The sequence below is a fragment of the Epinephelus fuscoguttatus genome, linkage group LG6 (assembly GCF_011397635.1).
Source record: "Epinephelus fuscoguttatus linkage group LG6, E.fuscoguttatus.final_Chr_v1".
Lineage (NCBI taxonomy): Eukaryota > Metazoa > Chordata > Actinopteri > Perciformes > Serranidae > Epinephelus > Epinephelus fuscoguttatus.
This window is the reverse complement of record NC_064757.1, coordinates 27603733-28180448: the sequence shown is the minus strand read 5'-3', so window position 1 is coordinate 28180448 and position 576716 is coordinate 27603733. Positions and strand designations below refer to the sequence as shown.

Genomic DNA, 576716 nt, shown 5'->3' with positions numbered 1-576716 from the left:
TGCTCTAGGTGTCCCACCTAGAACCTGGTTTCCAGGTCTCTGTTTCACGGCAGGACTGAGTGAAGCTCAGCAGAACCGACGTCAAATCTTCGTGGCGTATAATCAAAAACATCACTTGTTTATTTGAAAATGTGCTCCATGTGAAAACCCGTTTCTGCTGCTAACATTGTTTGAAGGGGAGCTGCTTGAAAATGTGGAACAAGCGCCATGTTTGGATTTGTGATGGATACCAGGCCGATGGCTCAGTTGTGTGAACATCAGTTTTTCCACAACAGTATTTCATGTAACAACATACAAGGGACTGATTCATCTCTCGGTGAGAAGCAGAGGACGGGAGAGAGAATGGCAGCGTTCAGTTTTAGTGCCTGTGTTGTTGCTGTAGCTACACTTGATGGATGTGTTTGTCAGGGAGGACGGCCCTGTTCACTTATGATGGCAATGCCTTCCCATAAACCATCTCCCGCAGTCGAGTGTGTGTGTGTGTTTGTGTGTGCGTGATTTTTCAGGATGGATGAAGTGTGTGTGTGGCTTTGACAGCTAATCAATCTACCTCAGTGCAGCTCACCTGTTAGGAGGCAGAATACTCACAGATACAATCACACACACACATGCACTTTTGAACTTTTAAAAATAATGAAAAGCACACTACAATCAGCCGACCACCTTAACATTAAGAAATTATTTCAGAATTTTTTACCACGGATGCCATGGAAACCAGAACATTTCGTCCCAGCGTGTTGAAGGGGTTCCCGGCAATCGCCATGGCAACAGACTGATTGATGGGTGGGACACTTTCAAGGTCATCGTCAAATCCGCCCGTCTTGTTTTTCCCGCCGCGCGTGTCAGAAACTATGGAGACAAAGCAGGGTCAAACATGTTGAACTGAAGAAGCATAGAAAATTTAATTATAGCCTTTAGCGTGCAAAACTTCAGACACTACTCAGTATCATCAGAGTTAACAAAGACTCCAATCATGCAATACATGCTTGACGAACACACCACACAATGAATAAAGTAATATAGTTAGTTGGGGCGTGAGTGGTTTAGTGGAGAGGGCAGGCGCCCCATGTACAAGGCTGTTGCCGCAGCGGCCCGGGTTCAACTCCAGCCTGTGGCCCTTTGCTGCATGTCATTTCCCCTCTCTCTCTGCCCCCTTCACACTTAACTGTCCTATCTATAAAGGCAAAAATGCCCCAAAACATATATTTAAAAAAAAAAAAAAAAAAAAGTAATATAGTGGATTAAAAACAACAAACAAAAATTTGATCAAAATATAGTCACATAACAGTGGGTATGATAAATTGATAAACTGAGCTCTACAGTAACCTAGCAAACACTGGTCTGCCAGCAACGACGTATCCCAGGCCAAAAATGGTCTTGGTGGGACACCTAACACTCCAATGTGATTATTAGATAAGTCCAACAATGATCCAATTATCATATTGTTGCTATGACAAAAGCAAATGCATAGCAACAGGTATAGCAGCATTTCAGTGGTGGTGGGAGGGGGCTTGATTACCATGCTTCTGATTATAATTTGTACAAAGTACAAAGTGCGACAAACTACAAAGGGAGGGAAGTAATTGTGAATTAATGTAAGTAGAAGATTTTCACTCAGGAGACTCGGGAGACTGCAGTTCATGTCCCATGTGAGTCAACACTGGCTTATTATTTGTTCGTTTTAACTTCATGTAACTTTGTTCGGACGCCGAGGTAACATCCTGCATGCCAGCATTACTTTCATTATAGAACTATTTCTGAACAATAACAGGACGTCTTGACTGGATGTTCAAATAATGGTCATTCAGCATCTCAGTATTTGCTCGGAAGTGTGAAGGATCATTGCGTCTGTTGTGCACAACTGTGTACAGAATATTGTGGTTGTGGTTATTCCCTCTGTCTCCTCTGATCGCAGCTGTCTCATGGCGCGCTCCTGTTCATTGTGCACTCTATATAACATGCCCAGATGCATGGGGCGCACAAAATAAGCCAGGTATGAGGAGGAAACGTCAGAGGGCTCGGTTTAGTGTTATTCTATCATGCCCAATCCTCAAAAAATATTGACTGACCCGATGAGTGTTTGCCCATGTGAGTCCACTTTTACTGTCTTGTTTGGGGCTCTGTGTGCCACGTCACCATTTCTCAATCTCATTCATTTGTTTGTGACATGATTTGTTGCTATTCCTGTTGCTAAGTGTAGAAAACATTAACAGTCACAGACATTGATCTCCTTTGTTCTTTGTTCAGTGAATTAATATTTATAAATGTTAATCGTAGCAGTTGTCGCCTATTAATGCATTTTTAGCACCTTGTTCCCAGCCTGTAAATACTGTATTGCGACCATTGTTTAATGTCAATGTTCATCTGTACCATAACGGCTACATTTATGGTGAACACCTTTTGCTTTCATCCTCTTTTTTTTCTGTTGTTTTCTATTTTGTCAGTTATCAATCATCAAGACCTGTTACATCTGGTACCTGTGGACACCGACAACATTCATGCCTGTGTTGTAACCCTTTGCCTACATTCATTTTCAATACAATTTCTGAACTGTAAAATCTGCCGTGTTTGTATGAGTGAAGCCAGTGAGTGGGATTCAAGCTACCCAGCCAATGGAAGTTGTTTTCAGTGGTCTTCTAGTCTCAAAATGCATTTTGTTGTGTGTTAATCTATTATAAATAACTGGCGTCTATATGTACTCTATATGTCCATGTGAGAACTGACAATATAACATGAAGTTCATGGATCAACAAGTATTTCAAGTGCATGTAATATTAATACCTATGCCATCAATGTCTGAGAGCTTTTGTGTATTTGTGTGTGTATATATATACCAGTGAAGTCCAGATAGTTGGTGGAGTCGATGATAATCCCCACCAGGGAGAGGTAGAGAGCAGCCACCTTGGCTCTGACCTCAGGTTTAATACAGCGATGGTCGAGATCGTGGGAGCACAGCAGGCTGTAGATGGCATTGATGGCCTTTCTCTGGACCTTTCCCCTGTGAACACAAGAAGACGTTTTGTATGCTTTATTGAATCCACCAGTGACTTTAAAAGTATATATCATTTAAAGGTTATATATATTCTTAGGCCTTGGGATGTTGTTTTATTTATTAGACTGTGTCCATGTCAAAGCAATTATTTATGTGTGAGCGGACATGCCGTGATTTTCTTTAATTCGTGCCTTGAAAGAAAATGAAAAGAACTTTGGATGGAACAGCTTTGTCATAACAAGATAATAGGGAGATAACTCGAAGGTGTCTGTGTTTCCATACCCCTCGGACTCCATGTCTAGGGCGGCACTGAGCTCCGTGAGCAGCAGACCGGTGAGGTAGTGCTGCTGCTTGAATTCCTGAGAAAGCTCAAACAGCCCCAAGATCCTCTGCTGCTCCTGGAAACTACACGAGCTGGAACTCTGAATGGAGACGTGAAATGAAGGAGTGACAGACACGATGAGAGGCATGGGGGAACAGACTTTTCCTTAATGCAAAGTAAAGCACTTTTTAAACTGCTCTTTTTAAACTGAATCCCATCTAATCTCATCTACTCGATGTAATGACTCCCCATAGCCCCCTTTTCAACTCTCCTTAGCACTACTTGTATTTGTATTTTCCTGGATGTTTTCTCTTAAATGGCAAATGTAAAAGCATGAAGGCCCAGACATTAACAGTGCTCACTTATTGCAGCTGTGATAATACTCCTCATCCAAACCAAGGGGCTATAGAGGGTGTCATATGCTGTACAGATTATGAAACCTTCTGTAACAAACCATGTTTTAGAGCTGTATAAATAAACTTAAATAAATAAAGATGACGCAAACACCTGAATTACAAATATACATAAGTGGAAACGTTGACAGATAAGTGTGCAGACCTGTGAGGAAATAGATGGACATGGTGAGGCAGGAGCGGACGCAGGGCTGCTGAAGTAGAGGCTCAGGTTGAGGTAGTGCTCGTGACTGCACAGGATCCGAAGGAAATCCAGGCGCATGCTGATCAGTGTGGGCATTGACACACACTTAGCTGACATCTAGGGAAGACAGAGAGCAAAAACATTAATATATTCATACATGTAAAAAACATAAACAGAGGGTCATTAAAATGTCTTGAAAACACTTTAAAAAAAAAGACTCATGGAAGCCTCTTCTTTCAGAATCTATGGACACCTTCCTCATTTGGTCTGAACTTTTGGACTTTCCAGTTTGATCTGAATCAAAATTACAGGAACTCTCCTGCAGACCACAGTCTGAAACACCGGCCTGACGAAAAGAGATGGTCTTGGTCTGGATCAAGCTGAACAAGCTAGTGTGAAAACTTTTTTTGGACGGTTTGAACTTTCAGATGAGTTACAGAAAGTTTTGGCAGGCTATCATCAGATAAGAATAGGGTAGCACCTCAGTGCGCAGTGTGTATGTGCGGTTTAGCGACAGGGAGAGTGACGGTGGCTGCGCTCAGGGCAGACAGGTGTCGGCAATCGGGGCAGAGCAGGATTCAGCAATATAGTTGTCAAGTGGTGGTAAATGTACAGTGTAGGTTTGTCCATGAACAACGCAACATAACATAATGAGCCACAGTATCACATGTGGAGAGGAGGAGACGACTTTATGAAGAGTCAGTTGGAAAAACACAAAAACTTAGACACTTTCCGAGAGGATGAGAGAGCCGATCTACAAACCAATCAATGTCAAGTACAGGGAGATGCAACATGCAGGTGATGATGACAAGACATAAGTATGACATATATAATTCAGTGTGCTTACATAAATGCAATGTGAAACCAAATGTAACCAAATAAGGCCCTAACATTAAGTAGTTCCCCACAGCAGAATTTACAGAACTCATATTTTTAAAGACACATTTTAAATAGTTCTGGTTTGTTATCGGTGTTATTCTACCTGGTTGCAGTAGTTTTTCACCAGCTGAAAGACAAATCCTCGGTCCATGAGAGACAGCAGATCGTAGAGGAAGAAGGCCAGGCTGATGTTGACTTTCTCTGCTTGCTCTACCTCCTAAAAACAACAACAATCAACACACAGGAATGAGTAAGCTGCACTGAGTGGATCTTGCCGAGCATCTAGCTGCAAAAGCTGAGCTTCTGATACCACAGAGACAAATATAATTAGCACTTCTAACTCCCTGTTGTTTGGAGGACACAGACAACATGTATACAGAGGCTGAAACAGCTTCTACCCGACGCAGGAGAACAGAAAGCACACAGATGCAGAGGGGAGTTTTGGAGTGGACTCAGTTACAATGACTGAAATGTTGATGAGCAAAATGTATCAACATCATCATCATATTCCTCACCTTTTGCTGTTTGACAAGGATGGTCCCGATCTCAGCTGTGACTACCGAGACAATGGTGGTGATGTCATCTTTGAATCGGTCGGAGAAGCGGTTTCTCCGAGGGACACTGTGCTTGTCGAGATGAGACACATGCTGAGCCATGCTTTTCACCTGTTTGAGCAATCACACACACACGCACACACAAATGTAAACCATCTGATAAAAAACAAAAAGGGAAAACAGTGGAAATGCACGTTAATTGAAAGCAAGAGTGATGAATATGCATGTAAGCCAATAATTTGTCGAGTAACCTGACAGAAGCGGATGTGATGAAAAAACGGTGACCTGATAATAAAAGAGGGACGTTTCATTATTTATCGTCACCTTCTATCTTCATTTTTCATCCAAATTAAAAAAGATGCCTTTTAATTAATTAGAGGAAGCATCCTCTAGTGAAGTTGTTGAAGGAAGAAACATAAATAAGTGAGATGAACCGAAGGGATGAGAGTGAATGTGAGTGATGATACACTTCCAAAACCCCAAACAGAGTGATAAATTGTCAGGCAGCTTGATTAATAGCAGACTACAGTGATTTCAAAATGCCCTTTTGTTCACCGCACAATAAAGCCATCATTTATCTTTTAAGGAGTGTGGCCACGAGGTCATGTATTGTTTGACGTGACTCATTTTTATTACTTAATTCATTTATCATTAACAGCCTCAGCGCTCCTCACTTTTTCTCTTAGAGCTGAGTGTCAATCAAAAAACAACCCTCTGTAAATAAATAAAAAAAAACACACTGACCAGCAGCTCAAAGAAGAACCAGGCGTATTTGTAAGCGTTCTCTCTGCAGACCCCGGTGCTGACAACCATCTGCAGGGCCAGCTCCTCATGAAACTGCTGCAAGAGAGAAAACACACAAACTGTGGTGAGAAACAGCCTCCCTTAATAGAATGGAGCATATTTTACAAGACAGAACATCTGCAAGTATTGTACTGAATATCAATATGAATTAATTTTGAAATATTGGCTGGGCTTTGAACAGAAAAAAAACATTGACCAAAACCCAAACAACCACAGCAGCGGTGTTCTCAGTATCACACTCCCACCCTGTGGTGAGCAGAAGGAACTGACGGTGAAAAGCTCTTCACTGAACACATGCATAATCCGAACAGTAAGAAGTAGATTTCAAGTGCCAAGGGGAGACTCGAGAAAATCTAATAAAAACTATCAATGAGGTTTGCTTGAACAGAACAGCATTACAGGGTCATTCATTCAATACCTCCACAAAATCTGTCTGTAAGGGCTTACATATTTGACCCACTTGGTCGATTTAATGGAATTTAATGAACAACGTTTTTTTTAAAAAACAAAGTAATGTTTTCCGTAACATGAATATAATTTATTGAAAAGGTTTTTTGGGGGTTTTTTTGGAAATACTGAATATAATATATTGTTTAATGAAATTATTTCTTGGTCAATTTTGTGTCTGCACATTGTAAATGAATGGTATGTATTACAGGCTCAATCCATCCTAAAATATGATGTATTACCAAGGCAGATTACCTACAACAACCACAAAATACTTCATTAGAGGACAGACTTGTGTCAGTTTTAATCATCAGGACATCTTAAACATCAATACTTGGGGTACCCTATAGCTCAGTGGGCAGAGCTGGCACCCCATGTACAAAGGCAATGTCCTTCCCACAGCAGCCAGGGGTTTGATTCCAGCCCATGGCCTTTTGCTGCATGTCATCCCCTCTCTCCCCCACTTTGATGCTAAATCTGTCCTGTCCAATAAAGGCATAAAAACAAAAACAAATCTAAATCTTTGCTATAACTTGGTTTTAAGTACAGTACAGAGGCTTGGTGCTTTATTAATAGTTCAATTAAATGATAAACCCACTAAAAGTGATGCTTCATGGCATTCTTTGCGTCTTTTTCCTCCATCTCCTCTCTTATTTTCTAATATTTGAATGCCTTACTGTGGATTTTTTTTTTTACATCAATATTTATTTGTATAGGGACAAGTATGTAGCATAAAATGATGCCACACATCACAGTATTAATAGCCTACGCCAACTTGTAATGTCAGTCCCTAGATGGGCCTTTAAACTACATAAAGCTCAACAACAAATACACAAGAGACAGTACAAAACACAAACCCAACAATAAACATGTACATTAAGACCACAAAACAAGGAAATACAGACAGAACAATACAAGACACCAACTACTATACAACAAAGCCCCATAAACAAGAAGCTCATGACTACATTCTTCAATGTCTTCTTCAAAAACTGTTAGTGTGAGTTTAAAATGATCCCACTCAGGATCCAGTTTGAGATCAACAGAAAAGGCTGTTTGTACAAATGATGATTTACATAAGGGCACCTTACAGTTCCCGCTGGATGCTCCACATTTACTGCGCCTGAAAGTCTGAGTGGAGCAACAAGGTCACTGAGCAACTGAGGAGCCTGCTTATGTGGCCATTTATAGATGAGTTTAAGATCAGCAATTTTAATAAAATGATCCAAACTTAACATATTTTATATCTTAAGTTCATGGCAATGATGTAATCTTATCAGTTTACCGTCCAAATTTTAATTGCTGGATTGTATATCATCGTAAGAGCTTTAATGTGCAAATTTAAATATGTCTCAGTTGAAATACATCAATTACTATTTAATTATTCCTAATTAATATGCAAATGTGTGCAAAAAGGTGCTTCAAACTTTAACCTGGAACCTGTGGTGTAATATCTCACACACCATGATGATGGTGGGGGGAAAAAAAGTTAAAGAAAGGAAGAAGATTTTTACCTTCCTGTTGGAGGGCCTGGTGCTTCCTGTGGCGTTCTGGTGGTTGTTCAAGTCCACGATGGTGGACATGCGGCTGCCTGGGTTGTTGTGGCCCTGGAGAAAGAAACACACAGGTTCCATCACATTGAACGTGATGGATGCATTCATTAGAGTGGGTGTCTGGTGGCCTATTAGAATACCTAATGTACTGTGGGGACGAATTGCAAATTACTGTTTTGTGTGTATGTGCAGGCATGCTGGGATATTTACATACTGCACTCTGTGTGTGTGTGTGTGTGTGTGTGTGTGTGTGTGTGTGTGTGTGTGTGTGTGTGGTTTGTCAAATATATAAACCATTATTATACACCGGCCTGGTGAAATTAGGGAAGTTTTTTTTAGAAGTTTATATCACATACTTCTTAAATTAATGCTGATTACCCTCTAAGAGTACATCAGTATTGTTTAGTAGTTTGTAGAAAAGCTAAAAAACAGAGCTTACTCTATGTGAAACCTCTCCTTTCAAACCTGTCTTTTCAATTCCCTTGAAATAAATAAAGGTTTTGTGAGGTCTTGCAAAGATATTTCGGGAGATTTGGTTTGGGAAAACCCTCTGTACCTTGGCAGTGAGGATGTTTTTAACCTCAGCATCCTCAGCAGAAGTATTTGGACCGTGGAAATCAGGGTTGCTGCTGCTGCGGACTCTGGACTGGAGGAGCATGGAGCCGACGGTGGCTGCCGTGGCCCGACCCATGGTGCTGTAACGGCTCTCTGCCAATGGTAAACCTCCTGAATCTGAACATGGGTTCATGGACACAACCAATTTTTAATTCTTAAAATAAGCACAGCAAAAATAATCAAAAGAAAAATGTAAACAGATTCATACTTATAGAATACTGTGTCAGTACCTGAATTCTGCATGTCTCGAGGAAGATCAGGCAGACGAAACACCCAGTAGAGGTAGGTCGCCAAGAGGCTGTTTCTACCCTGCTGGTCCCTGATCAGCTCCTGACTGTTATGAAGACTGTTGACGATAGACACCACTGATTCGAAGGCTATCTGGGCCAGATTGGCTGTAGGATACAGACATGAACATACACACAAAAATGTTAGACCTAAAATCATGCAAAAAAAAAAAGGAACAACATCCTAAATATCATCATGGCAATAAATGCTATCGTTCCTTGGTCTTATAAATTAAGTTTAATTACACTGTGCATTACAAACAAATAACAAAATGGCAAATAATAAGAAGAATGACAATAACTGTTAGTTGCAGCCCTGTAATCAATGCTTGTACCAATTAAAATCTCCATGCCTTGCCCAAAATATCAAATTGATTCTCAAGTACAGTACACGCTCAGAAGTATCAGGATTTTTGTCAGTATTACTCAGCTTTAAAAAATGTCCACAAAATGTCTAAGGTGCCATTTCTCTGCAGCAGCTGTGAGTGGAGCTAACTTCTCACCGGTCTGGCCGGCGATGACCATGGGCTGCATGATGAGGGTGAAGAGTTTATCCATCACCAGATGGAGGAAGAGGACCAGAGGCTCTAAGCTGGAGGAGGACAGGGAGATGATGCTGAGCTTCAGCTCGTGCTCCAGCTTGTTCTCTGGAATCTTCTCCTCCCTGACCCGCAGCGGGAATGTGGCTCCACCCTCCAGGGCGTGGCAGAGGGTGAAGAAGCGCTCCAGGTGGTTGTCCTGGTGCAGAAAAAGGACGATTTGTTACAGTGTGGTACTTGGAGAGGAAGCAGAGTGATGAGAAATGACAGAGAGACAAGTGTAACAAGACAGGGTGCATGTAATGCTCCAGGGTGGATGTCTGACTACATTAGAGTGGACATTTGCTGTATTATGTATGTGCACACTGATGTTTGGACTGCGTGTGTGCATGAGAAATAGCAAGGGGAAGCAAAAAGACAGCGTTGTTCTGTTTGCGTCTGTGTGTGCAACGACTCCTCACCTGTGTGTGTACAGATGACACGGCCTGAACCTCCAGATTGAAAAGTCCTTTGTGACTCTCCATCCACTTGACCGGAGGGTTCTGAGCAGGAAGTTTCTACACAACAAAGACACAGAAATTACAAGTGTGACTTCCATGTCTGTATTCAGTCTTTTAGTGGTCTAAGAACACTTTTGTGGTCCTTCAACGGAAGACACTACTGGTCAAAACATTGTTTTTTTGCACTGGTCAATTTTGAGATTCTGGGCTATTTTGCCCCCATGACATGTCTTCTTTCAGACAAGTGTAAAGAAAACATCCAAAGTACACATTTAGGTCTTTATTTTAGCTCAGATTTCTGTTCTGTGATTTTATGCAAAAGGTAATATAATAATAAGACAATGCTTCATTTGGATTTAGGAACATACGATTTCACAAAAGATGTAATACAAAATATTAATGGTCTTAATGTAAGTAATCTACCAGGGAAGTTTCACGGTGGAATTTATTAGTTAAAATTTTTACCCTCTTCACCTGCAGTGTCTTAATTTTAACTAAAAAAGTATGACATTTTACAATACATATCTTTAAAGACCATTTTCTCAAATGGAGATTTTTCTTCACATCAGAAACACTTACATACACCAGACTTTTATTACAACCTATAGTGTTTTACAGGGTTTTGTTAATATATGATTTATAGCCTGATTTTTATAACATTTTATTCCAAAAACATGGTGAAAATCTTTATTTCCCTACGGCATTTGACAGTATTTTCTGATTTATGGACTGATGAAAAGAGATATAAAAAAATTCCCTCCATAAAAAAACATTTGACTTTAATACGTCAACAAAATGAAACAAGACTTTTGAACCTGGCTTTATCCAATCTTCAGATTTCTGTTCTGGAAATGTATGTAAATAAGTGCACATTTAATAGGACAATACTCACTTGCCAATTTAAAAATAAAATTTTAGAGAACTTGTAATACAAAACATAATGTCCTAATGTAAATCAGTGGTTCCCAGCTGGTGGGTCGCAGTCCAAACGTGGGTCATGGGTCTTTTCTCAAGTACAGTGATTTTCCTACACAGAGCTTTTATTTTGAAGTAGGGCTGCCACGATTAGTCGACTAATCGATGACTAATCAACAATTAAAATAATCAGTGACTATTTTAGCAGTCGACTAATCGGTTTGAGTCATTTTTCATAGACAAGTACTATAAAAGTACCCCAAAATACTCTTACTGCAGCTTCTTACGTTCAGATATTGGCAGCTTTACACACTCTCCCGTGACAGTGAACTAAAACCCTTTGGCGTGAGTACGAAACAAGACATTAGATGATGTAATTTTGGGGTTTGGGCGAGACAGGCCGACATTTTTCAACATTTTAACACATTTTTCGATGAAATGATTAGTCAACTAATCGAAGAAATAATTGACAGATTAGTCGACAATGAAAATAATCGTTAGTGGCAGCCCTATTTTGAAGTGCCATTTCCTACTGTAGAGTAAGTGAGTAACGGATAACTACTTTAGAGAGACAGCAAAGGAGCTCAACGACATGGCCAAACGCAAGTATGACTCTGATTTTATTAAACTGTGTGGACCTTGAACTAATGAATACAGAAAAATCTGAACCATGTGGCTGGACCAGTTGGGACCCACTGATGTAAATAATCAACTTGGGTAGTTTCATATCTATTGCTTAAACGTTTTACCCTACTGACCTGTTGCCCTGTAGTGTCTCCCCTTAAATATAGTAGCACAATATGGACATGCAGAATTAATTTTTGTACATAACAGATGTGTATACCTCAGGTGTGTGCAGTGAATAGTTGGCAGGTAGTCGCTCCAAGACAATGGGCAGACAGAACTGGCCAGTCTGCAGTCGGTCATTATGCACCATAGGCAGCCACTAGAAGAAAAGTGAACAATAAGTAAGTAAGCCGCGTGTACTTTAACGTCAGAAAAGCTTCTATATGGTCAGCATCTTCTTTAATTTGTGGGCTCTCTTACAAAAAAAACTTATGTTACATTTAGAAATATGGTTGAGTAGTAAAGGACAAAATCTCACAGAGTATCCAATGAGCGTCTCACAGCTGCCGCTATGGTTCTGCTTCTGCTGGCAGCTGATGTGGTAGAAGGTGAACAGCAGGTGATGCCTCTCCGTCAGATGGGCTGGAAGAGCCAGCTTCACTTCCTCGTAGAAGTCTGGGGACCTGAAGTACGAGGAAACAGAGTGATGAAGGAAGTCACACAGAAGAAAAGAGGGATGTGTGAGGACAAGGATGTAGAGATGAGAAAACATGGGGAACACAAAAAGACAGAGTTAAACAGGCTGTTTATCTGACTAAAAGAAGCTATAACAAAGAGTATGATGTAACTCCATAATGTGTACTTGCTTGTTATGGTAGGTAACAGGCGTGTAGACTTCATGTAAAAACTCAGGGCCACTTGATTTCCCAAAAATGACCTGAGAATGGGCAGGTGGAAAAAACACAAATCAAATAGTAATCAATCAGTAACATATCAGAGTAGAATGGGGTTGACAGGGCTATTCCTCTGTACCAGTGACTCTGTTGTTACTGTAACAAGATCTTGGCTTTCAAAACGTGCCAACATATTACCTCCTTAAAGGATTGTCTGTCTTAAAACAATAGTCAGGTGTCCATGCGGACGTTGAAACAGGTTTTTCTTGCTATAATTATTCCTCATGGTCACACTGGCCACCTAAGGATTCCCTAACAATGCACTTTCAATGTAAAGAATGGATGAACAAAATCCCCAGTCCTCATTCTGTGCATAATCGTATTCAAAAGTGTATCCAAAGCTAATTTAAAGGGATAGTTTGGATGTTTTGAAGTGTGGTTTTATGAGGTACTTTTCTGTAGTCAGTGTATTAACTACAGTAGATGACTGTTGGCACATCCCCAGTTTGGAGTACTGCCACAAAAGCTAACATATTTTAGCTGCCCTAAACAAAGTCCCACCATAAAAAAATGAATAACAGTTTAAGTGTATGCTTAATTTAGAATATTTTCACTGCTTTACCTTGCCATCAGACAGCTATTTCTGAAGCTGATATATTGCTTTCTTTAAAGCCAGACTCCACTGAGACAAACAGTCATTTAACATTGCTTACAAGGGAGCTGCTGGTCTACCACTGACTCAATAAGTTAGTTTGTGTTATTGTGTGACTTTGGCATTTAAAGGATTACTTCAGATTAGGGTTGCAGTTATATACCGGTATTAAGGTGTACCGTGATGTAAAAGTTGATGGTTATCATACCTTGTACATTTTATTATCGACAATATTGAAAAAAAAAATAAAACAGGATGGAGAATCTCCCATTTATTTCAGTTATTTTCAAGGGGGAGACTTTTTAAACAAACTTCTATTAACAAAACGGTTTCAAGTTTCAATAATAGTGACAAAATATCTGTTCAGCCACAAATAACCCATCCATTTTGATTCCTTTAAGGGTCTTCTGACTGATAATAATATACATATAAATTCCGTATACCATGAAACCGCAATATCTTCTGAGACGGTTACTGTACTGTGAAAATCTCATAGCGTTGCAATCCTATCTCACAATAACACATACAAACTGATCGAGGCAGTGGTAGACCAGCAACTACCGTTTTCAGCAAGCAAAATGACAGTTTTTGTCAATCGCGTCGGTCGGTTTGACGAAAGCATAGATGGGGAACTGAAGCCGTTATCATCTGTGTCAAGGTAAAGCAGTCAAAATATTCTCAATGTAGCATACACTTAGGTCTGCTATTGATTTATTAGGTGGCTAAAATATGTTTTGCTGCTGCCCATGTCCACAGCAGTACACTACTTAGCTGCTGTGGCGCTAATCCTGCCTGCTTCTCCAACATGGGACCATGCCGACCGACATCTACTGCAGGTAAAACTACAGTTTGGTACCTCCTTCATTTCAAAAGGTCCAGATTTTCCCTTTAAGCCTTTACCTGTCCAAATAAGTCATATCAAGTGGATATCTTAAAGCATTTTTAACACAAAATTCGCTCTTTTTGTTAATGTAGTTCCACTGCAGCTCAACAGGCAAACACAAAGAGGCTATCTGTGAACATAGCCTTCATTTTCAGTTTATGTATTTATTGCAAATCCAGTGGAGTTTTTAGGATGACTTAATTTCACTATTGTAACGGGATAACAGATTTAAAACAACAGCACTCACAGGCAGGGAGCAGGCTGGGTCCTCTCCGCTCATAAACTGTATTTTGATGGTGATGTTTCTTGCTGATGTGAGCCTGTTGACAAAGTTTAGCCTCTGGGGGTAGACATAGAGCAGGTTCCTACATTGACATAGGGAGAGAAAGAGTGCCAGGGAGACTTCCTGTTTAAATAATACCTGAAAAAAATCATGCAAAACACTTCTCTTCTGTAGATATATAATGACGCAGTTCCAATATACATCACTAGATGGCACAATCTGTGCAGCAAAATTTAATCATGTCGTGGTAAGGTGACAGTCATGTCACAGAAAAGTCCAAACAACCAGTAATTTACTGTGACCTGTGGTTTTAATACAACGCTGTAATCTATAGTGAAACCTACAGGGAAATACCGCAGCTTCCACTGAACAAATGCTCAGGGAACGTCAGCATGTAATTACCATGCAGGGGACTTGTTCACACATGACGTTACTAATGTTTCGTTACAAGCAAAACCATTTTAGAGCCGGGTGTTGATATAAACCTCTGCTCACACAGGCTGCTACCTTATACGAGGCAGTCTCACAGGTAGGCTGGATGGAAAGGCCTAAAAATAGGCACAAAACTAAAAAGAGCAAAGCCGCAAAGCGATGTCAGCTCTTGAGCGATGAGTACAGCATGACTGTTCTTGTTGCCTCTGGCCCTTTCAGAGACATAAACTGTCTGTGAGAGGAAACGAACCTGTTTACACCTCAAGCTATGAATCATTTGTTTCTCACAACCTTGTTTGTATTACATTCTGTTGAGGGGAACGCTTTATGTAAGCAGGTATCCTTCACCCTGGCAATCTACCTGATAGACCAACAAAAATATATCAAACATAAAAACAACAGTTCAATTAGAGGTCTTCCTTCCAGAGTGTTGAGTGGCTTTGGATAAAGACATGTATTTACAAGTATAAAAGTGTAACACATTCAGTTATATATTACGCCCTCTAACCCACCTGTAAATGTTGTGAGGGACATAAACCTCACTGGATGGGAACTCAAGCACCTCTTTGATTGGCCGAATGTTCTTCTCAGCCATGGGTATCAGAGGGATGAGCTCAGTGGACAAACACGCAAGTGGCGTATCGTGGACTGGAGACATGTCCAGTTTTATGGAACCTGGAAGACACAAAATAGGTCAAATTTACAAATTAGGGACCTGCATATACAGCATAACGCACATATCATATGATATTACATCATGTCTTTTGAATTCTTTGCATAATCAATACACAAACAAGACACACACTGATAAAGACAAGTCAAACTTTAAAGGAACAGATCTATATTTTGGGAAAATATACATAGAAAAAGGCAGACATATTGATTTTTTGATTTGTTGGGGACCACCTTTGATAACAGCAAAACTATATTAAAACCAACAACAGGGAGAAACAGCTGGCCTGGCTCTGTCCAAAGATAGAAAATCCACTCCCCATTACCTCCACTTGATATCTCATTTGTTTGTGTGAAAACAAAACGTTATGTGCTGGACTAATTTTTGGTCAGGTGCAATGACTTTCTGGAGTCTCTGCTTGTTGCCTGACAACATCATGGTGACGACAAGAAGTTACTGCACCCAGATAAGAAACTGTCTGGCACACTGCCTACAGTAAAACCACAACATATTGTTTTTACAATACAATATTGCATTTTGGGGGTTTTTTTTGTACAGATTAAATAAGGTCTTTAGGTGTTTTCAGACCAGAGGAACTTTTTCATACTTCTAAACCCCCCTTTTTCATTGTGTCAGTACTGTAAGAACCAGGAACGAGAGCAGTTCTTAGTTTTGAGGGACTTTTTTAGCTCCTATAGTAGGTACTCTCCTCGCACAAGAGGAACCTTGAGTGATCTAAGTGTAAAGGGATTAGTCGAACACATGAGCCAGTGCAGCACAGGCACCTGCCATTTTTAAAAAGCAGTTAGCCGTCCAGGCTTTACTGAGCATGTATGTGACGAGGGAAATACAACATGATTTTGATTTATCAAAGCAAAATATAAGAATCTTTGATATACAGCTTACGTCACTTCAGTGTTCCTGCAGGTGGTGCGAATGCAGAGGAGCTCCCCAGTGGGCAGTTCCTGTCAGGGGAGTCTCCAAAATGGTTTGGTCTGAAAACACCTTCTGTCCAGTCTTGGTTCTAGCCTAAGCTAACTGGCTGCTGGCTGTATATTAATTGTACAATAAACCTAATTCCCGTAATGTATTCTCCCAATTGATAAAATAAAACACAATCTCAGAGTGAGTGTTAGGATGTGATGAGAGAGATGACCTGATATTGTCTTGATTCTCCTCTGTGGAGTGGAGGTTTTCTTGATGTCAGACAAGAACTTGAGCAGATCCTCATCACTTAAACGATCTCCCTCCTGAAACACACACAAAAACAAAACACACACACACACACACACACACACACACACAGAGTTAACAACTGAAGGAGTTTTTGCCCCAATTTTACCAAAAAGCCAGAGTGACAAGAAGAAATATAAAGCCTCTGGATATAACGGTTTTTTTTGTTGTTGTTGTTTTTTTTTTGTTTTTTTTTTACAGTGAACTAGACTCGAACCTGATGGAATGGCATGTTTGATAAAAGAATGAGACAAGGCCAGGCTGTAACCTTAAGCTCGTCTGTCTGTTTAGCTGTATCTCGTATCTCAAGGAAATAACAGTCTCTTTGTGTGTGTGTGGTGGTCCGACCTGTTTGAAAATGGTGCTGATAGTGATGGTGGCAGGTTTGAAGGCAGAAACATTGCAAAATTGATCATCAATGGTGTTGAAACGTTCAGAATTCCTCCTGGGAAGCTGTGCCCTCCGGTCAATGCTGCTGGATTTACCTGGAAAAACAAAGCGTAAAGATTATGGGTCAAATAATGTGCACAGAGCTATACACAATGTATGGAAATGCACACAAATGCAAGTCATCACAAGGTGTTACTGTAAAACAAAGACACACATAAGCACACACCTCCTTTTAGGCTGTCAGAGTCTGTGACGTCGCGGTCTATTGTCGCGGTGGAGATGACTTCCATGACGTTAACAGTTGCCCAGGCGAAGGGCATGCGATAGCGACCCAGCCTCTGGCAGAACATCTCTGCATGACCTCGCAGCTTCTCAAGCTTGTCCTTGTTCTGAAAGACCATCAGCAGAATTATTTTTAAACATGAATGCATGAAAAAAATGCCTTCAACTTTAAGAGTATAGCAAACAAAGAGTAAATATTTAAAGGGACAGTTCACCTCTAAATCTAAAATTCATATTTTTCCTCCCACCTGGAGTGCTTATATATTTGAGCACCACAAGCCGAGTGCCATCTGCTTCCATTATATTGGAGAGAAGGCAGACATATCTACAGCCAATATTTCAAACACTTGGCAACTCACACCAAAACAATCTAGACTGATGATGAGTCAAACTATGTGTTTAGATTTTGGTTGAACTATCCCTTTAACTAAGGATGGCAAAAGGCCAAATAATAATTGCTTTGTCACATCACCTTTGAAGAGTCACATTCCCGCAATGTCATGTAGGGGTCGGCACAGTCGCTGATTTCTCCCTGCTGGAGAACCTTCTCAATCTAAAAAACAAAATATCCATGGTTTATGTAAAAGGTGTGGTAACAGGCATATTTTCAGCACAAGCAAAAGATACAAAGACAGCACCGCACTGAATTATAGGGTATATAAAACCGATTTAGAAGTAGGACTAAGTTATTTAAAGCCAGGAGAAAATAGCCGAATCCTGTTACTTGTTACTTGAATCCATGTTTTAGCATTTTGTATAGTTGCTATGGATTTTATCATTACCTTGATGACCAGGTAGATATCTGGGGAAGGGTAGGTGATAGAGAAGATGGCAGATCTAGCCAGGGTCGACTGATCCACATGTGGAGTGTGAGGTTTCAAGAAGTTTTTGAACTGTTCTGGGTTCAGATCACAGTAGAAGTTCTCTGATATCTGGAGGGAGACAGAGATGAAAAGTTAAACTTTTGCCTCATACATGGTTACTTTGTTGACAGAATCTTGTATCTGGCATCAAATTCAGGGTGGAATAAAGCGCAAGACATCGACCTAAATGTTTTACAAATAAAGACTGAGGGCTGTTTAAATGTAAACCAAAGACTGATCCCGGAATATCACCCATTCAGTCCACCCACTGTTTCTCTACTCGCGTTCCTGATGACCTCAGGCCAGGAACACAGCCATATGTCCTGGTCTGGCCTGGCCTGGTGTGTGTGTCATGTGATCCTTTTCACTGAAAAGCCATTAACCACTCTGTTTCATTCTGCTCGCCCCATAGGACCTCCGTTACACTGACCACACCAAAGCACAATAACTGTGATCAGATTACAACCTCAGAAAAGTTTTCCAGATTGATCACTTTTGGTTTGTTTATCAGTTTGATTCTGTTAACAGTGCACCAACGAGCCAGAAGGCCAAACTCCTGCGTAGATCTTGTGATGGAAATGACCCTGTTCACCTTAACATGAGGCACACTCACCGCAAGAGTGAGAGTTCTGAACAGGCTGCAGAGGAGGAGGACACCTCTTACAGACAAATGACTTCTTGGAATCACAGGAATCGCTTCACAATAATCAAAGCCAGCTGACTTAAATAGCATATGATGTGCATCATATTCTTATGAAACAGAACAAACATGTCAACCAAAGTATTCACCGAGCTAGCATTCATACTGAACACTAATAACATTCACTTGTGAAAGTCAACCCCTCAAAACACTAAATCTGGATTCAATGGGACTCGAGGAATGTAATAGCCCTTTTTAATATTACATGTTTCTCAGACCACAGACGCTATGTGTAAAACTGACAGACACACATTGTTTAAGACCAAATGCGTAATGTTTTCTAATGCAGCACACTTGCTGCTACCCTAGCCACACTTGTACACTAATATGTTTCATTTCATAGCAGCGTTTTAAGACAAGAAAGCAACATCTCAGGATTAATCTGCATCCATAGTAACACTCTTGAAAATGCATATCAAATGACCATTTACATACACTGGAAATGCGCATACTGGTGTAAACAGGAGGCACACTGTCTACTCTGCAGTTATAAAACACACTACAGAGATGGCGAAAACATTTTCTTTGCTTGAACCGAAGACGAGGTGAAACTGTTACTGAAAGTAACACAAGTATGGCAATCAAGGCAGCGAAAAACAGAATGGGAGTCATTACAAAGCGAGTATGGCAACATATCAGAGCAGTGCCAGCAGTGAGCATTGTCAACTGCTGGAGAAAGCCATGGCAAAGAGAAAGGAGTGCTTACACAAGAAGGATAAAATCACAAAAGGTATATAGACCTAGCTACAATGTTTTGACTTGGCGAGCTGTGACTGACAAGACCCAATCGAGAAGCAAACATGGGTGTCGCATCATCGTTTCCAAAGTCTCCGTTTTGGACCATCCAGGCGATCATGCAGCCCTGAAGTTTTAAAACTAAAACGGGGTCAGCAGTGTTTTCAAAGGTTTTAGGAGTTCAACAACGTCGGAGCAATGTGAACATTAGGCGTACATGTAGCAAGGAAAAAAATACTAGTGTGGATGTAGCCCCAGTGTCGCCAATTTAGCTGTGTAGCAAGATGTGGCATGATTTAAGACCCCTTCAACAACTATAATCCTTCTATAAAAACAGCAAAGTGAAATTCTTGCAAAGTTTTGGTAGACATCTTCTAATTTCCCACAAACACTCTCTAATATGTTTCCAAAAGTCTCCATTTTAGAGCATTTAGACTAACACAAAGCCCTTAAGTTTTAAAACTAAAAGGGGGTCAGCAGCGCTTCAAAGATCTCCATTTTAGGGGTTCGAAAACGCCTGAGCAGTGTGGACATTAGATGTAAACGTAGCAATAGTTATGTGTTTTAAATCAGAGAAACGTATTAGTGTGGATGTAGCCCCAGTGTCGCCAACTTAGCAACTGTGTAGCAAGATGTGGCATGTTTTAAGACCCCTTCAACAACTATAATCCTTCGATAGAAAACAGCAAAGTGCAAAATCTTGCAAAGTTTTGGGTAGACATTTTCTACTTTGCCATCAACTCCAATACAGCTCCCTGAACAACAGACAGACTGAAGCACGTAGCTGAGTATCCACTGCATATATTACAAAACACTGTTGCAATCCCTCATTGTGTCCTCCCAACAGGCTGCAAAGTACAGCAAAACTATGCCTGCCTGGTCTTGTTGAAAAATAACAACAACAACACGATTAAATGCCTGCAGTAATCATGGAGAGAAACCGCCAATTCTTAACTCGTTTTGCTGTAACAACATATTTGTCAGCATGCATGACTACTCTAAAAAATTTGTATCCATGAATCTGATATCATAAGTAGGCCACTTGTTGGGTCCAATCCTTTTGGTCTGCACCTCAGCTGATGGACCAGAGGCATGATTAATAACCAGAGTATTATATGGAATTATATGAACATCTGCTGCAGATTCCACAGATGTGAAACAACAAAAATGATGTGAACGAAACAAAAACAAACAGACATGGCAACAGAACTCCCATGAGATACACCGACAGTAAAGGATGCAGGGAAACAGAGAAAATATGGCAAGCAGAAATGCTGCAGAAAATAAAATATAACACTCTTGAGGAGACAGAGAGGAATAAAGAAGTGTACTGAAGAGAGCTGGAAAAAAGGCATAAAGTAAAAAAGAAAGTAAAGAGGGAAGGGTTCAGGGATAAATGGGTCAGGAGCGAATGCTTCACAGTTCCACTTCAATTAAATCTAACCGACAAAACAAGCTTTGCAGTTTCTCCCTCACTCACACAGAGACACATTTCATAGCTCTTTAACCGTCTCTGCTCAGTGTAATAGGCAGGGTCTTGTATTAATCTCCACAAGGACACACTTGGGTTCGACACATAATAAAATTAGTCATCTTAAGCGAAATGTGCTGTGACAATGTGACACTCCAGCTCTGCTCTTATGGACAGACATCAGTAGGAAGCAGAAGTGAACTGTTGATTTACAGCACACTCTCTGACATGCAGGCCAAATATTTCATATAGTGCACAACCTATAAAGTTAAGACCAGTTTATACACAGTCCATTTCCATTTGCACTGTGTTAGCCAGAGGATCATCTTAGAGCCATCAGTCCTGCAGACAAGCTAGAGAGCAGCTGGGCAGCGCTGAGAGGAGGGCAAGGCCGAAGGCTAAAACCCCGTCTCATCTGAGAGATCCATGAGCACTTAAGTACAAACCAAATCCTTCCAGCCCCTTCACCCAAAAAAACTATCCAGCTGTGTAAATCCACAGAAAACATGCAAACAGCCATGGCTCTGAATGGTCAACTGGGAAAATGCGGCACAGTATTAGTGGTTATAGGAACGAAAACATGAGGACCCCAAGAGGCATAAACATGTGAGGATGATGAGATATAAAACATTGTAGATTACACTGATCCTTCACTGGCACGCTGACTACCAAAAGAAACTACAAGACCTCCCTGCAACAACAGGAGGCACATGAGACACAATGGACACAATGAAACAAGGGCAGGAAAAGTAAGAGAAACACAGTGAATAAGATGTGCGGTAAAATCAATTTTTGATGCTTATATGACTCCGATTTTTGGTGAGATATTCAGGGGTTTTTGACTAAATTCTTGTCTTTTGTAATGCCATCAAAGTTACTAACTTTAAGGTTGAGTGAGACTACTGCAGCCGGCAGCGGTGAAACAGGCTGCAATGTAACCACCCGAGGCCTTTGTACACCATCAATTTACATCCATTTAAAGTGAAGTGCTTGTTCTTGCAGCTGACAGGCTCAACGTGCTTTTGTAAGTGTCTGACAACATTACGCAAAGGATCCCTAAAGAGAGATACTCCTTTGTGTTGAGGAGTAAGATGCATTTTGTTGAACCAGAAACTGCCCCAAAATCGCTACCACCAAACCCCATTTAAATACAGATTAATTTCATCATTGTGAAACATGCTTGATTTAAAGTCGACAGAAACAAAATAAAACTCAAAAAACAATCTTGCTTTGTCTTTCTACTGTTCCAAAAATCACCAAGTCTGGTTTGCTTGAAATAAACCCTCAATTCACCGAGTTAGATGCAACAATATGCTGGATCTATACATGCTAAAATTAATGGTTTTTTTAAATGGAGTCTGGTGGGTTTGGTGATGGTGATTCCAGGGCTCTATCTGGTTAATCAATAAAGATCGTACTGTGCAACAAAAAGGTCTATCTCTGTCAGGATCCTTTCCATAATGTTGTCAGACACTTTGAATAACAATCTGAGTCTATCAGTGGCAAAAGCAAGCACTTTAAGTGGACATAAACTGACCGTGCAAACCTGCCCCAAGTGGTTACACTGCAGCATGTTTCAAAAACAATTCCCATTAGTCACTTAGACACGAAAACATGGGAAAATGTGGTCCAGGTTAAAAAACACCGGACTTACCATTTAACTTCCCGTTAACAAACATTCAGTCCGTGTTTGTGAGGGTTTACGTGTGACCAGTGTTCCTCCCTGTTATTGATGTTTTTTCCTTATTCGACATGTGTCATCATGATTCTTAAGATGCTTCCTCTTGCTGCAATACCACAAATAAACTCTTCACCCACAGTGACTGACACTTCTCATGGTATTCTTTGGTAAATGCACTGCAGCATTTCTGTAAGTCTTTTATCCAAAGCTCTCTACAATTTGCCTCTCACACACCCATTCACACACACACACACACACACACACACACACACTCAGACACAACACATACAAATTACAGCCTTTGCTTTGAGCCTCTATTATGAAAATGGTAGCTGTCTCTTATTAAATCAAACATGTATTTCTTATTGATATCGACAGCACGGATCAATTAGAAAATGTTTTGACAATAAAATTTGACCGAAAGCATTTTATGTTTCTCAGTTTCAAAAACATAACTCTAACAGGACATGTGGTCACAAGTAGGCCAAACACCAGCTGACAGACACTCTGACCGTCTCCACAACAAACACACATAATGAGCGTCACCAAACTAGCACTTACTGCAGGGCTATTGTATTGTAAGTGGTTTGTAATTTTGTTCTGCGCTTGTACTGCACGTGGAAAGGTAAACATGTCATACAAGTTTCCAGGAGAGAAGGTAAAACATGCTTTAAGAAAACGTTAGAAACAACATTAGAAATTGTAAAGACTACTGTGCTTTCTTACCTTTTTCTTTTCCTTCAGGTCATACAAGGCCATGGTGGCAAATAAGGGCTCGATATCAATCTCAAACCTATGAAGACAAGAAGGAAATTAGTGACTCAATAACAGCCTTAATACTTCACTTATTTAGCATTTAATCAGTTGTTTCCTTTTCTATTCCATTTCTGTGGATTGTTGTTGTGAAATGTACTACAGTAAGTGATAACATGCTTTAACTGAGGGTTAAGAGATGACTGTGAAGTTGCCAAACCACTGCAAGCGGAGAAATGAGTTCTTTCAAAACATTTGGCAGTTTTATGGGTTTTCAAGAAGGACAAGTGAGATCGAGATCGAAAGTCAGAGAAACTCTGTGCGTCTGTGCGAAAGAAAAGAACAGAGAAAGAGACACAGAGAAAAAAAATCCCACAGAGAGAGGGAGGGACAGTGATTTTCTGGAGAACAACAGGCACTGCACAGAGCACTCCTCTACTCCTCCACACTGCGCTGTCCGTCCGTCATGTCTACTGCGAGCCTTTTTGAAACAACTACTCAAGAGTTTTAAGTCTTGTATTTCACATGTGACAGACAAGAATGCACTGTGTGTTGCCAAGCAAAAGGTCATTTTCATCAACGAGGGGGTGTTGGAATAATTTCTCTTTAGCGCAGCTAACTGTTAGTCCCTTGTCCAACTTAAGGCAGCTGTTTAAATCCCCCCTCCTACGGTATTATGAAAATGTATGACATACTTGATGGCCTGGCATCTGATCATGATGCGGTCTCCAGTGTGTTCTTTCGGGCAGTCAGGAATGGGCCGGATCTCCACTGCATCTTCCTGGAACACAACAGCAGAGAAAGTTTTTAAACCATGCAAAGAGCAATGGAGGAGTTGTTACATTTGGAGGAGATGTAGTATCTGAATATTCGCATGAGTTTAAGATTTGGGAGGAGCTGAAATTAAAACTACAGAATGGAAAGTTAACAAGGCACAGAAGTAAATCAGTTACAGGCAGGCAGGGTGATGCTTTTTATATCAAGTTCCCCAAAGAAAGGCTTCAGAAACTAGTTTCAAATGTGTAACTTTTCCTCTTTATGGGAAAAAGAAAGAGGGAGAAACATGTCTATTTCAATTTACCACATCCTTAGGGGATGTCTTCAAATTGCTTCTTTTGTCTGACCCAGTCCCAAATCAAAAAGCATTCAGTGTACTATCACATAAAACAAAGAAAGTGAACCCTTTGAATGATTTAAATTGTGCTTGAAAATAATTTTAAAAGAGGTCAATTGAATATCAACAACTAATTTCCGATTAAAAAATTAGGAAAAAAAAGGTCATTTTAAAAAGATGGTTACAATGCTGATGTTATGTCTTGTATTTATGGTAATTAATATTCTCATATAATTAAATATTGATTGACTGCATATCAAGACAACCTCAGGCACCACCCTAATGGCAAGATGAATGAAAACAGTTGGGAAATAAAGCATGGTATGTGTTGTGTAATATGACTTCTGGTTTATTGATTAAGTCTGCATCTAGGTGTGTATGCACTCTAGAAAATAAGAAAACTGGATAGAAAGAGACAGAGTGACAGAGACCAATCCTAACCCACACTGTCCCCATATTTGCCAGATATTTAATACTCTGTTGTTCTAAAACTGGGTCCAGTGAGTGACCCTGACCCGGGGAACCCACTGGTTATCTGGCTGTAGCTGTACTGTGTTACTGTAATTTGAAGCGTCCTCTGGCACAAGAAAAAGTTCTACTGAATTTAACTGAATTGAAATGAATTGCAGTGAAGCATGTGATAATCAGCTCTCTCTATATCTCACCTCATCTGCTGGTGGGTACAGAGCAAACAGCTCAGGATGTCTGTTCCCCTGCCGTGCCTCCTGGTTGAAGCGGTCCAGCTCCTCGTGACTGCTGAAGGCCAGCAGTCCCTCCACTCTCTGGTCCGGAGTCAACCCCCGCAAGTCGAAGTCAGAGGAGGTCAGTGTGCGGCCAGAGTCATCACTCAGCCCCGCTAATGTTGGAGACTTGACCTGGGGCAAAGACAGAGACAGAGAGGGGTGAGGGGATGAAATGTGAGTGGGAAGGATGGAGCAATAAGACAAAAATACAGGGGTATTAAGGCAGAATTTCCAGAGGGATGTTATTAAGAGAGACATCAAAAAAATGGGTGCAGGATACGGAAAACTATATTAATGGATATCTGGTCAAAGCCTGTTCTTCCTCCATTTAGACAATATTATCTGAATGAGGTTTGATACAAGCACCATACTTCCACAGCATGTTATGAATGTTCACCAACATACACTAAAGTGCAGCCTCTATGCTCATGTTGTCAGCAGACTCAACAAACAGCTAACAGGCATTTAGGCAGTCTAGACAGCTTGTGTTTTGGCCTGGAGACAATGACAGTCTCCTGTGGGCTTTCTTCTGATCAAGGCTGTCTCAATGTAAAGAACACACAACGCAGGCTTGTGTTTATGTACACTGTATGCTACAGAGAGTGTACTTACAATAGTCTACATGTCAGATGTTCAGCAGGCACTGTTTTCTTTCCTTCCTTCTTATAAAAATGTAGTTTCTTTGCTGCATTGTCATATTTACAGACATTAAAATGTCACCAGATTGCAGAGGATAGGGCCCCTGAATAGTGTCATACAATAGGGAGGTATGAGTTACTCGTCACTAGTGATATCAATGCATTGTACATTAGCTGATCGAGTTGTGTAATCAGAGATCTCCCAGCAGGCTGACGGCTTGCCAGACAAAAATCATAGCAGCAAAGAGAGCCAAGCGGACAAGTGCTGCATATTTCTGACATCCAGTTACCTGCAAGCAACAAACTGGACAAAAATGAGCACCATTTGTTTTATATTTTGTAATGATTTTGTATCATATTCAACCATCCATTTATCCATTTTCATCTGCTTATCTAGGGCTTGCTTGCACGGGACAGCAGGCTGAGCAAGGTACTCCAGACGTCCCCCTCCCCAGCACAGTTTTCCAGCTCCTCCTGGGAGATCTCGAGGCGTTCCCAGGCCAGATAAGATAATCCCCCCAGTTTTTCTGGTCTACCCCGGGACCTCCTACCAGTTGGACATGCCCGGAAAATCTCTCATGGGAGGGGCCCGGCATCCTCGTCAGCTCCTTCTTCACCACAACAGTCCAGTGTAACGCCTGCCTCACTGCTAACGCTGCATCACATGTGCAATGTCAATTTTTTACAAAGTAGTTTGAACTACTCTTTCTAAGCAGCTTTATTTAACCAAACTAGATTTCTCTCTAGGGCAGCTTTGCTGCAGTTCACCCTTTCCAGCGTAAAGTAATTGATTGCTTGCGAAGTTATGCTTTCAAAGTAGCTTCCCCAGTACTGCAGCGTGATACGCAAAGATACTTCTCAGACTGGAGTCAGGTCTGACAGGAGAATCAAGCATCAGATATGCACAAAAGAGGTCTTCTGTTGTACAACGAGATGTCAAACAATATTCAAAATGTTACACGATATTCATGTTGCATTGTGGCTTCTGTTAGCTCCATCTTGTTTTTGCTGTTTCCGTTGGAATATACAGGATTCTTATATTTACTAAGTGTTTATGTGTTGTTTGATTTCACCAGCCTCTACCACCATATACAAATAAATCCAAAGTCTGACATTAACATAAACACATCTTGACTTCGAAATTCTCCTGGGAGAGGGAAGCAAAGGCAACAAAATACTTTCATGAGCATCTTTATAACAGTCAGGTACAGAAGTAGGTGTTTTTTGACATATCTGGGGCTAGGAAGAATTTAATTTCTGTTAAAACTGCTGTTAAACTGTATTAACAGTGACTGATTGGAGCGTCCTCTGTCCATCAGGGCTCTCAGGCTGGCACTGGCACCATATGGAATTACTCAGACTCAGCTACAGGGCAGGGCATAACCTCACTGCTGCCATGTTACATCCTTCTTGTCTCTTTTATTCCCATCATCCTTCACTTTCACATCCCAGCTCTCAAACCACAGGCAAGGACTGACCGAGCGTCCACCCTTGTGGAGCTTCACCCTATCAAAGCTCCACCGGAGCATCACACCATGATCCCAGGGCTATTGCTAAAACAGACCGGACCATAGAAGAGAACCTACTAAGCGCTGAGGGACAATAGCGCTGTTCTTCCCATCTCTGTCACTCTCTCTCTGGCATGTAGCTCGTGGGAAGCCCGCAGCGGTAATAAGGGCCTTTTGGTTTGGGTGATTAACCAGAATTGGCAAGGATGGGGTGACAGGAGGGGGCTGGTGAGACTGGCTGGTGATGAGGGATGGCTGGGTAACTAGCCAGAGAGGCTGGGAGTGGCGCTGACTGGGACTTGGATTGGCTGGGACTGTCTGATGCTGGGAGACGGGGATTTGGCCACTATGGGACAAAAGAGCTAGAGAGAGGGAAGTGAGAGAGGATGGGAACTTGGCCTGAAATGTCGGTCGACTACTGAAGCAGGGATCCGTAAAGAAAGTAAAGGACTGAGGCATGCAGTCATAAGCTATTGATAAAAATATGTGGAAAAAATATTTAACCACAACATCTCTGACTGTCCTGTTAAACACACAGAGGTGATGACAGTAAGTGTATAATACTCAGGTTTAGTTCTGCATGAGCCACATTGAGTAAACTTGAAAGAGCCACTGCCACAGTGGAAAGAGTGACAGGAATAACAAAACACTGTTGTGTACACTATTAAAGCGCTTCCCCACCCCAGTCTCTCACTCCTCCCTCACATTTCACATTAAGCCTTGATTAGTATGGACTGCCACACTGCTCTAAGTTAATGGTCTTCCTCTCACAAAAGACATTTTAAGTGCAACATATTGACATTCAAGGACAAAGTTGTAAAGTAGCTTTTTTTTAGTTCTGTTTCAGTTTGAGAAATGTACTTATTTGCTTTCTTGATGGTACTTAGGTTTAAAAATCTGTACCAGTCTCATGTCTGTGCAGAAATTATGGAGCAGGGGGACAATTAGCTTAGCCTAGCTTAGCATAAAAAAACTAAGAGGAAAGGGAAACAGCTGGCCTGGCTTTCACCTGCCAGCACCTCTAGAACTCAATAATGTTGTATCTTGTTTTAATCTTCTTGTGTTTTAATCTTTTTTATTTTATTTTATTTTACTGAATTTTATTTTATTTTATTTAAATGTATTTATTTTTATTTATTATTTATTTATTTATTTATTTTAATTAAATTAAATTCAATTTAATTTAATTCATTTTATGTCATTTTATTTTACTTAATTTAATTCAATCTTATTTTATTTCATTTTATTATAATTCAATTTAAGTCATTTTACGTCATTTTATTTTACTTAATTTAATTTAATTTAATTCAATCTTATTTTATTTCATTTTATTTTACTTAATTTAATTTAATTTAATTTAACCTTATTTTATTTTATTTTATTTTATTTTATTGTAGTTTAGTTTATTGGCTACTGGTGTGCACCATACACTGAATTTTGTTTGTTCAATCTGTACACAAAGAAAATGCAGAATTTTAACAGAATATTAATTTGTGATCCTTATACAGGATAGAGGCAGGCTGTCAGTCTATTAAAGGGGATCTCTTATGATGTTACATATTTTGTGTCTTATATATAGTATTATAATGGAGGATGTTTATATCAAACATGGCCAAAGTTTCAAATAACAAGATAAGCACATGTAAGTAATTCCTGCAATTAAAAACCTCCCTAACGCAGGTATAAGGAATTGTTAAAGACAGGACTGACTGAAAAAGGAAAGTGAGGAACTGTTCAGTGTAGCAACGCTGCATGCCACACTTCACAAGACCAGCTCTAAAGAAGTCTTTCTGAAGAAGCCTTAAACTTCTCCTTTACTGGGTAACAAACAAACAGATAGTGACTGACTGTGTTTGTGTTTCTTACTGTCTTCTGCTGGTTGTCTGGCTCGATGTCGGACTCAAAGGTCTGTTTCCGAAGGAGTTTGTGTAGACCTGCTCGCTCTGAGTACGCACTCCAGCCATCGCCCTGGCACCTTCACACAAACCCACACACACAGATGCACCAGGTCAAAGACCCAGACAGCTAAACACACATAAAAAACAACATGCATTGTCACTACTGATACACCTCTGCACCTCTAATCAAACTAGATAACAACAAAAACAGAAGCCTTACACAACACAGTCTCAGCGTCTGTTTGTATTGTATGTGACTGTGTGGGAGAGAGAGATAGAGTGTGCACTACAATGTATCAGACAGGAGATCCCAGTGTTTAATGTTTATCAGGCTCTCTCAGGCCTTTTGTTTCCCGTCTCACAGACACGCGCAGCGTCTCAGACAGTTGGCACCTGTTGCAGTCTGCTGAGACACTGGTGAGGGCATTATGTCTGTGACTGGGGCTCTCTGGTGCAGCTTGGAGTACATCTAGTTTTCCATTCCTGAACTGTTAACTCTAAAAATAGATTCAGTTTTGTCGTTTTAAGGTATCTGTCATGGTGTGTATGTGAAACCAAAGGGCATGTACATCAGTTATACCACTCTCAAACTATAACTGTTGTGTTTATGTAGATGGTTTACCTTCTAGAGACCACAAGCCACGGCTGGATGTAACTCTTTACGCAGTCTCTTACATGTGGATCCAGCTCCACTCTACAAAGAGAGGGATAAGGAGGATAAGAAGACAAGTATTTTCATGCAGACATGCATGCAAACATTCACAGACAACTGAAAACTTTACATTACTCCTCAATCTTAATCTGTACCTCAGGGTCAAGGTGCAGGACAAGTGAATGCTCTGAATATGCAGAATAATTTTACACTGACAACACTGAATGTCCTGTGAAAAAATGTCTTAAGCCAAAAAACTTAAAGCTAAATTCAAGCTAACATAATTTAGAAAAGTTCTACAAAAATTGTAGACAACATGAAGCACATAAAATTAGCAGAAAAACTCAATAATAATTAGACAAAAAAAATCAATAAAAACAAAGAAATTCATGAAAAACAACACAGAGAAAAAAGCATACAGATCAAGCAGTACTGCATCACCGTACTACGTACTGGCCATTTTTAGTTTTGTTAAAAGGAAGGTGAATATGACCAACTTGTCTATTCTTTTAACTCCATACACCTGATGTATGTCTAATAACTAAATAATTTAAGCACCTTATATGACCGTCTTTTATCTATATCTATCATACGTATGAAGATGCTTGCCAAAACTGACATTTTAAATTTGCTAGATAAACAACATAAAGATTAACTTTCCTACATGGACTTCAGAACCATGTTAGATTGCAAGCAAGATGTTTTTGTGTGCAACTTCACACAAAAATAAATCTACCAAAAACTTCCACAGCAAGGATTCAGTAGCTGAATGCATAAAGACTGTTTGAAGGTGCATCTTCTTCAATTATGTATCACTATTATTCATAGTGCTAACATTTTAGGGAAGTTTTTTTGTTTAGACAGCGTGTGTGGATTCCTCTGCGGCCAGTGTCAGACATCCTGTGACTCACCCATCGTCAGGGACAGAGTGTCTTATAGTGCGACACTCCTTCTCCACCTGCTCCACCTTCAGGTCATCGTCAGGGAAGTCTCCCAGTTCCTGCATTAAGGCCACATCTCCACTTCTTAACTGTGACATCAGGAATTCCTCCAGGTCTAAGGGCTCCACTGCTTCATACGACTGGGGCTGCAGAATGAAAGGATGGTGGAGGAGGGGAAGAATTAGGACACATAGCACCAAAAATCATACTATAAGGAACATACAGGAAGTAATATTTGCTAAAGTGCGATTTAAGGATCCTAACAGAGTGCAGTGGATGGCCAGATTACTTCTTAAGGTTAAATATGAGTAATTTGCCAGAAAAGCATGAATGTAACTAAAACACTGCCTCAGAAAAGGGAATATGGAAGATACAACAAACATGACTAATGAGTTGTACAGTCCACATAGTGCAGAGAGGCACAGAGGAAAAAGGAAAGATAGGAAGGGAGGAGGGACCAGGCATGTTGAATCATGACTATTTTACCTCATACCTGTAGAGGAACAAGAGATTGAAGCACATACACAAATAGAAACTGGAACAAACTGGCCTGTAGAAAACAGAAAGGACAGTTTTTTGTCTGTGTGTCTATTTTTAGACAAAAACTCTATCAGCCTCCACTCCAGAGCTACAGCAGATCAAAGGCAAAGCTGTAATCACTTTTATGTACAGTGCAAACGGGCTGAAATTTTCATTTGGGTCTTGGAATCGGTACATATTGTTCAAATCAGCGCACACAATGAGAAAAATATCCCACTGGCATTTAGAGGAGAAGATTAAACACACTTTTCATCATTAGAAAGAGCTCACAGGAAGAAAAAAAAATGCAACTGATGAGATAACACACGGCCCTTTGTGGAGCCAGGCGGGGATCACGAAAGGGACCTGGGAACCTGCATGGAGCAGGTGTTTCTGTGAAGAGTGGCAGCAAACTGGGCAGACCTCCAATCTGATTACAGTCAGCAAGCTGTGGCCGATGAAGGCAGAAGTTTAGAAATAAACTTATACCACAATATCATGGTGAAAGATTTCCTAAATAATAACAGGAAAGTGTCTTCTCAAAGTCTCTTAACATATACAAGGATCAGCCACAACAGTAAAACCACTGACAGGTGAAGTTAATTACATCGGTTACCTCATTAAAATGCAATGTTGCTGGGTAACCTTTGATCCTGGCAGTCAGGTGGATGTCACTCGACACACACTAAAACACCGCTAAGACCAAGTACCCCCCCCTTACAGCAACGGCACCTCCCAATGGCAGTGGCACTCCCAGTAGAACACTGCGCCATGCCACACGGTAAAAACTGGTCAGGAATGACCCAAGGAATGTGATGAAGAGTTCAGGGCATCGACCTGACCTCCACATTCCCCAGATCCTAATCTAATCGAGCATCCTTGGGACATGCCGGGACCCCAGAGTTCCTGTGTCTATGCCAAGTCGGATCCATGGTGGGGCCTGTGACTTCTGACTTCTGACTGAACCCTAGAAGTTTCCTGTGCTGTCTGGCACCAGGGCATTGGCGACACCATCCGTTAAGTCCTGTGGATTGCGAGCTGGGGTACCAGAACGTCCCACGGATGCACAGTTGGATTGGGATCTGGGGAATTTGGAGGCCAGTACAATGCCTTGAATTCTGTCGCATTCCTCAGGCCATTCCTGAGCTGTTTTTGCAGTGCGGCATAGCACATTAACCATCTGGGGGGGCGGGACACTGCCATTGGGAGGTGCTGTTGCAATGAGAGGATATTCTTGGTCTGCAACAGTGTTTGGATAAGTAGTGCATGTCAAATGGCTTCCACATGATCATCAGGACCCAAGGTTTCCCAGCAGAACACTGCGTTGTATCAAGATAATCAATGTAATTCCTCACCTGCCAGTGGTTTTAATGTTAGCAGTATATAAAAAGAATATTTAAAGGCAACCCGCCTAAATTAGGAATTCCAATATGTTATTTTCATTATCAGGGAATGTTCCATCAATATTTATGAAACTGACCTACTCTCTCTCAAAGCCAGAAACTACAGAAATGAGTCTCAAACTCTCAAACTGGAACTGCTCCATAGACAATGAATGGGAGTCTGTTTTCGTGGCCCCACACAAAGTTTGTTTTCTTTTTCATACCCAAATGAACTTCAGCGTTCTCAGTTCTGAAACAGAGAATGTATCCATATACTCAACACATTCGCCTGGCTGCTGAGTGTCATCTATTAAATCTTTCCCAAATCATTGTCTATGGAGCAGCATCAGACTTTATACTTGATGACATCACACATTTAAGTTTTAGCGCTCTAGTTTTTCTAGTTCTAGTGTTTTAGATGATAGAAATAACATGTATGAGTTTTAAAAATGGGCATACTTCCTCTTTCAGCTTTTAATCCTGCACACTGTGCCACACAGGATGCATTTGCCTGACAAATATATGTAGTGTGTGAAAGAGTGGATGCGAGAGAAAGTGTGCAAGAGACAGGAAGAGAAAAAACAAAAATACAGAGTGAAGCCAGCCACTGGCATACACACCAACAGATAATATGCACACACGCAGCAGAGGTAGAGATAGCTGCACCAATGAGGTGAGTCACTGCTGTACACAACTTTTAAACACGTAGTGAATTCCATTTGCCCTCAGACATGTTTTTACACATCAATCCACCCTAAGGGATAATTTTCTCTGCTGAGCACTCCAGAGCAAATTGTACCACACGACTTGGTATTAGCATGCAACACAAGAAGGAACAACTGCACAGACAGCCAGATGGAACAACTGTATCATCATTACGTTAAATGACAGGTCTAAAGAGGAGATGCAACCTGCAACTCCTCCTTTCAATAGAAAAGGCATGACCTTCAACAGTGTCTCTACAGCGGCAGCCTTCTCCATATGTGGATCTCTCTGGCTCTCTGCCTCAAAGTTCAAACAATCATTGTAGCATGCCGCCTCGTTTTCTTGTGTAGTATGGAGGCTGACAAACACAAATGAATGCAAATATATGCATGCCTCTGATCAGCGCCTGCTGCTCTGGGGAGTCATGAGAGGAGCTCGCAAGAAACTACCTTTCCTTGCCAAGTGTCCAGCCAGACTTTCATTCAGCTTATTCATTGGTGATTTTAAAAGTGATGCCATTGCAACTATTTATAAGTATGGAGATTACTTTTACTTGTGGGAAACACTGCAATCTACAAGTGACAAAATTCTGTGCAGACACATGCAACAATAAATAAATAAAACAAGCTTTTTTGGATAAAGTCAATATATGTTAAATCAGTCACTATTGGAACCTTATTTAAGTAACATGCATCCATTTAAAAAAAAACAATATACATCAGCCAACATCACTGTTCTCACTGAGCATTGCAAAGTAGAGCAGAGACGGGAAACAGACATGTAAAGAAGTCATGAGAACACTGCTCCTGCAACATACAGCCACATTTCACCTGAATTACATTATATTTAAGACAATCAACTTTGCCATTAATCTCATTCAAAAGTCTCACTAAAGGACAGCTGTGCTTATATGGAGATTGGAGACTTACCCTGCTGAAAACTGATAACTGCACCATGAAAAGGAAGCGTACAAAATGGCGCACTCCGGATATGGGAACCTACAGTGTGCACCTACTGACGCTGAATGGTTTTTGTTGAAACTAAGCCGCAACGCAGCACACAGATCCTCTTTAAATTGATCCTCATATTCCTCGAAGCTAAGAACTAGCTAGAGTAGATTAAACAGGAAACAATCAGCATCACTAAAAAGTGGAAGGGGTGGTTTTTAGCTAATCACAATAAATGTTTAAGTTAAGCCTTGACTGTTTGAACCCGTGATATGTTTTGACAGCAGTTTTGAGCATTCAGGCAAAGTGTCTTGCCGTTTAGTGTCAAAGAGAGGAAACCGCAAGGCATTAGAGGAAGTGACATCAAGCAAGGCGTCCCTCCATCAACTGGTGTTTCAACAGACAGGAACAGAAACTACAGGCACACACACACACACACACACACACACACACGTGCATTATGCTTATACACACACACACAGGCTGCAAAAACACATGTGGCTTTTCCCCTTAATCTCTCAATTTGTAGATTAAAACCTACAACAGTGATCAGTCAACATCCTTCATATTAAGGGAACTAAAAATAGCAGGAGAGTAATTGAGAGGGAGAATTATGATGATCAACAGAGTGATCCGCGTCGTAACTGCAGCAACAAACATCCCTCCCTCCTCACAACAAACATCCCTCCCTCATCCATGCACTAGACGCGACTGCTGAATAATGGGAAACTATCATCCCGGAGATTATAGCATTAAAACCTCTCTCCCGCATCCCAAATCCGGCCATATTAAAGATTTGCCTGTGTAAGCTGCAAGGTAAGCAGGCCCCATCCAGGGCCTATCGGTAGCCAAGACACTGACCCATTTCCCAAGCAGGTTAGAGATTAACCGTGTTGCATGCTACAAGCTGGGGTGGGATGGACGGTCCAAGTACTCCTCCTCAAACCCTGTCAGCTGATGAGCTCAAGGATCATCAGCGGGTAAGTATCAAAGGGCCTCAGCTCAGTTAGTCAAGCACACAGATATGTCAGGAGACTTAGTGCCTAAGAGCTTTAGAAAACTTTAAATGAGAGAGATGTAGGGCGGCAAAGGAGGAAGAAATGTGAGGGAAAGACAGAAATAGAAAAAAAGCAGGAAGACTGACAGAGGACTAGATGAATCTGGGAGGCAGAGACAGAGGTTCAGAGGGGTACCACAGAGAGACTAAGAGCGTAGCGGGAACAAATCCCTGCAAAGGATTACTGTGCATCATTCTGTCTGCTTGTTTGAGGCAGCAGGAATCACTCCAACTGTCTGCCAGGCTTCAGCTAAAGAGGCAAGAAAACAACCCATCATAATGGTGTTCAATTGTCTGCAGAAACTAAAGGGTACTTGGTTTTCTAAACCCTGTTAAATCAAAGACCAGGCAGTGTCATCCCTGTTTCAACAAAAGCACGTTAAGCCATGACTAAGTTCCCATCTCATCTATTGTAAGAGGAAGAAAGATTCTTCCTAAAAAAAATCTCAGCTCTTTTGCAGAAATGCAGAGGGCTGTTTTTGCAAAAGCAGTACTTACGCTGTGGCAGAAATTTCTACGATTCCAATTATAATTGCTGAGACTACACACCGCACTGAGTCAGACGTTCTCAGCACTAATGACAGTAAAGAGGATGTGAAGGAGATATGCTTATAGCCATTTGGTGGTATAGGCATAAACGCTAAAGCTGTATGCGAGCAGCATTAGGGCAAACCACTGCGCTGACCTTTTAGTCACACAGTTTCTCCTCAACAAGAATTACATCACTATTAATAAGTGAAGTAACATTATGCAAACAGCATTTATTCTTAGTCGGCGTACCTTCTTAAACCCACTTTACATGTTAGACGGCTGTATTTACACAAAAAAGAATTTGCCATCTGCAAAGTTGCTGCATTTTTTCTTTATTTAAAAATATAATGTGTAATTTTTCCACAGTTTATTGTCTATGTCATATTTTGTTGAGTTGTGTACATACATTATAGGGATGCAACGATCCGATATCTGGATCGAATATCGCCCCGATATCACCAAAATAGATGGATCGGGTATCAGAAAATGCCACCTATACCTGAGGCGATCCTTTCCCTTGAAATCTATTACGATGCAAGCTAAGTCATACGTCATGGAGTGAAGGAGAGAATCTGCTGTGTGGAGGTATTTCACACTATTTCAACTGTTGTTGCACAACTGTTTATTTTTGTTAAAAATAAATAGATCATCATTGCATTAATCTGTTTCATCTTGTTTTGTTTTATCTTAGGAAAAAACTGTGTTGTCATCAATGGCTGATGCCTCTAGTCTTTTCTGTTCTACATGTAAAGGTATATAGCTTTTTAGGTCGGGTCCATGTCATTGGTTCGACAGCCCATTGGTTCGACATCCCATTATTCCGAATGTCCGCGGTGCTGAACGGCTTGCAGCGGGCGTATGGTGCACCGCGACCGGCTTGAGGCAGAGCAGGCTCACGGCTTATGTGTTTGTCACTTTCTTTTTCATTTTAACCCACACCATGATCTTTTCCTAACCCTAACCAAGTGGTTTTTGTGCCTAAACCTAACCAGACCTTAACCACAGGGCACCATGATGATTTCGGAACGGACTTAGGAACAATGAGTTTAATATGGTCGGAACAATGGGATGTCGAACCAATGGGCAGTTCCCTTTAGGTCAACCATGGTATCGGATTGGTATCGGGTATCGGCTGATACTCAAAGCCAAAGCATCGGGATCGGTATTGAAACTGAAAAAGCTGGATCGGTGCATCTCTAGTACATTATAATGCCAATAATGCTCAAACCCAGAGAAACCTGTCATTTCCATCAAGGACAAGGTTCTCATCAATTGGTTGCCATTGCCTGTCAGTGGCGTCCTATCTCCATGCATCAGGGTTGTGGTTGTTTGCAGGAAGCTTTCATGAAATGGCTTTTTATCCAGTTTTATGCCACATTTTCATGATACACTTTTTTGATATTGGTTGTTTTTACTGTATGTTTTAGCAGATGAAGGATTTTAGTAGTCTAGCATCTGGATCTTAAGTTAAAAGAGAAAAATGCTGTGTAAACATTAGCAGCAGCTCAGCTCCAGCCCCTGCCGTGCCAAACTGCATCTGAGAAACACTTATTTCTAACACAAAACTACTTAATTCATTGTTTTTATCCATTTAAATCACCGGGTCTGTCTGTTTTGGAAAGACAGAGACCTTTATGGATAATTGTGATCCCAGGAAAAACCACCTGAATGTCTGGATCTTAGGTTACCAGGGGAAAAAGGTGAGTACGCATTAGCAGGAGCTGGGCTAGCAGCCTCACCAGGCATCAGAGAGACACTGATTTTTAACGTAAAACTGCTATATTCAGTGCTTCAATGAGTTTAAGTCACCTGGTCCTTTTGTTTCAGAGATAATGAGACTTCTGCGGATAATTTGGTTCCTGGTTAAAACCTCCTGAACTATGAACACAGAAGAATTCTGGACTGGGAGAAACTGACTGCACTGATCTTTTGTTATTGTTTTGACTGAAAGACCCCTGCTGGCAGAAGATTACATTGCACATTTGAAGGCAAAATAGGTGATTCTGGATAAAAAATATTTAATGTTGTTTCCCATTTCTAGGTTGTTAAATACAATAAGGCGCTTTGGGGTGGGGGTTGGTTCAAATACCAACCCCAAAGTGTCAGTATTGGACAGCCTGAAAATCAGACTCAACAATCAACTATCTTTACCCCAAATCACCGACTCCACCTTTAAGTTAAAGACAAAGTCTCACATTGCTTACTTTCCTTTCTGAAACCTGCCTGCAGCAAGCAGCACATGATAGCATGCAAATAATTAACAACCCTTTTTTTTCTATGTGGCAGAGAACATATCCTGGATGATGTGACAAATACCTGCTGGGTTCCAAAAGCCAAGGTATCTTTTAACAGAAGGGAACTCACCACAGTCAGGCACACTGCTGAAGCCGAAGCGTTTGAGTTGGTTCGGCTGTGTTGAAAGCCATAGTTCCCACTGAAGTGACGTCTGATCTCTGCTGAAGAGTGCCTGGAACAAAACACAGAAACACATACAGATTTAGGTAGGCTTTTAGTTCAGGAGGCAAAGAATAACACACCCGCATGTCATAATTGTGGGCTATTTAAAGATTAATATTGATGTAGAAACAGGAAAAAACACCCACAGCCTCGTGTAAAACCTTTTGTACAATCCCACCAACATTCACACAGCGTATCTTAATGAGAGATGCAACAGCAATTCCATCATTGTTCCTACTCGCATTAGTTTGAATTGGTCAGCCATGGTGATTCCATTCAAACTATTGTTTGCCCATCTCTGCTGGCTGTGTAAAGGCTTTGTCAGGCTGGCAGCCATACAGGCAGCGGAATAAATATAGTGTCCTGATTTAAGGGTCAGACCGAGCAGGAAATCAACATGACATAGGAATGGAGTAGTATTCAAATATATTAGTTGGGGATGGTGTGTATGTGTCTGTGTTTGTGTGAGTTTGCCTGTAGCCTTCTCCGAAAAGAAGGGACAACAGAGGATGACAAGAACAAAGCCAGTGTCCCAATTTGTTGCCCACATTTCATTTCTATGCGACGCTGCGCAAATGCACTATGTCTTTGTAATTAATCTACCATATCATTTAAGCCCTACCAAGCTTTACACAATGACTGCCTTATTCTCTGCGGTTCAATGACGACAGGCCAGTTTTGTGTGTGTGAGCATGTGCGTTTACTATGTGTGTATGAATGCTTTTGTTTGTGTTGTGTTAAAGTTGTTCATATTTGTATGTGTTTCTGCATTTGCAAGTGTCACAAGCAGTTTACTGCAACACTGCCGCACGGGGGGAGAGTTAGAGGGCAAAGACTTAAAGTAAATGGGTCACATTCCCAACTGCTTCCCCTGTGGTCAATCTCATGGGTTCATTAAGTCCCCTTGGCCATTGTTACGACAACCCTGTTACTAATTACCACCACAAACCAATAAACGCCAGCGCAATGGAGGAATGCCCACACGACAAAACCACTGAGGCTTCAGAGCCATGAAGCATGTTGAGTCTGTGAAACAGCTTTGTGCAAACTTCTGAAAACTGAATCAAACCAAGAATGAAAAGCTGCTTAAAATTTCCTGTCCACACATGCTCTTCTGATAGTTTACATTTCAATCTAAAGGGGCATGATGACGAATACAACACTCTCTATTTGATTCTGGCATTCATGCACATTCAGTCTCCCCTCCCCCCTGTCAATCACATAACATGCTGAGTCAATACAATAACTGAACGCCAGGGAAGGTTAAGGCATGGGTGGGAGAGCGGTATACAAATTTACACAAAGAGCAAAGTCCAGAAGTGCAGCAGCATTTCATTTACACACATAGCTGCCCCAATGTCATTTTAAAATCAACATTACATGGCTGCAAAGGGCAAGAAAAAAATCTGATGAAGCACATTACAACACACACACACACACACACAGGCCGATTTCCCCAGCAGCCACAAACAGAGGTATGCTTGGCCACACTATCAACTTTTACTCTTATCACTGGCAACAACAGTTCTGTTATGTAACTCCAACTTGTGCAAAAGTCACTTTAAGGCTGCATAGTTCTCATATTTAACCCTTACATAACTCAGAGAGTAGACTGCAGCCTGATAAAGGAGTCGTGCAGGTACACAGCAGACAACACAAACACCTAAAGGCTACTCAGTCAACACAACCCTCCACTGCTGGTCACTCAGCAGGTTGTACAGCAGTATGTTTGTGCACGTGGAAATTGGTTGTTGACAGATTTCATACACGCACCACACCTTGCACCTGCACATCAACAACCTGAAGTCTCGTCACACGCCCACTTTTTACATTACTCCTAGTAATGCAATGTGTCAACTCACATAAACCCCTTGGAGCTTAAAGAAGTTGCAGGTAAGAAACTAAAGCTCCAGAGAGTTTCAGGTCAACTCAACAAATGACACTCCTCAAAGCTCCACCTTATCTGTATCTGTAGGAGTTATTGACAAGCCAGCGTCATGACTTCTGCCTCAGACACCTCACGTTTGGTCAGATTGGTTTTAGCATGTTTGAAATACGACTGGCTACTGCTTAGATTTATGTGATTCTGATGTTATATACTGCTGCAAACAAGAACGCCTTTTCTTGCTCGGGGGCAGATTGTCTGGTGGGTGTATTGAGCTTGTACCCAAGGCAATTTAAACCCTGTAAAATCCGTCTCATAACTTGACTTCAAAAGGAACATGCCCTACCCTGTGTGCAGACTGAGCCCACAACCACTTCACCACTAAAATGTGCCCTCCCTCTATATCTTTGATTGCCACTGGAGAGACAAAGCTCAAAGCTCATGTTTACCAACCCATACTATAACAGAACGTACACGTAAAGTAATATTTGCATATGCATGCACATGCTGTCTGCTTACTTGCACACACTGAGACACATTTAGGGCCTGCCTATAAAAAGACCAGGCAAGTAAAACAGTAATCAGCTCTTGCCAAGCAGAGCCCAGCAGACATTATTTTACCACTAGTAGACAAACAGATTGTCAAGGCGCACAGCATCTGTCATTCTCGTCAACGGGCCCCTGTCTTGGCATCCTTTGTTACATAAAGCTGCTCTGGTCAGGAAGAGAAGAAAACAGAGCTTTGGATTTTGGTGATTTTGGTGACATGATAGAAAAAGCAGCTTCTGTCATAAGCCTGGTATAAAGCAACGTCCTCATGACTTTTTTTGTGAAATAAGACTGAAGTTATGAAAAAGCAACAGCATCTTTTCCTTATACAGATCTGACACTGTCTGTGAAAACAGCTGTTATTGAAGTTGACTGCTTCAGTCTTGAGAGCAGCTTCTGAGGTTTTTGTGCTTCATCGGGGCACAGGGCTCCAGATCTGACATCTCTGACAATGACCACAGTGGCATTCCCCAAGAGGCATATTCTTCAACACCACTCTCTCAGTGTGATGATATTGTCCTAAAATAAAATATGAGCAGACCCATAGCAGCAAATCACTATAGGCTGTAACCTCTCTCTCTATTGAGCAATGCATATGGGAATTCCCAACATCTTAAATGTACGATTTAAATAAAAGGCTACATTAAATACCCGAGGAAAGTACAGCACAGTGATCAGAAATTGAATTCCGTCTCACTGTGAGAACATACTGTACCAAACATACTGTTATGGTTGTTTTCCAAAAAGAAGCAGAGTCCTTTACTGGCAGTGCAGCCACTACTAGCCCTTTTCCCTCCACATGTCCTGGCTTGGCTTGGCTTGATTTGATCTGACTCAGTGCAGGGATTTGTGTCTCCATACAACAGGGCTACCTGCTTGAAGGTGTGTTTTACTGATGACGCACTTGTGTTTGTGAACCAATGGGAAGATTTTCTGTCTGCCCAGCTGGTGTTATCAACAACCTGATTGTACTGTTATTGAGTTTTTTTTAATTTCTCCCAGCACTGCATGAATGTACACCCGACGCCCATCGCCTCAAGCTTGCTGTCAATGTCTCAGGCACACCGGAATGATGCTCTACCTCTTTTTTGCTAAAGATCCAATCATTACTGAAGGGTATGTCATGCAAGAGTGCCAATAAAAAACAAAAAACAAATTGGATCTATCTTCTGACAGTTTCTTTATTTACGTTATTTGCATTATTTCTTGAATAATGATGATGACACCCTTCTGATGTCCCCACAACCCTCTTAGAGGCAGTCAATGTGCCTCGACCAGACTACTGAGATAATTTATCTCTGCACAACTAATGGTAACTGAAGCGCAAATCAACATGGCATGGTCTGACTCAGTGCAGCCAAAAGTGCGCCGAAAAATACCTCCATAATCACAACATCACCATGGTCATGTTGGAGGTCAATCTTTGTTACAACATACTTTCACGTAGTGTATCATTAATCATCCATAGTTTGGCAATAAGGTCAGAGTAGGTGTGACTACCAACCTGCTGCATGTATACACAGTTTTACAGTATCCAGGCTACCTCAGTGCATGTGCAACGTGTTGTCAGATTTCCAACGCAACCTGATACCTCTGAGTAACCTGATTTTGTGTGTATGTAAACATACAACTATACACTTGAAATCAAGCTAAAGCCCACTGAATCAATTGCAAAACGTCAACAAATGCGCCCCCTTTGGTATCAGACTTTTGAACTGCTATTAAGACAGCATTCTCCCAGCTGAACACAAAAGCCCGATTCCAATAATTACCAGCTTTCTCTGTCTTTTTTTTCCATGAGATAAAATTAGAAAAGGTAATCAACACTGATGAGGACGGCACTCTTTAAACAGCTGCTACGCGGGAGCCGAGCCAGAATTAAGACTGAACTGACAGCGAATTCCGGCTATAATTCAGGGCTGATGACACATTAGGCGCACTGTGAAAACACATCAAGACTCAGCACATTTTGGCACCAACATCCTGTTTGTTTGTTTGTGTAAGAGCCGGAAATACTCCATCATATATCACATTATGAACATTAAGTACAGCAATGACAGCATTACTATGTCATGTCATAGCACTGATGAGTATAATAATGAGTTATTAGTTTATTAGTAGTATTTATTACTAGTTTCTATATTTTGAGACAACAAGGCCATTTTGTAGGTAGAACTGTAGATTGATTAACCAGACTTTGATAGTTACTAGCTGTAAAACATACAGCAGGCCCATATATAAATGAATACATGAATGGTTTCCTTCATGGGTTGGTAGTGATGGTTATGAGAGAAAATCAATTGTCTCTTATTCAAAGACAATGAGAAAGGCCACAAGGCCAAAAAATGTTTCATCATTAATCAGAATGTAATAACATTTGATAAGGCAGCTTCGTGTGTGACCCCATTATTTCGAGAATTTATGAGCTGTCAAACAAACCTCTACTCTATCAGTAATGCTGTGAGACTTCAAGCTAGGGAGAGTGATTTAATGTGAATACTGGATATCAACACAGTTTGGCAAACTGTCTTTGAGACCTTCCCTAAAATATCTGGATAAAAAGTGGAGCTGTCGCCATTCATTGTACTGTTTGGTGTGGCCCCAGTAGACGAGTCTCTCAGTAGTTGGGAAATCAGCATGTTAGCCTTCTGTTCTCTTTTAGCCAGGAGACTGATATAAACGTGAAACTCTATTAGGAGCTGCGTCTTGTCAAAATAAATCAAACCCTATATGACTGGACCATGTGGGAAACTTAATTTGAAAGGACAGACACAGGAAGTGGTCAGGCTCAGCAGTCAGACAGGAGTCAGGTTAATTTCCAGGGCTGGTACCTGCGGTTATTCCACAGGCTAGTTAATAACATTTCGGGCAGGAAATCCAAAGTGTGGGATCATTTTGAGAAGGTGAAGGACGAACCCAAGGTGATATGTAAACTCATCTTCATTGGTCGACTACAAACATGACGTATCATCTGAAACATGGAAGTAGCTACATGCTCATTAGCCACTTAGCACAATCATTACTGCTTTGCAGACCGCGTCATTAACAGGCGGCTCGCTCAGTGTGTGACGTGCACTTGTAGATAAAATATAGGCCTATATTAATGAAGGTTCATTAGTACGGTTTTGTATTTCTCTGTAATGTAGCACAGTGTTAACAATGTTACTGATACTATTCTTTCTCACACCTTCAACTCAAACCATTGTGTTGCCCCACCCAAAATATATAATTTAATAATGAAATCGATATCGTTAACATGTGGGCGACTAGTCGACTAATGGCCCTAAATGACGACTATTGGTCGACTAGGAAAATTCTTATTCTGGGGCAGCCCTAGAAAATATTTGACAAGGATTTAGAAATGGATCCAATGTCTTTGATTCTGGGTCTCCCAGGTAGAAATACATCTGCTGCAGCTAGCAAAAATGTCAATATTCTTACTTTGCTGCAAGAAAAAATAAGGGCCCTTCTGTTATGGGTTTGTGTAAAGTTACATTTGAGCCGATTCCTTTGGAATATCTTACAGATGTTGTACATACCAAAGCAGGTCAGTTCCACAAAGTCTGGCTGCCTCATTTGAATTATCTTAGACCTGATTCTTCTGCCATTATTTTACAAGGAACCTCTGACCTGCAACAGACTATTTCCTGTAACCTCCAGCACATATTTGTCAGTCTGAGCCGTTGTTGTTTGTTTGACTGGTTTATATGTGACTGGTGTATATTGTTCTTGTGGAAATATAGAAAATTCAATTTAGTAGTTGACAACTACTCAGTTTATTGAATAGCTGTTGCAGCTCTTGGTTGGTACGGGGTGTGGAGTTGGTTAAGTTTTTCTTCCTTTTTCTCTGTTGGACCTGTTCAGACCTGTGATATAATGTGAAGAAACACAATAAATAAGACTTTGATCAAGAGCTGGGCGATTTCTGAAAGGTCTCAAGACTCCCTCCCATTACAACAAGTCTCATTGTACGTTCCAGAGTGAAAACCTTTCATCATCCCCTCTCTATAGAAAGAGGTCGGCCCCTCTTTTTGTCACGTCATGCTGTCTATGGCAGGCCTGCACTTGCTGTGTGTGCATATGGTGTGTTCCTGTCAGCATTTCAGGAATCATTGGAAAGCATTCCTCAAATTGAATCCTGCTCTAAAACTGCAGTTTCAATGCCTCTCGTGACTACGTTTCTGATTAATAGCCCTCTCAGATAGCCAAATCTATAATTTTACTCATGATTATCTGTATTTACGCCTCATGACGTAACTCCCACCAGGCATGCTGCTCTTCCAGGCAGTCTACAATTATCCCTATTATCATCACTATTATCAAGTCAATCCACTGGAGGTGGGTGGCTCCTCTGGCTTCTGCTTTCTCCCATAAGTCCTTTCTTCCTCAGCTGAGCCCCAAAGAAACACAGGAAAACAGAGAGTTGCGTGGCGTACATGACAAGAGGAGAAAAGCAGACCAAAGGGATGCCCCCACTGCGTGTCTCATACTATCATATGTCTCCAGACTTAATGGGTCTCACTGCTATCAGCGCCATCACGCCTCAGCTTCCTGTCAGAGGGAGGCACACACAAACACAGCAGTCATTTGGCAAGACTCAGACCACAGATGGCTAAGAGCAAGAAAAAGTGACCGAAAGAAACTTTGAACACAACTTTTTTAGCTGCGTTTAAGTCCTTTAACCACAGGGCAAGTCTTTTATTAAAAGGTTTTTGGGGGGAGCCATGCGTCTTTTTGACACCCTACCCACTTCATCACTCAGTGGCCCACCAACAGCCATGCGGGTTAACAGATGTCATTAAACAGAGCCCGCAGGAAATCAGATGTAACTCAATCCGGCTCCCCCTGCCACTAAGGAGTATTGAACGACAGAGGCCCCACGTCCACAGCTGTCCGCACACCTGTTACCATATGCTAGTGAGCAACATCATGCTCAGCAGCAGAATATTAAGCGTTCAGCTACCTTTCAGTCCACTCACCAAAACTGAACACTGTGCTCGACCTCTATGTTTTGCATTTTTGACTGATATATTCTCACACCTCTTTCCCTTTTGCCTTTTTATTTGCTTATTATTAAGAAACAGACATTTCCTGATTTGAAACTGCCATACACAAGGAAAAAAAGCGAAGTGAAACAGGAGCAACATAGAGTCTGTAGTGTGCAGGATGTCCCTCACACTCCATCCTGATAGAGAGATCGAGAGAGGAACTGCTTGTGAGCACATATAGACTGTTTCGGGGTGGATGAAAGAACACTCCTTATTTAACCCTATAGTAACACCATTACAAATACGGGATGTACTAGTTGACATGGCAAATAACAGGTTGTCCAGCCTGCTACATATTATATACTTCAGTTTCAAATTGTGACCACTGGCTAGATTATTTTACAGTTTGTCTGACCAGTGCATGTTGTATCATAATTCTTTGAAATTACACATATCGGGGCAACCTCAGCAACAACAACATCAGCAGGTCTGGCCCAAGCAGCAACCACCAGGGCTGAAAAATGAAGCCAATGTAGAAGTACCACAAACTGCAGCTCCTCGAACAGTGACGTGGGAGGGAAGCCGCGGCTAGTCAGGCGGCGATTCTCTCGTAAATCGGCCTGTTCTTCACCCTTCCTGTCATCTGACAGTTAATGGCCTTCAATAGCCCCTCCTGTTGTGGAAGGCCACCGCGGTCTTTTTAAACTAAAAGGGTTCCGCCAATATGACCACCCTCCGAGGCGGAAAATTGGGCACCTCGGATCAACTACCCAATCCGGCTCTGTGTGTATTAACGCTCGCAGCTGGCCGGCAAAACGGCCCAACATCCGCGGAAAATCTGTCAGTGTGAAAGGGGCTATAGAAACAGACAACCATTCACACCTACAGCCAATTTAGAGTCACCAATTTACCTGCATGTCTTTGGATTGTGGGAGGAAGCCGGAGTACCCGCAGAAAACCCACGCTGACATCGGGAGACTACACAGAAAGGCTCCCCCACCCTAAGTTCAAATCCCCCACCCTGGGTTCGAACCACAAACCCTCTTGCTGTGAGGCGACAATGCTAACCACGGCACCACCATGCCGCTAGGTTTTGGTCTCTAAAGCTAATTTCCCCCTTCATGACAACTATATGGGGAGGGGTAAATTTTTATATTACTCACTTATTTACATTTACATCATTTAATTAAGGGTGGGGACGCCTGCATGACAGGCTGTCTGTGAGTCGTAACCACTGTCTGTAAGTCAGATTCACCCCTCGCTCGTTTACAGTTCTACCCTCTTGTCCAAATATGGTCACTTTTGGCTCCAAAAACCAAGATGATTACGTCTGAAATGACAAACTCAGGGCTTCAAAACAGATGATGATGGATGATGATCTGGACTTGGGACCTGGGTCTTTTCACCTTTCAACAGTTCATTGTCATAATAAAGGCAAAAATGTTTAAAATAATTGCATGTCAAAGCACTGACTGTCTGATCTCCTTTATAGCTTAGCTTACACAACCTGGCATTTGACATAAAACGACCCAACTCTAAGTCCATTTTCATCAGGTATTGACATTATTTTGTGCACCTAACATGTGTTGTACGTAAGATAATGTGTTATTTTTATATTACATAATATGTATTCAGTGTTGCTGGGTCAATATACAAATGATTTGATGTTAAAATTTCCCTCACAACAACTCACAGCAGTCTATGCTAAGATCATTTTGAGAAATCATTATCAACACACTGTATCTCTTTCTCTTGCGTCATCACTTACTGGCTGTGCTGGTTAACACTTTGCAACCACATATTCTACAAACCCAGTGCTTATACAGCGCAACATCTTCTAAGCAGCCCCTCTGCTGGCTCATCAACAGATTCTGACGGTGACCCAAGATCCCTCACATCCCTCAGCAGCTGAGCTCAGCTCTGCACAGCACAGCACAGCACAGCACAGCAACGATCCATGATTTCTCCAGGCTATTAGAGACAAGAGTACGGTGCAATCACTGAGGTGGATGGAGGATTTCACCAAGTAAATGCTTCGGAGTAGAGCTGAAACGATGATCAGACATTAATCTGCAACTACTGAGATAATCGATTTGCTGCTTTTCTCTGTTTTATATTATTGTAAATTGAATGTAGACTGCAGTTTGAAGACGTCATCTTGGGCACTGGGATGTTGTGGTTGGCATTTGTACTGTTATTTTTTTTTACATTTTACAGACAAAAAAAATCAAGAAAATAGTTATCAGATTAGGCAGTAATTTAAAAATCATGGCTTGCAGCCCTAGTTTAACCATTTTAGAAACATTTTGCATGACTGCATCACTGGTGATTCATTAAAATTCCTTATGTCAGACGGTCATTCATAAAGTTTTAGATGTGAGGGCGCGTAAAAGCTGCAGAAACAAGGGAACAGATTTGGGTTAAGAGTGTTTTTAAGAGAGGATCAAATGGGATTAAAACAGTGCTGACTGTTGTGAGGGTAAACAATATTTCTCCTCATCATGCAACATCATAACTCAGAACTAATCTCTCCACCTCCATCTTTAAACTGCTGGAACATCTTGCACATATTGTACAACACACTCAGCCTGACCAGCACATACTGTACCGGAGAGGCGTTATATGGCTGTGCCACTAATCATAGGAAGCATTAGTGTGTTTGTTTTAATGAGTCGCACTATGGAGGAGGCATGGTACACAATAGACTTCCATGTATATACTTCCTCCACACCTGGTCAGTGTCTCAGCAGGAACTATGACCACATCCCTCCTCATTCATGGCAGCTCTAAGGGCTTACACACCAGCACAGGAAATGATCATATTAGAAACACTAGATATAGAATCAGCATCCTCGTGAGGAGGAAACAGCACTGATAAAATACAGATTTGTCAACTTGGTGCAGCATTGTTTCTCTGCTTCAGAGGAAGTAATGAGAGAAACTAATGTATTCATGATTGATCACATGGCTGTCACTGTTACCAGAAGTTCACTATGTCCTGTGATAATCCTTCTGGGGAAGTTGAAGAGAAGTTGGCTGTTTATTGTCCTCCAGGCTGCCTTTTTTTCCGGGACAGGGTGGACCAACCTGCAGCATTAACATTCACAACATGTGGCTGCCTGCTCCGCTGTGGAATCCCCATCCAAATGTCAAGACAGAGCTCCCACCCATATCTCTGGGGAAGTTCACATTCAACTCCCTGAAACTAAAGCTTGACACCACAACAACATTTCTAACCTACAACACGTTTGTACCTGTTGATCTTCAGAGCGAAAGCCCGTCGCTCAGCGCTGTTGAGAGAAGCCATATGTGAGTGTGAGGTCCGGTTGAGCGGCTCCGCTGGCTCCGGTGTTTTCCTGCGGTCTCGCCGCCTCGCTGTCACCGACACGCCGCTACTTCTCCTCCTCGCTACAGCTAACTGTCATGTCAACACTCATCTTGGCTGTGGCGGCGGCGGCAGCAGCTTTCCTGGGTGTAAACTTCCGCATTTGATTTGAGCCATCCCGTGGAGAGAGAGAGAGAGAGAGAGAGAGAGAGCGCACTAGGGAGGGAGAGAGAAAGGCGCGAGGGGTGGGAGGGGATGATGGGACACGCTGGATGAGACACGCGCGCTCCCTCGCTGCCGAGATAAGCTTTGAGTTTACCGAGCAGGCAGTCACAGTTTTCTTCTGCTCAGTCACACACACACACACACAGAAAAAATAAAAAACAAAAAAACAAATCCAGTTTATTATGAGAGGAAATTAAATACCTACAATAGTACAATAGTAGGGGAGACTGGGGTCAAATGTAACAATCTTCCTCCACATACAATTATGTTTGAAAGGTGCAGTGTGCAGAATGTAGGGGATACACTGGCAGAAATGGAATATAAGCATGCTTTTTTAGTGTATAATCACCTGAAAGCAAGAATCAGTTTGGTTTTCTTAGAATTAGCCATCTAGATCTACATTTTTTTTTTTTTTTTTTTAAAGATTATGTTTTTGAGGCTTTTGCTTTTAATGGACAGGACACTGTGAGACATGCGAGAGAGAGAGAGAGAGAGAGAGAGAGAGAGAGAGAGAGAGAGTCGGACGACATGCAGCAAAGGGTTGCAAGCCAGAGTCGTACTCGCAACTGCTGCAGCAGGGTATCACCTCTATACATGGGGCGCTGGCACTATCCACTACTCTACCAACGCCCCTAGATCTACATTTTAAGGGTGGGGGGAAAAAACCAATGCAGTATCGTATAGTATTGTATAGTATGGTATTGTATTGTATAGTAGCTATAGTATAGTATCGTATAACAGTATTGCATGGTATCGTATGGTATTGTATCATAGCGTATAGTATCATATAGTATATTATCGTATAGTATAGTATCATATAGTATACTATATGATACAATACGGTACGATTGTATTGTATCATATAGTAAAGTATCATATAGTATCGTATCATATAATATAGTATAGTATCGTATAGTATCATATAGTAAAGTATAGTATAGTATAGTATCATATAGTATCGTATCGTATCGTATAGTATAGTATCATATAGTGTACTATATGATACAATACGGTACGATTGTATTGTATCATATAGTATCGTATAATATAGTATAGTATCGTATAGTATCATATAGTAAAGTATAGTATAGTATCATATCGTATAGTATAGTATCGTATAGTATTGTATAGTATCGTATCGTATTGTATAGTATCATATAGTATAGTATCATATAGTAAAGTATCGGATAATATAGTATAGTATAACATAGTATTGTATAGTACTACCATATAGTATCGTATAGTATAGTATATTTTCTTGTATTGATACATGGCATGTATTGATGGTTTTATTATGTATGCAAATGTGCAGTGGTTAGCATTGTCACTTCACAGCAAGAGGGTTCCGGGTTTGAACCCAGGGTGGGGGAGGTCTTCTGTGCGGAGTTTACGTGTTCTCCCCATGTCAGCCTGGATTTTCTCCGAGTACTCCAGCTTCCTCCCACAATCCATAGACATGCAGATTAATTGGTGACTCTAAATTGCCTGTAGGTGTGAATGTGAGTGTGAATGGTTGTCTGTCTCTATGTGTCAGCCCTGTGATAGTCTGCCAACCTGTCCAGGGTGCACCCTGCCTCTCGCCCATTGTCAGCTGGGATAGGCTCCAGCAGCTTATCCAATAAACTTTAACATACCAGTGTTTTTTGTTTTTTGTTTTTTGTTTTTTTTAAAAAAAAACAAAACAAAACATTAACTTGTAGAAAGTCAGAGGGAGCTCCTTTCTACTAATACTCATTTAGGCATTGCACAACAAACCTTTGTCACAGCAACCTTTTGCGTCATCATTGAAAGGTGTAGTGTGACAGGTCTCTAATTTTCACATCTATGAAATGCAGTGATTAATATTATTAGATATACGTGTGTTATACTTGCCACATGGGGCTAAACTCCTGCACTGAGAAAAGTCTATCGGGAAAGTATATCATTTTTTATTTAATAATCAAGTGTACCTTAATGTCTAAATGATCTAGGACAGTTGAAATAGTTTTGAGCAATTGCAATAGTTTTACATGCATCCACTGCTTATCTGTGCAGTAGGTTGCAGTGGGCCTCTTCTGGGGGACCCCAAGGTATTCCGCTGCAAGGATTAATATGTAGTCCCTTCGTTAAGCTCACAAAAAATGTATCACATAGCATATCCTGCACTTCAAGATGGCTTGTATAACCATAGGAGCTGTGCACGTCCCTGTATTTGTATAGAGAGGCTGTGAGTTTACACTTACCTTATTTCTCGCCATTCTTTAACATGAAACATCTTAAAATTACTCATGCACATTATTTCCCAAACTGATTTGTTGACTTGTGACAATAAATACTGAGTGTAGTTATCGTATTTATCTGTTGAATATGACTATTTACAGTGTTAAGTGTTGATTATTCAGGGCCACCATGTCATGCATGCCACAATCTGACGTACAATCCAGTAGACCTGCCATGTTTTGATATAATTGGTATGCTTTTTATTGCATTGTTATTGACAGAGTGGTAAGCTCTGTGGTAAGCCTATAAAATACTGAGTTTATAGTTGAAGTTGCACAGATAATTGTGAAGTGACAAAATGAGACATCTCTGCCATAATCTGGTTTCTGTTGCCATCTAGTGGTCAATACATGTCATGACACCAAAATGTATCTGCTCTTAGAAACTGTAGCTGGGGCGGAGAGAAACTAAATGTTTGTGAATTTATTTTCGAGCCAAAGTTGTAATTATTTATAGTTTATTCGCCGTTTAACTCTAATATTATTCATAATGCTCTTCCGGTCCGGCAGACTTTGTGTTCCGACTACTGTGAACGGAAGCGGAACCATTGCCGCGGCGTCAGGATCTGAACGGAGCCTCTTCAGTGTCGCACGCTGTCAAAACGCTTAGCAGCAGCAGTGAAGAGGAGAATATTTTTGCTGAAAACTTTGAATATCTGCATTTAAGAGAGGAACAGTCAGGTAATTTGTTTACAGTCTTCGTAAACGGAGGATAGTCGCTGTGTTTTGCTGTCGTGGTGCACTGAGCAGGTATTAGGAGGGGATAAAGTCCATGCTGGCTCAGCTCATTCAGTGGATACACACTTTAACTAACTGCTAATGCTGAGGAGACACAGTTGATGCTTCTTAACTTATTGAGTGTTGTTTAGACGTTTAAGGATTTTTAATTAGGGTAAAGCCACCACTTACTGAGCTGACTGGTCTTTTTATTTGCTTAATATTTACGAGCATGTAAATGACTTACACATTATTCCTAAATGTAGTTAAATATCACAGTCAGCTATGTGATAGATGTGAAGATGCTTTTAAAACAAATTTGATGTATTTGTTCATGATTATTTTCCTGTGCTTTGTGTGCAGTGATGGAAGAAGTACTCAAATCTTTTATTGAAGTAAAAGTAGCAATACTACAGTGTTAAAATACTGTGTTAAAGTAGAAATCCTGCATTCAAAATATTATTTAAATGAAAGCACAAAAGCGTTAGCATCGAAATGTACTTGAAGCACCAAATGCAAAAGTAGGCTACTCATTATGTAGAATGGCCCATTTCAGAATAATGCATGTTATATAATTGGACTACAATAATTGATGGTTTTATGTGTAAATCACTGTATTGTTGCTGTAAGTAGTAAAGGTGATGCTAATTTTAATTACTTTACATAATGCTGGGAAGTTTAGTCTGTAATAATATATCAAAATGTATTAGTTGATTCTATTTTGTGTTGGTAATCTGAATCTGCAAAGTACAAAAAGCTTTAAAATAAATGTAGTGGGGTTAAAAGTACAATATTTGCCTCTGAAATGTAGAGAAATAGAGGTATAAAGTAGCATAAAATGAAAATACCCAAGTAAAGCACCCCAAAATGGTGCTTAAGTGCAGTACTTTAGTGAATTTACTTTGTTACATTCCACAGTTTTTGTGTTAATCCTACTCATAAATTAATAATAGAGCACTTTTCATAGTACTCAAAGACATGTTACATTAGTTAGTTTTGATGTGTGCTTTGAACTAGGAGAGATCGATGCAGTCTTGAATGTGTTCGGGGAGAGAGTTACAAAGGGAGAGGACAGCTATGGAGAAAGCTCAGAGTCAGGAGGTTGGCAGTATTGCAGTGGAGCATTAAACCTGTTTCTGTCTGATTCATCAGATCCAGCTTGTGTCCCTGTTTGACTGACATTATCCCTGGTATGGATGGCATGGTGATGGAGGACGATGACGACTGCCCAGAGCTGGTGCCCATCGTCACCCCGCCTGGTCCTCTTACAGAGCAGATACCTGTCACCATCATCACAGGCTACCTCGGTGAGAGACTGTCTGCATTACTCAAAGCTTTAATGAGCTTATAAAGCAGATTATAGTCTCAGACATTTGTCAGTCCATACTCATCACAACCAAAAGCTGCTCTGGTGCTGGACCAGGGTATTGTTCACCTAGTAATCAGTTTGGGTCATATTTCCTCATAATTTCTCTGTATTGGTTTCTTTATAGGTGCTGGAAAGACAACACTCCTGAACTACATCTTAACAGAACAACACAACAAACGGATTGCTGTCATACTCAATGAATTTGGAGAAGGTAAACTAATAATAACCTTCAGAGAGAAATCACTATGAGTAGTAGTTTTAACTGTTTTTGCACCAAACAGAGTTGTTCTAAACTGTGCGTATCACAAACCTGATGCCAGTCTTATGATTATGTGTTGTTCCCTCAATTATCCAGAAGAGGGCAGCAGAGCAAAAACTTTACCCAGAACTGAAAGAGGCTCATGAATGTGTTTTTTAATGTGTATTCTTAGAGTTAGAGAAACTCTGTTACAGCAACAAGTGCCATATTTGCATTGATTCGAATGAATGAATATTTTTTTTATTTCAGTTACATACATGTTGAGAAACAAAGATTATTGCACACAAATTTTCAGTCAGGAACCGAAAAAGGAATAGGCTGAAGCTCCAGGCTTATTTTTGCCATTCTACATCAACCAAAGGATAACCCAGAATATTAACAATTCCAGAGGAAGTAAATAAATAAATTAATAATGAAATACATTTTACTCTAAATTGTAATCCTCATTTCTTTTACATTTTAATCATTTTACATTATAATCCATAATCATTTTACATTTTAAGGCCTTTTTAAAAGTCAAGAAAGAGCAAAACAGTTTCAGCTCAGCACTGAGTCCATTCAATAGTTTCACTTCCGAAACTGAGACACATCTGTATCGCACATTGGTTCTCACTTTACATGTTTAATAAATAAACAGCTCTCTTAAATTACCGTAAAACTTGGTGTATAAGTTGAACTTTTTTTCCCTTTTTTTCATCGAAAAAGTTGGGTGCGGGTTATAGACCGGTGCGACCTATAGACCAAGGTAAATGCTGACATAGATAATTTGACCCACACAAAAGAAGTTTAATGTTAATTTAAACTCATTTTTATGGCTCAGATGTTGTTATACCGTATTTTTATTTCCTGAAGGGGTTATTTGGAAAATTGCAATCTGAAAAGTAACCAAAGCTGCTTAAGAGGTTATTGTGTTTTGAATGTGTTTCAAATTAAAAATAAAGGGAAGCAGTGTAGGAATAACTTGTATAACGTTTTTATTAACAGATAGTAATATAAAACCTTGTTTTCCCTGTTTGAGACCTTAAAAAACAGACTGTGACTTATATGCCAGTGCGACTTACATTTCGAGTTTTATGGTATAATTTCCTTCCTTTAATTTAAAAAAAAAAATTGAACACAGACAGGAAGGCTTATGTTCTCAACACAAAAAAATATTTCCATGTTTTAAAAACACAATGTCTAGAAATTTTAAGGTATAGGATGCTATCAAGAGTTGATCAGTAGATTCACATTAGTGATACATCGTGATCCTTTCCACAGTACTTATTACTTTGGATTTATGTTGAATTTAGCTGGTTTGGCCATATTTTTTGTTTGTTTGTTTTGTTTTTTAACTTGTTTAAGTGGTCCTTTCAGAATATAGATATACAGCATCTCTGGTTGAGTGTTTAGTCTTTATCGGCTGATCTTATCCTGATTTCTCTTCCATCCTCATCCTCCGCCTGCAGGCAGCGCCCTTGAGAAGTCCCTTGCGGTGAGCCAGGCAGGAGAGCTCTATGAAGAGTGGCTGGAGCTGAGAAATGGCTGCCTCTGCTGCTCCGTCAAGTATGTAGAGTACCTGTACTCCATTAGGTGTCGGAATGTTAATTAAAACAAAATTTAAAGGTCAAACTTGTTGCTTTGCCTTTCTTTCAAATACGTCCCCTCAGTTTAAATTGTTGTGCCAATGCCTCACCTTTTTACATACGTGTAAACTGCTGTGCTAATGAGGGTATAAGCACACAGTAAAACTGTTTTATGGTCATTCTCTCTGAGATATAATGTATGTCAATACATTCATACTTCATAACTGCCATTTTAACTCAATCGTCGGCTGTAATTTTTCAGGGACAACGGTCTTAAAGCCATCGAGAACCTGATGGAGAAGAAAGGAAAGTTTGACTACATCCTGTTAGAAACCACAGGACTCGCTGATCCAGGTATATCACACATTTGCAAAGTTGTCATATAAATCTGTATTTGATTGTTAAGTAGACTGTTGTTTTTTCAAGTTCTGGCCCAGGGAGCATGTAGACAGTGATATGTATCCTGTTGAAACCTCATGGAGTCACCAGCTGTTACACTAGGAGGGGTGTTGTGTGTGGGCTGGAGACAGAGAGAGGACCTGGTTCTTCGAGCCCACACACATACACACACACACACACACACAGCACAGACATTTGAGAGTCAGCTGGCAAACAACAACATCTATTTTATGCAAGAAATGTGATGATTGTGTAACTTCTATAAGATACCAGCACCACTGCAGAGTAATAAAACAGGGCAGACCAGATTGAACATGTGATAAAGAGAGCTAAACTTCTCATGGCAGGCTGGATTCCACATAATAGGCTGCAATGTAACCCCTCAGGGCAAATGCACCCTCCTATGTCCATTAAATGTGTGTTTTTGCCACTGACAGGCTCAAATTGTTATCAGAAATTTCTGACAACATTATGGACAGAATCCCTACAGACTTCTTTGTTTAAGAGTAAAACCCTTGTTTTGCTAAACCAGAATCAGACCTGGAATCACCAGCACAAAACCCACCAGACTCCTTTTAAATAAACAGTCATTTTAGCATGTGTAAAGCCAGCATATTTCCACACCTAACTGGGTTGATTGAAGGGCTTATTGAAACCAATCCAGAACTGGTGATTGTTTGAACAGTGGGAAGCAAACCAAGATGATTTTTTTGAGTTTTGTCTTGTTTCTGTTGACCTTAAATTAAGTGTGTTTTAAAGGCCAGGTGTGAAGGATTTAGGGGGATATGTTGACCAAAATGGAATATAATACATTGATTCATTCATTCATTCATCATCCGTAACGGCTTATCCTGTTAGGGGCCGTGGGGGGGCTGGAGCCTACCCCAGCTGTCATTGGACGAGAGGCGGGGTACACTCTAGACAGGTCGCTAGATTATCACAGGGCTGACACATAGAAACAGACAAGTGTTCAATTCCTGCTCACATTAACACCTACAGGCAATTTAGAGTCACCTAAGTATATTTTCTTAGTGTAAAATTATCTTAAAATAAGACTTATTGTGTATTTGTTACCTTAAAGTAAGCCGTTTATGTCTGAATAGGTAGCAGTTCCTCATGTATGGAGATCACCACATTCACCTCCATGTTTCTACAGTAGCCTAGAACTCTGTGGTTTATTCAGCTCCCGGTAAAAACCTCTTGAACAAAGAACACTGAAAGACCTCTAACCAGGAGAAGTGTCAGCTGGTTGCAATCTGCATTCCCCACCACGTGACGCCACTAAATCACCCTAAATCTTACAAAAATTAACCTTTACTGATAAAATCGCTGTTCATTTAAATGGAGTCTGGTGGGTTTTTGCAGTAGAAATCTTGGGGCTGTTTGTGGTTCAACAAAAATGCTCTTACTCTTTATCAAAAAAGTCTATCTCTGTAGGGATCATTTTCATAATGATGACAGACACATTTGATCTGGGCCTCTCAGCGGCAAAAAACAAGCTCTTTTATTGGATGGGAAATGATAGTGCTTAAATGTCCATAGGGATCACATGGCAGCTTGTTTTGCTGCCACTGGCTGCAGAGATCTTGCTTAATAGTGGGCCAGCTACAAAAATTGTTGTTCCTATTAGTCACTTAGAGACAAAAGCCTGGGAAAATAGGTTCCAGGTTGCAAAATACGTAGGTTATCTTTTAATAAATGTTCCCAGGACTCACTAGATAGTAGTGTTGATACTAAACGATGATAAATCAGACTGAATTGAATTAGTCGGCACAATATGGACATATTATCTATGAGCAACCAGCAGCTATAAGCCATGTTTGAGTTAACTTGTTGAATGTCCACTATGATATTACCATTTTGCACTTTATTGTATATACGTACATTCATTTTGACTTAAGACTGCCTCTGCCTATAGTTTGTTGTGTCTTTTTTATGTTGCTCAGAACAAAACAGCTTCCTGGCACAATATTTAGGGATGACTTATGAATCAAGCAATGCCTCATCCTCTGTCTGAGTCTAAATATAGTCCGCCAGCGAATTTCCTTCTAAAACTCACATCAGAGGGGAAACATTTTGTAACTCTGAGGACCAGACTTGTGTTGCTGTGACAGAAGCATCCAACAAGCCTATTTCCATCAGGGCAGCAAAAAAAAAAAAAAAAAAAAACACAACCTAGCTGTCCGTTCAGCTCTCAGCTTTGAATCAGGAAATCAATATTAGGCCATTACAGGGCAAGCGCTGTGACAATTGGGGTGTGTCGCTAAGTGACAGGTGTCAGGAGGTAGCGGCGTGTGCAGACACACACCACTTGGCCTCACAGACAGAACCAACAGAGCACGCTCAGACCGGGGCTGTCCTCACTCCTCTGCCATGTCATTGGTTGAGACAGGCTCGTTATCGACTCGGACAGGTCTGTCATTGGCCCCGGCACTGCTGTCAATCATAAAGGCTCCCGGGGGGATTCTCCTCTTCCATTCAGGAAGAGGTTGGATGAGTTATGTGAAACATGCCACTCAAAAACAGTGTTTTCATTACGCAGCCATCAAATATTTACAATGCTTTCTTATTCTCGCTTGGCAGTTTGACAAAAGTGCATTATGTGAACAAGCTGTGGCTGGCATGGTAACATAGGGTCTTGTAATAACCGCGTCCGAAGGAAAATAGAAACAAACCAAATGTACCAGCAGGAGATAAACAATTGAAAGCTTCTGATATTGGTTTTATCTGCTCCACAGAGCTCGGACAGGAAAGACTGCACACAGGGTTTCTGAAAATATAACAATAATGACTTTAACCACAAAAAACTTAAGATGTGGCTGTCGTTGAATTAAGTCAGTTCATTTCATATTGAAATGATTGAATTATGGACATTAATCCTGTGTCACATATCAAGTGAAAATGCAGAAAATATGCTGATGCTCAAATGTGATTATATGCTGCTTTTCTCTGCTTAATATTATTCTACAATGAATATTCATACGTTTTAAGTGATTTGAAGATGTTACCTTGCACTTGGAAAATTGTGATAGGCAAGTTTCTGTATTTTCTGAAACTAAACACATCTCTGCAAATTAATAAATAGTGATAATAATAATTGCTTGCATCCTTAAGTGAATTTAAATGCTGTTTTAAACATATTAGCAGTATGACATGGTTAGGTACTGCACTTGAAACGCAAAAAAACAATGGGTAAGTTGGCTCTTTAAGCAGATCATCATCAGTCTTGTGAATTAAATCAATTGTCTCTGATGTCTGACAGTGTAGTTTCTATGTAACATGCCAGGGGACTGCATTTTTATGCTTGGCTTTCTTTATATTTTTGAAGGCAGTATGGAAAATATAGTTAAATGAGTGAATTACTGGGGGAAATGAAGAAAATGGCCTCTATTTACGTGTGAAGAACATTTCCTGCCTGACATTTTGAAACTTTGGATTTGTATTTATGTATGTAAAATCTAACATACTAGTTCATATCCTCTGGCAGGAGCGGTGGCGTCCATGTTCTGGGTCGATGCAGAGCTCGGCAGTGACATCTATTTGGATGGTAAGATATTCGTAATGACACAGTGTGTCTTTGTCTATTATGAAATGACACTGGTGGTGGTAATACTCTTAGTTAGTGCAGTTGTGTTAGATATAACTCCTCAGACATCGCTGCTCTCACTGGTTTAACTTCATTTTGGTGCTGCCATTTGAAAACACTAAACTGATAAATGGAAGTATTATATTTTTAAATTTTGAAAGACTTGTAATGCTTTATTTTAACACTCGGTCTAATAAATGTTATTAGTCAGACACAATTGGCCCAAATAGTTTTTACTAAGCCAGCAGGGATGGTGCTTTTTATTTGTGCTATAATTAAAGAGTCATAATTTTGAAGCTGTGACAGCTCCGACTATTGTCCAATTTTAGAGAGACATTTTCTCTGCTTTGTTTACAGGCTAAGATATATTTTCTTGTTTGTTTATCTGTTTTACTGGTTTGTGTGTGTGTGTGTGTGTGTGTGTGTGTGTGTGTGTGTGTGTTTGCATGAATGGTGTCTCGCTCCTCACACTAAATACTCAGCTGTCCACTCTGTTGTGACAGGCTAGCAGACCAAAAGTGTACTTCAAGTAATTTGGAGAAAGTGGTTCAGACAAATGGACATAATCCAAAAGGCAGCTTAGGAAAACATGCCCACAGGTTGTGGAACTACATTTGAGTCACTGAACACTTCATTTTTTAAATTAATTTTATACTTTGTTCATTGTAGGCATCGTCACAGTCATCGACGCCAAGTATGGACTGCAGGTATGTGCTAAGAAGATACTGTTTTGTTTTTTTTAGAAAATGTTATGTTAAATGCTGAGATGAATAAAAATTTGAGTCTGTCAGTGGCAAAAATAAACATTTTAGGTGGGCGTAAATTGAAAGCGTGAACATGTCTCTAGTAGTTATATTGCAGTGTGTTTCGCAGCTGCTGGCTGCAGCCCTCTCACTCAATACTAGACTGATTTCAGAAACGGTTGTTTCCCATTTAGACACAAAAACATGCAAAAATGTGGTCCAGATTGAAAAAAATACCCAAACTACTCTTTGAATCCAGAATAAGCTGCTAAACTTGTGAACTGTTCGTAAACTCCCAGCGCAGAGCAGCACACACACATCCTGCCCTCCCTGTGGTATATAAAAGGAACAGGACAAGTGACACCTAGATAATGGCCTCTAATTTGAAGGTGTCATACTCAGTGAGGTGACACATTTCATGGCCTATAGGTGCTGCTCTGTCTTCTCACTGAAGAGAGGCAAGATGAAGGGAATAATGACAGAAGGAAGGAGAGGATAACTGATAGTGACGGAGTAATTGATATCAGAGATGTGACCATTGTAATAGGACTGTCACATCCACTCACCTGCCTCTCTCTTCATCTGTCCCATAAAATATCCATCTGTCTGAGGTATTGCAAGTTAACTCGGGCCCTCGGACTCACACCCTCTGAAGGGCCTTTGTCTCCTGGTGCAGAGGTCGTTGAATGAAAAGAAGCAGTTGGCTCTTCTCTTGGGTTTTTTAATCACATTTTTTATCATTCATTCCCTCAGAAATGAAGCTGTAGTGGTGATGCACACAGTGACAGATCAGTTTGACACTCAGGGGTCATGATCCAGATTAACACCTCCTGCTCTGTCTGTTGTTACATATTAAACTGTTTTGGAAAAAGCTGCCTGCATCCCCAGTGTAAGCACAAGATGCACGCAGAAAATGAAAAGCGATCTCCTGTGGATTCACGTGTTGAGAAAGTCACTTAGTTCCCAAAGATGAAAGACAGGCCTTTCTTTTACCAATTTATCTGTCACATGTTGTTGTGGCTGTCGCAAACATGCACTCATACTTTTGGTTTTTCAAGAATGTGCTTAAAGTTGGAAATCTATGGTAGTCAGACTGAGCAGTTTTATCTATTTTAAAGGTCCAGTGTGTAGGAATTAGGGGGGTATATTGGCAGAAATGGAATCTAATATAAAAAGTATATTTTTTCTTTCATTTATAATCACCTAAAAAATAAGAACCGTCATGTTTTCGTTACCTTAGAATGAGGTATATCTACATACACGGAGTGGGTCCTCGTCCATGGATGCAGTGTTTCTAAAGTAGCCCAGAACGGACAAAACAAACACTGACTCTAGACAGGGGGCTACCTGTCTGTTAGCACCAGCCCACGGCGTAATTAACTGTGGTTCCCTGACTCTGGATCTAGATTCAACCTGGAGGGTACGGCGATCTGCCTGATCTCCAGACCCTGCGTTTGGGGGACATACAACGGACCTGATGTCTTAGTTAAGTGGGAGCCAAGGGCACTGGCATGCATTAGGGTGTGTCAAGCATGTGATAATGGTCTTGACGGTCCTTGGGTCTAGAAGGGAAACATACTGAGTAGGGTACTCATACCCATTACTCTGTTCTTCCCAATAAAGGTTGGTTAGGCAAGACCTGCAACCTGTGACAGGGTGGTAACCCCTCAGTGCCAAGGGTATTCACCTGAGAGGCGGGCCGCATGTGAGAAACTCCAGAGATGGAGTAAAGGGCACTAACGGAGTCATGTGTGAAGCCGCCTCATAGTGTGTGTGGGTAAGCATGAGATGGGAAGCCATGAGTAACTATGACTCTCTTAAAGTAGCCCAGAACAGACAAACCAAACGCTGGCTCTAGACAGGGCCTTTTTGCAGTGGCTAACACAGTTAGCAGCCCCTCTGTGACGAGTTCAGTGGCCTCATTAAAACACTGATTTGTAGCGTGAAATTGCTTTATTCAGTGTTTTTACTGGTTTGAATCACCGGGTCCATTTGTTTTGGAGAGCAAGAGACCTCTGTGGATAATTCAGCTCCTGGTCAAAACCTCCGGAACAATAAACTCTGAAGGAATCCAAACCAGGAGTTCCCGCTTTGTACATGGGAGAAGCTTCAGCTGGTTGCAATCTGCAATCCTTGCTGCTAGATGGCACTAAATCCTACACACTGCTCCTTTAAGCACTTGATTTTCTTTCATTTTCTGGTTGCATGTGTAACTTATGTCCACCATTTCTGCTTTCTGTAGCAACTAACAGAGGAAAAAGCAGAGGGACTCGTCAATGAAGCAGCCAGGTATGTTTGCAGATTTTTTCTTTTTCTTTTCTTATTTTTTGATAAATAGTTTGACAGTTTGGGAAATACACCTATTTCCTTTCTTACAGAGCGAAACCACACTGCTATTATTATGGATTACACAAACATGATATGACATGTTAAGTTATGATGTAAAGAGAAACATCTTCAAGAAACCCAAGCAAGTCCAGTTGCCTAAGATATAGCACTTAAGATTACCATGAAGCGGATGACTTAGAATCTCGAACATGATATGACATGCTTCCAAAATGGTAGTAGGTTTGTTTTGGACAGAGCCAGGTTAGCGGTTTCCCCCTTTTTACGGTTTTTATGCTAAGCTAAGGTAACCAGCTGGTGGTGGTACCTTTATATGTAGTGTACAGAGATTTCATTTTATTTAACCTGTATTAAGCAAGCATAGATTCCATTAAGATAACAAATCTCAGTTTCAAGGGAGTCCTGGCCAAGATAGGCAGCAGCACAAGATGAGGTGGTGTTTCATTGGCAAGAGAGCAAAAATTTACTATTCCTTTAAGACTGAACCAACTGCTCACCACATAAAGGCTCATAACATGCCGTTGAGCGCACTCTTGCCACCCGCCTGTCTGTCTCCCCGGGCGTCTCTCTGTTTGTCTCTTCCAGCAGCTGTGTGGTGTTGTTGTTGAACAAATACACTGATGAAGAAAGACCAGTTGCATGACCCTTTGCATTCTTGGGCTTTGTTTGTGTTTTCACCTCTAAACTAAACAGTGTTCAGCTCCCATTTGAGTTTGGCATGCACTGCCCGCTGCCACCCACGAAAACTCGTACATTTCAAACTTAACTCGTACACTCGTAAATTTGTGGGATTTCTGTCTCTGTTATTTATTTTGTGCAAACTGTGTCACTTGCCGTATGAACACATTGTATTTTATGTCTTTTCAGGCAGATTGCCCTCGCTGACCTGACTATAATCAACAAAACGGACCTGGTGAATGAGGAGGAGCTCGCTCAGACTCGAGATGCTGTCAGGTCAGCTTCATATACTTTTACCTGTTCTGCTTTTTTATCTATGTTATCTTATTTTTGAGCTCCTTATGTAACTTTGGGACAACAGTACATTTTGCTTCCCTTGTTAGGGCAGAAAGACCAAAGTTGTAGGGGGATAGCTTAGAAGGAACAAGGTCTAATTTGTCCATTATCTAAGTATTAACTTTTTTCCCCTGTCACTTCAGGTCCATAAATGGGCTTGTCAAGATTCTGGAATGTCAGAGGTCAAGGTGAGTTCTTCAGAATAAAAAATGAACTTTTTCCAGCCTTACACTGGCTTCCTGGCTTTGTTTAGTGTAACAGATGAACTCCACGTGCTGCTCCTGACCTGCTCAGATCTTTATATCAAAGATGGAGCAGTCCAGGCGTGACATTGCTCAGGAGAAACCCCCAACACACACACGTATACCTACACAAACTGCTGCACCCTGAATAAACACCAAACCTTCAATGGTGTCCAGTTACCCACAAGTCTTTGCTCTCTGACCCCAGGTCTTCAGGCCGACATGGTCACATATGTGTAAATGTGCGAGCGTGCAAAAATGTGTGTATATGTGCCCTCTGTCTTAGCATGTTGGGTGTTATTGGACCCAGGTAGCATCTGGCTAAAGCAAGCAGTGTGTATCAAAGGTTTGGGTGTGTTTCAGACCGGCTTGCCCCCCCCGCAGAGTTCAGAGCGAGGTGAACAGATGAAAGACAGCGTGCAGTGAGGGGTTAATCGGAAAAACATTCCCACAACTTTTTAGCTTGAGCTAGTTCACTCAGTTGCCCCTAATGTTAGTTTTAGCCAACTAATAATCAGTGACCTTCTTCCACAGGGTGGATCTCTCTGAAGTGCTGGATCTGCATTCCTTTGATATCAAGGATGGAGCAAAGTGAGTTGGTTTTGTCCCTTTCATGTACACAAAATATGTTTATTAAAAAAAAATGTATGTGACAGACAAGAAACTTACTTTTAAGAAAACAAAAATACTGACAACAAAAAATACGGTATTTTTAAACATATAAATTTTTTGAGGATCCCTGAAATTTGGTTGTGACAAAGATAAGTACTGAGTGCGACATTTTGAAGACAGATGATGAAATGGTGACACTGTTTGTTAATGAAATATTACAAATTACAACATTTACAACTGTAAAGTCCACCCTCCTCTCTGGAAAGAGGAAGGAAATGGTCAAAAAAGAACAACTCAAGTAGTTGTCACCTCAGATGTTTGCAACTAGAGCCACCACAATTAGTCCCTATAATGGATTAGTCGATCGACAGAAAATTAATTGGCAACTATTTTGATTATTGAATGAGTGTTTTAGTAATTTGTTAGGAACTAAAGTCAAATATTTGCTGTTTTCATGTTTCTTAAATGTAAGAATTTGATACTTTTCTTTGTCATACATGAAAAGAAACTGAAACGCTTTGGATTTTTGGACTATCGGTCTGATGTTGGATAAAGCATAAAGAACAGTCTGAGAAAAAAAAAAAAAGACCCTGTGTCCAAGGGAGTGGGTGCTTAATCAAAGAAGTATCTGGTCACGTAGAAACAAATAGATTCACACACCAAGGATTTGAATATGTATGTTTGGAGTTGCTGGCTTCTTCTAACGGGAGCTATTACATAGTTACATACGGTATGTTTCACTATTTTCTGAAAGCTACAAAAGGATTCATCCAGAAAACAATTGGCAGATTAATCAATATTGAAATTAATTGTTAGATGCAGCCCTATTTATCATGATATGTTTGAGGCGGAGACCAGTATCAATATTCTAGAGTTTCAAACGCTCTACACGTGTGTAGCACCTGGTATTCTTTTTTTAATGTATTTTTTTTAAATATACAGTGATAAACAATATTTCCTGATATATATGACATAAATGTTTGACAAGAAGAAATGTGAGAACAAATTAACTAAGCAAGACATTTCACAGCTGAAAAATGAACTTGTCAGTGATCTCTAGTGGGCAAAATATTAAATGGAAACACTTCTTAAATTCCCTTGAACTTTCAGTATTGTTGGCATTTTATCACTACAGTGTCTTGTTACTTCTAGGCTAATATTCTGTGTATGCTGATACCAATTAGGGCTGCAACTAATGATTATTTTCATGGTTAATTAATCTTCTGGATCTTCTTAATTTTCTGGATTTATGAGTGGTTGTTTGGTCTGTAAAATGTCAGAAAATGACTAAAATGTTGCCCGAAACCCAAAATGACATCTTCAAATGTCTTGTTTTGTCCACAACCCAAAGAATACTCAGTTTACTGTCACAGCGGAGTAAAGAAACAAAAACTATTCACATTGAAGAAGCTGGAATCAGAGAATTTTCAGCTCTAATACCAGTGTGTACTCTGATAACGTGTAGTACCCGTCATGTTTTATTTCAGAACTTGCAGTGAAAGATCAAGAACTTATTTTGACTGCGTCAGTGGCCTTTGTTATCAGTCTGAACTGCGTACCCAACAGTCTTTGATAGTATTGCTCATCATGTTCCTCTCTAATTAACACACTCTTTTTTTGAGGGTGCCCCTGTTACACCACAGGGTGGTCATCATATTGTATCCCCTGCAGAATGTCATTCTCATGAATAGAGTCAGTGTTCATCCTTTCATGTGAATGAACCGGGCCGCGGTGTTAAAGCTCTCTTACATGCCCTCGGTCAGTGTCTCTGAGACCAGCTGCAGAGGATTAGAGCTGTGTGTGTCCACCGGCTCCCGAGGAGTCCCCCTTGTCCCAACAGATAGCTCCTTTCCCCCTGCCTTTGAGAGTCCAGGCCCCTCCTCCCCTCCATCCCACGCTGGCTGTTTGAAGCGGCCCCCCGCCGCTCCGCCTGTGTGGTACTAACAGCACGCAGAGCTCAAGCTGCTGGACACAACATTTAGCCTCCTTGTGAGGTCAGGGGAGGAGGGGGGAGGATGAGGAGGTCTGATGGGGAGAACAAGGGCTGTAGTTTGTTTGGGGGTGGTGGTCGGTGTTTTGTAGGGTTTAATTGCCATTTCTAAAGTTTTCACAAGTCCATTCAGAGTTGTGTCATTAAGCACTGATACAGCATGAAGGGTATTAGAAGACCACAAAGACAAAAACTGTGTAGACCAGCAGAACAGAGAAAGAACGTGGAGAAGAAGTAAAGACACAGTACATGTGTTGCTTCAGATTGTTATTTTATATAATCTGTATTTAACAAGGACATGACATTAAATTAAATTACATTAAAAGTCAGTTTTTCACAATAGACAGCAATAAAAAATTAGTTTCAGGCAAAATAAAATCCCAATATGTCACAAAATCAGAATTAAACAGAAATACAGTCATGAAATCATGATTAAGACTTAATTCAGTACAGTTTTGTAAAATACTTTATCCTAGAAACAACTTTAACAGCAGCTTAAAACAGTAATTCCCTACTTTTTTGGCTTGTTTGCCCTAAAAATAAAACAATATCTACCTATGAATTCTCATCACTGGTTGCATACATCCTGCCTGTTCTGTGTTTTTGAACAATATAAAATATACAACATGACAAAGACAACAAATACTATACAATGCAGAAAGAAGCAAAAATCCCAGTGGGCTTATTTGAAGCCTCCACCTAAAAAATGTCACGATTGTAACAAACAGAAAATAACAAGGCAACATAAAAGTGATGGCAAGCTAATAACATATTTCTTTTTTTTTTCTATTTTTTAATTTCTATGTATTTATTTATTTATGTCCTCACATTGTGTCATGACTTAAGAGTCCTTAGTTATGGAGTAGAAATGGTCAACCATGACATAATGTGCAAAGGTAGCCATGCCTCTGTCATCCTAAAACAGCTTTGTTCCACATTTTTATTTTATTTTTTCATTTCTATTCTATATTAATGTTCTCGACAGTTGCAGTACTTTGCCTTTATTTTATTTCCTCTTAATTGCATATCGTACGCACCAAACACAAGGCAAATTCCATGCTTGGTGATAAATCTTACTCTGATTCTAGTGCAGCTGACAAATACGTCTGTGGAATCATTTTAAATATATGACATGACTGACTTTAGTCAAGGTAGTAAACGCAGCAAAGTTATCTTTTGAGTCTTTTAAAGTGGAAATTAGTGACTTAATGTTGGATGAAACTGGGAAAAAAATATTATGGTATTAAATCATTTCTCTCCTCTGACAGGTTGGCAGAGAAGCTCCAACTCGTGAAAGATACAAGACCTCATCTTGACAAGGTATTGTTCATATGCTCTGAACTCTGCCTGATTCATTCTTTTATCCATTAACTGCTGATACTCGCCTGTCTTTGCATCTCTGATAGTTTTCCTTGTTTTGTTTGCTAATTTATTTCAACACATCATTTCCTCGGGGATAAAGGGGATGCATTCTCCTGAGGCTAACGTTGTGCCTTGCATTGCCCCAGGCTGTGACACTGTAGTGAAAACTCCCTCCCTGCCTCAGTTTTTGTGTTGAGATCAACTTGAGGCTTTTGATGTTTTCTTGTCGCGCTGCAAATAGACCCACTCTCGGTCATACACAGCAGCACAGACATTCAGTAGACTGTTGGCCAGACTGGAGGCTTCATGTTACGGCTTAACAGTTGTTAGAACATAATCCAGATGTCATAAAATGTAGTATACAGACTGAGTTTCAAGGTTTAATTAGCAGTTATGTGTCATATGTCAGGGGGACTTTGTTTGTAAGAGAAGACATAGTGTATTCTCAATATCAAAACGTCAGTTAAGTTCTTGTTAATGAAGATGTAATCATGAAAATATTTATTCCAGGTTTAGTTCTGTACCATTTGACCACATGACTCCTCACAGCAATTAGGCCTCATCTTGTGCTTTATACCCATGACCTTTTATCACAGGATGAGCAGAGATGAGGGTTGTTTGTGTGGGTAAATAACGGCATTGTTGTCTGTTTTCTCCAAGTTCCCTTTCCCGCATGAAGCTCAACCGTCCCCTCAGACCCTCCTCCTCTCTCCCCCTCCCCTCCTCTCCTCTTCCCCGTGTTGCTCTTTTCATGTAAATGAGTGCTGTTTTTCTGTTGTTATACCAAATGACAAGGAAGTGTGTAACCTTAACACTCCAACACAAAACCCCCAAATATCTACAAAGTGCCTCTTTTAATGCTGTAAGGAAGTATGGAGAGGAGGGAGTGTGTGAGTGGGAGAGAAGAGGAGTGAGAACAGGGGGGGACGCAGGCAGATAAAGAGGGGGTTTCAGGTGCCAAGTGGAGTTGTGGTTTTTGGCACGGTCATTGACAAAGCCATCAGCCGGGGCGTAAAAACACTTCTTTTGTTTAACGTTCATAATGACTTCGCTGGTTTCAGTGAACTGAGAAGATGTGTTCAAATGTATTTTAAATAAATGAACTGTAAGGCTTCAAAACAGCCTGAAAATGTAAGTCTCAACATATAAAAGCTTTACTAATCTAAGTGCTGTGTTTAAGTACAATTTGAGATACTTGTAGCTTACTTAAGGGTTTTACATTTTATGCTACCATACACTTCAACGCTGTTACATTACAGAGGGAAATATTGAACTACATAAAACATCTGATTAGTTTGTTAAATAGGCATTGCGTTAAACTACCCAATATAAAGTGACTCTCTTTTGACAACATTAAAATGCTGCTTACACATAAATTGATCTGGAATTAATTTATTTTAGTTTATTTGTAAAGGGACCATGTACAATATTAAACATAAATGTTGCCATTTAATGTATTACACCAGATTTAGCTTAAGGCTAATTCACATCTGCAGTCCCTTGGCAGGTTAAATGACATAATAAAGTAATGATACACTTTGTTGATAATGCATATGTGCTTTTATTTGTGCTATTTTCACTTAAAAGGACAGTTCACCCCAAAATCAAAAATACATATTTTTTCTCTCACCTGTTTTAGGTGGTGTAGCTCTGGTCTGATCTACCGCTAGCTCACCTAGCACCCCTGAGCTAGCTTACATTACAGCTAGTCTCTATATACAGACTCTACATTCAGTGAATGTAGAGTCTGTAGGCAAACCCCGGAGATCTTGCCTCCGGAAGAAGAGCCCTGGTTTCTGGTTGTAGCCTGTTTGTAGTCCGCGTGATATTGACCAATCACGTTTGAGCTGGCTGCAGTTGTTGCCAGGTTAAACGGTCCGTGCGGTGAACTAACAAGGCGGAACATAAGTGGCGTCACTGCAAACTCTGAATCCATCGCGATGGTTCAGCATATTTACTTATATATAAACAGAAGTCGGAAACGGAAATTCGCCTCCTCCGCCCAAATCAAACTGGAATGCCATAAAATCGGGGGTCTGCCTCCAGAGGCTGTATCGCCATCTGCCGGAAGTCAGACGCCAAATACAACCAATGGGTTCCAAGAATGCATTACAGCTAAGCCGAGGAGGACGCTATTAATGTTTACATCTTGTGCTGTTAGGGGGAGCACGAGTCTCTAGTCCATGGGTAGATGTACGCATCCTTCTGCGCCTTGATACAGTCAGTGGTTATAGTGCGGTAGAAAGAAAATCGTCATCTATCAATCATCTAGTTCCATTAAACTGTAGAGAAGGCAGACATCTTTACAGCCGATATCTCCAACACTCGGCAACTCACACCAAAACAATCTAGAGACTGATAAATAGCACTATAGGTGACTTTTAGGGTGAAATGTCGCTTTATGTAAATGATCAGGGTCTCATTTATAAACATTGCGTACGCACAAAACGAGGCCTGAAAGAGGAGTACGCCACTTCCCATGCAAACATTTTGATCTGTAAAAACAGACTTGATGGGAAAAACTTTGTCCCATGCTTACGAACATTTTCGAGACAGGAAATTGGTGACGCAGATGTTGAGGTTGAAGCCTAATTGTTGAAATTGTTGAATATTTTTTGGCACAGGCCATTGTTGGCTTTTGTCCATACGTACATTTTTAGTGTGGATCCTATGCATTGTTTTTTAAATGAGACCCCAGATCACGTCTTTTACTGCTGCATAAAATCACTTCTTATTTATACATCCTCAGTTTAGCCAGGTAAAAGTCCCATTGATTAAAATCTCTTTTCCAAAAGTGAGCGGGTCAAGAGGGCAACACACACAAAGTTTAATATATCTATCTATCTATTTTAGTGAGTGAAAAATGTTGGATCTTACTGAAATTCTGAACCACAATTTCAAGATTTTATTTTTTATTTATTTCAAAACCACAAAATGTCTAATTTTTGGTGTATATTGATCACACTTACATATTGTATTTAATGTCATCCTCAGAGTATTTTAACTGTGACGTTTGAAGTGGCTGGAGATCTCTCTGAGGATGCCCTGAATATCTTCATCCAGGTACTCTACAGTCCGTGTGCCATTACTAATTAGCTCTAACACAATACACTCCTTTGTAAAGTAAACACCATTTTCCACTGTTTCAGGATCTCCTTTGGGAAAAGATGTTCAAAAACAAAGAAGGGCAACCCATGACTGTCATTCGGTTGAAGGTACAGTGAGACACAATAGTCACCCCGGTGGCGTCGGTGATCAATAACTGCCACTTTTTATCTGTATTAATCATTTCCAAACACTTCATTCAGCGTCAGTTAATGTGTCACTCGTGACTTGTGACTTGTGCTTTTGCAGGGCATAGTTTCATTTGCAGGTAAAAATCACCAAGTGATGCTGCAGGGGGTCCACGAGCTGTATGACCTGAATGAGACGCCACAGCTCTGGGAGGAGAACCCGCGGATCAACCGACTGGTCTTTATAGGTGAAGACACACACACACTTCTTCGCACAACTCTTACACACCACTGGGAAGGAAGCAGATCCATTGAACTGCATTAAATGGATCAAAATGGCCTGAAAATCTTAGTTTTTAAGTTTATGTGCTAATTTTCCTGTAATGGAGGAAGTACAAAAACATTTTATGAGAATTTTCACAGTTTAGTAGTTTCATCCATGACAAGTACCAAATTAAGTTATTTTTTCCAGGGAATTTCCTTGGAATTGTTTAGGAAAATGTTATTAAATTATAGACCTGTAAAATACAGCCTTACCCATTTTTCCCTTTTACATCGGACTGCCTTGGGATTTCTGCATAACCTTGAGAATAACTGTATACATAACACCTAACATACCTACATCTGTGTGTTTATCCATGCTCCATCAGTCCTCACGTTTGTCTCTACTCTGACCTGCAGGTAGAAACCTGGACAAGAGCATCCTGCAGGAACAGTTCATCTCTAGAGTGTTGGAAGGAGCCGAGAAAAAATAGCTACAAGTATCTCTCTCTTCTTTGCATTGAAAACTGATGATTCTGGAGCAAAGGTCGTGGCTTTGGCCATCCACAGATCTGGGACTGTGTTTCAGATGTTCACTACTGTCCTATAGGAAAGACAGGGTAAGTCAGAGGATGGTTTACGGTAGGGATCGATAGGCTGAAACTGTGATAATTCACCATTACCTGCTTTAAAAGCTACAGTATATCTACGAGTGTTTATGTTGCTGCAGTGCCGGATCTACAAGCTGTGAAACGTAGACTGAAAACGACCTCTTAAATGTGTGCACATAAGATGCAACAAAGCTCCAGAAATTTAATCAATACATTTGTTTTTTGGTTGCTTTCATGATTATGGCTTTGTAAAAATCTGCCGTTTTTAAAAGTCGGGAGCCCCAAAGTGTTGGAAGTTGCAAATTGTCGCACAGACCACATCAAGTGTGGTACAAGACTGTATTTCATAAACAAGTAGACTTGCTCATGTTCCTGGCTTTCAACATACTGTATTTTTAACTTATTCAAAATAAAAAAAAAACATCTGAACATCTTCTAAACTGCTCTCATATGTCTAAACACAATCAATGTTTTTAAAAGAATTTAAAAATGGCTAGTTGAAGGTGACAACAGCCGACTATTAACATGACAACAGACACAAAGTGGCTTTGTGTTAAAGCGCTAAGTTCACCATGATACTCAACAAAGTGTGAAAAGCTCCTGTAAGAGCATTAACATCTTCACTTTTATTGTTATGAAACTCATACAAGAGTTTTAACTGATGCATCCAGTCAGCAGGATATATTAAAAGATGGTGTTTGTTTCAGAGGTGAGATGACTCAAATATTGCAGGTAAAGTCATGTTTAATGACCAAAATTTCTTAAAAATGCCCCAAATTTATAAATGGCTATAATGATTGTTTATGAACATTTTGTTGTAATATTGTGATTTACACATAAACTAGGTGATTCCTAAAATGTATTCAACTTTCCACCACAGTTAAACTTTTTTACTGGTTATATTTAATCCTAAATTGAAAACTAGTTTTACTGGTTCCCAGTGAAGATGTAATGTTTTCTTTCAAGAGATTTTTTTTATTAATCTACTTGTTTGTCATGCATTTTGCCATGTTTAAAAAACCCTGAGAGTTTCGGATAGGACAAAATTGAAGTGAAACTGTTAAATCGCAGCTTCAGTTGAGTTGGTGCTTGTAATACTTGACTGATTACAGTCACTCTATTTTCTGGTATTTGTGACTTTAGGCTTCATGTGTGAGAACCATCTCTCTCTCACACAGTAGGTCCAGTAAGGTGAGGAAATAGGTGGAGTTTTCCCAACTTGGTCATTTGCAATGGAGATGGTTTAGCAGTACGGCTTTAGCACATATCCGCTGTTGGGCTGGTTTGCTTTGAGGATGACTCCGCTTATTCATCCCGGGTCATAAAGCCGAGCTGAGCCCTGTAGCCCAGAGCGCACCGTTCAGCTGAGCCGTTTCCTACTCGATTCTGATGCTGATGGCCTCGTTAAGGCGACTATTGGCTCTTTTCTGTGCGGGCTGCGGGAAGCCCCACCACGGCCATTTTCATGGTCACACCTCCTGCGGGCATCCAGAGGTGGCAAACTAAACGAACCCGCGGGGGATCCGAGGGGGAAACACTTGGTTTCTTAACACTGGCTAGGCGTGGTGTTAAAGTTCTCAAGAACATCCACCTCCGACTGAGCTGCTGCGATTTGTAATAGCAGATGATTAAAATACCAAGATTAAACTTTAACGTCTTATCAATGTATTTTGGAAGCATGGTGCACAGAACATTGCCTATATCAGGTTCACATATGGGTGTATACTGTGGATGTGTGGACCATTTGTCCTGCAGGAGTGCAAAAAGTGATGAGACTGAAATGAAACAGTCGTTATTTTGGTGACGCGTAAAACCCACACATAAAGGATTGCCATTTTTCTTTAGTATTTGGGAGATTTTGTTACATTTGATGTAATTCTGGTTTGACACTAACTCTAGTTTCTTGGCAATTGAAATTAAATGCATAGATACTTTGCCGTCTATAAACTGTCTTTGCATGAATATGCCGTGCGCACTTCAGGACTCCCCAAGCCCCCCCCCCCACCTGTGTGCTTGCCTCCCCTGGTTCCCCGCGGTGAGGGGCTACTCTGATAGGTCCAGAGGGTTAATGGGACTGGCCTGCAGGGCAGCAGTCTCCCAACATAAAAAGCCTCATCCCTCCTTTCCAGAACTAACAGCCGATAAGCAAGATTTGAGTCGGACTGGACAGTAGATGCGCTTTTACGCACGAACAGGGTCCTTTCGGTTTTTACGCACGGCGAACCATTAATGCCTCTTTGGCACAGTTGAGTTTTTACGCGTTTGTGAGCATTCCGCGTGACCATGACTCTCTCCAGTAAATTTGAAGCTTCACTACATGTCGCTTCGCCTCTGGAAGAGGATGAGATCGACATAGTGGGCGAGGATGAGCCAGGCCACGGGCGTTTATACCGAAACCAGTGCTCCACGGACGCCGGGTCCTCAGCAGAATCTGGAGCCGAGTTTGACTCTTCTGAACCAGACTCCTCGGGGGAGAGCGAGAACAGTTTCTGCGCAGACGCACCGCAGTCCAGGAAAGTCCAGAGCAGCTCCGTGAAGCCTCCCTACTCCTACATTGCCCTCATCACCATGGCCATCCTGCAGAGCCCGGTGAAGAAGCTGACGCTGAGCGGCATCTGTGACTTCATCAGCAACAAGTTTCCCTACTACAGAGACAAGTTCCCCGCTTGGCAGAACTCCATCAGGCACAACCTCTCCCTTAACGACTGCTTCATCAAGATCCCAAGGGAGCCTGGAAACCCGGGCAAAGGTAACTACTGGTCTCTGGACCCTGCCTCTGAGGACATGTTCGACAACGGCAGCTTCCTTCGGCGGAGGAAGCGCTTCAAGAGAAACCAGCCCGAGCTTGGCAAAGACGGACTTATGTTTTATTCCAACTTGAACTGCTACCGGCCGTACGGGCAACCATATTGCGTACAAGGCCAGGTAAGCCCCCCGCCTGCTGCTCCTATCCGGTACATGCCTGTACAGGAGGGCATCATGATGCCTCCGTCTTCCTATCACCTTCCACCACAAACTTTGAACAGTCACGGGAAGTGCAGTGGGCCTAAAGACTTCAGAGCGCAGCTTTGCGCAACAGAACCAGCTGAGCCAAAGCCTGGCCCGCAGGCAAAGTGCTCCTTCAGCATTGACAGCATCATGAGCAAACCATCTCCCATCAGTGCACACAACCCAAATCCACTGCAGAGCCCTCGCAGCGCTCTAGGATACGGTCATCTCATGTCGGGCCCTGCTGCCTGCTTGGTGCCGACTCTCCTGCAGGCTCCCAGGACTCCATTCTGCCCCCCTGCCATGCTGAGCACTGCTCCTTTAAGGAACGAGCATCTCAGACTCTCTTACCATCACTGCTGAAGCCTTTACAGTATCTATTAGTTTGATGCTCTGTGAAGACACGTTGGTGTAGCTCATTTCTTAAAGAAATATTCTGATTGCATGATATTTATGTGCGTTGACGTTCAAAGTCTTAAAGTAATCTGTGTAAATAAGATGAGTGGTAATATATTTGTGAAACTTGCTACAGTGGAAACTCATGTTGTGTTTTTGTTGTTAATTAAAGTGTGAAAATAAATGTCTTCAAACATTTCTGTGATGTTTAAAGCTCTTTATTTTGTTCCTTAAAGCAGAGAGGTGCAGTTTGAACAAAGTTATTTGGGTCCGGGCCCAGTGGAAATATAAAGTAAGGAATAGGACAGGAAAAACACCTGATAAATGCTTTCTTTAAAACAATATCTAGTGAAAAATATATTACATTTTGTAATTGTGAGATGATGCATTAAGTGTCAGTTTAGAAAGTTTAATTCTCCCCCAAATTCACAATGTCTCACCATTATTAAAGTCAAACTTTTCAACTAATACAGGTCAACATGCTCCCAATCAAGTCCGTTCTTTTGCATATTTGCCAATGATATTTTAAGACTTTTTTTACAACAGCAAAAGAAAAACAAAGCAAAACACATAAAAATATTACACATATGTTATTCCACAAGTTACAGGGTATTGACATGGCATCATGGCACAGTTAACCTGTTAAACCATCAACCATTCACTTAAATTCTTCAATCAAACTAATGACCAGTTGCCATTTTTGGTAAAAAGTTGCTCTCGGTTTGACAGCGTGAATCTAATTTTCTCTAAATGTAAAACATGAATAAATTTCTTTTGCCACATATCCAATGTTGGGAGATTCTCAGATTTCCAAAGCTGAAGCAACAAATTTCTTGCAAGCAGTGTGGATAGAGAGATGGCCTGAGCTTCATACTGTCCTTCATTCTACCTGACTCAACCTCCCCAAATAGTGCAGGTAAAGGGGCAGGGGGGATGCCTTCTTAAAGGCCTTAATAAAAGAGTCTTAAAAATGACCCCAAAAAGTTTGCAACCTATGGCATTGTAGGCATTTGTGAGACAGAGTTCCTTGATCTTTCAAACATTTCACACAGTGGGGTAAAACATCTTTGGTTGTTTTTTTTTTTGTTGGTTTTGTAATATTTTAAGTCTTTTTTAAAAGTGTAATCATTCTAAACTCACAGTTAAAACACCCCTTTGCAGATATTTGGCTTTTATGGAGATATAATAACTGAGATAAAACACTGGGAGAAAAATTTAAAGCACATTTTCCAACCAGCATACTGATAAGCATAATGCCAGCTCCAAACCTAAGTCACGGTTGATAAAGTAGGCTAGGGCTAAAGACACTCGCTGATCTACAGTTAAAAAGAGTCTCTAATAGTTTACTTTTTAAGATGAACTTTGCTTTTTTTTCATCCTGATCTTAACACATTGAAAGCCCACTCAGTTCACACACACAATACAAAATAAGTAATATTTCTGCTGTTATTTTTAGGCTGTATGTGTTGTGGGATGAAACACTCAAAGACAGGGGTGTCAAACATAAGGCTGTGGGCCAGAACCGGCCCACGAAAGGGCCCAATCCGGCACACCTAATGTTGATGCACATGTGCAGGCTGAGAGCTTTCAGGAGCCATTTAAACTGTGAGCAGATACTTCATCTAAAATCATGCCTTAGGGGCTTTTCCACTCTGATCAGAACACAGCTCTGTGAAATAACACAAAGCACTTTTTGTGGTCACATATAAAGATATCAAACATTGTGCAAAATATTGTCAACCAGCAGCTTCAGTACAAAAGACTCTGTATCAGACTTATGTCTTAAAACAATATTAGTGGAACCCTGCTGCTGAGGCACTGACAAAACTTCAGATTGTGAGGCAGGGGACGACTTAACCTGCTTCTTCAATAGCTTCCGCTTTAGTGGGAAATCATGAAAAACAAACGTCACATATAATGAAAGTGAGCAGCAGACTGACTGAAAGTGGAAAAACTAAGACATACTGTTGAAATTACTCATAATGCAGCACTTGAGATCAAATTATTTGTATGTGGCCCCTGAAATAAAATGAGTTTGACACCGCTGTTTTAAAAGGTATTTGTGTTTAAAAGGTCATTCCTTCTTCCTGCCTCAAGGTGGTGCTGTTTACCAAATATTGGAGCACATACAATGCGGACTGCTGCAGGCTTGTAATGGCCTAACCTACTCTTGTAATAATGTGAGTAACAATGCATTTAAAAGCTATACTGGAAACATGTGCAAATAAACTGCAGAGGACAGTGAGATATAGAACTGAAGATCCTGAAACAAATGTGGCTATGATGAAACACTCTGCAGTTATGGAGTGAAGCTGTGCTCAGTGCGCTGTCATTTCCCACATATAAACTCCTATAAGTGACTTGAGTCACGGCTTATGCCTTTATACCGGGCAGTGGTGACAGCTCAGACACAGGAGGTGTCCGGTTGCAGACCGGTGGTCCCGACACAATTCCCCTCTGCCATCAGTCAAAGGTCTATTTTTGGCCTGAGGCTCAGCTGATTGTGGGCCTTGAAGATTCTGGCCCTCCCTGATTTTTTTTTCTTGTAGTCAGTTGTTCAGGCTTATTAGGAAAAGAGGGAGTTGTCTAACAGCAGAGGAGAGTTCTGCTGAATGTTAACTTCAGTGCTGAGGGATGCAGCTCTGTGGGCTTTAGCACAAGTTGGTGGTGAGGACATTTTTGGTTGGGTGTTTCCTCCTGTCCCTGTGTGGGACTCCTTTCACTGCTCTCCTCCTTAACAGGGAACAGCAGCTTCACTTCACAGGCTGACGAGGTCCAACTTTGCTCCACGTTAAACTACTTTGACTCTGTGGTCGGACACCACCAGCAGCGAACTTTAAAAACTAACTCCAGGTTGTTTGATCGGCGTCCTCCCGTTGGGCCCCGACGAGGAGGATGGAGACGAGCCCCATCCCGGTGGTGACGGTCCAAACCGCCCCCTTTGACGACCAGCGGCCCGGTACCAACGGGCTGCGGAGGAAGACTGCGGTGTTCGAGGGGAAGAAGAACTACCTGCAGAACTACATCCAGAGCGTCCTGTCCTCCATCGACCTGCGGGACCGACAGGGCTGCACTATGGTGGTGGGCAGCGACGGCCGCTACTTCAGCCGAGCTGCCACCGAGGTGATAGTGCAGATGGCAGCTGCCAACGGGGTAAGAAGGGTGGGGGCGACCTCCAGTCCTCACATACAAGAGACTGCCAAGCATTTGTTCCACTGTATCAACATGCTGGCAACATGCTAGCCATGCACAAGACTAACATGTCTGAGTAAAAGTAAAATTAAAGTGTATCTTCACCAGGGCCGTAATCACCTGTTTAACATAGAGGGGCATTTTCAGTGCCACCCAACCCTTCAGGGGGGCTTAGGGAGGCTCATCCCAGGATACATTTTTAGAAACTTTACAGCTAAACTGACCATTTTGGAGCATTTTGAAACAAAAATGCTGATGGCTGATAGCCATTCTTGGGAGCCAGCATGTGATGGAGGGCCGCACAGGAAAAGAGCACACACTATGACCTTTTCATGACTTTTTTATGACATACTATTCTATGATTTTTTTATATGACGCTTCCCAAAAACTTTAACAATCGACAGTGATATAGCCTATGCAACACTCATATTACAGTCTAGTTTCCACTTTTTTAATACATTTTAAAGCAATGGAATAAAGAGACAGTACAGTGTTCGATATTGATTGTACCCACCCACAGCAGCTGAGTAACAGCTTCTGCTTTGCTGATGTATGGCAACACCACTTGCACAAACAACACGCAGAACTGCAGTACATTGTGATACTAGAACCCGTGGCAATAATAAAAATGGCAATTTGGGAAGTTTATTTATAATTCTGTGAGTAGATTTGCTACGATTATTTCAGACAGTGATGCGTGGTTACCTTTCATGGCATAGCAGTTTTTTCCTTTATATCTGGGGAGACATTTTAAGCAAATTGGGTATTTTGACGGATGTGTCCCCTCTAATATATTGCAATTCCTTTCATAGAAGTAAACATAAATGAAAATAAAGTAAAGAATTAGTTGTCTGTAAGGTAAATCCAAATGTGACTTAAGCTGCTCATCACTGCAATCAAGAACAAAGATGAAATAAAATTGCCATAAATGATGCAAATTATGAATGTTTTCCCCAAAGATGCAATCATATTTTGGATTCAGGATGGATGTTCATTTGTCTAAGCTGTGGCCCAGTGGTCCCCAACCTGGCTGAGTCCAAAGGGATGAGCTGAGAAGATGATTACTGGTGTAGAAGATGAGCAAAAACAAAATTATGTTTACTAATGTTTACCCTTTTTATTGTAAGATATTGTATAGCTTTACAAAAATGGAAGCCTGAGAATTGAAAAACCATGTTTCCAGGGTACTGCTCACCTCTCATAGATACCTAAACTTTGTATTAAGGGGACACATTACAAGCAAAAAAAGACAGGGAAGCATTTCTGTTTGCAAGAATAACCATACTATCTGCAGAGATTGTTCCAACTTCTCTTTAAAAAGATAATTAGTAGGGCTTTTGATTTTTAAATCAACATTTTATAAGTAATATATCAACATGTTGCACTGCAAAGGTCAGTATTTATTATCATGGCTGACATGTGTGCAGTTACTCCTCAAACAGACATGAAAGCCCTAGTTTATGTGATAGTAATGATCGGTGGTATTAACACATGCAAACCCATCCAAAGTGTGTGTGTGTGTGAGCTCTCAAGTGTCAGCAGCAGATAAATTAAAATAGGAAGACAGAGCGAGAGAGACATAGAGGAGGAAAATCCCCTCCGCTTGTTTAAAGCGCTTGCTGCGAGATCTTTTTTGATTGGTTTGGGCAGTTTCCAAAGGAAAATCTGAAGGGAATATAATTTGTTTTTGAGATCTGTCCGTTTTTCTGCTGGCCCAGCCAAATGTCTCTTGATGTCGGCCTTATCAGCACTTCCATCCATCCTGCCCTATTTTCCTGCCAACGTGTGTTGCCCCCCTCGCTCTCACTGTTTCACCTCTCCAGGGCCAGACTTCGTGCTTTGGGGATCCCCTGTCAGATGGCATTGAACCAAAAGTCAGGGCAGTGGCAACTTGCAGATAACCGACCCAGTGCATGCACTATGTTTCTTTCACTAGTTACTGAATACAGTCTAGTGGGAAATGATAGATTGCATTATACACATTGTTAGGTCATTACACACAGTACTATGCAGGCAAAATGTGTTTGGAAGAGTACGTTTATTAGGGTTGTCCCTCACTTTCCTTATCTTTTCTTTATATACACATACAGCATGCCGGATGTTAGGAGGATACACTGACGTCAGGAGAATAAATTCCTCTCCAGTGAGGACACATTTATTTAGTATGGCTGATATGCAGGGGAATTATGGGATGCTGGTGGTATTACCACTTTAAAAGTAGCATACGAAGTATTAATAGAGAGTGCAGCTCTGTTATTTCGGCACCCTCTCGGGGCAGATCATTTGCTTTTTTAAATCTGGATGTCAATTAGTCACCTGTAGAATGATGACAAATCTTTGAGCCTGGGTTGCATTCAGTTGTAGTTGGACAGATGGGCTTTTGAAATTTTTCAGGTCAGAGTAGACTAAAAAAATCTGTCAAAAATCTGCCAGCTCAAGAAACACTACCTGGCATTATTTTTTCTGCTTCATTTCCCCATGAATAATCACTTTTCCATGCAACAAAATTTATATTTACGCAGCATTTAGGAAACAGCTGAGGCAGCTACAAAAGACAGTAGACCCCTGAACTATTCTCTCAGTAAGCATGATTACAATAGATGACATCCTGGATTGATGTGCAACTAACATTGCGTCTCTCTAATATCTGTGCTGTGTAGATTGGTCGTCTGGTAATCGGCCACAACGGCCTCCTGTCCACCCCTGCTGTTTCCTGCATCATCAGGAAGATCAAAGCCATTGGCGGGATCATCCTCACAGCCAGTCACAACCCCGGAGGCCCTGGTGGAGACTTTGGAATCAAGTTCAATGTGGCAAATGGAGGTGAGGACTGAAAATCTTCCAACTGCTTTTTCCTATTGAGTATGTTTAATGTCAGAGGGAGGGCTTTGAAACCGTCTGTAAAGTCAGGGATGTTTTTTTTACCAGAAAACAATGAATGCCAGTGTTTGCCAAGTTGACACACCTGTCTTTATTTGTGTGGTAGGCCCGTCTACGGACACAGTGATGGAGAGGATCTACCAGGTGAGCCGGACGCTCGAGGAGTACGCCATCTGCCCCGATCTTCGCATTGACCTGTCCAGGCTGGGAAGACAAGAATTTGATCTGGAGAACAAGTTTAAACCTTTCAGAGGTACAATACTCACTTACTCTGTTTGCCTTTCGTCCAAGTGGTACTATTGTTGGTGCCGCTGTCGCAAAGACAGCCAGATCACTTTCAGTTTTCCATAGAGCATGGCAACTACCACAGTTTCCACACGTTGATTGTTACACCGTCTGCCAGTTCCACTGCTGGAAATAGTAACTGCACAGAACCTACATTGATAGTCTTTGGTAACTGGGGATAGCTACCAGGGAAAACAAAAGCACTGTCATCTTCCTGTTTTGGTTGCACAGTGGTTGACGCACTTCCTTTGTGCCGTAAATCGAACCTTAATTTTCTTGGTACCCAGTGACAGACAGAATTGCATAGTAAAAGCAAGGCTTATAGGCATGGATTGATTACTCGACAGGCCTACTGGGCACAGGCCCAGGGGTGCAAGGTATCACGGGGGCCCTGGCCTTCGTTTGCAAAATGCCAAATGTCACATTAACACATACTGACCAAGAGGAGACGGTTACCCCAGTGAGACACAAAACAACCTCAAGGAGAAATAAACCCACAAAAAAAATGCATAGCGACTGCAAAGACACGCAAAACCACCACAGAGTCTGTATGCAGGAGAGGTGGTGGGGCCCTTTGCATGTCTGTGTCCAGTGGCCCATTGTCTCATAATATGCCTATGCTTATAGGGAACCAATCAAAATGATGATGTCATTATTTTATAGCTATTACACTGTAAATCAACATTTACTTTCTACTTACATAACAGTGAGTTAAGCAAAAAAACATGTCTATTTCCACTTTAATCCACACATGCATGCACACAAACAAATAATGCTAATCGTCTCTTCTCTGTGTTCCTAGTGGAGATCGTAGACTCAGTTGACGTGTATCTGCAACTGCTGAGAAACATCTTTGACTTCAGTGCCATCAAAAGTCTTCTCACAGGACCACATCAGGTCAAGATACACATAGATGCCATGAATGGAGGTGAGACAATTCATCATCTACTTTACATATAGCCCCTGAGCTCTTATAAATGTTACTGGAGATTAAACAGTGTCTGTCTTACCTCCTCTCCTCATGTTGTGTCGCAGTGATGGGCCCCTATGTGCGTAGGATCCTGTGTGATGAGTTGGGAGCTCCTGCTAACTCTGCTGTCAACTGCGTCCCTCTGGAGGACTTCGGTGGTCGACCTCCTGAGCCCAACCTGACTTACGCCACCTCTCTGGTAGACGCCATGAAAGGAGGTGACTTTGGCTTTGGAGCTGCATTTGATGCAGATGGGGTAAGACATGTCTACTTTTAAATGTCTCAAATCTGATGTTCAACTGGTGGAATCATATGATTGAAATGCATTCAGTTTTCCAGTGGATGCTTTTTTTATACTACTATCATTTAGAAAATAAATTCAATATGTTAGTCAAATGCATTTTATTGTGAAGCAGCGACAGAAACGTAGGTGCTGGCTGTAGCTAATGGAGCAAAAATGTTGCTCGATAAGTGGTTTTCTTTTGTTAAAGAGGTATATTGGAAGAGATTTTCTTTAAGGCCTCTCACTCATCCCACTGTCTGACATTGCACAAGACTCTCAAAGCTTTAGTGCTGCACTTCTGGTCCTGTCATCTGTTTTGCACCATAAAGCAATAACCTCTTTGTGATATAAAATAATAATGTAGATTTAGAGGAAAGTCCCAAGTATTCTGATTATAACTGTGGTATTTGGAGGTTGGAAGAGGTTGATAATGTTTATTGGTTTAATTTAGTTCACAAACATTAACATTGCAATGCTTTATTTATTTTAAATAGATGCCCTTTCTTACATGTCATGAGATATCTTTTATGATGGTCACTCAGCATTACACTCATTCAAAACCTATTCAGGTTTTATTTTAATTTTTTTTTTTTTTTTTTACAGAATAAGACCAAATCCAGGTTATTTAGACTCCACCCATAGATACCAGAGAGCGTATTATTTATTTTTTATTTGTTTTTGTTTGCTCATTGATAACAGGAAGACAAGAAATGTAGGACTGAATAATACTGTATCCACGATGATCCAACAAGCAGCTCACTTTTTCCACAGTGTCATCCAATAGTCATTTCTACTGTACACACACACACACACACACACACACACACACACCCTTTGCAAAGTAAATTAGCTCATCATCAGGAGAATTATGTCATATCTGCTCTGTTTCTCCCACCAGGATCCGTATCTTCACAGTCATTAGCACCAGTCGCTGTAATCTCACTGTATGCAGGTCTCTTTTTTGGGGTCACTGTTACATAATACCGTAACCAATATCTTCCAAACTTTAAACAGTAATTGTGAATGTTGGTGAGAAAAAAAAGCACTCTATTTTTTTTTTTACTTATTTCTGGCTTATATTGCTCTTTGCAGCAGAACTGCAAATCCAACTTTACCGAATGTTATGGCAACCCAAAGGTTATTATGCTGTGTGACTGATAGCTGAATAGTTTTGCTTCCATAATGTATTAAGTAGCATCATTTAGACAACATGGAGGTCTGTGGTGCAGAAGAATAAGCCCAGTTCATTGTTAGTTTTGGTCTCCTCATAGGATTAATTGAGAGGATTAGGATTAGTAAGCAAAAATCACCAACCTTATCCTTTGTTTTGTTTTTTACAATAAAGCTAAGTCTGAATGCAGTTCTCTCTTCACATCATTACACTAAAAACCAACAACTAGACTCACATTGTACTAAATGCTGTGCCGTTTTCAGGACCGCTACATGATCCTTGGAGAAAACGGCTTCTTTGTGAACCCCTCAGACTCAGTGGCCATCATGGCTGCCAACCTCTCCACCATCCCCTACTTCAGACAGATGGGAGTCAAGGGCTTTGCCAGAAGTATGGCCACTAGCGCTGCCATCGACAGGTATAACACACGCTAACACATGCACACACCCTCATACCCCTTTTTCACCAAAGTGGGGCTAGTTCCATTCGGGTGCCTGCAACCGTTTTGAGCATTTCTGCCAAAAAGAATTTGGTTCAAAACCTAAAACAGATCGCTCTTAGCTGGAACCAAAAAAATAGCAGGTTGTCCTTGACCTGAGGTGCAAACGATGACGACATCAGTGGCCATATCACATTCAACAGGTTGGAAAGAGAGGATGGAGTCTTGCACAAAATAGTCTTTTATGTCTGCGTATCATTAATAGTTGGTCTATGCTTGGTTTTTTTGGATAAAAACAAATATTTGTGACACAAAGTTCAGTTAGGAACTAGCAAATATGGTGGAAAGGGGTATTAGTAGGTCTAGGGGGTCCAGTGGAAAAAGAAACTGGAGCATTTCGCAGCTTACATTAGTGTAAGCTGTTACACCCCACCCTTAGGCGGCCCTATGGCGCGAAAATAAGCCCAACACTGACCCAAAATAATCACAAATACACCTTTAAAACGCTCAAATCCATGGGATTTATTAATACTAAAACAAGCAAACAGGACAACAAAAATCCCACGATGAGAGGCAGCAGGACCAGCAGTCCCCACGCCAGAGGCCTCTCCCCTTTGCTGCTGGCACAGGAGGTCTTAAGCATCTCCTCCATGCCAGGTGCACTGCACCTCATTAACTAATGCAGCACACCTGGGCAGATCCACAAGGGAGAGGAAAAGGCACAGCAGCACAGAACACAGAAGACTTATCCCAGTACACTGAAATCTGGAACAATGGTGCTCAGAGCACCCCGTACTACATGCGGTCACCTCTTCAATATGAAGCAAATGGTGTACGTAACAACAGATGGGACCACTGCTGATAGAAAGTGTCCCCTTGGGTCTAATTTGAATCAAACAAGATCTTATCATAAAGGGCCAATTAAGCTTCTGCCAAATCAGTGGGTGCCACTCCCACCAGGTGCAAAATGGCTACGACCATGAGGTGAAAAGAAAACCAAAGCCAAACAAAGTCACTGCATTTACCAACACCAAAAACAGTAACACAGGTGACCAACACAAACATGGAGTGCAACAGCCACATGCCAAAGGATCATAACAAGTAGACCAACTACAAAGTTGCTGCCATAGCAACAGCAACACAAAGATCCAACAAAAGTGAACACAAAATGGACACCATGTGGTCTTCAACACCACACAAGTTACTGTAATGGATGCAGGAAACCAGCAACACAAACTGACCTAATGAATTGGGAAGCCACACCCTTCACTGTAAGATCCAGTGATCTGTGGGGTGACTACATCCCAAACCTAAAACAGGGCACAATGAATTTGCTACAACAAATACCAAATAGCAGTGACCAAGTGACAAGTGACCACACCAAAAAGTGGACTCCAACAACCACAGAACAAAATGGTCACAATGTAGTTGAGCAAAGCAGCAACCCACAAGTGACCCAGCAAATGTGGAGTGCAGTGACCACAACCCTAAAGGTCACAAACCACACCAACTTTTTTGATGCAACTGTGTCTTTATCAGGGTCCCAGTGCCCAACTCCATGCTCTATAATAACACCAGAAACAGAAGAACACAGATGTATCTTAAAGCGGTACAAAAAGTACAAGTATTGTGTCCGTAAAGTGCATTAAATTAGAGGAGACATGACAAATTCAGTTCTTCCTTTAGGCCAAACGACTCAACTGTATTAAGAGCATGAATCTAATCTGCCTCTCTGCAGAGCCCTGAGTTGAGTTTGTGTTCAGATCAAGTAACTCTCTCAAGCTCTTTAAGTTTTTTCCCAACGTAAACCAGACCACAGGGACATTTCATCATGTGTGCTGCTGCAGTTTATGTTTGGATCTAAGGGGCTTCGCCTTCCCTTGTCACACCAACTCAACCTCTCTCCACAAACTACTGCAGCAGCCCAATCTCTGGAGAGGGACGACACTCTCAAATGAAGACTCACCCACTATGAATAAGACTGTGAGATCACATACACACAACCCCCGCGCACACATATACTCACCGCCTATAAATATTGTCCGTTATGTAAGACTAGAGGCGAGCAGAAGGTGAGAGGATGTGATCCCAGCTAGAGTCATCCCCATTAACATTGTTCCAGTAGGAGGGTTCCCAGCACTGCACCCAACTGAGTGCTGCTCAATGAAAATGTGTCATTTAATGCAATGAGGGAACCAGGAAAGATCAACTGGAGTTAGTTCAGACTCTGTGTAAGTGTAGTTCAACAAACTATTGCCTTCAGCAAGTTGAGATAGATTCACTATTCATGCAATTTTTATTTTTTCCCCGTAAAATATCACTGGAAACCTGTTCAAAATCTATTACAAGTTGTTGAATTGAAACATAAAACAAAATAAAATGGCAGTACAAGGTTTTCACCTGCCAACTCCGTCAAGTGTCTCCTATCTGAAGAATGAAGTGCATATCTCTATGAGTGTGTGTCTGTGCTATGGATGTGTCACAATGTGGGTGTGTGTGTCCATATACGACTGCATCTCTTAAGAATTATATTTATATGCAAATATTTTGTACATTCAAAGTACATTTGGGGGGAAAATATTATTGTTCTTTCTGCATGTTAGGCAGAATGTTTAAATTGTTTTTACAATATTTTAAATTATCCTGATGGCATAAGTTTCTGTTGGATACCATCCCTGTGAAAACTGCAGCAGTCTAAACCAGTGATTCCTAACTGGTCCAGCCCCGGGGTCCAGACTTATTTGGCGTCATACTTGTGTTTGGCCATGTCATTGAGCTAGTTTGCTGTCTCTGCAAAGTAGCTGTCCATTAGTCACTCATTCTGCAGCAGGAAACGGCACATCAAAATAAAAGCTCTGTGCCAGAAATTTACTGTACTTAAAAATAAAGTGTGTTTTCTACAAATCAGACACATTTCAGTCACTTGCGGTCCATTGAGAATGGACCCACGACCCACTTTTGGACTGCCACCCACCAGTTGGGAACCACTGATCTAAACTGTCCATCACAGTATCCTTGATCCTTGGCGAAGAGACAGCTGTGGCGGACGTTGTTGTCCGTTTTGGTTTTTAGTACTACCACTGGAAGAGCCAAAGTAAAACCGCAGAAAACAGAGATCATGGTTAAAAAACAAAAACATTAACATTGACAGTTCGTGATGAATTTGGAGCCTTTGTCAACATAATATAACCAGATGGGGAATCAAGTCAATGTTTTGCAAGTTACAAGTAAGTCTCAAGTCTTTGCACTCAAATCCCAAGTCCTAAACTTTGAGTTTCGAGCCCTTAACAAGTCATAGCGTGCTCTTTGACAAATATAAAGCCATTTTAACAACATATTAATCATCTATTAGATTTACAATAATCATGAATGCTTTATAAAATTTGTATTTATATGTTCAAACAAGTTTGTTGGAAGTTGTATCTTCGTCTGCAATTTTTGACCTGCATGTTTTCCGTACTGCACTTCGGTTTTGTTGACCACTTGTAGCTTTTGTAGGTGAACGAAACTATCCTTATTTTCAACTGGCGTTTAATAGCATAGCATTAGTTCTTCATGGTTCTCTCCTGCAACCTGACTGGATGCTGTCAGATTGGTTCAAACAAAGTGGATCTGCAGAATTACACGTGAACTTGCTGGGAATAGCATTAATGTTAGTTGATTCAGGAAATGAAGGGACACTAATTGATTCATGACATTTTAAATAACATACGTCTTAATCTTAGGGCGCGGGGGAAAGTAAGTAAAGTAACAAGTCACTGGTGTTACGTCGTGTCCTCACCTCTGCTGTTTGCCTCCTATATACCCTTGCTTCTTGTTACAGGATATGAGCATCACACTATTTCCTGAATTGGTATTGAGCACTGCCAGGAAACATATAGAATATTACGAACCAGAATAGTTGCATATGAACAAGATTCATAGGCTGACATGTGTGTGTATGATTGAGTGCGTGCATTAGTATGTGTTAGCACTGGCAGACATTGAGGAAGTGACCTCACTGCCAATCCTGATCTCTCTTGATTCACAGTTACAAGTATGTGGAGTGGGATGTTACATCACAGAAATATTGGTCATTTTTGTTTGTGTAGGGAGACTCCTACACACACACACACACACACACACACACACACAAATACATGCACACACACTTGCCCAAGGCCTGAGGCTCTGTCTTATGATGCTGAACCATAATGATCACAGTGAAAGAGCTGCTTCAAAGTTATGCTCACCCTGCCTCCCATGTCAGCCTCGCTTCATCTCACACACACACACACACACACACACACACACACACACACACACACACACACACACACACATATACACACACACACAGACTGGGACCTGAGACGCAAATGTCACATGTCCCACTACAACCCTGAGCCATGAGCCTCACTCCCTCACACAGCATACACAAGCTCACACACTCTGTAAAATGACCTTTTCATTAGTTACTACTAAAAATATCTCCTCCATCTCTCTTTGTCTATTTTTGCAGCATTTTCCTTTTTTTGTATTGATGATAACATAAATGTAATTTCCTGGAAACTTGGTTGTGCAATCTCCTGAGAAGTAGAATTACCTTACAGTGTGATGTCTATTACAGATAATACCTAAACTACAGATTATATCACGCTTTGGGCTTTCAGAAGAGCTCCGTCAGAAATAAATTGCATTATGTAAGATTTTCATTTTTTGCCTGTTAAACCCATTTTGCCGACACACTCTAGGGTACGTGCTCTTATGCAGAGCACACCTACCTCTTCAATGAGCACTTATCTGATAATTACTGGCATTGTTGCAGGACAGGGTCACTTTGTCCAGCTTCATAACCACCACTTAAACTGCTAACGTTGCACTGCTGTCTCTGGATGCAGAATGTACATATCTGCATGTCTACAGCTAACTCCAGGAAGTGTTGAAGTACTTAGTAGTGTGGTGTTGGACCCTGGAGTCGGCCCAAGTGTAGGCCTTTTTAGGAGAGCGAGTGGCCTGTGTGTGTGTGTGTGTCTGTAGGCTGAGTGTTTAGACTGAGCAACCCTCCCCACTGTGTGTTTATGCATAGTCAAGCAAACTGTGTTACAAAGCCTTGATAAATGTGATGGTACTGTATGTAGTTGTGTGTGTCCTGAGGGAATAAGGCAAAACGACAAAGAGAAGGAGAATGTATTTGGGTTCAGGTGGACAGGAGGCCGGAGACTGAGGGTGTCTGTCTCACTGTGTTGTGTGCCTGTGTCCCTCTGTGCACATACTGTAAGTGAGGGCTGATGCAGGGAGAGAGAGAGGGAGGGGTCGGAGGAAGAGAAAGTGGGAGGAAAATTTTGGTAAAGGAAACATCTGCCTCTCCTTTAACCGTTCCAGGGATGGGAGGATGTAGGGAGAAGAGAAGGCTGGGCTCCCCGGTGTGCCTGTTACCAGGATGAAGTCCGAGTTCTTGTACTGAATCTTTGATTAGCACCACAAAGTAGAGAGGTCAAATGTTGTGCTGTAGCTGAATTTTTTTGTGTGTGTTTTATTTCTGTTGTGCTGGTTACTAGGATGACTAAAGCAATCAAGAGACTGTATTGTCTCTCTCAGCTGCCAAAGAATTAAAGTCCCATCTCGGCCAGTCTTACTTCCTGTTTTTTGGTAAAGTTCTGTCTCAAACAGAGAATGTGGGTGTGGTCAATAGTTGGACATAATCCATTACCATGTCAACCAATTTGCCATTCTAGCATATATGTCAAAGTGAAGCATGTGTATTAGCATGGATAGCAATGGTGGTCACTTTAGCATAAGTTATGAGCAAGAGGCCTGAAAGTTATGCATAATTAGGGGCGTGACCACTTTGAATGACAGGCTGTCTACAAGGCATCACCTCAGTTAGTGTGTCAGCTCCACCCTCATCCAAATTTAGTCATTTCTGGCTACCAAATTCCAAGACCGCGACGGCCAAAATGCTGACCTCAAGGCTTTAAACAGCAATCCACAAGCCAATGGGTGATGTCTCGTTAGCTATGGCCATTTTTTTCTAGTCTATAGTCATGAGGTGGAGGATTTGTCTCTACCTCCGTCACATAAAGGAAATACAATTGAATATGAATCTAACGTTAGCTGGAATTCAGTCACTTCTGAATAATAACCGCTCAGCCTAACTATCAAACTGACTGTTGATATGGACATGTTGTGTCACATGAACTTAGGACCCTTATGCATGCACAAACCAGGAAACGGAAAGGTTAGAGGCAGTTTATTGTAGATTGAAGTAGTGGAGCAGAATACTTTAATATCTGGGAATGGTAAGGCAGTGCAGGCGGATTAGCTGAAGGCAGAGCAGTCCAAATCCAGAGGCAGAAAATGAGAATGAGGCTGGATGTGGCAGGTTATGGTTGAGGCTGGTGTTGTGAACGTGAGACACATAACAAAGTGTAAATTTATGTCCAAACAGCACAAAAAGGCCAAGTGTCAAAAATAAACTAGAAGTTGGCCTTGATGTCTGTACTGCAGAGGAGACTGAATGATCTGGCAGAGTCTGGAGGTCTGAGCTGGGGTTTCATACTGCTGTGGATTGATTGTTGATGGGACTCAGGTGTGAAGGTTCAGCAGCTGCTGGCACTCAAGTTAATTGGCAGGAGGAGGGGGACACTCCGGACACTAGGGAGGGGGAAACAGGAAACACAACAGAGAGGCAAAGCCGAAACTCTAGTTGCCCTGTTAGGGTTTTTGGCTAATTTTAAATCAATGTTTCCTACCAATTTATAATCAACTCTGATAAGTAAGCTAGTCATACTTTATATTGGCTACTTTGTATCAAACCAGGCTTACAATTTGGGGTCTTGATGACCCTGTTGTCATTTATTTTTCCAGTATCAGCTGGCTGATGCTTAGTAACCTTATCCCCCACATAACCAACTGTAATCTGTAGATGCTAACTTATCCATGTTACACAAAGTTAGTGAAAAAGTTGAAGTTTCACAGCAGTTTGCTGGGTCCAAAACTGAAGAAACAATCCTAAACTGAAAGCTCACTGTCCTGTTTTGCCCATGTCGAAAACAACCCTGCTGTATCTGCGCTGCAGGTGTAGCCAGTAAAAACATACATACCATATGACATCTTCTCAACCAATGGTCCACATCTATTGCGTTTGTCAGTGTAGCCAAAATACAAGTTAAATTTACTAGCTAGCTCACAATGATGTTGAGCAGTTGTGCCGCTCAGACCCAAAGAGGCATGACAGTGCACCTGTGCAAATATGACCTGCACATGACCTCCAGCTTCTATTATAGTCAAACCCCATCTTCCTTTTTTAGCAACAACCTTCTTTTTTAAATATGAGCACAAAATTAACTTCTTTGTCAAAAATATTTGGCAGACAGCTGGGCTAATCATGACTCAGTGAGATATGACAGATCATAAAAATGCCAAAATACACTAGAATGGGGCTTTAAGGTCTTATACAATATGATGTGCAACTACCACAAGGTTCATTTTACATGCCCCTTGAGTATTGTGGTATTTGAATCATGTTTTTAATTATGTTTTGGTGGAATGAGAAAAGAACCCAAGAAATGTTAAACATCATAAATTGGCACAGATGTAGAAGGTTGCAACTCAAAAAAGAGCATAAATTTAGCCTGATTTGGCATCAAGGTGTCATTGTGCTATAAGGCCGTGGTTCCCAACTCTTTTTGTCTAACGCACCCCTAAAACCTTATTCGGAGAGTCCAAGTACCAAGTCTGCAACACCATCAGGCATGCTCCAGATGTGTTAATTTAAAATGATTTTAAACTGAGTGGTTTTAAATCACATTTTCAGTAGGTTTGCATTCATATCGTTACCATTTTCAACCATTTATCCAACATATTTATCTATATATTGCAACTTCTCGGCTTGCCAAGTTGTCACACATTCTTAATCACAACATTTGGTGTTAAGATGTTTCAAACTGAGAGGTATGTCCTGTGCAGTCCGCCTGATCCCAACCAGACCATACCAGACATGCTTGGTTGGGCTGGAGTTTTGTTCCCATATAAAGTTTCTAAGATTTAGTTCATTTGCAGTGCTGAAAAAAGAACACGAAATGCTGTCATCAAGCTCAAATGTTGTTTTATAAACCAATATTTTGATAGGACACAAGATGCAGAAGGTAGCCAAATCAAACACTGACCCAACAAACACACTTTCTCCCCTGATATAATATTATTAGATGATAAATATCATTTTGACACTGCTTTGGAAAAGCCAAGAGAAGTGTTTTGAAATGGTGTCAGAAAGGTATTCTGATACTGATTCCACAAAAAGTGTTGGTAAAAGCTATGACCATTTACAGAAATCATCTCAACTTTAATTTTGATTTTCAGTCTTGGCCTCTGTGGCAACATCTACAGTGTATTAAATTACCATGTTGTCCAGAGAGTGTTCCTGGTTCAGGTCAAGAAGAACATTTCGAGCCCAAGTAAAGCTCCAGCATGCTGTGCTTTTTGTCTGAATGCCAGCCTAAAGCTTTTAAGTTCAGGCTGAGCTCTCTTCAGAGGGGGAGGTGAGCAGAGAGGGCACTGCTGTGCTATGTTTGGTAAAATATCAAGCCACGGCCAAAAGCTGGCAAAATTTCACTCTGCAGATGTAGATACTTCATGCCTCACATGACCCCTGTGAATCTGCCAATGCATGAGAGATATAGAGACAGAGAGAAAACACAGGACATATTGGTTCATTAGTGTTTGCGTGTGTGTTCATTGTCTGTGTAGTTATACTGTAAGTGTGTGGATCAGAGTGTGTGGAAGTTTGGAATCCTAAACTTTGAGCTCTGAGCTCAGGATGATGGAAGGTAGCTGAGCCTGAAATCTCTGTCTGCCCTTCACCTTATGGGGGCAAAGCATCTGAATTATTGTCACAACAGACCTCTTCTACCTCTCTTCATTTTCATTTCATCTTACTTACAGAGACTTTTTTCTTCTCTTGCTGCAGTGCTCTCCTAAGATAAAGAAAAATGCACCCAACATCTTATAAGATTATTTAAGTAAAAAATACAACTCAAAAGGTCTTCTAACCTTTGAGAACACTAAGAGCCTGTTTTAACATCCCAAAGACATCCTTTTTCTTTAACCTGTGTCTGCGTTCTGCCTTTAAATGTTATGAAGCCCCACGGGGAAAGGGTCTGGATGTACACCCTGTCATTGAATGGCTCTCTGATTTCCCCTCTAGAGAACTGGTGTCTAGGATTTATGCCAATCTAACAGATGCTCTTGTGGGAGAACTCCCAATAGTCAGAAAATGGGAAGATTTGACCTCTCAAGAAACTACAGTTGATTGGAGTGCAGTTTGGAGCAATATTTTCAGATGTTCAAAGAACCCAAATCGCCAGTTGATCCATTTCAGCATATGCCATAGGACATATTGGACTCCCCAGAGGAAATACCTCACCAAAGCCAGCCTGAACAAATTGGAACTTTCTAACACATGGTTTGGGAATGTGGAAAAGTGTATTAGAACAGCTACAGTGATATCTGACATGATTGGTCACCAGATCTTCATAGACCCAATTATTCGTTTGGTTAATGATGACTCTAAACTGAACTTGTTTGAAAAACACAGGAAAATCTGTCTTGCTGGCTCAAATGCAACTCTGGCTCCTTCCTCACTTACTTAGTATTTATCAGTGGTTGGCGTACTTTAGGGATATATTGATGCTTGAACTATCCACAGCAAGGATCAACAAAGCAAAGTCCTCAACTCTCAGCCTTTGGAAAGACACAGCATCACAGATTTCCAACCTAATGATCTCAGTGTCTCAAGAAGCAGTGCTCCAGGAGGAAGGGTTTATTACCTTTTCTGTACCTGTAACATACCTGTACTGAATAAATGGTGTTAGTAAGAAGTTGATCACAAACAATATAGCGATTTAAAGTCACAACTCTGTAAAAAGCAAAAAAAAAGTTGTAGAAACTTTCTGAACTTAAACTGTCACAATCATTACTCAAGGTCAAGGTCAATCAAGATCAAGGCTTTTGCAGATTATGAGACAAAGGGCACCTGGACACAGAAATACAAAAGGCCCCACCACCTCTTTTGTTGTTATTTTGTCTCTTCACAATGCGTTTACACCTCTTCGTGGTAACTTTAGTCTCTTCCTGGCTGGTACATATAAATTTGAGCGACATTTTGCAGCTGAAGGTGGAGGGGGGCCCTGGCGTTTTTGGCCCCTCGGCCTGTGCCGGACATTGATAGACCCAGGCCTCACAGATGAGAGGTCACACCTACACACGGGGGGATTACAGCCCTAAATAGAAACCTTCCAAGTTCATTCCTCTTGTCTCCTGTCACACTCTACTGCCAGCATTTTTCTGTTTTGGCACAGCCTGTGGAGAGAGAGGCAGCATCCACTGAGCCTGGCTGGCCTGAGACAGTGTATCTCTTTAAATATGCTTGATTGTGATTGCACATATTTGCTTTCATTGCTTGGCTTTGAGAGGGTTATACTGGTGGACCTAAAATCAGAAAATACAGTATTTCTAACTGTGTTTGTTTGAGGAATGTCATATAATGTGTGTAAACGTACAAAAAGGCTACACTGATTGTTGATTGTGCTTGTTAACCCCAACCCTGAGTTCATATCTGTGCACGAAGGCTTTGTATGGCTATGCATGTTTTCCCTAGTGTTTATGGTATTGCTGAGTTAAAGCTCAGCTGGTACAATCATCCAACTTGAGAAAACATGGTTCACTCTATTCTCACACATTTTTTGCAACATCATTTGAAAACTGAGCGTTGGTAGGGTCACTTTCAAGCTTATGTTGGCCGTGTACTTGCTGTTTTAGACGTCAAAGGCTCGTCAGAAGGCCAGAGTTTGTTTTCTCAAAGCAATGCCAGGCTTTCCGTTCCAACTCTTGCATCCCCAGAGGGGAATAAAGTTGGTTACTCTTATTTGGTAATTTATCCCATCCTCTTGTAAACAACTGTGCTGGGCACTGTGGAGTTTGTTTGTGAGCATGATGATTGTGTAGATGTGTACAACCACTTAGAAACACTGAAACCCACCCACGTCCACATATATTATACTCTGGATTCCAACAGCATCCCACAGGACAAACATTTGGGATTGACAGTTTGTTTCTTAGGGGACAACAACTGTTTTGGTGTGTTAAATATTTCTTCCAGCATTCTTAGCTGAGTGCAGGGAATTATATTTACATGTTGCAGCGATTACTGAGGAGATATGGTTGATGTGGTTGAGGATGTGTGGGATGGGAAGGGCACTCGGTAGCCATCTCTGCAAGCAGGCTTGGTAACTTTCATAGTACAAAAGAGAGTGCGTGAGTCCTCCCTTCTCATCTTACTATCCAGCCCAGTTGCCAAAATAAAATGTTGGTATTGTATGTTTCTGCAAGCCATGGATATGTTACATCTGTACATGTCATACATATCGTATCAACTTTTCTAAGGTGACATAATTCAGATTATATGCGAGGTTAGTGTCTCATCAGGAGGAGGTGATGGAGGTTGGCGTGACATCGAGGCAAGATGGCTGCCAACCACAGTTTGAGAACAATGCCAGTATTTTTTAATCAGATGTCAGGACACTTCCAGCCGTTTGCAGTGACACAACATTTAAATTTGCATTAAATGGTTGCTTAGCCATCAATGTGTCACTTTTTAAAATTTATATGTTGAATTTGTTACCAATTTCATGTACTTTGTGCTGTTTTGACCACTTGATGAATGTGTATTTTATTTCATTTCAAGTTTATTTAATTTATGTAGCACTTAAAAAAAGCATTTCTAAAGGGATACAGATTTTGCCAAGACAGACATATATGTACACATGTAGAGGCATAGAGACATAAAAGTGCATTGATGAATAAAACAATATCAAGACTGAAACAGAATATCACAGCAGGTAAAACTACAAAAGCAGGTTAAACATAATTAAAATGTTCTGCAATACAAGTCCTATATTGAATCATTTTAAGTTTTGTTATGGTCTCCACCAACTCCTGAGGAAAATTTCTGTCTCTTTAGCTGCCAAATGCTCCACTATTTTTACCAGCTAGTTGCTAACTTTGCCGTTTGGTGCTAAGCAAACAGTGTGCGGTGGGTTTATCAGAGTTTTTTGCCAAGAACAGCTGCCTGCTGCTGCTGGAAACTATGCTATAAGAGGGTTGCGAGTGAACTAAAACAGTTGTGGGTCGTAAAATCCAAACAATGACATGAAAGTTGCTGAAATGCTCCATTGAGCTGAGGGAGATGGCAGAGATGGGTGATAATTCTCAGTGGGGTCAACACTAAGAGCAACTCCTCTCACATGCAAGAAGTCGTTTGATCCATTGTTATTGTAAAAATGTTGATTATAGCAGCTTTAAAGATACGGGGTCTAACATACAGGCCTGTCTGCTTTAGTAAATCCACCGTATATACTTGCAACTGTAGAACTGTGAACTCTCCCACACGGCATTAAAACCTTTCCAGAGACAAAGATTAGGACATGACCTTGGTGTCCTTAATGACAATCTTTCCCATGAGGCTTTGACACTGGGCTGATGGCTGACTCACATGTTATTACGGAATGTAAATTGTCATTAGTTAGTTTAGAATATGGACTAAAATCTCCATTAATAGCCTTTTAGTTGATGCTAATGGAACAGATGCTAGCTAATATTCCCATCGAGATTCAAAATCTCTTTTGCAAAGAAGTCCCGGCCAAGGGTTTAACATGGAAACAAACAACCTAAAAATGTTAAAACAAACAGCAGCAAAAATTCATAAACAAAGGACAAGCATCAGACTCAAAACGAACAGCCAATTTAAAGCACTCAGTTGAATTATCAGCATTCAGTAACCAGACATTTGCGTATACGGTGGCCAAATAGTCCTTAATCCTCTTTTAAAACTCCTGTATAATAAATAGATAAAAATATGTATAAAGATATATAAAAATAATCCAGTTTCGGGGCGTCGGTGGCTTAGTGGTAGAGCAGACGCCCCATGTACAAGGCTGTTGCCACAGCAGCCTGGGTTCGACTCCAGCCTGTCGCCCTTTGCTACATGTCACTCCCTCTCTCTCTCCCCCCTTCACACTTAAAATAACAATAATAATAATAATAATCCAGTTTAAGGTGACTCTGTATCTGAGACCGTGCTGAGGGAGCAAAAACTTTCAACAAAGACAGTGTAGGTTTGAGGAATAATGTACACAAGTTGTCTGCGTGACCAAAGGTTGCAGCTACTGATTGTTTTAGGAGTTAGTAGCGAACATAAAATGGAGGCAGTTCATGAAATATGGCCTTAAAAAGAAAAATGTAACAGTGTCCCATTTTGTGGTTTACAAAGAAAACAAACCAACTTTCTCATACAAACTGCAATGATGTGTGCGGAAACCTGAACCAGGGACAAATCACAGCATGGTACACTGACTTTAATAATGTCAAGGAAGATGAATTTGCATGCATGTGTAAATATCACCATAATCAATTGCTGATAAAAGCATCACATTAACCAAGAAACAGCATTTGTTTCTAAGAACTGAATGTACCCATGCACAGTCAAGCCTCTCTCCTGGGTGCCAGCTTGTGCAGGATAAACTGCAGTGAACAAAACGGAAGTTAAAGTTCCGGCTCACATCAGGATAGTCAGGTTGATGCTTATTTTATTGACAGCTAACATTTAAAAAAAGCTGCAAACTACGTGTTCGCATGTTGCTTCATCCAATTCGCTTTGTGCTTAAATGCCATCAGGTGTACCTTTTAAATAATCATGTGCTGAGTGCACTACAAAATGTCACCATTGAAGGCAAAAGCAGCGACAATCCAACTGTAGAAAATTCATTTAAATATAAATTGCATTTCAGAGGATAATGAAGTACAGTTAGTACATCTGTTGAACTGTCGCACACATGCACTCACCTAGTGTTTTGATGGCACTCTTTTTCCCTGCACTTTATTGGCCCTTTTTAGATTTATTTATTTATCTATCTATTAATTGAATAATTTTTACAGCACTAAAAACCTTAATTTTTGCCAGTTTAGACGTGAAACAGCATTTCGTTTTTATGTTTCATCATGGAAATGACAATAAAATTAATCTGAATCTGAATAAATATTTGAGTACAACAGAGGATGAGTTATTCCAGACTGCATACGTCAAGATACCATAAATATAAAGTGCGAAATACATGAACATTCTCAAAATGAGATATCAAAAACTAGAAGAAAAAGTAGAAAATTTTAGAGTAAGTAACCCAACTTCACCCTGAGTCTTTTTCTAAGACACTCGATATGACATATGATATGATGTTTAAAAGACTTAAGAGACTCGTTCCATCATCTTATTATTTAAGGAAACAATCTGATACACACCATCAGCTGTCATCTTTAACCTCGAAAAGCACCTCACTTTGGTTTTGGACTTTGGCTCCGTGTCAAAGCGCTCAGTGCCAAGATCTGATTATTTTAATTGTTGCTGATTTTGTTTGTTGTTTAATATTACATTATTTTATTTTCATTTGTGTCCAAATGTGTTAGCCCCTTTCTCAAAGCATACTGCTGTATAATCAAGTTACTGTGAGTCCATGTTATTGTATTCAGACATTCTGTTCATCTCTAATGAGAACTTTTATTAGACTTTCTCTTTGCCCTTTTCCCCTCTTGTCTGTCTCTTTGCTCTCTCTTTACTTACTCCCACATACTGTACGATCTTCATCTTTATCCCTCCGTGGGACCCCCAGCACACACACACACACACACACACACACACACACACATACACACTCCCTCTCTTCTCCCTATGAGAGCACATGGCTCAGGTTCAAAGCAAACATCAGCTAAAAGGTTAACTCACTTTGTTCTCGCTGCCTTTGCCTTATTAAGTTATTGGATGAGCTGCTGGCAGATTACGCTTGTCATACAACATTTGGTTTGCTTTATTTCAAAGGTCAGAGGATTGCTTGTAAGTTTATCTCTATATCGGAACTACGAAAGCTTGGCGTTAGATATTAGAGTGAGATGAGAACACTGTGTGTATGTGAGCATGAAGGACTAACTTTGTTTTTGTTTCTGTCTTTCTCTCTGAATGATTGTAGGGTAGCTAAAGCCATGAAACTGGCACTGTATGAGACTCCCACGGGCTGGAGGTACTTTGGGAACCTGATGGATTCTGGGCGTTGTTCCCTCTGCGGGGAGGAGAGCTTTGGGACAGGTACGGTCTCTCATGCTGCAGCACACTCAATTTGTGAATGTTCAATGTCATCGGTACTGAAATCAGATGAATACAGATACAAAGCAGCAGCAGCCTGTTAGCGTGTGAAGGGAAGGTCACTGATTCGAATCCCTGGACCCACTTGGAAAATGTGCGTGGGTGTGTGACTGAGAAATCCCCTCCGCTCAGCAGCAACTGTTACTGAGGTGCCTGCAAACAAGGCCACCGCTAGAAGACTGCACTGGCCAGCTGCTGCTGAGTGTGATTATGCAGCAGGGACCTGCGGAAACACAAGTGTGTCTCCTGTTAACCTTCTCTCAAATTTAAAGGGACATTGCAGTTTAATACAACTTATTTTCATAGTTTTGGTCACCAGTACTAGTAGTTATGATACTGTATTACTGTACTATGATGAAGCCCAATGGGGTAAGAAATACAAGCGCTCAGACAACCAGAAAATTTGTAGACTCTATATAAACATGGATGACGTCTCCACTTAGCCCAACTGTACAGAAATGAGGCTAAAATATCCCGGATTTGGCTGCTGCCATCTTGCCCTGATGACATCATTTCAAGCTACAGTCTGAGCAGTGGCAATCTTCGCAGTATAACGTTTCCCACCCATACACCTGTCCGACCAATCAAGAGCAGCGCCACTGAATTCAAGCCCACCAATCGGCTCATGCAGTTCTCAATCATGTTGTAAAATCCCTGTTTTATAGCATTAAATAACTAGTAAGAACCAACTTTATCAGAAAAACACTTGAACAGAAATCAAGGTGATAAGAAACCAATTTCGGAAAAAAATTATTTGATGTGTACTTTGAGTTTTTAGTTTGGCCCATGTCCCATCCACCAACATGGAGAGGGTGGGCTTTATGACCTATACTGCAGCCAGCCACCAGGGGGCGATCGAGATGTTTTGGCTTCACTTTTGAGGAGTTGTCATGTCGTCCATGTTTATTGTTTTGCAGCAAAAACACTGGCAATGTAGTCTAATTTTAATGAAGGTGAGGCTGTGTTTTTTTTACAAGATGCTATCGTCAGTTTGAACACATTTTGAAGAAGCCAACAGTTAAGACAGATTTTCTAATTTGCTTTATATGTAGGTAAAATTAGAAGTGAGCACAACTGAAATTTTGATAGTCCTTCCTCATAATATTCATGCACTACAGTCGCTTCCATTTTATTTATAGAGTCCAACATCACAAACTGTAAAGCAGGAAGTGGTCCTGTAAAATACAAGCCCCCACCGACAGTGCCGAGTTTTGAAGCTAATTTGTCATAGTGGCTAAACCGTGGACTTACAACTTGCGGGTCTGTCACAGAATGCTGTTGGGCCCAGAAAGACTTTTCCCCCTAGACTTAATTGTGCAAGAGAAGTCTCTAACTCACCGCAAAATGACTTGTTTCACAATCAGGATTCGATCCATTTGGTCTGAGTACATTTCAAAAGTCTAGAAAAGTCGTGCTATTAAATCATGGTATCCCCATTCGAGTTAGTGGGGCACGAAACCAGAAGTTAGCTAAGTTAGCCGCTTGGCCAGCAAAAGTCTAGCTTGCTCTATGGGCCCAATGATGCAAGTTGAACTTTTTTGACTTCATGCGCCACTAAGCAACTTTCACAGCAATGAGTGGGGCCCCAACTCCAACGCTGTATCCAGTTCTCTTCATACATCCATGATTGGGCTCAAAAAAACTTTTCCCCACAGATTTACAATGGGAAAGAGTTATTTTCCTGACATTCATGTGAGAAAGCCAGAGACCTAGCAGCTGGGAGCAGTGGTAAAAAGACACACTTGTGTACTTGCTGTATGAGCCCATGGATGCGGGAGATGCGGGTAATGTTATACCTGGAAGTCGAACTCTTTTTGGCCTCATACACTACTGAGCAACTTTTAGAACAATGAACGGAGCTATATCTAAATTCTTTTCATAGTAGTGGTAGACATGGTAGACTGTGATGGATGTTTTCAACAAGCTGTAATAATTTCAGTACTTAAACTGTTTGCTTTTGTTTCATCTTCAGAATGAGTTTGACTAACCTGGAAATTTGTTTAAAACCTTCATCATCATTTAACCACACACATTTCTTGGCCCATATGACTTCTTTTTACTGATGTTGCTACTTTCCCAAATTTCAGCAATTACTATGCCATGTAGAATGTTATCATTACTGATTGGAATGATGGCCAACGTGATGAAAAGAACATCTGCGTGTTTATAAAATCAGCATTTCCCTTTAAAGGTGAAAATTTTTCTCTCAGTTTCCCTATTCCCTTCTCCTCCACACATTCAGGCTGTTCCAGGTCTACAGTTGCAAGCAGTGCATCCTGACTGCCTGCAGCTCCAGTCAGAGTCGTGTAATAGATGTGAGGGCTGTGACCCTGACTGCATGTGTAAATAATCCCCATTCTTCTGCTATAAAAGGAGAGAGGGCTCCCTGAATCACTGCAACATGCAGACAGGCCTCCAGTGGCAATGTTTTCTATGAATGCAGACACACACATACACAGTTGGAAAATATAAACAATGTGCATGCACAAATAATACACACACATTGGCTCTTGCCCTCCCTTTGCATCTGGCTTTTCACACTGCCTCTTCTAGTGCCCTTCTGTACTTTTCCTTTTCATCTTTTACAGTTCTGACCCATTTTGATTTCAGTTTCATCCGTTTTCCTTTTCCTTTTCAACTTTCCTTTAGTTTTCCTCCTCTCTTTGACTCATTCTTTTAATGGGAGATGACATTTAACTTTTAAAACAGAGGAAACAAGGGAGAAAAAACTTTACGAGAAGAAAAATGTTTGTGAGGGAGTAAGGAGAGTCCAAAATATGATAAGTATTGACCAGCAGTAGTGAAGTGGAAGCAGCAGAGACACAGAGAGCACAGAGGACTATGGGAGCTTACTCGTTGTCTACCCATGTAAGGCCAAAAGCTCAGAGAGAGCCCTGAGTTGTAAATCATCAGAGCTGTACACCACTCCAGCTCTTTACTAACTCTCATAGACACACACACAGCATGAACTATTGCAAGTGTAAATTTTGCCAGATCTGTCAAACTTTGCTGTGCAAGTTTTGTAGGTTGTTTTATTGTTGCTTTGATTTTTATTCTGCTGGTTTGCAAATACATAATGTCAGCTACAGAATTTAATGTCACTGTGCACAACATGCAGTTTAATGCTATCAGATGGAAACAGCAGTTTGTAACATATAAAAACAAATGATCATTGTTTGTCTAATGTTTCCTGCCCAGAATGAGTCAAAAATATGAACATCAGTCTCCCCCAAACACTGAGATATCTATAGCACTGACTTTAGGACTTCCTTGTTCCATCATTACACCATTGAATAAGTCTTGTTGTGACTTTTTTTGATAGCTATAGGGCTGCCCCCGACTAAGAATTTTCCTAGTAAACTAATAGTTGTCATTTAGGGCCATTAGTCGACTAGTCATCCACATGTTTCAAGGAGTGAGAAAGAATAGTATCAGTAACATTGTTAACACTGTGCTACATTACAGAGAAATACAAAACCGTACTAATGAACCTTCATTAATATAGGCCTATATTTTATCTACAAGTGCACGTCACACACTGAGCGAGCCGCCTGTTAATGACGCTGTCGGCAAAGCAGTAATGATTGTGCTAAGTGGCTAATGGGCATGTAGCTACTTCCATGTGTCAGATGATACGTCATGTTTGTAGTCGACCAATGAAGATGAGTTTACATATCACCCTGGGTTCGTCCTTCACCTTCTCAAAATGATCCCACACTTTGGATTTCCTGCCCGACATGTTATTAACTAGCCTGTGTAATAACCACAGGTACCAGCCCTGGAAATTAGGGGCCGTACACATGCCATGTTTTTAATCCCCTGGAAAACGCGAGGGTGGGCGCTGGGTGCTCCCCTTGTGCCTTTTTTGTGCCAGCTTTCAAGAGTGTGGTGGCAGGTTGTGTCTGAGGTTGCCAAGCAATCTTAATAAGCATTGTATAACCTATTTACCTGAAATCCTGAGTGCAGAGCTGATCTTCTTCCAGGCGCTGTTTATAAGTGTTTAGGCCTATCATCTGTGGGACAGATGTACAGTAAATTTCTGGGTACCCCTGATCAACTTTTACATGTTTATCACAGAATGAATACTTATGGAAGAAGGAAAAGATATCTGTTGGCTGTGATTGGTTTGTAACGTGTCTGACTGCTGAGCGTGGCCACTTCCTGTTTTTGTCCTTTCGAATTAAATTCCCACATGGTCCAGTCATATAGGTTTTGATTTATTTTGACATTTTATTTTAATAGAGGTTCACGTTTGTTTGTTGTTTTTATTTCTGCGACTAAGCAACCATTGAAATCATGCCGACTAATGACCTTTCCGGTCGACTAAGGTCTGGTCAAAAATTAGGGGGCAGCCCTAAACAGCAGCAACAGGACAGAGCAGGATTAGGCAACCTGCAGCTCTGGAGACATATGCAGCTCTTTAGCTTCTCTCCAGTGGCTCCCATTTTCATTTATCATTGTTGTAGGCCTCAAGGTGTTCTTACATTCTCCACCTGTAACAATGTGTAGCCTCAACACTGAATAATTTTCCTCTCAATTTTGCAGAACCTCAGTAGTGGTGGCTAGTCTTGGGCTAACTATGAAGCTATGGATAAGGAAAAGCTGCAGAGGGAAATAGAGAACTTAATAGTGCATGGACAGATTTGTCTGTTTTCACTGCCAACACTGCACAGTTTAAATACCAAATAATCACAAGTAGCCCACTGCAGAGGAGCCAGCTTGTGGTAAAATATATTACTGAATGCTCATTTGGTGACCTACAGGTTAATTTATACTTAATAGGCTGCTCAATTTGTTTTCCAGCTCCAGACAGATTTTTAAAGGTTGTTAATCCCTGAGATAGAGAAAAAGCAACATTTACGACATATTTTACAGCGTATTTGGAAAAGGTAGTTGTGCTTTGGCTTATAATAATTTGATTTCTATGTTGGACTAGGTAACCCCCCTGCCTCTCTCTGTGTCAGAGAGTGAGACAAGGGGAGACAGACATTGATACAGGGATCAAAAAATGGCAACTGTCTGTTTCCTAACAGCTGCATCTAGAGCCAGACACAGAGCTACAGGAAGTGCACCTCTTGTTGTCAGCGTTCCACAGAGAAAACAAAAGCAAATAACTGTGTGTGCAATAAAACAGACTTAATGACACCTTCATGTTTTTCCTCATAAAATAGATGTACATGTTACTTAAAATAATACCCAGCCGCAGAGTCCATTTCCAGCTCCACGCTCTACCGGGGAAACATTACTAACATGTTCAATCTTATTAAAATGTCAAAGTGCCCCCTTAACAGATACCTTTACTGTGCAGCTGTTTTCGAGAACAGACTGATAGCTCCCCAGTGAAGGAGACCGATCAAGGGTGTGAACTACTCCTCTGTTTGTGTGTACGTGTGTGTTTTAGGGTGGGGAGCGGGAGACATTATTTGTGTGGGGATGTTTGGTGCGTCTCCAAGCCCAAACACTCTCCATGACCTTCTGTTATATGCAGGGGAGGTGAATGCTAAGCTAGATTCAAGTTTTAGTTTGTATCTGCTCACACAATAACCCAAGCAAACTAAGTCGAGGCAGCTGTAGACCTGCAGTTTCTGTGTTCAGTGAGGTAAAATTACAGTTTGTCAGTGGAGTCTGGGGTCGACTGTAAGTAGCTCCAGTGTAACAACTGGGAAACAGGTGACAGTGAATCAACAGACTAAATCCAATAAACCAAGAAGGCGACACAGGAAAACAAAAGGCTGGAACGCTAGACACACAAGGAGCTAAGCTGAACTGGCACTGAGAGAAAACAAGATACACACTAAATACTCTGTGAGGGGAAGGGTAACAAGACACAGGTGAGATTTATCAGGGCGGGACCGACAATCAGACACAGGTGAAGTCATCTAAAGGGAGGGAAAACACACAGGAGCAGGAAGTGAAGTGATCTGAAACGAGAGGAGATATGAGTTTCAAAGTAAAACAGGAAACAACATGAATGAATGAAATGAAAAAACATAACTTAAGGAGGCAAGATATGGTTAGCTTAGCATAAAGACTGGAAACAGGGGGAAACAGCTAGCCTGGTTCGCTTCAAAGACAAAAAAGCCACCTACTGTACCAGCTCCTCTAAAGCTTACTGACTTTTGCATTATGTCCTGTTTGTTTCCTCCAGGCTCAGACCACATTCGTGAGAAAGATGGTTTGTGGTCGGTGTTGATGTGGTTGTCCATCATGGCTGCCAGGAAACAGGGTGTTGAGCAGATCGTCAGAGAACACTGGGCCAAGTTTGGACGTAACTACTACTGCAGGTAATCAGCTAAATAATCTCTCTGAATATGGAGCTGTGCTTTCATGATGCATTCGGGCAGTGGTGTATTTTTTTTATCATTTATCTCTTCATCGGTCTCTCCTTGTTTAAATCGTGGAGCTACTTGTTATATCTTGAATTTATTTAAATCAGCAAGCCCTGAGGTTGACTTCCCTCTTTTCCCCAAAGTCCCAATCCTCTTGTATCCCTACCAAAGCCAAATATGTCTCCCAGGCCTTCACCTTCGTCCACTTCTCCTCCAGTCCTCCTCACTGGTTGTCACTCATTCTTATTTTAACCTCTCCCCTGTGAGAAGCAGAGATAGTTTTTGCAGTCAACGTTCCCACTGACAGTTGCTGCAGTTCTTCACGTTCCCACAGAGAGCTTTCCTAATTTGATGTATATTTCCCACATGTAGATGGAGAGACACGACGGGCCAAGGACCAGATCCCAAAAAAGTCTGTTAAACATCTGTCATCGTCATGAGGAAAGAGACAAACTTTGTCTCCTGCAGTTTAGGGCCATTTTAAGCAAAAGCAAAGCTTCAAAACTGTCTGTTTATCTTAGACCAGTTATTCTTCTAGAAAGCTTTTCCTCTGACTAGTGTGCATGTGTGTGTCTATGCTGGGCACGTAAGCATCTAACTGAGCATTTATGTGTTTATCAGGTTTGACTATGAAGGCCTGGACCCGCGTGCAGCCTTTTACCTGATGAGGGATCTGGAGGGAGTCATCTCAGACAAAGCTTTCACCAGCCAGAAGTTTGCCGTGGGAGACCACATATACAGCGTGGAGAGGGCCGACAACTTCGAGTACATCGACCCCGTGGATGGATCAGTGGCTCGAAACCAGGTCAGTCTGGGCTAAAAGAGGGTAGAAAGACCGTGGAAAGGAAAGCCAAATTTAGAAGGACATGCAATAAAATTAGATGAGTGGAAAAATTTGTATTACTTCCATGACAGGTGCAGGGTTTTTCTTCAACATTTGGGAGGACACATTAATTTTTAATGTCAAACACTTCATTTCCTACATTCTGGTGAATTTTTATGCACCCATCTGTGCATTTTCTGCATGGTCATGGTATTTCCAGATCTAACCATGCATAGTTACTTCTCATCTGTCTGTTTCATGGCCGATACTGCCACCACCTACTTTACTGGAGGCATTGTTGCGTGTATGAGTCACATTCTAGCAGTTGGTCAGAGTAAAGACCCTCAGCTACTGTAATGTTGTGGGCATGGACATGTTCTAAATATTGAGGAGGGTGTGTCCCCTGTATCTCCCTCAAATCTACGCCTTTGACTTCCCTATTACTAATTTTGAACACTGGAGAAGAGATGATACTTGCAAGACCTAATAGTTAGAATTAAGTTATAATTGCCCAGAGTTGGTTCGTGTTCTAACGGCAGCATTTACAAGCGGACCAGATAAAAAGCCTTGTGCAAGAAAGCTGCTCTTGATTGGTCAGAATTTCCATGTGGGAAAAATCCAGGAAGTAAACAAAACGTTGAAGAAGAGCACACTTGCAAGATAAATGTGACACTTTCTAATGTCACAATGGAGGGACAACTACGCAGGTTGATTTTAGCGCTGCTCATCGTGGACTATATTGCTGTCATTGTTCATTTTAGTCAAACCATACAGTTTGAAAACGAGGCGCGGCTCCAACTAGAAAACAATGTTTTGATGCATTGGATGTGCTGAATGTGCATATTAAGGCAGTACAGGAGGAGGTGCACATTAATAATCCTCCAGGACTGTAACATGCTCATGTTTAACCCAAACAATGTGTCATGTGACTGCAGTTGGTTCAGATTGAGGGCACGTTCTCACCACAGAGACCACACCAGAGTTCATTTTTTCGGTTGTTTTGGGGCGCACCCAAGCGTGATTGCTGTGTTCACACCTGCCCAAACGAACCGCACTTAGGGAGCAAACAAACTTGACTTCAATTGAACCGAACCAAACAGGGCAGGTGTGAAAGCACCCTAAACTAGGCTGACCAAACGTCCTCTTTTGCCTGGACATGTCCACTTTTCACGTCCCGTCCGGGGCGTCCGGGGGGGTTTTATAAACTGATGATAATGTCCGGTTTTCCGTGTGTTTGTGTGTGTGTGTTAGAGTGCAGCACGGGCAGCATATTTCTGTCCGAACCTGAACTGAGCCCAACATTATTTAATGACCAAAGCACTGAGTTTGTGTCACACAGTGGTTACAGGCTATTTAACAGGCTGGGCGTGCGCCGTGGGTGCTCAGCTGCGGAGAGGGAGACCTCCGTGTTTGAGACGGGAGCGAGAGGCGGGAGGTCCGACGCTTCTAGCGAGAAGAGAGGGAGACATAAAACAAAATAAGATAAAATAGGAAAAACCTGTCTCCCTCTTTTATTTGGAGGTCCGAGACTTCCAGAGAGGGGAGAGAAGAGAAACAAACAGCCAATGTGTGTCTGTGTGTGTTATGTTCAGGTGTTGTCACGTAAATAACAGTCCCCAAGCAATAAACAGGACAGACAATAGGATTTTATTTATTTTTACACTACATTTTCACTGAAAGCTGACCAAATCCAACCCGAGCCCGAATACAATTTATAGCTACATTTCTGACCAAACCCGGCTTGACCCGTCGGGTACTGTCGGGCTCGGATCGCCACACTCTAGTGTGTGTATGTGTCCCCTATTGGGGCCTATCTGAATTTCTGTCTTTGAGAGATATTGTAATATAACTGAATTTTCTATCCATACATATAAGTTTTAAATATATTAAAATGATAAGGCATCTGTGAGTAAACTGCGAGTATCATTTAAGTAGGCTATGTTGTGGCCGGCCGAGTGTCCTCTTTTTTGGAAATCAAAATATGGTCACCCTACCTTAAACGATTCCCAGCCCTGTCACCCTGCGTGCGATGGTTACCATTAAATACCATGCTACTACATGAACATGCACGCCTCAAGTGGGTTTACATTGTCGTGGTAGTATATGTCATTGATCCAGTGTTTCTGGCTTTGGTCCGTATAGTGCAACAAAGGGATATGACAGGCCGTGGTAATATGCAAAGACGAGGAGAGAAATGTGTTGCTCTTGCATAGTATACCTGCCACATGGCAAAATATAATATAATGGGCACTGTCTTTCACCTGATGAAGTTATATTCAGACCAGAAATTTGTTGTATTTTTTTTATTTCAGTGGCTTAAGATGCAGAGTGTGTTACTCATGTTATCAGACTTTTTTCAGTGATACATGACCTGTAGCAATTTAGGTCAGAGCAAACCGGCCAATGCAGTAGATCAGAAAGTGCAGTTCAAATCAGGTCCTTCAGGTTTCATGGGGTCAGATCTGCCCTACATCTTAAACATGCACACACACTCACACTTATACCTCTGTGCTCTCTTTCCAACACATGCACTCACTCATCAGTCTCTTGTGAGCGAGACCACCCACTAGGCTTTACTGTTGCCTCATTAGAGAGGTTCCATGTTTGGATGTGATAGTCTATCTTCCATTGCAAACCATAAACATATACACACACACACACACACACACACACATTACATACAACACATATCCCTACACATACTGATAACTCCCTCGGTTGATGTACCCTCCCTGTCCTCTCCCCCTCAGTCTCTGTGAAGTTTACCCAGCTGACTCCCTCGGTTCTGCCCAGAAATGTGTGGAAACTCATTCCTGGCGTCAACACTTCTAGCCTCCGCCCCAGCAAATACCACATACACACACTGTGCATTTTGGTGTGCGCTGTCCGTCGGTACAGTTGTCTCTGTGCTTAAGTGTGAACACATGCATACACTTGCGTTGGCCTACACGTGTTCACCCATGTGTCTGCAGGCAAATTTGTCTGTCACCTTACGTACCTTAACAGAAGTAAAGGGTCTCGCCGCCCCGCCGTGAACACTTCTTCCGTGTTACCATGGTTACAACAGCTCCACAGCTAGCTAGTTAGTCAGTCACCCCAAAATGTGATTTAACCTCAGTGGCAAATCCTCAGCATCCCAGTCGCCCCAGTGTGTGTTATTACAGCACACATTCCTCCCAGGACAGAATTATATCAGCTGTCGTCTCACTTGCAGTCTCTCTGCCGCAAGTGTGTTTGAAGGGGGAAAAGTTGGCACATACACACAAACACACACACAAATACACACACACACACACACACACACACACACACGCACATACACAAGACAAAGCATGGGGGATTTACACAGCAGTGGCATGGCAGCCTTTTGTAGTCGACTACTGAATTCATTCTGCATTGTCTGCATTTCAGACAGACAGACAGACAGACAGAGATAGACAGGAATCATTGTCATAATGAAAATACTGCACTCTTGCTGATCGCCTACTGCACTTCTGCAAAGCAGTGTGTGCCAACAAAATGTGTTTTTCAGCTTCCCTGTCCATTTGAAGTGGTCAAGAAAATACTTTGTTCTTCACAGCTTATAGAACTTAAATGTAGGTGTCTTCCTGTATACTATTAATATTCATTTCAACATTAATATAAAGTTCAAAGTTAATAAATATGCTTAGGTTAGATTTTTTAAATAACTGCAGCTTTATTTTGTAAATAACTGGAATATCTAACTGACTTACCAAGATTTCAGTTCATTAAATTAGATATTTTTCACTCAGGTAGAGTAAGGTAGCGGTAGGTAAGTAAATTTAATTTTAGCTTTAGCCAAGCTAGCTGTCATGCTATCTGTGCAACGTTAGCTAGCCAGAATGCTGTTACTGACATTTTGCTTTTAGCTCAACCAGTGTTCATTACATGCATAAAGCCTAATTTACAAAATAAATGCAATTGTAATCTGTTACAGATAAAATATGTAATTAAATTACATAAAAAAGTAAAAAGTCTGTAAAATATTTTATTCATTCTGTTGCTTTGCATCTTTTTGTGAAGCAGAGATGTTGGCACAGTCTATTTCCGGACATTTTTCAGCTTTGTTGCCCAGTTTAAAACATTTGTTAGTAAAGCCATCAGAAAGTAATTGAGTTTAATGTTTAATTAGTCTGTAACCTAATACATTTTAGGAGTAATCTTCCCATCACTGAGCTCAATTTAGTAGGCCCTGTTTGGAAATTGTAGCCTACATTTCTCCTCGTAAAATATATGTCAAAAAGTCAATTTGAGGTCATTACTCAGTTTTGATCAGATATGTAGTTGAGCCTTTGTAGAGTTAGATCAGGGGTCAGCAACCTTTGCTGTCAAAAGAGCCATTTTTGGCATGATTTTTTTAATTTATCTGGCGCTGCAATACATATTTGTGCTTTATAATAAAGGTAATACAGCCAATTAGGTCTAAATTTGCCTATCAATATTACTAACAGTTCTAAATGAGCATTCATTAATATGTTTTTACACAAGATGGCGACTCTGCAGTGGCTATCTATCATTATTTTGTACTCAAATAGTGCAGCGTTGGCGGTGAAGGCAAAGAAATCTGTCCACTCACTATTAAGATATCTGTTTTCCTTTGAGACTTTTGCTGAAAAAGTATCTAGCCTAGCAAGTGGGACTCCACCGCTAACTAGCCACCACTATATAGGAGAAGAGACCGGGTCAAAAATGTATGACGTACACTTTAGTTGACGAAATGTTGTGTATAGGTTACACATTTTTACAACTGGAAAACGTAAGACTCACTTCAGGCCTACGGAAAAATAAAAACTTAAATTAAAGTGTTAGAAAATAACTGTTATTCATTTCCGTATGATTTTTTTTGTAGAAGCCACATATAGCCACTGGAGAGGGTCTGAAGAGCCGCAGGTTGCCTACCTCTGAGCTAGATAGATAGAGAGACACAGACAGACACACTGGGGCTGGTATGCGCTCCACTCAGTGCCTCTAAGCCTTACAGTGGACATTTGTTTTTAACAAGCATTAGTCAGCCTCCTGATAACTGCTCCTCTATTGTTAGAGATGAGCTGACACCTTCACAAATAGAAAGAAAGACAGACAGGCGGACGGACATCTTTCATTATCACTGTCTCTCCTCACCCGGTCTCTGACATGCAACACTACAGAGCCAAACTCAGATTAGGAGCAAGGCGAGCGGTTTATTTTACTTTATTACTACTGTCTATAAACCATGAAGCCGAGTCACAGTTTGGAAACAGCTTGGTCTGAGATGGGGTCACTGTTATACTGGGGTACGTGCACCCACGTCACTTTTTACTCCTATAATAGTTTATAAAACTCTTCTGGACTACACTTAAAATAAGCTACACATCACTGTCTATATCAAGACAGTAGCCTACATCTTTTTTAGCCCTGATGATGAATATATATGTTTACAGCAGTCAATCAAGTTAATCACACAATGCTGTAAAAAAGTGTCCAGGGTGTGTTTCAGGCTAACAAATTAGGACATTTTTCTTATTCATGCTCCTTGTATGTCTTTTTTCTCCAAAATATATTGCAGTGTTTCCCCCCCGAGCTTGTCTTTTGCTCTAATGGGATAAGGGAAGAGGCACTGTGGAATTTAGGACAGATAAGAGTCATCACACATCCATTAGTCAAAGAGTCTTATCGTCCTGACGTCAACCAGCAAGAGTTGTGGTTGGTTACCCCGGTGAAACTATATCCTGTTTTTCCTGAAAATCCTGAGGTTAAGTTCAAACAGTGGACAGCAGAGGTGTTTAAATATGTGATGTTTTCCTCTGCTTTGGTTTTGTCAAAATCTGTGGAAACACAACCTCTACGAGAGCTACTGAACAACATAGTCATCACTGAAACTAATTTAGAGCTGGAGTTCATAAAGTTTCTTGGAATAACAGTGAATCATTTGAATAGTTATGATCTTACATAACTTTATAGAGAGTACTACGGGGCAACAGGCATGAAGTACACTGGTAAGGAATCCAAGTTGAACTCAGTCCCAAAAAAATACACACTGACATCTAGTGGATGTTTGTAGTTACTGCTTATAAAGAACCCACTTTTCTTTTTACGGACTCTCCAACTTCTTTTTCCTGTATTGCCAATTTGCATGATTGGAAAATAATGAATAATTAAGTACTCTATTTAAATGTATACGAGTAGATACACTTTTAATACCCAAAATCTAATCTAATCTAATCTGACACTAAAAGATTTATATTGTGTGACAAAGTTCATCATTACTTTTTATGTTGTATTTAATAGAATGAAGCTGTAAATTTAGTTAAGTGTGCAGTGCTAACAGGATTATTCAGTGCACTTCCATTTAAATACATCAGTCAGTTTGATAATTCATCAAGCAGATGTACCATTTAATGAAAACTGTGGTACTTGCTGTTTTTACGCCTCCATGCCGACAACAGCCGTGACCAGAGGCATTATGTTATTGGGTTGAATGTCCATCTGTCCCATTTGTGAATATGGCAACGCGACATCTCAGTAGCGCCTTGAGGGAATTTCTTCAAACGTGCCAAAATTGTTCCCTTGGACTCGAGGATGAACTGATTCTATTACGCAGGTCAAAGGTTGAGGTCACTGTGACCTTACAAAACACATTGTTGCTCAAGAATTCATACGCTAATTATTTTATGTGTTTAACATACATGATAAAACAAAAGGGAATAGAAATATTTTTAAAAAGTGCATGTGAGGGTGTGGTTGAAACCTGCACAGGCTTATATGAGAACCATACCCAGAAGATATATAAGTGCTAAAATATAACAGTCAAATATGTCAATACATTTTAAATACTAGAATTCAAAAAACTTTCACCATATAAGTATACAGTTAAAGTGTTATACTAACAGCATGAACATGTCTAAGGGGCTATACTTTATTTATCATAGGAGGGTGGTGGCTGCTATTTGTTACTTTTTTTACATCTTGACCCTTGGAAAAATGCACTATAAATAACCATATTTTTGTATATTCACACCAAATGTACATGAAGAGCTAACGATCAAACAGCACAGAGGGAGTCATCACAGCTTATTTCTTAAGCAGATGTAAATCCTCCTTAAAATGGCATTGCTACACAAGCTGTATGTAAAAAATTTAATAAGCCCACACATCACACATGTGCACATTTGTTAAAAACTAAACATGCTTTTCAAACCCACTTAAACGATTTGGGATTCCAAGGGTATTTACAATAAATACAGCCCAAAAAAAAACAAAAACATAACTCCCTACCCAATGCTTAAAAACATATTTGAAGTGCCTCAAAAATGGATGATCAGACTGTTATACTGACGCAGAAGAACAGGGTACAGGAACTTAAAGTGTGAATGTTGCCTTTTGCAAGTTGTATTTTGTCTTTCTTGCTGTTTTACCTTGTTTGCCTGTTTTGGTTTGGTTTGTTTTGTTTTGTTGTTGATTGCTAAATATGATGTGCTGTCAAGTGTCAAAAGGGTAGGTGTTATGAGCTGTAGCGTCAGCCTTCACCTTTTTTGGACTGCAGTTCGAAAATTATGATAAATTACTTTACTGTAATGTTTTGCACTGCACTATTTAAGTATTTGCTATTTTCTGTGAGAAGCTGTGACTTTATTCACATGAATTTTATAGATTAATACATGACCAAAATTCTAAATTCTAAATTCACACTATTCAACGCCTTAATTCAGGAACAGAGGGGGAGACATTTCATCAGATACTGAGTCGGTGAATCTTGGGTGTCCGCCTTAAACTGTGCTGACTGTATAGGTTTTCTGTCCGCCGGGTTGAAGATGTGTATGAGGCATCTACAATCGACGTCTGTATTTGAAGCATTGTCCACTGTCATGGCTACATATAAGTCTGGACACGCATGGATGTAAACTGTAACTTCAACTTGACTGGTTCGTGGAGGCATACAGTAAAAACCACAAGGTGGTCAATCCAGTTAAAGCTATATGTCACCGTAATTATAGAATTTTAGTGCAGTTTTTGGTAATTTGTTGTGGGCATTTGTCAAGGAGAAAGTGAGTCATGAATAGTTTAATTGATAATATAAACACTGTTGTATGTTTCCAGGGTTTGAGGATCATCTTCAATGATGCGTCCCGCCTGGTATTTCGGATGAGCGGGAGCGGCGGAGGGATGGGTGCCACCATCCGCATCTACGCCGAGAGCTTCGAGAGAGACCCTGAGAGACACAACAGAGAGACGCAGGTACAGAGGGAGTGTGATCTGTGTGTGAGATCAGTGTGTGTGATTGAGAGACAGCATTTCTGTTTGTGTGCATGTACAACACATGCATTAGTTTTTTCTGTCGAAGTGTCTATGTGAGCTTTTTCTTTTACACTTGGTACGACCTAAAATCACTCATCCAAAATGAGTCTTTTGATACGCAGTCTTCCACCAGTTTAGTCACCATAAAACAGGTAATATCAAATCTTTATTGAGTTACAACAGACAGCAGCTGAACTAACGCTTATGATGACACTTTGTTCTCTTCAGATTCTTTATATTATATTCTGTAGAATAAAAGACACAATAGATGCAAATTTTACAGGCCATCCTTTAAGTGCTGGGATATATTCCGCATACCTGAAAATACATGAATGAAAACTCCCACACAACCAATTATCTTGGCTGTTTAGTGCAGCTGGCATAATTTTGGCAAAACGTTGCCTTCCATCATCACTTCTTTTGTATTCACTACCTAGGCGCCACTTGAGGTGTAATTTTGATCTGTGGTTCGTATTAAATTGAACAACAAGGAGAACACACAGCGACCATTGCAGCTCCTGGAGTGCTAATACAGTTCATGCTGTGATGGTGAAATGCCCCAACATGGTCATGTACCAGTGGTGTGTAATGCAGCTTCATGCGACACTGTTAAAGCCAATTGACCTGTAGACTTTGGAGTGATTTGAAACAGTAGCTTCTTGTGTGGTTATGGATGTTGGAATAGGTAGTGTACTTTAACCATACCTAAGGGTTGTAAAGCTGGAGTCATGATGGCTAGACACCCTCATTTAGGTTTGGCCATCTAACCCTACGACTTCATCAAACAATGTGAGCGGAGATTAATGATCGTATTGTGTGTCATTGTTTCCTACAAGTCAGAGGACAAACAACTGTGTCTTCATCTTGCATAAAAATGCGACTTGGGAATCAGAGTTTGCATTTGAGCGTTGCCACTTGATACAAGCAATTTCAGGTGCAAGAATTTAAAAACAAATGAGACAGCGTAATTGTAATGTATTTCATCATCTGTGCAATGATTTAAAATCAAAGTTATATCACAAATTCTAATTTTATATCCCCAGTTCCCCTCTGGAAAAGTGGATTCATTTATCAACTATGGACCACTTATTGATGAGTAATAAATAACAGGTTTTAGTTGCTATATTTGTGTCAGTTAAATTGTGAGATTTGGTTGTCGCTGTCATTTTGTTTTCCCTGTCCCTGTTTTGTGACCGACTGAACCCTTGAACAATCTATCATTAATATTAGATCATAAATTCAATACCTAATCGCTCTGCCCCTTACCCGACGCGCATAAATCATTAGACATGATTAGACAACATGTTATTAGGCGAGATTAAAAGTACTGAGAATACTTTTATAAGCACCTCTCTCAGCCGAGCGGCAAAGCCGTGGGCTGTGTGTGTTCATGTTCAGCCAACAAGAATCCTTGAATCCTCACTGTCAATGCTTCACATAGTTTTACACTGTAGTTGTGTTTGTATGCTTACAGTATAGTAAGTAATGTGTGTGAGTGTGTGTGTTTTACTTCATCACCTGTGTTGCTAAAATATAACAGTCAAAAATGTGTTAAAAATAAAACCATAACACAAACTCCTGAGTCAAGTCATATCATTCTTGAGCAACGTTAGTGACGTGTCGTGCATCTATTTGTTTTAAGAGATGTTCTAAATGTGTCAAGATATTTTGCTGCGTGTGGATAAGGTTGCACACGAGATAATTTCTTTATTACACCACAGTGTTCCTGCTGCATGAATTTTATGAATGAATCGGGTCTTGCACGTAACAAGACCATTTTTCCAGACTAGGCTAATGCCTCTGTAGCATGTATGCTGACACAGTTTATACAGGGCTTCTTTAACATAAGTCAAACTAGGTCATCTGCATGTTTTCATGCCCCAGACTCACATGATATCTACCACATACGTGCTGTCTTGCACAAAAAAACGAGGTCGCTGTTTGCTAGAAGATGTACTTATTAACCAATGTAATGCAGTGTGTGAGCCTCAGTGTTAAAGGGACAGTCCACCCCAAAATTAGAAATACAAATTTTTCCTCTTACCTGTGGTGCTGTTTATCAGTCTGGATTGTTTTGATGTGAGCTGCCAGGACTTAGAGATATCAACCAGATGTCTGCCTTCTCTTAGATATAATACAACTTGATGGCAATCGGCTTGTGGTGCTTAAAGCGCTACAAAAATACATTTGAAAAAAACTCAACAGCAATGTCTCCTTCCAGAAATCATGTCCAGGTTACTTAAGAAAATCCACAGACTTTGTTGTGAGCAGTTTCATGTGGGAACTATTTTTGTTCATACCAGACTACAACGGCCAACCCAACCTGTTTTTATTCCTAGGTCGTGGCTTTGTCACATCTCTCAGCATCTCGCAGTGATGCACAGGACACCCTTTTGCGTATCTATTTGACACACAGCCAAAAAAACACTGTAACATGTGGTTAATGTTTTAAAATGGCCGCGTTAGGTTTAGGCAACAAAACTACTTGTTTAGGTTTAGAGAAAAGATCATGTTTTGGCTTAGAATAGATTTGTTTGTTACCTAATGTCAAGTGAGTGACATCACTGCATGACAATTGTACGTAAATTACATAACTGTATGTTCAAACAACTTTAACTTTGGGTTTCACGTCAGACATGAACTGTGATCTCCAGGATAAAAGTCTGGTTTTGTTCGACCCATCCACCTTCCCTCCCTCCCACCGTACACAGACTGTCTCACTCTTTATACCATGTCAGCTTTAACATTTGCTGACAGATTTATGTTGGAGTTACTTGAAAGCACAGTGCGTCTCACAAAGACACCAAAGGCAGCTTTTGGCATTGATATCACACGCCGAGCAACATGTCAAAGTGTCGGTATTCGATGCCCTGAGAAAAGAATGGGCCAGCCAGCCATATCACTGTGCAGGAGGAAGTGTGCATTTTAACAGAGATGCACACAAAGCTCGTGGTCAAGACAACAAGAAGTGTAAACATTGATGGTGTCCAGCTACCTCAGTGGTGCTAAGTGAGCTAGCAGTAGATGAGCACTTCCGTCTGCGCAGTGATACGGTTGATTTGTGTAGTTCACTGGCAAGAAAATAGTTCCTACATGAAACAGCTCACAACAAGGTCTGTGGATTATTTCTGTAACTGGGCCATGATTTCTGTAAAGAGACACCAATGTTGAGTTTTTCAAATTTATATTGTGGTGCTTTCTCTCCAACACTCTGGAACTCACACTCGAACAATCTAGATACAGGTACAGGTACAGCTACAGCTCTACAGGTAAGAGGAAAACCATGTATTTTGCATTTTGGGGTGAACTGCCCCTTTATTATCAATGCTTTTATAGCCATAGGTCTCATAGTTATGTCATTACTGAGCTGTGCAAGGGAGATTTATCTTAATTATTTAAAAAGGTGGTTAAAGGTGCAATGTAACACAAACAATACATAGAAGCAGTACAAAAACACAAAAAGATAAAAAAAAAAAAAAAACATAAAAAAAAATGTAAAAGGATCACGACCGTAAAAAGTAGCTGTATATCGTAACTTTTGGGTGCTATGTCCCAAAAGTTCTCCCTCCTTAGCTACCTATTTTCTCTTCTCGATTCGAAACATCAGCAGTCGAATTATCACTGTTTGAAATATTTTGTGATGTGTCCCTTCCTGCAGGTGGTGCTGGGTCCTCTCATCGCCATCGCCCTGAAGCTCTCCAACATCCATGAGAGGACAGGGCGTCGCGGCCCCAACGTCATCACATGAGCAACCAGGAGAACACACACTCACATGCACGCACACACATGCATCTAACTGCTCACACAGACAAAATACCTTCAAAATACATTTTCCTGTACTTATCTGCCTTTTTTTTTTAAATCCCTCTGTAGCTTTAATTTTTCTTTGAATGATGACTAAACTGAAGGTGCTTATCTCTGATAAAGAAAGCACCAATGTTGTTTATTGACCACTATCATGTGTCAGCTATCGAAAACATATAATATTCAGTGTCTAAACCAGGGAGGCTATTTAATTATTGCCACGAATAAGTAGTGAAAAATACGTAAGCATATAATGAATGTGCAGACTGACTGGCTTGCAGTTATCAAGACACATGGACTAAGGGAGCCTGAGATCATTTTTTTTAATTCACCATGCTGTTTTTGTACAACAGTGCAGTATACACAGCTTGTACCCGTCCTCTCAGATATGTCTTTATCAGCCACTTCAGTGTAAAATAAAACAGGTGTTACATCACAGCTGATATATCAGTAAACTGCAGATAGTCGATGTTTGATACGAAATTACTGTTAAAGCATAACTTGCTTATGAAGTAGTGGAAAGTTGTCTGATTCATGTTTACTACCTAAGGACAGGGTATTAAAAATGTAAAATAACAAAACAACCCACAGGTAATGAGAAAGAAAAAATGTATTTTAGATTTGTTTGCTAATCTGGCTTTTTCTTTAATTTGTCAGTTTAGGCCTTTGGGAATGCCGTATAACCACATTTGAATATATTATTTTTTCTTCTCTTTTTTTTTAAATCCAAATAAACTTTTTTGTGTGTAGCACTCGCCTTTTTTTAATTGAAACGGACAGGCCTAATGGGGACAAATAAAAATACATCAGTGTGAGATATGTTGCCCTTAGGCATTTTTGGATTTTAATTAAACATATTCTTCATAATTAAGAGCACCATGTTGTGCTGATACTATATATCATGCCGTGATTGAACATCCTTGAGGAAAAGCAGGCTTTTGTTTGTCGAGCACAGCACCTGCCTTTGAACCGAGTGTGAAATGTGTTGGAGCTGTTGTGTTGAGATAAGAAATGAAGAGGGTTGATCTTTATACGGCCTGAATGAGACGCAGAGAGCAGGAACTCATAAACACGCTGATTGCCGTCATTATGAGTTGAGGATATGCCAGTGGATATCCGCAAGGATGTGTTCACTCAGTCAGCCAGACATTACCTGTCAGCCATTACAGGTTATTGCCCCATCCAACTGTTTTATAATGTCAGGGGTTATTTCTGAGGTTGGATGAGGATCAATGCCAGTTTATCACCTTTGAATGTGTTCCTGTGAACACGGTTTCAGCGGCAACTGTTGGTGTGTCAGAGACAAGTGTCTAATAGGTTGGGGCATGATTAGATGGATACATTCCTCTAAAGTAATTGGTAATTAAAATGGCACCAGCATCCACTCTTTTCATTTATTATGCGCGTCGACATGAACAAGCTGCACAGTTTGTAGAATATTGTTGCTCCACCAGTATCTTTACTGTGGTGAACTTTTCAACTGAGCTGTCAGGTGTGCTCGACAGAGTACTCCTAATCTATTTAAATGCTTTGTTAGGACAGTAAACGTGCACCATCACACAGTAAGCATGTATAAATTCAGCACGGACTGAAAAGACTTGTTTGCCTCGCGACTTTCTCGGTAGACTTTCATATATGTGCACACTCATTTGACAAAGTCCGTCTTGCAATCATTAGCTCACATCACAAGACTTGTACATGTTATCTGTCCCCGACGTAGAAACAGAGTTTGTAAAGAAAGCCTTCATGTTTTCTGCTCCAGGCACATGAAATAGTTTACAGAAGGGATTTTAATTGATGAGTCCTAATTTTAGTCCTGTTTTAGTATTGTGTCATCCATTATCTGATTTTGTATCATTTTGCAGATGCATCTGAAACTTTTTATGCTGCTGTTTTGGCCAAGTCTTCCTTGCAAAAGAGGCTAAACCTAATAAACCAAAAGAAATCTACCTTACAGGATGTTCTATCCATGCATTATCTGTAACTGCTTATCCTATCTAGGGTCACAAGGGGGCTGGAGCCTATCACAGCTGACATGGTTCAAGAGGCAGGGTAAACCTATATAGGTCACCATGCTATCACAGGGCTTACAAAGAGAGTTAGACAAACATTCACTCTTACATTCACACCTACGGGCAATTTAAGGTCACCAGTTAACCTAACCTGCATGTCACTGGACTGTGGGAGGAAGCCGCAGAACCCAGAGAAATCACACTGACATGGGTAGAACATGCAAACTGCACAAAGAGGGGCCCCAGCCTCTTGAGGTTAGGCAACAGCGCCAACCACTGCACCGCCATGCTGCCGGGATGTTGTGGTGGCCACTATCAGTCTAAGATGTGGTCTATGTAATGCATATATCACCGGCTCAGTCAGTTCAAGTCCGTTTTTTGCCTTTATTATTATTTAGGATGGCCGAACTGTGAAATGGGGAGACAGAGGGGATGACCTGCAGCAAAGCGCTGGAATCAAACCTGTGGCGCTGCAGCAAGGATGTTGCCTTTGTATATAGGATGCCTGTTCCACCCAGTAAGCCACCAGGCTTCCCTGGAAACATTTGTTGCATGTTGTCTTCCTTTTACATCTCTTATTTTCAACTTATTGATTTTGTGTTATTCAGTTTCAGTATTGTTGCAGCAAACATACAGTACAGGCCAAAAGTTTGGACACACCTTCTCATTCAATGCGTTTTCTTTATTTTCATGACTATTTACATTGTAGATTCTCACTGAAGGCATCAAAACTATGAATGAACACATGCGGAGTTATGTACTTAACAAAAAAAGGTGAAATAACTGAAAACATGTTTTATATTCTAGTTTCTTCAAAATAGCCACCCTTTGCTCTGATTACTGCTTTGCACACTCTTGGCATTCTCTCCATGATCTTCAAGAGGTAGTCACCTGAAATGGTTTCCACTTCACAGGTGTGCCTTATCAGGGTTAATTAGTGGAATTTCTTGCTTTATCAATGGGGTTGGGACCATCAGTTGTGTTGTGCAGAAGTCAGGTTAATACACAGCCGACAGCCCTATTGGACAACTGTTAAAATTCATATTATGGCAAGAACCAATCAGCTAACTAAAGAAAAACGAGTGGCCATCATTACTTTAAGAAATGAAGGTCAGTCAGTCTGGAAAATTGCAAAAACTTTAAATGTGTCCCCAAGTGGAGTCGCAAAAACCATCAAGCGCTACAACGAAACTGGCACACATGAGGACCGATCCAGGAAAGGAAGACCAAGAGTCACCTCTGCTTCTGAGGATAAGTTCATCCGAGTCACCAGCCTCAGAAATCACAAGTTAACAGCAGCTCAGATCAGAGAGCAGATGAATGCCACACAGAGTTCTAGCAGCAGACCCATCTCTAGAACAACTGTTAAGAGGAGACTGCGCGAATCAGGCCTTCATGGTCAAATAGCTGCTAGGAAACCACTGCTAAGGAGAGGCAACAAGCAGAAGAGATTTGTTTGGGCCAAGAAACACAAGGAATGGACATTAGACCAGTGCAAATCTGTGCTTTGGTCTGATGAGTCCAAATTTGAGATCTTTGGTTCCAACCGCCGTGTCTTTGTGAGACGCAGAAAAGGTGAACGGATGGATTCCACATGCCTGGTTCCCACTGTGAAGCATGGAGGAGGAGGTGTGATGGTGTGAGGGTGTTTTGCTGGTGACACTGTTGGGGATTTATTCAAAATTGAAGGCACACTGAACCAGCATGGCTACCACAGCATCCTGCAGCGACATGCCATCCCATCCGATTTGCGTTTAGTTGGACGATCATTTATTTTTCAACAGGACAATGACCCCAAACACACCTCCAGGCTGTGTAAGGGCTATCTGACCAAGAAGGAGAGTGATGGAGTGCTGCGGCAGATGACCTGGCCTCCACAGTCACCGGACCTGAACCCAATCGAGATGGTTTGGGGTGAGCTGGACCGCAGAGTGAAGGCAAAGGGGCCAACAAGTGCTAAACACCTCTGGGAACTCCTTCAAGACTGTTGGAAAACCATTTCAGGTGACTACCTCTTGAAGCTCATCGAGAGAATGCCAAGAGTGTGCAAAGCAGTAATCAGAGCAAAGGGTGGCTATTTTGAAGAAACTAGAATATAAAACATGTTTTCAGTTATTTCACCTTTTTTTGTTAAGTACATAACTCCACATGTGTTCATTCATAGTTTTGATGCCTTCAGTGAGAATCTACAATGTAAATAGTCATGAAAATAAAGAAAACGCATTGAATGAGAAGGTGTGTCCAAACTTTTGGCCTGTACTGTAGATGTAGTTTTGGGGAGGACACAGGTGACACATCTCTTTTAATATTTCACACGTGTGCATTTGTCCCTGCCAATAAAAACATGTAAGTAGCAGAGGACTTTTATTCTCACAAAATTAAGATAAAGGCACAAATTGGTGCTAAAAACTCACTATAATGCAGGAAATTCAGTGTTTGATGCTCCAGATTTTTTTTGGCGGCAGCTATCTGGATCCTCTGTTTCATATGTGTCTCCCTGAATGTTGAAATGAAACCTACACCCTTAAGAGAGCTTATTTTCAAGTAGGATCAGACCATAAATACAGCCAACTGCTGCCTGGTAAGAAGATTTGCTTTTAAAGACTTATTTATGAACAAGTATTATTCTAAAATCTCTTGAGGCTTGTGAAAAGAACTTAATACAGTAATGCAGAGACTATGTAAGTCAACCAAAGGCTGGCTATATATTGAGAAAGACACATTTTTGAACACAAACACTACAGTATAACGACACAGCACAGCTTAAGTTACTTTATATTTTTATTCAAGAACACAAATCACCCTGGAACAAGGGCAGCATCATTCACTCCTATACAAACAGTTGTTATTACATGTGCAATATTTTTGTAGCATACAAATTGGAGCTGCAGTGCAGGTATTCGTAAGTGCTGTTTGTCAATACAGACGTTCAGGAATCCGACTGGATTAATACTGTCCTCGGTTATTTGGTTATTTGTCACACCACTAAGCAGCAACTCAAACGTGCAGCTCATCCAAAAACTATCTGAGCAACATCAACACAAAACCACAGTTTAAACCTCTTTAAAGACCTCTACACTGAGACAGGCCTTGTCACAAAGGGTCAGCACAGATATGAGCGTTCACAGGTTGAGCACTGGGTGTAGATCGATGGCACACATGTCAGCACATCTCTGTGATCCATCATCTGGTAGCCGAGCTATGCAGCCACCCTCAGAGGCACCTCCTATTCTTCTGGAACGTTCTCGTTGAGCTCAGTCTCTGAGCCAGAGAGGCAAAAGAAGTCTTTCAGTCTTTCAGTGTGCGGAGAGGGCATCCCTCCGCTCCTTATGCATCCATCTCTCCCTGCTGAATACGCTCCACCACACTGTACCGAGGAGGCTGCTCCCAGCTCCACGTGCAGTCTGGAGTGTCCGAGCTGTCCTGGCTGTACAGAGGAGGAGCGAGGCTCATCACCACATTTACACCATCGACCACTACAACAAACTCAGGTGTTGTATCAAAATCTGGCTCCTGGCTGCCCTGGGACTCCTCGTACGATGGGGGGTAACAGCTTGGTCTGCAGAGGAAAAGACACACAATACATTAGAGATAGTAGTTTAGTTTTATAGTTGATTTTACAGGGATGATGCTCATTGATCAACAGATAAAGGATTTGTAAATGAGACAGAAATGGCCTAGAAGGGTAATTTTAATTTGCTGTCCCTGGCCACATGTTAGAAATAGAATAATAGTTGGATTTTTGATGCCAAAAAAGTAAACATTTTCCTGTAGTGCACAAAACAACCATTGATCAGGAGAAGAAGAGCAACTTTGCTGGATTACTTTGATCATTTTTTCAATAGTTGTAGCAACTATTTTTCAACAGTAACTCAACTACATAGCAAGGAATTCCCTAAATGTTTCCTTTTTACGAAACCAGGTAATTTCTGAAACATTTTTGATTTTTTGACACATATTCTTTTCCCTGTAAAGCTCAATACTTTGCAATTCAGTGTTTCAATACATTTCAATTGTCAGGTGGGTTTTTTTTCTATTATTAGGATTTCTCTTTTCTAAAGGCATCTGTGGTCACAGGTGGTCTTACCGTTCTATAGTGTACACCTGGATGTGCTGCTCATGCCCTCCTCTCTGGTACATTTTGCTCTTCATGCTGTGACAGATGGTCCAGAAGACGCCGATGAGAACCGCCAGAATGCCGAACACGATCACAATGTAGGCGCAGATCACCCTCAAAGTGAATCTGTGCTCTATCTCTAGGGACACCAGGTAGGCTCCGATGCAGGTCAACGCAAATCCCAAACCAGGGAGCACGATGCGGGCCAGAGACCACAGCTGCTTTTTCAAATTCAGTATCATTTTGACTCACTTGTTGATTCTTTATTGGAGGTTTCAAGGTGCTTGGTTCTTCTTTTTCCTGTACACTGATGGACAGAGTCACTGGTGTCAGGCAGGAGGTGTTTAAGGATTCTTGTGATTGGATCTTTGTTGTATTTTGCACTTGCCTAAGCACAAATAAAGCCTCTTACTAAGTTTAAGTACCAGCAAGTGTGGCTGCAGTTGAAGGAGTGCAAGTCTGTGAAAGTTTCTTTGCTTTTTCATTCATAAGGGGAGGCGGGAGCGATGTTCCTGCCTCCTTGGTTGTATATTAACACAGCATTAATCTGGGGCCAGAGAGAGAGAGAGAGAGAGAGAGAGAAAGAGAGGGGGGGGGGGGCTGGTAGCGAGGCACTGACAGATGGTTGATTAAGCAATAAGCCCTCATAATAGAGAAGTGCGCACTCCAGGTCTCAACATATTGTTTGGATTGTCTGGAAATGCTCTTATTGTGATTCTAGATTTGTGAATTAATTTGGCATTGACAGAGTTTCTACTCTCTGTAGAGTCAGCAATAGAAAACAGCAGGTGCCCTACTTGGTGGTAGATAAAGCCGTGCAGGTTATGGCCTAATACTACATACATAACACGCTCACTTACTCAAAGGGAAAGATACTGTCACTCTGAATGCGCTACTGATGGATGTTTTGTGCAGAATACACATCGCCATATACATACAAGACTACTACAATCATGAACTATTAGAAGTATAATCCTAAAAATAAAGGCAGTCTACTTTAACAGCAGTGCTACAACCTTTTTTTTAACCAAATCAAAGGGTCTGTATGTGATATTCAGAGCAAACAACTATTTGCTATGTAAAGATAATGGCGTCCTGAGCAGAGAATGAAGTCACACTCCCTCACAACTTCTCTGTTCTTTGTTTTGGTCGCCGGTCCGGCCACACATGCATGAGAGTCAATATGTGTATCCCACTGGCTTAGTAATTGCCACCACTCCGCACTGTGCTCATACAGCAGTTACCACTCATATCGCCGTCCCGACCCACGATGGCACAGAAGAGTCATCATGGAAGCATTGCGCCTACCCACATTAACACGTTCAGCTCTGTCAGCACTGTTGCAATTGTCAACACTGTTTGAGCTGTTTTGGCCACTGACTCAGCCGCCATGCCGACAACTGTATGCAGAAAATCTTGGCTCCAACTTTGACTCACAGATATGCTCTTGATGTATATATATATATATACAGCACCGGAAACTCTTGTGTTTTGAAAAGGTTTAAAATCATCTGTAGTTTTATGTTGAACAACAATGAGGTCTGAATTTCAAGTCTTGTAGGACAAAAATATGTACATAAATCAGCACACACAGTCATGCGATATCTGTTGTTTGTTGTGATCATCTAATAAGTAAATCCTTTGCACATATACTGCCTTTCTACTATGCCATGACAGTGTTTTAAATTAAAATAAATATTATACAAGGCTGATCAAAAACTTGTGCAATTAAGTTTAGCAGCCAACTATATTTAACCCTGCACCATTGCCCAAGTTTTCCCACTGTCAACCAGTGCCTACATGTACTGTAACTGATACTAAAAGGAGATTCATGATGTTGCAAACAGGAAAGAAATCATTTATATTAAAGTCATTAAATTATCTTAATAGATTCCAGATCTTTTCCATTGTCCAACTCCATTACCAGTTTGTGGCACTATAAGAAGCAACATAATAATATACTTATTATAAAACCTGCACACACTGGACTTATTACAAGAAAAGAACAAGCAATAATGTCTTAATAGATTGCAAGGAAGTGGTGTCTCCATGTCCATTTAAAGGAATCTCATTTTTAATTTGATGCTGATGTGCTACTCAGTCACTACCAGCTGCACAGCAGGCACTGCGCTTTCACTGTGAGACAGTCTGTTCTGATCAAATGTTACAGTATTGCACAACAGTTTTCTTTGACGCAGCACAGTGGCAAAGTCATAAGGTCATTTTTCCATAAACCTGTTTTCGTGAACCAGGAAATTGCTTCACACGTTTACAGCATGATAGTGCACAAACATGTTTTATTTTAGTTCAGGGTTGTTGTTTTTTTTTCTATTATATGTATTTATTTTTTGGGGGAAAAAAAGAACTGTAATCCTAAAGGAAAGTCTAAATATACAAATTCTCATGAACAACATAAATATGCATTATTAAATATTTACATGTCAGAAAACACTTATATTGTCTTAATTTACTCAAAATTAAACTTTACTTTAGTAAACTTTATAATTTGAAATGAAAAAGATTTCAATCAGTCATGTTAGTGTGTGTATTTATTGCTAAAATGTATTTTAGATGGATTTACATATAGTGGTATTAATTTACAGGGTTAAATTAAGGACTTGCTCTTAAGTGGCTGTATATTTATTTATGTAATTTTATGTACATAGTTTTTTTTTTCTTTTTTCCCTTATCTTTCTTCCCACATCTATACTTATGCAAATTCTATCCACTGAATAATAACATTAAATATTCTGTATGTACTCTGGCCTCAGCACTTATAACAAGCTGTAATGTTTATACTCAGGAGCTCAAAACATAAAGTCTTACATTTTCTGTTGAAGGCATCTGTTGATCTTTTCTGTATCCACAGTGAGGGTTTTGCATACTTTCATAAGTACATGGACCAGTTTTTGGTTTCAGTGTGACACAATAGCTTTCTGTGCTGCACAGGTTTGTTCAGGTGCTTTGGTTTTATATCAGACAGGAACATATCAGACAAATCATACATTTTCACAGCTGCACTGTTTGTAGATTGCTCTGCACAAACATTTGAAGCTTTGCAGAGGTGGATACCGGATGATGGAGCAATCCCTAAACAAGTAAAGGTAAAAAATGTAAGGTAAGATTTTATCCTGCTACATGGCGTGTTACTTCATTTCCCCTTTCTGTTACCCTTTACCTACAGTTTGTGCACCTCACTCTTTGTATATAGGCCAGCGTCATCACATTCATAATTTAATGACGTTTCATTATGAGCATATCTTATGAATGAAAATCTATCCACGCCCCCTCAGCGCTTGTTGTGAATGCAGCACAGTCATCAGAGCTCTTACTGGCACTCTGAGAGTGTAATGGTTTTATGAACCTTATCAGTCTTATCAGTGTGGAGTTAATCCTCTGAGCTCAGCTTGGGTAGTATCTAGATATTGCACCACAGCGACGCTTTTCGACAGGTTAACACACCCCTGTGTCTGATGCCCATGTGAGATAGAGGATTGGCTTCTTAATTGGTGGGAATTACCAAGTAATGAGTGTTAATAGTGGCACTTATAATTGTTAAGTAGATTATAAATCTTTGTGGCTGCGCATTCAGCAGTCTGGCGTAATATGTAATGTCCTCTGAGACTGCGAATTGTGGCACTTCCAACTTCATCTGGACTGATAGGACGAATGAGATGACCTGAACGAGCAAATAAAACAGGGGAATGACGTCGGGACGTGCTGCATATAGCGGAAAGTCAGCACATAATCAGAAGCAAGTGTTCACCTGTGTCATGGTGTAATTGTCATCTGGGACTGCATGATTGCTCATGGGGATTTCAGTGTCTGTGTCATTATAACAGATCCACTGTAGGTGAGAAATCCTATTTCAAAGTGTTTTCCCACCATTTCTCCAGAGGCTTGTTTTATTTGTGTAAAATTACTGTATGTATATGTGTTTCCAAGCCTTTGGTGGCCACAGCGGAGAGAGCTCTTGGTGGTCTGATATGCACCTGTTTGCACTCTGCTGAAAAGTGGCAAAACAATCATAACTGGACACTGCAGCCTCATCATGGGTGTCTCTGTCACTAACAGATTAGTTGACGTTATCTCTGGTATTATAAGAGCTTTATAGCTGCTCCACACAGTAGCTGGAAGATTACAGCGACCTGTTTTTACACATTCAGTTGTCTCTGCGACTTTAATAAAAGAGTCAGTTGCCCCAAATTACAAGAAAACATGTATTAAGATGTCAACTCAATCACCAGAATAAATGTTGGAGTTGCACATTTCTGCAAACCACAGACATGTTACATTTGTTGAAACTTATGTTGTGACAATGCTGTGGTTAACATGTGGTCAGGTTTGGGCACAAAAATCACTTGACTGGGGTAAGGAAAGCATCATGTTTTGGCTTAAAATACCCAAAATTGTCACCATAACCGCAGCTGGAAGTTTCATGACCTCTTGTTAAAAAATATCTGCGCTGGTCTTGAACATTCGTCTGCTGCTTGGCTGCTGTCTCACTTAGGTGTCACACCATCCACCATCCCCTCCTCCTTCTGATTAGACAGTCAGTTTATATACATGTAATCTGAGTTACTTCACTTTAGACAAGATAATACGATACTGAACTACAAATGAAACATATCCATGGTTTGGAGAAGCTTACAATGCCAATATTTTCCTCTGGTGACTGGGCTGTACAATTAATACAGTACCTTTGTTGAAAATATTTTCCCTGGCTCTGTCTTCTCTCATTTTCTTTCCACTTTCAACTGTTCACCTGGTAATAAAGAATGATAAAGAAATAATAATTCATTAGGACTCATGCCTGATATCCAGCTTTATTGAGGTAATGTAGTTTGTTTGTGAATCTCACTGCAGCACTGCAGCACTGAAAAACACCATTTAATGAATACATTCCAAAAACATCCAAAAACAGTGTCGTCTTTACTCCGGATATTCCACAAAATACAGTTGTTCCACTGTCCCTGATAGTGTTCCTCTAATTTGGTTGAACTGACACTAGAAAGGAGGAAGTGTTCAGATCATATAAAAACAATAACAAACAATACACATAGTCCATTTGTAGTACACAACGAATACATGTGCACGATACAACAAATAAATAACACCATAAAAAGCCACTTGACACATAATCAACATCTGTTTGATAAAAATCGGACCACTGCATGATGAAGCAATTGGAAAAGTGAACTTAGTTTAATTCTATCACTGCAGGCGTTTTTGCATATGTAAACAACTAATATTGTATAGATACTCACCAGCCACTTTATTAGGTACACCTGTTAAGGGACATAGCTAATCAGGCAATCACGTGGCAGCAACTCAATGCATTTAGGCATGTAGACATGGTCAAGATGACCTGCTGAAGTTCAAACTGAGCATCAGAATGAGGAAGAAAGGTGATTTAAGTGACTTTGAACATGCCATGGTTGTTGGTGCCAGACGGGCTGGTCTGAGTATTTCACAAACTGCTGATCTACTGGGATTTTGACACACAACCATCTCTAGGGATGATCTGGAAAAGAGAAAATATATAAATATGAGCAGCAGGTCTCTGGGTGAAAATGCCTTGTTGATGCCAGAGGTCAGAGGAGAATGGCCAGACTGGTTCAAGATGATAGAAAGGCACCAGTAACTCAAATAACCACTGGGTACAACCAAGATCTGCAGAAGACCATCTCAAATCTTGAAGCAGATGGGCTACAGCAGCAGAAGACCACACCAGGTGCCACTCCTGTCAGCTAACAACAGGAAACTGAGGCTACAGTTCACACAGGCTCACCAAAACTGGACCATAGAAGATTGGAAAAACGTTGCCTGGTCTGATGAGTCTGGATTTCTGCTGCGACATTCAGATGGTAGGGTCAGAATTTGGTGTAAACAACATGAAAGCATGGATCCATCCTGCCTTGTATCAACGGTTCAGGCTGGTGGTGGTGGTGTAATGGTGTGGGGGATATTTTCTTGGCACACTTTGGGCCCCTTAGTACCAACTGAGCATGGTTTAAACACCACAGCCTACCTGAGTATTGTTGCTGACCGTGTCCATCCCTTTATGACCACAGTGTACCCATCTTCTGATGGCTACTTCCAGCAGGATAACACACCATGTCACAAAGCTCAAATCATCTCAAACTGGTTTCTTGAACATGACAATGAGTTCACTGTACTCCAATGGCCTCCACAGTCACCAGATCTCAATCCAATAGAGCACCTTTGGGATGTGGTGGAACGGGAGATTCATATCATGAATGTGCAGCTGACAAATCTGCAGCAACTGTGTGATGCTATCATGTCAACATGGACCAAAATCTCTGAGGAATGTTTCCAGCACGTTGTTGAATCTATGTCACGAAGAATTAAGGCAGTTCTGGACGCAAAAGGAGGTAGGCAAGGTGTACCTAATAAAGTGGCTGGTGAGTGTAATACCCAAGCAGTCTGTAAACCTCTGAATGAAGCTCTCCCTTGCCCTCACATACACACAAACACACACACACCTTCTTATAGACCTCATTATTGAGTGATAATTATAGACAGAGCAAGACAGAGAGCCATTAGTTGTGAGGGAAGGAGTGAAGGGACGGTTATTAATCAGCTGGACTCTGATGAGGAGCTGTCATCCCCTCTGCCATTAATACACATCACGGTCAGACTGCACACTCAGCAGTACACAAGTTCACTCTTTATAGGGTCCCTAAATCTTGACAGAGGACACACACAGTTGGAAGGATATCAATTACATGATTGTTTAGATGATCGTGAAGTGTAAACATGGTTCAGTTTATGGATATGCAGTAATTGCTTGCAGTACCATGAGAGGTACAGTGGGGGCGATGTTGCATTATTTTCTTCCACCAGTGCCAGTGGCTATGAGCAAAAGCCCTGCAGCAGTGCTCGGTTTAAAACTGTTTAATTGGGGAATAATTGAGAGAGATATATATAAGGAAAATACTAACTTTATTCTACCACAGCAGCTTCAGTGAGTGCATGATGTGGAGTAAAACTATCTCTGGGTCCTTCAGTCACATATGCAACTTTAATGTGATCCATTTGGAGGCAGGGTGAAGGTTCCAGCCTGCCTGGTTTCGATAACCACGATGCTCTATTTCACAGGGGATTGTGGTTTAGATTTTTCCCCATTTTGTCACAGATTATAAATCTCTGCCGCTCCAAGTGTCGGATAACATCTTTATAGAATAAAAACCATTCATTTATGCACAAGCCATGGTGTCATTTTATCATTTTGGAGATGCAATGAAAGATAAAAGAGATATCTCAAATGTGAGCCGTGTATGTTGAAAGGGAAAGGGGGTCTTAAAACTTCACAAAGAACAGAAAGGAGAAGTGAGGGAGGGCTTTAAAGTTTTCAAACTTTCACTCCCACTCATTCTCTGTCTCTTCTCCTAAGTGGCTCTCTTACCTCTCTTTCCATGTCCACCCTCTGGTGTTACATGTGCTCTTGCCTGTAGAGTTTCACTGCTCTTCCCTGTAGTAGCTGTATAAACCCTCGCAGTTGTCTGGACTAGCTGAGGCAGGAGGGGATCAATGAGGAGATCGATAGGGTCCCTGGGAGTCCTAATAGCCCTGTTACTGCTCCCTGACTCCCTGCCTGGCTGCCTGATATAGCAGCACACTGGGGGGGGGGGAAGCAGCGTGTGTGTCTGTATGTGTGTGTCTCGTCCAAATCGTGGCTACAACCCTCCCGCTGAGTCTGTACTTACACTCTGGTCATGATACAGCACAACAAGTTCTGTAATTGTGCCCATCGATGGAGCTGATGGCTGAGGATGATCTGTATACATGGCCTTCTACTGTGTTATCTTTCAGTCTTCATGTCATGTTCCCTAAGAGTAAAGAAAAGTTGACAGTACTTTACTTAAAGGGGCATGACAATGGTTTTATCAGCTCCATGTCCTGAGCCCAGTTCAAAAAAATGTATCTGACTCAGAATGAAATCCCATGTTTTGCTATCCACCATCAGCTGATCCATTTTACCTTACCTTTCAAGGTTATCAAATCTGAATAACCAGTTCTCTAAATGGACAATGTGCCCTCAAACAGTGGTTCATATGGTCTCTAACAAGGTGGCAAATGACGTTACATACTTAACATGAAGTTATATAGGTTAGGTTTAGGCAAGTAAAATTAAGTAGGTTAGGTTTATGATAAGAAACAGGGTGACAATGCTCCTTAAAATAACTCAAAGTTCACTTGGTTTCACTCTGTTCCGAACACTGGTCTCCTGGGGGGGAAGTCCTGTGTTTGTTTGACTCATTCAACACCTCAACCTTCCTCTCCATGCAGACTTTTGCTCTCCATACTACTTCCTTCTTTACTCCTGACTGGCTTGTGATTATGTGGGTTATTTACAAATTAAGGTGCTTACTTTTCATGGGCATATGTACAAACAGTGCATGAGAACATCCTGAAATGGGACTACAAACACAATGTGCTTGCTTTGTGTGTTTTTAATTATAGAGACAGAAAACTGCACGGGGTAAGCAGTTGTTAGAAACTACCTTTACATGTTTAATTGTAATTAATGTAAAGTGATAAATGAAAGTTAATATTAATTAATTTTAGTTTGACTATTTGGGGGAATATTACATCCTCCTGACACCTGAACTTTTGTTTGGTGTGCATTTTCAATTTCTCCTTATTATTTGGGATCAATATGACCTGATAAGTATAACAAACTAAAAATTGTTAAAGACAATAAAGTCCCATTATCCTCAAATGAGACGACTATGAAGTCCCAATGTCCTTCAATGAGCTGATAAAAAATTCCCAATGTCTGCAAACGAGTACTTTCTAATTAATAGTGTTTAAGCTTGTGGCCGCTGCCAAAATTGGTGTGTGTCATATCAAACTGCAAACATTTTTGATTACAAATAAACACGTTTCAACCATAAAATGTTTATCAGGTTGTGTAACTTGTCCACTTTTGTGTCAGGGTCAGCTGCAGACTGACTTGGCTGAGATGGTTGCCATCTTGTTTTTACATGGATTAGTGCATTGTGCTCTTACAACCATTACATGGCACAAAAAAAATGTCCACGAACGAGGACAGCAGGTCTAAATTCAGAGGAATGAAGTATAAGGTCAAGTAAACCCAAAATGTGATCAGGGTCTCAGGAGGATATAGGGACAAAATTCTTTCTTTATTTATTTACATTTTACTTTGCTGAACTGAAAAGCCTATTATCTACTTTATCACTGTATCGGTTAAACAAGTCAGGATGAGAAAATAAATTCATTTGACCGGTTTACAAGTTTTATTGCATTTTGTTCCTGAAATCCACCCTGAATGCAGCCTTTTGTTGGGATGAGGATAATTCCAATAATCCTAAAAGATTTGACCAACACACACTGAAGGTTTAATCCAGATCAAAATTAGAACTGGATTACATGATTTAATGCGATTTTAACTTCCTTTTTCTCTTTTGAGCAACACATTTTCAAGATTTGATCCAATCCGATAGCTGAAATCTGATCACACTCATTATGAACAACTGGGCCCTGGGAAGAAAGTTTACACAAGTAGCGTTCCCTATATGTACTGGGGCACAAAATAAAGGTGTGTAAGTCAAGGTGGTGGATAGGTGTGTAGCACTTCTGATGTTCATACAGAACACTGACCTTTACCCTTTCATTAACCACAGTCCTTCCCTTGTTGCCATGTGCAAATATTGTAGAATGCATGACTTTTAAAAATGTTGGTGTTGGATGTAAATAAAAAAAATATTGTCAGTGCTTTGCCTGTGAAAACAGCTGCAGTCTATAATGTCCTCTGTGGCTCTGGAGGGGCCCCAGTGTCTGAAGTCTGAGAAGAAGCGCCTGATGATGGTTGCTGCACAAACTGGAGGCGTGGAGTCTCAAAGACATGGGTGTTTACCAGACAGGGAGGATCTAATGAAAGACGGTATATAGTTGCATTATGGGTTGTGTAGGATCTGGTGTTTATGGAGGATTATACAAAGGCCCCTGCTGCATCAGTTCGAACCGTTCTTGTTACATAGTGTTTGTTGATATACATGAGTGTCTGTGCATGTTTGTGTCTGTGGTTTTATGTATGTGGGTTCTTTACTGCTTTCAGGTGGGCGGGGGGCTTTTTGTATTTATTCATTAAATTCTTTCTGTATGTACTGCAATGTAAAGAACACTGAGCTTACTTGTGGGCTCACTTGCTCACCAATTTGCCTTAACTTGCCTAAATCACAGGAACCAGTAGAACACCTTCAAGTATTTCCCTTTTATGCTTCTTTATACTTCATTTCAGAGTCACTTTATGTAGTTAATAGCTATATATACTTGCTACAATATGAAAAAAAAATGTCATACAAACCATATAATCATGCTCATTTGACTGATTTTTATATTTATTAAGTTTTAAGAAGCCAGCCTGGTGGTAACTCATTTTATCTTGGAAATAATCACTGGGAGGTATGATGGGGTGAGATTTGGAACAAAATAATACAAAATTAGATATCCCACCAATATCTGAGTTTGAATTATTCTGAAATATTGATTATAACCTCATTTGACATGTGTGGACTAGATTTTAAAGTCTGATCTGGATTCACTGTAAATATTCCACAAGGTTGCACCATATCACTCTGCTCTGACAGTGACATCACTATTTTGGATTTACCCTTTATACAAATTGTTTGTATGTGTGTAAAGCTACCATGACTTGTTGTTCATGCAACACCGTGACCTTAACACTTACAAATAAACATTAAAAAACAAAGCAGGCTACAATGAATTTTGCTCAGGGGAGGAGCAAAGGAGGAGCACACAGTGATATATATATATATATATACAGTACAGGCCAAAAGTTTGGACACACCTTCTCATTCAATGCGTTTTCTTTATTTTCATGACTATTTACATTGTAGATTCTCACTGAAGGCATCAAAACTATGAATGAACACATGTGGAGTTATGTACTTAACAAAAAAAGGTGAAATAACTGAAAACATGTTTTATATTCTAGTTTCTTCAAAATAGCCACCCTTTGCTCTGATTACTGCTTTGCACACTCTTGGCATTCTCTCCATGAGCTTCAAGAGGTAGTCACCTGAAATGGTTTCCACTTCACAGGTGTGCCTTATCAGGGTTAATTAGTGGAATTTCTTGCTTTATCAATGGGGTTGGGACCATCAGTTGTGTTGTGCAGAAGTCAGGTTAATACACAGCCGACAGCCCTATTGGACAACTGTTAAAATTCATATTATGGCAAGAACCAATCAGCTAACTAAAGAAAAACGAGTGGCCATCATTACTTTAAGAAATGAAGGTCAGTCAGTCCGGAAAATTGCAAACACTTTAAATGTGTCCCCAAGTGGAGTCGCAAAAACCATCAAGCGCTACAACGAAACTGGCACACACGAGGACCGACCCAGGAAAGGAAGACCAAGAGTCACCTCTGCTTCTGAGGATAAGTTCATCCGAGTCACCAGCCTCAGAAATCGCAAGTTAACAGCACCTCAGATCAGAGAGCAGATGAATGCCACACAGAGTTCTAGCAGCAGACCCATCTCTAGAACAACTGTTAAGAGGAGACTGCGCGAATCAGGCCTTCATGGTCAAATAGCTGCTAGGAAACCACTGCTAAGGAGAGGCAACAAGCAGAAGAGATTTGTTTGGGCCAAGAAACACAAGGAATGGACATTAGACCAGTGCAAATCTGTGCTTTGGTCTGATGAGTCCAAATTTGAGATCTTTGGTTCCAACCGCCGTGTCTTTGTGAGACGCAGAAAAGGTGAACGGATGGATTCCACATGCCTGGTTCCCACTGTGAAGCATGGAGGAGGAGGTGTGATGGTGTGGGGGTGTTTTGCTGGTGACACTGTTGGGGATTTATTCAAAATTGAAGGCACACTGAACCAGCATGGCTACCACAGCATCCTGCAGCGACATGCCATCCCATCCGGTTTGCGTTTAGTTGGACGATCATTTATTTTTCAACAGGACAACGACCCCAAACACACCTCCAGGCTGTGTAAGGGCTATTTGACCAAGAAGGAGAGTGATGGAGTGCTGCGGCAGATGACCTGGCCTCCACAGTCACCGGACCTGAACCCAATCGAGATGGTTTGGGGTGAGCTGGACCACAGAGTGAAGGCAAAGGGGCCAACAAGTGCTAAACACCTCTGGGAACTCCTTCAAGACTGTTGGAAAACCATTTCAGGTGACTACCTCTTGAAGCTCATGGAGAGAATGCCAAGAGTGTGCAAAGCAGTAATCAGAGCAAAGGATGGCTATTTTGAAGAAACTAGAATATAAAACATGTTTTCAGTTATTTCACCTTTTTTTGTTAAGTACATAACTCCACATGTGTTCATTCATAGTTTTGATGCCTTCAGTGAGAATCTACAATGTAAATAGTCATGAAAATAAAGAAAACACATTGAATGAGAAGGTGTGTCCAAACTTTTGGCCTGTACTGTATGTATATATATATATATATATATATATATATATATATATATATATATATATATATATATATATCACTGTGTGCTCCTCCTTTGCTCCTCCCCTGAGCAAAATTCATTGTAGCCTGCTTTGTTTTTTAATGTTTATTTGTAAGTGTTAAGGTCACGGTGTTGCATGAACAACAAGTCATGGTAGCTTTACACACATACAAACAATTTGTATAAAGGGTAAATCCAAAATAGTGATGTCACTGTCAGAGCAGAGTGATATGGTGCAACCTTGTGGAATATTTACAGTGAATCCAGATCAGACTTTAAAATCTAGTCCACACATGTCAAATGAGGTTATAATCAATATTTCAGAATAATTCAAACTCAGATATTGGTGGGATATCTAATTTTGTATTATTTTGTTCCAAATCTCACCCCATCATACCTCCCAGTGATTATTTCCAAGATAAAATGAGTTACCACCAGGCTGGCTTCTTAAAACTTAATAAATATAAAAATCAGTCAAATGAGCCAGTTTTTTGAACGGCTCTTTGAAAGGAACGGCTCACCAAGATCCGGCTCCCCTCAAAGAGCCATAAATCCCATCTCTAACTGTCATTAGCATCAAGCTAGCAAACAATGGTACATCCTCACGGTCGGACATAAAGTAATAACATTAACAAATAGCGGCGGGGCTTTTACTCACCACAACTGCAGAGGGTCCCAGCTTCATTTGAAACAGACTACATTATAGACGGGCCGTTATTTATTAATCCCTCTGTGTGTTTATATATTTACTTTTTATCCGCTCCTTGTCTTTGTAAAGTTAACATATCGCGCCGTCATTTCAAACTCAACACTTGTTTCAAATTAAAAGCCCCTTATAACCTCGCTAGAGAATCCCTCCATTTTCTAAATAGACTTTTATTCTGAAATATTTTTCAGAACTTCGTGTAGAAGATACAGTAACTTGACAGTTTACTTATGGCGCTTCAAATAGGCCTATAGCTCCTGCCATCTGCTGACGCTTTTAGGTGACTACAACAACATGTCGGCTGGCACATGAACAGACACAGTGACTCAAATAACAGTGAAAGTGCTAAAAATAGGACAACAATAACCTGATGACATCACACACGCCGTGAAAGTCGACCGGGGATAATTGGTGAGTACCAGCGTGTAGCGTGTACCAGGCATAATGCAAGTCCTGAGTCTGAAATATGTCTGTCAGTGAGTCCTACTCCACCTATTTAGACTCCACCATAGACAACAGCAGCATTTCTCCGACCACGTAGCGAGCCACAAGCTCCGTGGCTTCTTTCAGACTGATAGGTTTAACGTTATCTCCGTTATTAGAACCAAATGACAGCCGTTGTTGTTTCGGAGCTGAAGGACCAGCGTTCTAAAAGTAACGGAAGTAACTGATGTCTTGTTTGAAAATGTACTTAAGTATTTGATTACTCAAACAGCAAACTAACACGTTAGGTTTCTCGTTACTGCAAAAAGTACTCGAATGCGTTACTTTGTAACGCGTTATACCCAACTCTGCTCCTAACTATGGTGTTCGATGCAAAAAATGCAAATGTACCCGAGTGTTTGGTTTGTCTCTTCTGGGCTACTGTAGAAACATGGCAGCGCAACATGGTGATCTCCATGGATGAGAGCCTGGTCCCTATGTAGATGTAACCAGTGGATTCTTGTGATGTCTGTGTCATATTGATATGAAGATGCCCAGATCATGGATATCTTTGGAGGCAATCTTTGTTTATTCCTGAGAGCTCCGACAGCAAGAGGTAAAAACAAAATCCTCCGTCAATTACAACCATATTAACTTGAGTCCCTACACAATTTAAGTGACACAGGAATATGTTAGCATATTACAGAATAAGTTCAGGCTGAAAAATGAACTTATAAACATAGCTTAACAGCACCAAAACATGGAAATTACTACAAGAGCAATTTCCCTTACCTTTCCCATGGAGTACAAAAGCAAAAGCGGAGTGATAAGGCAGGAGACACCCCTTTATGAGGGGTATCCCCAAAGGTGAATGTAGGGGTACAGAAACTATCAAATGTTCCACATATTGAGTATGGAGGCCTAAGCGTGGTAATAACTGAAACAAAGTTTGTGTAATCATAATACTTAGTATTACAAATGTACATTTGACTTTCTTAGACATATTACTGCTGTATAATCGACCCTGTTACATGGATATAAACGGTTAATTCCAAGGTAACTAAAACACAATTCTTATTTACAAGTGTTATTTCTACCAATATATTCCCCTAAATCCTACACACTGCACTTTAATTTCCACTTTATTAGGTACAGCTAACTAAACCTGATGCAGTCTAATACAGCAGTCCTGCAATAAACCCTCCCTTCATGCAGATTATAAGTTTCAATTTTAGTTGAAGCTGTTTCAGAGAGGTGTTGATCATTCATTTGGAAGTGGCAGTTTATGGTGCTGTTGAACTGGATTGGATTAATATACTGAAGAGTCTTTCTGTTTTTTGGTCATTGATATAGAAGGGATGGATGAAATATTAGAAACACAAGACATTTACTTGACTTATACTTTAACTTGTACTCGAGTATTTCTGCATTATGCTGCTGTTTTCACTTTCATATTACTTACACCACTGGCTGATGACACAGTTTCAGTTGGAAAAAGCAAGCATAACTGCACCCTCAGCTCCACCTGGTGTGCATTTGGTTCTACTGAGTTTTGCCTAGAACAAAGACATTTGGTTCTGTGTGTGTGATATAACAGGAAGGAATCTGTATGGTAAAACTTTTGCAAACTCCCTGAGAAATTTCATAGCTGAGATGATCAAGCCTACCCCATTGTGTCACCCAGTCCTTGTCTACCACCCCCCACTGTGCTCGCATTGATATTTACACCACGATCCAGCACAGGTTCTCTCAGTGTGCCCACTCGAAAATGAGTTGTGAAAAAGTACAATATATCAAGACTGCCAAAGCTTGCTGCTATCTGAACGCCCCGCTGATTTCCCAGATTATCAGGCTTCACACTGGCACCTCAGTTGTGGTAATAAACATGTGTAACGGAGGTGTGTTGGTGAGAAAAAGAGCAGCAACAAAGTGCGTCCAAGTGATTTTTTTCCTGTCTGGATTTCAGGATATAATTTGTAGCAATTAGATCAAAGATCGAGAACAGTGAGGGTGAGTTTAGAAACCAGATTTCTCTGCAGTTGGGTCATCGCTGGGTTTCCCTCCAACATCAAAAACAGATGGGAAGGAGGAAAAAAAGAGACTACAAATAAGCATATAAAAGCAGCTGGATCTGAGGGGCCAACAGGAAAATATTTTTGCAGAATGTGGGCTTTAATCACATTGGAGACACTTTAATATTTGAGGTGTGGTGGAACTTCTGGAAAGACGTGGGCACGGAACAAACCTTGCTGGGTTTCTGCTTCAGCGCCAGAGAGAAGAAGTTCATAATTTTCCATCATGCAGGGATCAGTAAGGATAATTAAATGCACGGAATATATACAGCTACATGGAATGCCCACACCCCCATCAGACAATATGCCTCTGCAGCCCATTATAGCTCTCCACAAATAAGTCCCAGTCATACACCACATACATCACATGCTCTGGATGCAAGGATGTAAAGTTCAAAGATCCGCAGTGGAGTCATGTTGAAGGCAGATGTTGCGCTGTATATCAAGAGTTCCCGCATTACGTTCCTCCTGGGTAAGATGATAAGATGATAAGGCCAGGGCCGTCCTGCATGGGCCGGGGGGAGAGGTAATAATCGCAGCGTATAATTCAGGGTAATGAAGGCTCCGCCACTAGATCAGCCATAAAGAATGATAGGGGAGGCAGACGGGGAGCCGCTCACGCGTTTGACCTCCACTGGCATCCCTCCACCTTCTATAAATTTGTGCTGTGGTCTGACTTCAGGCGAAGGAAAGGAAGGGAAGGAGGGAGATGAGAGGAAGGAGATGGACAGATGTAAAGGAGAAGGAGGAGGTGGGAGAGAAGAGATGAGTGACAGAGTAAAAGAGAAAGAAGGTGTGCATGATTTAGCCTCAGCCAAGACACAGGTCAAATCTTATTCTCTGATCTCTGCAGATATATACTCAACTTCCTGTGTCCTTTGAGACTGCTGGTCCCAGAGAGCCGCTCCATAATGTATCGAGCCGCGTTGGAAGTCCTGTGAGAGGAGAGACAGATGAAAGGAAGAGCCTCCTTGTTTAATTTCTCGTGATTGCAACAGTTTAAGGATTCTGTCAGCTGTGAGTGACACATGAAAACATCCCCAAAATAAACTACGGCATCTATTACCATCAAACAAGCAAACAATGTGCCATCTCTCGCACAACTCTCTCCCACTCAGCTCGTCCCTCCCTTCTCTGTTTTCCCTCAAGTTCATCGGTATGCAGGCGGTGTGGTGGTGTACTGTGGGCAGACTGGGCTGCGCTGCTCTCCTCTACATGTCTGCTAAATGACAGTAATTATTTTCCTGGGCTGCAGGCGACTCATGCATGTTTTATTTCCACCTCCACCTCCCCCATCTGCCTGCATGGCGATGCATGGCACACACCGTGGTGGAATGAAAAAAGAAGAAGAAAAAAAAGAAACAGCAGAGCATTTTATTTCTCTCCATACCTTCCTATGGGTCCCCACTGGGTTCTCCAGCCTCGGTCCCTTTACTGAGGGGGCCCGGTCTTTTATGGCACCAGAGGGGGTTTTGCAGGGACTGACAGATGCTGTTAGGCTGGTCTCATGATGGTCTAGACACAGATAAAGGTGCCTAATGGTGGTTCACGTACACTGGCTGCAGTTGTAAGCATTTTGCCACAAAATGGCCACCGTGTTTCAATTCAGGTCCAGGTGTCACTTGGTGTTGGGGGTGACATCCATCAGTGCACTTTCTCTTGGACTCAACCCACAGTGGCTCCAAGATAGGGACTGTAAAACTGCACGACTTCACAAACACTCCTACTGAAACAATAGGAAACCAACGCTGTCAGAACTCAGTCAAGGTTGCCTGATGAATACATCCTATTAAATCTGGAGAAGGTTGTATTTTTTTCCCCCCTTCATGGCACCGTGTTGTGTGTCACGCCGTCCTGTGACATGCAGCTCGTTTGGTGCGACTCAGGGGATCTCTAATACCCCTGCAGCTTTCATAATGAACATGTGGCTTCTCTCTCTTGGGCACAATTTAGCGTAATTCATAAGCAGAGGACGGGGCATTAGCCAGATGGTGCTGTGGGTGGCATCCTTTCTCTGGCCATCCATTAGAACTGTGCTGGTGACAAAATTCCAATGTGAGGAGACGGACAAGGTATCCCATTTCCGTATCCAATTGTTTATGTTTGTGTGTGTGTGTGTGTGTGTGTGTGTGTGTGTATATGTGTGTGTATGAGTAGCTAGGATGTTATAAGAGGGTAACTGGGATCTTTGTACCCCTGGTTTTCTCAGAGGACACAAGTAAACTTTGAGAAATAAATAAACACACAAATAAATTCAGATGCAATAAAAATCTCTAGAAATATATGAGCAGTGTTGTAGCTAAACTACAAAATGTTTCTGAAGGAAAATTGAAAAATATATCTGCATGCCACAGGGACATGAAAAGAGTTTGAACTACCATTTCATACCAAATTAATTTAGGGACTGAAATGACTCTTCTTGTGTCCCACCTTTTTTAAATTGTGCTTATTTGTTTTGGTCACTGAAGACTTTCGCATCTTCACAGAGACTTGGTTATGTTTGGTTGGTTAGGGGGAAGGTATTAGTCAGAAATCAGCTCTTTAAAGCTGCATAAACAAATACAGTGGTGGAAAAAAGTTTTCGGACACCCTTAAAATTTTACACAATCTCAAATATTATCATGAAATATTTGTGGAAAAATCTTTTTTGTGTTTCAAAAAGTGTGGCTGCATTAGACAGATACAAACAAATACAAATTATATTTTTTTTGTTTATTGTTTACAAGAAAAACTAACAACTAAATTCTTGACAGTTTCAATATGTCAGTTCTCAACATTGTCGGTATCAAAGTCAACAAATAACAGAGAATAAAAACAAAAAATAAATAAACCATCACATCATCAAATTAATATTTAGTAGTCCTGCCATTGGCACGTAGTAGAGCTCTAATCCTGGCTGGCATGTTCCCCACGAGCCTTTCACACTGTTGAGGGGTAATCTTGTCCCATTCTTCTTGAATTACTGCTTTTAATTCTTCTAAATTCTTTGGTTTATGCTTTGAAACAGACCTTTGATAATCCACCACAGATTTTCAATGGGGCTCATGTCCGGGGATTGAGCTGGCCACTCTAAGACCTGGATACTGTGCTCCTGCAGCCAAGTTCTACTGGCCTTGGATGTGTGGCAAGGGGCATTATCTTGTTGAAACATCCAGTTTTTACCTCGGCGGAACAGTGCACGTGCAGAAGGGAGCATGTGGGTTTGGAGAATGGTACAATACTTGGTAGAGTTCAATGTGCCATCACAGACAGTGAGATGACCAACACCAGCAGCACTCATGCATCCCCAAACCATGATACTGCCTCCACCATGCTTGACAGTAGGTACTGTACATGCTGGAGATAATGCTTCGCCTGGCCTTCTGCGTACCCTCACATTAGTAGGAGGAAGATAAAGTTGGAAACTGGACTCATCTGACCACAAAATCTTCTTCCAATTCCTGGCTGTCCAGTTCTTGTGTGCCTGGGCCCAACGACGCCGAGCTAACCTCTGCCTCTCATTGATCAGGGGCTTCTTGATAGCCTTGTAGGACCTTAAGCCATGATCTAAAAGTCCACGTGTGCAAGTGCAAGTGCACATGCGGCTCAGGATGCGGTCATTTCTTGCTGAAGAAACCCTTGGACGCCCAGATCTTGGTTTGTCTTCCAAGCTGTTGGTTCGTCTGTATTTCTGCAGAGTGTATCCAACTGCTGAAGGACTGCATCTGCACTTCCTGGCTATCTGGCAGCAGCTGTGCCCTTCCTGGCTGAGAATCTTTATCTTCAGGCGTGTTTCCTGCGTTAGGTTCCTTGTTTTAGCCATTTTTGTGTCTGAAGAACTTTCAAATGTGCTGGCTTTATGTAGACACGAAGCTTGGCAACAAAAATTGTGTCTTTTAATAAAAAGAACGACCCTGATCACTGGTAGCAAAATGACCCAATACTCAAAATTTCTTATGTATTTTTATGGAACCAATCAATTTTAAGTTTTTAATGGCTTTTTTAGGATTTATTTAGTATTTTGGTTGACTGTACTAAAAGAAATTGCACTTGAAGACCTAAGAGTGATTCTTAATGCAATATTTCACAAATGCATGGGGTGTCCAAAAACTTTTTTCCACCACTGTATTTCCTTATGAACAATGGGACAAATAAGTACCTGTTATGTGAAAGGGTCGTTTGTAGTGATTCACAGATAATTATGACCCAACTGTGCAGTTCCCTTCAGCTCTATATGGATCGCTTTTACCATCTTCCAGCTTATTGTTATGGTTTTGTTATGTGACTTTAATGACCACATTTCTCACTGTACTACCTGCCAGCGCCAAACAGTTAACAGACAGAGGTAGCAACTAGCTGGTGATCATAGTGCAGCATTTAGTCGCTTGAGAGTGAAATGTGACTCTCAGGAGTTAGTAGACTCAGCGCAGTTGCCAGAAGAAAGCGCTGGCGTTGTATGTTTCTGCAAATTGGTGCAGATACGTTACATTTGCATATTTTATATGAATCATGCTAATGTTTCTAAAGTGGCGTCGTACCAGAGCTGACTTTGTCACTGGGTGGTTTAGTGTATGGAGGATGGCATGACACCTGGGTGAGATGTCTGCCAACCTGCAGACCACTGTTCGAAACCAATAAATAACAAAACCCGTTGTGATTTATCGAGTTATTGCTTTTTTTCCAGTGGCTAATATGGCACCAAACGTTGGTGTTTTGAGCCACCCATTTGTTACCGGCTCACCCTTTTTCACCTTTGAGAACGGTGGCCATGTGGGTAACCTGTGAGGGTGTGACGTGTACTTTATTGTGTGTATGGAGGGAAGCAGCTTCTCCATGTGTCATGGTGAAGACACAGGCAGGTGATGATAGTCAGCAGAGTTACTGTTAAAGCTCATGAGAAGGCCATGTTTGTTGTTTTCCGGTCAAGACTGCAATAAAGCCACCCGAACGCCTCACCAAACTTCCTTTTGTAGAGTGGTCCAGAAGCTAGTTACCAGCTAATGACGAGCTGAGCTAATTTAATGTTTATCAGCCAACTACGGTTCGAAGCTGTCACTGACAGAGGTAACTCATTGGTCTTTTTCCTGTGAGGATATTGGTATAAAAAGCAATTTGTTCTCACTGAAACATTTCTTGTGACTGTTCCCCTGACATCAGGTATTTTAAGCCAAAACATGATCTTTTCCTAACCATGACAAAGTGTTTTTTGCAGTGAACCTAACCACACATTGAAACACAGTTGAAATGTAGCATAATAACATGGAAATATAACATATCCGTTGTTTGCAGAAGCGCACAATGCTAACATTTTTATAGCGATTGGGCTATGAGACAAGTCCAGAGCTAAAAGAAGGACTGTGAGAGTGACTATAAATGTTACCCTAAAACACATTACATTGATGCTAATGTTCCTCTGTGTCCTCTTGATGTATTACCTGACAACTATTTGCCAATATGATATTCAAACTATATGGACATCTTGATTTTTAGCTTGGTGGGGTATTCTTTTATATGTTGGGACTAGGTGACTGTGCAGTTTCCCTTATGTCTGCATGGTAGCTGGTGTTTGACTTGGTTTTCTTTATTATTATAAACCAGGGGCATTGTCCATCCAGTGGCCCTCTTTCTTTCTTCCTTCCCTCCTTCTTTCTTTGTGATTGCTTAGGTATTTGTTTGTGGATTTTGCTCTAGTACTGGGGATTTTTCTGACTCAATATACCATGTATTTCCAAAATGCACAATGTTGTATTTCTATTTTTATTATTATTTTTTTTTAGTACACTAAAGGACTAAGTATTCCTTTAGGCCTATTGGTTAATGGAAATTATCTGACTTTAAGCGAAATAGTCACTTTAAAAACCCATCTGATTATTTATAAAATGAAAACGGAACTTTCAATACTCATGAAAAGTTGACATTTTGGAGATATTTTGGAGATACAATGTCATATGTGTGTGTGGGTTGATTTGACCATATACCAGAAAAAGTTGCAAATAAAAACAATATTAAAAAAGCGAGGGGCTGATGAATAAAAATCAAGCACTTATATTAGACAAAGATTAGTAAAAGGCACCAATTATTTCAGCCTGTGCATAAATTTTGAGTGATACCTACACACACGCACACACACACACACATGCACACACACACGTGGGAGTGAATAGGCACATGTATCGGTAACAGACTAAAATGCATGTGTGCGCGCACACACACACATTCTGATCAGCAACTCAGCCTTGCGTGGCTCTCACTTCGTCAGTGGAGGTGTCAGGGTCCCCATGGCAACTGTATAATGGGGCAGGCCTAATTCAATCCCAGGGGCGAATGGTGGGTCTGGCGGAGACGCAGAGGGAGAATTGGTCTGGGTCTGAAACCTATTCAAGTCAGAGCTGATGTGTTTTAGCTGCCGCATGCTCAGTCACCGAAGAGAAAACATTCTGTCTCCACTCATACCCAACTTTCTCATCCACTCTTAATCTCTTCTTTTGGCATAAGTCCTCTCTCCGCTCTCCTCTTCCTTTCACTCTCTGATTATTTTCACCATGTTCCTCCTCAGACCTCGCTCTCACTCTGTTTATTCACCCGCTTTTTGGTAACTATTTTCTCTCCTCACTTCCTTGCCTTTCTTTCTTCCTCCTCAGTCGCCCCTTCTGTCTCTCTCTCCCTTTGCTTTGGTCTCTATTCAATCAATACCTCATACACTCTCAGTCTCCCCTCTCTCTGCCGCTCTCTCTCTGACATTCAGACTCAGAAACCTGATAGGATTTCATTAGTACCTCTGGATCTTGTTGTATTATTGTTATCCCTCCCTGAAGAAGACAGGGATTAGCGTTGGGGCTGGAGACAACTTAAAGTAATAAGCCTGGAGCCAACAGTCCACTATCACACATACACAGATACAGCACACACACACTCATACACCCACAAAAGGTGAGCGGGGAAGGGAAGGAGAGAGGAGGCGGCAAAGATCCACATGCAAAAGGGAGGAGGCAGCCGGCACACTATTCCTGTATTGTTATTACCGTACCAAACCAATCACACAGCCTCATACATGCAGCCCAGTGAGAGCGAGGCTCGCAGCTTGTTAGGGAGGGAACAGTTTGTTACAGGGGGAGAATGGTGCGTAACTCCTGTCACTGGTTCTGCATATAGAAAGGCCTGGGACTGGCCCGGGGCTATCTGTGTTTGCAGATGGGGGAGGGGAGGAAGGAAGTGGGTAGATTTGCATCCCTTTGACTCTATATCTCTAAGCACCAGGGGAAGAGGAAGATGAGGAAGAGGAGAGGAGAGGAGAGGAGAGGAGAGGAGAGGCTGTGTGAAAACACCAAAAAATGATACTGAGAAAACTGTTGGTTGGTAGCTGTTGCTGATTGGTGCCGTCGAGCTCTACTCATGCAAGCATTTAATCCAATCTGATTTACATATTGTAGTGTTCGCCACAGTTGCACTTGACATAAAGTGTTTTTCACTAATACAAGCCCAGCCACACTCATGAGAGGGAGAGAGAAGATGTAGAGCTGAGGCTGCGCTGTTCACACAACCATGCACACAGGCTCAGAGATTGGCCATTACATTGACTTGAATAGATTTCTTGTGTGCATGAATAGCCCAGTGAGGAAGAAAAAAAGGACTATGTTTCCTCTCCATGGGTTCATATTGATATTCATAGTGGCTCTCCACACCGAGAGCACAAATGTCACTGAAAACGGCCTTGATATATGCTCTCATTCTCTCCTCTTCCTGTCGCTCCATCCCTCTTTCTCTGTGTCTCTCTTCCCCCTTCTTTGTTCCCCGTTCGCCGGACGCTCATTGCCTGCTGCTGCCGGAAAGGAGGAGGAGGAGAAAAAAAAGCAGACTGGATGATGGAGTGAGTGGGGGACATCACGCTGTTACTCATTTAGGCTTTTAATCAACCAGCGATGGAATGTTAAAGCTGTCTCTACCTGTGAAGCCCGCTAACCTTGACTATGGTGTTGTTTATTCCTGCAGTGCAGCCCCAGAACCTCAGTCCAGGCTGCACTTGCTATTAAATGTCACACTACCTGGAAGCTCGTTTTTGGCTCTGAGGGCTACTCTGCAAGCCCTGAAAGAATGTTGAAGCTGGCACGAAGTCATTTTCAGCTCAGATTGCATCTCGATGGTGTCCTTATCAGAGTCTGTAACGTTTTTGCCGTTGCCACACTGAAGAAAATTCACATGCATGCCCTCCTGTTGCATGTGTTTCACGTCTATGAAACATATTAGGAGAGGAAAGGGGGAGTCAAGTGGGTTTTTCCTCTATTTCTCAGCATTCATTGTGACATTATAAACACTGGCAGGCAGATTTAGAGCCTTTGGACAGGCATCCGGCAGAGAGTTGGCAATAACAGTGAGAGATGAAGTGAAAGTATTTTTGGGTGGGAGCACTCGGGTCGCAGGTGCATAAATCTCTGTATATTTGTTAATTGTCCTTGGAAATCATTGGATGACAGCACTGTTGGCGCAGGTTTGTCGCTCAGCCTGGGAAGTGGGAGCAGTGTGGGGATTAGCGTTTGTTACAGAAAAAAAAAAATCCTAACTTGCTCATCAAGATGCTGACATTCACACCAGAGGACGTTAAAAAGCTACACACAAACTCTGCTCTAACAACAACCTGTTTGCCGTGAGGTGCATTTGGAGAAGAGGAAAAACGTTATCGTGCAAGAGTCACGAGTGTATCTAAGTTAAAATGATATGCATAAAACAAACACCAGATGAGGCCCTGCAGAGTAGCTGCATATTTCAGGGCACGGCTCCCCCGATCTGGTGGTAGTTCAAGTGACATTTGGCTGACTTGTTATACATAGCTCAATATCTTCCAATAGCTTATAATGATTACCGATATTGGAACCAATAAAACATTTGTGGGCCAGAAATTGTGAAAGAATAAAATTAAATGATGTGTGTAACTTTGTTCTAACATTTTATGTCCCTCCAAGGCTCGTTCCGCTCTGCCTGAAAACGGCGAGAATGTCAAAAGAGGTAAAAAAGATGGCACCACAGTGTGTGCTCAGGGTGTAAGTTATGGCCGTAACTTTCTCACTCTGTCAGGCGCTTTAACCGTCTGTCCTGGAGGACACATTAACTTGGTATCCTTAAATAAAGTCCTTTAAATAAAGCTGGGGGAGTTAAATAATGAGAAAGCTGCTCCCACTGTCCTTTCTGCTTTTAAATGAACCTCTGCCTTTCTTATTAATGTCCCCTTATCGCTCATCACGGCCACTGACCCGCTGCTGTAACCCCTTTCCACTCAACCACACGAGAAGCTCCGGCAAGTGGTCGCCGCAGAAGTAATTGAGGGCAATTTTCAAATTAAAATTTAAACCCCTCGTCCATCTTCATGCGGTGGGAGGGAGCGGAGGAGAGGGGTTTTGGGGCTGATGACTTGATCAGGTTTTGCGAGCTGGGCAGGTACTCAGGCTGGGCGAGGTGGGATGATGAACGAGGGGCATTAATCTCTGTGACAGAGAGAGAGGAGTTAGCAGCGGTGATAGCAGCGCTAACGGCTTTAATTAGCATTTAATCAGACGCCTCGGGGCCGATGGAGGGGGAGAGAGGAGATCAAACTTCAACGGCCTTCTGTAAGAAGAGGAGGAAAGAAAGACAGTCCCTGTGGTAGCTGGGCTGATGCTGCAGGCTGTGTTGAAGAACACATGCCTATGATCCTTTTTTTGTACTCCTGTAATGATAGCAAGCTCAATGCACCACAAAGGCCCTGGACCTTTTGCAGAGAGAGGCAGTGTTAGAAAAACATAAACCGCACTCTCAGATACTGTAAATGTTCAGGCTGGGCTTTTCCTTCATAGTTTGACTCCACAAGATCATTGAAAGGGGGCGGCACGGTGGTGTGGTGGTTAGCACTCTCGCCTCACAGCAAGAGGGTTGCCGGTTCGATCCCGGGCGTGGGAGCCCTTCTGTGTGGAGTTTGCATGTTCTCCCCGTGTCAGCGTGGGTTCTCTCCGGGCACTCCGGCTTCCTCCCACAGTCCAAAGACATGCAGACTGGGGACTAGGTTAATTGGTAACTCTAAATTGGCCGTAGGTGTGAATGTGAGCGTGAATGGTTGTCTGTCTCTATGTGTCAGCCCTGCGATAGTCTGGCGACCTGTCCAGGGTGTACCCCGCCTCTCGCCCAATGTAGCTGGGATAGGCTCCAGCCCCCCCGCGACCCTCAAGAGGATGAAGCGGTTAGAAGATGAATGAAAGATCATTGAAAGACTTATTGTCAGAGAGGGGCGATTAGAGAATGGGGATGAATAATTGGGTCCAAAGCATATTCATAGACCACCGATTATAGAGTCGCGAAGTGGGAGGAGTTATATTTAGGATCTAGGGTCCTGTAAGTTTTGGTCATTTTCTGCATTGTTAGGTGACTTATTTAAGGGTTGGATGGATGTTAAATTTTCCAACTTAATCATTAGTACAAAAGATGAAAATATCAAATTAAAATTTAAAGGGATAGGCCCACATTTGCAAACAAAAGACCTCGCCACTGGAGTTACGGATTGCAATTAGTTTATTATGTATAATGGATGATGGGGATGAGGGTTAAGGGGATGGAGGGATGATGGTCGAGGGAAGCAGGGAAGAGGATTGAGGGATGTTGGATGAAGGGATGAAGGAATGTGGGGACAGAGAAAGAGGGAAGGTGGGTGGAATGCTGGGAGAAATGAGGGTCGCAAACAGGTGTTGGCTGAAGAGAGGAGGGCACAACAGAACCAGGAAAGCTGAGATACAGTGGGGGAGTCATCTCTTCGCCTGCTCTAAAATGGATAAAGCCCCTTGGTGATTCCTGTATTCTGTGGAGGGAAAGAGAAAATGGAGAGATCACAGCTAAAACAACAACAAAAAAAGGGGGTTTTGAGGGAGAGGGATGTGAGAACAGAGTCAGAGGGGAGGGTAATGGAAAAGGTATGCTTAAATACTTTTAGTGCGGAAATAGATGAGATTGAGGCATAGTGTTTGTTCCTGAACTCAGCTGTAAAACTTCATAAAATGTAGGAAAAATCAATTGGTAGCTTTTAAAGAGCATTTCTGTGATCACTTAAAATTTTGTTGCATGCTCTAATAGGGAGCAAATGCCGGTGGAGATTGGAAGCTGAAGCCATTGCTCTATGGACACTAAAACAACATTCAGCAATCAGTCGGATCGCTTTCAGATTGCAGGTCAATTATGGGTGAATTGTGCAGCTATGGTACAGTGTTTTGTTACTAATTCTAACACTGAAGTGTGTAAAAGTTACAACAGGTCTGATTTGTTACTCTGACTGGTTTCTTCTCCATAGCAGTGCCGGCTCAGGCTCATGGGTATTGCAGTGTCTGGAGCCATCATGACCTACAGATGACTATCGTATACCGTGAAAATGGCATAAAATGAACATATGTTCCAGCAAAGAAGAAGAACAAAGCAACACATTCTGCGGAAGTTCAAAGTTAAAAGTATAGATATTTGTGAGATTACAAAACTGCCTTTGAAGATGCAACCTGCTGCTGAAAAACCAGCCTGGTCTCATTCCCAGGTCTTCAAATACAGACACTTTTTGACGTCCCCTCAGTGTCTGATACCAAAGCGCGAAGCACCCTTTAGCGTCTGTGTGAGACTCACTGGGCGTTCAACCGACTCCAACGTAAACACATCTGTGGCAATAATATAGAATATAGAGGAGAGTATAAAGGACCAGAAAGTCCGGGGAGGTGGGAGGTTGGGGTGGACAGATGGGTCAAATAAACACAGAACTTTCACCCAGGAGATCGCAGTTTGTGTCCCATGTGAAACCAAAAGTCAATGTTGACTTAATTTAAAGTTGTGTGATGTTATGCTACATCTAATCCTTACTCTGTAACAAACATCCTTATTTCAACCAAAGCCATGATCTTTTTTTACTAAACCTAACCAAGCAGTTTTGTTGCTTAAATTCAACTGTGACTGTTTCATGTGTGACATGTTTCACAGAGGAGGCTTCTGTGTGTCTAATACAGATGTTAAAGGGAGTCATGTCAGTAACAGACAACGAGGGGACGTGACAAAGACCTGAGAATGAGAACAGGTTGCGAGTCCAACTATCTGCTTGGAGAGTGCTGTGTGATCAAATCAAGGAGTAATATCTGGAGCACTGAAGTCACAATGGGGCTAAAAAACTTTATCCAGGAGACTGTTGTGTTTTTATGTTGAGGAACATTGAGGACATCACTAGAAGAAAGAAGGGATAAATACATCCATAGACAGTGCAGCTCTTTAGATTTTCCTGTGTAAAGACTCATAGCTGTTATCAGGGGACTCTAAGAAACTGTACAGTAACACCCCTGTTTGCAGATCATGACTTTTAACATAAAGATAAAATGTAAGATACACTACATTTTGCATTGCGGCATTTGCCTGCCACTATAATCTGTCTTACGAAGCACATTTGAAGCTCAGACTCAACACTTAGCTTTCTGGTTTGACTTGAAAATATGCTTTCTATAGGTGAGACTATAAAGACTAATGGATCTACAGTTCTGCAGGAAAATGTCAAGGCCTTGATGTGTTGTGAAGCCATGGAGTGTGTGTGTGTGTGTGTGTGTGTGTGTGTGTGTGTGTGTGTGTGTGTGTGTGTGTGTGTGTGTAAGAGATGGTGAAAGAGAGGGAGTGAATGCTCTAGATAGGAGTTTTGATGGTGATGGTGAGGAAGAGGGCTTTTGGCATGAAAGGGGCCGGTGTGTGATCATGATGTCATTAGGAGTATACAGTGAGACAGACCGGAGGAGGCTGCTGTACCGCGCTACACCCAAGGGACGTCATTACCAACTGGAACTGAGCAGGGACCTGAGCACAGGTCAGACACACAGGAAGTGGTCTCGCACACACACACACGCACACACACGAACAAGTGTACGCTTACTTGCATGGATACACACATACATGTGTGCTTTCATGCTCCGACGCACACACACCATTTCTCATAGGCAGGCATCCGTCACATAACAAATGGACAGTCCTGTCTGGCCTCTGACAGCAGACGGCTGCTTTTGTTGCGAAACCTGACGAATTCCTCGATATCTAAGCGGACACCTCTATGGACAAATGTGCCTCATTAATGAGCACACACAGATGGACAACGCGCACACAAACACACACACGCAGACGCGGACTGAGAGCTCGTGCTGTGCTAAGTTGCAGTGTGTATACCGGTGTAGCCGTCTGCGCTTCATTACTGTTCACACACAGACAGTTGCAGTGTTTTTGTGTCAATGTTTAATGAGGGGCTGGGAGTCTGGGGACCTTACTGCTGTCAGGAGCTCCTGTAGTCTGGAGCTACCACCTGTTCCCATTCACTCCCTGAAGGCCTTAACACACACATACACACACACACACACACGCGCGTGCGCACACAAGACAGACACACAGGCATGCAAACAAGAAGGAGCACGCACAGAAAACATGTCTATACAAACACACACACCTGACAAACTACATACACTGATTTAGTCATCCTGTGGCACCACTGTCAGTGTTAGACGCATGTAAACAGGTTATTGTGGTTGGCTGAGCCTGGCTGCCTGACAGAAGCTACAAAGACCATGGGAATATCAATTGATACATTTCATATTCCTCGTCAGCTCGCCTGAGATGACAGCGTGAAAGCTGCTGCCAGTGAGAGTGATCCCTCCCTGGCTTTTTCTGACACCGCTGTCTGATGGAGATCTGAGCGGTCCTGACTGATCGGCGCTCACCGATAGGCAGGCCGGTGTGCGGCTTCAAGCTCACAGGCCGCGTCTCATAACAATCCATGACACACTTTCTGGGACAAAAGTGCAGCAGCACAAAAAATAAAATAAAATAAAAGATTTACCGCCTCCTGGTTGTATATGTCCAGAGTCATATGTGTTTCATTTGTCAGTGTTTCTGCAGAACAATATGATGTCACAGAAATTTTGGGATATAAAGGTCATCACTTTATCATTTTATTCCTGAGACATTGGTGTGAAATTTTGTCATGATTAAGGTAGTAATTACTGACTTATGGCCAATATCATGTGTTGTGAGGTCAGTGACTTTTGATCTTCAACTACAAAAATCGAATTAGTCCATCACTAAGTCAAGGTGGATGTTTGTGCCAAACTTGAAGCCATTACCTCACAATAATGGGACTAACGGACAGAGAAGGACAAACTGAAAACATGGCAATCCCTGGCGCAAAGGGATAAAAAACTTATGTCAGGGTGCAAAACAAAAAGCAGAGGACTTGAATATACATTTCAAAAAACTAACTTTTATTAAAACAAAAAAACAAAAACAAAAAAAAAAATCAATTATTGACTCATTAACAAGATTATAAAACAGTGATTTAGTTACATAAATAAATTGATATCGGTGTATCAAATCTTAATTTCATAAGCATGTATACATGGGTCATTGTAATAAATAAAATGGGAGAGCAGAAGATTCCTACACAAACAAAAACAAACAAAAAAAAGATAAAGAAAAAATAAACAGCTAGAAAGACTCGGAGGAAATTGTTTCTGAAGAGAACAAGAGACACTGGACAACGTTTTTTTTTTTTCACCAAACACACGTGAGGAATTGCTTTGTTAAAGCATGAGTTACACAGCCATTCACTTACTAATTAAGGACACTAAAGCTGGGACCAAGGTGGGTTGTCTGTCACCTCTTAGAACGCGTTTGGTTGTTAGATAGATCTCCTGTTTGGTTACTTTAAAGCGTTAAGACAAGGCAAGAGAAAAGGCTGCTTTTATCTTTAATGAACACAAGATAGAAAAAAGATGCACAGAAAAAGAAAAAAATCAGACATATAAAGAAGGTAAAAAGGCAAGTAATGACAGGACAGCTGAACATTGCAGAGGAGACACTGGGAGTTCTGCGGCGAATGAAAGGGAGAACTGAGGAGACTTGTTTTTGAATCTTGAGCCTGTGCTTAATTATCAATGTGTTGAGTTGCACGACTATTAGGTTACTCTGAAAAGGATTATATCAATGCAACATGAGGACAGCCAAAAGATGTCCTTAAATGCATGTAAGGCCGGACACATAATACATGATTTTCAACCAGATTCATCCCCAATTATCTCCTGTATATAAAGCACATTACAGTTTTTTTTCTCCATAGCATCCTATGGAAAACTAGGCTAGTGCAACAGCTTACATGCATAATGAAGTCCTGTATTGTGTTTTCAAACATTTACCAACCAATGGCCTGAAGCAGTCTACCTCCGCCCCCTTTCTATGCTTCAGTCAGCAGGAATGAACAACAATTTTCTCCACCATCACCAATTTGACTCAACCTGCGTTTCACGATGGGATCCAGCGTCTTAAGCATGAGGCCTTGTAAGTCCAAAAAGCCGTCGACAAGGTCAGTCTAGTCCTTCTGATATGTTCTGTTTTCAACAAAAGTGGAAAAAAACAAACAGAGAAGACAAAAGAGAGAAGGAGAGCGAGAGAGAGAGAAAGAGAGCAAACTACAGCGGCTTCAAGTATTTCACATTACATAGAATACTCTGTATAAATTAGTTAACATATACTTTCAGATCCTCCATATTCAGACATATACTATGGCATATATACAGAGTACAATAAATGCTCGCTCATGTTGTGTCGTGTTTTTGTCTTTTTCCTGTAGTCAGTCGTTCATTTGTTCCGCCTTGTTTTTTTTTTCCTGTGTAGAGAAATCCCTGAGAACGTTCTGGTTGACAATTACTGAAGGTTCCACACAATGAACTTTAACAGTAGAGAGTCTAATTTCTATGATTCACATGCACAGAGGGAAATGACACTGGCCTAGTCTGAAAAATACCGTAAAATGGTGGCTGTTGGGAGATGAGAGGGGACTGACATACTGACACATCTTGGAAGCGTGTTAGAGCCAATTGTTTCAGGGGGTGTAAGTACCGATGCCGGGGCAGTGACGTACAGCAGAGCCGAGCGCAGACACACTCAGCAGGACTCCACATCTCCTCATAACCTTGGTCTCACTCTCCTGTTTGATTAAAATGGTCAGCTATCATAGATGATACATATCATGATAGCAAAAAAAAAGTAAAGAAAAAAAGGGAGCAGGTTCAATACCGTATCATGAGGTAGTCGTCTCCCTCTGGGTATCTACTTCAACTAGAAAACTTTAACGGTTATTTAGTCAAACTTGGGCTGTTAAAGATCACAGCTGTACTACATTACATTAATGTAACAATAATACTCATTATCTTTGTGTAATGTGCCGTCACTGTAGTGCCTGCGCACTTTCTAAAACAGGTACTCATTACGGAGGTGGGGGAGATTACAACAATAACAACAACACGAGTTAGCTAAGAGCATTGTTGTGTGTAGTGAAGCTAATGCCTGGGACCCAGAGAAAACTAATGGCTGCTCAAGTGCTGCTGCTGCTGCTGCTACTGCTGTGTCTAAAGAAATGCTGATGGCGGCTTTCTGTCAGTGCTAACCCAAGCTGTGCTGAGCCGAGCCGAGCTAAGCTGTGCAGTGCTGCCCAGCGCCCGCCGGTGCGGGCCTGGACAGAGGGAGGTGCTCTGTGTGGTTTAAAGCCTTTAGTTTCTCTTTGAGGATGCCGAGACGTTTTTTTTCTTCTTCTTCTTTTTTATGTTTTTACATGAGCGCTATTGTAGAAGGGCTTCAGCCACTTGACAACATATAACTCAATATACACTGAAAAAGGGAAAAAAGATGCTTTAAATCATAAAAATAAAAGGAACCAAAATTTTTTAAAAAAAGCCATTTCACTTTTCATTTTCCTCTCACACACATGTAGAGAAATACACACAACATTCACAACGTGACAAATTTCCTCTCTTCTGAAAAATAAAAACACTTCTGTACACATAGTAGTAATAATATTATTAATAATAATAATAGTAATAATGTTTATAACAATAACAACAGCAAGAACAATAATACCGTGTGTGGCTCTGTTGATTTTTTTGTCATCTTTTCCTTTCTCTTTTTGCTTCATTCTACAAGTCACATCCCTCTTTTTACTTGTCTATTTTATAAGTCCAAAAGAAGTTCAAAAGGCAGACTCAAGTTAATAGAAAAGCACTAGAGTGGCGAGGGGAGCTTTTGGGCGACCCCCCGGCCTCACCCTCAGCCGAACCGCTCCCTCACCAGCATCATCAGTTTCTTTTTGCCCTTGTAGATCTGTTTCAGGTTGTCTATGAACTGGGTGAACTGAATGTGTCCGTCATGCGCCATCATGAAAGTCTCCCGGGCCTTCCCCAAGAACTCGATGAACTCGCTGTAGTGGCGCGGGCTGATGTGTGTGAGCCGCGAGTGCGTGGTGTTGATGTAGGCCCCGATGGTTGCGTCCAGCAGCTGCCTGAGCGGCGCCTTGTCCAGGGACATCAGCTTCCCAGAGTTCCTGCGGCTGTGCAGCGCTGACACCATGCCCGGCGTGGTCAGCGTGCACCGCCGCAAAATGTCCGAGAGCACGGTGGCACACTTCACGCTTTTCACCACCAGGGGGATAACTGCAGCGAGCTCATTCTTCCCCAGCGAGTGGCTGAGCGCGCAGGCCCAGAGCACGTCGTTGATGGCCGGATGCGTGTCCTGGTTGTAACTAAGGTTCAGATGAGCCATGGCTAACGTCGCCAGCTTATACGCCCTCATCGGGTAACCGCGGTGTTCCATGTAGCGTGCTATAGTGAACAGCTGTGTGTAGCTCATCCCTGTCGCCGCTGCATCCAGTACAATCTGGTAGGCTGTCTCGAAGGCAATGTGGTCCTTTTCACAGAGTGTAAGAGCAGAGAGGGCGCAGTTCTGGGGGTCCTTCATGGCACACTGCAGGGCGAGGGTGCGGGCGGATGAAGCCAGGTTCTCCTGCTGGTGGCAGTCCAGGTGGAGGCGGACGATGGTGCTGTTGGACATGACAGTGGTGGCCACGATACTGGTGGCTTCTGTGGGCGTGAAGAGGGTGAACCAGCTCTGCATGATGCTGTCCAGCGCGTACACACCTGGCAGATTCAGGTACAGAGTGAAGAGAAAGTTGGAAGATTAAGTGATTAGATCAAGTATATCTTGAAACAATCAGACACATTGAAGTAGCGGGGCACACTTACCCACTTCAGTGGCACATGTGACTAACCAGCGCACCATCTCTCTCCTCCTCCAGTTTAACGTGGACAGAGTTATTCTCATCACCTGCGGACGATAGCAAGAAAGGGGTGGAGGAGGGGAGTGACAGGTGAGTCTCTTTTACTTGAAACAAACTGGACAAAAAAACTGAAATATCTCTCCACCATTCCCATTGAGGACTATTTTATTTTCCTGAGAAACTGTAAAGGCAAAAACTGTATTACATTTTCAACAATCATTAAACAGGGACTCATTTCTCCGTGGCCGATTTGTCATCAAAGACACTCAAACTGTCTTTCGGTTTCACTTCACGTTTGTATCTTGTAACTTGGCTGAAAGACACAGCTGCTACGAGGATGACAAACCCTCGAGCAAACCTTCAAAGTAAATACTTATTTAATGGAACGTATGGGAACACTACGAGGAATGTAGTCTGTCTAAGATCAGCTTGATTTACTGCAGCAGTACAAGTGTGCTTGAAAAATGTCGGAGGAACTTTTCAAGAATTCATCGTAACACTTTATGAAAAACAATTTCTGTAGGCTCACGCACACCTTCGATAACTTGTAGGTGACAGGTGCATGGATGGAGAATGTCCGTAGGTAAGAGAAGAGAATTCCCACACACTGTCCTATTACTTGTAAAAAACTTTATTTAAATACACATTACTTGATATAGCTCTAAGGATGGAAACGTTGTGTATTTAAATTAGGTTTATTGCGAGTAATAAGACAGTCTTCTCCTATTTTTTGTTTAAAATCCAATTACGCAATCAACCTTTACAAAGTTCAGCCTTAACTCTACATCTTCATGTGCCCGTCTGAGTTTAATTCAGATTTTGGTCCTTCATAGAGTTCATTTTACAGAAGCTAGGCTTAGTAGGTGGTTTCCAGGTACAAGGGACACATGTGATAAGCGTGGCTTGTTACCCAGGAGATCATTCTCATGTTTTTTTTCCTCCAAAAAAGGCTCGAGGTGAAGCCCACTCCTACCTGGCCCCTTGATAGCCATCTCTGGGGTACCTCTTTAACCGGGCGGTCTCCCTGAGAAAGATTCTGATGTTGTTGCTTTTGCTTCACTCACAGCCTGTAGATGTATTCTGTTACAGTTGGAAAATCCCAAACCGAACTTCTTCTACATCCTGGCTGAGTGATTTAATGTCTTTTTTGTCATTAGAGAAAGGTAATATTTTCCTTAACAGGTTCATCTGCCAATTTTTAAAAGAAGAGGGCAGCCTATTATGTCACACATACACACTCTTACCCCTCTGGACTCCAACTGATTCTTAATGCATCCATTTTTCAAATAAGTATTTTTGTGTGTGTGTGTGTGTGTGTTTCTTTTCTGTCTCTTTGGGAGCCTTTGGGATGGATTGGGGTTAGGGGAAGGTGTTGAAAAAAGTAGAGAATCAATTTTGTAGAACAAAAAATTTGGGGCACAGATATGTTCTTTGTATTTTTCATTTGTATGATAATGGTTGCCAATAAATTAAACAAAGTGCACAAACAAAATAAACACTCATTGCAAGGAACAATTAGGTCACGAGGACATGATCACTTGTATCCAACACCAACTCTCAGGGGGTATCTGAAGTACACAAAAGTAGACCATTAACCAGGAAATAGTAACGTGGTCCTTAGAACCACCTTCAACCCTTTTCCAACACCCTGTCAGTAAGGACAGAGGCCAAAATCATCAGCAAAATTATTGGAATGACCAAATGACGAACCGGCTACGTAACACAGTGTGATCCGCATCATACACTGCCTCCTGCATGCTCTACCCAGGTGCTACCCCTCGCCGAAACCAAACGGAGTATCTCAAGTAAGTGAGAATGTGTGAAAGGGAGACTCTAGAAAGGGAATATCTGTTCAAAGAGAAACAGTGGCATTATATCTGAGTATAACATCCCTGTCACACACACATAACAAAGGGATGTTATGGAAATTTGTCGGGTTTTGTGTTGTCATTCTTCTCCAGACTAAAAGGGTGATTCTGCTGAACCTTAAAATTTACAAGGCCTGACGTAAACACGCATAAACATTTACAACCCGACCTGACAACCTCCTAAAAAGGTACCAATAAATAAACAGCGGCACCCATTTTGACAAACGACGTGGGCGTGTTTACTCACCTGCAGTCCCAGCTCCAGAGAGACTTTGAGAAGCGTGATGTCAGGCAGGCTGTCCATCAGAGTGGCGATCTTGAACGCGTCTTGTGCCAGTTTGAAGATGTGAGACGAGGAGTGAATGTTTTTCTGGATGGACTCCAGGACTGTCTCCAGCCTGCGACTGTCACCTAGAAGGGATTCAAACACAGGGATTACATTTGTGTATTGCTATCTGAGAGTCTTCACTACCATCCAGTGAGCTGGCAGCATAGACCTTTCTCTGTGTACAGTTTGTGTTTGTGTCTGCTCCTGAGTGTATTTACGAATAAGTCTATGCACCTTTGGCAGCAGTGAGCATTGTGGAGGCCAGCTCACACTGCTGAGACTCTATGTGGCTCAAGGTGAACCAGCGAGGGTAGCGGTTGGGCACCACGGACACGATGTGGTGGGGTCGTGACAGGTCACCAGACGAGGCCGTCGACTCCAACACCGGCAACCTGATGGAGGAACAGACACAGATGATGAGATATTCTGGAGAAAAACACAATACCTTGAATAATATTTATTCTACAGGAGCAGCGTTTTGGATTTAGTAGCATCTAGTGGTGAGGATTGCATATTGCAACCAGCTGAAACTTCTCTCGTGTGCTGTGTGAACTCCCAGATAGGATTCCTTCAGTGTTCAGGAAGTTTTTAGAGAGAGTCCAATTATCCGCAGAGATCTTTTCCTCTCCAAAAACAAGCTGAACTGGTCTATTAAACTGGTAAAAACACTGAATTAAGCAGTTTCACATTAAAATTCAGTGTTTTTCTGACACTGTTTGGTTCGTCGCAGAGGGGCTACTAACTACAGGGGCCCTATCTAGAGCTAGTGTTTGGTTCGTCCACTTTTGCCAATATAGCCCCTTAAATCCTACAAACTGGACCTTTAATTGAATATTAACCAGAGTATAAGAAAAGAAATATCGGATAAGAACGACAGAGCGGCAAAGAAATTGAGTGAATGATAATCAGAGACAGGCACAGAAACACCAAAGGTCCACGAATCATCCAAATCAAAGCGAAATCAGACAGACAGAAATACTGTACAGACAGAAAAAGTCTTCATTATGATGGTCTGAAAGTGACTTCAAAATGAAAATGACTTTAGTGATCACAGGGGGATTACAGTTAGCCGATCCCTGCAATTTACTTCCAACCTAGTATTTAATCACCTAGAAACCAAGGTATAATTAGTATTTTCTTCACTCTAATTGGTCATAATGAAGTCAGAGCCGCGCAACACCTGCTAGTGGATGAAGAGGCTTCACTAGTTTCTCTCTCTCATTATAATAATACTGACAGGGCCAAGTCTTTGCCAGCACCACGAGCACCACCACCATTACCACTGTGGCCGGCTCATCTCCTATTCTGCTTCACTTCTCTTCCCTCCGCTCCCACCTCAGTTTCAAAGGTCTTCTTTCCTTCAGAAGACAGCACAACCTGGCCTTCTCTCAGCCAATCACAAAGCTAATTGAGTCCATGGGGAAATTAAGGAATTCACCTTCCAGCCCCGTTAGGCTGGACACACATCAAACAAATACCGACACACATGAATGAAAAGAGCCAGCACACACACACACACACACACACACACACACACACACACGCGCATGCATGCACACACACGCTCAGATAGACACACACACACCTGCCCTTTTGAAAACACATCAAAGCAACCCGGTAAAAGCAATGCAATGCTAAATGCCAGTTTCAATTTCAGAGCAAAGTGCATGTGATACTGTTGCCACCTGAGTGAAGGCATGCACAAAAACAGCCTCTTCTTCACTCAGGTTTTGCCCAAGAGGGGCACAAGCAGGGCCCGTCTCTCGCAGAGAGGGAGAGAGCGAAGGAAGGTGACAAAAACCCAGTCGAGATGCGTGCAAGTGTGAACACTGACACTTGGTGTAAAATGGAGATGTTTGGAAGCCTTAGCAACAGCCGGGTTCACTCCACACACATCTAAAGAGCTGCTAAAAGCTTCCACCACACTGGGGCCTTCTGGAAGATTCCTGGGGTGTAGCAAAGCAAAAAAAAAAAAGTTCCCTGGGTAAAGATGGAGGCCTCATCAACATTCCTGTCTTTGTTTGGTTTTCACCAGAGAGCCAGAGGCCTCCATTGGATAGGAGCTTGAGAGGCCTGGGTTGCTGAAAAATAACCTCCTAAAAATGTTGGGAGGAAAATCCATACTGGGCTATTGTTCCATAAGAAACAAGCAACAAAAAATGGCCTAATGGACTGCTCTGAATCATTCAATCTAAGCACAAGTACAGTATAATCCCTGCTATGTGTGCGTTCCCATCCAATACCTTGTAAACTGCTGTAGAACCGCGCACGCTGGTTATAAACATGATCATCTTCTCCATGCAATAACACTATACAAACTCTCAACTCAATGTCGAGTGTGCTTAAAACATCAAATTAAACTCATATTTCTTTACAGCACTGCCATGGCTGGATACAAATGTGCACTATCAATGATATATAAAACACTAACAGAGAGCTGGAAGAGGCAATCAATCCATGCATGAAGCAGTGGGGGGGGGGGGGGGGCAGCTCTGGTGTCAAATGGGTCCTGTGGCACTGTAGCACCCTGTCACATCTGAAAGGGACACAGCAATACTTAACGCACCAGAAATATTCAAGGGTGACGATGCGGAGGGAGTCTGCAAGGAAGGCAGACGTCTCATAATCAGTAGACACAGTTGGGTAATCAGATATTTAGGAATGACTCATGGTTGATTCCCCATTGAATTATTAAAGGGACAGTTCACCCCCAAATCACCAATACATCTTTTTCGTCTTACCTGTAGTGCTACGTATCAATCTAGACCGCTTTGGAGTGATTTACTGAGTGTTGGAGATATCAGCAATCAGGGCGTAAAATTAACATTTTACCTCATCTGCCATTGGCTGGTGACCTCCAAAAATTTACCGGCCAAACATATTTTTCACCAGCCAAATAAAAAATTGTGCCTTATTTGACGAAAAATAATTACCTTACGTTTTTAGTATGAAAATCCAACTTTAGGAAAATCCAACCCTGTCCTCTGTGTTTCTTTGGCGTGCTTGCGGCAAAGGCTGCAGTAGTAGTATCACGATGCCACAGCAAAAATGAGGCAGATGTGCCTTTTGTCATTTATAAAAAGATAAATCACTTTTCTATAATACATCAATGATATTTCAATGGAATAAATTACTTATTGACTTATTCATACTTCAAAAACAGCATCAATAAGTGATTAACATAGGGGGGATCAAAATAAAATAAAAATCAACCAGCCACCCTCCTCCCCTGACAGTCCCTCCATAAGTAACGAACAGTCCCTAAAGTGCGGTGAGGTTTGTGGAAATGTTAACAGCTCGTTTCTCCTCTGACACGCTACATACCTGTGTACCGCTACGGCTCGGTTGTCCAGGTACTACTGGGCAGTCATGACACCAACGAAAGAGGAAATTACTGGACCTGGAGTCGGACTTTGTCGGAGACGGCCGGTAAGCCGTTATCTTGCGCCGCAGAGCACTATGAACCTCCGCCGTGTTCCTGTCTGTGACCCCCATTCAACCCACAACCTCCAGGATTCTCATTTCCTTTCTGCTGCTGGTTGAAACATGATAATAGGGGCGCCCCACTCCACTAACTTGACGTGGAAATGAGCGGTAGTCTAGAAAACTGGCGAGTTTTTTTTTTGTTGTTGTTGTTGTTTTGTTTTTTTTCGAGGGCACCCGTGAGTCCTCACATAGATTGCGCCCTGGGCGGTTGCCCACATTGCCCATAGCAAAAACCGTCCCTGGACACAGCTGGCAGAAATGGTCGAAGCACATAAAAAACCCACATGCAATTCAAAATTTTCCATCAGCCACTGGCGGGTGTGTGTTTTTGTTTTACACCCCAAACTCATTTTTTACCCGCAATTGGCGCTTGGCGGGTGTTAATTTTATGCCCTGTCAGCAATAGAGATGTCTGCCTTCTCTTGAATATAATGGACCTAGATGCTGACTCTGCTAACAGTGCTAACAGAGCTAACAGTGGTTGAAAGTAAAAATGCTAAAGGGGATTTGCGGCCCAAGATTGAGCAGCTTACTCGGCAGGGTGACCTGAAGGGAGATGGGACGGATGGACATGTGTAACCTATGGAAAATCTGATCGACATCCCTACTCAATTACTTTCCAGAGATCATGACTCTGTTAATCAAGATAATCCACAGACCTTGTTGTGAGCAGTTTCACTCAGGGACTATTTTCTGTCTACCAAACTACACTTGCCAATCTCATCACGTAGAAGGAAGTGTGCATCTACTCATGGACAAGAAGTTTGTGCCTGACAGAGTGCCATGTAAACATTAATGGCATCCTTCTTGGCTGAGCTGTAGCTAGCTTAGTTGTGCTATGTGAGCTAGCAGTAGATGCACGCCTCCTTCTGTGCTGTGATATGGTTGCAGTTTGAGAGAAAGAAAATAGTTCTTACATGAAACTGCTCACAACAAGGTAAAAAAACAAACAAAAAAACAACAACTCAGCAGCAGTGTCTCTTTACACAAATCATGACCTGGTTACTCAAGATAATCCACAGACCTTGTGGTGAGCAGTTTCATGCAGGAACTATTTTCTTTCTACCAAACTACATCTCCAAACCGTATCACTACGCAGAGAAGGAAGTGTGCATCTACTCATGGACAAGAGGTTTGTGCTCTTGACACAGTGCAATGTTTAGATTAATGGCGTCCTTCTCAGCTGAGCTGTAGCTAGCTTGGGTGTGCTAGATGAGCTAGCAGTAGATGCACGCTTCCTTCTGTGCTGTGATACGGTTGGCAGGTGCAGTTCGAGCAACAGAAAATAGTTCATATATGAAACGGCTCTCAACAAGGTCTGTGGATTATCTTGAGTAACCAGGAAAAAAGACATTGCTGTTGAGCTTTGAGCACCACAAGCCAAGAGCTATCTCTTCCCATTATATTGGAGAGAAAGCAGACAACTCTACGGCCAACATCTCCAACACTCAGCAGCTCACACTGAAACAATCTAGACTGATAAATAGCACTAAAGGTGAGAGGATAAATATGTATTCTTGATCTGGGGGTGAACTGTCCACATATGCGAAAGGTGCAAAACAAGTGAAAGCGAAGAAGTAACAGAGACATTGATGAAAAGCAGTCCAGCCAGGGTTATACTTAAATCCTGAGGCCCTCTGGGAGTTCTGGTCAGCATCACCATGACGACTGACCTCTCTACCTCATGCTCCTTTCCCCCTGACTGTAAACACCCGTCACTTCCATAATCTATCAAGCACACATCCATCTTCTAAGTGTCACATCCGCTGGAGGACCTCCAGTCTATACACAAAGTTAAAAGTTGGAAACCTTCATAATGCCTGACAGGAGGGATCAAGTCGTACCTGACCCCAAACACAACCCCTGATTTTGGTTCACTCCTCTTAAGTGCCTTGGATGCTTGAAATGACATCTGCTTTGGGTGAAGCATTGTTTTCCACACAGCGAGTACCTCATCAGAAGCTCCTCGCTGACAGGTAATCTCAAAAAATATCTCAGTCTCACTTCTCAGTAATATATAAAAATAGCCTCATTTTTTAGCTTGACCTGTGTGTATTCCTTTTGTTTGTTTATAGAGCACAGAGGATTGTAGGATATTCTCCGACTCAGAGGTTTGTGTGCGATCCTTCAATTGAACTGAAACATGGATATGCAAAAAGACGTTGAGCTATACAAACTGTGGTCAAATCCAAATGCTTAGATATATATAAAACACACAAGATGCTGTATGCTATGATATGGCTCCACTGTCTGAGAAGTGGTCCAATTATTATCTCTCTGTGTCTAAAAGTACGCTCCAGTTCACTCAAGTTCAATACCTAGGAACAATTTTGAGGTACTTGCACTTTACTTGAGTATTTCCACTTCATGCTACTATTTCTGACAATGCCACTGTATAAAGCTCCACTGCACTTCAGAGGGAAATAATAGTTCCTGGTAACATATCAGATAAGGGTTCTAGACAAAGCAAATGATCAGGTTATAAAATATGATGCACTGTTACAGAGACTACCCATGATTATATATTAGCAACCAGAACACAAAGCTGCTTATGTTATGCACCAGCAATGATTAATTAATAATTATACAGTGTGGTATCATACCATAATTGGCTACTTTTACTAAGGGTAAATAATCAAAAGCAACTAGAACAACAAACTTTTGGAGCTTAGCACCAGGTCATATAAGAGAGTTGAGAGTTGCAGATTGCTGATTTTAAAGTCAAGATGAAATCATGGCCAAATCGAACCCAATCACGTACCCATCACACATAAAAGCACCCGGGAGCACTGGGGATAGAGCCGCCGAGCTTCCGATTGGTGGATGACCCACTCTACCTCTGAGCCACAGCCGCCGGTACTGTCCTGTAATAGTGTTTTTATACTGCAGTATTAATTTTCTTAAAGCTGCAATTGAAACCAAATGGAAAAATAATGTCATCCTCCTACTGTCTCTAATGGCAATTGCCAGAATCTCTGAAAACAACCAATCGGAGTTAAGGAGTCTCTAACACTGCTATGCCGATCCCTGCTTATGAACGGGGGTCAAACTATCTAAGTAGGCAGTGCTGATCAAATATGAATCAAAATTCTGTTGCTTCATTGCCTTTTTTTCGCTAGCTAAACAGTACACTCAAATATGTTTCTGAAAACATTTGAGGCGAGAAATATACAATGCAGTAACAGCATCTTTATAATTGATCAGCGCTACCTATTTCATGAGGAATGATTGACATGATTGACAGCTGCATTAGGGACTCCTTGGCTCTGATTGGTTGGTTTCTTTCATGTGAAAATGCCATTTTAAAGCAACGTGAGAGGGCAGAGAAATATAATTTTTCTTCACAGATCATCAGTCTCAAATTTCTGTTTGGATATAGTGACAGTTTCAGCAAATATGACAAAATGTTATCTTATAGCTAACTATGTGTGCAAAAACTGTGCATTGTCTCTGTCAAATAACAAATGAATAAATAAATAAATAAATAACTTCCCCAATACTGCCACTATAGATTCCCTACATCGTAATTAAAACCGTCTTTTTCATGTAAACATTTGCATGATGAAATGAGGAAAATATTCAAAAATTACTGGCGGGGATGTATGCCAATTACAAACTAGCGGTCGGTCAATCAGTCTGTCAATTTACGGCTGGTTGGCAGTCATCAACATACACGTGTCTATGATCAGATACAAGTTTTCCACAACGTTCATGAATCCGGTGTAGGTTTTAGTACCAAAGTTTTTTATGTGCAAAATCATTCATGAATAAGACAAACTGTATTTTCAGGGGGTGTCAGACTGTGCAGGGCTACACAGGTTGACCTAACATGAAGACAAAATGATGTCATCTACCTGTGAGTGTCACTGGTATGTCCCAGTTTATCCTTAGTCCACAGTTATGATATACAGTGCTGTATATATTCAAAGATTATGGATTATGCAGAGGACCAAAGGTTGTGAATTACAGCGAGGATCTACATTCATTAGCACTGGAAGACGCCTATCCCATATGGAAATCTCATATGATAACAGGCGGCTGGGATTTTGTCTCTTTGGCTTCCAAAGAGTTGCGATAAGGACAGTCTCCGGAGAGGCAGCGAGCGTCTTCTTCTTCTTCTGTGGCTGCAGTCAAATTCTGGGCAGCCCGTGAAACCAGTAGGCAGCTCCTCTGTTTTTGTGTTGGCCGCTCACACCAAGCCATCTCACAGCATATGCTGCTCTCGCACGCTTTAATTAACTTCATGCGCGGCACAAACACACACACACACACACACACTTTAAAATACTGGATATGCATTTGTGTGTGGAGGCAGTCCAGACTTCCTCGCATTTAAAAAAAAAAAAAAGCTGGTTTGAGAGCAACTGTGAAGGAGAAGACAAATAGAGAAAGCAAGTGGAAAGTGAAAAAGTGTGTGTGTGTGTAAATGAGCGAGAGCGCTACTTTCTCTCTCTCCTTGTATCAATGATAGTGTTATAATGGGTCCATTAAAATAGCCCTGGTTCCTTTACCTCCTCCTCTATATTTAACTGTCCGCCGTCCCGTGGGAGCGGGGAGGTATATGCTATCATATTACACTACGCTACATTACACACATTCATTATGTGCTGAGTAGACACCCCTGGCTCCCAAGAGCGCCCATAAGTGGCCATATTATTCTAAATCGCCGGTTTCACACCACAGGAGTGAGGATGGAGGAGGTGAGGGGAGGATATGGGGAAGGTGAAGGGAAGTAGCGAGGGAGGGAGGGGAGTGGCTGACTCAGGGAAAACAGGTTTGGGACTTGGGTTTAGAGGCAAAGAGGGGACACTCAGCGGTTGGATGTGTAACCTTGAAACCACACAGCCCCCTCAATGAGAAACCCAACCATGTTGTTTTGGTTTTGTGAGCACGTTATTTCAGTTCCCGACGCCTCCTGACTGGTTAACTGGGAGGAAAAGTGTGAATGAAGTGTTTGTTGTCTTTTTGTTCTCCGTTTGTCCAACTGTGACACACGCTGGTACGAGCCAGAAATAAAAACTCACTTCTCATTCATTCACTAATCATTTGCCAGTTCCTCAGCGATGGACTCTGAGAAGCTTTGTAGAAACACAACAAACATCCTCCCCACACTGCCCTCTCCCTGTTGGCCCTGCATGTGTGTGTGCTTCCTCCTCATTACAGCCACACTAATTACACTCTCATTAATGTAATTAATATTCACTGATCCAGCTCCCACTAGTCACAACATCAAAACACAGCAGCGCAGACTGATTAACACACATACACATGTACACATTGTCCACAGATGAATACACACAGGAGCTTAATATAGAGAGATCACATGGAAAACACAGTCAGACCCACAAACAGGACGGATCGCTGACTAAACACAGACCCACACGTGAAAACACAGACAAAATACTCTACATCTTAACATCCTTGCATCTCTAAAACCCTCTAAAAATAACTACGTTTTCGCAATGGTGCCTGACTTTAAAGTTCGAGGAGAGCATGCACTTGTCTGCACAAAAAAGGAGAGATCGCTACTTTAGTCAGAGGTCGCAATACCGAACATTTTTACAAGTTTCAGAGTTGGAATCTGGACAAATCTGTGTGTGTGATCCTCTGGTTTCAGATGGTTAACAGCTACAATCAGCCGAAGTAACAAAGCAAACGATGCAGAGTCTACGTGCAGTCAGATGATTACAATAAGTCGAACTTCTATTCGCTGCTTTACTGTAGAGAACAGACATATTCTGCGAGTAACCCTCCCGTTTACAAGTTTTCCGTTGTAATTTTTAAAAGGCTCCATTAGCCGAACTTGGGAGGATTTTCTTAATCCAAAGATCAGCATTTAAATGTTAAAATGAAAATCAATAAAATGTGATTTACAAGGTTTCGACATGATTACAGGAACACGCTCACACACACACACACACACACACATATACACACTTAAGACCTACCGCATGGCTCTCAGTGCAATTTTGTACGCCAGTTCAGCGTCGTGAGGTAGGAGAGAGGTAAAGAGATAGCGGGCGAAGGTGTGCATGGGAACACTCTCTCTGTGGACGATCTCTCCGAGGCCAGAGTACGGACCAGCTGCTCAAAAACACAGAAAACACACACACACACACACATAAAAAAGGGGGCTTTTTTTAGTGATGGAACAAAGAGTAGGAAGACATTCAGTCATAAAACAATTATCTGTCTCATCAGGTCAATAAATGTTATGGTATGGTATTTAAATGGATAGTATATGCAGTATAAATAGACAACAGAAAAAGCAAGTGCATTTTTATTTTGCTGTATATTGAGTTGTGCTTTTTCTATGGCCCACTGAGGACAGACTTCTCCCTCCCAGCCAGGAAGAAGCAGAGCCACGCGGCATTAAAACAAACTGTGACGTCAAAAACCATATGGTCGTGTGTGTGCAGACTGCCTCGCGCTCCCTCCTCCCATCTCTCCCTGCACTTCCTTTAGTCTCTGGTGGGTTATTTTAAACCCCAACAGGCTCCTAAGCCACAGACCACATCACACAGTGGCGCGGCTGCTGCAGCCTCCAGGGGCCCGCAGAGGCCTCGGAGCCCGGCGCTGTATTAGTAACGGAGCCAGAGGTGGGTGGTCGCGCAGGGGCCGAGGCAGGGCTGGGGTTTGGGTGGGGACTGGAGTGGAGCTTGACTGAGCCAAGCCCTTCAGGATGTCCCCACCCCCCACCCCCCCACCTTCTCCTCCTCCTCCCTTTCCCATAACCAGACCTCATTCTGCTCCAGCCCCAGTCCTGTAAATGTACACACTGTTGTGTGTGCACGCATGTGTGTGCTGACACAATACCCCTGGTGTTACTGTGTAAAGAGCTCATTTTGGTCTGGCCCAGGGCAGCCGAGCCTCTATTTGCACCACAAAATGAAAGGATAATAAATACTGAGACAGAGTCCAATGTGTTTTTTCCTGTTTTAGCAGGAATGTGTAGGTTCTCAGAGCGTGGGAGGGAGAGAAAAGAAAAAAAGGAGGCGTGTCTTTGTGTGTGCGTGTGTGTGTGAAGACTGCTGGGAGATGTAAATGGACAATAAGGAAGACATATTATCTGTCAGCTCCCTCACCCTCTAGCAGAAAGACGGCCTGTTTACGGAAGATTTTGACCAGGGAGTCGTCCAGTTCCACTTCCTGCAGCTTGGCCAATAGCTGCTCTTCGTTCCGACACACCTTCTCTTGAGCGTACAGCCCGTCAGGCATCACCCGCTGCTGGCCTAAGCCAATCAAAGCCGTCTCCACCGCCAGCGCCACGTACGATTCACCGTCTCCTAGCAATCGCTGCACGGGCATTCGCTGGAGGTCTGCTCGGCTTACAACACTGGAGCAGTCTGTGAAGAAGAGGGAGAGAGGGATACATAGGAACTGAGTTGGCATAAAGTGGTAGTCTGGGTTATTCTCTGAGGTTTTGGACACTAGATGAGCCTGTCTCCTATGGAAAACCACTGTGTCAGTCACACAGCAGAGGTCTGGACCCAAAGACCATCCAAAATAAAGATCAGCGCCTCAGGAGCATTCCTCCGTTCGCTTCTCTACCTCAGAGGAGAGGGCTATTTCTGTGAGCAGAGGAGGCAATGAGGGACAGAGCGATCGCCAAGCGTAGGAGAGGAGAATTGAAAAAAGGCACAGGAGGAGGCATGATGAGATAAGACAAAAAGACTGAAGGTGAAACTGCAGTTAAACTGCGCTTCCTCACATCTGCATGCCAGTAATATGAAAGACCTGAAAAATACGTCTTATTATGCAGCTACATGAGCTAAAAAAGACTCAGCTGTAGTCAGCAAGGCAGGAATGTCAGTTTAAATCATGTATTTTGTTGTCTCATTAAAAATCGATATCTGTGAATAAAAAAACAGCATGTTTTTATTTTGTATAATGTTATACTCACTGTTGTGTGTGTGGTAGCTGAAATGCAATCTCAGAACCAATTAGCTATTGCCTGATGACTAGTTAGCTTTGTATTAGCCTTTTAGAAATATTACTCCTTTCACATGTAGATATTTGCTTTTTAGAGATTAGCCGAAATGACTGCTGTACAGTACAGGAAGTCTTTGCTTAGATACCTGCAGGCTACATTGGATCAGCCCTAAATACTGTCCCTCGCCCCCAGAGGCCTCAGACAATAACCAATGGGCTCTGAGACTGAGAAAACACATTTTTATTTAACCTTTATTTAACCAGGAAGTCCCACTGAGATTGAAAATCTCTTTAACAAGACAGACCTGGTCAAGGTAGCAGCCAATCAAAACACATTTAAAATGCAACAAATAAAACATATAATAAAAAATCCGCTATTCATCCACTATTCAAACATAGTGACCTCTCAAGAAAAACAAGCGTGTGTCACCACGTATTTACATGTAGATATAGGCTACAGTATCATCTTTTTGGGTTTGTGTCAAATTAATTTCATGCGCTGCCATAAAACCAGAGCTAAATTTAAGGATATGTGCACATTTTATTCAGGCTGCAAACAGAGTTGAAACGATTAATCAATTAGTATTAATCTTTTCAATAATCACCAACTACTTTCCTTTTACCAATTTTTTTTTTTTTTTTTTACGTAAAAAAATCAGCTTCTTAAATGTGACTTTTTTCAGACTCTTTACTCCTCTGTGGCAGTTCACTGAATATTTTTGACAAAACAGGACATTTAGGATGTAAACTTGGGCTTTGGGAACCAGCGATAATTTTTTTCACCATTTTCTGACATGTTATAGAGCAGTGGTTCCCGACTGGTCCAGCCTCGGAGTCCATATTGCTCCTTAGTCACTAGTTTGAGCTCCCACAGTTTCATACATTCAGCGCCATATTTGCATTTGGCCGTGTCATTGGTCTAGTTTGCTGTCTCTGTCAAGTAGCTGTCTGTTAGTCACTCACTCTACAGCAGGAAACAGCACTTCAAAATAAAAGCTCTATAGTGGAAATTTACTGTACTTAGACCTAACAACTAATCGGCTATGAAAACAGTTGGTAGTTGCAGTCCTAGCTGCCAGTTACGTCAGCAGGTACCTGAGAGGTCTAAGCAGGTGTTGGAGCCCTCCTCTCCCCCTCGCCCCGACTCTGTCAGGGTGCTGAACAGGGTGCCGATGGGATCCAGGGGGTGTCCCACCCAGCCTTCCATGTTGGTTATGGAGGTATGGCCTTTATGGAGCAACTCTGAGACAAGACAGAGCAGATAATGACACAGTTAACGAGTGCAAAAAGAGAGATGCTGTCAAAACAATGAACTTTAAAACACAGATATTCATCGATGGCCTTCACCAAACAGAACAGCTAAGACAACACTATAAAATGACCCGCACAAGGCAAAGAAGCAGTTCTTAAATCAAATGATAATGGCAGTGAATAGAAAATAAATGAAAGATTGTCTTTTGGAAAGAGAGAAGAGGGTTTTTTTTCAACAACTACAAAACATTTTTTCTTCGCTGCTAGCAATTAATTACTCCAGCTTCCAAAAATTGATGAGTCAAAAACAAGCTTCACAGCTGGAGGATTTTTGGAGAGTTTCCTCCTCCTCTCTTCTGTCCACGCTTTTATTTTCCCTTGATATTCTAGAGTATTTCTATGGGATGGATGAAGGATGCTGGTGTTTGTATGCATAATAATTTGTGAAAATGGTTTGCTTTCTAATTTGTATTCTGTCAGTTAATAGGAAAAAAAAACCTTTCTTGTGCCGACGGAAGTGCTCCAGTTGCCTCTGCTGTTGCCGCCGTAATGTGTTCACCACGGCGATGGCCAGTCGGAGGGCTTCTCTCGGGTAACCATGCGAGCGCAGAGCATCCACCCTGGCGCAGGCCGTTGGGACATGTTCTGAAGAAAAGACATTTTTTTTTTAACTCCAGCACTCTACTGTGCATTCTCAGCCCAACTTATTGTGTATAAATAACTCATCTGACACACGGGCTCGCACACGCATACACCTACATACACACAGCCTCACCGTGCCACAAGGGCCAGCCGCGTGAGTCAAAGAGGGAGCCCTCCTGGTTGTCATGGTAACAGTAGTTGGCATAGAGGTCACTGGCGATAATGTGCTGGAGGTGTCGGTCCTGCCAGTGCAGGTCACAGGCCTCAATGGCCCGTGTGAACACAGTCCTGTGGGGGCGCATCTCTGCAGAAGAAGGAGAAGGGGGGGGGGGGGGGGGGGGGTGAGAGGAGGAGGTGTGAGAAGATCTAAAGTGCGATCACCTTCACGTGGTGAGAAAAGTAAGATAGGGCCCACATGTGCGGCCATTTGGTTATTTTTTTACTTTAAAGGTCCAGTGTGTAGGATTTAGGGGGATATATTGGCAGAAACCACTGCAGTTAGCAGCCCTTCTGCGATGAGAGCATCCGAAAAACACAGATTTTTTAAAACTGAAACTGCTTCATTCAGTGGCTTTACCCATTTAAATCACTGGGTCCACTTCTTTTGGAGAGGAAGAGACCTCGGTGAATAATTTGGGGGCACACACATTCGGGGGCACTGGGCTAATGGCTTGTCTGCAACATGCCAAACAATGTAGGAGAAATACTAATTTGTAACGTAAAACTACTTTACTCAGTGTTTTTAAGGGTTTAAATCACTAGATTTGTTTGTTTTGGAGAGGAAGAAATCTCTGCAGATGATTTATGTTCTGGTAAAAACCTCCTGAACACTGAAGGAACTCTAACCAGGAGAAGTTTCGGCTGGTTGCCCTCTGGAATCCTCATGGCTAGCTGCCACTAAATCCCCTCAAATCTTACACACTGCTCTATTAAACGCCTGGGCATTTTAACATCTATTAATAACATGTTAATTTTTGGGGACATTAGCATAATTACCATCTACAAACACAACCATCACCTACAAGACTGGCAGCCTGTACCAAGCTTCTACGCTGTAGTTATTCTGCTCGAGTGTTTTGAAGAGAGAAAGACAGTTTTCAGCCAAACTGCACGAACGCTTTGAAAGTGAGCGGCTACATGGAAGAAAATCACCTCCAACGGGTGGATTGTTTTTTGATCAGGTTTGTTGAAGCTAAAAAGCTACTAATAACAACAAAAAACATTCAGAATGATGCTTGGGATGAGCAGAAGTGTTTCATGTGTGTGAGATCAAGGCTTCACCACTGATGTTTACAAATGCTACACGCACTGTGGCACCTCTCACCTTGAGATGCGTTATTACAAAGTAAATATGTTATTGACAGACATACAAAACCTGTCAATCTCTGACCTTGGTTGCCATGGGCACCCTGAGGCAGTGAGTGGGTGAGGTTGGGCAGCTCGTTGCCGTGGTTACCGTCCTCCCAGGGGCAGACGTCCACGCTGTTCCATCTGCGCAGCTGGCGCAGCCACGATGACTTTTGCTCCGCTTTGCAGTGGGGGTTCAGTACGATGCACATCCACAGGGCACCTGGACACCCACACAAACGTAAAACATACACACACACACACACACACACACACACACACACACACACACACTTCAGTCAGCTGCCCTACTTCCCAGTGTGTGACAGTGACGTCAGCGATGAATCATACAGTGCAGGTAGGTGTGTCTTTTGAGGTTTTAAAAAGATCCTAAATGTAGTTATCATGCAAGGCTGAAAGCTGGAGGCAGTTTTCAAAGATGCGCAGCGTTCATAACATTGTTTCTTTTTTCTTTTAGTGCACATTTTGTATGCTGCCGCCATCTTGCACTGGAATACAAAAGTCTGTGAAAACAGAGAACTTAACTAGTCCCGAGGCAACGCTGACTGCACACACATCATTTTGGAGTAAATTGGAACAAACAGAATATGAAAAGTGGCTACGTCTCTGGGGAGGCAAGCACATTCAGGGATTTTACTCTCAAGACTGCTGGAGATATGTACACTCTACAGTGGTGTGTGTGTGTGTATGTGTGTGTGTGTGTGTGTGTGAGTGTGTGATTGTGTTGTACGTATGCATGTGTGTAAAGGCAGAGAGAGTTTGGGGAGGAAGGACGAAGACAAGGACAGAGACAGAACATGAGGAGAGAAAAAGAATACAAAAGGTACAGAACAGAGGGAGAGCAGAAAAAAGGGGATACAGAAAATGAAATGGGAGCGGAGATGATTTGGACGAGGAGACATGGGTGAGGACAAGTGAATGAGGCTTGGCTTTGTGTCTGGAGGAGAGCAGTAGCTGCGGCTCAAAGAGGAGAAAGACAAAAGAGGGGGAGAGAGGGAGAGCGAGCGGCGCCAAGAGGCAGCATTCACCACACATCAGGGGGAGTGATAAGGACTTGGGAAGAAGGGTTTGAAGTGTGGACTTCAAAGAGACCGTACACACACTTCCAAAAATACGTGGGATTGAAACAGATGAGATCACTGCGCTGTCCTCACAAAGTGCAGAACAAGACCAAAGGGAGAAAACGAACATCATCATCAACAACAGCGGCGGCGGCAGAAGCAGCAGCAACATCAACCGAGACATTAGAGGAAAACAACAAAGACAGGAGACAACACGACTGCTGTCCTGGTGACGGGTTTGTTGGTTTTGTGGTTTGCGGGGAAGTGTTTTGCTGTAGGTACAGTACATCTGTCAAAAGAACTACACACTATATCAAACCAAATGACTGCATGGCGAGCAGCACTCTGTCACATCAACTAAATATATAATGTGAAGTGTTTGAAAACATTACGGAGGTCATAATATTGGGGGTATGATGGGGCGCGATGTGCTGCGTTAAACGGCTTGTAATCCACAAAGACACTCTTGCTGAGCTGCCAAACCTGCATTCACAGTGAGAGGGAGAGACTGGGCCGTCAGTGATGAGTGTGTGCGTCTCAGAGTGTGTGTCTATGTGGGCTGTCTTGGACACAAAGGACAAATAAACAAACAGGAAAAAAAAATATGCGTGTGTGTGCCTTTGTCTCCATGTCTGGGTTCGATCGCCCACCTTGCTAAATCTGTCCGTGCCTGTGCATACTGGGAAAGAGGCGCGCGCGCGTGTGTGTGTTTGTGTATGTGTGCACATTTGTAGGACAGTCACAGTGTGTGTGTGGTGTGTTTTTCCCCCTCACCTAGCTCGTCCCAGAGCTGTCTGTACTTGTCGGTCATGGTGGTGCCCTGCTGTCTCCACAGCGCCAGCCGAGGGTCGGCCATGAACTGTTCTGTGATCAGTGTTAACATCCTCGCTCCGTTGGAGTCACGCATCTTCAGCATCTCCCTCACCTGCAGGAGGAGAGAGGAGGAGACAGGGAGGACGGGTTACGCACACAACCGCACACGTACGCATAGTTTGTGCAAACAGATGCACAAACAGAGAGCGATGAACACACACAGGCACAGAGACGAGCTCTAACAGCTCAGAGATGAGACATACAGAGCTACACTGGACTACACACAGACAATAAATGACAGATACACAAGCACACACACAGAAACACACACATTCAAGGCTTGCTTTTATGCCTTTGTACATCCTCATCACATATGTACCTTTTTGATTGTTTTTATAGTTATCTAGTTACAATTTCTATTTCATTAAGTCTTTTTTTAAGCTATACTTTGCAGGATTTTCCCCAAAACAATGTATAGACTCATATAAAAGTAATCTCTCGCAATCGTCATGTGTGTGGTTGTGTATTTGTCTACAGAGACTCTGACCTCTGCCCTCTATTTTCTTATTTTCCTCTTATTTTGCTGTGTTCTGAACATTTCTAGGAGTGAACCCCCCAGCCAATAATGCTATGAAAATTGCGGACACAGCGCCGTAAAAATGCAAATGTAGCAAGGCAACACACCAAGTGGACAAAGTTCGTTCCAAGCTAGAGTGGATCAGGGGTTGGCTTTTACTTTAACTTTCACTGGTGAGCACTGAATGACTGGATAAAGGTGCTGGTCTTTTATCAATGTGTGCCTCCTATCTTAGCGGTTCTGCACATTCCTGCAGTGTCCATGGAGTGAGTAGTGGTGTAATATGAAATTCTTGCACAGTCTGAGCATCATTTGATAGTGGATATTGGTCTACTGAAGTGCGCTATTGTTGAAATCTCAAATAAAAATGTTATAGTAGAGTATTAAAATATGCTCTCATATTCCTACAGTACATTTAACCATGTTTGTAATCATTTTTCCAAAGACTAACGAGACCCTTCTATCTATTTGTGTTACAGTAGTATTTTTCAACAAGGCCGCATAAATCGGTTAAGTTATTGTTACCAGCTCACCCTTTTTCCCTTTTAAGGGCAGTGGCCTTGTGGGTAACCTGTGAATATGTGACGAGTACTTCATTGCATACGGAGGGAAGCAGCTCTCTCGAGGTGTCATGGTCATGATAGCAGTAGAATTAAGTGTCTGGATAAATTCAGGGTTATTGTTGAACTTCATGAGAAGGCCATGTTTGTTGTTTTGTGGTGAAGACTGCAATAAAGCCATTGTTGGTGAACAGCAACCGAGCGCGTCGCTATCCTTCCTTCTGATCCAGACCACTAGAAGCTAGTTACCAGCTAACAACGAGCCAAGCTAAATGATTGTAAATAAGTCAGCGTGTTCCCAACTACGGTTCGGAGCTGGTAAGCTGTCACTGAGAGAGGTAACATTAGCTAGCTTGCAAAAATATTGAATATTACGTCACAACAAATGTGAAGTTCCCACAATAGAACAGTAGCTTGAATGTACGTACAGTACAAGCAGTGAACTATAACCCACAATTCCTGCGTAGTATACCTTGAAAGATTACTCTATGCTTCATCTTCTCCTATCTATTGTGCATGATCTATTGATCTAGGCGGGGAGCTGCAGCATACAACTGTCCTTACAAGGTTAAAGAAGTTGTATTGAATCAACTTTTAAAAAAGTCTTCAAAATGAAAGCATACAGCTCCATACACACCTCATATGGTACTTTCTAACAATGCTTGACCAAAGCGTGATTCACATGGGACCAGTATAACCAGGGGACCTCATGTGATTTAGAAATTAGCCCATTAGTTTGTGTTTTGTGTGGTACACTGGCACGGAATAAGCAAAGTCTGTATTTCAATCAAATTTCCTGATATTATCTCCCAGATATGATGCATCCTATTATCTTCTGAGCTTTTGCTCCTCTGATGGATTTGAGCTTGTTCTTTCTGCGTATAAGTTTCCATGCTGAGTAGCAAGACGAGCCTCCTGCGCTCAAACTGCTGTCAAAACTTTATTTTTAAGTGCAAGAAAAAAGGCGCAAAGAAAACAAAAAACCTAAATATGACATGATGTCTGTGTTTGGCAAAATACACTAGGTAATTTGCTGTGGAGTTTAAACCTGACAAATTATGGACATGGCAGATTCACACAGTATTTAGAGGACAGGCAACTTCTGCATTTATTAAAAAAGTCTAAAGGTTCCCAGGTAATAATAGTCCAGTGTGAATAAGACTTCACATGCTTTGAAAAGACAGGCCCAAATCCACTTGTTAGGGTTTAATCTGTTTTACAGTTACTGTACATCTGTAGACAAATCACACAGTCAGTGCTCCAGACTGGGCTGAGGTCTGTTGTCACTTTGAGGATGGTGTCTAACATTAAACTTCCACGGTCAAATCAAGTTTGTCTCTAAGTGGTATAAACTGGGAGCTGGTAATGTTCGCTCAAACCAGGACACAAAATACCTTTCGTACTGTCCTTGCTTTCTCTCAAATGTTGTTTTGAGCACTCACAAAGCATCTTGACTCGGACGATCGATTGCCATTCAAACTAGTTTTATGCCCTCTGAATAGTTCTGTGATTTCACTTCAGAAATATTCTTCAAAACCAGAGGTCAAAAAAGAAAATCTATTCACTTACGCACAATACGATCAGCTACATTGTACTTTGGGGCTAAATGTTTTCAGTATTTTCTTATTCTTTGACTTAGAAATATGTCTGTTTTTTAAAAAGGGTGAAAATCCAATAAAATTTCTGTAACCAAAAAAAAAAAAAATCTGTGTGAAAAACAGACTGTTTGCAATGCACCCACTCAGTGCTTTAACCATTTATTGTGTTCCTCTCCGGTGCATAACCAGCAGCTGAGTTTTCTCCTTATTTCCCCTTCACTTTCTCTCACTGGAAGATTGTCTGTGCCGTCCTAATCGCAACAGGGACTCGTTTATTGTAAACTACAGTGGTCAGCATCTTCCAGCAGCAGGAAACACAACCGCTCTTCGGTGCATTGGGGGGATATAAAATCCAGGAAAACATTGTTTTAAACTGATCTGTTGCTCTTAAAAAAATCTGGGTGCTTTTTGGTGAAAAGCAGTAATAGTGATTTTTAACTGTGCTTCATGGACGTGTGCACAAAAAGGGTGTTTTTTTGTCTTTATGACAGGAGGAGTGACATTTATTTACAAAAACACATCCTAAAAAGCCACACAAATGCACATACAGCTCAGTGTATGCACCAATACATGACTCGGCGTGGGTGTGTGAGTGGACAAGCGTATATGCGGCTGTCAGTGGGTGTGTGTGCTGAAAAGGATATAACAGGCATCAAAGAGCGTGAAGCCGGGAGACATTCTAAAAGCCGTGCAGGGTGGATGATAATGGCCTTGGCTTGCAGTCTTTACATAGCGTACAATACATTAATGCTGGTCGAGCTTTGCCACTGTAATACGCAGGCAAAAGAGACAAGCACACATCTCTCGTTTAATCGTTTAATCGCGGGCACAGAGTAGCACACAGTGCAAGCTTTTCCTCTTTCTATAGCTCCTTTAATGTTACACTTCCTTTTTGCAATTAGCTTGAGCTAAGAGGCAGCCTGCCTTTTAATGTATGTGCCAATATATGTAAGTTGTTTTGTCTGGGATTGCTTTGAACGGAGAGGGGCTCTTTTCAGAAGGGAATAGAAGAGAAGTGCACTAAAGAGGAGGAGAAAATATTTATTAACAGGATGCAGCGGTGGAGGATCAGGGTGAGGCCGCATTTGTAGAGAGATGAGAACACCTAAAGGGAGGAGGCGAGGCTATGCAGGCAGGATGAACCGTGTTCCTGTGCCTGTGGCCGTGGCGGTCAGGGCCAGTATGTGTTGTATGTGTGTTGTTATGTTCTGCATGTGGATGAGTGAATGTTTCTGGCTTCCGACCTTGCTGAAGAGCAGGTTGAGTTGCTTGCCCGAGCCATGGTATCCTCCCTGCGACAGGAAGAGCTTGACTTGCTCCTGAACCTGCTCCTCATCCAGATGCCAGCAGTTTTCGTCGTCCACGCTGGCTCCTGCCGTGGGGTCCGGGGCCCCTGCAAAAACACACACATTTGGTCACTTTATTCCTGATAAAAATCATTTTGTTCTTTAATCAAAATCTGAGAGAACTCAAGGTTTTTAACACATGTAAAGCAACGGCTGAAACTGAAGCAGGCCTCTGAACACTGATTGTGCAGGCCACAATCTTTGATCACATGCACACAAACACGCACTGACCTCATACTTAAATAACATAGCCATGGTTGATTGTTTTTTGTCTATGCTCTTATTGTGGTTTTCTTTCTGACTTTGTCTTTGTCTGTATTTTACTGTGTATGTTCTGTTGTATTATTGTATGGAATAACTCCATGCTCATTAATCTTACACTTACTGTTTTAATTCTAACAGCCTAACCAGGGACAGGGGTTGCATATTAGCCATGGCTAGAACCTGTATACTCTGCATCTACTTTGTATTTTGGATTTGAAACAACGTCTTATGCATTTGTCCTTGTCAAATTAACAAGTAAAAAAATAAAATAAAATAAAATACGATTGATTTTTAAAACATACAGACTCATACTCAGTGTATTACACATACATAAATAATGTAAAAATTCATTAAAATTACAAGGAATATTATTAAGTATATCTTATTGTTATCGACCACAATTAAACCTCATTCTAACCTTAACAAAAAGACTAACCATTAACCCTTAATGTTTGAAGAAGAAGTTGTCTTAACTTTATAGAGTTTAACTCATTTTTCTACACCCATCAGAACATTTATTTGTTTCCTCACACACTTATAAATACAAGAACACAAGTACATGCACTGCGAGAAGATAATTAACTGATGAGAAACTCATAAAATAAACTGCAAGCTCTTTTGATATATACATTGTTTAAGTCATTTTTTTCAACCACAATGACAAAGATTTTCTGATTCCAGCTTCTCAAATATAACAATTTGCTGATTTTCTTTGTCATATGTGATGGAAAACTGAGTATCCTTAGGTTTTAGTTTGCTAGTCGGACGGTGATTTCATTTTTCATGACCTTTTATGCGATTATTTCAGTAGTCAGAAATATTATATTGATCCCCAGAGGGGAAACTGGGTCACGTTGCAGTTGCTCTTATACACACAGAGAGAATTAGAATTAGAAGAAAAAAGACAATAGAAAAATAAGAAGCATGCAAAAAAATGTGCATTATGCTACAATAAATAACACAATATATAGATAGAGGGAAGAGAAAAATGAGAAATAAAAAATTAAAGAAATGTGCACAAATATATGCATCATATTGTGATGTAAACTAAATAAATAAATAAATAAATAAATAAGAATATTTGAGAAAATAATTATCAATTTAATCGATTATGAAAATTACTATTAGCTGCTGCCCTAATACAATGTCACTATGTGCAGTAACAAATGATTTTAGTGTTTTTCAGCATTTAATAAACAACTTTAACACTATGACAATGAATATGGGAACAATTTTAGAAACAAACAGCAAAGCTTCTCTGTAATTTCATTATGACACTTGGAAAAAAAAGCACTGCAATAGCAATTTAATACCTTCTTCTATAAACACTATCCTCTTTTATTTTGCACTATAAACACACCTATTTTGTGAAATCAAAACTAAAGAAATGATCCATTGCTTGCCACAGAAAATGATAACGTAACGTCCCAAACACCAAAACCAAATTGGGAAGACAGTAATGGTTGTGTTTCTTAATGCCTCAAAACTACTGCAACGTTGTTTCCTCCTATGGAAAAAGTAAACAAAAATAAATAAGGACTGCAAGTCTGAAAAAGCCTAAAAGTAAATAAATAAGAGCGTGCACCTGAAACTTGACACTGGAATAGGTTAATTGAACAGGAGTAATTCAGTTAGATGATTTAATCCAAATGACATGTTTTAGTTTTACAGGATTATTGATGGGAGGGCAGCGAATCAATAAGCTGTCAGTGTCAAATTAAGAAACCTCCGATCACAGCACTTTTGTGATGAAGATCTCTCTCTCTCTCTCTATCGCTTATTTATTTCTGTCCTCCATTCCCAGAAGTTTCTATCTCTATTCTTCTTTCCATTTCTCTTTATTTCGTAACTGTGTCTCCATCTTTTCAAAATCCTTTTTGCCTTCTCCGTCTATCACTACTCCTGAGTTACAAACCAGTTTGACCATAACACATGTACGCTTCCATGCCTTCCTCTGGTCTCTGTTTTCATCTGTTTCTTACACCGTGTGTTGTTTGCCCTTCAGTTTCTCCTTCTTATATTAAGGTAAGCAGCGAGTACAGTATTGATAACAGGAGATATGCACCTTTCTTTATCTCTCTGCTAACCTCTCCGTCTCTGTTTCTGTATCGTTCTCTCACTCTCAGAGGTAAATAACGGGTCTATAGTGTTGATTAGAAGCACACAGTCTCTCCTTTACTGTCTGGATCTCACTAATGAGTAACATTGATCCTGCCACGCTTTACCTTCATCGTGCAGTCAATACACGCATGCATGTAGAGGCAAGAACACACACACACACACACACACACACACACACACGCACACACACACCTGCATGGTCATAAACATGCCAACAACCTTCTCCACACTCGCTGACACACACTCTCCCCTCACCGTGGACCTGGTTGATCTCGGAGTTCTGCGACAGAATCTCGTCGGCCAGTTTCTGCGCGGTCGGCAACACTTCGGTGTGGTGGACTGAAATCAGATACTGGACGAACTTCTGCAGCTGGTCTCTGCTCATCTGGAACAGGGTTTCCGAAATAGGCAGGTGCAGTTTGACCTGCTCGGGCTTCCGTACTCTGTAAAGCGACAGCGCCACTACATGGGCGCAGTAGAAGATGTCTTTGTTGCCGCAGGTGCACGTTACCGCCGTGATCTTGCAGCGGTCGAAGCTGACGCTGACGCTGCAGACGAGCTCCGGGGTGGAGGGTGTGGCGGGGTCCGTCACTGTGCCGCTGAGATGGAAACCTGGAGATGGCAAGACGAAAAGCAGAAATTAGTTTTCAAGAAAGATCTTTTGAAAGAGTTTTACAATGTAAGTGCAGGTATCCTTCCTTTAATCATCTCCTCCTCACGTCTCTGCTTTAGAGCTGAAACTTTTAGTCCCTCAACTGAAAATTAAACGGACATTTTTGATGTCCTAGGTCATATATTTTGGTCTTGTAAGTCTCTAGCCAATTCACTTTCAGCTATAGGTGGTGAAACTTTAACTCCTATCCCTCGAACTGCAATGACAGGAACAAGAAAGAGCTTTTATTCCTCCATAAAAATGCAATCACGTTTACATCACTGCTTGCTCGCTGTCTTATAGTGTTTAATTGGAAAGGGAGGAGCCCTCCTCCTATACTGAATGGATCAGGGAGGTAATGCTAATACTAAGTTTGAAAGAGTTAGGTACCTTAGAGTGTGGATTGGAGAAGAAATACAACAAAACCTGGTCATAATTTATTAACCATGACGAAAACTTGTCCCTGACATAAATTATTTTGCTTTTGTCATGTCTGTTGACAGTTGCATTGTCTGAGAAAGGGAAACACATGTAAAACTGACAGTATTTATGATTAAGACAAATGCGAAAACTTCATTGTCCACAATGTGAAAATTTTTCTTTGGTTTCAACATAACACATAAAAATGTGCATTCAATATAGCACATCACATGAATAACACATACGACAACATATAGATCTGCGTAAAAGCGGAAAATACAAAACGTTATAAGTCTTGGCAGTACACATTCATAAAAACTACAACTCACAACAGACAAGTCACTAATACACACAATATACAAGTGTTCAGACTAAGGAGCTATAAACGTCAAACGTTCAAAATCTTGCTGCTTGTATATAAATCACTCTGTGGCTCAGCGCCCAAATACATTTCTGACATGCTTGTGACATATGAACCTTCTAGGACCCTGAGGACATCTGGGGCTGGCCTACTGACCGTCCCAAGAGTCAGAACAACACGTGGTGAAGCAGCATTTTGTTATCATGCAGCACAAACCTGGAATAACCTCCCAAATGATGTCAGACAAGCTGCAAGTCTGAACGCTTTTAAGTCAAAGCCAAAAACATTCCTGTTTTACACTGCCTACTCCACCCTGTAATGACTGCAAACATATTTTTAAACTCAATTTGAAATAATTTTAAATAATCTTTTGATCTTTGAAACTCTTGTCTGCACTTTTGCTATTTTTAAAGGAGATTTTTTTTAAATTGTAAATCATTTAGTGACTAATTTTACCTTTTATATCCTGTTTTCTTTTTACTCTTTATTGTAAATCTGTATCCTTTATTATATTTTATATTTCATTGCTCTGTAAAGCACTTTAAATTGCACTGGTGTATGAAATGTGCTATACAAATACAGCTGCCTTGCCTTATTCTTATAACATTGGTTGTTAAAGTCTATTAATATTATACATGTGACTATGTATTTAGGTTTGTTTTTGTTATTTTCAATACATCTTTGTGTCTATAGATTGTTTTTACTATTATTACTTTACTTGTTTACATATATTTTAATCATTATTATTATCATCATTATTATTACTGCCACTACTTTTGGATATATATATCCTTATAAATTTATTGTTGTAATTTATTTGACAGCCCTGATGACGGTCACCTGGCATGAGGGTGGGGGTCAGGGTGACAGGGGATTACACTCATGTCATACCTACTCAAACATTCATATTTCTGTATTCTTGTAATGAGAACTTCGAAATATAATTAAAGTTATAAAAAAAAAACAGATTTTCACCGGTTACAGCTTCTCAAATGATTTGCTGCTTTTCTTTTTTTAAATGATAGTTAATAAAATATCTTTGGAGTTTGGACAGTTGGCTCTTTTAACCATTTTTCAACATTTTATGAGCAAATGATTAATTTATTTGTAGAGAAAATAATCCTCAGACAAATCAATTATGAAAATAAATGTTCATTGCAGCTCTGCTTAACTCATTTAGAAATAAAGGAATACAGCTATTTGTCAAGTTTTAAGCTGAGCAACTTTGACTGCTGGGACAAGATCAGAGTTATAACCGATCGTTACTAAGTAGGACAAGAAATCAGGGATCTGTGGTCTCCATACAGAGCCAATGACTTGAGATTCGTTTGAAACATCTATTAAATGAGAACTGGATGACTTGATCAACTCATTGAATGTGCCCTTTAGTAAATGACATTAGCAAATAAATCTCTCAGGATGGAGTTGAACTATTCTCTCAGTTGGCCTCAGTCACCTGCCAAAGGCTGCGTGTTTCCCTTATCATGAGAGCACGATCAGGACCAGCTGCAGACCACTGTTACGACTCTAAATGAGAGTCAATGAGCCTGACAGAAATCTAGATGCAGGAACCCAGAACGGGGGATCCACTGCAAGAGGAATTGAGAAAGAGATGAGGAAGTGAGCAGTGAGCGCGGCTGTTAGAGTATGAATTATACAGCCTCTTGTTTGAATATAACGTTTGATCTTATCCTGACTGCGCTATCCGGAGGCGCGGCTATAGTTATTATGCAAGGATGAATATGAATGAGCAGGGCGGGGTCCCCGGCAGTGGCCTAAAACACACACTGATGAGCATATGAAAGAGACGCACATGTACGCTCACACTGAGCCGCTGCGTGAGATCATGCATTTATTAATAATGGGAGTGGTTAGGAGAGATGGAGGGTGGCTTATGAATGCATTTATGTGCACAGGAGAGACCTCTGAAATGCATGTGGACCAGGGACAGACATACATCTCTTAAATACGTTTATCAAAGGGCTGAGCGCACGCATCGCTGTGATATCAAGCATGTGTTAACGCAGATATCAAAGCATCTCTGGGCCTCAAGATTAGGTGAGGAGGGAGGGGCATGACTTGAATATTTCATAGCATATAGATGGAGGTGGGGTGAGGGGTGCACAAGCAAGATGAACAGTGGTCCGGTTAAATCTCTGATGGTTAAGGGGTGCACTAAGGGCCACACTAGAGCGACATCAAAGAACTAGTGGTGATGAAGGCTGACTGTTGGGTTGCCTCATGCCACCTGAACATACCACAAAAACTACATCCAGTGGCCAACTGGCATGTATATTCCGCTTCTGCGAGAGAGGAAATAACTCTGCATACCGGCAGACGGCAGTAGTCTGTAATCGTCATCCATGAAGGGAAACCGGACGACAGATAGGACGAATTCAAGACACTGGTTAGCCAGTTAGTATGTTAGCAACACAACCCGATGTTGAAAGAACTACAGATATTTACTGTGGGCTATTGAACATTTTCTGCTTAAAGGCTCAGTGGCTATCTTATATTACAAGTTTGTTTCTTTCTCACATCATCTTGTCTTCAGCTTTTTGTTTACCTTCCTCACTTCCATGTCTTTTCTCGTACACTGAGCTGAACTGCCAATCAGAGTGACTTCACTCACAGATGGATACTGCCATCTTTGATGCCGATTCGGAATGCTGAATCAGCCCAAAAACAGCCGACAAGGGCCGACACACTGCAAAAACTAGGGCAACAGACGCTCACCAGCGGCTTGACACTGACCAATGGCTGACTCTCAGCTTGGTGTGTCAGGGCCCTGAGAATGCAGGTGAACACGAAGGGAAAAAAAAGAAGGAAGTAAAAAGGGTCACAACCCTCGGTTACAGTGTTACCGATGCCCTCAGGAAGGATATAAAAATACAACAAGCTGGTTATAGAAGCCTTATATTTCTCTCTGCAGCCTCCCTAAAGCAGTTTGTAGAAAGAAACATTCAGGAAACCCATTTAAAACCAGCCTCACCATGAGTAAGACTCAGTACAATTTTATCAATTCAAAAAGGCTCCATTAGCACAGATGTTGCAATCCTGCAAAAAATTTGCAAGAGCATCAAAACAGGAACAGCAATGTTTTGTTATTGTATTGTAGAGCTAAGAAGTGTTGGCTGCAAATATCCAACAGTGCCGAACTGCAGAACATTGCCATGGAGATATGCTTTTCCATTCTGGAAGCCAGCTGGCAGAGGAAGTACATGTTCGTTAACAATATCCACAGAAGAGGGGTGTGGATCGAATATGGCAGCCACTTGCATCTGCAGTGATCAAAGCCTATATGTCTACAGCTGTGAGAGAGGAGCAGGGAGAGAGAAACAGACTGAATCACTCTTAAACGAGACAAAAAGGTTTACATGGTGCAGCTGGTTGTAGAATGGAGAGCTAACTTATTTAGCTGTGTAACAACATACAAATGAGCAATGGCTGTTAATACTTGCTGATAATTTTAATGTGTGTGTGTGTGTGTGTGTGTGTGTGTGCATGTGTGACACGAGCTTATGTTTCAAGAGTGGCCCCTGGTCCAGAGAGGGGAGAGAAAAAGAGAACATCAAAAACATGTGGGGCTGAGAGAGCTCAAAGAAAAATCAACCTCTGATACAAGCACACACTCTCTTACACACACACACACACACACACACACACACACACACACACACACACACACACCCATATCAGACTGTCGTAAAAGCAGCTGCAGTTTCTTTTGCAAATGTTTCCCTTTTTCCCATAGGGAAAATTAACAGCAATACGTTTTTTTTTAATTCAAAACACATGGAGTATGAAAAACTACATCGTGATAAAAGACTTATCCTCGTTCAAAAAAGTCTGCTGTGTTTCCCTCCGCTTTAATGGACACTTTCACTCTCTCCACTTCCAAGCCCTTTTCATGCGTCCCTCCCTCCATCCACATTCCCACAGCTCTTTCTCTCTCACTCTCTGACAGATGGGTAGGTAATGAGTTTCGCCTTTCCCTGTCCAATCGTCTGGGCACCGAAAACTGCCCCCCCACGCCAAAAATGCCCTTTTAATTTAGCCAAGCACTGAGTACAGGGCTATTACTGTTTAGGTACACACACGCACGCACACACACAGACATGCACACCTCCCATGACTCCTGGTTGGGTGGGTATGAAACCTTCAATGTCTCATGTGCTAGCTATTAAAGAGCCTGGTTTCCCCCTCACCCAGTCCACCCAGCTCCCCTCCCCGAGTGGTGCTCAGGGCTCTTTTCTGTGCATGTTCAAGAGGCCAGGGTTGGCTTTCAAAGTAACCATGGCGGCCATTTTTAGAACAAGGCCTCTGTGAGGTTGCCCTAGAAACCCCTTCTGACCGCCCTGGTGAAATCACACTTGGCCCGAGGAGCTGTGTAAGGCAGCAGGAACAGTGTGTGAAAGAGTGAGCGAGAATTAGCGTATGTATATATATGTTCAAATCCCACAAAGGCCTGTGGACCACCCACACTTTTTTAGGGGGACCCACATCAAAGCATTCCCCCTCAAACAGCACTTTGCTCTATCTTCCTCTCTGGTTTTGAACTTGTATAAGTGCCGATAAGCCAGCATGCGCTCTCTTGACCAGCAAGGACCACTTCTGTCTATTCAACAACAAGGGGCCCCAGAAATACCGGACTCCTGCTCTTATTTCAGGGAGGAAAGGCCAAGACTAAGACCTGCAACTCCTTCAACATACATCTGCTGTGACGGAAGAATGCCGCCTTTATACGCTCCCTGTAAAACAGGATTTAGCTTCCCACATGAAGGCAGGCGGCGGGTATCGGGGCCGGGCCCTGAAAGGTTTGCTTGCCTAAGCACAAAAGTGCTCAGTGTTCCAAAATCACTGGAGTAAATTAGATTGAGCAACATACATATATTTCCGCAATCAAATTAAGATTCCAAGTCAATGGAGAAAATTCAGGCCCAGCAGTGGGGAGGTCATTAAGTTTATTGGCTGAATTGGTCCATGAGTGACTGTCACCTAAATCTAATATGGCACCGTGCAGTTCAGACAGCACTCATCCGTTGTATTTGTGTGTGTATGTGTGTGTGTGTGTGTGAGAGAGAGAGAGAGAGAGAGAGAGAGAGAGAGAGAGATTCTGAATACATGATTGATTTCAGTGCGAGAAATAAGATGAAACAAATGGGCTGGTGTGAAAGCGAGTCAACAAAAGCAAAGAGGAAGAAACAGAGAAAGCAAATAGATATTTAAGGCCCATTCGCCTGCACCGATTCACTTTAGCCTTGCGCATTAATCAAATTACCTCATGAGCTGCAGACAGACTGAGAGCAACACCTAAATCCGACTCTGCCCTGCCTGCTACAGCTTCTCTGATCCACAGGGGACCACCCGCAGTAGTTGGAGCTTTAACCTGGGATCCTTCCCCGTTGTTGACCATAGATAGCCGGCTAAAAACCTCACTGAAAAAAGGCCACTGGACTGGAAATCAATCCGTTAGGTCGGCGTGAACTGAAAGGCCCTACTGAAAGGAGATCTGAACCACAACTGAAGACAAGCAAGGCCCCGCAGCGGGTCGAGGAAGGGTCGAGAGTTGTTGGGCCACCCCCACCTCTAACAACACCTCCATCCCACCCACAGCCAAAGGACGGTTTTCTTCACTGCGGCTCCTTGAAGTGGCCCAATTAATAAGCCTATAAAGACAAATACAAGGCCGCTCAGCATCTTAAAGATCTGCGTGAGTAACAATGAGCACATGCGTGTGTGGTCCTATAAGGAAGCACCCATACAGAGACTGTAAACAGAGATCAATGCTATTCTGCAGGAGACCTTGCTCCAGGCGTGTGTGTGCATGTGCGTGTGTGTGTCCTAGGTGTGGGACAGGCTGGAATAACACAGCTGAGCTCCAGTGGCGGCCATATTTATGCCTTAAACCCTCTGGTAGACCGAAAAGCCTTTTTCTCCCCGGGTGTGTTTTCATCACCCGCACATCCACACACACACACACACACACACACACACACACACAGACACACACACACGCACACACACACACACGCACACGCACCAACACTATCTTCCAGTCTGAATGCTTATCCCGGCAGACACAAACGAGCATGAATTAATGTTTTGAGATATTCTATGAATTTCAATGCTTTTACTTCCGCTTGAGATTCCGACAGCAAAATATGCATGCTAATCATAGGGATGGGATGGAAGGAATATCTGTATGGGTGTGTATCTGTGTGTGTGTGAGTGTGTGTGCACTGACAGCTGTGTGGGTGATTGGAGTTGTCATCAGCTGGCGGTTGAAATGACAGTCGACTACTGGGCTGCTGCCACTTAGTTGCCATGCGGTACATCAGGAATGACTTGCAATTTTCTAACTATCACTTTCAAAATGGATTCTAATTTTGCTGGATTGGGCCTGTCAGGCAGAGCTGGTGTTACTGCTCCGCTGACTGATCCCAAAGGTTGGCGTTCAGAAGGCTGACCAGTACGGAAAGACAGTGAAGCCTCTGTTCAGGGACGTAATAGACACAAGACAAAAAGAATAAAGTGATGAGAAAATGAGTTGGTAGCAGATGAAAGAGCCAGTTGCGAGAAACCTGAAATACAGTGGGGGATAAATCTGTTTTTGGAGGATCAGCTGGGGGAATATTCTGTTAAAGGAACAGTTTGACATTTTGGGAAATGCGCTTTCTTGCCAAGAGTTAGATGAAAAGATTAATACCACTGTCATGTCTTTACAGGAAGTGTAAAGCTGGAGCCAGCAGCTGGTTAGCTTAGCTTAGCACAAAGACTGGGAACAATTTGAAACAGCTAGCCTGGCTCTGTCCAAAGTAACACAATCCTCCTACTAGCACCTCTAATACATATCTTTTTTTATTCATTTGTACACAAACCAAAGTGCAGACATAAGAAAATTTGGTTTTACAAGGGAACATGTGCCCAGGAGCAGCGACTTCCTGGTCTCCCTGCTGGTAGATAGATTTTATTACCTTTAAATGTTGCCAGGCTAACTGTTTCCCCACTGTTTACAGCATTTATGCTAAGCTAAACTAACTGGCTTCTGGCAGTAGCTCCATATTTACTGTACAGATAAAAAGTGGTGTCAATCTCTTCATCTAAGTCTCAGCAAGAAAGCACAATGGGAGACATGCCTTGTTCCACCGGCCCTTTCAGATTCCCCATCAGTCCAAAAAATGTCCAACTGGACCAAAAGCCCTTTCTTCGGACAGCCTGTTATCCCTAAAACAAACGGCCATGGCTCCAAAAATGCACACTCCCTGCAGTTAGTTTCCCAGAGGCATTTGAGCCACTGATCCTGGATGTTTTACTGACCATGAAAGGCATTTCCCAGCCACGTTTGAGCTACCAAACCAGGGGTCTCATTTATAAAACACCATGTAGGATCCATACTAAAAATGTATGTACAGACAAAAGCCAAAACTGGCTTTCGAAATTTTCTAAAATCAGGCTTCCACCTCACCATCTGTGTCGCCAATTTCCCATCTCCAAAATGTTCACAAGCATGGGTCAAAGTTCCTCCCATCGAGTCTGTTTTTATAGATCACAACTTTTGCGTGGGAAGTGGCGTACACCTCCTTCAGGCCTCGTTTTATCCGTTCGCAATGTTTATAAATTAGACCCCAAGGATTTTTCACCAACCCAACCTACTTTTCCAGCGACATTTCTGCTACTAAATGTGGGTGTTTTAATCCAAAACAGACAGTCTCTGCAAAATGTCTCCAAAAAGTCAACTATTCTTTTAAATGCAGATAACAGTACATTTTTAACATAGGTACACACCAAATGTCACAGCTATTGATAACATTTAAAAAGATAACAGCATTTTTCAATCCGGCTATTGCAAGATAAAACAGGGACACCCAAATTGAAGTGTCCCTTTAGCTGCTGTTCAACAAATCTCTGTCACTGGAGAAGCCAGTAGCCTGCTAATTCCGTCTCCTGGCTGTACATTAACTATACATTATCCCAATCCATGTGCAAGGTTCATTAGTGTGAATGAAATTACAGCTGGCTGGAAATGAATGTGTGTAATTAGCAGAGGCCTGTCCCAGTAGAGCCACGCAAGCTATAGACGGAGGTAATGGGATCCATTGAAAAGCCATTGTCTGCTACTTCAGGGCTTCAGTATCTTTCTAACGACAAACCCATGCAGTCGAGACGTTATAGCACTAGCGTCCTTGTCTTTATGAAAGAGGAGAGTCTGGGTCAAGATGAGCCAGTCTGTGTCGGTCGAGAGGACTGCACACATTGTAAAAAAGAATAAACAAAGAATATAGCGACGCATTGTTTTATTGGATTTTAGTGCGTTTGTTTGTGAGGTGGAAGCTGTTAGATCTTGCGCATAATTTGCACGCAGAAAGTGTGCCAGAATGACATTCACTGTGCCTGTCAGAATTGATTACAGATGTGTTTCTCTTGCTTAATTTGAACTTTGCCCCATAAATTCTTTTGAGATTAAGCTTTTTGATAAAACAGCTTTCAAAAATTAGTCTCAACATCAAAGCTAATATAAAACAATAAAGGATTAAAAAAAAAAGGCAGAACAAAATGTAGCAAAAGAGTCTGTAAAGCTAGCACACAGCACACAGACAAAAAGACTGTGGAGGCTAACATGGCTGAAAGTGAACAGAATTCATTTGCATATGAAAATAGCCGGGCACGAACAGCGCTGGACTGAAAACCACCGCATGACTGTGTATTCACATGTGCGAGTATGTGTGTGTTTTTAGGTTCACTTATCCACGCCAGGAAATAACCTTACACTCTTTACCCTTCCCATTTCGTTTGGAAAGTCACCCGACACACTCCAGCACACACACACACACACACACACTACCCCACCCTTTGACACACACTCATGATGCCTTCATGCATGCACGCATACTGGCTTCAGTGACTCCCTGCAGTCAACCTCCTTCTGCTCACAAACAGCCCCTCCTTTTTCCTTTTTCTCTCTCCAATAACTGACTCCTCCCCTGTTCCCCCCTCCCATGACACACACACAAACACACACACACACACACACGCATACACACACACACACACAGACACACACAGAACGTTGCCTAGCCCTAAGCTGACCCGTTGTGTGTACTGACGTCACACACTAGACAAGGGGAGGCATCATTCCAGACAGACACACACACACACACGTGCACACCCACACACAAACACACACACACACACACACACACACACACACACACAGGCCCCAGCCGAGGGGGAAGCTGCATTCCAGCACAGGCACACAGACACACAAACACACATCACCACGCCTGGCGGTGGGAAGCATGGGGAGCGCTCAGCTGTAGCGGGGAGGTGGGGAAGAGGGCCAGGGGAGGCGAAGAAGGGGGGGGGGGGGTTCAGCGGAGGGAGGAGGGAGTGATGGCTCTGAGCCAGTGTTCCTCTGAGCTCAGCACTTCCCCTTTCAGCTCCAGCCAGCCGCCAGTTTGCGTAACGCAGCCCATGCAGCCCTGCCGGCTCGTGCTTAACCCCTTCCTTCCTGGAGTCACTGAGGTCACACCCGCTGTTCTCTGTTCGCCAGCGCATGCCACATCCTGGTGTAAAACCTGCCCCTGCCCAACATCCCCTAACATCCCCCCTCTCAGGCTGTCCCATTATAGCACCGGGCGCACTGGCCCACTACTCATACTTTCACATTATTACCTGACACGGATGGAAGCAGATACACACACGTGTGCTCACACACCCCAACACCACAGAGAGATGATACATTCATCCGGTTAGGTTAACCTTTTACATGCCACTTTCCCTTTTCACTGAAGTAGCTGAGCAACTATGTCTTTATCTTTCATCTAAAACACAATGAACATAAGCTTGTGTAATGATCTAAATGCGCAGGTAGCCTGTCTGAGAGTGACCTGGATTTACAGCAGCATCTCTCTTGAAGACAAAGACAACACAGACACACTGCAACCACGAAAATACACACCCTTTCATTAGCAATTACCAAGCAATTATCACTGCCAAAGACAAATATGTAGCACACACACTCACCACCTTAACACAGCTTTGTTTAGATTATATTACAAAGAGCAAAGCACGTGTAGCGTGGCGTGAGTATAGCATGCTTGCATTGTATCTATTCAGCTGCATGTCCATTGACCTTCCAAGAGCTTATGTAGGCCAAAGTGTCCACTCTACCAACAGAGATGTGAGGCCTTGTACATCAGACGTGGCGCCTTCCCCCCTAAAAACCCCACTGAAAAGTGTCATACCTCACACTAACCACAGCAGACACAGTCCACGGTGGCGGAGGGATGGGTAGGGGGGGGGTGGGAATGGGGGGGGGGGGAATGAGGGAGGAGGGGAGGTTCTCTCACATTTAATATCACTTGACACGCGTCATCCAGCATCTCTCAAACAGCCGCTGAGCCTGTGTCAAAGCCGTGGTCCTGTCGAAGATACTGCACACGCGTTTGCAGGATGCACCTTGTACGCGCACACACACGCAGACACAAAACAAAGGCAACCCAAAGACAAATATCTCAGCCACCTGGCGCCGTGATCGACGGGCTGCTGCAGAGAACAGGAATTACCAGGATGAAGACAAGTGAGGGAAAGAGGAGAGAGGGGGAGCGAGAGAAAGGTTGCATACGTCTCTGCTGAATCGTGGTGGTCGATTCTCTTGCCTGCGGGCTATTCCTGTAAATATTGACGTTGATGTTAGGACCACTCTCTTAAGGATAAGCTATAAAGCAAGGGGGTTAGATTTACTCTGTGCAAACTGTAAGCATCTGAAATCACACGCTACGCTTGGCCTTCTCCAAGCGTGTTGAGGGGAAACGGTGAGAGACTTTCAGGGTGAAGAGCTGCAACCACATGAGGGAACTGAGCTCCCTCGGTAGGTTTCCACCTCGCTCCTCTCCCTCTCTCTCCCTCGCTAGATGGTTTAGGTTTCCACTCTCAAGCTAAAAGCAGGCAGCTGACATCAAAACCTTCAGAGAGACCCCTATTTCCCAGAAACAGCTCTCGTTTCATGTAAATAGCTGCCTTTCATGGCTACATTGAGATAAATTGCACCCTGCTGGACAAGAGGGAGACAACGTTCACCCCCGGAGCCTCTTTTGTTGACATCTGCATGCGTTGCCATGACAACACACGTCTGCCCTGTGCGAGCGTGTACGTACATGCGTGTCTGCATTCATGGGTTGCATTCATGGGGGCACACGTCGTGCATACATGTAGGCAAACACAGGCGAGCGCGCAGGAGAGCGGGCAGGTCCACACACATAGAAACAAAAATACAAATACCTCTCTCATTCTCTCCTCAATCGCACACAAGCACGGCCGCACAAAAGCTTGCAGAGAATAACACACGAGCGTGACCAAAACACTGAATCAGGTTAGACTTGCTTCCAACGACCAGGTCCTCGTGGGAGGCTGCAGGCAGAGAAGTTTATTACTAATCATCTTCACGTTAAAAAGGGCAAAACTAATCCAACTATGACAAAGCCCTTTTCCAAAACCCTCCAGAGGACTGCATGTGTCCAGTCGACTGGGAATTAATCTGCTAAAGGAACACAATGATGCATGACTTCATTTTAATACAAGTAGGTTAAAGATGCCAATCCTCCTATGGGATCAGCGCTACTCCACAGACAGTCGTCTCTATCTGTCTAACTTTGTAAAGGAATTACTGTGATTGTCCGTACACGCAAAGCATCTCCACATTGTTTAATCAAATTTGCCCAAGCTACCGTTTTCACAGATGACAGAAGAATAATCATATCCGTGTGCAATTACGCTGATTATGTCTCTTCAGAGACTTGTGAACTGGAGGACTATGTCACCTCTGAGACCACATGAAACAAAGGCCAACTGCTTTGTTTATATTTCACCACGTGTCTGTACTTTGAGGTCCTCATTACGTTCATTTGAGTGGCGAAAGAGGCTACGGGAAGGGGGTTCAACGGGGTGGGGGGTAGAGGAGGGTGTGGGGCACAACTGAGGGGGTACATGCCCAGCGCCATAGCAACCGTAAAGGAGGTTGAGGGTCTGCATATTAATCATAAGGATAGAGAAGAATATGTGTGCATGTATGTGTGTGTATGTGTGAGAGAATCCCCTCCCGTGGGCAAGTCAGCATTCACCCATGAAGTAGGTCAGTGAAATTTGCCCAAATTAGGTCAGTGGCAGTCAATGGGTGCCATCCTGGACAAGAGAAAGAATAAAAGGGGGAGAGAGGGAGAGCAGGACGGAGAGTCTATAAGGTTAGGAGAGCAGAACCAAGCGGCTTACTTCATCTTAGCTTCAGCACTTAGTTAATTACAGTTGCGCTGGTCCATACAAAACACACACACACTCCAACCACACCAAAAAAAGCCCCAGTGAGGTACCAAAGCTCCCCCCAAAGCAGACAGAGTTCTTTACAACTTCAAGCCGTCACTTTTTCTCTACTCAAACATCCCTGGTATCAGAATCAGTGCGCATCAAAAGCCTGTTTTGATTGAAAATGCTTTTGAAAAGCAGTCCGATTCGGTTACATTGCTTAGGTCTGATTATTTAGCACCCCTCCTCCTCCCTCTTCCCCCTCTAGCTGTTTGGATGGTAGCTTCTTTGTCATCTGCCTCTGTTTCGTCGAGCTTTTTTCCCTCCCTATTTTGAAGAATCCACATCGGGAGAGAGGTTGTTGTGCGTTGTTGCCAATAAACGGAGGAACACAGGAACCTTTGAAGTCTGTGGCACGTTGTGATTTGCTTTCATCGTCCCGTATCTGTCAGTCAACAAGAGAAAACGTGACTCCAAAGGAAACTTTTTTTTGCTGCCCCCCCCCTCGCCAATTTCCTCTCCACACATACACACAAAACCAAAACAAAACAACAAAAATGACAACAAAGACAGCAAGAACGACAAAGGCTGTATTGGGCATTAGACAGACAGGGAGTGGGCTGAATAATAATCTGCGAGGAGTTGCGAGGTGTTCCAGAAGATTCTGATGTTACTTCAACTGGCGCAGACCGACTTCTTCCTGCCTGGGCTTCCTTGGCCCACTTCCACACAAAAGGGAGTGTGTGTGTGCATCCCACTGTAGCTGTGGGGTGCTCTCTGAACTTTATTCTGTCAGCCCTCTGTCGCTCATCTCGGAGCAGTTGGGTGTCAGAGAGGAGGAAGAGCATTGACAGGTGTCTTCTGTGGGCAACGTCTGCTCAGAAGAGTGATGGCGGAACCTGGGCCTGCACCTAATCACACAAGCCTGCAGTCTCGCTGTGACAGCCACAGAGGTTGGGGAGGGGCGGGGGGGGACAAAGGCTCCCTTCCCTGGGCAGCGATCAAACTCGAGCCCCCGGCTTGCCTGGAGATGTGACAAGGCCCACTTCCCCTTTCGCTGCTTTTCCCCATCCTCCCCCTGCTGCCAATCATGTGTCATATGCTTCACACTCTCGCACGCGTTTGTGTGCCGACCGTATGTGTTTGTGCCGGGGCTGAGCCTGTCTACGCAAGTTAAAGAGACGTACAGAAGCGAGAGGCGAGGAGACAAAGAGACACACAAAAGAGCTTCTTCCCAGGAAGTGTTGAGCCAGAAACGACCAAATGTACAAGCCGAACGTGGCTTGGAGTAAAGCGAGCCACAATGAGTTACAGTGACTAACAGTACTAGCCAGAGAGAGAAAGATGCCTGGCTGGAGAGGCTGGGTATAGGAGCCAGAGAACTGAACTGCAGCCAACCTGGATAAGGCCTCAGTCCAGATAAGTTGGGACAGTACCAGGGGCCCAGCTACAGCCCGTCAGAGCAGGGAGGAGGGGAGCAAGTGAATTAGCAAGAAATACAGAGGGAGAAAGAGCGAAAGAGAGAGGGCAGGCTTATAGGCAAAACAGGGAGAGAGAGAAAGAGAGGGGTTTTGAGGCTTTTCAGCTCCGAAGTGGGATGGAGGGGGATGGTTGGAGGGAACTGCTGAGAGTCAGGCAGAGCTGGAGCCGAGGCTCAGAGGCAGGGCCAGGGCTGAGCTGGGGCTGCTGAGAGAGGAGCCAGGGCTGGAGGCCAGAGGAGGGAGGGATGGAGGGAGGGAAGGGGGGCTGAGAATAGGAGGAGGCTGTGGCAGAGCTGGAGCTGGGGCCAGGCCAGAGCCAGGGGCCCCAGCTTTAGATTTAGTCAGCTGTTCCCCTGGCCAGCAGCTGGAAGGACGTAGCGAGAGAGAAGGGAGGGGAGGCAGCAGGGGAAGACAGCGCAGAGACTTTCGGGAGGGAATTTTAACGGAGAAACGGAAAGTGAGAGGAGATGGAGAGGCGTAAGAGAGGAAAAAAACAGCGCAGCAATAGAGAAGGAGAGAACGAAGAGAGGAAGGGGGTGGTGGAGGTTTGGAAAGAGGACAGTGGAAAAGCCATTAGATTCCTATGAGAGAGAAAACAGCGCTGAGAGCAGACAGACTGACAGAAGGTGGTTAAGGCTCACTGGCTTCGCAACCGCTCTTCCCTTCCTCCCTCGCTGGTCCTCCTGCTCCCTCAATCCTCTCTTCCCTCCCTTCATCCATCCATCCCTCCATCCTCCTCCTCTCCTTCCGTCACTGGTGCGCTATTCTCTAGCTACCTCCGTCTCGACCAGTTGTGCCTCAGCAACAGCCCTGCTATTCATTACGCACGACCTGCAGGCATGACCCTAAACACACACCGAGATCCCAAACAGGTGCCCCACACACACACATATACAGCAGCAAAGGGATCACACATGACTGAAGGGGGGGGTACGTGGAGAGTGCAGACAGAAGGGCTGAAGTGAGAAGAGGGAGCTCTCTGTGGCTGCCTGAGAAGCACTGCAGGAGGAACAACAAGGAAAGAGGGATGGAAAGAGGAGAGAAAACATTGAAAGGAGGAGGAAAAAAAACGATGTAATTAAAGCAGAGCGCGTACATGCTTTGTTTCCATAAAAGTGGTGAAATGAGATTTGGAGTAGGGGAGTGAGGGGCGAGGGTTTGCCATGGGGCAAGCAGCCGCTGCTAGCAAAGCACTTATGGCTTATTATATTCCATTCAGATGGACCAGGCGTCTGGGATAAAAGCATTTAGTCTGTGCGTTAGTGAGTGACTCAGCACTTGGAGCCTTCACAGGTGGACCCCCTCATAACTACACAATGCATATCAATGAAGTGGCCTGCTCTATGCATATGGATCGCTCACTCCCACACCCCTGCCTCTTTTTTTTCCTTCTCCTCCACCTACGCCACCTTTTTCCACCTCAACCTCTCACACGTCCTTGTGGACACCTTTCCATTGTTTAATCTGTTTTCAGCTGAAGTAATTCCACCTGCTCTTCTTTATAAAAGACTTGATCGGGGCGACATCCAATAAGGCAGGAAGGTGAGTGAGAATGACTGGGAGGCTCCGAAAATAAACACAACGCCGAAATGCATCGCTTTGCACATTTCTCGCATTGCATTTTTTTTTTAAATTTTTCCTCAAAATCAAGGGGAGACGTTTTTGTGCACGGCGGGAATAGCCGGCCCACCTCCTCTCCTCCCTTTCCCTCTTATTTAGTGTTGAGACGGTAGACAGCCCCCACCTCCCTCTATTGCATCCTCTCCATCACTCTCTTGTCTCTCTACAGCTCTCCCTCCACCCATCTGCCCTTTCCTCTTCGTTTTACCTCTGCGCCTTTCTATCCCGTTCTCTCCTCCCCTTGGTGGTGGTTAATGGCACAGGGATCCAGCGTGGAATATAGATCAGTGCGAGATGGATGGGGCACCAGGAGCTCTGGCCAGTCCCGTAGGTCCCAGACCAAAGATTAACTAAATATTAGCTGACAGGAAGAGAGAGAGGCAGGGACACAGCTGCAGCTGCTAGTGCCAGTGCCGGCAGAACAAACGACAGAGACTGTTTTTAACCCCCTTTGCTCTCAGGAGAGGGAGAGGCGATAAACACACGAGAGATGCAAAAATACACACGTTGGGGTGTACATACTGCCGTGCACGCGTACGCACATGCTATCAGAGGCACCCTGGGAGAAGAAGTCCACTAATCACATTCTCTCTTCCCCCCCTCTCTGCCCTGCCAAGGCGGATGGTGAGGGGGGGAAAAAAAAGGAATAAATCTTTATTAGGCGATGTGTCCCTGCTTTATCGATCGCTTCGCTCCTTCCCTCCCCTCCTCCCTCTCCACCCCCCCTCTCTTTCTCTCCCCTCCTTTTGTTATTTTAGGCGTGTGTCTGCCATCCAGTCCAATTGAGTCAGGCTGTACATCAGACAGGACCATTACCCATGTCTCCCTGGGCTGGGCTGTCACTGGCTGTGAGGGGGGTAGGAGGTGAGGTGATGTAGCCACCCAGGAGGGACAGCTAGCCGGCTAACAGCTAGCCAGACAGCCAGGCAGACAAGAGTTTTGGGGAAGAATGTAGACAGACAGGGTGGCATTAACACACGGTGGCAAGCATTCGCAACAATGCCAAGTGACAACAATGCTAGATCTGTACTTCACCTAAATTCAAGCCCTGTATGGCTCCACCAGCAGAGCACGGCGCAGACGCTACGTTGATTTATGGTGCTAATTTTCCCACTAATGATAGAAAGTCCTAACAGCCTTTTTTTTCTCCAGCAAAATCTTACAGCGGTGAATGTATCCCAAAATACTCATATTCAAACCCAGCACTGTTAAAACATAGTGCAGGGTATGGTTTCACATTTTTTGGTACTGATGCTTTTGCCCCAGTTTTGGTTCAGATATAAAAGTAATACTTTTTTCCACATCTTACTTTGTGGAATAAAAGCACAATTTTCTGCAAAACCGCTTTTGTTCGAAGGAAAGAAGACGTTCTAAGGTGTTTAATATTGTGTAACACAAGTAGCTATATAAGGACTTTGACTATATAAAACGGAGCTTTTATTTTATTTATACAGAGTTTATTTATGCTCACAGTTAACAGCTGAATGGATGCAGAATTTATACTCAGAAAAGCAGAACTACATCTATATATGATTTAACATAGCCCAATAAAAAATATACATATATATATATAGACACCCTCACACTCATAAATCATACATTTACAAGCAACCATGCATACAATTTAAATGCCATGAAAACAACAACATACAACAGATAAAGAACTTTGGCTATCTATCTTTTGTTTCATTCAGTTCTGTATTGCACAGCCTGATTGCTGTAGGCAAGATTGCTGCTTTAGACTAAGATTTACATTTAAATCAGGATCTATCTGATCTAATAATGAGTAAACAAGATTATGAATTGAACCAGACATTTGATGCCAGCCTTCGATACTTGACAATCTTCAATACTCTGTGCTACAAACACATTTCGGCCGCCAACAACCCAAACATCTCTCAGGTTCAATATCCAGCCAGAGTTAAAATGTTGACCCTGTGACATGAACTGTGCAAAAAGCATTCAGCATGTCAGAGTGCTTCATTCAGGGGTCTTTATCGGTTTTCATGCCAACGACACGTTAGGTAAAAGAGAGACGGAGCAGAGACCCCCATATATAAACATACCTTTATATAGTGCATACAATACTACCCTATCAAAATGATACTTACTGACAGATTCATATATTTTTACAACATAGATTCACCTGACAAAGACTCATGGGTAACAGCCTATCATCAACGTTGTGTACTGTACATTTATTGTACAAATAAGACAATTAATCTTCGCTAAAATATGTTGGATTCATGTTAATGTGCATTTTCAGACATATTTTCTCTGTGGACGCCCTACAAGGTTGCGGCCCCCTGTTGAAGACCCAAGATCTAAGTGACGAATTTGTGAAGGACAGAGCATGCCGAACTCTGAAAAGGTTCCAGGACGATCCTCAATACCTGGGAAACATCAGGATGAGGATCATTAAAAAACTTGGGGGAAAGACACCACAGCAAATAGGCCAAGTCCTGTACCTCTGCTAATTCCAGACAGTGGTAAACAGAGAGCTTCTAAATGTAGAAAGAGTGATAGCCCCTGAGGTCTGGATGCAGACTGCTCGCACTCAGCACAGCACTGACAGCAGGAGCTAGCTAGCCAGCTAGCCTTCCTTTGGGACTTCAGACACAGGAAACACTATGGAAACATGCTGTATCTAGATAGGGGCAGTGTAAATAAGATATGAGTTTCTATTGCCTGGCTTGGGAAATGAAACTGGAAAATTGAGAAGGGGAGAAAAAGAGATCATGAGAGCTTATAAACACAGGGAAGGAATGCACAAAAGGAAGGAGGGTAGGCACAGGTATAGAGTGATTAGGAGTCGAAGAGCAAGAAAATAAGATGATGGGAAGATGAAGGGCGGGAATGAGGTTAAAAAAAACAAGCAAGAAAAGAAATGAGCAAGAAAAAACTCCTTCAAGACAAAACTCTTTAGAAGGGCAAACTAGATTCCATAGTCAGTTGAAAGCCGTCCTCTCCTTCCCTTTGAATCTCTCTCATTCTCTGTCTTTGTCTGTCTCTCATGCCTGGAGAGCCTTTCTAGCCCTATTCAGCCCTGCTCCGCCACAGAGCAGTGAATGCATGTCTCACATGCCACACAGCCACGACATCGTTGGACCAGGCACAGCCAGAGGCACCTCACACTCCCAGGACCTCCTCCTCCGCATAGCTCACACGGCACTTGAGCCTGCCGGGCAAGAAGAGAGAAGGGGGTAAATTCCCCCTCTCAATCTGGCTCAGATTCCCGATTGTTCCACAAAAGGACAAAAAAAATGGGCATGTACTTTGTCCTCTCTGACTGATCTCTCAGGTGAGAAATTGGAACATGCAAAAGACACAAGTATTCAATCAGGCCGGCAATCTTTTCCTTTGGTCAGGTGATGTTTATTGGAAAACAATAATGTGAGCATGGGCCCGTCTTTCAAGCACAGCTATCGGCCACTGGAGGGACAGACTGACCAGATTGACCTTTGGCTTTAGTAAATCCCTGGGGGTCAAGTGAAGAGGTCAGCACTGGGCCAGCTCAATGCTGAGGGAGGGACCAGTCGATGAGTGAACACCTCTGTTGGTGTATGTGTGTGTTTGTGTGTGCGATAGGGGTCAGCGGCAGGTAAACCCTCATCCTCTGCTGTTGTTTACTCTAAGGCGCCTAGTCACCGGCGCCCTGGCACCATGGGTGTCTTAAAGCATGTGTGCAAGCAAGTGTGTGTGCGCGTGAGCACATGCGCAAGAGTGGAAATGGGATAGTGTGGGAATGATGACAGACGGGAATGTCATCCAGCCTCTTATCATTAACATGCCTCACCTTTATTCAGCCTGAAACACACAGCCATAAACACGCTCACCGAGCCATTAACACACAAAGTCAAACACGAACTCATATTCACACACTGATAAGAAAGAAATAATCTAGCTCTACTTTAAGTCCTGTGTATCTGGTGGAGAATATTTTTGTCCAGGACACAGCTATAAGGGGTGAATCAACACTCCACAGATTTAAAGTTAGTTTGACAAAACACTGAAACCTCCTTGCAGCCTTGTTGGCCTCTTTTCGGTGAGCAGCGTCTAAGGTTTAAGTTAGTTTAACGTAGACCGAGCACTACACGCCAAAGTCGAGATATTCTTTGCTATACCCTTTGTTTTGTTTGGGATAGATCAAAAAGATTGCCCTTAATCTGGGACAACAGCAGGTAACTTTCTACTCTCTCAGCAAAGTATACAGTGATTATGCGCACACACACTCACACACACATACACACACACACAAAATATTGTTTGTAGCCTTTGGGCTGATCCAAAGCTGTTTGGCTTCTGGGGAGAAACAGCTGTTGACCAAACTGCACAGAGAGACTCTGTTCTGAGGCAACACTGAAAGCATGTGTAGTCTTTAACACATATTCTCGTACTCATGTTGTAACTGCACACACACATTCACACACACATACACACACAGTATACATACATTGAACCTTCTACTGCAGTAAGCAGAGTCTTGGCCTGCTTTGTGCTTATTTCAGCAGCCCATTGGTGCAAAGAGGAATTCATTAAAAAGAAAAAAAAAGTGAAAGGGAGCATCAGATAGGAGAACGCTGAGTGCTGCATTCCCCTGTTGTTATTATTGCCAAATCGAAGAGAGAAGGGCGGCTGGTAATAAAAGTCATTAAATGAAATAGAAAAAAGATCTTTTAATAGGGCCTTGTCATTGTGGATTTAGTAGCCTTTCTATCGCCCGCTCCCTCTGCTCCGTTCCCTGTGCTCACAGTGAAGAGAGGGGCAGGAGCTCTGTGGAAGAAGCACTGGATTCCTAGACAGAGTCAGCCAGCCGAGGAGCTGTGCTGACGCACACCCAGCAGCCACAGTCTGGGACAGGAGACAAGTCAAGCTGGAACGGGGACTGGGGCAGACGTTAGAGAGCTCACACTGGAACTTTATTACTTTAGCTAGTTTATTTTAACAGGAGTGATGCGTGCTGATCTTGTACATTGAGCGTCTGTGAAAAGGAGCCAGCATTAGCACGCAGGGTAATTTTGAAGTGTGGTCTTGGGGCGACTTGGTAGGAGTGTGGCAGAGGCAAGGTGGCCAGAGCTGGAACTGGGAATGGTGATTTAAGAGGGGCGGGGAGCAAACAGCTATGTCTGGGACAAGGAATGGGACTGGGAGGGAGGCTGGCTCCAGTCAGGTGGAAGGACTGGAAATGAAGCAGACAGAGCGAGCTAGAGACAGCAGAGGGGCAGTCTAATGGTACATCTTGGGTACAGTCTTGGAAATGAGAAGCGCAGGAGACCGTTATGACTGGGTGTAGGAGATGGAACATGGCTGGCTTGAGGAAGTTATGGTCTGTGGTGGGAATAATCTATCTAGAGGCACATCTGGGTCTGGGAATGGGGTTGGTTAGAGTTTGGAGTTTGGGGCTATGACAAGCGCTGGGACCTTCTGGAAACTTCTGATGTGCTGGGAAGATGACAGAGCAAGCAGAAGAACCAGTGGTCATCTATCACTCGTTGGGTACAGCACAGCAGCATCAGGGTTTGCTTTATGGGTTTAAACCTTGAGGGGGCCACCCAGACTGAAAGCACGCTAGGGCTGACTGTCTGTAAGTAATCGGAGACGGAAACTGAGCTCGTGCTGAAACTCATTATGAGTAGAATGAAAGTAATTATCACGTAAACACATTTGAGATTTACAGCGATGCTTATTCTGACTTCAGTTTACATGGAAGATATTGTTCGGAGCTAGAGGTAAACAAAACCTCATTATCTGGACGATTTGTAATACCAGATATTATTCAACACCACTGATACTTAGGAACTGAAAACATTTAAAAATAAATATAATATTTTGTCTATTGAAACATGCACACACACTCACACACACTCACACAGAGAGACGAAGCTAACGTGTCTTCATTAAACAACAGCTGAAATGTATCCTATCTTTTTTCCATTCAGCCAACATAATGGGACAAAGGCCTGGAATCTGCTTCTCTCCGTCTCTCGGATACACACAGTCAGTCAGAGGGAGAGAGCACTTTCCCCAAAGACTCAATGTCTCTTCACATGGATGCGGTTGCTGCCCCTCTCTCTCTCTCCCTCTTGGACAGCCATTTGTTTACACTAGCTCTAGGCTCAGCCATGTTTCCATGACGATACAAGCCCAGGGATGGTCACGTGGCCGGGGGTAGACCTGAGGCACCGGATCCAGGATCACTGCTCCTTCAACACTCTCACCTTAGAGCTCCATCCACTGAAGACATCTGATTAACTGACTTCAAGGTTTACTTTGCCAGATTCCTCTAAAAACAGAAAGAACCGCTCCTTAGATTATCACTTAGAATAACATCAAACGATTTTTGGGAAATTATTTTTTAAAAGTCCTGAGTCATATAGTGTCAGCGTCTCCTTAAGTCCTGAGTCACAAGTTGAGCCTCTTTACACCATATTGGTTTCATGCAGTTAAACAGCACATTCGGAAGCGTTCTGTCTCTGTCTCTCTCTCGTCTCTGGTGGTAGGCATGTGGGCTCATTCTCGACGGGCATTGTAAAAAGATAAAGGAACTCTCTAACCTAACAGGAAAAATAAAACCAGATCCACCCACATGAAAAGAAACAGCCCACACACAAACAAAAAGAATAAGCCCTCACCCACCAGAAATCCAGCTCAGCCTGATAGCGTCTCTCACAGACAACATGCTCATGCAAGATTTACGTTTGGCATCTTAAATTCTGCACCTTCGTGGACGAAATGCTTGAAATGTCAACGCGGGACCTGAGGAAGCCCTTTGAAAAGCCTTGTGAATTCTTAGTTCAAAAAAAGTCCAGAGTACAAATGTGTGTGTGTGTACAAGAGTGTGTTCTTGCACAAACATGCTCGGCGTTACTCCACCTTTGTAAGCGGTACAGATTTCTCCTTGGCATTTGGCTTACCGCTTTGTCGCACAAACAATAACCTACTAGTGTGTGCAAATATCCTTTGTTGTTTTATCAGCCCCTTTGTTTTGCGGGTGTTGTCTGCGCCTATGTGTTGTATTGCTGTAAATTATGTCTGATATTGCCACGGTTCTGTCTGAATGCTAAGCACACGTGTGATATAAAGTCACTAGGAAATGACATATGGTTCTGAAGCTCCTCTATTCACACCTACAGCGTGCTTCTTCTTTTTTCTTTTTTTTTTCTTTTTTTTACGAGCTAAAACACAAGGTTCAGGAGAGTCTGTGTTATGATTTCCACCATCTGTGTTACAAAAAAGGAACAGGTTAAAAAACAGGGAACCACCAGCCTGGTTGTTATTTCACCGTTTCATTGACATCATGATAAAAAGAGGGTGAGAGAGAGAGTAGATGACGCAGAAACCTAATTAAGATTCTCCAGAGCGTGAACAAATTAACCTGAGTTATGAGCATGCAGAAGCACAAGACAGACACACACATATGTGCACGTACACACACACACACACACACACACACACACACACACACACACACACACACTCTCTCTGAAATAGGTGGAGCAGAGGAGGATGACATTCACACTCAAACAGGCATGACTGCCATGGACATTCAGTGATATTTTAAGCAGGGGAAAGGCAAAATATTATAGGCTATCTAGTCCAACAACACCACCATGGAAAATACACCAAAATAGGCTACAGGATATGCATATCTGCTTTCATTCTAGCTGAATTTAAAGCAGCCTCAACAACCTCATCACTCAGATTTGGGGCAGCAGCATGATAAAATGACATGTAGCTTCATGTGAAAAATTAGCTTAACAAGGGGAGCTGGATAAATAGGCTGTAGCATGTAGCCTGCGCTAATGACATTGCAGAGAGCGACATATGCCAGGCATCAGTATGTCACTCCATAGGGACATGGGGCTTACGGTAAGAGGATAGTAAGAGTGAGGTGGTGGTGGTGGTGGTGGTGGTGGGGGTTATGGTTTATTTACCTCCTGGCACAAAGCCCTGAAGGCAGACAGAGGGGGTGGGAGCTAGAAATGCAGGGAACACGGGGTCAAAGGGGGGAGGAGCAAGACAGGGCATGTCATATATGAATGAGAGGAGAGGGGATGAACTTGACCCAGGCTGGAGGACTAAAACAGGAAGGAGGGTAATGAAGTGCAAACATGCTTTGTCATGCCATGTTAGAGCCATAGGATTAGAATTCTATAATTAGAGGACGGGGCACCATAATACTAGCCTTCCTTTCAGCATGATGAGCTGCCGAGTCTAAATTACACAAGGGGGCCGGAGAACAGATGCTGTGATCAGAGCAAGCAGCTCTGGAAGTTTGTCTATACCGGTAAGTGGCGGTCCGTTAAGGCACGGTCTGATTGACAAGCAGAAGAAATTCTAAACTTGGCACATGGCGGAGATTTACTGATATTTCTGTGATCAGCTCGTCCCACTGTAATTTTCATGACAGACAGCGGTTGTTATGGGACTGTTCTCCGAAGCAACATGCATATTTCATTACATTCATTTGCAGTTTTTAATGTATTATTACACACAGAGCCCTTTCACACAGGTTGAGGGTTTGGTATGTGCTCCACTACCTGTTCAGCAGCTGACAAATTCATCACTGGTTCGACAGCAGAAAGAGTGCAAGAGGACCAAAGCTGGGTAGTTATAGCACGGCTATAACAGGAGAGGCAGCGGACTGCTAGATAACACTTGCATTCATATATGAATATTTATCTGGAAGGCTGGCATTGGAACAGATGAGCTCGCATGGGAGAAAGAACAACCCATCCATCTCACTCTCTCCCATTCTCTGCGCTTCATTCTTTACTTTCAGACATCCCCTTCTCTTGCAATCACCATTTCAATGCCTCTTTCCTCTTTTGCATTTCCACCCACTTTCTCCCTCTAGGCTTCCCCTCTTTTTCTTGATATCACCCGATCTATTGCTCTTCCCCTTAAACGCCATCCCCCTATCCGTTCCCTCCGCAGCACTGATGTATGGAAAGAGATGGAGGAAAAAAAGAGAAAAGCGTGTGATTAATGTCTTTGAGAAAAAGATAAATAATCACAGGAGACTGGGGGCTGGTAGTTGGCCTTAGGGGAGTAAATATGGAGAGTTTTATAGCTGCTCACTTGGGAGAGAGGGAGGTGGAGGAGATGAGAGGGGGAGGAGAGGAATACAGCGACAGCAGATCCATTCAAGTATATTAGCTCCCCACACACATACACAATAACCTCCGCATCTATTCTATTGCTCTACTGTCTTTCATCATCAACACTGAATCCCATCCCACTGACAGCACACACACACTGGAAGCCACACAAAGCCATGCACGCTTGTGTGCACACACATACACACCCTCGCAACCACCCTGCACTTTTTTTTTCCAGGCCAGACCCACTGTATGTGTTTGATGGGCCAATACATGTGGTGTGTGATGTGGCTGACAGCCCCCTCCCATGCTGCCCTGCTTTTAAGCCCTCATCCTCCAGTGGCTGCCTGTCCCCTGGAGTAGATTGCATCTTTTATTTATCATTTTCTCTTCCTTGGCTTTATTTTCCCCAGCCCAAAAAAAAAAAGAAGAAAAAATTCTGGGGCGAAAATTGCAATCAGCATAACATGCCCTCCTCCTGCTGTGTACTCGCCTGTCATCCTCCACTCTCTGTGAGCATGCAGGATGAGACTGACAGCCCGTACAGACGAAGACACACATGCACACACAGATGCATGCACAATCCCCCTCTGTGTTTATCAAAACCCCCCCCCCCACACACATAATCTTTTCTCCCTCTCTCTTTCACACACATAAAAACACATGCATGGCCAAAGAAAATGACCCCGTTCCCCTCTTTGTCACACACACATACATCTCCCTCTCTGACGCCTTACACTATTTTACCCCGTGCTGGGTGTTTAGCTTCCTAAAGCCCCAAAAGAGTGAGCACATAAATGAGTCTAATGCTGGGGAATCTGGTAAACAGGCCAGAGAGGGAGGGAGAGCTGCCTGCCTGTCTGCCTGCTCCATGGCTACTATTGTGCACTGCACATTCTCTGAGCCCACAAGAGCTGAAGCCATCTCCACACAGATTCTTTGGAGGGATAGTAAGCCAAGAAGTGAGAGAGAGAGAGAGAGAGAGAGAGCGAGAGAGAGAGAGAGAGAGAGGAAAAGGGAGCAGGGGAGAGAGATAGAGAGAGGGTGAGGGTGGGAGGAGGAAGAAGATCATGCATAAAATCTTGTTTGCAGAATGCATTAAGATTCAGATGAACTGGGGAGGGTAATGGGATTAGAATCCTGAACCGTTTCCAAGGGTGGGGAGTCGGATTGACAGCTGAGTCTATTGCACTGACGATTGCAGTGAAATATTGTGGCTCTGGCAAAGGCAGCCAGCCAGGCAGGCAGGGAGGCAAGCAGGGGGTTGCTGAGCCTACAGCACCTCTGTTTACTCCCAGCTTTACCACAAATAATGCAGCGGACAGAAAACATGCATCTTTCCCTTTTACCAGCTGCACATACCCTGGGCTTTAACTGAATGCTGGGAAGACAGCAGAAAAGCTCCAGTCTGCCTCACAAAGGTGTTTGGCAAACAAAATAGAAGCACTGTGGCTTTAAATCACCGTCCCTCCCACCCTTTCTAAATATCGTCTATTTAGCCAGCGGTGAAAAGATATAGGGGGCTTTTGTCTGCGTACCCATTGGTGGGGGCATGGAGAGCTGGAAAGACATAAAAATAGGAACAAAGTGCTAAGCTTCCAATTGGGATGGCTCTGGGCAATTCAATGCGCGCAGCTCAGTGGGCAAAAACAAGGAGAAGTGGGCTACTATTACGGGCTTATCTGAAAATAGGCTATTCTCACACAGCTATAGGGTAGACTGGTGTGGAAATACCCTGCATTGTTTATAATACACAAGGCTATGGACGGCGAGCACAAGCCCTTTAAAAGTCTGGCACGGTTCCATAGAAAAAGGCAAACAGTGCGAGTTAGATGTTTTGTTTATTGCAGGCTGTTTTCCTGCATTTTTTTGTAACGTTATGGTCCACTCACCGACTTGCAGTACGTTGTCCACCCAGCCACCCTCTAGCAGAGTGACACCCCGTAGGAAAGGCAGCTGGGTCTCGTCATTATTGTCCCCGCTAGTTCCACTTTCCTCTCCCCCGGCGTTGAAAGAGGAATACATACAGATCTCCTTCTCGCTTCTCGGGAATGACCAGTATACGATCCTCCGCTGGACGGGCTCCGGGATCCTCTCGAACCGCTCCTCCACCCTCTGGAACGGCCACTTCTCCGCGACTCTGCGCGCCGCGATGTCGAGCAACGACTCGGGGTTGTGCGTTTTTCCATTCCCCGACCCTCCCGGAGCGGACCCTGCGCCGCCACACAGGACTCCTCCAGCCCGCTGCCCCTGCCTGCACGCCGGGTTGTAGCCGGGCCTGCAGCAGAGCCGCTTGGCTGGGGGCTGCTGGACTCGCTCGGCCATGATCGCACCGCTTCCAACCTGAAGCGCAGTTCCTCTCCGATCATATAAACGGGATAAGGAAGAGAAAAGGGCAATCTCGCACCGATTGTTTGCCGTACATGGAGAGACTGCCCTTATTTGGAAAGGGAGGCGGCGCCTGCGAGTTCCGTGAAGTCCTTTGTGTTGTCAAAGTAACCGGGATGGGCGGGGACCTGGAGAGCTGCCAGCGCACGAGTGGCGCTATAAAAGGAACTGGAGGCGGAATTCCCGAACGTCGGCAAATCCTTTGTGAAGCCGTCCGGGAGCGCGAGGGCGGAGCCCCGGCGGCCGACGGCCTTTGAAGTTTCCTTCTTATTTGAGTTTAAAGGCGGGGACTTAATCCAGGGGCGGTCTCGCAGTTTCCCACAGGGGTAAAAGGGGGCAAGAAAACTGACTTTTTTCCTTTGGAGCCTGTGCTACCACCCCGGGCTCCAGCTTCTTCAATAACAACGTGATGGTTGTTTTCAAGGCTTAAGTCCAAAGGACTCTCAGCTGTCAGAGACAGAGAGGGCGTGGGAGGAGGAACATTAAGATATGGAGCTGGACATGCTTGTCCTCTGTAGCCACTAATCAGTCATTTTGGTCAGCTGTTTTGGCGTTGGTTTACTATGCTGCAGTCTGTGTGGACGGTTTTGCACAAGCACACTCTTACAGACAAGCTGATCTCTCTTTTTCTCTTTCACACACACACACACACACACACACACACACACACACACACACACACATGCACCGATCATTGAATTTTTAAAGGAGCACTGCACAGATTTTACACATGAAGATCGAAGTATAAATAAATAACCCTGGTAGGCTAATGTTATCAGAGTTACCTTAGATTGGGAAATTTAAATTTTAAACAGAAAAATGATGCTCTCTTCTAAACTGTTTTATCACATGAACTCACAACAGGAGATTTTATGTGTAAGAAGCATTCTCACTGACTGACTATTCTGATTGATTTGGGCAAGGGGTGGCGCTTGCACGCAGGAGACATGACTTGCACTGCAGTCACTTAGCCAGTTCGTAATTTGGTCTTCAAAATCAGAGTTTCTCATCATTCCTTTGATTTGTCTGATGATTTCGGCTTCGGCCCCTATAGACAGAAGTTACCAAATCTCGTCATCTCTCGAGTTAGACATTTTCGTTGCTGTCTTCGTGGAAATGACTTTCTTCCTAACCCCCAGATGTCTGTTATTTTTCAGTTTCACCTGAGCTTAATGATAGATGTGTCATCAGCCTAGCCTAGGTGCTGTAAGCTTGCTCCACAGTGTCGCCACAGCTTTGACCTCAAAGTCGAAAGTATTAAACGGGTGACAGAAGTATAAGACGGTAACAACATGGTGAAATCTACATCCAGAGCCATGCATTTTTGGACAGACGAAATGTACTAAGCTGTAGAGCAGTCCAAAATGGTTGCCGCTAGCTAACCATAGCTAACTTGTTTGTCGACTGTTTGGTCCACTAAGGTCCTGTACTAACAAGATGAAAGGGGACATATCGCCACCTATTGTCAAGGAGTCTGACATGCTTCGGTCAATAAATTGATTGCCTTCCTATGCTTGTATACTGGGACAAGGACAGTAGTCCAGTTAAATGGCCCAGCTATAGTGATACCTCGACTTAACTGTGCATGTTAACGTACTGACTGTGAAATCCCCAGACAATTACCTGCTCTGTTCACACATGGGCTCGATCAGATATTACACAGACTTTTCACTGGGGAGCTGGCAGGATAAAGTCCTTTTAATGTCCGATCCAACTGATTCAGACATTTGTGTTCTCACATACAGCTCCTCTGGGTAATGTCTAGATAATTTCAGTTTTGCTGTGCATATGTGAAAGGGGCTCCATTTATTCACTCCAGTAGTTGAGTCTATCAGCTTGCAACAGAAAAAAGTCTAAATCAAAGGATGTTGGAAATTCCTTAAGGTCTGGCTAGACCAGTGGGTTTTCTTGTAATCATTATGACACACACCACTAGTGGAGCTGGATAACTGTAAATTGTGGTGCAGTCATTTTATGGCCCTCCTTCCTGTCTGTTGATAATGCTAGTTCCATAGCTGCGTCATGAAAAGGGGGCCCACTTCTGTAGGAGTAAAATAGTCATCAGGGGTTTAGGGTGCGGCTGCATTGCCCACCCCCCGGGGTTCTCGCTGCCTGGTGAGACATGTAACAGAAGCCAATAATTATATAGATATAACAAAAAAGCCGCCAGATCGGGGATGTGTTTTTAAATTGTCTATAAAACTTGGCCAAAACTATGCTGGCAAACCAGAAAGCGTGTTTGCAATGTGTTTGTCCTCCGCATGTGTTCCCAGCTGCCCCTCTCCTTCCTCTGTGAGTAGGTCTAAAAGGCTGGCCTTTGAACCGCTCTGAAAGTGATCCATGCCGTATGGACAGAGCAGATGTGGCCTAACCTGATTTGGTTTCAATACTTCCCCACAGGAAGTTCACAAAGCCAGCAGGTCCTTCTTTGTTATGTTAGTCATCTTTCCCAGAGGGCCGGTGGAGCCTTTGCTTTTTTTTTTGACACAGCTATTGCCTTATCGTTTCTTTTATTCCTCAGACTGAGCAGTTCCACACATGACCAGAAGTTTCAACAGCTAGATGTCATCTGATTTTATATCCAGTAAAGGAGTGTACCACATGGTGTTTTGCATTAGTAATCAGTGTCCGATATTTTACCATAGCAATTGTCCAGCAGACATTGTTTTACTGCATTTTCATGCCACACATATGCACAGTCTTTCTGTGGGGAACCCTGAAAAACAAGAGAGTACTATACCCAAACTTTTACAAGTAATCTGTGGATTTCAGCTAGCAACTGTCTGGTCACAGGTCTACTCTCCTGTTATAATCAAAACTGATCATAATATATCAAACACCTTTATTTACTCACAGAGACATTTGATTTATTTCACTGGAATTCACATTTTAAATTCTGCACCCTAAATAATAAAAAAAAAAACAATCTCAAAAGTTTTAGAGTAATTCAGAATACGACTGAAAGTTCTTTCAACTCACATTATGCTACATGTAGATCTTCCTAAAACACCGTTGTTAAAGAATAAAAGGAGCAACAATACAAACAGTTATGAATGTTTTAAATCTTATAGCCTATTTATTAATGTTACTGATGCTTTCATTCACTCTTTCACACACGTTTCTCTCTTGTGGGTTACACAATTTGTAGGCAATATTATACAATAAACAATATTAGAGCCAGAGCATTGCATTAATTACTGTTTTTTGCCCTGCATTTTGATAATTCATGATTCAGGTTAAAGGACTACATTTCCCATCTTTGAAGGGATACGTCATATCCAATCACGAGCGAGCAGTGGGGGCCACAGCGGTTACACTTCCTGGAACAGGGAGTAGCTGGTACTTATCGTGGATATAAATACAATCTCTGCTTATTGGTAAGTTTATTCTGTATGTACTGTCTTTTTACCACTACTTACCGAAATGAAAATAAAGATTTGTTGTTTTGTCACGTTCATATCCGAAGTTGTTTCGCCGTTTATCCGAAAGTCAGTGCTCTTGAGTTTAAAGTTAGGCCGTTAGGATGGGCGGGTTAGCTTGCGGTGCTAACGTTTGTAGAAATGTAAATCTTTCATTCGCGTTTTAAATATTCTGATCTAATCTCAGTGGCGGACATGGTGAATTTATTAACAGGCTGGTTGTGTGAGACTGTAGCTAGAGTACACAGTTGTAACGGGTTTCCGGATACAGCTAACGTATGTTAGCCGAGCCTCGGGTTAAAGCTAGTTGATGCCGGTGGTCATTAGCAGTTTCACAAGCGACTGTCAGGTCGGGGCGATCAACAAGTAGCCATCAGCTATAATACATGGCTTGAGAAGAGAAGAAGATACTGGTTTGTCATGACAGCAATGCCAGCGGTTAACCGTTTGTTAACGATGGGTTATGGTTTGAAAACACGTTGCAAAATGCTAAAAGCTGTTTGTGTTAACCTTAGTAAGTTAATTGCAATTAACAACCGTTAGCTAACGGCACTGTTACCTATAAAGGGCCAGCTGTCATTTTGTGTGTGACAATAATCACTGGACTTGTTACCCAAAAGATATTCATTTCTTATCAACTTCTATTGCAATGAAATATATATAGTTCTTGTTTCATATTTAGTAGCCTATCAAAGTATATACTTAAAAACAGAGATTTTAAGTCAAAGCAGCTTTGCTTTCTTTACACTCTTGAAGATTTGAGCATGTTGTTTGGTATTCATCTCAGATATTATATTAGCACTCCCATGAATGACAGAAAACCTCCTGTAAAATAATACAATAAGTCAATTTGCCTTTGACTCAGCAGAACTGCACATCCTCTGATCTCAATGACCGTTTTACTCAAAAGAGTAGGCTGTATCCTGATGAGATTATTGTAGATTAGACAATATACATCTAGCTCCCTGTAAACATTGAGATCATATATGTATATATATCATAGATGTATATACATATATTATATCAATGTATTTGTCAGTACAATATAGACTACTATAGTACCACTGTAAAAAAAGTATATATTTATGCTATACTTGTAGTGTCTCTTGGTGCATTTTATTTTATTTCGTGGCCATTTTTGACTCTATCACATGAGACTGTGAAGAGTAAGACTGGAAACAAGAGAGACGGGTGTGAAATGTTGAGGTCATGTGGTATGTGCCGTAACCATTAGGCGTTCAGAAAGCTCCAAAATACTCCAAAGCTCCAAAATACTTATAATAAAAGTGTTTTTCTTCCTTTTCTTATTTTATTTTCATGCATCAGTTTTAGAAAGTACTTGATCTTTTTATTTATTCATTTATTCAACCTTTATTTAACCGGAAGGTCCCATTGAAATTGAAAATCTCTTTTACAACAGAGACCTGGCCTAGGTAGCAGCCGATGAAAACACATTTAAAATGCAACAAATACAACATATAATACAAAAATCCACAATAATACAACAACTATTCAAACATAGTGGCCTCTCAAGAAAAAAGAAGCACATGTCTCTGTCACCACATTCCTTATGATGCCCTTAAATTCCTCAATGGATATAAGTGTTTCTAATTTTAAATCGTTTTGAAGATTGTTCCATGTCTGTGGTGCATAGTAGGAGACTGCGGTTTTCCCCAGGTCTGTTAAAACGCGGGGTACATTAAAAAGCAACCACCTGGAGGAGCGTAGCTGATAACTACCAGAGCTGACACATCTTGTTGGTTCTATCTAATTTAAAGTGAACCCAGTGTAACTTATGTGGTACGTTTTGTGCAACCAGCAGTCCAAAACCCAAATATATTGACTTTACAGTGATACACAAGATAAAAGAGAAGCCAAGCCTCACATTTGAGAAGGTTCAACCAGGAACATTAAATGACTTTAATACTGAGTTGATTATCAAAATTGTTTGCAATAAAGTTTTGTTGATTAGACTGAACTAATCTGATTGTTTTGTCTGTAAACAGTTTCTCACTGTATGTGAAAGTAGATTGTATCCATGACACCCAGTTGCCCACTCTCAAATATCATTATTGGTTGAAGGTTCTCTGTTTATATTCTTTTCTTTCTATGTATAACGATGTGCTGGCTATTCACTGCATTATCTCCTGGTACCCTCTCTCAGGCTTGGTTGAGCCTCACCGTTGCTGACCAGGATGATTGACGTTCGGGCATGGGCAGAGTATGTGGTGGAGTGGGCTGCCAAGGACCCCTACGGTTTCCTCACCACTGTCATACTGGCTCTCACACCTCTCTTCATTGCCAGTGCACTGCTGTCCTGGAAACTGGCCAAGATGATTGAGGCACGTGACCGGGAACAGAAGAAAAAGCAGAAACGTCAGGAAAACATAGCCAAGGCCAAGAGGACCAAGAAGGACTGAGCCTTTGGGTAGAATGAGGGCATAGAAAAAAGGGAGGAGCAGCCACCATACTCACAGCCCTCCTTATTCCAAATAATGACACGGTGCCCTTCGTTGTCCCAGCCCTTCTGTCAGCACAGGGCCACTACGCCTCATGTCCGGGGTAGGAGACTGGCCCCACAGGCCTAACAGTGCTGAGATGGACAGTACTGCCCGAAGGAGGCTCGTCCCGGTGGGACTTTGGTCAGCAAGAGCACAGTGGTCATCTGTGTGACGACGTTATACAGAAATCCGCTGATAATATTGTGCAGCTGCTGAAACACCTTGCATTCCATTGTTAGCATCCATGTTCTGCTGAATTGACGATGTAATGAGCATACTGGAACTTTTTCCAAAATATCCCAAATACTACTTTCTAATCAATAAAAGTTTTCATGGTTGATAAGAACATGTCCTCCTTTTGGATTTACTGTCAGGCTGAAAAAGTATCACAGCTGCTTTAAATTCTGTGTACATGAAAAATATTCATCCCCAAGTTTTATTTTATTGTAACATTGAGCCAGAGTGTGTGATTAGACTTTAATGTACTGACTGACAAAAAAGACTCTCCTCAGATCGATCAAAAATAATCACATCTTATCTGGAACAGCCAGTTATCTTTTAGAAGTTCTGAATTTAGGTAAAATGCTACTGCATCTGCGAGGTCCCACTCTTAGTTACTCAGTTTGAAAAAAGAAAAACTACAATATGGAGACAAAGGAAGATCCAAACAAGTCAGAGGAAGGATAAAAGAATATTTCCAAGGCACTGAATATCCTTCGTAGTAGGGACCAGCTGTAAAAAACAACTCGCTGCCAAAGGTGTCTTTATGAAATATTGACTGGGAGGGAGTGAACAGAGATTATTTTGGCCAGGTTTTATAGTTATGCAGACAATTATTTAGTTTGACATAGTGTATGCTCTTCATTTAGATCTATTTGCAAATATGTGCATTAAATTTGGTAGTTTTTAAAAAGTTTATAAGTATTAAAAACTAATTACATTCACTGTGACACTAATGATTCTAAAAACAGGCAAATAAGCATGTTTTCATATCCCCCTTCCTCCCTAGGCTTAGGCTACTTTCCTAAACCCTGCTGAACTTTCCTCAGCAACTCTGGTGCCAACATGCCCTCTGACCTCGAGCGAAAGCACTTCTTACTGTGGATCAATACACTGTAACATTATTCATTCTGTCAGCTTGTGATTTACAAGCAGCAGACGCCTCCTCCATGACAAACAAGAAACATTAACACAGTTTTTAATAGAAGCACAGTTTCATGGCACCATCTTCAGGCCTGAGCTGATGTCAGACTTCAGTTTAGAGTTAAAAACTCTGAGCTTATCTGCATATTCCCACAGGATTTAACATATGCTTTTCCATGTGCTCCCTCAACGAGTAATGCTTTTCATCTTTGATGTTGTGCTCTGAGGGATATTTAAATCTACTGCACAGTTTATTTGGTCGTGGCTGAATACTTGAGGTCAACATCTGATTTTTATCTCCGATTTTTTTTCTTGTAAGGAGTCAATGTCGATGTCATTAAAATAGTCAGTTTATTAGACATTATACAATATCCCATGATGCAGTGTATTTATAGTTGATTACTGGAAGTAGAACCATTCCAGTTTGTCTTTGTTTTATTACAGACCTTTCAGCGACACTAAATCATGGTCACTTTAAGTCAGCTTCAGAATGAGTGGTACTTATTGTCATGTGTATACACAATATACACAGAGCAACTAGAAAACTAGAAACTTATATGATGTAACAAAGTCCAGTAAAACAGCCTTGAAATATATACTACCTCCGTGAAACAGATCTGGTGACACTAAAACTGAATATAAATTTCATAAAGGTAGTATTTATTGCAGGACTTTTCTAATGGCTTGTATTACACTGTGCAGTGGTCTCAGTGTCTATAGATGTCTATTTCTTGGGATTGGGCATCCACGAGCCAGGCTGGAACGTGTTCGCAGTGCTGGTGGGGTCCGCGCTGAACTCCTCCTTGCCGAAGCTGGTGCTGGCTGCATGGCCCTTGGCCTTAGTCTTTAGAGGAGTCGCCACCAGACCGTCCTCGTACTCCTTGGCCTGCAGGGCCAGATCTCTCTCCTCCACTTCCTTGCCCTTCAGTTTGATCTGCTCCCTGTAAGCCTCGTTCTTCAGCAGCTCCTGGAAGACACACAGGTGGATATACATTCATATTCAGGGTTTCTGAAACATTCACCAAATTAACTTTTTAATACCACATAGAATACAACTGAACATGTTTTTCATGGTCGTATCGGTTAAAGAATGATGGGAAACCGGTGGAAACGATATGGCCTAGAATGATTTATTAAGTTTAGTAATTTATTGACATTCATATCACATTTTTGTAAACAAGCTATATGTGTCAATAATTCCTATTAATATAATTAATCAACCAACATGGCCTGGATCCATATATGTTGAACAAGGTTGGTGTATTAACTGATTAAAAATTTAATTTTTGCTGAAATCGACACTTCCCTATTATGAATCAATGAGCTTTCTGCCTACTGTGGCTAACAGTGTTAGCTATAGGTTTCATGATGCTGACTGAAACTCCACCTCCTCCTGCACATTACAGTCCACCGTCACAACAAACCACTTAGGGTTTATACTTTAGATGTGTAAAATCTACCAAAGGTCCACAACCACACGCTAAAAAAACCTATTAAAATTATGTGGCAGGAAAAATATTCAAGACCCTTGTAACTGAAATTCAAGATGTTTTAAAACTGTCTTGCAGGTGTTGTCTGTGACACTATATTATATGCTGGGCTTTCGAGTGTGTGATAATGGGTAAAACAATTTCTCTTTTGTGGTATATTTACTTATCATACATTTCATACTATCTATATATTTTATATATTAAATAAAGCAGCCATGCAAATAGAAAAGGGAAGTCCCTCCTCTTCCATTGCACTACCATGTGACCTTATTGAAAAAAAAATATGTATGGTACTTTTGATTCTGTTTGAATTGTACCATGAATTACAAAAATAATGTTTGTAAATTAGATTTGCAAGTCGAGAGAGTCACAGTTTATCGTAACACTGTTGAAGTATTAGACAGTAAAAATATACAATTAGAAAGATAAATCGCGTAGGTGACATCCTACCCTGAAGTGATGATGACTGTGTGTATCGTACTGGGACTTACTCACACAAGCAACAGGTCTTGGCCTGTCCTACGAAGCAGGATTTTGAGTCAGCGAGGTAACTTCATGGTTAACTCTGGGTTTTCAGTACTACAAAGCTGGTTCTCTTTTCGTCAGGATAAAATCACCGTAGCAACTCATGCTAAACAGCTAACCTGCCCCAGAGCAGGTTAACTTCAGAGTATTGGATCATAGCCTGTCAACACCCTGACCTCTGACCAATCAGATCGCTGGAGAAAAAAGTATCCATGGACAAAAGTCCAGAGTCTCAGGTAAAAAAAAGAGTAACCTACATACTGTTACAGGTCAGGTCATTACCTTGTTTCAGGTTATTTCCCCTGGTTTTAAAGCAGAGCCTCATTTACAACACTAAACACGTGATTTTTAGCAGTACTTTAACTTGTGCAAAGTGACTTATGTGATGAGAATGAGGAAAAAAGATAATATTTTATTAGAAAAATAACCCATACTATGTTAATTGGCTCCCGTTATTATAAATGCAACATTTCTGTCAGATAGACCTCATCAGTCATTGACTATAGGCTACTTTTCCAGTCTTCACTTCAGTAGCAGAAACAGTCTGGCATCACTTGTAAATGCTTTATGTGACATATTCATCATCATCCAACTAAATAGCAAAAAATACTCTATACTAATGTCACATATAACCTAGTGATACCTACATGTAATTTAAATCTTGGCTGACATTGAATTTTTGGATAGTACTTTCAATATTTCTGCATTTTATATCATATGATATTAAGCAGCCTACTTCATTCATGGTTCTGAGGATGTTGCTCATAATTAACACCCCTGCTCTTTTATATGAACGTGCTTGTGGTTGGATAGGAAAACTCATAGTTGACTGAACTAGTTGATAACTAGCTTTGTAGTACTGGTTATCCAGACGGTCAGTATATGGTTAGTCAAGCCAGATAGTGAAAAGATATCGTGGTTAAGTTGAACTGGCTTTGTAGTACAGGCCTCAGGAGTCGCTGGTAATCACATCAGGTAAGATAGCGTTACACTTGTGCATGTAACATAGGTAGGTTACCCAGCTAGCTGGTTGTTGGTGATGTATAATGTGACAGGAAATGTAGCTCACTGAGCCATTTCAGGTACTGTGACAAACCTATGACTGACTGCGACTTTCCTGACTCGCAACATTATGTTTTAAATAGACAAACATCATGTGTGGCACAATTCAAACAGGATCAAAAAATTATTTGTCTCCGGCCATGACTACTGCCGTATTTTTTTCCAAAACAAGGTCCCATAGGGGACACCGGAAGGGGAGGGACTTGCCTCTCCTTTAATTAACAAACTATGGCTACCAAGATAAATCAAAGGGACAGTATTAACAGTATGGCAAATGTATCGTAATATTGCTAACCTCTACACACATCATATACCAAGGTCTGTGGTGCTGGAAATGTTGAGGTGGCAGTTTCCTGATGATTTGAGAAAATGGAGTGTGACTACAAGATTACTTACTGGAATCTTCAAACTGTCCTGCATACGTAAAACAATGGTAACTCCCCCTCTTTAAACCGACCACCTCTGTTTGTCTTAGAGCAAGGCACAAAAAGTCACTAGTCAGGAGTACAAGAGACATGGAAGTTGCACTGGGCAGCTTCCAGGAACAAATGTGTGTGTCAGTGGAGTATGAAGCGAGACATTTACTAGAAACAGAACAAGCGTGTTCAGTTAACCTCTGCTGGTCCAATAAACCCAGGTTAAAAATGTAGTGCTTGGAACGGCCTGGTAAACTAACATGACAGGAGGCATCCACAATATAAACAACCATTCCAGCTCATGGAAACAATTATAACCTGAACATAGTCCACCAGTGGAATAGTTACCCACTTGAGCCACAGCTAGTGTCCAGTGATGTTAGCCTCTCCCTAGCATGAGAAGCCAAAAGGGAAGGGAGGACTGGGCATAATGCTGTTGTGTGTTGGCAGAACTGAAGGACTGGAAAAGAGAGGGGAGAGCCGTGGCCAAAAAGCCCCGCTTTGGGGAGGGAGACAAACATACTGAGCTGCTTTTCCAGCCTGTTAATGACAGGATTTAATCCAATCAATTTATGTCGGCTTGGACCGGGAAGAGAGGGAGCGTGACAAGGGGTAGGGTAATGTGCTGGGAGTGAAGCCTTGGCCACATCAACACTGTCCAGCTGTCAATGGCAGCTATTGGGCAGACGCAAGGCAGAAAATTGGAAGAGAATGTTCTGGCAATAGAGGCAGGGGATGGCATTGGCCACTGGCAGGGAGAGAGGACAGAGAGATAGAAAGAGTGCCTGGGCATTGGCCTTCCAAGGGATTTCCTATAGACCCACATTTCACCGGCCAAATAATTTCCAGCATTCTCACATTTAAAGAGCAATAAACCCAGTGAGAGGTACACGAGGGGAAAAACTTGGAGACTGCCAGAAATAAAACACAAAAAGCCGAGATGCAGGCTTTTGCTGGGAAAAAAAGAAAGTAAACTAGGACATGGTGTCAGTGAGCCCCTTGTTCAGAGGCTGTCTTTGCTCTCCGCCTCGCCATCAATGCACTTCAGCTGCTGTTTATTTTAACACCTGTCCCCCAAAGTTCCTGGATGCAGTTCGAAACTGTAAGATAAAACAAATCAAAGCCTCTCCTCTCCATCTTTGCTTCTTCCCTCCCTTGTAACCAGCCCCCCAGAGTCCAACCATCAGCTCAGCAGGGAGGCTAGGGGGAGACGTACCTCGACGGAGGGGGGCTCCTTCCGTCTGCCTCGGATCCAAGCTGTAGGAGGAGGAGAGAGGAGGGAGGAGAGAGGGAAAAAAAGGAGAGTGAGAACACCCACACAAACATATGCTGCACAAACAAAACCTGCAGTCATATTTAAAGGCTGCAGCTATAGCATCGCTGAGTTTCAGGGCACTACAGTGGCTCGGTGCAAAGACTGAGTAACCAAGCCAGTTGAGGGAAAACGTATCCGGGGTTTTCGCTTTGTTTTGTTTCATTTCACTTAGCAAACTATAGGGAAACATGCAGAAAAGTTATACACACGATAAACTCAAAACACTAATACTGCTTTAGTCTAGGCAGAGCAGGGCCACTGAGTGCTGCGTCTCAGAAGAGACAGTGTAGATCTGCTCTGATCTTTGAATTTGAAAGTACACACTCTGTCATTCTCCATCAGTAGCTCTGTCCTTCTTTCTCCTCCTGAGTAGAACTGTGTCTGTCTGTCATCTTTTTTTTCCTCCTCTTTTTAAGGAGCTCTATTTTGGCTGAGCTGGCTGCACAGCGGAGCAGGTTAAAGGGAGCCAGAGAGAGAAAGAGGGAGAGAGAGATTTTCTAACTCTTCCTCCAGCTAGCGCAGGGATTCTGGGCCTCTTTTATCCCTTTCTTATTTGCATCCTGATGAAAATGCATGAGGGATGGGGCGAAGCAGGATGAGGGGTTTAAGGTGGATAAAGCCAGTCTGAGACAGAGGGAACAGTTTGTATCCAGTTGTAAGAAATTTGAAACACTATTTTATGATACGGTTGTATAACACCAGCAGAAGGCGTCTTTGATAAACTCATGAATACGCTTCTCCCAACCCCCATCTCGCAGTATGAAAAAAAAAGAAGGAAAATCAATGGATTAGCCTAGAACCCAATAGATGCAGCCATGAATTTGTTATTCCATTTTATTTGTGCAGCACTTTGTGTACTCTGCTGGGTAGCCCTCTTGTTAACATTGTCATTTATCCATGATGGTGATAGTTAAAGCATGTAACAGTGGTGCCATGGTCCAGACTTACCGTCCCACTCCATCGGTATGCTGCCTTCTGTATACTCATATTCTGAGGGATTGGCTGCCACTACCATCCGCTTGGCACGGATGAGCCTTCCTGGGAAACCACACACACAAAAAAAAGTAGAGGAAAAGACAGTGAGAGTGAGATAGAGATGCTCAACAATGATGCATACAAAACGCAAAGGAATACAAACAAACACAAAGAGGCGCAGACACAATGCGCTCTGTCTCCCGCTCGCACAGACACACGGACGCAGACAGATGCACAGACACACAAATACACAGAGGGATGACAGCACTGTGACAGGCCATGGATGATTACCTCGTGGCCCTCGGGCCCTTCTCCTCAGATCTCGCTGAGTGGCTCCAAATCTGGGCTAAGCCTTTATGCAAATCAGCCTCCCTTTAACCCAACCAACCACAGCCCCCCTCACTCACAACCTCTTCCAATCACAGCGCTCTGGCTAACAATGCCCTCCAAAATCAACATCAAGCCGAGCAGGAGACAAAAGAGGTCAGATATCACAGAGAACAGGAGAGGCACGGGCTGCGTGGAATATTAAGTGCTCCTTTCCCTATCTGTATACAGCACGACGCGCGCTAGCAGCAAGGCCACCGCCAATTATTTTTGGTCGAATCTGCTGATTAGACAAGTTTGGCTGGCACACAATGACATGGAGACGGAGGTAGATGGGTGGGTGGAGGGGAGGGAGGGAGGGGGAGGATGGAGTGAGATAGAGACAGAATAAGAAGGGGCGAGAGAATTGAAAAGAGCCAGTTGCGTTGTGTCTTTGTGTGGTGCTGCTCCAGAGCTTCACACAGTGCTCACTAATAACAAGTGTTTCCACAGTTTTCTCCTCGCAGGTAGCCGGATGTCCATCCATCGCTCCCATCCCCTCTGAGAAATGATGAGGCAAGGAAGGAGGAGGTGGAAGGAGGGAGAGGGAGTGAGAGTGATGATGCATGGCAAACATGGCTAGGAGAAGAGAAATGGATGGGCAAGGAAAACAACACGCTCCAAAACACAGACAATCTGTCAGGATTCCATCACCGTTTCTCCGCAGCTGACTGGACATGGACAAATGGAGGCAACCACCTCCATGCACACCGCAGACTGATGGCCTTAATGTTTACTTCAGCCATAACAGATAGCTACGGCACAGAGATGGATGAATGATGGCACTCAAAAGTGGCTAAGTGTATGTACTGGGGGGCTGTGTTTGCTTCTTAAAACCAGTTCTGTTTTCTTCCAGTGAAGATGAAAACATTCTCATGCATGTGCTGTTCTGTAATTATGCCTTATGAGGATGATTCCTTTTCCATACTTTATCCAGCCTATATAGTAATCAGGTCAGCTAATTAGGCTAGTATTGCTTTGGTTCTGCTTTGGTTCCCACTAGATTGTCACTATAGGGCCTCACACGCTCCAGCTCTGCAGCTTTTAGTTTTTCTGATATTCAGGTCTGACAAAAACACTGCATTCTCTCAACTTATCTGCAAAGCTGGCCCCGGCAATGTGTAAAACACATCCTATGATCCTCACATTTGTTTACATGTATGCCTTAAAATGTCTTCTGAGGAATGGTTTCCTAGAAAAACCCCCATGATAGCAGAACAAAAACAAATGCCAGCTAACAAAAGGCTGTGTTCTCTAGGCAATACTCACAAATACATTTAACAGGTATGCTAATTATAAACAGATCCTATCCATATTTGCATTGGTGTGGGTGGCAGCAGACTGAAATGGTACAATTATGATACAGTCCCCACAAGCAATGCGCTTAACTACAGCTAATGCCTAACTAATAAGCATAAAGAGAGGCACCCACTTTTTTTTTTCTTCCTCTCCATCTCTATCTCTCTCCGCTAGGTTGCATCTCCCCCTCTCCTCTCTGTCACACTCCAACATGGCTCTCCTCTTGTCTTGTTGCTTTTGCAGCATGACTAAACCCCTTCCACCACGGCTTTTATCCTTGGATTTGAATAACAAATACAGTATGTACATATATTTATGAAACACGGCTGATCCTCCCACCACATACACATTGGGAGGAGGCTTGTCAGTCTGATTGGGGTGAATCTCGCTCTCTTGGTAATCTCTGAGCTGGGACAGAAAAAAACACACGGGCCAAGGCTATATACTTTACCATGCTACAATAATACTACTACTAAAGTTTGAGAGAAACACACTTCCTGCAAATCTGATTTCCTCACAGGAGCTGGCACAAAAATGAGTAAAAACAAATGCTAAAGATGCAATTACTGCATATGGGCCTCCTCCTCATGTAATGTAACGTAGCATAACAGAATTGGCCTGGCACATTGTTTGCATAGTGATTTCTCAGCTCAGGGGGTTGCCTGCAACTAACGATTACTGTCATTACTAATTAATCCATACATTTTAAAAAAAAAAAATCTAATAAAAAAGAGCCCATAGTGATGTGTTAAAATGTCTACTTTGACCAGCAGTAGAAAAAGAAACAACAGTATTTTTTACAATGATATAAAAAGGAGAAAAGCAATAACTCCTCATATTTAAAAGCTGTAGCTCTTGTAAATGTTGTAGCGGCTCAAATCATAAAACAACACAGAGCGCAAACACAAAAACGGCATGAAAAAACCCCCCAAGACATCCTACCATTTGTATATTCCTTTTCACATTAACTGACTAATCATTTAGTCTCTGAAATAACAAAAATAATTACCAGTTACCAGAGTCTGAGGTGATATCTTGACGTTCAAGCTAAGTCATGTCAGCTTTATTTATGTAGCTTAAAATCCCGCTGTCAACATATAAAAAAGTTGCCTTCTTTGTCTGCCCAAAAGTTTAAAAAGTCCACAAGTATTTCATCACCATTATATGAAACTGAGGAATGCAATCAAATATTTTGTTCATGGATGCACAATAATATCATCACATCATTGGTATTGGCGTATAAAGGCTTTAAAATTAGTGTGAACTTTTCTGCCTAAACAACAGGCTGACAAAATGACACTTAAAGCATGTGACTTTATTCAGTAGTAACAGGTCAAATGTGACCTGGTTGTGACTACTGACAGGAGTGTCTCAGGGACAGCATCATCCAAGCCTGCTGAATTTCACAGTTTTGTTTGGAAATGTTACAAAAAAGTCCTTTTCTTACCTTGCCCAGTACATGTTTACATTTTAAAAAGCATTTTATTTTATGTCCGCATCTGCCAGTGGGCCATCACAGCAAGAGCAGACATAACGGTATGCTAATTCCACTCCAGGAGAGACTTGATGTTCTCTGCAATTAGGTGTGAACACATATGTGCATATATCGGCATTTGCAGTAGACTGAAATGAGTTATCACAGAATATTGGCATATCAGATATCAGCAAAAATCCAGTATCATGCACCCCTGATTTTAGTATCACGCAGAGTTTTGATAAGGTCAAAAAAGAGAGAGCATATTACGCCTTTTAAAATCCGTTTAGTGTTAAATGGTTTCACCCCCTGACATTACAGAACTCCTGTCCCCATATCACGCTGTCAGAGAACTGAGATCGTCTCACTTCTGTCTGTCCTGACTGAGATTCAGGACAGGGCCTTCTGTACCGCTGCCCCAAAACTATGAAATTCTCTCCCTCCTACCATCTCACTTTCCCCTACTATTGAGATATTCAGGAGTCATCCTCGTCAGTTATGTCCCCTAAAGTCTCTGTAGGTGTGTGACGTCACTCTGGGTTCTGTGTGACCATGTGCCTTTACTGCTTTTCTTATAGTTATCATTATAATGGATCAGCACCCTGATTTTGCTTCTCTTCTATTGTGGTTTTTTTCCTTCTTTTGTTTTTGTTTTCCTCTGTAAAGCACTTTGGATCAACTGTGTTGTGTGTAAAGTGCTATATAAAAATAAAGTTGATATGATTTGACATCTCCACAGTGAGATTTAACTGTTATGTTTTGATTGATTATCAATATGGTTACTACTTCATTTTTTCTCATTATTGACTTACTTAATTATAAAGTCGTTAATGTTAGCTTCATGTAGACTATACTTAAGGATCCGTGATACAGACAGTCAGCAAACTGGGTATTAGCTATCTTTCTGCTTCAGTTCAGACCTCAGAGAGACAGAGAGAGAAAGAGGTATGAAGGTGTTAGGAGCTCTCGATCTCAGCGGGCCCCCTTGTGACAGGTCTGCCTTCTCATCACTCACTTGGGGAAACCTACTTACCAGTCACACACACACACACACACACACACACACACACACACACACACACTGGCTAGAGAGCAGGCAGATTAACCTGAGGGACAGGAGCGAGGACGCTGCCTCTTACCGTGAAGGACAAACGCAGCACTGCGTTGGAGAGGGGGAGGGGCCAGCGGCAGGAGGAATGAAATCCCACTGCATAAATATTCATGAGCCATCTCACCTGTCTGAGCGCGACTCATCTCTGAGCCTAGCTGTGGAACTGGGGAGGGGAGGAGGAGGGGAGAGGAAAAGGAAGGAAGGAAGGGGGAGACAGGGAGGAAGAAGGATGGGTGAGGGGTTGCCTTGGCAGCCACATCCAGAGCCAATCAAACAGCAGGTACGCCTATCCTTCCCGTTCATTAGAATAAGACGTGATGCGCTCCGAGGGGCTGCTCTTTGAACCCTGAACACACCCTGCTAAACTCCATCACCTGCTTCAACACACACATACACACACGCAACCCCCAACTTCACACATCAGCTCCCAGGTGAGTGCTGCTGGGGGCGACCTGAGAGGTTTTTCACCTCCACAATGTCATTCTGGGGTGTCTTGTGCTGTCTCTCTGGCTGTATGCCTTTCTCCCGCACTCTGTCTTTGATTACAGAAGCAGATGTCAGGGGAACACACTACGATCGGAGACATCCGGGTATGGAGAGCTCTAAAAACTCAGATAAAAACAACACAGAATGAGTCCCAACTGGTGGACCTATGTCTCACACTCGTCATCATCAACACCAACACCAACGTCTATCGTCTAAAACACCACTTGCCTCTGAACAGACTGCAAAAAGCTCCCACTTGCATCTCCGGCTCTGCGTCTCTAAAGACAGCAGAAAGAGCATCGTTCTCAGTCTTCATGACCGTGCCAGGTAAAGCATTGCGTTTCAGGCCTGACACTGTGGTGGAACAAAAAGCAGCCTTGAAGCAGTGAGCCCATCAGCCCGGTTTGAGCCTAGTTTATTCCTCTCCAGCTGAGCTGTGTGCTGGAGAGGGATGTGGGACCAATACCTGCATGGTAATGGACAGCTTTATGAAGATGGAGTGATCCGATAAGCATCAGTGATACAAGGGCAACCAGGTACCAATACCGACACCCTCTTTCTCTCTCTCTTCCTTCAATCTCTTTCCCTGGAAAAAAAAATGGAGGGGATGTGTGAGGCCTGTAACCATGGTTACCCATTAGCCCTGAGCTGAGTGACGCGGGATGAGGTTTAGAGGGAAAAGGCCAGCCGTTGTTTTGCATCAGTTCTGGTGAAAGGAGGAGCTTACAGGCGTAAAGTAGGCCTGCTGCTGCTGCTGCCGTTCGTTTTTTTTATTCAGCCCTCATTCTGTTTGTCCCTGTTGCTGTCGATCCCGCCGAGGCTTGAGCGACTCACGGCAGAACAGAGGAGAATAATTCATATAAAAAAGTAATAACATGCGGAAAAGAATACTCTGATTTCCCCCGTGTGTTACTTTTAACTAAACGCAGGCGTACTTGAGGGTGGAAGGGATACTTTGCCCCCTTCCACTTAAGACCACCCATCCTCTTGAAGCCTCTCCCCTGCCCGATGGGTTATAGAAAAGGACCGTGGCGAGCCAGGAAGTCAGCGTCCTTTGTGAGGCTGTGGAGCAGTGTGGACCCCCTCCTCCTTCCTCCCCGGCTCCTCTGAGGCCCATACGTGTGATGTCCGTACACCAAGCTGTCCACCCCTTTCTATTCACCTCCATCACTCTCATCCAGCCCTTTTCCTTCTCTTTCCATTGCACCTTCAGTCCCCCCCCTCCTCCTGCTCTCTTCCTCCATTAACCTACCTCCACCTTCCCTCTCTCCCCCTCTATCTGTCTGCCTGTTCCACCCACTCATTTCACCCTCTTTCTGTCAGAAACCCTCCTTTCACTTTCACTCTCTCCATTCTTCCCCCACTCTATAATTTCACCCCATATGTCAGCATCCCCCTTGTTCTTTGTCAGTCACTTTCTATACCCCACCTTCTTTTCCACCCTCTGTGAATCTCCCTCGGCCTTATCTTTCCTCCCTTACTCCTAGCCTTATTTCTCTCTGCCTGTCTGCTTTATTAAAATATTCTGAATTGAATAAGCAAGCGGCAGGCTCCAGGAGATGTCTGCTTTGTGTCGGTCTGTCTGTCAGTCTTTCTGGCTGAGTTTCTGACAGACAAGGAGCCCCGAGGTGTCAAAACATCTCGCTGGCCATCTGACCAGAGAGAGACACGAATGCACCGGACGGTGAATCTCATCCACGCCAAATGGAAAAATTAATCTGATTAATTTGTTGTCCTCCCTCTGCTGGCACCATCAGCTGCCTACGATTGCTCACCACATCACATTCATATAAAATTTGTAGGTTGTGTGACGAGCCCAAGATGTACACAGCTCTACTGTAGCAGTGTTTAATAGACCTGCAAGATGCTTAAACTACTGATATTGGAGCTAAGCCCGTTTGTAATGCTCTACCATAAGAAATAAATGTGCCTGTTTCTCATTTTCAGCATCTATCTCCTCAAATGCCTTTTTAATGAAGTAGTTAAGCCACTCCATGATGCTCCACCACATACACATACAAAGACACACTTGGCAAACAGTATAAAGCAAGATGAGCTAAACCCACTTGGTTTCCCTATAATGATTAAACAACCTTCATTTAAACCCCATGCATTGCAAAGCTGCTGATCAATTAACATGATTTACTGAGGCGGCGCCGGACATAGCCATTCCATAGTAAACACTGACTTGGTGTCCTACTGTAGGATAGACCTTCCTTCATCACACCCTGGGGATCACTTGTGGCAGAATAAACAGCCATTTGGACCCTCGTCTCTCTCCGCTGTGACTCTTTCCATGGAAATATGCGGCTTGAATCAACGCTCTGATGACACACAGCCATCTGTTGTTGTGTTAAGTGTGTTTGGGCATGAAGTGGAGAGAAAACACACAATCGCAGTTTTTCCTTTTTTTTTTTTGCTTATTTTAAATACAAAGCAGATACAAATGCGCGTGCACACGCTGTGTGTAGTTGTTGTGACACACAAATGCATGTACACAATCACAGATGCACACACTAATACGACAACACACACACACACCTCCTCCCTCAGTCCCCAGAGTCACCCATCCTGAAATAGCAGAACTGAGGCCTTTTCAGTTTTTCACTTCATAGAACAGAGCTGGGGAATCAAATAAATAATAGACAAAGAGAGAGGGATAGTGATAGGACGACAAGTCAATGCATCTTTTCTCTGCAACAGCGTGGCGCACCTCTGAAGAACCTCTGAATCCCCTCCATTCTCCACACAGTGGAGAGGACCAATAGATTAAAACTGCATGGCACACACTGCTAAAATGAATAGCGCTAAAAATACATCCTTTTCACCGAGACATGAAAGGAAACTGCCTTTCCCCTGTCCAGTATTGAGCAGCCATTGATTCCAAGACAAAGGCTACACCTCCTCAAAGAGGTAAGAAAAATAGCAATCATACAGGCAATTATTTTCAAATGTGCCTGCAGCGGCCGATAATGTCAGAGCGCCTCTCTTCCTAAATAAAGGGAGGGAAGGCAGGCGTCAAAGCTGCAGGCCCACTGCTGAAGACGAATGAGCCCATCCGCAGAATGCTTTGCTTTCATCTGGGCAGCATGACATGGCGCCCCATGCAGTGTGAGGCAGAGCTGGGCCTGGGGGACAGGCACACACAGAAAGAGAGAAGAATATAGATTCTCTATTCAGCTCTATGGAGCCAACACCAAGGCAAAGACCTTCTAAAGACCAGTGGCCAGATTGCCGGTGGCTTTCTCTTGTAGTCCTGCCATAGACAACAATCACAGGGGCTCCGCAGCCTATAGCACAGTTCTCTCTATGGGGCAGAAGCACACAGTAGGCCTCTTTAGCTGGACCCTTTCTAAAGACAGAGACAGATATTCTCCCTCTCTAGGCGTGTACTTCAGACTCAGGCCTTTTCATTTTGATGTGCTGCAGCATCTGAGGAGAGGGGGTTAGAAAGCTCTCTGCTGGGTCTAGCCCTCCGCACTGCTGAACTGCTCTAATGTTGTGAATAGAAATCTTCACTGGACTGGCTTCAAAGGAGGAAAAGCGAGAGGCAGCGATGAAGGGGAGGGGCAAGGGAAGGAAGGACTAACTAGAGGCAAATAAAGAGGTCAACCTAAGGAGAAATCTGGGCAGTTGCTCAGATCAGATAGGACAGAGTCACATAAAACAAGCAGTTGCTTCCTTTTATTTTTCCGTCTTAGCGACCATTAACATCCTCATACTTCGCCTGCCACACATGCAATTGCTTACGCCCCAGTTTTCTAAAGTTAACAGACTGAGAGAGGTAGAAAATGGGAGCAGCAAAGCATGGATAAAGGTAGAGAGGGATTGACTAAACACTAGGGATGGACAAATGAATAGGAGAAGTAGGCAGAGTTAAGAGAGAGAGAGAGAGAAAGAGGAAGAGGAGAGAGACTCCTCACCTACTTCAACCACTACTCGTGTGCTGCAGTGGAAAGCCCTGCGGTCCATGCCTTAAGGCCCTGAGCCCACGCTTGGCCTATCAGTTTAAGATCAAAAAGAGCCCGCTTTAGCAAGACATATGGACTGAATAATGCATCTGCTTTATTTCCACAAGGCTGGACGAGGTGAGTGGCAGAAAAAAAAGAGGAAAATGTGTGTGCCGTATATTTCTATTTGTTTATTATGAACGTATGCATGGGTGTGTATGTGCATGTGCCTGTCTGACATTCATGAGTGTGTTTGTTCCAAAACCAGTTTTTCTACAGGCCAACGAGTCTCTCCATAGTGTCAGTCATTGTGATTGGGCAGTGAATACGGTAGCCCGTAGCGTGCTAGAAAATGGGCTTCTGTGATGTCTCATTTGAATAGTCTGACAGCCAAGGGTGGAGGAGCAGCCTTGTAATGAATTATAAATACGAGGTGGGCGCAAGTTTCCCCGCAAACTGCTGAGAAAAGGTGAAGCACAAAGTCAAGTTCAGTCAGAGAGAAGCCAGGCTTGCAACCTGCCAGAGGTCGGCCCTTCTCCGGCAAAACAACAAAACAAAAACAGTTTGGTTTTACCCTCTGAGAAAAGTGCTGCTGAATGTATGCACCGTTATGCACTGCATGATATGTAGTCAGGCTATGTCGAAGAAAGGTTTGATCTTAGTTTCATAGTGTGGGGCCAAGAGAGGGAGACAAACACAAGCATGTGTAGGTGGGATAAGATCATTCCCAAATTACTGCTGTGTCATGGAGTTCCCATATTAGACAAATAAGGGGAAGTCAACCCTGCTCAGGTATAATAATTCTGGCAAATATCACAAGGCATAACCCTTTGTTACTAACAAACCAAAGGGTCCATGGCTGGTTAACCAGCAGTATCATGTCTGGTGCATGCAAAGGTTGTGCTCTTTGACCTGTGACCTTTGACCTGTGGCCTTTAGTCTGGGTAGGAACCCTGCTGGTGATAATTTAAGGTGGTAAAAGGGAGTGGAAAATGGGATTAGCCTGGATTCTGCTAATGATTTAAACTGGGAAAGACTTAACACACACATAGTGCATCACTGTTTCCCCCCATAGTTCATATGCGGGTGTGGATATACTGTCACTGGAAATTTCCAAAAACTGTTTTTGCTGTCATTAGGTGAAAGCGACAGCCAGCTACGCCAGAATCTCCTTTGGGTAAACACCTTGCTAAAACAAGTGTGCTGCAGTTCTGAAACTAAGAAAGGCCCCTGATGTCACCACAACTCCTTTCCCTTTGCTGAGAGGTGACCCACACCTCTCCATCTTCCTATCCAAGACACACTACTTAAAAACACTATGAGAAGACAGGACATCTGGAGAAGGACTCACAGTAAGCCTCGGCATAGAGTCCACAAAACCATCATACGTGTCCTTGGCCTCCTCACAGTCAGTTGATGGTGTGAAGGACACCACTGGCATCCCACCATGGCTCAGCCTGATGACACAGTTCTACTGCTTGGCTTGAGCATGACATACTGTAACACTGCCATGTCTCAGTAGGGATATATGACCTCCTTCTAAATCCTCATCACAGACAAGTAATCTTTTTTTTTTTTTTTTTTTTTTGCAACACTAAAGGACTCTTTCCGCTTTGATGGACCGTGACAGTGGAGCTGCCACAATTTTGGCCTCCCAAAATTAGTGAAATCTTGACTGCAGAGAGCTGCATTACATACACACCAGAAAATCTTATTAAAAACAATAAAAGGGGGGTGTTCTTCTTTAGGGGGTTGCTCCATCTAGTGGCAAACTCTTTATACTACAAGGGTGAAGGGTGTAAAGGGAAAGTCATATTCACAGCAACACATTTTAGGATGAGAGCAGTGGCACATGCAAAACACACATCTAGTATAGATGTTCTGCAACCAAAATCAGAATCAGCTTCATTGGCCAAGTAAATGTACATACACAAAAGGAATCTGACTCTGACTTTTGTTAGAAATAATAACAGCTATATACACCAATCATGCCATATTTCATGCCGGTCAGATTTGGCAGTATATACAGCATGTTTATATTATATATGCACTGGCAGTGATGATATTCAAATGTTAAAAAGCAGTGAGTATAAACTACAAACATATGTACAGTACAGGTGCAGTGAAGATCGCAGTAACCACAGTACAGTATCCGTACCCAGCTACATAAAACAGCCAGGGTCAGATACAGAAAAAAGCTACACTAAGTTTAATGGCTTTTTTTCTAATGGCCTTCATCAGTCTGCAGGGATCAAGGTTGTAAGTGACTTCACAGCTTGCTAATGTTAGCATAACAAGACTTAATTTACCTGTCCATGTCTTCTGTTCTGGGATTATGTAATATTTATTCCCCAAAGTATCTGTCCCGACGTGCTCGCGTACTACTCCAAACGTACGCCGTAAAACTCCAGCAATCCTGCTCATCTTCACAGGTTTGTTGAGAGGTTTTGGAGTGTATTTCGTGTCCCCTGTTAGCTGTCTGCCCTCTCACTGAGTTGTTTATGCAATGGTTCATGGGCGGGGAAGAGAACGAATAAACTGTTTTGTGATTGAACGGCTACACTTCACCAGCCAATCACCGCCCTTGTCATAGAATGGACGTTGCGTTCCAACATGGCGGCACACTGTATCGAGCTTCTGTGAAGCTAGGTGAAATAAATGTAAAATAAACAATTAAATATCAAAGCATAGTACGCGAATAATATTTACATAGCGTATGAAGCTATTACAGAGCTCTGGGCACAACACCATGTCTTGTTGGAGGCACAAAATTTCGGTTTTTATGAAAAACGTACTTCAGCGTAGTTAGCATGCTAGCCTGAGCTAGGTTAGCTAACGGTAATGCAGATTGACTACGAGCTGACGTTAAGGGCAGTTTCTCTTCAAGTTGAAGCAATGCTGGGGTTTCTGACAGCAAGGCAGGCTGGTCTGGATGACCCTCTGCGACTGAGACGTGCTGAGTCAACGAGAAGGTGAGAGGCAATACAAATATCTCAACCAGACAGGACAATGAATACTGCTATGTATGAGGTCATTTATACTCACTATTAACTACTCAGAAAGAGTATTAACCTAAATCTCCCCATAAGGCTCAATAATTCATGTCTCTGTGGGGGACATGGCTTCAAACACCATGCATGTAGAGTCCTAATGTACTGTGTAAGCACATCTTGGGCTTTCTAGTGATGTAACCCACATGGGGGTGTGACCACAGACTGTACATATAATACACGTCTATGGGTGAGAGTTGCACTCAGCAAGTTTTATGGCAGTAAGAGAGATACGTGATCATATTTATGAAGCAATCCTGTTTTTATTATTTAAAAGGACGTTTTTTATTGAGAATCTCAACTATATTGAAATTGTATGTTAATCTTAGGCCTTTAAAAATACCCATGTCCTTTGTGGGGGACAGAGGGACTTGCTTCTTTTCATATTCAACCTTTTTTTCCAACCTTAAGGAAACAGAGTGTTGAGTGAGACAGGGAAGATTTTGTTCAGATTTACTGAGAAAGAGTCATACATTGCTTTTTGTGTTATACACATGCACACACACGCTATGCATAACATGCACAATACCTTTTAATTTTACAGTTATAAAAAGGTGAATTTAATTATATAGTGTAATAACTGACAGCATCTGTATGAAGAGAGGGAAACCTCAAAAGCTTGGTCTGGCCCCTCCATGTTGAGTTTCTGATGCCTCCATCAGGGCGGAGGTTTTGCCTCCCTAAATGTAGCACAGCGTTACAGACCGTCCTTTGTCCCGTCTGCTATGGCTTATCTTAGCCAGCAGTGACCACTTAATATTCATGATTTACCCCTGACAGTGTGTGATATTGGATTCTGTGTGTTAAATATTGTGCTATCTGTTTTGTTGTATTCATGACCATTGTCAGTATCTCAAATTGCCCCTCAAGGACATTAAAGTTTTACCTCACCTTGCCTACCCTTACCTTACCTTACCTTGCCTTACCTTAAATGTACTGTACAGTAGTGCACTTTTTGTGGAATGATCGACCCAATGTCCGCTTCAAGGGATATGTCATAAAAAATATAAAAATATAAAAAAGTTAAAATACTTAAACCTGTTCCCTCCCGGCTGTCAGGAAAATATCAAGTCCCATTTTAGGATGTATTAAGTTGTTCCTTTGACAGTCTTGTGAAAAGACAAAGAAAGCCTTGAGGTGTAAGGTGGCTAATGCTTGTAAATCACTAAATAGATTACCCTTGGGATCATCCAAAGATCAAAATTTGTCAACAACAGTTAATTTTCTATGGATTAGCTGACTGATTAGTCAAATAATGGTTTAAATGATTAGTTTGTCTCAATGGCAGTGTATCTGTTTGTTGTTTATTTCCTTTCCTCGACATTATTTTCTACTTAATGTTATTTTGATAATCTACTCAGGCTTTAAAGGTCTGATATGAATTAGGCAGTTGTCCAGTGATGCTAAACACTTCTCCTTTCTGTATCTCCAAAGGGTCCTGAGTCTGACGTTGAATCCTGACAGAGACGTGGACAGAGTCCATGGAAATGGCATCAACACCATTGACATTGAAGTAATAGAAGGCAGATAGTAAGTCCACTCAATCTTAATTTATTATTACTGATTTATAGATTTCTCAGTTACAATCCCAAAACTGTAGTGAACTAGTTTTAAACAACCAAATTTATGAATTGGCAGCTGCAGGTTTAACCAAAACAAATGTTTGTGATAAGAGCCCAGTGCAATGGAGGTGAATGTCATTTAGTTTTGGTTGTGCAAAGCATGGGGAAATACCATTTGAAAACTCAAGAGTGTGGACCATTCTGTGATGAGTTTTCATAGAAAACTATTGGCAGTCACTGTTTGATAGACTGACATTAGAAAGCTGTGTTGGAGGAAGCAATGCCATCTGTAAAGTGAACCCTCTCTGTTGTTTAGCATGTTGTCTGGCGGAGCAGATGGAGTGATCGTCATCTACGACCTGGAAAACTTCAGTGGGAAACCACAATACACATGCAAGGCAGTTTGTACAGTGGGCAGGTGAGTGTCACGGTATTTACTCATTATGTCCACTAGAGGGGAGCATTGCATTAAGCGCTCATAGGATCGTGCCCTCCCAAGCTTGTTCACAGCCATGTCCTCTAGGCCACACATTATAAAGTGAAAGTGCTTGAATGTTTCTTCTCTTATTTGTTAGATGTGTCTGTTTTTAATGATAATGTAAACAGAAAAAATCCTACTAAATTTTATTCTGTGCACTGTAATAGAAAGCTCTAATTCTGTTGCAGATATAATTTGTGGCCATGTCTGAGCAGTCATATCCGATTTTTTTATTTATTTATTTTTCTGTGCCTCCATGACACATCTGTCATTAAAGCATGCACCTACATGGCTGAACAGAGCTCTAGAGGAACGTAGCATTATGGTTTGCAGTGTGAATATAACTTTATGTTGCACACAGGACAGACTCAGTTACTTAAGCTGTGTTTATGAAGTTGTGTATTAATATGGTCCCATTTTATGACTTTCCTTTTTGATTTAGGTCGAGTCGGTATGTCCACAAGTTCAGTGTAGAGACAGTCCAGTGGTATCCCTATGACACGGGCATGTTTGTCTCCAGCTCCTTTGACAAGACCATGAAAGTCTGGGATACTGAGACACTGAAGGTAAGGAGTGTCACCCACAGACTAGGTTACTCCGTGCTACAGTTTTCCTTCGTTGGGCGTGTTTCCTCACTATGTTAGCAGGTTTTTATTTTTTTTGGCACTGTGTGTCTTGCAGGCCTGCGGCTTATAGTCTGGCACCTGCGGACAGATGCATAAAACTGTGTAGATTCACAACTAAAACTGTGTGTATGCATGAAAGCAGAAATATGCATACATGTTCTTTTTGTCAGATTTAAATACCATGCGTATGCCTGATTCTGTTTTCTAAATATGGATCACTGTGCTGCTGGGCACCTGTACAAAAGCCTTATATCCACACTGACAGTTAGCCCTAGATGGATGTAGAAATGCTCTTAAACATCCATTTGCATGTCAATACTTGCACCCGCTCCACCATTTATTAGACCTGTCAGTGAGAAATACGGAAAAGAAAGTGCAATTTAACCGACTGTGTCGCATCAGAGAGGTTCTCCAAGATCATTAGGCAGTGGATATTTGGAGTGTACGTACCACTGATATTGTGCCTACATACTGTTAATGCATCTGGCGCTTGGCTGCTACCTTTTTATAAAGTCCCAAACCTCACTTGAGCGCTGTAGGGATACATGCCCATAAACACCCCAAACACAGAAAATGAGAAGAGACCAAACTCAGATTAAACTATAAAACTAAGCAGTGTTGATCAAATATAAGCCAAGATTCTGTTGCCGTATTGCCTATGTGTCACCTGAAATGTTTTCGGAAACATATTTTAGTACACTGTTTGGCAGTAATACAAGAATGTGTGAACAGGAAGTTGGCGGCGTACTGTTTCTTGTATTGTGAAAAACAAAGTCTGAAAAAAACGAGGTCAAACGGTGTAACCACGTGGTGCTGATAAAATATGAACCAAGATTCGGTTTCTGTGTTGCCTGTTTCTCGGCTAAAATGTTTTCAGAAACATATTACTGCTTACTGTTTACCTGTAATACTAGATCGTTTGTTACCAGCCAGCCGCCATATTGTGTTTTGGACGATCAACATGCATTACATCACCCACCAGCGGGAGCAATTATTGGTCTGGTGCAGCACAGTGCATTTGAGGAGTTGTATGTTTTCTACCTCCTGTGCAAAAATGCTACAGCTCTTTTCCTCCAGTTTCTCTGATCATATGGCACCACATTTCAAACTATATGTGTCTTTCTACTGCATAGACTGCCCAGTTTTGTAAGAAGACCATTCTTCCAGTGGTGAAATAGTTCTTTAAGGGTTACAGACTCTCTCCACCTCCCTGCATTTATAGTTTGAGTGTATTTAATTTGCCAAAAAAAGAGGCAAAACACACAATGAGCAAAGTTAAAAATGATCAAAACCGATCCCCACAGTATTTGTTGGCGTGAACTCTTTTGTTGTTGATGGTCGTGTAGTGATAATTCTGATATCTTCTAAGCCCTACAGTCTTAGACGACAAAATGCTGTATAAACTTAGTTAGAATAGAGCTGAATCAATATATAAACTTAAATGGATGTCATTAATGACATTTATTTTCTCATAGCTTCACCACCCTTTCTCTCTTTTTGCTCTTTTCACTATCTCTTCCCCTCTCTTTCTTATTTTCTGCTTCATGCTTGCTACCTTTCTATGCCACACAGTCCCATATGGCAGGCCGTGAGCTGTGCTAGAGTTACACTGGCATCGCGCTTACCTCAAAAGGTCAGGGAAGGGACAGAAAAGAACCACCGACCTTTCGTTTGTTTTACTCTGTGTGTTTCTCTCTCTGCGTCCCACACAAACACACACACTCATACCTATTAAATAATTTATTGTGGTCGTGTATTTGTTCATTAGTGTGTGCTTTGCATCGGTGTGCACATAGTCCGTGTGTGCGTGTGGTATTTTTATGCAAACAGAGCCTCCTCTGTGTGTGTGTGTGTGTGTGTGTGTGTGTGTGTGTGTGCCCATTGGCCGGTGCTGGCACACACTAACAGATGGGACACAGAGAGGCTTTTTATATTTGCTGAAGAATTTGCATTGTAACCGCCAGTGCTGCTCGGGTGAGCTGCCTTCTGAGCTCTGAACTGTGGTACGCTCCCTCTCTGCTTTTACCTCATTCATACTCCTGCGCTGGGGTGAATTTATACTACAGATAAACTTTAAGGCCAAGGCTTCATTTAAGGTCATGGCTGCATATTTTACCATAAAATTAAGACTTTCATTCCGCGTACATACACAAGTATACTGACCCCCTCTGTGTGTCCATCTCCCTCTCTTTCTCTCACGTCCTTATTCTTCAGCCTGCTGAGGTCTTTGAGTTTGAGGGCAATGTCTACAGCCACCACCTGTCTCCCATTGCCAGGAAGCACAGTCTCATTGCAGGTATGTGTGACAGTGCAGCCACAGTTTTTCCTGATCTCAGTGGTGAAGAGCAAACGAGCTGGAGTATTTGTTGGCATGTCTCTCAGCTTAAAGGCCCAGACATGCCAAACCAGAATCAAAGAACTAGTGCTGATGAAGGCCGACTATTGCAACACCTCATGTAACCTGTCTTGGCCAAAAAGTTGCACTTGAACGCACCGGGAAGACTACAGATCAAGGCCAGCTAGCACATACGTTATGTGCTTACATGAGAAGAAATAACCAGACATACCAGCAGGCAGTCTGTATTTGTTGTTCAAAAAGGGAAACTGGAAGACTGACAGGATGAAGACACTAGTTAAGCAGTTAGCACATCAACAACACAACCCCATGTTAAAAGAAAAATGATATTTAGCATGCACTGGTGGACAGTAACACAAATAAACACAAACTGATTTTGCTAAAGAGCTTGTTTGTTTTAGTTTCCAATTCTCTTCTTGTGCACTGAGCTGAACTACTAATCAGAGTGATTTGAATCACCACGGGCTCCACCGTCTCCGACACAGATTCAGCATGCTGAATCAGCCAAAAAACAGCCAACAAGGGCCAACTAGTGTTAACAGTATGGGACTGACCGCAAAAACTAAGGTGACAGACGTTCACCAAATGCCCGACATTGACCGACAGCCAACCGTCGGCTTGGTGTGTCACGTGCCTAAGACAAAAATCTCATTAGTTACCCTATCTGTCCTCCATTTCTTCCTCTACATGCTTCCTCACAGCACACTGCACTATCTGCCCTCTATTACTTTTACCCCCAGATACAAAGTGATGTGTGCCTGGAGGGGACAGAAGCGGGTCAGATGCTGGTAACACATAGTTTCAGGTTCAAAGACAGTTTTCTGGGGGGGAAAAATCGTAAGAATTCTAGGTGCCACCTCATTACGTCACCCAGCAGGACCAACAGGTTTCTCGAACCTTCCGAGTACGTGCCCATAAATGTGCATACACACACAGTTTCTTTGACACGCCTATTTTTTCAAGACAATGACAGTCTCAAGGAAGTTACAGATGCTTGTCAAACAAGCTGCCAACATCCCTGGAGTTTTCTCTTTGATCTGACAAGACATTTTAAAAGGATCTGTTACTAAAAAGCACCAACAGCTCGTTCAGTCTGCTTTATTTGGGCTATTCAGATTTTAAGGGCATCCTAATTATGGTCTTTGTTCTGTTAAATTTCACTTGCCCTCTTCCCATGTATAGATTGGTATGTTAGATCATGTTTATCAGAAGCTTATATCATTAAGTTTCCATATTTACCACACCTTATCTGTGAGAACCTGGGACTACAGGTTTTGCCCTTATGAAGCACCGCTCCCTTTTACACACATTGTAGCAGATTAAGCTCACAAATAAGCATGATCTGTAAACTCTGACAGTATTGATTAGTAGAAATGCAATATTGAAAATGTAAAATTGAGTGAAATGGTCAAATTTGAACGTCTGCCTGAATACACCCGTATTCACTCTCTGTCTGAGATGCTCCATTTTAGTGGCTGTGTCTTTAAGACTCTTTCCGAAAAAACCTGGTCTGTTCTGACTGGCCAGCGTTTACATGTCTTCTACATCTGCGCTCTCTAAGCCCCCTGGGACAGCACCTGGCTTTGAAGCCAAATTAGCACAGAGGCCTCACATGGAATTACAGCTTCCTGGCCTGGCCCAAAAAGGCTTTTTGCCCATTAACATACATTTGGAAATGTATGTCAGCCTCAAGACCCCGTGAAATAACTTGTTTAACTATCACAATTTGATCCATTCGGTCTTCTAATATTTATAATATACGCACAGTATGCAGGATTAAATAATGTTTATATCCGTTCAAGTTAGCATAGGGCTTGACCGGAAGTGAGCTGCTTGGCAAGTGAAAGTTAGCTGCCCAGCTGCCGTAATTCTCCAGTGAGCTTGCTCTTTGGGCCTTACTATACAGAAGATCCAGGTAATTTCATGTCATGGAAATAAGCCTTTTTTTTCTGGCTTCATACGCCACTGAGAAACTTTTAAAGGAATGAAAGCTGTGTTTAGTTCTCTTTATATATTCATGCAGCTCTTGGCAACTCTGCTCCGTCATTGCAGCCGAGGACTGACTGTAACGGAGTACAGCGGCACGTTTACCGTGAAAATCACAGATAAAAGCTTTTAAAACCAAAAGCTTTACAACTGGAAATGTGCCAGCAGGAATCTGATGTGAAATCAGGGAGAAATTTACAACATCAGCAACTCAGATTACACGTTTCCCTGATGTTAGCATGTAGCTACATGTAGCAGTGTGTGTAATGTGAACACTTGCAGCGTGCCCTGAGCAGATAATCATATTAAGAAACCCATCATGATCTTAAAAGTAGAAGGGGTTAGTTTTACGTATGTTTACCTCGTTATTTCAAACTTAAATGTTTAATATGAACAGCTGACATTGCAACATTATGTATATGACTGAAAATAAGGAAAAGAATAATAGGTCCCCTTTAAAGATCTTGTCCATCAATTGACTCTTTGTCTCTACGTTTTCAGTTGGCACCAAAGACCCTAAAATCCAGCTGTGTGACCTGAAATCTGGCTCAAAGATTCACATCCTTCAGGGTGAGTGAACCTTTCCACAAATACACACATATATTTTTGCTGCTGTTTTTCCTCACACACATAAACAATAACTTTCCCCCCTCAGGTCACAGAGCAGAGGTCCTGTCTGTGCGCTGGTCGTCGAGATACGAGCACATCCTGGCCACTGCCAGGTAGGCACTGTTTTAACTGCAGGCCTTTCTGTGGAGAGTCAGCCTCACCTAGTTTGCCCTCAGAGCCACATCAAAGAACAATGTCAGGCACAGGACAATCCCCGCCATGCTGTGTCCCAGCAGCTCTTGTCATCTCACTTCCTGCCCATCTGGCCACATTGCAGCCCTGAGTCAAGTATAATGCCACCACATCGCCAGCACTGTGGAACTCTAGTAGCCCTGTCAGTAGAGCATATGGTAGATACAGTCCCCACCTGTTTTATGCTACATTAGACCTGCTAATTAACCTATTGGGATCCGTGTGCTGCCTGTCCCTGTGGACTGTAAGTGATTTTGAAAACAACTGGCACAGAGTAGCGTATGGTTTTCTATTGTGGAGCTGCATGTTAATTCCCAACAGAAAACTGACCTTTAAAAACAAACACTGGTGAATATGAAGCTCATCAGCTTGAGCATTCATTGTGTCTTTAAATCTCTGTATTGGAATTAAAAATTAAATATCGCAATATTTTTGACCAAATTCCTCTGTATTGATAAGGCATCAATACTGAAGGGTTGACTACTAGTGCTTTCACAAAATATTTGCACAGTAAGATTTTTGATGAATAATCATCAGTAACTATATATATATATATATATATATATACAGTACAGGCCAAAAGTTTGGACACACCTTCTCATTCAATGCGTTTTCTTTATTTTCATGACTATTTACATTGTAGATTCTCACTGAAGGCATCAAAACTATGAATGAATACGTGGAGTTATGTACTTAACAAAAAAAGGTGAAATAACTGAAAACATGTTTTATATTCTAGTTTCTTCAATATATATATATATATATATATATATATATATATATATATAAATCAATAAAAAAAATCTATTTTCATTAAATAACCTAGAGAGTGTAAAATAAAAGTATTTCCCTCATTTTCCCTCTAAGTGCAGACAGCAAAGTGAAAGTCTGGGATGTGCGTCGGGCCTCTGGCAGTCTCCTCACTCTGGATCAGCACAATGGAGACAAGTCAAAAGCCTCCTCTGAGGCAGGTACTGTGACCTCTCCCCTTCTCTTTATTGTCCATTGTCTTTTTCCTCATTCATGCAGTGGGTTGGGCTCTTGCCACATGTTTCAGCCTTTATCTATGGAAAACTAAATACAGACATTGAAGGGCATTAGAGCAGAAATTATCGTCAGCCGGCCTCCTGGGATGAAATGTTTGGTGTAAAAAGTTGGGGTTTTGCCTGTATGCTGTTGCAAGGCATTTTCCTGTCATCTATTTCCCTTCTGTCATCCATATCAGTGCCAAATACTGTTAAAGATGGCAACTCAACAATATCGCATTAAAAACTTAAAGTGGTGCTGTACAGACTTAGGGCACATGCACACCAGGATAGTCCGGGAGACTTGGTCTGATTGGGCAGGGAATGTGTATGTGTACATTTACTCACCCCCAGCCTGCTCTGTAACATTTATGGTCCATGTTCACACCATCTTCGTGATTGTAATTATATTTTCTGTAAAAAAGTAGTGCAACATCTAATATGTAGCTCTTCCTGCCTGTTGTCCACCATGTCTGTTTCCTCTCAAGTACCGTTTGATCACAAACAGATTTGAGAGATTTCCAATTTTGAGAGTGTGGTTGCTCATGAATGGAATCTGTTAGTGTGTGGTGGACCGTTTCGGCCAAATAGTCGCTCTCCACAAACTATAGGAACAAAACTGTTGAATTTATCATTATATATAGTCTCTCACATTTTCAGTATCTGTTAAGGCTTGAAAAATCTTTTAGTGTGGGCCAGTCTTTAGCTGGGATTTCTAATAACGTCCATGTTACTGCGGTCAAGTTCACTGAGTGTGTCTCTTTGGAGGAGAGGTCAACGTTCTGCACATACACAATCTGTTTATCCAGCCTGAGGCTCTGTTCGTGTGTGAGCCAAGGTGGGGTGGGGGGATGTCAATGTCTCGGGGAAACCAGTTTGCCAGTTTATCGTAACTAGTCTCGTGTGATAAAAGGAGACAAGGGATTTTAACAACAGTTACACTACAAGCATGCCTTTAATTGATAAGTGAATAGAAACATAAAACAACAAATAAAATGACAGATGCATGTGACCATGTCTCACCTGTGTTTAACCAGTGAACACAGCTCATAACGGCAGAGTGAATGGCCTGTGCTTCACTGGAGATGGCCTCTACCTCCTCACCACTGGGACAGATGACCGTATGCGACTATGGAATAGTGCCACTGGGGAGAACACACTGGTAAGGTCTGGACCATGCAGATGCAGCAGCTGCAGACCCCTTTTATTTATCTTTGCTAAACTAGATCCTTGAAAGAAGTGTAAAGAATGAATTAAACTTGATACCTTTCAGGCTGGTTTTAGAACCTGCAGAATCTGTTCTCGTTTGGTCATCAGCAGTTTCTGACATACAGGTTCAGTCCAGCTGTCTGTCCTGCCCCTCAGTGCTTCTTTTTACACTTGTTTTAGATTTATAAATGCTTTCACTTGGATGATGTTCTGTAGAAACACAAGTAGGAATACTATGATTATGCAGATGACATGAATTCTCTAGGATTAATAACTTTAAATAGCATTGGTTGATTTATTTTGCCACTGGGATCAGAAGAATGTCACAGAGCTATCACTTTATCACTGTGTTAAAGGATGTCATGGATAACAAGATGGATAGATAGTTAGTTTAGACAGTCCGTCCATGTGCAGGCTGGTAAACCAAAACAATAACCTATAGGAAACAAACAAGGATTACTAGTGTAAAGTTCATTGTTGTAATCCTATAAATTTTAGTACACTGACATTACCAGCAGATTAGGTCTGTGTGATGGCTTCTCCTCTGGTTTACGTAAGGGTGCAAAGTGTCTGCAGCGAGAGAATGCTGCTGCACGAGTTCTAACTAGGACAGGAGACTACATCAAAACGTGTTATTGAATCTGTTACAGCAACCTCCAGGGATTTGTGGACATGACTTTTGCTGTTTCTTGTCATCTATCACTCATGAACATTTTGAAGTTTAGGTGGGGATGTGTTAAAACTGCGGTGAACATGAAAGCCATACTGAAATTTGTGCAGAACACTGTCAAAATGAGCAGCAAACCGAGTTTTTTAAAATTATTCGACAAAAACATGTCTTGAATTTGGTATGAAATTGTGAAATTCAGAGGAAGAAAGTGCTGTTTCGTGTCAGTGCCAGATGCATCAGTCAACTGGAACTTGGTGCATGGGGCGGATTCAAAGGTCTGGACCCAGGCAAGATTTATATGGAAGCATATTGGATTCACTTTCATTGGTTTATTATCTAATTTTATTTTTATAAATTTTATATTTTAGTTTATTATCTTGTAAATTCCTGTTTTTATGAATCAACAAGATTATTACCTCAAAAACAGAGCGACATTTTTTTGTCAAGTAAATGCAAATTGCTTCCTTAGAATTATTATTAACAATGGTACTTTCTTTTCTCAACTGTTTGATATTCTCTGGTAGTATTAGCATGTAAGTGAAATGGGAATTAATGTTTGGTTAACAATTACCAACCACTAACCAACAAGCCACTGTTAACCAAACTGAAAAGCTTTGTTTACATCACAGCTCTTTCAAGCTCTTTAAAGAAAATGTTTTATATCCTACTGTCTACATAAAATAATGGAAACAATTTATATCCAACCCCAAACTACAGAAACATAACCTCAGAGAAGCTGTGCTCATTGCCCCAGGCTCTCACACACTCTCCTGCTCTAATTTCCTGCTCTGCTGCTTCATGCTGCAGTTGCCATGGTGTGCATTTTTCCATCTTTGGGCTGTAGCACAAGACAACTAGTGACTTCAAGGGTAGATGACCTTCTCTCTCGGGCAAAGATCAGAGCTGGATTATAGATGAGGCAGTGGGAATGTATGGCGCACATTAGGAGGTGTTAGAGGAATGCATTGCACAATAAACCTGTTTCACAGGCATGTGTGAACCCTAGTAACACTACACCATCAAGGTGAAGTAGTTTGCTTGTGCCTTTTTGTCTTGATTCCAGGGTCTCTGCAAGTCCTGGAAAAGAGTGTGTGACATTATGTTATCAAAGAAAGAAGTCGAATCCCACACACACTTGTCACCTCTACAATAATTTCTTTGAAAGGAGCCGACACAATTTGTCAACACTTATCAACAATTATAAAGTGACACAGTGCTTAAATACAGCCTATAATTACATGATAGCTGATGAGGTGTGTCAGTTATCGCTTCCAGTGCGTTTGGGTGTTTAAAATGATGATTTATCGCTGTGCTGTTCTCCTGGTGCAAAATTAAAGGTATCCTAAAGAGTTTTCGACCTCAATTAGTGCTATTAAGCTGTTTTTCTTTTTCTATTGCCCCTTCTTTTGTGTTCCTTTCCTGTTGCCAGTAGACCAAAGCCATGTGCATAGCTCAACAGTTAGAAAGGTATGCCTCTGTTTTTTGTTTTTTTATGGGGTGTCACGTTCAATGTCACAGACGTGTTGGAAAACAAGGTTAGTAAACAATAGAAAGTGCATGGAGGCCAGTGAGGTGGACGGTATTTTGTGGGAGTGCATCATTTTATTATAGAAGCACATCCTCCTGGGTGTCGTATTTCCATCACTGACGATTGGAGCTGATCAGAGCTGGAGCTAAGAGATACTACTCATACTACTATTGCAGAGTCATTTGTCCTGGGAGTGAATACTGATTGTAACCTTTCCTACTGAATACAAAAGCCAGATATTAGTGGGTGTCTGTGGGTTTTCGTGCAGTGGAAAGGGGCTTATGAGTGGGTCCCTGTTTTATTTATCTTGTATATGTGCACAAAGACCTACAAGCAAGGATACACAGTCCTGCCAGTGCCAGTGGTTTCACACTATTCCAGGTTTCAGTATATAAAATACTTAAAAAATTGTCCTTGCAAATGTTTTGTGGTTTGTTAGACCTCAAGCATACACATGCTTTTTGGTGTGCAACACTGAATATAAACATAACTTTCTGTGTGTTTATGAGAAAACTCCATAGGGCATCTTTAAGCCTTAATTAAAGTCTTAGTTCTGCAGTTGCTTTCATTTTGTTTTTGTTTTTTTATCATTCAAAATCTGTATTATATTCAGTTAAGAGGAGCATTAAAAAGTCTTGAATACAACTGGAGAAATTGTCGGCACCCTGGCTTTTTAGTAGCACCTTTGGGGATTAATGGTTGTTGCTTTAGTGCTGTGCACTGAATGGCAAAGGACAAAGCTTCATACCCATGTCACATTTAGTGTAAAAAGTAGTTTATATTTAGAATTACTCTGACATGATCTGAACCCTGTGTGCCCTCACTGTTTGTCCCTCAGGTAAATTACGGGAAGGTCTCCAACGAGAGTCGTAAAAGGCTTCAGTTCACAGTGTCGCGTGGCTGCAGCCCAGAGTTTGTGTTTGTGCCATGCGGCAGCTCAGTAGCTGTGTATGCCCTGCACACGGGAGAGCTGGTGACAATGCTCAGGGGTCACTACAACAACGTCGATTGCTGCGAGTTCCACCCAGACTTCCAGGTGAGACACACTGAAGTCCAAAGTGGTGACTGTTCCCTGCATCTGGCCAATAGACCCATCTGTCTGCACTGCAGCTCTGCCTTTGTTTGTATTTCCATCTATTTCTGTTTGTTCTGCTAGTCAGGTATAGCTGGTCTCTTGTGCGCTCAGAGAAATCAGGTTGGGGTTTTTTTTTGTCTCTTCAACTGATATAGTACAGTAAGAGCTGTTAGAAATTTGCAATCACCATGGTAGTCTCAAATGAGACACTTCCCTCAGATAGATAACATGGTTAGGTCAACATTGCCCGAGCTCTACTGAGTGTCTATAAATGCAAATACAGTCACCTCTTTCATTTTCATGTGTGAGTTTGTGCTCTCTGCCTAAATGTTGACTGTGTTATTTTCAGAAGTCACAGTGAAGGTGTAACTGTCATTAGGTACCCTTGTACAATATAATGTGGCCCAATACAACAGCTCTGCCATAAATTCTGCCTATACAAAGATAATTATGTTTTGTTTGACGCTGCCAGAGAGGTTTATTTAAGTACAGATTTATTTTTCAGGTTGCATTTTGCAGGACTGTATTACATTGAGAGGTGTGCCAAATATTTGTCCACTCCGTTTACAAACATGAGAGGGACAGAATATTATGACCTCATTAATAAACATAAAATAGAATTACTGCCTTTCACCTTTATTCACTATTTTAATTTTATAGGCTGACTTGACGTGCACTCTTTCTGTCCCCATATTTGATGATTTTAATGTCATTATACTTATTTTTATAAGGAATCTACCAAACATAAGTGGTAAAAAGCTTAAAGACCTGGGCGCACGAAACTGACATCAAGGTGAAGACAAAGACCAACTGTTGTGTCGCCTCATGTTGTCTGCCTTATGGCTCAAGAGTTGCACTGGAACACACTGCAAGGACCACAGCTACATTCTGTTCCTGCGTCAGAGGAAATAAATCAACATATGATAGTCTGTATTCGTCATTTAAAAAGGGATCGCTGATTTTACAACGGACACACAAATATGCCAGTTCCACAGTTGGGCACATATTGACATAACAGTAATATCTGAACAAAATCAATATTTGTTTTCACTGAAGCTGTTGACTGAGATCAGTACTCTCCAAATACATCTGTAAATCCCTGGTTTAAACATGTTTATCATTCTTCTTACAGTATAAGCAAAACTGGCACTTAAAAAGTTTATCAATCTGCTTGTTCAGTTCTTTATTTCTACAGTGTATGTAAATAATGACCTTATATGACGTGATTAGGTACATTTAGTTCTACATAATCATTGCAACGCCCTCTTCCTTATTAGTCAATGTCAACATCCGGTGTGGAACACTGGGTTTGTGTTTAAAACAAAGGAATGCAGTTTGACTGCTTGTCACTCCTGAGAGTTTCCTAAGAGAAGATCTAGTCCCGAAACATGTGTTTTACTGCTTTTGGATGCCTTTTGTCTGATGTAATGACACTGACCAGTCCCACTGCACTGAATATGTGTCCCATGTGTTCGCTTGTGTTGTGTGGACGGTTGTATGCTTATTAATTATTTCAATCTTGGTCCCAATTATGCTTGTTAACACAGGTGTTCCCCTGGTGCTGATGTCATTGTTTGGGAATTCCATAAGGTGGAGGTTGTGCTGCAGCAGCAGCTCTTCTTTTGTGTCCTGTAACACTGTGTGACATGATGTGTCCTTGTTGTTGTTGTATGTAGGAGCTGTATAGTGGAGGTAAAGACTGTAATATTCTGGCATGGGTTCCTGTCCTTCGTGCCTCAGATGTGGAAGAAGAACCAAAAAGTGCCACTCAGGTATTCAGTTCAATTCAATTTTATTTATAAAACCCAGTATCACAAATCACAATTTGCCTCAGAGGGCTTTACAATATAGGACATCCCTTCCCATCCCATCACAAGGACCCCATGATAATTTTATTTGTATAATAATAGCACACATACGACTACTAATAATAGCACCAGTAGTAGGCATCAGACAGTACCACAGCAGCAGTGCAACCACGCCCCACGATCCAGGCATAACTGCGATCTGAGAGAATCTGCGAGACAGGAGAGCACAAAGGCTCTGCAGAAAAGCAAAATTAGTAAAGTACTTTATTGGGACATAAGTGTTTGCAAATGGAGAGAGAGATAAGGAGAGACGAGAGAGGTGTATTATAGCAAGTCCCCCTGCAGGCTAGGCCCATTCCAGCCTAACTAGGGACTGGTTCAAGGCACGCCTGAGCCAGCCCTAACTACAAGCTTTATTTAAGAGGAAAGTCTGAAGTCTTCTCTTACATGTGGAGACAGTGTCTGCCTCCTGGACCAAAACGAAAGGATGTTTCCACATAAGAGGAGCCTGATGGCTGAAGGCTCTGGCTCCCATTCTATTTTTGGAGATTCTGGGAACCACAAGTTACCTTGCATTCTTGGAGCGCAGTGATCTGGTGGGATCATAGGGTACTATTAGCTCTGTAAGATATCACAGAGCCTGACCATTTAGAGCTTTACAAGTGAGAACAAGTAATATAGATATCAATAGTCCCAGTCGCAGGTAACATAGTCTGAGTGAGCGGAAGTTCGCTGCAGAGATCAGCCTCTCATTGGGCGGAACGAGCCATCCGCTGAAGTCCCGCCCTACCACCTCCGGTTGTGTAGCAGTTTTCAACGCATCCTTTACTAACTTTTGCATTGTTTGATCTTGCGGGGATGTAGCCATTTTTCTGCCATGGTTCTGCCATGATATTTTTGTGGGCGTGTTACACCAAAACCTGTTTCCCCCCCGGCAATATTTTTGCAAGCGCACCGCCCAGAACGATTGTGATTGGCTGAAAGAAGTACAAGCAGCCGGGGCGTTTTTTTCTTCAATCTCAAAGTGAGAGTCGGCCCAGCCAGACCTTTCTTTTCTTGAGAAAGGTCTGGTGAGCGAGACTACAGGTAACAAGATATGCAAAAGACATATTAGGAAACAATATGGACTTAATTAACGCTCTAAAATGTAAGAGGTTAACTCTCACTGTCAAGTGTTTCATGTCATCATGTTATCTCAGTGTGAACACACTGGTTTACTGATGTCTTCTTAACTTCCATTTCTTTTATTTTGTCTTTGTGGTAGAAATGACATCATAGACAAGCAGCCCATCATCTTAGGAATTTAGATGATGACACCTCAGTATTATCCAGCACATACCGATACACAAACAAACACTGAAATACTCGATTATCATTACTCAACTCTGTCATGCCCTTTCTACATTCCAGTAGAGCTAATCAAATTACAAACAGCAAGAGTTAAAATGGAAACAACAGTCAGTTATGTACAAATTCAAGTCAGGCAAATTTAAAAAGTGTATATCCATTATATACCCATGTGATGTGTTTGCATATGTGTTGTCTTTGTAGTGGGTCTATTTAAAGACAAGTATCTCTATTCAGAGATGATATTGAGGCAAATGTTTTGATTCATTGCAGGCTGTGGCTGACCGGTCATCAGTGAACCCTGCCTTTCAGGACGCGTGGAGCAGCGATGAAGATTAATGCTGGTGTTTTGTATATGCAGACAAAGTGGACGTGCAGGTGTCTCACTGTGCAAATATGCACACATCTTTCACAATTAACTTGTCAAAAAATGACAGGTCACAGGACACGTGTGAAGATAATGACAGGTTTAGGAAAATCACTCCTGTTTCATCATTGCAAAGATGAAGGCCTTAAAATGAACTGTTTAAACAGATGTATGACGTAATTAATGTGCACAACGTTATAGATAATGTTTGTTTATTGTACATTTGAGATAGCATTATCATTGTTGTCATGCATTTTTATTTTATTTGAATATAAAGCCATCATGGTCCTTGGTATGCATAGCAAGTTCATGTTGCTAAAGTCCTCATGACCTGTTCCACACCATTTTTTTCAGTAATTTATCATAGTCATGGAAGATATCTGCAAATTACAGTATGCTGACTGTTTACAGATTTGGAGGTTTTCAGACCAGCAAACTTTCATTTCTCAGCACTCACACACCTGTTATGATGCTGACACTGTATGAGGTTGAGATAAAGGGACATAAAAGAGCTCAAAGTGACAAAGATTGCAAACTGGTTTGTAAGCAGTAGTGCTGACAGTCTTTTGGTTTGTGTGTTTCTGCATCTGTGTTGAAAAGAGACTACCCATAATCCTCACATGGGAGTAACCAGGTATTCAGAAACACTCTTGTTGTCATTCCTGGCAAAATTTGCATTTGTTTATAAGTTCTGCTGTCAGCCCCGGCTGAAACTAGCAGCAAGGAGTGATACTGAGACCTTTCTCTCTGTCCCACCCTCCTCACAGTTTTACATATTGCCTTGTTAACCATGTGGACACCAGGGACCCAAACAAGGCTTAAAGGGACCCCAAAATCCCAAATACAGTACAATAAAATATAGATTTTTTTTTCTTACCTGTAGTGCATTAATGGTGTCCTCCTCAGCTGAGCTGTAACATTATCTAGCTCAGTGGTGCTAGCAGTATCGGACTATTAGTTAAATATTGCTGTCAATGAGTAGATGTGCAGTGATACAGTTGGCAGGTGTAGTTCGGTAGAAAGAAAATAGCTCCTGCGTGAAACTGCTCACAAAAAGGTCTGTGGATTATCTTAAGTAACCGGGCCATGATTACTGGAGACGTTGGTGTTGAGTTTTTCAAATGTCCATTATATTGGAGAGAAGGCAGACATCTTTATAGCTGATATCGTCAACACTCAACAACTCACACCAAAACAATCTGGAAAAATGTGCATTTTTGATTGTGGGATGAACTGTCCCATTAATACTGACCCCACCAAAAACACATCACAGTGATCGACATTGTTGTCCTTTTAAAATACACATTATTTCTGGCGTATCAATCCAGCGAACACTAAATATCGAGGATACTGTTTCCTGTTTCTGTCTTCATCATTACATAATGTGCCAGTCAGTTGGTTTTTTTGTTTGTTTTTTTTTACCCAAAGTACTTGAAGTGTTTTGAATTGTACAGTTTTTAACTTGTGTTATAATAAAAGCAGTGGGAATGCTACCAGATAGAGAATTTTCTGTGTCCATTGGGAATTTTGTTTCGTCTTCGGTTCCATTGACATGCGGGGTGCCACAGGGATCTATTCTTGGTCCTATTTTATTTTCGCTTTATATGGTCCCATTAGGACGCATTATCAGTCATTTTAATGGAGTATTCTTCCCAGTTACACTGATAACATCCAAATCTACTTGTCCTTTAAGCCAGATAATGTTAGCTGTCTAAGCGCTTTAATGGACTGCTTTGCTGCTATTAAGAAATGAATGACTTGTAATTTCCTGCAGCTAAACTCAGACAAGACAGAAGTAATAGTCTTTGGCCTTGATCACTTAGCGAGGAAATTACAACCCTTTATTGGTCCCGTGGCAACTAATTTAAAATCTACAGCAAGAAATTTAGGTATAACTTTTGATTCTCAATTGAACTTTGAAGCGCAAGTCAGTAATCTCATTAAATCCTGCTACTTCCACCCAAAGAATATTACCAAAACAAATCAGCTGTGTCTTTTCCTGACCTACAAAAGCTTATTCATGCTTTTGTATTCTCATGCCTCGACTACTGCAACGCACTGTTCACATGCCTCATTAAACCTCCAGTAGCTTGGCTTCAACGAGTATAGAATGCTGCTGCTCATATTTTAACTGGGACAAATCGTAGGTCACATATCAATTCAATTCAATCAATTCTCGCCTCCCTCCATTGGTTGTCAGTTAACTTGATTTAAGATTCTTTTAATAGCTTTCAAAACTCAACAAGGTTTGGCACCGAGTTATATAGCTGAGGTTCTGACTACCTATGGTCCAAGTTGTGACCTGAGATCCTCAAGGCTGGTAACTAAAGGTGACCAGGCTTTTGCCATCAAGGCCCCAAAACTCTGGAATTATCTGCCTGAGATTTTATATGATTTTATTTTTTATATATATATTGTAGGAGAGTTTTCCCTTTTAATGCCTGATTTGTACTTGTGAATTTTTTGTTTTATTTCCTTTTGTTCTATTTTTGCCTCTGTACACACTATTTTTCTTAGCTCTTAACATTTTTTTATATATTATTATTTTGTTGTCTTATTTTTATGCACTTTGTGACCTTGTTTGGATAAGTGATATACAAATTAATATTATTAATATATATATATATTTATATAAATTATTTTAGTTTATTTTTTTAGGGAGGTTCTGGAAAAAAACAGCCCTTTCACTAAACCTGCTTTTTTTTTTTTTTTTTCACTGAAACTAATTATTGCTTACGTCCTGAGAGGATATCATGTACTCTGACAAAATCCTGACATAGCTTTCGATGAGGCATCTCTCAGGAACGAACTCTTTTTTTGGGGGGGAGACCACGAATTGGCCAATCAGTGACGGCGGAAGCGGAGCCCAGACCACGCCCACTGGGACTCCCATAAGAAGGGGGGAGAGCGAGCTGTGTCAGCGTGAGTAGAGCGGGAGACACACCTGTTGGGCACCTGCAGGTGAGCTCGGAGTTTGGACACAGGTAGTTTGACAGAAGAAAAGGATTTTCATCGCGTGGCGGCGGTAGATAAAGGTAAGTAAGTTGACTTTTTATTAACTAAATCTGGGTTAAGTGATAAAACAACTCAGTAGTACTCCTAAAGGTGGACGCAATTAAAATCTGACAGCACCTGTGCGTCGACGCAACGCGTGCCCGTGATTACTGAGACATTCCCTGTCATTGTGAGCTGGATGGGAGCTGTTGGAACTGTTTTTCATCAGTGTCGTCACCTGGTCCTCATCATGTTGAGGATTACAGCGATACTGGTGGATATGAATTTTATATTGGCTGAAAATAATTAATTTTGATGCTTTAAGTTGTACACTAACTAAATATGAGTGTCTTAACATGACCCTGAACTTCAGTGGCTCCTACACACAACACTTAACTTTAAAGTGGTGTATTTTTAAGGTGCGTGGTGAATGTTGGTGTTTTTAATGCACAGATGTGGTCAGTGTATTTACCCCATCGTGTGTGTGTGTGTGTGTGTGTGTGTGTGTGTGTGTGTGTGTCCATAAATGTGGCTAGATTGAGATACGTCACTCACAGGTGGATTTTATCTTCTGTAAACTGTGGGTGTTGACACTGCAGACACTAAAGATACACAAAACGAGAGTGTGTGTCCTGGGAGCAGCAGCCTTTACATCAGGATCCCTGACTATAACGTTAATTGGCGTGTCAAGGCTTGCCATGCACGTCTTCATTAGTGTAGAGACTCCAGACAAGCCATTCCTTTTTCCAACATCCACCCAGCGACTTACCCATGCACCTTTCAAGTTCACATTGCATTCAGGTAGACACACCTTGAAAACCTGTCATGTAGGGTTAAGACTCTTTTGTAGGCTACACTTGGAAGACATGGGGTGCTGTGTGCTAGGCATTTACACCTAATCACAGATCCTTACAAATGGCACATCAAATTTACATTTTAAGAAAGTAATCTAACAGGTGTAATGAGTTTATAAGATTTAGTTTGACTTCAGGTTTGTCACAGTGAGGCCCCCGGGAAGGGAAGTTCACTTTGGCATAGTTCTCCAACTTCAGACATAGTTTACAAACCAGTCAAGCCAGTCATTGTGAAGCTTTATCTCAATGGACCCTGAAACTGTGAGACACCACCCTGTGTTCAGAAACTGTTACACATGAGTTGCATCTTACACAGTTGCATTAAATGTGGGGTTATTTTTAATGACAGTAGTACTGATGTCAGAATGACTGGAGAAAAACTAAAAAACTAATTTAATTAATATTGATGACTTAAACTCACTGAAATAAAATGAATATACACAGGAACTGCCTTTTAGTTTTAGTCTTTACCTACACAAGAAGAATGTGGAGGCAGTGGTGCACATGTTTGAGACTGGAATGTCTACATGACTGAGTCAGTAACCGTAAAGTGCTGTCTGTGTATTGTAATGCGTACTCTAAACGTCTCAAATCTCAAATTATTTTCTATACGTTAGCCATGCATACACGGAGGCTGCATACATCTCGTCACACTGTTGTTTGTTCTCTGTAAGCTGAAAGACACTACTCATTGTACTCTCCATACACTCTTGGCTTTGTCTGCCTCAGACACTCGGAGGAGCAGCAAAGAAGCACTGTGTGGCCTTTTTTTTTTTTTTTTTTTTGCCTTACAGTCCCGTCTCTCAGCCATGGCAGCGTGCTCTTAAAGTATGGCCATTCTTTTGCCTCCAACTACTACAAGAGTCTAAAAGCGTTCAGATTTAATCAGATGAAAAACCGGTTGCACGTGGAGGTGTTTATGCAGCGTGCTGTCGGTTTCAGTGAACTTTTGCAAGAGACTCACCTCCTGTTGGAGCTCATAATAAAACTGGAGGAAATAGTTAACCTTGATACTTCCTGAAGGTGAAAGTTTATTGTGGTTTTTCTATTCAAAATCACCTGAATGCAGTGCTTTCTTTTCAGTGTCTTTAGCAGCTTTTAAATATGTTCATCTGTTTCAGTGAACAAAGACCCTTTTTGCTGTCGGACACAAATATCCAACTGCTTTATATTAAAATGACAGTGAACACGTGTCCGGTCCAAACTGACCTCCTTAACCTTTGCCTTTCCTCTTTTTAGGTAAAAAGCAAGGACCCTGTCTGAAAATGGAATTTTATGAAATAAAGTCTTCAGCTGCACTCATTTATGATGAGTTCATCTCAAATGCAGGTAAGTTTTTAAATATTCAAAGTGACTTCTTGGTCAATTTATATTCCTACGTTCTCATGATACACTCTTCTCTGTATCTGCACCTCCTCACAAACCTGTCAACACTCTTCTGTTAACAGACAAGCGGACGGATACCTGGCTCCTCATGTCATCCCCTCTCCCCCAAACCCTCATCATCGCAGCGTACATTTACTTCGTCACGTCGCTGGGCCCTCGGATAATGGAGAACCGCAAGGCCTTCGACCTCAGAGGAGTTCTCATAGTGTACAACTTCAGCGTGGTGGCTCTCTCGCTCTACATGATCTATGAGGTGCGTCATGTTGTTCTTTTGCTTCCATTAGTTGACATGAGATTCAAGGAAGTGAAATGTTTTGACACAGCAGTGCGTATCACAGACTCGTAGTGGAGTTGGTTCTCCAACCCCGAGCCATGACACATGCCATTGGCAGTCTTGGGCAATACTCTCGTTCATACTTTTTTTTTTTTTTTCCCTCCTTTTTTTTCAAACTTGACTACTGATGTGAAGTTAAACCAGATCTGCAGGTGTGGCTCATTGTTGCCACACACTGTATTCTGCACACGTTGCCTAAGAGCCGCATAACTTTAACATGACTTCAACTTTGTGCTGCATCTTACTCGTCAAGATGTACTCAACTTTTTTTTTAAACTTTATTTTTATTGCATTTCCATTGCAGAAATATCACATACAAAGGGAAAAAACATTACACTGACAATTTGTTCTTTTTATCTCGTCTGTGTTGGCTAAACATCGTCCATTTCCCCCATTTCTCTCGACATCACCTCTCGAACTCCTATTCTGAGATAACAGTTCCATAAAATATTTCCAGACGTGCTCAATTTTATTGCTGTACGCCATTTCCAATTTATTTATCTCAGCTTTAATAATTTGTTTAATTATTTTTCAATTGGAATAATGTCACTGTGAACACTACCCCGACACACTGCTGCTTTAGTGTCTAATGATACAACTTTATTGTCAGCTTACACCGAAATTCATTTTGCATCCTCAGACAGCTCTGCACAAAACGTAAAAAACGTAGATTTTTTTGGGGGGGGCAGTTTTGTCTTTGAGAGAGAGAGAGACACACAGAGACACACGCTGGAGTTGAGCCTGGGCCGCTGCGGCAACAGCCTTGTACATGGGGCACCTGCTCTATCTACTAAGCCACCGACGCCCCACTAATTTTAACATTTTAAAGTGTTTATGAATTGGTTATTTCATTCCTCATTGCGTTACTTGTGACTAACCACTCTGCTCTGTTCTCTCCAGTTTGTGATGTCAGGATGGGGAACCGGATACTCTTTTCACTGTGACCTAGTCGACTACTCTGATTCACCCCAGGCTATGAGGGTAAGCCACTCCTTTTAATAACCAGGATGTAATTGCAGCATCTGATTGCACATGTGGTAGAGCTCTTGATTTATTTTCTTTCTTTTCAATCAGTACTGAAATATTCTATTCTGTCTCCTCTAGATGGCGGCAGCGTGCTGGCTGTACTACTTCTCAAAGTTCATAGAAATGTTGGACACGGTAAGTTGAAAGATCACTATCATTTCCTGGTGTATTGTGTTGCAGTAGATTCTAGATTGTATTGAATTTCACAGTAAATGTATCACTGTTTAATCAGTACATGTAGTGTGGGGTGTTTTTTTTTTTCTTGGCTAATTATGCATATAAACGTTCCTTTTTTTTTCTTTTTGTTTTTTAACAGATCTTCTTTGTGCTGAGAAAGAAAAACAGCCAGGTGACATTTCTTCATGTCTACCATCACTCGATCATGCCCTTCACCTGGTGGTTCGGAGTTCGGTTTTCTGCAGGTAGGATTTCCTTCCGTCTTTCTTGGATATGCCAGCAACAGTTTTGACATCTATATTAATTTCTTTTTACATATTGTGATATTGTCCCGGACATCCTGCAGGGTTATTGTAGCTTTTGTGTTTTTTGGCTCTTATCTGATTTTTCAATTTTTATTTTTAGTTCAGTTTAGTGTCCAGAGTGTTGTTTTTGTTTGTTTGTTTTGGTTTTTTTTTTTTTTTTTTTTTTAAATAAATAAATAAATAAAAATAGTAGTTTAGTTTTAATTACACTTTACCACTGCCTCCTGATGTTTGTTGAGTTATTTAAAGTTAGTTTTCATATAACTAAAGTTGTGTTTTTTTCCACACCTAGTTTTAGTTTTTTTGTGTAGTTTGAGTTAACTTTAATAAAATTGATACATTCCTTGTTTTCAGGTGGGATGGGAACATTTCACGCCCTGCTGAATTGCGTCGTCCATGTCATCATGTACTCATACTATGGCCTGACTGCTTTGGGCCCCAACTACCAGAAGTACCTGTGGTGGAAGAAATACCTGACAACCATTCAGCTGGTATGTAAAGCAGTCTGAGCAGTCCTCCTTTTTTATTTGTATGTTTTGTATTGTCCAAGTGTACCCTTCTAAAATCCTGTGGGAATCTTGACAGCAGAATCAACCCCTCCTTTCCTTGTTGCTCCCCAGATCCAGTTTGTTTTGGTAACAAGCCACATCTCCCAGTATTTCTTCATGGACTGCACCTACCAGTTCCCCATCTTTATCTACATCATCGGCTTGTACGGCGTGATTTTCCTGTTCCTCTTCCTCAACTTCTGGTACCACGCCTACACCAAAGGCAAGAGGCTCCCGAAAGTACTGCAGAATCAGACATGGGAACATCACAGCAACGGAGTTATGAATGGAAACGCCAGTCATGAAAAAGACGAGTGACGCAGGACTCGGCTTGTCAGGGGGTTTCGGGGTTGACCTCAGTTATGTAAGCAAACCACGGCATTCTGCGGCTGAACCTCCCCCCCAATTAGTCTGGACTGTGTTTTCTGTTTTTCTACTTGCAACCGCAAAAGACAATCTTTAAAGTTTGACCAAAGCTTTATTTAAGAGGTTTATTGACTCAAGCTGAAGGGTTTTATCTTTTTATATTATATATATTTTTTGTTTACAATGAAGGTAAAGCCCAAGTTCTGCTATGTAAGTTTCCAAATATCCCTCCTCTCTGCTACAGTGTAGTTTTTAATTTCAAGTGTCCGAAATCAACTCCATTATACACGCTGACTGTCGGGCTTCACCCTCAGTTATACAATCAAACTGGGCTTCCTGGAAAAAGCCTCTAATGATGAGATCGTTTTTAACTCTTGTGGCTTGATCTAATTTCTCAGAAGAGCTTTTCAGGAAATCCAGTTTCTTTTAAAGTTGTGCACTGAAAAGTTGTTTATTTCACCAGGCGTAAAATTACATTTACCGTTCTGGGTTTATTTTTTAGATGGTGTTGAGGCTGCACATGTCCTGTTTGTTCAGGTCTTTGTTACATGCACGCAGAACAGGGTGTTTTGAATACTTATGCACGCCCACTTCTCTATGGTTTGAGTCACAACTGCTGCTGATGGCGGACATTCAGTGAAAAGAGCGATCTTTCGCGTCAGTTTATTCCCCTATGAAGCGACGATGTGACAGAGATGCCAGAGAGGAACGGTGAACGATCACTGTGGCTCTTGTAGGATCCAGAAGTTGAGCTAGAGTTTTACTCCTTATTGCAAAATAACACTGTATTACAGGATACGCGCAATTACATGGATTCACCAGTCAGAAACATAAGCAGCCTTGCTCGCCTGCTTTTTAGCATTTTGCCTCATGTGTCGAAGGGTGGCTAAGGAGGTCTACAGGCAGCTGATGCAGACAGTGCCTTTGGACTGAGGCCTGTGGAGTAGTTTTATATCAGGTTATGATGATCTTAAACTGAAGGGAATGTAACTCTCTACTCCTGTGGTGACTGAGGACATAGGATCGAGCTTGATGTGGAAAAGTTCCACCTTTTTTTTTCAGGTGCAAGCCCATGTTAACACTAAAGCTTTACAGATGCACAATGCAGAAAAACTGAGGGTGAACTTCTTTTTTTCAAGTTCTTGTCAGATCCCTTATTACACCAAAAGTTAATATTGTAAGAAATAATGTGACATGTTTATATTGTATTTTATATGTATTTATATGAGAATAAATGATCAATGTACTTTAAAAATCTTTTGCTTCTCAAGTTCCTTGAATTGTGGATTTTTTTTTGAGCATGTGACTAAATTACATGGTGGAGTATTAAATTTTTTTTAATTTATCAGGAAGTCCCATTAAGATCAAAAATCTTTTCCAGGAGAGGCTTGGCCAAAGCAGCTGTGCAAAACAAAATTAAAATACAACACGATGCACAAAAAACAGAACGGCTATTTAGCACAGTGGCCTCTCAAGATAAACAAGCATGCTTTCATCACCACCATTCTTTATTATGGCCTTGAATTCATCAGTGGATATGAAAGTTTCTACTTTTTAGATGTCTTTCCAGATTACCATGCCCAAGGTGGATAGAAGGAAAAAAGTTTTCCCAAGAAATTAGTTTTTAAAATGCAACCTAGAGCCGAGTTCAATAATTACCAGATTGTAACGTTAAAGCAAGTTAATGGTACAGTTTTAAGAAATTCAAACAATACTTAACTTTCAGCCGTAAATTGTGTCATGAGGGTGCAGGGTAGCCAGCCGACCATTTTCTAATTCAGTGAAAATACATTAATTCACACTGGAAATTTCTTTTGTATTTTGAATGTAAGCAAAGTGCAAGAGTGCACTAGAAGCATGAAAACAGAGCTTGTTAGTTTAAAAGAAAAAGTGCCAAGGGAGGATCCCAGGGAACCCCCAGCATTGATCTAAATAGCCTCCAATCCTTGAAATGTTCCTGCAGACACCTGACCTGTGTGGGGCTGCTGCAACTGGCCCCTGGCCTCCTGTCATTTTGCAAAAGTGGCCCCCGGGCAAAGTAAGTTGAGTATCCCTGTGCTAGAGTCAATGGCTTTGTGACATTCCTGTTAAATTTGTTGTTCAGACCTGACTGTAATGAGCTATCTTCACCAGTAGGAGGTGCTGCTACACTGAGACTAAAGACGGTTTGCTGTGTGAGACGGATCACCACACACCACTGCACAAGATAAAATTATTTTTACATTAATGGCAAAGTGTGGCGAATCTGGTATTAGTCATGTGGCAGAATGTATTATTTTAATCTCACTAAACACTGACTGTATCTGCAGGATAATGAACTGTAAATTGTTTTGCTGTTGTTGGGTAAAAAGCTGGTTTCCCCTAACTGTTTTAGGAACAGAGTATGTTTTTCTCCTACCAACCATATATTATCAAATGTTGTGAGGATTTCCATTACATCAAATGCATTTTCTCAACCTGTATAGAAGCACATACATGCAATTTATTCTGAGTTAAATCATGGAAACTAATTAAATGCATGTTGGGAGATGTTTTCCATCAGACAATGAGCCCAAGCATAAAGCCAGAGCCACACGTGACTGGCTCAAGAACAACATGCTGATGTCCCATAGAGTCAAATCACGACATAGTTCACTCATTTTGTTCATGCAATTTTAGACAAACATGAAAAACTTTAAAGCAGGGTAAATACATCTTAGAGGCAATCTATATCCTCCATAATGTTCAATGTACACACACTTATTTTAGATATAGAACAATTTATATCTTATACTGAGGAAAACATTCAGCTCTTTTTCTGTCTACCCACGCCTCCCCCTCTCCATCACATCACACCCAGCAAACAGGAGAGCACAGTGACCTGTCTATTTGATATCAGTGCGTCCTTCTGCACTTAAGTGGTACATAATGACACCGCCACCAAACAACAGCCCCCAAGCTTTATTACTGAATGACACTCAGCTGTGTGATGGCAAATATGAGAGCTTTTTATCCATAAAGAGAAGCTGACGTCAGTGTAAGATGCAACTGCAAATTACAGAAGTCATTTTAGAGTCTGTTTTCTTTCAATACATGACTGTACTGTGGTGTGTGTGTGTGAGTGTGTGTGTGTGTGAGCGCTGAAGCTAACCGGTTGAATGGAGAGATTAGAGCAGGCAGCAGGACGGCCCAAGCCTCGGAGGGCATGGATGATCGCTCTCCACCATGATGAGTTCCAACAACCCCTGTCTGTCTCCAAGCCACCCTCGCAGGTCCTTCCCTGGTTTAACTGTGGGATAACAAGGTCATTATCAGGCTGAATGTGTGAGACAGCTCATCACTGCAAATTCGTATAACACAAATGAGGTGAGTCAGTGAGCAGGGTTTGTTCCTGCCTCTCACCACAAGATATGCGATCAGTTAAAAATGTCTTGATCTTCGAAACATCGTTTAATCCTTTCTTCGTTTTTTTAGATTTTCTTAATGGGGAGCAACAGAAGTGGCAAAATCAGACTGATCATCATCTGCTGTCTCCATATTTTAGAGACTTGTCTTGTTTCTAACAAAAATGACCTCTGATGTGTGAGATAACATCTGGATCAGCAAACTGTTCCTTTACACCAAACCATTAATTACATAGATATGTTCTAACTGTCAGTCTCAATTTGGTCTCATAGTGGAAACAAACATTATTTAATTGTATCAGTGCAGTGACCTTTTTTTCTGCATTATAATCCGTTTGAAATATAATTGGACCACTGACAGTAGTGTTAAAGGGACAGTCCACCCTCAGATCAAAAATACATGTTTTTGCTCTTACTTGCAGAGCTATCTATCAGGCTAGATTGTTTTTGGTGCGAGTCACAGAGTGTTGGAGATATCAGCCATAGAGATATGATTGACTTGAATATAATCAAACTAGATGGCACTCAGCATGTGGTGCTCAAAGCTCTAAAACGATACATTTGAACAGTGTTGGGCAAGCTAAAATGTATGGAAAAATGTAGTGAGCTAAGCTAGCAGTGTTACTCTACATTAGGCTGACCAAACGTCCTCTTTTGCCTGGACATGTCCACTTTTCACGTCCCGTCCAGGGGGTGTTTATAAATTGATGATAATGTCCGGTTTTCCTTGTGTGTGTGTGTGTGTGTGTGTGTGTGTGTGTGTGTGTGGCACAGACCGCATATTTCTGTCCGAACCCGACAGTCATTCTGTTTTGTTATGTCCGAAACCAAACCGAGCCCGACATTATTTAATGACTAAAGCACTGAGTTTGTGTCACACAGTTGTTATGGTTACAGGCTATTTAACAGGCCGGGCGTGCGTAGTGGGTGCTCCGCGGAGAGGGAGACCTCTGTGTTTGAGATGGGAGCGGGCGGCGGGAGGTCCAAGGCTTCCAGCGAGGGGAGAGGTAGAAATATAACAAAATAAGATAAAATAGGAAGACTTGTCTCCCTCTTTTATTTTATTTTCAGCGTTTAATCAAGGCGGAGGCGGGCGGCGGGAGGTCCGAGACTTCCAGAGAGGGGAGAGGTAGAAACAAACAGCCAATGTGTGTCTATGTGTGTTATGTTCAGGTGTTGTCACGTAAATAACAGTCCCCAAGCAATAAACAGGACAGACAATAGGATTTTATTTATTTTTACACTCCATTTTCACTGAAAGCTGACCGAATCTGACCCGAGCCCGAATACAATTTATACATTTTTGACCGAACCCGGAACGACCTGTCAGGACCCATCGGGCTTGGATCGGGTAGCCACACTCTAGTGTGTGTATGTGTCCCCTATCTATAGGGGCCTATCTGAATTTCTGTCTTTGAGAGATATTATATTGTAATATAACTGAATTTTCTATCCATACATATAAACTTTAAATATATTAAAATTATAAGGCATCTTTGAGTAAACTGCGAGTATCATTTGAATGGGCTATTTCGTGGCTGGCCGAGTGTCCTCTTTTTTGGAAATCAAAATATGGTCACCCTACTTTACATCAAAATAAAGTTTCACTACATTGAAGCTATCACCAGGCTAAGCTACAAGAAGATGGCAGAAGAAGCTTTTTACTTTGTCAAATCAGTGTTATCTCAGGGATAAGAAAAACTGTAAGCCAAACAAATTGGCAGCAAAAAATGTTCAATTTAACTGTTACTATAAAATAACACACTTCAATTAAAACTTTCCTCTTTTATTTTTTTGTTTTGAAGACTTTGTAACATTTGAACATGTCCTCCAATAGAATGACATCATCAGTCAACCTACTGCGCTCTGTCTGTCTGTCTCTCCTCTTCCTAATTACTGCATTTCTCTGTCTTGGCCTCTGTCAGTCTGCTATCTGGCTATGTTAGGAATTCAAAAACAGCATTCCAAAAAACATTTTCAGCCACTACAATCATGATAAATAAGAGACAGTAATATAAACAATAAAAATCCATCCATCCATCCATTTTCATCCGCTTATCTGGAGCTGAGTCGCGGGGGCAGCAGGCCAAGCAAAGCATCCCAGACGTCCCTCTCCCCAGCAACACTGTCCAGCTCCTCCTGAAGGACCTCAAGGCGTTCCCAGGCCAGATGAGATACGTAATCCCTCCAGCATGTTCTGGGTCTGGGTCTGCCCCGGGGCCTCCTACCAGTGGGACGTGCCCCGAACACTTCTAAAGGGAGGCGCTTAAGAGGCATCCTGAACAGATGCCCGAACCTTCTCATCTGACCCTTTGCGACACGAAGGAGCAGCGGCTCTACTCCAAGCTCCCTCCAGATGTCTGAGCTCCTTACCCTATCTCTAAGGCTGAGCCTACGCTTCTATCTGCGATCTCATTCTTTTGGTCACTACCCAGAGCTCATGACCACACGTGAGGCCTATGAGGTCACCTCACCTCAACAATAAAACTAACAGGCCTAAATTGAAACTTTTTTTAAGGGATATTAGAACCTGAACATGTCCTACTGAGAAATGTAGTGAAGTTAGTAATGTCGCTACTTGTAGTGACGCTACCATCACACCAAACCACACTGCATTTGAAAAACCCAACAGCAATGTCTCTTTTCAGAAATCATGACCTGGTTACTTACTGCTCACAACAAGGTCTGTGGATTATCTTGAGTAACCAGGTCATAATATCCGGAAAGAGACATTGCTGTTGAGTTTTTCAAATGTACATTTTTGGTGCCTTGAGCACCACTATCATATGGGGGGGAATAGGGGACGCAAAGGAACTCTGCTGTTAATATCTTCAACAAGTAAGAGAAAATATATCTTGGTTTTAGGATGAGCTGTCCCTTTAAAGTGCAGTGTAATTTGATTTAAAGCCTTTTATCCGAGCGTCCTGACCAATAAAAACTAATTTTGCCAAATAAGATTTTTTTTTTTTTATGTCATCAAAAGTTTCTTGCTATGGGTTCTGACATGAACACAACATTTCCTGGCGAAGTTAGAGAAGTTTCACAGGAGTTTTTCTGTACTCATGTTTTTCTTGTTGCTTTTCTGTTTTAAGTGGGATCCAGCAGATATGGAGCACAGGATCATTTATGTAGAGTTGTGTTCCTAACAATCTGTTGAATAGGGTCTGAATCCAATTTTCACTCTCTTGCTTGTAGCTCTGTTTCGGTTTGGTTGTAAACTTTGTCTGTCTTTTGCGTGGTGCTGGGCAGGTAGCGTTCAGCAGGATTTGAGTGCTTTTTTGCTTAAAACAGCTGCAGTTAGATGTTGCTATGAGAACAGTGAGACTGAACGCAACCGTCAAGCTATGTGCTGTAAAACCAAAACAATTAACTCAAAGAGCTGAGGGATAATTATCTGTGTGTTCATAACTTTCTGCCTTTTATATAAACGCAGTCGATTGTTCCATTGTTAATATGAACATAATGATTAGATCTGCTTTGATGTTACAGAGAAATACTTTAGTTTTGAAACCAAATTTTCAGGTGCTTTGATAGTGACTCTCCATACTGGATGCCACAGTTGTCACACGTGACGTAAATATGAAATGAAATGCGTTGCTGCCTACCTCAATGGCAACTGTCAGAGGGACTCGTGAGGCAGAGTCACGGTGCACAGGAGGAGCTGATGGCAGATAAGAGAAAGAAGAAAAAAAGCTAGATGGTAATTGCTTTTGTGGACACTGTAATTCGCCAGATCACAATGCTTCCAGGCAGTGGCACCATCATCTGAGCATGTCTGTTTCCTTAACAGTACTTGTCGTGACACGTGACGACGATTCAGAAAAGTACATCCATGTGTCTCCTGATTTTCTGTCTTGCAGAGGGGGTGACAGCACCTTGGAAACTTTCCAGTGAAGGACAACAATGGACAAAGAGGAGTGCTGCTCAATGTATGGGGGAGAGGATGGGCGGCTGGACCGGAGAGCAGATCACAAAAACTATGACAGGATATAGAAAAGAGAGGAGGCAAAACATCCTCTGGTCCATTTCTGTAGATGTTATAAAGCTCTGTGATAAGAGAAGTGTAAATGTGTGGATAAATGCAGCGGCTGAACTCATGGAGGAGAATCGAATTTTGCTTGGTCTCATCTCTTGAACCTCTTAAATGGTGATTATGCAGGGTGAATTTTACCGGAGCTTTCAGTCAGCAAAGTGTTAGCCAGGTGGTCTATTAAGGCTTTGATATTAACAGAGCACGATACCGTGTGTGTGTGTGTGTGTGTGTGTGTGTGTGTGTGTGTACTGCTGAGTCCGTCGGCACAGAGCAGATGGCTCTCTGAGAATAATTGTTGGTATTTTAGATAATTGTGGTTATTTAGATGCCCTAATAATAACCTAATCTTCCTCTGTCCCTTTCTCTGTCTGTCTCTATCCTTCCTTTACGACCTTCTCAGCATTAAAAAAAGAAGAGTATGATTTGGCTTATTAAAAATATGAATAACAGACACCATAATTAGGGTGGCAGAAAAGTAATGTGCCGCTCTTAACAGAGTCTGCTTTCATTTGTTTAAATGTCCGTGTGAATAACTGATCTTATTAGAGTTTCTGAACTTGTGTTTTACTTGCAGTACATGCAGTATGGTTTTGACATCATTCACTTTCCATTATTGTCTTTACAATGTTTCCAGCTGCCTTGGTACCTATCCAGGTCCTTCGACCAAATATTCAAAAACAGCGGGATGTACATAAAATCAGAGGAGGGAGATATAGATTAAAATGATCTCAGAGGAAGATGAAAGATGGATGTGATCTGTTCCATCTAATGCAGTCCCCATACCTTGTTGTAGGTTCAAGTTTCAACCATCTGACTGTGATACATTTAACTGAAACTCCCAAAAGTATTTGTAAGAGATAGATTTTTCAGGAAATGCAATGGGGAGGACTACTTTTGGATCTCTGGGACGATGTCCTGGTGGAAAATTTCCTTCAGGGCATCTAACGTGTCCTTCCAGATATTACTTAACTTAGAGTGAGGCCTAAAAATATGTGAGTAGTTTCCATTTTGTGGTCCACAATTTCTCCAGTGCTTGTCTGAACTGGTTGTAGTCTACTTTGCTGTTATTTGCGGGGTCCAGAAGTATTTTGTTGACTTTCCGTTTGGACTCCCGTCAGATATTAGAGATGGTCATCAAATGTGCCTCTCTGCAAACGTCCTTCTGGGTATCTTTTACATATTCAAGTGTTGTGTGGGGTTACTGAGAGGGAAACTGAATAACCATTAACCTCCTGTGACCTTGCGTCCACATAACATTTTGGGATTGCTGCACCCAGAGTTGGGTATAACGTGTTACAAAGTAACACATTAGAGTACTTTGATTACTTTTTGCAGTAACGAGTAACCTAACGCGTTAGTTTGCTGTTTGAGTAATCAAATACTTAAGTACATTTTCAAACAAGACATCAGTTACTTCCGTTACTTTTAGAACGCTGGTCCTTCAGCTCCGAAACAACAACGGCTGTCGTTTGGTTCTAATAACGGAGATAACGTTAAACCTATCAGTCTGAAAGAAGCCACGGAGCTTGTGGCTCGCTACGTGGTCGGAGAAATGCTGCTGTTGTCTATGGTGGAGTCTAAATAGGTGGAGGAGGACTCGCTGACAGACATATTTCAGACTCAGGACTTGCATTATGCCTGGTACACGCTACACGCTGGTACTCACCAATTATCCCCGGTCGTCTTTCACGGCGTGTGTGATGTCATAGGGTTATTCTTGTTCTATTTTTATCACTTTCACTGTTATTTGAGTCACTGTGTCTGTTCATGTGCCAGCCGACATGTTGTTGTAGTCACCTAAAAGCGTCAGCAGGTGGCAGGAGCTACATTTGAAGCGCCATAAGTAAACTGTCAAGCTACTGTATCTTCCACAGGAAGTTCTGACAAATGTTTCACAATAAAAGCCTATTTAGAAAATGGAGGGATTCTCTAGCCGAGGTTATAAGGGGCTTTTAATTTGAATCAAGTGTTGAGTTTGAAATGACGGTGCTATATGTTAACTTTACAAAGACAGCAGAGCGGATAAAAAGTAATAATAATATAATAAAATAATATATAAACACACAGAGGGATTAATAAATAACGGACCGTCTATAATGTAGTCTGTTTCAAATGAAGCTGGGAGCCTCTGCAGTTGTGGTGAGTAAAAGCCCCGCCGCTATTTGTTAATGTTATTACTTTATGTCCAACCGTGAGGATGTACCCAGATGTACCATTGTTTGCTAGCTTGATGCTAATGACAGTAACTGACAAAGTGCCTCTGCTGTTTCACACCATCATTTCCCCCTTTTACTCTGTGTGGTAACATCCCTAGAGGAAATATTAAAAACGCTGGGGTGTTGTTGTCATACAGTTGTCTACGGCAGCAGATTGTTCTATGTTTCTACTGGTCAAAGTGACGGCTGTGATGGGAGAACTGGATCTCAGTGAAGGGTGAAGTGGTCCATAACTTTAATTTTGGAGACAAAATAATGTAGGCTTAGCGCCCTGTGGTCCATTGCCCAATAGGAAATGTAGAATACTCAAAAGTACTTTAAAAGTGCTTGAGTTACTTTTCTCAGGGAACGTTGGAAGTACTTTTAAAGTAATTGAGTTACTTTACTCAGGGAGTAACGCAGTAAAGTAACTTGTTACTTTTTTAAAAAGTAACGCAGTGATGTACTTTGATTACTTTTAAAGTAACCCTTACCCAACACTGGCTGCACCTCATACTTTATTCTGCTTAGCTTAGACCTGTTGCCATCATTTGTGGAAACTTTCATGTGCTATCTAGTGGCAGCTAGAGCACAATACAACAATCAATGTGAAGACAAGATGGCTGCCATCTCTGCCAAGTCAGTCTACAGCCGATCCCAATACAAAAGTAAACAAGGTACAAAACCTGATCAAATCTTATGATTGAATTTTTTTGAAATTGAAATTATTTTTTCTAATAATGTTTTTACTTTTATTTGGTATAAAATTTGACCAATTTTAGCAATAGTAATAAGCTAGAACGCTGTTAATTAGAAAGTACTCGATTGAGGACATTGGGACAGGCCGATTAGGCATGACAGACTGTTCCTACAAAATGAACATAAGGCTTTTATATGTTGTGCAAAAGTCCCATGGATGGAAAGGAGGAGTCAATGTTGCTAGGCGGAATACAACACAGCCCCTGCAGACCAGACCAGGAAACCCCGCCTACTAATGGAGTGACACCTGTAGTCACTTGTCTGATTTGTTTGTCTTCCTCTGCTACGTGGATGTGTGGCTGTTCAGCAGCATTGCCATATGTGAATGCCTACCCCCAAAAAGATGTTAACTGCATCAGACGCCTCAACCTGAGGTACTTCCTCTCAACACAGGTGCTTTAAGTCTCCACCGTACTCTGTAACTGGAGTGATATCTAAAGGGGTACTCAGCCAGCCAAAGCAGTAACCAGGAGGTAACCTTCCTTCTGTTATATGTTGTATTATTTGCAGTTTTCTTTTGCACAGCCATGTTCAGGCATTGACATGAACAGTTTTGAGCAGTTTAAGAATTGAAACCTCCAGTCCTAAGATACAAAACATTGTACAAATGTTGCATTGTTTAAACTTTTGTTTTTGCACAGCAATTTTCAGGCATTGAAATAAAGAGTTTTATACTTTATTTGTTTTACACACTTGTGACGATCAAAAATAAACCCAATCGCCCCATATGATCACTGTTTTTTTCAAAAACTGCTCACTGTTCAAAGACAATGCTTAGTTTTCTATACCTATGAGGTTGTACTTATCCCAAATAGCAAGGAGAAATTAAAAGTGCATGACAAACAAAAGCTCATGTCTCAGGAGATTAGAAATTATTTTACTAACCTCATTTCCAATTTCAAGTTCTGTGAGGAGCTCTTCTTTTGGAGTGAGCTATTTCAAATTTGCTGTCCAATATGTCTTGTAGGAAAATATCTTCGCTGTAAATATCTAAAAGAATTCATCTTATTTGTTCAAATGACTAAAGCTCCCCATTGTGAAGAGTTTGACGCAAATCTCTGATTCAACTTTTACAAGCTTATTTAAAGTGCATAATCTGGTAGTTTTTTCACTGGTCGTGCAGAGCAGATCTAGATTTCAGTGACAGGACCACATGAGAGAGAACACTCTTTGGTAATGTTAAGGGCTGAAACAATGATAAAAAATCTGAGAATGAAAGAAAGTTCATTAGGATTTGTGAAACCCTCACAATCAAGAATTTTAAAACATTTTAACAAACAGTTGCATTTGGTTTGCATTCAGCTCTGCAGCCTTTCATGTGCTCCTGCACCTGTACACCTCTAGATGCATGATTTTAACTGTGTATTTGTCCCTTTGGGCTTTTTTGCAGAGCACAGAGTCCCCACACCTCACATCATGAAGAACAGAACTTCCCCCCTCAGTGACTGTTACTGTCAACAGCTTTTGCAGTGACTCTGGGTGCACAGCAGTGGAACAAAATACAGGATGTTTTCCAGGTACTTATCTACCCCGCTGCAGTATATTATTTGTCCCAAAGCCAACTTATTGATCACCATCTTGTCTTCCAATAAGGCCTCAGCAGAGTGAGTCTGGTCTGCTGTGTGTGTCGGCTGCAACCTCTGTGGCTGTAAGCTGTCATATCTGCTTAAGAACGGGCAGCAAAGAAAGGCTATTTATGTTGCCCGCTTACAGATTCTTCATATGTTTCAGGAATTTACAGCCTTGCATCCTTCAGGGTTTACAGATTAAAGACTAAACTATTCCCCTTTGCGCTGACAAATTACAGATGTAAAATTGTATTCATTTTTCCTCTGTTTACCCAGTGTATGATGTCTTGGTGCAGCACTACAAAAGAGGAACAAAGCGTACACCCTTTGCATAGTATTAGCATAACCCTTCCACTCCTGTGAGTTTGAAGAGCCTTGGGGCTAGACAGCTTTGTACAGTAACACTCTGCTTGCTTGCTTTGCTGAATCCCAGGCTGCGTGCCTGTTTGCCTGGCGGCTCCCGGAGGGCCTGCCGACTCTGCTGCCTGTATTTCTGTCTGCCTGTCTTCCCTCTCGCTCACTTGTCCTCCAGTCATAAAACTGAATTCAGATATTCATGACAAAGTGACACCCTTAGGAAAAGTTTGACATTTCAGGTTAATGCTTATTTACTTGGCCGCCAAGAGTTAGATGAGGAGATTAATATCTGTATGTTGAATATAAAGCTGGAGCCAGAAGACTGTTAGCAAGTACAAAACATCTGCCAACAGCATCCTTGAACCTCACATTTTAACAGATCATTGTTTAATCTGTACAAAACCCAAAGAACAAAATTACAAGTTGCATATTTTAAGCAAATTAATTCATATATTCTTTTTAGCCTGGCAACCTCACAGTGATGAAGAAACTCCAGGAAGTCACTGCTCCTGGCTGAGAGATAGTCTGGCACTTAACATCCAGTAAAGCCTTTTTTTAAGATTATCTTTTTTCCCTTTAGTAGGGAAATAGACAGCTATAGATATACAGGAAATGTGGGAGAGAGGGGGAAATGACAAACAGCAAAAGGCTGCAGGCTGGAATTGAACCCAAGCCGCTGCAAAGCCCTCAGCTTATTTCAATCAGGAGAGACTCGTTCTGAGAGACAAGAATATTTATTTACATGTGCACATAATTATGAGAAATGTGAAAAGTCCTTGGTGATTAGACCCCATCGTGATTGCATCTATTCCAGGAGGGTGGTAAAGATGTAGTAGATTAGGGATCCTCCCCTGTGGAGTCTAGATGCTTGTGGTGGTGATGAAATGAGATAAGGAGGGAGCTGAGGACCTGCATATGAAGAGGAGTGGACTTTTGATGAGCTTGTCCTGGGCTCTGGTTAAGGTGGCTGGAAGTGAATAGGGTGGAGCCGACAACTGAGAGGAGCAGAGAGGAGAACGGATTTAAAGTTTGGCAGCAGCAACATGAATGGCTGACGGAGACTGTGGCAAAGTTTGATTGGCTAACCAGGAGAGGGAACATAGTCAGCAGATCGGTGGAAGTGAGGGGAGTGGGAGAGAGAGAGAGAATTGTGAGTGGATATAGCATAAATAAAGTCTTCATGATTGAACTTACGCTGAGCTACATGTGGGGTGCACACTCCCCTGTTTAGCTGGAGGTCACCCCACAGTGAAGCCAATTAAACTAATGAGATATAATGTGTTCATTTGTGCTGTAGAGGTGCAGGTAGGCAGATTTTTACATTTGGACAGAGCTAAATGAGACCCAATCAGGAAACAAACATGGGTGTCCGGTTATAGTTTTCAAAAGTCTCAGTTTCCGCCCCCTAAGTGTGGTTTCTCTGGGCAGGTGTGAACACAGCAATTGCACTCGGGTGCACACCAAAACAACCGAACCGAGACCTTCTTGAAGAGGTGGTCTCGGCCTGGATACAAACGAACTCTGGTGCGGTTCGTTTGTTGTGAGAATGTGTTCCAACCTCAATCTGAACCAACTGCAGTAACACAACACACTGTTTGGGTTAAACATGAGCATGTTACAGTCCTGGAGGATTATTAATGTGCACCTCCTCCTGTACTGCCTTAATATGCACATTCAGCACATCCAATGCATCAAAACATTGTTTTCTAGTTGGAGCCGCACCTCGTTTTCAAACTGCATGGTTTGCCTAAGGTAACCAATGCAAGCAATATAGTCCATGATGACCGGCGCTAAAATAAACCTGCGTATTTGTCCCTCCATTGTGACATTAGAAAGTGTCACATTTATCTTGCAAGTGTGCTCTTCTTCAACGTTTTGTTTACTTCTTGGATTTTTCCTGCATGGAAAGTCTGACCAATCAAAAGCAGCGTTATCGTACAAAGCATTTGATCTGGTCCGCTTGTAAATGCTGCCATGAGAACATGAACCAAACTCTTTATGCAACTGTGTAACAAAATGAGTCCCTGATTCAGACCAAAGCAAGACAACTCTAGGTCTGAAATAGGGTGACCATATTTTGATTTCCAAAAAAGAGGACACTCGGCCGGCCACGACATAGCTTACTTAAATGATAGCCTACTCACAGTTTGCTCAAAGATGCCTTATAATTTTAATATATTTAAAGTTTATATGTATGGATAGAAAATTCAGTTATATTACAAAATAATATCTCTCAAAGACAGAAATTCAGATAGGCCCCTATAGATAGGGGACACATACACACACTAGAGTGTGGTGATCTGAGCCCGATGGTACCCGACGGGTCGGCCGGGTTTGGTCAGAAATGTAGCTATAAATTGTATTCGGGCTCGGGTCGGATTCGGTCAGCTTTCAGTGAAAATGTAGTGTAAAAATAAATAAAATCCTATTGTCTGTCCTGTTTATTGCTTGGGCACTGTTATTTACGTGACAACACCTGAACATAACACACACAGACACATTGGCTGTTTGTTTCAACCTCTCCCCTCTCTGGAAGTCTCGGACCTCCCGCCTCCGCCTTGATTAAACACTGAAAATAAAAGAGGGAGCCAGGTTTTTCCTATTTTATCTTATTTTGTTATATTTCTCCCTCTCCTCTCGCTAGAAGCGTCGGACCTCCCGCCTCCTGCTTCCGTCTCAAATACGGAGGTCTCCCTCTCCGCAGCTGAGCACCCACGGCGCACGCCCGGCCCGTTAAATAGCCTGTAACCGTAACAACTATGTGACACAAACTCAGTGCTTTGGTCATTAAATAATGTCGGGCTCTGGGGCGTCGGTGGCTTGGTGGTGGAGCGGGTGCCCCATGTGTGGGGCTGTTGCCGCAGCGGCCCGAGTTCGGGTCCGGCCTGTGGCCCTTTGCTGCATGTCACTCCCTCTCTCTCTCCCCCTTTCACGCTTGTCTGTCCTATCAAATAAAGGCTAAAAATGCCCAAAAAATATCTTTAAAAAAATAATGTTGGGCTCGGTTCGGGTTCGGACAGAAATATGCTGCCCGTGCCGCACTCTAACACACACACACAAACACACGGAAAACCAGACATTATCATCAGTTTATAAAAACCCCCTGGACGGGACGTGAAAAGTGGACATGTCCGGGCAAAAGAGGACGTTTGGTCAGCCTATCTGAAAGCACCCTAAAACACAGCCCATTTTAGGTGTTCCGAAACACCAAAGTAGTGTGGAAGCTAGGCATGAACATAGCAATAGTGTCTTGTTTTTAAGACGAAAACATATTACCGTGGATCTAGCTTAACTCTCGACACGAAAGCAAATGAGCATGTTTTCCTAAACTTTGAACTACTCCTTTAACTGCTGAATCTTTCTCTGTTTTATCTTAAACCAACGCAATTAGAAATGAAGATTGCTGTAACAACAGCATTTCTGTCTTGCTCTGGAGATGGATGAGTCGGCAGAAAAGATGATTCAAATAATGTCACTATTATTCACTGTGTAAAAAATGTCTGGCTGTTACAGCTGCTCTTGCTCCCAGTCAATATTTGGATGAGGAGAGAGGTACATTACCTTCAGTGTGTGCTTATATGAGCGAGTCTCTTCACTCTGAGAGCAATGGGAACATTACCTCAAAATGTGTTCTCAGAAATGCTCAAAAGTAACAACAACAACAGCACAGTCACATTCGCTGGATGCTGTGTCCCATTATCTCATCTCTTTGTCTGTTTTTGTGAGGTTTTATGGACTCCCTGAGCTCTGTTCTTTCTCATTATTGTAATTCCTGTTTGCCATGATTTTTAGTTTAACAGCCTGAACATGTACAGAGTGTTGGAGAACGTACAGCCACAGGATTCAGCGGTACAAATACCATGTGAGTAATATGATGTTTTGAGCTGTTTGTCTGGATGAGAGCCCTGAGCTGAACATGTTCCAGACATGTAAGAACGGACGGGAGGCAGATTTGGCAACAGTTGTCCAGAGGGGCCTCTCATAAGGTGCACGCTTTATTTGATTTGATTTAATTACTCCTGATGTTTACCATACATAGTGTTGATACATATGTAGGTACTGCTTTGCACTCTGTGTTACCCCCGAGCTGTTCATGGGTCAGAGCTGCTATAATCGTCAAGTCTTTGTGACCTGAGGAGATCCACATGTGCACTGACTGAATTGAACTCACTTTGACCTGCAGTCCTTTTCAATTTAAGGGAGCGCTCCAACAGTTTAATGCTGGGAAACTTGCAAGAGACTTTTGAAAACAGTATTGCTGAAAGCGATGAAGCAGATGCAGCGATATCCCAAACATTTAGTCTCTTGGGTCAAGCTGCAAAACGGTTGAATCATACATCTCCCATAATATAATAGTGAACTCTGTCTTTTAATTGGACTCTTCCTGTCTCATAACAAGGCTATCAAATGAAGGCTGGGACATGGTGGCATATCACATGATAAAATGGGGGCACAGCACATGGGCAGTACAAGCTGGCCTGCACTTACTGAAAGGCTCAATAGCTGGCACACATAGAACATGGGGATGATTGATTTGTCCGCAGAATATGGGTGAGAGTTACAATTCTGAAAACATCCTCAATAAAAGACAAAAAACAAATGCTTTTTTTGAAAATGTTCTATTGTATATCAGCCACCAACCATTTGAGCATACCCAAAAATTTCTGTCACGCCAGGCACACCCAAAGAGCACTTCATCTTAAGCACTGTCTGCTGTAACCAATATCATGTCAAAGACCATGTTCAAGCCTTCATTTAAAGGTCAAGACACCAAACCAACATCAAAGAACTGGTGGTGACAGAGGCCAACTGTTGCGTCGCCTCACGTTGCATGTGTCTCGGCCAAAAAGTTGCACTTGAACACACCAAAAAGAGCACAGCCAGCTGAGGGAGTAATTTTCCATACCAGCAGGAGGCGGTAGTCTGTATTTGTCATTCAAAAAAGGAAAGCAGAAAACTGATAGGACACAAGACGGTAGTTAGCCAGCTAGCACATTAACAACACAACCCGATGTGAAGAATTCTCAATCATCCAGGTCATGGTAACCTTAGGTGCTATATCAATGGCAATTGGGCTTGCTTGCGTTGCTTGAAGACGTTTCACCTTTCATCCAAGAAGCTTCTTCAGTTCTAAATGACTGATGCGGAGTTGCAGGCTTTAAACTCTGTGTGGGTGTGAACTCTTACAGAATCATTGAGGTCACATGTGAGTCAAAGAAGAAGCTTCTTGGATGAGAGGCGAAATGGCTTCAAGAAACGCAAGCAAGTCCAATTGCCTATGATATAGCACTTAAGGTAACCAGATGTTGAAGAACAAAGGACATTTACTTTGTGCCACTGAACAATAACACAGACAATTACAAACCATCTCTGCTAAAGAGCTCAACGGCGAGAAAAATAATCTTACCTTCATACAGCAAGTGCTTTTCGATCTCACGCCCTCTTGACTTCAGCCATTTGTTTGCTTCCCTCACGTCTGTTTCTCTCTTGTGCACTGTCAATCAGAGTGATTTTACTCACCAACAGGCTCTGCTCGCTCCAACACCATTTCAGCACTCTGAATCAGCTGTAAAAGCTGACAAGGGCCAACCAGTGCCAGCACTGTGAGACACTGCAAAAACTAAGGTGACAGACATTCACCGACGACCCAACATTAACCAAGAGCTGATCGTTGGCTTTGTGTTAGGGCCCCAATGGCCTTGACTGGTGAAAGCCCACATCTTTCAATGTGTATGCCCTCAGTTTTAAAAACAGGAGGTTTTCTGGTTTCAATTAAGAGTCTTAAAGCTGTTGAGATAAAACTGATGAAATCATAATGACATCACCAGAGTCATTTTAAGACTAGTTACTTCAGACTGACACAAGTTGTTATACAACTGTTACAAAAACATCTTTGCCCAAGGTCTACGTGATAGCATTTTTCTGCAGATTTAATCCGCATTTCCTCTTAGGAAGACTGCAGGTAAAATGCTGAATAGAAAAGTGGACCTTGAGTTGAAGGTTCAGTGTGTAACATTTATGGGAATTTAGTGGCATCTTGCAGTGAGGATTGCAGAATGCAACCAGCTGAATATTCTCCCAGTTAGAATTCCTTCAGTGTTCGTTATTCAGGAGGTTTTTACTGGGAGCAAAATTGTCCGCAGAGATCTCTTCCTCTCTAAAACAAATGGACCGGGTGGTTAAAACTGGTAAAAACACTGAAAAAAGCAGTTTCATGTTACAAATCAGTATTTTTCCTACGCTGGTCGCAAGTTGCAGACAGGTTGCTATCCCAGCACCTGCTAATGTGTGCTCACCTTTTTTCTGATTTCGACATTTAGGAGGTTTTTACTGTCAGACAAATTATCCACAGAGGTCTGCTCCCCTCCAAAACAAACAAACCCAGTGATTCAAACCGGTAAAATCACTGAATAAAGCAGTTTTACGATAAAAAAATTTGTTTTTCCAATGCTCTTGTCACAGAAAGGCTGCGAAATGCGAATGGCCCTATCTAGAGCCAGTAGTTTCTCTAATCTGGGCTACTGTAAAAACATGGCAGGCGATCTTCATGAATGAGGACCAGCTCCCTTTCATTCTTGGGTAACGAAAACAGAATATTTTAGGTGGTTATACGCTTAAGAAAACTTACTTATATTCAATTTCTGCATATATATCCTCCTAAATCCTACACACTGAGCCTTGAAAGCAAAAGTCTGCATTTTGGACACCCTTATTTGCTTTCTGGCAGAGAGTTAGCTGAAAGGAACAATACCATGTTCATGTCCTTCCAGCTTCTGTCAGCAGCCAGTTACCTTTGCTTAATGCAAAGATTGGAACCAGGGGTAAACGTTAGCCTGGCTCTATCAAATAGTAAGGACATCCGCCTACCTGCACGTCTAAGGCTCAACACAATACAATTACATTGCATCTGTGTACCAATGAGCTGTGTCTACTCCGCTCTTGAAAGAGCACACACCTCACGCATACACATCATCATGGCATCGCCATTATTGTCCAAACAAAACGTGCACACAAAGCCTTGCGCACAATAATGTTTATCTCAGATCCTTATCCAGGTGTTCTCGATAACCAGGCAGCAGCTCAAAGTCCTGCCTGACGAAATTCACCTCTTGACTGAGGTGAGAATCTCTCTTGACCAAACACCACAGCTCCAGTCGCTCCGGGGCAAAGAGAAAGGTGTCTGAGCGCGTGTGAATGTGTGCGTCAGCTTGTGTCACTGATAGCTTGGGAGCCTAAATAAACATGACAGAGCAGATGTCCATTGGCTCTGCAACACAAGCCATATCTGTCTTGTTAATGTGCTCTAACATACAAAGAACATTTGCAATTCATGTCTGTCTCAGGGTGCGCTGTATTCCCCGTGGTCGTTGGAGCAAGAGGGAGAGTCACATCACCTCTGGGATCTGCAAGTGCATCTGTGAGTGTGCTTCTTAGTTAAATATGTCAAAACAGATTCTGTCTTTATTTTTCAATGTGACACAGTCTTTCTTTCTGAGGTATTTTCTTCTATTTTCTTGAAAGTCGGAGATGGATTTAATTTGAGGATTCATTAACCTGTTTTTGGGCATTTCCAAAAGGAATCCCCAATTGTCTCTTATGTAATGTGAGCTGATATTAAAGGCATAGTTCAACATTTGGGAAATTTACTTCTTTGCATAAATTAAGGGTGCTTTCAGACCTAGAGTTGTCTTGCTTTGGTTTGAATCAGGGACTAATTTTGTTACACAGTTGCATAATTGCCTAGAGTTGGTTCGTGTTCTCATGGCAGCATTTACAAGCGGACCAGATCAAATGCCTTGCGCGCGAAAGCTGCTCTTGATTGGTCAGAATTTCCATGTGGGAAAAATCCAGGAAGTAAACAAAACACACCACAAAAGGAACTGCATCAGAGTTTGTTTGTAACCAAACTGAGACCACGTCTTCAAGAAGGTGTTGGTCTGGTTGTTTTGGTGCGCATCCAAGCGTGATCGCTGTGTTCACACCTGCCCAAACGAACCGCACTCAGGGGGCAAACGAACTTAATTTCGACTGAACCGAACCACACGGGGCAGGTGTGAAAGCACCCTAAAAAGATCAATGCCACTCGGTATAAGATGGAGCCTGTTAGCACGTCTTAGCGTAAAGAGTGGAACTGGGGACAGTACTAGCCTGGCTCTGTCCAAAGGTAACAAATCCACCCACCAGCAAAGACACGACTTTCGGAAGTCACTGCTCCACACCAAGAAATAGTCTTGCACAAAACCCTCCATAAAACCCACAACTTGTTGTTTTTAAAGAAATAATCTGTTAAGTGGTGAGTCTTAAGCAGTGCTGGTAGGCGGATTTTGCTTCCCTCAAACAGAGGCAAGGTAGATTTTTCCTGTCTTAATGCTAAGCTAAGCTAACCTGGCTATGTGAGTAATCTCATTGGGAAAGAAAGGCAATACATGTATTTCAAAAATGTTGAACTCTTCCTTTAATGTTACTGACATGGGCAAAACTGGGCCATCCATGACGAATCCACTCCACAGCCAAGTCAGGGAAAAGAACACAAGTTTATGATTTCAAACCACAGCAAAACGTATTAATTAACTTTTTGGAGAAAAACTCCTGCTACAATAAACATTTACTGAAGATGTCTTGTGATGCTGTGTAACTGGGTTATAATGGATCTGTGGCAACCATCAGCAGATGACGCAACAATTTCCAGAGTTGTCTCTTCTTTCTCTGTCTGACGTTTCTCTTTCCTCATGGAAATGTTTTCACAAATGCTCAATTCTAATCCCCCCATTCTGTAAATACTCTATCAGTTCTTCACACTCTGTCACACTCTTCTCACTTGCACTCCCTTTCATAACCCCTTCCCTCTCCTCTCCTCTCCTCTCCTCTCCTTTTGAGTTTGTCCACAACCATGGGAACTTCCAGCACCAGGAGGAGGGGGTGGGGGGGTGGGTGGCCGGCCGGAGCATGAGGGGCACGTGATTGGCCAAGAGGCAGGAACCACTCTGACATGATTGGCTGTGAGCCTGGGAGCTGTGAGCGCAGTTCCCTCCTTATTCCAGAGAGCATCAGTGAGCAGCGGAGTGGGACTTGCTGTGTTAGAGATGCACACCAGATACTTTTGTTTGTTTTGGTTTCTCTGATAGGGACTCTCAGAGAGCAAGCAGGAGACACTGTGCGGTAGCCAGGAGTGGATAAATAACCTCTTTCTGGAACTTTCTCAAAAAGACATAAAGTAAGTTTTTAAATTACCATATTTTCATATCTGTCATTGCTTTAGTGATAACTGTAACTGTAGTTCAGCAGCTCTTCTTGCTATGGACTAACTATTGAAGCAAAAGTGACATCACATAAAAAGTGACACATCGGTCAGTGTGATGACATTAGCACAAAATCTGATACAATAACAAATGTACACATGATTACATTATCATATCATAAACTCTTAATCATAGTTCATACTCTGAAATTAGAAGTGTGTGTGCATGTGTGTGCATGTGCTATATGCATGAGTGTTTGTGTTTTTGCACAGGCATGCACTGGATCTCTGAGAGTATGTACTTGCATGCTGTGTCTTTGAAGGATGTAGCCTTGTGCTTTAGGCAGGGGACGGTGCAGTGCAGACTTCACGGTGAGCAGCCTCATCTGCAAACTTGTCACCGCAATGCTTCGCATTGACAGAGGAGCTCAAGGACTCCCCTCCCAAAATCTCCTGGTGTGACTTTCAGGCTGCAGGGTGGTGGTGGCGGTAGCCAGCTATAAATAGGCCTGCTCCAAATTGTGCTGCAGTCACACATAAATTCAGAGGGAACAAGAAATGACAGAGTCATTGTTGTATCCGAGTCAGGAGCACTTTGATCCTCTCAGCTACTACAAAAAATATAATTTGACTCCAGTATAAACACACAGTATAACCTAATAGAGTGAGAAAGAAGGGAAACACAGATACACAGAGATGGACAGCAGAGGAAGAGAGAGGATGATAGCATGTGTCTGTCAGCGTGTGTGTTTGGGTGGAAGTGTGAACATGTGTCAGAGTTTTCCTTGTTAAACTGCCACATGTGGCAGAGCAGTACTCAGCAACTTCCCTCAGCTCCCTTTAAGGTTATCACCTCTGCTGCTCAGTCAAAGAACAACTCCCTTTATTACCACAGAATAACTTATCTCTTGCTAAACAAAGCAGTTTGCCATAACATAAGGCGGGGGACTTTGCAAATGTTGTGCTCCATATAAGGAGTGTATTCTTGTCTTGTTACGATGTATACTCACATGTGAAAACACAGGAAGGGTGAGTTTTAAAAGTTACATCATATCATTACACATAAATTAGACCCAGGAGGATTCAACGTTGAGCCAGCTGACCCGCTGACAAACATATGGACCTGTTTATGTTTCACATCTCAGCGCCTTCTCAAAGATGGAGACCAAGACTCAAATGCTGTTGTTAAGAATTTTGTTTCATGGTAGCTCTTCAGTCCACATTTCCCCTTGTTTTACTCAGTTTGAAGCCATCTAAAGACAAAAGTTAAAAGTTGTGCTCATGACATCAACTCATATCCAAACTGGCTGCTGTCTCCTGTCCTTTGTTGCTTCAAAGCAGAGGACTCAGCCTGCTGTTTCTAATATCTACCTGTCAGTCAGCGGGCTTGTCTCAGAGCTCCTTTATTGCAGTGTAGAACACAGGCAGCCTTGTGTTGTACCTGACCTCTACTATGCAAATATATATTGTCAGATTGCCAGCCAGCGCTGCACTCCACCTCCGAGTGGATGAGTCCGCGAGATGAGAGCGAAACACTGGGCCCATTGTTTCACCTGTGCATCACCTGAGTGCTGAGATAGGGGCTGTCGTCACAGGCTAAGACTTTGACTGATATGACAGGGGTGGCGGCACTCTCTTCCTCAGTGCTAGTTCTGTGATGAAGCATCTACTGTGCAGAGATCAGACCAAGTCAGATGATGCGGAATAATGGATGGCCGCACTGACTCGACAGTGACTTTAAAAACCAAACAGCATCAGAGGATACTATTATGGAGCGCCTGTTAAATTTTTATTCCTAACCTCTGTTTGTTTTCTTGTTGTTATGTTGCCCTCGGTCTCTTTTCTGAATGAGTGTTGCTGCTTGCCAGTGTGAGTGAATGGGAGCACAGAGTAATGAGCTTGGCTCGATGTACTGAGTGTGTGTGTGTGTATGTGTATGTGTGTGTGTGTGTGTGTGTGTGTGTGTGTGTGTACTGTACAGGGACAAAAAGCACCTGCGCTGCTCCTGATGTCTTGGTTTTCTGAAGAGGGATCTTTGCAGCTGTGTGTGTATGCACTGTACGTGCACAAATCCTCCTCTGGCTTCTGCGATGATGATCGTCTGTAGGACCTGAATTTAAAGGGATACATTGCTGATTTTCAACCAGTTTTTGGATCATACCAATCGGAGTAGCATGTGTAAATGAACCATGCTCAACTACCCTCCCTATTAGCAGCACCCAGATCTCCCTGCTCATCTCCCAGCTCAACAGGAAGTGGGAGCCATACTGTTTCCTGTATTGTAAAAATGGAGCTGAAAAAGATAGCTTACTGTTAAACTATAATTCGAGATAATTTGTTAACAGCCAGCCACCATATTACTCCCCGCAACCATAGACTGTCAAAAAAAAGATGGACATGGCTACCGTAAAGTCACCCATTGGTTTGTGGACTCCCATCGTGAAGCCTCAAGTTTGGCATTTTAGCCATCGCCATCTTCAAGATCAAGATTTTTGGAGGCAGGAGTGATTCAGTTTGGACGAGAGGGTGAAGCTGTGGAGGAGTGGATCTGACTTATAGACTGTGGTGACATCTCACAGACGGCATGTCACTCAAGCAGCCAAGCCCTTAATTATATGTAACTTTAAGCCCTGATAAAATGTAAATGGGTGAATTATATGAAAATTACCCCCGTACAGTTGTCGTGAAGGGGAAAACCACCTATCGAGAGTGAAAACTGTTTTGTACTAGACTATAAACATGTTTATTTTGGCGGTAAGGTTTGGTGTTTAAACACGACCATCTATGGGGATTGACTCGCTCTTGGAACCAGCCTCAAGTGGCCATTTATGGAACTACAGTTTTTGGTGCTTTGGCGTTGGCTTCATTTTTTAGCCCTGAAGGTTGCTGTTTGGTCAAAACAGCCAAGCTCACATTACGTCACCCACCAGGGGGAGCATTTATCGGTCTGCTGTGCCGCAGTGAATTCTGGTAGCTGTAGGTTTTCTACCCCCTGAGCAAAAACACATGTCACAGCCCAGTCCAGTTTTATGAAAAGACTGTCTTTCCAGCAGTGAAATACGTCTTTAAAGTGACAGTGTAGACTCGAGTGTTTATCAGACTTTGTTGTATTCACACGGCTCTGTTAGCCGCAGCTATGAGTGATATAGTGAGTGATGTAGCTTTTATGATTTTCCAGGGGTGAAGAGTCAGGGGTCAAGCAACAGTGGAGGAGTGCTATGTTTGGTGCCAACAAAGTCAAATGTCAGAGGTTTCCCTGAGCCACTCATGGCATTTTAGAAGTGGGAGTTAATGGAAAATTATATAATTTGCTTCCCAAAGCATATTCATTACTGTAATAAAGCCAGTGTTTGTTTTCCTCAGTTTTTCTGGCAAGGCACAGTATGCAAAAGTCCTCTAAGGCTCTTGTGCAGAGGCAGTACGCATACATACACACAGACATGCACACACAAACACATATAAGCAAACTACATGCCAAAAGCATTAAAGCGTCTTTTATTGGAAACTATATTCCCATAACAATGAGCAGGAAAGTCTGTGTGTAGTCAGGGCTTTTAGAGGCCATTCTGGGACCTTGTTCGTCTATCAAGCTTCAATAACATTTACTGGGCGGGTTGATTGATTGTAAAAGTCCAGTCCTTTTAAAGCGAGGCTTGTAAGGTATTACTTTTACATGTGTTTTTAAGTGACAGGAAATAGGTTTTTGGAATCAAGAATGGCATGTTGCTTAGGTAAAAGATGTTCCTTGCCTCCAGATGTTTGGCCATGTTGTCGTGAACCCTGTGACGAATGTGCTGTTTGATATTAAATCCAAGGTTTTTGACTTTTGAACCTTTTAATGGAGTCTGTTCCCCTTGCACGCCCTTAAAAGGCAGCACCATATGCATGCCTTGAGATCATCCCATGACACATAATGACTTACACAGGCATGTCTAAAACAGCATACAGGAAAGGATACAAGGAGATAAATTTGTCTGCCCGACCCCATCTTCCTCTCTGCCTTCCTCTCTCTCTTCCTCTCTCTCTCTCTCTGTAGTGTAGCCCAATAAACACTGACCTTCAGCACAGCTGGATGGTATCTAGAGAGCCACAACACAACTTAGTATTATTAAGCCACACTGTCATGGTCAGCAGTGAGGCAAATATAGCCTTTAATTGATGTCATGTACACCATCATAAGCGGGGACTAACGGAATCGATGACGAGGGCGATCTCTGCCTTTGCAGCAGCATCTGTGTGTGATGACTTTGTTACGTTACGCAGGAAGAATGACCTCCAAGGGACATGAGAGAAGAGAAGAAGAAGAGAGAAACAGCTGGGGCCTCGAGTTCACTTGTACTTCCCTTTCCCCTTGGTACAATAGAGGTCCTGTCATTGTGTTTGTCAGCGTTTTTTTTTTTTTTTTTTAAATAAAGAGCAACAGCTTACACAGCTTTTGCAGACGCACAGCTAGTGATGTGGGATCTGCCCCGGCCTGGATTGTGGAGGGAATAGGTGGGGGGGCTTGATAACATCTCCGGAGAGTAATGGTATGCGCTGGTCATCTTTTGGTCATCTCTCGCACGGCACATCCTGGTGCTTAATTTCGCGAATACAAAATACTTTGTTTCCCTGCGCTGCAGTGAAACTTTCCGTAAACAACTGTTGACATTTTCTATGTTTAGACTGGGTCAGGGCAGTGTTGCTCATAAAAACACAAGATGTAGACAGAAGATCAGATGTAGGCTCTGCCTCTGCAGAGTGGGGCAGTGTTGTCCTTGAAACCCAACTCCTTTGTTTGTCCAACACCACTATCAGAACAGGACTGTATCAGATACAATAGAGAAAAATGAACACCACTTTCAGTAGTTTGAGATTTGCTCAGGACAGTGAAATGAGTGCACTCAGCACTCTAACGACTGTTCCAGCCCCACCACAGCGTCTCCAACAGAGTCAAGCAACTGGATAGTGTTGCACTGTAACATATCAACTTGTCTCTCGCTGAGAAATGATTGCACTGCTTGGAGTAAGCACACACCGCAGAGTAATTGGAGTTAAGTGCCTTTGACAGCTCGTGTTTGTGCAAGGAAGGGATGAATAAACATAAGTGGTGGCACATGGATTATTTGATTTTTTTTTTTCCTGCAACAGGGCCAAACAGGACTTGCTCAGGCTCACTCCTGATATTTGCATTGAGCCTCTACCTTCCTCCCAATTGACAGGGTGCAGCGGATTCTTTCTTGCCAGTTGGCAAGAGTTAGATTAAAACAAGGGCATGTTGTCCAGTGTCCTATATTATTTATCAGGTCATGGCCCTGATAAGAATCCTGCTTGGTGTAGGACACTGTTGAATGGAATAAAGCCAGGTAGCTGACATTAGATCAGGCAGGCTTTGCTTGCACTGCCACACTCACATGTATAACACGTTACTCTCTGACACACAAATCCAATGCACCTTTTTCTAATAACATAGTTTTTTAAACTAACTGTGCTCTGCCCCCTCTTACACTCTGCCAAACTGACATGGCAACAGTTAAATCTTGTCGGGACAGTTCTTTTGTGTTTTTGCTGAGCTTTCCAATGTTGCTGCATTTAATCATGTTACCTCAAAAGAACTAGAACGTATAAAGTGTCCGTCCACATGAATACGCAAAGTGTTTGTAGCTGTTACAAGCTGCCACACTTGAAGGCGGGGTGAAAAGCCTGTTCTCATTGAAAGGATCATGAAGTGATAATTGTTTAAATATGGGGATAACACTGTGTTACATGGTGTGCAGCTGACTAATGGAATGTCATTGCTTGTTATTTTGAGTGTTACATACAGTCTCTTTCAAAATAAACGCACTTCGTCAGTACACCAACGCGAATTGACGTTTAACTAACACACGCAGTTACGTTTAGGCAACAAAAACACATGGTTAGTTTTAGGAAAAAAGAACAGGGTTTGGCTTTAGAATCTTATGGGATGCAAACACCACTCTCCCAGTGGAAGGTTGGTGTTTATTGAACCCATCCACCCGCCTCCTGTCCACCCCTCTTAGAGAATTTTTGTTCATGTCCCGCCACGTTTCCCCTGATGTCGCTGAGCGCCATTGAACGATAACGGCAACAGGCTGCATATCGTCTGATGCCGCAAGTCCAAGCGCCAGATTTCAACAACTTTGGATTGAGAGTGGTTTGGGATAATGATTAAAATAATTTTCCATCCTAAAAATTTACATTTACATTTGTTTTAATAAACATGTTTTATTAAGTTGACAACTTATTTTAAGAATTTGGTCAAAATAAAAAAAACATTTTTGACATTTCAAGCAAGATGGAATTAAAATAAATAAGTTGCAGTATATTAAATGAAACAGTTTCACCATTAAATATCAACACAACTTCTGGATAAATATGAATATGGTTCAACTTAATTAGGTTTTTTCAGGTCAAAGCAAATTATGTTGGCTGTAGTAAATTAATTGAGTTTGTCATATTATAAAAGACTCATGGGATTTACTCAATTATGTCAGAGTTGGAACTACTTATAAAGATGCATGCAAATTGTTACCTTAATTTTTTTTTTTAAGTTGAACCAGTGGTTTATTTTTTTAGGGTGTACATTTTCCTCACGTCATATTCCTCTCATCATCAGACAAATGTTTTAGCTTAAAATCCATAGGTTAGTGTGACAGCTTGCTTTATCTTTTACACCAGTGGTTCCCAACTGGTGGGTTGTGATCCAAAAGTGGGTCGTGGCTCCATTCTGAATGGACGGCAAGTGATTAAAAACAAACAAACAAAAAACCACACACACAAACACACACACTCTATGTTGAAGTGTTGTTTCCTGCTTTAGAGACAGAACCCTAACCCTAACCCAAAGTAGAAATCTGGAAGCCGTGCCTGGACCAGTTGGGAACCACTGTTTTACACCATCATATATCATCTAAACTTAAGAGCTTTTCGGTTTATGTTGCTCCACTTGCTGCCAAATTTATGTTTCTATGTGCAGATAGTCATCTTAGTTACACTATAATACTTCATAAGAGGATGCATATGAGGTGGATTTATGGATTTAGATAGTATATTACCTGTAATGTTTGGAGGTTGGTGCGATTCCACATTATATGTGGCTCTGTATCAAATGTGCTTTTTGAAATTTGTTGCTCAGAGTGCTGTGTGAGTGATGACGCCAAAGCCTATATTGACTCTGTCTGTAGTCTGTATTCTAGTTTCATGTCATACATTCACAAAATTGGCTGACTGAAATAGTGAAGTGTAGATTAGGCGTATATATCAAAATGTTTTGCACACAGTCGTTCATGAATGCGATACCATCTACACCACATAATCTGATTGCTGCAACACTACAGTCCCAGCAATAGCTCATCATCACTTACAGATATCTAAATGTCTCATCCTCCTCATTATCCCATTTATCTGTTATCCATCCATACATGGATGTGAGATGGGACCTTGCTGCGAACAGATGCACAAAATGTTCCTTTGAAATGAGTTTGCCCTCTTCCTGCTCTCATTTGTCTGCTGGTTCAAACTAGATAAATGCTCTCTGTAGTAACACGTCACTCTCTATTCTGCTCTCTCACTCCTACTGTCTGTTCCTCTCACAACAGTGGGTGGAAGAGTGTTCGCTGGAGTCTCAGGGTCTAATTCCATGTGACCATCTAAGGATGTTGGCTAACAAGCCTCAGGCAGACCTAAATTAATCGCATATCTCATTACATGTTGATCTGTGGCGTAGAGATGTGTTTGCGCTCGGCCCTGTCTCGTAACTCAGTCAAACAAATAATCAAGTTATACAGTAGCAGGGTTTAAAACAATGAAGCGAATGTAATTTAATGGATACAGTGGATGTCTTTATTTTCACTGAATGCATATACACTACGAGCTGTTTGCACTGCTACATACTAAGGTCATCTCTCATGGAGTTAGTGGAGTTTTGACTGTTTAGTGCATTACAGCATTGTCTTGCCGACAAGACCAAGTGTGAGATAAAGGCTTTCTTCAGTTTGTATATCAATTCCATGGTTTAAAAAGCTAAGGGGAATCAAGAAAATCTGCTCTGTCATTTTACTTTGAATCATCAAGAAGACACTGATTATCCTGCTCAGCCCTAATTAATGGGAAATGTTTTCCCTGGATGAACAAGCTGGGTAAGCATATCTGCTGGAAAATATTTGGTTTTATGGTTGTCTCTTATTACGTAGACAAGATGCCAATATCTCTCTGCAGTGTGATGCCGCTTCAAACCAGCAAATGTGATCATTGCAGGGGTTCACTGGAGAAATCAGCCCTGCCCTCCTTGTATCTCTGCCACCGGAAATGTTTTTATAAAAACAAGATTACAGATATGTAATCAGCTTGCTGGCTCCCCTCACATAATCCGAGGCCAAACTAAGCCTCAGAGCATGGGCTTTATGTAACATGACAAGAAAGCTGAAACAACATATCACCTCTGAGCGGCTGAGTTTTGACAGTCCTTTCTTTAGCTGATTGGTTTGTCTGTTTTGCTTACCTCAACCCAGTGTAACAGTCACACAACCTGCCCAGGGGAGGGAGCTCCTCCGCTGGCAAAAACATTCACTGCACGCACCATCATGGCTGTGAGTCATATGTTTCAGGACAGCTCAGCTGATTTTAATTGCCCTATGTGCATTTGTGCTAGAATACAGATCCGTTGAACAAAATTTCCATAGGAATTTGATATGATCCCCAGTCTGATGCAAAATGTCATGTAGCTGAGGTTTTGTTTTTCATATGTGAAAGTGGATGTTACAAAAACTCAGGGCTGGAGGGCAGACTTTGAACGTAGCATTGTTATCATTTGGAAAAAAAATACTAATAATATTCTGCCCACTGTGAAGGACAAAAAAAGGACACAAGTATCAATAAATGAATAAATGTATTAAAAAAATACAGCAATTAATAAATGACAAATGGAAATAAATAAATGTAAAAATAAATGCAAGAAAAAATAAATAGATCTGAGTTAAATAAATATATAATCAAATAAATAAATAAATGTAAAAATAAATACAGGAGTTAATAAATAAATTTATATTAAATACAGGAATAAATTAATAAATAAATTAATAAATAAATATTGAAATAAATGCTTTAAAAAAAACAATAGTTGATCATTAAACAGGACATAAATAAATAAAAATCACAATTTATTTCTTCAGTTGTACAGCTACATTTATTTATTTCAGTGTCTATATGTTAATGAGGCAGTAGGGCCTAACCTCTGCATTCATTTATTATCTATTTACTTATTTCAGCATTTATTTATTAATACTTATATCATTTTTCATCCTCCACAGCCATAACTATGCGTGTGGGTGCACAACAACGAGCTAAACACATACCTCCGATGAAGTATGAAGACAGTCCTTGAAGTCTTTACTAGACGAGAGAAACCCAAGATATTCTTGACTGTAGGTGTGCACATAGCTAACATTAGCAAGCCAACTAAGAACGTAACATTAGCTAATTAGACAACTTTGTGAGCAGGAGATGTGCTGATTGGTGAAAGATAACTGGCTAACATTAACCATAGCTACAACCCCTGTGCCAAGCACACAGACCAGTCTACCCACAGATGATGATAAAAACCCTAAATTAAACACTCAGTAAGCCAACATCCACAATGTTGAAGTTTCTAAGGTGAGTGAGTGTTTAGTATAATTTGGCTCCCAGCAAAAACCACCTGAACATTTAAAACTACACGAAACCTAACCAGAAGTCTCAGCTGGTTGCAGTCTACAGTCCTCACCACTAGATGCCACTAAAGCCCACTTAAATCTTGCACACTGAACCTTTAAAATGGAGAAGATGGCGTTATATGGATGTGGTTATGTAGCATTTTGTAAAAAGTCTGGCTGCCTTATGATACTGTGTGTGCATTCACATGGAAGAAATTCTCCCTTTCAAAATGCTGTGGGTGAGAAAAGGTGTTACAGCGACAGAGCAGACACATTCACAAGAGCTGGAGCTATTGTGCCAAGGGAAAAATCGTGTCATGCCTTGGGTGAAATGTTCTAATGTGCTTGGATGCAGTGTCAGGGTTTTTCTCGTGTGTGTGTGTGTGTGTGTGTGTGTGTGTGTGTGTGTGTGGGGCAACCCTCTGATAGCAGGACCGTGTGCTGTGAGCTTCACAATAGGCAACAATACACTGGAAAGCAAATCAAAAACTTTGGCCCGGATTGTTTTATGATGACGCTGCAGTGCAATCATAACATTTTCCAGGCGGACTTACAGTATATGATACAAATAAGACTGCTTCTCATCATGTTTGAAAGTATGCCAGCCCCCAACATAAATTCAGCTGGCTTTGCATCTGCCTTTAGTTTATTTTTTCCAATGTTAACGTATGGAAAAGGACTGGCAAGGCATCCAGTATTAATTACGCTGCCAGTCATTCGCCTACTAGCCGGGGTCAGTAACGGGGCAAAAACCACTAGCACTGGGTTTGCAACCTTGGCACTGAAGCGGCATTGCTGTGTTCGGTCAGTCGTCAGTGTCCAATATTGAATCACATCTGATGAGGGAGATGCAGGCCGAGATTCGCCTCACCAGTGCGTGCCTGCTGTTTTCTGCTGGGCTGTACAGATAGGAGTGAGTCATCCCCGGCTCTGCAGGGCCTACCTCTGCCTTGGGTCAGTGATGTCATTAGGCTGTAGTGGGCCGTGTGTGAGAGATGGGATAGTCGACAATGTCTCGTTTGTGAAAGTGGGATGGAAAAAGAGCCTCTCTTCTCTCTTAAAATTGTGTGGTTTTATTTCAGCATAACTAACTGATGTGTGCACAGTGTAGTGGCAGCTACCTTATAAACGATGTGTGGTGTCAATTTAGATTGTTACTCTTGATTTAAAAAGACAACACATTCTGTAGCATGTTTTCTTTGTGCATAAAAGGGGACAGAAAAGGTATCAGGAGGTAAAACTTGGTGTGAGACATGCAGGCAGCAGCTCTCTGGGGACCTCTGCTGGCAGAGCTGCACACTTTTCATGCTGTATACCTCAAATCTAAATTTAGATGGTAATAATTATATTTTTATAACAGTATTTTTGCAGAATGTCCAACCTCATTTTTCTGTTTATGCACACACACACACACACACACACACACACACACACACACACACACACACACACACACACCAATGTGGCTTGCGGCAGCTACTGGCTGTGACACTGTAGTATTTCGCTCGACACAACCCTTTCTTTAGTGTAACTAGTCCACAGTGAGCTGTAAACTCGTGCTGATATAAAAGCTTTCTTCATTATCCGTCAGCAGTAAGAAGAAAGTGGTGATACAGTTTTAAAGGCCTCAGGTAACACTGTAAGCCTCTAATCTGACTGTAAAATAAGATACAGAGAAAAAGAGAGTTAATTATCAGCTTGTTTTGATCTGATAGTATATCCTCGTGACAGTATGCTGGACTGAAACCAGCCTTGCATTGAGGCAGCATAGATTGATTTTTTGGGGGCGCCACTCGGGAAGTTGTTGGCGAATGTGTTTGTGTCCACCTGCCAAACACTGCTAAATGATCCACTATTATCACCAGCTCGTCGCTAAATTTGTCTGTTTGCCGTTTGATGTCGTGGAGGTGTGTGCAGTTGGTTTATCTAAGCAGAAACAGCTGCCTGCTGTGGCTGGAGGTTTATCACAAAGAGTCAACCAAACAGTAAAGTTGGAGACTGAAATAACCACATCATTTAGAGTAAAAATGACATTATACGTTTACCACCAGACATTTTTGACACACCTTAAAATGAACATGAACTTTAACACTTACTCAGAGCAATGTGACATCTTCGTTAAGCATGATATTTTAAAGGGGGTTCTCCAGTGATTTAGTGCTGCACTTCCATTAAGTTGAGGGAGGCAGGGTAAAAAAAAACCCCCAATTAAAATCAAGGTGGAGGAATGTCTATCCTGAATGTCTGAGATATCCTGACTGTTAGTACCTGGTTGCGGTCAAGCTCCAAAAAGGCCATACACTTAATTCAGCTTGGAAGTGTCTTTAGACCCTGCCTGCCTGGTAAACATTCCTGTTGGTCAAACCCAGACTGTAGAAAGCTCCCTTCAGGGTCACGGAAGTTATTGTACACTGTTTACACAGATGAGTACTATTCCCCATGATGAGTAAACTGAACTTCATGTAAGGTTCCCATGGATCCTTAAAAAGTCTTTAAAGGCATTGAATTAATTATGATTAAAATAAAGGCCTTAATTGGTATAAAAATGTCGTAAATTAGTCTTTTTAAAGGTCTGAAAAACAGTAATTAAAAAAAATAAGTCTTTAAAATGCTAAGATGTGGGAACTAGAATTTTTTTAAAAAAAACTTTTTTTTTTTAGAACATTTTTTAAACTAGTGTTTTTTTCTGGCGTTGCATTGGTTACATCTAGAATGAAAAAAGACCAAATACTTTTTGCATTGACGTCACACTGATCAGGATAGCACTGATATTTTGTTTTCCACCAAAAGTGGGTCACGGCTCCATTCTGAATGAACTGCAAGTGATTCGCTAACATGTCAAGTTTGTAAAAAAACACACTTAATTTTTAAGTACAGTGAATTTCCAGCACAGAGGTTTTAATTTGAAGTGCTGTTTCCTGCTGTAGAGTGAGTGACTAAGGGACAGCTACTTGACAGAGACAGAAAACTAGCTTGACGACATGGCCAAACACAAGAATGACGCTGAATATATTAAACTATGTCACCTTGAACTAATGACTAAGCAAAAATCTGGACCCTGTGGCTAGACCAGTTGGGAACCACTGCACTGGATAATATGGAGAAGTAAATTCAGTGAAAACTGGCTATTTTACCAAGATTTCGTGGCATGGCTTAAACCGGCACAAGGCAGTGTCTACAGGACACTGTGTTTTTCAAACTCAACAAAATGGGAAGGCAGTTGAATCCCACATACAGAGTGAGAAACAAGAAAATGCCAAAAAAAAAAAAAAAAATCTAACAAAAGTCAGGTGTTTCCCACGTCTGTTCAACCCTTGTCTCCACCACGAGACAACATGTAACATGATTTATGTTACAATGAACACTTGAGCACTTGGGACTTTTTTTTTTTTTTTTACTTCAATTTTGGTTATTGTAAAAATATTCTTAAATTTAATTACAAGTGGCATTAAAAAGGGCCTTGAGCTGTAGGAACTCTGTCACATGTAAAATACTGAAGGTGTGAAGGTAGAGCAACCTTGAACGGAGCGATTTAATGAAAAATGTTATTACTTTATTAACTGTCATAGATTAATTTTAGGATGAAGTGGCATCAATTTAAAATATGAACGCTTAAAGGGCTTGATGACCTCCTAATGTCAGAAATTACCCCGTCCTGAGCGTGTTTGTCTTTGTCGCTGGAGGAGGTGACAGCAGGGGTAGCATTTGGTAGTGAATCCAGGGCCAGAATGTCCCTAACTAAGCAACAACTAATTTGATAATCAATGAGTTGGTTTGAGTAATTTTTTTAAGAGAAAAAAGGGAGAAATTGCCTGATTCTTGCTCCTTAAATGCAGATATTTGCTGGTTTCTTTAATTCTCTATAACAGTGAACTGAATATCTTTCGGTTGTGGACACAACAGGACATTTGAGGGAATCATTCTGGGCTTTGAGCAACATATTGACATTTTGCACCATTTTCTGACATTGTATAGACCAAACAACTAAATTACTGACAGTGAAAATAGTCATTAGTTGCAGCCCAACAAATCAGATGATATGAAATGTGTATACTGAAGACTTTACTCAAACATTCCAGTGAGGGGAAAAAAAAAGAAAAGTGGAAAATATCCCCTCAGTGATCACACCGGGCATTAACCTGGGTAAATGGCATCTCAGTTAGTGGAGATAGAAAGCTTTTCAGTGTTACAGCTCCCATCAGACTGATGACCCAGACATATTTTTACATAAAATCCTGCCAGGTGCAGCTTCACAACATTTCCTGCAGCGCTCAGCACAGGGTACGGGGTAAACTGAATGAGCAATAGGCCCACATGCAGATGAATTTACCTGATCAGAACAATCCTTTTTGTTTTATTTGTTGTTGTTTTTGTGCCACACCTGTAGCCTTCCTCATTTAATTGTGTTTTCAAATTGTTAGCACCACAAAAAGGATGTTAGTTATTCACAACCAGTGCTCAGCAGCTCTGAGCGGTGCAAAATTAGTATATTCTATATAGGTTTTTCATCTTGTGGTAAAAACGTCAGCAAGGTAGTTCCTCTTTTAAGTGATAAGTGATCCAACGCTTTGTCTGAAGAACCTGGAATAGAAATAATTTCAATCACACAGTTGAATATCAAACTGTTTTGGAAAATACTCCCACATCTGATGACCCCAATTTCACAGCACAAAAAGCATAACAATAAAACGCGTGACTCATACTTGGGTCTGCCAGACAATAGGTGGGAATATAAGACAATTATTTTCAAGGAGCTTGAGGTCTGAGAGCTAATTTACATTTCAAGTAAATGTTATTGTATCTCCATGCCTGGTCCACTTGCTGTGAAATTGTTTCAAGCTGCTACAAAGGGCTCATCACTGTCAACAAAGTGCCACGGGAATGAATGGAAAAGGAAATTGAGCTGTTTTGCGCAGATATGGCTTTATAACGGCCACTTTCAATTTATCCATACTTGAGGGTGAGCTCCTACACACACTGCATATGATCTAGTGTAGGGGTTTGAAGTATAGAATAAGGACTGATCATAATCCCCCCTGAAATAGAGTCTGCCCGAGTGACGGCACACATCTATCATTTTCAGCTCGTTTCAGGTGTGTGTGCATGTATGTTGGCATGCCTTTGAGTTTCAGTGTGTGTGTGAGTGTGATTGTATTAAAGAAGGTGACAGCCCCCCCAGTGGTTTGATCGTAGCTGATTTATGTGATGTACGGATTGAAGGATTGCGGTAGCAGTTAATGGTAGTCCTCCGTGTAAAGGACAGGACAAGGTCAGACAAAGACAGACCGTGACTACTGAGGATCTGCTCCTTGTATAGGAAGTCTCCCTGATCACATATAAAGTTGAGACTCATCTTTATTATTTGTGCTATCATGTCTTGTAAGTGCAGCACCACTTGGAGGAGCCACTGCTATGTTTCGGCCCAGGCAGTGGCTGCTGCTGCTGCTCCACACTGAGAACTGAGGCTTACTTTCTATTCATTTATTCCTGCCTACAAGAGCCCATCTTCCATTAAAAGTGGTTCAGCACTGATCTTAAAGCTGCAATCAGTGACCAAAACACAATTACTAAATCAATAGGATAATAATTTGCTCTGCCATCTTTAGAAGTGAAAGGAACTCCACGAGACGGGAAAATCCACTTCAGTCAATGGCTGCGAAATGAGACTGATTGGATGGTACACGGGGAGGTTTAGTGAGCATCAAACAAGTGTCACTCTAACAGCACTGTGATGTACCGCAAAATGGGTTGTAATTTATTTTAATTTGAAGACGGAGCCTTGCAACGGCTTTGACTGATTTGTTTATTGATTGCTTCATTTTAGTATTTACCATCTAAGCATGGGTGTTACTTTATAATCTTCCTGTGGCTTCTCTCCACAATATTAGCTTGGCAAATTTAGCAAAAGGCGTTCTTGATTAATATGGTCTGTGCAGAACTTGCCGACAAAGAAGATGAAAGTGACTGGCTATTTCGACAAAGCCACGGCGCCTGCTCATCTCAGCTGATTGAATGGCTACAATAAAAGGCTGAGATACTTTTGAGCGATTATTCAATAAGCAGCTGCGGGAGCTCAACAAGAAAAAGGAGACGTTTCACACAGTAGCTGAAATTTAGAGCACATTAGACAGCCCTGACCTTCTACTGCTGGGTGAGGAGAAACCATAGCTCAGCTCAATTTTAGCTCACTCCCCTAATGTGATCACACAGGATAAACTCTCATCGCTCTCCTAAAGATGGCAGGAAGTTAATTGAAAAAGCCAACAGAGGATGTATCAAAGGGACAGGGGAAGAAATAGCAACTGCACAGGGCAGTTTTCATATCTGGATCTCTCTGGTGGGGGATCTCTAGGTCTAATCGCACCTCACCTAACTAATGCTTGAGCCCAGACAGCAATCAGCCCCCTGTGGTTGCACTGTAGGCACACACCCTGCCACACTGATGCATCACACATACCAAGAATCACAAATAAGACTCTGCCTGCAAAAGAAAATAAAACAAAAAAAAAGACAAGCTTGGTTTGTTTTAGTGCACACTGGTGTTGCTGACTGGCAGGTCTTGCAAGCACCAGTGAGACCAGTAAATTGCCACTGAAGTGTTGCTGTGTCTGAAAGAGGGGAGCGCCACGTGACTGGTTATTGAGTCTAAAAACGTATTTGTGTCGGGGAGAGTGCACACGTGCATGAACAGTCCTTCCAGCCCAGTTCGGATCACTGTGGTGGAGGAGATTTAGAAAGATTTGTCTGCAGTTTTAATTGAGAATTTGCATGAAAATACTTTTATCCTCTTAGCGCATCTCTCAGGAGCATGTATAACAAGGTAAATAATACAGGCTGACTGAGATCAAGAGTGTGATGTCTTTTTACTCATCTACTTCTCCCTCTGCGTTCTTTGTATCTGCGCCATGTCTCCTGCTGATTCAGTTCTTGCTAAATTAGCCTTGTGCTCTCAAGGCTGAAACCCACATTATTTTTGAGAATCATATTTGGGCTCTGGGCCCACCCTGAAGAGACAGCGGGAGATGGAAAGAGGGAGAGTTTATTTCAGTCATTTTAACAGCTCCTTCAAGCCACGTTAGACCTTTAGCTGACTTAGAGCCACTGGGAATATTCCGCAAAGTCGATCATGGTGACACTGTGAATTTTTATAAGTGGCCATTAATGACACGAGAGTGTGCAGTGAGACACAGAGTTCTTGACAGTTGCAAAATGTCAACTGCATCGCCACGTTAAGGAGAGCTCATATCACACTGTCTGTTAATTAGAGTTTGTTTTTTTCCGTGCTCTACACACGACCAGAGAAGCTGTTTACAGTTCCAAAACTGCAGTCTGGATAAATTGAAAATAATTGACTGGGTTTTTCTGACAGGCGCCAATACAATAGAGGTGCAACCGTGTAGGATGTGTCAAGTACAACATAGCCAGCAAGGCTTTGCAGACAGCTTAATCATGAGGACTTACGTCATTGTAACACTTAATGAGTGTGGAGGGATGGTAAAAAATATGAGTTGCCAAGAAATGTTTAGACTGAAAAAGGGATTTTGGTGGCTACACTGCGAGACAAATCAGTGCCTGCAACTGTGGTTAAGCTTAATGGTTTGTAGCAGTTAACACTTGCAGAGATAGCTGATATATGAGCACAGGTCAAGGCTGTGGTTGGCCCTGAGGTTATCTTGTGGTCTTGGGTGCAGACTACACTCCACTGCTGTACTAAATCCCACCGAAATTCACTTACAATTTCAAATTTTTCTGCGCGATCATTTGGTGCACCCCTCACTTCGAATGACACTGTTCTCACAAGCCCAAATTAAAAAAAAACCTGAAGGTGTAAATACTTGAAATGCAAACATGATTGGTGTGAAAGAAAAAAACGATACTGTAAATTGTCCCTGCTGGATGCCACGTTGATAAACAGCGGGAAGGAGAGTATGCTAAGTAAGAACCTGACAGCAAGGAATGCAGGCGCTATCTATTCTGCCAGTGTGTGTATGATATGTATGTGTGTGCTCATGCTGGGTGCAGTGCATATATTCTGGCCCCTATACATATGCACATGGTGCTTTTTTATTGCTGTTTATTTATCCCAAAGGCAACATCGTGCAAAGCCTGTGCACCATGACCAATCCGTCTCCTCTCTTCTCCTCTCCTCCTCTCTGAGCTCAATCGATGGAGACTGTCCGGCCAGCTCCGTCTGTTTTTCTGTCCGCTCTAATTACCTGGCTGTCCTGTCACTCCACATCTATTTAGTGGAGATGTGCCAGAGCTGAAGGACCAGAGTGGAGGATAATGTGTCGCCCGTTTGGCGGACCTCTCATTCAGAGTACGTCCAGTGTCGCCGATGAGCCCTGGTAGACAGGGGTAAAGTGGAGTTGGTGTTGTTTCTTAGCTCATGGACCATGTAAATGAAGGCTTGTGTGGAAAACAGCAAGTGGCATGCAGGCATATGGGATGCTTTTGTAACAGGCAGATGAAAAATGAATTGTAAGCCTCTGTATCACTAATGTGGAGCACAAACAACCATAGAAGAGTCACTGTTGCAGGGGAAATACATTATTCAGGGCCTGCATACATGCGTTCCACACAAAACATAACACACAGAGGGGACACAGTGGGAGTTGTTATAAAAAAGTCAAATAAGGGGTTCTGAATTGTCTTCTTACTTTGTTGATACTTCTGGCTGGTTGGTAACAACGGGACGGACGTGACAGGAATGCCTAAACACAAATAGCCTGCCTATATATGCTCCAATCAAACCACGCCTGAGTTCGATTATTTGCATCTTTGAAGTTTGACAGGATTTTCCGCATGTGTCTCAACACTTGACACGCTATGAACAGATGTGGACATCCAGTTCAGCACAATTGGTTTTGGCGTCGTGGTGTGTTTGTGTTTGTGTTTGTGTTCGTGTGTGTGTGAGACAGAGACAGAGAGAGAGTAGAGAGAGACAGGCAGGTGTAGGCTCGAAGGTTATTAGGCCAGGTAAACAGAACAGGGTTGTGTAACTCTGGCTGATAATTCACTGACCTTTACCTTTTACACTCTAATGCATTCTAATAGGCCAGTAGATCCCAGCATGGCTCCTTTCTCACCAGCACACACACACATGCATTGTGTTCGCCCCATCACCACACACAAAGGCGAACACACACACATGGACTCACGAGTACATGGTTGTCTAGGAGATCAAAGCTTTCATATTCTCAAACCACAAAACCCCTGGGAGGTGGTATAAACTTACCTCAGCCTGTCAAGATAGAGCTGCCTAGCCTGAAAACAATAAACAACGAAATTCAAAAACTACGTACACTGCATATAAATTTTTTTCCCCCACATTTAGTAAAAACTTCACATAATGTCACCTAAATTTATTTATTTTTTCAATCCAGCGGAAGGTTTTATTTATTTTTTAACTTAATGACATGATCAGTTTGGTTTAATTGAGATGAGCTGCCTCCTCACAAATGTTTTTTTTATTTTTTATTTTTTGCTAACCCCGTCTTTCCGATTGCCTCTGTGTGACTGAAGCCTGCCTGTTTTCAGAGGTGGCACGCACCATGCAAAAGAATGACCGGTCCGGGGACGACAGCCAGCGGGACAGTGTAAGTGAACACCATCTTCCCCCTTTATATCTTTTTATCATTCATCTTTATATTACTTGTCATCTTGATAGTCTATGGTTTCCTTCTGCATATGGCAAAACCATCCTTATGTTCTAATTGCACAGCACATGTAGCCTAAACATGTAAGGGTCTGGGATAATGTACATTTAAACGACTGTGGATGACTCGATTCAGATAATGTTCTAACATTTATGGATTCCACGAAATTATAAGTTTTAACACAGTCAGTAAAAGAGCTACTCAATTATATCTGTGAATTCACAAGTTCAGACCACAGAATGTATACAAATGAAAATTAATATAGTATAGGCTAGGGCTTCTAAGATATAAGCTACCCATCACTCTGATGACTCTTTAGCATCAGACTGAACTGCCAATTAGATTTAAAGAACATGACATTGCCCCCAGTGGAAATAATGCCCCCTGGCAAGAACAATGTGATTGGGTTGGTGGAGCAATGTTTAAGTGGAAACAGTTTGTAAGTATTCATTCCAAAACTGCTTATCCTGTTAGGAGCTGTGGGGGGGCTGGAGCCTATCCCAGCTGACACTGGGCAAGAGGCAGAGTACACCCCTGGACAGGTCACCAGACTATCACAGGGCTGACACATAGAGACAGACAACCACTCACGCTCACATTCACACCCACGGTCAATTTAGAGTCACCAATTAACCTGCATGTTCTTACACTGTGAAAAAAACTCTACACTGGCACAAAGAGAACATGCAAACCCCTCAGAGAAAGCCCCCCCACACCCCAGGATTCAAACCCTCCACCCTGTGTTTCGACCAGGAAACCCTCTTACTGTGCAGCAGCAATGCTAACCACTGCTCCACCGTGCCGTTTTCTAACCACAGAAAGAATATGCAAAATAATGTATAGGCATTGTGCAGGCCAGGTCTATAATAATAGTAGTGTGGTGGTTAGCACTGTTGCCTCGCAGCAGGAGGGTTCCTGGTTCAATCCCAGAAGGGAGCCCTTCTGTGCAGAGCATGTTTTCCGGGTACTCCGGCTTCCTCCCACAGTCCAAAGACATGCAGGTTAATTGGTGACTCTAAATTGTCCGTAGGTGTGAATGTGAGTGTGAATGGTTGTCTGTCTCTATGTGTCAGCCCTGTGATAGTCTGGCGACCTGTCCAGAGTGTACCCCGCCTCTCGGCCAATGTCAGCTGGGATAGGCTCAAGCACCCCATGTGACCCTCAAGAGTAATTTAATTTAATTGTAAATGTATTTTGTACACTCTGTGGGCCTCACTCTGTGGTTTTGCAACAAAATATAATCAACACTTATGGATATCCTTTTTCTGATCTGTTAGGGATTCAGATTCAGATTCAGAAAACTTTATTGTCTGTCATAACAGAAAATCTTCTTCGACGTGGCTCCACATACAAGACAAGACAGTACGGTCTCGATTAGTATCAGTCTTGTTTCAGTTTAGAGTATTGTCTTGGTATCGAGAATTGTGATGCTGACCTTGGTACACAACAGTAATTTAAAGTTTAAATTTAGATTTTACCCATTTTAAATACTAAAAGAAAATAATTTTTCACCCACAGAGACTGTGGCTTGGTTCAAACCAGTTTTGGCCACTGTGGTGATATGGGATGAAAATGTGACACATTTTGTAAATGTGAGATGATTCAAATTTGAAACAGACTTGTGAATATACCTGAACTCATTCTGCTGCTCACTGGAGAGATATTTCACCAGAATATTTTTCACTGACAGCCCTGGATTAGTGAGGTAAAATCTTTATTTTGTATGATTAATTTATGTTTTATTTTTTCACATCATATACAGTAAGTGTGAGGTTTTCATGATGCTTCATGCCAATTCCATTTGATGTACAAGGAAAGATGGTCTGTTATGTTTGGTACAAACCAGGACTAAATGATTCTGGAAACATATCTTATTACAATTATTTTGAGTGATATTGCAATTGTAATATGATTTGTAATATTAGCAGGAGAGGGAATGATAACTTTTACATTATCATTCCCAGTTTCATTGAAAAACATATTAAAATGATGGCGTGATTTTTGCGGGGATCTGTACCAAACAAAGGTATATCCTTAAGTCTGTAGAATATGATATGCAGGTCAGGGCATCTCTGCAGCATGATATGGCTCAGCATATATTCAGTTTAAAATGGCATTATAACACACACTCCCCATTTTACAAACATTGCACTTTCTGCGATTTGAAAGTTGCAGTTATCCATTTTGCGATTTCAATAATTATTCAGCCCTAGTACATACCGAGAATACAAACATGTTTCAGTGCAGAGGTGTATGTGAAGCAGAATTTAAACACAGCAATGTAACTTAGTGTGCATTACCTATAGAAACAAAAGAAGAGAAAGGCTTTATTTGTGTGTGTTACATAAGAACCAGTAATTTGGATGATTTCATCTCTTGTATGGTATTTTCCTTCCATTGCATATCTTCTTCGTCACACATCCCCCACAACAGCTACACCACCATCATCTAATGGACTGCATCTAGGTTTTCACATGATGTTGTCGGAGTTGTGCGCAAGCTGTCCATCACCCACCACTTTCCATCTGGATATAGGCAGGTTTCTAGAAAATCCTAAGAAACAACTCAGAGAGGTCAGAGCTGCTGTGTTCAACAAGAGATGGAGCTCGGATAGAGCAGCAGCAGCAGCAGCAGACACTACCAGGCTTATCCCACCCCCTCCCCGTGCATGAATAAGATATTCAATCATACGTCTCGGTTGTTGACCTTGAGTTTGAAGTTCAAACGTAAGGCCAGCGTGCGAGTCTTTCAAATTGGCTGACATCAGAGAGGAAATACAGCGAGTATGCAGATGGAGCATTTTCCCTGAAAAGACTCTCGTGGGAATATCAGCCAAAACATAAATGACAGATTTAAAATGAGAGAGAGGAAAAAACTATTTCCGTTCCTGCTGTAAATTTGCCACATGGCCCACATTTCTCTGTGAATCATTGTGAAAGATGAGACGGAAATGTCACATGGGCCATTAGAGCCCGGGGCTAAGTTTCCCACACATTCAACGTCGTCTTAGCGTGAATAGAATCCATATAACCAGCTCTACAGTTCAGATGCACTCTGCTGTATGTGGCATTGAACAGTATGTGCTGTACTGTATACTGTAATTTTCCAAAGTCTAAATGATGCTGACAAACTCTTTGTGTCTCCTGTGGGGAAACACTAAAGCCAGAGCTCCACAAATGATTACCCACCAGATAGACTGCTCAAAGTGATGCATAACATTACACTAAAACAAAATCATGTTGTCCCACTGACACTATATTAAAAAGAGCTGCACACATGCAAATGGTTACTTAAAAAAAACTAACAGCGACAGAAACAAATGACCTTTAAAATGGAATAAAACCACTACTAATGGAACAAAAAAACTGATTGATGATTCACATTTTGTGTCACTGAGGAGGGAATGAATTTTAAAATTACACAACTGCACTTTACTAAAAACATGTCCCAGGGAAAAAATATTGAATTCTTAATGTCTTGTCCCTTTGTTAGTGGTGGAAAGCAGCAGTGAGCAGGATTCGTAACCGAGCAGCAGTAAGAGATTTAGCGAGGTGAGCAATAATTCATGTCTGATGTGCCTCTGATTAATGCTGTCGTCAATTAAGACAGAGTGAAGGGCACGGGGCAAAGGGGCAGAGAGGAGAGACAAGTGTTACGAGAGATATGGGTGGGACGTTGGGAGAGGACAGGTAATTAGAGAGAGGAGAGGAGGGGTGGAGGGGTGAGGTTAAGACAAGAAGTGAGCGTGAAAAACAAACTGTGAGCAGCAGAGATGCTCCCTCTTCATCCTGAGGGGCATATTGAGGTAGAGCAGGGACACAGGCTGCGCTGATGAATACGTTTCGCGAGGCTCTCGGGGGCTGTCCAATCAGGCAGCGCCATTGATGAATAGTCATGAGTCACCTTATCAGCATCACCATGGTTACGCAGATGTGACTGCGGCCCTGTGAATGTGATGAGGGAATAGAAATGGGCCAAACGCCGCTCCGTCTCTTCCCGCGCACATCTTGATCGCCAATTAGAGCACAGCAGGGGAGCATCCAGGCCATGTGTTTGGGCCTCTCTGGCCTCGAGAATAAGGAGAACGGGTTTTGAGTGAGGTGAATGGACAGGGGAGGATATGATGAAGACGACGGTTAGAGATTGAATACATGGGAAAAGTGCAAAGCAGCAGCAGGAGAAGGAGGAGGAGGATTTGGATTCAAGTTGAACTATTTGATGACTCAAAATCACATTAATCACCACTAAAGCCAGTTGACACTCAGCACATACAGGTGAGGGCTGGCAGGATGAGGAGAGGGGAAGTGGATGACAAGATATTAAATGAAAAGAGCCGGGAAATTAGATTGAACAGGATCAGAGGAGGGGAACATGATCAGAGAAGCGGAAAAGTGACTGAAGGATGAGCAGGACAAAAGGCAGGTGCAGGAGATCAAATAAAGAAAAGGGACAAGGGATAATGGAATAAAGGGCTTGGACAACATGTAATGATTTATGTAACTCCCCCATCTCTTACACAGACATCTTAAAAAGAGCAGCAACACTCTGAGGTTCAGTTTTGTGATGGTCAATACCCAAAGGTGCCATGTCACTGTTCTGACAGCCCAGAATTCCGAAGCCCCGTTAGTCTGAAAAATGTCCCATTGCACCAAAAGCCCATCTCTCTGACTGCCTCTTATCCCAAAAACAAACTCCGAAGTCTTGTTTCTCTGAAAATACACACTCCCTGCACTTAGTTTCAGTTCTCCAGTGGCGTTTGAGACACTGATTCCAGGTGTTTTTACCAACCCTGTGAGGCAATGAGCCATCAAACCCCAGTGCTTTTCCTGCAACTTCTGAGGCCTCAGATGTGTGTGTTTTGAGTCAGAACATAGTATTTTCCTAACCATAACCAATAGGGTGTAATGATTCACAAAATGTATGGTTCAGTTTGATGCTACACAGTGGTGTCACAGTACAGTACACTTTCAATACAGCAAAAAAAGTAGAAATGTCAGAGAAAGTTCACTGATTTTTTTAATGCTATTTTAATTCATATATCTATTAAAAACTAACATCATAAAGTATAATATTTATTGACTTTGAACAATGATGGAGCTATACCAGAGTGACCCATCTTCTGGGCTGTCTTCTTAGGGCCGTTTCATAGTCGACGCACGCAAAGCGAGCAACGCACTTCCTTTCATATCAACACATTGAATGCAAGCGACGCGAGCAACACTTGAAATGCAATACATCGCTTGCACAATAGGGGGTAGCAGAGTCACCGGTACATTCCGGCTAGCTAGCACTGCTGTAGCTAGCTAGTATTGCTATTTTATTAGAGTGCAGGGTACTAGAACTGTCATATAAATGGGGTACGAGTTCACAAAGTTTTTCCTTTTCGCCCACCATATTTCATATGAGCTTCTTCTGTGAATAACAAAAAGTGGTTAATTTCAAGTATGCTGCTTGCATATAAGACAAAATCAGCTCCTTATTAAATTTAAAATATGCTATTGCAGTTATATTAAAAAAAACAAGCAATAGTGACAATACCATTTCTTAAATATTCTTGTTTTTTAAATTTTTATTTAAAATTTTAAAATATATATAATATATAATATTAAATATATTTTATTTTATTAATTTAATTCAATTTAATTTATTTTATCTTATTCTATTTTATTTTATCCTATTAATTTAATTTAATTTAATTTTTTAATGTATCAAAGCTAATGTCACAATTTGTTTTCCACTACAGAGTAGGCTCTCATATCTGTGGCTATGAATGTACTTTTGCTCTGTCTGAATCAGTTGGGAATGACTGCCTAAATGCTGAGGGGTTAATGTTAGTGTGTAGCTTGTGTTGCCCCTTGTTTCCATCTAGTTTCACCTGTTGACACACTGGGGTGATGTCAGTGTAAATAAATGGACATGTGTGAAGTATTCCCGCTAATGTAACCTACTGTCGTGTAGCTGATGTGACATACTGTTGTTTTTTTAAAAAATCTGCCACGCTCTAGCTATCACCCTCATAATTCACAGCAAAACCAAAATGGCTCTAAAGGTCAGATCTGTCTTCTATTTCTGGGCTGGTAATGGCAGTACAGGCGTTACAATCATATTGCAACGAGCTAGCTTAGCGTAGCGTGGCTCCCAGTATGTCTCACTTTGGGGTGGGAGGGGCTGACAGCGTGCAGCCTTGTTGAGCTCAATGACAGGGGGAACATCATGTTTCACATAGTTTAAGATGTATATTTTATTTTCCAAATATAATAGGATTCATTCAACAATCATTTGGTTTGAAACATGTACCAAACTGAAAGCCTTGTACCAAACAGTTCAATACAAATATGGCTGTTGGAGAAAGGGCTTTTGATCCAATGGGACATTTTTCAGGCCAATGGGGCTTCGGATTTTTGGGCTGGCAGAGTGGGTCCATGTCATGAGTTCGACAGCCCATTGGTTCGACATCCCATTAGTCCGACCGTCCGCGGTGCTGAACGGCTTGCGGCGGGCGTATGGTGTGCCGCGACCGGCTTGAGGCGGAGCAGGCTCACGGCTTATGTGTTTGTCACTTTCTTTTTCATTTTAACCCACACCATGATCTTTTCCTGACCCTAACCAAGTGGTTTTTTGTGCCTAAACCTAACCAGACCTTAACCACAGGGCATCATGATGATTTCGGAACGGACTTCGGAACAATGAGTTTAATATGGTCGGAACAATGGGATGTCGAACCAATGGGCAGTTCCCGTCAGAGTAACGGGCCCTTCTGAAAAGCTACTTCTCTACCTCTTATCACTTGTTGGATTCCCCTCAGGATTTGATTTAATATCTCAGCTCCTTCTTAATTCACTCTCCACTAATTTTCACCCAATGAAATTTTACAGCACCACACACAGCAGAGGTCATTGTTACGAGAAACCTGATAATAGCAGTCTTCTTATCACGGATTTGACAGGCCCAGTGCAAACAATGTTAATTGTTTTTGAGCCGCTGATTATCTGCCTGCTTATTTATTTATGAGAAAGTGGAGCTATCTACTGCATATTTGAAACATGTAATTAGATTAGCAGGCAGCTCCGTACAATGAGGACATAACTCGGGCACTCTGGGAAATTATATGCCAAAACTCAACGGGGCAAATTTGTTTTATTTATCTGGTCTGTGCGCACAGGGTGTGTCTGCCTCTTCTGTTGTATGCAGGGAGCCTGCAGGTAAAGGCATCATCCGTGCACATATAGGTAGGCAGGCTGGATATTTATTCTGCTACACTTCGTGTAAAGAAACATTACCACCCGCTCACCATTCTCATTTCACAGCCTGTTGACTGCGCTTAAAGTGCGATTAATCTTGCACAAGTTGTTAGGCAGCATGCTCAGCGCGGATGTGGAGTTGATGCATAAAGAGCGGTGTGTGAACCCTGCCCGCAAAGGTCGACATGGAGGATTCATGGAGTGATGAATGTGCCATCCTGTTTGTGTCCTACTTTACCCAGATTCAATTCATGGATGTCACACATAGTATCTGTCTTTCTCGCTTTCCTTTTACGAAACAATCCAGACACTAATGCTTTATCTTCACAGCAGCTTTATTGGTTGTAGATACAACACATTGCAAGTGGGCTCCACTTTATCTCTCTGTATTACAGCACAGTGACCCTGACCCTTTGCACAGATGAGGAATACACAGAAAATGTGTCATGGGATTTAAAAAACATCAGCCTATCCTCTACTTATCAGTGTTATATAGCATTTCTGCATCTGCTACAAAAGTTTCCCCCCTTCTTGAAGGTTTGAGACACCTCCAGGGTATTTTATCTAATTTTGTCGTGCACAGACCGGCGCATCTCGGAGCCATGCCTTCCACAGACGAAGACTCTAGGTCTTGTCCCTGACAGACATTTCTCCCGCCTCAGGCTACTGAAGAGGGGCTCTTTGAAACAAATTGATTCATCTCCCTCACCTCCAATATGACTCTTCAGTGCACCATTGTTACTTCCTTATCATCTGTCCTCCTAGTTTTCCCACACTTAATCTTTTTCTCATGTCTCATTTTTGTCACCTTTCCTGCTGAGATAAATCAGAAACAAGACTATATGTGCCACTATAGTGTCCTCTGTGTTTATTCGCCTTTACAAACTACCATATCTTGCTATCATGCTGTGAAATTGGATACTTGATTGAATTTATTTATGACGTGCTATGTTGCATTAAAATAAAAATGTTTATCCAAATCGTACAGTCCAAGGCTTAATGCAAATATGAATAGAAATGTAAAACAGCGTTACCGGAAATAGGAAAAAGGGGGAAAAAATCTCACGGCTTAATGTATGCAATGAATGTCTAAGAATAGAAATGCAATTTGCATGTAACAGTGGCAGCAGACACCTTGCTGAGGCATAGACATGCTTGATATCGCACACAATGGAAGGTAAATAACACAAAGAATGTTTGAATTCAGCATTACTGCCACATGTGGTGCAGCAGCATGCACCTACACTCTGTATTTAACACGGTAAATGTGTGATGAAACTGAGGCTCTCTGATGATTGATGGAGAATCAAGACCTTTAGAGAACCACTTAATTATGAAAAACACTTTATTTTCCTCATACTGTTTTTGCTGGAGCACCTGTATTCACTCTTTGTCTGAGATGCTCTCTTTTAACACCTTTAATCTTTAAGCTCCCCTCCCGAAAAAACCCAGCCTGCTCTGATTGGTCAGCATTTCCGAGTGCTCTGTACCTCGTCCTCTCTGCGCCTTCATTGTCAGTGAGGAAGGACTGTAGCAGTGTACTTGCAAACACAACTGGACATGTTACCGCAGGAATATGATCCAAAATCAGGGGGAAATTAGCAACATTGGTTACCAAGATTACATGTTTCCCTGATGTTAGCATGTAGCTACATGTAGCAGTGTAGGCCATGTAATATTAACACTTGCAGTAGTGTGCTTGGAGCAGATGACCGTATGAATAAATACGTCACAATCTGAAGCCATATTGTAGCCAGCGTAGACAAAGACATTGGAACAGGATTTATTAGGTTTAGATATGAAAAATATTGAATTATGTATCTATTCTAATCCATTTTTACCATGAAATAATGTACAAAAGGCCTCCAGAGCACTTAAAAATATGCATCTCTCTACTTCCTTACTGTGTATTCTTATTAATACCTTAGCAGAAAACATTGTTTCACTACATTTACCTGATAGAGACATGATACTGGTCATGTTGCAGATTCAGATTTTACTTAAGAAAGACACATTGCACTGATAATGCCTGTCTTTCAATCTGCACTTTAAGTTAAAATTTAAATGTAGTAGACTATTTTTACTGTGGTCGTTTGGAGTACTTCCTCTACCACTGCACATAGCCTGCCAACATACTCAGTTAGAGGATGGGTGGAAAGTAAAGCAACACAATATTTGCCCAGAACCCCTAAATCACTAAAGCCGTCCCAAAAAACCCCCCAAAACACTGCCTGAAAGTCACGGATACTTGCGGTCAGAATCAAAGATGACATATGTAACCTTATCCAAATAGCCTTATTAGTCACTTGCTGTATCCTCCGTGATTATAAAGTAGAGCAGGGATTTTATTAGCAGAGACATTTTGCAGGCAGTAACATTTTGTTTTGAATAAGTATTGCAAACTTACACACTTAGCATGTTGCAATGGCAGAGTTTCGATTATCTTGTAAGCTCTCCTTTTGTGATTGTTAACTCCAGGAAAGTGAAGGAGAGTTCAGTTGTAATGTTAGTTTTTCAGCATCCGAGCTGCAGTCAGAGATTCCTTGCTTTAAAGTTAGGATGCTTTCACACCTGCCCTGTTTGGTTCGAACTCAAGTTTGTTTGCCCCCTAAGTGTGGTTCATTTGGGCAGGTGGGAACAGAGCAATCACACTCGGGTGCACACCAGAACAACTGGACCGAGGCCACCTCTTCAAGAAGGTCTTGGTCCTGGTGCAGTGCGTTTGTGGTGAGAACGTGTTCCGACTTCGATCTGAACCAACTGCAGTCACATGACATATTGTTTGGGTTAAACATGAACATGTTACAGTCCTGGAGGATTATTAATGTGCACCTCCTCCTGTACTGCCTTAATATGCACATTCAACACATCCAATGCATCAAAACATTGTTTTCTAGTTGGAGCCGCGCCTCGTTTTCAAACTGTATGGTTTGACTAAAATGAACAATGACAGCAATATAGTTCACGATGAGCAGCTCTAAAATCAACCTGCGTAGTTGTCCCTCCATTGTGACATTAGAAAGTGTCACATTTATCTTGCAAGTGTACTCTTCTTCAACGCTTTGTTTACTTCCTGGATTTTTCCCACATGGAAATTCTGACCAATCAAGAGCAGCTTTCTTGCACAAGTCATTTGATCTGGTCCGCTCGTAAATGCTGCTGTGAGAAGGTGAATCAACTCTAGGCAATTATGCAACCATGTAACAAAATTAGTCCCTGATTTAGACCAAAGCAAGACAACTCTAGGTCTGAAAGCATCTTTAGGCCCCCTTTAACCTACATATGAATATAAACTTAAGTCACTGTTTCACCATGTCAGTTCCAAGTCCAAAAGGGATCCCCCATGTTTTTTTTATACAGTATATTGTATGATGTATCTCCAATGCAAAACACTGTTCCCATGTACGGATACTATGGCACCCTTATATTAACCTGTGTCTGTGGAATTCTTCATAGTGTAGGTCTAGGACAAAAAGAAGAGTGAAACAGTAGAATATTCCCAACCCACCACGCCTTCTTTATTCATCTCCTGACCCGGATAAAGCCGTGAGCACTGTGTATCGTAGGAGATGAACTGAGTTAATTTTTATTACCCCACAGGATACTGTGTTTTACAGCTAAGTGAGCCATCAGACGAAGCAGTAAAAACCCACACCCTGGTTGTAAATACCAGTAAGTCGCACCAGGTCGCGGCAGGTAATGCTGTGTTGTTGAGGCAACCCTTTTACTAAGACAGCATATGCCAAGCAAATGTGCTGCTAGAGACACTCAGATTGTGGAGTAACATGAGCCATGGATATCAAATTTACTTAAATAAATCAGGTTGCATAGTGTACGCGCTCTCTTTGGAGACAAAGCTGTGCAGGCAGAGGGCAGATTGTCGATAAAACCTCCTTTTCTCTCCTTTGTTTCAAATGTAGTATAGGCTTCCAGAAAGCCGAGTTTCCTATGTACCGGCAGATAAATGGAAGGACTAAATTGTTTTTTTTTCCAACCAGGTGATTTACTGCATCTCCTCCAATAGCAATCTTTCTTTCTCATCTCCTGTCTCTTTCTCTCTCTTCCTTTTTTTCTGTCAGTGTTAACTTCTATTCCAGTCACTTCTTACATTGCTCCCAGGCTTTACCCAGAATCCATTTAAGATTCACTCTCTGTTAAAAATCAATTGCTAAATTTGGAGTACAGAGATGAATGATGGCACTGACGGTGAAGGGTTGCACATACTGAATACAGCGCAGGTTGCCCCCTGGCTTGAAGCAATGATGGTGCATTCCAGTGTTTTGAAGCATTTCATGAATACAGCTGGTTAGTCAAGTAGCTTTTGGCAAAACCTCTGCTGAGTTCCTATGACCTGATCCAAGATTGATACCGCAGTTAGCAGGGCATGTTATCAACATGGATCTAGCCTTAGAATGTAAAACTGATGTAGCATACATTAATATATCATCACAAACTGAGACTGATATTTTTTTCTGAGAGAGGAAGTGAGGGAATGCTTCTTAGCTCACCATAAGCGATGCTCCGACACTCAGCGGATGGTGAGATAAAGACAGCAAGATAAAGAAAGATGCATCAAGGAAGAGAGCTCTTCCAGACGTCAACACGCACTGCATACTGATGACTCCACATCATTATCTTTCTATGAAATTATTTCTATATGAGCACAATTATCATGAAACAAAACGAGCTGGCAGGGCTGAGGTCTTGTCCAGATGCTGTTTTCACTGTGAACTTATAAAAGATTGAAAGGCCAAGCAGCACCAAACTGTCTTAATCTCTCAAAAGGTCAACAGAGAAAAAAGGTGCTCATTAAATATTCCATTTATAAAAAAGGAATGGCCTCCTGTTGGCTGATAAAATGGTCTAATTGATACAAATTAATTCATAAGTCACTCACAAGGGAGGGAGTAACTTTAAAATCTCTAATAGAAGAAACAGAATCCTTATGTAACACAGTGTGAGCCCGAGTGATGTAACTTGCAAATGGAGATGGATTGTTGGCAGAAATGCCTGATGTTTGATGTGCAGCAGGACCATTTAAAAGGTGGTCCATTGAAAAAGGAGTCCAGATCGTTTCATTTAATCACAAACTCAGCAGAGAAGACTAGAAGTGGACTGAATTAGGATTATGGGAATGTAATAAAATGAGCCACGATGTGGTTGCCTCTGAGTCCTCAATAAATGAGAACTGCATGTGGGAAAAATACCTGAATGGAGCCAGCATTGAACAGCCTGCATATCTAAGAAGCCTCACATCAGGAGTCTTCATTAAGTGCTACAACTCTCAGCAGAAAAGGTGGTGAATTATTTTTCTTTGTTGAATAAATTCCAATTTACATACATTTTTAACCATTTCCATAATAAATGCACAAATCAAAGCAGAGTGTGCGTTGTGTTTTTCTCAAGTTTTGTGTGTTGGCTGGCCCTCGAACCTGCAAAATACCGATTTTATAATGGGCGCAGAGATGTCATGGTAATACATATTGATGTGCCGTCGTGATCAAAGTATCCTCAGGCTGTTTAAATAAGCTTTCCACTTTTCTGTCCTTACTCTCTTCTATCAGATTTCCTCTCAGGGCTGTGCAAACACATGTAAAGTGTGGGCTCAACTCAGAGCAGGACCCATTTCGCACTGATTTATTTACTCTCTCTGCTCCCAAAACCACATTAAATGCTCACTGAAACAATGTATTTCTCAAGTGAATTAAATACTTGTTAACCTTGACACAAAAGGAGGGTATAACTGTGTCTTGAGGTTGATTTGTAGACTTGAAGTGTCGCTCCGTCTATGGCAAATACTAATGTAAATCTCTGAAGAATTTATAGGACATTTGTTGAAAGAAACCTGCTGTGACGTCATTCACTCACTACATTACTACTTTGAATATACAGTTGGGTAGCTCATCTGTTTGCTAAACATTCCTTAGCTGTCCAATCTTAACCATACTAAGGCACAGCTGGCCTGGTGTAGATTTCTCTGGGAGAAAGACATTTAACATTCACTGCCAGGGTTTCCCACCTATTAATTTATTTGTGGCAGACTGCCAGAATAACAGCATTTTCCACCACATATAGATTTTCTATTTATGGAGACGTGCCTCTGTCTCTCTCTATCTCCTGCGGCAGAGTGTACTCTGGGCATAGACGTAGAGGTAGAGCATCAAGCTCAGTCAAAGTGAAACTTAATCGTTTGTTAATTCATATATCAATAAAATGGTTTATTTCCTGTATCAACAGTGCTCCAATTTTAGTCTTGTTAATCGTTTTTCCAACCTACTGTAGATGAAACCGGCTGCATTCCCATAGAAATGTGCACCCTGTGCCCCACAGCTGCGCCTAACTTGTGTAACAGCAGCAACAGAAAGTTTGCTTTCACTGTAAACTGTAAAAGCTGCTCCTCTAATCCATTGTTCTGATCCGATCTTATCAGCTCTGATCAATCGGACCACAAACTGATTCTAACTCGACAAACCGCTGCTGAAACCCCCCCCCCCCCCTCCCCAAAAAACCTTAAAGTTTCTGTGCTGCTTTCATGGATCCGCAAAAACCTCCGTAAGCTACCACCACACATACAGTCTATTTCTGTAGATCACTGATGTCTGCATTGTAGCTGATCTTTGATGCAACAATGTCAGAGGGTAACATCCAACACATTCTCATTCCGACCTTGTCACATATTTCCCCCTGATGCCGCTGGCCGCCGTTAAACTATAATGGCAACTGGCTGCGTATCATGCCAATGTTAAAGGACGCCTTTTTCGTTGGTTTCCGACACCGCAAGCCCCTGCCCAAGCGTCAGATTTTAACAACTTTGGAGTGAGACGGGGCTCTAACATCAGTGGCTCCTTCCTGCTCTTTGTTAAATTTGTGAAAGTTTACACTCAAAGTAACTCCAGCCAGAGTTAGACCTCATGCTCAAAGCCTTTTCTGAAAGTGAAACACATATTGTAATACTGAAAATACAAACGATAAAGCATAAATCTAACTTCTGTGTTGCTGTCTTAATCCAACTAACAGAGCGGATTTTAAATAGCTTGTTAGTAGCTACAGCTGATAAAGACTCCCACTCGTTTCAGCCAGCAAAGCTAACCATCGCCGCCGACTATAAATGAGGAGTTGTCTGAAATCCTGTTGTTTTAAAAATGACTTTAAATAATGCATAGCAAATCTGCCACCACCATTCTCGGAAACTGCAGATGTGCCATGCAAAAACAGGAGGGCAACAAACTGTCAATTATGGTAAGTTATTGAGATAGCTACTGTAAAAATAATGTCTTTTAATTTAATTTTTTTTAATTTTATATACTTTATTAATCCCCGAGGGGAAATTCAATTTTTCACTCTGTTGTCAATTACACACAGGTCCGAACACACACATCATTTATCATTAACCTTCACATTTTCCCACAAAATATAAGACATTTAGAAAATGTTAGTTGGCCTGTCTCCTTATTTCACAAAATATGACCCGCAGCTCACCCTGACCAAACATTTGGCCCAGACCACCATTGGCACATGACGTCCACAGAGAGCACAGAAGAGTCACAACAGACCAATTAACCTTTTACTGATCCCACTTATCATAAAGGGCCACTTCAGGCATTAGGAGAGACAGCAAAAGTGAGTGAAAATGAAGGACTGTGTGTATAATCTACTGTGGGAAAACACACACACACAGTTGGATGTCCTAACCTTTGTACGCTCTGCAGTCTCTTGTGCCATACCTCCCACCCATGCTTTTGACGTGACTAAAATCATTTTCACATGCCTTTAGTTCTTCTTAAGTTTACTTTTCCTTGGGGGAATCTCTATTTGCATATTATTTAATACGTTTTACTTTCCATTTTGAAATCTTTACTTTGGAGCGTTTATGTAAAGGAAAGTTCACGAAGAGGACGACTCATTTTGTTACTTTGAGTGTTCAGTTTTTCTTTCTTGGACTGACAAATGTATGGGCATAAAATCAAGTAAAACACAAAAGGCAAGCAGTTATAATTTTTTTGTGCATAAAGCTTTCATAGAGATATTTAATTGAGCTTAAGTGTAGTGCATTAAATAAAATACAAGTGCAAATATAATAGCAGTACACTGAATCACCGTAAGATTAACAAAAAGAGCAAAGGACCATCACATAAATTGTTTAGAAGGCTGTGAATATACTGTCAGGAGGTCACGGCTAATACTGACATAACTTACTTGGCTCATTAGAGCCATCATTCATCTGCTTTACCTTCAGCCTGATGAAAAGTGAGGGTTAATCGTGTTGGCTCCCTCGTTCTCCTCTGTAAGCCAGCGTCTGCAGCAATGAGTCTAATACAGGTAATTATGTAGAAATGAAAGGCTCAATGGCTTCCTGGATGAAGATTGGCATCTTGATGGATGCAGGGGGTGGTGGTGGTGGCAGTGGCGAGGGGAGGGTGTGGAGGTGTTTTGGCTGCTCGATGGAGGGTGAGGCTGAACAGTCACGACGGAGAGGGGGAACAAACCCACACACACCCACACCCACACAGATCAGTCCTTTGAGAGGTTCTTCTGGTCTAATAGAGACATATAATGCTGTAAGGGGCAGCGTATGCTGCTAACTGCCAGGATAATTCATTTGTTTGCACTTGGTGGGCAAATAGGTGTTTTTATTTTTCCAGCAGGCTGCCCTGGGCCATGCACGCACTATTGATCACCTCTGCTTGGCACAGCAAATCAATCCACTGTATGCAACACACAAAACAGGCCAAAATAAGAAAAAACAGGTAATTAATTTCAGCCGGCTGGTGTTACAAGATTATTAAAAGTAAGGCTAAATTATTGAGTAGGCAAAAACAGGCAAGTGCCCCAGGGCCTCAGACCCCAAGGGCCGCCTAAAAAGCTCCACGTCCACTGCACGTCGGATGGTTTTATGTAATTAGATTAACTGAAAATTTGGTGAGGCATTTTTTATCATCAAAATCACAAAACCAGCCAATGACACTTAAGCATTAGCTAATTACCTGCACCAAGGAGGTTATGTTTTTGGTTCAGTTTGTCTGATTGTTAGCAGGATTATGGAAAAACTGCAGGTCCAGTTTTAATCAAACTTAGTCAAAGGGCATAGCATAGGCCAAGAAAGAACCCAGTCAATTTTGGAAAAGATTGGAATAATGGGGATACACAAATTATTTTTCACTTTTGTTTAAATTTCCCTCCAATTGAAAAACATTTTCTTTCTTATAATATCTCCCTTAAAATGTCCAACCATGACTTTTCAGAATTTTATCTGTGTAAAGTTTGTTGCTAGAGAGTTGTCTTCATATTCCCTTTACTGAAGGGGGGTGAAGTCTGTGCACTCCCAAAAATCTTAGATTCAAACATATCCTGACCAAGATAGATTAGGTACTTCTCAAGTATGAAAGCCAATCAGGGTCTAATACAGAAAACACATATAGACGAGGGAACAGACACAACACTTGTGAGGAAACCTAAAAACCTCCAGCAGAGAACAGTTCCCGGCGGGCGTATTTCTGCCTTGATGGTGCGCCGTGACCAGCTCTGGGTCAGCTGGGAAAGGCTTGAGGCGGAGCAGGCTCACAGCTTATGTGTTTGCCACTTTCTTTTTCATTTTAACCCACACCATGATCTTTTCCTAACCCTAACCAAGAGGTTTTTGTGCCTAAACCTAACCAGACCTTAACCACAGGGCATCATGATGATTTCGGAACAACAGGACTTCGGAACAATGGGTTTAATATGGTCGGAACAATGGGACGTTGGACCAATGGATTGTCAGACACACATGCCCACACAATGCCCAGTCTGGGTAGTGTGCAGTGCAGAGTGGTGGTGATTAGCTAACCAGTGGGGACATGAACATGAAGGAAGTGGGGGGAGCACAACATGGTCAGTCGACCGCTAATCAGAAGGTTGGTGGTTCGACCCCTGTTCCCTGAGGTGTACATGGCCAACCTTCCTTGAGCACCCCATTTCTCCTGATTGCTGTGTCATCTGTGTTTGAGTATGAATGGTTATCACTCCTGATGAACAGGTGTCACCTTGAATGGTAGCCTTTGCCATCAGTGTATGAATGAATGGGTGAATACTGGCTTGTGTTGTAAAGCGCTTTGAGTGTTTGTTTATACTAGAAAAGTGCTACATAAAGGCAGTTAATTGAGCATTAACATGCACTACAACAGGAAAGTGACTCTGCTTAGGATGCCATTATTCCACTTTGTCTGCTGTACATCTTGTGTGCTGCTATATTAATGTTCTCAATGTCATATATTGCATCTTTGTGAGGTAGGGCATTAGGCATTGGTGGAGGTCTGCACTCTCCAAATGCCCTTCTAGTTTGTGATGTCTTGTAGCAAAACCTTGTGTCTAATTTAAGTTTTAATAACAATCTAACAACTTATGGGTGTGGACGAAATGGAGCAGAACCACTGGAAATTGTGTAGGCAGGGTGGCAGAGTTTAAGCAAGACACCAAAAAATGGCCCAACAAAACAAATCGGTATTGTAAAGAATCGTCTGTCCACATATTGCGATTTGTATAATGGCATCATAAATCACAGCCGTCTACAACGCTGCCTCTGTTAAAAGGTACATTTTTACTTCCTCTTCCATTGTCCAATATTCCAGTATTTGTTGTCAGAAACTTCTGAATCTGCCCTGTAGTGCCATCCAGTGCAGTGGTTCCCAACTGGTCCAGCCCTGTGGTCTAGATTTCTCCTTAGTCATTAGCTCAAGGTCCACACAGTTTAATATATTTAGCGTTATACTTGCGTTTGACCACGTTGTTGAGCTAGTTTGTCTCTCTGTTAGTCAGTCACTCTACAGGAGAGACACGACGCAAACATAACACAAAAATATAGTGTGTTTTTTACAAACGTGACATATTTGCGAGTCACTTGCGATCCATTCAGAATGGACCCAAGACCCACTTTTGGACTGCAACCCACCAGTTGGGAACCACTGATCAAGTGGATGTATCTATGCCAGTGTAGAGCGTGGAAGTATGCTGGCAATGGCGGTTATAACGTTTGAAATGAATAGATGTTTTCATACTTAAAATGATTATAAATGAGTCCTTAGGGTCACTGTTTGCACTGGGCTTAATGTAAACTTGGGGGCAACAGAGTACACACACATTGGATGCACTGCCGTAGGTGGGATTTTAATGAAGAGCCCTACAGCAGTTTTCTTTCCCAAAGCCCCTGACAGGCTAACCTTCCCATGATCTTTCAGAAAAGCAGAGCTTCTAACCGTACTCAGAGTCAGTGTTGTGTGTGTAAACGAGAGGGTCCAGCTGTACTCATTTAAAGAGTATACATTAGCCTGTAATGTAGGGTGTCACCTGTAAAAGAGCTATGTGGAATGAAATGTGAACAGTTGACCCTTACTTAACGGGGAAGCCTTGTTACTCATGCAGAACAAATGAAAACTCCTTGTGGTTTGCAGCAAGATTAATAGCACAGAATCAGCCTCAATTTATCATGCTGTCTCACCAGCTCACTCCATATGTGTATGTGTTTGTGTATACAAGTGGGTCCCGAATCAAAGATAGCCCGAGAACCACTCAATACGCAAATAACCGATTGCCTCTGTGCTGTCCCCAAGGACAATGAAGCAAAGAAACAACACCAAATTGAGTTTCTTCCATCCACTTCTGTCCAGCAGAGTCTTGGGGGTGAATTGTGTGTTCAGAGGAGAAATGCCTCTCGTGCTGGAGGCCAATACAAAGAACGCAAAATGGCAATTTGCATATTAAAACCAGTAATTTGCATTAAGTAATGTGTTTGTTTTTTGTCAAAATGAGATTGATATCTGCTAATGGATCTCCAAGTGCATAATTTGAGTGAAATGTTTGACTATAATGTTTGAGACCTTGCCTTGAAACAGACTTGTTTTTTAAGGAGAGGTCTGCTGCTGCTGCTGCTGCTGCTGCCATCACTGCGGCAGAATCAACTTTTCTGATAACCACTTAATGGTACATTGACCATCTGATGTGTTTTCTCCAGGTTACTTGCTACTGTACAATGACTTTCTCTCCTCTCACACTGATCTCACCTCAGACGTACACAGTCTCGGCTCTCAGGTGGTTCTTGCCTCCTGCTGGAATTCTTATCATTTGATTTTTTTCTTCCTCCTCTCTTGACCCGGTGTGATGTGTCATTTTCACTTTGAGCTTCCTCCTTTTTCTCAAGTGAGATTCTTTACAGGACTTTCTGTTCGAAACTTTGTTAAAGGGACAAATCACCTCAAAATCAAAAGTATGTATCCTTCCTCTTACTGCCAAGTCTCTTGAATATAATGAAACTTGATAGCACTTGGCTTGTGGTGCTCAAAGTGCCAAAAATGAATAAATTAGATTTATCAGAATTATATGAGAAAATACATTTGAAAGGCTCAACAGCGATGTCTCTTTCCGGAAATCGTGACCCAGTTACTCAAGATAATCTACATACCTTGTTGTTAGCAGGTTCACGTAGGAACTATTTCTCTCTACTTAACTACCCTCGCCAACCGTATAACCAACCCGGCCTCACTCCAAAGTCGTTGAAATCCAGTGCTTGGGCAGTGATGTGCAGCGTCAGACACTGACAAAAAAAAAGCCAACCTTTAATGTTGGCATGATATGCAGCCAGTCACCGTAATAGTTTAATAGTGCTCTGCAGTGTCAATGACGTACACAGCAAGAGAACGAAAATTAAGGTGGCAAAATCCGAGTAGAGTGAGTGGGAGGGGTTGGTGCATGGGTCCAACAAACACCAACCTTCACCTGGGAGGTCGGTGTTCACGTCCCGATTCTAGATTTTAAAGATTCTAAAGCCGAACCCTGTTCTTTTTTCTTCCTCTTTGTAGCATCCATATTGTTTCCACATTATGACTTGATGTCATGATCCTGTTTTTTTTTATCTTGTGGACTTTGTTTTGGGGTTTTCTGTTTGTGTTCTTCAATCTTTTACGTTATTCATTCATGTTTAACTTGTTTCCTGTTCATTTTGTAGAGTATCTCCTCATGTGTCATGTCTGGTTTTACTTCCTGTCTTTGTGTGTCTTCCTGCCTATTTTCTATCACACCTGTCTTCATCAGTCTCTTTAGTACTCCCCTTCTCACCTGTTCTGTGCTAGTCTTGTTTGCTCCACACCCTTGTTGCAGGCCAGTCCCCTTTTCACTCCTTTTGCCTGTTTCCACCTACTGCAGCTGTGTCTCATTCTTGTGATTAGTTTTCAAGGTTATATACCTTTGCGTTTCCCTTTGTACCTTGTCAGTTAGCCTGTGTTCATCCCCATAATCGTAATGTTCTGTTTTGGATTTCCTCACTGTGCTCATCATGTTATCCTGGTTGGTTTTCAGTTTAGTTTGGTTCCTCTTTCTTTTAGGACTTTCAGTCACCTGCCTGTTTTTGGACATTTTTATCAGCTTCATTAAAGCTTAATTTGGCTGCCTACTTCTCTGCATTTGGGTTCTTTCCTGAACCGATATTTGACACTTAAAGCTCAAACACAACGAAGTCGAAAGAACGACTTCCCAACTCAGGATATGGGACCATCTGAGTTGCACGTCAATGCAGCATATGTTATAGAAAATGTATTTAAAAAGGCTGTGGTATGGGGCTTCGGTAGCGTAGTGGATACTCGAATCCGGCTTGTGGCCCTTGGCTGCATGTCAGTCCCCACTCTCTCTCTGGCTCCCCATTTTACCTTCTGTCCTGTCATTAAAGGCAAAAAAGCCAACAAAAAATAATCTTTTAAAAAAAAAAAAGCTGTGGTGTGATTAAGAAAGAAAGGTCTTTCACGCCCATGGTCCGCCTACAGTACACAGGTGTTTTCACTGATTTGCTTGATTTGGCCTGTTTGAGCAGGCTGTCGAGGCAGTGCTTGATTGATGTCTGTCTGACCCTCTGATAAGTTACTTATTTACACATTCAGCAGACACAGAGTAACATTAGCATCCTTTTAGGGTCCTATTTCCGATCACTTGGCAAATGTAAGTCTCTTTTTGCTATGTTTTGACCAAGTCCTCACAAATATAACTGACTGACTGCTGACTAAATGCTCTGTTGACCGGCTAGTTGCTAATTTTGTCTGTTCACCCTTTGGTGCTGGGAAGGGAGAGTATTTTTATCAGAGCTTTTGTCAAGATAATTTGAGTGGTGAGATTGAACGAAAACATCAAAGCTGTTGGACGTAAAACCGAAACAATGGGCTATAAGTTGCGTAAAGACTTGGTAGAAGTGAGAGCAGCTACAGAGTTGGTGTTAATACCTGCAACCACTTTCACATATGACACACTGTTAATATGAAAATACAATTTACACTAATTTAAACACTACACTACAATAAGCAAATGTAGCAAAGTAGCATGTTGCCCATCTGAAAAAAAATCAACAACATCCACAAAGATAAATCTTCCTTATTTATTATTCTGCACTGCCTGGCTTTTCCCCTCGTAGACGATACTATACTCTCAGTTGACATTTCATTAAGCTAGGTGTATCTAATAAACTGGCAACTGAGAGTGTTTTCTAAACAAAAAAGTATTGCGCTAAAGATCACAAAAAGATCCTCTTCTGCAATCCAACTCACATCACCATCTGCCCGCTTGACTCCCATGGGTTCGAGAGCCTTCAGCCGTTCTGCCACACGCTTCTGGAACTCTCTCCGCCACGACATTCTCAATATTGACTTCCTTTCCACTTTCAAATCCCGTCTGAATACACACCTTTTCAAGCTGGCGTATTCGGTCGGATTTAATAGTGACACACAATGGTGATGTGCACAGATGATGACTTTATGATGCTGATTTTATACGTGTCATTTATAACTACAGTTTTTGTCTATAGTCATTTTATTAACTTTTATTATACACTTCGTAATTGTATGGTTTTATGGTCTATGGATACATTGCTGCTTGTTTTTTTTACTGTGTCTTGTAAGGTGTCCTTCAGTGCTTTTAAAGGTGCCTATAAATAAGATGCATTATTATTATCATTATTATTAAAAAGTTATTTGATTGACAAATGGCCAAGTGAAATCATTCACCTGACGGTGCTAGATTACGGGTCAGAGGGGTCATTAAAATCATTTGTAATCGAGTGCTGTTCAATACAGTGCATCACAAGATGTCCTTTAAATTTTAATAGGCTTTTCATAACTAGAGGAACCTTTGACTTTGAGCAGATTGAAGCAAAATTGCGCTGAAACAGATAGTAGGAACTTATGACATATGTTGATTTTCATGGCCTTTTATAGCTACATCAAATAAAGTATTTAATAACAGTTACCCTCCATCACTTTCACCAACCAAACATTGCACACCTTGAGCTCAGTTAATAATTGGATTCTGCATCGGCCAAAACCATCTACTGGCCATTTTACTGTTTGTGATTGAAGTCCTTTTCTCGCCATTTTTGTTTTTTATTTTGGATCTTCTGCTGAATCACTGTTAGGATAATTTCTGTCTTCAATGAAGCATCTCCGTATGCTGTCTCACTCTGATCTGGTGTATCTGTTCCTGGAATTCACCTACACTTTATGTCTCATCATCCAGGTGTCCGATGATTCATCCGACTCCCCAGAGCCGGGGCCAGTCACCTGCATGGAGCCCTTCATGGTGCGGAGGCTGTCTTGTCGGACCGTTCAGCTGCCCCCTTTGGCCTTCAGACAGGCGGAGCAGTACTACTGTGACCGCAAGTCAGAGCCAGACACCGTCACTGTTCCGCCACGGCCCACAACACTGCCACTACGCACCCCACCACTCATCGCCATCACCTCCGCTGACACCAGCAGGTAGGACGGTGTGGACGAGTACGTGTGTCCTTTCACTACAAAATGTCTTTCAGTGGAATGGGTAATTAGAGTAGAGGGTGAGTAGAGTGGAGTGGTTCAATCAATACTGCAGCTGTCTGAAGTGACTGAGGAGACATCACTCGCTAAGTGCCTGACACTGTGCTTACAGGTTGAGATGTGTTTTTAAACATTTACGGGTGGTTGTGTGATGTTTAATTCACCAGCTAGGAATTGTCTGTTAACATGCTTGCAGTCATTTTACAAAACATACCATGCATTTTAAGATTTTATGCTTTTGTTTCCATTCATGTCAGTACGGTTTAAAAATCTACTAGGAGGCAGTGAAAAATAGGTCTGCCCACTTCATTGAAATATTAATGAGACTACAATATGGCCTGGTGAAATATCCAAAAGGTAAAATGTATCACAACATGCCTTTATAAAGGAAGCATTGTAGTGCTACAGAGATGCCCAGGCTATAAATTACATTTAAGATGTAAGGGAACATGCTTTTTTGGTACAGACCCCAGCAATCACATTATCATCCTTTTTATCAGCGAAAACTAGATGCAAAAATTACCATTCCCACTTATGTCTCCACTCTAATCACACTTGATCTGTCAAAAGGATCACAGTTAGATTGTTTTGGATATCATGCAGCCCTACTTACAACTCGCATATGTATCCCATTGCATTAAAAAGCCACAGCATCTCAGCTCTGCTATAGAGACCCACATTTGAAGTTAGCAAAGTAACTTGAGGGTTAACTCTGGGTTTTCAGAACTGTGAAGCTGGTTCTTTTTTTAACTGGGATAAATCACCGTGGTAATTTACTGAACAGCTAATCTGCTCCGAAGCAGGTTAACTTCAGAGTATTGAATAACAGCCTGTCAACGCCCTGATCTCTGACCAGTCAGATCACTGGAGAAAAAGTATCCATGGACAAAGTCCAGAGTCTCGGGGAAGAAAGACATGGCCCATATGCTGTTACAGGACAGTAGAATCATTTCATTGTTCCAGGGCTCTATTTCCACTGGTTTTGAAACAGAACTTCTAACAATCTGAGAGATCATTTACAACGCTAAACACATGATTTTAGCAGGATTTGATATTATAGGCTACAAAGTTTACTTTAGTCTGCTGCTACTTTTACACTCTGATTCCATCACTGCAGCTCAAAATAACATGAGACACCTGTGTGATGAGAGCTACGATGAAACAGATAATATTTTATTAGGAAAATAATCCACACACTGTTAATTGACCTATGGCTAAGCCACGCCCCCCTCTACTCACTCGACAAAATTTCAACATTCAATGACTGACACTATGGCAGGTGTCACAGTACACGGCATTTCACAGGAGGCAATTGATTTTTGGAGACATAACGATCAGATGTCATTGAGAAGTAACCAAAAGGGCCTAAACTACACATTGGAGAGACATATTAATCATTTTATTGTTGAGAAGGTCGATGAAAAGCTTAAATTACAAGCCAGAATTTACAGGTCACAGTGTAAGCGTGATAAACTGCATCTCGTTGCCGTCACCATCAAAGACGATAGAGGAGATAGAGGACCAGCATTGTTCATGCACTGCACTGGCTCAGAATATGAGAAAAGGATAACAGCCTTTTTACCATCTTTACCGAGAGTATCTCTCCGTTAGTTTGGTGCTACAGTATTAACACTGAATCATTCAGCATAACGTTTGCCAACCTTTGCTGTCTCTGCGATTACAGATAAGTTAATGAAGCTAAGCTCCAGAAGTTAACGTTAGCTTAACTAGAGCCCTTTGGACAGCAGCTAACAATGATGTACGATCACCAAAGTACAAAACTAGAACAAAATAGGCTAATGAACTCCCAGCAAACAAGGTGACATGATGAACAAGCAGCTAGGAGCTAACGTTAGGCTAACTTTAGCTAACGTTAGCTAGAGATGTTGAAGATAACTTTATATTTCTTTTCAGCAAAGTGATGTTGCCTCAAACACAATGTTGACTTACCTTAGAACAGATATAGACATCCTTGTTAATCTGAATCTTGATGTTGAGGTCTACCGCACAATTTTATCCAAAGGAGACACTCGGTTGAGATGTGGTTTAGGAAAGGGTAAAAAATACACCCCGTTGCCCAGCCTCTCAGGATACCTTGTGTCAGAGCTGCATGTACCCCATGCACATCGACCATTTTTAAACTTCAAATCTCAGAAAAAGCTCATAAAACTGAACAAAACTGACTTTCTGTAAAGCATTTCAATGGATGTCCAGGGAGAGAATGTCCGAGTGTGTGGGAATGGCTATATGCACTGCAATTGGCTCATCGCATTTGAGGACGGGTTTAGCCATAGGTCAACTGGCTCCCGTTATTATAAATGCAACATTTAGGTCAGATAGATCTCATCAGTCTTTAACTAGGCTATTTTTCCCCAGTAGCAGAAACAGTCTGGTTTTACTTGTGTTTTATGTTTTATGTGATAACTAAACAGCAAAAAAATACTCTGGCACGCAATTATAAGTCTTGGTCGAAAGTGAATTTTTGAATAGTGTTCCCAGTGTTCCTAGATTTTCTGTTAAAAGATTACAGAATATCGTTTACATTCTATACCAGTGACATTTTACTGTCTTGCAGTCCCAGACACTTTCAGTACCGTTTAATCTCATATCATATAAAGCAGCCTACTTCATTCATGGTCCTGTTGATGTTGTTCATAATTAACTCCCCTGCCCCTTTCACGTGAACGCGCTCGTGGCTGAATAGGAAAACCCAGAGTTGACTGAACTAACTAGTTAGCTTTGTAGTACCAGTTATCTAGACGGCGAATGTTAGGGTGAGTCAAACCAGATAATGAAAAGATATCCTGGGTAAGCTGAACTGGCTTCACAGTACAGGCCTCAGGTCTGCACTGCACTGAGATTTTAAGGTACCTTTTTGTAGTGTTTTTGTATTGAACAATTCTGCTGCATTTTCCCAGTAAAATCACCTTTTAGCTGAATTCCTCCATAAGGGAAACATTTTCTGATGATGTGAAGGGAGCTGAGCATCATGAACTAGACAGCTTTGTGCAGTGGATGAATTTAGACATCTATGTGAAGTCTGACTGTGAATTAGATCTGAGCAAAAAAAAACTATCCTATGTTGTCAGAAATAAAAGACAAAAAAAATAAGCAGACACTGCTTGCATTGAAAGCAGGGTTGGCTGGCGCTCAGGTAGTAGAGAAGGTCATGCATCAATCACAATATTGGTAGATCAATATGTTTGTGGGGGGAAAAATGTAAGTTGACAAACCAATGTGATATAAAAAAGACTGTCAATCAACAGTGAACTCTCATTTTGCAGATGTTCAAGTGTATTTAGCACAACAGCAAAGACAGCTTTCAAATCAGCCCCAGTGTTCAGCATCACAACTTCACTTAAAAAATTAAAATGAAAAATGAAAATGCCTGTAAAGGCAGCAGCATGTTCATTGTGATGGATTACCTATCCCACGCAAGTTTCAAGCCTCGGCAAATTGAGTTTCATACTGTAGTGAAATTAACAGAAACAAATGGCTGCCTGAAAGGTAGGAAATCAATTATGGTATGATTTGGAAAATGGTTGGCAGTAATGTAAAGTATGCTTGATGTGAGGAGGACTAATAACATGCAAACCACTGGTGTTTAAATTATCCCTGACTGACTACATGGTCTAAAGTGTGACTCATCAAATGAATAGGCCAACAGATTCATGGTTGTCAACGCTGTCACTTACTAATCTTAACACAGGAAATGTACTTCGCCACTTGAAACATGATAAACAACATAAAAGCAACGTCTCAAAGAAAATTGCAGTGAAGATCTGTCTCCTTTTGTTTTTCAACATTTCTTACAAAGTATTTTTATATTTGGCACTGTGTTTTTACTCTGTTATACAGCACAGAAGTCCTATACATATCATTTATTCGTTCATTCATCTGTTAGCACTGCTTGGACTAATGATTAGTCACACTTAAACTTAGTATTGCTGCACCACTTCACGGGCAAACGGAGCCATCTGCTGCGCCTGGTGTTATTTGGTCCACCTCAGCATCCACAGTCTAAAGTCCGCCAGAGATGGCAGTTTTGGATCAGATCTGGTTGAATCAGCAGATGGTGGGGCAATTTGAGTGTGTTGTCTGGGGAGACGAAAGAAAAGTTTACATGTCCAGAGCATCACTTATATCTTTAAGTGAGCTCTTTCATTCTTATGTCAAAGCAGATTCGATGGTGGTGAGATCCTTAAAAAAGGTGTGCCCTTGACTACCTTTGTGATGAGGGGAGAGTGCAGGAGACAGCTAATGCCTTCATAGTGTCTAGTAGTTCTAGTGTTCATTCATTTTCTGTAACTGCTTATCCTGTTGGGGGTCGCAAGGGGGGCTGGAGTCTATCCCAGCTGACATTGGGTGGGAGGCAGGGTACACCCTGGACAGGTTGCCAGACTATCACAGGGCTGACACATAGAGACAGACAACCATTTACACTCACATTCACACCTACGGGCAATTTAGAGTCACCAATTAACCTCCATGTCTTTGGATGGGAGGAAGCCGGAGTACCCAGAGAAAGCCCATGCTGACATGGGGAGAACTTGCAAACTCTGCACAGAAGGGCTCCTTCACCCCAGGGTTTGAACCCCCTACCCTCATGCTGTGAGGCGACAATGCCAACCACTGCATCACTGTGTTGCCAGGACATGTGGAAAGATTTTTTTTAAAAAACAGAGGTTGAAAATATCTATTAAAAAAGTATCTGTATCCGTGTAGACAGGGCTGAGAGCTCCAATGTGTTATTTCCATGGCCTCGGAAAGTTCAATCAATATTTGTGGACATGAGCTTCTCTCTCTCAAAGCCAGCAACCAGAGAAATAAGTCTCAAACTTGTGATGTCATAGGGTATGAAATCTGGAGCTGCTCCATTGACAATGAATAGGAGCCTGATTTTGTGGACCAGCACGAAGTTTGTTCTCTTGCTCTAAGTTTTTAAAGAGAAAAAGTACCCAGATCCTCAGAACATCCCCCTTGGGTGCTCTCAGTGTCATCTGTAACATCTGTCATAAATCATTGTTAGTTAAGCAGCTGCACACTTTACACCCTATGACATCACAACTGTGAGTTTCGTTACTTTTTGGATCTGGTTGGGAGTTTACTGATATATCAAGACTGTCGTCGACAATAGGAAAATGGGTGTAGTTCCTCTTCAGAGTTTCAGTTTTAAAGGTTATGGCAACTACTTAGCTTTACGACACAGAAAAAGTACAAGCAAATGTATTAGAAATGCTCAGTATTACTTTTAGTGTGCACTCACAGCCTCTCACGCTCGGAAAACATGACCATACGACAGCTGAGAAAGGAATCACACCCTATCCGGAGAATGCTGGAGAATGTATCAGAGTGGTTTCAGATGAAATGAGGTTTGGCAGAGACAGACACCGAGTCTCCAACCAGCTTGATTTCTCCGAGGGGAGACAGAAACAAACATAACAAACAGCATTCTGTATCAAACACAGTGGTCCAACGAGGGAGTCATAATTTAACTCAGCAAACATTCCAGGGATATACCCGACCACACAGGTGGAATAGCATAAACTCAGTGGTTAAACCTATCAGTCAGTGGAAAGTCCCCATTGTCCTGGTGTAGTGTTGTACATGAAACACATGGCTGTTCACTTTGACTTGTCTTTGACTGTGATGTTATGCTCAAAAAGGCTCTGTAGCTCACTCATTAGTATCATGCGACCTCTGTAACACTGTTCAATGGCTCATCATGTGCCAGATGAGGGGAAAAAAATGCATCTGCTTTTCCTTACATGCTCTTGTCTCGTCCTTTTCTCTCTCTGTGCCGAGGATGACGGGACCTGTAAGGTCTCACAGAGTGAATAAACAATAGAGGAGTAAGCAGTGAGGTATAGCTTATTAATAAGCCTAAGCTTGTTGGGGGGGGGGGGGTTAATTAGAGAATATGTTACAAGGCATTGTGGGGAGACTTTAAAGAAGAAAATGTTATTGACTTGTGGACTTCTTAAGAGGGAAACAAGAAAAGCTGGTGTCACTTAGCTCTAAATTACATTTTCACAGACAGAGCAATTTTCAGGGTGACTCTGATGCACAACAGAGCTGAGATACCTTCCTCTGCTTTAAACAATATCAATAGCATGTTGATTCCAGGAAATACAGTCTAGTTTTGTCTTTATTTATGACATCTTTGTCTGTAGCTAGGTGTATCACATATCTACATCACTTACAGCATAGTCCCTTATACACTGTCTGTTCAAGGTGGGAATGTTGCCCCATTATTCCACATCGCTGTTCTGTATAAAAGGTATGATCATGGAATGGGGGGGGCAGAGTTTTTAAGCCAGGGGTGGAGGTAGTAAGAGCTCAGAATTGACGTCTGTGTCAAAGGGACAGTCACCAGGATGGGACCATAGCTGGGACGGGTGACGATGTATTATGTGTGCAACCCACCGCAAAGAAGCAGCTGGTAGCAGTCATGGATGAGTTACTGAACAGACCGACCGAGAACAGGCCCAGTGGCCCAAAGTGTCAAGAGCGCCACTGGCCTTCACCTGCAATATGTCACTAAAATGAATAGGTAAAGGACTCAAAATAACCACAAAGGGTGCAAAAGACAACTAAAAGATGCAAAGCAACTGCAAAGAGGCACAAAATAACTACAAGACACTGTACAGTTCCGTTTGGTGCGCTTTTTTCTGTTTCCACTGTGAAAAGTTGTGGGTGGTACCAATGGGACCATTCCGTACCATCCCCAATTTTGACTAACCTTCTGTTGGAGTACCTAGCACACAGATCTGGTACTAAACGGTGGAGCTTTGAACACTGCAGTCCGTTGATTGGTCAATAGCGGACGGTCACTCTGATCAGGGCTGAGCTGTGGCTAGTTTTGTGGTCATAAGACATTAGTAAACTATAACTGTAAAAGGAAAGGATGTTTTGCTGCCTCTTGCAGCAGCTGTAGACTGAGAGAAAATAACTTCATTCATTGAGGTGCCTGCCGGCGACTTTTAAGGTGGAACATTAACTTGTAATGTTACTTAATGCATGAGTTGACGACGTGAATCCATCAGCACACCTTAAATTTAAATGTGACAACTTTGACCATTACTTTAGTTTTTATTGTCTCTCTTGGATGACATATACTTTTTTAGTAATAAGTGGATCTTCGAGCCTTTAAAAATGTATATTAATTTCGTCCGGATTATTTAAACTGAATTTATTCTAATTCTCACTCGGATAAAAAATAAGCATTGCAGAGCGTCGTTCCTGTGGGCTTCGGCAACACTAAACCCCTGAGCTTGCCTTATAAGGACACAAACCCACTATTCTTAAAAATCGCATCAAGAGAAACTCTCATTGCAGCCTGTTCTATTTTGTTCTGAAAATGTCACGTGCAGCCTTGTTCTGTGGACGATAAACGAGGTGCAGACTGATAAAGGAAGAAATACAGTGGGTGCTGGACGGACCAGTGAGTGACAACCCCGCCCACATGGAAGAGTACAGTTTGTGGTGGATATGTTAAGCGGACCTAGGGTTTCGGTATCATTTCTGAAGGGTTACTTTTGGTTTCAAAGGTACCATATTGAAAGTGTTTGGTGGAAACTGAGCTAAAATGACCGAAAACTAACCTCAAAGTCTGTGAGTCTTGCTCCTAAGTCAGAGGTGGTGGTGCCTTTTGCATATCTGTGCCCAGGGACCCACTGTTTTGTAATCCGCCTATGGTAGCAGATCACAGCTGAATCCTGCAAACTGCAGAGACAATGAGGTCTGGGAGCTCCTTACCATCCAAGCAGGAGATCACCATATTATAAGGGCAGTAAATTATGGTTATTGCCGAGTCATGCCATTGTTGTTGTTTAGAAAGTGCTGCCTGATGCATGTATTATATGTCACACTAGAGGCTGACGCTGTTGTGTTACTCATCATACCTGTCATGCTTTTTTGCTTTTGGAATCCTGGCATTGCAATCTGAAATCACACACTGGGGTGGCATTATGCTGCTGTTGTTTGGTTCTGTATGAAAAAAAGCAAAGCCAGCGTAATGAAGGGTCCTTATGGCAGCCCTATTGCCGGATCTGTGTGTAAAAATGCCTAAAATTTACAGTACCACTGACAGGAACTGCTGCCCATGATAAAAAAAACAACAACATAGTCAGTGCTGAATAATTTACTCACAGTCATTGTGATAATACCAAAAAGTGACAGGCCTTAAATGTAGAGGCAGCCCATTCTCTCTGAGTAATTGTCAGCAAACTTTTTATGTGAACTTTGGAGAAGGGCAAACTATCCCCAAGTGGTTACAGCTGACCACTCTTTGAAAAGCATGTTACATCGGCTGGATAAGGATTGGGCAATTTGTAAGGGCGTTATTTGAAGGGAGACAACGGCAATACGGGCCTGTCACTGTCTCCTCTACTTCACATGGTTGTATTGACTATTTTCAAATATGTCATGGCATTTTTTTTTGTCTTCTCTTTTTTCTTGGAGAACTTCAAAAGCTACTTTTCAAAACTATTACCTGCAGCGTGAAGAAAAAAACAAACCAAACCAAAACAAAACAAAACAAAACCATAACACAACCTCCTGTGAAATCAAAGTGGTTCGTTGTCCTATCGTATATGCTCCAAAACATTTTGGGCTTTGATTATGTAACCTTTTTGATCTTTCACAATTCAGCCTTTTGACTGCAAAAAGCCTTCCCATTAAACCATCGGCCATGTTCCATCATGTTAACACCACATCAGGCAAGATTGACTGCTTTCATAACAGAACATACCAACTATGAACGGTTGAAGAATAAATTGACTGTCAAGAGAAAAATGGGCGACGGGGGAGAATTTTAACAAAGGCCATACATCTTAACTTTGCTTCAAGCTTGATTCATTTATAATTCAGCACAGTGGTGAGGGAGAAATATACAGTTGTACAGCATTAAGGATGGGAGACGTGCCATGCTAAATGCTCCAAATGCAACTTTTGAGTGAATTTAGTGACATTAACTTTGTATGCGGCTTAATGAGACTGTCTGCTGTATTAATGCACGGGCCAAGAAGTAACACAAAGTAGTGCACTATGTTTCCATTAGATGCTCTCATAATGGGAATACAGAACAATGATTCGTTCCATTAAACTGTACCAGTGTCTTTGCCTCTCCTCAATGACTAGCAAACACTTAGTATGGCGGCTTTTGTTTAATCTATAGGGAAAAATTTGACATAATTTATAGCCCTCAGTGCCTCACCTTAACATATATAAACATAAATTGAGTGTGCTGGCGGATGCAAGTCCTAAGAGAGCCTGATTTAACATTAAATCGCATGTTTTGTTCTGTTTACATGTACAGTAATTGCTTTTCTTTTTAAGTACAATCAGAGAGTGTAACTTTATAATTGCATTGCAGACGAGGCTCACAGATGAGCAACTTATTACCAACACATCAACAAATAAACCAACAGCTGTTAATTATGTTATTAATGTGTGAAAAAGTGTGAAAATATAAATTTATACTGACAAAGGCAGCACAAGCATCAATAGTTGTATTAGATATTGGCTCAGTATTGGATCAAAACAAACTATCATTGATTTCCCAAACATTAAAATTCCATTTACATGATGTTGGAGATCAATTAGAAATGAAACACATTCCCACTTTTTTCTCTGTATACCAATTCAGACACTCAGACACTTCAGATACTGATCCGATACCAGTGCTTCTTTTTTTAATTAAAAGTCTGTGCAGCTCATGGTGTGGAACTGATTGGGTTCATTCTTCTATGTGTAAGGGAACACGAGGCTGCAACCAGACATTATATCTTAACTATAAGTAGGGACATTTATACACCTACTAATCTTAGGTTTGTGCAAATTTTAATTCTGGAAGGGATATCAAAGGTTATTGTGACTAAGAAACTACTTACTGTGAGGTGAATTGGTTCGGCTGATAACCTGCTCGGTTAATTAAGTATTGGTGCAGATCCCAATCAGGTGGAATCACTAATTATTGACTGTACTAATAGTTATCTCTGTCATCATCCCATTATCCCAGAATAACAGTCTAATTCAACATAAGATGAGAAGAAAACAAACATGAGAATAAAGTTAACATAGCAAATTGACCTTTCGCTAAGCTCCGCCCCTTTGTAATGGTCCAACAAGCTGTCACAGTAAGCATGGAGCCCACACTGTAACTAACTGCACTCCCTGAAGAAATATTATCATATTTTTGGAGAAATTAAACAGTGATTCCAGAGAGAAGCAGACAGAAGGGTCTACAGTCTGTGTTTGAAGGATATATCCAGGATGTCAAACTGACTCAGCAGCAACAACAGGTTAAAAAGACAAAGATAGTTAGAAGCTAAAGCCGAACTATAGGCTACAGATCACAGTGTAAAAGTGAACCACCACATCACTGCTGATCGCCACACAAGACAATGAATATAAAGGGAAACTTCAGCGATATTGAACCAGCTCAAAGATACTGTATTATAACAAGATGGCCCACCTACAATATACCCCCATTGTATGAAATGGTATACATTTCCGGTCTCCTAAGTAGGCGTTGTAGCCCAGTCAAAGACGATGGAGAACCGCCAATCAAAGACGAGTATCCCCAACCTCGCTTGGTTATCGTAGATTAGCTGGGCTAACCGTTAGCGGTGTCTGTAATAGGTAATAACTCATTAAACGATCCGTGAAAAAAATATTTTTTCCAGCGGATATCTTAGTTACAACATGATTGAGCTAGCAAAGCAGTTTTGTGTTGCTATGTGTGGTATTTATTCAGTTTTGGGAAATCACGATGTCTAGAAAGCATCAGTGGCTGCAGCTGACAGGGACAGCTAATACTAGCAGCTAAGCTAACATCAGGACGTCATCTGTTAAAAGCCTCCCGTTGTCGGATACGACATGAAACTACTCCAGTTAGCTCAATCATGTTGTAACTAAGACATCCGCTGGAAGAAAAATATTTTTTTAATCCAGTATCTTTGGTGAAACTGCACTGATTTCAGCACCAGAGAGGAGCTATCTGTTGCCAGATCTCACGAGAGTGTGTTGTTGAGACAGAGACAGGTCTTGAACAAAGTAAATTTTCTCCTGATTTGTCCGTGTGAAATTTGCCATTTTGGTGTCGGAATGTTCTGAAGATATGTGGCTTGCGATAAATGGGTCCAATATCTGCTTCCGTGACTATGGGGCGAAAGAATCGGCCATAATCTGTAATCACGTTCATTTCTCCCACTGAAGTCAATGGACTCAGTACCTGCTGTTAGTCTCCTAAAGGGGCGTGGTGGTCGCGAACCCCACGTGACACTGATACAGGAAACTGACTCGCAGTGGACCGTCTTGGTTTATCCACCGTCTTTGACCAGCTGTGTGGCATCGCAGTGTGTGCAGATGAACGGTGTTTGGCTTTGCCCCTGTGCTGCTGCCAGCACCTGGACCTCTGCTGCCAGACAGGCAGGGATCTCATGGGAAGTCAAACAACATTCATCTGCGCACACTGCGATGACACACAGCTGGTTGAATATCAGTAAAGTTTCCCTGCTTCCCTTCACTGATTCCTGTACAGCAGGGTCGGTCTTTTTTTCACTGTTATAATCATTAAAAAGCAAAAGCAGCATGTGTATACATTCAGTAGGCTATATCTTCAGTAGCTAGCTAGCTAACCCTACACTTTTCAGGGTTTGATTTTGGTTTTGGAACAGGGGAGAAACGTATATCTTTTTCCAACCTCTCCAGGTAACGAGTATCATTAATACACGACGTGCCCCAGGCACAACATTTAGCTCCAAATCCACAAAACCAGCCTGAAAATGAAGGAAATCTGAAATGACTGCATTAGAGTCAATGGAGCACAGCTGTGTTGTTGTTGGACCCTGGTCTGAGCCGGCCCAATGCTACGTTATGATTGGCCAGTCTGCGTCTGGGGGCGGAACTTAGTGAAGGGTCAACTGTTGTGCATGGCTCCTAAAGTGAGCTGGGCTACTTCACCTGGGGTCCGTTTCACAAAGCAGGTTTAGTGAAAACTCTGAGTCTGTTAACCCTGAAATGAGGGAAACTCTGGGTTTTCCGTTTCAGAGAGGGAGGTAACTTAAACCAGAGAAAGCGGAGTAACTCCAGTCTGTTTCAGAAAGAGAGGTAACTGAAGCTCTGTGTCAGTTACTATGGCAACTGACTCTGTGAACCTAACCTGGTCGGGAGCAGGTTTTCTTCAATGAACCTCGAGTTTCTAGCTGTCTCCTCCCTCTTACGCCACACACGCAGTGTGATTCATTCATTCATTCGTTTAGTGTCGTGCGGGTTTCAGCGAGTTTGATCATCTGTCCTCAAGGTAAAGTTGGATCCTAAAGTGTGTTCTAGTTCTAAATCTACTTTTTTCAACCATGGCATGTCCATTCTTGGAGGACCCTGTGGACGAAGAGGCAGTGTTACTGAGGAGGGAGTTACGCATTCGTCGGGAGATTATTCACAAGCCCAGAATTGATGTATTATCATTTCCAGAACATTTTCCTTTTGAATGGTACCGTTTTACATCACAGTCCATCATTTATATCCATAACCTCATCCGTCGTGACATAACCAACGTCACCAACTGTGGACGTGCACTTTCATCTACCCAGATTCTTTGTGTTATTCTTCGTGTTTTTTGCAAACAGGAGTTTTCTGTATAATATCGGAGATGCAGAAAATATCAGTAAGGCCATTGTCTGCAGAGCCATGAGAAAAGTGTCCCTAGCTCTGAAACGTCTATTAAACTCTTTTGTTGTGTTCCCTGGACATAAACCTGTGAGGCTCATCAAGGAGGAGTTCCATAGGATTGCAGGTGACTGATGTAGAAATCAGTTAAAATTTATGATTATAAGTCATGTTCAGGTAATGACATGGTGCTGCAACCTCAGACTGGGATTCTTTTAGGATTTCCCGGTGTGATAGGGTGCACTGATGGAACCCACATTCCCATCATTGCTCCTTCACAAAATGAAGGAGACTATGTGAATATGAAGTCCATTCACAGCATTAATGTGCAGGTAGACTGACTGTCTCAAAATGTCAGACAGCATCACACTGCAAAAACTCAAAATCACACCAAGAATATTTGTCTTATTTCTAGTCGAAATGTCTCATTTCTAGTCAAAACTAATCATACCTAAAAGTAACTTCTTTTTAGACCATTTTCACTTGAAAAATAATGAGATGGGATTGCATCTAAGTGAACTACATTTTAGCTTTAACACCATTCCACCTGTTTGCATCTGTAGCCTAACATTATTGTGATTGCATAAATGTATAAAATAAATTTAAACTTTCGCATTGACTCGAGCAGTAATTTCCTCCCACACCGACTTCCGTTCCTTTGCTGCTGCAGCCATGTTACTTTTCTTCCTGAAAACAGCTTCAAATTTGCTGAATGAGCGCATTAAAAAATCCAACTCCAGAGGAGTAAAAAAAATGCAGACCTTTTCTTGTAGCTTGTTGCCATGGTGAATCGTGGTATTGGGGCGCCATTGATGACGGCTTTTTAAAGTCGTGGTGCACGCGCTTAACTCAGAGTGAACAAACTCTGTGTTGACTGAACCGATTGAAATCACCTGTTCTGAAACCCATAACCCAGAGTTTCCCATCTCAGAGTTACTCAACTCAGAGTTCGGGGTTAGGCTCAGAGTTTGTTGAACCTCCTTTCTGAAACGGACCCCTGGATGCTACAACATAACATCTATAGTTTGTTAACACCAATTAAGGCAACTGTGCTGGGCTGTGAATTAGCTTTGGAGCCACTGTGAGCACCACTGAAATTCAACCAACTCCAGGAATTTTGCCACTTTTTCCGTGTAATCGTGTGACCTTCACTGACCTATCAACATGTTGCTAGTGTTGTCATGATGCTGGAATTTCTAACTCTAATACAATACCTTGAAAAATATTGATATTGGATACTATTTTCAATACCACAAGGAAAATTTGACATTGGGTATAAAATTTACAATTTTTGAAGAGATAAATATAACAAGGCTACGACATGATGACACATCTTTTCTTTTCTTTGTAAATTGCACAGAACAGCAGAATAACTTCAGTAAGCATAAAAAATAAGAGCGAGAAAGTGCAGCTGGTGCCGAGTAATTAATAACTTAGCTTAATACTGTAATTTAATCACGTTGACTAAAAACACCTCATGGTTTGAAGCGCTCATGTTGTATTGACTACTCACAGCTTTACATGTCAACATGTCTGATGTTTACAAAGTTAAGTCCAGTGGCAAACAAATATGCAAGGTGTGCAAATGCGAAATGTGGCCATCCAGTACATTGTTTGGTGAAGGTAACTCCCACTGCATTGTGGGATACAGTCTTTCCCATGACCTAGTTTAGTTTAATAAAGTAATGGAAAATAAATTTTATGCATAAACAAGTTTCAGGTCAGTCCTCAGTGTGTGCAGCATTCAGTTGTGCTGTTGTATCAGTGCGTCCCTGCAGGGAGTGCGATTAACTTCAGTAGATAAATGTGGACCAACACAAAGTCCACACATGTGCTGCTCATGTGTGCATGCAAGGGACGCCTGCACTTAAAGCAGGAGAGATTGCAATCATCACACTGTTAGCTTCCAGAGTAATGGGCTTGAGCTGCAAGAGGAGTGTAGGGAGAGGAAGGGAAAGAAATCAGTCTGCCCTGAAAGTCCCCTCTCCCTGGAAATGATGACAAACACAAGAGAGAAGGGAGAGGTTTAACAAGGTGGCTGGATGTTTGCACTCCTCTGTAACCCAAGGACAACGCAGGCGCAGACACAGATCCTGTTCTAACCCTTGGTTTATTTAATTACGGTCAAGGTGTGCGCATTTTACCTGCAGTGTGTTTAATGCTGCTGTCACAAATACAATATAATTCTGAGTATTAACACATTTTGTGATAAATCTAATTTGACCGATTGGCTAATAAAACTGCTCCAGTGTTGTCGTATGATTTGGCTACCTGGCTCTCTGCCCACTCCCACCTCCTGCTTTTCACTCATGGAGGATTTCAGGGGAGGTGCTTTGGGTGGGTCCCTCATGTTTTATGTATCATCCTGCTCCCTATATCCCGTCGCCGCTTGTCCTTTACACGGGACTTGAGAAGGGGAGAACAGTGTTGTCATGTCTGGATGGTTTTACGCACACCGTGCGTCAGGTTAACAACAGCCGCGGGGGTTTGCAGAAGTTTGCACGGTATTGTGGAAAGAGCATCCGCCTGTGTGGACTGTCCTGAACATCTCGTACCGCAGCAGCAACACAAGCACCTTGCTTAAAAATGGGCGTGTACGGAGAAAGCGCAGAGCACTTGGGAACCAGACTCTATTGAGTTCCTTCTCGTAGCCTCACTCCGGGACACTTCCCCCTTCCAAACCGCAGTTACAGAGGTCTACCTCGTGATGCGTAAATGGATTCATTTTTGGCTCCGTCCAATGTGTTTCTGCAGGGCAGTGAGGATAAGTTGATGGAGTTCAACTCATCACGTGAGCTCAACAAAACAAACTGGACGTGAAGCATACAGAGAACCACCTAAAAAGTTGTCTTAATTACTTCTAGGGTTGTAATTTTGCCTTTGGAGCTATTTCTTATTATTAATATAAAATAACACCTGAACTCGGGGTGTTGTGAACCCCCCTCCTATCACCTCCCTATTCCTTTTGAATGCCCCTAAAGTGTTTATTTCTTTTACAAAATATTTTAAAACCAACGTGGCGAGGAGGATGGACCCTGCCTGCGGAAAAGTGGGGACGGCGTCTCTGGCCGGCGGCGGCGGAACCGGCGTGAGTGCGAAGGCGCCCAAACATCTGTGGAGGCAGCAGAACCAGGCAGCGCTCTCTCCGCTCCACCACGCGCTGGTAGTGCGCAAGAACGACCGCGTGAGACAAAGAGGCTTTTCGGACACCGAGAGATACCTCAACCCGAGGAACATGGACCGGACTTACGCAGTGGACACGGGGCACCGACCCGGGCTGAAGAAATCCAGGATGTCGTGGCCGTCGTCGTTTCAAGGTCTTCGACGGTAAGGGCAAAAAGGGGAAACTGCTCTTTCCTCATCTTGTGTCTCTTTCTAATTTCCCCTCGATGGAGATGGGCGTTGTGTGGATGACTGGCGCGCGAGAGCGAAGAAGTCTTTTGCCTTTTATTTCGTCTTAACTTTGGGGATGTTTTTAGATTTTTGGCGACGCTCGACCTCTGTTTTCTATCACTTTTTGTGCCGCACCGTCAAAAGCATTTACTATGTACGCTGCTGTAAAGGCACAGAGAGGATGGATAAATTATAAGCTTGGTCACTCTATAGCTAAAGGTGAAATAACAAATAAATAATCGCTACATCATTTATGCCCTTTTCACACTTAAACACACCCTATCTTATAACTTATGTTTAATATTTTTCATATAACGGATCCCATTGGCGCTTACAGTTGACTGTTTAATCAGGTCTGAAAGATGCATCACCCTGGAGAGAGGATAGGTTTATTTCTAGAAAAAGTCAAAAGAATAAGTGAGTGTTAGATAAACGCAGTTATCAGGCTTTAGTGTTTATGCTCATATCTGTGAGACTATATTTGGCACACCAGGCAGGGAGAGATGTAGGCTTCTTAGTGTACAATGACAGCCTAGACTGATGGAAATGAAAGGTAGGCGTTGACTGAAGGCAGGTCACAGGGAACATCCATGTGTGCCCTGAACACAACACATGCAGGCAGGCACCTTTTTTAAAATCCTCAGGGATTAATACCTATTAGCTTGAGGATCACTGCTCTGCCTGGTGCTCATGTTTGTAAGTGAAATGACTCTCTGAGGATAAGGAGATACAGTAGGAGTGCTTTACATCATCACTAATACATGGTGACCACATTCTCTGAAACGACACTCATAATAATCTGAGTCACTACTCATGACAACATAGATAATCTTAGCGCATGTGTGACAAGCGCTGGGTCTTCAGATGTTGCTCGCACATAAGTATTTAACCAGAGCAGCAACTGTAAGATGACAGCAGTAATGTTTGCTGTAACAACAGTTTTAGTGAAGCCTGCCTGCATACAGACAGACAGACACAAAAGCAGCTCTGCACTCTGACAGCCCGGATGTGTGGGGAAATGTTTCTGCTCTAATTACTCACTTGTTCTGGGAAGGAGGGAGAGAGAGGAAAAAAAAAGACCAGCTGAAATGAAACCTGAGAAGGTCACCTCAGCTCCCTGGCTTAAGAGACTGTTGCGGATACAAGTTTCTATCAAACAGTTTCCTTTCTTCCTTCCTCTTGTTTAAGAATTGGTGTGGATATGAGTGATGCTCACCTACAGGTCCAGTCGACTATAGAAGGCACGCTGGCTTGTCTGGCCGACAGACAGAATGGTCCCTGTCACAGTGGCAGAGTAGTCACATGGAGGAAAAACCAGAGAGGGAGGGATGGGGAGGGAGGGTGATGAGAGCACAGATGGAAGTGACATTGCAAAGTGGTGTGCTGGACTAGAACACCCATGTTAAAATATTGCATTGAACTTACACTTTGTCCTATCAAAGTGAAATTTAAGAGGATGTTCTTGTAATTCAACTGCATCCGAGATCATTCAAGCACATTTCATCTTTGCTGCAGGAGGGTAATTACACGTTGATTAACCCAAACAAATCAAATTTTGCACAGGAGGCTAATTATGTAAGAGGCACATTGCACTCCAGCACATATTCAGGAGCACTAACAGCGGGCTAAATCAAATTTGGCCCCTTGTACACCACACCACAGCTCAGCACGCCATTATTTGCAGTTGGTCAATAGGGTCATTTGCCTGGTTGTGTTTTTTATGTGCATTCATTGAGTTGCATGTTTCTGTAATTCTTAATTCGATGCCTTTTGCCACTGGGACCGGCGAGGGCCTTCGTCTGGTGTGGCTTTCATTAAATGAGCACACCTAAGGGGTAGGAACTATAATATACAGCCCTATTATAGCACATTGTCTGCAATAACAATACAGGTGATTATGTGATGCACGGCATATTGCAAGACAATCAGAACAGCAGCTGTTGCGTGAAAGCAGAACAGCTGCAGTTAAGTGTAGTTGAGGGATGCCCGTCTTTCTCAAAGCGACTCAAGTCTTTTCTATCTGTGTAAATTACATTTAACAGAAACCTAGAAATAACACATTGGTACAAAGAAATTACAAATGTATAAAATTCATAATCCAACAGTATTGCTTGGCATATTGCCTTATTGACTATATCGTCCAAACACTAGTGAGCCTGCCTTCCTGGCATTCATTGCTTTGATTTAAAACCTTTCGACAGCCTTTGCGAGCATACAGCTAAAGTTTGACTGCTTGTCAAGGAGGATAGCGAACTTCTTTATACTTGAAAGCTTTCACCATAGATATATAGTCAGCGTTAGAGATACTTCTTAGCCTACAGGAAGTTGGTGCGTGATTTTTTTTTTTTTATGTTTAAGCCATGCATTTGATTGACTTTTCCAATTAGCAAGGCATCAGCAGGTTGCATATCTTCACATGAAAAAGTCAGCAATCAAGTTGTTGCTGCGCATTAGATAAACAAGACTTATTTCCTGATTGTAACAGACAGATATAAACAACTTCTGAGGCAGTGCCCTGGTAGAAGACTAATAAGAAGAGCCAGCTACTTGCTCAACACATACAGTTGATCTCAGTCTCACGTATACAGAGAGACAGCAAATCTCCCCCTCAGAAGACTGTGGATGTAGCTGTGTGTGCCCGAGCAGCTGGTTCGGCACAATGTCCAGCCGCCCCAAGGTAAAACACATCACCCAAATGTGTCACAATGTAGGCTGGGCCCGGACGCTGCTCAAGGCTTGTGTGAGACCTCAGCAAGAATCTTGAGCGTACTTTGATGAGGAGATGGCATTTGGCCCATTCTTCTCCTGCTGCTTGCCTGTCCCTGCCATGGGGACGCTGCAGGCGGGGTTTCTTTATCTGTGGAGATGTCAATGAAGAGGAGGACCGTGATTTCTCTGCTCTCTGTCAAATCGCAATTGAGATTTGGCGATTCAGTGGGTGGGAAAGGAAATGTCAAAACAACAACAAAAAAAAAGATGAAACATCTAAGCTGGGAAGGGAAACGGATGGAAGATGCTCCTCTTGGACATTTTGTCCCCTCAGCAGCAGATTGGAAAACGTACCCCTGCCCTCTCAGTCTACACTGTATTTAGCAGTCGTTGATTTTTCTCCAGCCAGTCCTCCTCCTCCTGGTGTGACTGACTACTGTGACTTGCCAGAGTGAGGTTTTTAGCCAGTATGGAGCATAACCCCCCGGCTATGTCATTAGATCCCAAGGGTGTTAGTGAGCGAGTCAGGAACTGCTATTTGCTATGTGGCTATATATAACTCCAGTCACGGCCATACTCCCAGACATGCTGCATAGGCTGCTACAGCACAGGCACAATACACATGTACTGTATGGCTAGACTCCCAGGCATGTGAAAGATGTCCAGAACATGCTAATGAACACTCTGTGGATATGCTACTATAGTTTCCATCAGCAGAGATTAGCATCAAACATCGTGTAGCTTGGGTAATGAAATGGGTCATGAGTTCGGTTATACCATTGTTTCAGTTGTTATCTATCGTCCAATCCCGGCTATTGCCGGGTTATTAGGTGATTTATTAAAGAGCATTAACATTTCATTTAAAATATATTAACAGTAGAGCGGCATGGTGGTGCATTCATGAACACTGTTGCCTTACAGCAAGATTGTTCTGGGTCTGAACCCGCTGGCCAGCTTGGGCCTTTTTGTGTAGACTTTGCATGATCTCTGTTAACATGGGTTTTCTCTGGGTTTCTCCCACGGTCCAAATATGTGCAGGTTAATTGGTGACTTTAAGTTGCCTGTAGGTGTGAGTGTGAGCATCAATGGTTATCTGTTTCTATGACCCCTCTTCCACCAAAATTAACTCATGTATGCAGGGTTTTCTCAGCAAGGACAACCCATTAAAAACAGGCAATAGACTGTATGTCCATCGCCAGTAGACCATGGCTCTGCAGTGGATGAGTGTGCCTTTCTTTTTTTTTCCTGGTGTGTCGTGTTTGATGTAGCAGACGGGTGAGAAAACAGGTTAGTAAACAGTAGAAAGCAGCAAGGAGGCTAGTAGAAAACAATGCAATGGATATGTCTTCCTTAACATCTTTTAGTTTTTCAGTCTCTGTCTCTCAAACTCATTGCCAGCTAAATTTTGAACGATGTTTCAGCACTGCTTGGATGGAGATGGAGAGTATGTTCTTGTGGCCAATCATTGCATCGGGCCAGCAAAGCTTCTAAAACCAAAGCATCCACCCGAGTGTCATTTTCATTGCTGCCGATTGGAGCCAATCAAAGCTGGAGCTGGTAAACACCCGTGACTACAGCAGAGTCCTGGGAGTGAAAGCAGATTGTAACCTTTCCGATACAATACAGTAACCAGATGTTAGTGGGTGTTGGTGGGGGTTTTTGTACAGTGGAAAGGGACTTATGAGTCAGTCCTGTGATAGTCTGGCAACTTGTCCAGGGTGTTCCCCGCCTGTCACCCATTGTCAGCAGAGATAGCTTCAGCCCCTCAGGTGACCCATGAGAATATGAGTGGTTACAGAAAATGAATGGATGGGTATTTAAACAATAGAAAAAGAAAAACTATGTCCTCTATTCAAACAGTGACTCCTTCTGTACGTCTGTGCTTGGTGTGACAACCTCATAGCATCATGTTCCACTTAACATCATCTTCTTTCTAATATCACAATCCAAATCATGTCCATATGGTAAAATCCTCTTCTAGAGTGCACAGCAAAGTTTTGGTGAGCAGGCATATGGAGACAGAGATGCAGGGTGTCAGATCGATGGGAAAAAGACTGCAAACTGGTTTGTGATAAAGGATTTAAAAATAAGTTGTCACTTGCGCTGATTAATGGGGCTCAGCGGGCAGACATGCTGCTCCACCAGAAACATCTCGTAGTGTTGCCTGAGTCCAGACCTTTGAATCCACTCATCCCACTGAGTTGACTGAAGATAGATACGGAGTGTAACAGTTTGACAATTCTGTTTGGTATTTGGCAACTTGAAATGCATGGCAGGGCGCAGATTCTAGAGATTATTTTATAACATTGTAGTTCTGATAGTATGTTAATTCAAAATCACTTAATATTGATGTAGAAAAAATCAGTCATCCCTTCAGTAGTGGATATATGATTCAATTGTCAGTCACCACAAGCCTAGTCATGAGTGATAATTTCTGACTCGGTGAGATTTTCCTCTTGTGTCACAGTATGAAAGGCAGGCAGAGCTGCTAATTACGTTAATACCTGTCCCTTGTCTGGGTCTTATTGACCTGTTCATTCAGGCAGAAATAGAAGGGGTATTGAGTATGTTCTTCAGATGAGCTCTGTGACTTACCTGGGCTTTGAAAGATGAGCATATGCATTAGGAAGTCTGTCATGCAGACATATTGAGGTTGGAAGTCAATTTTAGTCAAACTCAGAGTAAAAACACAGCTACTTAGGAGAACGCCAAAAGGTTATTCATTATACAGGATGTGTTAGATTTGCAGACGGTAGTGCTACAGGCCTGATCCTATTCAGAAGCTTCCCGAGTGGTTAGAACGTTATCAGGGTAGTAGATAGCCAATACTGGGGGATTAAGTCTTGTCTTTTATTTAATCAGAGAATTTTATTTTCTTAAATTGCAGCTATAGGTACTGGCCCTCATTTACAAAACTAATGTATGAAAGAAAACTGGCATTTATCAGTGTGGATATGAGCAGAGGCTACGATCAAATCTAACGTCAGATCTCAACACATGGACACAAGTTTGAGTCAGCATGGATTTGCGGTACAGCATAGCAAATCTGGCTGAGTTGGAGAATTGTTTTTAAACCTTATCCTGACTGGCAAGTATTTGAAGCCACAATACTAGTAGCCTAGGAGATTACATTTTTACTGTTTTCTGGCTCGGCTACAGATGGTGTGGCTGTGTTTCCTCTGCCACCTGTTAAGCCTGAAATGCAAGCAGACCCGATACACCAAGACACGCTCCTCGTGTGGGTCCATAAGCTTTGATATGATTGTATATTATGACAATATCAATATAGGCTATTATTATTAATGCACGTAGGCTATAGGTTGGTACATAACATGGATGTAAAAATTAAATATTCCAATCTCAGCTGGAGTTTGATTGTCCACTGCAACGCTGTTGACTGCAGCAGTGACTTCTTACATATTGCGTTTTTCCGACTTCCTTTGACGCCATTTTTCAGACTGCCAAATAGAACCTAGTGGTCAAATTGACCTATGGCTAAGCCACGCCCCCCTCCACTCACTATGACAAACTATCAACATTCAGTGACCGGCGCAATGGCAGGTGTCACAGTATACGGCATTTCACAGGTGGGAATTGATGATTTTTGGAGACATAACGATCAGACGTCATTGAGAAGTAACCAAAAGGGCCTAAACTACACATTGGACAGATATATTAATCATTTTATTGTTGAGAAGACAATAAGGTGAAGTTACACTGAAGTTAAGGTTTTTGGCTCAGAGTATGAGAAAAGGATAACAGCCTTTTTACCATCTTTACCGAGAGTATCTCTCCGTTAGTTTGGTGCTACAGTATTTACACTGAATCATTCAGCATAACGTTTGCCAGCCTTTGTTATCTCTGCGATTACAGATAATTTAATGAAGCTAAGCTCCAGAAGTTAACGTTAGTTTAACTAGAGCCCTTTGGACAACAGCTAACAATGATGTACGATCACCAAAGTACAAAACTAGAACAAAATAGGCTAATGAACTCCCAGCAAACAAGGTGACATGATGAACAATGCAGCTAGGAGCTAACGTTAGGCTAACTTTAGCTAACGTTAGCTAGAGATGTTGAAGATAACTTTATATGTCTTTCCAGCAAAGTGACAATATGTTGCCTCAAACACAATGTTGACTTACCTTAAAACAGATGTAGACATTGTTAATCTTATTCACGTTGAGTTGATGTTGTGGTCTAACGTTACCACACAACTTTATCCAAAGGAGACACTTTTCTCGGTTGAGATGTGGTTTAAAGTGTAAAAAATACATCTCATCGCCCAGCCTCTCAGGATACCTTGTGTCGGAGTTGCATGTACCCCATGCACACCGTTTGGCCATTTTTAAACTTCAAATCTCAAAAAAACAACAAACAAAAGTGACGTTCTGTAATGCATTTCAATGGATGGCCAGGCAGAGAATGTCCGAGTGTATGGGAATGGCTGTACGCACTGCCATAGGTGGACCTGGGATGTCAGTGTTTCCATTTCTAGCTCAGAGAAGTTTCTCTCCTCTTGGTCCTTGTAACGTCTCTCCATGTCGTAAACTCTCGGGGCGAAACCTCCAAACCAAGAATCTATTGGGGTATATATTTAAATGATGATTGTTTTTAGCTGCTTCATTTATCAATGCCTGATCATTTCTATGCTGTGATCTATGAGATATGCTCGTTTCATGACTCACACATGAACCCTATTGTTAATGATTTCTGCACTCGGATCTGCACTGGTTTGTTTGTTACATTGATAAATGAGGGCCACTGTGTTTCTATAAAAAGACAGTATCCAATTTCTCCCTACCTCAGCTGTACGCACAGGAAACATCTATCAATGAGTACTTTATGCTAATGGAATAGTATACCCAACATGCATACATTGTAACAACAACATATGCATGAGTAAAAGTGGATAGAATATGGTTATATTCCAACCAATAACTGGATGGAGTATAACCAGAAACACTCATGGGAAAACATAAAAATCCATGCCACTTGACAGCTACTCAGAAACCATTAGCAAGTCTATAGTATTCCCAGTCACTGATTCAGTCAGTCCTCCTGTCAGTCCTTGCCTGTAATGACACCATGGAGTGACATTCTTTATATCTCCGTTGAAACGTTACCTAATCTCCATCTATAACACCAGGGCGCACTCAAGAACACTGACCTTGACTCACGTCTCCATTGTTTTGTGTTGAATTTACCGTGAAATCAGTAATGGATCCCTGGGATAAATGAGGGTTTTGGTTTATAAAAGGTGTTTGGTACTGTATACCTTTAGCATGTCATCCTGTTTCTAAAGGACATCTGTCCCAAATGTGGAGGACAATATAGTCTGTGAAGGGGACTGCTCTCATCTTAACAAATCCTCTAAATGCTAATACTAATGCATCACCGATTTGATGTGTATAAACCTTGCATGTGTGTTTTTTCTTTTCTCAGTTCCTATCTAAACCTTTATTCTGATGGATTTACACTCAGTTCATACAGTGCAGCATGTACTGAATGGTAGCTCTGCACATTTTTTGCAACCTGGCACACTTAAATATAAAAATGCGGTGACAGTTCAGCACCCTCTGAGGCTATTTTTTTCCTATGGAGCCTGAAGTGACAACACAAATGTGTTTCATTGATTGCCATCAATTGTAGTTTCGCATCAAAGAAAGTGGTAGCAGGGATTGCTTTCTTTGTTCTGAGGTGAAGACAGACAATTCGCTGCGATCATTACATAATCCAGCTGCTTCCAATCAAAACTGCATGAAAAGGAAAAAAATAATAAACTTGTAGGAGTGCGTAATGTCCTACACCAAAGCGAATTCTGATTGAAATTAAAGTTCACAGCTGGGAAAATTAATGTCTTATGAACACATCTCTTGTTGCAGTGCATTGCCACTAGACAGGCGAAGTGGGATCCTGCTTGAGGAAAATATTTGTCCAATGTGAAAACTGGACAATGTCCAGAAGGAACCACAGGCCGGTGTGTGTGACTGGCTTGAGGAAAACATTATTGCTTCATAAAAGAGACGGGCTGTGCTGAAAATGGTGATATCTCAAATAGAAACAGAGCTCCTACAGTGTGCAGAGCAAGGGGGATTGGCCATCTAATTTTTACCAGCAGGAACAGGCATTTATTTTTCATTGCTCTCCCCTGGCTTCCCTTTCCTCACTGGTCATCTGCTAGGCTAATAAAATGCATGAAAACCATTTTTGAAGGACAGCCTTGTATAGGGCTCCAAGCCAAAGCCTCTCTAGACTGCCTGCTTGATGCAGGGCGATTCCCTGAGCTCTTGGCTGGCTGTGTTGTACTGATCACATTACGCTCAACGGGGTGATAAAGACTCTAGCTGGGCTAGCGACTGGTCTGGTCTAGAGACTGCTGATAGCTTTGAGGGAGACCATACAGACATATGAATTATTGATTGAGTCTGTCAGGATATCTGTGTGAAAGCTGTGGAGAGAACTATGAAAACAGGAATTACTTGTCAGCATTTATTACTCTTTTAAAGGAGCATGGTCTCGATATAGCAGAGCTCCACTTCTTGCATCATGTTTCATGGCCATCAAAGTTGCATCACTTTGACACCAGACTTGCTTCCAAAGAAGTCATTAATATTTGTGCCACTTGAAAGCTGGCTGCAAAGTCAAACCATAAATTAGTACATATCTGCTGTTTTAGGTTTCAACCAAAGTTTTTTAAGAGTCATGTTTGGACTGTTGGTCTCGTGTTTGAAGGTCATGGTGTGACACCTTCGCCCAGGATAAAGTGAATTATGTGAGAATGGTTGTCCGTGTCACACGAGCTGTGAGTCAAGTTGGATTACCTGCAGCCTGAGCAAATATAGTGCCAGTAACGGCACAGTAACCCAACAACACAGTGTCAATAACATTGTGGACTGTTTAAAACAACCCTCCTGTTACGCAGAGTTAGCTAAACATAGCATTAGCTAATGATGTTACCCATGATGGAATGTAACTTCACAGTAAATTTACTTAAGTATTGTACTCAAGTCCAATTAAAGTCCAATTACTTTACTTTACTTGAATATTTATATTATTTATTTTATACTTTATCACTGCATCTCAGAGGCCAATATTGTACTTCTTAATTCACTACATCTATCTTACAGTTTAGTTACTATACTTTGCAGATTCAGGTTAAGTTTGCAAAATATTATCAGCCAATAAATTCTGATATTATTATAACAATAAGGCTTTATTGGTCCTCAGGGGGAAATTTACAAGCTACCCAGCAGTATGTAAAGAAATATATAAAATACCGTAAAACCTCAATTAATAGCCTGGGCTATTATTCGCTTAAATCACTGATATCAACAGGCCTATATTTGGGACAGGCCTTTAATTCCTTTTCCACCAAACTGACACTCAGCAAAGATCAAAAATACCAACAAATTGTTTTTTTTAACCAGTATGAATACTGGTTTAAAAAATAAGCTTCAGATAGTATATCAATTATGAATTACTCATTTGATTTCACACCGACAGACATCAGAGGGAGACAGGCATCTAATTGAGACAGGCCTTCATTTGTCAGAATGTGTAGCCACATCGGGCTAGTAAAAGGGACCAAGCGTTTAATTGGGGCAAGGCTTTTAAATAGTCGAAGTTTTATATAAATAAATTAAAATTAGCTCCACATTTACCAGCTGCAGCATCAAACTGATAAACAAATTACTGCATCCATAACCATAATCCAATAATCTAATATATATTATTAAGCAATAAATCTTACTTGTGTGTCAAGACAAGATGTTTTCTAGTTGTAGTCTCATCTCAAAACACTCAAAGTATTCATTTGTGTATTTAAATCACAAACATTTTCTTCTGGAGGAGAATATCCCTGTACCCCAATCTGATTTTTGTTTCATATCTTGTTGCCTAGCAGACTTTAGAGTTTGCAGTTCTGTTAGCTGTCTGTAGTTAATGTTTTTGTGTCGTTGCTTGTTGTGTCCTTGGGGCTGAATCTGAAACAATGCTTACACTGTAAATGCAATGTTTTCCAGTAAAGCGTATTAAAAGTAGCGATAGTGATTTGCAGATGCTATTTTGCCTAAATTTTATTTCTGGGTCCGGTTCTGGGTGGAAAAAAACACACAGGGTGTATCCCAGGTCTTAAGTGATGAATATATTAAAATAAGATACTAATAGTAATTGAATGGTTTAACGTGTTAATCATCTTACTGCTGCCATTGTGTGTGAATTTCTCCGTCCTCTGCACCACCTGGAATATGTGAGCTGCTTCAAACAGGTGCTAACTAGCAGGCACGTTAACTGTGAACATGTGCTGTCACTGTGAGAAGAACGAGCTAAAAATATCCATTTAAATTGTATTCAGTAATTATCTACATTTTAAAATATAACATCTTAGTTTCATATGTATGAAATGTCACAAAATTATCACTTTAACTGTGCTGCCCAAGCCAGTTTTGGCAGGTTGGCAGGTCAGGCCTCCTTATGTCTCATTTCCCCTGTTGGACTGGGCAGGCAGATTTTCCAACAATAAACCATATTTCAAGCGGTCGTGATTAGATTCCCGGTAGAAGCTTGTGGTAGTGGTCTTATCAGTGGGAGCAGGCAGGAGTGAGATTGAAAAACACGGTCTTGTGCAGACCTCTACCGTACACTATTTTCTTTCAGTGGCATGCTGATCCAGTCGACAACATTAGGGAAGAATGCATTCCCTCACATCTAATGACGTCACAGTGAAAACATATAATCTCACCCAATGTCTGTAATCAAGCAGTTAAGTTGGAGCAGATAGTAGGGCTGTAGATATTAGGTCCCACCTGCTGAAAAAAATGGACTTAAAAAAACAGCCTGAAGGCAGGTTATAAGACTTCCTGAACATGATCAGGGTTGCAGATAGTGCACTGTTAGTGAAGGGAGCTGTTGTGCGAGCTGCCACTCATGCATGCTACTTGGTTTCTCAGATTATTTTGCCTCGGCGTTTGATGATTCTTTTTCTTCTCTTTGCCATTTTTTTTTCCTTCTCTTTCAATCAGCGTGTTCCTCTTGAGACATACATTTTCTCCATCTCCTGATTCACTGACGCAAACACAGGCACACAAATAACAGCATTGGTTTGTGCACATAGGCTCAAACTGACATGCAGTTACTCCCCTGCTCTCATCTTTTCCTTCCTTCCTCCTTATTGTCTTTTCCTGTCTCTCTGTTGTTCTCACACATGCTATTTCTATCTATTGATCCCCCTTCCTCTTCCAGCATCTTGGCCCTGAATGATTTGCCTCTTAGACCCACACATCTCAGGTTCCCGCTTGGCTCATTGACGTTACGTAGTGATGATGTCACAGATTTTTAAATTGCTTTTCTTGGCTTAAAGAAAGTTTAACGAATATAAAACCAGGCATCAAAAATTCATAATAGGAAGAGTCATACCTGACCTTGTTTGCAAAAGTGTCCTGTTAACATATTTACAGATGTCTCTTTTACAGTGGTGGTCAATGGGAAAAATGCTTTTTGGGTAGCAGGATTTTTTTTTTTTTTTTCTGCAATACCATGAGTAGCCACTGGGAAAAAATGGAAGCAAGGCTGAGCTACTTTCCTGGGGGCCTACATCAGTAGTACACTGTACTATCTAACATATAGAAATGAACTTTTCAGTAGAATTACTTCTTTCTACATTGATTTCTTTTGGTTGGATGATCATGAAAAACCTGAATTTTGTTTCAGAAGGGGACCGTTTTTTGTGGCTGAACTTCTTTGCCAGGCCTGGGATAGAAGCCAGAGTATTTTGTTTCTGGACTGAGTAGTTAAAGCCCCTACAAGGAGCTTTCATTTTGAGTTGATTTTGGCGATCCTGTGGACAAAAGCGGTAGTGTTTTGCCGGAATGAAGCCTACATTTCCCATGAGCTCTAGCGCGTATTGTCGTAAAGATGCTTACCTGGCTCGCGCAGGTGTTTGTTTTGGGGATGAATGAAACAACAAGACAGGAAAACTTTGCCCCCACTTCTATCTGCCGTGCACCAGCTCCACCTCTCCGGCGTAAGCGCCACTGCCGCCGGGGTAAATACAGCGGTTGGCTGGTAAGGCTGAAGGCCTGTTTGGCGAGCACTTCCACGGCTTCTTGGACTGAGTATGGAGCGGTGCCGCGCCTCTTTATTTCTTGGCACTCGCTGGACCCTGTCGACGCCTGGCTGGTACCTGGTGCCTGGCGCGGGGTGAATCTGCGCAACCTGCAGCCTCTGTGTGTGGCTTCCCGGACACCTAACACCGTGGACCCGCCGGCTTCTGCCAGGATTGGGCTGGTAAATGCTAGATCGCTAGCGAACAAAACGTTTATCCTGAAGGATTTCCTGACTTCCCGAGGATTGGATTTTCTCTTTGTGACTGAGACGTGGCTGAGTGTTGGTGAGTCCAGTGCTTTCACAGAACTTTTACCCAATGATTGCTGCTATTTTAACTCCCCGCGGACGTTGGGTCGAGGAGGAGGAATAGCGACTATTTATAAGAGTCACTAAGTGTAAGCAGCTATGTAAGATGAAGTGTGCCGTCTGAGTGCCGTAAATCGTTTCGTCCTGGAAGCGACCTGTGGCGGACCCGGAGATAGTTTCCTAAAGGTATGGATATACACTACATAGAAATAGCTTATCTTCACACCAATGGTCTCATTTGCTGTTGTAGGTCACGCACAGACATCAGCAGAAACGAGAGACTTCTGCATATCCAGTTAAAAGTTCCTTGTAGCGGCTTTAAACAACATTTTTACTGCAATAGTGTCTTGTAAACTCATGGGGGTTGGGCACATTTATATGTGTATGACACAAAATTAAAAAAAAAAAAAAAAAATCAAAGAGGCAGTCACTCTCAGACCCCAAGCCCAGAGAGAGTGGAAATGAAGGGAAGATGGTCAAACATTTGGCATTTGAAAGAGGCCCGGGAATTTTCTTGCTAAGTTGATGGACCAAGTCACGATTACAACAAGGCCGTTTAATATTGGCCTTTTTGGGGTGTTTTTATGCCTTTATATAACATTCTGATAGTAGAGAGTTGGCAGGAATTTAGGGGAGAGAAATGAGAAAAAGTGAGTAGCGACTACGGCCAATCCCTGACGACCCCATGTATGTTGCGAGACTGTACCCACCTCTGTCTGCAGGAGACCAGAGAAGAAGGCATTTTTAAAAGTCTCGGTGTATTCAGCTCTCAGTGCTTTTCTGGCTTCTACTGTAACTGAATCTCTGTGGTTGGGAGTTTAGTTTCTCTCCTGCGTCCTGTTTTTACTTTAGACATCTGCTTTATTTTACTGTTTCATGTTTACTATCAGCCGTATTAGAAGTTGTGTGAAGTTGCTGCTCGAAAACTCAACATTTCCTTATTTTGCTGCTTCACAATAAAAGTATATACGTAACATAATAACAGGAGACTTTTATTGTGAAGAATGTATGGGAAATTAAATGTTATAACTGAATTAGTGGAATTTTGTTAGCAGCTGCTTTTCAGTAAAAGCAAGTCTAATAATGTGTCAGCGAAGAAAGTAAAAGCAGGAACAGCCACAGTGAGATGTTGATGAAGAGCTGCAGACAACAGGCTCTTACTGCACCTCTGCAAACAGCTCACCTCCAACAGGTAAATTTCAACACATGCAGCACTTTAGCCATGGATCAGCACTCTGCTTTTAAACGTCATCACTCAAGACCAGCCATCATCAGTTTAAGATATAGCTTCAAGAAGGTAGCCCTGTTGTAATGGAAATGTAAATCCCTGCTGTGATGGGCTGATAGCCCAAACCAAGCCAAGCCAGCACATGACTGTCAAATAGGGTATTAGACTTATTTAATAGTGAGAATACTCAATGGGATACCCATGCTGTTCTGCTTTATGAGTCAATTATTTACCAACACTTTATCCATAAAGGATTTCTGCAGACATGTGTTTGTTGGCACATATGGTCGACTCAATAACAGACCATATGATTATAAATTACAGCAGAATACAGCTAAAGTTTTATGATTTAGTAGATGAAATTAGGTTGTAATTAAGAGAGAACAATTTAACTTGAAGGTGATTGCAGTGACACAGCATTACCAAATTATTGAATGCCAAGGCTTGCCAGCAGATACGCCACGGCTGATGTGCTGTACAGTTTAACTTCCCTGCAGAAACACAAGGTCGTCTGTAATTTGCATTTTACTTTCCCAGAGATGGATAACAACAACAACAGCAACAACAACAAAAATAAAACTCTGAGGACATGCATGCATAAATCATGGCTCATAAGAAGTGTTGTAGATTTACTGTGCTAGGGAAGAAATGTAACATGCTTGATATGATGTAGATATCAACTTAAAATTGTCTTCTTTTTTAATTTTGTTAAAATCAGTCAGAAAGAATCAGTAGACCTTACAGTTTGCTATGTACTGGTTTTCTCCCAGATCAGTTGTCATTTCCAGATCTCCTAGGGCCTGAAAGGTTGACAACTGTATATTTATCTCTGTGGTCTGCATACTGCTTCCATTTGTAGCATCCACGGGGAACTGCTGTTGTTCGTGACAAACACAGGCAAACATAGACCTGAAACAACTGTAAACACCTTACCATGCATACAAATGGAGCTTATTTTGTCAAATAGTTTGGCAAAATTGAGTCTCGGCAATATCCTGCGCCTAGTGATGGACAGCAGACAAGTGGATTGTGCTGCAGGAGTTGTTCAAGAAGTTTATATTGTGATCCCAGGGGTGCAAGAGCTCTGTCTGCAGAAGGATGTGAATTATTTGTTTCATCATAGTCAGTTTATTTGTACCACTATCAATAGAAAGAAAGTCTAAAAAGGTATGGCAGTTTTATTCAGTGTATGCCTATTTCCCTGTCGGAATGGATACCAAAACTTGGTATTAAGTGGGCCCTGGTGCAAAATTATTAAAGACTAGGATTGATAAGCTTAGACATTAGCGGTTCTTTTATTGATACTCTTAGCATTTTAGTGTAATTTATTATCACATCAAAGCCTCGCCTCTGCTCTCTGTGTCAGGGCTGAGTTGCTCCAACTAAACCCGTTGCAGCAAGTGCAATAAAACCATGGCGAGTGAAAAGCCAATACCTCAACAAGCAGAAACATAAAAACGTGTAGAAAAGCGATGTATTAACCAGGAGAGACAGAAGACTGAAGTAAAGATAATATTTAATACAGAATAAGAGTGTGCAGATTAACAGATGATTTGTCCTGATTAAGATTTAACAGAAGTCTTTGATGCTTGGACACCAGAGGGACTTGAGGGATGTCTGAGCAGCAGCAGGATAAATCCCCCTCATTGAGTCCAGACACTGGTGGAGGTGGTGGTGGCTGATGACTCTGAGACTGATGGTTGATGAGGATGATGGTTGATGAGGCTGATGAATTCGGCAAGACTAGGCAATGATGGGAAGAAGGAGTACGATGACAGGCTAACAGAGAAGATGTTTCTTTGTGCTATTGGTTGGTCGTATAGCAGCTGTAGAACAGTTGATGACTCAGTTGACTCCCTGGACAATAACAGGTAGAGATAATGAGTGAGTATGCATGGCAGGGTGAGAAGTAAAGTTACAGCCTCAGCATGAAAAGAACTTTCGCTAGACTTTCATGTCAGTCTGCTCTTTTCACAGTCTCTCATCCACTGCTGCTAACTTTTACACAAGCACTGCGCGCTAGCTCGGCTTATAGTGAATCATGCCAAGCTAAAACAAAAGCTGTCTGGATGTAGTCTAAAGGCCTTTGCACATCATGGGCTCTAGTTTCCCGGCGCAGCGCAGGGTGGCGAACCCCACGCAGAGCTAGTTTCGAGCAGCGCAACCCGAGGCGCGCTCAGTTTGGTAGTTTGGCAGACCGAGGTGCGCTGAGATGGGTGTGGCGGCGCAGCAGGGGGAGGTGTCGACAGATCCAGCTTGGCGCAGTGACAGTTTCATGCCAAAAGGCTTCGCTGAAGGTGCACTAAAAGCTCGCCAGCTGAAACCAGGTCTACTGTCAGCGCAGGGGGAGCGCAGCCGGTGTAAATGGAAGTTTGGCTGACCAGCAGACAGCGCGCACACGTCACCAAAACCTCACAGGCAGGTTTCCAGAATATCAGGCACATTAACGATGCAATAAATACCCAAAAAAACACTATTCAATGCAACTATCTGCAATCAGCACATAAATGTATCTCTATACCGACTGTCCCGTCACATCTGATGTCAGATCAAAGGGGACTGGCACCGTTTGGCACGCGTAATGGAAACCCAACCTGATTTGATTAACACACTTGCAAACTAATGAGTTCACATCCCTCTCAGCCAACCACAAACAGCCACAGCATCAGATAGGGAGTATATATTCAGCATCTGTCATCTCAGAAAAGTCAAAAGAAAAGAAACAGAGTGAGACTGCGAGAGAGAAAGAGAGAGCGCGCATGCACGAGAGAAATGCAATATTGATTTACAATTGTGGTGACCTCCTCCCAGGCTACCTTTGCATCATCAACCCGTGGAGGTCTGCTCACAGTTCTGTATATTCGGACACTGCGAGCTTGGACCTCCCGGACCAAAACATCAGTTTCCTCCTGGGAGAAGTTTGGCCATCTGACGCTGCTGCTCTCTTCTGCCATGGCGAATTGAGTAAACCCTTATTACGCCTTCGCGCGGCGCATTTAAGGGCGAGGAGAGGAACTCATTTGATTGGTGTGATGTGTGTAAAACCCACTCCATGCCTTCTCTCCTCCCTCTTTCCGACTTGCGCAGGTAGGAGGGACGGAGGTGGGATAGAGGAGTAGCTGCGCCAGGCGCACGGTGTGCCAAACTTGCAAAATCCGCCTGGCCACACCCAGTTAGTGAAGAGCAGGTGCACTGTGCCCCCGCCTTGCCCGGTCTGCGACACTAGAGCCCCATGTCTGTATTTTACATGTGTTTTTTCTGCTAAAAGAAGTTACTCACAGAAACCTTGCACATTGAGTCCAGTGCGTTTTATTGATCTATTCATTGCAGAAATTCACAATACGAGGCAAGATGGAGAGACACATTTGCTCCCTTGCGTCTCCCCGCTAGAGGCACCTCCTTGGCTGTCGCCTCTCTCTGCCCACGTCTTGCATTTGGCACTGCGGCTACCTGAGGGGCTGAGTTGTCCTCCCTCTTTGTCTCCACTCTGCCGCTTTCCCTCTCTCTGTCTGCAGTCTTCATCCTCTTTTAAATCCTCCTTCTGGTCATCCTCATCCACCTGAATATTTCCGTCTGAGCTGCTAAAAGTAGGATATCTGAGTTATGAAATAAACCTCTTCTGAAAACTTTAATGACGGACAGAAGTTTCGGAGTCGGTCTGTAAAAACAATCGACACAATGTCAGGTTGTATTTATTTTTAAACACATCTAGAAATTTTAAAATTCTTGTAAATACTACCTGCAGGCGGTGAATCACACCATCAGTAGAGGGAGGCGGACAGAGGACAGGAGGAATGACTGGTGCTGAATAATGTCTGTGTTCTTCATTCTTTCTAAATTTAACTCAGTATTGTGATGCTGGGAATTTGATTCATTATAATGGCATTTTGGATTTGTTTCCAGTGAGATATTATTGAGTTTATATAATGACTTTGCTGTGCCCAACATTACTGCTGCTCTAAAAGAGACATTTTGTTATATTTAAAATATAGATGGCTTCTAATCTTATTTTGAATTTATTCTTTTTGTCAAAGATAATATATTTCAAACAGCAAGCATTTAGTCATAAACGAAGTGGGCACATATAATATAAAGTGAAGTGTATGAACTAAACTGCTCTCTAGGTGGTCGCTACACACCCAGAAAATAGGTTCAGTCAATTTTATTCTCACCACACTCGTGTGATCCCTTTTTCTGCTGTAATCCACTGTAACTGACATGAATTGAAGATGACCTTGGCAGGCTCTCTTTGAAGGATGCATCTTACATGCGGGAGCTTTTTTCACATAGAGCAGTGTACATCTCTGACAAGCTCCATCCTTGTATCGCCGGTAAGTCACTGAGGTCTTCTGACCGGGGCTTACTGGTTATCCCTTGTGCATGGCTGAAAACAAAAGGTGATAGTGTCTTTAAAGTGGTCGCTCTGACACTGTGGAACACTCTTCCTATAGATATTCGATCTGCAGTCTCTGTCGAGGCTTTCTGAAAGTAGCTAAAGACTCATTTATTCAAAGTGGTTTTTGTGTCGCCTTGTGCTGTCTAGAAAATTTGTGTTTTTAAGGTCTGCTTTTATTGTTTGCTTCTTTTTACTGTTTTTGTAAGGCCTTATTTTTAACAATTTTGTTCCTGTGAAGCACTCTGTGACCTTGTGCTGTGAAAGGTGCTGTACCAAAGAAACTCCACTTACTTACTGTCTTTTTTTCTGCTAACTTACAAGCCTGAAAGCTGTGTGTCTTTGATATTGAAAAACATTTTAGGTGGAGTAGCAGTTGGAGACTGTGACTCATGAGTTGATTCCATGTCACTATGGGGATTTGACTGGCTAATAAATCAGCCCAGGACCATTTGCTTATTAACAGGAGATGGATTTTGTAGCGGACCCATGGGGGAGAATGGAGAGGCTGGTCTTGATGGGTCCTATTACAGAGCCATTAGTAGAAGTCCTCAGATTGTTCTTTGTAATTACATCATCATCAGAGACTGTTCTGTTGTACATTATCCAGCTTTGCTTTCTTTATCACCTTTCAGAGCGACTGTGAGCTACCTGAAATGATTTTTACAAAACTAGCTGTCATAGGACAGTTAGGTCATTTTTTTCACATCGTTATAGCAGCAAAACTCTTTCAGATAAGCTTTTCATTAGCTGAGATCCTACCTGTCCTGTGCCATGACACTGACCAGCCAGCACTAATATAGTAGCATGCCAAGGTTTGTGATTAAGCAAGTGCTTATTGTCTGACGTCTATAAATACACATCCAAAAATAACATTTGATAAATGCTATGCACAAAAGGCAAGGCAAGGCAAAATTATTCATTTAGTGCATTTCATACCCAAGGGCAACCCAGAGTGTTTTACAGATTACATCACTAAAAGCATAAGAAACAAATGATAAAAACAATAAAAGCAAGCAATCAAAAACATGCAGAGTAAAACAATAAAAACAATATAACAACCCATTAAAAGCACACTAAATAAAAATGACAGAATTTAGATTTAATTTAAAGGGGAATTATTATACATTTAAAATTATCAATACAATACACAACAACTTAATAGTGGCTATATGTATGTGTAACTGTAAAAAAGGTTAAATGAAACGATAATATTGGTGGTGCTAAATTGCTATTGGTGCAACATTAGAGTGATACTCCTCTCAAAATCTGTCTTTTTAGTATCACATACACACTTGCAGGCTTAAATAGTGGCTCCTTTTGTACAGAGAACAGTGCTGGCAATGCAGTTATGTTAAAATTGAACAGTAATAAGTTTCCACAGTGGACAAAAGTTTCAAGCACCTCATAGAAACTTCTAAAACCACCCCACTTTCCAAGCCCCAAGCCTACAGGCCTTTAACCTTTTAGTCTTAAGCATGCAAAATGGTTTGCTGTCTCTGTTATGTAGCTGTCTGCTAGTCACTCACTCTATAGCAGGAATCAGCACTTCAAAATACAAGCTCTGTGCCAGATATTCCCTGTACTTCAAAATAAAGTGTGTTTCCTCAAAACTCGACACATTCGCGAGTCACTTGTGGTCCATTCAGAGAACCACGACTCCAGGCTACCTTGTTCACACATATTCAGAAGTCAGAATCAGGCAATAATGAACAGTACGCTGCAGCATATTTGCTCTGTTATGCTGGTTAGAACTGTTGACCCCCATTAGCTAAGTCTTTATTCTCTCCTCCATCCATTTTGCTGCTGTATAGCTCTCTGTACTATTAAGTGTGGCAGTGCAGCTGGTTCACAATGCAAAGTGTCCCTACAGGCTCAGTTGTGGCAAGCTGACTGCCTGTATGTGTTTCTGCAGTGTGTAGTGTGACTTGAAATGTGGCTGTGACATCCGTCAGCAGCAGTCTGGTCCAAGCCTTGTGAAGTCTCCATCCAAAGGTGGATATTTTGCCATAAGCATCAGAAAATGTCAACATCATTATACAGAAAGTAGCATCTAGAAACCACAAAGTAAGGATTGAAGCTTTCACCTTTCACACTTGACTGGGGATAGGAATTGATAAAATTTTATTGGTACGAATGCCATTGGCACGTCGGCTTATCGGTCCAATTCTTTATTGATTTCTAATCGATTTTTGTGAGGAAAAAAGTCGGCCTACATAGGTTTTCAGTGTCAGTGTTTGGTTTAATTTAGATTTTCTTAGTCAAAGAAAAGATCTGCTAAGACCACCTACATGGTGCTAATGTGTTCATAGGTCAGAAAGCAGGAGAGGCTTTGTGCGATCCAGAAGGCCAGTGTTACTGTACAATCCTCTGGTTTATCAGTGAAGTGTTTGAACCACACAGCAGATTGAAGTCTTTATTAACAGAGTGACAGCTGACTCATATGAATGGGGCAACGTGGGTTGAATGTGCATTGCCAGGTCCGTGGTACATGTCATGTATGAAACGTCTGTATCCTCACTGTGCTGCATTTGTTGCCGGCATCCAGGTGCTGTCTCATGGGCGTATGATAGACTACAACTACCAAGCGGAATAGTGATGCGCTATTGATTTGCTTCACACACCAACAAGCACACAAACCCTCATTTCAAACAAACAAGCGGATGTGTCTCACACACGCAGCACAAATCTGTTTTGCTGTATGTCGGGAGTCCTGCTGTGGTAATTTCATTCATTGCACAGACCGATTTTTGCGTAGCGACATAAACATGTTGCATTATATCATCCTGGAGCAGCACTGCTGTCATCTTTCTTTATTACTGTAAATAAAGCCACTTTTTGAAAAGTTTCTTCCTCACCAAACATGACTCCTTGTTGCAAGTTTCTAGCAGCTTAAACGCACGTCATTGTTTTGCATTGCCGGCAAAAGGAATTGATAAGCTCAGAGGCATAGGATTCAGTGGATCAGACAGTTTGGAGCTGGGTTTCAACTCAGAGTGGCTCTCCGTCTCCACACTTGACAACACACTTACAGCAGCTTTTCAGAGATGTGCAGAGGACTTGTCCCTGTCTGTCAGTCTTACAGAGTGGGAGCAAAAAGGATGGAAGAGCTGTAAAAAACCAGTGCAGCCTGTGAGCCTCCATTAGAGAAAATGTAAACAATTACATCCACATACGGTTAATTTGCATGACACAACTCGAATGCCAGTTGTACATTAAATTTGATTTAATAAGGATGAAATAAATGTGTCCTGTTTGAGGTGAATTATTATCTGCTTGCATTTTTCCTGAATGCATTCACAGAAGGTCACCTTGCTCATTTGGGAAATAGTCGCCATGGCTACATTAGTTGGAGGGGTGCGCTGATTTCATTAGTGATGACTTCTCATGAGGAAGCTTTGAGGACAGTGAGCAGAGTGCAGGAACGAGGAGTATTGGGACATTATTTGTAGAGAGTAGGAGAAGATGGGGAAGCTCTTGTCCAAAGCAGTATTCATCAAACGTTAACCTGGGTGCTCACCTTTTGAAAATACTCTACCTACTTTTGTGTTTAACCTTAAAGTGGAAGCAGAAAAGTTTTTGCTTTAACTTCTTATTATGATCTAAAAGTTGATTGGACAAAGTAGTGACTGTAGAATAATGACACCTTTGGGGTTTAGATTGGTTCCCGATAAGCTTCACTGTCACTGTGCAGTTCTGTCTGGCACCAGGTACAATCCCTCAGGAAAATGTGGGCTCAATTTACAGCACAAGTACATCAACCATTGCGCAACCAGAACAGGGAGAGGATGGCAGTTTTTTCCGTCTGCCATTTCAGCTGTGGGAAGGAAGTATTGTGTCCTGTGTTATTGGTAGATGCCAGGCTGATTCAGTTGTCTTTGTGACAGCAGCGGCAACAATAATACGACTTGGAAATCCTCAGTAGGGCAAAGTCGAAAAGTTTTCTGTTTACACTTTTAGGTCTGATAAGCTCCGTTTCCACCAAACACTTTCGGTATGGTACCTTTGGAACCAAAAGTAACCCTTCAGATATGGTAGACTCCATTGTTTCCAAACAGTACCCTTAAATGTGGGCGAGGTTGTTGTCTCTCAGTGCTCCATCCAGCACTCTCTATTTCCTCCTCTATCAGTCTGCACCTCGTTTGTCGTCCACAGAACAAGGTTGCATGCCGACATTTTCGAACAAAATAAAACAGGCTGCAGTGAGAGTCTCTCTTGATGTGATATTCAGAAATAGCAGGGTTGTGCATTTAGTACTCCTCAGGCAAGCTCAGGGGTTTAGTGTTGCTGGAGCCCACAGGAACTATACTCCATGACACTTTTTCTTTCTCCAAAAAAGGATTGGAATATATGCAGTTCACATAATCTGGTCAAAATTAATATATATAAACGCTTGAAGAGCCACTCATTACTAAGTGTATGTCATATAAAAACGTTAAAGTTAACATTTCCACCTTAAAAGTTGCCGGCTGCTACAAGAGGCAGCAAAACATCCTTTCATTTTACAGTTACAGTTTACTAATAAGATTTGCCATAGTATGAGCAGTGGTTACAAAATCAGCCACAACTCAGCCCTGAGCAGAGTGACCGTCCGCTATTTACCAGTCAACAGACTGCAGTGTTCACAGCTCCACCTTTTAGTACCAGATCTGTGTGCTAGGTACCCCAACAGAGGGGGGACCAAAGATGGGGACGGTTCCATTGGTACCATCCACAACTTTTCACAGTGGAAATGGAAAAAAAGCGTACAGAACTGAACTGTACAATACTGCTCGGTGGAAACGAGGCTTTAGAGTGTGGTGGCAGCTGTCTTTACAATGTATGATTTTAAAGAATGTGGCCTTTTTGGCTGTGGTCTGCAATTCAGTGACTTATTTTTCTGATGCAACCGGGATTCTTTTGCCAGTTTTAAAATTATGCTTTTGTCATGTTTTTTTCCTCCAGTAGGAGGAATGCCAAAAATGTTAGATTTTAAACAATAGCTGTGCTATGTGGCAAAGTTAAACTAGTGGGTTCTCATCGTGTGTGTTGTATAGGTGCATGAGGGTGCACATAAACATACAGTACACACTCCCAGCCAAGCCACTGTAAACATTCCATGACTTGAAATATTAAAGAAAATCGGCTGTGCAAGTGTTTTTACGAGGCGGGAAATAAATTCAAGACATTTGTCAGGCCTCAAGGATACACACAATACATTCTAGGCTGGAACACTGAATTTAAACATAACAAGAAAACTCCACATCGAACCTTTAATGTGCTGAGTAAATGCACCAAAGCCATACATGTAAAGGCATATATAACACAAGTCTTGATTGAATGGCAGCTACTTGATTGTAAATTGTTTCAAATTTGATGGCAAAGCAACAACTGTGAAAAATTCTGGGTAGTTTTCCACTTTCAGATCACTGATAACAGACTTGTTTTGCCCTCAGACTGATATTTGCCACACTTGACACCTGTTCAGATTCATGTCAAGAATAACTTGCCTGGCAGTGGGTTTTTCTGTACATGGAGGGAGTCAAGGAAAGCGCTAACAGCCTCACAATGTGAATGCAGAAGTTGTTGAGGCCGTGCTATTTCTCCCGTATCTTTTTACACTGATACACACAGTTAGGCAATGTGGTAGTCTATTACACTTGATCTATTTTTTTTCTAGATATTGCAGTGATAAAAAAAAGGAAAAAATTACTGTGATGTGTCTGCAGGGCATCTTGGAGCAGTGAATGACTGTGCCCTATTTCCATCCTTTCCCTCTGGAATGCCCTACCTGCCTGTGTGCGTCTACATCATTTGGTGCAAGATGACTCAAGGCTCCACTGTAACATATCAGAAATTCACATTTCAAAGGCTGCAGGGTTTTGGAAAGTAACAAAAAAACATTTGAAAATGCAAAATGTATACTGACCATTTGACACAACTCAATTCCTCCTGCTTCTTGTGTAGTTAATGTGCTGTAAAGTCAAACATTAAACTGAAGATTGTTAGAGTATTCACTCAGTCAATACCTCTGAGACATTTTTTGCTATGGTTATGGATCCTGACAATAGACGCACCAAATAACAAATGCCACTACTTAAATCTACACTTGCAGGGTATGCAGGGTAATAGAACTTGAAAAGGCCATCACAATAGGTCTCCTCAGACTTGACAACATGCTTTTGCTTGAGGTCGTGGAGGCGGTTTATAGCATTGTCATTCTTCATCGCCTCTGCTCTCAGGCAAACTTCACAGCCAGCTGTGGTTTCAGCCTCACCTGACACTCTAAAGCCACGTCATCCCCATAAAGTGGGTGCACCATAAGGGACTGGAATCTTATCGGCATCCTAACTCATTTGTCTTCTTTTGTGTCGTTCCATTTATCATACGCACCCACTGTCAGGACCTGCACTATAGCTACAAATGGGGAGTGCTGAAGGTAAAAAGGAGGCAGAGAAGAGCAGAGAGAGGAAACTAGTTTGATTTCTGTCACATTGGTAAATATCCAGTAGGTCTGGGCAATATGAAAATGACAATTATGATTACTGAACGATTATTTTGTTTTTATTCTTCGCCGTCATAGTTAACTGACAAGGTTTGCACTGTAAATATGCTCAGCTGTTGAAGCTGGGATATTTTTTCTGATGAGAGAGTGCATATCTTATCTTATCTTGTGATTTTAAAATAATTGAAGGAAACGCACACAGATTAATTGTTTATGGTTATTTATTGAATATTTTTTAACTAGTCCATACCCAGCTTTGTCTCCTTCTACCTATGCCAATCCTCAGTGCCTATGTGCAGATTCACATAGATTGACCACATCAGTGAGTAGAAAAACATGGGACAGACAGAATGACTGACTGACAGAATGACACACTGACAGCTTCCGTGATTATGTACAGCATACCATACCATGACTTAGTCATACCAAAAATTAGAAGAGAAAAAAAACAAACATTCAGCCACAGGGGGAGCCACAGCGACCGGTCGCATTTTAGTCATTAAGCATTTTTCTGTTGTTATAGCGCCACCCAGTTGCCAATTAGAGTTAAATTTCTCCAGTCACCTTGAAGCGTCCTGTTCTACATATCTACCAAGTTTAATAAAAATCGATATGGTGGTTAGGCCTAGATAAGAAATTAGCTTTCTAGCGCCCTGATTTTGTTTGATGGGGTCAATAATGGAGGGGTCCCCTCAGATTATGTGTGGTCATATGCCTACAAAGTTGAAACCCCTGAGATGTTATACACCTTTATGTGATGAGCCACGCCCTCTGCAATATTCATTGCCTTATAGAAGCTCAGTTTTACTAAGTTCTCCAACTTCTGCCGAGAGGGAACTTTAGATATTGGTCCCTAGATTACGTTCACCGAGTTTCATGCAGATCGGTCAAACTTCCTAGGAAGAGATCGATTTTAAGTGTTTTTCAAAAGATTCAAAATGGCGGAAAATCTATATAACGGAAAGCTATGGGTTCTTGTCAGATTTGTTCCTCGTGAGGAGAGGCATCTCTGTGCAAAGTTTCATGTCTCTACGACATACAGGGCATGAGATATGCCCATTCAAAGTTTGCAATGTCAGTTGGTTGCTATAGCGCCCCCCTTTGGCCAATTGATGTAATATTGCTTCATTTGCATCCTCCCATGACCCTCTACCACTGTGCCAAATTTCACATGGATTGACCAAGTCAGTGAGGAGAAAAACGTGGAACAGACACACAGACAGAGTTTTCGTCATTATATAGTAAGATATTTTTAATATTGTGTAGCCTTTGTAAATGCTTGTGTTATTGAAAGCTGCTTTGTGGAGGCACTTGTTGCCGGGTTTACAGTGTTACAGTGTTTACATTCGATTACTCCAAAAGCCAAAATGTGTCCAAGCGACAGACATGGCATTTCTCTTTGGTACAAGCTGCTCAAGTTGCTCAGTTGGCTCGGTGTTTGAGTTCTCCTCCATGTTGCTTCTGGGTCGCAGACTGGATGGGGCTGAGTCACGTACTACACACGCAGTGGTACGTTTTTAAGGGGACAGCACATGAACACACAGCCAGTGTGGAAGGTGTGAACAGAATGTAAAAAAACACCCCCAGAAATAACCAACATGGGCAAGATTACGTTGGTTAGAGGTTCTGAACGTCGGTTTTGATTAATTTTTGATTAACTGTCCAGCCCTAATATCCAGTACATTGAAACTGAGAATACTAGGACTGTCAACTACTTTTGCTGGATGATATATTGTCCCAGAAATAATTGTGATAAATGATATTATTGTCATTTTAAGACCACTTAATGCCACTGATATAATATCATAGCATAATAATGCAAGTACAGTATACCCTATGAAAGTGCAATGGACTTTTAATTCTAAATAATATTCATACATTGGAATATGATTTTAGTTTCTTTCAAAGTAAATAACACCTGTTAAAACATACATAAAAGTATGTAGAGGGGTTGGTAAATGAATGACTATCAGGACTGTGCCTCTTGTACTTACTGGAAAAGTGCAGCTGCAGTGTGTAGTGTAACCTAGTGGTTCCCAAATTGCTAGTTTGATGTCTCTGTTAAGTAGCTATCTGTTTAACTCACTCTGCAGCAGGAAACACACTTCAAAATAAAAGCCCTGTGATGGATATTCCCTGTACTTCAAATTAAAGTGTTTTTTTTTTTTCAACTTTGACACATTTGCGAGTTACTTGCTATCTATTCAAAATGGACCCGCGTTCCACTTTTGCACCCACCAGTTGGGAACCACTGATGTAAGCTACACTGTGTCGTCTTTTAAGTGTTGTTTTACTTTTCTTCAGAGTTTATAATGTGGTTTATTCTGACATTATGTTGGTGAAAGTCTCATATAAACAAACATGCACGTAGACACAACGGGCAGTATCAAGGTCAACAAAATGATTGCAATCAGGTCCATGTAACGTGAGATAAACTTATGACATAGCTGTCGTGACAGGCCCAGGGAATGCCAATTTTTTTTTACATGTTTGATTAAAATACGAGCACTGGAGAACTTGATGTCTAATATGGTGCATGCATTATCCACAGCTGCTTCAGTGCTGCACTTACCTGCTTGAGTTGCTTAAGATTATGAGCTGCACAGCACACAAACTTGACATGAAGTGTGTGTGCCAAAATGAGTGAGGTATGCCCTGTAGCATATTTCCCCTGAGTCAGTATTTAATGAGTCTGCAGGCCTGTCCATCATATTGAATCATTGTTTGTCTTCTGGTCCCATCTCTCATGCCATATTCTGTACTCTGCGAACTGGGTCATATTCCTGGGCCAAAAGACTTTCCTACTATGTGTACCCACCATGTCAGGAACCATAGCGTGGAACTCATCTTCAGAGCTGCCACTTGTTTACATAATGTGCGCTGATAAAAAAGAAAGCTGATATTTTTCACAGAGAAAGTGGCCTTTTCTCCTGCTGAAGGTTTTTTTTTTCTTTCAGCAGACTGTCCTTGCCTGCTTAAGGTTGGTGTTCCTCTCATAAGGGCATGGCATGATGATGCTCTCTCTCTCTTTTTGTAAAGCATTTGTACACACTTCAGAAAAGTACCACACAAATGGAGTTCATCTGTTATTTGTAAAGAGTGTACTTTGAGAATGTGTGTGCCATTTAACCACACACACACACACACACACACACACACACACACACACACACACACACACACCTTTATGAGTCACCCAGGCTAAATGTGATTTATAGAGAAGAGACTGATAACATCACAAAAGACGTTTTATTACATGTTGTTCAGAGTATGAATCTTTTCAGCTCACCATAGACGGTGACTCTCATCTCTACTATCTATCAACTGTAGTCTCGAACAGCTTTATAGTAAGATTTACAGATGTATGTGTGGGCAGTGAGGCTGTGATTCACATACATACCAATCCCAGTAAAAACATAAACTTTACACCATCTTGATTGCAATGAGTAGCAATGACCATAAAGAGAGCGCCTCTTATTTTCTGCCTTTCACACAGGAGACAAAACTCAGCAGTGATAGAAAAAAGTAAACATGTCAGAAGTGGAGGATGTGCATTGAGAGATAAGAAACAATACTGCTTGACTTATTGTGTTGCTAAGGACTTTATATCATGGAGAAATCAACTCTATACTGCATGTTTGTTAAGCTTATTAGATATGGTTGCCACAGGTTTGTAGTTAATGAGTCAAAGGACCATCCCCCTATAAAAAGTAACATAATATTTACATTTTTCTACAAGTGTAACTTGTATTGCTGTACAAAAATATAGATTAATGTATCATGATTCAAATCACACGTTCAAGCAGAAGAAAGAAAAGTAGGCAATATTTATGGCTAATTGCTGACCTGGTCATTGGGCTGCAAGTTTGATGATGACTGAGATTTATTGCGCTCAGCAAAGCATGAATGACCACCTAAACTGAGACCAAGTTATGACGAAAACCAGAATATATTGAGACCAAGACAAGTCCAAGAGTTTGAGAAATTGAGACCAAGGCAAGACAAAGACCATGGCAGGGCAAGACACACATGACGATAAAATGTGCAACATGCAAACCCTAGGCACTCCTCAAATTTTATTCTGAAAGACCCACATTCTTGGGGGAAAAAAAACCCTCTGTAGGGTTTCCCTCACATTCATTTATTTGTGGTGGCCTGTCATAATATCAACAGTTGCCGCCAGAAATTGATTTTCTATCTTTAGAGCTGGACTGTTCATTGGGAGTGCTGTTGGAATATACAGTATACCATTCGGTTATTCAGAGCTCGACAGTCTCAGAGCACAGTGTGTAATCTGGGCACAAATGGAGCAGCAGAACGCCATACGAAGTGGAAGTGAAACTTAACTGTTCATTGATTCATATAAACTTAGCACAAAAAGTAAGGAAATTTGTGTTTGGTAGATTATTTCTTTGTTGTAACAATTCTTCTTGGCACTAAATCTTATACCGTTTGAAAGCCTGTTTGGAACAAGGAATGTACATTTGTGGGATGAGCAGCAGAGTTGAGTATGTGGGTTGCACCCATGAAAAATGTGCCAAATCTTCTCTGCCAATGCCAAACAGCATTTTTTGGCTGTTGACTCTTGTTTGGTGTTGTTTGGTGGATTGGATGATTGAAGTCTGAAGACACAAGACATATTGGCAATTCAGCAATTTAATCATTTAACAAACAGGAGCCTCAGTAGCATGTGGAAGAACCATACACAGCCACAACAGCCTGGCACCCCCTTCCAATGGTCACACACTGCTGTGGAATGGCATCCCATGCGTCAGCCAGCATTTGTCGCAAGTCAGCCAACGTGGTTGTGTTGGTCACTCTGGCACGAACAGCACACCCAAGCTGATTGCACAAGTGTTGAATGAGGTTGAGGTCAGGACTGCTGGCAGGCCATTCCATCCTCTCCACTCCCAAATTCTAGAGGTAGTCTCTGATAAACCCCGCTCTGTGGGGGCGAGCGTTGTCATCGTGGAGGATAGAGTTCGGTCCCAGACTGTGGAGATATGGGATTGCCACTGGTCGCAGACTTTTATCTCGAAAAACAAAACAAGAGTCAATAGTAACAGAAAAAAAAGCTGTTTGGCATTGGCAGAGAAGATTATCAATTAAGGATGTCCCGATCCAGCTTTTCACTTCCGATCCGATACCGATATTACAGCCTTGAGTTTTGGCCGATACTGATACTGATCCAATCCAAGCGCGTAGTCATGTCATGTCAGTCATGTTAGAAAAGGTTTGATCAAGCGATTTTACTCTAACAAGAACAACTACTTAATCAGGTTAGTTAGAATGATCCACAACAGTTGGTATGAGAAACTGACCTGTTTATTGTTAACAGGGTTAAATAAACAAACTTTAAACTTGAACATTAACATTAAATAAAAAATATAGCTGGTTTGCTTTGGCTGCTTTGGCCCCTTAATAAACAGAAAATAAATCAACACAATAAATCTTTAAAATGTCTAACAACGAAATTAAAATAGCAGCAAGACTCCACACACTTGTGCTTTCCCCCCTTAATAAATAAAAAATAGATTAACACCACAAGACATTGTTGACATTTAACAAACAATGCAGCCTTTCCTTTTCAGTTATTTTTGTAGTGTCAGTGCCAGCCTGGTGCTGCTGTTTCCTGTGTGTCTGCATGCTGGCCTGGTGGATTGATAGTAAGTGCTGGAGCGGATCACTGGAATAGACTGCTTGAATTGCAGAGCGCTGGGCTGGCTGGAAAACCTGGATTGGATTCTATGAAAAACTGGATTGGAGTTCTTGGATTGGCATTCTTCCATACAGTCCGATCCGATGCACGTTTTTTGCTAATATCAGCAGTCGATTCGGATTGGGACATCCCTATTATCAATGCATGTTCCTTACAAATTTGGCACCATTTAAAAAGGAAATAAACAGGCTTTCCAACAGTATAAGATTTATTGCCAAGAAGCATTGTTACAGCAAATTAATAATAATCTACCAAGCACAAATTTCCTTACTTTTTGTGCTTAGTTTAGAAATGGAACAGTAGCACTGTCATTTTGGTGTTTACCAACGTTTTTCCAACCTTCCTCAGAGGAAACCGGCTATGGTCCTTTGGAAACTGCACACCCTATTGTCCAGCGCTGAGTCTAAAAGTTGCTTTCTCTCACCTCTGCAGCAGCTGCTCCTCTGATCCATCAATCTGATCACAAACTGATCAATTCTCCACTGTACAGCTCAAACTCGTTGAATTGCTGCTGAGGAAAAAAAAAATCTCATGAAGAGTTCTGCCTGCGCTGCGTTCAGGGACCCACAAAAAACACCCAATTCAGAGATGGGACACAGAATGATCGCAGAGGGAGACACACATATGCAAAGCAGTTTGCTGATCTGAAACGAACACTGAGGAGCTTAAATCCACATAACCATCTTTAGTCAACACTCCATTTAGTGATATCCCCACAGTTGTGGTGCTCACCGGTCTTGAAATAAAATCGCAAGTTCTCTTGTTAGACACAGAGTAAAGACTGAGTACAAAATGTGGTTGAGTCTAAGACAAGACTGAGACCTTAAAAAAAGTGGTCTTGAGTCTAATACCGATCATCTCTCCTTTTTCTGATAGTTCAGTTAACAGAGCCAACACAGTTTGACAAGACAACTCTCTGTCTTACTCTTAAATCTTTCTGCTTACCTCTTCAGTTAGTGAAGATCACACTCACTGGTTCACTCACTGATATTTACAGGCTCTCCAAGCAATCTAACTTATCTTTCTCCGCTGTTTTTCATGCTCTCTGAGTGTCTTATGTCCTCCCCGGAGAGGAGTTGTGTTATATATAACGTTCCCCCAATACCCTTGTGTCTCTGCTCCCTGGTGTCTCTGTGTATTTTCTGGTGATTAATAGAGCTCCATAGATGTGAGAGCAGTCAGGATTTAAACTGCACCAAATACAAAGTGGCTATAAACCACTGTCCCTATGCTGCCACATAACCAAGATCCACTGAAGCCAAACTGAAGGTTAAGAATTTGTCTTCTGCTGCTGTGTTGAATAGCAATGTGGGGCCTGGCTGGAAGTGAAGAGTTCACTTGGCTTGGCTACACATATGGCTTGATGCAGACTTGGAGAAAAAAAAAGTTTATAGCTCTATTTTCAAGTGTTTGCACCACCAGCAGTGTTTGTCTGGTCATTTTCGCCTTCAAATAAATTTACATTGAGATGGGTGGAGTGGGAGTGGCACAGCCAAGATTGTGTTTATGCAGATTAGTAAATGCAGTGCGGTTATGCTAACCACTTTGGCTGGAAATTGTGTTTCCAACAGCTGCAAAGTGCCATTTTTGAAGCTTTTGTCAGTGAAGGCACACACACACGGACCCTGAAAGCCTTTCATGTATGTCGAGTTGTGCCTCACTTTGATGTACATTCTTTCATCTAGTGCAGATTTCTGCCATTTTTCACAATTTTCTGTCAATTTATAGACCAAGCAATTATATCATATAGCAGCAGGAGTGTTACATGCCCCATCTGCAGTCTCTAATTTGAGGCGGCAGTCTCTAATGTGCTGCGAGTAATCACACGCGGGTCAACAGTATGGGTACCTTAAGTAATTCAATCCTCTGAAACATCACCGGTAACATTTCAATTTGAGGAGAGCATGCGTCATCAGAGTTCATGTGTTTTTTCTTCCTTTTTAATCCAAAAACAATTTTCTATTATTTTAACAAGATTGTCATCAGCTCATGCAATCATGTAAATGACTCAAACTAATAAAACTAAAAAATGGGTCAGAAGCATTGTAGCGATGTATCATATCTAATTGTGTGAAAACATTGTATATGAATACATTTAAATTTTTGATTGTGTAAAAAGTATCTTGACAAATAGATTTAATTTTTGCATCTGTGAGGAGATCTGTAGCTGTGCATGACAATGTTTTGAATCAGTGAAAAAGATTTGCACAAATAATTTACACACAGATTTGAGGAGCAGTTTGCAGCACACATCAAAGGTTTGTAGTGAAACATCAAAGGTTTGCTGGTACATATCTATGTGTCTGTGGGTGAAAAAGTTCACACAAATCAAATCAAATAAAATCATATAATAATAATAAGAAACTTTATTTATATAGCACCTTTCAAAACACAGTTAAAAAGTGCTATGCAATAAAACTAAACACATTTAAAACACAAAGAGAATAAAACAAATAACATGTCATAAAAGGTAATCCAAGTAAAAGATAGAGTAAGGAAAGCCTAAAAATAAAGACAGTAAATGGTCATTATAATCAGTAAGATAGCAATAAAAAAGACAGACAGCTCAGATCAAGTCAGGATATGCTTTCTGATAGAAGTGCGTTTTTAGGAGAGATTTAAACGGAGCCAGTGACACAGACAGATTTATATCCTCAGGCAGGTCGTTCCAGAGCCTCGGGGCCCTGACTGCAAAAGCTCTGTCCCGTTTGGTCTTCAGTCTAGACTCTGGGACAAGCAGAAGACCTCTGAGGATCTCAAACTACGCCGAGGTTCACAAGGGACTAACAGGTCTGAAATGTAAGCTGGAGATCTTTTGGGAAACCTCAGGTTCTGACATTCATGTGGTTGCCACCTGACATGCTCCACCCACCTAAACAGAGAGCGGACTGCAGCTCATGAGATTGACCTTCAGTTAGCAGCTGTAGCAACTGGAACTCAGCCAGTGCAAACCCTAGCATGGATAGTTTGATCCAGAACACCCAACTCCCCACAGGATTAGCAAACTTTTCAGGCAAAGTAGTCTCCCAGCAGAAGGGTGGAGGGACTGCAAAAGGTGCTAGCTAGTTAATTCTATTCTCATTCCTATTTCCCAAGATCCTGTACTTGCCATGTTTGGCTGCAGCCACAGACTCACAGAAACAAGGCTTGTCCCCTGGCTCCGTGGTTAATAGTGAAATGACATTCTGGATTCGACAATTGAATTATATTTTATTCTGAGCCTCCCCACTGGCTACTCTGGAGATGGCTTTAAATCTGAGACAAAAGTACTTGCAGGTTTAATGTGTGTGAAGATTTGATTTGAAGCTGTAAACTTGGGATTCACACGTAGACCTGAGTTCTGTGTGAACTTAATTCACCCACAAACAAATGTGCAACTACAAACCTTTGTGTTCTCACACATTGGAAATCATTGTGCAGATCTCTTTCATTTGTCACAAAATGTCATGTGGTGCTACAGGTCTCCTCGCAAATTAAAAGATTATATCTATTTGAATCCATTTGATCAACACTTTTTCACACATTGACACATCTGTATGTGTTCATGCAAAATGTTTTCACACATTCAGATATTGTGATACACAGCTACAATACTTTTGACCCTTGTTGTTTCATTAACGCACCACTGATTTTCTCGCACCTCGTCTGCAGCGGAGTTATTGTGCGCACGGTAACATACGACAGTGTGACTAACTAAATGAAAACTTTTTAATCACTTTAGTAAACAACAAGAGTTGTTGGAGTTGTGTCCTCTTGGCTCCCGCAGTAGGAACACACAGCAGAAAGAGGCAATGACAGCCAATGTCAAAAATTGTTAAATTGAATTTCCTGAGTGAATGCACTCAATACAAGCACTCGAAGGCAGAGAGAATATGTTAACAAGACAAAGAGTCGACAGCCGTGCTGGCAGCATTGTGAGGTTGTACGTTGGCAACATGCTGATGTTTAGCAGATAGATATTTACCAGATTTACCACCTTAGTATCGCCTGCAGTAAGTGGCACTAAAGACAGCCAACTGATCAGACAATGAATCCACACAGAAACTTCTCTCAGTGTAAAATAAGTGAGATTCTTTGCAAGGTTAAGGCCACATAGGCTGCACTGTTTGACTCAGTAAGAGTAAAGTTGAATGGCACTGAGTGCTCCCAAGCTCCACTAGCCAGACCATTCCGAAAAATTAAGAAGAATTGGTGGGATATCAAAGTTGACACCCATAACTATGCTGCTGCATGCTGGCAAAGTGAAGGTGCCACACTGGAGGGGTTGAGGGAACAGTGAAACTTACTCCTCTTGATGAGTGTCTGGCTTCTATAATTGGAAACTGCCTTGTCAGTGATGTTGTTCCACCGAGGGAAGTAGACACAGACCTGGCAGTGGATAAAGCTGCTGTTGGTGAATCATTGCTTTCTTGTGCGCAGAGAGATTTTTAAATTCCACACTTGGTAATGCCACTTGGTGAATCGCACTTGGCTTCTGAGACAAAAAAACAGGACGTCACGATTTCTCATGACAAGGTATGTAACCATTAGAGGCTGTATGGTGAGGTAAACAGCCTGAGAGGGGACGTTTGGACAGGGTTGTTCACTGTGTTTACACGCATGGGTCAGTGTTTCTGATGATGTGTGAACAGTATGTTATACTGTTGGCTTTTTAAAAGTTTAAACTTCTGCATGACAATCCCCTTTGTTTTGGCATTTAGGCTCCCTTTAAAGTGTAACATCTTACAAGCCCATATAAAGACTTGCAAGATGTGCAATAAAGCAGAAATATGCATACACATTCTTTGGTTCAGATTTACGAAGCTGTGCATACATGTGATTTGTTTTATGAATCTCGATCACTTTGTTACAGGGTGCACATGCACCAGACTCATTTCCATGCCCACAGTTAGCCATAAATGGTTGTAGTAACACCCTTAGATATCTGTTTGTGTGCCGGCTCCACCACTTATTAGACCTGTCAATGAGAGATGTGTTGAGGAAAGTGCCATTTTAATGACTGTGTTGCATCAGCGAGGTTCTCCAGCAGAGCAGCCGTCATTACTATAGACAGCTTTGGCAATTTGTAGCTTCTGTACCACTAATTTCATCACATTTCAGCGAACCATCGTCGCGCTAAAATCTCAGTCATCATCATTATTGAACATCAGGGTGATCAGTGAATGATTCATATAGTCCCCGGTTGAAACTGGCTTTACAAATCACTTCACGAATGAATGTAAATAAAAAATAATGATGAAATTCTTCACCCATAAATAATTTGACAAATGCACCTTTGATGGACATTTTTCAGAACGCACAGTTTGTATGTGAGAAAAGGCGTTTGTGTGGTTTTTGTGTGTACACATCGTTTGTGCATCTGGCCTCTTTTGTTTTTTTGTTGGATGGTGGGACAGTCTGAAGAACACGGTGGTGGTGGGAGGAGGTGGAGTGCCCTCTGAGTGGTGTGAGAGGGGAGTAATGTATTGAAGGCTAATATTAAAGACTTTTCAATAGGGTGACTAAACACAAGAACATCTTTGATTGGTTTGAAAGGTGAAGTATGCAATTTGAGGAGGCAATGAGTGTTGACAGTGTGGGAAGAAAATTACCAAAGACCTGGAAATGCATGAACGACAGTTGACAGCAAACTGTAAAGTGAAAATGCACATTATTATTCATTGAAAACAATGTCAGGGAACTCAAAAATAAGCATTAAATAACCTGCCATTTCTTATAATTTGCATCCTGTATTTTTATTTTAACTTTTTCTTTATTTTCTGACGTTTTAACAGATTAAATGACTGCAATCACTTTTAATGTGACTGTTTGCTGAGCAGATAGGTGATATTTACTTCCCCAGAAGCCCCGATTGTTGTATTGGATCGATGTGTGTCAGGTGCGTCGGACTGAATTCCACTGATGGCTGAGCTCAGTGCTTTGTTCACCTCACACAACACATCAATGTCTCTCTGTGCACATGGCATTCAGCAGATAGCGGTCATTGAAAAGAAGCCAAAGGCAGTGTCTCTCTATAACCTTTACATTTCTCCGGTTCGATATGTATTGAGTAGCAACAGGTGGATTGTCACAGGTTACAGGGGTTAGTTAGTGTGTGGTTCTATACAAAAGAACAGAAAAGCAAAGATCTAAAGTGAAAAAAGAAACCCTAACAACAAGCAAATCTCCATATCTGCACAGTGGCTGGATAAACATCATCAATACAACCTTACAGTGCGTGACTGAAAAGTGTTAACTTGAAAAACATCCAAACTTTTTTTACGCCCAAAGAAGGTTTATTTTTAATCCAGTCCCCCGACTAATAGACTAAAGTTTTAATTCACACCTAATTGTTTTTAGCTTAAAGTAAGGACAGACTGTCTCATGAAATTTGAAACGTCACAAAAACCTTATGGCACATTATTCAAAATTTTCCTGCTGGTTTTGAAATAGACTGTCAAGCACCATAGAGGCATAGAGCAGGGTGTGATTATTTTCCTTATTACTTTTTCATGTAATTTAATGCTAATTTATTTGGTTGAATACCTTATTAAATACATTTGGTATTCTAATGTAATTTACCGTTGGATGTTTTAACATTGCATAACATTTTCAGCCGTGTGGTGTGTATGGTAGAAGTTTTATTGTCATTATTAATGAATGAGTCCGCGCACAATGTGGAAATAAACATTTGGTGTTAAGTTCACCGCGGGAGGAGTAAATTGTGACAGTTTTGCCTCTTAATGTGTGACATATTTCGCTGTTTCTAAATGGTCTCGGTGGGGTTCGTCCTGTCTCAGCCATCTGGCTCGAGCGGTTGAAGTGTTCCGAGGTTCCCTCTTCTGCAGATGTCCGTTACCTGATTTGTGCTGCACTAATGAGAGGGCTGCCCAAATTAGCAGCCTCCCAAGATCCTTCCAAAGCCGGATAACGAAAGCACCGAGGACCTGTTAAGACACATGCAATGAGCTGAAATGAGACATGCCACTGCGATGTGCTCTGTTCCACATGGTTTAAATCACATGGATAACGATGGAAGTTGATGCTAATGACTCCAAGTTTTCAAACCTTGAGTCCTGCACAGAGCAGCACAATTATTGAAGAGAGTTTTTTGGTATCACATACCATGAAGTTCATTTCATTTTTTCTAGTTTAGCCTGACAGAGCACTTGTGTAACATTGGACAAATTTGTTTACAGTAACAGCACAGATGCACACTGAGTTCCTGATTAAATTGTAGGCCCACATCACCGTACAGCCAATCACACGTCAGCTTTTCTCTCTGCCGATGACCTCAGCTGTGTGTCATTGCTTTGTTTCAGATTGTTATTGTTGTGTTTGTCATGAGCCTGATGGATAACCTGGGGGGCTGCAGTTATAGATTATATCCCCTCTGGGATATAGTTGTTAAATGTAGTCATCAGAAGCAGCTGTGGAGCTGAGAGCTTGTTGGGGTTTCTGAAAGCCAGCACTTTTCTAACAAGCACAGCAATGTAATTAGTCTTTTCCGTTTCCTTCAGCTATTACTGAAGAAAGAAATGTATTAAAATCAGTAATGTAATTTCACACATCCCAGTGAAAGAGATCATGCAACAGCTTAAAACTTTCCTTGATATCGTTGAAATGACAAGACATTGGGAGTCTGTTATCAATATGGGACATTATCATGTGTCCATTTTTTATTTTTTGCTTTTGGCCATAAAAGAAAAGAACAGAACAGAAAGAAAGAAATCCACTAACACATACAACATGTCTTAACAACAAGAACATTTAACAAAAGCGTAAAAGTGAGCTCAATAATAACTGTCAAGGATTAAAGACAAAATAATTTATTTTGCTAGTCACCTATTATGAGCTTAAGTACTTTTGCATTGCATAAATTAGCCTAGCAGCTGTCAGACTTTGCTGTACTCAATAGCTTAAAAAAATACATATTATTTATACTTTTTTCTTTCTCACCATCGGTTTAAGTCACTGCATCTCCCGACAGAACAGCGCAGATGAAAACAGAGCAGCTAATGTTGCTGTAGTAAGAGGAACAAGTTAGCCGAGTGAGATACCCCTCGTCTTCCCTGCAAAATCCAAAATATTCCCACACCGTTGATTTATTCCCAAGAGAGGAATAAAAATCCCCGTCCTCTTTTTCTTGCCTGCTTGCGACTGTCTGCCTGGCACTGTTTGGCGGTGACACAGACGTGCCATGGGAATTACAAAATAAAGGTGCATCCTAAAGATGATGACGTGGATCATTGTTTTCACTTTGCATTAGTTGATCATTGAATCAGTACATCAATCCAGATCAGTGGATCCTGGAACCCCTACTTCTTATTGGGGCAAATCCCAGATCTGGATCACTGCCACCATGTAACCAGCTGTTCAATATGTCATGGTTTATTTCCGTGCTAAATCCTCTATTTGTTTTCAAGACATCCTGCTTACAGTCAAATCCACTCACTAACAGGGATGAAAATGTAATCATGTTGGGGGAGGCAGTACTCAGTCACTGTATATTCAGACACACTGGTGTGACTTCACTTTGTATTAGCTCTTATCTCAGAGAGAAGGTGACATTCTCAAATGTTAAATGGTAAAAGATAAATAGAGGGATGTAGGCACACGTGGGGAACGAATGGCTTTGTAGAGGTTGTCCTACGAGGGCTGGCTGAGAGGTGAAAATGTGCCCGTCGTCTCTTTACAAAGGGGATGTTGTATAAAGATGACATGCGGTATTGAGGTCAGCTTAGTTCGCCTCATAGAGGTCATGCGGCTCTTCGCTCATGGGTGATGTATATCAAAGCTGTTTGAGAGGTAATAGTGATTTTCTGACCAACACAAATCAATTGTGGCTAGCGATTGTGTTAGGGCTGCTTGAGCACATAGACCTGTGTGTGGATCCCAGCTAAATGGGCAGCTTGTTGTTAAACATGGCAATGCGGATTATACACAGTAACGTGAAGACAGTTAGAAAAAATAGGTCACACCGTAGCGTAGATTTTATTTTCCCTCATCAAACGTAGCCTATTATAGCAAAGAGAAACAGGGAAATCAGTAACATTGTGTATAGTACACAGAGTGAATATATATCTACTGCAGCATCTCCCTAGGGTGCTCATTAATAACAACACTCTGGGGAGCTGATGTATACTCAGAGCGTAGTAAAGGAGACAGAAGGTTAAATGTGTACGTGACTGTGTCTCTGTGTGTGCTATGTGGCTCTGTCCTCTTGGAAACAGAGGGTGGGCTAGCCAGCAACTCATCCAATCAGCCAGGAAGCCATATAAGTAATTCCCCAGCTGAGAAGAGAGCAGAAGCAACAGCCAGCCACCCAACCAAATATGCGCTCAATGAGCAAGCTGCCAGTCAGGTGATTCACCATCTGCCAAGCACCGCGGCAGTCCGTCAGCCAGTCAGCCAAGTGGTGTTGTTTCCTCACTCTTTCTGTGGATAATGAAATAAACATTTCTCTCTGTCTGTCTTGGGGTTAGATACATTTAACATCTCAAACGAGGAGCCAGCGTTGTGCTCTTTTCCCCAGCGCGGCGGCCCTGTCCATGTCCATGCATGCTAAAACCTTCTTTCCTGTTCTTCCAGTACCACACATTCTGTATAGGTGCTGCAGCTTCTTGCTTTGCTTCTGTTTCTGTTCTTGTTTGTATGGCTTTTGATGTGTGAGCATGACCAGGGGCATTGCCCAGAGTCAAGCTGAAAGACAGAACAAATATGTTTGTGACTGGTTTGAATTCCACTCCCAAACACGTCGGCTAAATCTCAATGTAGGAACACTGAACTGTAAATGTAAACGTCTTTTCTCAGCAGATATTAGGGCTCAGAATTAAGTCAGTCGAATCGGATTTGGCTGTTCAGTACAAATATTCAACTGTTTGTTCCCTTTTTTCATACAGAGTTTAGAGTTTGAGCAGGATTTGGTGGGGCATTCAGGTTGACAGGGAAGTTCACGTCATATAGTAAACAAGCCAAGTTAGCCATGCACGCTAATGCAGGCTAACTGTGCTACTAAACGTGCAACAACCTTTTTTTTGCTGACACTAGATATCCAAGAAAAGCTAGAAGAAACTGTATCATATTAAGTTGCTATGAGCTGTAAATTCACGACTTCTAAGTAGAAAGCAAAAGAAAATGGTATCTCGGAGCCTGACCAGGCAAATTCTCTCTTCCTCACCCGGGGTCTGTGTCTCCAGCTGCCTGTACCATAGAGCAGCAGGAAAGCCAGAAGCTAAATCTAGGGAGCAAAACATCGCCAGAGGTACACTGCACCCTGACTGTCAAAAACAAATGATCAAAAAAGACTGCTCAACTTGAAGGATCTCAGTTGACCGAGGGGTCTCCGACTGATGATTCGAATCTCTGACTTTCGGAGGGCAGCCCTAACAGATACCACATTTTTGCTTTTAAGCCAGGCACTTAACAGCCAGATGTGCCCAGAAACGCTGCTCAGATGCCAAAAGAAGAAGGCTTACTCTAGGCTTTTCAAGTTTATCCAGCATGAAGCAAATTAGACAAATAATTATTGCAGATGCACTTGTTGAAATATGGAAATTGCCTGGCTGGGGCTTTTCTGTGATCTGAAACTCAAGCAGCATTCTGTACTTTCACTTGATCCATGTAAATTTGATTTGCTGTGCTTAATATAATCACCCAAGGCTAAAAGAAATGGAATTATGAACGAATCAGTCAGAAACAACATTAGTATATGTGTGGGAGATACAGAATATTCACAAAAGGGGCCAAGAGCAAATCATATGAATAAGTTATGACCCTGCCAAAACTTGCGTACTGTACACGGACGTACTAATAGGCTATACATCAGAGAGGCAAGGGGGAGGCCCCGTGGAGAGATGCGGTTGTTATTTGAAGTGGTGAGAGACAGCTAAATGCCTGATAGCTTTACACCAGAAGAGATGAAAGTGGAGCAGAGCTCAGAACCTTGAGTGACTCTTCAGTAACAAGCACAGAAAAGGAGCAGGGTGAATTTGAGCAAGCTGAAAGGGGCTGTAGCGTTTCTCTACACAACATGAGTGCGAGCACTCGACTTCTACATGTACTGTCTGTGAAGTTGCAATCTCTGACTTTCTTCCTTGCTCTTTTGTCCTTGTATTGTATAGCATCTCTTCTTCCTCATGTCTTACTTTGTACTACTTTGTATTTAGCTTTGTTAGTAACTTTTAGAAGAATTTTAAATGTACTTTCTCTTAAGTTTCGAATCTCAAATGATTGATTCAGACATTTAGAGCAGTTCTGGTATCTGTGGGTGACCACTCAGAGTTCCCGAGAGAAGTTAATAGAGAGCTTTTCATACTAAGTAGTAGAATATGGCCACTCAGAGGGCAAGTGATTTTCTTAGTTTAGCAGAGGACCTTGAGAGGGTCATTGGTTTGACAAGAGATCCTCAGAGCAACAGGAGGCATATGTATGGTAAAGACCCCTGCGTGCTGCAGCTTGTGCCTTTGCAATAAGATGATTATGCCCTGTGTGCTGACACTGGATGACCTCATATCAATGTTTTGGACCCTGTCTGTCTGTTATATATGAGTTACAGCCAGCAGTTGGTTTAGCTTATCATAAAAACTGAAAGCAGGGGGAAAGAGGTTGACTGAATGTCAGGCTTTTTCTTCTTCATTACAGCTCCAACAAAATTTACAATTTGTGTCCTCAGGCTGGTGCTTACAAATTAAAATTCTGTATGTATATGGTCACATTTGCATGCCAACCACATGCAACAAACTGTTGGTGATTGTTGTAACTGCTGTATCTGTCAGGGACACGATATCTATGCAATTCACTGTTGGGAAAACGAAACTACATAATTCTCAAAGAAACCGCAAAGGGTGAACCCCACACCTCTAATCGGTGCTCCTGTGCTATTTGCCTTAGATAATATGCATGCATGGCGCCAATAGCCACTATGGGTGGGTCACGATACAATATTATTGCATTAAAATATACTGCGATATGTTGTGATTTATTACCTTTTTTCAACTGTAAATTATGTCCCAAAAGGAAAAATGTCAACATCTGTTTTATCTCATCAGATAAAGTTTTCAGTCTGTTCATCTCACTGTATTTTTATTACAGCGAAATGTATCTAGAGGACTGAAAAAGCAATGATCGTCTTATTCTAGTGTACTACCAAAAGCTGATTTGTATTTGTAAAATTAAAAATTTATATAATAAAAACAAATTGATACGATACGATGTTGCCACACAAAAATATCACGATACAATGCAGTATTGATTTTTCCCCCACCCCTAATAGCCACACACCGTCACAGTAATATTGTTAGCATCCTCAGAGAGTTGGTGGTAACTGAGGTGCAGTTTTAAGAGGTGTCACGGCCAAAGGTTCAGGTTCCATTTAGTTTTCTTCAAGGCTGTTCAAAGCAGGCAGGAGGGTTACAACAGATGGCACTATAGATGAAGCACTGGTGTCCGCTCAGGTGTGCTTTGGGTGCGCCTCCTTGGGTGTGCTGGACCTGACAGAACTTTTGGGTACGCTCAAATAGATGACGGCTGATATATTTTTGGTCTTGTATTAATGATCTTTTCAGTAATCGCAGAATTGTAATTCTCACCCATATCTTTCAAAATATATTTTGGACTGTGTTCAGTTCTATGATACTGTGCCAACTATTGAGCCTTTTGGAAAGTGCAGACCAGATTTTCCTGAGCATGTGTTGTGCCCAAGTGATATGATGCAATGTGATGCCATGAGTTCTGCTCTTTTTAACCTCCATGGTTTTCTTTTTCTCTCTGCCATTGTTCTGCCTCTTGTGTTCTTGGCATAAAGGCAATATTTTTACTTTGCCATGTGGATAATTGCAATCAAAAAAAAAAAAAAAAAAAAGGAAAATTGCACTTAGCTGCAAAACATTATGGGCGCGTTTGCACTGTATTATCATTAGTGCAGTATATTTTGTGAATCTGACCCTGAGAAGGAGTAGATCGTGCTTGCAAGTGATGCGCAATTCAAGCTGCTATTAATGGCCGCAGTCCATTCTTTGTGAATTCGCCCCTGTATCTTTACGGACACACATTCAGAAGTCAACTCGTGTCTTTTACGTGTCACTGTCCAACTGTGAAAACATCATAGTGCTGCAAACCCTAGTCCAGCTCAAAAGCAAAAGGACAAGAGCACAGCAGGTATGTTCATTATTTACTCAGTGCTTGCAGATGGCTTTTGCACATCTGAGAGAGGAGATGGCACGTGCATGGAGGCACTGAGCATGTTTCTGTAAAGGAAGCAGAGTGGAGAGGACAAAGAGACCCATCCCACTTCCCCACTGCCACCATCAGACTGAGACAGGGTCACACCAGCCACGTCCTCTGGGACCCGCATGAACAACGGAGCGCATGTTAGGAGGAAAACAAGGATGGAGGAAAGGGTAGAGGAACAGTGGGGGGTAGAGTGGATGATGCTGTACTCTGAAGCTCTGAGGAGTCAGGGGCTAGAGCAGATATTGTTAGGCTTTGTGGAAAAGCAAACAGCAGCTGATACAAAGCTATCATTGCAGTGAGCATGTGTGGTTGGAATTAGATTAAAACCTCTATGCTGACTCCAAGATGTTATCATATATGAGATCCAGTATAGAGTATCCTGGAAGAGTTGATGATGCTCAGTCTTGCAGTAGATAAACATTACTTACTTTCTCATATTTCTGCCTCATGAGAAATATGATGATCTAAAAGTGGGTGGAGGAAAGCTTGTTTTCTTCTATCCAGCCGATTGTTTCATTTCATATATTATCTGCTCTTGACAGCGGGCATAACACGTTATCAACGACTGTGTGACCTCCCGACATTTTACGGTGTTGTGTTATCCATCTTCCTCACATGCAGACACAAATACTTCTCTAACAGAGCATGCGCTGTAGGTGAAGCTGAAATGAAAGTACTGAGTACAGGTAGTCTTTATTTATTCACAGATACTAAAAATGAACACTTTTCTGTGAGCGTATGATGTGAAAAAATTCACCGCCAGAAGTGCAATAGGGAATAAGTTGGAGCTGTGCCGACAGCCATGAACTTTTAAACACAAAGTGCCCTCTATTATATTACATCTTGTTTGCGGCACATATTAAACAGACACTTTAATCTTAGCTTACTCAACAGAAAATTGTACAATACTAACAAGCTATACTGTAATAATAAAACACCTCTGCCTGGAACATTAATCATCTGAAAGTACTGCTCACCTAATTTGCTTCCTGTATCAGCACATGGACCTGCATTAGTTCCCCCGTGGCTTATAATATTACATAAACATGCATCTCCACCAGACGAACATGTTTGCTGATATTTAAACGCTGATGATATGCGATAAACTGTGACTACGAAATAGAGTTGTTAAATTGCAAACACAGATATTTTCAGTTTATTTGAGCTGTGCGAGCAAAGCACAGCAAACATATTTATATTTAATCATCTTTTCTGTTCATACAATAGCCAGTGCCATATGTTGCCCCAGGGTTTAATTTACTGAATTGAAATATTTATGCTTTAAAGTGTTGCCAGAATACCACATTTATCACCAGGGATACCGAACGCCATTGGTGTGTTGTAGAAATCTCAGCACCGGTTTTCACAGCACAGAGACAGCTCTCCTCCAGGTGATTAATTATTTGCTGAGATGGAAGACAATCCCATGTGACACGTCTTGATCGCAGTGCTGTTTTTGTGAGAATTAATTATCAGTGTGCTTTTATTTTATTTATTTCTTTAATGAACCAGTGTTTTAGTGACTGTCTTTTTCCTCCTGTATCCGAGATATAACATGGTAAAAACTGTCCATACTGCATGTTGTTTTTAAACCTTAGAATTTACATCACATCTGCAGATCAGTTCTAATCTGCATTTCTGTCCTGTTTTCTTAACCCGCCAAAATGCTACTGTTATAACATTTTATCCTCATGGTCAGTCCACACTGAAGATGTATTGGTTGATAGATTTGTTGATCCACTCTTGTTCAATCAACCAATCGGACAGTCGCTGGTGTTACTTAATAAAGCTGTGTATCCACCAAAGCGTTTCTTTTCCCAGCTGAAAATGGCAGTTGTTGTTTTTCAGCACTGTATTTGTCCTATGTGATAGTTGGTCTTTGTGGTATTTGTCCCGCCCCTTTCCACTGTGACTGGACTGCTGGTGAAAGTGAGTGAAGTTAAACATTTTTCAGCTCTCATTTTTAATCAGGAAAGGGATAAATAATCACAGAAGATGTTCAGTGTCAGATTTTTTACTATGGATTTATTTTATTAAGTCTCCAGACCCCTTGTTGGGGTGGCAGGAACTTAGGCTTCTGGGCTAAAAATAGTAAGTCTCTCTCTCGCATGCAGCGTTACAGAGATATTTAATGTTCATAACATTATGTTGGCGGCATGGTGGCACAGTGGTTAGCATTGTTGCCTCACAGCAGGACAGTTCCTGGTTCGAACCTGTGGTGGGGGGTTTGAACCCTCGGTTTGGGGAGCCCTTCTATACGGAGTTTGCATGTTCTACCTGTGTTAGTGTGGGTTTCTCTGGGTACTCCAGCTTCCTCCCACAGTCCAAAGACGTGCAGGTTAATTGGTGACTCTAAATTACCCCTAGATGTGAATGTGAGTGTGAATGGTTGTTTGTCTCGATGTGTTAGAGATACAGTGCACTCAGTTGAGTTATTGTAAATTTATCTTGAAATAGCATGTTGATTTTTTTTTTTCCTATTGACCAATCGATTGGTTGAAGAGACGGTAGAATTTCAGTTGACCGAGATTTTCTTTGGTTGACTACAGCTCTAGCTTTAAGAAGTGTTTTTGACTTCCACCACTCGTCCATCAATGACAAACAAGCTTCCATTTTGTTTAATATATCCATCCACACTCACTCCTTGAGATGCACACCTTACGGAGTCACAGAGCTACGCAGTTTACTGGTGGATTTACAGAGTGGAAGATGAAGTTTTTGGTGGGTAAAACGACAAGCAGCTGACTTTTTGGCAAACCAAGCTATTAGAATTGTTCCTCTTCCACTTCAAAAGTGCAGGTACAAACTACTGGTAACTTAAAGTCTTTTTGATGTGCCATTTTATCTTCCTTTAGACTTGTGCAAGTCAGCGGGGGTGGCGAGAAAAGAAAACCCAGCTGTTTATTCTGCCATTAATCCCTGGGTGCTGTAAAATGTGCATTGTTAACTGTCAGGAGAGTGAACGATGCTCATACTCAAGTTGATAAGCGGCAAAAGCTGATGTGCTCTGTGTACTGTTCTTGAGAAATGATGAGCATGTTTAATGAATGATGCTCTTTTAGCACATTCATGCACAACACTGCAAATATTGCACTATGTGTTTTGAACTTAGTAACTGTATCTGTATTGATTGATCATGGCTCCCTGTCTGTCTGTGAGCCTGTTGCACTACATGCAAATGCCAATCACTCGCTGCTGTGGGCGGAGAAATAGAATTAATGAATTAATGAAAAAAAATGTCTGCTGTCAGTCAGCCTGTCGAAGGCACATTAGCTCTGTCCACTCGGCCCCAGGAGCCGCTGTCAACAGTTGGCTGAGACGCTAACGGACGTCAGGGTCAGTGTGGATGAGATGACAGGACGCTTATGAGCTGCTCATGTTTTGCTTCCAATGGGGATTCCCAGTAAGTTAAAAAAAAGGGGCCTACAGTTGGTGTGCTAAGTCTAAGTCTAGCTCTTTAACTTCAGTTGTCACAGTAATGCTGATGTCTGTACTGTGAACTTAAATGACGCCCATATCCAGGCAGCCAGACTGCATGGCAATGTTTTCGGATTGTTGTTGATTTTAAAGCAGTCTGATCATGATCCCACACTGAATTTAGTAACTTGGGCAGCAAACATTCTTCTCCTTCCTAATATCCCGCAGGCTCAGTCACTTTTTTTTGCTTGTGCATGCCATGCCTGTCAACCATACACAATTATTCAAAAGCACAAAATGTAATTTGGCAACTATTTTGGCAACGTACAGCTCTACATACTAATGAACCTCAGACATCACAGCTGTCTTTACAGTCTGCGTATCTGCTTGTCATACATTAACACTTGGACTTCTGTTTAGAAATGTTAATACGATTTAGAAAATTAAATATGTTTGGCTCATTTGGCGAGAGAAGAGAAAAAATAAAGATTAAATTGTCAGCCAGCCTAATCATTATTTTTCATTCCTTTTTTGTGCAACCTGGCAGGGAATATGTTGAGCATCTAAGATAGGGACATTTTGTCATTCAGTAATGGAAGCTAATGAATAAAGTTTGAAAAAAACAAACATTGGACTAGAACTACTAGAGATGCATATTTCTGCATCTAACGTCCTCCATGGTGCTTGCATCATTACTTTGTGGAATTTCATTCAGTATAATTACAGTGCCATAAGACACACACTCACACATATACACACGAGCTTGATTAACTTGGTCTAAAGTGTCTGAAACTTCCATAAAAACCTTTCGGTGAGTACATTTACACGGACGAAATCCCATTCTACCACATTACCGTCGTACTTGGTTGTGCATATACACAATGGAAATACTGTTGCTTACATATGATAACACAGACACAGTGAGCATGTACTTTGATTTAAAAGGACTGTGGTTGGATAGCTCAAATATTAAATTGAGTTTTATTGTGAATACACATCATACTAATGTGCATAAAAATCTACACCGTAGCCATAGTTCCTGCACTGTTTTCTGTATCTGTACTTTTCCGACCTCAACAACAAGATGTTCCATCTGAAAAGTCCATCGTCTATTACAGGAAATTACTACCATTAATAACAAATTAGATGTCATAGAAATAGAAATATGAACTATTGTAGTCTTGTATAGAGCCAGTAATTACCTCAGCCAACAAAGTTGATTTTTCATCTACATTTTATTGTTGGATATCTGAAGAATGTACGCAGCAATCTGAGGGGAGTCAAGAAGCAATTACATTTTTATAGTGAGCCTATCTGGAATTTTAATGACTATGTTTTCAATTAAAATACAACAAATAACAGAAAAAAGGGACTCTATTCCCCATCATAAGGGCATCTTTGCATTTTTAAATAGATAAACTGAACTTTAAAATGTGGGCACTGAAGTAGTGAATCTACGTAATAAAAAAGGCGAAATAAAGTCTCCCAGGGAATGGCATTAAATTGATGTTGGTCTCTTTGACTGCTCTCATTTTCTCCGCTGTGATGAGATCAGCAGAAAGAAAATATCTTTGAACTTTTTATTTTCCCGTTTGCCTCACTATTTATTCCCATCACTTAGCCGTTCCCGCGGTCTTCCACTGTGCTCTTTGTTATGCCACTGTGGCTTTGGAAACTGTTGATGGAAGTGCTTTGCTTTGGCTGGTGTCAAAACATGTGCCACACCATTGCGTGGGTGTGTGAAAGATTAATATGTTTGCTTGGGATTCAAGGTCCTCGCTCTGGCTCTCTCTGTCCGCGTACTGGAGAAGTAAGAGGCACTAAAAAGCTGGTGGCTGAACTGGGCAGTAAAACTGTGTGAGGTTTGACTCTGTACCAAACCTGAGAACATGTATCATCAGTTTAGCCTGAGTGCTAACATGAATAATGTAACAGCTGCTTATTGAGAGTCAGTTTACTTTAGGTCCAGGCCCACAGGCCATGGAAGAAACAGACACAGCTGTCTTTAGAGGATCGGGATAGTCCATTTAAAATTCAATCAAAGAGACATGAAAACATCGTCTGTCTTATGTACTGATATCAATGCAGCTAATTTAAAATAGGCAAGTAAAGTTGTCCATTAACTGCAAAGTACACATTTTATTTAAGTGAGAAAAACTAGATAGATAGAAAATGTTGGACTGATTTGGACAATAGAAATTATTTTAGTAACCCTTTATCTCTTTTCTCATAACTATCTCAAGCAACTATCTCATAACTATATATACACCATTATTTAGACATATATTTGTGTAAAAAGTAGTCTTAAAGAAGTTTAATTTGACTTATCTTTCTTATTAAGCAGAAAAATACAACTATACACCTTCTGAATTCAAGTTTCTCTCTTCCTGCAGACTAAGACTAGCTAAATGACCATTTTAACACACTGTAAAACTACTTTACTCAAACTTGACAGACACAAAATAAAACAGTCTTGGTTCATCTTGCCACTGTTCCCACAATCACTACCTCTGGTTTGGGTAAAATGAACCCTTAATGTATCGAGTTAGGTGTGAAAATTGGAAATTAGCATTTTAAATCATGGGATAATGAGCCAGAACTCAACACTGATTGGTTCTTTGATTGGAAACTGAACTTCAACTATTTCTTCTGCCTGGTTGAACAGGTTTCCATCATTAGCTTAGACAGACAGCTTGCTATTTTGCAATGCAACCCAGCATTCTGTTCAGTCACTAAAGATTTAACTGGAGGATAAGAATCAATACATTTTTAAAATGAAGAGATCAGTCTGATAAACGGACACTTCATCGTTTCATTACTGAAAAAGCACAGATATTACTAATGACATTAACCCCTTTCCATTCAAGTGTCCCAGTAAGCCGTCACAGTGATGCACAATTGTAGGACCCTAAAACTGAAGCTGTCACATTTCAAAATGTCCTCTGTGAAAGTGGTCTTTTAGAAGTTGTTGGGGAGAACTACTGCATATGTGAAAGGAGTTGTATAAAGCCTTTTTGGCTCCAGAGGGAGCTGTGAGTAGTCCAATAAATTGTCTAAAGTGATGCCATTTGAGTTTGTCTGTTGGCTCTGAGGACTGCAAGTCTGAAAGTAAAAGGAATCTGGGGGTGTGGAGTTAGATGTGAATTGAAGTTCTGCCTGAGGTTAGCAGGTCGAGGCTACGTTACCCGCTATTAGCATAGCACACCGGCATCTCTGACTGAACTGTTGGTGATTGAATGGCATTCTAGATAATGTAGGCACCAGGTTTTATGAAGAAGGAGCAATGCTTGGAATCTAAAAGACAGTAGACTGTCCAGGAGTGCAATGCTAAATTGGTGGGGTACTCATTAAACGTCTGTGTTGGCCATCTGTGCTTAGACTTACTGTATGTACTCCATGCCTGTCATTATATTCATGCATCCGTAATTTACCCTTATCCCGGTCCTGCTGCAGCAAAGTGCTCTTCGTCTATGATGTAATTTCTGCCTCTTTCAGCATTTGTTACAAGGATTGTGTAGTTGTGCCCACGTCTCTTAGAAAGTTCCACTTTTTTGAAGTCTAGTGAATATCTAATGACTCCAGGTGTTATTTTGAAAAGTGGAAATGAGCATTCATTCTCTCATTAATTATTCAGTGTCAGTTTTGAGGAGTAATTCATTCCCCTCTCATCATGCATCAGTGGCTACTCCACACCCATATCTGCAAATCCCAGCATCATCCCCGTGTCATTCCCCTTCTCAATGAGCCATGCTATGATACTCTCTTAACTCATTTAACAGACTATTCGTGACAGGGAGACTCATTTCTTTGTTTGTGTTTGCTTGAGATGCTTTCTTGTGTGTATGTGCATGGATTGGATGTATGCAGTGGAGCTTAATTACAGTGAGACGTACTTACTTCTCTTATTAAGTACACCCATGAGGTGTAGAACTTGCTATCTGTTTTTTAATTTCCTTAAAAGGAGATCTAGAGACAGAGGAAGAGAGGTCATCAGCATTATAAGCGTTTCACCATCATAAAAGTAGAAAACTGAATTCAGCACATGATCTTAACCTTTGGAGTACCTTGACCCTCCTTTTCATCCCTCTCTTCATCTGTCTCCATCTCACACATGCATATAAAAATGCACAACCACAGCCTCCGCTCCCTCATCCACCAAATTAATAAAGCTTGTATTTTCTGCTAATGCATACGAACACACACAAATGTGACACATAGGACCAGGTTCAGCCTTCCTGGGGCCACCATGTGTACAACCACGGGCTATTTCAGGAGCTACCCTGATCTTCCTGTCCTCCTCTCTCCCCTCATCCTCTCTCAACCTCTCTTCCTTATCCCTGTGGTCATTTGTATTCATCCACCTCCATTCACTGTCACCCTGCGTCAGTTACAGCCTGCTCTGAGCTCCTCTCTCTCGCCTGGTAAGCCGCTCCGCTGCTTTCCCTCCCTCGCTCTCCTCCGTCCCTCTGTTCTGCATCTCCCCTGTCCATTTCCTCTCATCATGGCAGGCCGTGTGCGTGTCAGACTCGGAGCTCAGTATAAGCAGATATTGCCGCGCTGCAAAATTAATGCAACCTAACATTAGACGGATACACAAAGGCTGCCATTCAACAGCATGCACACATTTAATCAAACGTTCCAGCAGAGTATTCTGATGGATCCTAGCCAGAGTCTATATTACTCCTCTCCTTGGCAGTGAACCCAGTAATAACTGAAGACTCCCTGAAGTTTTGGCTCACTGGGTCATTATTTAGTCTTGACGCACACTGGCTACGGCTCACAACGTTTTGAGAATTACAGCGCCAAACAGGACAGTTATCAAATTAATTGTACCTCACATTTGTGTTCTTGGAATATATATATATCTTTTGCTGCCTTATCTTCTCTTTCTCCTGATTCTGTTATGTTTTTAAAGTGAGGCACGGGGATTAGTGTATGATATCAGATTTTTATAAGGCCGTTGCTGGCTTTAGAAAGCCTCAGCGCACTTGATGTCATAATGATGAATGTGAAAACACAACCCATGGCTTACTTAGTGCCCACAGGCAGAAGGAATCTAATTACCCATCTGATTTTTAGATCTACACATCTACAACTGTAACATTGGCCGCCTATTATTTAGAGAATAGCCTAGCTCTACCACAGCCACCCTGTCAGTTGTAATCCATCTTCTAGTATGTGCCAGAATCTGTGTGCATATGTGTGTGTGCTTTCAGGCCAGGAGCTGGAAGGATGTGACCTTTGACCATCAATGGAAGGGAGGGAATTATACCACAGCCCCTGTCAGGGTCACTGTGACAGCTGTGCCAGCCAGCTAGCTAACTGTCCATGAGATAACCTCACAGTGGCCGAGAGAGCAGCTGTACAGGTCGGCAGCAAGATGTAATTGGGTATGCGGGACAGGAAGCATAGCAGGTAGAAGTAGAGGAACCAAAACAAACTGGAAAAGTTGGTTAAGGAATCAGTTTTACTCAGGTAGAGGGAGAATCAAAAAGGGAGACGGGGATAGACGATGTGCTTGCAGTCCAGAGTTTCCGAATCTAGCAAACAAAACTAGAAAACTTCATGAATAGAAACAAGAATAGAACAGGTGTACTGTATCTCCAAATTCAGTGCTTTTCAAGTGTGTTTCAAAGGGTTTTGTTTTGCTGATACACATACATGCATCCCTTCAGGTTCCTGTTTCTCTCTCTTGCGACGGCAACTTGTGATGTCGAGCAGCGACGCCAAACCACGGTTCACTTGAGGATTGCTGCCACATCTTATGTCATTTTGTTGCACCACACTGTCCTTCGTAAAAACCTGCGAGAGGCGCTCATAATTCACACTCTATCTACAGTTGTTTTCATTTTTCAGAGGAGTGGACCGGCTTCATTTTGCATTCACAAGGGCCGACAGCTCTCACCGCAGGCAGTGAGTCATCCGAAGTGAGAGCTCCGTAAATGTTAAAACTATAAAGAAAAATGTCACTGCTGAAAAAGGAGGAAAACACAGTTATTCTTAACAGCACTGCGTGGTTGGGTGAAAAATGACAGTTGATATTAACTGAGATTCGGAGGAAATTACAGCTGTAGTGACCCCACATGGCCTAAGATGGAGACAAGCCCTTGAGCAATCATCTCAAAGACTAACAGAGGTGTTACTGCATAAACAGTCAGGCTACTGCTGGGCATGGCAGGTTGGGAACCTAATAACTTATCTCTTTGTGGATTACATCAACCAGTGTGTTGTCATGGTCTACATCTTTCTCATCACTTTCTGTTTACTAGAAAATATTTCTACACAAATGCTGCCATCTATTGGTCACACATACATAGAACTAACTCTGTGTTTGATATTGGATTCTCCACCAGAACCTGCTGGTGTTTACACTTAATGAAACTGAGATTCACTTCATCACCTTGTCAGCGCAGCAGAGGGCTTCTCGCACTAATGTGTTAACATGTTTTCACTGGTTTCAGATATTTTTTCAAAACTTTTAACACAGATCTCACATGAAGGCCCCAAACTCAATTGGATTAACTTTGTTAAACAGAAGTAAAAACATTTATTTACAGCTGATAGAAATAGATTGCGTAATTATGACTTCCTTGGGCAACTCTGATCAGCAATCAGTCCTCATCCATCTGTGAAAGACTCCACACCTCTGCGTTGCTATTTGCGAGCATGGGCCATAGAGGCCGAAGGCATGTAAAAATTAATGATACAATAAATGAAGAAAGCTTTTTTATTTATTTTTTTTAAACACAGTATTTCAACAGGCTGTCTCACGTGCAGCAGGGTTTGGAGAAGAGTATGCAGTTGTGATATGCTTGCACATATCAACAAATGTCACAGGTTTATAGCACAAAGTAGGGTTGACCTGGATTAAATTGATACCCGTATTATCTATTTTGTTGCCCATTATGAAATGATTGATTGAAGAATATATTAATTTGACCACAAGTTGTGTTAATTGATGGAAATATTGACTTTTGTTGCCTTTTTAAAAATGTTTTGAGAGTGCAAACAATCATTTTGGCCACAACTTTAGGTTTGAGAAAAACTGTATGATAATGTTTTAGCACATGAAACAGTATGATCAGGCTCTTTAACTAAGTGTGTAAATTAATTCTGAAGGCACTCTCCACACTCCTCCTACTTGACTAGAATAAAGAGCTGCAACACTTAATCAATAAGTTGTCACCTATTAAATTAATGGTCTACTAATGACTAACGATTAATCAGGCTGTATATTTTTTTAAGGAAAAACAGTGAACATTCTCTGATTCCAGCTTCTTAAATGTGAATATTTTGTGGTTTCTTTACTCCTCTATGACAGTACACTGAATATCTACCGGTTGTGGACAAAGCAAGACATCTGAGGATGTCATCTTGGACTTTTTGGGGAACACTGATCTAACATTTTATAGACCAAACATCAGAATAATCAAGAAAATAATTGACAATGAAAATACTCATTAGTTGCAGCCAAACATAATGTCAGCAGTCACAGTGTGAATCAAATATGTAATAGTAACAGTCTTGTATTACTATCAGTTTAAACTAATAGTAATGTAACTAAATTATATATTTTTTTCGTAGTAGTGCAAAGACTAACAGCAGCTGCAAGCCTGAATATTTTTTATAGTGGAATTTTGTATTTTTTACCAAATATCTGGGGATTCTTGCAACTGCAACTGTGGATGGTACCTAGTTGGAGCTGCAACAATTGACTGATTACTTGTCTGCCAGCTATTGAATTATTAACCAACTAATTTGATAATCGAGTCAATCAATTTCAGTGATTTTTTTTTTTTTTATGAAAAAAAAAAAAAAAAGAAAGTCAAAATTCTCTGATTCCAGCATCTTAAATGTGCATATTTTCTGGTTTCTTGACTTCTCTATAGCCTCTTTTACACTGCCTCTCCAAAGTGGGAATTTCCCACCATCATTCCGCCTCACCATTTTGTATAAATGGTACAATTGCAGAATTGGGGGATGGATGCCTTTAGGTGGCATCAGAGGTAGTAAAAGCTTTAAAATGAGATCTGTACAAATGGGACAGCCGACAGGAAGAGATCATGGGTGGCATGATTGTGACGTTTTGACAACAGTGGGAGATTTAAAAAGTATCTGGAAACAGTTAGCAGCTAACTCAAAGAACAATGGCCAAACATGTCTGTTAATTGTGAAAACAGTGAGATCTGGGAGCTCCTTACCCTCTGAGCAGAGGACAAGATAAGCCGCCATATAACAGGGACAGTAAATTATTTTTATTGCCATGTTAATGCCTTTGGTATTGTTTAGACAGCGCTGCTGACACGTCTTTTATATGTCGCACCAGAAGCCAGTACTATTGCATGTCCATCAGGTCTCTTTTTATTGCGCGATGCCAGCAGGCTGTCTAAAATCACACACTGGGGCGTCGCTGCTGTTGTTTGGTTTGGTGCTGTGTAAAAATGCAAACGTGGCATGAAGACGGGACTTCGTAGTGGCCCTATAGCTGAATATCTTTGGGTTGTGGACAAAACAGGACATTTGAGGACGTCATCTTGAGCTATTGGAACCACCAATCAATGTTTTTCAGCATATTCTGGCTTTTTATATACCCTCAAACTTTTCTGATGTGTGTGAATATGTTCTGCCTCATTCCTTGCAGCAACTGTGGCAAAATCTGTATAAGAAGGTTGTAATCAAAGATTTTAGAAGCTGATTGCAGAGTTATTTAAAGAAAAGAATCCTTGAGATTTATTCATGAATATACAGCCCACTCTCTGCCAGTATATTTGGAAGGAGGTAGAGCTGTTTAGCTTAAAATGCACAGGGATTTTGCAATAAAATGCCTCCACAGAAAGCATGATAAGCTCTTGTGAACATTTTAAATGGCAATCTGCACACCTGAGTGAGTTGGAACTTGTTAGTTCAGCACTATTTATGTCTCTCTGCAGTACCTTTTAACATTTATTGTCCGCTAAGTACTGGGGTAATTTGATTTTGCCTAATTGTTAATGTTCATTTGATCATATGGTGTCACCTTAATGATGACTACTGGGCAGCAGTATCAGAGCACAAAAATCACAATGCAAGAAGAAAAAGAGAAACCTCACACATCAAACCAGCGTTAACTACTGTGCCTGTTTCCTGGACCAGTCCCTGAATCTCACAGTGGTAGAAGATGTCCACTTGAGGGAGGCAGAGCTGCATTACTGTTTGAATGCCTCCTGTCTGTTACTAATATAATGGCTTGTAAAGACTCTGGTTTACATCCAACTGCAGAGAAACCCGTTTAAGTCACCCTTTCAGGTCGACTTGTTAGCTCTTTAACTGCTCGCCACCCCCTCTCCCCAGTGTTTCAGCACTGTCCTCTCACCATTCATATGTCTGCTAGACCATTACATTTATGTAAGTGGTAACTATAGCAACTGGTACATGAAATAAATCTTAGTCATCTTAGACATCATTAGACTTAATATGAAATTAAGTGCACTGATTTGATAGTCAAGTGTCACACAGAGAACTCTTTGCCAATAACAACGCAGACTCCAGACTGCGATCTGCGAGGTGACGGCATGCTGTGTGCTGCCAGGAGAAAGCCACCCAATCTGTCAAGATTAAACGATATTTTGCAAGATTGTGGGCAATGAGCTCAGATTTACACACAGATTTGATGTATTACTTGAGCGGGCAGTGTGCGCCTCTCATTTCCCCACATGGAGGTTTTGTTTTACAAAGAAGCGAAATGGGAAATGAAAGCGATTTGGACCAAACATTTATCAAAACTGAGTCAGAGCTGAATAATGTATGAAGGTGAATACAAACAACACTAAATACTCTAGGTCTTCAGTTTCCGTCTGTGCATGGTGAAGTTAGTCAATTTACGCTATTGCTTATTGTCTGCCGGTCAGGTATGAATCATACCTCTGTTATACGTGTATCCTGTAGGCTAGTACGTATGTACAAGGCTGAAGACTTTATCATCAACACCCACACAAAACGTATCTGTGAAGTTTATAATGTTCAGGTTTTGTTGAGACTCTTGAGGCGTTGATACATCTCTGTTTTCATTTTTCGGACCTTTAGGTGTTGTTTTTATCCAATTGGACTGCGATATATTGGATTAGGGAGTTTTTTGGAGGGCCACTGGATTAAAGTTCACTGTCAGGTGTTCATGCCTTTGTGTCTGCACCCTGTGAACAAAAGCGGGGAAAGTATGTGTCTCTTTACCTCTGTTTTTGATTGTAATAAAATATATATTTTTCATCAATAGCTACACTTTCAGATAAGCAATTGTAATTAAAACAAAAAGCCTGTGCTCAGTACACACCATGCCTTAATTTGTGTTGTCAGTGCATGCCAGTGTTATGTGCCAGTGTCTCTGTGTGTGTTGTAGTGTTAGTGTGATGCAGGTCTGAGTGTCTGCATTTACAGTTTTGCCCTGCAGACTGGCTTCCCTTTTCTTGCTTTTGTTCCTCCAGCCTTTAGTTCTTGACAAATCCACACTTGTCCCTCTCCATCCATGTTGCCCCTGGTAACCAGGGGGAAATGCACATAGATGTCATGCGCAGCAATGGGGAGGGGTTAAGAAAAAAATGTTTTACATAGAAAAGGAGAAGACGAGACAGGCGGCGAGACAGGTAGCAGAGCCGGGGGGAGGAGAAGAAAGAAGTACGAGAGAGGAGTGGGTTAGAATGACAGTAATGATGTGTGTTCATCATGTGAGAGAGAAAAAACAAATAGAATGTTTGCTCAAAGATGGCATTCATCTCCTTTGACTATTGTGAGGTGATGATGAATTGCAAGCTGTCAAACGAAGGCCAACAGCTTGCTGTCATGGCTGAGCGTCTGACTGACTGCCACAGCTTGCCTTTAACTGACTGTTGCATTTTGATGGCGGTGACAGGCCAAAGCACGAAGAGTTCCAGCCTCAGAAATGTCACGTTTTTAGCGAGTGTTCCCAATTGACTGAAAACGATTTTGTAAATTCAGGATTAATTGAAAAGAGTATAAAGCAGCAGGTGGTCCTTCAGTACAAGTGAAGCACTAACAACTCATAAAGACTGGAGAGCAGACGGGAACACCAACCAGCAGGACTTGCTTGTGAGGCAACAAAGACACAAACATAACTGACTGTGTTTATTTAGGTACTGCCACCAGGAATCAGACCCTTGTGTTGCTGTGTGGTGGTGGGTGAGGACTTTACCTGGGCATCACCAGTGTGCAGGGGTACTCCGACCACGACTTTGTTTCTCTATCAATTTCAATCTCTTTTTCACCTACACTGTTTTTGACTGGTACATCCATGGGTCATTTGCCATCAGGTTTTGCCATGTCTGTTTGCACTGTGGTGAAAATAGTAACACTGCAGTTGTTCAGCTATTTACACCCATCCCTGTGGCACATTATTATGGATTCCATTGCGTGCTATGATTGGCTCTTACTTGTCAAGTTGACCTTGTAAGTTAGGAAGGATTGGGACAAAGAGATCATGGTTAAGGCTTGTACAAGCCAATCTTGGATATCCTCTGAGACTAAAAAGGTAACTTTACAAGAAGAAACTCCCGTCAGAAAGTCAGGAGACTTTATACTCACGTATAAAGAGTGACACATTGCACAGACGTAATAAGGTGTGATGGGTGAATGGGTCAGCCACAGGACTTTTACACAGGAGACTGGGGTTTCATTCTCATGTGAGTCAACACCGGCTTATTATTTTTAGACTTAGTAGACTTATTTTTTTCATCTAGGATGTATAAAGCTGCTGAATGCACACTGTGTACACAGACTTTAGTAGAATAGCTGAATAGACCCATTTATGTTAATGTCATATTTCGATGTTCCTAGGACACCCAGGAACATACATCCAGATGTAAACAGACACATTGGCTATTCAACCCTGGGTGCACATGGCATTGTTGGCGATGGACACCAATGTGCAAATACCATCTGCCCTTTAATAATAATTATGACAGTAACAAGCCAATTTCCTTAATGAGTATTCCTGTAGGTTTTGGAGCCGCAAGTCCTCTGCTTTACTGATATATTCCTTTGGAAGTGCAGCATCGTAAATGCCATGTCATGTTGAACAGTGGCTTGAACATGTTCTTTGCCTGCTCACATTAAACCCATTTGAGTTTATAGGTCAGACACAAAACAATGAGTAATGATACATGTTTGATCAGATGGAAATTTGATCATTAAGAAACTCCTGTTTGTCCTGAAGAAATACATGTGCTTGCTGTCAGCTGTCATGCTTCTGAGCTCTATTTGGTCCAACACTGTAACAATGTGCAAAAACAGATGAACTTAATTGTGTCATATAATGTCTTGTTGCTGTTAGCATGATGTTGCCAAAGTGGTGTGATGATTTATAAGTGCTTCGATGTATTTATAAAGGTGTTTGTTTTGGTGATATGTAGGGAATTCTAAAAATCAGATAAGGACGCTTAAACTTGGTGATAGTTTTGTGACTCCAACTCACTCTCGTCACTTGTCAGTCACTAGCACACCAACACTACTGAAAGAGGGACAGTTTGACCACATGTGCCAGGCTTGCACACATGCTAGCCATTTGTCAGAGCATCACTTGTCTGAAATAGTTTTCAGATTTGTGAAGGTGACCCCCAAAAGTCAAGTGCCAGATATGCCAAAGGAAGTATGTCACAAATCCACAAGGGGCTCGGAAAAAACACTTGACAACTTTAAGTAATAGCCAATTTATATTGGTGGATATATGGGTGGGGTACAGTGATGTCACTGCTATCTATGAATATCTGCACAGATCCATTTGGCAAAAATGACAGATCTGTGCAGCCACAGATGTTTCTAGTCAGACACCATTTAATCTAAAGTTACAGGCAGAATGGCAACCAGTCAGTAGAGCCATGCAGCGCAGAAAGGTGGCTAACAGTAACTCTTACCTGCATTTTTGTGTGGGTGTTCATTTCAAAACCTGTTCTTACATTCAATTTTTTTTTTTTAATGAGTGAATGCTAGTACTCAAATATGGAAATTACTTTAATACCCAAGTCACAGTTGTCACTATCTTGTTGCCGTGTTTGCTCCCTAGCTGTTTGTGCGAGTATTGAGTGATGGTGTTACAAGATGATTGCCACAGTGTTGCTAGAATAATAACACTGGTATTAGAAATGGTTGGTCATGATGTGTTTCTCATGTGGTTTAGTTGTTGTGATGTTGTGAGGAGGCATTTATGTGTTTGCTACTTGCTGGGCTGTGACCACTTGGACTTTGAGTGGTTGCCAGGGTGTTACTAGGTGATTGCATTATGGATAAGTGTGTATGGGTCATTTGTGATCACAGTTAGATACAGAGAAGAAGCCTTCTGTCCGCACTCTGCGTTCATTTCGCCCGTATTTGTGCCGTTTTCTTAAAGCTCACGGATACGGACAAAACCGAACAGTACCACCAGAGGTTGTGGAGGCAGTGCAGCGTAGTTCAAGTGAGATACGACTGTAGGAAATGATGAAGAAATTAAGATAATAGTGTAACAACAAACTGGTTATCTCGTGAAAAGAAACCTCTGTCCACATGTTGCAATGTTTTTAGTGTCTTCACACACCAATGCTGTGTAAAATGTTTGCCTCAGTTTAAAGGTACATTACAACCTCCTCCACTGTCGCATTGTTTGTTGTTGTGTGCAACTTTGGCTCTGCCCTAAGTTGCCCCCAGCATAGCAGGCACATGGAAGTATGAGGAAAGTGATGTTTACAACATTTGAAATGGACGTATCTGTTTTCGTATGTTACGGGCGCATAGATTAGCCTGAAAATACAAGATGGTTGCTAGCGTATTTGTGAATGACTGCTAGGTTTTAAACATGTGCTTGCTTGTACTCAAACTAGATGAAAAAAATGTATTCATAGTATTCTCTATTTAGCAAAAGACACGTTAGTAACCTGATGAGTACAAGACAAATTACACAAAAGGTGTTGTCCAAAAAATTGTGTTAGCTAATCAGTCCACCACTTTGGTTCAGAGTCCAAAGCCTTGACAAATATTACATGAACTGCCATAAAATGTTTTACAGACATTCATGGTCCCCAGAGGTGGGGACTTCGGTGATTGCCTGACTTTTCATCTGGTGCCACCAGCAGGTCAAAGTTCAAAATTTTCCAGTCGGATGTCTTTAAATCTATGAGATGACACAAAATTCAGAACGCACATCATGTCTTCTAATTACTGACTTTTCATTTTTTGCCACCTGCAGGTTGACATTTTCGGCTGAACATGAAATGTCTCGCTACCTGCAAAAATAATGACATTCATTCCCACCAGCCCCAGTCTTGTTTCCTTTAATCTAAGGAATGTGGACTGTAGCTGGAGGGATCCCCGATTATGTTTGTATCAGTATTTCCACTGTTTTTTTTTTGTGCATATCTGGAATGCCTTGATGGTGAGCAGCTTATTGTATGTTAAGCTACAGCTTCAGGTTTGAGTATATGCTCGACCAATAATTTATTTATTTGTATATTTTTGCATTGGGATGATTCAGCGGTCAACAAGAAATGCCTAAATCGTGACACCTCAGGGTTGCTGCCGGGCCAGGTTAAAGCTACTCCTTGACTGCTGAAGAATTAGATAATGTGCATGTGTGTGCTGCTGGGCACTTGCAGAAGCTTGACAAGAATAAAAGTGTTGACACCTAGAGGTATGCTTTAAAGGCTGTCTAGCAGTTGAAAGTAGAATGACTAAAAGCTGGTTAGAGGCAGGTACGCTCTGCATTCCAGATAAGCCGCTGGTTGCTAGGCGGAGGAGGCAGAAGGCTAGGGGGGGATCCAGCAGCTAATGTGTCTTATTTAGCAGCATGTCTACCCTCGTTTAGAAAAATACGGTAGAAGAGAGTGCCAGAAACTGGAAGAAATGTGATGCTAGCTGCATGAAACTAGTTAATCTTGCATGTGAGCATATGTTAGTGAAATGCAAATGTGTGCTAATGCGCATTTACAGGTTTATGCATCATTTATCTATCATCCAGGGATGTCGTCTCAAGCTGAGTCTGGAATGAGGGTTATGTAATAACCAATCAGCTATCTGTCTGATTAGCCTGCGGCCAATTATTCAGGAGTTCTGGTCTAGCCAATGGTCCTCCGCCATGCCCTGGTCTTGCCTACTAATCTCTATAAACAGATGTAGAAATGAACACAGATAAATAATTTTTAAAAAAGCTAATGAAAGGCTAAATCATCATTACATGATAGCCAATGGGTTGCAAGATTTCAGCCAATGCATTCTGCCTCTTTTGTTTTCCACCTGCATGCAACCAAAGCCCGCTCAAACATGATTGGTCAATACTACTCCGACTACAAACGCTTCCAGTACCAAAATCTTGTCCCATTGCCCACAGATTCTGCATTCCTGTGAAATATCTGTTTATAGAGATTACTCAATAACTAATGGGTGCTTTGAGTGCGGTCTGCTGCACCGACAAATGCGCCCTCACAGATGCATGTGCCTCGGCTCTCAGGTGCATGCATGCATGCATGCAACATTTTTGCAGTGTTACTCAAGCTTACCATATCTGTCCTCATACCTCCCTGTTTTTCTCCTCTCTATTGTGTACACACGCACATGCACTCACACATGCTCACACTCTGCTCAGCTCCAAAGGATCAGTAGCTTATAAACTGGCTGCAGTCAGCAGTCAGTCTCTCTGTGTAGGGAGAGGAAGGAAGGATAAATTGCTACGACTGGATGGAGCAGAACTCAACCATCCTTACTGGATTGAGTCATACTGGGCTGGGGCTGGGTTTTTTTTTATGTGGAGGAACCAACGCAGGTTCCCTGTTGGCTTTTGCCAGACAGAGCTGGGTGATCTGGGCTGGAATGGACTGAATTAGTTCAGCTAAACTCTTGCTGGGCTCAATTTCACTGGACTGTGTTGAGCTGCTTGCAGGCCTGGGGGAGACGGGGCTGGAATAGACGGAATTCCCTTTTTTTTTTCTTTTTTTTTTTTTGCATACCGCCCTCCCTCTCTCCTTCTTCCATCCTCCCCTCATCTTCTCTCTTGCACTTTCACAGCAGACATCCAGTGTTGCAGAGCAGACAAAGGCAGCAGCCCTCAGTGCTTCTGTTCATCTGCTGGCTCCTTAAAAGACGGAAAGGGAGAAAGAGAAGAGGGATTTTTCGTCTTTTTTTTTTTTTTTTACATCCCCTGCTTTTGCACAGAGGGAGCTGCTGGTGGGAGGAATTACCAGCAGAGGTTTTCAGTTCATCATCCTCAGGATTTTTGGATTTTTTTTTCTTTTTTCTTTTTTTTTATATAATAGATTCCTAAAATTTGAGGAAATCGTTGGGACTCTGACAGAGAAGACGCATATTTTAGCGTGCGCAGTGCTTTATTCCTGACATATCTTGGCTGCCTTTACTGTTCATTCATTTGGCCGGTGCTGGTGGTGCTGGTGGTGGTGGTGAAGCCGGGGCAGGCATGGCCCAGCAGGCAGGCATGGGGGTGACCCACCAGGACACCCTGGCAGTGCCCCCCATGCCCAAACACTCCGGCCTGAATGAAGACCTGGTGAAGATCCTGCGGGAGAACCTGCTGCAGCCGGAGAGGCCAAGAGGACACCGGCGGTCGCCCTCCTCCATCTCCCCCCGCCTCTCTCCCCGCAACTCACCACGACTGCTTCGCCGCATGCTGCTCAACAACAACATCCACAAACAGAGGCGCTTCACTGTCGCACACACATGGTGAGACTCGGATGCAGAGATAGTGACTGGGAGATTGATTGCTATTGTCAGTGGTGTGTGTTGCTGGATGGGGAGCTGCATAGGCTTATAAAGTGCATATGTGTGTTTGTCTTTTGTCAGACATGTGGTCTGAACCGCACCCTGGCAAACTTTCAAGGTCAGGACTGTGTTTGTTGAACGCTGTGTGCGAGGGAGGTGGCTGTGTGATAAGCCATTTGAGTAATTAAACTTTGTTTGCGGTTTAACTTGAATGCTTTCCTCTCACAAGAGAGATGGCAGGAGTGTGCGTGAGCAGATCTCCCGTGCAGGTTATTCATGTCAAATCTCCTAGGAGACCCTCTTCTCACCTTAGATAATGAGTTTCTCTCTTGCTCTTTCTCTCTGTCCAGCTTAATCTCCATTTCTTACCCCCCCCCCCCCCCCCCCCGCCCCTCCTCTCAATCCCCCTGTCTTCCCCTGCCCTCCCTCTTCCTATGCCGTCTCTGCTTTTACCTCTGTGTGATATACAATTGTGCAATATGTGAGAAGATACACACCGAAGCTTCCTGTCTTGTTAGGTAGGTAGAGGAGGAAGCCATCCATCACTACATTTCTTCCCTCCTGCTGTGGTTTTCTCTCCACACCTGCCTGCCTGCAGTTTTTGACTATTAATTAGTCTTCTATTCCTGGCTGTCTATCAGCCTCTGTTGCACTCGCCCACGCCTCATCCCCTCCCTTCGTCTTATATCTATTCCCCATTCACCCCCCCCCCCCCCCACCCCCCCTTTACCTCTTACCTCCTCCCCACTCTCATTTCTTCCCTCCCCTTCAACCAATTCAGTTTCCCCCCTTCCCTTCCTCCCACCGCCCAGCATTCTCATCTCCTTCTCCATTTTTTACGACTCATATATCTCTCTCTTCCCTCTCCATATTTCCCCTGCCTCATGTGTCCCACTTCCTTTACTCCCAGTCTCCCCCATTAGACACCTTCCTCCTGGCATCTGGATCAGGCTCATGATGTAACTCAAAAATTCATGTAATCTCACACATAAATTCACATTTCAGAAATACCTTACCCTGCTACTTCCCATTAATCTCCTGTAGTTCCTCCTCTGCTTCACCTCAAGGTGTGTTGTATCTCAATTTTTGATCTCAGACAGTTGCTGCTAGTTTCCTTTCATGTTCTGCACTTCCATCTCACTTTCTCCATTTTTAATCCCCCTATTTTCCTTTGCTTTCATGCATCCACCCTCCACTCTTTTGCATATAAATACATACATATTATATCATCTCTCATCCCTGCTCTTTTTTCCTTTCCCTTTGCTTATTAAAAGTGATGACGCTAATAGCTCAGGGAGATACACAGCATCTCATAGCTCCTATAGCTTTTTGCTATTTTAGAGGCACACGGCTTCCTGTGTTTCTCTATAATTTAAATTTTATGAATTAATTATCTGTGTGCAAAATTATACTGTCTGTGTGTGTACGTGCAAGCACAGTGGCTCGTACGTGGTTGTTAATTCAGATTATGTAATTTCACACACCACCACCATTGCTCTCCCATGTGCCACTTTAAGCAGAAAGCTATTTCTCTCAGTTCCATATTAAGAAGCAGAGACACTTTCATTTTTGGAATGGATTTTCCCTGTTATGACGCTCAGCCTTGTCACCAGCATGACAGTGGGGCAAGCGAGCCGGGTTTTCAAGAAAGTCCCCCCCTCGTTGAATATTTGCAACCGACGAAAGCAGTAGGGGTGAAAAGAGCAAGTGGCAGCGGCGGCATGACGGTGCATTTATTATAGATGAGGAAAAAAAGCCAAATGTTAGCTTACAAATTTTTGATGAAATGCTGCATAGCATATTCTGTCATGATGGCGCTCAGTATACGCATGGAGGGAACCTCGTCATTCTTTGCAGGGGGATCCATTTTGAAACGGCTCTCCAACTACTGATTTGGTTTCACCAGTTCACACCTGCTCCCTCTTTGAGATCCACTTTCACTGTGCTTTTTGGCATGATGTTGGTTTGCACAATCCCACTTGGAAAAACTGCATGTAGCCAGGCTGTATTCTCCTTTAGAGTGTCGCATCAATGGCTTTCAGTACTACAACTAATTAGAGAGCCACCATCAAATTATCTATTTAAGTGTACTCATAAGAAATGGTTTATTGAGAAGCAATACGGTCATTGTGCTATTTTTATTTTTTTGCCCCATATTGTACCTGTGCCATCTGCTGTGTGGTTTAATCACTTGGAAATATTGTGTTGCTTGGTTGTTCTAACAACATCTAAGGGACTGCAGATGAAAACAAGCCTTTTCAGCTAACTCGGGTGCATTTTAAATAAAATAAATTATATTATTTTAAATTAAAATGAACAATTAAATGTGGTGCTGCCAAGCTGAGAGCCAGAAGCCAGCCAATCATCAGAAAACAAACTTAATATCCTCAGATTTTATTTCAGCTCTATCATCTCTGGTCAAGTCAGGTCAGTTTTATTCATATAGCCCAATATCAGAAGTCATATTTGCCTCAAGGGTATTGTCTTTGCAGCAAAGCCATGATTATGTCCCCTGGCTAAAGAATGCTACTGCAGTCCAATAGATATTAAAACACATAAAGAAGCCATATAGGCACAACATCTATAAGCATGTTCAGCAACACTCTGATATAGAGCTGTTCTCAGAGATTTAAAATACAGTTGCAGAATTTATTTATTTTTTGACTCAATAATACCAGCCATGCTTTAAAAATTGTGTTTTTCTTTAGTTTTGGGCAAGGTTGTGGCTCAACCGTTGCTACCTGTTGGGAGGATAATTTAAAAAAAATGTCTCGATGAAAATCTTAAGATAAAGTAGACTTCACATATCTATTTCAAATGTCAGTCTTAAGTTCTTGAAACCTCATAGCTGACACTCACTTTTTCCTTGGCTACAGAATTTGAATAAAACACTTCTCTGGTTTCCGCTCGCACATTCTTCACAGTCAGTGTTTGATGCTGTTTGGCCTTCACTTGAGTGAGCTGCAGAAAACATCTCTGTACATGAAACACAAAGAAGGAATGTGTTTGCTTCCTCGTGTCTGTGCAGATCTGGATGTAAAATGTGCATTTTGTTAGATTGTGTTTTTGCATCATGGCTGTTGGGGCAGATAGCAGAGCAGGAGTGGGAGGAGACAGCGATAAGAAAGAACAATGACCACTTAATCACTGTGTAACTTGTCGGTGATGTACCTGTGTCTTGACATTGGAAGAAAAAAAAACAAGAGACAGAACCTCAGACAGAGATAAAGAGAGTGTGGGAGGTTAGCAGAAAGATTGCTGTGTTTTTGTGTGCACATGTGTGAGCAAGGGCACGGGAGAGAGACAATTTGTTTGTGAGAGAGCGACTCCGTCGAATGGCTGTAAGCAGGAGGGAGGTTGACAACTGCAGTGCAATTTACTCCAATCACCTCCTCATTGTTTTACAGCTGCAGGGAATCACAGGGCCACTGCGCTGTAAATCTGGTGACAAACACAGCCCTCAGTGGCTCCACTCCACACTTCATTAAGAAGACAATCCTTCTCCATGGACAGATTGGCCTGATGTACTGCTCCGCTGTCCTTATCGCCACAACACCATGAAAACCATTCACAAATTGTTTTACAATCACTTGGAGAATACTTTGGAGGGTGCATCACTAATGCTGATTAGCTACGTCCCTCGGAATGATTTTGATTGGCTGTAATTATTAGCAAAGACATACAGTTAATATAGTTCATATGGGTGGCCATCCTTTTGTTCCCAGGGTTCTACGTTTCTTCATATACACTAGCATCGTAAGAGCTGTGCAGTTCAAACTGCAAGAAAAGGAAGGGATATGGATGTTTCAAATGTAGCTTGAATGGAAAACATCTGTTCAGCCACAGCAGAGATATCAGCGTCTAAAGTCACGAACATTGTCTTGCCTGCAAATTTGAGAGCTAATCCTTCAAGGAGTGTAACATCAGTAGGCTATGAGCTGTAAGTGGGTGATTTCAGCACACTGAACCATGGAAACATATACTGAGCAGTGAGTGAAAAACACTGCTGAGAACATTAAACCCTTTGAAAGAACTCCTCATTGGGTCATAGTAAGAGGGTATTGAGCCAGGGAACAAAGGACCTTGAGAACCGAATCACAGTGACATCCCACTAGAGACAACTGGCAATTGTCTTGGATAGTGGAGCTATGTTAAACAGGCAAACTTGTTTCTTTCTGTTGTCATTTTCAGCGTAACTATAACATTTAAATATATATACTGTTGTTAAACCTGGTCGTCTTTGATAAACCAAATCTACCACCACTGAAGCTAAGCAATGCACTGCTGTGGAGGGGGGGCACAGCAAAACACATTTTAGCTACCTATAGTAAAAGACCCCAAAATCCTAAAATAGTCAGTATCAGTTGAAGTGTGTGCTATATTTGGAATGTTTCTCCAGTTTTGTCTGACACACTCACTGATCAAAGTAGCGGAAGACAAGCACCCCCTGTATTTTGTGAGGTAAAGTTACCGTTTTTGTCAGTGGAGTCGGCAGCTTTGAGAGAATAGCTTCAATTCCCTGTTGGAAAGGGCTGTGTGATGGCAAGGTGAAGCGGTGAAGATATTTTAAATGTAATGTATGCTCAAACTGGTGTCGATTTTTTTTAAGGTGGGTAAAAAATAACCAATTGACACAGCGTTTGCTCTGCACAGTTTCAATATATGGACGTGACACGGGGGGTTTCTAGTCGGAAGTTATTGTAAGCAAACATTGTGTTCGGTTTATAGGACACTGGTTAAATAGAAATGCTCCTATCATATGGAAGAAGAAGAAAAGGGTTTGGTGTGATTTTAGGGCAAGAATTTTTAACTCCAAACAGTCCCATTTGTTGACAAAATGTGATGATGGTATAATGGAATTTTGAAAGCTATGAATATTTGAGCTGGGCTTAATTTGGCTGAGAGGATTTTAAGCAGAGTGTGGTAGTTCTTATTCGATTGTTGCCAGTGTTATTACACCCTAAGCTGCCACACTACCTCCAACAGCAGCGGGAGCATTAGTGTGGCTTTCTGTATGGTATTAAAAGGGGTATCTGCAAAACTGGGTGTGTTGACAACGGACTTAAGACCCGGTATTACATTGTGCTTTGCTATCAAGGGATATGTTTAGGATTTGGGCTGTTTTTAACAAGCTAAGGCACATTAGCACTGCAATGGTTGGAAAAGTTTTCAATTTTAGGGTGACCTGAGTTTGATGGTTGTTGTGTGTACAAATTTGTTGTCAGCCGGAGGCAGCAGTTGCTAATAATACCCCCACATGTGATGCATGTGGCATTTTATTTGTACTTTATGTACGAGCCACTGTCTTTCAGATACAGTGACACATTCGGTACCCACATACAGCATCTTCTTGAACATGCTTACATATTTGGACTTGTTACACACTATGACAGGAGGTTAATCACTTCCAAGAGTCTGCTTCATAATGACAGTGTGTTGACAGACCCTGAGATAGCTGTCATTATTTGAATGCCCCTGCATGTGCACATGTGACACGATTGAAAAACATCTCACAAAGTTGATCATCCATTGCTCTCAGCCTCACAGAGGCATAGTGAGTATAAAGCAATGGCTGAATGATGTGCTCTCACCTTCAAGTGACAGACTGACACTCACGACTCAGTTTTTGTATTCGCTCCACCAGAATAACTCTGTTGATATCCTGTGTTCAACTTTCCTCCTCGCTGACCCTGAGGTATTTTTAATGCTGTTGCACAACAGTGTCTGATGCTGCATTGCAACATTGCAAGTGTCTCTTTATGTAACAGGAGAGAGGGATTTCAGCGAGGGGAGAACAGGTGGCTCCGACTGGTGGTGCTGATAACTGTGCTTCTTCTCTGACTGGGGAGTTATGGTGGGGATGGCTGGAAGGGCTGCGGACATGATGGAGTGATGGATTGCCGGGTGAATGATTGATGATAGAAGATGGGTGAATGAATGTGGGAAGATGGGATTGAGGGAAGGCGGCAGGGCAGAGTGTGGGAGTAGAGGACCTCAAGCTAAACACAGTGGTGCTAATCTAGGCAGAGCATGTCTCTCTCTGCTTCTCCCTGGGTTATATCATCACTCTGTGTATGACTTTATCGCTCTTGCTCATTTCTCTTTACTGTGTTTTTCTTGAAAGCCAAGTTCAGACTAAAGATTTGCAGTGAGATGAGTTGAAACTTGCAGCTACTTGCAGTGCGGCAGTCTGCGGCGTTCTGAAATCTGCCAGTTCACACTAATGCCACTGGATTAGACTGTGTATTGTTATTAAAGCAACTGTTCCTACGTTATAACTTCCCCCGCTTTTCAATTAAAAGTCACTTTTTACTTACTTATTTTGACTATGTGTATATGACACATACAGCTAGCAGCAGCAGCAACCCATCATCCGACACGACACACCCAGGACGAAGTATGACATATGTGTCAACAGCCACAGCGATGTGAAAGAGACAGACTCCGGCTGGGCAGGGACGCAGGACTGTTGCCAGGGAATGCCACAGCAGTTTGTAACTGACTTGACCAGCTGACTTGGCTACAAGCTGGTTGGCTGTTCAAACAGGGGATGTCCTTTACATTCAAAAAACCACTGGCGACTTGACAAGCTGAGTCACAGACGACAACATTGAGTCGAGCTGAGATGGGCCATTTAACAGTGTTGCAACTTTTCCCCGCAGTGTTCTTGTCAAGAATCTTTGGTCTGAACCGAGGCAGCTGATGGAGTTACTACAGTTATTGTTGGTCAAGGATTTGCGATTGTTTGCAAGTGTTTGTACGTCTGACTAGTCATATGACTTATGGTTGGAATCTGTTCACGCTGGTTGGTTTTTGTATAGATTAAAAGTACGAGATGTAACTTTATAATTGGTCAGCTCCTGAAATGGTAGGTAGAAGCCTTTCAACAGAGCCAGGCTAGCTGTTCATGCTGTTGATGCACACATTTCCCAAAGCTATTCAACTAACTATTTGTCGGATGTATTAGATTTATCATCAGTATTTCAACTAGAATGATTTGTTGATAAATCTGTTCATTAATGAATGGAAATGAGACGCTAACAAACTTGATAAATAACTTTTTGTTGTTTGTCAAGAAAAAAATGCAAATTTTCAGTTTTATTTTGCTTTTATTTGTTACATGATAGTATCCTGAATTTTGGGGGATTTTAGAGTGTTGGTCGAATAAAATGCACAAGTTCAATGTGTCTCCATAGAACACTTATTTTAAAACCTAATCTGCATTGATCAGTCATGAAACTACTTGTTAATTGCAGCCCTTATCAAAAGGATGTTTTAGTGTGAAGGCAAAGAATAGCTAATTTTACTCACATTTGTTGAAAAATATTAAGTTTGCAAGACCAGTGCAAACATTGTGTGTGTGTGTGTGTGTGTTTAGGGTAAATTAATAAGTAACACAGTTCTGTAATAAAATGCCCTTCAGCAAAGTCCTGAAATCCTGACTGCCCCAGTGGCTCAAATACAAGATGTACCTGTCTTGTCATCCTCTTTGTTAATACAAATTAATTATGAGGTGGTTCAGATGGTTGAATTCAGCACTGACTGTCAGCGTCATGTTGCTGTTGCTCAGTACCTTGATGTGGAGGTGATTAGTCCATCGATGTGTTTACCCCATTTACAACTGAAGCCCTCTTACTGCCTCCTCACTGAGAGTGTCCACAGTGAGTAATCGTGAAGTGGGTATTCCAGGTGAAACAGGACTCTATAGCTACCCTTGTTTGTGGCTTTCGATGACATTTCTATAAATAGCCAGAGCCATTTTGCATTGTTCTTTTGTGTCCCCAGCCTCCCAGTCTATGGTCCATACCCTCCTTACAGTCTTTGTTTTCAGGGCGTAGCTTTGCTCAAGTAATTACCTTCCAGTCTTTTGAGGTGGCTTTGGATTGCAGCTGTCATCCTGCTGTGCGGCATGTAGGATTCTCCAGGTTTTATCAGCCCAAACACTGCTCTCTACCCGGGAGAATAGAGCGCCTGTGATTTGCATACTTATGAGCATTTGAGCAATGCTGCTGCCGCAACTGTGCTAACAGAGCTGGCTGCATGACACATCCTCACAGCAAAGGCTTTTCATTCCCAGAGACAGGCAGATTCAGACTAATAAATGAAATCACATGCACATCATTTTGCCTACATGCACACAAACATATTGTAAAGATGCAATCACACTCACTCTATGTGATTCTCTCACTGTTAGATTAGACAGGACCCTGGTTATGACTCAGCTTTGACTTTGTATTCTGAGCTAGTGGCCGAGTAAGTGTTAGCTGAGATGAATAAGAAAATTAAGATTACATAACTGTGTGACTGGAAGAGACTGTAAAACAGAGAAGAAGAGTGAGTGAGGTAGACAGGGGTAGAGGAAGAGTATTTTTTTATGTTTTATATGCTGGAAGAGCATTTTATATCCCACTTACTGTAATACATCATTCATAAAAAGGATGGAGCCCCCTGGAATTGTTGCTGTAATCCAATCATCCCATTTAATATGGAGTTATTGAACAGAACTGGATTCATTAGAAATTATTATTAATACATCAGTGCCGCGCTGCCCTGTTGCTGTATAAAGAGAACTCCGGCTCTACTCTGTGCTGTACCTTGTATTTCAGTGTAGTGGCTCTTGGCTGACCTCAAATGACTGCAGAACGATCATATCAGAAAAGAAGAGTTCAGATTACAGCAAGGCTTCTCCACACAGCGGCAAGAGTTCTACCCAGAACCACTCATCGCAATGAAACCATTTGCCTCTGAAAAGCTTCGACAAAGGTTCTTAAAAACTCTGTTGTATCAAAAATACTTGTGGAAGTAAAGTCTATCCTTTGTACATTTTTGAAGGTAAAAATGGAACAAACTCCTGCACACTATTTTCTAGCTTTTCTGTCATTTTATACCTGCAATGTTTTAGGCATAGAACATTAAATATACAATAATCAAACCAAAATAAAGCCTAGAATTATGGAAGTATAAGAAAACAAGGTTGTGTGGTCCTTACAAATACATTTGTGTAATTTTTCAGCTTTTATTTGCTAACTTTACTTTTCCAGTACATGCACTTTGATTCAGTAAAACAAGTATTCATTAACTGTGCATGACTGACAGGTGTGATACAACAGTTAGTCATACATTAAAACTTATATGTCATATATAATAAAAGATAAATCCATCTGCATTCATTTGCGTATTTTTCAGATGGGAACTCCCACTCAGCTGTTAGCAAGAAGCACTGACGTAGGTTACAGCCACCCGCCATGCACGCCATTAGCTGACAGCGTAAGTGTGGGGACTGAGGAAAGAGTTAGCTTGCAAGATTTGAGCTTAGAGGTGGAAGATAGTGCTGTTTGATTATTATTAAACCTTTGTTTAACCAGGTGAAGACACATTGAGATTCAGTATAATATAATACTGCATTTGTACTTCATAAACACAATTAAAGCTCCACAGTCAGTGTATTACCTACAGTAGATGGCAGTGTGGAGGTGGTTTGGCACCAGTTTGGAGAAGCAGACAGGAGTCCCGGGCACAGGAGCTAAGCAATGTACTGCTGGGGATCCCGTGTTAGTTCGGTTCAGAGAGTCACACAATGAGACAAACTGACTAACTAAACAGAGGCAGCAGTAGACCAGCAACTCCTTGAGTTCTCCGAGGTAAAGTTACTGTTTCTGTCTAGGAGTCTAGTGGCTGTGGATAAGGGCAGGAGCAAAGCATATTTTACCCACCTAAAAAAGGACCACCTAAAAAAGTTGGTGTTAAATGGCCCTATTCAAAGCCTCCAGACTCTTTTGACAGAAACCTCACAGTTCAAGACAGCTGCAGGTCTACAGCTGCATCAATCGGCTAGTAGTTTGTATAAGTGTCTGACTTTCAGAACCAAACTAATGTAGCAGTTCAGATCAAAGATCTATGACGAGATTAATTGAAACAGGCAACTATTTGCACTGTTCTGCAACATTCTAAAAACCTGATGGTTCACACCAATGCAGCTAGATGTGATGGTGTATCATCTCTATGCAACAACTCTCTGTACTTCTGTTCCGATTTCCAGCTTTTCAGGCTGATTTTGTGGCTGAATATAATTTATAGCTTCTTAAAATATGAATGAAGATAGTGATAGTGAGATACTGGCTACAGCTGCATTTGTAGTAGTGATGAAACTGCGAAAAAACATTAACAAAACAAGCATCAGATGGACTGTATTCATAATAAATATGCCACAATAATATAAGTAAGCTGCGCCAATGAGGATGTGTGTGTGTGAGGGGGCGTAACCACACACAGCGAGCAGCAGCAGCGACCCACCGTCCAACACCGGCACACCATGAGGACAGAAACAGCGGGCTCGGTGGGGACAGAGCACCTGCTGCAGCAGGCAAACCCGCCGTCTGTGGTCATTTTGACTTGACCAGTGGGCTTAACTGGTTTTACATCCTAAAACCAGCCGCCGGCAATTTGACCAGCAGAGTTGCAGGTGACACCATCAGCCAGCTCGAGTCAAGCTCAGACTGCCAGTTCACACTGCTGCAACTTTTCTCTGCAGTGCTCTAAAACAGTTTGAATTTGAAACTATAAGGAACATTACTTGGAACATACATATTGATATAAAAACCTCAAAAAATAGAGTCTCCCTTTGAAATAGAAATGGCAGTCAATATTCTAAAGCAAGTGGCTACATGTATTTTGACTCTTGGGTAGGTAACTGGTTACACACATACAGTTGCCCACGCACGTAAAGTGAAAAATGTGCATTCACTGATTAATGAAGGAGCAAGTTGAGGTGAATGATGATACCTGCTGACACACAAGTCCCTAAATGACCTGATTTTACCACATAAATGAGCACATAATTTGTTCAGAGTGCTGTCATACAGAAGGAGAAATAATCACAGACCACCCATGGCACTCTTAAGATTTGGAAAAGTGTTGGGAGTGGATGTTTCCAAATTTGTGCATCTGAGTCTGTCCAAGCTCCTGCGAGTCTCTGTGGCCTTTCAGCTCAGTCTCCTTCCTCCGCTCTTCATTTTCTTCACATCGTGATCATCAAGCCCAGTGCAATGCCAAAAGTAGTCAGGCTCACATCCATTACATGTCAAATTCTATAACCCTCTTGAAAACCAGTGGGGACACTAACTCTGCCTCCAGTTCTGCTGGCAGATCTTTTTTTTTAAATGATGATACCACTCAGTCTAAATAGGATTGTCATTTTCCTGAAGCGTGTTGATCCATGTGACATCCAGCTCGGTTCAGATCAGCAGGTCTTCAGTGAACTAAAAGAAAGGGTTCTGTGCATATTGATAATCATTTTGTATCCAGCAGGTCCAGACACATGGAGGTGTGTTAGCAAGTGGTTACTGCACCACCAGATTTAATTAAACAATAAGCAGAATGAATCTGAGTTGAAGAGGCCACAGCTGCAGGGCTTCATCAAAGGCCTTTTGATATGCTGATCTGTTTTTGATTCAAGAAAGTGACTGATAGATTGTGTCAGTGCTTGCTCCAACATGTCAGCCATTCATGTACTTTTGTCTTCATTTCGTTTGTGTAATTCACTGTTTCATCATATCTATATTTATTTATTTATTGGCTTTAGTTTTTCTGCAATACATAAATGAAAACTAGAATGCACTTCTTAGAAATGTTAATGCCCTGTGATTTGGATATGCTTGACCATTTATATGGTTTCTTGTAGGGCTGGGTGATATGGCCAGAAATGTTATCCCTATAAAAATGTTCATATCAGTCAATAATGATGTCAAATAATTATTTTTCTCAATATTAAAGGCTGTTTTTTGCTCTGAGTGAAAGAAACCATATGGTTAACTGTGATTTAGACTATTTTTTACAGTCAGAACATGATAAACACTTGTCAAACAGCGAGGCATTACACAAATCTGAGGTAGATTCAAAACAATTATAACATCTAACGTGGCTTGTAAAAACAGTTGATGACACAGATACAAGTTACCTACGTAAAAAAAAATGTATCCAAATAGTTTAACAGATTTGTGAGTAATGACATCAAAACCAAAAATCGTTACAATTGCACCCGGTCTCCCCTAATAATCAACCCAGTCAAGACAAAACAACTTAAATCCGGGAGAAATGCAGATAAGAAAGAGCAGGTACACATAAAGATGCAAGTTGTGTGGGACCGAGATAAAAACAAACAAAGCTAAATGTAAACACTGTCAGAAAAAGTGTTTCGTGTGGTGTGTGCGTGGCGAGCAAAGAGTGAGAGACAGTGTCCTGTACTCAACCCATGGCATAGGCAGTATAGGCGAATCCATGGGGGGCGCCAACAAAATTGGGGGAAGAAAAGAATTCCATTACTACTTTTATTTTGAAATATTACATAAGACCACAACAACTAAAAATCACATTGCAAAGTCTACTTATAACAGAGAGGCCAGGGGGAGGCTCATCGAGGGCATCAAATGTGCTAGGGCCGCCATGGAGCAGGCGAGCTGGATTTCAGGTTAGCTGTAACCATGAATGTAACAGTGAATGTTCAGTGCGAGCTACATTTTGTCAGAACTGCTAAACCTGTAAAGCTACTGTAGCTATAGCATAGAGAAAATGTCTCACATGTTTTGGGTCATCTGATCAGCTCAAATCAATCAAATATCTGCAGATAACGATCCGTGGCTGATGGGTCGGAGCACATTTGTCTAGGTGTGTTCCATTTAGAATCCCTGTCTGTCCCAAACGCTTATCTATTATGCATGGGGAGATTTTTATAGTAGTGGCGCTCGTGCAGGGAAGCACTGGGCAGAAACAAATTCATGCACAAATTAATGTATAATAGGTTTTTTTATATTACAATTTGTCCAAGTTTTTTCATGTTACATCATATCATTGTAATGTAATAGCTGCAACTAATGTGACGTTAGCTTGGTAATCACCATTAGCATTAGATGACTTGACTACCCACGTAGCTGCTGTAGCTAATACACTTATGAATTAGCCCTGTGCTGTTATCCATGGTCAAAAGAATCATCCATCCATTTTCGTAACTGCTATGTCTTGAGGGTCGCGGCGGTGCTGCAGCCTGTAGCTGACAATGGGCGAGAGGCAGGGGAAAACTGTGGACCAGTCACCAGACTATCGCAGGGCTCACACATAGAGACAGACAACCATTCATGCTCACATTCACACCTACGGACAATTTAGAGTCACCAATTAACCTGCATGTCTTTGGACTGTGGGAGGAAGCCGGAGTACCCGGAGAAAACCCACGATGACACGGGGAGACTACTCAAACTCCACACAGAAGGGCTCCCTCCTGGGATTGAACCAGGAACCCTCTTGCTGTGAGGCAACAGTGCTAACCACCACACCACCGTGCCACCCCAAAACAATGTTTCCATACACAGCTTGGCCATGGTGAGCCTCGGTAGCTGGTCTTGTCTTCTTAAGTGTATTGGCTGGTGGCAGCCAGGGTTTAAGGTACATCAGCAACTGCCCCCTCCTCTACTGCTTGCGTGGTTCAATTATATCAAACATTCATTGAATATTTAGGACATTTCTATTGAGGAAAAGTATACTGTTATAATTATTGTTACTGCATTGTTGCCCAGCCCTCTTCCTATAGCCTTCCACCAAGTTTCATGGAAATTGGACCAGTAGTTTTTCTGCATTCCTGCTGACAAACAGACCTGACCCAAAGCTAACTGTCTCTGTGGAGGTAATAATAAGCTATAATAGAGTCTTTATGTAGACTTTATTCCAATGAATACACATACAGGCAGATTGATAATGGATATGAATGGAGAATATCCTTTTACTGTTCCCTGAAGTACTTTTCGGTTGTTTGCCATTTATTTATTCAGTGAGTAAAACAGGAGCGTGATCTCATCAGGAGAAAGTCGCCTTATACGTTACAAGGTTTCAGAGGTCTATCTAATTAGCTGACTCTTCCTGTTCTGCCTCCCTCTTTTCTTGCCTTTTCCTTTACACTGCTTCACGTACCTTCATTATCTTCAGCTGTGTTTTATTTCTGCTGATTTCACCACCAGAACTTTGACTTGATTGCTGAGAGAGAGTTCAGTCACTGATTAGGAGGCTGCTCTGATAAACGCAGCTGCACCAGAGCCTCGGCAGAATAGCCCGAGGACGGAGTTGAGAAGATGACTGCCGGTGTGAGGGAAGGTTTTTAATAGCTATGAGTATCTTTGTAATGGACTGCAGATGGCCATGCACTCTTTTGTGCATTTCTGATATGGTCGTGATGGAGGTTGAGAGGTACTATATTTCCGTCCCTTTTCATAGCTCCATTTCCCACCACGGTGAAGATTCTCCTAATCACAGAGCGAAAAAGAAAATTTTAAGGACTAAAAATGATGGTTGGATGTGGCCTAAGTGTTATTATCATCTGCTCTGTGAGAGCCTTATTAGCTCGAGGTGAGATCCGTTAATGGTGCGTGGCTGTGGGGTAAATCCATTGGTCATGTCTTGATTATAGTATGCAGGCTCAGCTCATTAAAGAATAATTGAAAGTGTAACCCTCTCAAGTCATAATGCGTATTTGTCTGTACTTAGACACCATTAAGTTTAACATCTTTGAGGTCCATGTCAATTTACACAAACAAAAACATGAACTGCTCTACTGCTGTACTTTGGCTTGTTGTCAGCAGTTATGTTTTCTGGAAATGAAGTATAATGTACAGAGTATTTTGTAGTAAGTTGTTGCAGTTAAGGGATATTGTGAAGACAAAAAATGTAATATTTAATTCATAATCAACTGTCACTAGTTTTCATTTTATTTCCATAATTTCCATTCCATTTCCATTTACATAGTACGATGAAGTATTAGGGCTTCATTTAGGAAAAAAAATAAATAAATAAATAAAAAAAATTGAGATTTTCATGAAGAAAGTCACCATATTACAAGCATAAGGTTGTAATTTTATTATAAAATCAGGAACAAGTCATAATTATGTGTTTGTTAACATAATATCACAGTCTTTCCTGTAGAACTATGTCTCTACTCTCATAGTATTATGACTTAATTCTTGAAATAATATGACTTTATACCCATCAAATTATGACCTTATTCTCGTAATATTACGACTTTATTTCTTGAAATAGTATGACTTTTTACTTATTAAATTATGACTTAATTCTCATAAAATTATGACTTTATATCTTGAAATAGTAAATTCTCAGTTAATTTTTGCAATATTATGACTTTATTTCTTGAAATAATATGACTTTATACTCATTAAATTATTACTTTATTCTTGTAATATTACTGGTATATTACTTTTTTTTTTGTTTTGTTTTTTAGATTATGACGTTATTTTCTTTTTTTCTTTTTTTTTAATGTGGCCCTAATACTCATAACAAAGAGTCATTTCGGTAACACTTTACTTGACGGTATCTACATAAGGGTGACATGACACTGTCATGAACCTGTCATAAACATTATGTACATGTAATAAACGTTTATGACTGCTGTCATTAAGTGTCATTCAGTTTTTGTAATGACAAGTTGACATTGTTTGGGTTGTCTTGAAAATGACAACTTGACATTAATCAAAGTGACATAACCAGAAGTTGTCTTTGTCATGACAAGTTGACATTAAATTTGTTTGGGATGTCCCTATTGTGACAACTTGACATAATAATCATTATGTTAACTTGTCATAAACACAAAAAAAGATGCATTTCTTGTTAATGTCAACTTGTCATGACAAAGACATCTTCTGGTAATGTCACTTTGATTAATGTCAGGTTGTCATAATCAAGACAACCCAAACAATGTCAACTTGTCATTACAAAAACCGAATGACACTTAATGACAGCAGTCATAAACGGTTATCACATGTACATAATGTTCATGACAGGTTCATGACCGTGTCATGTCATAGTTATGACAGTGTCATGTCACCCTTATGTAGATACCTTCAAGTAAAGTGTTACCGTAGTTTTCAATGCTGAACTTTGGGAGATTATTTCACTTGCATGTTTTTCATGCTAAGAAAGTTGAATACAATGAGACTCTGTTCATGTGAAATTCTAGTCATTGCAACATAATTGAGAGTTGAACAATTTGATGATGATGATGATGATGATGATGATGGAATAGAATTTAGAGATTTGATACCATATTTTCCAAAGATGGCTGCAGAGCATTAGAGAAAACACACACTTGACTTAATCACAACGCTTATGTGTTTGAGAGGTACCTAGTAAAGGATGTACAGTAGATGTCGTGATAAGAAATGGTGTTCTGAGGAAACTTGTAGTGTTAAAAAGAAGGATGAAAAAGAGAGTCTGTCCTTGCTCTGAAAGTCGGGCGAATGTATTACCTTTTCTCTTCATCCCTCTCTACACCGCTCTTTCACTGTTTTTTTTCCCTCTGGCTACTACTCACACAATATGTATTCTATCCGCATCAATCAGCTTTTCAAGGCTTGGTCTGATATTGAGGAGCCACATACAAGGGCATTGTACAGTGTATGGCTCCTCTGAGGTCGGGTCGTCTTCCATTGTCTAACAAGATCCTCAGGCTTGTTTCATCCTTTTTGAATTCACTTCACTTCACTCTAGTTTTTAGTGGTCTTAAGCCAGATATGTAATGGCACAGCAAGCTGCATCATGTCATCCATGCAGTGATTGCCAAGACGATGTAGGACAGGAAGAGGCAGAAGTAGCACAAAGGACTCCTGTGACTTCTAGCAGTCAGGTGTGGTGGGGAGCACTGTGACCTAGCTTCTTTTTATTGTTGCAGCATGTAAAAAAAAAAAAAAAAAATGTTGAAAAATAGTTCAGCTTTTGAGGACATGCAGCTTTTATCACCTGTCAAACTGCAACAGGAGAACCCTGAGACACAAGGAAAATCCAGCGAGTTTCTTTTCAGTGTTTGCGTCCCAACCAGCTCCTTCAGTCCACCTCGCATTTCTCTGGCTCAGCGCAGAGAGACAGTGTCCACCTCGAGCAGATCTAATGAGTTGCGCGTCCAATTAAGATGCAGCTGCCTCCTGTGTTGTGAGAGCCATCCTGTTATTGATGTCATCCCTTGATCATTTTTCACAGCTGCTTCCAATATCCTGTTCTTTATGAGGGTGTGTTTTCATCTTTTATGTGCCCGCGTTTGTGTGCATATGTTTGTGCAAATATAGACTGTGCAAATACATCTGCACATTCATGTGTGTGTGTGCAGCTTTACAAGAGCGTGTGCTCGTTTGTGTCAGTGCCTACTCTGATTACGAGTCTTCTGCTGTCGGTCTGTCTGACCACTGGGGCTGTCTCCTTTGATTGCATCGATTCAGTGCTTTTGCGTGCAGTATTAAAAAACGGAAAAATGAGTGTGCTTTGAGTATGAGGTAATTGGTTTGCACCTAGCTTCTCACGGTACTCGGGAGCCACATGGGAGATGGAAGCAAAAACACCTCATGTGAACAGCTCTATGTGTGCGCAAGTGTATGTGCAGCTTGGGCCAAATATTTCTGTTTGAACGTGATTAGAGTTTGAGAGAGTAGCAACCGAACTCGACCCAAATCTGACAGGCGTTCTGTTTTTTATGTATGATCTGACACGAGCCGCACAGTTTATGTAAGCTGAAGCACAGAATTTGTGTTACCCTGTCACGCAGTTGTTTTTACCATGGTTACAGCTTGCCTTCATGCATTGTCACTGGGCTAAATAAGAAACCTCAGTACTGAACAAGAAGTAGGCAGACACAAACAGTACGTTAATCTTTATATTCACCATAAAGAACCTGAACCATCATGTCAAGTTGGCCGAATCTGACCTGCAGGTCCCATCCTGGCCCATCTGGCTTGGGTTTGGGTGTACACACTCTAATAGACATAAAAAAAATGTATGTTTTAAGTCACATAATGAATCAAACAGACCCCTGACTACACGTCTTGCATTGGAGCTGCATTCTAACATTTTCGCTGTGACTGAATCAAAGCCATTTACATAATCTTTTGGGTAAATTGTTAGTATAACAAATATTGTGATGTTCTGAATACATTTGTCACAAGTTAAATACTCCAAAGAGGCTTATATTCATTGCCTCACTGCTGTTTAGCCCAGATGCTTGAGTGGCAGGTTTATCTGTGTGCGAGCAGATGGTTTGGAGGAATAACTGCAAAGTCCACAGGTGTCACAGAGGTGGAAAAGTAGAGCGGCTAAGGAGGTTTGGGATGGATGGTGTAATTTTCTGTCCCAGCAGCAAGAAAATTAAGAGTGGCAGAGTCTATTTGTCGTCAGAGGAATCCTTAACAACCAGGCCAGCTGTTAGTGCTGGTTATTGGTACTGAAATAACCCAGTACCAAGTATTATCAAAACTTCTCCAGTCAAACGATACCTGCTTTTGACTCCTTTTGCACCCAGATCTGGAAAAAATATATATATGGTTTTCCTTGCAGCCAATCACCACATGTGTTCTTCGATTTAACGTAACATGTGATTGGCTCACTACAGCGGCAGCTTCAACCCATACAGTCTGGGGTGTGGTGGAGTCGAGCGCAACATATTTGACGGAGTTGGCAGCAAATGAGTGCTTCCATGCACATGATGGGTATCGAATGAAGTAGTATTGGTTGTGGTATCACTTTTAAGAAACTGGTATCTTAATTTATTAGACGATACCCAGCCCAACCAGCTATGGAGGGTGCTTTATGGTAATATGACCTAATTTCTGTTCCACTTCCATATCACTCAATATACTTAATTCACATTTTTAAGTGGGGCTGCAACTAATGAGTGTATTCTGTATTGGTCATTATTAATGGCTGTCCCAACACCTCTGAAGATTTCTATTCATAGAAATAGATTTGTGAGTGTGCTGCAGCAGCTATGTGTGCCGTGTCTGCCTGCATTAGCAAGGTCTTTTTGCTAGCTTTCAGGGAGTGTCTGGATTTTGACCTGGAGTGGAAGGATTAGTGCAGGTACTTAAAACAGATCAGCGCCTCAGACCACCTCTCATGGCTTTAAATGGATGCTCTTGGCCAGAGCAACTGTCATGCTACAGGAGAATAAAAAGATAGGGTAAGGGTTCAGGAGATGAGTGCGTGTAAGTCATGATCCACTCAACGGTTTTTACAACACCAATCATAAATACTGTACCTTCAGCTTTACACAATTGAGCTATATACACAGATTTATCCTGAGATAATAGTTGTTTTCCCCTCTGAGAGCACCCATAAAAATGAGTTTTATTTCTTGAATTTTCATACAGGCAGTTTGGTTAGTGTTCTCTTCAATCGTTGCTTTTTAACATCTCTCATTACCTGGTGAGTTTTTGCAGCACACTGAACAATGTCTGCTCTTCAATCCCAAAGGCTCAGTAGCTTGGCAACATGCACTGCAGTGATGCCCACACATAGTGTAAACAGGGAAACAGGAAACACACAGGAAATAGTTACATCACACTTCTCCCGCAACACACACAGACACACACACACACGTATGCACACAAATCCACACTCCACAAATGTGTTGATATATAGCCAAAAATATACTTTTTGCTACAAGTGTCAGACACGAGCACTCCCTTCCCTTATAATAGGTTTCATTCAAGAAACTGTATGAAAAATGTGACCGTATGTGCCATACGTCTTTTGATTATTTATTTTTCAGATTATTTTTTGGCATTTTTGCCTGTATTAGAAAGGAAAGACTGGTGAGAAATGGGGGAGAAAAAGGGGATGGCATGCAGCAAAGGGCCAGGAGTTGGAATTGAACCCGTGGCCACTGCAGCAAAGACAGGGCCTTTGTATGTGGGGCGCCTGCTCTACCAGGTGAGCCCGTGGGTGCCTAAAGATATATAGTTTTGCCTTTAGTGTAGTTAGTGGGATTTTGAAAGGGTTTAATTATTGCAGAGGTGCTGTAAATGGTTGGGCAACAACCACTTTGGATAAATGAATGACAAGAGAATTACAGATAACACTTGCTTAGATGGCTAGTGTAATTACACTGTCCACTGTGCTGTGTAGTTGCTGTCCGATAATGTGGATAAAACCCCGACTCGGAAGCCTTGAATATCAACACAGTCTTTATTTTTTTTGCTCCCAGCCAAGAAAGGATGAAACGAATTCTGAACAAACAGTGCTGTTAACTGTGTCTGTACACTGAAGATTAATCAGATTCAGTAGTACAAGCTGCTGCCGCATCAGTGGGACAGGAAACCGTTCAAAACATCCACCTCTGGCAAAAGCGTGGGATGTTGAAGTCCTTGCATTTTTTTTTTTTCAAAAAGGCATGGTGGTGTAATCTCCTTTTCAAGTTTCAAGTTCTTTTTTTATCATGTGCACAACAATCACAGAGAAGCAGTTGTTGGCAAATCTGGGATCTCATAGACTCACAAGTCAGTCTTTAGATGCTTTGCTTAACTAAAGACTGATGACTTTCTCCCTGATTTTGTGTTTAGATGGGCGGATACAATTTCAGAGTTTAAAAAAACTCCCTACGTTGCAGAACCAATAGTAAATCTGCAGGGCGGTCCTTCGGTGGCTCACTGAACTAGTCCCACTAGAAACACGTGTAGCGGTACAAAATGGCTCAGCCGCGCTCGCAGAAAACACCGTCAAAGTTAGTGGATGTTTGTGGCATTTGCAGCGACACATTCTCGCCAACTAAAAGAAACAAACATAATCTTTTACAAGGCCATGACTCATCCGTCCGGCCGGACTATAACGTTAGAGGGAATCGCCTTGTTGTTTACAAATATTTCCAGGTAGAAAACCAGCAGAGCTTTTAGCTATATATACATATATACATATATATATATATGTATATATATATATATATATATATATATATATATAAAAAATATATAAAATGTGATATATAAAATATAAAAAATATATAAAATGTGATATATATATATATATATATATATATATATATATATATCACATTTTTCACATCACTGTATCACCATTTAGACTAATCCGATGTTTGTAAAGTCTATAAACACAATGTTTGAACAAACATTACTATTTCTTAGCTGTTAGCGGTGTCTGTAATAGGTAATAACTCATTAAACGGTCCGTGAAAAAATCTTTTTTTCCAGTGGATATCTTAATTACAACATGATTGAGCTAGCAAAGCAGTTTTGTGTTGCTATGTATGGTATTTATTCAGTTTTGGGAAATCACGATGTCTAGAAAGCATCAGTGGCTGCAACTGACAGGGACAGCTAACAGCAGCAGCAAAGCTAACATCAGGACGTCATCTGTTAAAAGCCTCCCATTGTCGGATACGACATGAAACTACTCCAGTTAGCTCAATCATGTTGTAACTAAGACATCCGCTGGAAAAAATATTTTCTTCACGGATGAGCACACGTTTGATAAAACGGAGTTAAATATCTCGGCATCCATTTTCAAGCTCTCGGTGTGTTTGTTTCCTTGCGGACGAGAAAAGGAGGAGCGCACATTTCCGAGAAGGCGTGTCCTTTTCAAAAATGCAAGAGGTATTGCTTTGTTACCGGCCGTTTTCGCTGGTGTGTTAAACACACTTTAGAAAGGAGTGTCCCCAGACTATCAAAAGGCGGAGATCTCTGATTGTCTGGTGGCGAGACTAGGGATCTCAAACTCCATCCAGCAATGCTCATTAAAGGTATACTAACAATGCAAAGACACGTACAAAAGTAATCCCTCTAAATCGTCACTATTTTTTGACTACTACCTTTTGGCAATGCTAGCCCCTACTACAGAACAGCACACAGGTGAGCTCGGGACACTATTAAAGGGTAGCTATCAGGTAGTAACACTGTGCATCCAAGAGGAAGCTATGAAAATTGAGGACGCTGCACCAAAAAACACAGATAAAGTGAGGCGAAACTTCAGGTGGACAAAGCTCATTCCAAAAGAAGAGTGAATCTGAATTCTTTTAGCACTGAAGGAGAGGATGAAGAGCGACACAGAGTTGGCCTTTTTTCCATTGGACAGGTATGTAGTGGTAGATAGCGTAGCTAGTTTGGTCAAGTATCAGCTTTTCCATAAAACAGTGCAGTAATTTGCAGTGTACAACGAAATGGACTGCACTTACATAGCGCCATTTCTAGTCTTCCGACCACTCAAAGTGCTTTTTACACTACGAGTCACATTCACCCATTCACACACACATTCATACACTGGTGGCTAAGGCTACCATACAAAGTGCCACCTGCTACTCAGTTTTTAACACTCACATACTGGTGGAACAGCCATCGGGAGCAATTTGGCGTTTAGTATCTTGCTCAAGGATACTTCAACATGCAGACAGGAGGAGCTGGGGATCGAACCGCTGATCTTCCAAAATGAGAATGAGAATCCAAATTTTAAAGCTTGAATATAAATAAAATGGAGAATAAATTTAGAGTGTTTGTAAATAAATTAGCTGAATGTAAACAGAAATGTAGCAAATGTGCATAATTACAAAGAAGTAATAAACAGTTTGTAAAATAGTAAGTGAAATACATAAAGGTAAAGTTTCAGTATGCAGCAAACTGTATGTGTTTGTCCTTCTATCACCTTTGTGTTGCCTCTGTAAAGGCTGCAGCTCATTCTGCAGACACCCAGGAGGAAGGAGGCTGTCTGGTCTCTTTAAGAAAAAAAAAAAAACAAAAAACCCAGATGCTCACCTTGGCAGAACCTAATTACTGCAAAGTGGGAATTAGCTGACACGCATAGCAGTGCACAAACTAGACATTTGGGTTTCATCAAACTCTTCTGTGCTTAAGATGTGATAATCAGACTGAGGCTGTTCTCCTCAACTTGCTGGTTCCGTGCTCTGTTTAATGTTTGAATACACCGTCACAGCTATGTTTGCTGTTCTGAGCAAACAGTGTTTTTAAACAATATCCTGCAGCTGCTGGGTAGTTTAACCTGTCTTGAAAAGGTAAACTGTAAAATGTGCTCCCTATAAGATAATCCACTTTGTTCACGATGACTAATCCAGCTGTCTTCCCCATCTCAGGAAAAACTAACTTCAGTTAGCAAATAGAGAGTGATGACAAATTACTGTGAAAATTGTAAGTCAGCCCCACGTGGCATCAAATTATTGCCATCAGCTTTGGTTACGCAGTGCTTTGTGTAAGCACTCTTAATTGGAAACACTCGAGGTGGTTGGCATTGGGCAAACGCGAGCAATTACCTGGCTGGTTCAGTGTTTATGCTAAGCTACTGTAAGCTAACAGAGTGCTGGCTGTAGCTTCATATTTCGTGTACAGATGAGAGTGGCGTCAGTCATCTCATGTAACTCTGGGCAAGAAAACAACTGTGTGTATTTCTACAAAATTATTTGTCAGTAATAAAACCCGACAAAAGGATGATGTTCTTATAATCTGTCTTTTCATTAGCATCAGTGTCTCCTACACTATCAGCATTGACTGCCACGTGTAGATTTCCTGTATTTTCTTTTTAAAGGAGAAGTCCGGTATTTTGCACTTTGAGCCCCATATCTGGGTTGTTTATGATGAAATAGAGTGGCTAAGACCAAAATAGTGATGATTGCTCATGTTCGGAGAATTTGGCTTTCCTCTGCCTGGCTTAACAGTGCTGCCTATGGCCATGTGTATATCTGTCCTAAAACCACCCTTAACGTTCATTTTCAAAGCCATGAAACTCACCGAGTGGTCAGTGGTGTTCGTTGATGTTCTGACATAAAAATCGTAGCAAACTGTGGTTTCCGTGATGCTCGACAGTGCTGTGTGCGCTTCTGGCAGAAGAACGAGAATGAACGAAAAAGTTTTGTAATAAGTTTAAACAACTGCACAATGGATTACTTGCTTGTAATCAACCTTCGCAATACGATGCTTTTGAACACAACGTCAACCTTCTTCTTCTGCTTCTTCTCTGTAGCCCATTACATTGCAATGGTTTTCTGCCGGTTGGTGACACCCATGTAAAAGAGCATTATTGCCATCAAGTGGGCTGGAGTGTATAACGCTTCAGGGTCAAACGAACGATCAGGCGGACACATGGGTGTGAGGCAGCTGAAAAAAATAGTTCCACAATCAAGATGTATAGCAAAAACACGGATGGAAACCACAGTTTGCTATGTATGTAACGAGATTTGGGGTCATCTTCCAAAAAACTTGGAGCGCCAGTCACCTGATTTCTGGTGATTTCTTAATGCTCTAGTATGTGCATCTGTCGAAATCAAAGTTCTTTGCTATTTTAATGTTTTGGTCGGTTGGGATGAATGCACATCTTACTACTAAGGGAGACGTGTCCCTTGCGTCCACCCTGCAACATTTGAAATCTAAGCCTATGACTAAACTAACCTATAACTAAACTAATAAACATCACAATCCTCCTTGATGAAATATAGACGCAAATATACCTGATGCTTCCACTGTGCTCTGCCATTAGTAATAGTAGTTACTGGATGTAACTTAAGTTCTATGAGGAAGAGGGAGTGAGATGGCGAAAGATGATAATGATGATAATGATAATGATAATGTGGACCAGCTGATGCCTATTCACTTCATGTTAGACCCGATCATTTCCATGAGCTGTCCTGTCGCTCTGTTTGTCACTGTGAGTAGCGACATCAGTCTGCATTGTAGTTAATACAATGATAAACGTGAAAATTATACAGCAGCACTGTACATGATCAAAGAAGGTTTTGTATAGCATCAACCCCACCCCCAGTCCAGGCAGCTACTGTCACAAGTAGAATCTAATTCTGTGGGAAACGCTGGACATTGTTATGCCAGTGCTGTCACAGTAAACCAATGTGACAGTACTGATTTGTAAAGAGAATACAGCACATCCTGTCCATCCTGAACATAGACTGTCCAGTATTTTACCATTGCCACAGGTTGAGCCAGAGGTGAGAGAGCGATTCACACATCATGAACTCTGAATGACCTGGTCTGGCAGAAAATCTCCGGCACTTCTAGCAGCCTGCAATTTAAAGTGTTTACGACCTTTTACATTCACTCTGGTTGAATTGTATGGTTCTGATTTAGTCATTTCATGTGAGGTTCGTGGTATTACAGAGTTGTCACACATTCTCATATACGTCAGGATACAGTGAACCAGTCGGCGAGCAGAGCTGTTCATTTAAGGTAGCTCTCAGAGATTCTTGTCGCATCCGGACCGCTCATCGATTTCCAAGAAAAGGTGCCTCCATCTACTACATACTCATTGGTTTCCGTGACAACAGGCAGCTAACCTTGATATGAACTCTTTGTGACCAGCAGCATTAAGGAAGAGCTGTGTGTCCAAGCATGTTGGGAGGCTTGGAGTTCAAACCCCCTCTGCTTTTTTTTATCACTTGTGGAGAGATGACCTTTCTGTATCACTGTGTACTTTCACTTTTCTTGGCATGATGTTCGATTGCGTGTCAACAGAATCTAATCCAGGGTGCTTACGCCTCAATTTCAATCAGACTCTCTGTGGACCTGTAATGCATCTGTTTTCTAAAGGTGGTAGTTAGTTATTTTAGGCATTGCTTCATTTGTTTTCTGACCCACTGGTGGGATTTCCTGGTAATTGGGTTCACTGTGCTCAAATTTCCAATGATGCAAAACTTCTAGCACCAGCCTGGTTAGCACAGAGAGCAGGAGAGCTACACTCCAACCTTGCTGTATTGTCATATTGATACCAAGCTGGAAATAAGAGGCTAATTTTAGAATCTAATGCACCTTGATATTTGGCAAAGGAAATGGTGGCTATCATGCCCCAGCCTCTCTTAATTACTTCTGGTGTGTGTTTGATTAAGGCGCTGCAGTGCCATGTCCTCTCTGTGGTATGAGACGTGTGTTGATGTCTGTGTGTGCGGGCGCTAGTGTGTTTGTGTGTCTGCGTATGCACTTGTCTTCATGTTGCAGTGGGGGGTAAAATTGATTTGAGAGCCAGAACTGCTTAATCTTCTTTTAAAATTGGTATTCGACAGAAAGCTTATCTCAGAAGCCAGAGAGGGAGGAGGTGGAGGAGGGAGAGAAAAGGAGCGGAGGAAAGAAATGAAAGTGGGATCTGCGTCTTTTGCGTCATTGGCCTGATTCTGCACTGACTTCTTTGTTTTGACTTAACTTCATCCGCTGGATGAAGCATGGGACTTGCATTCAGGGAATGTTAATCTGTGTTTTTGGAAAAGAGCCAACCAAGTAGCCATTTTCAACACTGTACTCACTGTACGACAGCTGATGTTCTTTTTCTTCCACTGTACTGTATATTGAAGCAGTCTCTTGAACTGATCTGCTGCATTAAAAGAAACAGGGCTAGTTTTTATTCATCATAGTGGAAGAAGTTTATTGCTGCTGAGTATAAAACTAATCTGTGCTGACTAACCCACATGATATGAAACCACCCAGAAATGATTTGACTGGTTCAGCGAAACCAAACTGCACAGCTGCAGAGACACGCCTTGGTTTGATATTGGTCTTCAAGATGAAGAATAATTTTATCGTTGACTCATAACAGTAATAAAGCATTCAGATGTGGCTGTAATCAAAATATAATGATGTCATACTGGAAATTTCCTTTATTAATCTACAATGCGATGATGCATTCAGCGGTTGGGATGAGTTTCTGCACCTGAGGCCTTGGTAGACTCCTGGAAGAATGATGGCTGTTCATTCCAGGTTGGGAGTTGCCTACCCAAGGGAAGGAGTTTAAAGTATTTTGTGGTCTTGTCCTCGAGTGAGGGTAAGATCGAGCGTAAGATTGACAAGTGATTTGTGGCTGCGTTAGCAGTAATGTGGGCGTTACTGAGCTGTTGTGGTGACCAATTGATCTATATATGTGTCCCAACCCTCAATTATGGACATGAGATTTGGGTAGTGACCTGAAAGGAATGAATCCAAGCAGTGGAAATGAGTTTCTTAAGTATGGTGGTTGGGCTCAGGCTAAGCAGCTCAGACATCAGAAAGGAGACCAGAGTTGAACCACTGCACTTTTGCTTTGAAAGGTTGAGGTGCTTCGGGTATCTCAAGGTTGCATCATGGGCTCCTCTCTAGAGAGGTCTTTGAGACACATCCGACTGGGTGAAGACCCCAGGGTGTACCCAGAACACAGTGGTGGGATTATATCTGGCCTTAGGATCCCCCAGGATGAGCTGGTGGACATGGATGGGGAGGAGGTATCATGGCTACTTTGCCCATCCTGCTTCCACTGCGACCCGGACCTGAAAATGTATATGAACAGAGGAAATCTTCGCTATGTGAGGCTAATTTATACAATATAAAATGCCATAGGCTTGTGCTAATAACGGCAGCATGTTATATTTCTTTGGTATAAGACAGTTGTTTTGTTGGTGAACCTTGTGAGTTGCAATGGAACTGAATTATGTAACATTACTTTATGTTGCTGTTGTCCCTGGCTTCATATGAGTAGAGGAAAAGTCTGCTAGCCACTAGGCTAAGTTATACAATGTAAAATGCCATAGGCTTGTGCAAAAAACGTTAGCATGTTGTATTTATGGGGAAAATGTGTCCAGCAAGAGACAAGTGCTTTGTCTGTGAATGCTGCGAGTTATAGTGAAACCAATTGGTTGCAATTAAGCCATGTTCATAATGTGTTTATGGTGTGTTATTATCAACTAAACTTTACAGCGCTTCATAGAAACCTCAAGGGCAGAGTGACACAGACACATCACCGCACAAGTATAAATGCTCACAATGGCGTAGACCACGTGTGTAGGCTATGGCATAGCCTTATAGACAACCTGTCATTCAAGTGGACCCACCCATAACTATGCATAACTTAAAGCCTTAATAAAATTAAACCGGTCTGTTAAAAAAAATCATCTCCTGTGCAGTTGTCATGATTGTTGAAATTAGCCATAAAGACCAAGACTGTTTTTTGTACCAGGCTGTAAACATGTTTATTTCTGCTGTGAAGTTGGGTATTGTAACATGAAGGTCTATGCGGATTGACTTGCCTTTGGAGCCAGCCTCAAGTGGCCATTTGATGAACTGCAGTTTTTGGCACTTGGGCATTGGCTTAATTTTTCAACCTTGGAGGTAACTGTTTCATTTCAAGTGATCATTTTAACCTAAACCATTTTCTTGCCCTAACCCAAACGAAGTGCTATTTGTGCCAAACCTAACCAGACCTTAACCCTAGCGAGACAAGAATATCTTTGAAGCAGCTTGTAAGAGTTTTGCAGATCCAGTGGTACAATCTAGCCACAACCATCAAAAATGGACAAAACACCACTTCTCATACTGCTTGAACTTGTGTAGCAGACATTACTCTGGACTCCTGCTGCTTAAATAATTGCTGACATATTTCTAAGCCAAAATCAAAATATGCCTTTCCGTGTTTCCTTTCTCTTTCTATCACAGAATACAGCAGCCTTTAATTTTCCCTCACATCTCCATTTCCCAGGTTGCTGTGCTTGATATAGACCAGTCAGTTCATGTACAGTATGTCTGATCTCTCTTCATCTGCTGCTGTACGATACAACTAGTGATATAAAGTATATTAGAGGGCCGTTAGAGCAGAATGGACACTGATATTATTCAAGTGCTATGAGCCACTCCGTCGTAAACAGAGACATAAGCGAGATAAGCATGCCCATTCCTCTCTCATTAGGGCTGAGGCAGCAAGTAATGGAAGATTCGCCAAAAATGAGACGGTTGATTTTAGCACGCATCAGCACATTGAACTGCAAAGGCTATTTTCTTAAGTTGCTGACCAGTGAGTTTAGGTGTGATGCAGCTAAAAAAGCATTTTAACTTGGGCCGTGTAATGTGATATAAGAAGTGGAGAAGTATTTCCTGATTTTCTGGCAACACAGTGATATTTAAAAAACTTTACTCAGTAGGAAAGAATTCTTAGATATAAAGTTATGATACAAACAAACATCTTTCCACATCAGTGAATTGTAATCTGTGAAATGTGATCCATAAAATGTGAAAGTGACGGAGAGCCTGTTTAAAATTTAATGTCTGAATATCATTACAGATGACATAAATTTGCATTTTCCAGGGACCTAATTTATAATGTTGGCATTCGCAAACTGATGCCACATGAGGAGAGGAGGCCTACATTATTCATGGAGATGGGAAATGCTGTAACAAGCTGTGAGAGTAATCTGATGATGATGATGATGATGATGATGATGATATTGTCCCTTGGTGGAAATTAATTGCGTGTGACAGGTTGTCAGTTGACATTACTAAACAAACAACAGTATAACAACACATGGACCTACAGTGAACCATACCGTAATTCATAAACATAATATAGCTGAGTGCTGCTGCATGGTGACAGGCACAGAATATCTCCCCAACCCCCCCGACCCGCGCAGCCTACAGCAGCTCATATTTTCTGTTTAACCAACGAGCTGGGTCATTCACAATAATGAATCCCTTCCTAATTGCACAAGTCTCTGACATACTGTAGATGTCACCGTGCTCAGACACACCACAGGGATTTCGCTGGCCGGACTCCCAATTTTATTCATCCTGTTTTTGTTGCTTACTGTTAGGGAGTGAAACCACGCAACAAGGGAGGATGTCATACAAATGAGCAATAAAACAACATCATTATATCTCTCTCTCGACTCTAAGCTGCAACCCTCCCTGGATGTTTATTTCTGTCCTTCCAAATTAAGCTCACAACTCGTGTGTCATCAGAATTATTTAACTGCAGTGTGATCCGGCGGGTTGGCTTACTCCTACTGAGTTCTCCCTCAGTCTGTTTTTTGGAGTGAATAAAATTGGGGATTAAGAAGTTAAGAAACATTATCTTGAAAAATATTTTGCCCATCTTTTGGTGAAGATACCCAAACACATGTTTTGGGCAGAGTGGAGCGAGCAGGGGGTGTGAGAGGAAGGATTTTGGATGGAGCACAGTGCGGATTTTTAAAAAGTTGGAGCGTTGCCTTGTCTTTCGCTCTGGTACCACTCACACCATGAGTTCGAAAAATGCCCAACCCAGCATGCAGAAAACTATTTTCTGTCAAAAATCGGCTGCTGCAAGCCCAACAAAAGTTACACAACACTTTCAAAAGGAAAACTGAGAAGTCATTCATGTGTGCTGTTCCTGAGAGCTAAAATTAAAATACAATGCAGCTTTTTTTGTTTTTGTAGGTGTCTTTAGTACACCTCGCACTCCAATTATCAACCTGCAGGAAGCATGATGTATGTCATTTGATATAATCCAAGATTACTGTCTCTAGACATTAAAAAAAAAAGGTTGCAAATAATTTAGACTAATCAGACCAGGTAAATTAGGTCTAATGTGTGTATTTTCACATGAGCATTTTTTTATGACTCTGTCCACAGATAACCAGAATATAGTTTGAAGTTCTCACGATCAGGCTGACAGATACTCCTTCAGAAAATGGACGTGGTACATGTCTGTGTTCCGCAGGCAGACTGCCTGGTCCGCTGCTGAGATCCTTATCGATTTTGATGGCCTTTACTTTTTCAAAACCAATTGTTTGCCTCCCAGCTTTGCAGCTCTTCCCATTCAGCCATTCATAGCAGCCACCTGCAGGTTTGTTTGGCCACTCAGTGGTGTTGGCTTTCAGTGTTATGTAAAAGAGTGATGTCAGTGCGCACTAGCGATACATTTCCTTTCATGACTTTTTCACATTATTCTCATTTCTGCATCAGTTTCTCGGACAGGAAGAGTGAGAAGGAGCTTGGTGAAGGAATTTCAGAGACAGAGCAGTGATCAGCAGTTAATTTATTCAAGGTATTTTTCATTATTAGTGTGTGTTGATCAGAGGGGTGGGGGAAAATCAATACAGCACAGTATCACAATATTTTTGTGTGGCAATATCGTATCACACTGTGCCAACTAGTATTGATTTTTTATTAAATAAATGATTAATATCACAAATACCAATTAAACTTTAGATAGCCTTCTAGAATAACATAATCAATTTTTAGTCTGCTAGATACATGTTGCTGCTGTATACAAATGGCTGGAGTGAGATGAACCGACTTTATCTTATTAGATAAAACTGATGGTGAAAATTTGTTCCTTTGAGGACATAATTTACAAATGAAAAAAGGTAATAGATCACAGTATACGTTATCGCAATACTCAGCATATCGCAACATATTAAAAATCGCAATAATATTGTATCATGACTGAGTATCGTTATAATATTGTATCATGAATCCATGAATTATTGAAAATGTTTAGATAACTCAAGTCGGAAACAATCCTACACAGCCACCACTGGAATATAATTTTACCAATAGTATACATATTGTACCACAGTAGCCAGAACTAAAACGATAATATTATTACTTTCATTAATGTTGTTGTAAGCTACTGTCATTACCGTCTGTCCTGCATCTCTCTCTCTGTCTCTCTTTCTATCTCATTGTGTCATACGGATTACTGTTAATTTATTATGCTGATCTGTTCTGTACGACATCTATTGCACGTCTGTCCGTCCTGGAAGAGGGATCCCTCCTCAGTTGCTCTTCCTGAGGTTTCTACCGTTTTTTTCCCCCGTTAAAGGGTTTTTTTGGGGGAGTTTTTCCTTATCCGCTGTGAGGGTCCAAAGGACAGAGGGATGTTGTATGCTGTAAAGCCCTGTGAGGCAAATTGTGATTTGTGATATTGGGCTTTAGAAATAAAATTGATTGATTGATTGATATAATACCAATAATGTCACGACCGAACAAAGGACCTGAACCCAAATGCACGACTCGAGAGGCAAAGTACAAAATCAAAGTTGATTAAACATAAAATGAAAATCACTTGAGAGAGAGGAAAAACCTACACTAAGTCTAAGAACAAAAAAGATCTAGGAAATAAACGCTAGACTAAAAAACAAACAGAAAATCACTCTACTGAGGCTGAACTATCACTACGAAAAATCAAACAGAAAACAAACATGAACAAAGTATCAAAATAACAAGACCTGGCAATGGCAAAATGGCATGGATACGACGCTGGTTCTCTGACACAAAGGACAAGACGAACTGGCACAGGACAAAGGGAGACACAGACAATATATACACACAGGGTAAGGGCACAGGTGGAAACAATCAGGGGCGGGGCAGACAATCAGACCAGCGGGAAAACACACAGGGGAAGGAGCAAGTTGCCTGAAACGAGAGGAGAGTTAACTTTCAAAATAAAACAGGAAATCACGAGACAACATAGACACAAGACAAACTGATTAAATTCACTTTACAACGTTTCTTGGTTTTGACAAATAATTTTACTGTATCTTAATCTTTATCTGCCACTCTGCATAAATACCAGGTTTATACAGAATAACATAGACATGCAAAATAAAGAAAAAGCTGTGCACCATTGGAGTGAGATGAACCGACATTAACCTTCTAAAGCTGAAATATTCATTTTAGTATTTAGCAACCCCTACTAGTGAGTCAAATGTGTTCTTGTTGGTGTTACATACACTTCTTGCACACACAGTAAGTGCTCATATGGGGTGGCAGGATGCCCGTACTGGATGTGCAGACACTTTTTTGCAGGTTGACATATAGATTAAACAGAATCATTGAATGTGTGCATCTTGCCTTTCTACGTATGCACAAGGCACACATGTCTGGCAGCACCTTCCTTTGCTTACAGCATACAGTTTGCGTCTCTCTCAGCATCTGTGTGCGCATTCCCGTATGTTAGCTTGTATGTGTAAAAGCCTGCAGCGTGCCAAGAGAAGGTGGAGGCATCAGCACTACCTGCCAGTGGTGGGAAAGCAGCTATTGGTGGGTTCCCAATTGTAGACAGAGTCATGGGGAATAAGCTGCTACGATTAGGTAGAGCTCCGGTCTGGTATCTTTGTTTGTTGTGGAGCTTAAGTTCTTAAGCGAGTACTGCTTAGAGGTGAGGCCTCAGACTTGCATTCCTTCCTCTTCCTGTCTTTTTTTCCTCCTCTTTACGCCATCCTCCCCCTCCATTGTATTTTCCATTTTTCCTCCTCTGATGCCTCATAGAAAGGAGAGTGAAAAGACATGATAAGAGGGTTCTAATCCATGCCAGCAAACAAAGGCAGTGTTTTTCACTTTGAGGTGAAGCGGTATGCCGCACTAGAACTCTTTGCGTCACTGCTGTCTTTGGTGCGTTCATTGTGGGATTGCCCATAAAACACAAGTGTGTTTACTGGGGAGAGGGTGCTTGTACACACACCCTATTCCCCTGTTGATTTCTTCCTCTCATTATTCAGCCACTCTTACACAAGTGCACACACAAACACACACATAGAAATACACTTACAAAAACACACAAACATGCAAATCTCCTGCACACAAATCCATCATATAAAGAGCGCACATGCAGACACAACACAACTTTGCACATGTCTATGCACATGTAAAAAACCCACTTGTATAAAGCCAAGAGTCTTCACACACTCTCTCACACACATACACACACACACACTCCTATCCAGGACTAGTGATTAAAAGCCATCATTATCTTGCTATGGCCATAATGAGAAGCACACACCTGTTTTCCACAGCTGTTCCTGATCACAAGCTGTCGTCATTCACTCTAGGACCAGACGCTTTGGAGGTGATGCCATAAATCACCAGCCGAGAATCTAGTCACCACGGAAACAGGCCTCATTAGAATCAACTAACCGAAGAGAGTCGTCCTTTACCCCTGCACTCAAAGTCCTGGAGCAGAATGGGCTTTAGTCACCGCAGCTTTCAGCCTAGCCTTTGACACCGAACGCATGCAGAAGTGTAGCGTGAGCTCATCGTGTGTGGAAGCAAAGGTCCGGTGATGACCGTTGTCATGAGTCACAGAGTCACATGTGGGCTTAAGCATGGCTGACATACAGCAGGAGAACATAATATCATCCCTGTTCTCTCTAATGCAGACAAGTTAATTCGTAACAGAGTTCAGTTTGCGTAAAAAGTTCTGTGTAGGTGCTATTTCTCATTTTATTTCGCAGTTAAAGTCATATACAGGCCTGTGTTGCCACATTGAGAAATGGGTCTGAGAGCTGGTGTCTTTGCTGCTGGTAAACCTACTACCTCTCCATAAATGTCACCACTGACAATTTGCGGATGGATGATGTGACATCTCCACCAGCGTCTTCCATTAAAAGGCTTTTTGCCCCTCGAAAAAGACAACCCAACGACATTCTTGAATAATGACTGACGGAGTGGACTGAGATGGTTACGAAAGAGTCGTTGATGCTCCATTTATGTCTTTCCTTTTTAACCACTGTGACCAGAATCAATCACGCAGACTTTTAAGACGGCAAACTGTTGAAATTGTTACTAAATATTGTTGTTTAATGACAAAATAGTTGAGTGCAATATTTGATTCTACCCTGAAAGCCAAATAAAAATCACTGAGTGTATTAATTATATCCACAGCTTAGATGATGTGTTTTTAATAGCAGAGTTGTGGACGTATAGTATATTCTATAAGGACCTGTAAGTCCGCTCTTTTAATGTGTGAGACTGGGTTCAACAGTGACATGGTGGGTGTTAAGGAGTGGTTTTAAGGATAAATTTAACAGCCAAATGTGGTTGCTATTGGCTGCAAGCCAATTGAGCAAGGGAGTAATTTTCCATATGCCAGTCTACCTGTGTGTGTGTCTGCCCTTTTTAATAAGGCGCTGCTTATCATCAGATCCATGTGCCTGCCTTCCCCTCTCTGTCTGTGCCGCTGACTGTCTGCCTCACTGTTTGGATTCATAGCAGTAAAACAGAAAACACATTTTAGCAGCATTTTCTTTGAGTCTGGCTTTTTGATTTTTACTCTATCCATTCACCTTGGATGGTCCGTCTGCGACCAACAACAACACATTCAGACAGGTTGTCAACCTGTCTGACTGAGAGAGAGGAGAGAGAGAAAGATACAGGGGATGCAGACAGGCAGGGGATGGAGATGGATAGGGAGGTGATGGATTGAAAGTGAGAGGTAAAGGTGGGAGGTTGTGGTGTTGTCACAGTGACAGAAATTAGACTTTGATACCAATATTGAGTTTTGCATTATATAACTAGAGGTAGGGATGTTACGCATACCATAATTTTCTTTTGTATACCCAAACTTTCTTAAGGGCAGAGAGAAGTGATCCGATACCAGTGCATTACAAAAAAAATAAAAAATAATAATAAATAAATAAAATTTAAAAAAAAACAAAAAAACAAACAAACGTTAAAACAGAATAAAAAAAACTCAGACAAATTTTTTTGTGGGTGCTGAAATTGGCATAACTAGTCTAACTAGCCTTCGAAACTAAAGTCTTGCTTACTGCACGTTTTTTTTATGCTATGCTATTTACAGGAAATACATTTTTCTTTGCTGCTCTGCCGCTCTGTAATGGTGCAGCTCAACTTGCTTTGTAAGCTACTGTTTTTAGAGCCGTGAAGAAGATTTTATTCCTGGGAAAAACTGCTGTTTTATCAGATGTTAAACTACTTAAAGTTTATTTATGATTACGTGGTATGGAATCAGTGACTCTAGCACTCACTGATACTCAGTCCAGCAATTTACGCAGTTTTGGAGACATTTCCGATCTAGGGTTGGTCATGATATATTATATCAGGGTATTTTTGTGATAATGATATTCTTGACGATATAACAAATTAGTAAAAAAAAAAAAAAAAAGTTATTAATTTAAGAAAATAGAATTGCAACAAAATAAGTGATATAGTTTCACGTGTTAACCTAACAATTTGCCTTCAGATAATCTCTCATTTCTTTGGTTTGTAAACAACAACAGTAACTCGGATTGTGATTCACATTCTGTATAAAATATTAATAGCTCCCAAATACAAAATTACAAATACAAAAAAATACACCCAGGGATCTATATATATAAATCAGGTGATTTCCTTTTCATTTGGCAAAATCCTAAATATGCTCTGCCATTTCTCCTCTAATCATCACGCTGTAACCTGTGACGGGCTGTTATGATACAATAAATACTGCACATTCACAAATATGTTGTTTTCTGTTGAGCCATGAGTGTTGATGCTGTTGATGACCCCGAGTCCTGTGTGCGCACGGCGAGAGAGGAGAGGGTGAGACGCTGTGCTGCTGCCAGAGGAGCTGCTGAATGAGTTCCCTCTGAGTGGTGACTTGCTAAAAGAGTCTGAGAAGTCCTGGACTGTTCATAAAACATTCAGGACGCCCGGGCCTAACGAGGCCACAGTTTATTCCACACTACCGAAGCTGCTCTTCTTTTTTGGAACCACAGCAGAGTCGCTAACAAGTTAACTTTCAGCCATGCTTGTTGCTGCCGTGGATAACAGTATGACGTCAATATGTCAACATGTCCAAATATCACAAGTATTACGATATGAATTTTTCCTATCATACTAAAAAAATATACTGGTATTATCATGAAGATGATATGGCACATCCCTATTCTGATCCTGTTATAGGTATCAGAACATCCAAACTAGAGGTAAAGGCAATAAGGCTAAAATCCCCTTTGACTGTAATTCTGTACCGTGTTATACTGTGATACAATACACTTTCTGTTATGTCAGTAAATGCAAATCAAAGGATGAAATGCTCTGCAACGTGGGCGTGTGGGTTTTTGCACTTCATTGTGTTTAGCCACACTTCATTATATCAACTTTGTGTAATATTTTTGAAGGGTTTTTTAGATATATAGTTTGGTCTTTGTCTTGTCAACACTGTTTTTGAAGAGGGTCCATGTTTTGCTCCATGTATCTGTTTCCTCAGCAGGTTTATAAAACTCAATATTAACTTACAGTGATATTAAACTGTTACCAGAGATATTTATCTAATAAGATATATTGCATTTGTCCAACCATTCATCAAACCATCTTGTAGTTACTTATTCTGCACAGGGACATGAAGGAAGCCAGTGCATTAGAATAGACCAGATGGTATCCTCTGCATCTGTAGCAACACTCAGAACGAGCTAAGAGATTTAATTCCACCATCATACCCTGTGTCTGCCTGTATGGTTTCCTCCAAAGGGAGGTCTCCTGGGTCAGGTGCCTGAGCCACTACAATTCACTACGGATATGTGCTTTTGATGTAATCTGAGTGTCACTGTGGTCATATTTGTCCTCTTCCTCCCTGTTTGTAGGCTCAATCTAATATCCACCCCTCTTTACTTGTTTTGACATCATCTGTGGCATTGTTACAATTCTGCAGGCATTTTTTTGTCAAGTAGGAGCCTTTTGCGTTTAGATAACAGAGAGTGAAGAGTGTGAGGAGAGATGAGAGGGGAGCTGAATATGGGAGGCTTGACTCGGATCAATATGCTTGCACTGGGATGGAGGGAGAGTGAGATAAAGAGAGAGCAGTTTTCTCACCACTGCAGTATATTGATATACACTCCCAAGCTTTTCTCATTACTCCGCTCTGTGTCTATGTGTGTATGTGTGTGTGTGTGTGGTGTGTCCACTCAGCAGCACTGGGAGAGGGGTTTCAGGAGTCATATACAATGTGCCCTGATGCTTGTTTAAGCACAAATTACATCTCAGTGCAGTCAATAGATTGTCCTGATAACTTGTGTCTCCCCCTGTCTCCCCCCCCCCCCCTTCCTCCCTCTATCTCCCTCCATCTCTTTTCTCTTTCTAGGTAAGTAACAAAACAGCAGAGATTTTATCTGAACACGAGAGGGCTTGGAAGGTAACGTAATCATGTTGATTTTCTTTCTGTTCTGTGGGCATGAATCTCGGATCTTTAAGGTGGTGAAAAACCTAAAAATCATCTTCAGCATCGCTTCACTGTCAGCAGCATTCCTACAGTCATGATAAGTAATAATGAAACACATAGTGAATTATGTTTCGGGACATTACACCAGCCACATAATAAAATCTCAGCGTATTTTATCACTAACTGTAAGGTTGCCAGTCTGGGTAATGGACCTGGCATGAGCAGCATGTGCCTGCACTGCTATCACCTAATGGTGGTGTTGTGTTTTGCTGCTAATCTGTTTATCTAATCAGATGCTGAAGTTAGGGGGTCTATCTCATTAACTTGCAGGATATTGATTTCCCGTGTTCAGTGCAAAGTGCTCTGCAGCAGCCTGCTTCTGCACTCCCAGATGGGAGGAATGCAGGTTGCTTTCCTCGTAGCTCATCAATCGATCTCGCCTCAGCTCAGGGTTGCTGTGCTGTGCTGTGTTGTGTATGAGTGTGTATGTGTGTGAGTTTTGTGTGCCTGCAGTCATGCCTTGGTGTAAAAATAGCTACCAAAGCAGATTGATTTGCTACAAAGACATGTTTTATGTTTAGAGTCAGCTGGAAATAAAGACAGAAAGATGGATGGTGTTGGGGAGAAATTGGCTGTTAGCATCGTTTTATCTCTAGATAGGCTATAAAAACACATCATTATAACGAGCGAAACCTCATAGTGGAAAACATGAAATTAAATCAGGATTATTATACACTAAAAAACATTATTTATTCTCTGATGTTTTTCTGATCAATAAAAGATAGTCAGATACACCTAAAACCTTGTGTAACTGTTGCAATCAATAGTCATGTGCATAAATATTCTTTTCTAATGCATCAAATATGTGATGAAGAAAAACTCTGAAAAAATTAGTTCACCAAAGTGCAAAATCCTGCACTACTCATTGAGCTTTTGAGCTAAACATCCCTAATCTCACCATTCAGAATCACTAACCTGTGTGCTGAGGCATGAAAAGCTTTCATGATTTTTTTTTTTTCTTTTTCTGATTTGGTTGGAAGAAGCCAAAAGTGTTAGTTTAGGACTGTATGCTGAAAGAGAAAGCAGGTCTAAGGCTACTTATCAATTCACTGAGCATTTTATATCTTTTTTTTTATTTACGAAAGTGGTTCTCAACTTCTGTGGCTCGTGGCTTCTAAAAAGTTCATGGATCAGATTGATTGTACATGTTGCCGTTCTGCTCCTCTGCTGCGAGGCAGTGCGGTGATGCATGGATCGTCACTTCTGCTGCCGTCGGCTAGATTATGATAAATGTGTGGGAGTGGCTTCTCTTGCATGGAGCACATCGATGAGAATGTGTGCCATTTGCTGCATTGAAGGTGGTGTGCGAGTCCGTGCGTGTGTGTGTGTGTGTTTGAATCTGTGTGAGGGCAATGCGTCATTCTGCGACTTGCAGAAGCCCAGGAGCTCCCCTTTGGTAGCTCCCATGCTGCTTCTGTCCGTTATGTAACTATGCTGTTCTCACACTATTGCCCTTTCTCTCTCATTTCCTCCCTCTCTTCATTTCCTCATCCCTCTCTTCTGTTTTGTTTTTGTGTACGTATGTGCAGAGTGAAGCAATTTTTGGGAGTTGTGTTTGGGTGGGATTTAGGGGATCTTTTGTGCTGACGTAGAACTCGAAAAGAGTGTGTGCCACAATGCAGCAGACAGCAACTTGTAGAGGCGTCTAATCAGTATTCTGTTTGTTCTCTCATTTTCTTTTTTTTGTCTCTGCTTTGCTCTTTCTGTCTGTTCCTTCCTTGTAGAATAACTGTATTCTCTTTGTGTGTGCATTCATGCATCCATCCACACCCACTCGCACTCTGCAGCATACCCTCCTGTGATACAGCTGGAGTCACAGTCGCAGAAAACACATTTTTTTTATGAGCACTCCCTTTGTATCAGTCACTTTCATGACAATTCAGTTAGTCGCCAGGGAGTTATTATTTCTCTTGTAAAGAAAAATAGATAAAAGTGGTTTGGAGAGGAGGTACAGGGGAGGGAAGGAATTTAAATCTGTCATATTTAGGAAAAACGTATAAAAATTATTATTATTTTTATAGATACATTCACACTGAGTCTAAATTTCCTGCTATAAATGGAAAAAGATTTATTTAATGAATCCAAAAATAGTTAAATTGCATCTGCCTGATCAATTCTTCCCTTTTACACAATGGCTGACTGGATGATGTTTGCACCAGGCCAGGCTCGGACAATGGATGACCCACTGTACATAACTGTGCCATGGGACGCAGCTGTTCTACAGTCAGTGGGAGCAGGTGTTTTGTCAGCGTGGCGTGCCCATTATCTTTGTGGACAGTTTTAATGGTAGCAGTAACATGATACTTTGTGGATCTCTGCAGGAAAGCTCACTATTTGTTTGCACCCTTCACGGTAGAAGTCACTGTGCGGGATCACATACAGAGCGGCACACCTGCAGCTGACAACATGTTGCACAGAAAGGAAGAATCCGCCCTCACATATTGAAACTTGGCTGTTGGAGATGGACCCTGTGTTTTTGGGTAAATGTTATCATTGGGGAAATTGATATCTATTGACATCTCCTGGAGAAATGGTGATTGTAGCCAGTGGTTGGAAGTAACATGTCACTTGAACTCTGTTACACCAACAGAGGAATATTTTTACTCTTGAGTTAAATATATAAATAATTGTACTCCGTCACATTGGGCTACACACACTTTTTTTGATATATTAGTCATGAATAATTTTTATAATGAGTTGAGCTCACAGGCACGACAGGGATTGTCCTGTACACACGCACACACATGTTGCAAACCGTGTCCAAGCTCTGTGACCCCTGGATTCCAGTGGGCATCTCTCCGCTCTGCTCTACTCTGTTTCCTTGTTTTGTTTTAAGAGATTAAATAGTACATATTTTGTCATTTGTCTGGCTCTATGATATGTCACCTTAATGACAATTAACGCGCACGTTACATTTGTTATTACCTGTTGAGGCATGTTTAAACATACATAGTTACTCACTACTTGAGTAGTTTTTTACAAAATACTTTTTTTACTCTTACTCAAGTAGTATGAGTACTTTTAATAGAGGCAATATTATTAAAAAGTAAGGGCTCATACACATGATGTGTTTCTCACTGTCTGCAAAACACAAGGTTGGGTGCTAAGCGCTGCTCTTGTGCGTACTGTAGCTCACAAGGTAGAAGGGTTCGTCCACTAATTGGAAGACCAGCAGATCAATTTCTGGCTCCTGCAGTCTGCATGTTGAGGTTTTCTTGGGCACAATACTGAACTCCAAATCAATCCTGATGGTCATGTTGAGTGTAGGCCTGCACAATTGTTTTCCACTTTTTTTATTTATAAGGACAATGCACATTGATCAACATTTCTGTTAATGTGCCATTGTTTGATTTTCAACTGCAGCTATTTGACAAGATGTTTTGAAACCAATAAAAGGATAAAATTCACAGGACAAAGACAGCATACAGCAAACAGAAATTCTCAAGATGGAACAGAAGTCATGCAAAGCAACAAGCAACAGCAGAGCACCAGTACAATACAATAACACAGTAACAACAAACAGCATGTTAGCACAAATGGACATGCAAGCAGCATGAAGCACCAACACAAAGCTTAGCATTACATTCAGCCATGCAGAGCAGCAATATAAAGTAAACATAGATAGAATACAATAGTCATTATGTAGGTCTTAAAATGTTAAAACATGCAGTTACAGGTAAGCAATACAGTCATGAGCATTAACACACAAGCCATGGGACACAAAGTTAGCCATGCTGTTAATAAAACAGATAGAATATTATTAAAATTGCAATATGCACAAGCGCAATATCCAAATTGCAGGGGCTACAACTTTTTGATAAAGGTAAAATGTGTCACAACATACCATTATAGATAAAGCATTGTAGTGCTACAAAGATGCCCCGCCCAGCAAATTATATTCCAGATGTAGGGGAACATGTTTGCTCTGTACAGACCCCAGCAAAAACCACATGATCATCATCTTTATTTTATTTTTTTATTTTTTCCCTGTGAAAATGAAATGCAAAAATTACAATTCCACTAAAATCACATTGCAGTATGACTTTTTATGCATATCCTGCTTCCCTATGCATGTGAATTTTTAACTGAGTGGCAGTTGGCATCTTGTATGGTAACCTAGGTCACCAGTGTGTGAATGGGCGAAGGTGGCATGTAAAATAAAATCCTTTTGGATGGTCGTAAGACAAGAGCGGCGCTATACAAGTGCAAGTCTGTTTACCACTTTCGAAGAGCGCAGTGGCAGGTTGCGCCTGACTTTGCCAGGTGACCATGACCTACTAACCAGATATCCCAAGGTCAAAACTGATCTTCTTCCAGGCGTGGTTTTTTAGGTGTGTATTTGAATATCGTCTGGCTAGCCCTGCACTAACATGATGAACTCCGCCATATTTACCATGGACCAATATTTACGCAAGAAAGAAAGTGCCGACTGTGGCTTGTTGTTCCTCGTCACATGACATGCAGTGTGTATTGCAGCGTTCCAAAAGCGTTGCTCTCAATGTTAAGTGCACCTTCCGTGCATCTGCATTTGCAGCAGAGGATTTGAGGACAAAGAAAACGTGGCATGTGAACGGCCCCTTACAATACTTTTACTTGATTTTTGTTTTCTCTACCCACCACTGATGCTAGCCCACCTCCAGGACAATCAGTACAAGTCACGATCCTGGACCACCATCTCTTGTCTCACCTTGGATATCTCAGTCACTGAACAGCCCATAATGTTTGTGACTTATATAATGGAGTAAAAAAAAACACATCAGTTAAGTGCAAGTATCAAGTATGATGTTCTCCAACCAACACTGGAGCGTATTTTTGTGTCTGTGTACAAGTAACTCTTCATTGCTCACAGCAAAAAATGATCAGGTAGTGAGAGAGTGGGTCGACCACTTCATTATAAAATAATTCCTAGAACGCCCTGAACATCAGGGAGCTTTATATAACACATCCGAGGGTGGAATTTTCTTCAGCAGTCTCTTCAGGTGGGTGAATACCTGCCGGTGATTATTACTGTTTTTGCTCTTCCCCGCTGTGTCGGTTTCCCCAGAGGTCAGATTTCTGTGACTGTTTTCAACAAATATGATCCACCAGATGGTTTATAGTTTCCAGTAAAGCAGTAGGTTCTCCCTTTGATCTCACGTTTGAAAAATTTCGAGTTGTGGTTAATGCCTCTGCACTTGCCTGCCTGTTGGAGCCTGCAACTACATCAAACACACACAGATGGTGCAAAGAGGCATCTCCATATGCCTGTGCACACACGCAAGCAGATAGTACTCGCACAGTCATTCACAATTTGCATGTTTTCAGCCACAAGTTCACATGTGCAAAACTGAAAGGCATGCGAGCGGGTCACGGTTATCTCCTCTGGACTTAACATCTGTTTGCATTTGAGTGTGACTCTATTGTGATCCATTTTTCATTCCAGCAGCCAAATCTTTTGACAATAATGAAAAAAAAACATTCTTTGCCTCTTAGACAGAGAGCAAAGTGTGTGAGACTGAATGAGTCGCTTTCAGCTCAGCGAAGGATGTCGTAATTGTTCATCCTCCTAACCTTAACCTGCACCAGCCTCACACAGATTTCACACAAATGTAACAAGCCTTACGCAGATCGCTTCTCACGTCAACTGACTTTCACTTAATCTTAACGCATCTTTAAACTCAATTTTCCTCTCCCATCTCATCTGCAGTTTCACAACACTGCATCTACTGAAATGTTAAACTGTCTCTTCTATATGCTCACATGGATCACTTACCTCTCACTCTGTCTAATGACTTATAGTACCTTAAAAAAGTTTCTCTCTGTTTGTTTCACTGCATGTTTTTTCTGCTGCTCCTGCCATTTGTCCATTCCACTCCTCGCCTGTCTCTAGCACAAAGCCGCCACCCTCCTGCCTGGGGTTTCTAGTGGGCTGACAGGTTTCATTTGGTGATGGTGAGGTGTGGGTGAATAGGGGGTGAAAGTTTGACTTTTAAATGTCATGGGAGCCATGACAGCAGACAAGGGTGGCAAGGCTATCTCGGTCTGCTCCTCAGCTCTTCCTGTCACATCCGGTCAAGAACCACACACAGAATGCTATCACAGATATTCAGGAAGTAATGCATTACTGGTAACACAGTAATGTGAATACCAATGTGTGTAAGTGATTTTTACGGATTTTTACTGGTCTAACTCCCAGGGCATCAGAAAACAATGTTTGGGCAGTGGCTAACAGCGTCAAATATAGACGCACAATGCACCATTTATTGTCTGTATAAGATGCAACTGGCTAGTGATGGAAAATGTAAACTGAAATCCAATACAAAAAAACCACCTGCGTCATAATTAGATGTTCAGAGCAACAGATGTAGAGCGAGAACGTCAACTTGGGTGGGTAGGAGGTGTGGTAGATGGACTCAACAAGTACAGGACTTTTAACCAGGAGACCAGTGCTTGTGTCACATATAAAAGTAAACTGTAAATTATTATGTCATGTCAGTCATTATTGACATCAACCACAATCTTGTCCTAACCTTAACCATGTAGTTTTCTTGCCTACATTGAACCCTTGACCCCCTGTGTCAAGGTACACCACAAAAGGTTGCATTGATCACATGATCACATTGCACAAATGGTTGTTTTGAACCACTCTTTAATAATGAGTAACTTTTGTGGTCACAAACTGCTGTTGGTTAACAGTCGTCCTTTGATTTTGTCTTAAACATTTTACATTTGATTATCTAAAAGTACCATCAGCATGAATTAACTGTTGTCTCTTTAAAGAGCAATTCCACAGCGAATTTATATGTGATACATATAGGTGTAGATTTCAGTTTTCTGTTTTGGGGGGGTCTTTTTTTTTTTTTTTTTTAAATTATTACAAAATTAATCACATTTACACCATGAAAAAATGAAACAAATTGTTACATTACTGTATTTTCTCTGTAAAAAGGAAAATGACTTGCAATGAACACTAGAAAAAACTAGGGGTGGGGGGAAAAATCAATACCGCATAGTATAGCAATATTTTGTTGTGCCAATAACTAACGAAGCATCAGTTTTTTTTATTATAAAAATTATAAATATTATGAATACAAATTCAACTTTAGGTAGCCTACTTGAATAATATAATCACTTGCTTTTTTTAGTCCACTAAATACATTTTACAGCAAAAAATGACTAGTTAGATTAACAGACTGAAAACTTTATCTTATCAAATAATACAGATGTTGACAAAATTTTCCTTTGGGGACATTATAGCTAATAAATCACAAGATATTTTACTGCAATACTCAGCATAGCACGACACGTTAAAAAACAAACAAACAAAAAAAAACAATAATATTGTATTGTGACTAAAATATCATGATAATATCATATCGTGGAGCCTCTGGTGAGATCCGCCCCCTAGAAAAAAGACAACATCAATTGGCAGTGTAATGAAGTGACTACATGCAATTTAGTAACTCAAATGTTTGATTCAGAGTTTTAGAGTTGCTTTTTAAAATGTGCAGTCAAAAGACAATTGTTCAGTATGTTTGGAGACACGAGACATTTTAACAAATTTAGTATTGACAAAGAATGAATTATCCTTCTTTCAAGACACCGAGTATGTTGGTTGCCCATGACTCCCGAAATTATATATAACCATTGGAGAGTACCAGCGTTAGGCACAAATATCAACACACTTGGTTAATGTTGTGAAGTGGTTAGGGTTACGCATCAGAACCATTTGGTAAGGTTTAGAAATAACATCACGGTTTGGCATAAAGTTAGAGTTTTGAGGGTTTTTTTTTTTTAGCTTATCCACTACTTAGGCTTTGTCGCTCTTTACGTGTCACCTGTCCTCCTCCTTTGCTCTTGTCATACTTATGGCAGTCACTAGAGGCCGCCACCCAACAATAAACTTTAATATGGGTCATAACAAGCTGCTATATGGCTGCTTTCTTTGTCTCAACTTAAATAAGGTCTGTCGCACAGGTTGGGAACTTATTCATAATGGTCTAAGCTCCAAAATGTGCCAGGTGAATATCAGATTTGCAGACCAGCATTGTAATTACAATCAATGTCTGATTAGTGAGGTCATTTTCCCAGTTCAACTGTGCAGCAATTAATCATTTCATTCATTTGGCAGGCTTTTAAATCAGTTGCACTTTAAAGTTCATTATTCTACAGGCTTTTAAATGGTTATCCATTTGGCTGAGGACAAATCCGTTTAGGAAGGCTTCCCACGTGCAGTATTCTGTTTGTGAATCTACACATTAGGGAAAGTATATGAGGTAAGACTGAAAACAGCTCGATATAAGTGTTTGTTTTTGTGTTATAAGAGCTTGTTATTTCTGTAATGGACATGTGACACATTTATATCTCACATTTTATCCTCCTTTACTGTCCAGAAAGCTGCTCTGCCCCTTTAAGACTGCATGAGGCCTTGTAACCCAGCAGATGGCTTTTTTTAAAATTCTGTGTTTTTACTAGTTTTGAAAGTTTTACATTCACTCTGCTCCTTTGCTTGTGTTTTATCACCGTGCGTGTAAACTAAAATATGACCCTAATATGCAAGTATTTGGAAGGGCGTGTGCTGTTCTGTGTGACAGACGCCGGTGGTTTCCTCCACAGTTTGCAGACAGAATGTCACAGACTGAGCCATTTTCAGAGTAAGATAATTTTACAGCCTGCAAGCCTCCTCCTAACCTGTAATTACTTTAACAGTTTAATGTCACACAAGTCCCCCACAATGCTCTTTCCTACATTCTGCGCCCTTTTCATAATTCATGCCCTTTAATGGAATTTAGGACAGTTAGAGAAAAACATGGGAGAGAAAAGCTTTGCAATGAATTTCCATTACTCAATTTTCCTTCCACAAAAGTCATTCACATCTCTTGTTCATTCAAAGAGTTTATCTCAGGTTGTACTCAGCAGCTTGAATGAATATTTTCTTTGTCTTGTTCCCTGCCTTGTTCTTTCTGTAACTTGTTTTAGTCAGGCTAGCGGCATGGCTCCAGGGATGGAAATGTCACTCCGTCAGTCCACCACTTTGGTCCAGACGGAAATAACAGCTTATGGATGGTCCACAATTTTGTACAGACACTTATGTTCCCCTCAGGATGAATTGTAATCACTTTTGTGATCCTCTGCCTTTTTATCTGGTGCCATCATCAGGTCAGAAAAGGAAAAAAATCCAATTTTGACCAAGTACCTGTAAAAGACATTCCCGTCAGCCTCAGCTGTGCTTTGTGTTTTGTGCTAACGTTAGCATTCTAAGCCTAGACTGTATAAAAGAAGTGGACGTAAAGCTATGGTGATGTCATTCATTGGTTTGTGGACCCTGGATTTGAATCCTTGAATTTGGTATTCTGGCCGTCACTATCTTGGGTTTTTTTTTTTTGAGCCAGAGATAAGCCACAGCTGTGGAGGAGTGAGGTTTGGATCTGACTGAGAACCTGAGGACGGGAACTGCCCATTGGTTCAACATCCCATTGTTTCGACCATATTAAACTCATTGTTCCGAAGTCCGTTCCGAAATCATCATGATGCCCTGTGGTTAAGGTCTGGTTAGGTTTAGGCACAAAAACCACTTGGTTAGGGTCAGGAAAAGATCATGGTGTGGGTTAAAATGAAAAAGAAAGTGACAAACACATAAGCCGTGAGCCTGCTCCGCCTCAAGCCGGTTGTGGCGCCCCATATGCCCGCCGTTAGCCGTTCAGCACCGCGGACAGTCGGACTTATGGGATGTTGAACCAATGGGTTGTCGAACCAATGACATGGACCCCCTGAGGACATGGCCATGGTAGAGACTTGTCAATCACAAGGTAGCGATGCCCTAAAGCAGACCCTGCTTTATTGTCTATTTTACTTCAAATGGGACCATAATTTACTAAATAAACATTGTGCTGAGTTTAAGAAGACTTGAAACTAGTGATTGGGGTCATAAACACATTAGACAAATGTTTACTAAGGTAATAAATCTAGTCAGAAGTAGGACTGTTTTCTCATAGAAAAAAAACAAAACAAAAAAAACGCCAATTCCCAGTGTTGTACCAACGTAGTGCCTTTATTTTGAACGAGACTGTATGTAAATGTTAAATTTCCTGTGAAAACAGAAGTGTATTTTGAAAGAAGACAACGCATGTAACACACCCAGGGTTAGCCTGGTTCCAGACCATAGACCACGCCCACTCAACTGAGTAGGCTTGCATCTCTGGTCTGGCATATTGCAATGAATTTGCAATTTATCTCATCCAAACGATGGACGGACCAATGAATGCCAGGGGTGGGGGCGGGTCTAGCGATTAGCCAATCAGTGCCACGCTGATGTCAAGCTGTACGCCGGTGGGTGACTGGTGAGGACAGCAACAATGGTGACCACTACAGATCCTACAGACCACATTAATGATGCTATCGAGGTATTTCGCCACTACTCGCATTAATCAGGTCAGAAGTAAGACAGTTTTCTCGTAGACTTCTGTACAATCACACTCCACTTTGCAACAAGTGGAGTTGCCCCCTGCTGGCCATTAGGAAGTATGAACTTTTTTTTTTTATTAATGAATTTATTTTAATTTGCCTTCTCACTTGTTTTTGGATGACTTGTACTTTAAGATACTATTACTATCTTGATATCTGTTATTTTATGTACATGTTACTTGATTTGACGTGGTTTAGGTTGCTATAGATGTTCTTTCTTAAGGAAACAATCAAAAGTATGATTTAAAAAAAATAAAAAGAAAGAATGCAGGTTTAAGGTACTTTCACACTTGATTCTAACATGCTAAGATGGTGAACATGGTTAGTGTTATAGTCATGCTAAGCATTGGCATGTTAGCATTATTATTATGAGCATGGTAGCATGCTAATATTAGCATTTAGTTCAAAGCACCTCAGTGGATAAGTACAGCCTCACAGAGCCACTATCATGGCTGTAGAGCAGACATTGAGCTAGACTTTTTCGTCGCCGGTCATTTTGACCGATAGGGTCATAAAAATCCGGTCATAATCTATTTTTGCCGGTCATTTTAATTTTCGTTTTTAAATGATAATAAAGATATTCAAAGACATTTAGTTTTCATTTGTTCGTTTTTAATAAATACAACAAGCAAGTTATAAAGTGTGCATTAATAAGGACATGAACGAAAAGATGAACAGACATCCACACACCCGTGCCATTAGGCTTCGCCCTGGACACTGGATGGCACTAACGCGTCACTAACGCGTCCAGTGTGTCCAGGGTGTTATGTAGTTATGCCTGTAGGCTCGGTGACACAAAATTAAAATTGTAATGAAGTGGTTATGGTATTGAAAAATGTGGTCGGTTATGCACTGTTGTGTTATTTTAAATCATAAACACGGTATTTTCTCCTCACGTTCCTCAGCGTGTGCTGTTATTGTTTTATTTTGAAAATTGGCCGGATTCTCTCGTCTTTTCTGTGTCCGACTTATTACTTAGTCTTACTCTTGTGTAGTTGTCATTGATCACATACAAAATTATACACTATATATTTGCTTTGTATTCATTTCCCTTTAATAAACCTGTAGATAAGTTAATGTTAGTGTGGAGGCTCAGGAGCCCAATGCAGCTCAGTACCAATAATAAATTAGATACACCGCCTAAAATCAAACACTGAGCGGGATCAAAGTGAAATTCTTCTTAATTCATTTAGTATAACAGCAGACATTCGCTGTCCCCTGAGCCTACAGTAATTAGCGTATCACCGCAGGTCATCATCAGGTCATATCATCCCCCAGAGGAATCACTAATCACACCCATATAGACACTCAATCCAACCAGTGCTGTGATTAAGGCTCAGTCTAGTCAGCCAGTGCAGGGGGAGCCAGTCGAGCGCCTCGGCTGCAACAGTGACACAACGTTGGTGCAATGCAGGAGAAGTCTATTTTTGGAGGGGTTGAGCAACAGAGCTGACACCATGGCTGGGATTGGAGGTGCGGAGAGTATTGGGTGGGATGGATACAGATATTTACTTTAAGGGGGTAAAAGTGGGAACAAACTGTAGATCGACACAGTGAGAGGGAGAAACAGGTAGCTGTTACAGTGAGACTGTGAATGTAATCACTATGCACTGTTAGCATGCATGTGTCTTTGTCACATCTGTGAACAATATGTGTCTTGTCACCTTTCTATATTGTTGACAACCGTAGCTTAGAGAAATGTCCTTGCAGATACAGCTGGCAATTAGAACAAAACAATTTATCACATTAAACTAATTACACTGGTGTCCACCACAAATATTGGCCTGGTACGAGACAGTGCAATTAATAGCCTGGCAAATGCAATGCAAGAGAGCCACAATGGAAATAAGTTCTCTTTAAACTTTAATATGTTGTCCTCTGCATTTTAAATAAGTCTATTTGTTGCAGTGTGGCTTGTTATATTTATATATACAGTATATTTTTGATATGTTAAACAAAGAAAATTTCATTGCGAATTTGAGCAAGGTACATCTATCACAAGTATGTTTTAACTAACTGCTATATTTTTTGTAAAAAAAATTTTACACTTTGATTTTATGATAATGAACATGATTGGCCACCACAACAATTAGACAATTTTTAATTTGAGAGTGACAGGTTTTGGATGATTTATGAGGATTTAACCCACAGTCAGTCTGTCTGTAGGCCTAAGACATATTTTCATTTCAATGACCTTTTTCACAGTGGACATTTTTGCTTGTTATAGCAGGAAAAGCAAGTATGATTAATATCATTAACAATATTTTACTAATATGCCATATCAGTGAGAACAGTGTCGCCCTGGAAAAGATTAAGCTAAAAGAACTGCGGTCTTTATGAATGTCATGAATTATACCTCTGCTTTTCCCACTGTGACATGTTGAAATGATTGCCACTGGGTCACCAACCTCTCCTGTCAAACATCAATTAGCTCACTGTAAGCTAGCTACATCTGTCACTGCGCAATGAACTAAAGAGCTGCCGCCTTTGGGCATTGTCACTATGGCAACGGTGCAAAATGGTAATTGGTGTTGACATTAATGAGCCCTCGGATTTTAAAGTGGACACAATACAACTGACTGGTGACCACTCAGATTTTAAGACACCCTAACAAGCGTGCTCCCAGATTCATACACTTCCGAAATACACTTGCACCCCTGGGTGAGCTTCATTTGATGACCTGGGTGCAAAGCTCTTATTAAAATGTAAAGTGCAGCATCTAATTGGTGCTATTTATCCCCCGATAGCAGCAGATAAAAAGGCAAGCTGGAATTAACTAGACTTGATAATTATTATTGTGAGCTCTGACCTAAACATGTGCATTCATTTGTCTGAGGAATAGAAGGCAGGTCAGTTTGGACGCAGTGTGTGACCCCAATCTGTGCATTTGTTTCCATACTACATTAGTTGCCTGCATCAAGGCATAAAAACTTTTCAGGGAGCATTGCTCTTGAAAAGAATTGTGGGAAAAAAGTTCAGTCACTTCCTCATTTCCCTCGCTGGCTGCTTATCTTCTTAGAGAAGTGAAAGACAGGGATGATGTGCTGTTGCCAAAGCTGCAAATTGTTTGCCACTTGTGCAGACACACCTTGTGACGTCAATTGGCGAATACCGAAACCTGCAGAAAATCCTGCAGCACTGCAACTCTTAATTAGCACTTTATTAAAAGCAGGTGCACTGGAACCAGCAACATATGTAAAATAAACTGAACGAAAAACAGTGGCTTTCACTATAAGACACATTCACAGTATGTTGTCTGCTGTCTGACAGGTACCTAACTGAAGTGATAAATAAACTGTGCGTCTTTGTACTACTGTGAATATCACTAATAATTAGGATGTTTTTTCTTACGTTTGACTGCCAGATTCTGTGGCTTCTCTACTCTCTGTTTATCACTTGTGTGAACACGCCTCTGCAATTTGTGACGTCAAGGGGGAAATACCAAAGCCAGCAATAAATTCCTACATATCCTACTCATGTTAACGACCAGCAGGATGATGTTCTCCCTGATCAGCAGTTCACCCTTTACAGTGGATTTATGTTGTTTTAAAATTGTGATGTATAATGAGGACATTTCAGGACTGTTCTGTGAATAGTTGTCCAGTAAATGCTAATTCCCCCTATAAAGCATCTGGTAGGGTTAAAGTCAAGAGAACACTTTACTTACACCCTTGTTAGTACATTGCATTTTGGACAGTTTCCAGTAGCAACTATATAACAGTGTACACAACATTGCATTTGCAACTTGTTCTGTTGATGTAAATACTGGCACTTTAAAATAGTAAATGTGATATTTTCTCTGTCAGTGTAATGGGATAATGAAGGTATCCGAGGGAAGAGCAGAGTTGATTGCACTGACTGTCGGCGAGACCCATCCTCGCCAGATGGTGTTGTAGCAGAGATTGCCTCAGGTTTTGGATCATTGATATTTTAGCACGCTCCCATATGCACCTGCTCTGGGAAAACAGCCTCATGAAGCAGTCAAAAAAAGATATCACTGTTTACAATGGTTTTTAACCAGATATTCATGATACTGCTAACCACTGCCATCTGATTGAGCGGATTTATAAATGAGGGCAGATTTAGTATCCTTTCTGTTGTGCTGGGTGAGAGAAAAACACTACACATTGTACCATACTATATATGCCTTTGAACTTTGTTTTAAGATATGAATTGTATTGAAGGAGTGCACATTATTATGGCGGGAAGTTATGAGAACATTCACACCATGATTATCAGTGCCGTTGGCAGATTGACGACTGAGATGTTACGGTGTGTTCAAACGCAAAGTGAATTTTCGCCTCCTGTAACTCGGCCGCTGGAGTGATTTTTGGAGTATTTTATTTACTTACTAACAGCTGTGCAAACAATTGTGCTATCTAACTGGGAAATGGAGCTAACGGCTAATCTGTTTCTTCGTAAAGTACAAAGCATAGTGAACCAAGACGGCAACACTCTGTTGATCGTTTTATCGTCCATTGCACAGCTTTATTCCCCCCATTTTTGACCTTCCACAAGAAAAAGACCAGCTTAAGTTACTGAGAGCATTTTGCTAAGAAGTAACTCAACAAAAACAGCTTCCACAATTCACAAGTGCATATTTTCAGAACTTACAATGTTGCCTTGTGGCTTCACTCACTAATCTCCGAGCCCTCTGCTTGTTTGTTATGTCTCTATATAGTGCTGCTGTAGAGCTGTAGAGCTCCAGGTGCCCACAGATGGCGACAATAAGTTTGTCATCCATTTCTGATTCTCGGTAACGTCAGGAAAATCTCAGCCAGATTGCAACACTGACAGGCTTTAAAACACAGCATCAGTTTTGAGTGTTTGTGCCATTGGCGTTGCTTGGTCGCAAATTTAGCATCTATTTGTGTCTTTGCGTTTTCTGTTGCATGTGATGGTGACACAATTATGAATGTTATGAATATTATGCTGTATTTACTTGGGTAATTAAGATCAATAACTAGACCATTGTCAAATTTAGCTTAGTGCAGTCGTTACATTGTTCTTATATATTGCTCTCTCTTATTGTTCTTGTAAACTGTGAGCTACAGTATGTAGTCTTGCAAAATGCATTTTTTTAATTCCTGTTATGGTTGACTGAACACAATAGCTCAGTTTTCATCCTCTTGAAACAAAATATCTGATTAGCAAGATGAGAGACTTACAGTATTGTACTGTAAATTTATATAGGCCTATGTATCTTTAATCACTACCTGTGGCGACTGGTTTCCTGTAATTCTGCCCAGTTTTATAATGAATGAAGTCCCTCCCTTCTTTCTTTTGGTCTGCCTTAAAATCAAAGAGTCGAAAAAAAACCCTCCACTCCACAAGTGAGCAATTTTTTGGGCACTTAAACATTCTTCACATTCTACAAATGGCCCTTGAAGCCTCTATGTCCCCATTAGATGTGGGAATCTAATTACAAATATCTGATTTGAAGGGGGAATTAGTTAACCTTTGCTCAAATGCCACTGCATAACCATCTGTGAATGGCAAGAAGGAGGACCGGGCCCAAGGCATTTCCACAGCGACACGCAGAGTGATGGACAGCTGGCCTACCTCAAAGGAACAAAACGTGCGCGAGGGATGAGGGACGGGGGAGCAGTTTTCTCTCAGTCTCAAGAGAGATTTGCTTTCCTATTTGAATGTAAAGTACCTGGGTTTTTTTAAATCAAAGTAATGATTGAGTGGCGTCTGTGTGGATTTAATTTTTAAACTCATTTGCCTGCACGGCAATTCCAATATGTGATTATGCATTAATATGCAACACAGCTACATGGATTTTCGTGTTGCAAAACTCACCATACACTACTTCTCAGGTTTGTGGCCTGAAGAGTTGCATCATGTCTGTTTTGTTTTGCAAAACACCCAGAGCTACAGCAGTCGCTCTCTTTTGACTGTAGAGGTTGCTCATCCTGCGTTCTTTGCACATCGATCCACAGATAAATGAAGAAAAGTACTTTGCTAAATGTCAGTACACGTGAAATCGATATGTACTTGTTCCGCTGTGTAACCTGGCCTCTTTCTCCCTGATGTCCAGTTACACAGAGCCATGTCGGACCACTAATGTAATGGAAAAAGGCCCGCTGATTCAAATATGATGTGATATTTTGTAGATGGAAAATACATTGTTCTGCTTACATGCAGGGGACACAAAAGATGATGGGTTAACACTGTTCTTTATGGCTGCAATATGTCATTGTGTTATATTTCTGTCAGGTGCATGTCATTTCAAGGTTTCTGTGTCCCTGCAGCAGGGCTGCATTTGATCTTTAATTTAATTGTCATCAATCCTGCCTTGTTCTGTCACTGCTGCACTTCCTCCCTCCCTTCTTCTCTTGGTCCTGTGGTTAGAAAATTGATGAGAAAAACCTTGTCATTGGCCTTCTGGTTGTTAGCATGCTAGTACATCCACGTCATCCTTAGGCTGCATGATTGTTATTATTTTTTAAAGATCTTGCGGTTGTGGTTTGAGTCATGATTTTGGTGGGAATGGTAATTTTTTTGTAATTTCATTTTTTCTGGAAAAAAGATGAAATTAAAAATGAGGATGATGAGATTTTTGTTGGGGTCTGTAGCAAACAAGCATATTTCCTTACTTGCGGCATGGTGGTACAGTGGTTAGTATTGTCACCTCACAGCAAAAGGGTTCCCAGCTGGAATCTAGGATGGGGAGCTCAAACCCAGGGTGGGGGGGGGGCACCCTGTGCAGAGTCTGCACGTTCTCCCTGTGTCACCGTGGGTTTTCTCACGTGTTCCTGGGTACTCTGGCTTCCTCCCACAGTCCAAAGACATGCAGGTTAATTGGTGACTCTAAATTACTTTTAGGTGTAAATGTGAGCATGAGTGGTTGTCTGTCTCGATGTGCTAGCCCTGCGATAGCAACTTTTCCAGGGTATACCCTGCATGTCGCCTAATGTCAGCTGAGTTAGGCTCCAGACCCCCAACAAGATGAGCAGCTCCAGAAAATGAATAATTTAATGTTCCCTTACATGTGGAATAGGATTTGTAGGTCAGGGCAACACAGTGCTTCATTTATACCAGTCACATTTTACCTTTATCAAAAAATTGCAGCTTCTGCTATTTGGATATTGCACTTGGCCAAATTGTGATTTCAGTTTATATAATTTGATGACTTGTACATCCCTCTACCTTCTCTCTTCACCTGTCTTTCCCTCTCTCGCTCACACTCCCTCTCCTGCTTTCTATATTTATTTTATTCTGCCTTCACACTATCTTTATTTTTTGCCAATCACCTCCACTCTCCCTCTCTCAGGTTGCAAGATGAGTCGTGACAGCTCACCAGTGTTGAGTGGAGCAGGGGCCAACAGCCCCCAAAGCAGGGACTAAGATTATATAATGCTGCTGCATGCATACACACAGGGACATACAGTGTATGCTCTATTATTAGAGTGCTGGCCTTAGTATCCATTTGTACGCAGGATGTCTAAAACGATATCATTTTTTTAATAATAAATCCGAGAGACAGATGGAGAGATGTTATTTTTCTGTATTTGCACATAATGAATAACAGGTGCTTCAGCGCATTTGAGCTGTTTTCTTGCTTAACCTTTAAAACCCCTTAAATTGAACATTTTGAACAACTGTTAACCCCGCCCCTTCACACATTCAGTGTACCCACACCCCCCAAGAGAAATGCATTTCTGTCTTCATTTCCCCGCAAGCAGATTCCTCAGCATTCAGCTTCACTCCACCCTATTCGAGAGTGGCTGTTGTGGCTGAAGGTGCAGGCTTACAGAGGCTGTGAGGTGGTTTGACTTTTTGGCAGGAGTTGAGAGGCCTCTGACGTGTGTGTTGGGCAGGATGTGTGTAAGAAGCAGTGCTGGATCCTGTTTTTCAGACCGCAGCAACTGGAGCTCAGCCACAGCTATGGCCTTTAATGCAAAACACACACACACAGACACAACCTTAGTGTGCTAACCCCGAGCTCGGCTCATAACTTCCTTGCCAACACCACTCGCACACAAATGTGCAAATTGATATGCGCACGCAAAGTCACTCACACACGTGCATACAAACACAGACTGTTGAATAGACAGACATGCACTCTGGGTAACACTGAATATGATGAATTGTAGATTTGCTGCGATTTATCTTGTTATCCTCATAATGCAGTAGATATAAAAGACAGTACGGGACCAGAAGCCGCCGGAATATGAACAGAGGAATACGTTACACTGCAGTAAGGCCAATGACATCCTGTATAACTAGTTTCTTGAAACAAACATGCCTTGAGAGGCCCCCTGCATGCTTTCACAATTACACACGCACAAGCTATATGTCACACGCACATACACACAGAGAAAAATAAGATGGCATTTGTTGTGCGGTTTGAAATTTCATGGTTCACTGGCGTGCACGCAGACACTAGAGACAGACAGAGGGTGTGCTTAGAGTAGCAAAAACAAAAAACAAACTGACAGGGCAACAGCAGCCTGTGCGCTGTCATGACGAAGGAGTGCTATGATAGAGACAAACACACATTACTTCAGAAAATAAAAGAAAAATAGGGAAGAAGATGGAATTAAGGAAAGGAAATGAGGGGAATTACTTCTGTCAGCATTTTGTCCATTTTACTTTATACAGTAGAGGCTTTCCATGTGAGTATGGGAACTCCTGTGTGTATGCCAATTGTACATGTGCAGACGTGTTCCTCTCTGAATGAAGTGGAGCAGCATGTGGTAAGAGGATCAATAGGTTTAGCTGACTGGATACTGAAGGAGCAGGCACACCTCTTACGCAGGGTCAGGACATCCCACTGACTGGAGCAAGGAAGGGAGGAGGAGGAGGAGGGAGAGAGACGAGCGAGACGGAGAGAAGGGGAGATACCGAAGAGGCACTTCACTGTTTTTTTTTTTGTTTTTTTTTTCTCTCCCCATTTCCTCACTTCCTTTCCTGGGAGGTTGTGAAAGGGCAGAACAGAGAGGGAGACACAGAGTAAGAGAGACAAAGGACGCAAAGCTGAGAGGATGAAAGCGAATGTGAGTGTGTGAGTGACTCTGTGTGTAACATGCTCTGTCATGCTGGTGTGACTACCGCTGCCTCTCCAACTGGCGTCGCTGGCTGTCAGGAAAAGCAATGTTTTCCGGAGGAATGAGTCCCTGAACCGGTTCACCATGTGGATGTGGGACAGTAATTTCCAAGCCTTTGCCGGAAGAATCCCACGGAAAAAAGAGCAGCGGCTGGAGAGCTTAGCTGGTCCTGCTGGGTGGCCACTGCACTGCTGAGACTCTCTTGCTGAAAGACAGAGTTCACACTGGGCTTAAGTCTGCCCCTGGTTTCTGCTCCTTTTTTTATTGTCACATTTATTGGGATTTTTTATTTCTCATCTGGAACTCAATAGATTTTATGGTGCTATGTAGTTTGACTCTTTGTAAGCCGGCACGTTTTGCAGTGATGCACTAGGACCAGACCAGTGAAGCTGAAAGTTCTGGAGGGGCTCTTTACTGGGAGACTGGTCTGAATGGGCACATCACAGCAGTGGATTGCAGTATGAGACACTACATATTGTGCTGGGGCCTGCAGATGCTGTGGGGCAGTGTCTGTAGATAGCTAGATAGATAGAGGGGCTCAAAGGGTGAAAGGTTAAGAGGTAGGGGACCAATCCTGACAGAGCCTCGGTATGAAGCCTGGACAATGTCCAGGTGTTCCCACTGACAGATCCATGATGCACCTCAGCCATTTTCCTTTCAGAAGGCACTCATGGATATGGTGAGTAATGGAGGTGATGATGGCTTAAAGATAAAGTTGTTTACTTTTTGTCTGTGTGTGTTTTTTCTTGTCTTTTCATGGCTGTACTGCTGTCGCTTCACTGTGCACGTAGAGGAGTACTTGAGTTCATTTAAAGTACATAAAATGTGAATTGGCGTGCAGATCCATTTGTGGGCGTGTGTGTTGTTTTTGTGGTATGGTTAGAGCTCCCTTAAGGCTAGCCTAGCCTAGCCCAGCCCAAGTGTAATTTTTTTCCCAGCTCAGCTCAGATGTATTCAGGGGAATTTATTGTTAAAGGGGCCAGACGTTTCCTGTCATTTTCTCCCACACTAAATGCCCAAGTTGATCAAGTGGAGGGCTGCGGTAGTCAGAAATAGCAAGCACACGGAGGTATTGTAACGGTGAGATGGAGACTGCTTTCCAAGAGTAAAACTAGATGGGAAAAACAGCTTGAAAAAGTGCCGTATTGTTGGGTTTCTCTGCTGTCTTGTTTTGATTACTCATACTTAGGCGGCATATCTTGTGGGAATAGTTGTCTCACAGCTAGGTTATAAACTAGGAGGGACACAGAGGAGTCGGTGATGTCATCATAGTGGGCTGTGGGGATATGAACAATGCTTGTGTTTCCAACAACGTTTTTCCAGTGGTTTGAGCTCTTCGCTCTAATCACGCACACGATATTAAACTCACTGAACAAATGGCATTAAGGGCAGTTGTATGGCTGTCAATCAAAACCTGTTGTGTAACTGTTTCTCTTTGGCAGTATTCTTCTCTGTGGTGTGACAGAACACATGCACACACATGCAACACTTGCCACACTTTACCACAGTCTCAACCACATTTATTGTATACTGTTCAGTCACAAACAGCCCTGGGCCTCTGGGTATTCCCTATGCTTTTTTTAAGGCTAAGCACTGACATGCACACCATATTCACTCTCTGCCTTGTTGTTTCTGTCTCTTTACACTGGTGGATGATGCGTGCAAAGGCAGGAGGATGTGGAAAGATGTGCTCAAGATCGGATGTCAATGCAATCCACAGTATGTGGCACAGATTGTACTCATCAATAGTGTCCATTAATGCGTCTGCTCATGTTGCACAGGGTGAGATGTGCATGACAATGCAGTTTAATGGGTTTTAGTGTTGAATTCAACATCAGACAATACATGGCGTAGATTCTTGACTTGAATAAATAGAGGGCCATTTACTGACCTTTTCAGCAGAGACAGTGAAAGAGAGTTGTGGGGAAGTAAATGGAGCACAGGAGAATAGATTCAGACAAACAGATGAACTCTCTGCAGACGTCAAGGCACCCACAAAAACACACAAAAGAGTGTCCTCCCAGCACACATGGAGACAAAAGGGGGCTGGCCTTGCCATCAGGAAGCAATGTCAAATATTCCTTGTTAGTCTATGAACATATTGTAAACAGACACAACATCCTTGTTCCTTTCTTTTGTCCACAAACACACACTGTTAGGGATTACCATACACACACAGTGAGGCTGTCTCAAATACTTCCTTTAGTACACTTACATGTACTACACTACTGACACTATGTACCTACTTGCATAGCGGGCATATTTTGACAAGGTGTTGTATCAAACCAAACATGGATGTTGCACACTCAACGTTAAAGACAGTCACAAGATCTGGCAGCTTTTCTTCTTCTGCTTGGCAAATTGCAACCCGACAGATCATTATCGCCAACATTTTCATGGACAGTTACCACTCGCCAGAATATATGCTTGCTATATCTGCTTGTTTGCTCACTTGGCTTCTTCTGTATTTATTTATTATTTGTATTCCATATTGATGTGGATGTCCACGGCTGAAAGTGGCTGGCTCTGCCAGCTAGTTAGTATTAGCTGCCATATTTTGTGAATATTTACAACATGTTAGCATCCGATGACAAATCGAATACCATAATGTTCTGCAGTGAAGACGACAATTCAACATGCATTAACACCAGACATAACTTGTGCCCATAGGCTGTATAGCTTATGCCACAACAACGGATGAGCGAGAACACCACTAACTGTATCTGTGTCTGTGTCTGTTTGGCCAACTAAATTGTCTGTATCCTTATCTGTACTAGGAATGGGCGAAGTTTAAGACAGAAATGCATAGACTTTAAATCAAAAGTGGGTGGGACCTAACCAGAAGTTGTTATTGTAAGCCTGATATTGGTATGGGTTGATCAGAAGTTGCTATATTTATTATTCATTAGAAAACTATCAGAACAACCTCAGAATTGAGCTTCAGATCATTTTTGATGGCAGCACAGTGGTGCAGTGGTTAGCATTGTTGCCTTACAGCAAGAGGGTTCCTCAAACCCAGGGTGGGGGTTTCGAACCCCCGGGGTGGGGGAGCCCTTCTGTACGGAGTTTGCATGTTCTCCCTGTGTCAGTTGACTCAGCCCTTGTAACAACACATGTAACTTCAATGCCTGCCAATAAAATGTGCTGCTGTTAGCTAGCTAGCTAGCAAGCTAACATTACCATTGGTGTTACTGTTCGTGGTACTAAATTATTACAGCATTAACTCAATAACAAACTGATGACTTATACCCGAAAACACTGTAGTGATAGTGATGAATACAGATGTATGTTTGTATAATGCTTAGGTGTTTACAGTGGTAGTCGGCTGACATGTTATCTGAGGCCGCTCTGTATGCAACATGGGGACCATTGAGGATGAAGTGTTCAATGTTTCACACTAAACCTTTTGACCGTTATGAGTGCAACATCTCGGTACTCATAGTGCACTGCATTTTGCCATACTCACAGTAGACAGACATACTATCAGAGTGATAAGTACAAGTATAGAAGTACCCAATATGAGACACAGGTTTAGATGAGTGAGCTTGTATTTGGTAGGTCGCTGTTTTATTCAGTAGACGTCACCCTCAACGCAGTGAAATACAGTTTACAGTAAAGTACTTGCCCTCACTTAAGCCCTAAATAATTAAAGATACATTATAGTAAATGGTATCTCAAAGGGCCGTAGGAGCAGTAAAGAGAAAAATACAGTAACCATGTTAATCATAACACTTAGTGGCTTTGATAAAGTTGTCCCTTGTTGCTGTAATTGCTTTATTAATTTGAGGCAAATCTGACTAAGATGTAATTCACACTCTACTGGGATGTTTTGTGTTGCTGAGTTGGATGGATGTGGCAAATCAAGTGACAGTGTTGCGACAACAATTCAGGGCTGTCATGGTTGTCAGAGTCGAGCATTAGTCTCAGAAAATGGGAGAAGGGCCTGTCAGACTCCATTTAAACCTCAGGCAGGGATTTCTTTTTCTAATTCTCTACACAGTCGAGCTATGTGCCATCATAGTGTATGGGAGTGTGTACGAGTCCAGAGGAGCTCTCAGGATGATCTGTATTATTCATTGTACCTTGATAATGGACCAGTCCCTTTCTTTCCGTCGGACCTGTGGTGTACAAGCAGAGCAGCACTGAGAGAACAGAGCGTACAAAGATTACACAAAAAACACTGACCACTGACGCCACAATGAGGACATTTTCCCACCAGTCAATGAACTTGTGACAACATCCGTGTTACGATTACACCGGACGTTTTGCAAGCTTTTTGTCCATGACTCTCTCTGTATCTGTAGAGTACTTACTTTGATCTATAATGTCAGATCTTTAGATCTTTCTCTTAACCAACACAGGATTAGTTGGTGTGGCTATGGCAACTTACTGAAGCTGTTTTTTTATTTATTATTTTGGGCTGTGGCTCAGGCTTTGTTGCTGGCTCCCTCCTCCTCTTCATCTCCCTCTCCTCTCACGGGATGTGCTGTCCACCCAAGGATGACAGCGTCTTCCTTTTTCATCCTCATGGCTTCCTCAACATCCAGGTTGTGGTCATCTCCGGTACTGCGCGTCCATGAATGTGCCTTGTGCCAGGCGACAATCTCCAGGGCTGAAAAATAAAGCCATCATGAAAATGCCAAAAACTGCAGTTCTTTAAACGGCCACTTGAGGCTGGCTCCAGAAGCCAGTCAATCCCAACAGACACAAAAATGCCAAACTTAACAGCAGATATAAGCATATTTTCAGCCTGGTACAAGAAACATTCACAGTTCATATCAACTGTATGGGCATTAATTTTTATATAACTAACCCGTTTACATTTTATTAAGGCCTAAAATCATGGAAAATTAGTGCGGGCTGCTTTGAGTAACGGGCTGTCTGCTGATATTGTTGTTAGCTTCTCAGTCAGATCCACCTCTTGCCAAAATATCATCACTCCTGGCTCCAAAAAAACAAGATGGTGACGGCTGAAATGCCGAACTTGAGGCTTCAAAACAAAAGTACACAAACCAATGGGTGGCATCACGGCAGATATGTCCATTATTTTTTACAGTCTTTGCCCTGCACAATAGGTCTCGGCTTCCTTCTGGCAGAGCTCTGTTGCAACTCTGCTGCTGTATGGAGCAGTGGGCAAGTGACACAATGCCCAAACACCATGTACCATCAGTAAGACCAACTGCCACGGCAAGTCTAAAATCGATGAGGACACTGAGTCACTCAAAAGAAAGAAAAAAAATTAAGTCTTAAATGTGCATTCATACATACATTCACCCTGACATGAACGCATAACACATGTTCTATTATTTGGGCACATACATTTCATTCCAGAGTGTATTGAGGCCATGCAGCAACATTATTGGCAAATGCTCTTTTGCTCTTAGAGGGTTATTGTTACAGTCAGCATCTTTTATCAATCACCATGCTTCCAGTCTGTATGCATAACTATTAATGCACGGAGACTCACAGTGGTGATGTAATAATCGGCATGCTGTTTTCATTCTACTTTTTCAAATGTTGCCTTCAGCGGTACAGTAAATAAACCAAGATGTATGATTGTCTAAACTGAATTCAATACTAACCAGAAAGGAAATGAAAAGTGTGTGTAGTAATCCAATTAAGTGTATCCAGTGCCTCAGAGACCAGGGGGAGAGGATAGGCGAGGCTATATTTAGAAAATGGGGACTGGAAATGCATCGATGCATCACTTCCTTCTCCCTCTCCCCTGCTCCTTCATATTGGAGGGTGTGTAATCATAGGATAATAGATTGTTTTAATATGTAATTTTGGTGTGATTTGGCAGCTTTTTCAAAAAATAAGGAGCTAAAGGACATCAAGTGTCATGCTCGTAACCCTCTCCTCTTCCTCTCTCTTGGTGGCCCCAAGGGTGGCTCCCTCAGACGTAGCACATTTTGTCAGAACGATAACAAGACACAAGGCATTGTTATCTCATTTCTGTGAGGCTCTCTCCCACTGCACATTGTCATTGATTGTAGTGCTGCTGGGTCAATCTCAGCGAAACTTTAGATTACTTTCTATCACTCCAAGTTACTTTGTTGGGACTGAGGCAGAGCTTTTGAAATGGGCTTTCTGGAGACAGCAGAGACCTGCTGTCAGTTTTGAGCCGACAGAGTCATCACTCACTGTTGTCCCAGTGGACCACCAGTACTGTGCGTGTGTGTGCATGTGTGTGTCACACCTACAGCATCAATCTCTGCCAGCCTACTGTGCAGGGTTATGCTGATGTACTCAGCCTTATTTGGGGTGCTCTCCACTCACTCCCCCTGAAAGGACCACACAGTCTAACGCCCCTCTCTTCTTCACACTTTTCCTTCCACCGCATCCTCCCTGAGAAACCACCTGTTATGTGTGAAAAAAATACTGAGCGGGGGGTAAAAAGCATTCTGAGGACACAGCATGCTCTTGTTTCACCTTCTCAAGTGCCAGCATCACCGCATCAGTTTCAATGCACCTTGATACCAGACTGATCCATGAAGAGAAGTTCATATTTTCGCTAAAATTAAAGATAAAGTTGTTTAAAAAACATGTTGCATTGCTTTGCATGGATGACATCCTTGCATATGTTTTGACTGGCACATGCAGCACACACTGTAGCTACACATACAGAGGTATATTTGGCTGCTGGTCGGGCATTGTGAGAAGTATTCTCCATTATTGTTTACATCTTTATAGCAAATGTTTTATGCAGTAAAGCAGTGTGAAATTGATTTTTTTGGCCGGTCTGAGGCAAAGCTGAAAGCCATAAACACATTATTGGGATATTATCACGTTATTAGTTGATACAGCGAGCGTGCTGGCAAATAATTACCTTTTAACACATCCAAGAAATTCACAACAACATTAGCATTCATTTGGAGCTGTGTTTCCGGCCAGCAAGAACATGTACAGTACAAGTCCAATATTAAACTCTCCTCTGGGGTTTTGCTTTTTTTTCTATCTCCACCAACTCTTTAAAGAAATATTGTTCCACTCAGCTTCCCCACTAAGTGCACCAGCTTTTTGCCAGTACTGTACTTTAGGTTTATCATACCTTTTTCATTAATAGCTGCCTACAGTGGCTGGAAATAAAGTTCATAACTAAAAGTCACGATGGCCAAAATCGTAAAGATGCAAGCCATAAAGCCAATATGAATTTAAAGTAAAGAGAAAGCACCTGCAGATGACACTTGGCGATATAAAAGCTGCAGCTTTAAAAAGCAAAATAATCATAATTTATCCTAGGTTGTTAGTTTTATCCTTAGATGAATCAGTTTGAACTTTGGATGCAAAACTTGAATGCCACATCTTTAACTCACACAGCTGTGTATGGTGTGACAGCCCAGTCTGACCGCATGATCTGTGACTAATAGTTAATATTATGCTGTAGGATATCAGATCCTGTGACACTCGCCTCTTGAAAAAAGGATGACTTATCGCTGTCTCTTCACTGGTTTCAGTTTCACTTAATATTGAAGTCAGGTCTGGAATGTGTGAGTAAGAGCTGTGATAGTGAGAATTAACTTGGATGTGTTGTTACTCCAGCTTTCCCACGAGGCAGTGCGGTGCTAAATTGATTATGAAGTTACATGAAGCATGACAGACATGTTCTTGCTGATATGTTTGAGGCTCTCACTTTAATCTGCTGAGAGGGGAGCACGCACCGCTGTTGCTCACAAAGGCTCCAGTGTTTCACCTTCTCTCTGTTAGAGAAATTTCAATTAGCCCCTCTTTTGAATTGCTTAACGATTAGTTGATTATTTCACACCTATTTTGCAGGACATCTTGCTGCTACTGTGTGTTTATCTGAGCACACACACTGAGTCAGTCAGTGCTGGCAATGTTAAGAGTCTTCGTGCCCGCACTGTTCTCTTCACCACCCCATATCTCTTTCACACATTGCTGCTCCTGGTTTTCTTATTGTGTTATTCTGCCACTTGTTTACAGTTTATCCTTTTTTCCACCCTTACTTACTTCTGTGTCTTCTACAGGAACCCCTCATGTGTTTTTGAACACATCAGCGCGCGCACACACACACACACACACACACACACACACACACACATGCACCATTCAAAACACCAAACATACCCCTCAGGTCAGATTAGATGCAGTGCAGAATGAGCAATATCTAGAGACCGCGTTGTCATTACTCATTACAGCGTCTCAACGCCAGAAACACAATTTCATATTGGCAGACAGCAACAGGCTAACACAGTTTAGATCTATTGGCATCATTAAAATAATTTACCATTTCTGATTTCTCGCTCAGAAAAATGTCCGCATACTATTAAATTCTGTTTTTCTTTTTTGGATTTGGAATCGCCCAGCTAGGAGGATTCATGACGCGTCATCGCCATTGAGGTTTGCAGAATTAAGAGGAAAAGGCGCCAGGTCGTCGACATATGATACCCATTTTTGTTGATAAAATGTTAAAACATTATTTTAAACGGTGTATAGGCTACATATTTTTACAATAGTCGAATATAAAATTATTTTAGGCCCAGAACAATGATGTATGAAAGTTAAAATGTTCAAAAAATAACACTGTCGAGGGGATAAAGAACCACATTTGTCTCCAGAGCTGCAAGTTGCCGACCCCTGTTTTTAATTAATCAAGTAATCAAATAAGAAATACTTCTGCTTTATTAAAGAGCAATAGTAAATACAATATAATATACTTATAGAAAATTAGACAGGTCTCATAAATAAACAACTAATTGGTTTAATTTTAAGAAAAATGAACATTTTTATTGCTTAAATTTGACAATAATTAGGTGTGTGTTTGTTCTTGCCTGGAGCTCCCTACTCATCCACTGACGTGGGTTGCCAGGCTTTTTACGTCATATGGCAGACTTTTGCCGGCAAATGGCAGCTTGAAGGGAGGCTGCTAGTGGAGCTGGTACTTCCCACATTGCAATGACACAGAGCTGGTTGAAAATTGTCATAATCAGCCATAATTAACGTAACGTTACATTCTTTACAAGTCTTTCCACTTTGATGACTGAATTCTTCCTGTTGAGATACTGAAGCATTGACGTTGTGCTGTAGTATGCTACTGTGGTTTTTCAATATACACTGTAAGGAGTTTCTGGTTTGTTTCAGCTTGAGATGATCCCAAACTTTGGACACGTCCTGTCGTCTTCTCTTTACCCCCTTTTCTCTCTCTATTTTTCAACCCCCGCCATCAATACCTGTTTTTATTTTGGAGTGTAGTGTACCTCAGTTACTCGAGTCTTGATGGATTTCTTTTAGCATTATAAAATGATATAATAACTAATGTACTAATGACAATAGTGTGTCTCGTTTATGCATTTGCATTTATGTTTTAGCTTGTAATGAACAGAAATCACTGACTGTCTTTAATCGGGATGATCTACTGTAGTTTGGTACTAGTTTGCTGTCAACTATAACATCACAAACCTTTATCAAATGTAGTGATTAATAAATACAGAGCAGTAATAAGACAGAAAGGAACAAAGCACTCCTTATAGTCTTGCCATTGGCTCCAACGGTTGTGGCTTTATGACTCCATAGTTGTATAACTTGCTCACTAGAGTACTTATTAAACGCATACAAGAGCAGTAGCGCTGGAAGGCCCGGAGGCAGCTTTGACATCACATTCATTTTAAACATCCATTTCATTTCAATTTTATTCGTCGCAGCCTGTGCTGTGTCTCACCGCTGTCCACACAGCAGCTGCTAGATGGGGCATTCAATCTTGTGTTCATCTCTGGGACAGGGGCAAAAGGATGGACAGATCAATAAGAATACAGCGTGGCAGCCAGACACATTGGAGGCAGGGGATGGCTGCAGGTGCTCGTATGAGCTCAGCATAAATCAAAAGTAGAAATGTTACAAGCTAAAGCCAGTGCTAAGGGAGCTGGGACCGCCCCAGACTGTGAGGGCCGACGTTAATCAAATGTAAAATGAAAAGTAGGAAAATCACAGCTTCTTTTTTGCTTGAGGTCTGTGAAGTCGGTCTGGCTGTTTTGAGACTGTAGCACTGTAGTCACATGAAGATTGCATCTTATGACCATTTTTCATTCATTTATTTTCAGTAACCGCTTATCCTGTTGGGGGTCCCGGGGAGCTGGAGCCTATCCCAGCTGACATTGGGCAAGAGGCAGGGTACACCCTGGACAGGTCGACAGACTATCACAGGGCTGACACATAGAGACAGACAACCATTCATGCTCACATTCACACCTACGGCCAATTTAGAGTCACCAATTAAGCTAACCTTGTGAGTGGTGAGTGGAAGCTGGAGTACACAGAGAAAACCCCCGCTGACATGAGAGGACATGCAAACTCTGCACAGAAGGGCTTCTAGGGTTCTAACTCCCCATCCCAGGTTTGAACTAGGGATCCTCTTGCTGTCTGCTAATGCTAATTAGCTTATCTCCTGCTAATGCTGCCAAGGCTAACTACTACACAACCTTGCCGTCTGGTTTTTGACTGCTGGCTGGATGCAAAATGAAATCTGAAGATGTCCTCTTGGACTCACAATTACAACGAAATTGACAGATTAATTCTTAATTAAATAACTGTAAGTCACAACCCTAATGACAAACACTCCAAGGACATAGGTTTGCATATGGACAGTAGAGACATGTCCCTTTTTTGAGAGGACGAAATTATCTTTATCGATATTTAAGCAAACTCATTTGCATTATCCTCATTCTAGGGACAGTGCATTTTACTTTACACCAGGATGATCAGGTATTATTCCTGATTGATCATTTTCACTATAAACTGGTTCATAAAACTCAACCAGAACCCCCGCCAAACATTTGACCCCACCAGCGTTGAAATGAAACCTACGCCCTTGTAATGCTCTGTCAAGGTCCTTTCAACTATGCAGTATAAAATTACTGACACAAACAGGGACCAGATTTTCTTCCTATTTTTCCTGACATTCAAATGTCATTGTTAAATCAGTGACAAAATACAAAGAACGCAGGAAATATCATCACTCAGTCCTTGGTGAGCTGGGGTGCCACCGTGCAGCTGTGTACGTCATTATTTGACCCAAACAAAACCTGCGGCTAGCCGACAGATGTTATCATGCCCCGGTCCTTTCCTGCAGGAACAAAGCAGCTCTCTGAGAGCGGCTGCTTATATACTCCCACCAGCGCTAAAAACAAACAGTTGTAATGAAACAAGAAGACATGGAGAGTGGAGTTTCAAAGAAAACAGGTTTGAGGCCTAGCCCTGGGGGTTTTCTTTAAGACACACTATTGAGGGGGCTATGCGTCACTGCTCACTCTGTGTGTGTGTGTGTGTGTGTGTGTGTGTGTGTGTGTGTGTGTGTGTGTGCGTGGAAGGAGCAGGAGGTCATCTGGCTTTGATTTCTTGGCTGTGGCTTTTGTGAAGGGCCACAACTTAATGAGTAACCCCTTTGAGATTGTGATTTCCAAAAGGTGTGTTGACTTATCCAAGAAAATTACGCTCATTCTCAGAAGGTCTCAGACTCTGTCAGCTGTTTTTAGTTCAGCCACCTCCCTTGTGGTCTGGGTTAAGGAAATAACACAGGGTACATCTCAAACGTTATGAGAATTACCTCTCATTAGCAGCATAGCATGATGATGACGATATTCATCTCAGGGGGGAATTGCTCGTGATGATGATGGTGATTAGAATTGCCACGATGACGTATATGAGGAGGTATACAAACAGATTAGGAAGGCTTAGGCTGGGAGAGGGAGTCCCCTCACACACACACACATACGTGTGCAAATACCTGGCAGGATTTAGAAATATTACGTCTTATACAGTATTATAATTCCAGCTAATGCTTACCAGGAAACACGAGGGTAAAGGAAGGTGAATGACTTGTCTTTATTTGTAATGTTTTATTTAGGCAAAGACAAAGCTGTAGAATACAAACCTTTTGTAGCTTAAACATTTCACTTTTCATTGATAATTTTTTTGTTTCTGCTTTTCTCATTTGTCCAGTCTTATTGTTGCATTGTGTCAGACATCCTTTACATCCAAGCATTTTTATAACCACTGTTTAGTCTGCGTATTTCACCTTCCTCTGTATTTTTGCTTGCACTGATTTATCATGAATGCAATTGTACAACGCTTCCTTAGAGGAAATACACTCCCACTTGCACAACCGTTAACTGTTACACTTCTCATCCATCCGGTATGACAGACTCTCACATTGCAGGGTGTAGAATAACACTCTCTCAGCAGGAAAGGAATGAGCGCGGACAATGGCGGAATATTTGTGACAGCGCTGAATATCTACACTTAATTTCCACTTTCCATATACCACTTAACGGGATACACACAGCCAACACCGGCCGGCCCCCTATTGCTGACTGTTACGCGGGGATTTTGTTCTTACCAGCAGCACAATCAAGCTGCAAAGATCCTTTTTCATGTTCTCTCAAATGTGACTTTATTGGGTTGAGATTAGGGGACTCGGTGGGTTGATCTGCAGGGCGCTGAAGTAAACTAAAGTTAACTTAATTTTCCTGTAACATCTTGACAGTATAAACATATGGAGTGTAAAGTGTCCCTATGCATTTACATCAGCACCACCACCAATTAGTAATTTAACACCTGCAAGAAGAGATGCATGCTGTTGGCGCTAATTTCAGACCCTGGCACGCATGCATCATGATCTTGATGCACTGAACCAGGGCTGCATGATATGAGGAAAATATGCAATAATGTTGAATATTGCAATAAGAATATGACTTGAAATAAATAAACAGATGTTTAAGTATAGTTGTTGACTCAGATATGCAAAGTACCTGTGGTTGTGCCTCGTCGCCTCTCCCGTATGCAAAATATTGCCAGACGACATGCTTTTTTTTAGGCACCAGTTCCTCTCTGACATTTAAACTTTTGTCTGCACTCATGTTTTCACATTTTTCTCCTGTGGTACAGCATCACTAGTCTGACAGCGCAGACACTCCAATCCAGCGATTGGTTGTTGATCAGCGTTGGGTTGATGGGCATCTGTTGCCCTAGTTTTTGCATTGTGACCTGCACCGTTGGCACTAGTTAGCCCTCGTTGGCCTGTGTCGCCTGTGGGGTTTTTTTGGTCGATTCAACTTGTTGAACCAGCGTTGGAGCCAGTGGAATCCTTTGGTGAGAGAGAGCACTCTGATGGGCAGCTCAGCTCGGTGAACAAGAGGAAAATATGAGGTGAGAAGAGCAAAGAAACAGCTCAAGTCGAAGCAGGTACAATGTTTTTAGCCATTAAGCTAAACAAAAACTTTTCATAACTGTGTGATTATTCTCTAGTGCTTGGTAAATATCTTTTGTTCTTTCAACACTGGGTTGAACTGGCTCACTAGCATCTTGAATCCATCCTTTCGGTCTTTTGGTTTCCGTTGGGTATGGTCTGGTATGAAGAGTTATGTATGTTCACACAAGCGCAGAACATACATGCTAGTTGGCTGCTGTGGTTTTTGCGATGTGTTCAAGTGCAACTTTTTGGCAAGACACATGCGACGTGAGGCATTGCATCAATTGGCCTTGGTTGCCACTAATACTCTGATGTCAGTTTGGTGTGTCTGGGCCTTAATAAACCTCACACACTTATGTGCAGACTCTGGCCTTATCAGATGATGCGTAACAGCAAAGGCTCTGTCAGATTGGCCAGAGAGTTAACTGCACATATCTGACCTAATAACACCTACTAACAGTATTGCAATCATGTTCAATGTGTTTATCTACAAATTGACATTGCAATTATAAAAAAAACGATATATTATGCAGCTCTACACTGAAGTCGGAAGAGTTGCTCTGCATTGCTCTACTCCACAGTTCCACTTTAGTTATTTGCATTCATTATTTGCATATTTGTGGCACACCTATCAGCCTGAATGTGCCATTTCTCCTGAGACCATTTAGCAACATAGGTTTTTCCTTTATCCGTGTTTGTTTTTTCCAGGATATTTTGCTCTCCGTGGCAAAATCAAAACACTAGTGCAGCAATCCCAGAGTGCAAGAAGACGCAGACGAGAAATCTATGACATGCTGCTGTTTTATTACTCTCAACAGTACAGTAGACACAGCTGAGGTGTCAGATGTGTTATTTTTTTAATTCAAAATGGAAGTCATAATAGTTGGCACTTGGATTTGCAGTTTGTTTTCAGCCTGCAAATGTTTACATGTCAGGCTAAAATTCCTATCAGCTCTTTTTTGCAATCTTCTTGCACCTGGGGGTGAAAGTTGTTTGTGTATTTAATAAGCTGCATATGAGAGTGCAGTATCATTAAGACAGCCCCCTGTGACGCCAGTGTTCCCTGTCTGTGTTTTGAGGAACATCTTAACCTGGATTACCTGAACTGCAGGCGAGGACACCTTTGGCTCTCACTGGCAGGGTATCCCTTCCTCCCACACACACACACATACACACACACATTGTACCGACGTGGACACACACTCAGTGAACTTCTCTGTAAGCATGTGGCCTTGGCTCTCACACACTCTCACCACCGTGGTGATGTCATCAGGGTTTTAATGAGGGATTACTCTGACATCACTGGGACTACTGCCAAGTTAAACCTATTAGCTTCACCATGTGCTTGCGGTGCACTACTGCAAGAACTGTGTGTCCATTTGGGATATGCAAGAGCCTATTGAGGGGAATTGTGCAGTCCATTGGTGTCTGCATTCCGTTATCATCCATCCATTCATCTCTCCATTAATGTGTCCATCAAGAAGCTGTCTTGGTTTGCCGGCCAAGACGGTGTCTGATGGCCGTTACTGAGTGCTCACTGTGTGGTGTTCAGTTAAGAGCAGACCTTCAAAGAGCTTAGCAGGACTGGTCTGAAGCCCTGATAATGAGAGGCGGTAGTCATGATATTATTACTCAACGTGTACAGCAAGTACACACGCAAACTTGTGTGCTCTTCACAGACACACAATCACACACAGGCACAAGAGGGGATATCAAAATAGATATTTCATGTGGAGGGTTTGTTGTGCTCTCCTGTGCCCAACTTGGCAAAACAAAATCCATTTACTAATTTGCTTTTGAGATTAATGGCCAAAACTGTGACCACAGTTGTTTTTGTTGGTGTTTGAGCATTTGGTGTGTGTGAGTGTTTGTTCTGGTGACTTTGTATGTGTGCTGCGGTTGACTGTTTTAAACAATATGTGAGATATCAACCCCCGCTTACACATGATAACAGGTACATGACTGGAAGCAGCACTTATACAACACTGCTTTTAATTGTGGGTGTTTTGTTTTTAAATTGGTTTAAGAATTATTAGTTTTTTAAGATATACTTTGGTTTATTAAAGCTACAGTTAGTGATTTTCATATTTGCTGAAACTGTCAAAAAATTGTCTCCCTCCTCTTATTGCCTGTAATGCCAGAGGGCGGTGCTTGGTTTTCAATGTTTTCAGACACACTAAAATATGTTTCTAAAAACATTTGGGCATTGCCATAACAGAAACTTGATTCATATGTGATCAGTGCTGCCTCATTTGACATTTTGACTGCAGCAATGAATGATGATTGACATGATTGACAGCTGCAGCCCTGATTGGTTGTTTTCATTCACATGCAATAAGGCCATTACAGTCAGACAACTCACATTTTAAATGTTTATTTCAGCAGCAGAATATAGTTAGAATTTGGTGTCTAGACTCTGACCTCATTGCTTCCCACAGATATGTTATTCCCCCCTTAGTCGGAGCCTGCAGGTGGATGCTGGGGTGGAGGTGGGGCTGAAAGAGCGAGCAGCAGTACTGTTGCAGGGCAGCAGCAGCATAGACAATGCAAAGGGAGAGCTGGGAAGATTTTGCAGCTTTAATAGACCGCCAAATTGAGAGGGTGTGTTTTGTAGATGACATATGGAGAGCTCAAATTGACTGCCTGAACTAGCTTGCAGGTGTTGCTCCATTATATGCAACAAGGAGGCAAATAAATTTTTTTTTTTTTTATGTGTAGATGTAGTGACAGTGTCAAGAAATAGGCCAGAATTTTTTTTTCTTACCAACTTTTTTCCAATTTTACCAACTATAGTTTTAACACATTTCTTTTATTATTGAGAATGAAGAAAGAGGTATTTAATAATACTGAAATAATTAGTCAAAAAATCAGTTGGTTGATGGATAAAAAATGAATCGTAAAGATGCAACAGCAATCAAGCTGTGAAGATGCTATGCTTCACTTTGCTTCTTATCTTTCTAAGTGACATAAACATTTTAGCATGTTATGGTGGGGTAGGATTGAGCACAAGATAGATGCTCGCCGGACCATCGTGGTGAAGAAGGAGCTGAGCCAGAAGGTAAAGCTTTCGATTTAGGTCCATCTACGTCCCAACCCTCACCTATGGTCAAGAGCTCTGGGTAGTGACTGAAAGAATGTGGTTGCGGAAGTGGCCAAAATGAGTTTCCTCCATGGGGTGGCTGGGCTCAGCCTTAGAGATAGGGTAAGGAGCTCTTACATTCTGGAGGGAGCTCGGAGTAGAGCCGCTGCTCCTTGGCGTCGAAAGGGGTCAGTTGAGGTGGTTAAGGCATCTGATCAGGATGCCTCTTGGGTGCCTCTGGGTCAGACCCAGAACAGGCTGGAGGGAATATCTCATCTGGCCTGGGAATGCCTTGGGGTCCCCCAGAAGGAGCTGGAAAGCGTTGCTGGAGAGAGGGACATCTGAGGTGTTTTGCTTGGCCTGCTGCCCCCGTGACCCAACCTCAGATAAGGGGATGAAAATAGATGGATGGATGGTATTGGATGGCATAACAAGAAATTTGAGGATGTAACCTTTTGTTTAGGGAAAATGAGATTGGAATTTTTCAAGTTTTAAAAGCATTAGATTTTTAAAATTTTCTATGAGGCTCCTACAGACAAGTGCAGACTCCTAGTGCCTGTTCCTGAGACACAAACCTTCAAGTCTGCATGGAATCTGTATTTTTGCACATCAGCATGTTTTGACTAGAACAGTAATTAACATATAACTCAATGAGAATAATTGATGGATCAATCCATAATGAAAAAAATGTTCAATTTTGCCTCTTTGCACTGTTTGGCTGGTTTGTCAGTTTTCTGATGTGGATGTGAGTCAAAGAACTGTGCTGACACAAGTGTTTCTTTGCCTCTGAGCCACATTTCTTCATGCTGGTCTCAGTACATGATTCTCACATTCATACTGTCCAGCATCACTTCAGTCTTAACACGTCACGACACACTCATGTTTGTCAGTGTACGCACACAGATGCACACATACACTTGCAGTACACACTTGCAAAGCACAAGTAGGAGCTTTTGTTGGTCTTATCTTCAGCGGTCACGCTTTTCCAGACTTTTTTTTCCTTTGATTATTTTGTGGCGGGGGCTGCTTTCTATTCTCCTTTGTGCTCTTGTGAGTCTGTGAGACAAACAATAGTTCAGCCAGCTTAAATCCTCTCTCCAGTCTGTGAGTCAGCTGGATGTATAAATAGAGCACAGGTAAGGCATGCATGGCTGCTGTGAGTGGTTAATTTCTTGGCATGAACTGCAGTCACATCCCAGTATGAAGTGTTTGGGTTGGTCATATTGAGGGTATGTTAACATGTGCATCTTTAAACTTCAAGTAAAACAATCAGTGCTGATAGCCTCACTCCATCTCTCCATCCTTGACCCTCTGCGAAGCCCGCTGTCATCCTCATTTTCTCATTACACAATCTGCCGCTGGATCCTTAGCAACTGAAGGCTGATTGGTTGTCAGGACCTACCTGTCCCTTTTGAATTCTGCCGGGTCACCATGGCAACCACATTATAAACATGAATCTAACGGGGGACTGTGAAGGCAGGCAGGAAGTGAGGCGAAGGAATGGCTCCTTGACACACATAATAACAGCTGTTTTGAAACAGCATTTCATTTACACAAATATAGCGCTGCATGCATCTCTATTGTTGTCTCTTAATCACATTACCTTTGCTGATTTACATACTTGAAAACAAATATCCAGTCATTGTAATCATATTATTCGGCAGTGGAGGTGCAGTTGCCATGGCACTAGGCTGCAACAGCAGCTTTAAGCCACAGTTATACCTTGTTTCTCTTCATGCTGTATCACACTGTTGCCCTTTGCTTTCATATACACAATGAACAAAAATTTAAATGCAAAACTTTTGTTTTTGCTCCCATTTTTCACAGGTTTACATTAAAGACTCAATAAATATATTTCTCTCAAATTTTGCTCATGAAGCTGTTAGTGAGCACTCCTCCTTTTCCAAGATAATCCATCCACCTGACAGGTGGATGGTATCAAGATACTGATTAAACAGCATCATAGCTATACCATGGGATAGTCACAATAAAAGGCTGCCCTAAAATGTGCGTTTTGAATACACAACACAAGGTTGAGACAGCGTGCCATTGACATGCTGACTGCAGGAATGTCCATCAGAGCTGTTTCCTGTGAACTGAATGTTCATTTCACTTCCAGAAGACATCTCCAATGTCGTTTCCATGAATTTGGCAGTACATCCTCACAGCCTCACAACCGCACATCTTATGTTGATGAACTGCTGTCAGGTCAAGACCCTGGTGAGGGCGATGAGCATGCAGATGAGTGTCCCTGAGATGGTGTCTGCAGAAATTTCCTGGTTGTGCAAATCCATTATTGCAGACAGTCTTGCAGGTGGTATCGATTTGAGAGAAACATATCCATTGAGTGCATAAAAAAGTCTTCAATCTTTACTTTAAACCTGCGGAAAATGGGAACAAAAACTGAAGTGTTGTGTTTTTGTTCAGCGTACAATTCATTTAGCTCACACAAAGCTGCTTTCTTGATGTGCGGATCAACTGTTTAACCTAAAAGCTTGGTACAAAGCAAATCCCTCCCCTCCCTGTCGCTTTGTGTGTTTGTCTCCGGACAAAGCTTTTAAACTGAGGGCCAACTGAATCAACTGCCACCATTGTCCTTCCTGTATCTCTTAATTCCTCACAGCCCATCTTGAGATTTGTCTTCAGAGAGAAGGAGTGTGAAAACAGTCACTGCTGTTGTTGCGTGGATGTCATCCACTTTTGTAAGATTATCTCATTCACTGGATCAGTGTCTTCTTTCAAACTGCTGCCCCTCTGTCATTACAGCACACACACCTTATGTGTGAGGTCGGAGGCAAAGCTCAAATGACAATACTGCAGCTAATAAGGTTAGACATTGAACATCAATACCTTTGGTACTGATCAAAATGTGTCTGTTGCACCAAGTATTAAAAAAACTATCAAGTACTGACAGCTAGCATCAATTGTCTGGTTAGATTTATGTTCGTCCTTACTTATATTTGATCAAATAGTTCCTGTTTAAATCAAAATGTTGTCTAATAGTGCTTCTCAAGACTAGGATTTTAATGATACAACTTTATTTCTCCCAATATTGATCAGTGTTCGACCGACATCTTAGTGTCGGTTGAACTAACAGCTAGTTTTTGGTAAACTCAGGCTGTTGTTGTCTGAAGTCTGTGGCCCGACAGTGAAGACAGGTCTCCAACCCAGTGGTTAAAGCATTGTTATTGACGAGATATGACATTGTCAAACGTGCATTTTAGATGTATGAGATGTATAGCTACACTTTAAAATAACAAACTTGCACCCCAATACAAAACAAAGATTTCAACTGAAAACAGTAAACTTCAGTTGCGTTTTAGCCGATCGGTTACACGATAGTGGCGTTTTGGGTGCCTGAAAATGCAACGTTTTGAAAACAGGTTCCAGGGTGCAATATTTTGGAAGCGGCTCCGTCTCCGTTGTCATGTAAACTTGTAATTTGCAGTTCCTCTGAAAACGGAGACTTTTCGCACATGCGCATTGCACTTCCAGTCACTAGATTGCCGCTCGTAGAAGGAAGTGTAAGCGTCACACCGCCAACTACTGGCCTGGCATGTATACTGCAGCATTTTTGGTCATTTTTTCGGATCTGTGTGCGCGGCGATTGTTATCAAAATGTTGTTGTCTAAATGCGGAACTTTTTTCAAAATGAAAATGAGAAACAATTCTGTTTTCAGTGGATCGTTTTCGTGTAAACATGGCCCAAGACTTAATCGATTTCTCTTGATAACTTAGCTGTTTCACGCCACATATGTGACATGGGTTTTCTATCAGGAAGTTACTCTGAACAAACATTATTATTCGGTCTATTATTGTGGCACTACCATGACAGAGTGGATGTAACTAATGGAGGAACCAGTGAATTCTAATATGACAGATAAAGACAGTGTATTTAATATGGATCGGTCACATTATGAATAGCCATTACAAACTGTGAGATCAGATCTAACGTTGAAATTTCAGGGAAAGGTCTGGAGAAAAACATGGTCTTAATATCAGAATTGTAAAGTTACAGTATCAGTGCCAACACCCAGGAATTCTATCAGCACTAATATTGGAAAATTCCTAACCCCACTACTAACTAACGACTCTTTTGTTTCAGTGTTTTACCTTCACTTGCCCTTGTCTCTCACCAGTCATCTTTCACTGACTTATCTTCATGTTCAGCTGGTCTCTCTTTTGTCTTTACTTCTAGTTATCTAACACTCCAGTCTCCAACCTCCATTCTCCATCCTCCATCCTCCCTATACCTCTATCCCAGTCCCAATCTGTCAGGCTACATCCATCTTAAGCCCCTAACAGGGTGGCTGACCCTGCCAGTCATGAGAGAAGAGCGCTTCACAAAGCCCTCCCCGTCTCTCTGGCGCTCAGCCAGTCAATTATCTGTTTATGCACTTTTGTACTTAACCTGTGGAGTCTGCATGCCTGCCTGCTCATTCCTATCACTGATTACTCTATTCAGCTTTTTTTGCTCGTGTTACCTCTCATGCACAGTTTATTTTTATGCAGCAGTAAAAGAGATTGATTAATTGTTATATAACTCTATTGAAAATGTTGGCTTTTCATTTATATGGCTTGGTTCTCTTTAGAATATGATTTGCAATATATCAATGAAAATAAGAATACACAGTTGAACTGTATTACTCACACCTTGAATTTGAAAAGGTGTTGCTGCTTGTATGTACACGTTTGAGCATTCAGATACAGTGGTTCTGGTTTCATGGCTTTGAGCCTCAGGGACACTGAATGACGACAGTAGCTCCGTCACCTGGCGCTCTGTCACAGCTCGTCGCTGCCGCTGACAGTGTGTGGCCGACTCAGACAGCCAGGCAAACATATGCTTGTGTTAAAGGTTGTGTGCATGTCAGAGTGAAACCTTGTGGTGTTGATCTGCAAGTGCATTTCATCTGGCTGTACATGTTGTGGTGTGTGCTTGTAATGCCTGCACTCAGTCAGCACTTGTGTGTGTGTCTCTGTGTGTTGTGTGTGTGTGTGTGTGTGTGTGGGTGCTCATGTGGTGATGTTCAGATGTTCAGCGCGAGTGTTGAAGCCTGTTGTGTCTGTCGTTGCGTCTGTGATTTTGACAGCCTCCCTGTCCACCCAGGAGCTGTTGTCACATGCTGGCTGCTTCTGTCAGAGCTGAGCAGAAGCCGTAACTCCGCAGAGATTCACGGCTCTGTGTGTTTGAGCTGCTGATGGTTGAGCTCTTGGAACTGCATTCTCTCTGCAGAGCGGATTGCCCTCTGCTGGCAGCCGAGGACAGTTAAGAGATTTGTCAGTTGGAGTTATTTAGCTTTTATCTTGATAGTGTCTGAAAACATTACTACACAGCAACAAATTACATTAATCATATTTGAAAGATCATAAATATTCATGTCCATATGTCCCCTTCCACTTATAGCTCTTAATATTATGACACCCAACCTACAACACAGCTGTTGCTTCATTTTCAGATATTAGTACATATATCTGCTTTACATTCTGGTTGTTGTTCTGGCTCGGACTGCAATTAAAAGTTGACGTGCATGTTTTTTTTTTATGATACAAGGTTTTGTCCTGCTGGCTTCACATTGTTTATAGTGGTACTCTGCTCCCACCTAGTGGTGGAAATGAGCTATAACCAAGGTTGGACAGTGAGATGCGAACTGGTGGGGAACTTAGATTGGTTTGATTCAGTGTTATTAAATACAATTTGACTTTTTTCTCAAAATAATGTCCTGATATGATTTAACTTGGTCATCTTGTTTTTGGTTTCATGAGTATTTCAAATATTATTTTAACGTGAAATAGTTTTACAGTGTATGCACTGTAATATTGATGCTTGATTTTCTGTATCCCACTGTTGTGCTAATCAGCAGATAGTTTGACATGTACTTTATGTGATATTTTAGCTACATGAAGAAAAATTTATCCTTATTCTTCAAGGTTTTCCAGTCGTTTTTGCTCGTATTACTTTGCCGTCTAAACAGGTCAGTGAATGGTGTTAATCAGGTGTTGACTAACCCCAAGTTTAGCACTGTCAGATATGGTTCCCAGTTTTGGACATATTGGTACCAGTGCCTTGTTCATTGATTTTTTTCTTTTATATCTTTGTGTGTTTTTAAATGTTGTATGTGCTTTTATGGACCCCAAGTCTGTTCAATAAACTTGAGTGATTGACTAATTCCTGTTGAATATTGGAGGATATACCTTGAAATCAGTGAATGTTATACAGTATGCTCTACTCATGTTAAGAGTGTGAGCTTACCTCTCACACCGTAACTTATATTACTTTTAGATGAGAGCTCGTGATTCAGTGACACTCCCTACAATTTTAAAAAATAGATAGAAATTGATGAATGGATGATTCAATACCATTTTTGATACCACTTGGGAATTTAGTTAGCAATGTTGCCTCACAGCAAGAGGGTTCAAGTCCACCAGCTGGCCAGTGTACCTCTGTGTGGAGTTTGCATGTTCTCCCCATGTCAATGTGGGTTTTCTCCAGGTACTCCAGCTTCCTCCCACAGTCCAAAGACATGCAGGTTAATTGGTGACTCTAAATTGGCCATAGGTGTGAATGTGAGTGTGAATGGTTGTCTGTCTCTATGTGTCAGCCCTGTGATAGTCTGGTGACCTGTCCAGAGTGTACCCCGCCTCTCGCCCAGTGTCAGCTGGGATAGGCTCCAGCACAACTGCGACCCTGTATCAGGACAAGCGGTCATGGAAAATGAATTAATGAATGAAAATCGGAAGATAAATATGGCTAGACTGTAACATGATATTGAGCACTTTTCTTTTCTTGGTTAGTAGCAGAGAGCAGCAGAATTACTTTAGAAAACATTAATACCCTGCAAAAAAACAAACCCTTTTTTTTACATGAATGAAAACAAGTGAAAGACAAAACAAAACTGTGCGGCAAATCTGAGCAAATGAGATGAGTGATGAGAAGACAGCACTGTGAGTGAGTGAGTGAGTGAGTGAGTGAGTGAGGTGACGAGGCTATGGCAGCACTGCAGCGGTGTGTGTGTGTCTGTGTGTGTCAACTTACTGTTGTATAGAAGAGATAGTGAGGAAGTAGTATCAATAGTAACCATACTGGAGAAAATAAGAATTGAAACTGTATCTAGTATCTAGAATTGATATGTTTCGAAAAATAGATATTTTTGACAGCACTGCTAACAACAAAATGATTGCCACTTACACACACCTCACCAACAATCTCAGAGATCACCCAAGACCGCTGAGAAAACTCGAAGATTTGCTGTTACCTGAGGTGAAATTGCTCTTCCTCACTGCACACTAATATCTCCTGCACCTGTCAGGTAAAGAGTATTCCTTCCTGAGATATATTAAGTCCAAAAATAGATCAGTTTGTGTCAGCCAGTGTGCAATAATAGTTTTTACCACCAATTTTACCTACTGGCAGTGTGCATGGAGAAGCAGGCAGTGTGGAGGATAAAAACTAAAAAACATTTGATTCTTGTGGCTGTCACTGCAGACTCTTGATATTTATCAGAGACAAAAGATGAATTAGTTTACTCTACCTCTGCACTTTGATCTTCCTCTCCCTGCATCTCTCTCCACACTCACTCTCCTTCTCCATCTTTTCCCCGATCAAGTCACACCCACATTACACCCTCTCCTCTGCCACTCTCCTCACACACCCCTCCCTCCCTCCCTCCCGTCTACCGAGATAGCTTTATCAGGCTCGTCCCTCTCTCTCCCTACATCTGTCTTGGCACAGTTGTGTGTGTGTGTGTGCGGCAGTGGTTGAGTGCCTCACCGAAATGAGTTTGCCTGTGAACTCAGATTATCTGTCTTTGGAGAGGATAGCCCGCTACCGCCACGCCTGCTCCAACGGCTCACCCTACGCCACGAACAAGCCCATCGACATCAAACCCCGTGGCAGGAGAGGGTAGGATTGCTCTCTGGGAGTCAAACTGTGTGTGGTAGGAAAGGGGGGGCAGTGAGGACAGATGATGTGGACTTAATGCAAATGTTCTGTCTTTAGGGTTTGATTTTATAATATTCAAACATTGCTCTCATGTGAAAAGTTGAGGGCAAGAAGACAACTCAGGAGAAAACCTTAAGTGAAACCGAACTTCAGCTGAGCTTAAAATCAGTCTTTCTTATTGCTCTTTGAGTGCAAACTGTAACTACATAATGTGAAAGTGTGGGTTTATGTTATTTGATTATGATTTGCATGAATGTACAAAGTCTGTGTGTTCTCTCTTATCAGAGCATTAGCTGATGAATAGCTCCACCTGGACAACACTGAGCTGGAGCAGTGTTCACAGCTGAGCGTTGTGTAAATGGCGGTTGCTTGGTGGCTGGTTGTGTTGTTAGAGCGCTTTCAAAGCTGTAGTTCTGCTGTTTACTCTGCTAAACCTATGGTGTCGACCTGAAGTGAGCGTAATTGTGCGCGTTTGTGTCTCTCTCTGTGAGGAGCAGCTATTTTGTTTGCACAAAACATTGTTGAGAGAGCCAGGTAAATGATAAATAAGCAGGTTTCAGTCGGTCATCATCTAAAGCATCAAGGTGATCAAGGGGACAAGTCCACTGACGACAGCAGAGCGTACGCTAATCATCGGAGCACTCTGTGTCCATTAAGGCTCACACAGAAAATGTCAAGACCTTGTTAGGCCCATTTTCATACTGCACTTCTCTGGCTAATATGTACTCAGCGACCACAGACAAAACAAAAATGGGCTATCATCTGTGATTTGTGTGTGTGTGTCTGTGTGTGTCTGTGTGTGTGTCTGTGTGTGTGTGTGTGTGTGTGTGTATGTGTGTGTGTGTGTCTGTGTGTGTGTGCGCGCAAAAACTTGAAAATGTGAACGTGTGTTTGTGTCTCCTATAGTATTTGAGTATGAAGCAGCGGTAATGGCTGCTGGCGTCTGTAGACATATAGATATGGATGGAGCCTTGTCAATACTGTGGACCAGCCATCTGTGCTCACTGCCTGCTCCGTAGTTCAATGCTATTTATATCAGCGTTTACTGAGTGTGTTTGTCTGCACCATATAGTGAACCCGGCTCATGAATAGGTCTTTTTTTTTTTTTTAAACTAAATCAATAATTTTGTCAATTCTGTGGTCACTTAATCTATGCAACTGGTTTTTATGACAAGAAGTATACCACTTTGACCACTAGGTGTCAGCAGTGTCTCTCTCTAGGTCGCACAGAGTAATCATAGAATTAAGTAGTGCTTATTCGATGTGCAGTAATTGTTTTGCAAAGTTAACATTAATACAATAAACAAAGCCTGCAATGAATTTATTGGCAGTTATCTTCAGTTACTTGATGCAATCATTCAGTAATTTATTTGGTTTTATTGGGCTTTTACTGAAAAAGTTTTCCCCCAAAAATTAAAATCTGAACTCAAAAGACAGAAACAGAAAATCTATCGGTATGTTAAACATGTTAATGTACTGTATAAATGTAAATGCTTAAAAATAGGCCTGCAAGTAATGATTAATTTCATTATTTATTCATCCGCAGTTTATTTTCATAATAAATTAATTAATCGTTTAGTATATAAAATGTAAAAAAAAAAAAAAAAAGAAAAGAAAAGAAAAACAGCAAATTTGTTACAATTAAGAAGCTGGAACCAGCAAATGTTTTCACATATTTGCTTGCAAAATACTGGAAATGATGAATCAATTATCATAATTGTTGTTGATTGATTCTTTCAATCCACTTATTGATTAATTGACTACTTGTTGCAGCTCTAATCGGGAAGATATATCTGTTTAATAGGACTCAATGTTTCCTATTGTATGATGGTTTGGCTTCAGGTTGTTATTGGTTTAATTTTTAATAAGACGCTTTGTCACCTCTGACAGAAAAATATCTGTGTTGTTGCTATTTTTTTCGGGCATATGGGTAATTAAAATTGATTTCATGCTGAATATATGATTAGATTCTGACTTGTGGGCAAAGTAACATTTGCCTCCTGCAACTTCAACCCAGTTTGAGCAGCACCAGGTTCACTTTATCCGTTTGTGTATTACTCCTCTGCTTCCTGCAGATGGCAGCAGTGTAGCCTAAAAGTGAATAATCATAATGTGTGAGTGTGTGTTTATGTGAATGGATGCTTGTGCTTGTGGGCTACTTTGTTTCTACAAGAGACAGCAGAGAGAGGAAAAGAAGAGTCAGTGGTGTAGGTTATCGTCTTGTATTGGTTATACTCAAGGGAGACGGTTTCTGACTGATTAAAGGGATAGTGCTCCCAAAAATAAAAATTCAGCCATTATCTGCTCACCCATATACCGAGGGAGGCTCTGGTGAAGTTTTAGAGTCCTCACAACACGTACAGAGATCTGAGGGAGAAGTGGATAGCAGCACAACTGTCAATGGCTGACGGCGACCCAGATTAAAACGTCCAAGAACACAGAATAGAAACCACAAAATATCTGCATACTGCTCATCCGTAGTGATCCAAGTGTCTTGAAGCCCTGACATAAAAAGTTGTTTGGAAAAACGTCATTTGAACTCTGTTTTTAGCCTCATTGTAGCCTGTAGCTCTAACTACACTAATCTTTTCTGACCATAGCCTGCCAAAACTTCCTGTAAATGTCCTGAAAGTCTGGACCATCCAAAAAATGTTTTCATACCAGAAACAAACCGAACTGTTCGCTTTGATCTAGACTGAGACCACGTCTTTTTGTCAGAACAATGTGCGGCTGTTTGGTCCAGACTGTGGTTCAGGGGAGGTGTCACACCTGTAATGTTGTTTCAAACATTGTTGGCTTTTTGTTGATCAAACTTAAAAGTCCTGATGTCTGGACTTTAGTAAAGCAGTTGTGAAGTGCCCCAAGACCCAAATTCTGAAGCTTGAAATTATGTGAAGTGGTACAGTAAACAGCATCTTTCTAGTCTTCTGACCACTCAAAGCACTACTGAGTCACATTCACACACACATTCACACACTGGTGGCTGAGGCTACCATACATGGTGCCACCTGCTACTCAGTAACCATTCACATGCTCTCACACAACGATGGAACAGCCATTGGGATCAAGTTGGGGTTCAGTATCTTGCCCAAGGATTCTTCGAGGAGCCGTGGAGCGAACCGCCAATCTTCCGATTGGTGGATGACCCGCTCAGCCTCTGAGCCACAGTCGCAAATATCTGTCTTTACAGTCAAATGATGTGCTCTAAATGTTTTAATTCCCTAAATATTGAAATCAGTATGGTGACATGGGATGATGAATGCTTGCTCAGGTCTTGTCATCATGCTGTCTGTTGTGTTTTCATTTGGGATTTGTGCGGTTTCAAGGCAGATGCAAGAGTTTTCTTTAGGAAAACTCTTTTGTTGTTCTTTCCTTGACCGCATGGAATGTGCAGACCATGGTAATAGGATTAGTTTCAGCACTTTGACCAAGCTATAAACTCTGTCATTCTGCCATGCTACACTGAAAGCATTAGATGTGCCTATTCAACTCACTTCAAGTGCTCCACACATGGTCATATTTTTATAGCAACATAAAATATACACAATCATCTGTCAGCCGCTGCAAGTGTCTTTCATTAATTTCTTTTCTGGCATGAAATTTGAAACTGACACATGGTGATATGGGAGAAAGCCATTCAAATAAATACATGATTACATAGCAATCTGATTTCTCATGCACTTTTACATAAGTAGCGCAGGGCCTAGATACAGTTCACCTAAAACTATTTATTTGAGTTTTATTTGTTGGACTATCATTTGCTAGAAGCTGTCTCCATGTGTGGCTCTCAGCCATGCCTTTGCCCATGTGTCATTTGTGTATGTTTCTCCATGTGAGCTCATCTGCATGTGCGCACACACGAAATTAGCATACGTCACCCGTGTCGCTCTTTCCTCACGTCTGCCTCCTTTCTTCCGAAACATGAAAGCACATCTACGTAATATATTCTGAAGCGTCAGTGACCATGAAGTGGATGACCCCAGTATTGTCAGTCTATGGGAGCAATGAGCAATTTGTTCTTGCTTCATGAGAGCAGGAGATGGATGCATTTCCTTTTTCTGCTGCGGTCCGTCTGTTGAAGCCATCCCTCTGTAGAACAAAAGAAAGGCATCCTCTGACTGATGTCCATCTCTTGTTACTTACGCCTACGGCCAGTTGCACTATTGATTGCATGTAAATATTCTCACCGCTTTTAAGATGAGAAGGCTGGAATAGTGTGTAATACGCTGTTGCCTCTGTGTTCCTGATTACACCAAAAGCTTTTTTTCCGTTCTTTCACTGAGCGTGTGTTTCCATCCTCCTCTTTTATTCACATTATCAATTTTGCGCATAAAGAAAACTGAGTGGAAATGCCAATTCAAAAAAGTCTCGAAATATTGCAAAAATGTTTTTACACTTAGTGGTGGAAAAGTTGGTGTATTGATAAAAGGTTAATGTGAATAAGTGCAGTGGAAACAGATTCAGTGAATAAGTGATGATACAGTTATTACGTACCCTCACTGCACAGGCCACTGCAAGCTCTCTTCTTTGTCTCAGGATGGCTTTAAATAAATTTAAGCACTCAGAGCTGTTACCAGAACTCTTCTAAGAGCACATAGCTGTAATATCAGCTGTTCAAATCTTTGAATGTCCATTGTCCATTGTGCTCTGCGTTATTTTACATTAGGCTTAGGTGGTATCTATTTTTTCATACATTCATACCTCCCTGAAATTTCACGGGGGTATACGGTATATGACAGTATCTGTATGTGGCTGCAACCATACCTTACACCTTCTGAATTCAAGTGGCAGCTGTGGCTCAGAGATAGAGCGGGTTGTCCATTAATCGGAAGATCAGCGGTCCTTGATCAAGACACCCAGCCCCAAAGTGCATCCAATGGCTCTTCCATCAGTGTGTGAGTGTGTTAAAAACCGAGTAGCAGGTGGCACTTTGTATGGTCGCCTCGGCCACCAGTGTGTGATGGGTGACTCGTCATGTCAAAAGTGCTTTGAGTGGTCAGATGACTAGAAAGGTGCTATACAAGTGGAGGTCCTAGTGTCTCTATCAGCAAACAAAGACTAGTCGAATTGCCGTATGAACTCATCATAAAACACACTTCATCCAAACTCAACAAAGTTTGACGGAAATACAATGAAACTTGCCAAGACCGTCCAGCAGTTAATCTTGTTAGTTTTTTAGTTAGTTAGTCCTGTTCCAGCAATCACCAACTCTGGTTTGGTGAAAATAAACTGTTAATTTGAGTTAGATATGAAAATATGCTGTTTTTCTCTACCACTGTAGGCAAGTTGTTACAGTCCTGTAACGTTATCCCAACCACTCACAGTCGCTATGTCTGTCAGCTCAGCTGCTTGTTTCAACAGACTGACCCTTAGTGGCATGTGAAGTGCGTTACATACAATACATCCTCAATACTGCCTCTCTGTATGAGTTTAATAGAAAGCTGAGGGTCTGTATTTTTGATAGGTATTTCTAAATACCCTGGTATACCCTGGTATACACAGCCCAAACCTATTATCTATTGTTGTCCTTTGTCTGAGTTTTTTCACTGGCACTCCTTTAATGACATCATCTTTTTGTGCCTCCTGCTGTTGCTGTGGCACCTGACTAGAGATTTAGCGCCACCAACTGCTTATCTCGATCAACCAATTCCCAATATCTGGGTAACAGTCATGGTTGGGAAGCACAGACTGGATTTTCTGAACATTCAGTTAAAATTTGTGCTACATTTATATGGAAACCCAACTTGAGACACTTTAATAGCAACTTAAAATAAGTGGCACTATATCTTTCCATAATGATTTCAAGAAGCTGTCCTAATTCTGAGGGTATACCGATGCAGCAATATTTGTGTCCTACTTTTAACGGTGTTTGCTGATCTGGTGCTGTGTTTTCACTTCATCCCCAAAGATAACTGCAACACAGAGAACTACTAGAAGTCAGAAATAATTGTCTGCAGCACCAGCACAGGATAATGTTTGAAAGCAAAACAACCTTTATGTGTCTGCATGGGAATGTTTCATGTCATGCGCCATACTGAAATAGCACAAGCACACTGTGTTGACTTTTACATCTCGCTATACTTGTTTCTTTCTGTGTGTTTTACTTAAATGGCTGTCGCATGTCTCATTTCCATTGTGATCCTCCAACATATGGCAAGCTACACACACACACACACACACACGACAAACACTGAGTGCATACAAAGGTGGAGAAGACTGCTCGGGTTTTCTCATTCATGTGTGATTGACATTCCCGACAGTTGCCATACCTGTCTGCCTGGTGGAATGCCAAGTGTTAGCTCCTTTGCCCACAACTCTGACAGCAGACGATGCCATCTGAGCTCCACGCTCAAAGCTATTTCACAGATAGTAACGCACTGATGATTCCATTTTATAGCCAGCAAGGCGCTGCTGATGTTATTTTTGGTTTTTATTAATGTGGGAAAAAAATCAAAATCAAACCAAAATAGCCTACTCCATCTTGGGTGTGATAAGACGTAAAATCATTTTGATAAAGTGGGATTTAATGTCTTTGAAGAAAGTGCCGAAATAGATTCAGTTCACACAACTCCTGACTCCATGCAGTTAATGAAGGTTTGCGGCTGCTGGGGGAAGATATGCACTGTATCTCAATGCTGCGCTTTCTTGGGGCCTCTTCTCTTGTGTTTTTAAGGCTGTTTGTGCAGAGGGCAGGCACAGAGGGATTTAAAAAGGATGTCAGACTTTGTGACGCATTTTAGCCACAGTGGCTTTCATCAGAGGTTTAACGTGACAAAAAACCTGTGTTCATGTGGAGAATTTATAAATTGAGAACTAGAGGAAGGTATCTGCATACACAAACATTATACAGGGATATATTATGAACAAGTTAGAAGCTAAAATGATGCACATATCCCTGGCAAAGAAAACATGCTGCTTGTCTGTAAATTGGCATGTTTATTCATGGTCATTCTACAGTCAAAAAAATAATTTTGTCTTTATTTCTTTCACATATTTTCCCTCCCACACATGTTATTCTCAATTTCAATAATGCTACTGTCTGCCAGTACACACTCATCCCATGTTTACTGGAGTTTTAGTAGTAGCTGCCAGAAAAGCATTTCCCTGGTTTTCTCAATTTATTGCTTCTCCCATTGGAACGATGAAACCCAGCCAACGCTGTCTTTGCACACTCTCTCCGGATCATTGACATGCTTTAGCTGTTGGTTTTAGGTTACTGTGGCAGCAGAGTGATTGACACTTGAGACGATTGTTAGGATTGCTGTGGGGATACAAGTCCCGCCCTTCAAGGAATTACTACTACCACAACAACTCCTCCCACTCCAGACATACCCAAGCTGCAGCTCAGGGAAGCAGAGAGACAGAGACAGAGAGAGCGCAGGAGAGCCGTGTCAGTCAAAGACAGGGGGACTCAGTTGTAGAAAGAGAGCAGGAGAGACAGAAGTAAGGAAGGAGGAGGGGGAGGAAGAGGAGATCTTATTTCTAGCAGTCAGGGGAAAAAAAACACGGGGACTTAAAAGAGAGAAGCAGAGTGAGAAAGTGGCACAGAGTGTGTGTGCATGGCTGGATTAGGAAAGAGGAAGATCACAAGCTGATCTGGCAAGAAAGATAAGTGCAAGTGAGTGACAGTGAGAGACAGGGAGAGGGAGCAGGGTGAATAACCAGCCACTGTCAAATGATCGGAGCTTGAGGAGGAAGAGGAGAAGCAGTGTGGACTAATCTTGGAATGAGGGTTTGATCAGACAGGTTTGGTCTCAACCTGACCTCTCCGCTGAGCTGACACCACGGGCAGGAAGCTCCCACTGGATCACTCAGAGCAGTGAGCATAGCCGTGGGCTGGTCGGTGGGCTCCAGGTGGCCCAGCAGGTCTGTGTGTTTGCAGATGTGATGTGGGAGGAAACGCCAGACCATGAGTATCATACTTAAACCACGGTCGCGCTCCACCAGCTCACTGAAGAACACAGAGGGAATATGGTAAATAGATGAATAACTTTGTCCTGCTGGTTACATTTCCATGTTAATCCTGTCGTGTGTGCAATTGTTTTGCTCTATTGTTCTGCATCTGCATGTTTATTGCTCTCTGAAATACTTTTCTTCTGCCTCACCGGCTGCGTCCCAAGTCATTCCTTTTTGTTTATTTGTCCCAGTTGGCTTGCTGTGCTTTGTGTGTTTGTGGCTCTTTCAACTGTCGCCTGAATGCCATCACTCTTCTTGTCAATCAAAACTTCTCTGCCTCTGCTGTGGTTTGCTGCAAAAACCTGCTGTACCCTGTAGATATGTCAGTTACAGGGCTGCGTCGGTTTTTTGCGCAACCCATGACATGTTCTGTGGTCAGATAAGATCTGTTCTTTCCTGAGCTCCAGTGTATTTTGTTCTTTATTTCAATGAGGACATAACACTTGCTGCACTTGAGATGACCCTCAGTGTGCTTTCATCAGAACTCACTGTCTATTCAGTGATGTTGTCTAAAACACAAGGTTGTAAAACAGCAAGGAGGAATGTGTTGTGTCGCTCCATGCATTCTCCTGTCTGCACATGGCTCCAGATAAATGCAGGATGCAGAGCACAACGCCAGGGGCACGAATCACCCTTCCCTCCCCCTCTTGTCTCCTTCCCCCTCCTGTCTCGACTTGCCCTTGCCTGTCAGCACTCATTTCCAACTAAGAAACTGCCCTGTAGCTTCAACATGGGAAGTTAATATTCACAGTTTTCCTATTGTGTCACTCCGAGGCAGAGCAGTAAATGGATCGGAACAACCCTGGGCAAACACACAGTGCTCGTGGGGTGGCGGTGAGAAGGGTGGTTGCCCAGCAGCGTGTGTTTGAACCCTGTTGGACCTCTCTGCAGGGCTCTCGGTGTTCTCACATTGTTAGTTTATTAATCTGCTCCACAACACCCCAGCAGGAAATGACGCTTGTGAAATGGAGATATATTAATTAGGTCTTTGAGGTTTGTAGTTCTCTGAGCGGCGCGGATCAAAGACAGTACGTGATGTGGTTTTAGGGTGTATAGCGTAGTGTTGCTACACGTAAACCTGATTCAGTGGAAATGGCTTATAGTGATGACGTCTGTTGGGGTCAAATTGATATAAGCAGATGATTATTACAGCACAGTTGCCACTGTTGGCCTTGTACATTTCTGCAAACCAGGAGTGTGTTACATTTGCACATGTCATATGTACCATATCAGTGTTTCTAAAGTGACATAGTACATGAGCTAACTTTGACATCAGAAGATGGAGGGGATGGTGGATGGCATGACACCAGTGCAAGACATCGCACCTATTGCTGTGTTTCCAGCAGCTATTGAGGCTTCAATCAAGAGTGTTTTTTTGCCTTTATTTGATTGTAAAGCTTCAGTATGAAGGTGGGAGAGAGATGGGATGAAGGGCTGTGGGTTTGAATCAAACCTGTGGCCACTGCTGCCTTAGCACATGGGCCACCTGCTCTACCACCTGCTCAGATACAAGCTACTGGGTGCCCCGTGAGGGTGTTTTTTAAGGACCCATTGCTGTTTTTACAGCAGCTTTTCAGCCCCCAAACATGGGTGTTTTGTAGGGACCCATCGCTGCTTCTCCAGCTGGGATAGTGCCACTAAAGCTGTTGTTTTTTACAAAGGCATTGCTGTTTTTCCAGTGGCAATTGTGCCCCCAGAACCCGGTATTTTAAGCCAAAACATGGTCTTTTTCTAACTATAACCAAGTGCTTTTTCAGGGTGTCTACAGGTTCTTAAAAAGTCTTAAAATGTCTTAAAGTTAACGTTACAACAATAAGGCCTTAACAGTTATTAATAGTCTTTTGGGCCAATCCCAATTTTCTTCCCTTAACCTTATCCCTTGGTGTCAAGTGCACTCACCAGATAGATTCCCCTCAATGACGAAGGGGTAGTGTTGAGAGGTAGGGAATTTTACCTACGAACTGGGACGCCACTTCATAAAAATTAGCGTATCGTCGACATAGGCTTCACGGAGAACTCTGTATATAATATTATAATAATATAATATTCATGTCGGCTACATCATGAATTAGCGATTTTCAAGCATTCATATTCTAACTCATCGCTTACAGATAACAATGCATGTGCAGAAACATAACACATTCCGACAAATTTTGGAATTTTTGCATGCTTATTTGCGAAAATAGTACTTAAAATTGTGCCATGGCTTTCTCATGGAGGCTGCCATCTTCCTGAAAAAGTCGCCTGGCTGGATAGTTTTGCAATGCATCCTGGGAATTTCAATCTTCCCCTCAGTTGAGATGGGTTCATAAGTGTGCATCGCACAGCCCTTCAAATTAAGTGGGGATTTTAAGGGCTGAAAAGCACTTCCCTAAAGTTTGGGACACCCTAGCCCTTCGCAGGAATGTGCAAAAACAAGGGCTAGGGCCAATTTTGAGGGGAAGTGTGAGTATTGGGACCGACCCTTAAATTTGAATGTGTGAAGTCTAAGCCACTACAAACATTTTATCTAATTTCATTTATCCATTGTTGGTTTCGTTTTGTGGAAATTAGTGAAGACTTCCAATGTTAAAGTATACCATCATTTTCCTTCACACTTGCACTTACCTGTTGGCAAAATGTAGATCGACTTAACTCACTCTAATAACCATATTCCTACATAACACTTACCTCTGCACAAGACCACATACTTCTTGCCTGTGATGTTTGAATAAGTAAATCATGATTTGTCCAAAAATCTGTCCTAAATTTGGTTTAAAGGTGTCTTTGAAAGGGTCTTAACTTAACCGTCTGATACCTGTAGACACCCTGTTTTTGTGCCTCAACATGAGCACATGTTAAATGTTAATAAAATGTTAAGTTTTAATGTATCTGCTACACAGTAACATAAAATAAATGTAATGTATCCTTGGTTTGGATCCAGTAAAGTGGACACTTTCACTATTTACGAAAATAATTGACTGTTTTAAAATACAGGGCAGCTGTTTCAAAACACTGTACAAATTAAATTACCGCACTGTATAGTTCAAATACATTATAATATAGTAAAGTACGTCAATAGAGCTTGTGTGTTGTTCAAATTCCCCTCACCAAGGACCCATTTAAGGTGGCATTACATGAGCAGGCATTATTAATCCACCTGACAAGGGTGCCTCCAACCCCACATGCTTGAGCACATGTGTTGTCTCCATTACAAGCAGCCGTGACTGTTTCTAATTGTTTGAATAGACTCCACAAGGTTGCCTGAGGAACACTAAGTTTCACTGCTGCATCGTTGGCTTGTTTTTGTGCTGTTTGTCATAAACTTTATTTAAGGAGACTATGTTTCACATCGAGAGAAAATAACATTCCTGTCTGCTTCTTGCAGCGTCAGCGTCAGGTAGCCAGCTGGAAGCAGACGGGTTACCGTGAGGCCAAGTATCATGGGAGTAAAGACAAAAAAGAACACAGTAGTCTTAGTTTTAATGCTTTCCATTTGTTGTTATGAACGGAAACCCCCAATATGAACACTGTAGGCAGACTATGTGATTACTATAAGCTAATTATTTAAACAGCATTTGCACAGAAATGATTCTGTCCCAAGTGTTTCGATCCATGTAAGCAGCTGATTGCTGTATTCGTGTTAGAGCTGACTGCGAAATGTAGCTTTTTCTCATGTTAAAAGCTGAGAATCTGGCAGTGTTAGGTTCGTATGAGCCATCTTCTTGAATGACTACCAAAAGCAGTGCTCAGCTGGACAAAGCCTCCTCCATCTGTCCTGCCCTGCTCTCTTCTGTTATTTACTGTTGAATCAAGGCTTCTTTCATTAATTCCCAACAGTGCTCTGTCTTTCGTAGTTGTCATCACCGAGCTTAAAAGATTCATAGTGGAAAAGAACACCTGAATTATAGGTGATAATTCAGCTGTTTGTGTTAGAGTGGGCGTGTTTGTGCAGTGTGTACGCGTTTAATGCAAAGGGAGGGGAGCGTTTTCCTCCTGAGCTGGCTAATTCTCTCAGGTATCTGTGTGTTTCTCAGCTGCATGAGTGCTTGTGTGCTCACGTATTTAAGAGAAGGACGTGGTCTGGGTGTGTGACATGCCCCCTGGCTTGACCAAACTCCACCCAACCGTGCAAATGCAGCTCTATGTGCGCAGACTTTTGAGTGTTCACCAGCATGCTAGCTTGAGTTTGGGAAAGGTTAAAGACAAGGGTTGGGGGATGTTTATGAAATCCTGTTAGCTCTAAATCTTTTGTCGCACCTCTTCCCACTTTAAAACCCAGGATGATGTTATGGTACGCTGAGATAAAGCGTGGAGAAGTAGTGTGGAACGTGTGACAATGACCTCAAGTGTTTGCATCTGGTTTTTGTCGGTTCTCAGCTGGGCGTTTCATGCAGGCCATAAATGTTGAGGTTATCTGGCCTCTCACAGGGCCTGACAACGTCCAAGCTATCGAACATGTTTTCCAACTTTGACCTTTAGTGACTCAGACCTGAGATGATGAATAGGACTGAAAATAGGTCCATAGTTAAGTTGACCTCTGTGTTATGTAGAAGCAGAGCAGGTTTGCTTGGCTTTGAACCATGTGACCTGTGATGACGCTGCATTGCCATGGTGAGCTCTTTGAATGTCTTTATGATTGACTGAGCTTTGTGAATGGCTTAGTGACAGCGAGCACTAAAGTAGTGTCACGGCCACAAGTGAAGGATTCACTTTGCTTTTACCTGACAGGGCAAGAAAAACCAGAAGCAGAGAAAGAAAGAGACGTGCAAATCTACAGCTCTCTGTACAGATTCAGAATATGTCAATTGAAAGCTGCACTATAAAAAAGAATTTGAAATTCAGCAGCCAGTGTGGCACTGCCCTTATCAATTTATTTGCCAGAGACCAATTTTGCCAGCTTTTGCCGCCTGGCAGGTGTTAATCTCACTTAGTGCATGTGTGTGTGTTAGCATGGCTGCTTCCTATCATGTGTGAACGTGTGACTAAGAAGGGGTGTGTATGGATATAAGCCAGGTAGGGAAAACGTGTCTTGGTTATCAGTGAGCGGTCAGTCACTTATCTGCTTGGCCTCACTGACCTGTGGGTGCTGGCCTCTTCACAATCTGTTTTTCTGTGTCTTGCGTTTTCTGGTGGCAAGGTATTGTTTGGCCCTGCCAGCTTTCCTGTTAATTTTCTAACAAGATAGTGTATACAGTGCTGAGAATAAGAGGTTTATGAACACTAACATGTTGCCTCACAGAGCCATATTGTGGACGGGATGTTGAAAAGAGTATTAAACAGTGGAACTGAATTGGCTGCTTTGACACATCTGCTGCAAAACTGGGTTTACTCTTGTTTGTGCAAGCTTAGGCAAAGAAAAAAAATGATGGTCACGTTCTCAAATATATATAACAGCATATTAGGGTTCTGCAGGTTAAAAAAATATGGAGACAGATGAGGGGGAGTAATAATGAAAAAATTAGAGCCTAAACTCAGATATTTTCTGAAATTAAAGTCGCAAATTTACAAAAAACAAACAAACAAAAAGACTTGAATATTCTCTAAGGTTATAAAGTCATAAATTTGCAAGAAAATGTGGCTGGTCTATGTTATCTTTAAGGCTGGTTTACTGCACATTGAAGCAGTGCTGTGAACTTTAGATTAACTTTTTTGATACACGTGATACCTGAATCTCAGTACTGGTAACAGATTAGATGTTTTCCTGCACATTAGGAATGCAATTATATTTTTTGGCTGTCGTAGACAATAAACTGTAAAAAGTTCTGATGTAGATATTTGACTCTCCACACACATTTCGGTCAGTACTAAAAAAGATGCTGAGGTCTAAAACCTCGCTTGACTTTTCTGACTGTTTTTGCAGAGTGAAATAAACAACAGCTGCCTCTGCTCACATGCTTTAATAAAAACTTTAGATCCAAACAATACTCCATGTACACAGATTACAATTCTGTAAATACATTAACAACAATCACCCAACAACATGGTCACGTTGGAACATTTTCAGTCAAGTATGCAGCATAACTGAGACTCTCTTGTCTGTGCCTGTAAACAGTGATTCCCTAATTTCATTTGGATATTTTGAGTCTGAGGACACAGTAGTACGTGTTTTGAATACAGCCAGTTCTCCCATATTTCACATCCATAATGATAACATTATATATTTGTCTGGTGTAAGTTGGTGATATATGTGGCGGTTTCAGTATCTTTGACCTGACTGTCTTGTTAGTAAGTCAGCATGAAAGAGAGCTCATTCTTATCTCCTGTTGTGTCTCAGTTGGGATCCATTGTTTTCCTTGGAGAGCACAGCGCGAGTCAGAGTCCACCCCTTAATATATAAATAAGAATACTTTCCTCTGATTTGTTGTCCAGCTGCACCGTGTTGTTTTATTATAGCAGAGGCACTGTAGATTTGAAACATCACCAAACTGACACATCTTTTCCATTACGTGCAGTATGTCTGAATCTTATCCGTCATCTGTGCCAACTCTGTCATCTTCAGTCTGTGTGTTCTTGTTTTCCTCAGTCATGGGTCACTGTTTTGCCACTGAACATGGTCAAGGTTACCACACATTTGTTCAGGATCGCATACTGATACTCCTCATGCATGCAGGGGATCATACTCCTCATAAATACAGACACTTGAATGCTCTCTCTCTCTCACACACACACAGACACACACAGCTCTGACATGCCTCTCCCTGTCCTTTCCCCCGTGCTTGCTCCCCTCTTTGTCCTCGCAGCTTTCTAAAATAAATCCAGTGTCGTCTTCCCTCTGTCTACCTGCTTCAAAACACTGTTCTGATCAACACCGTAGCATGCTCTTCACACACACATCAGTAACTGCAGTTGATGCCCACTTTTTTATAATCTTTCCCACATTTGTGTCCTAGTTTTAGTGAAAGAAAAAGTTTCAGCCTCTCTTTTTTTTAGATGTTCAATGCCTGTTCGCACTTTGGGAAGAGACCAAAAATATCATGCTTGTATGACGTATTGTCTTTTGCATTGTCATGCATTTTCTGGCCCACAGACTCTGAATGATGGCTGGAAAACAGAGGCTCACTATCCTCCCCTCAGATCATTATGTATCAAAGACACTGATGCCCTGACCTCTTTCTCCAGGACGTCTCTTCACAGTGCTGTCACGTCAACTCCTGTGGTGTTTATAATTGCTCAAATGACCCTGGGCTGAAAATGAATGAGTCATTGATCTATGCCATTTGGTGTGTGTGTGTCAGAGAGGGAAAGACAGACACAGAGGGAGAGATAAAATTGAGACAGAAGTGATGGAGAGCCACAGACAAAAAGAGAGAGAATAAAAGCTGTGCGATGTCCTTAGGCATACATATGACCCAGCAGCGTCCTACATCCACCTCAGTGTCGTCACAACTACAGTGCCGAAGTTCCTCTGTTACAGTTCACCTCAGAGGTTTCTAGCAACAAACAATCCCTCTTTTTTCCCTGCAACATGACCTCACGCATGAAACCCTACTCCTGTGGGAAACACTGTCTCTGCAGGCCGTCTCCTCATCTGCTCATGCAGCTGCAGGTTATTGTAGCCAAATTAGTTGCCACAGTGTGCTATTCAGGTTACTGTGATGCTTTTATCTTAGTTTATTTATCTTTAGACAACAGATAGACAGGGCATGGATTACCACAAAGATTATTAATCAGGCCCTCCGGCATGTTATTATCTGCCTAGTCTACAAAAAATATGCTTGCACAGACTAGGCAAGATACAATTATGCTTTGAACCAAGAATACCTGTATTTTAAGTTAAGTTTCTTAAGTGTGTAGTCCAAAATAGGATTGGGTACTATTTCCATCTGTGCCAAATTTCAGTACCTAAGTGCACATCTCCAGTCAGAAAGCCAGGTTTAGGCAAGAGACGGAAGTGCCTCAAAGTGCCTCAAAGTGTTCCAAAGTCTGGAAGCCAGCCCCGGAGCTCCAAGGCCGGCAACAAAGCTTTACAGAGCTGTCGAATTTAACTTCAGATAGGAGGCAGAAGCACCCCCAAAGCTGGGAAACCAGCCACGGAGCTCCATGGCCGCTCCGTCGGCTTGTCAGGGAGCCAAAACTATCACTGCAGTCCCTGTCTGCCACCAAAGTTTTGGTGTCTGGTCTATTTTCTTTTCTATTTTATTTAAGTGATAGCCAAAAATCACTGCTAGACAAGCAGACTCACATGCAGAATCAGACGTGTGATTAGAAAAGAGCAGAGAAGCCAAATTGCTTTTCAATCTACTACATCACCGCTGCAGCTTGTTATTACAGTAAAATTGAAGGCACCGTTGGTTACCATCACTGAATTTTAGGTACTGGAACTGGTTTAAATTGGTTTAAATCAGTGCTAATGTCAATGAAAGCAACCCAAATCCAAAATCACACGTTTGTCTCAAACCCTCAATTCTTGAAATTATCAGGTAGCAATCTGCCATTTGTGGGTGAAAATTAATTGTGAAGGGTCATCTTATCAAGTTAATAGCCATCTTGCTGGGAGCTAAATACACATATGTAGTTGCACTAGTAGATGTGGTTATACTTTGATGTGAAATTATTGCTAAAATACTGTAATAACCTAAATATTACTGTCTGCAGAATTTCATGGTTTAGTCTCTCTCTCATATTTATCCTCTGCATAGATTACTGATGCCAGTGTAGTTTGCTTTGCAGTTTATAGACGTCACTAAAATTAAATATTGTGTATGTGTCATCTTTTTTTTAAGTATTTCTATCAATATATCGATATACATGGCATGACTGATCTAAAGTATTTCAACAAAACAGTTTCAACCTGTTAAAATGTGAGTGGGAGTGACTTGTAAATTGAAATACGCATAAGCTATGTTGGTGAAGGATCCAATAAGTTGATTTTTAGCACTAGTTATATGTTTAAATATTGAATATTAGTGCAAAATATGAGCAGTTTGCTGCTCCAGTGCAGATATGTCTACACCAGCCATTACTGATTAGTTTACACAACACTGTATAGTGTACTGCTTCTTGTTCTTACAAGTTCACTTTAATGACATGGTTAGAATATATTAAGTTTAAACATTAGAAAGAAAGTGGTGTGACTTTAAACTTTTTGATGACAGACAAGAGCGTGAGGATATTGTTAGCAGTGATATTCAGCAGATGGGATATCTTTAGCAGCCTAAAGGAGCTCTTCCTCATCCATCCAGTGTTTGCACATCAAATATTTCCTTCCTTGCCAACTTTATCTGAGTTCTGGATCACTCCCTTTTTGGGTAAACTGTAGTTTCTTTTTGTCTGGGCCTCTCAGTAATACAGGATTTACTTCCCATGTCCACAGTAATCCCCCATTTGAGTCGTACCCGTGCTTTTTGTTGATTCTTACAACAAGGTCACACAGCTGTTGGCATGTTTCCTAACTCATGCTTGCTCATCGAGGGCCGCCGTGTTGTGTCATAGCGGGGGGAAAGGCCACACATTCCCACTGTGATGTCAGTGCTGGTGCAATACCTCAGTTGACTAGTTACGAAGATCATTCCCAAAGAGGGCGTGTCTGTGGAGTCACACTTCTCGCACACACGCTGTGAGTGGAGTTACGCATCAGGGGTTTGGCTGAGAATCTCTGTAGACTGTGACGTCGGAGTAAGTGTGAAAAAAATGAATCACTTGTCAAACATATGCTGGGTGTTATGTTTCGGCACTTTAGTTATCTCTCAATCTGTAATCTTTGTCTCTGTTTCGTACTCAAACATGACACACACACCCTTACACACTTCATCACGCAGAACAGCTGGGAAACGGAGAGACCTGTTGCCTGGGATGACAGTTTTAGACGTCACTTGTGGTTTCACACCTGCAGGAAAGAAAACACACAGATCCCTTGATGTGATAAGAGGGTGTGGAGTGGATTAGATAGGAGTGAGTGTATGGATGATATTGTTTTAGATTGACGTGCTTCTGATCTTACATGATATACAGATAGACAGAGTGAGCCGACTTAGCGATAGAGATTGGTTTGATGTGTGTAAGATAAGACAAACTGTGTAGAAAAGTTGCTGGAGTCATTGCAACTCACATATTACCTCTTGTCTGTGTGTGAGAGTCTGCTCGGAGGACAATACTGTTGCCCTTCCCTCAGCCATCAGGCAGATGGCCAAACTATCCCATTCCACAACCAAAGCTCACACTCATTTAGCTGCTGCTGCTCCCAGAGATCACACAGAGATAGCGGAGCCTTTAGCCATTTAGCTGTGGAAAATATGCCCGGCATGTCCTGTGTGTCACTGTGGCTGTGTCAAACATGTTCAGATACACAGAGATAACCTTGCTTCAGATGTAGGAAACAAAATGACTTCTTTTTCCCCAAACCACAACTACAATTCCCACATTTTCACAGCCCGCAAATCAAACCTGCGAACACAATTCAAAGTGATAATAACTCGCACCTGTTCGGTCGGTGAATCATCCGGTGCTGAGGATGTGAAATACCCAGAAGAAAACATACAAGCTGGAGATGGAGAACAGGAAGGATGCTTGTGCGTCGTTAGTCATTCTTCATTGTGTGATGACAGGGAATGTTTTTCTTGTTAGTCGGAAGTTTTATTTCAGCATAGGAATGTGCTTTCTATACTGTGTAACACACGTACCTACCGTTGCACTCTGTTCTGAGTACATCCTCTGCTCTTTCTCATTCATAACCATGCATAAACATCCCGTCCTGTACTGGCTAAGTCGTAGATGATATTGGATTAAATGTGTGGTTGTTTCTGCAGTGAGGATGATGATAAAGGGGGCGTTATCCTTGTGGGTATTATGGTTCGCACTTGAGGGAATCCCCCCCCTGACCTTAGCATCACACCAGATGGGATTATGGGATTGCTTGATAGCCTTAGTGATGAGGCAGATATCCCTGGTGACAGGCGTTAGTCATCACCTGGGCAAGCAATCACCTAGGAGACTAAGGAGCTCACTGTGACACCCCATTGGGAAATGGTGTCACTGGTTTAGAAACTGTGAGTCAGTGCCGTTGTTAGAGCAGAGGTATTCCCTGTGGGACGGTGCAGAGTTTAAACAAAGCGTATCGCTTGTGGTTGTATGTAGATGGCTTCGACTGTTGCTGCATTAGTTCGAACTGTTGGTGCCAATTATAATCATCTTATAATCAGCCAGGTAACAAGCACTGGCTGATTATAATTTTAAACGATGATGCTGTGAGCAAATACGTCATCGGGCGGTGTATGAGTAATGTAGGGTGCTCGGCCGTCACTTACAGAGCAGGCATAGCTTGTCATGTTTTCACAGCTCTTGGGCCAGTTAACAGCAACATATGGAAACTCATGTCAGAGCCTATGCTGCTGCGATGGAAAAAGTACTCACGTGAGTCGATATGTGAGTAAGCTCTGAAGTCATCGAGACCCCTAACGTTAATGATAATTAATGTTTTCGTAGAGAGCTTGTGATTTATTTAGACATGGACAGTCGAGCCACGTCACACAGCCACAAGTACAGTCTGTTAAAGACAGGAGTTAATTTATTCATTCATGCATGGTGTGCACGTGTTTAAGAATCTGTATGTAAAAAGCCTTAAGAAGCGGCATCATTTCAGGTGGCGTCATTGTCTAAGCGCGACCCACCACTTGGGAAACACTGGTCTAAGCTGATTCTGAGGAGAAGTGCTTCTGTCCCTTCATTTTTCGGCTGCCGAAACATCAGACTTCCTGTACTATTAATCTTGGCTGTGTATGAGTATATAAACTATAGCAGTGCCTGTTCAGAATGGGCAGATTGCTCGGCCTCTAGTATTGCTGCTCGCAGTTTTCTCGAGAACTCCTCATCCTTCTTAAGTCTGGGAACAAAAGTGCTCATTCATAAAGTTAAATTACCAATGTTTTGAGTTTGCTGCAATGTAATATCTCCAGTCTCTCCACTCTCTTTATTGTTCTTGAATGTACTGTAACCGTACTGTACTGCGTTGGAGGCAGAGCTGTGTTCATTGCTGTGAAAGTTGCTCAGTGGTGAATGACGCCAAAAAAAGTACAACTTCCTGATGTAAAATTTCCCAGACCGTCTGCATTCACAGGCCCATAGAGCAATTGTACTAGCATTTCCTTTAACCCCATTTCCCAAATGCTCCGTCTCGAGCTCCTTCACGTGACTGACAGTTGGAAAATCACTGTATTCAGCTATTAGTGAATTTTACAACTTTATGGGCGTAATAATTTAATTACAGGCTATTTATTGAAGTGTTTTCCAAGGGAAATCTACTGGTTCACAGATTTCTCACTATGTGAGTCTATGGGAATGAGTAATTTCAGGCCCTGTAGCATCATGTGACGGACCTGGAAGTTGTAGTTACACAGTTTGGCCACTATGTCAGATTGATTCAAAGCCCAGCCTAGTTCTTGGGGGCTTTACTGTAGCAAGCAACAGAAAGTGAGCTGTACCCAGCATGGCATTTGTCGCGTCCCCTCTACACCGCATAACACAGTACTAATAAATATGTCCCATAGATCTCAAGAGCTTGCTCACAACTCTGCACTTCTGTGGGTCCCTCAGCAATACACCCACCAAGTGTGAATTCGAACAGATAAAGATTGTTGAGGAAGATTGAAGGACAGATGTACAGACAGGGTAGTTAGATATTTTGTCTCTTGGAGAGTCACTGGGGAGTTCACAAATGTTCACATGATCACAAATGTTTTCAAATGCCCTCAAAACCATTTTGTATCGACTGTACAATATCATATTATAATCTTTGTTTCTTTCCCCTCTTTTTCTCTTCATAGTTTCGATGTGGACAATGGCACATCATCAGGTCGCAGCCCCCTGGACCCCATGGCCAGCCCGGGCTCAGGCCTCATCCTGCAGGCCAATTTTGTCCACAGCCAACGGAGAGAGTCGTTCCTCTACCGCTCCGACAGCGACTACGACCTCTCGCCCAAGTCTATGTCCCGAAACTCCTCCATTGCCAGTGACATGTGAGTGCACGATGTCTTTGGCGTCCACCTGCTTCTTCATTTAAAAAAAAAAACAACACCCTGACGCTCCCCACTGAGCTGAATGTGGTTAATTCTGTTTTTTTATTTCTGCCTCTCTGAATCTGTGTCACGGCTGGATGTTTATTAGACCCGGTCTTAAAGCTGCCACGCAGCTGGCTTTAGCCACGGTGGGAAGTGTGCATGACCAACAGCTGATTGTGAAGTGTCACATCTATTCTTAGCCGTATTCCAGTAGCATGAACAAGGTGGCGAGTCACAAAGTATCCACCAGCACAGTTCATGGGATGGGTCGATTGTGTCTGTATAACTCATAAGGACAATGGGATCGATTTGTGTGCTGCATTTAATCTGCCAACATTCTGTGTGTGTTTGGTCATTTGTCTTTTATAATACCAACCCCCCACTGCCTTACACCTCGAGACATGATGATAAAACACACAAACCAGCGGGCATATTCTGGGTCGGTGCAGCCTATATATTGATATAGCATTTCCCACGCAGTGGTGGCTATCCAGTTACATGTACTGTACACTTAGTGCTACAGGAAATAAAAATATTGACTGAGAATATAGCATTTCGATCCAGCCTGGAGGAAAGACAAATAGACAAAAGGATGAAAAATAATGTCCTGTAGTAACCTTAGACTTCCTCCTCCATACTGCTGCTTTTCGCTCTGGAGTAGTAAACCAATGACCGTTCTATGACCTACACCTACTATCCAGTTACCATGTTAAAACCACATTAAAAAAAAACCTTTTACGCCTCATTCTTATATCTTTTTCTCCGATGAATTGCACATACAAGGAAACCTGAGATAGCTGCAGTGGCGAGGCGACTTCACTTAACAGCTCTCGCTATGAAATTAATAATACAGCTCCACAATCAAGTTGAACTTATAAAAAATTAAATTTCATGTTCCCTGAAGTACTTAACAACGCATCTTCCAAAGAACATAGTGTAGAAATTTCTCAGAGGACGTTCCTTACAAGAAAACATCACAACAGAACAGTTACAGTCTGTGTGTGACCTCAGAAGGCCGAGGTAAAAAGGTCACTAGCTATATCTTAACTCGCCTGTCCCCCTGATTTTTCTGTCACTCTTGAGTACCTTCTATTTGTCTTATTTGGAGCGCATTACAAGCCTGCATCTCTTTTGACTTTCCTGCCAGGCACGTCAGCTCACGTGGTTGTGGGCGTGTGCATGACGTGGTTGCAGTCACTGACACGCTCCTGTCACCTGAGCTGATGTTGACAGTGCTCACAGTCAAAATGTAGCGCGAGAGGTCACCAGGTTTTTGACTCAGAGTTCATTGTTGAAGATTCCTTTAGCTGGAACTGAGTGAGTAAGGCTGAGTGTCCATGTAGTTTCTCTGTCTTTTTAAAATTGGGTAACGTTTTACTTGAAGGTATCTACGTAAGAGTGACATGACACTGTCATAACTATGACATCACACGGTCATGAACCTGCCATGAACATTATTGTCTTTGTCATGACAAGTTGACATTAAATTTGTTTGAGATGTCCTTATAATGACAATTTGACATTAACCAGGATGACATTACCAGAAGTTGTATTTGTCATAACAAGTTGACATTAACAAGAAATGCACCTCTTTCTGTGTTTATGACAAGTTGACATAATGATTATTATTGTTATGACAAAGGCATCGTCTGGTAATGTCATCCTGGTTAATGTCAACTTGTCATAATAAGGACATCCCTAACAAACTGAATGTCAACTTGTCATGACAAAGACAACTTCTGGTTATATCACTTTGATTAATGTCAAGTTGTCATAATCAAGACAACCCAAACAATGTCAGCTTGTCATTACAAAAACTGAATGACACTTAATGACAGCAGTCATAAACGTTTATGACATGTACATAATGTTCATGACAAGTTCGTGACAGTGTCATGTCATAGTTATGACAGTGTCATGTCACCCTTATGTCAGTACCTTAAAGTAAAGTGTAACCTAAAATTGTCCCAATGAAGACAGGGCATATGCAGCCAGCACCTTTTTAGGGCACTCTGATGCTTTTGTGTGGCGGCTCGGAGCGCTTCTAGTTAAAAATCTCTCACGAAAGCGCTGCCGTTTCCAGCGCCCTGCCAGATAAAAAAGCTACATGCTCTCCACTCCCTTAACAATGCCCACTGAGGTGCCCTTGAGCAAGGCTCCTGCGCTCCATCAACTCCAGGAGCCATGTGTGCAAGCGGCTTCAAAACTGGGGCAGTCGCTGAAGCAAAGTCAGGGATGTGCTCAGCTGACTTTTCCCTGGATAAATAAAAGTTAAAAAAATATATGAAATGATGACTGCCAGTGGGATATAGTTTAGGGCGGAGAGGAGGAGGGATGGACAGAGAAGGAAAGGACGAGGAGTAACGGTAACTGAGGAACACGTCTGTACAACAAGCGCAAAGACAGCTGGCAGGTTTTCACAGTGTCCTTGCTGTGAGGTATATTCTGGAAATGACATTCACTACACTAGCTTGTTAGAGCTGCAACATTTAGTCGATTAATCTGTTCATCATTTGACAGAAAATTAATCAAACAGTAATTTTTTAAGCAAAAAAGCACAACATTTGCTGGTGTCGTGCTTCTTAAATGTGGAGTTTGATGCTTTTCTTTGTCATGCATGATAATAAACTGAATAGCTTGGATTTTTGGACTTCAAATCTCATCTGAAGACATCACCTTGGATTCTAGGAAATTACACAGAGCATGTGTCTTTATATTCTGTCATTTCATTGATGAAACAATTAATCGATTAATCAAGAAAATAATAGAATTCATAATAAAAATAATAATCACTGCAGCCTTCAACCTTATGTGTACCGACACATGTCCACCAATAGATCTCTCCCTGAAACCTCAAACAGTCCTGAAATTACTACACTCTGTGACGTCGGGCCTCAGCTGGCAGCTGATGAGTAAACATGTCACCGTGATCGAGTGCATCAGAGATGCTGAAACTAATCTAATGTGATGACCCTCGCTCCTCCCTCCCCGTCTCTCCTCCCCTTGACCATTTCAGCCCATGAGCACACTACTCTGTTGTCAAATGTCAATACACTGTAGCTCTACAGCTAACATTAAAGCTACCGTCTTTGTGTCTTTCAGTCATGGTGACGATATGATTGTAACGCCATTTGCACAGGTGAGCACTTTTGCCCGCTTATTTATCGTTTGTATCGTCTTCATTTTTACATTGTCGTAGACTGATGTATGATTTATGAGTCCTAACCTATTGTGTGCCCTTCAGGTTCTTGCCAGCTTGAGAACTGTACGAAACAACTTTGGTGCATTAACTAATCTACAGCAAGACAGAGCATCCAATAAGTAAGTTACCAGCTGTATTTTATTTTTTATTTATATATTTTTTTCCAAACAGAAATCTGTCACAGTGGGTGAAGTGACTGTATTAGAGGCAACAGTGATCAACATGCCAGCATATCACAATATGTGATGACAGTCACTTTATGACTAAGATGTTCTGCTCAGTAAGTGGCAGTGATTTGGAGTCGTTTGTGTCCAGTGCTCACTCACAGTCTGGCCTTGCTCGCCCTCTGCTGTTCATAATGAGTGCTACAACAACAGTAGCAACAGTGTAAAGCTGCACTCTGCTACAGTGCCCCCTCTACATGTGTAGGAACAAGTGAGGGGAAATGGTGCTTCCTTGAGTCATGTAGAGAATTTTTAATAAAAATATTTCGAGGTAAATCACTGTTGGAAATGTCTCAGTGTGTGTTTGTTTCCTCTATGACAGGAGATCACCCATGTGTAACCCACCACCCATCACCAAGACCACCTTCACAGGTATGTGGACAGTAAGGGCACCATGGTGGCTTGTGTTGTGTGTGTGAATGTGTTTGTGTGTGTTGTATATGTGTGATTCGATGTGTGGTCTAGGAATCAGGATTAGATTTGGCCGTAGACACATAACTTTTTTTTATAGTGGGCATCCTTTTTAGTGGAAAAACAATCATATAAAGCCAGGGTTTTTAAGCATTTGCAATGGCATCATATATTTCGAATTGAAATATGCCAATTCTTCATTTAAATTGGTTGCATTCTTTGAAGTTGGTGCACATGCAACCTGTTTTTGCAGAGTCTCTTTTATTGATGGTTGCCCTGCAGTCTCTTTGGATGCTGCTGGAGACAGAATTCACCATGATCTTATATCTTATGAACTTAATGTGAGTGTTTGTTATCGCAATCCATGCTAACGTCGCATATCATCCCATCCCCAGAGGTAACACTTAGCTATTTAGCAGATATAAGCAGTATATAAACATCCAATAAATGGTTTGCAACACACTGTAACATAGTTGTGAGCATATATACATGTTTGGTAATGTATTAAACTGTTATTGTTATATACTTTTACCTCTTTTTTAATTAATTTTTTGTTTATATGGTGGTCTTTTGTGAATTTTATTTCCGTTAAAGGTGCGATACAAAGTACATTTAGTATGTATTACATCTATTTGTCAACAACTATGATATAATATGTCATCAAAGGACAAATACTGTACATTAATACACTGTTACAAATGTTCTCCTCTGCTCACAATAACATTGCCGTGTGTTGTAAACCATTTATCTCATGTGTATGCACTGCTTGTACAGTAAATGCTAAATAGTGGACTAAGGATAAATACTTTTATTTATCCCTGTGGTTTGCAGCTTAAACACAAAACACAACACATATCAGTAACATAAAGGTCACCAATAGACAAACAAAAGTCATCAACAGGCATACTCATAGACATAACACACAAACTCGTACATATACCTACACACATACACACACAAGAGGAATAGTTTTGGTGGTAATATGCACCCTTTTATTTAAAACTGGAGGCTGGATAGATTAAAGCTGATACAAAGGATGCTGGTGGTGTATAAGTGATGTTTTTGCCTGTTGTAAGATATCAGCATGGTGGTGATGAGGGGCTGGCAGACAGATCCATGCGTGCAGGCAGCCAAAGAACATGAACATAAAATCCAACATGGTCAGAATACAAATATGGACAACGTATTTTGCGGGTGATTGGTTTACTTGAGCAAAGCAATGGCCAAGTGAAAAAAGAACAAATATTTCCCTGTCAGTAGCTGTTGTTCTGCTATTTTCTATCAAGTTTGGATTAGTGTGGCTTTTTTTTTTCTATAGCCAAGATGTTAGCAGGAATTTCTGAAAAGCTAATAACAGTTACAGAAGTTTGGCAAGACAGTTGGTCAGTTATGAACCGATGCTCGGTGTCTGCTGTCCGTTGCAAGTTGTCACATCCATCCTGTGCATATCAGGGCTGCAGCTAACAGTTATTTCCGGTGTCAAGTAATCTTTTGAATTTTTTCTCAATTAATTGATTACATTTTGGTCTAAAAATGTCAGAAAATGGTGAAAAATATCAATCTGTGTTTCCCAAAGCCCAAGATGACGTCCTCAAATGTCTTGTTTTGTCCACAACCCAAATATATTCAGTTTACTGTCATAGAGAGATAAAGAAACCAGAAAACATTTTACGAAGCTGAAACCAGAGTATTTTTACAGGTTTTTCTTTAAAAAATTACTCATACCAATTTATCACTTGTCAAATTAGTTTAGGAGTAATTTAATAGTTGACAACTTCTTTAAAGTAATCATTGCAGCTCCAATGCATATCATTACAGACATTTAATGAACCCCACATATATTCCAGGAAGTAGTTTTGTAGCAGATGTAAACTATGGTGTTGGCGACCTTCACTTCATGTTTGAACCAACTTTGTTTGGCTTTTTCTTGAATTATTATTCCAGTTTTCTTCATAGAAAGCTTCATGTTCAATGGCAAACCACTTGTCACCTCTGTATGTGTGTTAGGATAGCTAAGGAAGAAGTTTTAGTTCATACAATACAGACACCAGTTCAGTGCCTTGAGACCTCCAACACTTCATTCATAACCACAGACATATTAATACCTCAATAATGGATTGTCCGTCCATATATCTAAAGTCATACCTGACTTGAATAGTCTGATGTGCTGTAACCAGTAGACAGATAGCTTCTGCTGCAAAGCCCGTCTGGCCTACTTTGAGAGTTTTTGTTGTGAGGAGGACATGGCACAGACGGTCTTAGATGGCGAGAATAGACTTGTCCTTGACAGTCACTTTGCTTTTTAGCCGTATCAAAGTATCAATGGCTGTAACCTGGCTGGTGTTTGCAGGAGAGACCATATAACCTCCAGCATTAATAAATAATTTCACTGTGTTTTGTTTGGTGAAATTATCCCTGAGGCATGTGTGCAGACACTCATAGTATCACACACATTTGTGCATGTTGTAAAGGAGGTAAAACATTAATTTTATTAATAGTGTTTTTTTTAAGGTGTTTAAAAAAGTTCTTTCTTCTTCCACATATGACGGAGATCCATGCACACATTCCTTCCAATAACCCGATACATAACCTGCGTATATATGAGGAACTGGTGACATTGGGCTATATTTAGAACACAATCATACTGGTGCACAGCCATTATGGTCCCTGCCATAAACTGGTGACAGCTGTGAGTCATGAGCGTGATTGTTAGAGAGTATTGACTGCTTGTAATGCAAAGGCTCGCTGAGGCGGCGACTAAGTCATCCTGCAGATAAGCACAATAAAGGAGGAATAATTAACGGAAACTCAGTAAATCAGTTTGGGATAGGATACGAGTGATCAAAGAAGGATTATATTTAGTCTTCTTTTTTAATTTCCTATCTATCCACATCCGACTGCCGTCCTCTACTGCATGTCATTTTTCCGTTATGGACTTACTGTTCAGAAACAGAAGATTTTTTTTTAGAGTTGTCAAGGGTTTGAAAAAACATTTTGGTAGGTCTGGGACCTTTAACCTGTTGTGGATGAGAGTAGATGCTGGTTAAAGCTAATGAGAGACCAAACAGTGGTAGGGGTGCAGGATAATATCAGCATGTCATTGGTATCTGCAGATAAAGGCTTTACAGTGAAATATCACAACCGTGAATAAACACTTTTTGCATATGACAAGCTGATGAAACTTTTTTTTTTTTCGTGACTTTGATTAGTTGCAATAGGTTAAGTTTGCTCTGGTTGCGGGGGCGTCGGTGGCTTAGTGGTAGAGCAGACCCCATGTACAAGGCTGTTGCCGCAGTGGCCCGGGTTCGACTCCAGCCTGTGGCCCTTTGCTGCATGTCACTCCCTCTCTCTCTCTCTCCCCCTTTCACACTAGTCTGTCCTATCATTTAAAGGCGTAAAAATGCCCCCCCAAAAAAAAATCTTAAAAAAAAAAAAAAGTTTGCTCTGGTTGTGGCTATTGCGGAGATTGTCTCAGGGAGAGAATCATCCAAGCCTGTTAAATTAGAATTAATTTTACATAAAAATAAATTTGCCATGTTTTACATGTAACCTAAGTTGAGGTAGTTTTCTTTTTTTGCCCAGTGAGTGTGTACATTTTGAAAAGCATTGTATTTTATGTCAGCATCTGCCAGTGGGTAGATGAATTTATGCCAAAAAGAACGTATTTATTTATTTATTTGGATCCCTATTAGTCTCTACCAACACAGCAACAACTCTGACTGGGGTCCACGCAAGCAAACATAACATCATGGTGTAAAACAAATAATTGAAAATCCAAGGGGAAAAGAAACAAAATACAACAAGAAAATAGGAAAACTACAAAACAATAGTCAAAAAAAAAACACGCAGAAAAAACAATAAATTAACCACAATAAACTACTAATGACAATAATTACAACAATGACAACAAATATCCTCACTGTTTTAAAATTTCCAGAAAAAAAATAAACAAAAATAAATAAATAATTTTACAGCTCAAAGGTAAGCGTTGGCATAATAATATTTTAATTCAACTGCAGTTAGGAGGAAAGAAATGACTGCATTGATCAGCTGACAATAGGACAAAATTGTTGAAAAATATTGGCATATCAGATATTGGCAAAAATCCAATATCATGCAACACTAGTATGTGTAATATCATTTTAATATTTTACATCCCATACACTCGATCCAAAATGTTCTTGGAGTTTTTTTCGAAACATTTTTATTGTGGGTATAAAGTTAATAATATGAGTGAGGATATGACTCTAAACTTTTCTCCTTGAAATTGCATCTTGTACTTTATATGGAAACAACAGGGCTTGAGTTACTCTATCAGGTCTCAAATAAATATTCTATTTTATGTAAACGGGTCAGACCTTTCAATGGATAGGGTTTTAAAGACATGGAGCAGAGTGGAGGTACTAAATATGATACTTAGATAAATATTAAAACATTTTTTATGATGCTGACATGTCAGTTACAACAGCATAAAGAAATAGTAAAGTAGTTGAAAAATTTAGAGCGAACAAAACAAAAGCTGCTTGGGTAAACGCACGTTTTTACAGCCTTAAGGATTAGTGTATTTATTGATTATTATTCCAGTCCAGTGTCGTCTTTTTGAGTCTTGTGTAGAGTTCATTTTTCCCATTTTCTTTCTAGCTGTGCTTCTTCAACAGTTGATCAAAAAAACTATGAGTACGAGGAATGAATCAGAGTGAAAGTAATCATCATTAAATGGAATTAAAAGAGGGAAAAAAATCATTGTATTGGCCAGTGACACATGTGGTACAGTGCAGTCTGTTGGAACCCATTTATTTTGTAACTGACACATGATACTGTCTTAAAATGTAAGCTGCTAAACAACAAGCATTTGGTCTGATGTATAACAAAGTGACAACATATATGAATTATCCAAACAAGTGAAATCACATCAGCATTATTTCCCATCAGTTCAGTCTCCCCTCTCCTGCTGTCTCCTCATCTCTGCATTTTTTGTCCTCCTCCTCCTCCTCTCTCATCTTCTCCCTCTCACAGTCCGACTTCACCGTCGAGCTGTTCCGGTACATAGTTTGGCTGCAGCCCTGCGTCTGTGCAGCAGAGTGGCCTCTCCGAGCGCCGGTGTCTGATGTCGCACTAAGCATGAGAAGAATGTCATTGACGTCAGTGCAGTTGCTGTCAGAAAGAGTAGCACCCCAGCCACTGACACCACACCAGGGAGAGAGACAGCGAGGGGGGGGGGGGGGGGGGGGGACAGAGAGAGAAAGAAAGAGGAGAGAGACAGAAAGGAGACAAAAGAGGGGAGGAGGAAGGATGTTCAGAGATCAGCGGAGGAAACGAGGAGTGTGGGAGAGGAAGGGGACTGATGGAAGAAGGGAGGGAGAGATGTGTCAAAGACAATGGAGTAGGAGAGGGGGGATATTGTTGAGAATAGGAGGTGTCAGAAAAGGTTTAAGGATGGTCGGTCAGTCCTGGTGTGCATGTTCCCAAACATACAATATAATATTATGATGCACTGGAGCCCAAGGAGCTAAAAACTGCACATGCAACCCAGAGCTGTAACTTTGCATCATTTACTTTGAGAATAAAATGTCCCAGAATGAAAGATAAGTGGGGAAAGCAGCATTTTTATAATTTAAGCCTAAAGAACGGCAGTATTTTCCCAAAGGCTTTAACAGGGTCTGAATGTAAAGCCTCTGTATTTTAATCTGCTTCTGTTTTCTCCGTCTGTGTAATTGAACGCCAGCCCGTGCTTTCCCAAATTAGTCAAGGCATCAATATTAATTGGCTTCTGACAAGGTGACATTTTCTGTTAACATAGACTGACTTTGAGAAGGGGGCATGTCTTCAATTCCAAATGACCAAAGAGAGACATTGATGCAGGGATGTGACACTAACCATCTTTACCATAGTCTCAGTCATCTATTTGTTTACCTCTGTTTTGGTGTATCTGTATGCTGAGCACATATCAGCATGCAAGCACACACACACAGTATAGGGAGCTCCCAGCTCTGGCTCCACTCCTCTGTTGCTCCACTCCGTCTCTTGTCCTCCTCCCTTCCCCATCCACAGTGCAGTCCTCTCAGGCTTTAGGTACAGCTTGGGGAGAGCAGCACGTTTGGCTACCAGGGACGCCGAAGCAACAGCAGCCCACCCCCTATACACACAGCATCTATAGGAAACACTACCCAGCACACACACAGCACCGGATTACACCATTTGCTTCCCGGACACCATGGATATTTTCATTGGCAGAGGGGCTAAGGAGACAAAATCATGATGTGTTATGGTTAGCATTTCGTCTGGTGTGAGTGTGTGTGTGTGAGTGTGGATGCATGTGTGTGTCTGTGTGTGTCCGTGTGTGTGTGTGTGTGTGTGTGTGTGTGTCCGTGTGTGTGTGTTTGAGATGTCTCTGTATTTGTTAACCATGTCAGGATGCTCTGAACAATCTTGCTCCTTGCTGGACAGTGCTGACATGGATGTTGCCTGGTTGTGAGCCTCTCACTGGATTCTCTTTTCCCACCGTCCCTGTCTTCCCTCCATCCCTCCTATGGCAGACATGGGCCTGCTAAGCAAACTGCTGTTCATCCTGCTACATGACTGGAATTACATACTCTCTTATGAATGATAGCGTAAAGCTCACACACCTAGATCGCTGACTGTGATATGTGTGCTGTGTATGGGAGGCAGTGAATGAGTCTGTCTGTGTGAGATTACTGTTACCTCTGTATTCTCTGCTGTGATTTTCTTACTGTTAACATTCATTTGGACACCCAGAACTGACTCAGGGTGGCCGTTAGCCATCCATCACCTGCAACTATACTCCCTGGGATTGTATCTGACTTACTTTTTAAAAGGAGGAATCCAGGATTCGAACTGTAGGACGTCACCGGAGGTTTCTTTTCTCCGAGGGGAAACAGTGAGCGTTTGCTGCAGCTGACCTGTGACTGCTCATCTGTGGGTTAGGATACAGGAAAACTCCCAGACCCGCACAGCTGGCTCACCTGTCCAGTATGAAGAGTCACCCATGTGTCTACTCGGGGTATCCCAGCTTAGCTGTATGTGGGGTGGGAGACCCCGGGCCTGGACCGTCCACTAGCCCTCTGAAGCGGGCCCTTACTGACCCCTTGCCCTCCTGTCTTGCCCCTGCAGAGGAGGCCTACCAGAAACTGGCCACTGAGACCCTGGAGGAGCTGGACTGGTGTCTGGACCAGCTGGAGACGCTGCAGACGAGACACTCGGTCAGCGAGATGGCCTCTAACAAGGTAAGAAGAACAAAAGTTTACACTAACTACCATATCTGTTGGATGTGTTAATATATATACATGCTGCTGCTTTTTCTGGTCAGACCCCAATTTCCCAATTGTGTGAATACACTTCTGGTGTTATTTAGTGAAACATATAGACGCTGCTACCCAGGATTCACTGTTGTGTGTTTTGTGGCTAATATGGACAGGATGTGTTCTATAACTTTGGTTTGATGGTGTGATTTCATATTTTTATGTAGGTATGATGCATCTTAATTTTATTTTTATGAGCAATTCAAGAGCACAACCACTCAAGGGAGTATTGTGACACAAAAATGCATGACTAGAAACACTTATTTCCAAAGTGGTCCTCGATGGAAACAACAAAAAATACATAGACACACACAATTGTAAACAAGAAAATAACATTATAAGCACACTCACTCCTTGCACCTTCACTCCCATAGTTCAGATTCCCTCACTCAGAGGTGAACCTTCAACCTTTCCCACAAATCCTCCTTAAAATTTGTCTTAAAAATCGCCTTTGTTTGGCAGTTTTGTAGTGTATACTGATCTTCACACAAGGTTACACTATTATAAACTGTACTGTATATTATATATCTATAATTTTGTTAAAAGGTTACAGAATTAGTGTGTGGTGGTCATGAATAGCTGACACTTGAACTGGCTGCAAACAGCTGTCTGTAGATTTCTCAAGAATGCAGAACTTAAGCAGACCTTTTTACCTATCCACACCGAATGCTGCATTTCTATTAGTGCTGTCACGATACTGCGATTTCTGACTTCGATATAATATCTTGAAAAATATCGATATTCAAAATGATGGGAAAAAATTGATATAAAGGGCATGAAATTATTTTTTTATTAAAAGATAAATTTAAAATCCCTGTATTTCCATGGACTTTCAAGGCCAGGGCAGGAAGGCAGGGATGTTTGTTAAGACAAGAAAAAATGGAAGAAAAAGTACTGTATTTCTGTATGCCTTCTGTTATTTTTCAATAAAGAACGTCATTTAAAAACAGATAAATATAAAATGACTCTAACATGACAACTATAACATTTTCTTTTCTTGTAAACATTAATAATAAGAGAGAGAAAGAAAGCCCAGCTGGTACCAATGAATATTGAAACTGTTTTAAATGTTTAGAAACAATATGTATCGATAAATCAGTATTTTTGACAACACTAAAATCCATACATGAATGACGAAATATGAAATTACAATGACGTCTTTGTACAGTTCTCTCGATGGTCATTAAGCAGCAGTTACATGGTGTTTATTGCTTGATGACAGGCCAAGCTGATGTGCAGTACAACTTTATGGTAAATACCAGGAGCGGATAGATTCAATACTTTATAGGTTGTTGATTTTATTCATTTTAAGGGGTCTTTCTTAATATCATATTGAATTGACATTACCTCCTGAGCGTCACCTGCTCCTTTGCCATCAAAACCCTCTCCTGTTCATTTGTCAAGGTTTTATGATGGTTACAGTTTGAGTCTGAGGAGTCAGTCACGTTCGGTTGTCATATGAGCTGTTCATATGATGTGCTTTGATGAATTTTCAGCCATCAAAATATACGTTTGACCGGTTGTGTTATATTGTCTACAGTATGTGTGTTAGTGATAGCATCGTCATGCAGTCAGGGAGTTGTGCTGTGAGCATGCTCAGTCGCCTCCACTGTGTGTATATATGCTTGTGTGTGTGTGTGTGTGTGTGTGTGTGTGTGTGTGTGTGTGTGTGGAGGGAGGCTGCTGTGCCGCTCTGAATGCTGATCAGCTCTGGGCTCTGGTGATGTCACACACCGTGATGTCACACAAGGGAGGGATGGACCAAGAGGAGAAGCAGGGAGGACGGACAGACAAAGGAATTACACAAAACGTGCACACGCTCGCCGCTGATGTTACCGTGGTCACACGCACGACCGGGGCACGTCTACCTCATTTAAAAGTGAAAAGATTAAAAAAGAAAGAAAAAGAAGGAGATAAAAAACCTGTAACATGCACTGTCTCACCATTGCTCACCAGCACAGCTATCCCTGGTTGTCATGGCAACAGCCACAGGCCCAACCAGCCTGCTATCTCACTCTAGCAACACATCATAGGTAATACAGTCACTACATCTCCCACACATAGCCTTTACTTTGTGTCTGTATCCTGCAGACTTTCATTTATCAACACTCAACATACGCCGCAATTCATCAATGAAGGAAAGTCTGACTACAGAACAATGAAATGGAATTCCCATGATGCATATTAAATCAAATTACAGCTAAATCTGCACCTTATTCCCTCTAAATGTGATTTCCAGTGACCTCCTTGTAAGAAATCACCACTCATACTAGTCTCCTTTGTTCACTATAGTGTCACATTATATAGCTGCTCTAGTTTTGCATTTGCTCTGTGGAAGCAACACTGCTCTGTCTGCTTTCAACATCACCCAGTAATGACCCCAATCAGATCCTGACATAACCTGGGAAATGAATGCACGTCATCTCTGACTATCAGCCATCTCAGAGTTACTCTATTAAGCCCGGAGACCTCAGTAGGTCAAACAAGGTGACATACTGTACCTGTTTGCCCTGAAGGATCTCACACCAGAAAGACATGGTCAGTGTTCCTGCTGTAGCAGCATACAAGCACACACTTCTGTGTAATACACTTACATAGGCATCTAGTACAGTTCATGCAAACTCACATAATCTTTGAGTTGGCCGAGCAGGGCATTGGTGTTTTATCTGCTGGTTTTAGTTTAGATGCTCCTGCAGTTACATTTCCACCCTTTGTGTGGGTGCAGGTGTTTCTAGAATCAGCACCTGGTCTTCCTCTGGCTCTGCTTCAGGAGCATTGTGTGGTGGTCAAGTGTGTCACATCATGGTTTGATCATTTCACAAGGGTAGCATTGTACATTAGAACAAAGCAGATACTCTTGACTAACAGCTTGGACCCACTTTGGGGTAGAAAGAGTAGTTTCTAGAGAAGATAAGATCTCTTGGAGAACATTTTCCCAGTGTTTTGGTGTTGTGTCATGATCTAGATTGTAATCAGCGTTTGTTGAACCTTGGCTCTGGCATCCAGCAGTGTCAGGTCAAATATAGATCCTATATAGATATAGACTGATTCTTGTTGCACGAGGCAGGATGCAATAGTTGAACTGGAATCTGGATTACTTTCTGTGGGAAGTGCCAGTTTTCATTTTACTTAACCCTTCCTGAAAGTTTGGCACTGCTATCTCTGCAACTGTATTTGAAGGGGGGTAAAGGGTTGCCTAATATGGCCAGACCAAATCAGAAATGTGAATTAGTCTGGTCTGCTATTTTTTTAATTCCAAGAAGCATTATCAACGGCTATAGACCAAAATGCTTTTTGGAGCCAATTGGATAGACCTACTGTCAGTCAGAGCAGTGAAACATATGATGTAGCCCTGAGCAATGGACAAACAGAGATGAGCTGGTGTAGCATCAATATGTCTATGAACGAGTGCTGCCGCTTTTGCCGCTAGAATTTGAAAATAGTACTTCAACAGAAAGTTCCACGTCAGCTGCGGCCATGTTGGTTGTTTTCAAAAATGTATGATAGACACTGGTGTCAAGGTCTTTCAGTCAATATTGATCCTCGACCTCAGGCCATCTTGAGGTAGCGTCTAGGTGGACACTTGCAGTTTCTACACCCAACATGTGCCTGGATCCCCCTTCTGGCCACTACACGTAGTACAACCTGGCTAAAACCTTAATGCAGGAGATTCGATTCAGATTCATTGAATATATTTGTTTCTCCCTTTGTTGATGGTGCAGATCGAACTTAGATTCTGCTTCATTTGGTCAACTCTTAAGGACATGCACTGACTGATGTGTGTTGTGTCCACTGGTGAGTCATCCAGGACATCCGCCATCAATACTTGTTCATTTCAGGTACAAAAGCCTGCTTGATACACCTGCCTTGGCAAGTTGTTTTCCTGGCTAAACACAATGTTGGTTTGGCTAAACACCCCAGGTTTGAGAAGATCCCAAATTGGACAATCTGCTTTTCAAGGATGAAAAGAGATATGAGCAGCTCATGATCAGTATAGATAATTCATAGACCCCCATACATATCTCTGGCGTTTTACTGTACTTTAATATGTACTGCTATGACCTCAAAAGTTTACTTCAGCCAGGAGATGTCTCTGAATTGGGTCATCACTCTGTTAGTAACTTTTTAGTGCAGGTCGAAGTCATTCTTCAGTAACAACAAGTTGTGGATTTTGTCTTTTGGATTTTCTAAATTGTGATGGTCTGCATGTTGGTATAGTAGTGTCACCTTGATCTATTTATCAAAGCATCTTTTTTTGGTTTATATATTGCACTTACACTCACTGGCCACTTTATTAGGTAGACCTCGTTAGTACCAGGTTGGACCCCTTTTGGCTTCAGAACTGCCTTAATTCTTGGTGGCACAGATTCAACAAAGTGCTGGAAACATTCCTCAGAGATTTTGGTCCATACTGACATGATAGCATCACACAGTTGCTGCAGATTTGTCGGCTGCACATCCATGATGTGAATCTCCCGTTCCACCACATCCCGAAGGTGCTCTATTGGATTGAGATCTGGTGACTGTGGAGGCCATTGGAGTACAGTGAACTCATTGTCATGTTCAAGAAACCAGTTTGAGATGATTTGAGCTTTGTGACATGGTGCGTTATCCTGCTGGAAGTAGCCATCAGAAGATGGGTACACTGTGGTCATAAAGGGATGGACACGGTCAGCAACAATACTCAGGTAGGCTGTGGTGTTTAAACCATGCTCAGTTGGTACTAAGGGGCCCAAAGTGTGCCAAGAAAATATCCCCCACACTGTTATACCACCACCACCAGCCTGAACTGTTGATACAAGGCAGGATGGATCCATGCTTTCATGTTGTTACCAAATTCTGACCCTACCATCTGAATGTGGCAGCAGAAATCCAGACTCATCAGACCAGGCAACGTTTTTCCAATCTTCTATTGTTCAGTTTTGGTGAGCCTGTGTGAACTGTAGCCTCAGTTTCCTGTTGTTAGCTGACAGGAGTGGCACCTGGTGTGGTCTTCTGCTGCTGTAGCCCATCTGCTTCAAGGTTCAACATGTTGTTGGTTCAGAGATGGTCTTCTGCAGACCTTGGTTGTAACCAGTGGTTGTTTAAGTCACTGTTGCCTTTCTATCATCTTGAACCAGTCTGGCCATTCTCCTCTGACCTCTGGCATCAACAAGGCACCTATAAGTATATTTTCTCTTTTCCAGACCATCCTCTGTAAACCCTAGAGATGGTTGTGTGTGAAAATCCCAGTAGATCAGCAGTTTCTGACAGAGCAGCCCGTCTGGCACCAACAACCATGCTACGTTCAAAGTCACTTAAATCACCTTTCTTCCCCATTCCGATGCTCGGTTTGAACTTCAGCAGGTCGTCTTGACCATGTCTACATGCCCAAATGCACTGAGTTGCTGCCATGGTATTGGTTGATAAGCTATTTGTGTTAACAAGCAGTTGAACAGGTGTACCTAATAAAGTGGCCGATGAATGTATGTCTCAGCTCTTACCATTAACGTTAAACATCGTACATACTATATAGAATTCCCTCTCCACATTTTGTTAAGGTCATGAATGAACAGCAGACCTACTTCTCACAGTCAGTGATACATTCATTAAAATCTGTGGTGGTAATTAGTGTGTTCCTGCTCTCTCTGTATTCTGTAGAGAGGGGGCGTCTGCCACCAGAATAAATGTGGAATATGAGAAAAAAAAATAATGCAACAGAGATCTGGAGGTGTCATGGGCTACATACTGCAGGGAGTGGATATTTATGGTCACTCCGCCGAAGAACAAATTACACACATGTCACAGCTGAGCTTGGTGTGACACTTTCCAATTTCTACCCAATAGTTTGTGTTCACACCTCTCGGCTGAGCTATCAATATGTGTGTGTGTGTGTGTGTGTGTGTGTGTTTGTGTGACGGAGAGAGGGGAGTTTGTGTGAGGGGTGTCTGTGGGCGTTACATTTGTGTATACTGTAGGCTTCTGCAGGGAGTAAACTGTGTGTGCGCGTGCGTGCGTGTGTGTGATGGGCCTGTGCTGGCCTGCTTGGCTCAGAGTCAATCAAAGCTGCTGGATCTCAGTTAGCCTGTTGTCTCATCTGCTCCAGCGTAGCTGTAAATTACTCACAGTGCCAGGCTGGCTGTAGAGGTGGGGTGTAAAGTAAGCAGAGACAGGTTTGGTCCCTTTTCAATCTGTGTGGCTGCTGGACCATCACAGACACATGCACATATGTGCTCACACACACTTACACTCACACACCAAGAGAATAAAGACAAGGCCTCCTCCCCTCTGGATCCCAGGATTGTAGACTGTAGAACAGCAGGTGCCAAACTCATTTTATTTTATGGGACACTTACGGCCCAATTTGATCTCAAGTGGCCTGAACAACCTATTGCATTATAACCTATAAATAAAAACACATCCAATTATTTCCCTTTGTTTTAGTATAAAGAAGTACAAGGACTCTGGGGTGCCCTGGTAGCTCACCTGGTAGCACCCCATGTAGGCTCAGTCCCTAGCAGCAGTTTGAGTCTGACATCCTTTTCCCTTTGCTGCATGTCATCCCATCTCTCTATCTCCCTGTTTTCATATCCATCTATACAGTATCTGTCCCACCGAATAAAGGCATAAATGCCCAACAAAATAATCTTAAAAAAAGAAGTACTACTACTCTCTGTCATTACATGTGCATCATGTAGTAATGCTGACATCACCACACCACCGGTAAAGTGGAAGCTATTAAGAAAGTACGTTCAGTTTTGCCCTTCCTTACACACCATTTACAAATAAAGAAGTTTGGCATTGTCTTCACTGTAGGGTTCCACCAATATTGTTTCAAAATAGAAGTCTGATACAGATTCTTTTGTACTGAAGCTGCTGATGGACAACACTTTGCATAATGTTCAGTATCTTTAGATATGATCACAGTAAGTAGTCATAGTGATTTCAGAGAGCTGTGTTCTGGTCAGGGTGGAAAAGCCTCTGAAGCAGCAGCATGCTCACTGTTTAACTCACTCCTGAAACCAAACACCTCTTTCCCTTCACAAGTGCATCAATATTAGGCATGCAAAGTCATTGAGCTGGCCGGATTGGACCTTTTTGCAGGCTGGTTCGGACCTGCAGGCTGTTTGTTTGACACCCCTGCAAGATTCATGATTCAAGATTAGGCTTTTTTCTATATAGAATCAAAAGCTGTCTTTTGACCATCATTGATTTATCGATCTATGTTTTGGCCAAAGTTTATAACCAGTACATGCTGCTCTATCATCATCACAGCAGCTATAATTTATGTCTTTATAATGCAAATGTGCCAAAGGACAAAGAGAAAACAATGTGACAATGAATGTACAGAGAATTTTTTACCCAAATTTGAAGCTCTGCTTTGCTTTATGGTGCTTTATAGTGAGTTTAGCTCATTGTTTAGCTGTCCAACCTCCAGCTTTACTGTCTTGGTTCGCTCTCACCCTCTCATAGTGTGTCCTTTTTTTCGTCTTTTGAACTTGATTTTTGCTTATCTGACTTGCTTTTGTAGTCATGTTTTTTTGTCTGTTTAGATGGCTGTATGTAAGTTCTTACTTCTATTGTCTTGATACAATAGGATTAAAGATATACAGTGCAGGCATTGTCAGTTACAGTTTGTAAACAGTATCTCCAGCAACAGTGAACCTGATTCAGTCTTGTTCTCTGTATTTGCATTTTTTCTACGCTGTGTCCTCCCTTTTCGTAGCTTCTTCTTGGATGCGGGCTACTTACAGTCTGACAACTACGTTAAAAAGTCCCGACCTCACCTGCATGCTGTGCCGAGGAACGTCCGGGCTGCAACAAGTTGACAAGAAAATAAGAAAATACAGGCAGAGGGCTGAGTCTCTGCAGATAAACACACAGCCACACACAGGGATCACTTTTATATGAGTCTACACATTGTTTTTTAGGAACATCCTGCATAGTTTACCTTTAAAATGGCAGATAATCCAGTGCTGTTGAATTAGTTTCAATAGAAATGACTGCCAGAGACAATCAATGTTTTCATGAAGTATTTGTGTACAGCCAGGACACCATTTGTGCTGTTACTGATTGAAAAGTTCCATTAAATCTCTTCCTACAATCAGGTTTGATCCTTGTTTCCAACAAGTGACAACCTCTTGAGCTCAGCGACAAACAAACACAGCAGCCTGTGTGAAAACAGCACTTTCAGTCCCTGTCCTACAGAGCCCACTTCAGATAACTGTGACGTTCATTCTTTTTGCAAGATTAATTGTTTTTAACGTAATACATCATCTCAACAGTGATGTTACTGTGACTCACCTCCCATGAATACCGGCATGAAAGTTGACCTCAGTTTTTCAGCACTGTATCATGTTGGATGAGGTAACCTGTGCTTGTACATCATTCTGTACAGAAGGTTAGGTCACTCAACACAAAAACACATACGCCCACACATGCTATTGTACGCAATGCAAACATGCCTCGCATACACACAAACAAACGTGCACTGGATGTACACACACGTGCGCACACAAAACCACATCCCGCTGCACTGCAGGAATGGAAGGAAAGGGAAGGGGTACATTTTCCACTGACTCCGGTCCCAGCCAATCACACAGCAGGTGACCTCAAGGCTGCTCCGATCCAAGCCAATCAGAGGGGATGATTAGCTCACACTTCGCCCATATCTGGGCCCTGATTTGCTGCCGTTGTGTGACACAGCGAGAGAAGCAGCCTGTGCTCTTCACATGGGAGCTTGTGTGATACACACAGAGGCAGGCAGGCAGTCAGGCAGCCAGCCTGGTTTGGGAGCTGTTCACAGAATTTTTTTTTTTTTTTTTTTTTTGCTGTCCTGGTGCTTTGGCATCTACCAAGCATCCGCACCATCATCAATTATTCACAACCTCAGCAGTGTGTCCCTAAATGTGTGTGTGTGTGTGTGTGTGTGTGTGTGTGTGTGTGTGTGTGTGTGTGCACCTGTCAGTGTGTATCACAGTGTGTGTGGTCACGATATGCTCTCATTGGATCTTTGGGGAGCCACCTTCCCGCTCCTCTCCCAGAGTCTGCTTTTCGTCTCGGCTTCCTGGAACATGGGCTGCTTTCTGTGGACATTCACAGGACGGGAACGTGATGCTTCATTTATGCACACTGAGGCGAGCTCTGAAGGCTCTTCAGGTTGAGCTCTTTTACTGGCCAGAGCTGCGGACTGCTTTTGTTTCGCTAGGCATCTAACGCTTTCATCATCGAACTGTATTTCGGGCTATAAACCTGAACCTTTCTGTTTCTGGATCTGTTTTGTTGATTTGTCAAAATGCCTGAGGCAAATTATCTGCTGTCTGTGTCCTGGGGATATATAAAGGTAAGATGTGATGTCAGATTAGTCTATTTTAATTAATTATTCAGGTATTTTTCTCTACACCTGATTTAATGTGCTTGTTTTAATTCTTTCCCAGGGAGTGGAAATGTTTTTTGCAACCGAGGTTAATCGTTGACACAGATTTGGACGCAGGGTTATATGACCACAAATAGAAAGCTCATACTGTGTGTATCTTCTCGCCAACATGTCGCCCATTGAACAATGCTGCAAAGGTGTGACATTTCTGGATCCATCATCCATTTTGATATATCTGTGATAGGGAGGAGCTGATTGTGCTGGCACTGTACTTTGAAACACGTAGACATGGCTGGAAGTATGTCACAAAAGAGCATACGCAGATTTTTAAGTGAGTTTGGATTTAAAAGCAGAGATGTTTTTACTACACCTGTGAATACATGGTGGGTATTTCAGGATTTTTACTGCCACTGAGGCTCTCTCAGATGGAATAAAACATAGTCTCAGAGCTCTCTGAAGACTTTTGTAGGTCACCAATTCTCTGGGTATTTGAGCTGCTCCATATTTTTTTGACGTCATGAGGGATGTTTTTTTGCTTTGTTTTGTGGTTAGCCACAATTTTTATTGGAAAGAAAAGGCAAATATCTTTAAAAAAAAAAAAATTCCGGGATGTTATGACACTGCCATTTCATTGATTTGTTTTAATAATTATGCATCATTTAATTACAGCTCTACATGACACGTATCTGTCGCTTTTCTACTCTCATTACCTGACAAAAGCACACCACAGATGCTTGTTTGCCTCTTGTGTCTCCTTTTTAAAGAGCCACCCAATGAATGCCCGTGGGTGTTATTCAATAGGATGTCAATACACAATTGCGCAGTCCTAAGCACGCTACAGTTGTGTAATGGTCTATTTTAAGTGATCGATATTGATGTACATGTATACTTAATCAATATGCGTACATTATGCATTTGGACCAAAGCCAGGATGATTGAGACAATGCAGCGACTTTGTTCGAGAGGTGATCCGTTTTGTAAGCCACTTTGGAAAATCCCTGATTTCAAACATTCTCCTCCACGTCAATCACTGTGGTCATCAAATCAGAACCCGGGGCTAAATTTGGGTCTGCCACTCCAATTAGGCACAGGAAAGGAAAGAGAGGATGGGGTGAGGGAGAGGGAGAGGCGGGGAGGAGCAGGCAGGGAGGCAGAGAAAAACTGGAATTGAAAGAAAGAAACTGGGAAATTGGGTTACTGATTACGTACATCTCTGGCAGTAGCCCTCTGACTCTCTGCGTGTGTGTTTTTGAGGGTGTGTGTGTGTGTGTGTGTGTGTGTGCGCTCAACCAGAAATGTTGATGTCCCAGGGTACAGCTCTTTTGATGTGACTGGAAAATTTTAGAATCTTTAAGGGGTCCGTGCTTATGAAAGCATTTGATTTCCTCACTGACATCATGAAAATGTATTTTTTTTTATCAAATAAAAAAAAATTCTATCAGTGGCCTCATACTTTGTACCACATTTACACTGAAATTAGCCTTGTATATTTGGGTAAAATTTATTTAAACGTGTATGATACCTCTGAAGTACCAGCTGTTAAAAAAACAAAAGTGTATTTTTTTGTCTGCCCTGTATTACACATTGTGAAACCCCTCTTCTCTGTGTGTGTGTCCCTCTTTCAGTTCAAGAGGATGTTGAACAGGGAACTGACTCACCTATCAGAGATGAGCCGCTCTGGGAACCAGGTGTCTGAGTTCATCTCCAGCACCTTCCTGGGTGAGTGATGATTCAGAGAGATAGACTCACTGGTTTAGAATTAGTGTTTTGTGTATGGCCAAACACACACACTGTACATACGTCATTTTCTGAAACCCAGTTTAAAGGAATGCTTCACACCCCAAATCAACATTTTTATATCAGTTACTCGCTCAGTTTTATGGTGAATTCACAAACAGAAGTTTGTTTTTTCTTGCATGATTCCAGTGAACAAAGAATCAAAAAACTGAGAAAATCCTTGATGAAGTGAAGTCATAGGGGGGTCATGTTTAAAACAGCAAAACTAAGCATATGTTTTCAAACTCTCATACAACTCGTAGTATTATCCAAATCTCATTTATCCAGTCCCGTGCTCAGTACTTCACAAGCAGACTTCCCTAACCCTTAAATGCACCAAAGTCATACAGTAACACAAACAAACTAACAATCGAGGCAGCAGTAGACCAGCAGCTCCTGTGTTCAGTGAGGTAAAATTAATGTTTTTGTCAATGGAAACTGGCTTTGAGGAGAGCATAGATAAGTTTCACTTATAGTTCAGTCCCTGTCAGAAAGATGGGAGAGCACTGAGCATGAGACTAAATAGATGAGACTTGGATTATACTGCACAAGTTGAGTACAAGTTTGTAAATGGATGTTTTAATGTAGTTTTGCTGTTGTTAAACACATTCAACTTTCACTTAAATTCATCGAAAAAATAAAAATTTTTTGGATTTTTCATTCACCATGGAGGCATGCCAGAAAAACAGATTTTACTTCATTAATTCAACATAACACAGGTGAGTAATTAATTAAGATGGTCATTTGGGGATGGAGTAGTACCATCATATCAAATTCAGACCAATTTTTTTTCTGTTTGAACCACTACAACATAAACCCAAATGAAGTGTGTTCATCTTCCACTCGTGTTTCACTGGCTCTCTCCAGACAAGCAGCATGAAGTGGAGATGCCATCCCCTCAGACGCAGAAGGAGAAGGAGAAGAAGAACAAGCCCATGTCTCAGATCAGCGGGGTGAAAAAGCTGCAACACTCCTCCAGCCTCACAAACTCTAATATCCCTCGCTTCGGAGTCAAGACTGAAACTGAGGATGAACTCGCTAAGGTGTGTTTGCAGCAGCTGACATGAGTTGAAAATCCACGTGAATACAGCGCACACTGTCTGAAATGTACTTAAGGGTAGGGGCTCAGGTAACAATGAAAGAAGTTTCTAATTGTGTCTCTAATTCCTTGTGCAGGAGCTGGAGCATGTGAATAAATGGGGCCTTAACGTTTTTAAAATCTCAGAGTTCTCTGGGAATCGGCCACTGACAGTCATGATGTACACGATATTCCAGGTAACGTTTGTGTCTTTATCTTCCGCTACAAAATAAATGCTTATTGAATCCTGAAATAGTTTTGGCCGTGAACTCCCTCTTCGTTTTTTTTTTTTCTTCGTGTGCAGGAGAGAGACTTGTTAAAAACGTTTAAAATTCCACTTGACACCTTTATAACATACCTGATGACCTTAGAAGACCATTACCATGGCGATGTGGCCTACCATAACAACATCCATGCTGCTGACGTCACCCAGTCAACTCACGTGCTGCTATCCACCCCCGCCCTCGAGGTGAGCCGCGTGTGAAAACAAATGGACACACTTGCACACATATGCAGACACACACACAAAAGTATGCGCAAACATGCAGCACACGCTTCCACAATCAGCTTCAATCAAAGTCCTGCTCAAAGTCCAATCAATGGCTCTTACTTGCAAGGATATTTTTGTCCAGCGATTTGATTCTCTCGTCAATGCCCCCCCCCCCCCCTTGTGCTTGCTTCATTTCTCCCAGGCCGTGTTCACAGACCTTGAGATCCTAGCTGCCATCTTTGCCAGTGCAATTCACGACGTGGACCATCCTGGTGTCTCCAACCAGTTCCTCATCAACACCAGTGAGTCTAAATATGGCGCTGTCTTAGCAGCTATGTCAGAGGCTCAGCGGTGTCATTAGTGCATATTCACAAACACATGCTCACAGGCTGATACCCAGGTGGGAACATGCACACTGTAGCCTCTGCCTCATTGGCACATATATGCACACTAGCACTTTGCAGACAATTAACCTCAACCTTCAAGGCAGAACACACATGCACATGATGTGTATGCACACGTGACAGTTTGTGTGTTGTTGCTCAGGCGTGATGGCTTTGACTCGTGATTTCAAGGAAGAAGAGTTCACAAAGGAAATCGATATCGTCCACATTAGTGCCCTTTTCTTGCAACACAACATCATTCAGGCTAACATGTTCTCAGTAGAAGACTCCGGAGTAGTAGACCTAAACTTCCTGTTGACATGTTGTGTGGTATAAATACTGTTGTTGGGGTAAAAAACAAGTGGGATAGTGATTTTGCCACCTAAATTACAACAATTAAAAACAAAACAAAAAAAAAAAAAATTACATTTTCTCATTTGCCTCTTATGGTATCTGACCACGCAGACAGATGCAGGTACGTAGTTTTGGTTGTGAGGTATAAATTGTTGCACTTTTGGCCTCTACCCCCATTACAATTTACTCACATTTTTTTTAATTTTTTTACCACTTCATTTTTCACATTTGAGCCGTCTTGTGTTTGAGAGGCGGTGTTATTTTGCCCTGACCAATCGGCAATGACGTAACCCTTTCAGTAGCCACAGACAGGTTTGTCATGTCGGTCAAAACAAGAGTTAAGAGTTATAGTTTCTGCAGTCATCCAACAACAACCTGCATATGTGTGTTCATCTGATCACAAGACCAGACCTATCTGAGTTGCTGAAGTAATTAAGATAGTGGTAGTGCTTAAGTCAAAACCACCTAAACCGAGAACAAGTCAAGACCAAGACCAGAGCAGTGCAGGTCCCACACGGCAAGACACACTAAGGATAAAATTTGGAAACATGCAAACCATAGGAACTCCTCAAATTTATCTGAAAGTTCCACATTCCCATAAAAACACCACAGAAAACAAATGAAGATTCCGCTTCATGCCCCTCTTTATAGATGTATATGTGTGTATTAGGGCTGTCAAAAGAATAAAAAAATAACCTAAATAATTACATACTCTGTGATTGATCTAAATTAATTGCATGGATCATCTTTTGCTGTGAAAGTATTTTAAAAATGTCAATTCAAATGAATTTTGGCAGATTTGTTGTAGTAATGCTGCTTGATTTTGGACATAGTTGTCCTCTACTGCCAAAATTGGTCTGCAGTCCATTGTAATGTATGTTGCAAGGTAGTTAATTAGTCAGTCACAAGTAGACTTGCGCAGCTTGCGTCTGAACGCCTGGTCGAGTGTGGCTTGACAAGGCTGGCTGCTAGCGCTAGCATCAGAGGCTGTGTTAGCTCAGACCCCTGGGTTCGCTACTAAATGCTTTGTATTGAGGAGATATTTCAGGCTTAAAGGGAAGTTTCGGTTTATTTCAGCCTGTCTCCTATCGTCCTAAATTTGTTTCAAGTGACTAGTGACATAAAAATAATAGTTAGCATGTTAGCCGTTAGCCTAGATACAGCCGGGGCGCATCGTAGTGTCAGACCTGTTAAAACGTAAGTGAACGGGCATACTTCAAGTGCAAAGTTAGTCCACTAAACAAGCTTTTTTCCACAAAGACCGCCTCATATCGTTAGGATAAATGTCAGAGAACATATAGAAAACGACATGTAAACGTGTTGTCTTACCTTACCGGTGTGCTGCCATGTTTGTTTACCATTTAACTCTACTTTCCAAAGCGCGGCCAAAATATCGCGAGAACAAGCAGTGGTCTCATACCGTGCCTGAAATCTCGTGAGCTCTAGATAAAGCCCAGCTGGATACTAATGTTACTCCAGGTGGAGGTGTCTCGTCCTCGGTCACATCCAGACCTTGAAAATAAGGCTGCAACCGCTCCCATTCCTTGCAACAGAGGCATTCCTCTTCTGTGGGCACTGGGGCACAGCATTCACAGGTACACCACCAATCTCCAGAGCTACGCAGCCTTGACGCTAGGTCTGACACCACTATGCGCCCTGGCTGTATCTAGGCTAATGGGCTAACATTCTAAGTATTATTTTTATGTCACTAGTCACTTGAAACAAATTTAGGACGATAGGAGACAGGTTGAAATAAACCGAAATTTCCCTTTAAAGTACTCCAGTGGTGCAAAAATTCCTTAGTGTAGAAATTGCAGAGAATGGTGCTCCTATCAACAGTTCTATCTTAGCGTTTTTTAAATATAAATGTTCATTCACCGGGCTAAGAAGCGTCTGCCTCCATCATGTGACAAAGCAAACTGTGGCCTTCAATGATATACAGGGTCAAAGGACACTACGGAAAGCGATTAATCATCATTATTTTTTTTAACACATTATTTCTTCTGTGATTAATTTATCGAAATTAACGCATATTTGACACTTCTTTTCTGCACAGGTAGTTAAGGGATATACCCACAGTTGTAGTCTTGACCAATCTTGACCTAAAATTCAGAGACCTCTTTGAGACAGAGACGAGACCAAGTAAAAATGTGGTCGAGTCTGAGGTGAGACTTTGAAAAAGTGGACTCAAGACTAAGACCGATCTTGAGTACTAAAGGTACAACACTAGAGAGTGGGTGGCAATTCAAAGGTCCAAAGCCCAGGTGCAATACAGTGAAGGTGGCTGAAATGTCATCTATGGTTTTCATTGTTGCATTTTCTTTAATTACATCTTTAAAAAATCAACAGCAGCATACTGTATCTTTCCATCATCAGTGCCCCTGTTTTTCAGGATAAAACATAGATCTCACTTTGAACAAAATTTTAGTACCTGTTCTTACCCCTGACTGATGTCAGCATCACAAACAAAATTCCATTCACCTCCATTGTAAAGTGGAGGCAGAAAACACATGTATCTTAACATGTGAAAAAAAACAGAAGCCAGACTGTCTGCATGGCTAGATACCACCAAAGATATTGATGTAAGTGGGTGAAATGAGCCTTTTACCAGACTAACAGGGTTCATGGTGTTGTGTTGGTATTTGAAGTGTCCTCAAGCAAGACACTGAACCTCAGCTATCTCTCTGCTTTAACTGACTCACTGCTCATGGCTGCAGGTGCCACAAATATCGCCTTGATTTGGCAATTTAGAGGAAAAACACAAACAAATAGAGTTTATGTCCCCTGGGTATCGCCTCAAACAGCCATTCTGGAGACCATTACAAATGCGTGCATTGCATAAGGGTGTTACTAATGCCTTATCACAACAGAAAAGACACTGCACAGTCTCACACACTCGACACACAAAATGTGTTGTGCTTCCCATAAGCCCAAATGGGGAATCCCTGCAGTAAAGGCAGTGTGAGTCATCCTAGTTAGGAGGCACTAGACTGATCTTCTGTCAGCCACAGAGCAACAGAGCAGGATCCCCTTTCTCCCCTCTGCTGCTCTGTTCCACTGTGGCCAAGACTAATGCATCTTAATGGAAAATCTAAATACAGCTAGAGGACCTTCAGATGACCCAGAGTGGGGAAACCTCTCAGTGGAAAACATGCTGGGGCTTTCTTCTGTCACTCACGGAGCAAGGAATGGATGATACACGTGTCACCACAGCAAATATAAAATTTGAACAGGCCTATTAGCAGGGAACTTTGTCGCTCTCATTAGAGCCTCATTCTGTTGAAAGATGTGTCTTGTTGCATATGTAGTTCCTTACAAAATAAAACCTGAAAAACCAGAATACCAATGACTAAACTGATCATTTGTGTCCTCCATGCAGATTCAGAGCTAGCGCTGATGTACAACGACTCGTCAGTGTTGGAGAACCACCATCTAGCAGTCGGTTTCAAGCTTCTACAAGAAGAGAACTGTGACATCTTCCAAAACTTGACCAAAAAACAAAGACAATCACTGAGAAAGATGGTTATTGACATTGTAAGTGAAAAAAATAAGAAGTGGAATGTAATGTAATCCATCTTTACTGAATACTAACGGATTGTTGTGGGTATTTCCAGGTGCTAGCAACAGACATGTCCAAGCACATGAATCTCCTGGCTGATCTGAAAACTATGGTGGAAACAAAGAAGGTGACCAGCTCTGGTGTCTTGCTGCTGGACAACTACTCTGACAGGATACAGGTCAGAACAAAGCTGCTGACCAGTAACGACAAGATCCATTTCACTGTGTTTGGGGGTTTTAATGTATATTCAAAGAATACCTGGGTCCCCTTGAAAATCCTGCAACACTAGACGGGTCGATTTGTTTTTTCATGTGATTAATTTGCATGTCAGTACATTTTTTCAAGCTGATTTTGTCAGAAGCATTTTCACACAGAACGCGAACATTATGTGGCACAAAATTGTTGACATTTTTTCAGGAACTAGGTTGATTTTTCTGAGCTTTCACACCACAAGTAAAGGCATCAACCAATCACACTGAGCAGAACAACAACAACACAGTGGCTCGGTAGTTCAGACTAAGAGGGCAAACTTTATTACTCCTTTCAACTTTGACAAAGGCAGCACATACCATATATACTGTAGTTAAATCAGGAACACTTTAGTCAAAGAAAACTTTATTTTCATTTGCAGTTTTATATTTGGCAGTATGGCTCTGTTCTAGGGCCTCTCTGCCTTTCCTAGGCCTTTGCAGAAAGCCTCTTCCACACACCTATGTGGAAAGCCGAACGCAGAGAGAGCACACCTCTCCATCCTTCCTCATACCTGCGTGGAAAGCCTTAAGGCAGAAAAAGCACACCTCTCTGCCCTTCCACGTGCAAACAAGGAAAGCCTGAGGCAGAGAGACAAACCTCCCTGCCCTTCCATGCGCCTACATGGAAAGTCTAAGGCAGGGAGAGCAGCAGCAAAGACGCCCCAGGAACAGATCAGAGCAGCATCAATGACAAACAGAAATGACATTGATAAGTCAGACACAGCATGAAAAGGAGGAGCTGGGGTGGAGGTGGGTTGCAAAGCAGTTTGCAGAGGAAGCCGCAACAGTAGGCAGGCCAGAGCAGTTTAAATAGGGCGCCCTGAATGAGATTCACCAATTGGTTGCATAGAAAGGAATCATGTGATCTATCAGCTGACTCCCTTTCATCAGTCAGCTGCTCCATCAGTCGATTGGGCTGTTTGAGATCAGCTGATGTAGCTGGGATGAGAGCTGAGCTTGACATTGTGTCCTGCCTGAACTAACGCTATGCTCAATTTTTTTCCATTTTTACCTTTCACAATAAAAGCCCTAGACATATTCACTATGTTACTGGATACCAGAGGGAACTCACTCAGAGCGTTTCGGTAAAAAGGAAACTCAATAAAATAGCTTATAGTAGCTAAGGCTATACGACAACTTGATGTACCTCAGACAGACTGCCAGGCGCTGCTCTGGTTCAATACGATTCCAGTAGTTGGTCCTCTGCCTTCTCAGATGTGGCGCATCTTAAGAAGGACATCAAACTGTCATTATGTTTTTTTCTGAAGTATGAGTTGGCGCAAATCTACCTTAACCTTTTAATGAACAAGTGTTGCGACTGTTGCAAATTGACATTGCTGCCAGAATGAATCATTCTGATGCAGAATATTTGCAGGAGAGTATTTTGCATTTTTGTGTCATTTATTATCACACACCCGGTCCTTACAAATTGGGTCATGTGACACAGTAATATGATGGCCAGGTCAGGTTTGAACTCTGAAACCGCAGCACAAATAACCTCTGTGAGCAAAGCCACTAATCACAACTGTTTGATGAATATTAGATGATACCAGCCTGACATTTCACTGTTGGCAGTGATGCTGTGGTCGAGGCCTTATGCTTTACCCTACCTTGAATCATGGAACATATTATAGCATTGCCCCGTGTTTTAGACCTTTATGTTTGTTAAATGCAGGTTCTGCAGAACATGGTGCACTGTGCAGATCTGAGCAACCCCACCAAGCCTCTCCAGCTGTACCGGCAGTGGACGGACCGCATCATGGAGGAGTTCTTCAGCCAGGGTGACCGGGAGAGGGAGAGGGGCATGGAGATCAGCCCCATGTGTGACAAACACAACGCCTCAGTAGAAAAGAGCCAGGTAACAAACACACAAATGTACTGAATATGCACATTCATATTGTGCATAAACAGTAGAGCTGCAATGGACAGAAAATTAATCAGAAACTATTTTATTAATCAATTATTATAAACTATTAATCAATAATGAAAGTACTTGCAGCCCTGGTAGAAACACACTGAATGACCTATTTCTCCCCGATGCACCCTGTAGGTTGGTTTCATAGACTATATCGTTCACCCTCTGTGGGAGACGTGGGCTGACCTGGTCCACCCGGACGCCCAGGACATCCTGGACACGTTGGAAGACAACAGGGAGTGGTACCAAAGCACCATCCCCCAAAGCCCCTCTCCGGCCTTGGACGAGCCCGAGGATGGCACTCGACCCCCTGGAGGGGACAAGTTCCAGTTTGAGCTCACCCTGGAGGAGGACGGGGAGTCGGACACTGAGAAAGACAGCGGCAGCCAGCCGGAGGAGGAAGATGATGAGGAGGAGGACGACGAGGAAAACAGCTGTACTGACTCTAAAACACTCTGTACGCAGGACTCTGAATCGACAGAGATTCCTTTAGACGAACAGGTGGGGGAGGACGAGGAGGAGGAGGAGGAGGAGGAGGAGGTAGCGGAAGAGGGGGAGACACCTTGCTTGCAACCATGTGTCGTGGAGGAAGAGGTAGCAGAGGGGGAGGAAGAGCAGGAGGAGGAAGAGGAGAAAGAGGAAACCCCACATACATAGCAGTTTATGGACAGCACCTGATTAACTGTTCTTCTTAGTAATGACAGATGATTATTTATAGAATATTTTTTGGGTTTTGTGGAGTCTGTCTGTGTTTTTTATACATCTATGTTTATGGTTCCAAAGCGTGCGCTGCTCTCCACCTTGGCCACTCCTCCTGTCAGCTTCGTTCAGACACGCCCACCGGTACTTCTTCAAGTTTTTTTGCACTCAGGAAAACTCCTCTCCATTCCTGTTTTTACTGAAGTGGTGTGTCCTTATTTCACTTTCACGCCTCCCCTTTACAAGCTTAAGTTAAGTACGTGGACAAGCAGCTCCCAGTCTGCTCAGTGCTGTTCACACGATACATAATATCACATTTTCCTTCCCTCCACTTCGTCTCAGCCTTGCCTGAAAGTTTCTCTGTTTTATCAAGTGCCCATACTCTACAGAGATGGTTATCGGCGTGTTCAAGGAGAATCTCCCTCTCGGTTAGATCATTTCCTCTCCTCTGCGAATTAGGAGGCGTTTAATGCTGCCCCGTTCCGCTGAAAACCTGACGGGACGCCGCAGAGATGAAAGCTGCAGCACACTGGGGAGCTTTTCGAGACACATTTCTAATGTGTGGAAGTCTTCCTTGAAAACCTGACTGATACAAAGCTCAAATCTAAACAGCCATGATGCTGTCCTAGACCTCTTTAATTTTGTATCATACTGTATGTAAGATTCAGATATTTTCTAGAATTTACTTTTGCAATCTTAGGCTTTCTTTTGTTAGCAAAGATTAGAGAACTTTTGGAAACCAATGGGGAGAAATGTGTCTCAGATATTCAGTGTTTTTGAAAGGGGGTATCTTCACGGCTGGATTACATTAGGAGTGTTCTGAGGTGTTTGCACTTGCTCCAATAGCATTTATACTACTATTCCCATGCCACTTTACCCATATTTGGTTAGTCCTGTGAGTGTGAAATTTGAAATTCACTCATAAAAACCATGATTATGTTGAGAGTTTTCACTGAGAAGGAAGCAGGAAATTGAAGTCTTATGCTTTACTCTCATTGAAACCGTTTGTGATGTGGAGGAAGCCTTTAAATTTTATTATTATCGTTGCCTGCAGTTCTTTTGAACACATCTTGAGACAATGCAATGCTTTGTAGTTGATACAAAAAGCACCTTTTTTTAGAAGCTTGATTAGTGTTCAGAGTATACAGAAACAGTAATGGTGTTAAAAACTACTGGGGTGATTTTATACCAATGTTACGAAAGCTTTTATTGTCCTCACTTTTACTTTTCTCACCCGTTTTGTTTGATGTACACATCACCGCCTGCTTGTTTTCACCCACTTCATTTTCTTTAAGGGCCCAGTGTGTAGGATCTAGGGGTATACATCGGCAGAAATGGAATATAATATAATAAGTATGTTTTCTTTAGTGTATAATTACCTAAAAACAGGGATTGTTGTGTTTTCATGATCTTAGAATGAGCCGTTTATATGTACATGAGAACGGGTCCTCGTCCACAGAGTCCATTTCTGCACACCCATGTATCTAGAGTATCCCAGAACGGACAAACCAAACAGCCTTTCACGTTTTTACATTTTTGCATTTCCACGTCAGCCACTGTAGTTAGCAGCACCTCTGCGACAGGCCGAACAGCAGCAGAAAAACACTTTTTTTAATGTGAAACTGCTTTATTCAGTGTTTTTACCAGTTTAAATCACCAAGTCCATTTGTTTTGGAGAAGAGGAGACCTCTGCGGACAATTCGGCTCTCAGTAAAAACCTCCTGAACGTTTGGATCTTAAATTATCAGGGAAAAAAGGTGATCACGCATAGCACCTTCTTCAAGCCAAACAGTGTGGGGAAAAAACACTGATTTATAAATTGAAACTGCTTTATTCAGTGTTCTTACAGATTTTAATCACCAGATCCATTTATTTTGGAGAGGAGGGGGCCTCTGTGGATAATTTGGCTCTTGGTAAAAACCTCCTGAACATTTGCATCTTAGATTATCAGAGAAAAAAGGTGATCACATATAGCATCTGCAACAAGCCAAATAGCATTGAAAAAACACTGATTTATAAATTGAAACTGCTTTATTCAGTGTAAATCACCAAGTCCATTTGTTTTTGCAAGGAGTGGACCTCTGCCGATAATTCGGCTACTGTTTAAATCCTCCTGAACAATAAACACTTCTAACCATGCTCATGTTGTCACGGCAGAAATATGAGCGCATATTAGCAGGTGCTAGCTAGTGACAAGCTCAGCAGCATAGAAGAAACACTGATTTGTAATGTTTATGTTTTTTTTACCAGCTTTTATTACCTGGAGCTTTCATTTTGAGGAGGAAGAGACCTCTGTGGATAATTCATCTCCCAGTAAAAACTTCCTGAACAATGAATCTTGATGGTATCCTAACCGGGAGTTCATGCTTGGCACACGGGAGAAGTTTCAGCTGGTTGCGATCTGCAATCCCCACCACTAGATGGCACTAAATCCTACACACTGCTCCTTAAAACGTTATGAATTTATTTTTCATGAAAATAATGTTTGCTTTCTCCTTCACAACATCAAACCCAGTTGCTGTCTTTGTTTTTGACAAGACAATCAGCTCCGTTGCATAGTCATCAGATGAGACTATCCTCTTCGTAGATACTCTAATGCACTGATATATTCATATATCACCACTAAAACATTTTTACTATGTTTAAACTCGCCAAAACACTCACTCATGAATACTTAGGCTTGAACAGTGCTGTCTTACACCTCGGCCAAGACTCTCTCTTCCTTTTTTCCATGTTTCTATCATTTTTCACTTTACACCTGATGCTATTATTTATTGGTATATTTTTCTATTTGTTGAGTCGTTTTTTGCAATATAAAGGTGGTACAGTAAATATTTAACTGTAGCATAGACCACAGTACAGGCTTGGCAGTTACAATACCCAAATATACTTTTTTTCTCCTCTCTCTGTGTACATAAAATATAGAAAATCAACAAATGAAAAAAAAAACACACTTGAAATACTGCACATTGCTTTTTTTAAAAAAACGAGTGCTTGTGTTAATTATGTGTCATTTCAAAACACTTTATTTAATCTTTCATTTAGTGCCAACATTTTTCTCTCTCTCTCTCTCTATTTTTCATCCTCACCCAATGCCCTTACCTGTAATAAAAATTTCTGGTTTTATCGCTGTTTACAAACATATATTTATTGTGCTGTATATAATATATAATTATTAATGTTATTACTATCATAATGCCGTTTGTTGTAAATGGTTGATTCTTATCATCCCTTTTGGTGATGGTGTGGCTGTATTACGTACCTCTTGTTGAGAGAATGTTTATTACACATGAGCTTCAGTGTAAAAATGATCCATCGACATGTTGCTTATCTGAGAACTAGCTCAGTGAAGAGAGGGGGAAAGCCAAATTGTTTTTTAAAAAGAAACTGTTCCTTGGCCCATGGGCTGTGCCTTAAATTCAACGCATGTCATTTCCTTTAGCCTTTTTGATTTTTGTTTTATTTTCTAGTTCTCTTTTGCTGCATTAGTGAATCTTTTGGCTCGGGTTGGCCTGATCTCCTGTTGTGAATTTGAAAAATGTTGCCTTTTACTGTCACAGCCAAACACAAATTGCTCTATTAAGAAAAAAAAAAGAAGCGGCTCTGGGTAGAAAATAATGTGGTCAGTGCAGAAGCTTGCAGGGATTCAGGTCAACCACGAGTCATAGATGTACTACTTGAGTGATGTGTGGCCTATAGCCGGATGTCCAAGAGTCGTATTTGCTGTAGACGTGGTCGGGACAACTTGCACTTTCCTCACGCCCCGCCACTACACTCAAAGATGTGACAAAACCAGCAGATGTAAACGATAATGGAGTACTTTTGCTTAACTGCAGCGTCGTCTGCATCCAAGTGGTTGTATCACAGCTGCAAACACTGAATGGGGCACAACAGGAGCGTGCGGTTGCTGCTCAACCACAGCCTACGAAGCACAGAGGCTTTGAGACACATCTGCATGTTCAGCCACTGCTGCATTAATTATGGCTGAAACACTGACGGTGTGTTGCTTATCTATGCTCGGCCCACACTTCCACTCACATTACTTGCAATATCCAAAACCACTGACATCTTTCTGCCTGGACAGGAGAAGGGTTTAGTATATTTCTGTTGTGAAGGGCGGGTTGGGGTGGGCGGGGACAGGGGTATCGGGTGAGTGCATCATTGTCCCGAAACGGGGACTCTTATTTTGACACACATACTGTAGATTCTAAACAGCCCTGGACCAATGGAAACAGTGGGTTCTTTTCTCATTATGTGTTCTATTTTTTATGGTATGAAAGGAAAACACAAACTGTAACTTAAAAAAAGGTCTTCAGGACAATTATTTTTTGGGTTATGTCTTTAGAATGCCAACTTGTCTGGAAGTTTCACAGGACAATTAAAATGTTATTTTAATGGATTCCTTGTTAATTGCAGTCTATTGGATAGCACTGTAGATCATACAACTTTATGTAAAAAACAAATAAAAAGAATGAAAAAAAAAGTTTTTATATGCAATGGATTAAATAAAAGCATGGGTTGATTCTGCCTACTCGCTGGTTCCTTGTGGTCATTGTTTCAGAGGGTTATACGTGGTCACTGTGCATGAGATTCACTGATAAAAGAGATGACAGCCTGAGAGGATAGTTTAAAAATCGTAAATGCACTTTCTATATTTGGCATTCAGCAGCCCCCTCACAGACCGCTTTGGGTGTGAGACATGTCTCGCACCTAGTCCAGTAAGTGTGTTCTGTAGTTTTTCTGCTCTAGATATACTCTGTGTCTTTATACAGCACCTCACAGAGATTGATATTAAATAAAGTAACCAAGGTTCAGGAGCAGGGCCACGCCTCAACCACACTTCCAATTACCTTCCAAGCCTACTTATACCTGGTTAACCCATCCTGCTCTGTTTGTCCCTTCCGTTCATCCATCATCCTCATCCCTACCAACATCCCTTCATCCCCTCATCCTTCTCACCTCATCTCTTCCTGTTCAATCTGGTGCATACCTCTCCCATGTCTCATTCTAGGTACTGTCTGGGGGGCCTGTAATCAGCTTGGGCGGAACAACCCCCACACTGTGTCTCCCTCTGCCCGATCTTCAGTACATCCTTGTCCACCTTCACCACCACTAACTTCCATTCATCTGTTCTCAACAACTAACACCTCCTGAATTACAGTTAAACATTTAACCAACATATTGTTGTACATTTTTTATTTTCTCTTTTCTGCATATACTTGTTAAATCTGTGAACAGTTACAGTCATTGCTCACTGTCTGTCTCTGGGTGATAATATCTGTGTCTGAGTCAGCATGGCTTCAGGTCTGTCAGTCATCCTAACTAAACAGCGTTACCTGCTGTTCATCTCAGTGAACAGCTTTCACTGCAGCCCTGATCAGGAAGAAAAGGCTGTGATCAGCATACATTGTTACATTCCCTTTGTATATCTACAGCTGTTGTACATGTATGCTACTATTTTATTTTTTTAAAGTAAGTTGTGGATATCACAGTATCATATCAAAGTGCAATATAGACATAAAGGGATATGTTACATCTGATGTAACAGCACCAGTCAGGAAATGATCAATAAATCCTTCTTTGACCTGTTTGTTTCGCAACAGTAGGTTATACAGGTTTGCATATACACTTTGGTGCATAAATCTGCTACATTTGTTTATACAGTCTGAGACAACAGTATTCAGATCCTTTACTTAGCCAAAGGAGCCATGCAGCAATGTAAAAATACTCATTGACAAGTAAAGGTCCTGCAGTGGTACTCAAGGATTTTAGACAAGGCAATGCAAGGTGAGTTTATTTATAGCACTATACAGACACAAGACAATGCTTTACAGGGGCATAGATAAACATAAAATCTAATACATTAGAAAAACAATAAAATTGCATTCTGAAGACAATGAATAAATAAATTGGGGTAAAAAGTGATAAAGAGAAAGAAAAACAAAATCATTAAATGACAGTTGAACAAGTAAAAGCAAGCAAATAAATAAATGCAGTAGTTATAGATTAAAGAAAGAGATTTGATTTTGGAAAGCCACGGTGAAAAATAATGTTTTACGCCCTGGTTTGAATGAGTTAGCAGTTTTAGCAGACTTCAGGTATTCAGAGAGCTTGTTTCACAGGTGGGGAGCATATAAACTAAAAGTTGCTTCACCTTGCTTGGTTCTGATGTTGAGAACGTTGAGTAAATCTGTCTCAGATAACCTGAGGGGTCTGGATGCTTCTTTTTGTACAAGTAAATCATAAGTGTATTTAGGCCCCAGACCAGTAAGTAGCCTTAAGAAAAAAAGTAGCATATAAATAAAATACCAAAGAAAGCAAATGAACATTGTTAAATTTCACCCTTGGTGTTATGGGCTGACCTAAATAAACTACAGAAGACACCTTTAAAACAATCAAATCATTGGATTTATTAACATGAGACACACAAACAAGACAATAAAGTCCCAAGCTGAGAGGCAGCATGACCAGCAGTCCCCACAGCAGGTGCCTCTCACCTCTGCTGCTGGTAAGGAAGCTCTGAAGCACCTCCTTCCCAGGCCAGGTGCACCTCGTTAGGCAATGCAGCACACCTGAGAGGAGCTGCAGGAGAGGAACAAGGAACAACAGCACAGGTACACGTACAGCCAAATAATCATTAGTAATGCATCAACATGTAAGTAGCAAATTTAATTAAGTTGCTGAGGTGAACTGTAACTATTTTACATGTGCTGTTGGGTAGTTTAATGTATATCAGTTAAAGGTTTGGGGGCGTATTGTAAAGAACTCCTAAGGTGAAAAACCGTCAGGAGCAGGGAGGAGTTTTAAGAGGGGAAAAATAGTGGAAAGACGAGAAATTATCTCCAAACACTGGATGACAGTGAATAAATGAAATGCTACAGATATAATTATGCAGGGATAATATTTGTGTTTAGGAGTACGCAAACATTTTCCACCTATAACACCAGAAATATAACAGTGCAGCGGTGATGACTTGGGTCTGTCTCAGCCTTCCATCAGCAGAGTGATCACATTAACACTTTCACAGTCAGCAGTTCATTTCATTTCCACTGGGTGTCCACGCCTTGCAGGCTCACTAAAGAACATGTCTGTGACAACCAATCACATCTGTCAAAAGAAAGCATCACACCCAGCAACGGGGCCAACCACACCTCCTCACTGAGGTAAATGTCTCTCTCTTCCTTGCTCAGAGTTGCCCTGTGAACTTTCCTAAATCACTCTGAAGCTAGGACTCCTTTACTAAATGTATTTAGGCTAGATTTGTGAATACAGCCTCTGGTGTGTAGGATTTAGTGGGCTATATTGGCAGAAATATATTATCAAATAATAGGTAGGCCTATGTTTTCTTAAGTGTATAATTACCTGAAAATAAATATTGTAGTGTTTCCATTACCTTAGAATGAACCATATATATCTACTTAAAGAACTAGTCCTTGTTTATGGAGATTACAACTGTGTTTCTACGGCAGCCCGGAACAGACAAGCCAAACACTGGCTCTAGATAGGGCCTTTTGTGTATTCACATTTTCATGTTTTCACGTCCACCACTGTAGTTTGCAGCTTCTACGTGATGAGAGCATGTGAAAGACAATGTTTTTTGTAAAACTTGCAACTGCTTTATTCAGTGTTTTCCCTGATTTAAATCACCAGGTTTGTTGTTGTGGAGAGGAGTAGACTTCTGCATACAACTCAGCTTCCGGTGAAAACCTCTTGAACCTCTGGATCTTAAGCTATCAGAGAAAAAAGGTGAGCACACGCAGCATCTTCGACAAGCCAAACAGCATAGAAAAAACACAGATTTATAAACTGAAACTGCTTTATCCAGTGTTTCTACACATTTTAATCACTGAGTCCATTTGTTTTGGAGAAGAAGAGACCTCCGTGGATAATTCGGCTCCTGTTAAAAACCTCTTGAACAATAAACAGTGAAGGAATTCTAACCGTGAAAAGTTTCAGCTGGTTGTAATCTGCAATCCTGCCATTAAATCCTGCACATGGCTACTTTAATTGCAAGTATAATCTTAATCTGCAAAGTAGCTCAATATATATAACTGTCAAATAAATTTAGGAGTAAAAAGTCTAGTATCTGCCTCTAAAATGTGGTGAAAGAGAAATATAAAGTAGCATAAAATATAAGCGATTGACCACCATACATTATAATGTCAAATGCTCCATATCCATCATCACCATCAGCAACATCTCAGATCTCAATGCAGGCATAGCGTTCCAACACTAGGTGGTGTACGTTGACTAGAAATAAAACAAAGCGTCTGTGCTGCATCACCAGATCAGAGACAGCAGGTCCGGGTTAGAGGGCAGCAGCCGCCCAATCCCTCCATCATGCTTCTGTGCAGTCAGCGGCAAGCGAGAGAGAACACAGAGACCCACTGATAGAATTTGATTTATTTCCTATAATCTCAAAAACATACTTCTTAACTTTGCTTGCACTCTGAGAAACAAATATATTCAGTTTTATATGTAAAGTGTTCTAAAATGAGATTCAACCAGAGTGTCAGTGTTTGGGCATCGCCACATAACTATTCCTCTATTAAATGAATTTTGACTGGAGATCAGTACAATAATTTATTTCATGGCTATTAGCATAAAATTATAATATCACACACACGTACACAGATGCACACGCACAAAGCACGTGTACACACATATGCGCAGGGTCTCTGAACTAGTTAATGTGTATCCCTTCTTCTTGGAATTACAACAGTATGGCATATTATGGCATGGACTAAGTTACCTCCCTGACTATCTTTCACAATAACACTGCATTTTGACATGATAATACACGATCAATCAACACCCAACACAGTTAGCAGGAACAGCATAGAGTACGTGAATACATTTGTACAAAAGGTATACACAAACAATACACTATATTATTTGTCTGTTCAGTATGGCAGGTACACACACATTCACACACACCAAATCACACATTCAGTGGCTGCAGTTACTGAATGAAGCACGCTCTCACTTTTCTTTTCTTTCTTTTTTGTTGTTGGAGATTGTACATCAGTTTCAGAGCCAAACATTCACTCACATACTGCAGATAGAGTTGTAGTACTCGAGGACAGGAGAAACTATGTACAGGGTTTCATTCATAAAATATTGCACTTATTGGCCCATTGCATCTCACAGCAAGTGCTATGACAATGCTTCTAAATCTGTAACACAGAGTGCTATATATACACTATCTTATTATATAAATCTACATAGATAAGTCAGGACTGGCTTCATGCAATTTTCTGGAGGTTTTTATTCAACTATGCAACAAACAACTGACGATGCTAAAGAAACTGTAATGTTTTGGCACACTTTTTCTCTATGGGTTGCAGAACTGAAAGGCTTTCTGGATTTTATTTTGAAAATAAGCTACAACTTTTATACTACCTGGACTTAAGTTATTCTTAAGACCACTACAGCACTGTTAATGTTTGCATACAGAAACAAATAAGAGACACAAGTATCTGAATTTTAACAGCAAGTAAATACTTAATTTTGAAATAAAAAAAAACATAAATTTATAGCATTAAAATTCTTTACTTTAAAAACCATGTAATTAATCTGTTTAAAACTGAAATATAAAATTAATTGATTTAAAATTGAATTTTCATTGGTTTGAAGGCTGACCAAATACCTCCTGACCAAGGTACCCCAAAATTGCTATGGATATTTTTCAACTTGAATTTTTGGATCTGAATTTGCTCAGTCAAATTCTGAAATTTGAAATTCTGAAACTTGAATTTTTGGATCTGAATTTGACCAGTCAAATTCTGAAATTCTGAAACTTGAATTTTTGAGTCTGAATTAGTGAACATTGAAAAATAAACCAAATTTGGTTTTCAAAATCACAAATCAAGACTCTTTTACATTTTAATCCCAAAAGGGGGAATTAAGGGACAAATAAATTCAGATACATGTTTTTCAAAGCAAAGATATTTCAATGCTATCAATTCACGTTTTCAAGTTTTCAGTGACTCAAATACGTATGTCTTTTATTTGCTTCCATATCTGCATTCCCATTTTAAACTACTGTATGTCTATAATGTCTTCTAAGCAGTTTACTAAGATTTTTCTTTCAATATGGACTTAATTTAATCGCACAAACATGAAATTTTCGCATGCTGAATTAAATAATTTTTTATATATATGGCTGTTTATTCCATGCCAGAGCTGATCAGGTTGTGTATCATACACTGTACTGTGCCTTGTCAGTGTTTGATGTTCATTTAATGAAATGCTGGATCACTGCTATCATATGGAGTTAAGGACGTTTAGGATCTGTCTTTTAGATTAAAAAAAAGCACATATGATTGACTCTTTTTGGCAGCATGCTCATCGCATCAAACTATAAAGGGTCGTCTTAGAGGCTAAGCACAGAGAAATAGTTGCTTTTAAGATTTACAGATATACTTATCAGAGAAATCGCACATCTACAGACACCAAAAACGTGGAATCACATCAACATTATACATACTGGATTCATTCCAAAAGTAAGCATGACAGAGGAACTTACAGAGGCCGTGTTGGAGATGCTAAAAGGCCACTTTTTTATCCAAGGTAGATGATTTTTTTTTTAGATGACAAAGTTGCACTCATCTGTAACTCACACTCATGCAACCCCACTCGCACTTACTGTACAGTCACACAACAGCCACACACACTCATTACAACAAAAAAAAGAAAAGCCGCTACATCCTATAGTGCACTAAATCATAGATTTGGCAGCTTTAGGAGACCAAATAATCCTATAAAAGGAAAATACATACTGTACAAAAAATAAAAAATAAAGCACTCACTGACTCTATCCCTCATTTTATAATTATTCTAGGTCTTAAAGATTTTTAAAGGTCTTAAGGGTTAACTGTACATCATGACTATGGACTATTTCCAGCCTTATCTTGGTTTATGACCATACTAACTAGCTGAAACATGAGAATATGGTGTCTCTATATTCTAGATATCCTGTAGTGTTACACATCGTACAATAGCCATGTCTGCTTGTCTGGTTATTTGCTCTTGATATAAGGTGATAAAGTTGAGAGATAATACGACGGCATTTTGTAATTCTACTACTAAACAGGGTTTGAACTGTAGTCCAGAGGAAGCAGCACTAGCAGGAGTGATAAGGGAGAACAAAACTCTGCACACTCTACCACCTTACGGGATCTGCGCCGCCCTCCCTTTGCTTCCTGACATCAGTCACTAACAGTTGCATCCAGGCTGCTGGAGGGGCGGAGCGCTGTCCGTGAGTTTGGCAGTGGGGGCTCCCGTAGTGATGGCCGGATCTGTGTCCAAGCTCTCAGACATCTTGTCGCAAATTAGGTCGACGAGACGTTCAAAGGTCTGCTTCACGTTGATGTTATCCTTGGCGCTGGTCTCAAAGAATTCAAAACCTTGGGAAGAGGGAGAAACATGAGAACAGGAAGAGACAGCTGACTAAGACAACAACCATACCATAGGAAAAGCTTTGACAGTTATTAAAAACAAAGCTGCTTCTATGTAGTCAATGTTGCCTTAATGTGCAAGCCTAAGTCCTGGGCCCTCTTGGCGCCTCACAAGACATTGGCTTAATTATTAAAAGATCAGCAACAATTATAATATTATATATTTGAACCACCACCATGAACCATATTGTGCCAGGGAAGTCACAGAGGTTTCCCATGCATAGCTGATGACTAGCGCACTGTAGTGTCTCAACCCTAAACTAAAGTATATTAGCATTTCGCACTTCCTCAAATCAAAGCAGACTGAGCCACCTAATGTCCTGTGAGGATGACGTTCTTCAGGCTGTGGATTTTTAAGACACAATCATGCAAAGACGACCAGGAGAAATAAGACAACAGTTGGTTTTATACCAGTTTTATACTGGTTCATTGCTTGTGATGTTTGCAGGTTTTTAAAGGGATACTTTACCAGCAATGTATCATAACAATGTGGGTGGTATGTGTAAATGAACTGTGTTAAATTTACTTATTTAATGTGGAAGAAACAAATCGAAATTAAGGCGTATCAGCTACATAGCCATCATCCTGTCATCATAGATGATGGCTTTGTAGCTGAGACAGGCTCTTTTCTGTTTGTTTTTCCCACATTAAATAAGTAATCTTATCTGTCGGGACTGGTGTTCTATTTGTTTTGGATCCACAACCGAGCACTCGACACATTATTTCAGATTTTGGAGCATGCACGCTGCTATTTTTTACTCTGATAAACTTCCCTCTGTCTTACCAGCACCCAGATCTCCCTGCTCATCTCTCAGCTCAAATCTGCCAGATTTTTGCTGGCTCTGGGATTATTGCTTGAACTACAGACTGTACTTCCACATTTTCTTATGCCTGCCACTTATACAGTCTGTGCTGCCACCACAGACACAAACAGTGCAGTAGTTGATCGAGAGAGAGACACCTGCTCCTATCTCTGTCTCTCTCAAACTCAAATGGCAAATCAAATGGCAAGCTAAGCAGTACTGATCAAATATTAACCAAGATTATGTTTCTGTATTGCCTTTTTCTCACTTAAAAATGCCTTCAGAAACATACTTTAGTGCACTATTTGGCTGTAATCTGACAATATGTCAACAGGAAGTGGGTGCCATGTCCTGTGTTGTAAAAACAGTGGCTGGAAAAACTCAGATCAAATGGAAAAACAGCAGTGCTGATATAAACCAAGATTACGCTACTGTATTGTCTTTTTCTCATCTAAAATATCATAAGCACATTTTAGTGCACTATTTGGCTGTAATATGAGAATTTGTCAACAGGAAGTGGGCACCATTTCATGTGGTGTAAAAATAGAGGCTGAAAAAACTGAGATTAAATGGAAAAGTAAGCAGTGTTGATCTAAAATGTACCAAAATTCTGTAACTGCGTTGCCTTTTTCTTGCCTAAAATGTTTACAGAAACATATTTTAGCTTACTGTTTAACTGTACTACAACACTGTTTGTCTCCAGCCAGGTGCCATATTGTTTCCTGTGTCAAAATGGACATGCTCACATTACATCACCCACCAGCATTTTTTGATCCTGTGTGGCGCAGTGCATTCTGGTAGTTGTAGGTTCTCTACCTCTTGCCACAGCCCTTTATCTCTGTTTTCCCTGGTCATGTAGCACCTTGAAAAAGTATCTGTGTCCTTCTACTGCATAGACAACCCAGTGTTCCGAAATACTTTAATCAAAAAGACTGATCTCCTCGTGATGCCACTGTGCACAAAGGCCTACTTGGTTGATAACCCAGCTTTGTCTAGACTTATTGTTGACGTACTGTCTGACATTGATGAGTTTCATATTCTGCTTACTGATTAGGGAGAGCACTCCATGTACCATTTGTCGCTGTCCATTGACAGGGAGTCCTGAATTAATATTGCCATGGCGTACTGTGAAAGGAGGGAAGGGCCTCCAGAGCCTGCAGTAATATTCAGGCACCTTTGTACAGGGCGTAGCAGTATTTTTGTTAACATCCCAGAAGGCATTAAGGGCTGAATGTTGCTCCAAGACTTACCCAACTGTTCTGCCAGCAGTCTGCCACTGTCCACCGAGACCACTCTCTCCTCTTCCATATCACACTTATTGCCAGCCAGCACCACCTGTGCATTATCCCACGAGTAGGTTTTAATTTGGGTTGACCTGCATGTAATCAGAAACAAATACAAACTTTTAAAAAAAGAATCACAAAATGCTGTTGCTACGTTATGACAACTTGTCAGGATTGTTTCTGTGCCACTTCTTATTGCGCAGAATCCTGAAATATGGCAGAGCGGAGGACATGATGTAAAGTTCGTTCGCCATTTGGACGGGTCGTGATAGGCGATTACTTTGGCATTGTGTAGTGTTTGAGTCACTGATGGCAGCAGTGGAAAAGTGGGTCAACTGTTGTTCTGGGCTGAAAACATGCATTCAGCATTACTCAGATGTAGGTTACCATTTTCTATTTTCTGGCTACTTGAAACTGATACTTGTTATGTCATACTTTTCATCCCTTCCTTTAGATTTGTTCTTTGACTCCTGCTAACTTCTGACTGGCACTCTATTAATTGTGTGTGCTACAAACAGCTTGCTGGGTATTGTAGCTACAAAGGGTATTAGTTATGGTCACTGAGAAGACATATGGGAGACACTGGTTTGTTACTAGATAATGGTTAAGTATGCAGAAGATGCACACACTCTGTGTTTAGCCTTGAAGCCAGAATGAGTATTTCCGGTGGGTTTATTGTTTGCTACATCCCAAAAAGGACAACTAGATAAATGCACGCATTGCCTGTACCATATGCACTGCATGTATGTAATACTGTATGACATAATCTGCATTGTGAGCCATGTCAAGTGTTCCTGCATGATAACAATGACAATTTCAACATCCACACTGACTGTGCGTCATCAGAGAGGTGCTGGCACTGTTCTAACCTCCAAACACATTTTGAGAAGGCATTTAGGGAACAAATATCTCCTGTGGTGTTGCAGTCTGACTAAAAGTAGGGCAGCTAACACACCACAGGCTGAAAACAGTGGCGAAGGAGCCAGTAAGAAAGAGGAAGAAACAACGAGTCAGAGCAAGAGAGAGAGAGAGATAGAGAGAGCAGCATGATGTTGGCACTCCTCCTCTCTCTCTGTCCAGCTCTGACTTGTTTTAGCGGTTCAGATGTGGGTCATTTTGAAGCCAACTGCTGATAATGTTCGCTGACAGAAAAACATTTGTGTTTGTATCAAGTCTAACAGAGCTGCATATGCAGGCTATAAAAGGTCTGTATTCACCAGAACAATTCAGCCTCTGGAGAACGGAGGATGAATGGGAAAGAAAAAGAGCAGTAAATGCTTTGAGATTGTTTGCAGTAATAAAACACGTTCGTGTGCCGCGTAATTAATTAGCATGATTTCTTTTAAAGACCTACATTTGATGTCGGCGTTACAATATTTCCCTGTTTTGTCTCTGTCACAGGCAGGAAATGAACACGTCACAAGCTTAAATCAGCCACAGCCAGGGAAGGAGCGGTTGCCATGGCAACCCCCCCTTTTTTTTCTACAACCTTGTCACAAGGAACAAGGGAAAGAGAAACTGGAATTTAAGCCCGTGGCAAAGGCAAAAACAGAAGAATTGTGGTTATATGAAGGGTACAAAAAAAAAAAGAAAAAAGAGGAGCCTCTGCCCTTGTGTACAGCTGACTGATTTGTGCACTGTCTGTCTCGTACTCCCAGGTAACTCTCCAGGATTGTCGCTGCCAGAGTCACACTTGGCTCCATTAATTAAGATACCCATCACAGACAGTGCTCAGACTGCAGTATTCCATCAAAGTGTCAGACAGGCCTTAAAAAGAATAATAGGCGCGTCTGGCTCCGACCTCTCCTTACAAGAAGTCTTGTTTTCCTTGCATGTAACGACTGTAAGTCTATTTCAGTACAAATTAGGCTGATAATGTGGAGCATTTTAACACAATTTATGTTAATAACAGAGTGCAGCATCCCAGTTGTACATCCTTTTAAACACCCCCAATTAAAGAACACCATGTGTTCACTTTAAATGCAGCTGCTTTAAGCATGACAGGTGCTTCCTAAAGCAGCTGTCAAGTGCTGCTGGCTACGTGATGAGGGCCAAGTAGACACTGGCCTTAATAGTTATTGTCATAGTCCTACAATGGGTGCGAGCCACGTGGCATGAAGGTTTAAGTGTCAAAAACATCACCATCTATATCAAGCCTGTGTGAGTCACATTGTCATTTGCTTGGAGTTGAAACATCATGAGAATATTACTCAGAATGCTTTCCCCTTTAAAAACAGCTCATTCTGTGTTCCCATAATCTCTTTGGGGCTGGCAGACAGAGATAACCGCAGGACAGCGGGGTGTAAATAAAATGGAAAATGACAGTTTCTCACCACAACACCTGTGGAGAGTCGGGCGCGAGGAGAAACATCAGCAAAATGTAAATCAAACGGCACATTTATCTTTGCAGTAATTGGCAGCACTGCAATTCCTCTGTGTTTTCACCAAAGCTGTTGCGCTGCTGTTTGTGCCGATGAGAACATGCTTGTTTCTCAAGCTAAAAATCCTAACCCAGAAACCTGGTTTCTGCAGCCAATTGGACGTTGCCTTCCTTCCAAGTCCTGTTTTAGACATGAATACATCATCGTAAATGGCCGACATGTGGGCTTGGCTGAGAGCTGCTCTTCAGCCTGCAGACGCTTGTATGACTCATGAATGGACGAGAGCCATGAACTTGACAAGTTTCCCCTCGACCTCCAAGCTTGACAATGTTGCACACATGCACACTACATAACACTGTCTAATATTAGACAGAGAAGCTGCAAGGAGATAGAGATGGTAAGCTGTCTGCAGATTGTGTCATAAGAAGGGAAAACCATGTACAATATCGACTGTGCAGGATATCAACTGATTGCATTACAGCGACAAACAGAAAGCTCTTTTGATATGTTGATCTGATGCTCATAACAATACAATATAACCCACAGATATAAATAAGATAAGAGCTGCAAAAATCATCAAAAACATTGACTCCAAAGAGCCCAGAACGACTCACCAGTCCTGCACAGCACCGAAGGACTCCTCGTTGGTGATGTCGTACATTAGGATGAAGCCCATGGCCCCGCGGTAGTAGGCAGTGGTGATGGTCCTGTAGCGCTCCTGGCCTGCTGTGTCCTACACACACACACACACACACACACACACAACATGATTTAGCCCTGCTGTTAGCCAGCTGACTGATATTTACGCCGTCAGGCTCGGCAACATTGACATGACCCTGCACCGCACATAATATTCAAGTCCATAATGGTAAATGAGAAGCCACGTGCAATATTAATCTGCAGCTATTTATACATACAGAGAGATTCGTCAGTCCAGGTCTGAGCACAAGTTCGGATCTACATCTACATTTACTTAAGGCTGCGTTTGCTGTGTTCGTGATGTGGAAATAATCATTATGCTAACTGCCTCTCTGGCTTTGCATTGATAAGATGCCAAAAACAGCGATTCAGTTTTGGCTGATGTGATTGATTCTTTCCTCTCCTCGATAAAATAATCACTCAGCTGTGTTAAGCACGCGGTGGTGCAGTGCTCCGAGCCCGGCTCATGGCGTGCATTTTCTTAGGAAAGAAAGCTAAAAATAGAGATAAAATGATTTCAACATTAGCAAACTGCTTGCTGTTGGCGATAAGGCTGAACAAATTGCTCAAAGGCAAAGCAAGCGAGTGATTACACAGCATTCGAGGAGTAGTACATTGTACACAGATTACCCTGGAAACAGGCGCCCACTGCAGCCTTTGCTACGGGATGTCAATGAAAATGCTAATAGCTCCCAATACAGACAGATGAAGCCCCTCTGTAGTGAGTGTGTGTCCACAAGGGAGGAAGAGAGATGTGAGGTCAGGAATGTTTCTACTCGTATAGATGTGTAGATTTGTTGTCTTATTGTACATTATATAATAATAAATCCCAGTGATGCCCCTCCTGTTTGTACTGTATGTTTACTGCGCTGTTGTTCCACCCACAACAAATGTGTTTGCAGGCGTCTGTGAATCATGATGGAGCACTTCTGGCTGCTCCACTTGGCTCTTGTTAAACAGAAGCTCGACAGGCAGCACTGAATTGTATTTGCCACAGTGGTTTTGCTCTCTGTCAGTCTGCACATGGCTGCAACAGTGTGCCCGTTTATAGCCAGAGGACAGCTCTGACCTTCACTCCACAGAGACAGAGCTCGCAGCCTGCCGAGCGTCCACACACACCACAGCTAGGACCTTTTGTCAGTTTACAATAACACCAGAAATGCATGTGAACGTGCGCATCTTTAATGTCATTGGCCAGTGTGTTGTTGTATAAATAGCAGTGTTTGTGGAGTGACATTCTGAACTGCATAAAGGGATGAAGAACATGTTTTTTTCAGTTTCTTAAGTGTATAACTGAGGATGCAGCAATCATGATATAGTATGTAAAAATTCAAACATCAGTTCTTTCTCTTGGCTGAATTTTAAAACATTTCAGTAGCCTATTAATTCTCATCCGAGTGGTTGACAATGACCTTTACATTTCCAGGCTATTTCAGTGCACCGGTTCGCTTGTTCTCAGTTAAAAAGAAGAGCAGGACAGGGGGAAAAAAATGCTGAGTCCCGTAAATTGGAGCTCCTTGAAAAGCTTCGCTTTTAGTTTGCAGCTCACCAGAAATCAATCCAAGGAGCTGACTGCTTCAAGTGGAGAGGCAGTGAGCGGAGGCTGACATGCGCCTGAACTCTTCATTCAGTAAAGTGAGTTTTTAGTTTTTTTCACGAGGGTTCATTTTGGCAACTCTCTGCGATACACTTCATTCACTTCGGCCTAATACGACAACTGGGAACAACTCTATGATGCATTCTGATGCTTGTATCTCTCAGCAGATTAATGGTGCGACCACCACAATGACATTAGTCGATAGCCATCACCTTAAACAGCCACTTACTGTAAACCTCAGCTCCCTTTGAGCCCAAATACGAAAAAAGACAAACCAATTAATTGGATGCAACTCCAGTGCTTTTTCTCTCTGACTCTGCTTGCCTTTACTATTGACGAAAAACGCATTACCCTGATAAGCCTGTCATTTTACTGTTCAAATATATTTTTTCAACATCCTGCTGAAGCGCTTCTCCTTTGTCTCTTTGTGTGATTAGCAAACACCAAACGTCTGGGGGCGGCTAATTGCCGCAAAAGGCACCTATTATGACAAGAAGGGGAAAAACATCTGACGGAAAGTTGCCATTTGGTGAAGCGCGCAAAAAGAATAATAGAACTTTTTACATATCTATCCCTTCCACTGTCTCAGAGGTATTACCAGACAATCTGCTCCAGCAGCTCAGATGAACTCCTAATTAAACAGCCTCAGACATTCTTCGCTTTCCCACACATTCTGAGGAAGGTGTTGCTTCTGCGTTCTTCCCCGCTGTTTGCCAAACTAACACTTACTAGTCTCCTGTCAGTAACGTTGAGACTTCCATCTGTCTCCAGACTTACATCCTGGAGTGTTAAACCAAGGAAACACAATGCAGCCTCTCCTGAAGCTTTCCTCGGTTAATGGAGCACATGACCGATGTGCCACTTGTTTTTAAGGCTAAGGACAAAAAAGGAACATTTTTTTTGTTGTGAATTGAGGCGCTGAAATTCAAACATTAGTATAATAAGACGGTGTAGTTGGGATGTGTGACAGTGATCTTTTAAAAGACTGACATAGCATTAGCTTCAAATCTACATTCTATACTTTGACTGAAGTATATATAACATAATATAAACATCAAGAGATGAAAAGGGGAGTGTGTCCCAACATACTAAACAAGCATCTGCTCTCAGAGACAAAACCCCTGACTAAAACTGAATTAATTTATAGGTGATCCTGTCTCTGCAGGACTTTTTTGTATTGCCGAGCGCACAGCTATCAAGTCCCAACCCGTCACCGTCTTTGAAACATATTGATCCGCAGAGAAAGATACAGGCAGGGGTCAGGAGAAAGTGGGCTCTGGGCATAGACTGACAGCCTCTTATAGACAGGATTCACTCTGCGGGAACACAAAGACGCAGATGAACGAGGGGGGCAGGGCGTCTCTGAAGAGGCCCCTGCCCCCTTAGAGCTTAGGTAGTCCTCCAGGAGACCTTGGAGGACGACAGGACATGGATTTCTCCCACTTATTAACTATGATTCATCATGCAAATACTCTCAATTTAGCTGAATTAATTTGTGCACGCTTGGCATGACAGAGGAAACTGTGACATGAAAGGGAAGCCATGGTTACGGCTTGTTATATGTTGCTGCTTTGTAGTGTGGAAATGTGTTTTCTTGCTTCTCTAAATGACCATAATTAGATCATATTTAAATCCTATATAGAGTTTAGAGACTGAATAGGATATATGAGGAAGAAACAGCAGATAATTATATGATTGTCTTGTGATGATCAGCCAAGGAGCGCAGGATAAGCAGGAATAACACATCTTTGATTGCTATATTCCACTTGTTTCATCAGGTTTGATCAGGAATCAAACATTTTGCGTCCCGCTTCTACATGTTTAATGCTTCAGTGTTAATATTTCATACCCAGATCTGCAGCTTGATCCTCTTGTCGTTCTTGTACACCGTCTTTACTTTGAAGTCGATGCCCACTGTGCTGACGAAGGCTGAGGTGAAGGCGTCGTCGGCGTAGCGGAACAGGAAGGACGTTTTGCCCACGCTGCTGTTGCCGATGATCAGCAGCTTGAACATGTAGTCGAAGTTTTGGTCCCCTCCCTCCCCCTTTCCTTTCACATCCTGAGTGGCAGCCATCTGCAAGGAAAACACAAAAGGAGACGCTGAAGAAGAGCTTCACCTTGACTTGATGTGGAGCTTTTCAGAGCCCATGACGCACACGAGTTTCACAAGATGCAAGAATCCGTCTCGTGACAAAGAGATTATTTGTTTTTCAGTGGACTGGAGATGTTGAAACGCAGAGTCCTGCACATGCTTTCTGTGCAGGCCTCAGATCAGAGGTGACAGAAGGCTGTGTCAGGCAAAGCAGCATGACCAACACAGCAAGCTGTTGTATTGATGAGTATTAGATAACAGGGATTATTTAAAAAGCTGAGTTTGTCTTCTCTAAAGCCAAAATGATGAAGTCAAGGATTATTAGAACTGATTTTATGGATATTAGCTGGTGAATACAATTCAGATGGGGCACTTTTGATGCACTTTGCAAAATAGACCTATATGCTACTGGACATACAATCAAAATTCACCAGCCATTGAATCTTCCACATTAAGGCTGCAATATCCTACTGCTGTACAAAGGATGTCATGGATATATATCTAAATATACACCGTGCAACCTGTCAGCAGTCAACGACCTAAGAGGACAAGAGTACTACGAGCAAGATGTCCAGAGCAGTCATCTTAGCTCCAAGGTGAATGTTTTGACAAAACCCACTGCGCTTATATTCCAAACATGAGCAGCCCAGCTCTCCTTGGAGCCTAACCAGTTATAAAAGATGCCGGACCTCAATCTTGCACATCCTGCACCGGGTTTCTGCTCGCTTCCGTGTATGAGAAAAAAAAAACCCCACCGAGGCAGTAATGGCAAGGACACCGCTTTGAAAATATCAGTACAATGCTGCTCTTTACACACACCACGATAAAAGCATTTAATATGATAATACACGATGTATTTGAGCAGGGAGCTACATGCCAGCTAATGCTACACGAGCAATTCTGGCCAGGAGGTCATTTTATGTATTCATGAAATTCTTCCACATAACTATTAATAAATGAAAGTACCAAAAAAAAAAAACCGCGTTGAGGACATTGTGTGAACAAACCTGTTTTGAAGGCCTCGGTCTCTATCTGTGTCTGCCCCTGTTATTGCAGAATACGGGTTTTATAATATTAGTGTCTAATGCAGGCGGTGGTGTTTCCTTCCCCCCTCTCTGTGTCTCGTTTTTCTCTCTCTGGAGCGCCGAGCAGCTTCAGCACCTGGGAGCTGTCCCTCTCCGCTTCGGATGTGGCACGCGCCCCTGAGCTGACGAGGCTGGCTCGCGTGAGATGAGCACGAGCGGAGGGGAAAGTGCGTTTCATGCGTGTGTGTGACGTCACGGAGGGGGGGGGGTTTAAAAAGCAGACGGGTGTTGTAGTTTTTTTGCGCAGCATGGGCGCACAGGCGGAGGAGAGCGTTAAAAGCAGAGATGCGACTACATTACTCAGCATGCAGCGCGTCACAGCTGTCGGCAGATGTGTGAGTTAATGTGAGAGCGCAGGAAAAAGCTTTGTAGTTCCTTTTTTAAATTTTTTAAATAAGCATCAGACAGCGCCTACAAACGCTCCTCACCGTGCAAGACAGAGATGAAAACTGCAATAAAACTGGAAACCTCTCTCCAGCCTCTCCCTGCTGGATGCCATAATTAAATAATGCATCTTACCTTCCCGTACAAGTCCATTTTGTGTCTCTTTAAAAATACACTCCAGTGCCTATAATAAACTCCCAGCTGGACAGTAATTTTTTTCAGGAAGCAAATATAATGGCCTCTCCTTTTGCGTCACTCTCGCCGCCGTCCCCCCGCCCATGCAGCCAGCTCCGCTTCAGAGAGCAAGCGGCTGAGCAAATAAGAGAGGCCTGAGTGGTGATGAATATTATTATTGTGCTGCTTTCAATGGGAGCAAGTGCGGGATGAGGCCGAGGCGGAAGTGCATGGAAATGGGCATCTTTGCAATTGTAATCACCTCGGCTCTCTCTTTTTTTTTGTCTTATTTAACACCTGCATAATTAATCTGAGAGGTGCAAATGCGATTGGCACAATTATTCTCCTTTATTATTCCCCTGGATGCTTTTAATAAGTGGCCCCAACTTTCCCCTATTACTCATCTCACACCTGACGCTTAGTCTGTAACAGTCCAGCGTGCGCAAAGAGGCCACAGTCAGCCACAACAGACATTACATAAGCGCGGACTACAACTCGCACAGGCTCTAGCTGTCGGGAGTCTTGTATCTGCCAGTTAGCAGACATTTGATAGGGCGTGTATGAGTTTATAGGGCGGGATTGTGCGCTGACTGGCCGCCCTTTGACTGGAGGATCTGTGTGTGCAGGCTGGTGAGTGCGCAGCAGAGGGGCGGGTCAGGTAGGCTGCATAAACACGTCTGTTTACGCACATTTTGCCTGTTGTAACTTCAAATATGTGCCATATCTGTGCAGGGCGTGAGTCCATCTTGCGCGTAAGTAGGTCAGTGGCTCATTTGTTCTGTTAGTTTGGGATATTTAGTGCCGATTTCATCCAGAGTCCAAAATCCTAACAATCTGTTGGCGTGTTTGAAAGCTGCGCTGGGATCATTTGGAGCCGTGGCGCTTCTCAGCTTCTCTTTTCGACAATACGAGCACCTACATTCGAAATAATAATATTTGTTTGCAGACACAGAGATGTCGTTTTTGTTTCAGTGCATGATGGTAAACAAAACTTTTCTAGAAGGATTCATAGTGAACGGCAGCTGTAGCACCATCTGCTGCTGGGAAAAGGTGCTCTGGTGATATTTTGGCAGCTCTCAAAGGCAGGCCTGTGGTAATGATTAACAAAGCAATATTGGCTGTAATTCAGATAGGCTAACTGTTGCTTTATAAGCCCACTGACTTCTTGATACCGACGAGCTGTGTCTGTTTGCAAAGGGAGATTGGTTATTTGTATCCAGAGCAACCTTATCCTATTTTAGTGTTACAGCTTTCCAAATTAACCTCAACTGTTTGAGACATCATTAAATTACTCTAGCATAAAATAGTACAGGTTATAGGGTATAAACCTTTTATAGAAGACACTCTGGAGTTGAATACTGGTGCTTTTTGAAAATATTTATAGGATGAGATTTTTGGTAAATCATCAGTAATGTGGATATATATTGACTAAGTGAGTAAAGGTGAATGATAGGACAGTATCAATAGGCTGGCACTTGGCATTGGTCAAATTTAGAAACAGTGTCTAGGCTTGTTACTGTTGCTAACATTGGTCAAATTTATTAAACCACAAACATCGTAAATAGTTTCAACCATAAACTGTGATCAGATTTTGGATCTTTTTGTCACTTTTGTGTCAGGATCGGCTGCAGACTGACTTGGCAGAGATGGCTGCCATCTTGTTTTTACATGGATTAGTGTATTGTGCTCTTACTACCACTAGATGGCACAAAAAAGTGTCCACGAACGAGGACAGCAGGTCTAAGTTATGTAGAATGAAGTATAAGGTGCAGTAAACCCAAAAGTGATGTCCTCATATGAGGACACAGGGTCTCAGGAGGATAATCTAATCTCATATCAGGATACGGATACAATATTGATTTATTGCCAAGCCCTAACCAACCCCAACAGTTATTTTTATTAAGTATGGACATTAGTTAGTTTTCATGTCCAGGCGTGTTTGTAGCAACCAAACCTGGTGTTTTAAGCCAAACCATGGTGTTTCCCCAACCCTAACCAAGTGTTTTTTGTACCTAAACCTAATCACGTTATCCACAGTGTTGTCACAGCATAAAATTGGAAATTGAAACTTACAGAAATGTAAAGTCTTAACATATCCATTGCATATCAATCAATCAATCAATGTTATTTATAAAGCCCAATATCACAAATCACAGTTTGCCTCACAGGGCTTTACAGCATACGACATCCCCCTGTCCTTAGGACCATCGCAGCGGATAAGGAAAAACTCCCCCCAAAAAAACCCTTTAACAGGGGGAAAAACCTCAGGAAGAGCAACTGAGGAGGGATCCCTCTTCCAGGATGGACAGACATGATATAGACTTCATACAGAACAGATCAACATAATAATATGAAACCTACAAAATTTAACCGTGGTTTGTAAATGTACAATGCCAACATTTACTCTGGCAGTTGGGTTGCCAAAAACAAAAGCCGAAAATCCTATCTGATTTCTAAAAAGATCAAATAACAGTATTGATCTTGACCTCATTAATCCAGTATCTGTCAGGCTAAGGAATATTACAGAGTTCTTCAGAGATATTTCTTGCAGTAACCTCTCCCCTCATTTACTGTATTTTCTGCCATACTGGTGACAGTTCACAATGGAGGACTCCATTGAAGTGATTCTGCAGGATTATGGCAAGGTCCTTCCCACCACCAAACCCCATCCCGTCCTGTCGGCCTGCGTAGGCTCTCTCCTCACAGGCCTCTACGGACTATGGAGCCTGTTTTCTCTGCCTGGATTTCGCAAAATCCCAATGAACCTCAAGGTGCTTGAGATTCCCTTTTATTTTCTGTTTTTACCTGCTGGCTTTGCTTTCTTTACATCCTTTCAAATACCAAGTGCTGCATGTTTGTGTGAAATCAAAAGACAGAACATAACTTGCACAATAACGATGATTTGCTTATTTTGGAGCTTAGTGTTTTGCGCTAGCGAGAAGAAAATGGTAAGTCTGTAACCGCCATTATGTGTCATGGAGAGCTGCACCATTTTCTACAGTATGTCAATCTGAAGTCTATTGTCGTAACATAATGGTTCGTGTACTATTTTTGTTCCCTGTCGGAACAAGATGAACAGGAAAACATGATGATCAGGAGCAGATTATCAGAAGTTAGGTAATGCTGACGCTGTTTTTGTTGCATGGAGAATCTGATATTTCAAAGCAAAAAGAAGCAGTTAAACAGCTAATACTAATACATAAAATATGATTAAAACGTAACAGCTTTTCCATGTTTGTTTATTATATCTCTGACCTGTGATTTTTTTGGATGAATGACACAATGATTTGTTTATCCTGCCAGCGACTGTATATCCTAAACCCAGTGCACCTCAGCTAGAGACAAGAGAGAGCCCTGCAGAATTTGTCACTCAGACAGATAATGTCAGATCCACTGTCAGTGAGTGGGAGATCAGATTCAAGGTTATACTGTAGTCACAGCACTCAAAAGACTGGACTGTTGTCAGCAGAAGTAAAAGGAAAAGCATATACAGAGGTGTTTTTACATGAAAAAGAAAATCACGTTGCTGTAGTCTTGGTTAGAGTGTCATGATTTCTCTTGAACTCTCCCTTTCAGTCGAGCTTGATGCAGACTTATCTACAGTAGGGCTCATATTGTGACTTGTATTGACTGACTTTGTGTTTATACTGTGGTCCAGGTTCCTTATTTACCCTCCAGCAAAGTTCAGACACTGAACATTATGCAGCTGCTGGAGGGTCGGACAGGTCGCTTAGCAGATCTGGGATCAGGAGATGGAAGACTGGTATGTGGACTGTGAGTGTTTTACGAAAATAAGTGTGAAGAATTCCCTCTGTCCGAACTGCAAATCTGGACTCTGCCTTTGTTTTATATAAGTGTAGCCAGTGAGTGGGATTCAAGTTACCCAGCCAATGCAAATAGTTTTCAATCACATTCATTTATGGCCAAAAACTAGAGCGCAAATCTGACTCTAAAATTGTTATTTTCATGAGTTAATTTTAAATCTAAGTGTGATGTGTGTTCTGTTTGGTACTGCTGTTGTATTTTAAATCATCATATTTGTTTTCCCAGGTGTTTGCGGCATCTTCTGCTGGTTTCCAATGCACAGGGTTTGAGATTAACTCCATTTTAGTAGCCTATGCCAGGAACAAGGCCAGCTGGAATGGAGTGCCCCCCAGCCAGGCTACCTTTGTTAAAAAGGATTTCTGGAAGGTAAGACTTTAAAGGAATATTCAGCCCATGCTACTTTTTCTTCTTGGAGCTTCTTTGTTTCTTTGATGAAAACATTGTTTATCTTGAATGCCTCTGGTGAACGAAGCATTCAAAAAGGGAGAACATTCTTGATGAGTTGAAGTTATAGGGGTCCTCATTAAACAACATTTAACAACAGCAAACTATATCAAAACATCCACTGACAACCTCTCACACAACTCATACAGCATAATCTAAATCAAATTTATCCAGTTGTGTGTTCAATACTTTTGAGACAGCCCGGTTCGGTGTTTTAAAGGGATTGTTCCGATTCAGCAAAGTCACACATAAACACAGAGAAACAAACAAATGATTGAGGTAGTGGTAGACCAGCAGCTTCCATGTTCTACAAGGTAAAATTACTGTTTTTGTCAATGGAGTCTGGCTTTGAAGAGAGCAAGGATATTTTTACTTTCAGCTCAGTTCCCCTTTGGAGAGGGCTGTCTGTTTGGGAAGTACTGAGCATATGACTGGAAAAATTAGACATGGCAAGTTGTGTTAAAGATGGCAAACAGGAGTGTTGGTGTAGTTTTGCTATTGTTAAATGCCAATCCCTTTTACTTAAAGGGGTGATCAAGAATGGTCTCCATTTTCAGATTCTTTGTTCCATAAAAGTATGCGAGAAAAACAAAGTTATCTTTGTGAATTCAATGTAACACAAGTGAGTAGCTGATATACAAATGGTCATTTGTGGTTGAAGTATTCCTTTAACAAAAACAATTCCTTCCCTCAAACCAGATCAAAGTTGTTTTATGACCCTATTTGTGTCTTTTGTTCTTTCATAGACTGATTTATCGAGGTACAACAATGTGACAGCTTTCCTTGCTCCAGGAGTGGTGGGTTTTTCTAATACGCAGAATTATTTTTTTGCCTCCCTGTAGAGCTTTTGATGCTGTAAAAGTCATTTAGCATACATAGCATTTCATTGCTAATTGACTTATTTATAACTGTTTCTGATTGGTTTGCAGATGGAGGTCCTGGGTGAGAAGTTACTGAAAGAGCTTCCGGATGATGCTCGTGTCATTGCCTGTCGTTTTCCTTTCCCCAACTGGCCACAACAATCGTGTGTCGGCTCTGGTCTCGACTTGACTTTTGCTTATGACATGAGCACTGTGCGCTCACACCTGAGCAAGAGACAAGACACTAGCACTGTTATTCTCAACAGCACCGAACCCTCCAGACACTCCTCTGTTTTCATGGACCAGAAATTAACAAAATTGTGATATTTGAAAGAATCCCAGACAAAGAAAACACATTTTTAGTAGGTCATCATAAATAAATTTGTGATACTTGTCACTTATGAGCACTGATCAGGAATGATCCTTTTGAAAGATGTCTTTGAACATTGCAAGGATGAGAGGGACTCTGACTAAGCAAGATGTCAGGATGATTTTGACATCACATATCCCCTGCAGTATTTGTTCCATCTTTGCACAGCCAGAACAGACTGAACCTTTGCCATCCAGCCGACAATCTTGTTATAAATACCACCGTGCACCACTATCTGGAAAGCTCTAAGAGCTCCTCCACTAAAGATAATTTTACCCCCACATCAACAGAAATAAACCCCTTGAGTAGCATGCTACAGGAGGTCATTGTTTGTGTGTGTTATTCAATAGTTTTGTTCAGCTTTGCTTTTGTGTCAAAGATTCATTTGTTGTGTTTCTTCAAGAAATAAATAAGTCTCCAGCTCAAGGCCATTGTTAAATGTATTCAGTGGGTCTCCTAGGCAGCCACTGAGGGTAAGGCACAAAGATGTTTTCATATTGTGCACAGTCCAGAATAATTATCTGTGCAACCTGACCCTTGTGGGTTAGATGGAGTAAGTGGGTAGCGAAATGTGTATTTGCTTTAGTCAGAGAACCATGGTTATATTTCTAACTGTCTGTCTGTCTGTCTGTCTGTCAGCATTAAAGCGAGATTTCAGTGTGAAATGATTTGATTCATATCAAAATTTAATGAACATGGCAAGATAAAGCATTTTGAATATTTTGCCATTTTCTTGTGAACAAAGTCTGTGATTTTATTTGGATGAAGACTAGAACATTCTAAACATTTTGTGTTGTTAAGGTAACAAATTTGATGGATTATGAAGCCTTGGTTGAGAAACCTGCTCTCCGTTTTGCACATCAATGAACTTGTCCTACTGTAGCAACTGCAGTGACACTGTCATAGTCTGTAGGCCTCGGAAAAAAAAGACCCACATCTGCAAGTCAGAACAGTAATCTTCCAATGTTCTGACACCTGCACAATCTCCCCACTCTAACTCCACTATAAACACTCTAATAAAGTCTCACATTTCAGTGTCTAGTTGCTATACCATAAACAGTCTTTGGTAAACATAGTTTTAAAGGTGGAACAGGTTTGTAACCTGCGCTGTTCCTCAGGAGGTGGTCTGAGTTTGGTTTGCTTCCAAGTCTGTGGTGCGGTTCACTTTACCTGTGCTTTGTGAACACAAAGCACTCCAGGTTCGCTTTGCTCTTTGCCATTGTATTTAGACCTCTAGATCACATGCTATTGCAATCAGACAAAACCATGTCTGCCTGTAAAAAGGACACAGGACCAGTAGTTTGGTCCATGGAATATACTGCATGTCTCCAGATGTGGAATGTAGAATACAACAGTCTACAGCACAGAAACACTAAGATTTTCCTCCAATTTTAAGTTAATTTGAAAGCAAGGGGCTTCATAACTGCAATGCAGTGCCATGTCAAAGTAAAAACCAAAATTATGTCAATATATTACATAGGCCATAGTGTGAACAGAAAGAGGACAGAGTCACCATCAGAGCTGAAGTCTCTTTCAAGTCCTTTCTCTGTTGGTCCACTTTTTGGTGCACTTTAAGAGGACTGAGTTCGGCTTGTTTAAAAAGGACTATATGTGAAAACACCGTGAATTACAAATGATCATTTTATAGGTGAAGTATTCCTTAAAATGATATACAAAATCTCCACCTGAGGGTGCTAGTGCTCCAAACTGACTTTGGTGCAAAAACAGAGGATGAGCTGAGTCTGAACAGAATACAGATCATGTTCTTCCTCTGCAAGGTGGTTGTTTTATCGACCAAAATGCATTAGCTTTTCATTGCCTTGGAGTATATTGTGCACCAACATGTAAAAGGTTCATTCACCTGCCTGTTCAATGAACAAAAGCTGTATATGACAGAACACGTCTGTGTGAATGATTGCCGTGGGTGGCGACTTGTGATGCAAATAATCGTGGGAATTCATAAACTTATTAAAGATTAGAACCCACAGGCTGTTTTTCTTCCTTTTCATTTCATGTCCGTGCCATCATCAACACGAACGTACATGCAAGGTAATCGATATCAGGCAGACCTCATGCTCTCGTTTCACACCGTGACGTCAGACAGAGGGCGGCAGACAGCGGGGTGGGGTGGGTGCCAGGGTATAAATTCTCAGAGACGGACTCTCCGGGCTGCATTCTGAGTCCGGGACGATCAACCACCTCTCATGGAAGTACAGAGAACTATCAGTCCCCAACAGACAAACAGCAGCAGCATGTGTGAGTCGACGCAGAGGTCGAGCGAACCTCGCCGAAAGAGAATGGATGAGCGCAGTGCGCCCTCGGAGATGGCCAGGATAATCACTGACCCGGTCACGGGAAAGTGCTACTGCCGTGGAAAAGTTTTGGGAAAGGTAGCGCAAGCATAGAATCTATACTCGACCTTTTTGGATTTACCAAGTAACCCTGAAGACGCAGCATGTTAACAGTGTTTTTCCTCTTTCCAGGGAGGGTTTGCGAAATGCTACGAGATGACCGACCTCTCCACCAGCAAAGTTTACGCAGCCAAAATCATCCCGCATGCACGCGTCTCCAAACCTCACCAACGGGAGAAGGTAAGTGCGCAAGCGGCTGTGCGCACTGATGTGTCTGGACAGCATGTATCACCAAAAATTACCTTCAGTTACACTCGTGACCATTTTGTCTCTTCTTCTGCTAGATTGACAGAGAAATTGAGCTGCACCGAGCACTGCACCACAAACACGTTGTGCACTTTTATCACCATTTTGAGGACAAGGAGAACATCTACATCCTGCTGGAATACTGCAGTAGAAAAGTAAGTGCTGTCTTCAACCAGTGTACTTTTTCCTTGCCACTGCTGTGTTTCAAATTTGGGTAACACCTGCATTGCACCCAAAGTCAATGAGGCAGTACAAAGGGAGTCTGCCCTCACTACAAAAGACCTCTAATGTTTGAATTGATTGTATGATGCAGCAAATTTGTACATGTTCCTACAGTTTTATGACATTAATATAACAAAAATCATCAAATATGATAAAGTTTTCTTTGTAGAGGGAAACATGTGTTTCTATGGAATCACTACACTTCAGGAAACAGCTCTATAATCATTCTTTTCTCTGTTTTCTTGCAGTCTTTAGCCCATATCCTGAAGGCTCGCAAAGTGCTCACAGAGCCAGAGGTGCGTTATTACCTAAGACAGATTGTATCTGGACTGAAATACCTGCACGAACAGGAGATCCTTCACAGAGACTTGAAACTTGGTAAGCAATCTATATGCAGCAGTGACACACTACAGCACTGAGACACATTTGTAAGGATGCATTCTGTACAAGGAGGATATGTTTTCTTTCATACAAGCCTGCTTCTTTCTCTGACTATTCTGTTATCAATCCATCATAGAGCGAGCGAGAGAGAGATCTGTGCAGTGTTTAGTCTTTGATCCTGGGTTGAATATCAAGTGCTCATCATCTCATTCCCTTTCTTCCCCACAGGTAACTTCTTTGTGAGTGAGTCCATGGAGCTGAAGGTCGGGGACTTTGGTCTGGCTGCCAAGTTGGAGCCAGCGGGAAACAGGAGGAAGACGATCTGTGGGACTCCCAACTACCTGTCCCCCGAGGTGCTCAACAAGCAGGGCCATGGCTGTGAATCAGACATCTGGGCTCTGGGCTGTGTAATGTGAGTAGGCAAACTATAAATTCACCATTAGGCACTTAAAAGGTTTAGTAATGATGGGAATTGTTATTGAATAACAGATAATGAGCTTAAAAAGACAAAGTGGCATCATATTTCATGGATGTGCATGATCCTGTTTTGCCTACAGTCACATGTCTGATAACGTGTTTTTTTAGTGATGGAAATCAGCTCACTTATGCCCTCCATCTTGCTCCAGGTACACCATGCTGTTGGGCAGGCCACCATTTGAAACCACCAACCTGAAGGAGACGTACAGGTGTATCAGAGAGGCGCGTTACTCCCTGCCCTCCTCCCTGTCGCCACAGGCTAAGCAGCTAATCACCAGCCTACTAGCCAAGATCCCAGAGGACAGGCCTAACCTGGACCACATTCTGAGGCACGACTTCATCACGCAGGTTAAACACCATTTTCACCTCCCTGTCTGTCAGCCTCTCTAAATGTCACTCTGTGGGAGTATGGCGATGACCCCCTTCCCACCAGCCGCACACTGACCCACTTTCTCTCTCCGCAGGGCTTCAGTCCAGAGCGTCTGCCGGCTAGCTGTTGCCATTCAGCACCAGATTTCCACGTCTCTAGCCCCGCCAAGAGCTTCTTCAAGAAAGCTGCCGCCGCGCTCTTCGGTGGGAAGAGAGACAAGGTCAAATACTACGAGACTCTGAGTGAGTATTACATCAGCTATTGAGCACTCATGCACCACTTAAAACACCACTTGTCACACCAGCCAGTTATCTTTCACTTTGTAAAATTGGGGTTGCTCCAAGAGGCACAGTTATATCTATTTTATTAGACAATTGCAAGCACATATCACATTCCATCCCATACGGCTGCTGGTTAAAAGGTCGTGCTCTGATATTGTTTGTGTGCTGCCGTTGCATTTGATAGATAAGTTAACCAAAGAGGAAGAGGAGATCTACAAACTGCAGCACGACCTGGAGAGAACTGTAATCAGCCAACAACAGAGCAAAAAGATTTCAGAGGTAAGAGATCATTCATTCAACACGAAACAGGATATAACAAGTGTGTAGGTGATGTATTCATGCAGCCATTAACTGAACAGATTAGAGTCTGTTGGGGAGACTCCTATGAGTCACTCCGATGCTGTGCTAAAACTTAATAACACGCACAATTTCAGAACAAGCGAAAAGCACTTATCTTCAACCTTTAAAGCCAACCACTTTGCATCTGTGGGGGACTGCTTAGTCATAGTAGGAAGAGATGATCCAAACTCGCAGATTCTAACCTCTTTCGTCACTGTTGTCACCTCCAGAATGGAAGTGTACTTCCGCCATCTGCCGAGAGCCCCGTTGGCCAGGCAACGGACAGCCAGTCCCCGACGTCGCGAGATACCATCCGTCTGATTGTCAGGGGGAGTCTGGGGAGCTGCAGCAGCAGCAGTGAATGTAAGCTCACCAGCCACGTCTCACACACACACACACACACACACACACACAGCCCAGTGATCACAGACAGACACATAAAGGTGTTACATAATATTCTGTTCTAACACATAAATGACACACAGGAAAATGGAGTAAGTGCATCAGTGGAAGAGAGACTTGATAAAACAGCTTGAGTGCATTGAAGTAATTCCTTGTACTGTACTTCAGAGTAAATGACCCCCTGCTGTTGTTGTTATTTCTTAAGGTCTAGAAGACAACACGACAGGGAGCGTGGCTGAGACTGTGGCAAGCGTGTTAAGGGGATGTCTGGAGAATATGCCTAAAGGTGAGTCAACCTGTTATAATAATTTGCAGAGTCAAGACTTATACATGTAATTATTGATCAGACGATTCCACGTTGAAAGGTTTCATGATACAAGTATAGCTCATTATCTGAATTTGACCTTGAAATGAGTAAACGAAGAGACGCAGTGCTGTTTAGTGGCAGGAATCTGGCGATATATGTATCATGATACAGGGGTTACGATTCAATAAAAGGATGTCAATGGATAACTGCTAATTGGTTATGCATGTTGGTCTATAGGTTAATTTGCTACTCTTTATTGTACCGCACTGCTTATTAGTCTGGTCTGGTGGGAGCTAACTGTAGTTAGCAATGTAGCTCCTGGGATTTTTTTACCGCTAGTAACGTTGTCCTGACCCAACAGCAATGTCTCCGCTCTTCCCCAGGTCAAACTGCTGAGTAAACGGCTCAATATTAAGCAGCAACACCCCTTTAGCATTGTCGACTGTGTTATCACTGTTAGCACTGTTATCACCATTAGCAGTGTCAGCACAGCTAATGGTGCTACATACGTTAGTTAACAATGTCAGAGAGGATTTGAGGCTCAAAATGAAGCTGCTTACTTACCAGGGTGCCCTGATAGTAACTAGTGGATTTGGGCTATCAAAAGCACAATTAACTGAAACTAATATACTTGATTCGATTTATCGTGATAATTTAAGCGATGAAATAATAATGCGATTTTATGACTGTCTGTTTCATAGGCCTGTGGTCTTTGTGTTTATGCTAACGATCTGTTGTTACACTACAATGCTGCTATCTAACAGTCGTTGGTTGAACATAGCACAAATCTTTGTATGAGGATACTCAACTTTTTCATTGTGTAAGACCTCAAAACAGGTTTATAGTTAAGTTTCAGCGAATCTGGAGGAAACCTTGGAGTCTAGTTTTTCTCTTGGGTGCTTTGAACAAAGTCAAGGATTGTTCGAGGTTGCACAGCTAAGGTTGTTGGCTCTTAAAACCTTCCTTGTAATTGTATCTAATTCTTCTCCTCTGTGTTCTCACCCTGCAGCCGACGACATTCCTCAAGGTGCAAACTGCTGCAATCTTCAATGGGTGACTAAATGGGTGGACTACTCCAACAAGTACGGCTTTGGCTACCAATTGTCTGATCACACCGTGGGAGTTCTCTTCAACAACGGCACTCACATGAGCCTCTTGCCAGACAGAAAGTATGCACCATTCTATGCTTTCACAACACTCCACCTTCAGTTTGACAGTTATTAGTCACTGCATATAATGGAGATGGCTTGTTAGAGCACGCTGTAGTACATAGAGCTACTTTGAAGAACCTGTTAGTGGTTTGACAAAAGTATGAAATTGAAGGGAAGGCTTGGCTTGTTAAATCTGAATACATTATGGTTTCTCTGTCAGAAAGAGAGCAAATCACATGAATTTCAGTCTCAATTACAGCCGTGTTTTTACTGACAGCTTAAGAACGATATTTTTAGTCAAGAATAACGTCAGATTTGAAATGTCAAGGAAATCCATTTATGTTTGGTCCATTTATGTGGTGTTTATGTGAGTGGTTGCGTAACTCTGTTGATCTTCTCTGTTTCTCCAGGACCATCCATTACTATGCAGAGCTGGGCCAGCGCTCTGTCTTCCCCACTTGCGAAGTTCCTGAACATTTTGTGGGCCAGGTGACTGTGCTCAAGTACTTTTCCCACTACATGGAGGAGAACCTCATGGATGTAAGTAAACCTCTCTATTCCCCCACTCCTCTTTCTTGCTATTATGTATCTTTTGTCTTTCCACCCCCTGAAGCATTAGAAATGGTATCTGTCATGTTGCAGCTTGTCTAATCCTTCTGTGTTGCTCTTTGGCTCTCTCAGGGCGGGGACTTGGGTAGTATGACAGATGCACACATGCCTAGACTCTACCTGCTGCAGTGGCTCAAGTCCGACCGCGCCCTCATGATGCTCTTCAACGACGGCACTTTCCAGGTAAACACACACGCAGGAAACACAGCCGTTGCTGGGCACGTTCAGAGGAGTTTAGCTGCAGCGCAACAGTATCCAGATCAACAGAGGAGGAGGGAACGGATCATTTGCAATTGTCTTTTACCAAAAATTGGTAGAGAATAAACTAAAGCTGTTTTTTTCTCCATAGATCAATTTTTACCACGACCACACCAAGATCATCCTGAGCTGCCAGAGGGATGAGTACATACTGACATACATCAACGAGGATCGTGTCTCCAAAACCTTCAAACTGAGCTCCCTGCTGACATCCGGCTGCCCCACCGACCTGCGCGAACGCATGGTGTACTCCCTCAACATGCTCCTGCAGAGATGCAGCTGAATCCACAATAATGTGTTCTGGATGGTGATACACAAAGAAATCTGTGCATCGTGCTACTGCAGCAGTGCTGCAGTGGATCCAGGATTCTGAAGGAATCTGTGTGGGAAGGACGAGTTTGAGGATGGACCGTTGAAGACTTAATTAACATTCCCTCACTGTTGCACCTTAATGACTCAGCAGAGGTGCAGCTGAAAAGACAGAACAAACAGACTGTGGATGTGGGGAATGAAATGTAGCACAATGACAGAGGATGGTTAAAGGGCTGATTTGTATGTTGATTGTTGGAGGAGAGGAAAGACTGAATGTGTTGGAACGAGTATGTTGGTACGAATGTGAACCCCAGATGTTTTCTGGCGGGGGAAAAAAGAGGGATATTTCGAAAGTTAAGACAGGCTGGGCTGGCACCAGCTTGAATGTGTACAGTATAGTTGATGCAGTTTTATAGAGGTAATCCATTAACTGATGCTCGACTGTGGAATATTGTAAATGATGTACAGTGTCTGTCAAAGCCGACTCACCAATGCAGAGAAATGATTCGCTAGATGTGTGTGGATGCCACAGAGTTCGGCAGTTTATATGTGTGAGTGAGTGGGAGAGGTGTAACATCACACTAACTTTTAAAACTGTGATTTGTTCTCTTTAATGACGGATGGACTCAGCACATTGAGCTGGGAACTGGATGGATGATGTGAGGGGGAGGAGAGAGGGGGAGAGCATTACATTTAAAAAACAGTACCAGGGGACTTTTAAGGATCCCTTAAGAGCCATTATCACCATGGTAGAAAATGTGCTAAATAACTTATTGTGTAAAAAAAGTGCAGTATTTATTTATTTAATAATAAAGAGCATTTTGTAAAAAAAAAAAACAAACCTGAGTGCTTTGTCTTCTCTTGAGTGTTTATACCCATTTTTATTTTCAGACACACAATTTTCTCTTGGGCTGCTTGAAGAGTTATTAGATGTTTACTGTTATTGCATTTTCTGAGTCTGAAGCCTGGTATTGAAGGAATACTTCACCCATAAAATGACCATTTGTGAAGAAAACTTTCTCTTGCATGCCTCCATGGAAAACAGCAAACATTGGTTTATTGAGTGATTGGAGGCAGCATGGTGGTGCAGTGGTTAGCATTGTCCCCTCACAGGAAGAGGGTTCCTGGTTTGTACCTGAGGTGGGGGGTTTGAACCCCAAGGTGGAGGAGTTTGCATGTTCTCCCCATGTCAGCATGGGTTTTCTCCAGGTGCTCCGGTTTCTCCCCCACAATCCAAAGACATGCAGGTTAATTGGTGACCCTAAATTGCCCATAGGTTTGAATGTGAGCGTGAATGGTTGTCTGTCTCTATGTGTCAGCCCTGTGATAGTCTGGCGACCTTTTCCAGGGTGTACCCCGCCTCATGCTCGATGTCAGCTGGGATAGGCTCCAGACCCTCCGTGACCCCCAACGACATAAGCAGTTATGGAAAATGAATAAATTAAATGATTGACTGGGGACCACATTTAACAACAGCAAAACTACGACCACTAATACTGCACGAGTTGTGTGAGAGTATGTTAACAAATCTTTGATACAGTCTTGCTGTTGTTGAAGGTGGTCTCGAATCAATTCATAAATCAATATGTTTGCATGTGATGCATGTGAGAAAAAAGTCTTCATAAATTCAAGGTATGACTAATTGATTTACAAATGGTCATTCTATGGGTAAGGTATTCCTTTATTGTCTTTTAAATGCATTTAAACAGACCTGCAAATGGCTTGTGTATGGTTGTATTTGCAATTAGCAGTTCATTAGTTCATGTACTGTACAGTGTGATGATAATTTGATTAAACCACACTTGTATCTGTGCAGTGGCCCAAGTCAAAGCAAGTATTTCATCTTTAAACATCAACAGGAAATGGGCACAGAGAGAGATGGATACATGATAGAGGGCATGTTTACAGTG

General features: G+C 41.7%; 14 protein-coding genes across 26 annotated transcripts in view; 9 read left to right on the top strand and 5 right to left on the bottom strand.

Annotated features, from left to right (window-relative positions):
• Nucleotides 1-49516, bottom strand: part of dock8 (dedicator of cytokinesis 8) — a 73351-nt gene extending 23835 nt beyond the window's left edge. The window contains exons 1-30 of one of the 2 annotated variants that reach the window (XM_049578055.1): nucleotides 49264-49516; nucleotides 38495-38597; nucleotides 30960-31135; nucleotides 30019-30090; nucleotides 29365-29473; nucleotides 25275-25484; nucleotides 24191-24276; nucleotides 23469-23535; nucleotides 18075-18224; nucleotides 17765-17845; nucleotides 17237-17399; nucleotides 16969-17105; nucleotides 16544-16637; nucleotides 15227-15389; nucleotides 14247-14364; nucleotides 12438-12508; nucleotides 12110-12254; nucleotides 11849-11950; nucleotides 10051-10146; nucleotides 9554-9788; nucleotides 8994-9158; nucleotides 8705-8880; nucleotides 8110-8202; nucleotides 6089-6184; nucleotides 5306-5455; nucleotides 4894-5007; nucleotides 3873-4028; nucleotides 3275-3414; nucleotides 2835-2998; nucleotides 698-849 (exon numbers count right to left, since the gene is read on the bottom strand). In XM_049578055.1, coding sequence (XP_049434012.1) covers nucleotides 698-849; nucleotides 2835-2998; nucleotides 3275-3414; nucleotides 3873-4028; nucleotides 4894-5007; nucleotides 5306-5455; nucleotides 6089-6184; nucleotides 8110-8202; nucleotides 8705-8880; nucleotides 8994-9158; nucleotides 9554-9788; nucleotides 10051-10146; nucleotides 11849-11950; nucleotides 12110-12254; nucleotides 12438-12508; nucleotides 14247-14364; nucleotides 15227-15389; nucleotides 16544-16637; nucleotides 16969-17105; nucleotides 17237-17399; nucleotides 17765-17845; nucleotides 18075-18224; nucleotides 23469-23535; nucleotides 24191-24276; nucleotides 25275-25484; nucleotides 29365-29473; nucleotides 30019-30090; nucleotides 30960-31135; nucleotides 38495-38597; nucleotides 49264-49316 — 3837 coding nt within the window. In that variant the 5' untranslated portion in view covers nucleotides 49317-49516. Of the gene's footprint in view, nucleotides 1-697; nucleotides 850-2834; nucleotides 2999-3274; nucleotides 3415-3872; nucleotides 4029-4893; nucleotides 5008-5305; nucleotides 5456-6088; nucleotides 6185-8109; nucleotides 8203-8704; nucleotides 8881-8993; nucleotides 9159-9553; nucleotides 9789-10050; nucleotides 10147-11848; nucleotides 11951-12109; nucleotides 12255-12437; nucleotides 12509-14246; nucleotides 14365-15226; nucleotides 15390-16543; nucleotides 16638-16968; nucleotides 17106-17236; nucleotides 17400-17764; nucleotides 17846-18074; nucleotides 18225-23468; nucleotides 23536-24190; nucleotides 24277-25274; nucleotides 25485-29364; nucleotides 29474-30018; nucleotides 30091-30959; nucleotides 31136-34524; nucleotides 34818-38494; nucleotides 38598-49263 lie in introns of those variants that run through there. The other variant, XM_049578056.1, reaches the window with a different exon arrangement.
• A 2869-nt stretch (nucleotides 49517-52385) lies between these two features.
• Nucleotides 52386-72677, top strand: cbwd (COBW domain containing). Its single transcript, XM_049578253.1, has 16 exons — nucleotides 52386-52498; nucleotides 53687-53841; nucleotides 54028-54114; nucleotides 55611-55707; nucleotides 55990-56081; nucleotides 59614-59673; nucleotides 60382-60419; nucleotides 62698-62744; nucleotides 63669-63755; nucleotides 63959-64003; nucleotides 64592-64648; nucleotides 67928-67979; nucleotides 71016-71084; nucleotides 71171-71236; nucleotides 71376-71502; nucleotides 71936-72677. Exons 2-16 carry the CDS (start codon nucleotides 53727-53729, stop codon nucleotides 72007-72009), a joined length of 1113 nt encoding a protein of 370 aa, XP_049434210.1. The 5' UTR covers nucleotides 52386-52498; nucleotides 53687-53726; the 3' UTR covers nucleotides 72010-72677.
• Nucleotides 72678-74324: 1647 nt separating this feature from the next.
• Nucleotides 74325-75594, top strand: foxd5 (forkhead box D5). The gene has a single exon (XM_049578957.1). The coding sequence runs from the start codon at nucleotides 74410-74412 to the stop codon at nucleotides 75475-75477; it is 1068 nt and encodes a 355-aa protein (XP_049434914.1). The 5' UTR covers nucleotides 74325-74409; the 3' UTR covers nucleotides 75478-75594.
• Nucleotides 75595-78089: 2495 nt separating this feature from the next.
• pgm5 (phosphoglucomutase 5) lies at nucleotides 78090-121164 on the top strand. Its single transcript, XM_049579173.1, has 11 exons — nucleotides 78090-78663; nucleotides 81363-81525; nucleotides 81689-81835; nucleotides 82670-82795; nucleotides 82903-83093; nucleotides 84555-84709; nucleotides 99787-99902; nucleotides 106108-106243; nucleotides 106910-107093; nucleotides 115209-115346; nucleotides 119065-121164. Exons 1-11 carry the CDS (start codon nucleotides 78406-78408, stop codon nucleotides 119152-119154), a joined length of 1704 nt encoding a protein of 567 aa, XP_049435130.1. The 5' UTR covers nucleotides 78090-78405; the 3' UTR covers nucleotides 119155-121164.
• Nucleotides 121165-124030: 2866 nt separating this feature from the next.
• On the bottom strand, nucleotides 124031-125806 carry LOC125890222 (transmembrane protein 252-like). The gene is made up of 2 exons (XM_049578745.1): nucleotides 125310-125806; nucleotides 124031-124781 (listed from the first exon to the last, which is right to left on the bottom strand). Exons 1-2 carry the CDS (start codon nucleotides 125579-125581, stop codon nucleotides 124550-124552), a joined length of 504 nt encoding a protein of 167 aa, XP_049434702.1. The 5' UTR covers nucleotides 125582-125806; the 3' UTR covers nucleotides 124031-124549.
• Nucleotides 125807-155330: 29524 nt separating this feature from the next.
• Nucleotides 155331-212639, bottom strand: LOC125891015 (zinc finger SWIM domain-containing protein 6-like). The gene is made up of 14 exons (XM_049580001.1): nucleotides 212162-212639; nucleotides 184590-184946; nucleotides 181848-181996; nucleotides 177830-177980; nucleotides 176017-176196; nucleotides 174760-174930; nucleotides 174483-174629; nucleotides 173829-173975; nucleotides 171887-172147; nucleotides 170750-170885; nucleotides 161550-161707; nucleotides 161235-161398; nucleotides 159085-159166; nucleotides 155331-158979 (listed from the first exon to the last, which is right to left on the bottom strand). Exons 1-14 carry the CDS (start codon nucleotides 212592-212594, stop codon nucleotides 158114-158116), a joined length of 3402 nt encoding a protein of 1133 aa, XP_049435958.1. The 5' UTR covers nucleotides 212595-212639; the 3' UTR covers nucleotides 155331-158113.
• A 3253-nt stretch (nucleotides 212640-215892) lies between these two features.
• smim15 (small integral membrane protein 15) lies at nucleotides 215893-218923 on the top strand. Its single transcript, XM_049580005.1, has 2 exons — nucleotides 215893-216034; nucleotides 218241-218923. Exon 2 carries the CDS (start codon nucleotides 218272-218274, stop codon nucleotides 218494-218496), a length of 225 nt encoding a protein of 74 aa, XP_049435962.1. The 5' UTR covers nucleotides 215893-216034; nucleotides 218241-218271; the 3' UTR covers nucleotides 218497-218923.
• A 1129-nt stretch (nucleotides 218924-220052) lies between these two features.
• On the bottom strand, nucleotides 220053-236721 carry ndufaf2 (NADH:ubiquinone oxidoreductase complex assembly factor 2). Its single transcript, XM_049580004.1, has 4 exons — nucleotides 236499-236721; nucleotides 225477-225566; nucleotides 224430-224470; nucleotides 220053-220687 (listed from the first exon to the last, which is right to left on the bottom strand). The coding sequence occupies exons 1-4, from the start codon at nucleotides 236611-236613 to the stop codon at nucleotides 220445-220447; spliced, it is 489 nt and encodes a 162-aa protein (XP_049435961.1). The 5' UTR covers nucleotides 236614-236721; the 3' UTR covers nucleotides 220053-220444.
• Nucleotides 236722-236794: 73 nt separating this feature from the next.
• Nucleotides 236795-255568, top strand: ercc8 (excision repair cross-complementation group 8). The gene is made up of 12 exons (XM_049580002.1): nucleotides 236795-237161; nucleotides 238674-238769; nucleotides 239118-239219; nucleotides 239722-239845; nucleotides 242120-242201; nucleotides 244749-244817; nucleotides 244903-244969; nucleotides 245916-246019; nucleotides 247111-247235; nucleotides 250319-250516; nucleotides 252232-252327; nucleotides 253984-255568. Exons 1-12 carry the CDS (start codon nucleotides 237031-237033, stop codon nucleotides 254047-254049), a joined length of 1260 nt encoding a protein of 419 aa, XP_049435959.1. The 5' UTR covers nucleotides 236795-237030; the 3' UTR covers nucleotides 254050-255568.
• A 1408-nt stretch (nucleotides 255569-256976) lies between these two features.
• Nucleotides 256977-263322, top strand: elovl7a (ELOVL fatty acid elongase 7a). The gene is made up of 8 exons (XM_049580003.1): nucleotides 256977-257112; nucleotides 259165-259254; nucleotides 259374-259564; nucleotides 260546-260626; nucleotides 260750-260806; nucleotides 260988-261093; nucleotides 261508-261644; nucleotides 261774-263322. Exons 2-8 carry the CDS (start codon nucleotides 259191-259193, stop codon nucleotides 262017-262019), a joined length of 882 nt encoding a protein of 293 aa, XP_049435960.1. The 5' UTR covers nucleotides 256977-257112; nucleotides 259165-259190; the 3' UTR covers nucleotides 262020-263322.
• A 20112-nt stretch (nucleotides 263323-283434) lies between these two features.
• Nucleotides 283435-544115, top strand: pde4d (phosphodiesterase 4D, cAMP-specific). Of its 8 annotated transcripts, none has more exons than XM_049577850.1 (17): nucleotides 283435-283576; nucleotides 302830-302888; nucleotides 325712-325950; nucleotides 508335-508526; nucleotides 511671-511707; nucleotides 511813-511889; nucleotides 512317-512366; nucleotides 519537-519649; nucleotides 530705-530798; nucleotides 531723-531898; nucleotides 532032-532130; nucleotides 532238-532402; nucleotides 532626-532725; nucleotides 536540-536694; nucleotides 536775-536897; nucleotides 538646-538828; nucleotides 539021-544115. In XM_049577850.1, the coding sequence occupies exons 2-17, from the start codon at nucleotides 302844-302846 to the stop codon at nucleotides 539540-539542; spliced, it is 2370 nt and encodes a 789-aa protein (XP_049433807.1). In that variant the 5' UTR covers nucleotides 283435-283576; nucleotides 302830-302843; the 3' UTR covers nucleotides 539543-544115. The 8 variants fall into 8 exon arrangements, with proteins under 8 accessions (XP_049433807.1, XP_049433806.1, XP_049433809.1 ...); XM_049577849.1 differs by having other exon boundaries at nucleotides 302815-302888; XM_049577852.1 differs by lacking the exon at nucleotides 302830-302888.
• A 5637-nt stretch (nucleotides 544116-549752) lies between these two features.
• On the bottom strand, nucleotides 549753-561582 carry rab3c (RAB3C, member RAS oncogene family). Of its 2 annotated transcripts, none has more exons than XM_049579496.1 (5): nucleotides 561503-561582; nucleotides 559656-559880; nucleotides 556125-556243; nucleotides 553097-553221; nucleotides 549753-550992 (listed from the first exon to the last, which is right to left on the bottom strand). In XM_049579496.1, the coding sequence occupies exons 1-5, from the start codon at nucleotides 561518-561520 to the stop codon at nucleotides 550802-550804; spliced, it is 678 nt and encodes a 225-aa protein (XP_049435453.1). In that variant the 5' UTR covers nucleotides 561521-561582; the 3' UTR covers nucleotides 549753-550801. The 2 variants fall into 2 exon arrangements, with proteins under 2 accessions (XP_049435453.1, XP_049435454.1); XM_049579497.1 differs by lacking the exon at nucleotides 561503-561582 and adding an exon at nucleotides 560906-561149.
• A 463-nt stretch (nucleotides 561583-562045) lies between these two features.
• On the top strand, nucleotides 562046-567466 carry si:dkey-190g11.3 (uncharacterized protein LOC567059 homolog). Of its 4 annotated transcripts, none has more exons than XM_049578044.1 (6): nucleotides 562046-562199; nucleotides 564139-564312; nucleotides 565200-565304; nucleotides 565592-565732; nucleotides 566557-566607; nucleotides 566740-567466. In XM_049578044.1, the coding sequence occupies exons 2-6, from the start codon at nucleotides 564145-564147 to the stop codon at nucleotides 566992-566994; spliced, it is 720 nt and encodes a 239-aa protein (XP_049434001.1). In that variant the 5' UTR covers nucleotides 562046-562199; nucleotides 564139-564144; the 3' UTR covers nucleotides 566995-567466. The 4 variants fall into 4 exon arrangements, with proteins under 4 accessions (XP_049434001.1, XP_049434003.1, XP_049434002.1 ...); XM_049578046.1 differs by having other exon boundaries at nucleotides 562115-562171; XM_049578045.1 differs by having other exon boundaries at nucleotides 562161-562301.
• A 1733-nt stretch (nucleotides 567467-569199) lies between these two features.
• plk2b (polo-like kinase 2b (Drosophila)) lies at nucleotides 569200-575621 on the top strand. The gene is made up of 14 exons (XM_049578042.1): nucleotides 569200-569430; nucleotides 569524-569631; nucleotides 569736-569852; nucleotides 570168-570297; nucleotides 570529-570712; nucleotides 570927-571125; nucleotides 571242-571389; nucleotides 571613-571707; nucleotides 571998-572130; nucleotides 572375-572455; nucleotides 573486-573645; nucleotides 574038-574167; nucleotides 574309-574419; nucleotides 574586-575621. The coding sequence occupies exons 1-14, from the start codon at nucleotides 569245-569247 to the stop codon at nucleotides 574775-574777; spliced, it is 1974 nt and encodes a 657-aa protein (XP_049433999.1). The 5' UTR covers nucleotides 569200-569244; the 3' UTR covers nucleotides 574778-575621.
• Nucleotides 575622-576716: the final 1095 nt, after the last annotated feature.

Coding starts and splice junctions, on each gene's coding strand:
- cbwd (XM_049578253.1), top strand. CDS start 53,727: ATGGATGGCATGGTGATGGAGGACGATGACGACTGCCCAGAGCTGGTG. Junction 55,708..55,989: donor TGCCTCTGCTGCTCCGTCAA/GTATGTAGAGTA, acceptor GTAATTTTTCAG/GGACAACGGTCTTAAAGCCA. Junction 64,649..67,927: donor GATATCAAGGATGGAGCAAA/GTGAGTTGGTTT, acceptor CTCCTCTGACAG/GTTGGCAGAGAAGCTCCAAC.
- foxd5 (XM_049578957.1), top strand. CDS start 74,410: ATGACTCTCTCCAGTAAATTTGAAGCTTCACTACATGTCGCTTCGCCT.
- pgm5 (XM_049579173.1), top strand. CDS start 78,406: ATGGAGACGAGCCCCATCCCGGTGGTGACGGTCCAAACCGCCCCCTTT. Junction 83,094..84,554: donor CTGCATTTGATGCAGATGGG/GTAAGACATGTC, acceptor TGCCGTTTTCAG/GACCGCTACATGATCCTTGG. Junction 115,347..119,064: donor GACACAACAGAGAGACGCAG/GTACAGAGGGAG, acceptor CCCTTCCTGCAG/GTGGTGCTGGGTCCTCTCAT.
- LOC125890222 (XM_049578745.1), bottom strand. CDS start 125,581: ATGATACTGAATTTGAAAAAGCAGCTGTGGTCTCTGGCCCGCATCGTG. Junction 124,782..125,309: donor CAGGTGTACACTATAGAACG/GTAAGACCACCT, acceptor TTTCCTCTGCAG/ACCAAGCTGTTACCCCCCAT.
- LOC125891015 (XM_049580001.1), bottom strand. CDS start 212,594: ATGGCCGAGCGAGTCCAGCAGCCCCCAGCCAAGCGGCTCTGCTGCAGG. Junction 174,630..174,759: donor CGGCTGGCCCTTGTGGCACG/GTGAGGCTGTGT, acceptor TCTTTTCTTCAG/AACATGTCCCAACGGCCTGC. Junction 161,399..161,549: donor AATGCTCACTGCTGCCAAAG/GTGCATAGACTT, acceptor AATCCCTTCTAG/GTGACAGTCGCAGGCTGGAG.
- smim15 (XM_049580005.1), top strand. CDS start 218,272: ATGATTGACGTTCGGGCATGGGCAGAGTATGTGGTGGAGTGGGCTGCC.
- ndufaf2 (XM_049580004.1), bottom strand. CDS start 236,613: ATGAGCAGGATTGCTGGAGTTTTACGGCGTACGTTTGGAGTAGTACGC. Junction 224,471..225,476: donor CATACCGATGGAGTGGGACG/GTAAGTCTGGAC, acceptor CTCCTCCTACAG/CTTGGATCCGAGGCAGACGG. Junction 220,688..224,429: donor AGGAGCCCCCCTCCGTCGAG/GTACGTCTCCCC, acceptor TGTGTCTTCCAG/GAGCTGCTGAAGAACGAGGC.
- ercc8 (XM_049580002.1), top strand. CDS start 237,031: ATGCAGATTGACTACGAGCTGACGTTAAGGGCAGTTTCTCTTCAAGTT. Junction 239,846..242,119: donor GGGATACTGAGACACTGAAG/GTAAGGAGTGTC, acceptor CTTATTCTTCAG/CCTGCTGAGGTCTTTGAGTT. Junction 244,970..245,915: donor CACATCCTGGCCACTGCCAG/GTAGGCACTGTT, acceptor TTTCCCTCTAAG/TGCAGACAGCAAAGTGAAAG.
- elovl7a (XM_049580003.1), top strand. CDS start 259,191: ATGGAATTTTATGAAATAAAGTCTTCAGCTGCACTCATTTATGATGAG. Junction 260,627..260,749: donor ATTCACCCCAGGCTATGAGG/GTAAGCCACTCC, acceptor TGTCTCCTCTAG/ATGGCGGCAGCGTGCTGGCT. Junction 260,807..260,987: donor TCATAGAAATGTTGGACACG/GTAAGTTGAAAG, acceptor GTTTTTTAACAG/ATCTTCTTTGTGCTGAGAAA.
- pde4d (XM_049577848.1), top strand. CDS start 341,708: ATGGACCCTGCCTGCGGAAAAGTGGGGACGGCGTCTCTGGCCGGCGGC. Junction 532,403..532,625: donor TATCCACCCCCGCCCTCGAG/GTGAGCCGCGTG, acceptor CATTTCTCCCAG/GCCGTGTTCACAGACCTTGA. Junction 536,695..536,774: donor GAAAGATGGTTATTGACATT/GTAAGTGAAAAA, acceptor GGGTATTTCCAG/GTGCTAGCAACAGACATGTC.
- rab3c (XM_049579496.1), bottom strand. Junction 553,222..556,124: donor TTCGGTGCTGTGCAGGACTG/GTGAGTCGTTCT, acceptor GATTACATGCAG/GTCAACCCAAATTAAAACCT. Junction 550,993..553,096: donor ACTGCTGGCAGAACAGTTGG/GTAAGTCTTGGA, acceptor CCTCTTCCCAAG/GTTTTGAATTCTTTGAGACC.
- si:dkey-190g11.3 (XM_049578043.1), top strand. CDS start 562,255: ATGTGCCATATCTGTGCAGGGCGTGAGTCCATCTTGCGC. Junction 562,294..564,138: donor GGCGTGAGTCCATCTTGCGC/GTAAGTAGGTCA, acceptor TACTGGTGACAG/TTCACAATGGAGGACTCCAT. Junction 566,608..566,739: donor CTTTCCTTGCTCCAGGAGTG/GTGGGTTTTTCT, acceptor ATTGGTTTGCAG/ATGGAGGTCCTGGGTGAGAA.
- plk2b (XM_049578042.1), top strand. CDS start 569,245: ATGGAAGTACAGAGAACTATCAGTCCCCAACAGACAAACAGCAGCAGC. Junction 570,298..570,528: donor TCACAGAGACTTGAAACTTG/GTAAGCAATCTA, acceptor TCTTCCCCACAG/GTAACTTCTTTGTGAGTGAG. Junction 572,131..572,374: donor CTGCAGCAGCAGCAGTGAAT/GTAAGCTCACCA, acceptor TTATTTCTTAAG/GTCTAGAAGACAACACGACA.